The sequence below is a fragment of the Eubalaena glacialis genome, chromosome 15 (genome assembly GCF_028564815.1).
Source record: "Eubalaena glacialis isolate mEubGla1 chromosome 15, mEubGla1.1.hap2.+ XY, whole genome shotgun sequence".
Lineage (NCBI taxonomy): Eukaryota > Metazoa > Chordata > Mammalia > Artiodactyla > Balaenidae > Eubalaena > Eubalaena glacialis.
The window spans coordinates 18376120-18952835 of record NC_083730.1 but is presented as its reverse complement, the minus strand read 5'-3'; the positions used below and the strand labels follow the sequence as shown (position 1 = coordinate 18952835).

The 576716-nt window shown below is 38.6% G+C and overlaps 2 protein-coding genes across 6 annotated transcripts; one reads left to right on the top strand and one right to left on the bottom strand.

Moving 5' to 3' along the window:
- Positions 1 to 69518: 69518 nt before the first annotated feature.
- TXNL1 (thioredoxin like 1) lies at positions 69519 to 103882 on the bottom strand. 2 transcript variants are annotated; one of them, XM_061169545.1, is made up of 8 exons: positions 103504 to 103882; positions 93128 to 93224; positions 91023 to 91196; positions 82544 to 82666; positions 80790 to 80859; positions 78693 to 78865; positions 76497 to 76601; positions 69519 to 70368 (listed from the first exon to the last, which is right to left on the bottom strand). In XM_061169545.1, exons 1-8 carry the CDS (start codon positions 103599 to 103601, stop codon positions 70288 to 70290), a joined length of 921 nt encoding a protein of 306 aa, XP_061025528.1. In that variant the 5' UTR covers positions 103602 to 103882; the 3' UTR covers positions 69519 to 70287. The 2 variants fall into 2 exon arrangements, with proteins under 2 accessions (XP_061025528.1, XP_061025529.1); XM_061169546.1 differs by having other exon boundaries at positions 70124 to 70372.
- A 20114-nt stretch (positions 103883 to 123996) lies between these two features.
- WDR7 (WD repeat domain 7) lies at positions 123997 to 494105 on the top strand. 4 transcript variants are annotated; one of them, XM_061169471.1, is made up of 28 exons: positions 123997 to 124188; positions 140828 to 140907; positions 144223 to 144394; positions 149063 to 149169; positions 150739 to 150817; positions 154291 to 154465; positions 161343 to 161419; positions 162264 to 162383; positions 165910 to 166055; positions 166411 to 166513; positions 168943 to 169075; positions 169324 to 169572; positions 170492 to 170712; positions 188539 to 188734; positions 196535 to 196749; positions 232086 to 232855; positions 234170 to 234258; positions 247815 to 247933; positions 249647 to 249770; positions 278731 to 278844; positions 332974 to 333195; positions 382893 to 383079; positions 394414 to 394531; positions 396866 to 397015; positions 397610 to 397692; positions 420784 to 420883; positions 485418 to 485522; positions 491236 to 494105. In XM_061169471.1, exons 3-28 carry the CDS (start codon positions 144236 to 144238, stop codon positions 491437 to 491439), a joined length of 4365 nt encoding a protein of 1454 aa, XP_061025454.1. In that variant the 5' UTR covers positions 123997 to 124188; positions 140828 to 140907; positions 144223 to 144235; the 3' UTR covers positions 491440 to 494105. The 4 variants fall into 4 exon arrangements, with proteins under 4 accessions (XP_061025454.1, XP_061025451.1, XP_061025453.1 ...); XM_061169468.1 differs by having other exon boundaries at positions 168943 to 169084; XM_061169469.1 differs by lacking the exon at positions 123997 to 124188 and adding an exon at positions 132648 to 132681 and having other exon boundaries at positions 168943 to 169084.
- The last annotated feature ends 82611 nt before the right edge of the window (positions 494106 to 576716 follow it).

Genomic DNA, 576716 nt, shown 5'->3' with positions numbered 1-576716 from the left:
AAGGAAAGTTGGCTGAATGGGAACTGAATGGAACATTTGCAAGGACATTGAGCAAGTCTCTGTCCATATTCATTCTTCATTTATTGATTCACTCGTTAATCTATTCATTTATGGAATAACATCAAATTCATCAAGGAAAGAGAAAGTTGATCTGTATTCTACCCATGAAAAACAAGCTGGCATCTGCAACAATTCTCCAGTGAGAGAAACCATAAACCCATCAAGTCCATGCTCTATACTATTTTATGCAGAACTGTGCACCAATAAGACTTTCTGAGAAGTAGATGAGGTTAATGGAGGGAAAGGAACCAAAGTGAGCAAAATCTGTTCCTTCACTAGAGCCAAATTGGCTAAAACACACACATTTTTTCATATGATAACGAAGTTGACTGCTTTCAACTCTCTACTTTACTTTATCTACCTTATGTGTTTAGATTATATCATAGGTAAATAGTTTTACCTGCTATTCTATCCTTTATTTTAAAATAAGGAAACAAATTATAAGGCAAAAAAGCATATAGTTCAAATAACATCTCTATGCTATTTATAAACTTGTTTCTGATTTCCTTTGCTCTCTTTTCCACTTAAAATAATTGCTTGAGTAATCAATACTTTATTTATTTCACTATTCAATAATTACAAATAGTTTTGAACAGTTCATGAGAGCCTCAGAAATAAAATACTCTACAGAAATTGCTAGTCACATTTAAAAGAATTTTTAACTTCCAGATGTTCCAAAAAAACATGGAGATTTTAACCTAGTTAAGAGGTTGGTGGTACGGTTATTGGAAGTAGATTTTACAGTTTTTTTAAGAGTTTCTTACCTGTAACCCCATCTGTTTCGAAGTCACTTCCTTTTTGAAAGCAGAAAGCCAAACTTTACCTTTAAATCTGTCTTTTTCTTTTTATAGATTAAGCAGTATTTTTTCCACAATAGCTCATGAGATGCTTTGCTATTTTTTTTTAATTAATTAATTATTTATTTATGGCTGTGTTGGGTCTTCGTTTCTGTGCGAGGGCTTCCTCTAGTTGCGGCAAGTGGGGGCCACTCTTCATCGCGGTGCGTGGGCCTCTCACTATCGCGGCCTCTCTTGTTGCGGAGCACAGGCTCCAGACGCGCAGGCTCAGTAGTTGTGGCTCACGGGCCTAGTTGCTCCGCGGCATGTGCGATCCTCCCAGACCAGGGCTCGAACCTGTATGCCCTGCATTGGCAGGCAGATTCGCAACCACTGCGCCACCAGGGAAGCCCCTGCTTTGCTATTTTTAACAGCAGTTTTTCTGATTAATTTCTTGATTATTAGATGTTTTAGTAATTTAAAAATAATTTCTGATCTTTTTTCTCATCATTAAATAATGTCCTTGGATTTTAGAGTGAAAGCCTCCACAAGGCACGGATTTTTGTCTGCTTTCGTTCTAGTTGCTGTTCGCTCATGAATCCCTAGAGCCTAGACAAAGGCCTGGCACAGAGTGAGAGTATGACTCCCCTCTAAATGGTGGAGTGAATGAATGAATGAGCTGTGTTCAGCCTGGGGCAGCCTCAGAAGCTTTCCTTGGGCCCCTCTTACAAGCCTTTGGAGTTGCTATCCTTGGAGGTGAACTCTGGCCATCTGTTCTCTCTCATCCTGTACACCTGATCTTTCTGTTTACAATATGTTAATATATCTGATGACGTTATCTAGCTTTGACTAATCATTTACAAAGAGACCCCAATGATTATGAAGACGGGAAGGGGGAACCATAATGCAGTCTCCCACATTTTGCAAAGAGGCTTCCTTTAATCCACTGGGCTCTCAGTAAACGGTCATGTTTCACACCACTTTTGATTCTGAACTCAAATGTTTTCTTCATTTTCCAGTACTGCTTTTCATGTGTTCTCGGAGGGCTTCATCTCAAGAGTAACCCAAATCCAGATTATAATCCCAACTGAAGTTTCCCACGGCAAACCTAAGCCCAGCCTAAACTCTGGCAATACAGACTGAGGGGACCTGAGCACCAAAATCCACTTGTTCTTTTAAGCAGTCTGGCTGGCCAGCTACTCTGCCAGGACCAGAGAAAGTCTACGAAACTGCCCTGAGCCAGGGTAAAAGCCTAATTAACCTCAAAATGGGCTAATCTATAAAAAAGAATGAAATAATGCCATTTGCAGCAACATGGATGGACCTAGAGATTATCATACTAAACGAAGTAAGTTAGACAGAGAAAGCCAAATATCATGTTATATCGCTTATATGTGGAATCTAAAGTATGATACAAATGAACTTATCTACAAGACAGAAACAGACTCACAGACACAGATAACAGACTTGTGGTTGCCAAGGGGGAGGGGAATGGGGGAGGGATGGAGTGGCAGTTTGGGGTTAGCAGATGCAAACTATTATATACAGAATGGACAAACAACAAAGTCCTACTGTATAGCACAGGAAACTATATTCAATATCCTGTGATAAACCATAATGGAAAAGAATAGAAACAAGGATGTATATTATGTAAAACTGAATCACTGCTTTACAGTAGAAATTAACACAACATTCTAAGTCAGCTATACTTCTATAAAATAATTTTTTTTTTAAAGGGGGCTAATCTTACTTGGTCTGTCCATAATCCCCACAAGTTTTCTGATTCAGTTCTTTCCAAGGACTGAACTACAGTAAAACTTGAGAGACTCACGGGGGATCAGCCACCAGATTTCTCCATATTCTGGCTTATTCTGAATACATTCTTAAGTATCCAGACTCCCTTATGATAGAAGAGATGTGTTAATAGCCTAGAAGGCAAGAATTTTGAAGATACAAATGGGTGTGAGTGAATCAACACCTTTCTAAATGTCTGTCATGCAGATTCCCAACATTGTTTGGAACGCTGTTCAAACTTGCAGACCTGATGTTTCTATTAGTCGGTGGCAAGGATGTTAATTTACTAAATATCATTGCAAATACTGTGCCTACTCATTTTTTTTAAGTGGGATCATGCAACACACAAAGTACATTTATTTCAGCGAGGTGGTTTGGTTCAAAGGAGTCTTAAAGACTTCCAGTCAAAGAGGATCACTTTTTGCTGTGATTGCTAAAAACCCCACCCATTTTCATCAGAAAGTAGTTCCAAATTGCAAATAAAATAAACTATTTAAAAGGACACTTAAGGCACCTATGTTTTAGAGAAGTAAACTATCCTTTCAATGCATTCCTCAGAGGAAATGGGAACATGGTTATTTTAGGGTCTTAAAAGCATTGGCCACAGAGCCCTGTGGCATTCTAGGGGAAAAGGCTCATCTTTCACTCTGTGCTAAACATCTTTTATCATTTTCCTGTATCAGTCGAATAGTACCGTATTTTTATAAGCTTCCTTTGAAAGACAACAAACTGCATGTATTGTGTATTTATATATTACACACTTCACATTGTACATTTCTTTCATGTTTAAAGGCCTACAATGGATTTGAGCTAAGTGAATATAAGAAAGTCACAGGAAGTTATCCAAAACGATGACTGTTTTATTCTAGAATTTACTTGCCTAAATTGTATAAGAAATATGCTTTTTTTTTAAATAACAAAATTCCCACAAAAAATGAGTGATATGGGAATCTAAATGCACTTCTCAGACTTGCTTCCCCTGTAATATCTGTAATAGAACAATCCTGAATTAGCTGCTACTTTCCATAATTCTTGTCAGCAAAATCTATCAGTAGCTCTAACTCTGATTATACACGCTGGTAATGTAATTAAACGTGTTTTAAGCCTATCTCTGATGTCACAGTTTCAAATATAGCCACATAAATTTTAGCTATGAGTATTTCATACATAATTTATATATACAAATGTGTTTGCATGTGTACCTGGATTAAGTATAATAAATGTAAATTATATAATTTATATCTATATATGTTTAACTGTGTTTAGTTTCAATCAGACAATGGTTTGATATATATTTTTAATGAGGGAAAATCCTACTGCAATATTAAGATTTTGTGTTTTGCAGACTTCGTATCTTAGTATTTTTTTAATTAAAAAGACAAATACATTTCAATGTTCTTTTTAGTAAATGTTATGCTTCCTGTTCCAAAACAACCTTAAGTTTATAAATAAGAGTTAATGAATCCAGGAAACATGTTATTCCATGAGCTTGTGAACAAGCAGTTTAAAGTCAAACTCGAATTCTTTCCAAGTTGGATTTTCACATGATGCCGTTTATAAACAAGTTTTTGGGGGTAGAGGGATTTGTTTTGTCTTGTTTTGTTTTCCTATATTTTTAATAAACAAAATTAAAATTCTCCCTTTGAAATGACTTAAGGACGAACTGGATTTCTAAACCCATCACAAGAATGAACTTGTGCTAAGCTGAGGATTTCTCAGGCCATCGAATCCTCAACTTGCCTTGGTTTTTTCCTCTGCAGGAACATTCTAGATGGGAACATGAAGGGTTCTGAAACTGTTTGCAGGATCACACGATGCTCCTTTCATTGAAGATCAAGGGCGCCTGCGTGGCATCCATTCCTGAATCGTGGATCAGAAAAAGATCCTGAGAGAAGTAACGCTAACCTTGGACTCTATCACGCTGTCACTTGTCTCTCCTGTAATTGTGAGAGACACTCCCCTACATTCTCCCTTCCACTCCACTCTCATGATCACTTTATCCTTTCTCTCTCTGCTGCCAAAGAGAGTGGAGTTCCCAGAGTTTTGACACCTTGTAAAGACATTCCAGTGGATTCTAGCACACCCAAACAGATGGTATGAAAGGAATACAGGGGAAGAAACTACAGGCCTCTGCCAGATTCTCATGTATTCTAGGTAACATCGTGTTCCAGGGGAAGAAAAAAAAAATAAAAAGGAACTGGTATCATTGTTACTGCCTGCTTCCTAAGCCAAGCCACCACGCTTCTGCCAAAGATAACCACGTCTTTAAGATGGCTACAAAACTCCTGACATCATATGCGGTAAAAGGACCAGGCCTATGAGGGGGTAAAAACAATAATCTGTATTATTGTTATACTGTGTTACACTGACGCTTACATGAAACAGAATTTTTTTTCCTTTGAGCAAGGAATGACATCCAGCTCAAAATAACACCTCTACTTCTCTTCCTTGTCCAGTGTGCTGGAAATCTCTAGTGAGCTCTCTCTGAAAGCTAGTGACATGAGAACAAAGTCTATGAAATAAACGTTAAAGAACAATTAAATGCTTTTCCCCCCAGATGTTTAAATATATATGTTTAAATACATACATACACAAACAAATAAGCACATGAGAACATATTTAACATCATTAGCCATTAAGCTAATTAAATCCACAGTGAGATGCTATTATACACCTATAAGAATGTCTAAAATAAAAAATAGTGACAACACCACATTCTGGCGAGGCTACAGAGAAACTGGATCACTCATACGTTGCTAGTGGGAATGTAAAATGGAAACAGTTTGGAACTTTGGAAAATGGTTTGGCAGTCTCTCTAAATACTAGACTAGCAACTACTATACAACCCAGCAATTATACTCCTAGGCATTTCTCCCGGAGAAATGAAAACTTATGTTCACACAAAAAACCTGTACACGAATGTTTATAGCAGCTTTATTAATAATAACCCAAACCTGGAAACAACCAGATGTCCAAACTGTGCAAACTGTCGTTGGTTAACCGAACGGTGGGACATCCACACAGTGGAAGAGAGGTGGGCTTGGCTATAAAAGGGCACCAGGAGGGAGCCTTGCATGGTGGAAATGTTCTGTGTCTTGACTGGATCAGTGTCAGTATCTTGGTGGTCATATGAACTCTAGTATCACAAGATGTTACCGTTGGGGGCAACTGGGTAAGGGGTGCGTGGAGTCTCTCTGTGTTATTTCTTACAACTGCATGTGAATATATAAGGCTCTCCAAGTGAAATGTAACTCTTACAGACATAGAAAACAAACTCATGATTACCAAAGGAGAGAGAGGGGGGAGGGATAAATTGGGAATTTGGCATTAACAAATAAACATAACTATATGTAAAATAGATAAACAAGGACCTACTGTGTAGGACAGGGAACCATATTCAATATCTCATAATAACCTATAATGGAAAAGAATCTTAAGAATACATATATATATAAAATACATATATATAATATACATATAACTGAATCTTTTTGCTGTACACCTGAATCATTGTAAATCAACTATATTTCAATAAAAAATTTAAATAAAATTAAACAAGTAAATAGATATATATATACACACATATATATATAAACTCCTGTTACAACAAAAAATTTAATCTATGTAAAGACACAAAGGGAAATACAGATCTTGTGAGTCAATCAATTTGAAGATTCCAGTGATCCAAACAGATTTCTTTTAAGCCTCCATATATAATAGATTAAGAAATATATATGTGTGTATATATGTATGTATATACATATATAAAACAACAGATTACTTAGTTTTAATGAAGAAAGGAGCCACTAGTCTGTCCATGTCTTCATCAACGTACTCAAAAGCTCTAGATCAGAGAAAGAAAATTATGGGTATTCTACCAAGGATATAATGGATGGACGATACAAATAACATTAAAGCAGCAATATGCTCTCTGGGTGTGCAAAGATAAAATTATTGAAGCACCACTCCCTGGTCATAAATTTGGCTTGTCTAGAGGCCATGCGTACTCTCTCATCCTTGTGCCTGGGGCCCAATGACATGAATTATTAAATGGCTAACCAACATTAAGGTACAGAATCTCGTTTAGAGCTGGCATGTGACCCACACAGATAGAAAATCCACGACCTTGGCCTCCTTACTTTTTCTGCTTATCAGTCTCACACCCATATTTCATTCTGAGAGATTGAAAAGTCAGATTATAGAAGGAAGAGAACCCACATTCTTGCAGGTCCCTTTGGTTCTTGAAATGCTCACCCAGATTCTCATGCCTGTATCTCATTTGCCAATTGCCTTTTCTCCGACTCTGGCTCTTCCTGGTCTGTTCATTTCTCTTCCTTCTGATGTGTTCTTTTCCTCTGCTTCTCCCTCAGCCCAAAGGCCTCCTGTGTCTCCTTTCTCTTCCTCTCTCCCCATACTGGCTTTGCTCCACTCCAGTTCAATCCACCCCGCTCAGCTAATGTTTTCTCTTTCTTGCATTTGAATCTCCTTCCTCCACAGTTATATAATTCAAAAGTCAGCCACACATAGGCCTAGCTAAAAAGGAAATTATTTTGTTCTTAAATAGATGCTTTTGACTCTACAAAATTCCTTAAGTAAAACTGTTCTGGGTTTTCGTTTGTCTGTTTGTGGTTGTTGTTAATTACACATGACATTCCCCCAACTTTCTAGAACACCTTTCTACACTGGGACTTTGGCCCAGCGGGTTGATGAGGACACATCTTTCCAACTGACTACCCTACATCTGTCCCCCTTCTCCTTTCTATAATCCCCCCTTCCTCTTTCTGTCTTACCCAAGCCTCCCTGTGTAAAACTTTATGGTTTTATGTTTCTTACACAAGTATGATACCACAGACACACACACACACACACATACACACACACACACACCCCAGCAGCAGCAGCAGCAACTTTATTTTCAGGTAAAATCAAAAAATGATGATCATCTTGTGCTACAATTGCTCTAAATTCTCTCTCTCTGCCCTAACACACATTCTTCTGTGTTCTGGGTTCTGAAAAACTTATATAACTTGGTGGGGTGGGGTGGAGGTTAAGGGGGTTATGTAGGAGCTACAGTCACATAAATCACACCATATCCACCAGGATAAGCTACTCATCGGTGATTTTATTGCTGCCCCTGGCCATCAGCATGATGGCCTCTCTTTAGCCTAGTCATTGGTGAACAGAACCAGGCCAAAGGAAAAAAGGAAAAAACAAAAAAGAACAATCTCTGACTTTTAGCACACTGTCTTAGGCATGCAATGTCCACCAAGTCACTGCTTTCATTGTTTTACTTTGTTTTGTTTTTCACTCAACCATTTTATAGACACTGTGGTGACACATTCCAAACAGGATCGTTTAGAAAACAAAATAATCAATAAATCATTGAAAAAATTTAAATGTACAAACTAGACCACCCCTTACAATGAAGCCATTTGTGTTTTTCACTCTGGATCACTTTCCCTGGAAAAGAAACTTGCATCATTTATCTGAAGTAAGACAAAGGCAATGAATTAACAATTTACATGATCACCATAAAGTTGAAAATCACACAGACGAGACCTTTCCAGTCCCAGACTCTCCTCAAAAAGGTCAGTCCTCAAAGTGAGTGCTTGGACACAGATGGTTCTTACTGGTCAACTGGTGATATATGTGTTTTCTGTTGGATTCTGAGAACTCAATGTGGAAGCAATGCATTATATTAAACAAGAGGTAGTGATGAAATAGCTCAACAATTAAGAAATAACTTCAGGATTTTGAGTTGCATGTGGGAAACTAAGAAATTTATTTTGCCTATAAATGCCTGAGGAATAATATTTCAGTAATTTACTGTTGCATAACAAGCTTAATGGCTTAAAACGACAATTCATTTTTTTCTCATGATCCTGTGGGTGGGCTGAGCTCAGCTGGGCTGTTCTTCTTCTCCAGGATGTGTAGCACAAGATGACCCGCGTGGTGCCGTTCAGCTGAGAGCTCGGCCGGAGCTGGATCACCCAAGATGGCCTCTCATCTTCCAGAACCTCTCTCTTGTGACCTGTCATCATTTACTAGTTGAGCCCAAGCTTATTTAACGAGCCGCAAGAGCATGAGAGAGAGGCTGGGGCCAAGGGAGAAGTTGACAGGCTTCTTAAAGGTGAGGCCCATACTGGGCCCAGTGTCACTTTTGCCAGAGTCTGTCAGTCAAAGAAAGTCAAAGCCAGACAGGATCAGAAGGGAGAGGAAATAGATTCCATCTCTTGAGGGAGGGGCAGCGTGCGTATTCATAGATCGGAGCTTTTGGAAACAATTCTACCGCAGATGAGCAGGAGGTAATGCAGACTCCTTCTCCTGAAATTAGTACGCCACATTTAAAACGGGGGTGATTGAAAGTGATCCTGATAGCGTTCGGAAGTCAATAAAAATAATAAGGGGGTGGGATGGATTGGGAGATTGGGACTGACATATATACACTACTATGTATAAAATAGATAACTAATGAGAACCTACTGTGTAGCACAGGGAACTCTACTCAATGCTCTGTGGTGACCTAAATGGGAAGGAAATCCAAGGAAGAGGGGATATATGTATACGTGTGGCTGATTCACTTTGCTGTACAGCAGAAACTAACACAACATTGTAAAGCAAGTATACTCCAATAAAAAAATAAAAATAAAAATAATAATGCTTGTGTCCTTGCAAAAAATATCATCGATTTTTCCTAAGACCCCTTAGAGGGGTTAAGGTTCCTTAAGAACCCCTTACTGGCCTGCCAGTGGGTCTCCACATTCCCAGTGTTAGAGCCATTCCTTTGAGTTATGTCATCTTCAGAAGTCCTGTCTAAAAATGCAAATACCTCTGGTATCAATCCAGGTAGGGTCCACCGTGAATGCCTTTGGGTGAATCTGAGCTTAGCAACTACATCCGTGGGAGGTCTTTGAGGTGGAGTTCTTGCTCCACAACCGGTGGTTGGGCTTTGGGCATCTGGAAGACCTTGAAATCACTTTCAAAATGTTGTTGTTGTTATGTGGATTTTTTTCACCAGTTTCTCAAATGGGTCAGATACCAAAAAGGTTTAAGACCCACTATTCTAAATGCACGGTCACAAATAAGTCTCACTAGGGAAAAGGCAAAGCTAGGAGAGTTCTCTGTGGTGAGTACTTCACAGTGTAGCACTTAATTGTCCTCTAATTATTTAATATTCTTTACCTTGGTCTCCTCCACACAAACTACATCTCTACATGTGGAAGGAAGGGTCTTCACTTTACATTTGTATCCTCCACTGGGAAGAATTCTTTAGCGTCCTCAATGTGCATCTGGTCTAGTTCTCAAATCATGTTCCTTGGAACCCTTCTGGGGCTAAAAGAGTCCAAGGAAGGGCATCCTTGCAGGGAGAGCCCAGGGGATGAGTGGAGCTCAGACTTACCCCATTCAAAATGAGCAACTCTACCTTCAATTTACTCTTATTAAACATACGTAAATGTCTTCCTTTGAAGGATGAGTCCTGAGGCTAAAGGAAGTTTGAGAATTAATAACAAGCCAATGCCCTAATTTCCAGGTGATAAAAAAAAAATGGTATTCAGTGGGTTTAAATCTTTTTCTCAAAGTCTGGAGTCAGAGCTGACTACTGATTTGTGTTTCCTGGCTCTTAATTCTTTAAGTTTTCTAGTCTACACACTACCTCTCTGCCGAGAACAGCCTTACCACCTTCTCAGAGGCCAGAGTGTGCCCTGCTCAAACTTCAATATATGTTTTCCTCTCCAGCAAAAGGAGTCTGCAATCAGGAAGAAGCCAGCTGATAAGTCAGAAACTTATCAGCATTCCAGGGGAAGAAAGCAGCCTGGGCTGAGCACCAGACTGGGACATGGGAGGGAAGAAAGGAAAGTCCTGAAGAACCCAAGGAAGAGATCATCTCCAAGCCAACCTCATTATTAGGCTGTGAACTGGCTCTGACTCTTCCCACAGCTTCCTTTTTACACCAAAGAATGAATTTGAAGTAGCAACAAACTGCATTCTTTCTTCTTATGTAATGCGAAAACATCACACTGGCCTTGATCACTTAATTCCCAACAGCTATAAAGTGCATTTCAAAGTCATACACCATATTCTAAGCCTTCCAAAATGCCTACAGGAGGGCTTCCCTGGTGGCGCAGTGGTTGAGAATCTGCCTGCTAATGCAGGGGACACGGGTTCGAGCCTTGGTCTGGGAAGATCCCACATGCCGCGGAGCAACTGGGCCCATGAGCCACAACTACTGAGCCTGCGTGTCTGGAGGCTGTGCTCCGCAACAAGAGAGGCCGCGATAACGAGAGGCCCGCGCACCGCGATGAAGAGTGGCCCCCACTTGCCGCAACTAGAGAAAGCCCTCGCACAGAAATGAAGACCCAACACAGCCATAAATTAAAAAAAAAAAAAAAAAAAAAAATGCCTACAGGAAAGAAATGCTAGACAAACCCCAATAAAGATATGTGTATAGATTTCTGTACTTGGAATGTTAATGGGCCTTGACTAAGACCACTGTGATTTTAATCATTGTATTGTTTTATTCCTACTGTATTTTTAAATAGAACATCTCAAGACAATTGATAAATTAAATATCCACGGGGATGCAGGAAGTGTTTTCTTATCACACTTGGGGACTTGACCAACTCAGCTCCTTAGATTTTCTTCAGAACCTCTTAATGAAGGATTCTCACTCCATCGGAGCCTTGACAACTATTTCAGTCTGTCATTAAGAACATTTCAGTACCTGGAAATTTTTAAGGCTTCTGGAGACTTCAATTTGCCAAATGTAGCTGTTTAGGGGGGAGCCATCCTTCTCCATGAGTGGCACACTTTCAAGCTCCCTGGCTTATTGTCTGAGAATGCAAAGTGGATCATGGTCTTGGGGAGTAAAATACAGGTTAGAAAGGTTAGAAAACGTCACTGTGCAATTTTTATTGTCTATGTTTCGTCAAGATACTGAAAGTTGGAAATTTCACCCCGTGCTAATAACACAGTATTAGTTACACTTGACTGCTTTGTTGGAGCCAAACCAACCTCATTTCTGTTCTCTCAAGCCTAAATTCTGAGAGCGGCCAGCTTTTTAAGGAAACAAAAGCTGCCATAATCTCGAGTAGAGGCTGGTGTCAAACCACAGGAGTTCTAGCAAAGACCACATATTATCATGAACTCCAAACATTAAAGAATTCTGTAGCATGACAAGCTCTAAGAAGGAAACTCTTAAAAGAGATTCATTTTTCTCCACAATGTCAACTGCAAGAATAAACAAGCAACGAACAAGAGGTTGAGAGCTGGAGATGAAAAGACGATGGCTTCATGGCCAACTCATTTTATGACCTTGGGTAAGGCATTTCATTCTTCAAAACATCTCTACCCTGAGACTTCCTGTTTATTCCCTTTGTGAGTGTGGAGTTTGCATAGTTGCATGGAAGATTCTTTTCCTTTTGTAGAATTACAGGGCCGTCAGTGGCCATGAAGGGCTACCTCTACGCTGCTGAAGCAACAGAGCATGGTGGTTAAGAGCATAAACTCAGCCCAAGATGACAGGGCTCCACACCCTGGCTTTCTTCCTTATAACTCTATGACCTTGGACAAGCTCTTCTAACTCCTGTGCCTCAGTGTCTCCAACAGTAAAATGGTAACAGCGGCAGCAGTGCTACTGCATAGGGTAGAAGGATTAAATGCCTTAATGATTTAAACCACTTGGAACAGTGTCTAGCATATACAAAGTGCTGTAAAATAGGCTTTAGCCTTAGGACCTTACAGCTTAAGTCAAACTCATCAAAATATTTCTCTTCTGTTTTTAAACAGCCTCCTTCAGCCTACCTATGTTCTAGTATTTAATTATCCTCATTGAGGGAATTAAATTTTTTAAATGAATAGAAACCTATTTCCCCTTAGAAACCGCTGGCAACTACATTGCAAGATAGAATAGTTTTCATTCAAGAATTCAGATCAGAGATGAATTACAGAGAAGAAAGACCAAGCCTTTGATTTCTTCACTGCTTAGCTACCTGGAAACTGAACCTGAGTGACCCTATTGTATTGAAAAAGCTGAACCCAGGAATGACCAAAGAGCTCACAGTGGGTCTTCCCTGGTGGCGCAGTGGTTAAGAATCCGTCTGCCAATGCAGGGGGCACGGGTGTGAGCCCTGGTCCGGGAAGATCCCACATGCCGCGGAGCAACTAAGCCCGTGCGCCACAACTACTGAGCCTGCGCTCTAGAGCCCACGAGCCACAGCTACTGAGCCCGTGTGCCACAACTACTGAAGCCCGCGTGCCTAGAGCCCATGCTCCGCAACAAGAGAAGCCACCACAATGAGAAGCCCGCGCACCGCAACGAAGAGTAGTCCCCGCTCGCTGCAACTCCAGAAAGCCCGCGCCCAGCAACAAAGATCCGACACAGCCAAATTAATTAATTAATTAATTATTTTTTTAAAAGAGCTCACAGTATTAAAAAGGTAAATAATATTAGCAGTCATCTAGCCCAGCCCCTTAGTTTTACAGATGAGGAAACTAAGGCACAGGGAGGTAAATGTCTGGTTCCTTTAATGTACCAGAAATTATACTTAAATATCCAGTGGTTTCAAAAAAGAATTAGCGGTGTCCTTTCAATATGTTTGCCCAAGAGGCTATAACTTATTCTAGTATTGCTGCCATTACTTGGATTGTGTTTGAAAACATATGGCTTACCTATATGTCACACAAGAAAATCATTTACACTTTAATACTGGGTTTTTGACCCAAAATGGCATTGCCCAGCTTGACCACTCACCTCTTGAAGGTATTTGTATCTCTGTGATTTTTATCATTTCCAGAAACCAAATTTACCCTCACATGACCAAAAATGTAATTCCAACTTTTGCAAAATGCACCAGACAAATTAAGGAGATGATTTTATTCAGGCTGTTGTAATAAGGAGAATGTTCATTAGCAGTGAATATCTCAAAGAAAAGAAAGAGGTCTAGGGTTTGTAGAGGCAGATAAACAATGGAGTTGTCCAGGAGTTTTAAAGAAGTTCTTTTTTTAAAAAAATTTATTGAAGGAGAGTTGATTTACAATGTTGTGTTAATTTCTGCTGTAAGAGGTTCTTAAGAAAGGATGGAAATGGGTCTTATCTCAGAATAACTGAGCAAGGTCATCCTTTGAGGTTTGCCATTCCCTGGAATTCACAGGATAGGGGGACTTTCTAACCATCACACTGTTCTTTGGAAGCACAGGACTCAGGGAAAGTTCAACATTGTCACATCTTTGAGGATAATCCAAAAAATGTACCCAAGTTCTTGAGACAACTAACTGCTCAGTCCCCTAAAGTGATCCCTTTGACCTGACAGCTGCCGTTTGGACATTGTATGACCTAGATGGGTTTTTTTCCAAATACTTTATTATCTTTTATCTGACAATGACATCATTTTTCCTGATGACACTGTTCCTGCATTTTTGATCTTAAAAAACTTTAAAAACCAAAAAAGTATGCCACATCACTGCTGAGGGACTTCAGCTCTACCTGGACACATCCACCTGCGAACATGGACTAAACTCCCTATCCTCCATGTGGCCATCTTACTCATCTTGTCAATAAATCTTGGACTTCTTGACATAATAATCCCCAATATTATTAGGACTGGGAGTAGGAAGTGAGATAAACAATTTCTGAAATTCACTTGAGTCTTGAACGTAGAAGAAATTGGTTCAATAGCAATATATAGGGATACTACGTCTAACACAGCATCTCTCTAATTTCCCAGTGAAAGAGCTTGATAGAAAGTGTGTGTGTGTAAGGAAAAATGAGAAAGAGTTTGAAATTTAGTGATTTCCCTGACTAGTTCATCTATGCAGGTTTTCTCTGCCTTTCTTTGTCTTTGATCAGGCTACTTAACAACTTTGAAGAGACCGAAGTTAATTTGTAGACACCTAGTAGAAATGCAACTAATCCCTATCCATAGAAATGCAAAAATCTGTCCATTGGAGGTTCAGATGACATCCATCTCCCACGATGGAAGAACTCAGTTTTGCATCTGTTTAAACAAATTAAGTTGTGTACTACTAACGGCCTATAAATATGCCTGGTCTTTGGACTCTACTTTGAACTAGCTATAACACTTTTCTGGTTCTCTCATTAATTAAAGAGTTAAATAAAATCTTTGAACATGTGTTCATTTTATATTTGTATAAGAGTCATGGTTTTACCTTTTAAAAAATATCCTTTAACATATGTAAATAAATATATGTAAAGTCTCATTCACTCAGACTTATTTTAGAAGGGAAAAAAATCTGTCTGAATAAAGTACATCCAAAGAAATACAGTTTATTACTTTCAAGCTTATAATAAAATATATTATCTAATAGAGATCAATATTTAATAGTTTGTAATGAGTATATCATTTTTCTAAATAGATTGATGTTTCTAAGAGCATTTAAACACAGCAACTTATTTTAAGTGTTTTTATAATCTTCCTCTAATCTCATACTCTCTTTAAAAAGAAAAAAATATATGCTATGTAATGAAAGACTTCAGCCCAATTATTCCAAATTACAAATTAGTAAAATATCACTTTAATGAAATTTTACATATGTAAATTGATAAAACACTGATTCTTAGAATGCTTGCAACTGTTGCAACTGAGACCTAAGACATCAGATGATACATCGCAGGGATCCCTTTAAATTGATCGTGCTGGGTAACCAGCCAGGCCCTGCCTGAACACATCTATTAACAAGAAGGCTATTTCATTGTTAAAAGCTTCCATGGTTTGAAAGTTTTTCTTGTAATTAATCAAAATCTCCCTCCTTGAATCATCCACACATTGTTCTTGGTGGCAGTTTCAATTTAAGTAGACACATAACCTGTCTTTTATTTTCTTTTTCCTCTAATGGTGTAGCTTACTTGTCATTGGGGATTATTTGGGGGACAAAACAGGTCAAGAAGAATTATCATAAGCAAGATCTCCTATATGGCCTCAAATAAAGTCGAGAGTTAACAAAGAGGCTACAATGTTATTCCTTGTTTTTTGTGGCTATTTCAATAGATACTTCTTTAAACCCTGAAACTTTGATGGAAAATTTCAAAACACCTCACCTCCTGAACACCCGATTCTTTCAAAACCAAGACAACTAACAATAAGCTGTTGCCCCATTCCACTCTATTTTCCTATACTTCTAAGAATGTCATAGAGCTTCTTTTTCTGTGGGTATTGGAACATTTTTATAGTTTGTCCGAAAAATAGCCAAGCTACCGCTTCACATTATACTTGGGACACCAAAATGGTCAAGAGGATTTTCTCAGTGTAGCACCCTTCATCTCATGTCAAGGCATACTGAAAATAATTTATGGTTGAAACAATAAGACATCTTACAGTTTCCTACATGACTTTCTCCTTTCCTCCATCCCGCTCCTTAAGAGCAAAGACTCAATATGTTGACATAATGGAGGAGACAGGCTGTGGAATGCAGGATCTCCCACTCCATTTGTGAGAAGAGAGAAGTTCCTGCAGCTTTCACAGATTATTTTGCTAGGGAATAAAGAAAATCTTGCCATTTTCCCTATGTCAGATGTAAAAATAAAAAGCATAGAGGAGAAGAATGGGGCCATAAACTTGATATAACGTATTGCAAGAGAGTTTCATCAGATAAACTACGGAGACAGTCCCGATGATGCTCTTGTCAGAAAACACATGGTATGATACACTGTATATGTGCCAGATAGCTTCTGCACTTTCAGAAATGTCATTTCTAAAAATGTCTATCCATTTGGAAAATAAGTATGCAATAAATCTGTAAATATTTATTATAAAAGCAATAAGAAAACAGTAAAGAATGAATGCAGCTTCTGACAACACTGCATAAACTGTTACCAACAGAACTTTGGAACCGACAATTCTGTTTCTAGATCAGGGGCCAGGGCCCAAATGTTGCAGTAACTGAGACTGTATCAATACATTCCATAGCCACCCTCCTGCTGTAGGAGGTCCACCTAATCAAGGTACCAGATGATGAGATGTGAAAACATACAGATCTTGTATTTCTGAATCCATATGTCTTGCTTGATCAATGAACCAAAATAGTTACTCTTTGGAATTGAAAAGCTGCAGGAACTTGCTGTTCTTTTTTGTTCTCAGTCCTACAGGAAAGGGCTGAGAGACAAGAGTAGGAAAAGAATCTCCCACAGAAGAATATTCTCACTTCTGCAGGACATGGATCACCCCAAGGCTGTCCTTTCAAAGCACACTTTTCCTTTGGCAATGGCCTCTCTGCTTTGCTTGACAGCCCAATTCTCTCCTAGTTATGAGCTAGATGATGGAGCACTGAGGTACCTCTTTAAGAAAACCAAGTTAGTTCACCTTTCCTAAATAATTGTCTTCTGGACAACTTAGCTCAATACTTCTTGACTTAATCCATGGAATTAGAACATCTGCTCTAAACTGAAGATTTACAGAGGGAATTATACCTACTCCATCTAGAGATTGTTTGCCTCTGATGTCATTCTTGATTAGATGATTTTGGAATTTTGATTGCTTCACATTAGATCATTATGATTTCAAAATGCAGCTTGTAAATGTATTCAGTTCATCAAGGGCTATAAATATAAATCTTCCACTACAGACCTCTCCTTTGCTTGGGTCCTCTTAGATGCTTGTAGGTTCATGGGAGACCAAAAGAAATATCTTCAAGAAAAGGTGAGAAGCTCCTACATTGAAAATAATTTTCTAAACATCTGGCCTCATATTCAGGAGTTTGATAATCGTGTGCTTTTTCTGGTTTTAAATTTAAATTAATGACTACAGGGTAATGAAGGCTGACTCTTTGGAAAAACAGATGTAAAAATTTAAGGACTACCCATGCTCTGTTCAGTAAAACAATTACATGATCAGGTAATAAAATTCCTCCAGATTTTTCCTCACAGTTTTGGATTCTATCTTCGACTTTCTATTCCAAAGAAACTGTCCATTTTCTATTCACAATTCCTTGCACTGTAGTGAGATTTGGATCTGACATGATGAAACAGGGAGGGAAGAGTATGTATTTATGGAAAAAAAGAGATTTCAAAGTTCCTAAATTAAAATTTGATTTAATGTTTTTTGAAAACAAAATTCTCTGGAATTTGACGGACTTTCTTTTAATCAGCTAAATACACTCTAAAAATTTGAGATTCTCTGATTCTACAAGTTTTATGTGTACTCTACATGAAATCATGCCACTGCTGCTATTTCTGTTTAAGAATGATGAGAAAGGAATAACAAGATGTGTATCAGAAAGCTGGTGGGTCAGTGTGCAGGGGAAGGAGGGAGAAGCATCATTTACTTCCACCAGCTTGCAGTTCAGCATGAAAACTAGCCTCGCTGACATGCCATTATGTATCTGTCGTGAGTTACAGCGGTAATCAAGTCTCTAGAACAGCGAGCTACCTCAAGAACCCCCTGGGATTTCAGGTGGCTGGCTCCCAACACTGAATCATCTAGTACCTCGCTGTGCCTCATTCATCTACATCCCCCCTTTAGTTAACACCATGCTAAGCCAGGGGACTACATTTGGCTCTAAAATACATTTCTGTGTTCTCATACCTACTAGCCTATCTTTCCATTTCCTAAATATTGGATTGGCCCAAAAGTTTGTTCGGGTTTTTCTGTAAGATGTTATGGAAAAACCCTAACGAACTTTTTGGCCAACCCAATAACTTTCTTTAAAAAGGAAGCCCAGATGGGAGAAAACTAAGTGTCTTTATCATTTTCTCTTCTTTTCTTTCCCAATGCTCCTATTTGCCTCACCCAGGGAGTGAGCGAGGTCTCCCATCTCAGGGCACCATCTCAGTACAGGTCAACTACAGCCACTTTTTGGTCCTCCTGGCCCATCCTGAGGCTTGATACACATTGACAACCAAACTTCCTGTTCATTTATTCAGCAAATATTTATCGATGAACCAACAGCTGAGGCATGTAGACTAATTATCTGCGAAAGGAGAGAAGGAAGGAAACAAATGAAGAAAATGAGAGCCATAAATCCAAAGGGAGATGGGCTTTCATGGGAACACCCAGAAAGCCAGGCTATTTTCTAACTTCTCCATCGCTGTGCGGGTCCTCTTTGAATTTGGCAGTGCTACCCACCCCCCCTTAATGGGATCATATGTAAAGAGTTAAGCATCAAAGAGGTGTCATGTTATAGAATGCATGAACCTTTTATGGACTTGTGCAATGGGAATATTAAAAAAAAAAGAGAGAGAGAGGAGGAATTCTCACACCATATCCAGCACAGCCATGCCTCAGCGCAGGATGGAAAGGAACAAATCAGTCCAGGTTGTGGCTGACATGCCAGTTATTTGTACTCTGGGCCCCATTAACTTATACTAGCAATTTTGCAGAAGTAATCTCTGCTGCCAAATGGCAGCCCGGAAGTGACTCTTGGTGAGGGAAGAAGTCACCCCCAGTTCCTTCCTGGCCATCCACTGGGGCAGCCCCCTTGCCTCACCCCACAGCCTGGAGGCTGGGTGGTAGGATCCACACAGACTGTGATTAAATGACTCATCTCCTCCACATGACTTGTTTGTGAAGGTCACTCACAACAGCAGCAGCAGCAGGGTCCCAACTCCACTGTTGGTACGTGTCAAAAATGAGTCAAGATAATAAGGAACACTGAACGAACAGCTACAGTTGGGTAGGAGAGAAAGCAGTGTTTGTGACCGGAGGTGATATTCAACTGAGCACTTCCATCTGACCTTTGGAGAAACTTGACCCTTAAAAACAGAATCAATTCTTGGTTTACTGCTAGTTACTCAGTTGAGACCACAGACTCGTATTTACTCATGACTTTGCCAATCATAATGACGCCCACATCTTCTGTCAAGTTGATAGTGGGCCAGGCTCTGGTTCTCCGGGTCTCCTTGGCGCTGTCAATTATGAGAGGCAGTGAGACAGAAGCAGCCCCAAACCTCAAAGCCAGATTAATCCTAATCCGTTCAGAATTTCAAAATCATCGAGAAGAAATGAAATAAAATAAGAATCAGAAAAGCTCCTAAGTGGTGATTTGTTTGTTAAGGAAGACATATCATAAAATAAAACAAAAGCAGGCTGTCACTATCTTCTGTTGCAAACAAGGCTTGGAGTCATTCAAATAGACACAAAAAGAAGTAGTGGGGAATTGCTTTGAGAGATTTCTTTTAAAGTTGCTATGAACAGAGAGTAGCTCTAGAGGATTGTGGGGAATAATTTTCCCAGTTAATGATTCAGAAACTCATAGCAGGAGAGGGCAGCTGACATTTAAGTGCTAACTCATGTCAGGCAGTATGTGACTACACATATCACCTTATCTGGTCTTTAAAAAGCCTTCTTTGGTAAATAGTATTATTCCCAGCTCATAGATAGGAAAATCGGGGCTCAAATTTTTAACATAATATGTAATATATCATGTATAAGTATGGTGAACATTTGGTGAGCATTCGTTCTTTTTTGGCTCCCTCACAACCCAATAGCCTTACTATTTAAGAGCTCCTTCCCTGGGTGATTTCTGATGCTCCTATGAATGCAGCCACACCAAAGGAGCCACACACTCTCTCTTCTCCCCACTGGAATACAGAGCACAGGAAAATGGCAGGTCCATCCAAAGCTCCAACCCAGGACTCACCCCATGAGTGTAAGACACAGAGGTACAAAGACAGCTGGAAATTACTCCCAGCAGTACTGGCAGAGTGGAAAGCCTAGTTACAAGGCAGCATTCGGAATTCAACGGCAGAAAAAGTAACTAACAATATACATGGTGTATGCTTAAGTACCGTGTATGATTAAGGCAGTATAGGAGATCAGTAGTGGGAATTCTGAACTAGAACTCTCTGTAGGGGTTGGAATAGTCAGAGGAGAAGTTGCTGGAGAAGCTGGGGCTTTGATCACACATTGAAGTATACTTAGGATTTGGAGAGGGAAGGTCACCTGATCACCTATCAACAATCAAGGCAAGCCTGAGTCTCTGGACTCTAAGATGAAACTAAAGCAAATGAGTGTGCTCAGGTCCAGAGTGGGAGCAGGATCTATGTCATGGAGATGTGCTGATCCCCTAAAGCAGAATAACTGCACTATCAAAAAAATCTCCATTTTCTACTGTGAGGAGTATGAACAGATCACAAGAATCAGCTTCTACTTCTAGCCAGCATGTCTCTGACCTGCATATATGCTGATAGAAGTTAAATAAAGCCAGGAAAAAAATAGCTACAAGACTGTTGCAAAATACATTCGAAAATCCAAAATTATTCCAGATTTGTCCATTCCACTCATTTGGGCAGATAATTGAAAGCTGACTGGGTTGTAAAAGGAAAATAGAGTATCGAGCGCTGTCTGTTGCTGCTTCCAGGCAGGGCTGATGGTTTGTGAAATGTACAAGGCATTTCCTTCCTTCTTCTATCCTTCCTGACTCCCTTCCTTTTTTCCTGACTAAAGAGACATGGGAACCAAAGGCAATGTGTGATTCTGCACTGGATGTTTTTGCTATAAAGGATGCTGTTAGGACAATTGGAAAAACCTGAAAAAGGTCAGAAGATCAGATATTAGTAACGGCTCAGTGTTACCTTCCTGATTTTGATGGGTGTATCCTATCATGTTGGAGAATGTCCTGCTTTGTAGGAATTACACACTGAAGTATTGTAATTGGAAGTCACAGCACGCAACGTACTTTCAGATGCTCTAGAACCAAAAATATTCTTTGTACTATTTTTATGCAACCTTTTTTTCAGTTTGAAATTATTTTAAAAGAAAACAGAAAAACATGAAAGTAATTATATTAATAAAAAGGAGTTAACCCTTGAAATTCCCTGAGTGTGCCCATCCCACCAGCCCTTCTATTCTTATTGGTGTTGATCTCCCTAGGGTGTCAGAGCAAAGCGGGTGGTCCACACAGCTCTCTGAACTGTCACAAAGTCCCTCCCACATAGCCTGTACATCCCTCTCCCCTCCCCACTTGGTCCCTACCTCTTAGGATTACAGCTCAACCAGGGGTCTTCATCAGAGGCTTGGCCCTCATGCAAGCCAAGCTGCCTTCTCCCAGCAACCACTGTGTGCATCTTGCTTCTTTCTTCATGAACGTTTCCATTCCTGCACATCCCTGGGCCTCCACCTTTTATGGATCCAAGATTCCCCATATACTATCCCAACGAATTTTTCTCTCTCCTGGCTTCTCCTCCATTAATCTCCTTAACAAATGCTGGGTATCAGCACACTGCTCCCTGCCTGCATTCCAGACAGACCTTGGAGTCCTCCTTATCTGGAATGCTCTGCCCCTTTGAACCTTCCCCATCCTTCAAGGCCCATTTCAAGGGCCACCTCCTCCGGGAGCCTCACTTATCCTGCCCAGCCCTCCTCTGACTTCCAAATTGTGTCTCACTTGGCTCTACACTCAGCTGGCCCCCTACTGCAATGTTACCTTTCTCTATACATCTTGACTCCTCTATGAGATGAAAGTTTTTTACAAAGCAGGCATTATTTCTCACACCTCTCCATAACACCCAATCTTAACAACCACTGGCTACTAAGAATGGACTGACTCAAAAAGTTTCTCATTCTTTTTCAACATCCTTCCCTCAGATCACTAACATCAATTGTCATCACTTATGGTGGGACCTCCCCCTCCCACATACACACACACATATACTCTTCAGCCAAAATGGAAATCAACGGATGCGCCCTTCTTCCCACTTCATTCTCACACTGAGTCAATTTGATCCATTTTGATCTTTCCTATACTTAGAAAACAAAGCAAAGCATTTCATGAATCCTTCCCTCTGATTCAGTCTGAAACCCTAGTAAAAACTATGAAGCAGAGGTTTTGGAATCTTTCTGCCACCTGTATCATTACTCTTTTTCTTAAAGAAGACCCATTCCAATCCAGTTCCCTCCAGAAGCTTGTTCTCCCAAGAACAAGCTGGTCCACTACCGTTAGCAGCTGGTTAAGATACTAGTTGTAGGGCTTCCCTGGTGGCGCAGTGGTTGAGAATCTGCCTGCCAATGCAGGGGATACGGGTTCGAGCCCTGGTCTGGGAAGATCCCACATGCCGTGGAGCAACTAGGCCCGCGAGCCACAATTGCTGAGCCTGCGTGTCTGGAGCCTGTGCTCCGCAACAAGAGAGGCCACGATAGTGAGAGGCCCGCGCACCGCGATGAAGAGTGGCCCCCACTTGCCGCAACTAGAGAAAGCCCTCGCACAGAAACGAAGACCCAACACAGCCATAAATAAATAAATTAATTAATTAATTAATTAATTAAAAAAAAAAAAAAGATACTAGTTGTAAGGTGATCAGCTCCCAGGAAAGTTTTATGATAAGAGAAAACTCAAAAATGGAAAATCTACAAAGGCCCGTAAATGGGGCACGTCAGACAACGGAGCAGGTAACTACTTAAGGCAACTATTTATTTGACTAGCTCATTTCTGTCCACACACTATATGCCAGAGGTGGGAGCTAGTTGAGGACCAAATAATTAACAGAAAGCGAAGGGGAAGAATTTTTCAGAAGGCAGCCCAGAAGAACCTGCAAAATTGGGAAGAAGACTTCGAGAATGCTTATTACATTAAAACTTCTATTTTGACGGGAATTCCATGGTGGTCCAGTGGTTAGGACTCGGCGCTCTCACTGCCATGGCCTGGGTTCAATCCTGGTTGGGGAACTAAGATCCCACAAGCAGTCAAAAACAAAACAAAACAAAACAATTTCTATTTTGAAAGAGCTCTAAAGAAAAGAATGATTTCACAGTTTGGGAGTATGAAGATCTATAATGAAGCCTAACCAAACCCCAGAAGGTAGATTATTGGGAGAATCAGCAAAGGAAGAGGCAAAGATGAACTATGGGAGCCCAACCCACAGCAGAGGGGGGCCCCAGGTGGGTATGAAAAGCTCAGAAGGACACAGCTGTCCCTCTTGGCAAAGGGCAGCATTAGCTAATGCCATCTTCAATATCTATGATGCTAATTCAGGATTGCTCAAGGAAAACCACCACGTTCGGACCCATCTGTTCTTTATATCCCAATGACTATATTCTTTGCAGATTTAAACACAATTTCCAATACGAAGACTTTTTTAATGTGCAAATCCGTAAAACAGACTCTTAGCTAACCTCTAAATTAATTTGATAATATTGTATATGTCATTGGCCTAATGGTATATGTGATGACCTGGGAAATGATTTGGTCAGATTCTGATGTAATCACTCTGGTGTTTGGGATCGGGCATGAAATCTTGAGCATCCCATTATATTTCAAAATCCTTCATAAAACTGGTCATTTGGCGACTGAAAAAGAGTCTGGACAGCCTTGCAGAAACATTTTCAAAGCTCATTCTGCCCACTGGCTTTTCCCAGGGTCCTGCACACCCATGTTCCTCTCCGGATGTTCTTACCCCCTTTCTCTCACGCAAGAGAAAATAAGTATCCATCTATTCAGATCAGACTCATCAGGTCAGGAATGAGTCAATGTCACACCACATCAGGATTCCAACCGGCACAGAGATGACTCTTCCCAGACTACAAAGTACTTCCATCTATATTATCTCATTTGAGCCCTGCAGTTGCTCTCCCAAGGGGAAGGAAAATAAATATTTAATGAGCCACATGCAAAGCACGGTGCTGGGTAAAAACACTTTTTCGTTCATTTAATCTTCACAAGAACACAAAAAAGCAGGTGTTTAAATTCCCTTTATTACAGATGAGGAAACTGAGACTCAGCGAGGTGACCCGTCTGACATGTCCCATGGCTATAACTGGCCAAGTCAGGATGCACAATGAGATCACCAGGCTGGAAAGCCCACGCCCCTCTTTCTGGTCCACGTGCATCCGCAGCCATCTCTTTGCTGTTACTGCCGCACAGTCTTGCTGCCTCCTGATGGGGCTTCTTCTGGGTCTTTGGATTAGTTTGGTCAAAGAGATCAGCAGCCTTTGAACAGCTGCAGGCTAAGTGTCCCCCTCCATTTTTCTGACCAGGGGGAGAGGGGGTGGAAATGCTGTTCTAATAATATCATGCTAAATTTTGTGAGCAAGGGGAGTGGGGTGGGCAGTAGTAAGGGACAGGGTCTCTCAGGCAAACAGGTTGGGCTGGCAGCCCTGTTTGGCCAAATGCCACAGGTTTCTGAGAACCTGTGTCCCAAAGCCACTTTATTATTCCCACTGAGTGCCTGCAATATTTCAAACTTCTAAGAAAAATGTATACCAATAAAATCATATTTTGTATATGTTATAGATTGAAGACTTATGTAATATTTACTTATGTAAAAAAAAAAGACATCTGATGCTCTTCTTTTTCCTTCCAGTTTTATTTGGGTGGTTTCCAAATGTCTCAATACAGCACTGTATAAGTGTAAGGGGTACAGCATAATGATGTGACTTACATACGTCATGAAATGATGATCACAATAAGTTAGAGACCATCCATCATCTCATAGAGACACGAAATTAAAGAAAAAGAAAAATATATTTATTTCCTTTTGATGAGAACTCAGAATTTACTCTCTTAACAACCTTCATCTGTTACATCCAGCAGCATTAATTGTATTCATCATGTTGAACACTACATTCTTAGTACTTATTTATCTTATAACTGGAAGTTTGTACCTTTTGACTGCTTTCATCCAATTCCATCCCCCCACTCCCACCTCTGGTAACCACAAATCTGACCTCTTTTCCTGTGAGTTTGTTTGGTTTTGAAATATAATCGACCTACAACACTATGTTAGTTCCTGGTACACAACACAGTGATTTGACATTTCTGTACATTACAAAATGACCCCCGTGATAAGTCTACATACCATGTGTCACCATACGCCATTCCATTATTATCGACTATATTCCCCACACCGTACACTTCATACTCGTTGACTCATTTATTCTGTAATTGGAAGTTTGTACCTCTTAATCCCCCTCATCTATTTCTCTCATCTCCCTATCTCCCACCCCCCTGGAAACCACCTGTTTGCTCTCTGTATCTATGATCCTGTTTCTGTTTTATGTTTGTTCATTTGTTTTGTTCTTTAGAGCAATTTGGCCACATGATGCTGGAAATGCTCACACCCAATGACCCAAGAATTCCTCTTCTAGACATATTGACCAAGAGACTCTCTCACATCTGCACCAGGAATCACATACAGAGGTATTCACTACAGCATCAGTTGTAAAGTGGACATTTGGAAACCACCCAAATATCTATGAATGCGAATGGATAAACAGGTTGTGGTGTCTTCATAGAACAGGATACACTTAACAGCCATCAAAGTGAACCAAGACGAGTAAATCTCATATGAGAATGTTGAGTAAAAAAGAGAGTTGCTCAGACAAAGACAAATATCATGTGATATCACTTATAAGTGGAATCTTAAAAAAGGTACAAATGAACTTACTTACAAAACAGAAACAGACTCACAGACATAGAAAACAAACTTATGGTTATCAAAGGGGAAAGGGGAGGGAGGAATAAATTAGGAATTGGGGATTAACAGATACACAGGACTATATATAAAATAGATAAACAACAAGGACCTACTGTATAGCACAGGGAACTATATTCAATATCTTGTAATACCCTATAATGGAAAAGAACCTGAAAAAGAACATATATATTCAGATATGTATATATATATCTCTCTAACTGAATCACTTTGCTGTATACCTGAAACATTGTAAATCAACTACACTTCAATTAAAAAAAATAAAAAGTAAAAATAAATTTTTTAAATTTTCTAAAAAATTTAAAAAAGGAAGTTGTCCAATAATATCTATAAACATGGTGTCAAAATTTAAAACCGTAAACGGCATAGATTTTTGTAGGTACAGCCTGTATTTGTCTTATTCCTCCAAAAAACAAGTGGCGCAAATTGGCCTAATGCTGAGATTTTGACAAATCATGAGGTTAATATTCTACACTTGTCTTTGTAATATTTCATGATAATACTGTAAGAGAGAAAAGAAAGTGTTTCTTAAAATTACAAAAAACAAACAAACCACGAGAGTCCTATTCCCTTGAGTTCACTAGTTCCTAACTGAGTCTCTTAAATGTTTTTCGGCGGTTATTCTGTTCTGACCAGGGACCATGCCAGGTGTTGAGCGCATGCGCAGCAGGCCTTATCTCGTTTCATCCACAGGTCGGCTCCTCCCGGGTCTGTGTTTCCAGGGTACACTTTCCCCTGATCCTGCATGCATCCACCCCTCCTGCCGCTGTTCCTTCTCTCCTATTCAACAACTGAATGTCTGCCGAAGACAGATGATGTCTTTGTGTTTGAGCAACAGAAAACTGGGACTGTTGGGCTCATAAAAAGATAATTAAGTCTTTAACCATTATTGAATGTGGCAGGGGGGAAAAAACACAGAGCACTTACCCAGCCTTCACAGAGGCCACGCTGGGAGAATGAACAATTCTAGGAAACCTTAGGCCAGACAGGGATGGATTTAGACATCTTTACTTCTCCGGGCTTCTATCAGGATAGAACATTTTTCAATCTTGCATTTTTACATCACTACATTACCAAAGGGAAAGTATCTCTCATGAGGGGCCCTTTTCACATGACTAACACAAAATGTAGGACTCTTGGACTGAAATTCAAGACCTGAGTTATCGCACCCTTTCATCCTCTTGCTCCAAAAGACCGGAGCCACACTCAACACTTGTTTCCCGTATACACCCTATGCTCTCCCTCCTGCGGCCCTTTCTCACGTCGCTCCTTCCGGTTTAGATTCCTTCCTGCCCCTCTCTGCCCAGCTGCCTCCTACACCTCAGGTTGTGCAAGCAGGAGCAACTCAAATCTCCCTTTCTTTTCAAAACCTTCCCCACTGGAAGTAATACTAAACTCTGCTTGCATTCTGCCTCTACATCCCTCGGGAATCAAAACAGATTTTGCCATGTGTTATTGGGATTCATTTTACATTTTTTATCTTTCCAGTCATACTAAAAAAAACAGGGAGCTGGTGTCTTATTCATTTTGCAATCATTCATATTACCTAAAACAGAGCATATATTACATGTTTAATACATATTTTTTAAATGAATAAATATTTCAATCTTAACACATCTGTATTTCAGGCTATTTCATTTTCATTTTAGCAGTTGGGATATGTTGACAAATTTGCTATGTAGGGGGAGTCAAGATAAACCTTTTGCTTTCTGGTGACCTAAATAGACCTCATTATAGAAATCAAAGGACAGAGATGATGGAATTGTTAACATATTCTCTTGACCAGTAGCTCTGGACCCCGGCTGCATTTATAACCACTTGGGGAGCTTTGAAAAAATACCAATATCCAGACCTCTTTGAAGCAGTTAATCTGGGATAAGGCCTGGAGATCTGGAATCCAAGTCCCCTCCCCTTCCGCACCACCCCACCGCCCCCCCCCCCCCCCCGGAATTCTAATGTGCAGACAGGGCTGGGGACCAGTGCTCTGTAGAGCGGGGCTGAGGTTTGGGGGCACCAGCTTTGAAAGGAAGCTTGAACAATGTAATAAGCAAAAGGAATGTCAACCCTATTTGCATCAAAGACCACAAACTGCTTAAGCACCACCTTCCCAGCAGTTTTTATTCAAACGATGGATGAGCTCATTTGAAGCACATCTTATCTATTTGTTAAAGCACTTGCAGGATTCTCTTGAATGCATAGGCAACTTCCACTTCTCCTTGTCCTGTCAGCAGTTACTGCCTGAATTTGAAAGTCATAAAACTCCTTTCCTTAAATAAATTTTTTAAAAGTTCTATAAACTATGTATCTCCTAAAAGAATATGAGGGCTGGACCATGTAGCTATAAGCAAATATGGACACAAAATCACGTCCAGTGAAAAGAGTGGAATATAAAATAGTACTAGATGCAACTGTATGCAAAGTAATGCAACTATTGGGTACTTTAATGGAATTTTTTCATTCATCAGGTACAACATACGATGAAGATTCCAAATTATTTTAAGAGTGTTCTAGGACTCAGACGTTTTCTAGAAGGTCAATTTAACACTAATTGGGGCATGTATTCATCAGCATTTTTGACGTTTTCCAAGCAAAAGCTACCCTGCGATTCTGTCTCAAATGAGTTTCTTTCTCAGTGGCTCTATTTTGGTGGTCTCCTGACTTGGGGTCTTTAGAGGGCTTTAGTTAGGTGATTGTTTTTTTAATCTTTCCCTTGAAAGCACCCCTTCTCCCTTTAGTGACATCACATACTTGGACAACTCTGGAACTACAGTCTTGCTGATCTTTTAATTCCTTGCAAACTGAGCACTTTTGTCAACTCACCATGGTGAAATGACACGCACTTTGCCTTAAAAATAAGTCCTTTAACCTTGAAAAAATTTTATTTCCCTTTTGTCTTCTGAGGAAATGAGGTCGCAACCTACATTCTTTACTTCACAGAACATGTGTTTTTTGGAAAGCAGGCATCAATCTGCTTGCATATTAAAACCGAACCCTAAAATTATGTCATTGGTAAGGGAATACGTTTTTTCTAAATAAAATTACTGCCCTTAATTAACACGAATAAATGTTACATTTATTTATTTTTATCTTTAACCTAAGCTATAATTCATTTTAATTCAAGTGGAAAACATCAATGTTTCCAAGTTGATCTTCTTAACATGAGACCTCTTCAAAGACGTCAGACAGCAACAGGAATGCCCAAGTTTTCCTCATCTTTTCCTTTGCCAAGGAAAAAATACAGTCAACATTCTGATGTCCACTGCAGGATTAATGAAAGGATTTCCAGTTACTCTTGTGTGAGACTTTGAGATTTTCCTCAATTTCTTGAGTTCCCAAGAGCTTAGTAACCTTGGATGAATGAAGTATTTACCTCTCAAGTCCATGGACTAAATCAGTTGCTATTGGTGTACTGCTGTCATTATTAACAATGTGAATTCATTTATTCCGAAAGCATAGAATGAACACTTACCATTGCAAGGCTTGGAAGAAAGAAAATCAAGATGTAGTTTCTCTCCCTAAATAGTGCACAGATTGCTGGGGGGGTAGGGGGCAGAGTGGAGGGGGAATATGTTTGGAGACTTCAGAAATTTAGTCATTCACTATACACTTCTTGAGACAGGTATTCTGCTGGTTCCTAAAGATACATTAACAAATGACATAGGCATGCTCCCCTGCCCTTCTGGAGGCTGGAATCTATCAAAAGAGACAGGTATCAAAGTACTAATCACACAATTAACAAAGCAATCTGTGATTAGTAATATGATGGGGAAAAGCATAATGTTCCCAGATGCTTGCATAAGGAGAGGCTATGCAAATGGACCAACAATTCTTTCCAAAACTCTCATCATTCTCTGTGGATTTCCTCACTTTGATTCCTGCTGTCACTACAACCTCCATGTGTAAACTCGTCTCCCCTTAAAATCCCAGTCCAAGCATGGATAACAATCTCTACTCTTCTTCCTTCTTGGCAGAACAGGTTATTTTCAAAGGTTTACTGTGAACTAAAGTGGGAGAGGAAGAAAAATTACCAAAATGGATTTGCAAATAGGATTTAAAAACAGATTTCCAGGGACTTCCCTGGTGGTGCAGTGGTTAAGAATCCACCTGCCAATGCAGGGGACATGGGTTCGAGCCCTGGTCCAGGAAGATCCCACATGCCGTGGAGCAACTAAGCCCATGCATCACAACTACTGAGCCCACACGCCACAACTACTGAAGCCCGCACGCTACTGAAGCCCGCATGCCTAGAGCCCATGCTCCGCAACAAGAGAAGCCACCGTAATGAGAAGCCCATGCACTTCAACAAAGAGTAGCCCCTGCTCGCCCCAACTAGGGGAAGTCCGCACGCAGCAGCCAAGACCCAATGCAGACAAAAATTTAAATATATATATATATATATATAAACAAATTTCCAAAGTACAGTTTTCTGATCCTAATAATTCCCACATATCAGAAGAAAAAAAAAAGTACTGGAAGCTTGCTGAGATGAAGAATGGAATCTGGAAGAAAATTAAGTAGGATCCTTATACCTCATACTTTAGAACAAAATCAATCCCACGTATATCAAAGATTCAAGCATTAAAAAAGAAACCACAAAATACTTGAAGAAAACATGGGAAAATTTGTTACAATCTTGAAGCAGGAAAAGGACTTTCTAAAGAAAGTATAAAACAACCTAGAAGTCATGGAGTGTAGGTAGATAAATTTGACTACAATAAAATGGAACATGTCTAAGGGAAAACAAGATCTCCATAATCAAAAATCAAGACAATAACAAACTGGAAAACAATATTTGGATTTCATATTACAAAAAAACCCCTTATTTAATACAAAAAAATCTTTACAAAGAAGGCTAACAGTTCAAGAGAAAAGTGGACAAAGGATATTATCACAGTTTGCAGTAAAAGGAATATGTGAGTGTCAGAGAGCAGGCACGCTCACTCATAATGGTAGGAGTGTACACTGCTGGTGGGAATGTAAAATGGTATTGTGGCTACAATAGAAACAGTATGCTGTTTCCTCAAAAAATTAAGAATAGAATTTCCATATGGCCCAACAATCGCACTTCTGGGTATATATCTAAAAGAACAGAAAGTAGGTTCTCAAAGAGATACTTGTACACCCATATTTATAGCAGCATTGTTCACAATAGCCAAGAGGTGGAGGCAACTCTCGTGTGCATTGGTAGATAATTGGGTAAACAAAATATGCTCTATACACAAAATGGAATATTATTCGGCCTTAAAAAGGAAGTAAATTCTGACCCATGTTACAACGTGGGTGAAGCCTGAGGACATTACCCTAAGTGAAATGAGCCAGTCACAAAAAAGGCAAATACTGCATAATTCCACATAGATGAGGTACCTAGAATAGTCAAATTCATAGAAACGGAAGGTAGAACAGCAGCTGTTAAGAGGTGGGGGGGGGGAGGAATGGAGAGTTTCCGATTAATGGGCACAGAGTTTCAGGGTTTTTTTTCCTTTATTTAAAAATATTTTATTTCACATTAGAGTATAGTTGATTTACAATGTTGTGTTAGTTTCAGGTGTACAGCAAAGTGATTCACTTATACATATATAGATACACATATCTATTCTTTTTCAGATTCTTTTCCCATTCAGGTTATTTGAGAATATTGAGTAGAGTTCCCTGTGCTGTACAGTAGGTCCTTGTTGATTATCTATTTTATATATAGTAGTGTGTATATGTTAATCCCAAACTCCTAATGGGCACAGAGTTTCCATTTTGCAAGATGAAGAGATTGGTTGCACAACAATGTGAATATACTTAACACTACTGATCTGTACACTTAGAAATGGTTAAGATAATTAAGGTTTTTTTTACCACAGTAAAAAATGTTGTAAAGATTTTTAAAAAGAGTAGGAATGTAAATTGACACAACTTCTGTTATGAAAATTTAGCAAATATCTCTTTATAAATATATAATACCTACAAAATTTTATATTCACATACCCTTTGACTTAATAATTCCACTTATAGAAATTGAAACTACAAATACACCTGCACATGTGTAAAATTAGGTACGTAAGAGGATATTCACTGCAACTTTAACACAGCAAAGAGACTGGAACACTTAAGTCATCTGTGAGACCTTTAAATAATACATTCAAAGAATGTCTTTAAATAATGTATCTTTGAAAACATTCCATAATAATTTATATAAACTGGTACATCCATAGAATGTTAAAAGGGCAAAAAGGGGGGTAGCTCTCTATGAAGTTTTATGGAATGATCCCAATTACATTGTTAAAAGGAAAAAAAAGCAAGGTACAAGTATGTGTTTATGGAACGCTACATATGTGGAGGAAAATGAAGATACAGTTATATATCTGTGTATGCACATCTCCATCAAGATACACAAGAAACTGATAACTTAGTGCCTGGAGTACAGACTGAGAGGAAAATATACTTTGCAGGATGTATTTTTGTGTACTTTAATTTTATATCATGTGTTTTGAATTTGTATCATAAGACATTGGGCCGAGTCCTAAGAAAAATTTTGCTGTCGAAATTCATTGCCTTTACCTGCTTCCTTCCCTCCCAACTCCTTACCTGTCTTTGAGCCTCACCCCTCACAGACACAACCTTGTCTCACCAAGTCCCAGCAGTTTGCCCATCCATTTGGTTCTTCCACAGAAAAAGGGTAAACCCTTAAATATTCCATTTTTAACAGTTTCACAAGAATCTGTAGTAAATATTTTAATTGCTTTCCTATTACTTTGGATGCAGGATCAATATTTCTTTGAATGCAACACAATACCAGAAGGGACCATGAAGGAGTGAGGCTTTATATGGGTTCTACGTGCATAAATATTACCTTCTCTGACACACTCATAACATTAGGAAAGGGGGTTGGTAATAGCCAGCCAATTTGTCATCAACTCAAATTCTTTCCTGTTAAATAATCAGTTAATATACTAATTTAAATGTTAAAAATAATGAGACAAGATACAGAGGATAAAGTATAATGTTCAAAATTATAAAGATAACAAAAAGAATGAAAATAATCATATAAATACCAAACACTTGGACTTCCCTGGTACTCCAGTGGTTAAGACTCTGCGCTTCCAACCCAGGGGGTGCGGGTTCGATCTCTGGTCAGGGAACTAAGATCCTGCATGCCACGTGGCGCAGCCAAAAAATTAAAAAAAAAAAAAAAAAAATCAAACACTTGGAGGAAGGAATTAGTAAAAATGAGGTAAATTCTCAATTTTCACAGAGGAGAGTCAATAATATTGACTAGTCTAGTATAATAATAAATTCAATAATATTGAATAGTCAGTAATATTGAATAGTCTAAGATAACAAATCAAGAAAGAGCTGTGCAGGCAGATTACCTACACTGAAGTTATGGAGACAACTACTAATGGAACTAAAGGCTGATATTGGTGCTAAGAAGTGAATCAAGAAACTGTTGCTTTCTATTATAAGCTCTTCTTTATTATTTGATGTATTATATGCATATTTTTTAATAAATTTTTGAAACAATTTTTTACTGAAAAAAGTCTATTATAAGTCTACAACTAGGTCAAGCATAAGGATACCCCCGAAACAGATAAATAAATAAAATTAATTAAAAAATTTTAAATTTGAGACATGGACTCTATCCTCAAGGAGCTCATGTTCTCATAGGGACAACAGTATTTGAATACATGTGAACACACACACATGTGTATACTTGTACATATATATACACATGTGTGTGTGATCATACTTAAGAACTGAAATGGAACATTGTTTAGGGGCAGAGGAGACCCAGAGTTGGGGAGTAGTCAAGGGAGACTTCACTGGACAGCTGGGCCCTGAAGGCTCTGGACAGGGAGAGCAAGTGGAGGATGGCTGTTCTAGGCAGGGAGGACTTGGTGAATAGGCAGGGAGGACTTGGTGAATAGGCAGGGAGGGCTTGGTGAATAGGCAGGGAGGACTTGAGGTTTGGTGGAGTAGGATACACCATGAGTCACTGAGGCAAGTGGAGGATGGCTGTTCTAGGCAGGGAGGACTTGAGGTTTGGTGGAGTAGGATACACCATGAGTCACTGAGGCAACCGAGTGGGAAAAGTGAGGTTGGTCTAACAGTGTGGAGATGATACTACCACTGAGAGAAGAGAGCCCAGGGCGCCAGGTAGAAGTAGGTGTGAGGTGATGATGATCTGCTCTAAGGGAGGAGGGAGGGAAACGAAGTCCTCCCCTTGACCCCGTGACTCGGACGGTGTGCAGACCCCAGACGGCAGCTCAGGATTTTGTATTTTTATAGAGCTAAATGTAAGGGGTTCTGATGCCAGCAAAGGTGATATTCCCCACCCTTCCTACAGACAGATGCCTCAGTGTCATCCTCGACTGACCTATACTTGTTTAAAAAAAAAAAAAAAGGCAAATAGCTGAGGAGGATTTGGTTAGATGATCAGTAGGGGCTGGGTTTTGATGTTGGTGATACATAAAGAATACTAGTAGAGTCAGTGGGCACAGGTTCAAACCCCAGCTCCTCCACTTACTAGTATCACAAGTGTTACTTAATCTCTCTAAGTTAGTTTACTCATTTACAAGATGGTGGCAATAATGACTTTCTCGTAGGAAGGATGGGAGGTTCGCATGAGAAAATGTGAACAAAGCCCCTCGTACCTGCACTCCACACGCTGGAGGTTCCTTTCTCTGGCGCCTAGCAACCACTCCCGGGTCTGCTCTCAGTTCTAACGTTTCACTGGATCTGACTCCACCCCTAACTCTAGGGCAGCCATGTGACCCAGGCCTTAGCCAATCAGCACATTCCATTCTCCTTGGCTGCCTGCGATTGGCTCAAGGGTGAGCATGTGACCCAATTCAGTTCAAGGAAAATTTAGGCCCAGGATTTTTTCATTGTTCAGCTGTTGGAGGAAAGTAAGCTATTTACCCACAGACAACAGTCTAGATTGATACTGGCCTGGAGGTAGAGGCGACTATTGTGCCAACATGTGGAGTTCAAGAATGAAGTAATCATGAAGGAGAACAGAATGGAGAGAAAGAAAGATCCATATTTATTATTGAGGCCCTGGATACACTTATTCCTGTAGCCAGGCTGTCCCTGACTTTTCTAGAGGGGAGCCTACACATTTCTTTTCTTCAGCCATTTTGGGTTGGTTTTTCTGGCACTTGTAACTCAGTGTGCCCTGTTAAATATTCTTTCCATCTCCCGCCTCTCAGTAACTATACAAGTTCCCAAATTTAAGTACTTCCGTGCAAAAGAAAAGGAGTTTTTCTCTTTGTCTTCCCTCTTCTCAGCAATAGAGCAACACACCAGAAACAGCTTGCCAAGTGGCTCGGACTTCCCTTCCCAAACAAGCACCTCTAGGTCCCATTGGAAGCAAATCCACCTAGCGTCAAAAGCAACCACCTGCTTTTCTCTTCATCATTCTTTTCCCATCAAGTTTCTCTACTACACCCACCCCCTCCGCCCCCGCTCCGGTTTCCCAGTCAATGAAGGTCCCCATATGGACACGCTGATTCTTTCCCCATCCATCTTTCCCAGTCTTTTTATCCCGCAGTCTATGGCCTCAGTAGCTACTGCCATACGTTTCCTCTCCTCCTCCATATTTCAGGGCCGGAAAACGCTTGTTAAACATTTGCTCCCAACACCTACCAGTGGATCTTCTTTTATTAAGGAGGGAGCTCTGTGTGGTGGCGAGATGGTTTCAGTCAACCTTGAATTTATAAATAGCTAACACTGCAATTGGTTGTGAGCCTGGCAGAACGGGTAACATATGCGTGCCCCCCATTTGAGTGGGCCCAGCTTATGTTATGTTGAGCAATTTTTTTTCTAGAAACGAATAAAAATTAAATTATGACAAAATGCCTTCATTCCCTGTTATTCATCTCAGATGTTAGTTTTAAATCATGCACTCCATAACTTTAATCAGAATCCTCATCGTTTGAAGACTGATAGCAGTTCTCTTTCCATAGAAGGGAGCCGCAAAACATACAGGTGTGCCCTGTAATTTGTTACAACGTAATAAAATTGTGGTTTGGGTTTACTTTTCCCCTAAAACCCTGAACTAAAAACAAAATGACCAAACATAAAGCAAAATGAATCCTCAAGAACTGAGAAAATTTTTACCAAAGTTATTTTCTCCTTATTTTCCTTAAAAATATCATAAATCCTTTGGAAAATCTAGTGAACCTTGCTGTGATCCCTGGTAATTAGGAACAGAAGGAGGCTGAACAAATAAGATTCCCCATCCACCTCACCTTATCTGTCCGAATTAACCTCCTCTCATGCAAAGAACAAAAACAAAAATCATAACTCCTAGGAATAGCCAAATTGACCAGCATTGGCTTCTTCCTCTTCTCTCAGGAAGAAATGGCATCAGAGAAGCAAAGACAGAAAGAGAAAGTGAGAGTTGTGCCCACAGGCCTGGATAATCTACTCAGTTTCCAAACTGAAAAATTCGTTCCCGGACAGGTGACCTGGCTGAACTGAGTAGCTGATTAGCCCAAAGAAGAACATGCACACAGACCTTGAGAGAAGCTGCAAGCAAGCCAAAAAGCTTCTGTGACAATAGGGGGAAAATTCACCATCAAGGTGAGAAATTCTCCCTTTTAAAAAAAAAGCATTTACTCTGTCTCATAATCACAGAGTGCGTGTTTCACTACCTGAAAGCTAGTTATTCCTGTAGTCATGAAATACTAACTTTCTGGAGTCACTCAGCTACTTAGTGACCACACTGAGGCAAGAGTTGACCTCCTGACCTCATGGGTGGATGGTCCCCCATGATCTGCTCTTCCTATAAAGCTTTCGCAATGTTTGCAGAGATTGTCTTGAGTGGTGTGCTCTGACCATTCAAATATTTCTCTTTCACAGGAGCCCTCAAAGTGGATTAGAATGAAAAAATGGAGGAGAATGAATCTCCCAGAGAGAGCACTGGCTCAGGAGTCATGGGACCCAGTTCAGTGGTGGTTCTACAAGGCTGGCTGAGAATCACCTTCTCCTTCTCTGCTTTGCTCAGCTTTAAAATTAGGATTCTGCCATCATTAAAAAAAATCTACAAACAATAAATGCTGGAGAGGGTGTGGAGAAAAGGGAACCCTCTTGCACTGTTAGTGGGAATGTAAATTAATATAGCCACTATGGAGAACAGTATGGAGGTTCCTTAAAAAACTAAAAATAAAACTACCATATGACCCAGCAATCCCACTACTGGGCATATATCCAGAGAAAACCATAATTCAAAAAGACACATGCACCCCAATGTTCACTGCAGCACTATTTACAATAGCCAGATCATGGAAGCAACCTAAATGCCCATCGACAGATGAATGGATAAAGAAGATGTGGTATATATATATATACAATGGAATATTACTCAGCCATAAAAAGGAATGAAATTGAGTCATTTGTAACTATATGGATGGACCTAGAGACTGTCATACAGAGTGAAGTAAGTCAGAAAGAGACAAACAAATATCGTATATTAATGCATATATGTGGAATCTAGAAAATGGTATAGATGATCTTATTTGCAAAACAGAAATAGAGACACAGATGTAGAGAACAAATGTATGGACACCAAAGGGGGAAAAGGGGAGATGGGATGAATTGGGAGATTGGGATTGACATATATACACTACTATATATAAAATAGATAACTAATGAGAACCTACTGGATAGCTCAGGGAACTCTACTCACTGCTCTTTGGTCACCTAAATGGGAAGGAAATCCAAAAAAGAGGGGATATATGTATATGTATAGCTGATTCACTTTGCTGTACGGCAGAAACTAACACAACATTGTAAAGCAACTATACTCCAACAAAAATTAATTTAAAAAGAAATAAATAAAATTAGGATTCTACTTTCTCTAGCTCACGAGAATGGCCTATGGGCAAAGAACACAAACTTACAAAACATTCCCAATGCTCTTCTTCGACTATTTTGAAATTTGTTATTAAATTTAACAGCTGGAAAAAAAAAAAAAAAATTTAACAGCTGGAGATGCAAAGCAAAGGGCAGTCTTTATATGTAAGAATATAAAAATAAAATTCAAATATAGGCTCATAGTATAACTACTCATGAAAAAATACAAATGTAGTTCCCTCAACTCTTAAGACAGAGCCATATTTTTGGTTCATATATTTTAATGCTAAAACCAACCAATGTCCAAGCAGATGATATATTTTCTTTTTATTTCTTTTATTTATTCTGTTGATTCCGTTTCTTTCTTTTCTCATTGCTACTCATTTGCTCAACTAAGACTCCTATCTCAGCAGTTTCAGCATAAATGCAAGATTTGTGAAACTGAAATATAGTCAGGAGTTACAACCATTCTTCAGTGTTCCTATAGCCAAGTAATGAAACAGATCTTCAAACAATTAGCCTTAAAAATTGTCACATATTTTTTTAAAAAGTCAGATGTACGGGGATGCAATTTGTGAATGGGCCAGGTTATAAACATTAATGACATTCAGTCTTTGGCCGTAAGAAAAATGTTAAGAAATTAAGATATTGAATCTAAACTACTTCAAACCCATTTGAGAAAGAAACAGGCTATAAATAAATGCACAGAATATATATAATATATCAAAACCGATTCCCTTCTAGACTTCCCCATTTCTGCCAGTTTTTATTTAAATCTGCTCCTGACTCTGCCCCCTGCCCACCCCGCCCCAAATCCCACCACCACCCCAATTTCTGTCCCCCTCTCTTCTTCACGTCCAGATGGGCGTGCGGCATTGCCTAATAGTATGGATTCTGGAGTCAAACTGCATGAATTCGGAATCCAGCTCTGCCTTGCACTGTGTGTCCTTGGTCAAGTTATATAACCTTTCCAAGTCTCCACTGCCTAATCTATCAAGCACAAATAATAACAGTATCCACTAATAGGGTCGTGGTAAACAAATGTAAAGTGTGGATCTCAGTCCTTGATACAGAGAAAAGATCCAATAAATTCTAATTATCGTGGTGGTGGTAGTGATGGTTCATGCTTAGACTCCTCCCTGGCATTCGTCTCTGCAGCCTCTGCCCCCTTCAATCCCTATGGGGCATTTTTGCCAGGCCGTCTCCCTTACAAAATCCATGTTTCTTAGCCCATTGAGCAGATGGCAGCAGGAACAAGAGAGGTCCCACAAGGACTGTCTTTGAGCCATCTCATCTCCCGGGAGACACAGGCAATGAATCACAGAGGACCTCGAGCTGGCAGAGGACACTGGGCAATAGCTGCCAGTGCAGAGCTGAGTAGCAAGGGCAGCTGAGCCCCTGCCTTCACCCCAGCCCACCTCTGCCCTGTCCTCCCCCAGCCCTGTCTCGTGTGCCTCTAATTTGGCTTCCTAACATTCAGCCCAGCCTGTCACACCACATTATTGACTTCTTTTTTTTTTTTTTTTAATATTTTGGCCAGGCCGCACAGCATGCAGGATCTTAGTTCCTTGACAGGGATTGAACCCTCGCCCCCTGCAGTGGAAGCACGGAGTCTTAACCACTGGACCGCCAGGGAAGTCCCTTGACTTCTTCTTCTTAGAGAAAAGCCTGTAAATAATCATCTTCGAATTGAATTAGAATAAGAGGCTCTCGAATCAGAACTTGAAACCCAGTGTCTATCATGGCCCCTTCTGGAGCACAGTTTGTTCTAACTGATATTAGAGGTTCCTAAAATAAGCCATTTTCCCCAAAGACAAGGTCTTTTGAAAAGGTGGAAAGAGCCACAATACATGCTAGAGAAGATCTCTCATGGCCCTCCTTTTTTTGGAAATGAGGAGATTCCGGCCACAATAAGGTCATGATTCTCTTGAGGTCACGGTGGTTAGGCCCCTCCCAGGAAAGTCGATCTTGATTTTCTCTCACACACAGACATGCATGTCAGTCGATGCCCAGGAAGTGACTGTCTTGTATAAAAATTCTCATTACTTTTATCGAGTAGTAATTACATAATAAGGGTCTGTCTCTATCTTTTAGTCTTCTCTTCTATTTTGGGTGTTTTTTATTGTTGTTGTTTTGTTTTGTTTTGCTTTTTAAATAGACTTACAGGGTCTAGTAGATACTCCAAGTATAATCAGTAAGTTATACTTACCAGTTTGTAGCATTTGTCTTTTACTGCTACTTTTTCATTCTTAAAGTTATAACAATTATTTTGCCTGGTAAACATATATATTAAAATATTTTTGAAATAAGCTGCATATATTTTTGATATAGGAAGATATTCATACTATAATGTTGAGTGAGAAGAGTATACAAAATAATAGATATTGGGCTTCCCTGGTGGCACAGTGGTTAAGAATCCGCCTGCCAATGCAGGGTACACGGGCTGGAGCCCTGGTCTGGGAAGATCCCACCTGCCGCAGAGCAACTAAGCCCATGCGCCACAACTACTGAGCCTGCGCTCTAGAGCCCGTGTGCCACAACTACTGAAGCCCACGCGCCTAGAGCCCATGCTCCGCAACAAGAGAAGCCACCGCAATGAGAAACCCGTGCACCGCCTTGAAAAGTAGCCCCCGCTCGCCGCAACTAGAGAAAGCCCACGCACAGCAACGAAGACCCAAGGCAGCCAAAAATAAATAAATAAAAATAATAATAGATATCGTTTGATTTCCTATTCATTCCTTTTTGCACATTATAAAATCTGGAAGATTGGTCGTTAGAATACCAACAGTAGTTATCTCTAGGAAGATAAGATTACAGGGTTTTTTCCCCCCTTATTTCTAATAAATTTATGCATGTTGTTCAGTTACTTATATAATTGAATGCATTTATATTTTAAATAAGCACAAAAAGAATGTTCCCAAAGCATGTTTCATACCACTTCTCTCTCGTTAATTTCCTGTTAATGTCCTTTCCGTTTGGAAGGATGAGTCTTGCCCACTGCACAGAAGACCTCTGGCAGCCCGCTGATGTCGTCTGGGATAAAACCCTGCCCCTGAGAACAGATTCTTCTTTTCCAGTCCCTCAAAATGAGAAGTGGTAATGTATTTGTCTGCCTTAATCACTTCATGCCTCTGCCTGTAGGCTGTTACCTGCAACTCTTCTCTCTGAAGAAGAAAAAGATTTTCTGACTCTAACTGGCCGTGATTACTCACTCACCCTGCAAGGTTCCGCCTCCCCGACCGTCTGTGGCTGCTCTCTGCCCCAGCGGAATCTATCACCTCTTCTGCCCTTGCTTCAAACCTCTAGTGATATATTGAGCATGGCTTGCCCGTCTGCCTCCCCCATTTACATAGAAGCCCCTTGAGGACAAGGCCTGGGCGCTTGGGTTGAGCTGCTTTACGCCCTCCCTCCCAGCACAGTGTGTGGCCACGGCACAGGCTCGGTCCCTGTCGGCTCAGTGAATGTTCTAGATTAATGAACCAATCCAGCAGAACATTCTCAGCTCCTCAAAGTAAACCTAGTTACAGGTGAATAGCATCTGGCAGGAGGGAAGGGTTAGATTCGTAAGACTAAAATCACAAATAATTAAAATCACGCTTCAAAATCCCCCAAATCTCCCATGAATTTAGTATGCATGGTTTTGTGAATAAAACCCATTTCATAAGACAAGGGTATAAATTTATAATATATGTAATAACACAAAGAATACATGTGAAAATATAGTTGTCCAGCATATTTAAGAAAGAGGAAGCAGACCATGCATGGTGTGACTTGTGAAAATTAAATATGATTCCGCTGTATGAATCCCCGTGCCCCAGTAGCACCTGGAGCCTTCTATTCCAGCAGTTATCACACTGTCTTATAACTGATCGTCTACACGTCTGTCACCTCATGTGACTTAGTGGAAGGACCATGTTTTTCTATTTGTCCTCAAGAGCTTAGCACGGTACCTACCCCACGTCAGTAATGATACCTAAAGCTTATTAATATGTGTCAGGCACTGTACTAGGTGTTTGTACATTATTTCATATTATACTTCAATAGCCCTCAAAAGATTATTATCCTAATCTTATGGAATGATTTAGTTAATTTGCATGAAGTGACCCAAGTAGTCTGGGAAAAGCCAAGATTCAAATACAGGTCTTATCTGCCACCAAATCCTATTCTCATGACCATTGTCTTTTCCATTATAAAGAATGTGATTTAGTGAGCATTTACTAATTCCTAATTACTTAACAGAGAGGCTCGGGGACATGGCTAAGAAAATTAACAACAAAGGTGATCAATTAGAGTAGAGTAAGAAGACATTATTGAAGTCTAATCAAAAATAAGAATAACATCAGAAAATATAATTCAGGAAGAAGATAGTCAAAAACCTGATTGCCCACAATCCTTTGGTAACACATCCACTAGTTGAAGCAGAGAGTTGTATATGTATGAACTACAGCTACTGTATGAAAAAGCACAAGTTCAAGGGGGGGGGAGGGATATAAGATTTAAGGTGTATTAGAAATGACTGAGTGGTGTAGGTATATTCTGTTTATGTCCCACTGTGACAGGAAAATGGTAGGTGGCATCAATCAAAAAAGAAAAGAACAGAAAAGAAAGCGTCAAGGTATGTTACTAATGTGTTTTATTTTCAGACAAGGAAGGAGCCAACCAGGAATTAGAAGTCAGAAGTGTAGGGCCCCTTCTGCCTCTAACAGTTAACTCCATGACCTTGGGCAATCCCTGAAGTTCGGGTTACCCATCTGTGAACTTGGGATAAATTAGAAGATGCAGGGTTGTTTGTCGACAGCCATATGCTTCTTTTCTCATGTGCATCTCCAGTGGTCCTATCACAGGAACCCCGGTCCACGACAGAGCACGGTGGAAGGCAGCCCAGCTCCTCCGGCCACAGCTCACCTGCATGAAATGTATGCAGGGGTAATTGAGTTTCCTCGGACTAGGACGCTGGTGAGGCGGCTGGTGTGCTTGCTAAGATGACTCACGTGCAAAGCATGGAGCGCGTGTGAGCAAGCAAAAGCAAGGACTCACTAAAACAAGTATTCATATACTACACGTGCCCATTTATTAAATATAGATGATATTAAATATGTGTGCTATACACCCCGCAGTGCTCTGGTGTAAGCAAAATTCACACCTTCTCGTGTTGCATACTTTGTGCTTGGGTGAATTGGCTAAACATAGAAAATGTTCAAAAATATCTTCTGGATCCACTTGAAAGGCACTAGAGGTCTGTACTTGCCTGGGGCAGTGACTAGAATACAGAAACTGGCAAAGGAGGCCATGTTCATGGACAGCCAGGAGCTGGAAGGAACTCCTAGGTTCCGGGGTCACGCCAAGGCTGAGACTCCAGTCTGAGGGTGTCTCTTTGCCTCTGCCTCTTTCCCACCTGCCGCCTCTGCTTTAACTAGCGGACTCCTTCTCAGCATGGCAGGGAAAGGAAAAGAAAGGAATTGAAAACCACATTGACCAGTGTTGTTTCTCGTTAGCAGTTGTGAGAAAATATTTAAGAGGGGGAAAAAAAAGAAGTTGAAAGTTCTAAATATATAAGGGTTTGCAGATGGTTGGAGAATTTAGGTACCTAAGCTGGGCTTGATACTCTCAGCCTAGACCCCGTTTTGCAAAAAGGTCGCTGAGACATCAGGATCTATCCATGGCCTCCTCCGTCAGTGGAGTTCTCTGGATGTGTATTGGTTTAATGCCACTTCTTAAAGGCAGCCTGTCCAACAGTTCCCTAAAATGGCGGGTATTTGAAATCATATTGACGGTTAAGAAGGTTAAGAATGTTTGTGAATCAGAAGTGCATCTGAGGGACTCCCCTGATGGTCCGGTGGTTAAGACTCCGCACTTCCACTGCAGGGGGTACGGGTTCGATCCCTGGCCAGGGAACTAAGATCCTACATGCCATATGGCGCAGCCAAAAAAAAAAAGAAGTGCATCCGAGTGGACAGAGAAAGATATATATCATATGATATGGCTTATATGTGGAATCTACAAATATGATACTAATGAACTATTTACAAAGCGGAAACAGGCTCACAGACATAGAAAGCAAACTTGCGGTTACCAAAGGGAAAGGGGGGGAGGGATAAATTAGGAGTTTAGGATTAACAGATACACGCTGCTATACATAAAATAGATAAACAACAAGGACCTACTGTATAGCACAGGGAACTATACTCAATATCTTGTAATAATCTATAAGGGAAAAGAATCTTTAAAAGAATAGATATATATGTGTATAACTGAATCACTTTGCTGTACACCTGAATCTAACATAACATTATAAATCAACTATACTTCAATTAAAAAATTAAAAATTAAAAAAAAAGAAGTGCATCTGAGTGAACTGATTTCAACTAGTAATTCTACAGATGTGCTCCTGACTAGTAAGTAAACTCAACTCTACATCTCTGGGTTTGTTAATCGTTCATTCATTCAGCTGCATCATTATTTACCGAGCAAGCATGTTGTGCCAGTCGGTGTGCTAGCATCACACAGCAGCTTCCATACCCACCTAGTCGGAGAAATACCCCACCAGCTAAAGAGGAGCTCAGAAACCATGGGGTCTTCTGTGGATACACGTTTGGGCAGGAAACTCTCTACACCAAAAGTAGAAAATGAGAAAATAAAGCACATGCCGGCAGCTGGGACACAAAGGGTGATCTGGATTCATGAAATGGGTACTGACTTGGGAGCAGTCCTATTCCACCACCCGTCCTCTGGAGCTTTGAGCAGGTTAACTTGCTCTTCTGCCTTAGCTTCTTTATCTGTAAATTCATTTTACATAGTTCATTTTTACCAATTATTTAGCCCCCCCTTACTAAGAACAAAGTTCTGTGTTAGTTGGTGGCAAAGATTCTATTAGACGTACATGAAAGCACTCAGAAAAATCTTCAAAGGTGCTCGTATTGTTAAATAGTTTGACAGTTAATGTTTCCAGAACATTCTATGCAATCTGAAGGCATAAAGGGCACACTCCATGTGGCCGGGGAGAAGCAAAGCTGAGAATCAGTGAGAACCAAGGGGAATTTTCCTGGGGATGAGAACAGAGGAGACTTTGAGGTGTCACAGTTGGGTACACAGATCAGGGGGAAAAAAAGAAGAGGATTCAAGTTTAGAGGCTGGCAAAGGAGAGAAAACAAGAAATGTCCACAGAAGAGCTTGAGGCAGTTTCAACACTGCCCTGCAACGTCATTGAAGCTTTTTAGAGCTGGAAGTAACTTTAAATTTTCAAATAGTCCAACTCTTTTACTTAATAGATGAGGAAACTGGGGACCAGAGAAATGAAGTGACTTGCCCAGAAGTGGTAGCAGAAGAGGCCTTGAATTCAGTCACATGTCCTGACTGTCAGGCATCATTTTCCCAACCTGCAGTAAACTGCAATAAAATCTTAATACTTTCAGAGAGATGTTTATCATTTTATTATACATTGCTGAGCTAGCATTATTGCCCAGCCCAAGGAGGCAGTGATTTTCATTGTTTTTTTTAAACAGCAAGAACAAATTTTAAAAACTACGAGTAGAGCCATACAAATGTTATAGTAAATGACCACAGCAGTAAAGTTTTAAGTCATGGAGGCTTCTAAAAAAATCACTTAGATGGAAAAACAGGAGGTTACAGAAAGCTTTTTGGCAGGAAGGAAGAAAAATGGGTATTCTTTCTCCTACAAATATCACTGCTGCCATTTAAAAAACAACGATAATGACAACAGACAACCAGTTGGAATGCTAGAAGGCTGGAATTCAGATTTTCTACTCTGCTACCAGTCATTTATGGTGCACCTTGGGGAAATCGTGGTCCCAACAATGGAAACTGTAGAAAGAAGGAAGCTGGTCAAATGCTCAAAGGTAACCTGGAAAATAAATCTAGTGCCATCAGTGAAAATGAGGAGAGAGGGGACCAGAGTGACAGCACAGTGGCCTTGGCAATGACCCTCTGCCTGCTGGCCTAACTAGTGGGAAGAAAGCAGACCCCTCCCCTTCGTCCTTGAGCATCCCAGGAGTAGGATCTACAGGGTCCTCCTGTGAGAAGTGGCTCAAGCACAGGATCCCACGTCCAGATCCCAGCTCTGCCACTTAAGCTGTGGGACTTGGGGCAAATGGCCTCAGTTTCCTCAACGACGGAATGAAGATAATAACTGCCTACCTCATGTAGTTGCGATGAAGATGTTTTTCCATTAATGTGTGTAAAGCACTTAGAACAGGGCTTGGAGTATGGAAAACATTCAGTCAATTGTAGCTACAATTATTAGCTCCTGCCCAGTCCTGAGCATTTCTGCTCCAAACAATAACCAGTTGCAGTTCTATAACCAGTTACAATTCTTAACTTGGACTTTAATTGAATTACACAATAAGGATACAACCGTAGCTATTGATACTTGGCAGTGAAATTGAACAAGGAATTGCGGGATTCTCTACATAAAACAATATGTTTACGGGTAGGATGGTGAGACCCAGTTCCTCGCAGCAAAGACACGTCATCTCACACCATTTCTCCCAGTGTGCATGCCTGGGCCTCATCTTGGGGTCACTGGATGGGCTGCCGAGGAGGATATCTTAATCCCTGCGCTCTCAGAGGAACTTGTACAAAACTCTCAATCCCCAGCCACCCAGACGGATTGCCTCTCTTGTAAATGCTTGGACGCTCACGCCCTCTGCTTCCTACTGTACCACCCCCTCCCTCAGGCTGCTACCACTGCAGCTACTCCAACAGCTATGTCAGAAAAAAGGAATCGTTTCTAAGCATCTCAGTTCCCCTGGAAGAGGATCCTATTCCAAGGAACAGAACCCTAGAGGAAAAGGGAAGGCCTTTCCCTGCGTGTTTCTCCTGCCCTCTAGCCACCTCGGACTCCCAAATGCCTGGGGGTCATTCATACAAGTTAGGAGCAGGATCCTGGGACCCCTAAGACAGGCCCAGTCCTTGCCTTCCTGGAGCCTACAGTCTAGTTTGGGGTAGAGATGAGATGCGTAAGCAGGCAATTACAGTGACACGTCCTAGGTGCCACCATGGTCTGGGGGAGACCTAGGGACTCGGGGGAAGGCTTCCAGAGCAAGGTGATTGCTAGGCTGAGATTGAACGCAGTGACTGGAATTAGCCAGCCCATCGATTTCTGCCCATCTCTTTCTGGCTTTTTGCACACCCTTGGCCCCTTTCATATTTGGGCAGAAAAGAGGTGGCTGGGGACAGTGCCACTGAGAGGCCATTTCACCGGGGGAAGGAGGGCCCAGGGGACACCCTCACCTGTCCGTTCATGGTTCCATCATTCTTTTCCTTCAGCTCCTGAAAGCAAAGCAGCTGAATCTCACAGCTGAGACCAGAGAGTGGGCCCAGGGCTTCTGTCCAACCCGTGACCGTCCACTCCACATGCCTTAGAGAAGCAGGGCAACTTGACAGATTTTCCCTTGTTTGAACACAGGCTGATTTGGCCCCCTTACGGCCACCATGTGGCTACCTGTGCCTCTTGCAGCCAATCGGGCCGCATGTGGCCCCTCACCAGACAGTCCCATGTCTCCCGTGGAGGGCAGATGTCGCTGTTCCTTTTTAGACCTTGGCTCGAGGAAGCGGATTGGGATGAACAGGCCTCCCATCTCCTGGGGCAACACTGGGACCTGAGCTGCCTCTGTCCCTTGCCTCAGCTTTGGCTCTGAGTCCTCACAACTCCTTACAGCACTTTACAGTTTACAAGCCTCTTGCTCTCTTGCAGGCTGAAAAGCTGGGGATTTTGAGAGCCTGAAGTGAAAAAGATCACACAGTGGGTAGGTGGCAATCTGGCCTGGAACCCAGCTTTTGCTTTAGTCCACGCAGAATGCACAGCTGTCAGTAGAACTAGAGGGCGCATGCTCTAGTGATCTATTTTTTTTCAATTAATTAACTTTTTTATTTTTGGCTGCATGCCAATATTTTTTTATTTTTATTTTTTGGGTCTTCATTGCTGTGTGCAGGCTTTCTCTAGTTGCGGCGAGCGAGGGCTACTCTTCTGTTGTGGTGCGCGGGCTTCTCATTGCGGTGGCTTCTCTTGGTGCGGAGCATGGGCTCTAGGCGTGCAAGCTTCAGTAGTTGTGGTGCAGGGGCTCAGTAGTTGTGGCGCATGGGCTTAGTTACTCCGTGGCATGTGGGATCTTCCTAGACCAGGGCTCGAACCCGTGTCCCCTGCATTGGCAGGCGGATTCTGAACCACTGCGCTACCAGGGAAGTCCCTAATGATCTATTTTAAAGGAAGAAACTCTAGAAGGCCATGATTTCTAAAACAAAAGAGGCATGTTATGTATACACATTTAATTATGAAAGCAATTATATTTTTTAAAATCCTTAGGAGTTTGGGGGATAGAGATAGAGAAAATAGTAGGGAATGGTAGAAAAAGAGAAAATTTAACATTTGTTTGATCCTCAGTGAAAGCTATACCCCTCATGCTTGACACACCACTGACACTCAGTAAATATTTATTGAATGAATAACTCCATTAAACATATGCCACATATAATCGTAGAATTAGTATATAGTTATTTTGGCTGAGGCTTGACTATTAGGTAATGTTGACAATAAGAAAGACAGTCAACAAACTCATGAAGTAACTCTCTACTTCTGTTTTTATGGTTCAGTTTCAAAAACAGTATACTTATATTCCTCTCTATCCCTTCTCCTAATATAGTTCAAGTTTGAAAGTCACAGCTGCGCTAGGCTGCCCAGTTATATATGACCCAAGAAATCAACTATCTTTCCTAACTGCTAATGTGTTTTTATACATTAGAGGTCACTTTGGGTCTGTAATCAATGCAGAACTTGTCAGATAAACAAAAAGTTATCTCCTGTGCTTGAAGTTTAAGTGTAGGCTAACAAATCAATTTTTTATTTGTTCTCCATTGCTGTCAGCATTTGGTCTTTAGCTCTGATCTATATTAAAATCTACTGTGTGAATGGTGTGTGTGTGTGTGTGTGTGTGAAAGAGAGAGAGAGAAAGAGGACATGTAGCTCTTATATTCACTACAGAGACAAATTCAAACACATACAGCATATTTTTGATTCCTGGGATCAGTACTGTACCATATTCTTACATAGCTATTGAGATGAAACACACATACCCTAAAATTTGTACAGCTTCTCAGTAGGGGAAAGCTCCAGAAGCAGCATGAAAAGCCACATCAGCTGCTGAAGAGGAAGCTTCCTGGGCCTTGAAACATTGCTACAACTGGGCTAATGTCTCTGATATTATGTCATTAATAAAAATCTATCATCCCATCCTTGTGCATCTGAATCTCATTTTCAAAATGTGCTTTTAATTTTTGTCCCCAGACTAATCGGCATCTCCCAGGTCTTGTTGAATTCTGGGTGGAAAAAAGAGAAGAGACGGTTCACTCCCCCACTGGCCCAAAGTCCTCCAACACTTAGCCATTTTGTCTAGTTAAGAATGCAGGCAACAGAGCTACCTAAGAAAAAGACAAAAAGACTGGAGTGTTCCATATCGTAACAACTGATAATACTTTATAGGTTAAAAAAAAAAAAAATGAAAAAGAGAAAAACCAAAAAATGTCATCGGACCAGGTTTTGATGCATGCAGTTAACTTGTCTTTTATGGGCAGCTAAAACTCATCTTGTATTTAAGAACATTTTGAAATTTGTCCCTAGAATGTTTTCAATTAGAGGCTCTCTCGCATGTGCTGCATCAAGGGAAAAACAACACTTCGGGTTAGACCGAAGGTACTCCTGGAGACAAATATGATTAATGGGACAATCTTGTAGATTACAATAGTTATAGGCTGGTCCTGCTATTCCCCGCTCTCCGAGGACCGGGACTACTCACTCCCAGGCAAACAGCTGCACAGTCCTCAATACCATTATTATCCAATGCAAGGCTGCATTCAGCATGCTCAAATTCCTCTAATATCCACATTTGGCAATTTCCTATTGTGCAACTTCAGTTTCAGAAGTTAAAGCTTCGAGTTCCATGTGATTACTTGATAGAGTTTACAAACGGAATTGATTTTCTAAAGCGTTATTAAAGGTTGCTTTGCAAGAAACCAGACAAAAGAGTGCCCTGACCTGCATTACAGCTTTTATGTGGCTCATTGAAAACATAAAGGGCAGTCCTGTCATCTGCCAGTCAGTCCCCCAGAGTCCCCCTGAGGGGCAGGTGAATGTTTTTATTCCTGGTTTACAGGGAAGAAACAGCCAACAGAGTAGTTAAGAGAGTCGCCCCAGGGCTTGGCTGAACGGATGGCGGAGTTAGGATTAAGAAAGCCAAGTTCCCTGTCTCTGACGTCCATGCTCAGCCCACAAGGCAAGCCATCTCCTTCTAAGACAATTGCTCAGCCCCACAACGAGATCCAATGAGAAAAGCATAAATTCCCCTGTGTCTCTAGAGCAGATGCAAGCCATAACGATATTGGTTGGAATTTGAATATAACCTTTTTCTTTTTTCTTTCTACAGTGGAGATAAAGCCTTGGAAGGATCCTTAGTAAACTTCTGGACACACAGAAGTTCCCTGTTATTTTTGTCCCATTCCGTTTCCCAGGTTAGGGTCTCTTCCTTGTTATTAACATTTTGGAACACACTGACTCATCTTCACTTTTTCAACTCTAAGCAAAGACTCCTCCTTGTTTAATATGTTGAATCCTTCAATATTTTTGCTCTGTGCCCAGGAGTTTGTAGCCTCTCGACACTCCTCTGCAAATTGTCTCAGATGAACAAGACATAAAACTCACCCAGAGTAAAATTGTAACTCGAAGGAGGTTTGTACCTGGTGCCCTGCTCCCTCCTGGTGGCACTATCTTCCTCCCAAAAGCTGGAGAGATCCCTCCCGGCCTGAAGGTCAGAGTCTTGAGTCCGTTTTTCTAGTAAAACCAGAAAAACATGAAACTGTTCATACTAAGATATAAATAACTGATGACAGCTTAAAGTGCTTGTAGACATTTGCGTCTTGGAAAATCCAAAGCTCTAAACTATAGTGAAAATGTTAGTCTGATGAAAGTTCAGGTGTGTAACAGGTGGAGGGAGATTTGAATGGTGTGGAGTGAGATGAAGGTGGGAGAGTTCTCGTAGAGCCTGAAATTATCATGTATAGCAGTGGTTCTTAAACTTGAGTGTCTATCAGCATCACCCCTACAGCTTGTTAAACCCCAGAGTGCTGGCCCCATTCCCACAGTTGCTGATTCAGTAGGTGTGGGATGGCACCCAAGAAGTTGCATATTTAACAAATTCCCAGGTGAGGCTGGTGGTTGGTGGTCGATGCTTGGAGTAGCACAGACATCGACGTTGCATGTTCCATGGACCCTGGAATACAGTCCCATCAAGAACTGTTCATGATGCTCAGAATCAAATAAATTAAGCTTTTAAAGAAAGGGTTAGTACCCCAAACCAAGAGGGTAAAGTGACCCAAGAGAAGGTGGGTAGATAGATGGAGATGTTGGCTGAATGGCCTTGCTTTGTAATTCTTTCTGACCCAGGCCATCCAGGAATTGAGACTTGTGAGCTGGGGCCACTTTATCAAGGACAGCTTTGCAGGATGTTTAGATATGAGGATTGTTAGCCAGCATTCTAATTGACCTCAGCTGTCACAATGGTACACGAAGAGATGTAGCTTGGTACCAAGGGATCAACCATCAGGGGTTTATAGATCAATATCCACACCTTGAACTGCACTTGAAAGCAAATTAAAAGCCAGTGCGGACTGCACAGTGTACAACCCAAGGTGTAAGCAGTGATTTGCAAAAATTCTTTAGAGTCAGTAGGAAATGTCTCTTGCTTTTTTTTCTTCTATTCCACCTAGCTTGCTAGTGATTTTATTGCTCTTTAAGACACCACAGATGTTCTTTAGAGGGATGGTACAACACTGAGGATCAAAAAGCTGAGCTTTTATAAATTTATACAAATTGGAACCTATTGCCACATGGAAAATATGTGAGTCAACTTATGTAGTACAACACCTAAGTAGAGAAAACAGTTACTAAAACCCAACTGGTCTTCAACATGGGTATCAGTGATGTCTCTCAATGTCCTTTTTACAAGGAGATTATACTGAGAGACAGAGAATAAATATACAGGCTTCCTCCTTACCTCGCCACCTGTAGAAACATAAACAACATGTTATTTCCATTGTGTACAGTGAAAAAAGTGAAGAAGAATTGTGAGGTTCATTTTCAATGTTTGTAGTAGATCCTTTGGTATAAAATACGCCAAAATTAATTTTTTTGTCTCCCATAGAGTTGGAGAGCACACTGTAGGTGTTTTGGATTTGGAAGAACATAGCTTCTTCCTGCTCCTCTCCCTTCAACAAAAAACTTCCTAAGGAACTTGAAAGGTAGGCTTGGCTTTGACTTCTGTTTAAATACACATCTAGACTTTTGAATGAATATAAACATCTTCATTACATTTGTTTTCCTCTTTTATTCTTGTTACAGCTGCTGTGGTTTCAGGCTTCTCAGTGCCAAGTTGTGAGCAATCATTTTCTAAGTCAGTTAAAAGGCCTTTAGGTGAAGCAGTAATCTAGTCTATAATTGTCTGTGGTGGTTTCCCAACACAGTCCTATAGAAGAAAAGAAAACACATCCGTCCTCTGAAAGTTCGCTTCTTTTTCCAGAGCCCAAGTGCATTTTAGGTGCCTTAAACCATGATTATACCAGAATTATACAACTGAGTGAAAAATTCAATCAATTCCTTTCTTTTATATATTGTTCATATTTTGGAAAATAAATAACTTCCCTTGTCTAAGCTGGGAAGTGTGCAAAAATGAATTGATACATCAGTGTGTTTTGGGTTAAAATGTTTAAGTTTCCTGAGTCTATTTAGACATAGAAGTTAGAGTCAAGATCACCACCATCAATTCACTCTTGTAAAAATCCTTAAATGGAAGCTTCTCTTCCTTGCTGACTTCTCTAAGCTAACACTCATTTCCTTTTGGAGGGACGGGGGCAGGGGATTGAGAAGATTTAAAATTCGAGTTTCCTGAAAATTATCATATAGTACAGCAGTCCCCAACCTTTTTGGCACCAGGGAGTCTTTGATGTCTTTGTGGAAGACAGTTTTTCCATGGACCAGCAGGGGGGTGGATGTGGGGAGGGGATGGTGCAGGCAGCAAGGCGAGCGATGGGGAGCAATGGGGAGCCGCAGATGAAGCTTTGCTTGCTCACCCATCGCTCACCTCTTGCTGTGCAGCCCAGTTCCTAACAGCCTGCGGACCAACACCGGTCCGCGGCCCGGAGACCCCTGGTATAGCAGTTTAACAGCATTCAGGAAACTGAACCCATTTAACCAAACAGTTAGTTGAGGACCCATTGCACGCCCAAAACTATGTTAGGTACAGGTGGGAAATTCAAAGTCATTTAAAGAGACAAAATGAACACAAATGCAAATACTGGAGAATAATGAAAGATGGCATCTGACTATACATTGCATTGTGAGATGCTGATTATAAGGAAGAACACAAAAGTTTAACCTGATAAAAATTCTGTGGTTTGTATCTAGAATCTTCATTCACACTCTTCTTTCTTACTTGGCTAAGAATGAATGAAAAGCAGGGTTGCCAGGTGGAGAGCGGACAGGTTTGACACTCCCGGCTCTAGATGTGTGAACTTGATCGAATTCCTGAACTTCTGCAAGCCTCAAAATTTTGACCCATACAAAAGAGATCGTAATACCTATCTTCCTAGCACATAGTGTAGTGAGGATTTAATAATTCAATTAAAACCCACAGTATGGAGCTCACGATAGAAAGTAAGTGGTAGCTATTGTCATTATAATACTGTGATCCAATCCTTCTCATCATTTGACCCAATTTGCTTAGGGCAAAGAATATTATACCTCCCCAGGCACTGCTGTGGATACCCTGCGTGGGTCAAAAGACACAGGCCTTTACCATCCTCTTCTGCTAAGTTTTTCCAGTTTGGTATTTTATATACTGAGCATTCCATCCTTCACTCCTTTGCATATTTCTTCCTCAACACTAGATTCAGAACCTCCCTTCACTCTTCGGACCATACATTTAATCTTTGAAAGAAGAAAGAAACATCTTACATTGGAATGGGATGTCTAACTTTCCAAAGAGCTTGTAGCCCTCATCTCATTTAACTCTTATAAAACCTTGTGAGAGAGGTAAGACCAGCACTAGCTTTTTCATTTATAAAGTGAGAACAGGAAGGCACAGAGGAGTCACACAAATTGCCAAAAGTCACACAGTGAGACGCTAGCCAAGCCTGGATGACAGCCCGGTTCTCATCCACAGTTCTGTGCAATTTACCCAAAAATGTTGCATCTAGAGCTTATTGCAATATTTCATTACTTTACCTGGAAACCCTTAAGATCATAGCCTGATGTTGTACAGAATGTAGTACAGAATGTCTTATGTTCGTTCATGTTTTCCCTCAACAAATATTTTTTGAGCACTAGTCACGTGCCAAGCATTCTTCTAGGCACTAAACACTGCAGTAAATAAAAGAGACAATGATTTCTAACCTCATGAAGTTTGCATTCTGTTGGGGGAGACAGACAATAAACAAGTAAAATATTTGTGTTCTTAGATATTGATAAAGAGAAAAATAAAGCAGGGAAGAGGGATGGAAAGTCAGGAATTGGTGTTGGTGAGTTTGTGGCGGGGCGAGGGGTGGCCAGGAAGAGGGCAGTGAGAAGGTGGCATTTGAGTGAAGGCTGAGGAGTGAGGGAGCTGGGCTGTGAGACATCCAGGAGAAGAGAGTTCTAGGGAGTAGCCAGAGCAGGTGCAAAGGCCCAGAGTTGGGACTGCCCCTGGAATAACTGAGAAAGAGCAGGTCGGCCAGTGTGATTCAACCCAGCGAGTTGAAGACAGGAGTGCGAGACAGTCAGAGGAATGGGGGGAGGGTGGGCAGGAGCAAAAGCCACAGTGGGGGTTGGAGGGTGGAAGGGCTTGTGAATCACTGTGAGGACTTTGCTTTTGCTCGAGTGAAATGCGGAGCCGCTGCGGAGTTTGGAGCAGTGGAGCGTTAAGGACGTTACCAGCTGCTCCGCTGAGCGTAGACTCAAGGGGGATGGGGCAGGGTGGGAGCAGGGATGCAGGGCGGAGCTGTTGCCATAATCCAGGTGCAGGATGATGGCACTTGGGTCGTGCCCTCACCTCACACCAGTTCCAGGATGAACCAAGGCTAACTCAGAGAGTGGTATTAATGAAGTCAAGGCCAAGGAATCTTGTGAGTATCCTTTGGGCCAGTATTACCAACCTGAGCTTCCAGATCTTTGGAAGTCCTCTACTGGTTCCTACACATCAATACTCGTAAAGGAAATTATCTGGAAGGTTGCTTAGGCTAAACACCAAGTTTCTTTGCAGTGTGCTGGGCTTGCGGCAACCCTGGCTTTCTATGCTGATCAGAAGGTTGGGTTGATCTCAATGCCTGTCTTGAAGGTTAAGTAGGAAAATAAATGAAGACAAATGGGGTTTGTTTTATGGACCTAATTTTTCAAAGCATGGGGCTCACAATGGGGGGCAGTTAATACATTCATTCCTTGGTGGGTAAAATAGGAAAACCACTGAGATAGAGGGTGGCAAAGCGATCCTATTTCAACTCCTATTCTGAGTGTGGCATCTCTGTTCTTGATTCCCTAGAGAGGAGACGAAGGTGTGTGCCTGAGTCAGGGCAGGTGTTTCTCTGCACTTCCAGAGTACACTCTCTGGAAAGGAGACAGTGGGGGGATGGGGGACAGGGAGCCGTCAGTCAGAACAAGTCACCCGGGCCTCAGTTTCCTCATCTGTGGAATTAAGAGATTGGGCTAAATGATCCTCGTGGTCCTCCCCAGCTCTAAGCATCTATGATACTGTGAGTGGTCCTTGTCCTTGGGGAACGAAGGAGAAAGGATTTCATTTAACACCTGGTCCAGGTAAACAGTCTAGCATTTAACTCTTTTGCACACCTAGAAAATGTCAGCATGTGTAAATCTTTTTCACTCTTGGCCTAACAAGGAAATTTTAAACCCATCTGACAATCTAATCATGTGATGTCTACCAAATTCTGAATTTAGAAAGATGTTATAAAACCTTCTTTTTATTGAATGTCTTTGGATCAACAATGAAGTCATGCTCCTGATTTATATTAGGGTCATACACTATACATCAAGGTCTTGGGTGGGCTTAAGTTATATCTCAACTGTATTTCTATTTTTTTTTAAGAGCCAAGAATATGTGGAAATACTTTGTTTTGTTTTTATCAATCTCTGGAGCTCACGTGATATACTTCAACGGCCAGCCGTACTCTGGGGCTTATCCTCTTGGCAGAAAAGGCAACTGTTAGGAGGTCAAGCAAGGGCTCATTTCCTCCCCTACAGGCCAGTGGAGACCTTCCCTTCCCAGATTGACTTTCATTCCTTTCGTGCAGCCTGAAGGCATTGTTCCCTAATAAAATGCAGCACATTGGGAAGATTGTCACTTGAGTTACCCCCAGATTTACTATTCGAAGACTGAGTCAAGATCAACTCTTGGTTAGGAGAGGAGAAGCAAATAGACAATGAGCATCTCGGATGGCAAGGACTGAGGAACCAGAGGCTGGAAGCACAAAAGTCCAAGGGTCCTTTCTTACCAGTGTTTCCCAGGCAGAGTCCTGCAAACCAGCACAACCATCATAATTCCCATATGGGGCTTCAAGAACCCTATTTTCCTTGGTTAAGTAAACTTAAACATTTATTGGGATTGACCCAAGCACACATTCCCAACTCTTTTCCTGCTGCCTTCTTGGTTGTTGAATGACTGACATCACTGAGTGTAGAATTGTGGCTCTGACACTCTTGGGTAAGTTGTCACTTAGTCCAACTTTCCACCCCAAATAGAGATTCTCTCTGGCCCACTGAGGGCCTCTGTCAATCCTTAAATCTTTCTGGTGATGAGGACCCCACTACTCCATAAGGTGCTGTGTTTAAATAATGTGCTATTTTATTTTTAGGAAGTTCTTCCTTATATTGAATCAAATTCTCTCTCTTTAAACTTCACCCATTCCATCTAGACTTCCACAATTACTTTGATTAGTGGGTCTCAAAGTCTAAATTCAAACATTCTCCCCTGATCATCAAGGCCCTCCCCTTTATTGTTTCTTTCACTGGCCTAGTTTTAGGAAAACTCCTATGAAGTCTTGGTGACAGCAGATCTGACAAGCCATGCCTATTCCAAAAGGAAAGGAAGGCTGGAGGATCCAAAGCTAAGCTTAGTACAGAGCAGATTTTAGTACGGCTCTGATACTCCATGTGGCATATGACATTCTCCCTGGAGATATTCCCAATGCTTTAAGAGGATCGTTTTCCAGATTTGATAACTGATCACATTTTCTAATAGTTTCTAATATCTTACTTAAAATTAATCCACAATGAATATTTTGACACAAACCCCCGCAAGGAAATTACTTCCTATCCAAATTAACTACAAAATCAGGAAAAACTTTAAATGGTTCTGTAACCCACTGTACTCAGGAAGATTGCGTACTATATTTCACTGGGCTCTTCATGACATCTAGTGGTGAAGTCTGGAAGAGCCTACAGCTACTCATAAAGTGGGGAATATTCTTAATCTTATTTAACATTTATTCTTTGAATATTTTATTTTGTAAAATTGTAAACGAAATTCACTTTTCCATCCACTATAATGATATACTCATCTTTATTTTAGGCATCTTTACTGCTTTATACCTTTTCTATCTGGGCTTACTTTGAAATCAATGAAATCTATTTTTTCACAGATACAGAAAAAAAATCTTCCTTTTTTAAAAAAAGTATTTTGCGTGTGTGTAATTTTTATTTTATATATTTTATAAAGGCATAGTTGATTAACAATGTTGTGTTAGTTTCAGGTGTACAGCAAAGTGATTCAGTTATACATATACATGTATCTGTTCAAAAGAGGCATTTTGGATAAGCATAAATAAATCAATTTTGGTCTGGAAGCATACTACAAAGATGTTTTGCATAAATGTATTCATCTTCAAATGTGGTTTTTAGACTTTGGATTCCTGTGAAATCAGAGTCATTTATAGCTAACCTTGAATGTATTGTTATTCACAATTAGAAGTAGATACATTTCACAGGCAGAGAAGCAGACAAGTCTTTAAGCCTTCACACTTAGTTTTGCAGGAAGAACTGAAGTTAATTAGAAGTGATTATACATACATTGCCTGTGTGTGTGCATTTGTGTTGTGCACACGCACCACAAAAGCCTTGGGAAGGTTGCATTTTTTTACGTTTTAAAAATAAACATAATCTCCTTCCCATGTGTTGCTATAAGCTCAGTAAATCTAGGAAGCTCAGCAGGATTGAACAAGGTCATTTCTTGTCAGGACTCCAAGGGGGAGCAGGAAGCAACCCAGAGCATCAGATGCTGGCATCCTAATCCCTGCTCAGCACTGGCCTGGGGGACACGCTGGGCCAGCTCGACCCGCTGGCAGACTGCAGCTTGGATGTGAGCACAGTCAGTCAGGACTGTGGCTTGCTTCCTACAGGGCCCCTGGTACGATGGAACGATAGCTCCGCCCCGCTAATAAAGGCAACATTCCAACCAAGTTTGCTGACTCCTTAGTTCTGGTAAACAGGAAAGCAATTGTGAGAAGGTATATCCAATCACTACCTCAAAATCAAAGAGGCTTTATTGATCTGTTCTGGGTTTTGTTGGGTTTAAATATATATATTTAATATAATATATTTTTAATTAAATGTAATATATATTTAATTCAATGTCAAAGCCCTTCACCAGTTGGCTGGTCCAGAGACTCTGGGTGGACCGTCTGGTGTTGTCCACATGCGGCGGGGGTGGGGGTGGGGGGTAGGTAGAGGACCTGTTGCTCGAGTCCTTGGGTGGACAGGTCTAGTCCCCGGGTCAGCAGGCGGGGCAGGCCTAGTGCTTGAGGTCACAGAGACCAGATCAGAGCTAAGGAGAGCCTAGAGCCTGGGCCCGGGAAAGTTGTGCCTGAATTTGGGTCTGCCACGGGGGTGGCCCGGGAGCCTGGGTGCATGGGAGCTGGCCTTGAGGTTGGGGCTATGGGGGCTGGCTGGGTGCCGGGGTGGGTGAAAAACCCGGGTCCGTGTACTTAGCCTGGTGCTGGACCTGGCTGGACACCTGGGTTTGCAGGCGCCCGCCTTGAGCCTGGCGTGACAGGAGCTGGGGCAGATGGGGGCCCAGGCGTGCAGGAGCCACGGGAACTGCCGGCGGCTGCTGGAGCCAGTGGGCACCAGGATGAACCAGCGGCCTGGGTCCATGGAAGCCCGCAGGGAGCCACCTGGCGCCACCGGTGTCGGCCTGGACCTGGGGCAGGCTGGCTCTGGGGCCGACGCGCTCACCGCAATTCTCCTCCTCCCACAGGGAGAGTGTCTCTCTCCACACTGGGCTGCCCAGGCTTAGGGGGAGGGGGAGAGGGAGAGGGAGAGGGGAGCAGATAGCATGAATCTCTTTCCCACCCGCCTCAATACATCTTTTCTTAGGTCTGTGCTTTACCCAGGTGCTGTAATCCTCACTTGGCAACCTTAGCTCCTGTGAAGGTATTTTCAAGTGTGGATAGTTTGGGCGGGCGGGGGGGTGGAGGTGAGCACTAGAAATTCCTATGAGCCATTTTGTGACTTCACTCTAGCTTGTATTAAGAACACACAACTCAATAATAAAAATACAAATAATCCAAATTTTATTTTTTGGCTGCATTGGGTCTTCGTTGCTGCACACGGGCTTTCTCTAGTTGCAGAGAGCAGGGGCTACTCTTTGTTGCGGTGCGCGGGCTTCTCATTGCGGTGGCTTCTTTTGCTGCGGAGCACAGGCTCTAGAGTGCACAGGCTTCAGTAGTTGTGACATGTGGATTCAGCATAATCCAATTTTTAAATAAAGTATCCTATACTAAAGACATTTCTCCAACGAACTGGCTAATAAGCACATGAAAAGTTGCTGGACATTATTAGTCATCAGAGAAATGCAAATCAAAACCACAATGAGGTATCACTTCATACCTACTAGGATAACTAAAATCAAAAAGTCATATAATAACAAGTTTTGGTGAGGATATGGAGAACCAAGAACCCTCATACACTGCTGCTGGGGATGTAAAATGATGCAGCCACTTAGGAAAAGAATCTGGAGGTCCTCAAATGGTTAAGCATAGAATTACCATATGAACCAGCAATTCCACTCCAAGGTATATACCCAAGAGAAATGAAAATATATGTCTACACAAAAACTTGTATATAGATGTTTATAGCAGCATTATTTATAATAGTCAAAAATGAAACAGCCCAAATGTCCACCAGTAATGAACGTATAAATGAATGTGGTATAACCATACAGTAGAGTATTATTCAGCCATAAAAAAAAGTAAGTACTGACACATATGGGTGCACCTGGAAAAGATGCTAAGTTAAAGAAGCCTGTCACAAAGATCAAATATCATGTGTTTCCATTTACATTAACTATCCAGAATAGAGAAATCTATAAAGACAGAGTAAATCAGTAGTTATGTAGGAATGAGAGTAATGAAGTGATGGGATGTTAACAGCTAAAGGGAGTGAGGTTTCTTTTTTGAGGTGATGAAAATGTTCTAAAATTGACTATAATGATGGCTGCATTACTTTGTGACTACACCAAAATCCATGGAAGTGTACACTTTAAATGAGTATGGTGGGGCTTCCCTGGTGGTGCAGTGGTTAGGAATCCTCCTGCCAATGCAGGGGACATGGGCTCGAGCCCTGGTCCAGGAAGATCCCACATGCCGTGGAGCAACTAAGCCCGTGTGCCACAACTACTGAGCCTGCGCTCTAGAGCCCGCGAGCCACAACTACTGAAGCCTGCACGCCTAGAGCCTGTGCTCCGCAACGAGAAGCCACCGCAATGAGAAGCCCGCGCACTGCAATGAAGAGTAGCCCCTGCTCACCACAACTAGAGAAAGCCCGTGCACAGCAACAAAGACCCAATGCAGACAAAAATAAAATAAATTTTTTTTGAAAAAGAGTATGATATGTGAATTATATCTCAATAAAGCTGTTGTGTGGGGTTTTTTTTAAGTATCTTTAAAAGTTTCTCCTATCCGAATCCATTCTATCACTAAGTAATATGTATCTTTCCTATTTTAATATTTACATTTTCTTGAAGATTTTAAAACCCTATTTTTCATGAACATACATTTTTATGAACATAAATGCTGGTTAAAATATAGCTAGCACAGAGGGACCTGACTTCAGACTCAAAACTATTTTTTACCATGGACTAAGCAATCTCAGGCACAGTCTATTAAAAAAAAAAAGTGCCTTTATTCAAAACTTTTACTTCGTGTAATGACACCCTAGGTAATTCAGATTAGCGACCCACTGATGACAACTAAAAATGCTAGACAAAATTTTTAACATATTCTTGAAAGTATCAAAAGGTTAGCCCAAATCAACAAGGCCAATTTGCCCCCAGGGCATTTGCCAATCCTGGGGGAGAAGCTGTATAACTGAATGGCATTTTTGTACCCTCCTGAGGAAGTAGCTATGAAGCTTGGAGCATATCAAAGGTAAGAACAATGAGAAACCATCCCCAGACTTGAGCAGGAACCACAAAGACATGGTCCTTGGAAGAGGACGTGAAATAGAAGTAAACTTACTCTAGTCAAAAGAAAGCTAATATACTACATTAAAAAGAGACAAACTCGACTTTAAGGCAAAAAGCATGATTAGAAATTAAATTCACTCCCTAAATATAAGGGTTCAACTTACTAGGAAGATATAGCAGTTCTAAATTTATATGTTATCTAATAACCTGATATCAAAACTACAAATTAAAAACTGACCAAACTTCAACGAGAAACAAACACACACATGAACTTGACCTAATAGGCATAAACTGTATCCAACAACTACAGAATATTCTTTTCAGGCATATTTTCAAAAACCACATTTATAAAACATTTACCAAAAAATGTATTATTGTAATTAATTATATTAATATAAATTAATTATATTAAATAATTTTATGTAAATGTATGTATTATTATACATACATAGGGCCATAGTCAAATTTCAACAGATTTCAACAGCTAAGTCATGTAGAATATGTTTTCTGACCTCAATGTAATTAAGCTAGAAGTCAAAAACAAACATATCTGAAAATCCCCATTTGTTTGGAAATTAATAGATATACATCTAAATAGCTCATGAGTCAAAGAAAAAATCAGAAAACATTTGGTCAAGAGAGCAACAGATCTTGTGGGATACAGTTAAACCAGTTCTTAGAAATATAGCTTTAAAGCATTTATTTTAAAAATAAAGCTGAGGGCTTCCCTGGTGGCGCAGTGGTTGAGAATCTGCCTGCTAATGCAGGGAACACGGGTTCGAGCCCTGGTCTGGGAAGATCCCACATGCCGCGAAGCAACTGGGCCCGTGAGCCACAACTACTGAGCCTGCGCGTCTGGAGCCTGTGCTCCGCAGCAAAAGAGGCCGCGACAGTGAGAGGCCCGCGCACCGTGATGAAGAGTGGCCCCCCCACTCGCCGCAACTAGAGAAAGCCCTCGCACAGAAACGAAGACCCAACACAGCAAAAATAAAGAAATAAATAAATTTATAAAAAAAAAAAAAAAGAATTACTATTCAATTTAAAAAATATATATATATAAAGCTGAAAAGTGAGATGTCTCCACCACAAGAAGTAGAAAAAAAAGCAAAATAAATACAAAGAAATCTATAGAAAAGGAAATATAAAAACATAAATTAATGGATCCGAAAAAACACACAAAATAGACTCAATAAAACCAAAGTTGTTTCATTAAAACAGCCAATAAAATTGATAAATCTTCAGTGAGACTGATTAAGAACAACTCAAATTCTGATTAACAGGTGAATGAATAAATAAATTTTGATATACACAATAGAATACTTCTCAGCACTGAAATAGAATAACCTGTAAATATACACAAAAATATGAGTAAATCTAAAAATAATCAGGTTGAAAAAAATAAGTCAGAAAAAAGAGGTCATACTGTGTGATTTTTCATGTCTCTCCTTTCCAGATGATCACTTCTTTCTCCCTTTTTATAAGACACAAAAAATCCTTAGCAAACTAATTTAGCTAATTTAATCCAGCAATATATGAAAATAATAATACATCAAGTACAGTTAATCCAAGGAAAAGGTTGGTTTAACATTTGAAAATCTATATTATTCACCATATTAACAGAATAAAGAAGGAAACACACATAATCATCTCAATAGATGCAAAAAAATACTTGGCAAAATTTATCACCTATTCATGATTTTTTTTTTTAATTCAAGCAATAGAAATAGAAATAGAAAGGAACTTTGTCAGTTTGATAAAGGACATTTCTCAAACTAACATCACTTAATAGTGAAACACTAAGTGCTATCCCTCTAATTCAAGAACAAAACAAGCATATTTATTCTCACTACTTTTTTTAAAAAATATTTTTTATTTATTTGGCTGTGTCGGGTCTTAGTTGCGGCACGTGGGATCTTAGTTGTGACATGAGGGATCTTTCATTGCGGCGCAAGGGCTTCTCTCTAGTTGTGGCGTGCAGGCTCAATAGTTGCGTGTGGGCTCCAGAGCACGCAGGATCAGTAGTTGTGGCACGCAGGCTCTCTAGTTGTGTTGCGCGGACTCTAGAGCACGGGGGCATAGTTGCCCCGTGGCATGTGGGATCTTAGTTCTCGACCAGGGATCGAACCTGCGCCCCCTGCATTGGAAGGCAGATTCTTAACCACTGGACCACCAGGGAAGTCCCTACTCTCACTACTTTTATTTAACACTGTACTGGAATCCCTAAGCAATGCGATAAAGTAAGAAAAAAATAAAAATAAAAGATACAAAGTTTGGAAAGGAATAATTAAAACTCTATATGCATATGATGATTGTTCATATAGAAAATCACAAGGAATCTATTTTTTTTAAGTCATTAGAACTAATAAGGGAGTTCACGAAAGTGACAGACTACAAGGTCAATATACAAAAATTAACTGTATTACTATATGCTAGTAGCAAACAACTGGGAAATGAAATGTTTAAAATTCTATTTACAATAATGTCAACAAACATCAAATAGCTAGAAGTAAATCTAATGAAAGAAGGACCTCCATATTGAAAACTATAAAACATTGCCTTGAGAAATTAGATCTAAATAAATGGAGATGTATATATATTATATAAATATGTACTATATAAATATACTACATACCATGTTCATAGATTGGAAGACATTATATTCAAGGCAATCAATCATGAAGTTTTGAGAAATTGATGATTCTAAAGTGAAAATGCAAAGAACCTAAACTAACAACAAAAAAATCTTGGTTATGAAGAAAGTTGGAGGAATTATACTACATGACTTCAAAACACACTACAAAGCTAAAATAATCAAAACTGTTATACGTAACAGTAGACAAATAGATCTATGGGACAGAATAGACTGTCCAGAAGTAGGCTTGTACAGTTCATTATTTTCAACAAAGGTGATAAAGTTATATGTCCATAAAAACAGCTAATTCCTGAAATGGCATGCATGGATTGGAGAGTTCTGATAACAATTGCATTAGGGCACTCTGAAAAATGAGTATGTTGGACCAGTTTTTAGCATTCCCAAATTCAATGGAGTCTATATTTTGATTAGTAAGTTAAGGAAGCAACAAAGCTTCCTCTTATATAATCTGTGGGTTAAAAAATTTTAACTCCAGGAAATTTTTTCTTAAAAAGTAAAACGCAAACCAAAATATCTTCTCCTTGCAGTGCTAGATTCAAGTAAAATATCAGATGAAGTGATGCCTATTCACCTCACCTTTCAAGGGACACCTGTTTACTTCTGTACAAGCCTAGCCCAGTGGTTTGAGTTGGCCTGTACGCTTACCCCAGGCCCCCTGCCAATTGCCCTTTTTTGAGTTACGTACCCATTTTTAAACTTAAAAGTCACCTGCAGTCAAGGCTACTCCCTCCTAGAAGCATTCCTAATGCTGTCAACGTGTTGACTCTTTTGAGGGAATTGTGTGGTCGGGGAAATGAAACTGCCCCACTATTTTTACTGTCCTTGGTCACGGGGAGATTATAGGGACCCAGTGAAGGAGTTCTCTATTACTGACTGGAAAACGCAGAAAAGCAGGTTTTAACCATTTGTACATTCAATATTACCCCATAAAATTAGAAATCTTATTACTAAGGAATCTGACAGAGGAATCATCTTTGTAAAATCAAAAACTTTTAAGAGAATAAAAGTAGTCATGAAAGGATGTGCCAGAATGACTGATGGGACAAAATTTATAATTACAAACAAAATACAGGAGAAAAAGCACCTGATTATAAGGAAAGACTAAAGCCTTTAATAACATCTTCAAAGCAGTGTTTCATATTCTTTTATGGAATGTTGCCATCAATCTCCATGCCTTGCTAATTGTCACGTAAAACTGTGTTCAGTGATAGACTATAAAAGCTTCGCAATTCCTTTGCCGGGTTTCAGAATACAGCTGTCTGCTGATGCCACGTTCAACCAAAAGATTATTAATACAATTACTGATTCTAATAAGCACTACAAAGGTTGTTTCCACAACTTAATGGATTGACAACTGGATATCCTTACTAATTTCACTATTTCTACATTTGATAATGATGTCTACTCCCTCTTGAATTTGTTTAGCACCACTTTACTAACTCCTGTTTTTCCTTCCTACTTAAGTCTGCTCTCAGGCTCCTCTTTAGCTAATTCTATATTTTTTTTAGTATTCCCTAGTATTTGCTTCTTAGTTTCCTTCTCCCCCTTTATATTCTCTCTAGATGCTCCCATTCATATACCTATTTCAACTTTCATGACCTAAATGACTCCTAGTTCCCTAATTCTAGCCCTAAGATCTAAAACCACATTCCTGCCTGTGTACCTAATAGACATCTCCACCTTAAAGCCAAAAAAATCATCTGATACATTGCTCAAGGCAATGTTGTACCCAAAACTATGTTCATCTTCCCCTCCCAACTTGCTGCTTTTCCTAAGAACCAACATTTCTACATATAAAAGTGAAACACTTCTGCATCATTGTGGACTCCTGCTTCCTTCTCTTCCCATAAACTAAGGATAGCCTGATCTCTTTCACAATGCAAGAAGAGCTTCATGCTATGGTTTCTACTTGCTCTTCCAGCTTCATCTCCTCCCTCACCTCAGAAATCTTATTTCTCAGCCTTCTTATGTACACAGCATGCACTTTTTCTTTACTCTGCTGAACTCTCTTCCTTACCTTGCTAAACTGCAAATTCCTACAACCTCTCAGATTTACCTCAAAATCCCCTCTTGGAACCTGAGAATTGGTTCAATATTTTATTGGTGACAGGGACCAAAGTAACTTTCTTTTGGTACTAGGGACAAGTCCTGGCATTACTGCTGCTAAGCCTATAAATAAGACTACAAATAATTACAATGCAGTTTGCTATGTACCAGGGTGCCAGGGTGCTGTGGCAGCAGAGGAGGCTTATACAATCACTATGTGTTACTTCTATCAGTTTTTCTTGTACTGAGCCTTGTAGATAAGTAGGAATTTGTCTGGTGGACAAGTTAGGTCAGAGGAAGGCATTAGATATCAGAGTACATTCTGGTAACTGCTAGTAAGGTGCACCACACAAGGGGAAATGGGTGGGGTTTGAGGGATAGAGAAGGATGGAGAGGGAGGGCTCACAGGAAGACCTCAAAAGGCAAACTAGCAGCCATGTGGAGGACACATTACAGAGGCCAGGTCAGAGGCTAGGAGACAATCAGGAGGCTACTGCACTATACTTAGCAAAAAATGATGCCCCAAAGCTGTGGCAGCGAGATGGGGGAGCAGGGTACAGAAGACAACTCTTTATCCTTGATCCAAAGTAAAGCACATTTCATCTTCACAAGAAGCCTAAGAGGTAATGTTCCTATTTTTTACTCAAGAGGAAACTCAAGCTCCTAAGGATGTTACTCGCTTGACATGACACAGCTTACTAGTAGGAGCAGAGATACAAACTTCAAAGATCCTGCTGCTGAGTAGCATGTGTCAATATCTTAAATGTATGTCCAAGTATAAAACAATAAATGTTTCACAACTAATTCTGGCCCGTTCAATTTACCAGGATTCCTAAGTAAACTTCCTCTTCCCATGGAGAAGCATAGCAAGTATAGAGGAAGGAGAAATAACTGAGCAGATTTAGGGTTACATAGCAAGATTTTAATATTATTCTAAGCTGTGTACAATTTTAGTAGAATATACAAATTCTAAAGTTATCTTATGGGCCTAGTTTAGTGCTACATTCTCCAATTAATAATTTTGCATGGACCACAGAGTTGAAAAGTAATTTTATTTGCCTGTAAAATCTCCACTCTGCCCACTTACTCTTATAGAGGTAGGGCATATTAAAAAAAAAAGTATTAATCTAAAAATAAAACAATATAGAAAACAAACTTATGGTTACCGGGGGTAAGGGGGGGAGGGATAAACTGGGAGATTGGGATTGACATATACACACTACCATATATAAAATAGATAATAAGCACCCACTGTATAGCACAGGGAACTCAATACTCTGTAATGGCCTGTATGTGAAATGAATCTAAAAGAGTGTATATATGTATATGTGTAACTGATTCACTTTGCTGGCCACCTAAAACACAACATTGTAAATCAACTATACTCCAATAAAAATTTAAAAAATAAAATTTTAAAAAGAAAAAATAATAAAAATAAAACTTGATGTGAAAATATGCTTAAAATGACATCAATATTCTGCCTTAGGCAATAGGCTTGAGAAATAAAATATTCAATATTTTAAAATCACTTACTTAACAAACATGCTATATGTATATTACAAAACAATGTGTTTGGCAAACTTTCTAAAATACAGAACATCACCTCTAACCAATGAGATGTTAAAGCTAAGTGAACACAATATTCCTCAAAGTTTTCCTTTAGTGTTCAGGGAATAGATTTATTCTAAATTACTTTTCTAAAAAAAAAAAAAATCTAAGGTTAGAAATGACCAATTTCAGAAGAGATATACACCTACACAAAACGTAATCTACCAAACTATATAAATATTAATACAAACAATATGGGTAACCCCTAAATTTCTTTCATTCTTTAAAACTCACAAAGGAGAGGGTGTAAGTTTACTAATCTACTTAACTCCAATGCTTCCTTCTCATTACAGAATTAAAGATTTATCTTAGACATTAAGAGGAAGATAGGAAGACTTGAACTGTTTTAGGTTAAAAAAGCACCCTCGCCATGTCAAGTGTATTGATGGCAGCTATAAATAAAACACTGAGCCCAAATGTACAGTAACAGCACACCTGTAAATGCTGCAAGAAATGTAGTATACATCCTCAGGCCTTGAGACAAAGATAGCAGACAGGTTTCAACTCACAAGTCAACTCCAGCAGATTAAGTAGCTACCTACAACAAAACAAGATTGGGGGATAACCTGACCAAAATGGACCATAAATGTCTTCCACGGGCATAAGAGTATGGTAGCCTGCGTGCTACTCTTTGCCCTCAGCCTTATGCTGACAAAGACTTTGTACTGAAATATTTTTGTTTCTATTATGGATAGGCTATTTCATTATTGTTTCACACCAGATAATGCATCCTGATGTAAAATATAAGTAAAATCAAGAGAAAAGTTTTGTGGGGTATTTGTGGTTTTGTTCTGTTTTTTGCTGACAAAACAAACAATAAACCTAATATCTGTTTTCTAGAAAACACTATATAATGGATGGCTACCATTACAGTAACTAAAGTTATATTTTTTAAATGCTCTTCCTATTCATCTAGAAAATTCAGTGTTACATATAAATATGTATATATGTGTGTGTGTGTATACACACACACACAGTTTTAGGAGAAAACATCAGCATTTCAGCTTGGTAACTTAAATAATGTCAACTATGCATGTTTATTGGTAAAATTTCCCATAGTGAAACATGTTACAGTTACCTATAAACATTCATTTCTCACTATTTACAATTTGAATAATTATGAAATGTTTGTATAATGCAACCAAGTTATAGAAAGTCACATAAACAATATAAATCTGATGCCCAGTCCTTTACAGATATGAAGTTATTTTTACTGGGTTTTCAAATTGTCAAGTATAAATAGGATGAGGTCATCAATACTTAAGATGAGGCACTTCAACAATTACCCAAAAAGGTTGTTAAGTGTACGAAAGTGTAAAACAAAACTTTTGATATTAATCTTACTCCTAATTTCAGACGTGATTAATCTGAGATGGTCTATATTAAGGAGTGTTATAAACTTTTATTTTATTTCTTGCCCTTCTGCTTCCCCTTGACCCAAGGCAACATAACCATGAAATAGACATCACCACAGACCAGCTAATTGTGCTTCCATACAAAGAAACTAAACATTATTTAATGACATTGGGGTTTCAGAAAGTGACTATTTTACCACAAAAACTTGTGCATAATTTTTTTCAGAAACATGGATAAATACACTGGTGACTCAAAGGCAAATCAGTATCTTGACCAAAGTCCTAGACAAATAGGTCCTCAAATTTATTATCAACTGAATCAAAATTTTAAGTCTTATGTACCCTTTTAAACACTGAATTTTGAAAATACTGAGAAATTTAAAAATTAAATTTTAATTTTAAAAATAGAAAAATTTAAAAATTAAATTTATTAATACGTTCTAGATTACAGTTTAAGATTTAAAAAATAAGGAACAGATGCTTTGTCTTGCCAGCCTTTTGTGAAAGACCTTTTAAACATATATATGTGGCTAATTCATTTTCAACCTTAACCCATGTTCTCTGTATATTTACACTGTATCTTTTGGTAGTTAAAATATTAAATACTTGATTAAAAGAGATCAATTCCTGTTGCTTCATGAATTCATAGTACTGTATTATTCCCTACTGTCAGATTTCAACATACCTCTACTAGTAAAGAAAATAACTCAAATTTTAGAAGTTTATCCAATAGGGTTTAAAATCTGTGGTCCCATTAACTAATAGTTTTAGGTAAGAACAGTTAAATCTCATTAAACTTATTTAATTCTGGTAGTTTATAATTTGAGTAATTTCTATAGCCCAGATACCCAAATGCTGTTTAACAAACATGTGAGTTACTCACTCACTGGAACATGGTTAGCTGTTCCAAGTCCACTTATGAGAATCACTTGCTGTGTGTGTGCACGTGAGCGCACGCACACGCACTCCTTAATTCCCTACAACAGTTCCGCTCCTCTGAGAGAGAAACTGGCTTTTGATCAGCATGCTACCTACCAGACACTTATGTCTCTGCTAAAATCAGAAGATGGTCAATTTTCAAACAAATGGAAAGGGAAAATACTTAGAACAACAAAAATTAAGCTTGGCAAAAGTAGTTACTTTTATTTACAACTGCATGTATTAAGATTACAAGAGAAACACTAGTGATACCATCTGAACAAAAGCAATGATTTATTGGTAATGGCAATGAATGAAATATTGAAAGTCTCTGGTGAGAATCAAGCAATTATCCAGGAGCTGTAGATCTGATTGCAATATGGTCTTCCAGTGTCTTTTGTACCTTAGTGGCTTTCTCCTTTTTTGCCAACTACCTAGGAAGAACAAAAATAACTTTATGTGTACTTCTTATTGATTTAGAAATACGAGTTATTTTAAAAATAATATTACAAATTGTAATCATTTTTAAAAGCTGGTATTAATTTTTATCTTTGCAATTTTTTGGCATGCAGTATATCTTCATTGTTGAAGCACACTGTGACCCTCCCTCCCTTCCCAGCCTCTAGAAATTAAAAATAAAACACATGCAGGCTATTTTTGGTTTCCCACACTGTTTTAAGAAAAAGTAATGCAATTTTTCAAAACAAGGTTGACAGTTTAGAGAAGTTAATAAAAAGATGATGCTACTTGAGTGAAACATATTTGATATCAAATGCCAATCACAAAATAATGTACAATTAAAAGAGTATGCTAAACTTATGTCTTCACGCCCAAGATGACAGGTTTCTAGACTTTTCTATCAATATGTAGACATGCAATGAAAACAGATTAAACATGACTAATTTGGCCTAGTTTCTATTTTTAAAAAACCCTGATTGCTACAATGTACTACTGAAATGATAAAGAATAAATCTTGTTTCAGGCAATGATTAGAAAAATTCTCTACTGAAGGGTTTAAAAAATATTCTAGTTGCTATAAATGTGGCAGAATAAAAATGTAAAGAATAAATTTGGTTTCTACCAATAGTTCTAGAAAACAAATCCTCTGTGGGAAGGCTCTAAAACTACGTTCTAATCAAACAATTTACTTTAAACCTAAAGTTTATAATAATGTATTCTCATGGCAGAAATACCTCTAAGGAAATCTACTTGCAAGCTATTGAACATATATTTGTATATAAAAAAATTTCTATGTATGTCTGTAAATATAATTTTCATATTTTAAATTGATTCTGGTCCCAACGGTAGTATCTGAATCAAGCAAAACTCACAAAGGTCTTCAGTACAAGTCTGGTCTAAAATAGAACATGGCTGGGTCAATGTCATTCATGGGAAAAGATTATAAAAACCCTTTCCACTGAATTCCTAATCACGTGATGCTAGAAATGCTGTTTTCCCCATCTTGAGGAAAATCACTTTTATTACTTTAAAATAACTCCTCTCTAATCCAAGGAAACCATGTGTTAAAAAGCCCAAGAAGCCAAAAAGATACAAAAGATAGTCTCATGAAAGAGTACGTGGATGAGAGTTAAGAAATTTAGATTTTAAGAGCTGGGGGGAGCTTTCCTAAGAAAGATGGGGAGGTGGCACTATCTGTACCGCAAATGAATTTAAGCAGATAAACACTGAAAGCATTATTTATCATTATATCCCTGGGGAACACACAAAACACAGAGCTATTAGATTAAGCAAAAGAAAACTAAAACAACTGATATTAAAAATTTAAATTTTAGCAGATGTGATACAGCAGAAAACATGAATCTGCATACTGTTTCACAGGTTGATAACTCTCAACTTGCCAATGTGTATTCTCTGTAAAAAAGAAGAAATTCAGCATTCCAATATGGAGTTTCTCACCCCAAAAGTAAAGCTCTTTTATTCATTTTTAAGTCTTTATATTACACCTCAGACAAACAAAAATTTTGGTACATCAAAATTAGATGTCAAAAATATTTATTCAGTGAAGAGTCCATTGATATTCTATGTTAATATTTTAACCCAGCCTAACATTCAGTCCATAAGTCTTTCAACTGGCCTTGAACTCACTTGCGTTGGCAAAGCACAGGACACGCCCACAATTAATCAGCAAAAAGATTTTGGGGCTACAGTTCCAATGAGAAAAGAAAACCCACGTCTCTCAAATTCAGCCTAATCAATATATTACACTCGTACTGATATAAAAGAACTTGATGAAACTGCTCATATTTGATTTCCAAAATGATTCTATAGTTTCTAAAAAATAAAATTTAAACTTTAGATCAGATTAAAACATTATCCAACTAGTTAAATCTAAAAACATTTACAACAATGTAAGTTTTATTGCAAAATTATTTCTCAAAATGTAGTACAAAATTAAATATGAGACAGGAGAAAGTAAATTAAAAAAAGTAACAAGAAGTTGGGTGAGCAACCTGGTATGGTAATGAAATTAAAGCACCTAGTTGCAAGCCCAGAACAAAAACCAAAACAAATAAAAGGCCAACTGAGAAACATGACTAGAATGAGATCTGAAGAAGAGACGGTTGAGGAAATTTAGGTAACAAGAAGGCTGATCCAGATGATAGAAGCTGTAGAAATCTTGCCCCAGCAATGGTGAGAACATGAGAAGGGTGAGAGCAGACAGGTGCTAGATGAGCAGAGAAGCAAGGAGGGGAGTAGAGTGAGATATGGTCAATCTTTATATTACTTCATTGTTAAAAATCTTCTGGTTTTAGTTCATTTGAGTTGGATTAAAAAAGCTGAAAAATAAACAGACAAAAATGTTACAAAAATAGCTGATACGGTGAATGGCCAGTTAAGAAAAGTCTATTTTTATTAGTCATAGAAAATCTGCTCTGCCTTTCAAATGCACCTCATTCCCTAAGAAGCAGAAGCCCCTTCATTTTTGCTCAGTTTTGTATACTTATATTACTTTTGTATTCAAATAAAGCAATCCATGTAAAGAGCATATTTTAGCAAAGAAAACATCTACTTCCAATTAAAATGGCAAGCTTTTTTCATGCTGCAACACAAAGAATCCATTTACAACAGAAAGCCTAAGTATATATTATAATCTGGGCATAATGCTTCTTATGAGCCAAAAACAGACCAGTGGAAGGTATATTCTAGTCTCCAAGATCTGAAAAGTATAACCTTCTAAAGCTGTAACAGCATGCAAGGTGGTCTAAGATTTCTAGCCACATCCAAGATTCACCAGCATTACCTTAGCTTCTATCATCTTAGTGACATAAGGAGAAGATCAATGACATTCTGAAAACTAAAATTATCCAGAAACAACTCATACAACATAAAAATGTAAACTGAAAACGCTACATAATTCTATTTTATCATTCATTAAAATCATTTTACACAGTTCTCTTCACTACACAGAGGTATCAAAACTTTCCTCTCTGTGCTGATAAAATACATGCCCAATCTATATTGAAATTTTAAATTCCAATTACTATGTGCAATTCCTTTAAAATTCAGACTGACTAAATAAAGGAAAGAAGTGCCATACTTGACCTATCCTCGAATGAAGGACGTGCACCTTCCCACTTCCATGCCCAAGGTTCCTGTTTTCCGTTCTACCTAGAGTAGTGCCCACTGCTATCTTTTCCTCTATCCATTTCTACTCCCACAGTTTAGTTCTAGGCCCTTTTCCTTCACAAAACATTCTGATATTTTCCCAGCCATTCTTGGGAAGAAGGAAATATCACCAGGCTGGGAAAGGATGAGAATACTCTGTAGAGGAAGAGAGCCTTGAACTAAGCTTTGATTAATTTTGATTAGCACTCCAAATGTTTGTGCATTACCCTTTAACAATATAAACTCGTTACTGGCAGAGGTTATGACTATACCTAGCATAGTACCACAGGGACAACAAGTACCATACCATGTAGTGTTTATTTCCTTTACTAGAAACACCAAGCTCACTGATAGTTTCTAATAAAACTCTACACAAGGCCAAGCTCACTGATAGTTTCTAATAAAACTCTACACAAGGCCAATTTCAGTTAAACATAAGCTAGCTTTTTAATTGCAGTTTTCCTACACTGAAGTTGTTGACTTAGCACAACATAAAGAAAACTGAAATATTAGCTTACTCTTGAGGAATAACCCTAGGGTTCAATGAATGACACAAGAACAAAACTCATTCGGAAACTACTGAAAGAAAATGTAATATTAATATATATAAGAAAATCATTAAACCAATTAAAATTTATCAAACATTAAAAGCAATGGATTAAGAAGTCCAGAACACCAAGAAGGGCGTCCATTATAGCATTACACTATTTTCACAGCAGTTCTCAGTGTGGTCCAGGCTGGGCATCCCTGAGACCCTTTCAGGGAGTCTTCAAGGTCAAAACTATTTTCATAATAATGCTAAATTGTTATTTCCCTCTTTAACTAACTCTCATTGTCTCACAAATGTACAATGAAGTTTTCCAGAGGCTACATGACTTACGATAGCAGAACTGACTGAATGCAGAAGCAGATATGAGAATGAGGATTCTATTAAGCTAGACTACAAACAAATTTGTCGAAGTGTAAAAACAATGCTCTTCTTCTCACAAAATTAGTTTTTGTTTTGAAATATATATATTTTAAAATATTACTTGTGTTAACAATGATTTTATTTGTAAATAAATATTTTTTAAATTTCTCAATTTTAACTTCTAAAATGGTAAATATTAGATAAATATTGGTCCTCAATAATCTTTAATACTGTGAAGGGGTCCTGGGACCAAAAAGTTTTGAGAACTACTGTTCTGCAGTAATTTTCAATAAGGTAAAAAAGGACCTAAACATATAGCATTTTAAAACAAACACAAATACTCTCAATCAAGAAAAGAAAAATACCTTTGCTATCCTGAAGACAGTCCAAAAAAGGTAGTTTGATAGTCAAAAAAGAGAGAAAATAGGCTAGAAGGGATGTGAGGGGGGATGTTAAAAACAAAGAGGTGGAGACATCCTTAGATAGACAATTATTAATGCACATTAGAAAAACTATAACTGAATAGCAGGCTGGTAAGAAGATGGACAAGATAGAGTAGGGGTTACCTAAAGGAAAAATGGAAATCAAGTAGCATAAGCTGAGGTGAGAAGCAGGAAACCAGAGCCGAATTAATGATATGAGGAAATAACAGGATTTAGAATAATAGATCTTAGGAAAGAACTGAGCTAAAAAGAAACTATGCAAGGCACGGTTAAAGCCAAATCCAATGGCATTTAATTCAAACAAGCAAAGTAGCAAAGCAGGCGGCCAAAACGACTCTGTTGCTCACAGTTTCCCAGTGCAGCATATTTCATATCATAAAAACGTAGATGTTTAATCTCTGCTTCTTCTGACCTGTCATTATGTGCATGTCAAATATTTGACATGACAGATCTAAGTAAATAACTGTTCCTAAACCTCCCAAAAGTTAACTATGCTGTGAGACAGAAAGATAGCAGTTGGAAAATGACATTAAAAGATCTATTGTCAAGGTTATCAATTTTGCAAAAACAGCGTACAATTTTATAAGCTCATCCACCGTTATGAAATTTTATGAATTTTTCTGTTATTGGATTAAAATTAGATCTGCAGTGCCATCAAAAAGAATAAGTTTTCAGGGTGTTCCACGACTCCAATTCCCCAAACAGGGCTCTAAGTTTTAAGCCAGGTGCCTCTTCCTCCAGGCATTGGCAGTGCTTGGGAAACTCTTCCTCTCTTATAATCACCGCAAGTTCTAGACTGCCCGCCAAATGCAGCCATCTGAAACACAGTAAAACCTACATCTCCGGTGCTGCTGCACATTTAGTCTGTGTACAGCAACTGGGTTCTGTACTGATAAAGTTCTTGGTAGTACATCTATGATCTGTGGTTGTATATTATAAGTCATCCTAAATGAACTGTTACCAATTAGAAGTAGTTCCAAGAATGAAAAAATGTTCTTTCCTAAAGGTCCCATGTAACTTATAAATTTTTTCACAAACTTTAGGACTATGTCCTCAAAAACAAAAAAACAAAAAAATTCACTGAATACATACATATATGCCTGTTCACTGAATAGTTATTTGCTGAAATGTGTTCTTTCAGCACGAAGACATGGTTTGAAAGCATCTCAGTGTAGTAAAACTGAGTCCATTCTTTTTGATTAAAATTGTCATTTTAAATATGTTTTCATCAGAAACAATGATAATCAAAAGCTTAATATAAGCAAAGTTCTTAAAAATTCATTAATAATGATTTAACTTACTACTACTATTTTTCATTATTCCTAACTACTTTCTATAACCAAACAATAATTTTTGCCCCTCTTATTTGGATGCCATTCATAACAGACACTATATCAGTAGGACTTATTTTTATTAGAGATTTCGTTTAGTAAGAAATCTAAAAATGTGATTAGAAGAACCTACTGTTCTGTTTTACCTTATAAAATTTCATGACATGATATGATTTTGATAGCTTTAAACTTATTTCTTTAAAATTGTTATTTTTATTTCTCCTAGCTATCATTTAAACAAACTTACTCGTTTGAAGTCATTCATATTTGTTGCCTGGACTGGAGTCCCAATAAAAGTAAAATATGAAATTCTTGTTGTTTCTTCTTCACCTTGATTGGACTGAACAAATATCTACACACACACACACACACACACCGAAAAAGGAAAGAATTTTTACATTAATGATTACACTCCTTCTTTTATAAACATGCTTTAAATTTAATCAATTTCCTTAGGTTATTAATAAAAATACCTTCCATTCTTTGTAAGGATTAATCCAAATTACATTTAGACCAGTACTCCTATAGCATTATTAATTCTATTGTTTGCCCAGCTATTCTTACCTTCTCCAGGGATGTCATGGCAAGACACTCACATACACAAGTTCTTGATGATTTAGTGTGATGGTGTGGAAGGGTCATAGTTAAATTATTTACAGAGAATGTTGAAAGAGTATGAAATTCATAATTACAATGGTCACAGTGCTACTGAAACTTTACTAAAATTATAATTTTTCACTGAGGAACCTCTGCAATTATATTCTTTCTGATAATCCTTCATTCATTCTATTTCCTACAATTTTAAAAGAAAAAAATAGTACTGGAAATAGGGTCCTAAAACTATACTGTGGCTTACATGTTTTTTTAAGCTTGGCTCTTTACACTGTCTGTTTAAAAACTCCCCTCAGCATGTTAGGAGACAGACACTTTACTCATAGATCCTTTTTCAATATACTGGATTTTTAAAATTTGCTCTATTAAAAAAAATAATACTCTAAATGCTGTCTACTTAAGATTATTGCCTCTCTTGAATTCAGCAACATACTTTTTTCATTCTCAGATGGCACTAAGCAATCAGTTTTTGTTGTTTTTACAGGAAACCACAGATTCATCTCAAACTGAGCTATTCAATTAAAAACTCTAAGTCTATAATAAGTAGACTATTAAACTAGCTCTCTATTTATTTGCAATGCTTTTTTAATCTAAGTACAACAGTTTATATTTACTGCTTTGAAAATCCACCTACTTATTCTGATAGACTTCCTGATCAAAACTGTCATTTCAATTTCAATTTTATCACCAAAAAAAGTGACAGGCATGCTTTCTGTGTCGGGATTTAAGTCGCTGACTAAAATTTTGATTTTGATAGGACACAGTGAAGACTGTGAACCTATCATGAGATAACTATGTTCAATGATTCTCAAAGATAGAGGAGATTATATTAGGATCTCTGGGTTTAAAGGGCTTTTCCAATAAACAAATGCCTTCCTCCCATCACTAAATAAAGCAACAGATGTTATTAATTGAATGTTACAAATATGAGTAAAGTCAAAACAATATTTCATAACCAGTGTTCCAGTATGATATAACCATTTTCTTTAATTTCATCTGGATAAAATATTTCAACTACTGAAAACTCAGCTTTATATAATCCTTCATCTTACCACGAAGTATATTCTGTGAAATTCCATTGAAAACCTCCTAAAATGAACACATGCTATGGCATTCTTCTAATTTACAAAAACCAGAATCCACTAACACAAAGAAATCCCATAAGCTTGGCACGCCTTGTTCTCAAGTGACTCTGTGCTGGTTCCCACTCCGTTTTCTAGGTATCCTACTACTCTTTTATAATCCTCCTGCCCCCGCCTCTGAAGGAACGGGCTAGGCTGGACGGGTGGTTTAGAAGCATGTGCTGGGTTTTAACACTAAAATTCACAAAAGCAACTAATAACTGCTAAAAAGCTGCTGCTTTCTTAATGTAAATTAAGATAATATAGAACTACCTTTTACAAGTCATTTTTACTGAGATCACGGCCACTACACTATTAAAAACTCTATATTCTAGAAAAGGAAATTGGACTTTACAGACGTATCATCACTCATCACCAGGTATGAAGGAAGCACAAATATCTTCTATTTAAGTATAAATGTTCTAGAGTAAACTTTTAACAAAAGTTGCCAAAGATATAGACATAATATATATATATGTAAACTGACAAATCCACAAATTTAAAAAAAATCAATCCGTCTTTCCTCTTTAGGGCACACAGATGAATTAGAAAGAAGAAAATTTAATTAGCTCATTAGACATGTTTATGCATTTCAAACCAAGTGGACAATTACTACTTTTAAGGATCACCCGGAATCAGCTAGGATACTAAAGATGGCATGAACTGTCACCCACAACCCGTTAAATATATCTGAATGAAATACTACTTACAGTTACACTGTTAACATTCTGAAACTTTACATAACGAAGTGGGACAATACCATCTTCTTTAATATCATCCTCTGTTAGTTCCAGAGCTTGAGTTGGCTCACTTCTTTCTGCCTCTTCAAAATCCATAGACCGGGGTAGATTGATAAAAATTTTTACATACTTAGGACCCTGACCTATAAAATGGTAGAGTAAAATTAAATGCTAACACCAAACATACAATACTTTGTTCCCTTTATCATTACATTCACACTATACAAACAGAAGGACATAAACACATATGCACATAACTACCTCTATCTTTAGAAATTTTAAGAAAGTCTGAGTATTTTCACAACCATACTTTCCCCCCACCCCCAACAGACATTTACTGGTATATTCTTGGCCTGCTAAAACTATACTAAGTACTAGGAATACTAGGTGAAAACACATACATATATATGTACATGCATAACATATTCACAGAGTTCTTGCCCTCAACTATAAAAGACATACTATGATACATGTACAACTCTCAGTGAGGAGGTATAGGGAAGGTGGCAGTGGAGTCTGACAGCACATGCAGGCTGACAGAAAGTTCCATAAAAGAAATAACATTGACCTGGGTCTTGCAGTTGCCATCAGTTGGTACATTTTGTTATTTAGGAGGAAAGCACTATCAGTGACAACATTTAGCCAGAAGGAAATTAATTACACAAACTACCAAAATTCATCTTAGGGATTAGGATGTGCTCAGTGGTAAAATCATATTGATAGAATGTCTTAGTCCTTTTAACTTCAGACCAGTGTTTTGTGACTGATTAAGGAATCTTAAGATAGTCACACTGCTTAAATACTCATTTCTATAGCATTTGCTTTTATAAATACTTTGTATTCTCAGAATAAAGAAACAATTTTATTAGTGAAAAATCAATACACGAAAATTCAGAACAGCAAATGATAAGGGAATGCTACCTGATAAGCGCACTGTTTCTCCCAATCAACTAAAAAAACCAAAATCCTAGCCCCCACTCCCCACCCCTTGCCCCCTCCCATGTCCACCCCAACCAGCAAAAAACACTTCAGTAAGAAACAGAAAAAAGGGGGTGGGAGGGTGAATAGGGCAATTCTTTATTTAATGAAAAGAAAAATGCCAAGTCTGTACAATCATGTTTACAGCATGATAATATGTATAAAGAAGATGAAACTATAATTAGAGCCCAAATAGGAAGATCTAGAGCCTGTCTTATCACCTATAACAGGAGGAATGTGAAATAACTCTCCCAGTTCTGATCCTGAAAAATAGCTACCTCAAACTTAGAATCTTTAGTTGGAAGAAAGGGCTCCCTCGTTTTCAGATTAAGAGGGAACTTAAATTCTAAAATAAAAAACTTTGGAAAAGGGTAAACGTTTCTTTATTACTTTCGGTCCAATAATCTCACATTATTTGCCCACTGCTTTGTTCTAAGAACAATTTCACTCCTTCCCAAAACAAGAAATCTTTACCTCTATTTAATAAAAAGTTTTAACCTAAGTGTCCATCAACAGAATGGATAAAGAAGATGTAATAATATATATACAATGGAATCCTACTCAACCATAAAAAAGAATGAAATTTTGCCATTTGCAACAACATGGATGGACCTGGAGGGTATTATGCTAAGTGAAATAGGTCAGACAGAGAAAGACAAATGCTGTATGATATCACTTATATGTGGAATCTGAAAAATAAGACAAACTTGGGAATATAACAAAAAAGAAACAGACTCACAGATAAAGAAAACAAACTAGTGGTTACCAGTGTGGAAGAGGGGAGGGGGGAGGAGCAAGATAGGGGTAGGAGATTAAGAGGTACAAACTACTATGTATAAAATGGATAAGCTACAAGGATATACTGTACAACACAGGGAATACAGCCAATATTTTAGAATTACTATAAATGGAATAACCCTTAAAAATTCTGAATCACTATGTTGTACACTTAAAACTTACATAGGAGTATACATCAACTATACCTCAATTAAAAAAAAAAAGAAAAGAAAAAAAAGAAAGGTTTTAAATATGTGCTAGCAGGTCTACAGAGCAGAAAGTTAGTTTAGAGAAAAGCTGCCCATTACTCACCATTATCCGGCCCTTGAAATTTCATTGAATAAAGCTTAACAGGCTGATTGAATGCCACGGTAATAAGTAGCTGTGAAGAAAATAATAGTGTCATTTTTAAAGGGTTGTTGAACACCTTAAATAACACAATAGCTAAGGAGATTTAAATAATTAAGAAGCAGACAAAATTTAATTCATCTAACAAAACCAATGTAATACAGAATATCAGTAAGTTGAAAGTAACTTGATTAGGATGACATTTGAGAAATACATTAATGTATTATTCATATAAAGAAATAACAACAAAATTTAATAGAATTAACTAAAATTATATGTAAGAACCTAAAGTCTTGTGACCTAAAACTGATAAGCAATCTGCTTTCCAAAAAAATCAAACAAAATCCCGAAATTAAAATTTAAACTATGTATTTTAGCATATTAAGCTTATTATTTTCCAAAACAATTTATTTGTGGAAGCATCCACCCACGTCACTTGACAATTTGGAGACAATGCACACAGGCTACGTGGAGAAACTAGACCTCAAATGGACTCTATTTGATCCAAAACTCAAGAGAACAGGACTCACAGCTCTAACAGTAACCTCCAAACCTCCATCCTAAATTCATTTGACTAACTGAATCTGAAAAGTCAGGTAAGGGAACTGGAACACAAAACAATGCCGAAATGCCTATCTCTGATTCATTCACTCAATCTTCTTTCCAGCTAAAATTCTGTCTGATGTAGGTACCTATGCTTCTACCCTGGGAGGAAGATTTCCTTGGCAGGAAGATTTCAGGGAAGCTGTAGCCAGTCCTTCTGATACGCATCACCACACTATTTTCAGGGCACCATTTACAAGGAGCACAATGTGAATGATATTCTCAAAGCTATACAGTAAGGTAGCTCTGGCTGGAGCAAAGAAAGATGGGATTTGGATTTATGATTTCAAATCACTGTGGTCTATTTGCTTAAGAAAATACTTAAATTACTCCCTTTGGTTATGTAAGTACCTTTTATACTTGACCTGTAATTATGTGTCAGAAAATAAGCATGACACGCTTAGAGACTTGAACCACAGGTGAAGAGGATTATGAGAGTAGAAAGCTAGAAGCAGATAAAGTCAGCAAGAATACGACACCTTCTTCCTAAAGTCACTGAAGAACCATTTAACTCTTTTAAGAAAGAGAAGCATGATCAGATTTATATTTTAGAGAAATAACTTTTGTGAACATGTAAAAGATGAACAGGAAATGCGGACTAAGCAGAGGCAATGGAATAGAAATTAAATTAAGAAAAATAACAGTCAAGATGAAGACAGAGATGGCTTAATAAAGGCAGTACTATACTACACTACTTCCTCTGGGACAATAATGCTGGGAAGTATAGGGAAATACAACAGGTTTACATCTGGGAGTGAGGACTAGATATACAGGGAGTGCTCATCTAATTAGTCTCTATTTCTCAGGGACCAAGTCGTGTAGGAAGTATGAAGGCAAGTCAAGAATGAACAAAAGGACTTAAGAAGAGTGAAGGCTCAACTCAGCCTTCGGGGCAATCCAAGAGATTGGTGATTCTCCGTAGTGCAGCTGGCATAGAAGAACAAAGAAATGAGGGGGGTCTGCAGGGTCAAAGGACAGGGGTGAAATTATAAAAAGGAAGAAAGAAGTGAGCATCTGGAAAAGAGAAACATGAAATCATGAGATGGAAACCTGAATAAGAAACAAGAGCAGGCATAAATACTGATAATCCCTACAAGCCTTAAGCATTCGATTACCTGTTCATCACAATCAGATTCCAAGAAGGTCATGTCTTTTCGTAAACAGTTGTCAAATCCATGCTCGTCACTTTCATTAAGACATTCACAGCCAGCTTTGTTAATAAAAGGCATTAAATCCATCTGAAAAAAAATAAACCAAGACTTTAGGCAAAGCATTTGGATTTGGTATAAAAATCTTAATAAGAAATGTAAATATGATTCTTTTTTTTATTGTACAATATTATGTTTCCGGGGTACAACATAGTGATTAACAATTTTTAAAGGTTATATTCCATTTACAGTTACTATAATATACTGACTATTCCCTGTGTTGTACAATACATCCTTGTATGTGATTCTTTTTTTTTAAACTTTTTATTTTATATTGGAGTGACTCTCTCTTGATTAAGCAATTTTAAAGAAAACTTCTATCTCATTTAAAACAGTTACTAAAATTTTTATAATAACCCTTTCATTTGAACTTCTAACTGACATCTACCACTAATAATTAAAGCCAAATTTAGGCTTAGCCCACTTAATAAGAATCCAAAACCAAGTCTTTAACACAAAGATTATTAAATGTTGACTTATACATTTTTTAATAACAGCGTTTTGCAGTGGAAAATATGCAAATTAAAATATCTACAAAATATCCAAAGAAAGCCTACCTCCCTCTTCTAGTAATCATGCACTCTTTAAACCTATATCTGTGATGAGTTTAAAGATGAATAGCAAATAACTATTTAAAAAATTTTTATCATGGAAAATTCCAAACATACACAAATAGACTAATACAGTGAACCTCAGGTATCCACCTCCCAGCTACAATCATCATCAACTCATGCCCACTCTTATCTCACCTTTACCCTGTAATCATTCCCCAACCTTTCTCCCAATTATTTTCAAGTAAATTTTAGACCTTTTTTTCGTTTCATTCATGAACATTTCAGTGTGTTCACAAGAGATAAGTACTCAAAAAAAATCCTCAATATCATTATCACAACTAAAACAATGAATAATATTTTAATATCATCAATATCAATGTTCAAATTTCTTCAACTATCTCATAAATGTTTTACAATTGAAATTACTTAGTCTCAGAATAAGAATCCAAAAAAAGTACAAATACCATATTTGGTTAATGTCTCTTAAATCTCTTTTAATCTATAGTCATTTAGCCTATAGATTTCTTATATTCTGGATTTTGCTGAGTGCTTCCCTGTGGTGTCATTTAACATTTTCCTGTATGTGTTTTGGCTAATACTTTCAACACAACGCCATGGAGTTGCAGTGACAGTGATCATCCCTGTCTTGTTTCTGACTTCAGTGGGAATGCCTCCAGTACTTCCCCATTAAAATTTTATTGAACACTTTAGGAATAAATAGATATTGCATTCTGTCAAATGCTTTTTCCCCATATTAGGAAATCATGATTTTTCTCCTCTAGATTGCTGAATTTTGTTTACTAATATTTTATTTAAGATTTGTACACCAATATTCCTAACTGGAACTGGTTGGTAGCTTTCTTTTTTGCTGCAAACTTTGTCAGATTCTGGTATCAATGTCATAACTTACTTCAAAAGGAAATTTTTAAGTTTTCTCTCTTTTTATACGGTCTTGAGTAGTTGCAGTTAACACCAGACTACCTGATCTTTAGAGATTTGATAGAATTTCCCTGTGAAATCATCTTGGTATTTATGGAAGAGCTCTTTTACTATTTTCTCTACTTCCTCAATGGTGATTGGTCTATTTAGGAGTTCTGCTTCTAGTGGAGTTGATTTTGAAACCATTTTTCTAGAAAAGTATCCATTTCATCTACTAAACAAAAACTGTTTTTAAAGTTTACCAAGTAATTTTAAAAAAATAAAAAATAAAAAAATAAAGATTACCAAGTATTCTGAATTATCAGTTACATGTTCACCATTCTATCAGTCTTTATTACGAATACTAATACACATACTAATACATGTGTATATAGTTCTGAAAGACTAAAGAAAACTTTACATTTCAAATAATTATCAATATGGTAATAATCCATTAGAATAGACCCTTAATTATTCATAGACTAGCTTAAATGCTTCCAAAGCCAAAATATTCTTTTCTATTATATCAAATGTTACATTGCATTAGATGTTAAATGTATTACTCACGGTAACATAATGTAGCCAATTCAAAAAGGGAGGCAGGGACTTCCCTGGTGGCGCAGTGGTTAAGAATACGCCTGCCAATGCAGGGGACACGGGTTCGAGCCCTGGTCCAGGAAGATCCCACATGCCAGAGAGAAACTAAGCCCGATGCCACAACTACTGAAGTCCATGCACCTAGAGCCCGTGCTCTGCAACACGAGAAGCCACCACAATGAGAAGCCTGCGCACCGCAACTAGAGAAAGCCCGCGTGCAGCAACGAAGGCCCAATGCAGCCAAAAATAAAAAAAATTTTCAAATAAAAAATAAAAAAAGGGAGGCAGGAAGAAAAGGAGCACTACATAGCTAAGTTCTACTACTACAGAATTATTCTGAACTTCCTGAACATCTGCCTTGAAAATGTGACAAAATCTTTCAAACATTTGTCTACCATCCTACCGAGATGCCTCTTCCGTACTATATGTAGGATCAAGACCCCAGGCTTGAAGACAACATTGCAGTCATACTTCCAATACCTTAATGATGAAAATAAACTAAATAGGTAAATAATTTAAAATTGCTTTTTAATTTATCATGGGGCACACAAAACAAGTATCATATTCGAACAGTCGCATTAAAGTGCTCTGTTATACAACACTGTCTGGGACAAACTGGCATAATATTGTATACTTGACATAATTGCAAATTGACATATTTGGAAAATATGTAATTGGAAATAAGTATCACTACTTAAGCAATCAACTTGCCAATAATGAGGAAAGAATCATGAGAAAACAATCAGACAAATCCAGACTGTGGGACACTGTGTAAGACAAATGGTCCAGACCTGCACTGTACAATGAGATAGCCATTAGCCACATGTGTAAATTTAAAACTAAATCAATTAAAAATAGATAAAACTAAAAATTCAGTTCCTCAGTTGCCCTAGTCACATAAAAAATGCCACATGTGCCTAGTGGCTACTACAGTAGACTGGTGTTGCTTTAAACTTTCAAAAAAGGCAGTCATGGGACTTCCCTGGCGGTCCAGTGGTTGGGACTCTGAGCTTCCAATACAGGGGACTCAGGTTCGATCCCTGGTCAGGGAACTAGGATCCCACATGCCGCGTGGCACAGCCAAATTAAAAGGCAGTCATGAAAGAAAAAAGGCAGAGAGAAGTTTCTAGACTAAAGAACACTAAAGAGATTGACAACTTAAATGCAATGCATGACCCTTGATTTGATCCAAGATTGGGGAAAAACAGCTATAAAGTATATTTTGGAGATATATTAAGGAAATTTGAATATAGGCTGTACATTAGGGATAGATATCCTATCAATGTTAAATTTCTTAGAAGTGATAATGGTATCATGGCTATATAAGAGAATGTCCTTGTTCTTAGGAGCTCCATGCTGAAATATTTACAGATGAACCATCTTGATGTCTATAACTTACTCTGTAAATGACGTTGCAAAATATAAAAGTAGATAAATACATATCAAGATAGAACAAAAACAGGGAAATATTCACAACTGATGAACACAGGTGAATGACATGCATGTTTATAACACTACTTTGTCAACTAGATTTTTTGTTTGTTTGCTTGAATAGATTTCACCTTTGGGGGGAGGAGGTGAGTGGAATCCAACATGAGACACACAGGAAGTTAGAAAAAAACTTTCCATGCTTCAAGAAAGATCTGTCCTACCTACTACATAAATTAGGGACATTTAATGTTTATTTTGATGAATGTGACATATTTGTAGACCAAAACCTACAGTTCAGAGGTTGGAACACTGAAATACACCAATAAGCCTCAAGATTTAGAACACATGCAAATACAAGTTCCATTCCAGAGTGCCTAGCGTGCAAACTTCTAGAGAGGAAGACTTGATATTGATAGCCCCCTCATGCGATTTGAAGCCATACTAGGTACTCTTACAAAATATGGGATTGTAAAGCAATTATACCCCAATAAAGATATTTTTTAAAAAATAAATTATGGGATAGGAGGGGTGGGAGGGAGACGCAAGAGGGAGGAGACATGGGGATATATGTATATGTATAGCTGATTCACTTTGTTATAAAGCAGAAGCTAACATACCATTGTAAAGCAATTATACTCTAGTAAAGGTGTTAAAAAAATAAAATAAAATAAATCAAATTTTAAAAATAATAAATTAAAAAAAAAAAAAGAAAATAGGGGAGAGAAAAAATAGAATGTTTAAAACTTTCCCAACTTCTAAAGAGATACTTGGGGCAGGGAATTTTTTTTTCTTTCTGGCTGCGTTGGGTCTTTGTTGTGGCATGTGGGATCTTTTTTTTTGTTGTGGCGCGTGGGCTTCTCCCTAGTTGTGGTGTGAGGGTTTTCTCTCTCTAGTTGTGGTGCTCGGGCTCCAGAGCACGCAGGTTCTCTGGTTGAGGCACACGGGCTCAGTAGTTGTGGCACTCGGGCTTAGCTGCCCCGCAGCATGTGGGGTCTCAGTTCCCAACCAGATACCGAGCCCGCGTCCCCTGCATTGGAAGGTGGATTCTTTACCACTGGACCACCAGGGAAGTCCCAGGGCAGGGAATTTATAGCACTAAATGCCTATATTAGGCAAGAAGAAAGGTCTCAAATTCAACCTTAAGAAACTAGAAAGAGAAGAGCAAATTAAACCCAAAGTAAACAGAGAAAAGAAAATAATAAACATCAAAGCAATGAAATGAAAAACAGAAAAACGATAGAGAAACTCAATGAATCAAAAGCTGGTTCTCTGACAAGATCAGTGAGTTAAGAAACATCTAGCCAGAGTGGTCAAGACAAAAAAATCTCAATTAACAATATTAGGAGAGGTGACAGTACTACAGTTTCTTTAGATATTAAAAAAATGAGAGAATATTATGAACAATTTTATGCACATAAGTTCAACAACACAAATGAAATGGACAAATCCCTTGAAAGACACAAACCACCAAAGCTCACTCAAGAAGAAATAGATAACTGGATTGTTTACCTATTTTTAAAAATTATATTTGTAGTTAAAAATCTTCCCACAAAGAAAACTCCAGGTACAGCTGGCTTTACTATTAAATTCTAAAAAATATTATGGAAGAAATAGTACCCATTCTACACAAACTCTTTCAGAAAATTGAAGAGGAGAGAATATTTACTAATTTAACGACACCAGCATTACCCTGATACCAAAACATACAAGAAAGGAAACTACAGACCAATGTTCCTCATATATATAGAGGCAAATATTTTAAACAAAATTTTAGCAAACCTAATTCAACAATATATTAAAAGGATAATGCATCATAGTCAAGAGTGGCTAGAGTATGCTAGGTTATGGTAGGTTGGTTTAACATGCAGAAGTCACTCAATGTAATTCACCATGTTAAGAAACAAAATGTTGAAACATGATCATCTCAATGGACACAGAAAAAAATATTTGCAAGAATCTAATATCCATTTCTGATTTTAAAAAATTCTCAACAAATTAGGAATAGAAGAGAATTTCTTCAACCTGATAAAAGGCATTTATGAAAAACTTCCAGCTAACATCATACGTAATAGTGAAAGACTGAATGCTTTCCCCCTAAGATGAGGAACGAGTCAAGGATGTCTGCTTTCAATACTACTGTGGAATAAGTCACTATAGTAAGATAAGAGAAATATATAAAAGACATCAGGATTGGAAAAAAAATTTTTTTCCAAACTTCAATAAACATATTAAAAACTCAAAGTCATGATGTTTACAAAAACACTGTATTACTTCCGATTTTTGATTCTTAACCTTTTGAGTATCATACCCTACATCTTTTGTAATATCTCAAACCCCCCTAAGAGAGATATTTCTTTCTTTCACTCTGGCTCCCGTCAAATCAGGAGTTTCAAAACTATAGGACGTGTGAAATCAATAATTATATAGCCTTTTAGCGTTAAAACCTAATGAGAGAAAGTCTTTACTCTAAGAAACCTAAAATTTTATTTTAAAATTGTCAATACATTTTTGTAATACTTAGTTTAAATCTACTTTAAGATACAGGTTTTCATTCAGTTTCCATCTGTGTTGTGAAAACAATGCCGTTCTTGGGAACACATTACCAGTTTTAAATATTTAATAACCCTGTAAAACCTATAGTTCAAAACTTTTAAAGTCTTCATTGACACCTGATGGAAAAAAATGAAAATGTTTTTAACAGCTTTTTACTTTGTATTCATAACATCTGGATGAAATTAAATGTCTTATTTCCTAAAACTTCATTTTTCCCTGCTTATTTCCTATCCAAAGCCAAAACCCTGATATCACACTTAGCTGATGTAAAGAAGTATCGTTGTAGCTAAGCAGCAAGACTGTTGTGCCCATAAGACTTTTTCATGCAAAAACCCTTACTAATTAAGGAAAAAAATACAAAGAAGTAAACACAACTGTTTACAAGTCAAATGATTTCCAAAATTTTCCAAAAGGTGTCATAACCCTGACTTACACATGTTCATACTTTCTAACTGAATATTACCATTTCAAATTATCATATAATAGTTTTATTTTAAATAATTACTAAGTCCTTAACTTAAAGTAATTAATGCCACTACCACATGTTAAAGACACTTTTTGAAGACACAACTCCCCCTCCACCCATACACACAAAAAGAATCTCTCATATATACTTGACTACAGGTTCTCCTTATTCAACATGAATTTAAGGGGCTTACATAAGGACTGGTAGCTCCATGGCAGGCCTGTTTTAATGTACCTGGTGGACTTCCCTGGTGGTCCGATAGTTAAGAATCCTCCTTCCAATGCAGGGGACACAGGTTTGATCCCTGGTCAGGGAACTAAGATCCCACATGCCGTGGGGCAACTAAGCCCGCGCATCACAACTACTGAGCCCGCAAGCTCTAGAGCCCGTGAGCCACAACTAGAGAACTCACGTGCTGCAACTACTGAGCCTGCGCACTCTGGAGCCTGCGCACCACAGCTAGAGCCCACATGCTGCAACTTCTGAGCCCACACGTTCTAGAGCCCAGGCGCCACAACTAGAGAGAAGCCCTCACACCACAACGAAGAGACCGTGCACTGTGACGAAAGATTCTACATGCCGCAACTAAGACCTGACGCAGCCAAATAAATAAGTAAGTAAGTAAGTAAGTAAATTTTTAAATGTACTTGGTACACATGCTTTCATATACTAGCTTTAACTTGAGGTAACACTTTTTTTAAAAAAAATTCATTTTTAATCTGCCAACACAGTAACTTTATGACAAGCAAAATTTAAAAATATATATACAAATATTATTTTGGTATGCAGGTTTTACCAATTTGCATAAACAAGTCAGCTACCATGAAGTGCTACTTCTGAATTTTACTTCCTTCCTGGATAGCTCTCATATGATAGACACAAATTATGACTATTCATATTATATAGTTTTCAAAAACTTTGAAGTTCTTAAGTCTTCAAGTTATTATTTCTCTTAAAACTTTGAAAAACATATCCAATACTAAAGTCACATTTGGTTCTAAAACAAAATCAATAACTAGGGTTTTTAAATAGATACATTTAAAAAGAGAGAGAAAACTTTAGAAACCAGCAGAAAAGGGAGTTCAGTATGTAATGGTGATACACTAAAATTTACATGCCATTTTACACAATTGTCAAAAAGTGAAAAATTTTTCCAATGAAAATCTTTTCACTTTGGGAAGGAAAAAAAGTAAAAAACAAATGTTTAAAAATGGCTATTGGGACCTCCCTGGTGGCGCAGTGGTTAAGAATCCGCCTGCCAATGCAGGGGACACAGGTTCGAGCCCTGGTCCGGGAAGATCCCACATGCCACGGATCAACTAAGCCCGTGCGCCACAACTCCTGAGCCTGCGCTCTAGAGCCTGTGAGCCATAACTACTGAACCCACATGCCACAACTACTGAAGCCCGCGCACTTAGAGTCCCTGCTCCGCAACAAGAGAAGCCACTGCAATGAGAAGCCCGTGCACCGCAACGAAGAGGAGCCCCCGCTCACCGCAACTAGAGAAAGCCCGCGCAGCAATGAAGACCCAACCCAGCCAAAAATAAAATAAAATAAAAATAAATAAATAAATAAATTTATTTTTTTTTAAATGGCTATTAAAATAGTTCAGAAAGCAGATTAAAAAACAAGTGGCAAAGAAAATTAGGAGGAGAAACTTTGGAAAAATAGTTTATGATGGGGGCTTAAGGTTATAATACACACAACATAGACAAAATCCAATAGTCAGCGATTAAATTTACTTTTAAAGTTCTTAACTGAAAGTACTCTTAACTAGCAAAAGACAAAACATGAAAACAGTGAACCACTTCAACGAAATAATGACAAATGCAAGATATATCATGATTTCACTTTTAATTCTACATACATAGCCTTTTGGAATATCTGTGTCCTCGTTGCTTCCAGGGTCGTTTTCTAAGTGCTGCTTGATTTTTTCCTCTAGTCCCACAGCATCTGCTCCTTGATATTGATCAATTCTCACTTTGTTTCGAAAAAACAGAAATGTAGGTGTTGCTGATATATTGTTGGTGGCAGCTGTTCCCTAGAATTGTCAAGTTAGACAGCATTATGAATTAAAACTAATCTTAAACCACTCTGAATATTCACTCTACATCTCTATGGAAGTTAAATATCACAAGCATGAACTAAAAACATGTAAAATAACTTACTCCTAATTGTTACTTAAGAAAAAACAGGCCTACTCTTAAGGGGCACAACTATATTACCCTTATGTCCGCAACGAAGAATAGCCCTGCATTTTTGTTTTAGTGTTAAGTGCTTCATCCAATAGAACAATCGGCTTCTAACACAGATATTGCACTTTACAACACCAGACAGTTCCCTCATAAGTACAGACTGTTTCTCAAATGGAGAACCCCAGAAGGGTATTGAGATATGTCAACATAAACCACTGCTACTAGGAAAAAGTACACATCTGAAAAAACGGTAGCCCATCTGTCCGTGAAAAGGAGGTAACACCCTTTGCACTGCAATCCTCATCTAGTTCTACTCTTAAAGAAATGACTTCTGGTCTTCCATCAAAAACACTGCAACGGGTATCTTTTTAAATTCTGCTCCAACTCCACGATATCATAAGACTAGCTACCGAATGAAAATTAATTAGTCACTGATTCATTAAACTCATTAAACTCTTCATGAGAAGTGTAAAGAAATAGTAAAATAAGTATGTCACCTTGCATATTCAAACACTAGGAAGAGGTACCACTATATTGTTTTTTTAAAAAAAAGCATAAAGTTTACAGAGATGTCTTCTCTAAGCCTCATAAAAAAAAAAAAAAGATTGACCTTTTAGAACAGTGCTGTCCAAAAGAAATATAATACAAGATACAAATGTGAGCTATACATGTAATTTTAAATTTTCTAGTATCCACAAGAAAAAAGTAAAGAGAAACAATTGAAATCCATTTTAATAATTTATTTTAGTAAATCCAAATATGCAATTCAACATATAGTCAATGTAAAAAGTTAATGACATACTTTACGTATTTTCTTTCATACTAAGCCTTCAAAATCCTATGTGTATTTTACAGCACATCTGAATTTGGACTTGCCACACTTCAAGTACTCAGTACCCAACCACATGTGGTTACTGTACAGGACCACACAGCTCCAGAAGACAGCACTTCCAGATCAGAGACAGTGAATACTTAAAATAAGGCCAGGGCTGCTGTCCAGCAGTATGTGATATAAGTACTAAACAATAAACATGTAACACAGAGTTTGCACCAAATCCCCAAAATACTTATCTGCAAGCTATATAACATTCTAAGATTTTTTTCCAACCCAGAAATGTATCAAAGACAAAAGCTTCACTGGAAAAAAAAAAAGAAGTTACGGAGCTGTTATTTAGTCAAAAGACTACATTTTTAGTGTTGGAAGAAGCCTTCAAGATTTTTTTTCTCTAACAACTCCTCCATACTTCTACATATGCAAATGCAGAACTGTCACATAGCCATGCTGACTAAGTAACCAGGGCAATCTACCTACAACACTGTGGCTCAATCAATAGTAACCAACATTTTAAACTTTCTGCTGAGTATGCAGCTTTGGAGCTAGGGTTATAAACTGATCAATTCAAAACAAACTATATCCAAGAATTCTCTGCCATGGCTTTCTAATCAACCAATGTGTCTGTAGTATACGATATAATTTTAGATTTGCAAAGAAATGTAAAGCACAGAACTGCCAGGTGACCTATTAAGTTTAACAACATAATATTAGTTTTGTACCAGAAAAATATTATTAGCAAACCCAGAAGCAATTAATATTGGACTACCCTTCTTAACTAATGCAGCCATAACAACATTTGTAATAATGACATTAACAAAATATTATCCTACCTTCAAAAAAATAAGTACTTAGTGCATAAAGAGATAAAGGATGAAATTAATGTTGAATTTCAAATCAATTTGTAAATAAAAAGACATTTTTTTAAGGACTCTTTTGCCTTACCTGACACTGATGTACATCTACTTCCAAGAATACTGCTTGTGGATACTTATTACTCATAGAACTGAATGCTGGGGCAATCCTTAAACACGGTCCACACCTGTGAGAACGGTAAGAGATGCTTGGTAAAATAACACCAAAGATTGTACTAATTTATACTCTAAAGATCTTGTCAATTAAAACATAGAATTAAAAACATTCTGATCAACCTGTCTTTAGACTTTCTCATCTTTTCCACTGTGCTATTTGATACACTTGCATCAGTACCACACTGTCTTAATGACTACAGAATTATATTGTCTTTAAGTCTAACAGTGTTGTCTTCCAGCTTTCTTCTCACTGAAAGAAATTAAAGATCTAAATAAATGGAGGAATATACTATACTTATGAATTGGAAAACTCAACACTGTCAAGATGTCAAGTCTCCTCAATTTGATCTTTAAAGTCAATGTAAAATTCCAAGGTTTGCTTGGAAAAATTAACAAATTTAAATTCTAAAATTTATAGGGAAATAAATATCAAGGATAGCCCAAGCATTTCGGGGTTCAAAGCTGAAGAAATTACATTACCAGATATTAATAACTACCAAAAAGCTTTATAAAATTAAGAGTATAAAGGATAAACAAACTCACCAATTTTAAAAGAAAAGGGTCCAAAAACAGACCCATCCCATACACAGTAACCGAACTTCTGAAAAAGTTGACACAGCAGTACAGTGGGGAAAGGATGGTCTTTTCAATAAACAGTGCTGAGTCAATATGGATATCCACATGGGGGGAAAAAAATGAATCTTTACCCCTAACTCACACTGTACACAAAAACCAATTCCAGATGGATTATAGATCTAAACGGGAAAGGTAAAACAACAGTTTTAGGAAAAAAATACAGAGGATACTTTCAAAACCTTGGAGTAAGCAAAGATTTATTTCTTAAAACACAAAAAGCACTAAAGAAAAAAGGGAAGAATTGAAATGTTGGGATATACTTGATAAGCTGGAAAATATTAAGGTTAAGACCTTTTGTTCATCAAAATACCATTTAGAGGGTGAAAAGACAAATCACAGACTAGTAAAAAACATCTGTAAAACATATCAAACATAGGACTTATACCTCTAATATGTAAAAAAGCCCCTACAAATCAATAAGAAGACTGACATCCAAAAGAAAAAAAGGTACTCTCAAACTGGACAAATGAGGTTATCCAAACAGTCCATAAAGAGAAAAAGACTTCCTCGGTCACTATGGAAACCAGGGAAATGCAAATTTGGAAACACAAGAGGGAGGAGATATGGGGATATATGTATATGTATAACAGATTCACTCTGTTCTAAAGCAGAAACTAACACACCATTGTAAAGCAATTATACTCCAATAACGATGTTAAAAAAATTTTTTTTAATTAAAAAAAAATAAAACTACTCCCACCAAAACGGCTAAAACAATAGAGAAGGAAGTACTGTCAAGAACTTGGAGCAACTGACCTGTTAGTGACAGTGCAAACTGGTATAACCACTTCAGGCGGTAAGAAAGGAAACTGGCAGTATCTGCTAATGCAAGATTTATGCCTATTTATGACCATTTCTAGGGTATATAAAACAGAAATGTCTGTATATGTTTGCCTTAGGGTTTTTGAAAAAATATTGGTAGTAGCAATATTTCTAATGGCCAAAAACTGGATACCACCTAAGTTCCTTTCAACAACAGAATAAGTAAACTAACTGTAGTTATTCACATACTGGAACACTATACAACAATGAAAATGACTGGTGTAAAACCTCATGCCAAAATATGGATGAATCTCACAAATAACACTGAGAAGAGAAGTACACTATATGATTCCATTTATGTACAGTTCAAATACAGGCAAAACAAATCAATGGTATTATAAATCAGGACAATGGTTACTTTTGTGAGAGTTAGTGACAGGATAAGGGCATGAGAGAGACTTCAAGAGGCTAGAAATGTTCTATTTGTCCAGAAGCTGATTAAACGTGCATGTATATTCAGTTTGTGCAAACTCTCTAAACTATACATTTATAATTGTATACTGTGTATATCTCAATAAAAGTTCCAAAAAATGAGAAAAACCTTGGCTTTAGCAGATAGGAATACAAGGAAAAGCAAACTCTAAAATACAAGATGTTCAAATTCAAGCTGTGATTCTCTCTCCATTCTTAACATTTTAATCAGCATTTTCACCTTTTGCCATCCTTAAGATTCATATCAAAAAGTTAAGAAAGTAACTCTTAATTTCTTAAATATTAAACTTGATGCTTCTGAAAGTAAATTTTTGGATCTAACAATGCTGAAATAGGCCCTGAGACTAAATTTTAAAGGAACAAACATTTACAGTCGACAAAACCTATGTTTAGTTTAGCAAAATACTTCTGGTTATTAATAAGTCTTAAACACTACGGATGGGAGTACAAATTGGTAGATCGTTTTTGAAGGGCCATTTGGTCATTATCTACCAATTTTAAACGAACGCAACCCAAGATTCAACAATCTCACTTCTAAAAGTCAATCTTATCTTAACACTTACTCAATTTCACAATAATATGTATAAGGACGTTCAATGCAATGTTTGAAATAGTAAAAAAAAAAAAAAAAAAAAATCTAAATGGCAATCAATAGAAAACTATTTTTAAAAGTTATAACATATAAAATAAGTTACAAGGATATATTGTACAACACAGGGAATATAGCCAATATTTTATAATAACTATAAATGAAGTGTAACCTTTAAAAACTGTGCATCACTATACTGTACACTTGTAACTTACATAATACTGTACATCAACTATACTTCAATTAAAAAAATTATGACACATTCACAACAAAGGATAAGGATAATTTATACAGTTTAAAAGAAAACTAAGTCTCACGATAGAATATTTTCTATGACCACGTTAAAAATATGTATTTATATGTTATATATGTACATAAATATATATTGAAAAGTTAGGTGGGTCACACAATAAACAATTACTTCTGTAAAGTGGGACTGGAAAAGGAAGAGAGTTTAGGGGAGACTTTTAAAACTACCTACACTTCTGTATCCTTTGCTTTTATATGATAAACAGGTATTTTCATAAAATATTAAATTGCAAATAGAGAATTGAATGTTAACTGCATTTAAACAGTAGTCACAGATGAAGCACAGGTATCATGCTGTACCACAAAATATACCTGGTATACACACAGTATCAAGTTTTCTCATTCCTGAAAAACCTTTCTTCAAAAGCGTGCCCTCGAAAATAAGAAGGCTTATGGAAAAAATAAGATTGAGGTAAGCCATTTAAACCCATGCAACTTTGTAAAAACATTCCTAAGAAAAATAGTAACTAGTATTCAAGAAATACCTGGACAGACAGGCAGGTGGCTCAGACCTAGAGGCTACACCTCAGAGGATATTTAAAATGTACAAAAACAATCGAGTGGAAGTGCCCGCTTACAGGTGCTGTGAGTATCCAGATGGAAGGGGAGCTCTGAGCCAACGGGGCTGCCATCCAGGTAGGGACAGGAGGAAGCCTGCGCAACATGAGAATGACCCCCGCTGGGGACCAGGAGCTGGCTGCAGGAGCTCAGGTTTAATTTTATTCATTTTGACTTTCTTAAAAGGAACCTGAAAGGGAGCCTGCCTCTGTGGCTGAGGGCTTTTCTCCTTCCTGCTAAAGGTTCTATTTCTATTCCTGCTCTTCACTACCTAAGAAAAATAGAATATGAACCAACCTCACCTCCGCACTGTACTGACATAATCACTCTACTCATCAATCATGTATGAGCTACCTGGAGTTAGAGGAACTCTTCTTGAAGCTAAAGAGACTGTACTAAAATAATGGCTACCTTGAAAATAAGTGCCCCCTTTCAAAATTTAACCTTATCTAGATCCTTTGTTTAATTTTAGTTAGCCATCATAGGTTGGAACTTTAGTCAAAAATCAAAATAAATCATAGCACACAGAAGCATAGATATATACAGCAGCATACTTTCACGTTATAATCACTCAAATGAACTGATTTGTTATTTGAAGTAAGATGTTTTCCTCGCTTACCCCTAGCATTTAAAAGTAAACTTAAATTTCCATTTTTAGCTGAGCTCATGAACAAATCATTTGATTTCTCTGTATAAAATGAGAAGGGACTACATTCTTTAAGGACCTTTCCTATCTCTAAAATATTTTTCTCCAAGTATGCCTACATTTCAGGATTGTACTTTTTTCTCTTGCACAGCCCTTGATTTGCAGTCTTTAGATAGTACATAACCTCAGGACCTTTGAACTTGTTGTAAAAGAGACCAGACCATCTAGTCCAGAGGTTTAAATAAGAAAGAAAGAAAGAAAAAAAAAAAAAAGAGTTCTTTTTCCACCTCTGAACTTCTTTTTGATGGAAAGCTGATCTGTTAGATCCAATATGTAAGAAAGATTCTGACTTATGCTTTTTGAGAAAAACCTCAGCAGACAACCCTCTAGGCTTTCTGCAAAACGTAAAGAACCAAACCCACAAAACTGAAACTTTAAAACTGACCTAACCTAACACAATTATTCAACAAATGAGAAGTGAAGACCAGAAAAGTTGAACGACTTGATCAAGGTCAGACATTCTAGTTAATGGCAGGACCACAACTAGAACAGTTAAATCCTAAAGCCAATCCAAGATCAGCTTTCTTTGAAAGCACCACGTTAGGTTCTTAGTAAGATTTGTGTTTACAGTTTTTCATAGTCTGCTGAATTAGATATTATTTATTGATAAAACCTAAATACATAAAGGCTTTATATCAAACTAAAGATGTTAAAAAACCTAGCTGGGACAGAGAAAATGGAAGGAAATTGTTAATGGGCATGTTATTTTCGGTTATGAAATCTATTTTTGACTTTTTAAGTTGTAGGAAAGTCACTATGAAAATTCTTCATTCCTGTCTTCTGATACAAGCTGGTACCACACAGCTACCATGGAAATAGTCTGTAAAAATTACTTTTAAGAAAAACTCTGCAGGATAAACAACAAGGTCCTACTGTATAGCACAGGGAACCATATTCAATACCCTGTGATAAACCATAATGGAAAAGAATATGAAAAAGAATGTATATTTATGTATAACTGAATCACTTTGCTGTAGAGTGGAAATTAACACAACATTGTAAATCAACTATACTTCAATAAAATAAATCTAAACAAAAAAAATGTGTGTTTACTGTCATAATATAAATAGATTTTATTTCAAGAACTTGCTATTCTTTCCTATTTGCTAAAGTAGTCAGTGCTCCACCTTGAGCAGTAGTAGGTGTAAACACATTCAGCTGGTGTGGGTGTGGAAAATGTATGTGCTTTCTGAAGATGTATTTTAAAAGTTTATTTTTCTGCGGGGCATAACTTTAAAACAGGTTATTTCTAGATGTATTACATTTACTAATGGACAGGCATAACCATAACTGGTCCTATTAGTAACACAAAACAGCTAACGTTCATTAAGCATTTATTATATGTTAGGTAACTTATAAAACCTTTAAATTCATTTAAGCTTTACCATTCCTCATTTCAAAGACAAGAACAATGAAGTACAGTGCTGAAATTTGATCACAAAACCCAACTCTTAACTGCTATTTCAAAACCCCCAAAACAGTGGCCTACACTGTGTTTTTTTTTTTGGTTGTTATTTCTAAATTAACTGCCAAGATTAAAACTATTTATATGCTCTTGAAAGGAATCCAGACAGATTACATACTATATGATACCATTTTTATGAAGTTCAAATACAGACGAAATTAGTCCACAGTGTTAAAATTCGAGAGTGATGAGAAGGAGCCTGCAGGAGGTTGCCGGGGGTGGGGATGCGACTGTGCTACGCTGCTATTCCTGACCTGTGTATTGGTTAAACAGGTGTGACCACCGCGAAAATTTATCAGACTCTACACTTAAATGATTTGTATACATTTTTGCGTGCCTGCTATACTTTTTTAAATAAAAATATTCTTTAAAATTCTCTACATGTTCTCTAGGGCCTCACCATTCCCTAGTTATCTTACAGCCACCTACCTCACTCCCTAATATTATCTGCCCAGTCCTTACGAACTGTTGGGCCTCCTAACTCTGTATTATGGTAAAGTACCTTTAGTCCACAGCAATTTTACAATATATAATTAATACTATTATACAATGTATTATTCGGACAAACTATCATAATCATTAGATCTCACCATCTTAACATACACTGACATTCTAACTGGATGGTAACAATAACACCTAACCAACTACAAAGTAAGACCTGCTTTAAGAAAACTGAGAGAACCTACCGTATAGCACAAGGAACTCTACTCAATGCTCTGTGGTGACCTAAATGGGAAGGAAATCCAAAAAAAGAGGGGATATATGTATACCTATAGCTGATTCATTTTGCTGTACAGTAGAAACTAACACAACATTGTAAAGCAACTATACTCCAATTAAAATTTAAAAAAAAAACTGAATATATGGTAAACATATCTACAAAAGTGGTACACTCATGAATTCAAGATAAAAATCACTCATTGCTGAGTTTCACAGGAAAGAAAATGCATATCCTTTTAAATTTGGCATTTACCCATCAGTGATAAAAAACTAGCACTGTTTATGATCACTTAAGTGTATCCGGGTATATTTAAGAAGTAACAGTTTGGAGATATCAGTTACAAAAATATGTTACCACAGTATATAATGCACATATATAATTTCATTCTCTAAACGATATGGTTAGGCTACATGTTATTATTCCCACTTTACAGGTAGGGAAATGAATATCAGAGTGTGAACTGAACTGACTTCCATCAAAGGATTTTGCAGGCAGAGCTTATTCAAGGCAACATTTACGGAAAAATGTCAGGCTCCATGCAATACAGAGGTGAACCTGCATGTCCCTTCTGCTTAGGCTGGGAAGAACAGGACAGCACTTTACAACCCAAAGAGTACATTCAACACTGAGACCTTAAACAAGTCATTTCATCTCCTTCTGACTCAACTTCCTCAATTGTAAAATGGAGATAATTTTAAACATTATTTTGAGGACTGCAGAAGTCAATAAGTGCTCCAATAAGTCCCTTACACAGACCAAATTTGATGTAAGTGACAACTATTTTAATTGCTTTAAAAAAATACTGGAGAAGGGTGCCATTCAATGGGTGAAAGGCAGTTTTTTCAACAAATGGTGTTGGGAAAACTGGATATCCACATGCAAAAAAATGAAGTTGGACCCTTACTTAACACCATGTATAAAAATTAACTCAAAATAGATCAAAGCCCTAACTTAAGAGTAAAAACTATAAAATTCTTTGATGAAAACATAGGGAGGAATCTCCATGACATTGGATTTGTCAATGATTTCTGGGATATGACACCAAAAGCACAAGAAACAACAAAAGAAAAAACCATAGATAAATTGGACTTTGGCAAAATTTTAAAACTTTTGTGCATCAAAGGACACCATCAAGAAACTGAAAAGGCAACCAATGGGAGAAAATATTTGCAAATGATATATCAGAAAAAGGATTAAGACCCAAAAAATATAAAAAACTCCTACAACTCCACAACAAAAAAAAAAACAATCCAATTCAAAATGGGCAAAGGACTTGAACAGACATTTCTCCAAAGACAAATGGCCAACGAGCACGAAAAAAGATGCTCAAAATTACTAGTCATCAAGGAAATGCAAATCAAAACCACCAGATACCACTTCACACTCATCTAGGATGGCCACTAAAATATAAAAGAAGTTGGCATGTAGAGAAATGGGAACTCTCCTGCATTGCTGGTGGAAAGGCAAACTTGTGCAGCCACCGTGGGCAAATAGTTTGCTGGTTTCTCAAAAAGTTATACACAGAATTACCATATAATCTAGCAATTCCACTCACAGACATACACCCAAAAGAACTGAAAGCAGGGACTCACAGAGAACCTTGCACACCAATGTTCAGAGCAGTATTATTTACAATAGTCAAAAGATGGAAACAACCCTAATGTCCATCAACAATATGCGGTATATACATACAATAGAATGTTGTATGTATATATACATATACATATGCATATGTACATATACATATACAACAGGATATTACTCAGCTTTAAAAAGGAAGGAAAATCTGACACATGCTAGAACATGGATGAACCTTAAAAACATTATGCTAAAATAAGCCATAAACAAAAGGACAAATATTATATAATTCCACTTAAATGAGTTATCAAGAATAGGCAAATTCATGGAGACAGAAACTAGAAGAGAGGTTACCAGGGGCTGGGGGCAGTGGAGAGAAGGTATGGGAATTACTGTTTAATGGGTGCACAGTTTCTGTTTGAGATAATGAAAAGATTCTAGGATATGGATGGGGTAATTACAGTACAACATTGTGAATGTACTAGAACTTCCCCGGCGGTCCAGCAGTTAAGACTCCGCGCTTCCAATGCAAGGGGCACGGGTTCGATCCCTGGTTGGGAAACTAAGATCCCACATGTCATGCAGTGCGGCCAAAAAGATTAAAAAATATATATGTATGTGTGTGTGTGTGTGTGTGTGTGTGTGTGTGTATAGTGATTGTACTTAATGCCACTAAACTGTATATTTTAAAATGGCAAATTTATGTTACCTGTATTTCACTACAATTAAAAAAACAATTGAAATACTGGAGAGCCACTGAAAATTCTTAAACAGAAGAATGACAATCTGTATAGTGTTTTAATAAAAATAATAGGATGGACAAAGCACGGCAAGTGAGAATAAGGAATAAGGCTTCAAGTAAGGATGGAAAGGAAATGGAGAAACAGGTGCTTGAAAAAACTATGTTCTTGGCCTAAAGTGAGATGACAGTAACTTTTCTCACTTCATATAAATCATGTATTACTCTTCATCTCTCCCCCTGCTATGGTTAAGGGGAAAAGAGAGTATATCATTGAGGCACAAAAGTATAAAAGCTCCCACTAACTAGAATTAGAAAAGTGAACTAAAAATGAGGTTCGTTGTTAAAATCACCTCTTCCTTTTTCCAACTTCCACCTAGGACTTAACAAATGTATATAGGTATTCCCTCATATTAAGAATAGTCATTATAAAATCAACAAAACTGGGAAGACAAACCTTAAAATCTAATGTACCCCCCCCTTTCCAATTCTGTATGAGACAGATTGGTCCCAAGGTAAGTCCTAACTTGTTTTCATCTCTACCTACATCCCTCCATCCCCTAAACCTAATCTAATCCTAATGCCACCATCTATATATTCAACATTTATCGAATCACGTTCGATAGGTTTGAATCACTTTTTGCTCTAAGACTCAAAACACTGCCTTATGTCTATGCAGTTACCTGGACAACAAAATGTGTTGCATAAACAGTGATAGTTGTAGTAGACTTCTCCAAGTTAGTGTAAGTGTAAATAACACCAGGGGGTCAAGATAGATCAAGAGGAGATTTCTAATCCTTCTCACTGGACACTGACATACACAAGGGGAGGTCAGCTAATACACAAGCTCGCTGAAATCTTGGTTCTGAATGTCTATTTCCAACACGTCACTCTCATACAGGGACACACTGCACACCCAACATGGAAGATCCGCCAGCTCTGCGACCTATGAATTATGTTGAGATTTACCAAAGCCAGATAACATCTTTCAAGTGCCCTGTCCTCTTAAATCATCAAGTCAAAAATGGAGTCTACTTGGTCAAAGCCAGATATCTGGACACCTGTCTACCTGTACTGTATATATATACCTACTATAATTTCCGTGATCAGATGCAACTGCTTACACAAGGTGGCCTAACTTACAAACTTACAAATCAAAGAAGTAACAGAAACGTTAAGAAAATTAAAAAGCATCCTAACCCAACATTAACTTAATTTAAAATGCATTAGCTTTAGGTCTAAGCACTCTGCGGATTAGTTGGGTAGTTGAATCTTCCTACAGTTTTCCACATATGCAGGTGGTGAAGAGAATCAAACCGTTTGGTAAATTAAATTTTGCAAGTTTCTAAGATGCAAGTGACAGTTGTATCCCGGGAAAGAAGGGGACAGGCGCAAGCAGGGGCGTTTGTGGGAGACTCCCACAGACAAGAAGGGAAAGAGCCGGGTCACCCCCAAGAGCAGAGCCCTTCCGAGGACTCAGAAACAGCGGGCGGGGATCTCGCGGGCTGGGGAATACGGTCGGCCAGGCCTCCGAGCCCGCCAGAGACGCGCCGGTGCACAAACGGGGGTTCACACCCAGGAACTGAGGCCTAACCGGGCAGCGGCCTTGGGCTGCGGGCTGCGGCCAGCGCCGGACATTCCGGAGCAGAACACGACCACAAGGCAGGCGGGATCGGGAAACAGAGAAAGAAAAGCACAGACAACCGGGACTCGCTGGGCTCGGGCCCGGACTCACCCTCGCATGGTGAACTTGACCACGGCGAGTCTGGAGCCCGCGCCGCTCAGCTCCGGCTGGAAATCCGGGTCACTCCCGACCGGCTTCACACCCACCATTCTCAGAAGTCCGGCAGGGCGGCCGCGAAGCCACCGGCTTCAAAACTGAAAAAGACCCGGGAGAGGAAGGAGGGAGGCTCAGGAAGGCCGAGGCCTGGTCAGAGGAGGTAGCAACCGCGGCGTCTTCTCCCGGGGCTCTCAATGCCGAGTCACGCCAAGGAGCGGAGCTGCCGTGGGGGCGGGGATGGGAGCGGGGGTAAAAGGGAGAGGCGAGAAAAGGGAAGGCGTGCAGCACCCGGCAGCCACCGCGCGGCAGGGCCGCCGGCGCTTGCGCCCCTTGACGTCATTTCCGCGCCGTCCGTTTGCTCCCACTGTCCAATCCTAAAGCGCAACCCGTGGCCCCACCCCCGACTGAGGAGCCCCTCATTGGCTGGAGCGGCGCAGGCGCAGAAGAGGAGCGGACACAGGCACAGGCGCAGGCGCAGATTGCGCTTAAGTGCGTGTATTCCTCCGCGGTTCAGCGATCAGGAGGTTTTACCGAGGAGTTTTCCTGTGGGAAAGTGAGAAAACCGTTTTTTCTCCGGGGTTCTTGGCTGCTGCGTAAGGTCTTAAGTTCCCTCCTGGAAAAACTTTGAGTATAGTCCTGTCTCATATTCGGGACAATGCGCCACACTAGACAAAGTAGACTTTAGGAACATTTATTTAGGGATCTCATTACACTTGGGCGCTCTCTGGGTAGTCATGCGGAAAATACTAATATTATTCACCTTTCACTTGTGCCTAAAAACATGAAAGCACCGTCTCTCCTTTAGGAACTCACAGTCTGGTGATAGACGCAAACAGTAGTTACAGTAACAAAGAAGTTTGCAAAGGAAACGGTGGAGACAAATGAGATAGGATGGGGCAGGATAAATTTGCTAGGAGATGTGACCCCTGAATCGAATCTTGATAAGGAAGAAAGAAGGGCATAGCCAGATGGTAAGAGATGATAGGGTACTCCAGGCCGAGAAAGCAGCAATGCAAATGTATGGGTTGAGAGGGATGGGGATGATGATGATAATAATAGTTAAATTATGTGCCAGGCAAGATCCAAGCTCTTTATGTGTATTAGCTCAGTTAATCCTCACAACAGCCCTAATTTTCCAAAGTTCACACACCTAATGCAAAGTCAAGCCGGTGTTCAAGTTAAGGCAGTCTAACACCAGCGTGTTCATTTAAATATTAGGCTAGGAGACAAATTATTTACTTTTCCTTTTAGCTGGGGTGATGAAATTGAAGAGGAAGGTGAAGGTCGGATGATAACTAGAAAAGGAATTTGTATTTTAACATGAAGACAATGGAGTGGTCACTGCAGGACAATTTTGTGGTTACAAGTGTCTTTAGAAAAAGCCCGGGAGGTAGCACTGAGGACAAAAAGCAGTGAAACTCCACTTTAGGAGTTTACTGTGGTAATCCAGGAACTGACTTACAGGAGCAGCTGCAGTCAAATGATATACTTGAGAAACAATTAGAAGATAAAAACCACAGGGTTGAGTGAGCAGTCAGACCAATTTGATGAGATGACAAAGGAAGGAGTCTAGGATAATGCAAATATTTCAATCTTCTGGCCCTTTTTACTGATTTGAGATGCCAGAAGGACATCCAGGTGAGGTGTACGTTAGGTAGTAGGAAGGATGAGTCTGAAACTAAAGAAAGGAGTAGGCTAAAGCTGCAGAGTTGAGAGTCATCAGTTTGGGTGGTAATTGAAGCCCAAGAAATGTGAAAGGAGAAGCCTAAGTGTGCTGCAGAAACATAATTATTCCTAACTGAACACAGCCAGAGCTTTAGTAACTCTGTTCCTTTCTCATGTGATACCAGAACAGTGTAATGGCTTTAGACTCAAAGAGACAAAAGGTTCAATAATAAATCTCTGCTACTTATTATTTTGTGGCCGTGGACAAGCCACTAAGCTCTCTGAACTTCACTTTCTTGTCCATGAGAATTGGATTAATAATACCTACCTTCTAGGATTGTGAAGGTTAAAAGTAATAGTAGATGAGGTACGTAAAGAACTAGAATATAAGGTGCTCAATAAAAGATATTTATAAATAATGGTGTGTTAGGGCTGCCATAACAAAATGCCACAGACAGGGTGACTTAACAGAAATTTGTTTTGCAGCACTGAAGACTGGAAATCCAAGATCAAGGTGTCAGCAGGGTTGGTTTCTCCTAAGGCCTCTCTTCTTGGCTTGTAGATAACCACCTTCTCGCTATGTCCTCATGCACGCACACAAGCATGTACACTCCTGGTGTCCCTCTTCTTATAAGGACACCAGGTCTATTGGATTGGGGGCCCACCCTCATGACCTCATTTAACCTTATTACCTCCTTAAAGGTCTTGTCTCCAAATATGGTCACATTGAGGATTAGGGCTTCAACCTGGGTTTGGCGGCACACAATTCAGTACATAACACATGGATTATTATTATTCCCAAGGGTCCCCTTGGTTTTGTCCAAGACGCAAAGAGAAAGACTCTCAACTAAGGCAGTTATGGTAAATATTAAGTGGGGGAGGGGTTTTATGAAAGCAAGACCTTAGAAATCTACAGATTCCTGAGAGGCAAGATAAAAATAGGGACTGTAAAAGTTAGATCTGATAGACGCATTTCTCTGTTTATTTTCCATCTGTTTCTCCACATCCACTCTCAACCATTCTTCACCCTGCTCTTAGCTCCAGAAAGCTGACCTACAAGAACTGGCTCAATAGGATTCCTTGTTGGAGCTTCTTGCTGAAGCTTAAAGGATAAAAGAGAGTGAGACCCAGTTATTAGTTTTCACAGCTCCCATCCTGCTGTGTTGCCACAGGTTAATTGTGCCTTTACCAAAGGCCATAGCTCCTGTCAGGAGGCTCTTCATACCATTGCCCTTTTTGAGTAGTTCCAGTAACCACTGTCTTCCCTGGTCCCTTCAAGGCTGGGAGTAAGAATCACTCCTGCCTGTTAGTAGAACTCCTAGCCTACTGAGGCTGTCCTTGGAGAAACACACTGCTGTAAGAGATCCTCACACAATCTGGAGATGCAGGCCAGGTGACAGTTGTCCCTATTTTACTGATGACAAGACTGCCTTTCAGAGAAGTATGTAACTATTCCATTATACAATTATGCACTGCTTAGCCCTGTCAAGGTCATGCTCAACATTATACAGAAACAGACTTTATATATGTAAATGGAAACATTTAGCAGATGTTATTACAAGGTGATGCTCTTAGGGGTGATTTTTTTCTCATCAATATTTTCTAAATTTCTTCACTAATTATAAATAGTATATGTAATAATAAAATAAAAAGAAAGAGGGCACATCTAGAAAAAAAATCCTACACGAGAATTCTACAAAGAAGTTCCAAGTTTCTTCCTTGCCCTATTAGTAATAACTAAAACAAAAATAATATTCACAGTTAATCGGTCTCCCTGTGTCATTTAACTAATGCTTAATTTCATTAAGTAAAATAAGATTTTAGTGGATGGAATTTTCCCAAAAGATGTTACTATTTTTCTTCTAAATTTGTATATGCCACCCTGAAAACCTTGTTTCCTGGAATTACCATGAAAAAAAACCCAAAAGACCCAACTTACAGATCCTAAAACCTCTGCAAGAGTGATTTGTGATTATCCTTCTCTCTCCATTCCGGAGATTAACATATTCAGAAATGTCAAATATGCTGCACATAAACTCCTCCTACCCCTTCCCTGACTTGGCCATGGCAGATACCACTATTAGAGCCTATGGTTTCCCAGAGTCTCTGCCTCAGAATTGCGTTTGGCCCCCATTACCAGAGTCAGCCCTCAAGATAAAAACTATTTGCCATCCCACTCCTTATTATGACTGTCATACCCTGAAATTCGTAGTTCTCAAACTGTAGTGAATTCATTAAAATGTGGGTTCCCAGTTTCACAGCCAGAGATTCTGATTCAGTAGAGCTGGAGCATGGCCCAAGAATCTAAATTTTAACAAGCACCCAGGGTAGCTGATGCAAGGGGTCCATATTTTGTGAAACATTATTTGATGATGACTTGTCTACTATTATATAACATTTACCATTCACTTAATATGTACAAGGTACTGTGATAATGCTTTTTTTTTAACATCTTTATTGGAGTATAATTGCTTTACAATGGTGTGTGATAATGCTTTGAAACACCACTCCTCCAGGGACATCACAAGGGAGACAAGACATTTCTACAAAAGCTAAAAAGGTAGTAAGAGCCATAGCAGAAATATAGATAACATATCATAGTAGTTCAGAAAAAGTAGAGAAAATTTGCAGCTGGAATGAGTATATAATGCTTTATGAAGGAACGTGTTCTAATAGTCAGACCTAGATAAACACAGGAAGGAAATGCGTGAACTTCTTCACTTCACAGAAGTGACTCCTGACTTTCCTCTTAACTCATCAATAATATAATTTGCTTCAGACTCACTTGTTCTTATCAAGTTCTGCCAGTCAGTAGAGAAAGTCTTTCTGTCATGACTTGTAGCCGCCATGGGTTCACTTTAACTGATTTTACAAATAGATACGTTAAAGATATGTCGTACGTGGCTTTATCTCTCCCATAGTCCTTTGCACATAGTAGATACAAAATAAGTATTGGTCAAATGAATGAGTGATTAGGAAGCATGATGAGTATGAATCTCAGTCCACAAAAATCAGGTGTACAAAAAATATTACTTTGTGTTGTATAACTCAATTTCATTTTGACTCTTAATTCCCGCCCTCTCACCACATCCAACTAGAACAAAAACTTTACATTCTCTCCTCCTCTGCCTGCCTCAGAAATTGTACCAAATTTCTGGGTTTGGGGTGGGAGTGGGGCTTTGGAGTGCAGCTCTCTAGAATCACTGTCTCTGTCTGCTTACTCTCTTCAAGTCTAGCCCTCCCTGCATCATGTGACCACTTCAGGGAGCGGGACCCTTTGGCTGAGGCTGCCCATGGACCCAACTGCCTGGGTACACCAGTTTGCCATTTCTCTCTGGGTTTTTACTTCTCCCCTCCACTACAAGGAACCAAGGCTTCAGGCTCTTTCTTCTTCTTTAGCCTTTCTACAAGGGAATCTATTTTTAGTGCAGGGGAAACCTCTCTGACTTCATGTTTATTCAAGGTATTTTGTTTGCACCTGTAATTCCCTTCCCTCAAGGCAGCTATGAGAAATTCTGCAGACAGAGCTGATCCAGCCTACAGTTATGTTTTGTTTGACTGTACCTGCTAGTAAGTATGTGTGTGTGTGTGTCGGTGATGTGTGAAACTTTATATTACTACAACATTTTGTTTCCTTTGGTATTTCTAACTGCCTTCTTTCCTTACACTATTTACCTTTATCATAATATTTATTTTTTTCTAACTTTCCATCATACTGAACATTCTACAGTCGAACTTTGAACAATACAGGGGTAAGGGGCGCCAACCGTTCCTGCAGTGGAAAATTCAAGTATAACTTTACAGTCAGCCCTCCATATGCATAGTTCTGAATCTGCGGATTCAGCTAACAATAGTACATGTTTTTTTAAAATAAATTTATTTATTTTTAATTTTTATTTATTTATTTTTTGGCTGTGTTGGGTCTTCGTTGCTGTGCGTGGGCTTTCTCTAGTTGCAGCGAGCGGGGGCTACTCTTCGTTGAGGTGCCCGGGCTTCTCATTGCGGTGGCTTCTCTTGTTGCGGAGCACAGGCTCTAGAGGCGTGGGCTTCAGTAGGTGTGGCACGCGGACTCAGTAGCTGTGGCTCGCAGGCTCTAGAGCGCAGGCTCAGCAGTTGTGGCGCACGGGCTTAGTTGCTCCGCGGCATGTGGGATCTTCCCAGGCCAGGGCTCGAACCCGTGTCCCCTGCATTAGCAGGAGGATTCTTAACCACTGAGCCACCAGGGAAGCCCCCATGGTACATATTTAGTTAAAGAAATCTGCATGTAAGTGGCCCCTAGCAGTTCAGAACTGTGTTGTTCAAGGATCCAATGTATTTTGTCTCATTTTTTATTGGATATCTTTTTCCTGGGGCCTTTTATCCTCAAGTTTAATCTAGATTGATTGCCTTATATATCAGTTACATGACTGTCATCCTGGGATTTCCCTTCACTGATCATTTGGGTAAGCACTAAGAGTCCCTGAATACACTGATTTCCTTTCTTATGATACTGCTCTTTTGGGTATGTACTTGGGAGTAGAATTGTTGGATCATATGGTAATTCTATGTTTAACTTTTTAAGGAACTGCCAAACTGTTTTCTATAGCAGTGGCACCATTTTACATTCCCACCTGCAATGCATGAGGGTTCCAATTTCTCCACATCCTAGCCAGCACTTGTCATTTTCCTTTGGTTTTTTTTTGGGGGGGGGTTGGTGTAATGGCCATCCTAATGGCGGTGAAGTGGTAACTCATTGTAGTTTTGATGTGCATTTCCCTAAAGACTGAAGCCATTGAGCATCTTTTCATGTGCTTAGTGGTCATTTGTATATTTTCTTTGGAGAAATGCCTATGCAGGTACTTTACCCATTTCCAAATTGATTTTTGGGGGGAATTGTAGGATATATATATACTGGCTATTAATCCCTTATCAGATATATGATTTGCAAATCTTTTCTCCCATTTTATGGGTTGTCTTTTCACTTTCCTGATAGTGTTCTTTGATGCACAAAAGTTTTTAATTTTGATGAACTTTAACTTGCCTATTTTTTCTTTTGTTATCTGTGCTTTTGGTGGCATATCCAAGAAATTTTTTTGAATCCCATGTCATAAAGATCCGTTATGTTCTCATTAAGAATTTTATAGTTTTACCACTTACATTTAGTTCTTTGATCCACCATCCACCGTTTCTGAGGTAAACTTCTTCAGTTTGATTCTAATCATTTCAAAGTATTCTCGTGGTAGAAAAGATAGGTACAGTTTTCCAGTTTCATATATATTTGAGTGTTTGTTGGGCAGGCATTATGCAATAACTATACAATCTCTGATCTTAGTTTTCTTTGAATTTATAAATTTAGTCCTTTTGTAAAAAGGAAAAAGAATGGAGTTCCCTGGTGGCTTATAAGGCTCGCGCCCTGGGCGGGGAAGGTAAAAAGCCGCGTGGTGTGGCCAAAAAAAAAAAAACCCAAAAATGTAAAAAGGAAAAAGAAAAGCCAGTTTTCGAGTTTTTGAAAAGCAAGAGTAAGAATTTAATGAAGAAAGAACTTTTATTCTACAAGAAAGAAAGTCCCCATAAATTCCTCTGAGATATACCTCTTTTAAATAACTAAATTTGCATCTGCAGAAGTACAGGGATACAGATTTATCGCATAAACCATATAAAATCCTCATTAACTTATCAAAATTACACCTATCTCAACATTCTACGTACAAATAACTGCTGCTTAATAGCTTATTGTTACCTTATACCTGAAGTAGAGAACTTACAAAATTTTATATTATTCCAGTTTAACTAGGTTTGTCAACTGGGTAATTTATTTTCAGAAAAATAATTTCAAGTGAGAAGCTTTGCTTTATTCTTAAAGTTCTGAGGACAAAAATGTGTAATTTATGTAATATAAATATTAAATAGAAAGGATATCTTGTTTCATAATGTCTAAACACTTTCTAGCTGTATGCTATTGAATTTGAAAATTGAATACCGTTTCCCATAGTTGTCCCTAGGTGGCGCAATATCTTTTCAAAGGGGTGTGATTTCCCTTAGATATCAAATCCTCCTATTTACCAGATACACCACTTGTCCCACTAACACTGTATTCTTTAGTTTTGGAAACTAGGCAGTGTCTTGGAGGAGAGAGTTTCCTGGGAAGTCGTAAAGTGATCTATCATTGTCATAAATCTCCTCCTCCTTGAACATACTGAAGAAACTTGCTGACAATTCTGAGTCCGTTTGGGTGTTTCCCAGAAATGCAAAATAATTTCATCTTCTGAAATTTATATTTGGGGTTCAGAAATCATTAAACTATCTAGAGTTTCTATTAAGAAAGCCAGATATTTAGACAAATATTTTCATCATCTCAGCCTCTGACGTTTCATATTTTAATTTTTTAGAAGAGTATGTTGGGGGTTGGAATTAAATCTTTGGAATTGAAAAACTAAACATAACTACGTATAACTATGTTTTCACTTAATCACTTGTAAAGAGAGTTATTTTTTCCTGTGGTAGTGTAGTAGATATTGTCTGGCTAGAATATTCAGATAGAGAAGAAATGATAAAACTCTTAATAGAGGCTTTCACTGTATTCAAAGCTTTTTTTCAGGCATGTCCTTGAGCAAACACACACACACACAGACACACACACAGACACACACACACACACACCAGCATATGCATCCTCATCAGTCTGTCCATTCTTGAATAGCAATACCTGCATACTCTGAGTACCTCTGAGAACCAAACACCGAAGACATTCAATATAAATAAAATGTATGTCAGTGGCTTCCATACAGTAAGGAAGTGGTTATTTACACCGTGTTAAAAACAATATTCCCCACCAAAATTCAGAATATTAGAATCAGAAGGAAAGTTGGTGGGCCAAATGTCAGGCATCATATAATTTTATCTAAATATTTCAACTTGCACGTCTAGAAGATAAGGATTCCTTTAAAAGTCATAACCAAAACACCATTGTCACACCTAAAATGTTAATGATGCTTCCTTACTATCATCAAATACCCACTTGATGTTAAAATTTCCTATTTTTCTCCTGATTTACTTTATAACTTATGTGAATCAATATCAAAATAAGGTATATACATTGCATTGGTTGATGTGTGTCTCTTGTCTCTCTCTTATTAAAACTTTGTTTAATCTGTACTTCTTTTTTCCAACTTTTTATTTGAAAATATTCAAATGGACAGAAAAGTTGTAGAAGAAGAAGGAGGAGGAGGTGGAAGGGGGGAGGAGGAGGAAGAGGGAGAAGAAGGTGGTACTGTGAGAAGAAAGGTACCCCTTCTTGCTAGTCATTGACTGGGAGGATTCCCCAAGAAGAGGGTACTCTTGACTAACTTCAGCTTGCTCAGGCATTCACCAGCGGCTGCCCCAGGAACAGGTGACCTTAGCTGGAAAGCTGAGGCGACCCAGAAGAAGCTAACAGCAGGAGCAGTGAGCAAACCACTCTCCATGGAGCTAGGAAGTGGATTTTTCTGGAAAGGGAATCTGGCAGTGCATCTCTGTGTCTTCCACAGTCTATTTGTAGCACAGGGATCCTCTTCCTCACACAGGTTTGGGGAGCAACCCTTCCTGGGCTCTGATGGTCCTCTCATCCTGATAGGAAACAGAAGAAGGAGGCTAGTAGGACAAACCACAGCCCCTGTTGCTGCAGCTGGTAACAGGACTCCAAGTGGCACTCACCACCTTCTCCCTTAGATTCTAGTTTCCCCTTGCAGATCTTGGTAAGGGGCCCCCAAACTCTCACTTAAGAGGAGCATGAGCACCCCCAATCTCATCATCTTCACTCCTACCTAGAAGGTACGAATCTGGAGCACATAGAGATGTTTCTGGTAAAAGACATCCTGTTACTTGGAAAGAAGGGGTTAGATTCAGTGGAAGTTATGAGATGGGAAAAAAAGAGAAGTCTCCCTGCTTGACTTTCCTGTCATGTGAGAAAGTGCAAAGGGAAACTCTTAAAGGGTTTTGTTTTGTTTTTTAACATCTTTATTGGAGTATAATTGCTTTACAATGGTGTGTTAGTTTCTGCTTTATAACAAAGTGAATCAGCTATACATATACATATAGCGCCATAACTTCTCCCTCTTGCGTCTCCCTCCCATGCAAAGAACACTTATACTACTCAGCTGCAACATGATGATGAGTGAGGACTCTCAGTGCTAACACGAAGCCTCCAAACATGACTTGACTTTTAGGGCGACGGGGCCATTAAAGAAAGGATAGAATTAGCAAAGTACTAGGCACTGAAGGGAACACCAAACCACAGATTTACAGTCTAGATGAGGAAAAAAAAACCGCACACATGAAACAACTTGAAAATGCTAGTAATAATGAGGATACTGTTAGACCACTGGGCAGCATGATAATCTCCCTTTTTTGAAAATTTTTAAATGGAGGAACAAATCTTTTTGCTTTTTGGAGAACTTAACTTGGAACTTAGAAAGTCCAGGAAGTACTGGTGTGCTGTAGGGTAATAGCTACTAAATTCTAAAGAGAGAATGAGACTTGGGGTTTTTTTGTTTTTTGTTTTTTTAATACCTGTAAGCATTAAAATGTAGCATGTTGAAATTCCTGACCCTTATCCCATGGGTTCCATTTATGACTCTGTTCTGGTGATAACTATACATTTTTGGTTAAAACATCAACAACAATGACAACTTCTTACTTGTTTCAGTGTCTCTCTTCCCCACCTAATTCACATGATGCCTTGCTGCTAGATTAATATTTGTGGCTGAAACACCCTAAGGTGACTGCCAATGAGTCACACTCTGTATAATCCTCTCTCTTTGAGTGCAGGTGAAACCTGTGACTTGCTTCTAACCCATACAATATGGCGAAGGTGATGGGCTGTAACTCCCTTGATTAGGTTACTATCTACAGCTTTATCTATATCATCTGTATCTATAGCTATATGACTCCATCTTTCTTGTGCTCAGTAGAGAGATTCTCTTTGCTGACTTTGAAGAAGTAGGCTGACATGTTGTGAGAAGGTCCGGGTGTCAGGGAACTGTGGGTAGTCTGGAGGACCTGAGGGCCAGGACCCTTAGCCATATAGCCACAAGGAAATGAATGAGCCTGAATGAGCTTGGAATCCGATTCTTCCCTAGTCAAGCCTTCAGATGAGAATGCAGTCTGCCTGACACCTCAATAGTAGCCTTGTGAGATCCTGAGCAGAGGACCCAGTTCAGCTGGGCCTGAACTCCTTTCCCATGGAAACTGTGAGGTAATAAATGTATGTCATTTTAAGCCACTAAATCTATGGTAATTTTTTATACAACAATAAAAACAAATACAATATTTTTAGGAAAAGCCCCACTCTGTGTATTGGTCAAAAATTTTCAATGGCTTTTCATTGCCTTTAGAATAAAGTCCAAAAAGCTTATAAGGGCAATGAAGGCTTCTTGTCATCTGAACTTATTCTATTTTTTCCCAGGTTATTTTGTATTACTGGGTTTAGGCCCACTCTGATAAAGACTATATCAACCTAAGAGAGAGCTCCAGGGCAAAGACTGCCTGTTGAAGGAGTCCTTCATGGGGCAGAAATAGCTGAGTCCTAATATCACAGTTTCTCGTTGTGTACATCTACTTTATGTCCTCTGTACTTCCCGTGAATTTAACTTTCTCTTTATTGTATATACTCATGTTTTACATTTCAATAATAGCAACAAAGTTGTTTTCCTTTCCCAGTTTTCCTATTCTAAATCCTACCCATTTTTCTAGACTTCCATAAAATCAAATGTGATTATCCCTCCTCACCCCAACCTAGAAGCAATTTATCTCTTTCTCCACTACTTCTTCTTCTTCTTCTTCTTCTTTTTTTAAATACATACTCTTTTGCTACTGGTCTCCCTTTTTTAAAAATAATTAATTAGTTTATTTATTTTTGGCTGCATCGGGTCTTAGCTGCGGCACATGGGATCCTTCATTGCGGTGCGTGGGCTTAGTTGCCCCGTGGCATGTGGGATCTTAGTTCCCTGACCAGGGATTGAACTCGTGTCCCCTGCATTGGAAGGTGGATTCTTAACCACTGGACCACCAGGGAAGTCCCTCTCCACTACTTCTTATGTTGTGTATTGGCAGCACTATATTACAGCCATATATTGATATCTTGGTGGACATGTGTCATTCACTTTAGCTGCCCAGCATCCAAACACATTCTGATGTTTAGGGAATTCCCTATTTTATGGGAAGCAGAGCCTGCCTTCCTCTGTAGAAATTAAACCTGCCAAATTCTTGCTTTCTCATGTTGCTTTTCAGTTAGGGTTCAATAAATATATGTTGAATCAAAATTTTTGATTATTTAAATTTTTTAAGATTTTGTATAATTCCTCCAGGGTTATGGTTAGGTTAGAGTATAATATTGAAACGATTAGCATGCTGAAGGCAAAAATCTTAATTTACAGGAAGATTAAATGTGTAAAACATATATATGTGTGTATAAAAAATGTGTGAATTTTTCTGAACTCATTAATATTTGAAAATTTATTTTAGTCCTGTGGCTTAGGAGATTACACACATATATAGACTTTGGCAATAAATTTTGTAAACTTGGTGGAGAGGGGCCAGAATGTTAATAGTCTGAAAGTTTCTCATTAATGTTCCAATTAACCTTTGTATTCCTAGGAAGGTATTTGAAACATAATGTGTTCAATTAATATTTGTTGAATAAAAGAGTCAACTTTATCTAGGAAAGAGAACTGATAGATTTCCTTTTTAAACCAAACAAGCTTTAACGTAGCCTAAGATTATCCTTTGGTAACCACTCTGTGCTTCCTATATTTCCAAAAAGTCCTTATAAAGTGTAAAGGGGATTATGAATTAAACGGCTTAAATGTATTCATCATCACAACAGATAGAGTAAGTATACTGAACCCAGCTGGCGGAGGAATTAATTTCTTCTATTTAACAGCATTTCCCTGCTTTTCCCTCTTCCCTGATGTGATTGCCAGGCAGTTAGTCAAAAGTAGAAGAAAATCATAGAATTCCAATTTTCAGTATAAGACAATTTTAGAATTATTGATTTTCAAGTGTTCCATTGACAACACTTCCTTGGTCAACATTATGATTTAGTTTTTCTCATTATGGTGACAGCAGAGCTGGTCTCTACAAATTGACAGAAACAGCATATAAGAAACAACACCTGAGACCTAGAGGATGCTAAATGGCCTAGTGAAGGAAAGGGAGGTATGCCATCTAGGACACTGATGGGTTTGTAATGTGTTGCTGGGAGGAGGATGTCTAAGATGAGGAGAAGGGGAGGGAGAAGTTTGCCATTAGCAGCAGTAAACAAAAAGAACAAAGAGTCTCTCTCATCATCCAGTTGTACAAAGGGCTAAGTTGCAACCCACTGTAGCTGCCCACAAACAGTGCACATTGAGGGGAATTCAGAATGGAGAAAAATAGGATAAAGTATTCCGTTTTGGATATACGGGCCCCTAGGCAGTTAACATGCATATCTAAGGAAGAATTTCACTGACACCCAGACTCTTGCATCTTTCCATACTTAGAAAAGCACTAAAATCATTAACTTGAGATTATTGGGGGTGTGTGTGCGTGTGTGTGCGTGTGTGTGTGTGTTTAGCGGTAATCTTTTTACCAAGATGTATGTTTAACTACATGTATTCCCAGCCAAAAAATTTATATATAGATATGTATATATATATATACATATATACATATATATATACATATATACATATATATATATATACACATACATATATGTTCTTCTTCCCTACTTCTTTGGAGCAGTCCCCTCAGAGCTACACAGAGGTTGTTTCCTGAACTATAGTCCTCAGTACTGTCCATGAATAAAACTTAACTCACAACTTTTACATTGTGCTTTTTTCTTCCAGTTGACAGTTTTGGTGACCACAAAGGGTCCTAGAGCTGACTTGTCTCCTTTGCCTAAACTCTACAAGGATCTGAAGCCTTGCTACAAGCAAGGGCCCCTTGTGCCTGTTCACCTCCTAGGTGAGTCCACGTGATTCGATGAGTTTCTCCTGATCTTGGATTTCCTGTCTTGGTGATGATCCTGATTTTTCTTCTGTGGTGTATAAACTCCACATTAGGAGCTAGTAGAGTTTCCCTGAACTTAAGGTAGTTCAGGAAGGAGGTACCTTGAATTCTAAGTTGAAAGACACTGGGAAGATTTTGCTCAGTTGAAAGACACTGGGGAGGTTTGGACCGGGTGATTAGGTAGGAGACTGGTCTGTTCTTTTCCTTGAATTGGTTACTTTAACAGAGTTTGTTGGAATAAAAGTGAACATACTATATGAGAGCTTTCAGTTCTGAAGATAAGGGACAGAACTCCTCCTGGCCAGTTTACATCTTTCTCAGGCAACTGAGAAACTTGCGGGAGTGGTAGAAGCAAGTCTTCATATAGTGCAGCTGTCCCATAGTGAAACCCATATACTAATTTAAAGAAACTTGCTTGTCTGGGGATGCACACATAGGTCTGGCCATCCAGTGCTCTGAGCACCCATGGCAGTTTTATACTGCAGGAGGGACAAACCAAGACATGTAAAAGAGCTGAAACAACTCTAGGTTCACACCTAGAGGTATTAAGCTCACAAGCAGCACAAGGACCCATTACACAGCTTTCAAAAGTAATTTTATCCAAACCTGACATGGGGAACAAAGCTTTGAAAACGGAAGAAAGAGGGGTAACAGATTGCCAACCTCCAGCTAACACCCCAGAAAAAAATTACACTGAGATAACCAACCAGAAATTGCTTGGGGGCAACAGTTAAGTCAATTAATCAAGTTAAAGATAGACAAAAGGCCTGGTTCCCTTAGCTTGACCCCTCACTGCGGACCCCAAAAATCTTTTATACAAAAATAGATAAAATGGCTGGGGGTTAAAAAAGGAAAATTTCTGGGACTCCTTGTAAGACCAAGGAGTCATGGAGTCCTAATGGAGGCTAAGGTTAAAGGTATAAGAGTTAATAGATGGGACTTCCCTGGTGGCACAGTGGTTAAGAATCTGCCTGCCAATGCAGGGGACATGGGTTCAATCCCTGGTCCGGAAGATCCCACATGCCGCGGAGCAACTAAGCCCGTGCACCACAACTACTGAGCCTGCATTCTAGAGCCCGTGTGCCACAACTACCGAAGCCCGCACACCCTAGAGCCCGTGCTCCGGAACAAAGAGTTGCCACAACTAGAGAAAGCCCGAGCGCAGCAACAAAGACCCAACGCAGCCAAAAAAAATTAAAAAATTAAAAAGATTAAAAAATAAAATTCAAACTGCTGGAAAGGCTCCCTCACCCAAAATCTAATTCACAGCCTCCTTAAGGTTTTGCCAAGGATGAATACAAATCTTAAAAGTCTTTTCTGGGAATTCCCTGGTGGTCCAGTGGTTAGGACTCTGCGCTTTCACTGCTGAGGGTGCAGGTTCAACCCCTGGTCGGGGAACTAAGATCCCATAAGCTGCGCAGAACGCCCAAAAATAAATAAATTAATTAATTTAAAAAAGTCTTCTCTGCAAGTAGCAAAAAGCCTTAGCCATTTGAGCTGATAAACTTAACTTATTCCACTGTTATTTATAAACTAGTAAGTTTTACATTGTAATACATGTTTCTTGACTAAGTTTTAAAATGAAGCTGTGAGATCTCTGGTTACAGCTGTTTATCTGTCTCTACCTCCAGATGGTATTACCAAATCAATTTGTTAAAGAGCTCTATTTAATTTACTTAAAAGTAGATGTTTATAAATTAAATATTTCTAAATGTTATACCAACTAACCCAAATGAATTTCAACTTTATGTGATCTGGGAGATATTCAATATTAAATTAATATTCAGTATTAAAGATTAAGCTTATTGGTTTAATTAATACAGACATGTCTTACTTTTAATACACCTAGGTTTACTAAAAGTTATCAAATATTATCTCTGTTATGAAATTTATTGCAAGGAGAATAGCTTGGGATAAGGGCTGACTTGGTCTAATGTCTCATGAAGTTTTCATGCATAAGCTAAACATAATTGTTGGGAACAAGTAAATTAAATAGATATAAATGGGGTAAGAGCTTTTAGGCGAACTCTTTAAAAGTAATTTTGTTTTATGGCATTGTGTACAGGGAATGTTGCCTGCCATTCCAGTAAATAAGGAATGTGGCTTGCCATTCCAGTAAACAAGGTTCAAGTCATCAGCCATTGTAGCCCCTCGAACCCCTCCCCCACAAATTGTGCACCCTGAGGGGAATTCAGGATAGAGAAAGACAAGAAGTATTATTTGCTTTGGATGCTGGCCCTAGATAGTTAAGATGCATATCTAAGGAATAATTTCAATGAGCCCAGATTCTTGCATCTTCCCATAGATAGAAAAGCACTAAAATCATTAACTTGAGGTGCCTATTTTTGTGATTAGCTGTAATTTTTTGATGCTTGACTACGTGTGTGTGTTTATTTTTCCCTCCAGAAAAAGACTTATATATCCTGGCTCTTTCCTTACTTCTTCGAAGCAGTTTCTCAGAGCTATTTGAGAGGTTTTCCCCTGGGCTAGAGTCCTCAACAAGGTCCCCAAATAAAATTTAACTTGCAACTTTTAGGTTGATTTTTCTTCAGTCAACAGTATATCTACTTAAAAATACCTTCTCCAGATTTTTGGTAACTTGAAACTTTAAAGTTTTGCTAAGTTCAGTTAAATGATAGAAGTTTATTAAATATATAGATGATTACCAAGTAAAATAAGATACTGAAGCATTAATTACTGAACATAGGCTTCCTTTTACAGAGAAACTAAAGATATTCAGGACTCTTTTTGTTTGTTTGTTTGTTTGTTTTTTGGCTGCACTGTGCGGCATGCGGGCCCTTAGTTCCCTGACCAAGGATTGAACCCATGCCCCCTGCATTGGGAGGGTGGAGTCTTAACCACTGGACCACTAGGGAAGTCCCAGGACTATTAATAAGTATGTTTGGTGCTACACTGAGAAATTTTCTATAAAAAATTTTTTTTAGAAATCACAAATAGTATTTGTAAGTTTGCCAATCTATAGAATGCTAATGTAAAAGACAATTCATGATCACTTATTTCTTAATTTTCGCTACAAATTAAAGTTTTTAAAGGTTAAGAATTCTAATATGTCTAATTAATTAAATTAATAAGGAAAACATCTTCAGATGCAAGGAAAAAAGAGATAAAGAATAGAAATGCATTTTGTTAAGGGAAAAGAAAGTGATTTTGTCTTAAATCTGGTTATTTCTAAATGGGTGAAAAAGGGACAGACAAATAAAGATATAAAACATTGTAAAAGGTTTGTGAGAAAGAAGGAATCTTTAGAAAGGAATTCTGTGTGTGGTCAGGACTGGCTAAGAGTAGAATAAATTTAAGTATGTAAATAAATTTTAATAATAAAGGTAAGGTGGTGCAAAACTAGAATTTGATTTTCTCTCTTTGTTAAAAAGAAAAAAATTTTCTTAAAATATTGATCTGCTTTTTGATAACATATTGAAAAAAGTTTCTTTGCCTTTTAAGTGATCTGTTAACTTTCTGTATTTTGCCTTTAAAATCTTTTATTGTCACTTTGGTTAACTGAATAAGTATTGTTTCACAGTGACCTATGATTCTACTTGACCAAGTGTTTTAAAACCTTTTGATATCTTTGACAAGCTTCCCCAAATCAAATTCTAAATGAATTTCTTTTGATCTCTAGCTAACTTTGGGATGCTTCAGAGGGCTCCTGAAACATCTCAAAGAGAGATACTAAACTAATTAGGCATATTTGGTATGTTAAATTACATAGGAAACATTGTCAAATAGTGATGATAAATCTTCTTAGTTTATATTGTGTGGGTAAGTGTTATTATATGAAATTACTAAAATTTGGATATGTCCTGGTATGTTATCAATCATAAATCTAGTTATTATCTTAATGTATTGTGTGTCACAGAAATAATCAAATTTCCTTTTCAATTGTATTGTAATTAGATCTTTAACCATGCCATTTTCAGTCTTTTGTCATTTATAGACAGTTATTGTTTTACTCTGAGGATTTACAAAACTGAAGATCTTCAGGAAGATTCATAAAAAGGACTTTTTGACACATACAGGTTTCTGATAATTTTTAGATTATACCACTGAACTGGGTAAGAAATAACAAAACTGTAATGGAAAACCTGATGGCTTATGAAACTACTAACAAAAGATCTAAATCAACAAGAATTAATTACATGTGACTGAATGAACTGATGAGTAAAATTTACAATTTTATGACTTTTTCTCTTAAATATTACTGGCTCTTACTATTTTTTTCCAGATAAGAGTAAAACTTTCCTCTTATGCCAACTATGATGAGCAGCAAGTTGATAAATTATACCTTTGGAAATGAAGATAAGACATTTATCCTTTTCTCTCTACCTGATCTTTCCAGAATTTGGCTTCCCTATCTGGCTCCCCTCTGGATTTGTTGGCTTATTGCTATCCTGATTACAACTAGTTATACTAATCAGTGTTTTAATTTTTTCTCTTTGTTGTTTTCAGATGTTTTGTGTCTCGCTGCTATACTATGACCTTATTAATGCTACTACCTATATTACTTATATTCTATTTTATAAGATTGTTGTTCCTTGTTGTTCCATTACTTGATGTGTAACCAGATCTCTGACAAAACTAATGATGGCTAATTGTCTTGAGGCAATTGATCACATATATAGCTCTATACAAAATTACCTATAATAGTACAACTCTAGATATAGGAAAAAGCAACAAGGGAGAAACAATTCCTGGATCATAATAGACTAGTAAAAAACATAATCCAGAGAATTTTTAGATTATTAACAGGGCCTAATCCAGATATAGCATTTGAATAGCTTTTCAACAAAATCCTTGCCTGACCCAGGAATGAGCATTCCTAGTGCTGTGGGACAAATTGGTCATAAAATGCCTCCCAAAACATGGTCAACTTTATGACCAAAAGGAGGGAATATGTAAACAAAAAGAAGAGTCTTGCTCATCATCCAGTTATATTAAGGGTTAATATAACCCACTGCCCTGAGGGGAATTCAGAGTGGAGAAAAATAGGATGGAGCATTCTGTGCTTTGGATGTATGGCCCTAAATAATAAAGATGCATTTCTAAGGAAGATTCTTGCATCTTCCCATACACAGAAAAGCACTAAAATCATTAACTTGAGATACCTTTGTGTGTGTGTGTGTGTGTGTGTGTGTGTGTGTGTGTGTGTGATTAGCAATAATCTTTTAGGAAGATGTATGCTTGACCCATGTATTCCCCAGCCAAGGTGCACTCAGCCACCCCCCCACCCCCTGCCCCCCGCCCCCCTCGCTTGCGTGGCTTGCGAGATCTTAGGCTTGTGTGGTCTTAGTTCCCTGACCAGGGATTGAACCCGGGGCCTTGGCAGTGAAAGCACCGAGTCCTAACCACTGGACCGCCCGGGAAGTCCCCCAAATTTCATTCTTATAAACTGGCTACTCCCCAGCCTCTTAGGAGCAGTCCCCTCAGAGCTACTGAGAGTCTATTTCCAGGTCTATAGTCCTCAGTAAGATCCTTGAATGAAACTTAACTCACAATTTCTGCGTTGTGCATACAGCAGGAATAATAAAATAGGAAGCCTACTGACCAAACCAACACTTAGCTCTATTTGGTAAATTAACAAAGAAATGATCCAGTCTGAAGGAGTTGTTTCTCTGTTCTGATGCCTTAATTGGCTGCTTCAGGGCCCATCCAAGAGGACTTTGCTAATCAAGGTGTGATCCAAGGACCAGCAGGAATGGGCATTACCTGGGAGCTTGTTAGAATGGGAGAATCTCAGACCCCACTCCAGACCTACGGAATCAGAAACTTCATTTGAACAAGCTCCCCAGGTGATTCATACACACAGTAACTTCTGAGGACTGCAATAGAATTCTTACTTGTCCTATAAACCCATTAGTGAGATTACAAAGGAAAAACAAAGCCAGGGAATGAATATATTGTCTATCTTTTTAACACAACTGACTGTTGGTCACCAGCATGGCACCAGTTTTTTCCTTGGCTACCATTCATTCATTCACTCATTCACCAAATATTTGGGAGGCAGATAAGCAAGCATAATAAGTAATTAACATCTATTGAGCTCGTTTAACCTTCTAGACATCCACGAGGTTATTATGCCTATTTCGTATGTGGGGATATTGAGGAGAAAAAAGAGAAAAAGCAAGATGCCCCAGATGACACTACCAGTGTGCAGTGGAGGAACCGGGATCCGAATACATGCCTCTCTGAATGCAGAACTTACGTCCACCACTCTGCCGCCCACACGAGTGTACATTCATTCTCTCTCCTGTACAGGAATGTTGCACAAGGTCAGACTTCCCCTAGTCAAGTAGCCGAGTTCCTCCTCTGGCCCTGTGCATCGGGGCCAACAGCCAAGATCGGGGTCAGAGGAAAACAGTAACCAAGTTCCAGAGCTAACACTTTCCAGGAGTCTGGACCGAGTCTCGGGAGCAAAAGACTAAATCTGCAACATCCTGGTCACAGGACACAAACACCTAGACTTGCCATTTCATCCATCCCTCCATCTTGGTCCTCCCAGCATGGGACTCCGAGGCGCAAAGAGAGCCTAGACCAGCCTTCCCATAACCAAAATGGCCGCCGTGCACTCCCTGCCCACAGCTGACATGGTCGCCTCCGTTTGGTCTCCATGGTAACGCAGGCCGCTCTTTTCGTGCCGGCCTAGGCCAGGCTTGTAGGGAAATGAGAGGAGTTTCCCTCCCCCTCATTTTTGCGACAGTTGCCGGGAAAGTCACGGCAGTTGGCTGGTGTCAGCTGATTTACTGCAGCGGCGGTGGCGGTGGCGGCGGCAACGGCATCTTGCAGCCTCTTTGGAGAGACGGAGGCTGGGCTGGGGTTACAGTCCAAAGTTTTCCCACCAGGATTTGCCCACCCCACCTCCTCTCTGGATACGTCCTCGCCTTGTCCTCTTTGCCAGGACGCCTGCAGGTGGTGGGACAGAAAACATCGAGGCATAAGATGAAGCTGTGACAGGTAAAGGGCTCTCGAGCTTCCCCGGGGGGAACCCCAGCGCGGAATGTGCCCTCAACGCGGAGGTCAGAGGCCGGGGGTCAAGGGTCACAGCTCCGCTCCAACTGGGGGCGGTGCCAGCTGTCAGAGCGCTGCTGCTGGAAGCTCTGGTCTGTGCCGCGCCTGCAGGTTCAGGCCCACGACTAGGCACCTGTGCCTGGCGCGTGGGTCCTGCCAGGGGTCTCTGGGACTCCTTGGCCTAGTGAGTGACATTTGCTACTGGTGACACTGGCTTTGGTCTTGAGATGGGACCGCCTTGCCCTCAGTGGCAGTCTAAACGGGGTGAGATGCTTAATGTTGAGGAGTGGGTGGTTCTTAACAGTGCTTTTGGGAAATGCTGTGCTTGCTTTTGGGGTACACATAGCCTCTCCTGGTACTCTTTAGTTTGCCCTTGCCTAAGGTACTGAGACGTCTGTTAGTACACCTGCCCGCTCGCATCCCTTTGCCCTAAGACTTGGTCTAAGAGGATTCCTGCTACTCCCGCTCCCTTACTAGTGGGTCCCAGCGTTCTGAAGCTATATGTTTGGAGTTAGCAATACCCTGCCTTGGATTCAAAAATTGCGTTTTATGTTTTGATTCACTTGCTATGTCAGTTTCTCAGGTCCTAGAATTTGAAACTATGGCAGCTACATTTGCATCACAGACAGCACTGGAATTGTTGATGCTGCTGATTTTAGGGTTCAGTGAGAGCTACAGCTTGCTTTTGCAGTAGCATTTGCCAGGAGCCAAAAAAGGCAACCTGTGACTCTTTCCGGCGTTTATTGTTTAGGGCTTTATGGGCAGGATGTCAAGAATTGCCTGTTATATGAGAGAAATTGATGGAGTTTTTTGAAATATACACACACACACATTTCTTTATAAGTAACTTGTGACAGTATGTAGGTGGAGGACAGCTTAAAAGTGAAAATGTGTTGAAATGCCTGTATTATTGCAAAGAGTCAAAGATTGCCTTGATTTCATCCAAAATAACAGATCTTAGTTATTTCAAATCGGGCAAACAGAACAGTATAAATACGTAGTAAATGCCTTGTTAATTTCCTTTTTTTTAAAAAAATGTATTTTATTAAGGGACTTCCCTGGTGGTCCAATGGTTAAGACTCCCTGTTTCCACTGGAGGGGGTGCGGGTTCGATCCCTGGTCGGGGAACTAAGGTCCTGCATGCCGCGTGGTGCGACCAGAAAAAAAAATTTTTTTTTTAATTGAAGTACAGTTGATTTATAATGTTGTGTTAGTTTCTGGTGTACAGCAAAGTGATTCAGTTGTACATATATATAATAGTTTGCATTTGCTAATCCCAAATTCCCAGTCTATCCCTCCCCCACCCACCCTCCCTCTTCGCAATCACAAGTCTGTTCTCTATGTTTGTGAGTCTGTATCTGCTTTGTAGATAAGTTCATTTGTGTCATATTTTAGATTCCACACATGCCTTGTTAATTTTCAGAGATTATTGTGAGAAATTCATTTAAGTGTCTATCTTTATTTTAAAAATGCTCCAAACCCTACTTAGCAGCAAGACCGGAGTGTACACTTTGTTTTTTCTTATTGCCACCTGTAGCTAAATTTTAAAAGATCTTGATAATTGTATAACTCAAAGGGACTGGGCTTTGCCTTGTTTGAATATCACCGTGGGAACTTAAATTTTGAGATAGTTAGCCTTTTTTTCTTTTTTTCTTTTTTTAATAGGGGGGAATACCAACCTTTATTTACACTTGGGTTCAAGTTCAGAGCCATCTTAGTATAGCGAAGCGGTAAAAAGCACAGATCCTGGGACTAAGGTTCATATTCCAACACAAAATAATAACTAAGTGACAACTGGCAAATGTTACCCACAGTCTCTTCAGTAAAGTGGGGAGAGCATCACCCCAGCTTCTAGCAGCTGTCATGGCTGCCTCTGCCCCAGTGTCCACCCTGGGTACTCCACCTCGGAGGCAGCTCAGCTAAGAGAGTGTGGGCTCTGCAGGTCTCAGCTCAGTGGTTAGGGTGGGACTCAGTGAGTTATTGAACCTCGGAGGTAGCCCCTAACTCCAGACATTCACCAAAGGCAAGAAACAGGAACGCGGACTGGTTCAAGGACTGAGTGAGATTTTACGATTTCCTTTGGTTTTTATTTGGATATAAGCTCTGTTTTGAGGCAGAGGAAGTAAGGTGGTTTATCTGTGTAACAGGCTTAGCATCACAAACTCTAAAAGTAGTGAGCTGGTTTTGTGCCTTTGCCATCGGAAGGTAAGATGACATTTAGCCTTAGTGGTGTCCTCTATGTTAGGTGAGTCCTCAAAGTTTGTTTTGTACCTCAAATGCAGAGGATTGAGTTAATTTTTTCAATTCAGTCATCATCATTGGGCTGTTCAACGTGTGTCTCCTGTTTTTTTCCATTCATTGTCTTTTATATCTGGTTTCCACTCCCTTCCCTTGCCCACCAACCCATAGACAACCATTACGACATGTATGATGTGTATCCTTCTGTGGGTATATGTTATTACATGTGTGTTGTTTTGGGTGCCCACATTTTATATAAATTTATTTAATTATTTATTTATTTTATTTTTGGCTGCGTCGGGTCTTTGTTGCTGCGCCCGGGCCCTCTCCGCCGCGGCGAGCGGGGGCTACTCTTCATTGCGCTGCGCGGGCTTGTCATTGCGGTGGCCTTTCCTGCTGTGAAGCGTGGGCTCCAGGTGCGCGGGCCTCAGTAGTTGTGGCTCGCAGCCTCTAGAGCACAGACTCAGCAGTTCTGTCGCACGGGCCTAGTGGCTCTGCGGCATGTGGGATCCTCCCGGACCAGGGCTTGAACCTGTGTCCCCTGCACTGGCAGGCCGACTCCCAACCACTGCGCCACCAGGGAAGTCCCCCTGGGCGCCCACATTTTAAATTTATAGAGGTGATATCATGCATGATCTCATTAAAGTTTTTTCGCTCCCTACTATCTACTATTTAAGGATCTCTTTGTGTTGCTGTCCATTGCTTCTAACTGCTACACAGTACTTCAGAATTTCCATCTACTACAGTTTATATGCCGACTGTCCTATTTGTGGATACCCATGTAACGTTCATTTTCCTACCACTTTAGGCAATACTGTGATAAACATACCTTTTTGACCTCTATGATGCTTTCTTTGAGATATATATCCAGCTATGTGATTTCTGGATCATAGGGTTTTCATATATTTTATTGAAGGATTGCCAGATTGTGTTCCAGAACAAGCCGCCGTGGTCTATACACCTGCAGGCGGTTCAGGAGAGTTTCTATATCCTTGTATCCCCACCAGTGCTTAGTGTTATCCAGCCCCCTGCTTTTTCCAGACGAATGGATACAAAGTGAAATCTCATTTTAAATTACATTCCACTATTACTCATGAGTTTGAACCTTTCTTCATGGGCATTTTATCTTTTCGGGTTTTCCCTTTTGTAAAATTGTTTATTCCTTTACGCATTTTTTATTTTGAGGTTTCACGCCTTTTCTTGTTGATCTTCAGAAGCTCCTTGTATTTCCTACATACTAGTCCTTTAAATATTGTATCTGTTCCTATTCTGTCATTTGTCTATAACTTTTTTTATGATGCCCTTCATTGAACAGAAATTTTGTACTTGATATAATCAAATTAAAATTTTTTTGCCTATGGTTTGTGTTTTGGGGGTTTTGTTTAAGAAGTCTTTCCCCAATTCTGTGTCACAAAGTTACTCTCCTATTTTATGTACTACTAACTTTATAGTTTTCCTTTAAATTTATAGGTCGTGAATACATCCAGAGTGTCTTTTTACATGTCACAAGGTAGAGATCCAGTTTATTTTCCATATAGTGTGCCAGTTTTCCTAGTGTCATTCTCTCCTTTCCCCACAGATAAGTGGTGCCACGCTTACTGTATATTAACCTCTCATATAAGCTCTGAAAACTGTATTCTGTTCCTTTGGCTTATTTGTTTGCTCTTGCTCTAATATCATGCTGTTTTAGTACTGTGGCTTTGTATGGTTATTTTTTCCTACATGAGTAAGTTTTCCTATTTATTTTGTTTTAGCTTTATTTTGAAATAATTATAGATAAAAGAAGTTGCAAAACTAGTACAGAGAGGTCTGCTTTCCCCAATGGCTACATTTCATATAACTTCACTCAATTTCCCTCAGTTGTTACATTTTATACAACTATGGTGAAATAGCAAAACCAAGAAATTGACATTGGTACAATGCCTGTATATAGTTCTATGCCATTTTATCACCTGTGTAGGTAGATACCTGTAACCACCACTGCAGTCAAGGTACAGAACTACTCTATCACCACTAAGACCTCCTTTGTGCCACGCCTTTCAAGTCAGTTCTGTCTCCCTTCCTCTATTATCTCTAACCCCTGTTCACTAGTCAATTTTCCATCTATAGTTTGATCATTACAAGTGTGCTGTATAAATGGAATTATACAGCATGCGAGTTTTTGAGATTGAGATTCATCTGAATTGTTGGGTGAGACAATTTTTGAGAGTCGTCCAAATTGTTGTGTAATTTGGGTAGTATTCCATGGTATATATGTACCACAGTTTGTTTAAACATTCACTGGGACATTGGGGCTGTTTTAAGTTTTTTGCTATTACAAATAAAGCTGCCTATGGACATTCTTGTACAGTTCTTTTTGTGGGTATAATTTTTCACATTTTCTGGGATAAATGCCTAGGAATATGATTGCTAGGTGGTATGGTAAGTGTACGTTTAGTTTTTGAAGAAATTGCCAAATTGTTTTCCAGAGTGGCTGCACCATTTTACATTCCCACCAGCAATGTATGAGAGATTGAGTTTCTTTGCATCCTCGCCAGCATTTGGTAATTGTCACTCTAATTCACTGTGGTCGTAATTTATGTTTCCCAAATGGCTAATGATGTTAAATTTCTCGTAAGGCAAGTTTTCCATTCTTTGTCCATTTTCAAAGTTGGCTTAGCTATTTGTGGATTTTTATTCTTTCCTATATATTTTGGAGCTAGAGTGTCTAAAGACAGCACAACTAGAATTTTGATTTAGTATGCATTGAATTTATAGGTTTATTTTGGGGAGAATTGACATTTTTATAATATTAGATCACCCTATCCAAGAGCATGGAATGGCTTTCCATTTATGACTGAGCAGGAAGAAATTTTTTGCAGTTTTAAAAAATATCATGAATAGATACTAATTTAAAGTAGATTATTGCTGACAGAAGAAAATGCTATTGATTTTCATATATTGTTATTCTACCTTTGTGTGTGTGTGTTCTACTAGACAGAGATCAAAATCCATAGTATAAATCTTGAAATAGTTTTGGTACTTGTAGAGTTAGGCCTGGAACTAGGTAGTGCTTTTATTCCTGGTTTATCTGTTGCATTTCTCTGTGACACTGTTTTGTTTGTTGCGATGGATAAACTCAATGATTAGAGTATGGGGTTAGTGAGATTTATAGGTTCTAGTCCCATTTTGTCCATTCATTGTTGCACTTTACAGAGAGTTCATAATCTTACATATATGCCTGCCAGTGATCATGGGCAGAACCAACTGAGAGCTTATGTATGGCTCAGTGAGATCCTGTCATCAATAAGAGGATACCTTACCTTTCTACTTACAGATACTATGATTGTGATGTTAACTTAGAATTTGAACTCTGTGCACATTCATTTGCCTTGATCTGTATCTGATACTTAAAGCCACTTTGCTGATAAGAGCACAAAAGATATTGTTGGAAGAAGTCCTACACCATGACTGCATTCAGAAAGTCCTGTCCAAGTGGAATTTTTTTGTTTTCTATTAAGTAACATATACACGATATTCATAAAATAGTAAATATTTTAAATAAAATTAGGCATCTTTTCCAAAATGTGTTGGTGATGTTTAATGAAAATGTAGGTTTTTTGGGCTGATGGTTGCTTGTGTTAGTAGTTGTCAAAAAATGTTGGAACAATAAAATGTTAGGGCCCTGGTCAGTTCAGGGAGGAGAAAATTTCTGAAGTACTGAGAGTTATTCTGTAGGCTCTTGTAGAATAGAAAACTACTGGAAAGACGTGGCTTTTTAACCACTGCCTCCCATTCAGTTAGCAATTGTAAGTTATGACCCTTCAAACTCACTGAAAACATTTTACTAGTGTTTTGCACATACGTATTTCTCTCTGAATGTTGGTAGTTAGTATATGTCAATGATAACAGATTGATAGAATGTGCCAGTTATCTTCTGTTCTCACATTCATGTTTTTTATTTGGCTGTCTTCCTTAAGGGTTCTTCTTTTTTCTAAACATTTCAAATACAAACAAACAGTAAAAAACCACCATTAATGGGAATGAAAAATTCGCTCTAATGCAATATCAGTCTACTTAGTTTGAGACAGTTTTGTGATTCACTAACAGGCCTTGGTGAGTGTGGTAGCGTTCAGTTAAAGTAAACCATGTTAGGTGATTTGCTGCATAGGTCCTAAGACATGTCTTGTTGTGTATGTGTCACAGAGTAAAAGAGGCTATAATATAGGTGCAACCTGCAGCTGGGGAAAAGCAATTAGTACATTAACAGGGATTTGATTAAGGAGACTTGTATTAATTGTTGGCATTATTACAGAAAAATTCATTGAAAAGAAACTCTGAAATCCGAAGCATGTAAAATCAAGATGTATTTTAATTTATTGAAGGGTACAACATTTTTAAAGCCAAGCAAACGAACATCATTCATTACTTTGTGCATTTATTCAGTAAATATTTGGGTACCTCATATGTGGCAGAAATTCTAGGCTCTGGGAATACAGTATAGAACAAAACAAACATAAATCATCACCTTCTTGGAGCTTCTGTTATAGTGGCAGATTCAGACAAGAAATAAATAACACTTGGTATGTTAAATGATTGTAAGTGCTCTGGAGAAGTGTAATAAAATACCATTGGGGTGGTGGATTTTGCAATTTATGCTGCTCAGGAAAGGCCTCACTGAGAAGATGACATTTTAGCAGAGACCTAAAGTGGTTGAAGGAGCTCTAAAGATGGACTTGCCCTTACTTGAGATGGGGAAGACTGTGGGAGGGGCAGATTTGGGGAAGAAGACTGGAGACTCGCTTTTGAACATGTCAAGTTTGAGAAGCTTATAAGCTATCCAGATGGAAATGTTGAGTAGGAAACTGCATATGTGGAATCAGAAGAGAGCCACCAGCTAGAAATTGGGAAATTATTCATGTATAGCTGGTATTTAAAGCTGCGAGGCTTGGTGAGATCACTGAGGGAGGGAGGGAGGGAGTACTGCCAGAGGAGAGAAGTCCAAGGACTAAGCTCTGGGTATGCCAATATTTAAAGGTCAGAAAATGAGGAAAAATGGAGACTAAAGCCATGGAGACGAAAGGTAGCAGGAAAGTGTGAAGACTTGGGGGCCAAGTGAAAAAGTGTTTCAAGGGAGAGGAAGTATGAACTATGCCAAATGCTGTTGGTAGGTCAAGAAAGATGCGGATTATGACTTGACACTGGGTTTAGCAATGGAGAGGTTTTGGTGACCTGGTCAAGAGCATTTGTGTGACAGGTGGAAACTTTTCTATAATCTATGCATTGATATAAGGAGGGGGATAATGTTACAAGTGAGGACATTCTGATTTGGAAAGAGGTACACATTTCCTTAAGGTTACAGTTAATAAATGGGGGAGCTGGGTCTGCCCTAGTTAGTGTGACTCTCAGATCTTCACACTTACTCAGCACAGCTTACTGGTCCCCATATTGTGACAGTTCATCTTCTAGTTGGGAAAGCATGTTTGTTTCTTCTTCTGGGTATTTTAATTTATGAACAATGAGATGCTTCAGTGCTCAGTTTAGAGTTTTTTTTTTTTTTTTTTTTTGTCATTTTTATTTATTTATTTATTTATTTATTTTTGGCTGTGTTGGGTCTTCGTTTCTGTGCGAGGGCTTTCTCCAGTTGCGGCAAGCGGGGGCCACTCTTCATCGCGGTGCGCAGGCCTCTCACTATCGCGGCCTCTCTTGTTGCGGAGCACAGGCTCCAGACGCGCAGGCTCAGTAGTTGTGGCTCACGGGCCCAGTTGCTCCGTGGCATGTGGGATCTTCCCAGCCCAGGGCTCGAACCCGTGTCCCCTGCATTAGCAGGCGGACTCTCAACCACTGCACCACCAGGGAAGCCCCAGTTTAGAGTTTTGATGGCAGTGTGAGGGAAAGACGTAGGAATGGTTGGGGATGGAGGTGAGATGAGAGGTGGTTCGGGAGATAAGGTTGAGGTTGGTTCTACCAGATGGGATCTGTTTACCCTAAAATGTAGGGGCTTGGTGGGCATAGTTTGCTTTTAGGTTAATCAGTAACTCTTGAAACTGAGGCAGGTTGGTGATGGACAGAGCATAAGTAGCTGCAGAAATTTAAAACGTGATTCATATGCCTCAAAATCGATGAATCATTTTTAAAATTGTGATTTATTTTTGACCAGATAGCTCTGCAGTTCTTCACAACCCAGCTCGTGCCCGCTCAGGGCTGCCTTAGCAACGAGAAGTAAGTGCGGTCTGCTGTTGCCATCTGCTCACGCCACATGTTCTTCGGAAACAGAATACTGGAACTTCCTTTAGCAAAGCCGTCCTAAAGTGTCAAGTTCACTGGGAGCAGATTTCTTGCCACTCAAATAAGAGAGTATTATCTTGTCAACTTAGCGACAAGCTTGGTGTTCAGAAGGTGGTGTCCCTCACAACTGTTTAATTCCAGACACCCTTTGTTCTGAGGAAGCAGCTCAGTAATTCCTTCATGCATTTTATGATCTAGCTATCTCATTGCATTATAATAAACAGTCTTCATTACCTGATTCAGTTTTTTCTAAGTCTTCAATGAGTTGATAGCAAAGGCACAAGCACAAAGAAAATTCATAATATTAATGACTACTCCCTTCATCAAACCATGAATTTGACTTGAACACACTTTTTTGACAAATGATGTAGGGATGTTCTGAGAATTTGAATAAACCTTTAAAGATTTCTTTCTTCATTCATTGCAACGGAGGCAAGCATGTTTAGTTATTTAGTCTGTAGTCCCTGCTTTTCATAATCCCCATGGGTAGGTGGGTAGTGGAGGCCTGCCTGCTCTTGTTCATGTGTGCCTGTTCTCATGAGAGAGAATTTGAGTTTGTTTTTGTCTGCAGGTCTCAGAGGGCCTGCCTTGGGGCACAGGAAGCAAACAGACCAAGACAGTATTGACTCTCTGGTGAAAATGCCTGTATTCCTGGGCTAGAAATACATCTTGCTTTTGCATTTGAGCATTAGAAAGGCAATATAGAGAAATGAACATTGATCTGATCCTAGATTTTTCATATGTAATCTTGACTTTTATAGCTTTTAGAAATCACATGGGATACCAGTATCCCATGAGATTTTGCAGAACAGTATGGTCTTATCAGAGTATCACTCCATAGGTTATTCATGGTTTTAAAGGGGAAAAATAGTTACAGTGGAGGTATCTGGTAGTCACTGCCTTGGTCAAGTGGTCATAGGTGGCATCACCGATAGTGGGACAGTGTGATGTTACGTCTCCTGTGGTGATGCAGTGTGAAGTGTACATCACCTATGAAGGATACTTGCCAAATGTGTTTCACTTGAGCCTGATGATGCCTTTAGATCCAACTTCCAGTTTATAGGAAGAACAAGAGATAGATGAACATGTGATAAATGACATTGTAAATAAAATCAGACAAATCTAAAATCTGGAACATTCTACAAGCAATTGTTTTTGTTTATTTAAAGTTAATATGAAGAGTGAAAGTTAATAAGAAAAATGAAGTAGGACTGTTTTAGAACTAAAGAGTAAAGAGGCATCACAACCAAATGCAGTGAGCAAAACTTGAATATTTTACTTACTGGTTTAAAAAAAATTATAAAAGATATTTTTTAGACAGTCGAAGTAATTTGAATATGGACTGGATTTTAGATACTATTGGAGAATTATTATGGTATTGATAATGCTGATTGTGATAATGGCATTGTGTTTATGAAGGAAAATGCTCTTATTTTTAAGCTTGGTATTTAGGGGTGAATTGTCATGATATGTGTAGGTTATTTTCAAATGGCTCAGCAAAAAAAAGTCTCTCTATATACACATGTATTGACAAGGGAAATTTGACAAAATATTATTTATGGAGTGATCTTGAGTGATCTTTATACTATTTTCAAACTTTTTGTATATTCAACATTTTTTATAATAAAAAGTTGGGGAGAATCACAAGGGGAAAAGTAAATTTCATCTTAAGCCTTTTATTAAAAGAACAATCAAATTTAAAAAATATTCCCTTGGGGGACTTCCCTGGCAGTCCAGTGATTAAGACTGCACTTCCACTGCAGGGGGCACAGGTTCTATCCCTGGTCCGGGAACTAGATCCCGCATGTCACACGGTGCGGCCACAAAAAAAAAAAAAAAAAAAAAAAAAATTCCCTTGGGAGTTCCATGGTTGCTTAGTGGTTAGTATTCTAGGCTTTCACTGCTGTGTTGTTCAATCCCTGATAGGGGAACTGAGATTCCACAGGCCGCTGCAAGGTGCAAAAAAAAAAAAAAAAAAAGTCCAAATCTAGTGAAAAACAGGGATGAAAGATTCTCCCTTGTTCCTTGAATTTTTCTTAGGGCTTTCTAGGCCTTCACATAGCTAGGCAGAATAAAACTGAAAAAATAGGAAGAAGATAATTGGGAGAGTGCGCTGTACCAGAAGCCAAAGAGAGAGGGTTGAGGATTAGCAAATGATCAGCCGTGTCCAACTAGTGGCTGTGTAAGACTGAATATAATGTAGGGACTGAGTAAGATGGTTAGAAAGTGTAGGTATCAACAGTCCATTAATGTCAAAGCATCCTCTCTTTCCTCACTTCTCTCCTAAGGCCTTGCTTCTCTCTGCGATATTGGAGAGTTCTTTCCTGGAGTATCATATTAGAGAAATGTTGACCTCTTCATGTAGAGGGCGATCTTGAGCGTCCTTAGATTAGGTATGTTTGAAGATAGAATCTAGATTACATGAGGCCTTTTGTAGTAAGGAAATGGAAACACTGTGTTTAAGACCAGGGGGTTTCAAGATGTTGATTGTAATTACAGTGAGAGAAACAGAGAGATAAAGTGAGAGAAAGAATGAATGAGAGAGAGAGAGAGATAGCAATTACTAGATTTACAAGCAAGGGCTATTAACAAGTGAAGGTGTTTTGGACAAAAATGAGATGTGAACATGTTTGAAGGACAAAGCCTAATTTAACTGAAAGACAGATGAAATGGTAGACAGTGAAAGGATAATTAAGGGAGTAAGATCCTTCAAAGAGTCCAGGAAGAATTAGATTTAGCAAAAAAGATGAGATATTCCTTCCTCAGAAATATCTTGCTTGGCACACAGTGAAAGCTTAATACATGCTAATTATTGTTATTCTCTGTTTATTCATTCAATAAGTACATATTGGTCACAAGTAAAAGTCTATAACTGTTCCAGGTGCTGGTAAGTCACCTCAAATCCCAGTGGAATGCAGTTTGCTTGATAATGATTAATAACAAAGATGGTGGGCTTACGTCGAGGATTTGGTTTTACTCTCCAGGGAAACAGATTTTAGTGGAATGGATGCATGTATAAACAAATAACTACACACAAAGTGACGAGTGTTCTGCACCAGTGTGTAGAAAATCTTGTGAAAACGTGGTTGCAGGAGCAGTGAATCACAGGTTTGGGGACAGGGCATTCACGGCAGAGAGGAGCTAGTGCTGGAACAGGTTATAGGCTAAAGACAAATACTTGTTAAACGGTTATTTGAAAACTCCATGTTGTGTGTGTATGTGCATCTTTAAAATAAAAGAACCTGGTGAATCAGGGCCATGGATTTTATTTTATTTGTTGATTTATTCTGGCCCCGCCCATCTTGTGGGATCTTTGTTCCCCGACCAGGGATCGAGCCTGGGCCCCTTGCAGGGGAAGTGCGGAGTCCTAACCACTGGACCGCCAGAGAAGTCCCGTGGGCCATTTAATTAATTTATTTATTAAACTGTCTTTTGGAATACAGTGAAATACCCAAAGGCCGGGGGGAAAAAAAACCCTTAAGACCAAAGGCTTTATCTTGAGAATCAGGATTCCCACTCAATCCAGTCTCTTACTTCTCTTACTCTTCCTTTTCAGAGGTAGTTTTCATTACTGTTTTTTTTTTTTTTAAATTTGGTGTCATTACAGAATTATTCTAAATGTTTGTGTGTGTGTATTACAGATGTGTGTAGATACATATATATATACCCCTTTTAGAACCTAAAATGGGAATGTATTTTACACACTGTACTGCACCTTTTCCTCCCACTATATATTTTAGAGATTATTTCATATCTCATGCTGCAGTGTTCCATGGTAAGACTCTCTAATAATTTATTTAATCCCTGATTTATGGACACTAAAGTTCTTAACATGTACCCATTAACAATTAGAGAAAATTTCAAGCACATAAAAACAGTAAGAACAATGTAATGAACACTCTTGTACTAAAAGGAACTTCAACGCTTATTTTTACAGTTTGGGTTGCCTGGCGAGCAGATTCTGAGATGGAGATTAGCACTCAGGTTTCTAAGGGAGGGATCTTAGTCCCGACAGCGGGGGGGAAAGGAAGCAGGTTTGGCCAGAGGGAGAAGTTGAGCTGTAATGAGTCTCAGCGGAATCTCAGTTGACCCTGGGGGTAGTTCCAAAGATGGAATGACCCTTCAGAACTATACTGAATTGATATGAGGGGGCCTGGCCTTTACTGTTTATCCCTGGATTGATCAGTCGTTGGATGTGGGCTGTCCTACTGGAAGGGGGCAAGGTGTCTCCCTTTGGGGGGCAGTCGTTAGTGGGGGCTGACAGCCCAGTGCTCTCAGCGGCTGGGGTAGTAAGTCCTTTATTCCCGAGGTGGATCTGGATGCATACCACCCATCACACTTACGATCCTGTTTCATCTTCATCCCTTCCGATACCTCTTACCCACTCTTCCCCTCCACCATCTCCCACATGCCAGACCCCAGACATCAGATCATTTTATCCCTAAAGACTACAGTTCTACTTACCTTTGAGTAATGCGTTTTAGTAAAATCTTGATTAACCAGACTGACTGGAGAATGAAGTTTTCTGGTAAATGGAATTTTGTGGTAAATGCAGTCAACGTAGACTAAGGAAGGGTATTTATTTCATTAGGAATCAGGAGGTCTGTGTGTGCCTCTGAGCTCTGAGATGAGTTTGCAGTGTAATTTTGAGAGAGTTGCTGAAGGACCTAAAAGTGGAGGGCAGGAGGAGGGGCTCAGCGGCCCCTTCCCATAGTGAGTAGTTATGTTTAGGCAAAACTTTGTCGTCTTCTTTCCCTTTTATGGCAGATTTTGATAAAACTGCAAAACAGGGTTTAATTTTCTTTTCTATCAACTTTGAATTTGGAAAATGTGAGCAACTAAGCTCTTCTGTGCCTATTTAAATTAAGGGAAAAGAAGTCCACTAAGGGGATTGCTGCTTACAGAACCTGAGAATAAAACCTCTTAAAGTGGGGTTTGCTCCAGGGGCTGCTGGATAGGTTTACCGTTCTGGCTCCCCCAGGCTTGGAGTTAGCGCTGATGTTACAGTTTCACAGTCCAGTCACCAACGCCTTCCCTGCCTCTTACCCTGCAGCCAGTCTGTTCTTGGTAACAGTGAGAAGTCCGTGTTCCCACTTTAGTGACACCTGGGTTGTTTGTTGTTTTTTAAATTATGTTTAAGGAGGAAGGGCCCCATTGAAGGGTAAACTTGTAATAAATTGGAATTTCAAATATTATGTACTTGTGTTTATAAAGAATAAATAAATAAATATCCACTCAAATAGCTCTCTATAAGATGGTAACGAGCTGTATACTTCTCTCCATTTCTATATTAGGAAGCCAGATTTTTTTTTTTGGTCAGTTACAAAAGCCTTTCTTTTACAACTGCTTAAATATCAAAAACAAAAGCAAAACAGCAGGAGGTTGACCCATATTTCATCAACTTTTGCAATGACTTGGTTCACTGATACAGGCAAAGGGTGATTGGATTTTTGCCATTCACGTGAGACGCTTTTTGTTGAGTTCTCTGGTGCCATATTGTGAACATATTTCCTGAGTTCTAATTTCTCTGAGACCAGATTATGCCTCTGTTCCTCTGTTGCCTCATTACGTTCTTATTTTCCTCTCTCCCTCCCCCCCCCCCCCCCCATGCTTGCTTACTTTCTCTTATCACTCTGCTTGGAAAGTAATGTTGCCAAATCTGGCTCCCTGTGCACCGATGCCGAATAAAAATACAGAGACAGAGAAATGGAAGATAAGGAATAGAGAAGCTTTTTATTTTCTTTGCCAGGCAAAGGGAAGACACAGCAGGCTAGTGCCTCAAGAACTGTGCCCTCCGCTTCCTGGGGAATTACAGGGATTCTTATAGGGGAGTTTGAAGTCCGAAGTGAGTGATAAGGATCAAAATGGTGAAGGTCTTGCATTCTTCTTCTTCTTGCATTATTTCAAAACAGCCATTGCTGGAGTCAGGCAACCTGGTAATTGGGTCCGTTAGCCTCTGGGTTGTTGGTCTACATATGACCTCCTTTCTGAAATGCAAACAGCTACAAGGGGTTATTTGCTACAAGAGTTTATAGGGAGAGTAAAGAGTAAATACCAGGTGCAGGGTGTAAATTACCTAAATTACACAGGATTGGGGTGACAGGTTAGTTTTGTGAAGGACAAATCTAACTATAGACACTACAGATTAGTAACAGTTAAAATAAAACTAGGATTGATTACCTCGTGCCAGTTTATGTTTCTTCTCTAGCCTGTTCACTGTTCCCTTTATTTTCCTGGTTATCAGGAGAGGAAAATCCTCATTTCTATTTTTGTTGCAACAGTAATAGTCATTCATGTCTTTTTCTTGCCTCTGGCCTTACATATTTCATCAAACCCCATGATTTACTGTTCTTATAATGCCTTATATTTTCTTTTTCTTTCAAAACTCTCATCATTTTAGCCAGGTTCTTATCACTGCACCCAGGCTTATTGCAGTAGCATCCCATTTGGTTTTCCTGTCTGCAGTTTTCTCTGTGTTACTCCAAACTCCATACTATCTCAAATAGTCTTAGCATACTGCTTCTCTGCTTAGATGGATACATAGTTATGGGACCATTAAGTCTCTTTAAACTCTGGTCCTGCTCAAGACCATTGTGAAACCTTGTAGTATCTTCTTCCTTCTCAAAACCTAAATTTGTAAATTCTGATTAGGTGTATAATAATTTATCTCACATATTAGAATCTGAAATTATTGATGACTTCACTGGGCATCAGCATCATAATAATAGTGCTTATTCTTTATGTAGAGGGCGTTTAGTATTTGAAATTGTTTTCTCTTTACTTTTGTTCTTGGAGTACCTTTGTGTAAAAAACATGTATCGAAATCTATGTTGTGTTTTTATCAATTTGGTGTGTTGAACACCAAGTCCTATCTATTGTATATCTAAAATAGCTCTCATATTCATCTTATTATTACCATTTTCACCACTGCTACCCTTCATCATGTATTTATTAAAGACGTCCCATATGGCAGTCACTGTGCTCCACATCATATGGTGGTAAATACGTCGATGTGGTTCTTGTTCTTAGGGAGCTTAAAGACTAGTAGGGGAGACAGCCATTAGACAGAGAAATCCAGAAATAGTAATGAAGTTGTGATACATTTAGGCACCATCTCTCTTACCAGCAGTACTGCAGTAGCCCCACTGGTCTTCAAACCCAGAGTTTTCTCCCTCCCTTTTGTATTGTAGCCAGAGGGATCTTTCTGAAAAGCTAATCAGATTTAAAACAGTTGACCTGTTTTCCATTGCTATCAGGTTAAACTCCAAATTCCTTGAGGTGGGTTACCAAGTTCTTATGATTTGGTGCATGTTGGCTTGTTGTTTCTTGTCTCATTCTGCCTTTGTGCTCTGAATGCCAGCCCTGCGATTTTCACTGTCCAGAAAGAATTGAGATCTCTTACCTTGGGGACTTAGAATATGTGATTCCTTGAGCCTCTTCCTTGGGTAATTACTACTCATTCTCACTCATCATTTCTTCCAAGAACCCTTCCTGGACCCATTGAAGTATAGGTTAGGATATCCATCTTTTGTGTCTCCATTAGGTCTTGAGATTTCTCCTGTATCACACTCTGTGGTAGTTGTTTGCATGTGTGTAAGCCCCATTGTGTAGGTCAATGTGTCTATTTTATCTACTGTTGTAATTCCATGGTATAGACACAGAATGGAAACTTGGGAAATGAGTTCAGAATTCAATTTGAAAGCTGTCTTAGTATTGGGATTGGAGTTTGTAGTATTATTTCTAATAAAGTCATGCAGAATTGAATTGTCGTATTTGCAGATAGAATTGTTTGACAGGCATATACAGTAGTAGTACTTTTATATTGTGTCAAAAAGTCAGTGAAAGATAGTAACCTCTTGAAAAGTACAACTTTATTAAATGTTAAGCGACAGTGCTGAAAGAAATCAGTAGATGTGGAAGCAGAATGTGAAGAATAGCAAAATCTGTGTTTTTAAAAAATTAATAGTTGCTGATCATCTGCCATGTGATGGATATTTTACTAGTTACATTACATATATGATATCTCTTAACCTTTATGACAGCTTTCTGAAAGGAGGGTATTATTGTCCATCTTTTACAGATGGGGAAGCTGAGACCTAGAGGGGTAACTTTTTCAAGATTGCATAGAAGAGTCAGGATTTGAAGATAGTTCTTCTGACTGTAAGTTCAGTGTTCTTTCAACTATTATTTTTGTTGTTGTTTTTAACTGAAGTATGGTTTTATTTCTGTATAGAACTGAGAAATAGGTGCAATTAGGTGAAATAGAAAAATGCATGAAATTAAGGTAACCAAAAGAGATGACTTGATTTTTTATCTCTCAGACCCCTGCTCTTTATGATTTGATTTCTTTGACTTCAAAATGATTCAAAATTAATTTTATAACTACCTCTTGATGAGAAAACTAAGCCTCAGAAATGAGATGATATGCTCAATGCCTGCATGGTTGGTGGCAAAATGAGGGGTAGAATCTAGAACTGCTGTTATTTGACTCTAAAGCTTTTTCAGTAAAAAAGTTTTATTTAATAGCCAATGTCTAAATATAATTTTAAGTCAGATTTGATACAAACATAGATGAAAATTGAATGTTCTTAGTATTCTTCTGTTTTTAGGAGCATCTAGTCGTACAGCATATTTATTTATAACTCTAAAATTTGAAAGGTGGTATTTCCCCTTAATGTATTAGTTACAAAATATGAGTATATTTTACACAATATTTTGGAGAGTTAGTAAGAATTTTCTTCAGAGTTTCTATTACAGTTAATACTATATGGCGTTAATCATTTATTCAGTCACTTTTGATTTGGGCCTTTTCCAGAAAAATGTGATTTTTTTTTTTTTTTATCCCAATGAATCCCTAATGTCCTTGGATATAGAGCAGTGAGTTTTGAATTCGATCCCCCCCCTCCCCCCGACCTTGGTTGAACAGAACTTCTTACCTAATTCCTCGGATAAGCAGTTGTAATAGCAGATAAGCTGATGTAGTATGATCCCCTGGAAAAGATATAGTGAAGTTCTGTAACATTATTTCCTAAGGAGGAATTGCTTTTTGGATAATTAATTTTAGGCTATGTTCTTTTAAAAGGACATGTCCCTGCTATGAGTTGAGTTGTGTTCCCCTAAAATTCATATGTTGAAGTCTTAACCTCTAGTACCTGAGAATGTGCCCTTATTTGGAGGTCTTTATAAAGGTAATCAAGTTAAATGAGGTCATCAGGGTGGGCCCTAACCCAACATGACTGTGTCCTTATAAAAAAAGGGAGAGACGTGTACATAGGAGAACACCATGTGAGCATGAAGTTGGCCTTCTACCAGCCAAGGAGAGAGGCGTGGATCAGACCTTTCCCTTCACAACCGTCAGAAGGAACTAACTGTGACAATACCTGCTTTCAGACTTCTAGCTCAAGAGCTGTGAGATAACAAATTCTGTTTTTTAAGCCACTCAGTTTGTGGTCAGGGCAGTTTTTAGGAAATTAATACAATGTATTCCCTTATGAAGATTCTTGATTGCCCTTAATGAGAATTCTTCTCAGATTCTGATTGACTGTCAGTTCCTGATTTTCATTAGAATGTGAAGATTTGTTTTAGTTTCTGGAGAAGCTGAGTTAGAGATGGATGTGTTTTCTTGTGTTTTCCAATACCTTTATCATGTTACGGGCGATTATTTTCACTTGTTTTAAGAGCTATGAAATGTATTCTTCTTCCAGGTTTCCTTGAGCTCCTTGTCACTTGAATACCAGAATGTTCTTTCCTGTTGCATCAGAACAGACACATGCCCCTGTCACACACATATTCCTTAGTCCTGAATCTGTATATTTGCATTCTCTTCAAGCTAGGCATACGCATCGAATACGAGTGCTCAAATATCGAGAGAAATGTTCTTTCCAGATCTCACCATATTGTGTTAGATGTTGTGAGCTTATTTAATTGAGAGAAATCTTCAGTGATATAACTTAAAAATGAATGTTGTCACCATGGAAAAATGAACTCCTTCCAGATTCTCTTTTTGAGAAAGTCACTGTTGGATATGTTATTCAGCCAGTAACATGCTGTACCAAATTTGTTAAAGTTGGCTCAGTGCTTTGTTTCATTTTCTAATATTAAATAGGAATATGGAAAGAATTGTTAGTGTCATAGTAGTCTATGAACTGCTGAACATGATACATAAATTGTTTTATAAATAGGAAGGGAACTTGGAATTTTTCCTAAGTTGTAGCAAACAACTTTTACTTGTAGAAAACAGATGAAGTTTTGGGGGAAACAAATTGATGACAGCCATGAATTCTAACAAAAAATAAAAGATGTAATATACATAGGCTGCTTTTGGTAAACATCATTCATAATTTTTTACTTGCCTAATTTTCTTTCCAGGGAAAGGGATTTTAGTTTTAGTTTTATTTATTTGTTTAAAGAGTGTAAGTAGTGGATTAAAGAAAAGACTTTTGCTAAAAGCAACCAGCAGTAGGACCATGGATATTAAACTAGTTTCTTTCATAGAAAGTGGTTATTCCTTTAAGTGTCTCTGAAAATTTCTTAGGACAATCTTAGCGTTCTAAAGAGTCTAGATCATACACATATCTTTTGTTGCCACGTAGAAACCAAGCCTATCAGCGACTCCTAGTGTCTCATAAGGTCTGGCAGAGTCTCTGTCTTATATGGAGCCCTCTCTGATTATGCCAGTTTTCATGTCTCTTGAATTTCTATGAACTAGTATTTAAGTCTTTAATCACACAGTTTATAACACCTAAATCTAGTTGTTTCACTAACTAGATCTTAATTTTGTCATATGAAGGAATAATTCCTTATATTTGTGCTACAAACAGGGTACTCTAATATACACTGCTTAATTGATTATTCATCTCAAATTTAAACACCTTTACCAGAACTAAATTTTTATTATGCAGAAATGAGTTTAAAGTTCTTTATCCCTCAGGTTTCAGAGTTTAGAATAAAAGACATTCGTGACTTTGAGACATAATAGGTTTGTACTAAATATGGTGAATGAGTTTCTCAGTGGGCAGTATTCTTTTTAATGTTTAGGACACTGTCAAAAACTCTCAGTTTTTCTTGGACATTGCTAACTATTATTGGTTTGGAGACTTAACAAGATTTGGAGACCTCACTTGCCTTGGTAGCATAGCAGAGTGAGTAAGACCCCGGGTTCTAAGTCAGGCTGCCTGGGTCTTGACTGGGGCTCCATTTCTTCCATTTTCACTTTGCAACTCTTTATGACTCACTGTCTTTACATGTGAAAGAGGAGTGCTAATAGTACTTACTGTGTGATTTGTTGTGAGGATTAATTGAGATTTTAATTAGATTTTATATACTTTTATGTATGTGTCTGTTTTATTTATATATATAATGTTTAGAGGAATTTTTGGCACTTAGGAAGTTCAAGTTGGCTTCATAAGAAAAATGTGTAATATGTTTTAGAAGGAAATATTGTAACATTTGACATTATTCTTATAACATTTCCAGGTTTGAAAGCACAATGGCAGGAAACAGCCTTGTTCTACCCATCGTTCTTTGGGGTCGCAAAGCACCAACCCACTGCATCTCAGCAGTACTTTTAACAGATGACGGGTCCACGATCGTGACTGGATGCCATGATGGGCAAATATGTCTCTGGGATCTTTCAGTAGACTTGGAAGTGAGTGTTTGAAGTGCCTATTGTACTTTTCACATACAAGAAACTACTTAACAAAAAATAACACAGTTCCAAAATAATTTGACCTCATAATATATCTTCTGTGAGATATATTTTGACTAAAATTGGTATTCAGAATGATTATTTACATTATTCATCAGAGTTGACTTCTCCTGGCTTTTGGCTTGATACTCAATTATGATAGCTATCCTACCTGGCCTAATATGTTACATTTAAGATTTTTCAGAAAATTTCTAACCATATTGAAGGAGGTTTCCAAAAAAGATATTAAAAAACAATTTTGAGCATTTATACCTTCTAAGGTCAATGTCTTGAAGAGAGCAAAGCTTTTTGTAAAACTGTTTGTAAATTTTGTCGTATTTATTTTAAAAGTCGCTATGTACTTTTCGCCATCCTTTCCTGGTGTGGCTTGGTCAGTGTGCTCTGCTTCTGGGTGCTGGCTCTCTGTGGAGAGACTCTCTTTTTCCATATTTTAACCTCCAATCTCTGACAACTCTCCCCAGGAATTTTTCTGTAAGGGGGGAACAGAGAATATGGGGTGGTAGCTGGCATGGAATGTAGAGGCAAGAAAGCTGATTTTTTAACTAAACATTTTTTTTAACAGCCTTATTGAGATAAAATTTACATGCCATACAATATACTCTTTAAAGTGTACAATTTCATGATTTTTTACTCTGTTCACAGAGTTGTGCAGCCATTACCACAGTCGATTTTAGAACATTTTCATCACCTCAGAAGCAAACCTTGTACTTTGTAGCAGTTACTCCCAATATACCCCCATGTCCCCTGGGCAACCACAAATCTATTTCCTGTCTCTATAGATCTGCCTATTCTGGACATTTTATGTAAATGGAATCATTTAGTATGTGATCTTTTGTGATTGGCTTTTTTCACTCAGCATAATATTTTCAAGGTTCATCCATGTTGTAGCATGTATCAATATTTCATTTCTTTTAATGGCCAAATGGTATTCCATTGTATAGGTATACTGCATTTTATTTGTCTGCTGAACAGTTGATGGGCATTTGGGTTGTTTTTACTTTTGACCATAGTGAATAATGCTGCTTTGAACATTTGTGTGTGAGTTTTTGTGTGGACATATGTTTTCGTTGCTCTTAGGTATTCACCTAGGCATGGAATTGCTAGAACTGAAAAAATGATCCACACACTTGGATGACATGTCAAGGCTAGGGATACAGTTTGGAAAGTGACTGGAAATGAGTGTTGTAGAACGTGATATGCCTTCAGGATTGATAGCAAACTAAATATGAGTCAGCAGTGTAGTGACAAGGAGAGCAAAATCCCACCACATTTTATGGGAATTATTACAAGCACTAAGACTTACTTGTAAGATCTTAGAAACCATTCTTTTACTGAATTGTTTGCATGGATTTCACTAGAATGTTATATTTATTTAAATTCAAGTAAGAGGGATAAAGCGGGGAGAGGAGACTGACTAGGAGAGAAATACATCCTTTGAAAGATTTTAAGAGAATTGGACTATTTACCCAGGGGAAAAGAAGGCTGAATAAAAAGTGCCTCGGTTATTGTCTTTTGATTCATATGGAGGGCCTTCTTAATGTACTTTATAGCAGTCATTTATGCCTGTGAAGGACCAATAAGAATTCATGTAACATACAGAGTGGGGAGGGCACAAAATACCTTCTCTTGAGGTCATGGTGTCTTCCCTTCTTTTGTTAGGAAAGGATTCAAAACTGTAGCTAGAACTTTTGCCATCCATATCTTGGTCTCCTTTTACCTGTGGAAAACGGCAGCCTGGCCCAACATGGTGGCAATAAAATATCTGAGAGATATTGCAGAAGCAGTAGTTTAGTGAGAACCTGGACAGATGGTGAGAAGAGTAAAGGAGGGAACCTGTTAATGCAGGTATTGTCTACAGTATACAGTGTTTGAATGCTTCGACTACCTATAAAGCTGTAATTGCAGAGAATAAAACTACAATTGCAGAGAATAGTATAATACATGGCATTAATGAAAGAAGTGAAACATTATGGTAAGAGCTCAGATGTTGCAGGTGCGCGAAGTTGGCTTCACTCTTGGCTACTGTAGTGTCTAGCTGTGTGACTTTTGGCAGTTTTTAACCATTTGGTGCCTAAGTCTTGCCATGTTTCAAATAGGATCAACTACACAAGGTTGTGGTAAGGATTCTATGAAGGAATGTGTATTAAGCAGTTATCACAGCGCTTGTACATAGTAAGCATTTAGTGAATGAATGTAATTGTAGCATCTCAGGTAGTAGAAAGAAAAAAAAAGCTAAAGGGGGGAAAAAAAGAAGTGCCTTTTGTTGGCTGACTATAGAGCTAGGAGCCTCAAAGTCCCAGATTGGAACATTGATGTTAGTGTTTACTCTTAAGAACTGACACATCACATCATTTTATTCTAAACATCACACCTTGCCACTGATAACTTGATAACCATCAATTTTGAACTGTGGTCTTTGATGATGGATGGTTTTTTGAATATGTTGAACAGATTATCTTATATATCTTTGTACTGATTATGTGTGAAATGTTTATTAGTTAATAACTATGACAAATTTTTATGAGATATGGTGAGATATAGATAAAAGGTATAAATATAACAATATGCCATATTTTTATTTTTCCTCCAGTTATATTAATACTTATTGTGTGAAGCCTCCAACTTTGTTCCTTCTCAAAATTGCTTTGGCTATTTGGTGTCTTTTATGGTTCCACACAAATTTTATCATGGTTTTTTCTATTTTTCTATTTCTGAAAAACACCATTGGAATTTTGATAGGATTGCATTGACTCTGTAGATTGCTTTGGGTAGTATGGACCTTTTAATAACATTAATTCTTCCAACCCAAGAACATGTGATATCTTTCCAGTTATTTTTTTCTTCTTCCATTTCTTTCATTAGTGTCTTATAATTTTCAGAATACAGGTGTTTCACCTCCTTGGTTAAATTTATTTCTAAGTAATTTATTCTTTTTGATGCTATTGTAAGTGGGATTGCTTTCTTAATTTCTCTGTCAGATATCTTGTTGTTATAGAAACAACTGATTTTTGTATGTTTATTTTGTATCCTGCAACTTTTCTGAATTTGTTCATCAGTTCTGACAGTCTTTTCGTGGAGTCTTTAGGATTTTCTACATATAAGATCATGTCACCTACAAACAGAGACAATTTTACTTCTTCCTTTTCAATTTGGATGCTTTGTTTGTTTATTTTTTTGCCCAATTGCTCTGGCTAAGACTTCCAGTATTATGTTGATTAGAAATGTCAAGAGTAGCTATCTTTGTCTTGTTCTTGATCTTAGAGAAAAGGCTGTTAGCTTTTTACTGTTGAATATGATGTTATCTGTGGGCTTGTTGTATATGGCCTTTATTATGTTGGGGTACATTCCTTCTATACCCAATTTGTTGAGAGTTTTTAATCATGAAGGGATATTGAGTTTTGTCAAATGCTTTTATTGCCTCTATTGAGATGATTATGTGATTTTTATACTTCATTCAATTATTTTTGTTCATTTTTCTAGATTTTGGTGGGAGTACAGTCAGTTCTAGTTACTCTATTATGACTGAAAATGGGATTTTCTAGCAAAGCCATGTACATTGAAAATAAAACTAACAATTGGTAAATTTGATTTTCTTGGGAGAAATTAAAGAATTGACCAAGAGCATTATTTTTTTTTTTCCAGTGGAGGAACACAGAGTCTCTGTATAGAAATGGGGTTGGATGTATGAGAAAATTTTGGATGTATGAGAAAACATTCTAGGCCTGTTCTAACCGTAAACAATGACTGTATTTTTCTTTTAATTATAACTATGCAAAATATGGCTAAAGCGATTTTGATTCTTTGCAAAATGGGTATCATGAAAGGGGCTTTAAAGGTATTAATCATATTCTGTTTTTTTAAACTGGGTATTGAGTATGTGGTTATGTATTTTTTTATGTCTTGTACATGTGTTACAAATATTATTTGTATGTATTAAATGTTTAAGAAAGATATCCTGAAATTACTTAAGGCCTTGAAGTAACCTGAAATGATAGCATGCAGTTTGGTACAGAGTAGATGAATTTGGGGGTTGATTGCTAGACTGTTTTAGAATAGTGGGTATTAAGCCATCCTTTCATAAGGCACTATGGCACTAAATCATTAGCCTGTGAAGGTCAATCTGGTTCCTGATAGTTAACATTGATATCAGCTTTTGGTAGGGTACCTGTTCTCTATTTTTTGTGTTTGGGGATGTCGGTCTAGAGACTCTAAATGTACTTTCAAATCATGCAAGGTATTATTTTAAAAATAGGTGAGGTTAAATTATTTTATATACTAATTCACATTCTTAACCTGATTTCTCAGTGTATTGGAGCTTAGTGCTAACCACTGCCCTGCTTTAAATCCTGGTTCCATCATTCTCTGCGTGATATTGGGCAAGGAATGTCACCTCTTGGTTTTCCACTTTTGACTTTAGAACTACGTGGTGGGATGATTGTGTGCATTAAATTGGTGGGAGTCAGTGTTTTGCAGCTCTTAGTTTTTGGTGTTCTGAGCAGTTCTTCTCAAATCTGTATCTGTATATTGTACTGAATATTTAACAGGATTCCTAAAAATGATTACTTAAAAAAATTTGGTACTAATATCAACATATTTGTGTATTTCTAGGTTAATCCTCGAGCACTGTTGTTTGGTCACACAGCTTCAATCACCTGTTTATCTAAAGCTTGTGCTTCTAGTGACAAACAGTATATTGTGAGCGCATCCGAGAGTGGGTAAGTATTTTCTTATTCACTTTTCTCCTCGTAAGTCTGTATTGCAAATAGGACCACTGTATTAGTAAGTAGGGAATTTTTTTTTTTTCTTTTGGCGTGTCTTTTAAATAAATGCCTCAGTTGTTTCAACATAAAGATATTTGAAATATGGTTTTCAAAATGAATTTTATCTTTATTAATGATTTTTGTAATACTTTGTATTTTATTGTAATTTATGATTATGTTTTTGCCTTGCTTTTGAGAAACTCAGAATACCATAAAATTTAAAGAATGGTCATTAATCCCCAAGGCATTTTTACTGAGTTGGCCGACAACTCTGAGAGTTTTAAAAAACCTCAGTGATGCTAGGCTAGCATAAATTTGGAAGATGAAGCCATGCAAAAGTTTAAACAGTTATATTGATGTACATTAATGTACTAATATGGCTACATGTATTCCTAAGGCTCAGAATAGAGCTTGCTTTTGGAGAGGTAGGTCATTGAACAGTATTTGTAGGGTCTAGAGTGTGGGGAATTAAAAGAAAAAACTTTTAGAGTGTTTAGAAAATTGTATATTTACACAATATGTTATTGAAGGGAGTTGGGGATCTGGAAGAGAATTATTTAAGAACTTGTCCCTTCCACTCCTCATAATTTATGAATCTAAAAAGAACCTTGTGTAACTGAAAGGCAGCAGCAGGTGAAAATATAGTATCTTTTGGCCAATTAAAGGATAATTCATATTAGAGTGAATATTCTAAATAGATCGGGTGAATTTCTTTTGAAAAATTTATACCATATGAGGTATAGAAAAAGGCATCTTAAAGAATACCCTAATATCAGGATCATTACATTTTATAAATGTTGTCTTCTGTTAAATAAATCTTAAGTTTATTTCTTTAAAATACAAGGCATATTGACATTTCTAATTTCGAATGTTGTATCTTTAGTGTGAGATAAAGCTTTTTTCTTTTGGTATGTGTGCAATAAAACTTCTGCAATAAATATGGAATCAAAACTGGAATATTATATTTAATTTGCAAAGATTTGAAATTCAGTTGACCTTAAGTTTTGCTTTTTGCAGTGCTAAGTTTTCTAGTAGGTTGATAACCGATGGAAAATTGCAGTGGTTTAAATTGAAAGTTTATTTCTAGTTTTTGTCACTTGCCCTTCATATATCACTTAGGGCTGTGCTCTGCTTCATAATTCTCCTTACTTTGAGGCTGAGGGTGAAGGAGCAGCCTCTATCTGGAACAGAGGCAGAGGAGGAGAGTTCTGGAGGGTCTCATATCAGTTCTGGCCAGAACTACTCACAAGACTCCACCAACTAAAAGGGAGCCAGGAGGTGCAGTCCTCCCAGGTGCCCAGAAAGAATGTGGATCAAGGTGGGGGTAGTTAGGTTGGAGGGGAGTTTAGGATGGTGGGTGGGAGGAGCAGAATTTTTGATGAACGGCAATAATGACTATATACTATCAATACTTTTTCGGAAATGTGTCAGTTTTAATGGAAGATTAATTTTAAACCACTGTGACAGAGTTGAACAGTGCTTTCAAAACTCAGATTTAAAGTCAGCTGTTATCTTATTTTACAGAGAGATGTGCCTCTGGGACGTGAATGATGGCAGATGTATTGAATTTACAAAATTAGCTTGCACACATACTGGCATACAGGTTAGTATCAATTTCTGTAACTGGCCAAGTCAGCACAATTTATTATAGGTGTACAATTGAAAAAATGTTTTTAAAACATTGAGTCTATATTTTTATATGAGAAGTGGGTGGGGATGGCTAATAGGACAGGAAGACTAGAATTAGAATAGTAAAAGTGTTGTTCATAAGACAGTGTAGTGGGGGAGGAAAACAAAGAAGAGGAGACTAATGTGGAAAGACGTAAGGTAAGCCGTTGTCACCGCCGCTTCTGCTCTCTCTGACTATCCCGGTTACCCAGGTGAGAGCCCCTTTACTGGTTGGGTAAGTGTTCTAGATCCTGAATAATGGAATTCTCTCTTGCTAAAGCCTTTGTGATCCCACTCATGATTGACACAATCCACTTTGGGGATGATGCCCTTTTCCTTGCTTGTGCAGTTGGTTCTTGAGTTCGTGTTTTGACTTCACAACTCTGTAAAAGAAAGGACCATTTCATATGCCTGGCTTACGCAGGAATTTGCACAGGAATTTATAGCTTCTCACTTACATTCCTGGTATTCTTCCGTATTCTTTCATAATTGTCAAATTCTTTGTGCTTCAAATTACTCATCATTTGCTGTGTTGAGTGTTGGGAAATTACAATGTATATAGAAAATGTGATTTATGTTCTCAATGGGGAAGAAGAGGGAAGAGAAGAGAAGAGAACTCACATTTATAGCAAATATTATATAGGTGTTTCTTGTATGTTTTCTCATTTAGTCCTCCCCACATCCTTACAAATTAGGTAGGAGTATATCCTTTTATGTATAAGGAAGCTGATAGCCGGAGTGATTAAATGACTTGCCCCAGTCTCACAGTGAGTCATTCCTGGCACTAGGATCCCAAATCAGCTTTATCTGACTCTAGGGACTGTGTTCTTTCTGTTATATCATACTGCCTCCCTTAAAACAAACAAGTAAAATCATTTGTTGAGAAAGAAAACCTTCTGTGCTAACACAAATTAGAAAAGCAAAGGAAAATTTTCACAGATGGTTAGTGTGATATAAATCTTTAGTGACTACTTATTGCCCTGGCAAAGTCCTTTTAAAAATTGCTTCTTCAATGCTGTTACAGCATATACTTTTTATTTAAAGGGCCTGTATTATTTATTTTTTATCATATGAAGAATCATCAAGATTTGTAAAGAGAGAAGGGATAATAAAATCATTTAGATTCATTGACTTTATAGATAATTTAATTGGAAAATTATATATAAGTATCAAACTCATTGGATATAAATATTTTAACTGTTGTATAATTTTATGATTTAAAAACTTGGTTTATATTTTAGGCAAAATTATCTTTATTCAATATATTTTCAGTGCCTACTATTTATCAGATCCTGTATTAGGCCTTCTGTATTTAGATTGGCAGCCATCTCTAAGTAGAAGATGCTTTTTGGCATTTACTAGCGTGTGTGACAGTTGTTTCCTGCGTGATCCTCACCCTCTCAGGTTCAGAAGCAGGTTTTAAAAAAAAATTTGTTTATTTATTTATTTTTGGCTGCGTTGGGTCTTCGTTGCTGCGCACGGGCTTTCTCTAGTTGCGGCGAGCGGGGGTTACTCTTCGTTGTGGTGCGCGGGCTTCTCATTACGGTGGCTTCTCTTGTTGCGGAGCACGGGCTCTAGGCATGTGGGCTTCAGTAGTTGTGTCTCGTGGGCTCAGTAGTTGTGGCTCACGGGCTCTAGAGCACAAGCTCAATAGTTGTGGCGCACGGGCTTAGTTACTCCGTGGCATGTGGGATCTTCCTGGACCAGGGCTTGAACCCATGTCCCCTGCACTAGCAGGCAGATTCTTAACCACAGCGCCACCAGGGAAGTTCCCAGGTTGTTTTTATATATGTAGAAATGATGAACCTTGATGGCATTGGCACTTAACTGAAATCACAAGGAAGTGCCAACTTATTAAATTATCACATGGGGGCATCCCTTTTTAATATTTGGAAAACCTATTTCTCCATTAGAGACACCTTTTTTGCCGATATCAAAGTGTCTTGGAAGCTAAATCAGCGTTCGGAAGATGGTTTGAGAATATAACTTTCAAGCAAAAGTGAGAGGCATTTAGTCAGGCAGATCTAATAAAATATCCCTGCCCTCAGGACAGAGCTCTTCTCTAGTGACTGCAGTGCACATGTCTTTCCTGGCTAGTGCTGAGTGAGCACTGACAAAGTTTGCTTACATGCACCCATCCCTTTCTCCTTCACACATCCTCCCCTTCTGTGGATCAAGGCTACCTATGGTCACATTATTATATGCATGCGAGAGCCTGGCAGTCCCTGGGAGCCCAGATCGTGTGTTAGGGATCAACCTGAGATCTAGAGGTCCCCCCATGATAGTCTGCATTTTATTAGGCCCCTCTCTGGGGTTTAGTGGTGCTACCTTGCACTTAGTTAATGTGCTCCATGCTCAGTGTTTACGTTTAAGAAGTTGTGCCCCTTGTGCAGGGGACTTCATAGTTGAGAAAAGATTGTCTTCCTTCACATGCAGCGTTGAGCTCTGAGCAGTGGATGGATGAGTGTGGGAGCAGACTGGACCTGGGTTTCTTACTTATCTCCCCAGTTGTGGAGTGGTTACAGCATTGCCCCTTGTGCGGTGTCTAGCTTGCCCTCACGTGATTTGTATAAGGTCCAATCCCTTGGAAAGTAGTAGTCTGGTTATTAGATGTCTTTACCTTCTAAAAATCCTTTAGGAGGATCATTCCACTAAGAGAATCACTTTTTTTTTTTTTCTTTTGAGGCTAAGGGAAGACAGAACCTTTGATAAGTTGTTGGTCTTAGAGTCATTCTTTCTCTGCTCTTTGCTTGATGGAAACTCATCTTATCCTTTTGAGTTATTGTTGGCATGAGTAACACCATCGTATTGGTTCTTCCTCTATTTTTCTTCCACAAAGTATAAATGTGAACTATGAGAATGGTTTATAACGGTTGTTTCACACTCTAATCTACAATAGCACACTTAGATTACTCAGAATTTACTTCTGATTATATTTGAACAGACTCATCCTTGCTTCTAAATTTTATTTGGTCATAACTAGTAATTATAAACCTATACTCACTGATTCTCATTCATCTCAAACTCATTATTTTTGTGACCCACGTGAGCTACGCTTTTGCTTTGATTTGTGAAGCTGATTTTATTCAGGTGTTTTATTAATTCATTCAACAGCCCTGTTTTAGACGCTACAGGAGGACAAAAAAGAATTATCATGAATTCTCCTCCCAAATAGTTCAGAAAGGAAGATAAGATGTTAGGAAGAAAATAATTTTGTTAGATATTTTGAAATATTAATGTAACTTGATGTCTGCACATGTGTAGACATGTGCAGATGCATGTAATATGTACCATATGGTATACGTCTGGAAATATTACTGGAGAAATTGAGCATCATAATAAGCTTGGTGAATCCATGTGAATCAAGTATCTCAAGTAAAGAACATTTAAAAATCTTTTTCCTTTTAGTTCTACCAGTTCTCTGTTGGAAATCAGAGAGAGGGAAGGCTTCTATGCCATGGCCATTATCCCGAAATCCTCGTGGTGGATGCCACCAGCCTTGAGGTGCTGTACTCCTTAGTATCAAAGATCTCTCCAGATTGGATTAGCTCCATGAGTATTATTCGATCCCACCGAACACAAGGTCAGTGTGCCCTTTAGGAATTTCTACACTATGACTTAATGGTTAGTTTACTGTAGAGTTGTACGATGTGTCGCATATTAATATACTTTGTTATATTTTATTCTTAGGTTTAAGAAATAACTACTCTCATGATTTATGGTCTGTCTCTACCTTCATAAAGGAGTCTTTGATTTATTTAAGATTTAAAGTGTTACATTATCTCCATTCCATGGACTAGATCACTAGTTTCTGGCTGTCTTAGAGTGTGTCAGTGATTTTCTGAAGTGGAAGAAGAATATCTTAACCCCTTGGAGGTATGGTGGGAGGAACTGTAGTTTATCTGTGTATTTCTTGGGCCCGGTTTTGTCACTTGCTGAAGAGGCATAGGGGTGTTTCCATTTTTTGTGGAGATGATGAAAAGGGAGGGGATTACACACAATTAAATTTAATGAAAGTTCCTGGTAAGTGCTTGGTGCGTAGTTGATGCTCAGCAAATACAAGTATGTTTTCTTCATTTCCACTGAAACCTTTCAGTAACAATTGTGAGAACGAAAGTAAAATTGTTCAGGAAAAGAACAGTAATTAATACTGAACATGTATATTCCTATATGTCTCTTTTGGAGCATTTTTTTCCTCCCAAATGCCTCATGGTTGTGTGCTCTTCTGTAAAGGCTGACCTGTAATTAGCACCACTGCCACCGCCGTGAGACTTCATTTACTGAGTGCTCACAGTATCGGGTGCATGCTGAGCATTTACATATGGTAACAGTTCTCACAGCACCCAGTGGGATAGGTACAGTTGTCTTAGGATGTGTGGATGCGGAGATGGGTGAAGTTTAGCATGGTGGAGTCTTTACTTAAGATCACAGAGCAAGTTTGTGGCTTACTGGTGCCCAGATGGACCCCAGAGCGGTTACTTTACCACTGTGTTACACCACCTCCATTGGTGAACTGCCTTCAGTTTCGTGGGAGCTTTCCTTTATTACCTCTTATGGTTGGAAATCAGCACATAGCTTTTTATTTGACAGCCATTCAGCAGATATTTATTGAGTGCCTACTGTCTTTTAGGTATGAAGGATTGAACTACTGAAGGGACTCAAATTTTAGTAAGGGAGGTTGATATACAAACAAATGGCAGTTCAGCGTGTGAAATGTGACGAGATAGAGAAATAACACAGAGGCTAGAATTAGTGAAGGCAGTGAAGGGGCTTTGAGGGCAAGTAGGAAGGCTGCCCAGCTTAGATGAAGTCTCTAAAAATAGTTTGTACATAGGTACAAAAAACATTATCTAGGTGTGTGTGGGAAATATCCACATGTGAAATATACATGTACACACTGGTCTGAATAGGATAGAATGTAACTTTAATGGAAAATTTTGTGCTGTGCATGCATTTCTAAGTGTTGTCAGTTTATAAAGTTGCTAACATACACAATTTTTAATCTGCTTTACCCTATTCTAGTGTGTAGATATTTGAGAATTTTAGATATATTGGTATGTTGCACTTTTACAGTAATTGACAGACTTGTGAGTAGTTGTTCTAGCTTCTTTGTACAGAGATTGTGGAATTGTAATCAGTGCATTTCAGTGCTTTACCTTGCCTATGGAGCCAGGCAGTACAAATAAAGTTTATATTGAAATGTAGCAAACACCGTTTTTTAAATAACAGTAATAACTAATTTTTATTGATGTGTTGAGGGCTATACCTGTGGTGTGTCTTAATTCTCATAACAGACCATTAAGGTAGGTAGTGTCATTACTTTATTCATTTACATTTGCTTACAGATAAGCAAACTGAATTTAGGATAGGTTAGTTAAGTTATGCACAGTTCACTGGTTAATTAGTGAAGAAAATGTGATTTCAACGCATACTCCCTCACTCTGGAGCCTGCATTAGACTACTATCTAACGCCCCTCCTCTCAGAGTTCACGAATATTACCGTGGTGCTGTGACTGCTCCCTCACCCGAAGCTGATGAATTTAGGTTTTATGTCATGTCTTTCTCTTGATCATGGCCTGTGGAGGGTGTGGTGTGCAATAAGGTGGCGGGCAAGGGAGGTGGGAAAAGGGGAAATGTGTGCCCTGAAGAAAGAAAGTGACTGTGCTCCCCCATGACGAATAACTAAAAGTGAACTTTGAAGAATAAAAGTTGTGTGTTTGATTTTTAGTTTTTTAAATTCTTAAAAACTTTTTTTAAGAAGTTATTTCTTAGCATAGTAATCAAGAATATTTGAAATTATTAAAACTCGTAAGTTAGAAATAAATCAAGCAGCTAAAAAAACCTTTTCCTTGAACTCCAAAGTTTTGATCATCTTCATTAACCTGTTTTGAAATCTGTTTTCTGTTATTTCATACAATATAGAATTAGGTTTTCATGCTAATTGTAAAACATGCTATTATTTAATTTCATTAAAGCAAACCACATAAGGGAATCCCCATAAGGTTAACAGCTGATCTTTCAGCAGAAACTCTGCAAGCCAGAAGGGAGTGGCAGGACACATTTAAAGTGATGAAGGAGAAGAAACTACAGCCAGGATTACTCTACCCAGCAAGGATCTCATTCAGATTTGATGGAGAAATTAAAATCTTTACAGACAAGCAAAAGCTAAGAGAATTGAGCACCACCAAACCAGCTTTACAACAAATGCTAAAGGAACTTTTCTAGGCAGGAAACACAAGAGAAGGAAAAGACCTACAATAATAAACCCAAAACAATTAAGAAAATGGTAATAGGAACATACATATCGATAATTACCTTAAATGTAAGTGGATTAAATGCTCCAACCAAAAGACATAGATTAACTGAATGGATACAAAAACAAGACCTGTATATATGCTGTCTACAAGAGACCCACTTCAGACCTAGGGACACATACAGACTGAAAGTGAGGGGATGGAAAAAGATATTCCATGCAAATGGAAATCAAAAGAAAGCTGGAGTAGCAATTCCCATATCAGACAAAATAGACTTTAAAACAAAGACTATTACAAGAGACAAAGGACACTACATAATGGTCAAGGGATCCATCCAAGAAGAAGATATAACAATTGTAAATATTTATGCACCCAACATAGGAGCACCTCCATACAAAAGGCAAATGCTAACAGCCATAAAAGGGGAAATCGACAGTAACACAATCATAGTAGGGGACTTTAACACCCCACTTTCACCAATGGACAGATCATCCAAAATGAAAATAAATAAGGAAACACAAGCTTTAAATGATACATTAAACAAGATGGACTTAATTGATATTTATAGGACATTCCACCCAAAACCAACAGAATACATATTCTTCTCAAGTGCTCATGGAACATTCTCCAGGATAGATCATATCTTGGGTCACAAATCAAGCCTTGATAAATTTAAGAAAATTGAGATCGTATCAAGTATCTTTTCTGACCACAACGCTATGAGACTAGATATCTATTACAGGAAAACATCTGTAAGAAATACAAACACATGGAGACTAAACAACACACTACTTAATAAGCAAGAGATCGCTGAAGAAATCAAAGAGGAAATCAGAAAATACACAGAAACAAATGACAATGAAAACACAATGACCCAAAACCTATGGGATGCAGCAAAAGCAGTTCTAAGAGGGAAGTTTATAGCAATACAATCCTACCTTAAGAGACAAGAAACATCTCAAATAAGCAATCTAACCTTACACCTAAAGCAATTAGAGAAAGAAGAACAAAAAACCCCAAAGCTAGCAGAAGGAAAGAAATCATAAAGATCAGATCAGAAATAAATGAAAAAGAAATGAAGGAAACGATAGCAAAGATCAATAAAACTAAAAGCTGGTTCTTTGAGAAGATAAACAAAATTGATAAACCATTAGCCAGACTTATCAAGAAAAAAAGGGAGAAGACTCAAATCAATAGAATTAGAAATGAAAAAGGAGAAGTAACAACTGACACTGCAGAAATACAAAGGATCATGAGAGATTACTATAAGCAGCTATATGCCAATAAAATGGACAACCTGGAAGAAATGGACAAATTCTTAGAAATGCACAACCTTCCGAGACTGAACCAGGAAGAAATAGAAAATATGAACAGACCAATCACAAGCACTGAAATTGAAACTGTGATTAAAAATCTTCCAACAAACAAAAGCCCAGGACCAGATGGCTACACAAGCGAATTCTATCAAACATTTAGAGAAGAGCTAACACCTGTCCTTCTCAAACTCTGCCAAAATATAGCAGAGGGAGGAACACTCCCAAACTCATTCTACGAGGCCACCATCACTCTGATACCAAAACCAGACAAAGATGTCACAAAGAAAGAAAACTACAGGCCAATATCACTGATGAACATAGATGCAAAAATCCTCAACAAAATACTAGCAAACAGAATCCAACAGCACATTAAAAGGATCATACACTATGATCAAGTGGGGTTTATCCCAGGAATGCAAGGCTTCTTCAATATACGCAAATCAATCAACGTGATACACCATATTAACAAACTGAAGGAGAAAAACCATATGATCATCTCAATAGATGCAGAGAAAGCTTTCGACAAAATTCAACACTCATTTATGATAAAAACCCTCCAGAAAGTAGGCATAGAGGGACCTTTCCTCAACATGATAAAGGCCATATATGATAAACCCACAGCCAACATCGTCCTCAATGGTGAAAAACTGAAACCATTTCCACTAAGATCAGGAACAAGACAAGGTTGCCCACTGTCACCACTATTATTCAACATAGTTTTGGAAGTTTTAGCCACAGCACTCAGAGAAGAAAAAGAAATAAAAGGAATCCAAATCGGAAAAGAAGAAGTAAAGCTGTCACTGTTTGCAGATGACATGATACTATACATAGAGAATCCTAAAGATGCTACCAGAAAACTACTAGAGCTAATCAATGAATTTGGTAAAGTAGCAGGATACAAAATTAATGCACAGAACTCTCTTGCATTCCTATACACTAATGATGAAAAATCTGAAATTGAAATTAAGAAAACACTCCCATTTACCATTGCAACAAAAAGAATAAAATATCTAGGAATAAACCTACTTAAGGAGACAAAAGACCTGTATGCAGAAAATTATAAGACATTGATGAAAGAAATTAAAGATGATACAAATAGATGGAGAGATATACCATGTTCTTGGATTGGAATAATCAACATTGTGAAAATGACTATACTACCCAAAGCAATCTACAGATTCAATGCAATCCCTATCAAACTACCACTGGCATTTTTCACAGAACTACAAGAAAAAATTTCACAATTTGTATGGAAACATAAAAGACCTCGAATAGCCAAAGCAATCTTGAGAACGAAAAACGGAGCTGGAGGAATCAGGCGCCCTGACTTCAGACTATACTACAAAGCTACAGTAATCAAGACAGTATGGTACTGGCACAGAAACAGAAATATAGATCAGTGGAACAAGGTAGAAAGCCCAGAGATAAACCCACCCACATATGGTCACCTTATCTTTGATAAAGGAGGCAAGAATATACAGTGGAGAAAAGACAGCCTCTTCAATAAGTGGTGCTGGGAAAACTGGACAGCTACATGTAAAAGAATGAAATTAGAACACTCCCTAACACCGTACACAAAAATAAACTCAAAATGGATTAAAGACCTAAATGTAAGGCCAGACACCATGAAACTCTTAGAGGAAAACATAGGCAGAACACTCTATGACATAAATCACAGCAAGATTCTTTTTGACCCACCTCCTAGAGAAATGGAAATAAAAACAAAAATAAACAAATGGGACCTAAGAAACTTTAAAGCTTTTGCACAGCAAAGGAAACCATAAACAAGATGAAAAGACAACCCTCAGAATGGGAGAAAATATTTGCAAATGAAGCAACGGACAAAGCGTTATTCTCCAAAACATACAAGCAACTCATGCAGCTCAATATCAAAAAAACAACCCAATCCCAAAATGGGCAGAGGACCTAAATAGACATTTCTCCAAAAAAGATACACAGATTGCCAAAAAGCACATGAAAGAATGCTCAACATCATTAATCATTAGAGAAATGCAAATGAAAACTACAATGAGATATCATCTCACACCGGTCAGAATGGCCATCATCAAAAAATGTACAAACAATAAATGCTGGAGAGGGTGGAGAAAAGGGAACCCTCTTGCACTGTTGGTGAGAATGTAAATTGATACAGCCACTATGGAGAACAGTATGGACGTTCCTTAAAAAACTAAAAATAGAACTACCATATGACCCAGCAATCCCACTACTGGGCATATACCCTGAGAAAACCATAATTCAAAAAGAGTCATGTACCAAAATGTTCATTGCAGCTCTATTTACAATAGCCAGGACATGGAAGCAACCGAAGTGTCCATCAACAGATGAATGGATAAAGAAGATGTGGCACATATATACAATGGAATATTACTCAGCCATAAAAAGGAACAAAACTGAGTTATTTGTAGTGAGGTGGATGGACCTAGAATCTGTCATACAGAGTGAAGTAAGTCAGAAAGAGAAAAACAAATACCGTATGCTAACACATATATATGGAATCTAAAAAAAAATGGTCAGAAGAACCTAGGGGCAAGATGGGAATAAAGATGCAGACCTACTAGAGAATGGACTTGAGGATATGGGGAGGGGGAAGGGTAAGCTGGGACAAAGTGAGAGAGTGGCATGGACATATATACACTACCAAACGTAAAATAGATAGCTAGGGGGAAGCAGCCGCATGGCACAGGGAGATCAGCTCGGTGCTTTGTGACCACCTAGAGGGGTGGGATAGGGAGGGTGGGAGGGAGGGTGATGCAAAAAAAAAAAAAAAGAAAAAGCAAACCATGGTCCATGTCACTGTTGTATCCATATTATTGTTTAGAAAGAAAGCATGTTGTGCTTGTAACTGGCTTCTTCTTCCTTCTCGGTGTAGAGGATACCGTGGTGGCGCTCTCAGTGACGGGCATCTTGAAGGTGTGGATTGTTACCTTGGAAATAAGTGGCCTGCAGGTGAGACAAATGAGGCTGGAAGTGAGTTCTCTGTTTCTGTTCTTATGGAGTCTTACGTTTTAGTCATGATAGGCCCCTTCTCTTTTTTACTTAAAGAGGAAGGAAAAAGCTATTCTTCTCAATAGTCTTATTGACATAGTATAGAAGAGTCCCCTAGTATGCTCTCTCTGTACGTGAATTATTTTTTTCCCCTTTTGAGGATAGATACCTGCCTTATCAAGGATGCAAAGCAGAGAAACATACTGTACAGGATCTGAAGTAGAGAAACACAGAAGAGGATTTTCCTCAACTGCTTCTGTTTAAATTTGCAGTTAAAAGGTAGTTTGCTTGAGGGGAAAAAAAAAAAGCAAACCACCACAAAGAGGATACAAAGCAAGTTTTAGTCCTCTGAGTTCTTTGGACTTGAATTCCTTGTTACTTTTTATCAATAAGAAAGGCAGATCAATTTTCTGGCAATATAGATACTAATCTCTTCAGTTAGGGAATTTTTAGACATTGAATCTGGGAGAAAGTGCAGGAATTGATGAGTTTTTTTTTTAACCTACAAGCACATGTAACTATAAAAATTAGGATTGACTCAAATTTTTATCGTCTGTCATTTCCAGTGATGACACTCTGACTCTCATTAGTATTTTAATCTTAAGTAGCTTTGTAGCAAAGATGTTGTACCCAGATGATTTTAGAGTATATCTTTGCTGCTTTTTACTACCTTGGTTCTCACGTGAGGAGCTAAATTGATGAACATATCAAGAGATGCCTTTATTTTGTTTCCTTTTTCATTGTGTGATAATTTTAACTGACGACCCAGCCAATCCTAAAGTTTTACAGATCTTTCTCTTTTCAGGATACTGAGCCAATATTTGAAGAGGAGTCCAAACCAATTTATTGTCAGAATTGCCAAAGCATCTCTTTTTGTGCATTCACACAGAGGTCGCTTCTGGTTGTGTGCTCCAAGTATTGGAGGGTAAGATAACTACATAAGTAAGAAATTGTATTTTTGCCCTTCATGATATTGGTTTATCAGAGTTCCAAAGATAATTGTAAGGCGGAGCTTGGTGTGAGAATATTTGAAACATTTGGTCTGATTTTGATATCATATTTTGAGGTATGGAATTTGGCTCTATATAGTTGTCTTTTTTGTTTTGGTTCATAGAATGATTCAGTTAATGGTTGTTAGTTCTATTGATCTTAATTTCTGCCTTTTGCTACCATATTTTTCATTGTCTTGTCAGTACAGCATGGGCAATGGTGGTGAGTTTTCTGCAAGTTGGCTGTATCTTTGTAGGTTGTTATTATCCCAATTGCCATTCTTTTCTGACATTTTGGAGTTGGCAAGGTCTTCTTCTGTCACTAAAGAGCTAATGATGGAAGGTATATATTACTTCCACATTGCCAGACTTTAATATTTCCATAATAGAAAAAGAACCATCAAGTTTTGATCACTTGCTCTGTGCCTAGCATATTTTTCAAAGCTTTCCATGTATTATTTGGAAATAACTCTCCGAGGGGTGGTATATTAGTTATCTAATCCTGTGTAACAAATTACTTCAAAAGTTAGTCACTTAAAACAACAAATATGAATCATCTGTTTTTGGTCAGGAATTTGGGTTTCTGTGGGTCAGGAATCTGGGCATGGCTTGGCTGGGTACCTCTGGCCCAGAGTCTCTCACAGTCTGTGATGAAGGTTTCGACCGGGATGACTACCTCATCCCAAGGCTCACCTAGGAGAGGGTCTGCTTCCAAACTTACTCACCAGGTGGTTGACAGGCCTCAGGTCCTACTGACTGTTGGCTGGAGACCTTAGTTCTTTGCCATGAGGACCTCTCCATTAGGACAGCTCACAACACAGGAGCTGTCCTTCCTCAGAATAAGTGAGCAAGAGGGACTTCCCTGGTGGTCCAGTGGTTAAGACTTCATGCTCCCAATTCAGGGGCACAGCTTCAATCCGTGGTCGGGGAACTAAGATGCCAAACATGCTGCACAACGTGGCAAAAAAAAAAAAAAAGTGAGCAAGAGAAGGTGTAGCCAAGACCCACCTAATCTCAGAGCTGAGATCCCATTACCTCTGCCACATTCAGTTCTCTAGAAACAGTCACAAAATGCCGCCTATACTCAAGGGAGAGGATTACGTGAGGTTCCTAATACTACCAGGAGTCAGTGATCGATGGGGCCATTTTAGAGGCCACCTGCCACAGCAGGAATTGTGGCTTTGCCCATTTTGCAGATGAGGCAACTGAGGCGTAGGGGGGATAAGTAACTTGGCTAAGATTATACAAGTGGTGGTGGTTGTACAAGTGACTAAGGTTATACAACTCAGGCAGCCTGACTGCAGCAGCTGCTCTCATTACTACTGTGCTATCCTGTCTCAGAGTGGACAGCCTGACCATATGAATGTTGTTTGGGAATAAGATTAGAGAAGAAAAGCTAGCAGCTACTTCGTTGTAGTAGGCCATATGGGAGCCTTCCTTTGTCTTAAAACTTAAAACACATCCAAATAGAAGTAAAACAAAGTACAAGAGGATGCAGTGAAAAATATACACGCTTTTCCCCCGGGGTACTTCCCTTCCCCTCCCCAGAGGCAGTAGCTAATACCGGTTTCTTGTGTGCCCATTGTAAGCATTTTATAATCATGTGAGATCAGCCTTCTCTTAAGTGCACACACAAGAGTGAAAAGACTAGATCAATGGTACAGGATAGAATGCCCAGAGATAAACCCACGCACATATGGGCACCTAATTTACGACAAAGGAGGCAAGAACATACAATGGAGAAAAGACAGTCGCTTCAATAAGTGGTACTGGGAAAACTGGACAACTGCATGTAAAAGAATGAAATTAGAACACTCCCTAACACCATACACAAAAATAAACTCCAAATGGGTTAAAGACTTAAATTAAATGTAAAACCAGATACTATAAAACTTTTAGAGGAAAACATAAGAAAAACACTCTTTGACATAAACAACAGCAAGATCTTTTTTGACCCACCTCCTAGAGTAACAGAAATAAAAACAAAAATAAACAAATGGGACTTAATTAAACTTAAACGCTTTTGCACAGCAAAGGAAACCATAAACAAGACAAAAAGACAACCCTCCAAATGGGAGAAATATTTGTGAATGAAACAACAGACAAAGGATTAATCTCTAAAATATACAAACAGCTCATGAAGCTCAATATCAAAAAAACAAATCATCCAGTTAAAAAATAGGCAGAAGACCTAAATAGACATTTCACCAAGGAAGACATACCAATGACCAAGAGGCACATGAAAAGATGCTCAACATCACTAATTATTAGAGAAATGCAAATCAAAACTACAATGAGGTATCACCTCACACTGGTCAGGATGGCCATTATCAAAAAAGCTAGAAACAATCAATGCTGGAAAGGGTGTGTTGAAAAGGGAACCCTCCTACACTGTTGGTGGGAATGTAAATTGATACAACCACTGTGGAAAATAGTATGGAGGTTCCTTAAGAAAACTAAAAATAGAACTACCATATGACCCAGCAATCCCACTGCTGGGCATATACCCTGAGAAAACCATAATTCAAAAAGAGTCATGCACCACAATGTTCATTGCAGCACTATTTACAATAGCCAGGACATGGAAGCAACCTAAACGTCCATTGACAGATGAATGGATAAAGAAGATGTGGCACATATATACAATGGAATATTACTCAGCCATAAAAAGAAACGAAATTGAGTTATTTGTAGTGATGTGGATGGACCTAGAGTCTGTCATACAGAGTGAAGTAAGTCAGAAAGAGAAAAACAGATACCACATGCTAACGCATATATATGGAATCTAAAAAAAAAAAGTGGTACTGATGAACCTAGTTGCAGGGCAGGAATAAAGAGGTAGACATAGAGAATAGACTTGATGACATGGGGTGGGAGGGCAAAGCTGGGGTGAAGTGAGAGTAGCATCGACGTATATACACTACGGACTGTAAAATAGTTGGCTGGTGGGAAGCAGCAGCATAGCACAGGGAGGGAGGCTTAAGAGAGAGGGGATATGGGGACATGTGTATGCATATGGCTGATTTGCTTTGTTGTGCAACAGAAACTAACACGGTATTGTGAAGCAATTATACTCCAGTAAAGATGTATTAAAAAAAAAAAAAGACAACCCACAGAGTGAGAGAAGATAGCTATGGTGTACAATATGATGAGGGACTCGTCTATTATTGATAAAAAACAACTTCTACAGGTCAAGAAGAAAAACACCGACAGCCCAATAGGAAAACGAACAAAAACATTTCACAAGAGAGGAAAGCCAGGTGGCCAGTAAATGTGTAGAAAGGTGTTCAGTTTCATTAGTCATCAGGGAAATGCATACGAAAACAACATGTAGATGGTACTGCAACCCACCAGCATGACTTTCTCAGTCAGTTACTGCCAAAAAGAAGTTTTTATATGGTTAAATTGTCTTATTTTGTTTTATGGTTTTTAAAACGATTGCGAATCTCTTACTCCTCGTAGGTATTTGATGCTGGAGACTACTCCCTGTTGTGCTCGGGTCCAAGTGAAAATGGACAGACATGGACTGGAGGTGACTTTGTCTCGGCAGATAAAGTCATCATTTGGACTGAAAATGGGCAAAGTTATATTTACAAACTACCTGCCAGGTATTCAATAAATAATAAGTTAGGACTTTAATTGAAAGCAAAAGATTCCAAATTTGGGGTATAACCTGAAAGTATGAAAATGTAGAAAGTATAAATATTTAATTTAGGTAAAAAACTTGAGAACTTAAGTTAGATTTGTAATTGAGGTTTAACTTCTAAGCACAGAGATTAGGTGGAGTTTTTATTTGAAGTAGGGTATGTTAGTAACATTAATTATTTAATTTCATGCCTATATTAAATTAACTATAATTAAAACATCCATATTTTGTCCATTGTCAAAAAAAGTCATCATATGGTATGATAAAATATTTAATGTCAGTATTTTTACTGAATGTTGTATTTTTCTCATTTTCAGTTGCCTTCCAGCTAGTGATTCATTCCGCAGTGATGTGGGGAAAGCAGTTGAAAATTTAGTTCCTCCGGTACAACATAGCCTCTTGGATCGAACAGATAAAGAGGTAAAATTCTTCAGGTATCATTTATAATTGGTAGTTATGTTGAAAAATTTTTACAACTATATTTATTGGTGTCTTTGGTAGCTAAGCATTTGAAAGATTCAATACAATTCAAAGCTGTGTGTTAGATGCTGTAAAACATTTTGACCTCATCAGTTATTATAAGCACAATTTTCAGATTTGCTTATAATATGCCTATAATGTAGCATTCACTTTTCTCCAGGAATAAAAATGGTCTTATACTGATTACAAAGTGGCAATGACTTTTTGATAAAATTCATATTGATGGTAGAAATTGATTTTGTACTCATGCAGTTATAAACATAGTGAGAGATGTAATTTTAGAAGGACAAAGATAATTATGTAATAATGCTGACTGATTATTATTTGAACAAGGTATTGCAGTATCTCCCCAAAATCATGTAGTGATTTAAATTATTAGGCATTAGAAATAAAGAAAAAAGACATTTTTTCCCTATAAAAACCCAATTTATTATGACTTCTAAAAACCTACTTAATATCAATTTAAAGTTGAAATGCACTTAGTACTGGGTTTTCAACTCTCTATTCTTTGAGCATTAAGAAAGAAGTTTTGGTTTTGGAAATAAAGTTTCCTTTACTTAAGTTCTAGGTTTCCACAGCTTTTTCATTCTGAACATTTTGTTCCATCTTTATGTGGAGGGATTGCGAGGGGAAGGGAATTAATTTTTACATGAATATTTTGAATATATAGAATTTATACATCCATGTACAATTAAGATCCTCTATGACCTGTCCTTTAGTCTCTTAACTTAAACTCCTGCTTACTGCTCTCCAAACTAGATAGTCACTTCTATTTAAATTAAGGGGTAATGACTTATATAAAAAACATACATGATGGGATTTCCCTGGTGGTCCAGTGGTTTGGACTCAGCACTTTCACTGCTGGGGCCTGGGTTCAATCCCTGGTCAGGGACCTAAGATCCTGCAAGCTGCTAGCACGGCCAAAAAAAAAAAAAAACCATGAAACAAAACAAATACATACCATGTTTCTTTATGTATCAGCTCCCCAATACATTTTAAATTAAAATATATGTACTGTGTGGTGTTAGATACACATTGAAATATGAAATACTGGTTATTACGGCTGTTGTAGCAACTTTTCCTAGTTAAGCATGTTGTTTATCAATTAAAACTTTTAGTAATTTTCAGGCTTTAAGTTAAATCAAGTAATTAACTATGCTTAATGCATATAATTTCTATAGGATAATGCATTTTAGGAAACAACTGATACTGAATACGGATTATTTGTTAACTATATGTTTAAACACTGAAGTCTATTTTTTACTGCTTTTTAGGATGAGCTTCTATGCTTTAATACTCCAGTTTTAGTATATTAATAATCTAAACTTTAAGTTTAGGAGTCCACCACTATTTAGTATTTTCAAATAAGTGGTCTCACTGAAGGCACAGGATCTTTTTTTTTTTTTTTTTTTTTTTTATAAATTTATTTATTTATTTATTTTTGGCTGTGTTGGGTCTTTGTTTCTGTGCGAGGGCTTTCTCTAATTGCGGCGAGCGGGGGCCACTCTTCATCGCGGTGCGCGGGCCTCTCACTGTCGCGGCCTCTCCCGTTGCGGAGCACAGGCTCCAGACGCGCAGGCTCAGTAGTTGTGGCTCACGGGCCTAGTTGCTCCGCGGCATGTGGGATCCTCCCAGACCAGGGCTCGAACCCGTGTCCCCTGCATTGGCAGGCAGACTCTCAACCACTGCGCCACCAGGGAAGCCCGGCACAGGATCTTAAGCAGAAAAATAATTTGTTTTAAAAATGAAAGTGTACACAACACCCTAATGAATGGTTTTTGTTCCTAGTAGTTTATAGCAAACATATCAGGCTAGGTTCAAGGGGATTATGTAAATGTGATCAAGTGTCATGCCATTAGTTGAAAAATATTCTCATAAAAAATAGAAAGAGTCCTCTAGTTGTACAAGCTTGGTAGTCTAGTTTTGCATCTACTCTTGGAGACTAATCAGGGATGGGCAGAAAGCTCAGATTAGCCTGTTCTCCCCTTTTGACCTTTTAAGTGGAGAATTTTCTTTTTGGTAAAGAGGGGTATATCCTTGTATTAATTGCTTAATAGCAGACAAATAATTGCATTGTGGTTTTTATAAAGCGGAGAAAAAGAATAAAAATATTAACTCTAGAGAAAGACTATATTTAGTTTTCATTTGTGTTCTATGTACTGGATTTGGGTATTAGTTGATATGTGTTTCAGTGCTACAAAATTAATTAAAATATTATTGAATACTCATTCTATAAATGCACTTTTTTTTTTTAACTCTGGTACCGAGGCAAAGTACTTAACATCCTAATCTGAAAAAATGTTAATGTGTGAAATATTTTGTTTAAAAAGATAGCTAAGGGTATTTGAACAAATTTTTTTTTTTTACAGTTGCTAATTTGCCCTCCTGTTACTCGGTTCTTCTATGGATGTAAGGAATACTTCCACAAACTATTGATTCAGGGTGATTCTTCTGGAAGATTGAATATTTGGAACATATCAGACACACCTGATAAACAGGAAGGTACAGGAGGTACTAGTAAATCACTTGCAGTAATTTCTCAATTTTTTAAATTTAACAACCTAAATACCAGCCACTGTATAGCAAATTCATAATGTACATATGTCATTTTCTTCTTAGAATTATAGTTGATGACAGTTATTCTTTGGTATATTACTGAATCATCTGTAAGCACATTTATTTTTATATGTTTAATGTTTTTTCTAAAATGCTTAAATGTTTTTCTTTTATACCAAACAAAACCTCCACAGAGCTGGAAATGAGAACTTCTGTTAGTTTGCAAGAGGCATTTGATAAACTGAATCCTTGTCCTGCCGGAATTATAGATCAGCTGAGTGTCATTCCCAATAGTAATGAACCTCTTAAGGTGACCGCAAGTGTGTACATACCAGCCCACGGACGACTCGTTTGTGGCCGTGAAGATGGAAGCATCGTTATTGTACCTGCCACGCAGACAGCCATAGTGCAGCTGCTGCAAGGGGAGCACATGCTCCGCAGAGGTATCCTGAAGATCTACTAGTGTCTAAAGTGTTTTGAGAACTCTGTAACCATGAACTTGACAATGTCTACACTCTTTGTTTTTAACAAATACAGTGAATCCGTGTAGTTGTTAGTGTGCAATGTAGTTGGTAGAATTTAATGTGCAGTTAATAAAATACACTCCAGTTGACCCTTGAACAACTCAGGGGGTTAGGGGCGCTGACCCTCTGCACAGTTTAAAATCTGCCTATTACTTTACAGTTGCCCCTCTGTATCCTTGGATTCAATCAGCTGCCCCTGTGTAGTACTATAGTAAATATTTATTGAAAAAAATCTGCATATAAGTGGACCTGTGCAGTTCAAACCTCTGTTGTTCAAGGATCAACTGTACTTAGTGTCTATTATTGGAATAAACACCATGTAATGACTGTAAATAAAGAGGTGTCTAATTTTATCCCTTTGATATGTGTTAATAATTCCATTTATTACTGGGTACCTATATAGTGTACTAGTAATTATCATATTATCAGTAATACTGGTAATCTTTTAGAACAATGCTGTCCAGTAGAACTACATATGTAACAATATAGGTGACTTTCTAATAGGCACATTAAGAAAAGTAAAAATGAAGCAGGAGAAATAAATTTTAATAATATAATTTCTTTAACCTAGTACAGCAAAACTATTTTCATTCCAACTTGTAATCAATATAAAAATTACTAATGAGATATTTTACAGTTTTTGGGTGCTAAGTCTTTGAAATCTCATGTATATTTTACATTCATAGCACATATGAATCCACTCTAGCCACACTGCAAGAGTTCAGTAGTCTCATGTGGTATGTAGCTACCTTATTTCTAGAACTACAGAGCAGTTCTAGAAAACTAGAAGCCTTTTCAATGATAAAATGTATAGCTAAATCCAAAACTTCGTTCACAGGTTGGCCACCTCACAGGACACTCCGTGGTCATCGGAACAAAGTCACATGTTTGTTGTATCCGCATCAGGTCTCAGCTCGTTATGATCAAAGATATCTGATATCTGGAGGCGTGGATTTTTCGGTCATAATTTGGGACATTTTTTCTGGAGAAATGAAACACATCTTCTGTGTCCATGGTGGCGAGATTACTCAGCTTCTGGTTCCGCCTGAAAACTGCAGTGTAAGTTGATCATGAAAGATTATTTCACTGTGGTAGAGTCAAGTTGTGTTGCTATTAGGCTTAATATAAATGAAATCCAGAGTAACTTAAAATGTGACAGGAGAATTAAAAAATCCTTTTAATTTAAAAACTAAACAGTGGTAATGTGATGTTTAGGCAAAGTTACAATTATTACCATTGGGCACATAGAAGTAGAAGATGCACATAGTTTTTTTTTCCTGTTATTAGCTCCTAAATAGCATGGCTTGTCCCCGAAATGTAGTAGTAATTTAGAATATGTTTACTGAAGTTTCAATTTTTTGTTCTAAAGTAGTTTAAGTATCCCCAAAGTCATTCTCTAATCTCATTATTTTCAGCTTCATCTGAGCAAAAAGATAGTAAACGTATACTTTGGTAGTTTGAAGCAAAATACTTCTCATTACTTATAAATAGAGTTCGTTTATTTTGATTTTTTTTTGTGGCTGCGCCATGCAGCTTGTGGGATCTTAGTTCCCTGACCAAGGGTAAAACCTGGGCCCCGGCAGTGAAAGCACTGAGTCCTAACCACTGGACTGCCAGGAAATTCCCTAGAGTTCATTTAAAGAAACAGTTTTTGTGACAAGAGAAAGTATAACAGGCACCGAAAATGATTTTGGAAAATTTTGTACATACCTTTGTGAAAGCAGATTGCTTTCTTAGTGATGGGCGTGTAGGTTAGGCCATGATGTCAAATATAAACAGCCTAATAATTTTAGAAATAGGAGATTTTAGGAGAACTTAGGATGGATGAATAACAGACCCATAATTTCTTTTACTGTTTGTTAATCATGAACTTGTTCATGTGATTAGCCACTTCTGTTGGCATCATCACTATGCCCACACACTCACACGTGTGTGTGCATACACGTACACAAACACACAGACATACCGTCTTCTTGCACACATGGTTCATGCTTATCATAATCCCTTCAGCATCACCAGTTATGGTCTTACTGAAATGAAAAGCATTTGACTTCTCTATCTGATCCAGTATTCACAAGGAGTCTCATTTCAAAGCTCAGAAAACCTTCCTTGGCCTTTCTCCTTCCTTAATCTGCCTGGTAATGTATGTTATCTGCCACGTTCTGCCGGTGCTAGATTTCATTTGACTTGATACTGGTGATGTTGTAGGAGGTTCTAGTACCAGTGTCTCTCTCTCTCCTTTTTGCCCCTGCCAGATTTGAAAATTCAGATACTTAATTATCCTCTTCCTTCTTTTTAAAAATTTTTTGCCTTTTTCTTTCTTCCCAGTTGGTTGTTCGTTTCTTTTTTAATCTTCATCACTGAGAAAAATTATTGTGTATTTATTTAAATAACCAATTGTATGTCTCTTTTAGTGAAATAGGTATCATTGTCATTATACTAAGTTATAGCACTGTTAGAACCCCTGCCCTAAACTTTATTTAACAGTACTAAACGCCCATACTAAAACATGAGTTTTTTGATCTCTGACTGTAAATTTGGGGACATATCTAATTTTTTGATGCTGAAATTGATAATTTAGATTATTTTATTTCAGTTTAGTGCAACCATTTCTGATTTGGCTGGTTTTTGTTTTCATAAGAATAAAACACTGAAAATACTGGAGTGTGTATGTGTGTGTGTGTGTGTGTATTTTTTTAATTACAGGTATTAAAAGGAAAGTTTTTTTGAGTGGTTTCCATAAGGTCATGTTTTCTTTTTGAACTACATTAATATATTTTTTAGCTTACATATTTATATGAGAGCATTTTCTGGTTTCTTTTTAAAAAATTTCAAGTGGGTATTTAATATAATAAAATTTTTTTGATCAACTGCATTTAGAAATAATCTTTAGTGAGTAAAAGCTACCTAATAGACATATATGCACCTAAATAGAGAATGGTCTCCTTACTAGACGAGGTGCCTGCCAGAGGTGCTAGTTGCCTGGGGAATACGAAGAAGAGAGACACAGACAAGGAAGTCTGGTACTTGGAAAATAATTTACTTATTATAGGCTTAACAGTAGAATTTTCTTGTTTTTAATTAACTTTCAAACGTACTGATTAAGACAAATTTGCTTTTAGCTTTGTGATAATTTGACAAGTAAATAATGCCTGCCTAGTTATTAAGCTGTTCATTTAGCTGGTAGTTTTAGGTCCAGCAGCTAATATGTTTGAAAATCAAAGAGCCTAACTGATTAATAAAAAGCTAAGAATTTGATATTTGCTAAATGTTTAGCAGATGACTATTTTGCTGAGATTAGAGTTAACAACATCATATGTGGATTTTAATACTTGAATTGTCCTCATAAATTGATCCAATGTCATTTTCTTTTAGCAAAAAAAATTTTTATTTTAAAGTGATCTGGTAGTTGGAAGATTATAAATATTTACCAACTGTAATGATTAAAGATAAATACTGAAAAGTTTGTCATCTGCTTTTTTGATTAGAATAGGGTTTTGGTTTTTATCTTAGGTAGATTGGGAAAGAAGTTGAGTTTTGATTTCTTGCAATTTTTTTTTTGCCCCAGGAAAAGATGTTCTAAAACAGAAATGTTGGTTGCATTTTAAAAATGACTTTAATTGTAATTAAGAATGTACAATTATGATGATTTTTTCTTTCTTAATTTGTGGTCATTTCATGTTTACCAAAATATAGGAAGTTGTTAAGAAAAAGTACTGAGCAAAATCATTGTCTCCTGGCTTTGGTAGACAGTGAACAAAAAATGAAATCCTGCCTGCTGGGTGGAAAAGATGCTGCGGCTGGAGATGAGCTTTGAGGACAGACTATACGCCCTTCCACAACTCCACACACATGCACATCTTACTTGTCTACTGTCTAGGTGTTTCTTTGTCATCCTTTCTTTCACCACTCCTTCATTTTTGTGCTCTTTTAGCATCTTTTTACCCGAAGTCTTTCCAAATTCTTGCTATAGATTAGTATTACTTTAGTGCCAGACTCAGTGGTTCTATATACTTTATTTTGAATACACTATTTCTCTATTCCTTTATTAATGGGAGTTTTAATTGTTTAAAAATTTTGACATGTTCATAGATGATAAACATTTCCTATAGTGTTATGTAGAGTACCTACATTGAATAGATTTTATGTTTATTGTACATTGAAGGTTTTTGTTTTTCATTTTTTAGAGGAATTTTATTTATTTATTTTTTCCCAAATAGTAAAACTCCATTTAGGCAAAGTGCTTTGAAATTGAGTTTGATTCCCTGAATAGTCTAGTTAACTGAGATTTAACTTTCATATGATACAAATTATTTTAAAGAATTAAAATACAGTAAGAAAATTTAAAAGTTTCCTGAAAATATCCTTTGAGATAGGAAATATTGAAGTAATTCAGGATTGTATAGTGCCAAAGCGTTATTGACAAAAATTCTACAAGTTTTTTTGGGCAGTATTACTATCTGCCAAGTAATGCATTTCAGTGTTCCAAGAAATATAAACTTATATTTTAGGAGGAGAGTCAGGCAAGTATTTAAGTAAGTCTGTTACAAGGCTGACTATAAATGGTAAAGGAGAGATCCTAACAAAATGCTTTGGTGGATAAGGGCAGGGGCATATCATAGGTACTCAGAGAAACAAAGAGCTTTGGTAAACTCTCAAAAAATCCTGTGAGATTTGACTAACTGTATATTGACTTCATGAGGGGTGGTAGAACTTGCAGGTTTGAGATCTCTATTATTAGGTTATGTGCTGTTTATATTTCTTTCTCCTTAAGATTATGGAATGTAAAGGAAAAAATTAAGTTTGAAGTGGCTTTTTTTTTTTTGTGCTTTGGTTTCTTAAGAAAACAAAATGTACTATCCATACATATGAAAGAAATATATACATATAACGTATATAGGTATGAAAGGTATGTGTACTGTATATATATATGAAATATACATGAAAGGAAACAGAGGTGAAACTATCTACTAAAATAGTATTTGAATATTGTATAACATAATACAAAATATATACTATAAATATAAATATAAAAGAAAGTTCTGTGCCATTTTTGTTTGTCATTCCAAGTTGTGCTTATTGCTTTTAAATGAGTGGTTTTTATCTTGTATATTGCTATTCAGATGTGATGGTTCTTAGGCAGTTTTAATAGGATTCAAATTTTAAATGGAACCTTCATATTATTATTAAATAAGACTGCCACTTCAAATACTCATATAGAAGACTTTTTAGAAAATTCTTTTTAAAAACAGCCTTGTTAAAATTTTAAGTGCCTTACTGTTTTCAGTTTTCATTTGCACTTGGAATATTATTTACTGTAGTGTCTTAAAATATTTTATAAATAGGTATATAAAATGCAAAAAATATTAAAGGTTATCAATAAAAAGCAAGTCTCTTTTTCCCTCTTGTTCTCCAGCTATGTCATTCCCTTCATCCTGAGTGCAATATTTTATAATCCTACAGAGACTTTTTATACTGTTTTTAAAAATTTTTTAAATTTTTATACAGTTTTTAAAGGTTACTTTCCATTTACAGGCACTACAAAATATTGGCTATATTCCCCTTGTTGTGCAATATATGCTTAAGCCGATCTTACACCCGATAGTTTGTACCTTCCACTCCCTCACTCCTATATTGCCCCTCCCTCCCCCGCCCACTGGTAACCACTAGTTTGTTCTCTATATCTTATACTATTTTTCAAAATATTTATTTATTTGTTTGGTTGCGCTGGGCCTTAGTTGCGGCAGGCGGGCTCCTTAGTTGCGGCTCTCGGCCTCCTTAGTTGCGGCTCTCGGCCTCCTCAGTTGCGGCTCGCGGGCTCCTTAGTTGGCATGCAAACTCTTAGTTGTGGCATGCGTGTGGGATCTAGTTACCTGACCAGAGATTGAACCCAGGCCCCCTGCATTGGGAGTGCGGAGTCTTAACCACTGTGTCACCAGGGAAATACCTATACTATGTTTTAATACTTCAGAACTATAGCATTTTAGTTTAATCTTATTCTAATAATTGAGACATTTAAACAACACTGAGAGGTTAGAGATAGAATGATTTCCAGATTTGAATAGCTGTCAGAGGTAGGCTTGAGTGAATTTCCAAAATCTGAACTCTAGGCTAGGGGAGGCCAAAAGAGCGTGCCCAATGCCTGTGGAGTCTGAGGAAGAGAGCAGCTGAAAGGGAGGGCAGATATTTTTAAGGCTGCTGGTAGTAAAATTATTAAAATTGAATTGGAAAGATAAATACCAAATTCAGATTCTGTTTGCTTTTGAGAGTGACGGGAATGAGTATTGAAGGGAACAAAAAATGTGACTTTTTAAAGCGTTGTGTTTTATTTACTTTTAGTTAATATGTATCTAATATTACTTCCCTCTCCCATTGGCATGGATGATTAGATTATCACAGCTTTTTACTACTGCTAGAACTTTATTTAGAACAGAATTTTTCAAAAATGTTTCAAAATAAATTTTGAAGCATATAAAATATATATGTTTCTCAGTGTGAACATATAGGCTAAGTTCTCTAATAGATTAGTTAAAAATGATTACTTTTCATTATATCCTATTAAACTTGTATTGTCACATGCCTCCAAAATTTTCCAGAAGGGGGCAGCATGGGTTTGTGACAATGGGAATATCAGGCACCTAACCTGTTTGTTCCTTCACTTGGCAATGTTAAATCCCTACCTCTTAGCGGCAGATATGATAATATGTATGGTATATGTGACTATATGTTTGCTAGTGCGTAATGTTCGCTGCCGGTAAGAACAATTAACAAATTAGGTTTTCTTTTTAATATATTGTCCTTTCTTTCTGAAAAAGTACCTAAAGCTTCTGCCTGAATTAGCTCTTATCTTACCTTTTTGAATTTGGACTTGTGTTACCAGTTTAATTGGATGTTACATTTAAAAAGCAATGTCTAGAATTATGGCATAGTCTCTGAAGCCAGAGTAAACTTTGGTGATGTAAAGGAAGCAAAAGCAGAAAGCAGAACTAACCTTTTTCTAAAATATATCACAATGTACATAATGTTCTGTAATATTCTTTTTTCCCATAACACTTAATTCTCTTAGATTTTGAGACTACTTTCATATGTTTTATATATTCAGCATCATGTTTTTGAAATTAATTTTTATTTAAAAAAATTCCATAACACATTGTTATGGAAAATATAGAAATTTTCTAAAGATGGTCTGATCATCTTTCTATGTCACTAAGTGTATTCCAACATTTTTAATGATAGTCTGTCATTTATTTAATTTTATCAGAAATTTCAGAATTTTACTTTCTAATTTTTTTTTCTCTTATCAACAGTGGGGGTTGAGAATTAAGATAACTAAATAATTTTGCACATCTGGAATGATTCTTAGGATAAATTCTTAAATGTGATATTGTTTTATAAAAGGGCATATTAATTTTTAAAGTCTTTTGAATACATATTACCAAATTGTCCTTCAAAAGCTTAGGAATAGGTTTGTACCACCTATTTACCTTCATAATTCTTCATCATCCTGTTTATAATCTTTCAAATGTAGGTAATTTTCTAGACTTATAAGTAGCTGTATGAAGAGTATGTATAAGCGTATAGCACTCATTCTCATTTTGAAAGCATGAATGCATTAATATACCAAGGCTGTATTGGTTATCCATTCTGATTGCTGCATGTTTTCTAAAGTTTTACTACTGTCATATTTTATTCAAGATAAAAAATTAATTTTTCCTATTATGGATAGTGTCTATATATTTAAATATCATAGTACACCCTGTCTCTCGTGTAGGAAGCTAAGAGAATCAATAATATACCAAGAGACTGTCAGTGAGGATCCCTTCAACAGTAATGAGATAGATTGCATCCCTATTCTGGCTGTGCTAATATTGTATCAAACATTTTAGAAATTCATTTATTTATTACTTTTTTTTTTGCCTTATGAGGTTGGTTTATTGAAGTATAGTTGATTTACAATGTTGTATAGTTTCAGGTGTATAGAAAAGTGACTCAGTTTTGTTTTGTTTTGTTTTTAATAAATTTATTTATTTATTTGTTTGGCTGCATTGGGTCTTCGTTGCTGTGTGCGGGCTTTCTTTAGTTGCGGTGAGCAGGGGCTACTCTTCGTTGCGGTGCGCAGGCTTCTCCTTGCGGTGGCTTCTCTTGTTGCGGAGCACAGGCTCTAGGTGCGCGGGCTTCAGTAGTTGTGGCTCATGGGCTCTAGAGCGCAGGCTCAGTAGCTGCGGCGCACGGGCTAAGTTGCTCCGTGGCATGTGAGATCTTCCCGGACTGGGGCTCGAGCCTGTGTCCCCTGCATTGGCAGGCGGATTCGTAACCAGTGCACCACCAGGGAAGTCCCCAGTTTTTTAAAATATATATATGTATATATATATACACAACACACATACATACATATATATGTATGTATATATTCTTTTCAGATTCTTTTCCATTATAGGTTATTACAAGATATTGAGTAGAGCTCCCTGTGCTATGGAGTAGGTCCTTGTTGTTTATTTTATATATAATAGTGTGTAAATGTTAATCCCAAACCCCTAATTTATCCCTGCCCCCCTCCACAGAAACTTAGATATTCTTCTGTTTGGAGAGGTTTCTTTAGATCTTTAGTCATATTCTTGGTAGCAAAGAAGATTACATTGGGTATGAAATTTATTTTTAGTAATAGTCAGAAATGATTTGGTGCTAAGCATTGTAAATGAAGTGGTTGATTAAAGTGACTCAGTGGTTGAAGAGAATTAGTATGGCACAGAGCAAAGACAATTTTTCTTCAGTAACTTAATCATAAAGCAACTTTAAAATGAGTTAAAATTTATTTTAAGATGGCAGAAATTGTTAGAAAAAAATGAATGACCTTTTAAGGTGACTGTTCAATTAGATGCAACATATATCTAAGTGCCGACCATTGTCCAGGTGCCTTCAGGAGCCGGGTGTATAATAGTGGGGGTTAGGTTTCTCTTGTGTTCTTTGATATAGACTTAAAAAGCAAGCCAGCATCCTCTGTAAACAAAGAGGTATTTTTAGCATATATATTCTAGTAATTTATCTCTAGGAAAGAGATACACAGACTCTTTCAGTTAGAAAATCTCCGGTTAGAAAAATGGGGACAGTATCAACCCGTTTGTTTCCATGAGAAAGGAAAAAAAGATATTCCATAGTTATGTCAGAGGTATTGTAAATTCAGTTTATTTCTTGTAAGGATACTGGTATGAGCGGAATAAATAGGTTGAAGCCAAGCAGGCAGATTGAGAGTTACTAGTTCAGGTGGATGGGGCCATTCAAGTTCAAAGTAGGAGCTAGGAGTAGAAGTGCGGGACCAGCAGCCATTGGGCGTCGTAATTCAGTGCATGCTGAGAAGTGAGGCCCTTTGTGATGGAAGATGTTAGTCCCTGAATGTGTGCAGCCGAGGTTTGGGTGTGGGGAGAGGGTAAAAGGGTAGCACTTTTGAGTTCCTTAAAAAAACCTTAGACTGTCTTCAGAGTCTGCAGATTTGACTATCTCAGTCTCTAAAACCCATAAATATGTAATTGAAATTAAAGAAAGCACTTTAATGTTTTAAAGGCATGAAGTCAAAAATTATCAAGTAAATTCAATGGAAAAAGATGTGTGAGGAAATATTCAGGGAACAGTGGAAGGTGGTCACTGAGTTGTTGGATTGAGAGCTTTTATTGACTCAAATTGTTAAAAGTGCTAAAAACTTCATTAATATGATTTTAAGGTAGTGCGTGAGTGACGGTAATGATCATGTAGGTGGAACTATTCAGATTAATTAAAGCAGAGCTATTAATATGAGAAGAAAACATTGAAAAGGGGAAACTAACCTAATAGAAAAATTATGAATGTCTCCGTATTTCCTGGTGAATACCTAAACGTTGGCAACTCCCTCAGAAAATGATACAACTCCATTATAAAAAATAGGATTTATGGTATATAATGACATAATACTAATAATGGTAAAGAGAATACTAACTACCATCATCTTTTGTATGCATGATGTATTAGTCACTGTGCTGGTTTCTTTACATATATTTCATTTAATTCACCCAGTGATTCTGTGAGGCCTAGTTATTGCTGTTAACCTCATTGTACAGAGAGATGAGGCTCAGAGAGGTTAAATAACTTGCTCAAGTCACACAGTTAGCAAGTGGCAGAGCTGGAATTTGATCCTAAGTAGTCCAACCTGAGGGCCTGAACTTGACCACCAAGCATACCACCTCCTACTAGGTGTAATTGTGTATTTAAAAATAGTTGCATTTCTCCAACTTTGACTATATATTTTTTATTACTGATTTACATAAGTAAATATGATTTTGATGCATACTTAATTTTAAATGCCTAAAATTTATTTAGTATCTTTCAATTTGTAGAACAAAACACAGCCATTCTTTTCAATTCCTGAATTTCAAATTTTTCTTTAGAGAACTGTGCATTGCTCAATTCTTTGGTAATTTATGTTTTAGTTTTTCATCTTTGATTATTTAGGTTTGGATTTTCTTAGTTTTAGCCCCCTTTCACCTTCTTTTACTTGTCACACATTACTTGCTTTTAAGAATATGATGTAAGATTTAACTTCAATTTTATAAATTTAACATATACACAGTTAAAATTTTTTGAAAACAGAGGTAGCTAAGAAGGTAAAAGGTCACCTGTTATCCTTCTACATAAAAGAGAACCACAGTTAACATTTTGATATTTTTTCCTCTAGCCTTGTAAAATTCACTTACTGTGCAGTTGTGATTATATTGTATAGTTATCTATGCACATTGCATCTTCATTTAATATTTTAACAAATACTTTCTCAAGTTATTCTTATTCGTGAAAGTAATTTTTAGTAATTATGTAACATTACATTATGTGAGTATACAATATTTACTTAGCAGTTCTCCTCCTTTGGATGTGTAGATTGTTCCCAATTTGAACTATTGTAAATAATATTGAATATCTTTGTAAAACTTGTTTTCATTTATGATTATTTCCTTGGATAGATTCCATGAATATTTTTTGGATTAGAACGTCAGAATTTTTGGGTAATAGGTTATTAACATTTTTAAGTCTATTGAGATCGATTACCTAATTATTTTCTACCCTCAGTGCCTATTTCATTGTCCCTTGCCAACACAAGATGTTTTTATTTACTTCCATACCTCAGTTTCCACATCTGTAAGATGGAAATAATAATAGTATCTACTTCAAAGGGTTGTTGTGAGACTATGATGAATTACTGCCAAGTATTTAGAATAATACCTAGCACAGAGTAAGAACCCAATAAATGTTGGTTGTTTCGTATTATATAATTTCTACAGTCTTTGGCTAAATTGATAGGGGGAAAGAGTATTTTATTGTTCGAATTTGCATTTCTTTGATTACTAGAGGTAATGAAGTTTTTCTATGAGGATTTTATTGAGTTTTTTTTTTTTTTCATTTGAGACATAGATTGTCCTTTGCTTATTTGTTTCTGTTGGGGATATTAGTGCTTGTATGAGTGCTTAACTTAATTGAAATATTAAGCTTATGTGCTTTCTATTATTGTTGTTGAAATTTTCTTCTGGTTTATTATTTACTTTGATTTTTTAACCTACAGATAATTTATATTCCTATGTAATCTAATTTATCTTTTTCCTATTGAGCTTCTTTCATATTTTTGAATCCTGGGATCTTACCCCCCGCCCCTCCAGAAATTTGGTGAAATTTGATTAAAAAGCAATGACTGGATTAAAACAAACATCAAATACTTTAATCTATCTGAAATTTATTTATGCATATGGGGTGAGGAAAGGATAAAAATCATCTGTTCTTCCCTAAAGTAATGGATTATCTCAACATCATTTATTAAATAAAATTTTCTTTGATAGGCAATGTCTTCTTAATCTTACACTAAATTCTTCATATTTATTTGCTGCTTTATTAATAAAGAAGCAGTTGAAGAAAGATGGAGTCCTGACTAGCCCACTGTTTCTTCACTGTTATCTTTTGTATGTAGTGAATGGATGAAGATATTGAAACTGGTCCCTAAAAGTCTTATTTTTATGTAGAACATAACTATCCTAATAGATGGTTAGTAAGTGTTTTGGTTGGACCACATGGTCTTATTTTCTAAAATAGCTATTAAAGAAACAGCTGTCTACCCCACCCCACCCCGTTCTTTTTAAAAGAAGAATGAGCTATGGATTTCTGAAAAATTTTTTTTTATATAGTTTTGTGAAAGTGTGGACATGGCATTAACATTTGTAGGCTCTTTTTTCCCCTTCAGGTAGAATATTTAAAAGTGATAAATGATGCATCTTAACTGCATATTTATGTTCCAGAGAAGGAGTTCTGGGAAGTCAAGAAATAATGATTAAGAGAATAGCAGGATTGATTTATGAGTGAAAGAAGCTGGTCATTTATAGCTTGTCTAATGATGGGCATATTTAAAAGGAGAGACAATAGTTAGTGTTCATAGATTTAGAGAATATTCAAAGAGAAACATTGTTTTGAGCAGGAGGTTGCTCCTGGAATGATATGAAGAAAAGAATAATTTAGTTTAGAAAACAAATTGGCAAAAGTAGAAAATATACATATATATAATTTACACTGGGAACTGTTGGAAAGCAGAATCATCTCCCCAGAGAGCTAGTGTGTGGGATAAACTAGCTGTCTCTAGTTTCTGTAATTCATGGCAGATGCTTAGGAACAGGTTACATAAGAGGTTTCTGGGAATGGTTTAAAATGAAGTCTTGTAAAATGTGTAAGGTCAGGCTGGATGACCTAGGTGGTACATTCTGACTCTGTCAGATCTTGTGATAGCTTGTGGCATTCCCCTGCTCAGCACTAATGTACCGTGAGGATTATTTACTGGCAAATTCAGTGAGTGCTTACTTGGTTGAGGATCAGAATTACTTGAAAAATAATAATTGGTCTTGGAATATATTTGTTTTGATCTGGTATCTTCCTCACTTTCCCTGCCCCAATTAATTTTTTCACCAAATCAAAGTAAATATTAAATATGGTTAAATATTCTGTTGCTTTTTGTTAGCTCCTGCTTTTAATTACCTTTTGATAGCATTGGTGCATTTTCCTTCTAGGGAAGAACTAATGCAGTGTTTGGAACATGATTTTGAATAATTTTCACCTGTAAAGTACTGACCAAGTTGATCAGATAGATGCTCAATCCATGCTGTACAAGTTCTGTTCCATAACAAAAAAAAATTTTTTTTAATGGTATATGTATGTTACACTCTTTAAGTCAGTTGATAGCAGTGGGTGTTAAAGTGGAATCCGTGAGACAGTTAATTGGGGCATGGGAATAAAATATTAAAGCTCTTCTTTCTTTTTTTTTAAACCTTAACAAATTGAGCTTATGACCATTTACTAGATGGAAGGACGTTGGTGCCTCACTTGCTTCATACATCAGATGGGCACATATCACCTGGGCCAAGAGTGGGCCTGCCACCTCCAGGAGGGCGACCTCAGTGCCCTCACCAGGTGTGCTTCCAATGAAAATATGTTTGCTTAGGAGAGTTGTAGATTGTACTGTATAGGTCTTAACCTAACCATCACAAAATGGGCAGAGAAAATAGTGATGGAAGTCTTTCCGATGAAAATGAAATATCTTTTCATTAACCACATAACGAGGTTCAAACAATGATCATTTGATCAATCTGGCAAGAAGGCAGCCACAAAATTCATGATTCTATAAAATATGTGTTTACATCTACTATTGTTAACAATGAAAACTTTCTAAAGATACAGTGCTTTGAGGTATCGGCTAATGCTAATATAAAGTTATTAACATTAGCAAGACATTTAAGAAAATATTTCATTTTATCTTAAGTTTGTTTATTTAAACTGAGTCATCCTTTTAAAGTATATATTCTGTGCATGTTTTACAATGTACATGATATATTGGCACAAAGTACATATACAATGTATAAATATACATATAGTGAGAATACATTACAGAGTTTTTTAAATGAATAAGTGTGTGATTGAACAAGTTTGGAATGTAAATACTTTTCAGATAATTTAGTTAAAGATATGAGGTTCACATTTTTTAGTTCTTGTATTATTATTCTAATTACACAATTTAAATGTCTTATAAAAATATCCTCGATGTTAAGTCATGTTTAGGTGACTTTTTCAGGTTGAAATGGAAGAAAGCGAAGTAGAATGGAATTAATCAAATTATAGAATCAGTCGTAGGTGAAGTAAGTGTTCAGTAACCAAGATGTCTAGAATTTAATAATTTAATAATAAAAGAATTATGCTAATTCAACTCATTTGTGAGGAAGCTGCGTCTAAATCAAAGAGAGATTGGTGTTATCTAATATTCTTTAAGAAGTGCTTCTTCAATAGTTTTGAGCGCAGATAAGGAGAAACCAAGTTAATTGGTGTTTCAGCAAATCTTTTAAGTGCTTTCATTTAACAGGTAGCTGAGAATTATTTATCATTACTCTGTTCATTGTTTGAATTAAAATTAATACCAAAGTGGTGCTTGAGAATGGTCTTTTTCCCTTTTACATTTAAATAGGCTAGACATTTGCTTTGTTTATACCATTAATTTGTTTTCACAGAGCCTGTGAAGGTAACCATCAACTCAGAATTAATTAGGGGAATCAAAATTAATGAGGTTTTACTGTATTGGGCCATTTCCACTCTAGGCCAGTTTTCTTCACACGAGTTGGACTAGCAGTTTCTTGAAAGAAGAAAAATTAGATTTATTTAAATCCATATTTAAAAAGCAGAGAACCATCTTTTCTTGTGAGTTAAGTACCTCTAATAACTGTGCTTTCTTGGACTTAGTAATATTGATTTTTTTTGTTTGTTTTCAGTCTTGATTATTTTGGCTATTTCCAGACTGTTGTTCATTACAGTAAAGCTAGATTTAACTCTTCAGATGCTTATTTTCATTTACATGGAAGGTATAACATTTTTGTTTGGGGCCAAACATTTTTTTGCGGATGAGGCATGTCATCTGTCAGTTTTCATCATTATTGCACTATACGAATGAAGAACAGAACTGTTCTTTAAAAGATCTTGATGTAAATATCTATTGATGTAAATAGAAGAGAACGCATCATGTGGGACTGAAAAGCTAGAATTTTTGGAATTCAGTCATTTTTTCCTTCAGAAAATTACATCCCATAATCTACTTTTTAAAATACACCCTATAATATTATTTAATATTAGCTTTGTATGTTCTTTGTTTTTACTAATAAGAGTGATAACATGAAGTAAAGCTTGTAAATCTTTTTATGAGGATGGATTGCATTTTCTTGAATTTTAAAAAATTATCCACCTGCATATAAATGGCAAGGGTGAAAGTTCTGACGGTGAAACTTATGAGGAGTTGATGTCGGAGGTCAAGTTCCTCGTGGGAATAGGGAAACCTTTTTTGTTTGCTTACGTCTGCAGTCCTCTCTCTGGTAGGTTATAAACTGCAGTAGGAGATATTTGGCAGAGAGAGAATGCGTGGGTCAGTGCTTCTCGGTAGTTTTGTTGTCACCTCAGATGTTGAGATCTACCAGCAGAACATAATTTGAAAAACACCAAACATAGTAAAGAAGATTGGTAAAAAATCACCTTTTAAAAACAAACAAACAGACTTCACCCTGCCTCATGCCTCGTTTTCTCTATGAAAAGGAATGACAAGAATTATGTGAACATTAATGAAATGATTGTCAACTTGGGGACTGGCAAGTCGGCTAGTTAGGTCTACGGCATTAATTAAGGATTAGCTCATTTTAAAGATTTCAGGGAGCTTGTGAGTCATAGTAGCAGAATCAAAAGTAGTGACAGGTGTGAGTACTGTGGCAGATCAGTGCCTGATTAAAGGATGTGACTAGATGAAAAGGAATGCCATTTAGGACTCATTCTTTTTAGTGACTCATACACAGAGAAAAAGATTACTGTTAGATTTATTTTCTCTGATGAGAAAAATAAATAAAATGACCATTTTTTGGCAGATTGGTGTTGGAAAATAGAAAATAGTTAACCATTAATGTAGCAATCATCCTTTTTTGTAAATTGAATGATGGATATATTTGATAAATACAAAGTCAGTATTAATGATTATCTGTAGAAACGGAAAGCCTCCATTGTATTAAACTGTCTATTATCTTTGCTTAGCAACGTACATCTGGTGAAATTCAAAAATATTTTTATTTGTTTATGTATTTTAAAATTTATTTATTTTATTTATTTATTTTTGGCTGTGTTGGGTCTTCGTTGCTGTGCGCGGGCTTTCTCTAGTTGCAGCGAGCGGGGGCTACTCTTCGTAGAGGTGTGCAGGCTTCTCACTGCAGTGGCTTCTCTTGTTGTGGAGCACGGGCTCTAGGCGCATGGGCTTCAGTAGTTGTGGCATGCGGGCTTCAGTAGTTGTGGCACGTGGGCTCAGTAGTTGTGGCTCTCAGGCTCTAGAGTGCAGCCTCAGTAGTTGTGGCGCATGGCATGGGCTTAGTTGCTCGGCGGCATGTGAGATCTTCCCGGACCAGGGCTTGAACCCATGTCCCCTGCATTGGCAGGCGGATTCTTAACCACTGCGCCACCAGGGAAGCCCACTCAAAAATATTTTATGTGGTGTGAAGTATAATAACTGAAAATAAAGGCATCATGTTATATTTCTGCCACGTTTTATTCTAACATTGCCTATATTTAAATGATATTTTTGTAGTTTACCACTTTATTTTGCCTTATTGCTTAATTACAAAGCAAAGTTTTGCATGCCATAGTCAGCTACGCCTCAGTCCTTAATGTCTTTTTAAAGAAAGAAATCATGTTTTATGTTTCCATTGAATGCTTATCAAGGAGCATGAAATAAATAAGCTTAACAAATGCTTAAGAAAATTCTATATGTTGTTTTAGTAAAAGTTTATAACATGATCTTCCTGAACTTAGTTTTCTTAACTTTTAAAATTAATAAATACCTACTATGCTGATTATAGTTTTTAAATCATTATGAAAGAAAAAATACAAGTAAAGCTAACAGAAGCAAAGATTAAAACACCTGAATTTAAGAACAAAGTAAATAGTTAAGTCTGACTCTGTTTTTTAAAATTAATGCTCTGCTTCATTCAAAAATTGATTTTAGGTTGTTTACAAAAATAAACATTATTCAGTTAGATAAAAATAAAGCTAAATCATGGTGAAGAGAAAATGAAAGAAAAAGTAGACGAGACCACCTAAAGTCTACATTCAGAAATGTATGTCCACACACCCCACTGTCATGGATAGAAAATTCAGTCCTAAGTTTCTTAGTATCCAAAACATTGAAGGAATCCATTGTAGCAGCTTTCCCCAAAGTCTGTTCCTCAAAAACTACATCTTATAAGATTATGATGGTCTTTATTCCTGTCCTGCCCCTAGACAGGAATAAAGACGCAGATGTAGAGAATGGACTTGAGGACACGGAGAGGGGGAAGGGTAAGCTGGGACGAAGTGAGAGAGTAGCATCGACATATATACACTACCAAATGTAAAATAGATAGCTAGTGGGAAGCAGCCGCATAGCACAGGGAGATCAGCTTGGTGCTTTGTGACCACCTAGAGGGGTGGGATAAGGAGGGTGGGAGGGAGTTGCAAGAGGGAGGAGATATGGGGATATATGTATATGTAGCTGATACACTTTGTTATACAGCAGCAACTAACACACCATTGTAAAGCAATTATATGCCAATAAAGATGTTACCAAAAAAAAAGATTATGATGGTCAAATGAAATTATATTCATGTTAGCATGTTAAAGTTTCTTAGAAGTTCTGTGGAAAAAAAAAACTGTAACGTGTTTCCCATGCACATGTGGTCACACACACACGCCCCCCCCCCCACCTCCTGCCCTACCCCACTCTTTTTCATCTGATACCTGTCAACATTTCCCATTGAGATGGACCAATCAGGGAGAGATATCGTTCTTTGGCTAAAAAACGTCTGCTTAGGCAAAGCCCAGCAGGGTGATGTTTGAGAAGTTTCTCCTCTGGATCCCACAGAAGGGATAATATGTATGTGGTGTCATGGGCCTCATCCTCAGTAAATAGCCACAATATACACAACAAGGAGTTTCAGATGGCTGTTTTCATACGGTTTCACCTCAGTGTGAACCGGAAGCATAATCTAATAAATCACTACAAAGTTTTAAGTTGCTTGTAAATTGTCTTCCAAACATATAAAGACGTTAATTTTTAATTTTCTAGGTTATGGATTCAGTTCTCTGATGCTAGTGAAAATCTTTACCATCTTTGATTATTTCTATTATATTCCATCTTGTTCTAAAAAGGAATGGAAGGGCGCAAACTAGAGATGAGCAGGAAATACAGAGCAGGATGTTTAATGGGCTCTTGTATGTTAGTTGAGGTGGTGTGCATGCTGGCATTATAGACAGAAGCTGTGAAACACACCTACAGGTAATACAAACTATCGGTGGCTCTTAAGAAATGATTGTGGCAGAGGGACCTTGAGGGTATTGTTTTTGAGCAAAGGAGCAGGGAAGAGCACGGGTCTAAATGATAGAGTCACAAACAGAAAGAAGCACTGCAGAAAGCAGCTTTAGCTGCTAGCAAAGGGAAGTTCAGACAGTGGAAAGGGAACACATAGTAACAGGTCAATTTTTTTCCAGCTTTGCCTGTTCGTATATAGCAATTATTTTAGTAAGGTCATCTTCAAATTTGAACAGCAGATTTTCCTAGGCATCTTTCTCTTCTTTAATCTAGTGTTAATTTAGTATTTTTCAAAGTGTTGTGATGATTGATCTAAGCGTTTTATGTGTAATATAAAAGAAGAAAATTGTCAACACATCCTAATGTTGTGGTGTTTTCAGCAGCAGTGAATGTATAATTAATTTTGATTTAATTGAGGACAAGATCCATTTTCTTCTGAATTTAATCTAAGTGTAATTAAGATTTATTCTTCTTTTCAGGCCAGAGTGCAGCACTGCATCTGCTCTGTAGCCAGTGACCACTCAGTAGGACTCCTAAGTTTGCGAGAGAAAAAATGCATTATGCTGGCATCCCGTCATCTTTTCCCCATTCAAGTAATCAAGTGGAGGCCTTCTGACGATTACCTAGTAGTGGGATGTTCAGACGGCTCCGTGTATGTCTGGCAAATGGATACCGGTAAGAAAAATGTTGAGAGAGACTAGAAAATTAAATGAGTATATTTGACTTCCTAAATGAAAAATCTTTTATATGAGGAAAAAACCCCTGAGATGTCAAAAGTTTGCTACCTTTATTTCTCACCACTGCTTTTTATAAGTGTGCTTATCATTATTAACAAAGAAATATTTAGATGTCCTCTTATTTGTTGTACTATCTGGAATACTTGTAGAGTAGTTCACTGATCTTAGAGGAATGTGGTTGATGACAGTATACAGATTAGGACAGGCATGCAAACACCAGACAGGTAAGTGATTTCTATATAATTCATGAGGCAAATTGTAAGATCAAGGAACCATTTTTGTCTCAAGTTCAGAAACAGTGGAAAAAGATAAAATTCTCTTCTATTTGAAGAGCAGAAAAACCATACAGGGCTGTTAATAGAAGGAGGTAATTGAAATGAAAGTTTTAAGTTCTAGAGAGAACATTTAAAATTTCAAGGTTCAGAAATTTTATGTATGGCATAATACAGAAAAACTAACGTTTAGCTTAAAAGTATAGGCCATGATATATAAGACTTATATGCAGAATCTTATGGTTTTCCCTGGGAAATTTTAAAGTATGTAACTAAATGTTTATTAGTTTGGGCTTTTAAAAACACAGCTTATTCTAGTTTTACTATCCTGAGTCATCATCTATCAGTGATTAAAACCTTTCTTTACATTCCTAATTGTGCTATATAATATTTCTACTATTTTTTTTCTTCATGAAGCTTTTTTCATTTTTGTTTTTAAATAGTCCTTTTTGAAATCGGACTATATATATTTTTTTGCTTGTACTGTGGTGCAGGAGGGAGTGTTCCTAGGTCTTTTTGGAGCAAGTAGCCATAATTTTCAGCTATCTTTCATTTATAGTCCTGGTTTTATCTGGTACTACATAGGCAATTTTGACAAGAGGAAGCGTTCTTGAAGAGTGTCAAACTTCTCTGCTTTTGTGTTTAACATTTCTTTTTCTCGTCTGATTGTAAAAGAGTTTCTTACTTTTTTGTCAAATTTTGAAAGCACAAAAGTGTTAGAAAAGAAAGATGAACTCAAATCCCATTACTCAGTGGTGAATTTTGGCATATTTCTCTTTAGTCTCATTTCTGTGCATTTTTAAAAACAGAATTGCTGTCATATTACATATATAATTTTGTATCTCACTTTTGTGTTCCTTTTTGTTTTATCCTGTCTGCTGAGCAGCACTGTTTCATGTTTGCTGGTTTGGTCCACCCTACAAACTAAATACAGTTGACCCTTGAACAATGTGAGGGTTAGAGCACTCATCTTCTGCATAGTTGAAAAACCATGTATAACTTAAAGGCGGCCCTCCATTCCCATGTTTCCTCCATATCCAACATTTCGCATCCTTGGATTCAAATGACCGTGGATTTTGTGGTACTGTAGTATTTACTGTTGAAAAAAATCTGTGTGTATGTGGACCCGCGCAGTTCAAACCTGTGTTGTTCAAGGTCAACTATATACAGAGTTTGTCTTGGGCTCTGGAGTCAGACTCCTTGGTTTGAATTTAAGATCAACCATTTGAGGGCCTTCCCTGGTGGTCCAGTGGTTAAGACTTCGCCTTCCAATGCAGGGGGTGTGGGTTCCAAACCTGGTCGGGGAGCTGGGATCCCACATGCCTCGTGGCTGAGGAACCAAAACATAAAGCAGAAGCGGTATTGTGACAAATTCAATAAAGACTTTAAAAATGGTCCACATCAAAAAAGAAAAAAATCTTTAAGATCAACCATTTGATAGCACTGTGATCTATGGCAAGTCTCTCAATTTACTCATCTGTAAAATGAAGATAATAATAGTTCCCGTTTTATAGTGTTTCTGGGAGAATAAAATGAGAGAATATTTACCTTGTGTATAGTAGATGTAATGTAAATGTGTATCCATGTATGTTTGCGTACTTTAAGTTTGTGTGTATACTTGCATATGTGTATATTTCCTATTATTGTTATTTAACAAATATGCTTAACTTGTTACTTTATTGAGCTTGGGGATATGACCTTACCTACAAGGAAATATTTTCTATGAGAATTAGTATTAAAGAAAGTAAGTTATATTGATGATAGTTATAAAACACTATTTTAAAATACTATACATATTAAATTAACAATTGATATATTATAAATACAAGAGTATGGTAAACATGTGTAGGACTTAAACATTAAATTAATATGATAAAGGAAGAGTATCATTTTCGTGAATTTCTTAGATGCTTAAATATGTGATACTTGACTACTTCAGATACTTTAAATACATCTACAAAGAATATGAAATTCTTTACAAATGAGACCTTACTGGAAGACAAAGTTACTTTTTCAGTAGTTTCCCTAGTAGGAAATGACAAATAGCTCCTGACTGTATGTGTACTGGAGGATGTTAATTTTTATAACCAGTTTAATATAATTAAGCCCAATACATAATATTGCAATTTAACAATTATCTTCTGACCTTCAGGAGGATTTTGGAAAATGATCAGTCAGTAATGGCATTCTTAAATCAAGATAAAGATAGAGAAGCAGAATAAATTTTGGACTTCAACCATAATAGGAGGTGTACACTCTTTTTCCTTCTTGCTGTTCAGGCTTTAGCTAGTGATGTAAAGGTCCCTGAGGAGCCAGTAAGGCACATCCTGAAGGTATTGACATTATTTATTTATTAAATTTATTTATTTATTAAATAAATAAAAAATGAAGCGAAATAAATCAGATTTGGCCAAGGTTTGATGTATGAAATGTATTTAAGCTCTGAGAAGATACTTTACCCCTCTACTTAGTGTTTTGGGAATGTATTTTTACAAGTGAAGCCATATTACATTAAAATTACACATGCATTTTGTGCAGTTTTCTGTTTGCCATTTTGAATTATACTGATGTTTCTAGCTTAAAAACACTTAAAAATGTCTTGACTTTATGCTTTTATGCAGCATTTTCTTTTAGTTGTTTTTCCCTTCAAATGGGTAGTTTTTATTTTCAGTGTTTATTTCCTAACATGAAGTTGAAGCTAGTAATATAAAACTTAATTACGGAGGTAAAGGTCCAGAGTCTTTTGTTCTTTTACTGTATCATCTTAATTATATGCAATAGCGCTAAATAGTGTTGTAGAGGCTGTGGAAATTTTTATTCTTTCACGTCTCTGGGTAGTTAGAAAATTAGTCAAACAACTAGCAACAAGATTTGGCTGGCTGGACCTCTTGACTCCTATTTAGGAACTTATTAAAGGTGGGTCAACTGACCTCGATAGTGGCTGCTTCTCCATGGAGTCATGTTCTGTAGGGATCAACTCTCCATCCTTCACATTTGATGTTCCCAGTAAGCATGCAGTGGTGTTCTCACAGGCCTATGACAAGGTCAAAATCCTGTCTATTTGGGAAACAGTGGCATGCATTAAAGTAATGACTGGTGCTACAAGACGTTCTTCTTATATGACTATTTCCAAGCCTTAACACCATTCTTATCTGCACATTTTTATCATCTTTGCTACATAATAGAAGTGATTCATCATATACCTATTCCTAGAGGGACAGTTATTAGGTGTTCTTGTACAAATGCAAACACCAGTAGTGATCGCCAAATATTATTAGAAATTAGTGTATGAAGTCTTACCAATTTACTTTGTTCTGTTATCTTTTTTCTTTTCATTTATTTTCTGTCCCTCCAAGTTTTCTGAAATATTACTGTTTTTGCAATAACTTCATGAAATACGTGTTTGAATCATTTTTTAAAACTTAGTTATCCAATAAAATATAACAGAGAATATGAACTAATGTATATTTGTCTACTGGCACAACATGTATAAAGCAACATATATAAAGCATGGATATCAAAAAAAATTAATTTTGATTTATTTATATTGATGGTTTTGTCTTGTTACTAAAATAACCAAAGAGAATCAGGAGGTGGTACTTCAGTCTAGTCTTTTTTTATTAGTAAAGGGTTTAGTAGCAAGTATTTTCTTCACATATTTGACCTTTTGCCTTCAGGGTTTAATACAGTAGAGATTTGATTTTATGTTTCTGTTTCACAGCATATGGCATTACATCATCAACTTTTCTATATCTTCTATGTTTTTGTTTTTCATTCTATTACAAAAATACCATAAGATAGGATAGGCAAAGACACAAAGGATGAAATGGTTAAGAAAAAATTGGTACTTTTCTAAAATCTCAGTAAAACTAAGTATAATCAAAGTTTCTTTTTCCCTTTGGATTCACTTTGAAATTTTGAAGGAAGAGGTTGTTAGAGTGGAAATATGACTGTCTTTTCTACTTTCCTCCTCATAAGTCCTCTGTGCAGAGGAATTACTGAGTCCTTCCCATTAGGTACTCCTCCCTTCCCTTTTTTCTTTCCAGTGTACTATTCTCATATCGGGCTATGTTTTTTCACACCTAGGCTATCTTTATTGGTTTCTCTGTCCTCTATTTCTACCTTCTAATCCATCCTGTACTCTCTTGGCAAATTAATCATAGGAAGTAAAACAATAACAACCACACTTGGTTCATGCCACTATCTTAATGAAAAAAACATAAGTAATTTTAGTTCACGTAGCCTTTAAGAAAAGGCCCTCCACAGTGTGGTACACTCCTACCTTTGTCTTATCTCTTACTGTTCTTTTACACAGACATGTTACTCTGTGTGAAGAATAGTTCTAATCAAGAATAATTGGGTCACTGTCTACCACTTCTTGTCTTTTGTACCACCCATATTGTTGCTCATGGTTTTCATTCATTTGGAACATTATTTCTTTCTATTTGCTTATTTGTTTAAACAGTATATTATCTTTTAAGGAAATTTGAATATAGAAACAAAATTTTACATATTTTCCCCTGTAGTTACCATTTCTGTTGCTCTTCATTGCTTTGTGTAGATCCAGATTTCCATCTGGAATGATTTCCCTTTTGCCTAATATTTAATACTTCTTGTAGTGCATGTCTATGGGTGATTCTTTCAGCTTCTGTATATCCGAAAAACTTTTTTATTTCACCATCATTTTGAAGATATTTTTTTTCCGGGTATAGAATTCTAGGTGGACAGTTTTTTGTTTTTTCCTTTCGGTATTCCACTATCTTCTTGCTTGTATTATTTCCAGTAAAAAAATCTGCTGTCATCCTTATCTTTGTTCCTCTATATATGCTGTGTCTGTTTTTTTCTGACTTTTAAAAGTTTTTCTCTTTATTATTAGTTTTGAGCCGTTTAGTTATAGTTTTCTGCATATTTCTTGTGCTTAAGGTTTGTTGTACTTCTTGGATCTGTGGGTGTATAGTTCTCAACAAATTTGGAAGCTTTTGGCCATTATTTATTCAAATATGTTTTCTTTTCTCTCTTTGGAGACTCCAGTTATATGCCTATTAGGCTACTTGAAATTGCCCACAACTCTAGGATTATTTTTTCATTTTTAATGTTATTTTTTCTGTGTCTCATTTTATAATTTCTAGTCTATGTTTTCAAGTTTACTGAGCTTTTCTTCTACAATGTCTAATATGCTTTTGTTCCCATTGGGTGTATTTTTCATCTCAGACATTGTAGTTTTCATCTTTGAAAACTATAGGTTTGATTTTGGATATCGTCCATGTCTCTCTGTTCAAACTTTTTGAACATCTGGAGTACAATTATAATAACTTTTAATGGTTTTGTCTGCTAATTAAAAAAAAAAATCTGTTTCAGTGGTTTTTATTGATTTTATTTTTCCCCTCATTATAGATTATATTTTCCTGCTTTTCTCCAGAATAGCCTAAAGGTGGTTCTAGGGTGGAAGCAGGGAGATTAGCTTGTATGCTGTTGTCCCTAGGCAATAAACAATGGTGGATTATTAGACTAGAGTGATGGCAGTGGAGCTGGTGAAAAGTGGTTGAAGTCTGAGTGTATTTTGAAGGTAGAACCAACAGGATTTGCTGATAGTTGGATGAGGAGCATAAAAGAATGAGATGGGCCAAAGATGACTCCAAGGTTTCAATCATGAGAAACTTGAAGGATGCAATTCATTTTAAGAAATTGAGAAGCCAGAGGGAGGAGTAGATTTTGGGAATATCAGGAATTCGATTTTTGATATATTAAGTGGAGTTGATTATTAGATATTCAAGTAGAGATGTTGATTTGTAAATTGTACAGTTGATGCTTGAACAACACAGGTTTGAACTGCCTGGGTATTTTTTTCAATAGTAAATACCACAATACTACATGATCTGCAGTTGGTTGAATCTGCAGGTATAACTGTGGATACGGCGAGCTGACTATATAGTTACATGTGGATTTTCAACAGCATGGAAGGTTGGTGCCCCTAATCCTTGTGTTATTCAAGGGTCAACTGTATATGTGAGTCAACTGTATATATGAGGGTCAACTGTATATATGAGTCTGTAGTTCAAGGGAGGGAAGTCAGAGTGGGTGGTACAAATGTGGGAAATCTTAGCATATAGAAGATATGTAAAGTCGTGACACTGGATATATCACCAAGGGAATGTAGGTTGATAATGGTTGGGGCACTCCAGGGTTTAGATGTGCTTCTGTGATGTAAAAAACCAGCAAAGGAGACTAAAATGGACCTGCCAGGAAAAAGAAGAAAATAAGGGTATGGTTGCCTGGAAGCCAAGTGACAAAATGTGTTTCAAGGAGTGTAGAGGAAGATCGAGAGCTGCTGACAGTAAATTATAGTAAAATGAGGACTGAGAACTGGCTATTAGATTTAGCAACATGGAGAGTAGGTTCTGTGCACATTTGGTGTAAAATCTGATTTGAGTAAGTTCAAAGGAAGATGGGAGGAGAAAAATTTGGAGGTGGCAAAAATAGGCAGCTCTTTAGAGTATGATTATGAAAAGAGGGATACATACCTAGTTAACCCGCCTGGGTTAACTGTGTGTGTATATGTGTGTGTGTGTGTGTGTGTTTTAAACAGGTGAAATAATTGCATGTTTATAAGCTGATGGGAATGATCTGGTAGATACGGAAAACTGATGAAGAGAAAGAGGAGAATTGTTGACATGGTGTCCTTGGGCAGACAAGAGAGGGATGGGGTGTAAGCCACAGGTGTGTTAGGTAAGAGCCTGGATAGTTCATTCATAATTATTGAGTTATGTGACTGGAGATGTGGTAGTGGGAGTTTGTGGAACTTCTTTTTTAATTGCTTCTTTATCTATGAAATAGGGAACAAAACTTTTCATCCAGATGAGGGCAGGAAATGGAATGGTGGGATTGGAAGAGAAAGAAAGTATGGAATAATGAACTAGGAGAGTAGGAAAACGAAAGGTCTATGGAAATGTGGTCACTATTAAGGGCCCACTGAGATCAGTGGTCAGGAAATTCAAGTGGATCTTTCAGCATGTTCATCATTCATGTCCATCTTCATTGTAAGGTGCAGAGTAGGTGGAGAGTTGAATTCAACTAGTGTTGAATTGATTCTGCAAGATTGACATATAGTTTTAGAGGAAGGTAAAATTAAAGAAATTGCTGTTTGTAATAGACTAATGGTGTGGCGTGATCAAGGAGACCATCTTGGAAGTGGAAGGAAAGTAGAAAAGCCTGGAGGAAATTGTTGAAATCTTGGCTCTGAACTTGAGTTTATTGGGAAGTTGTGGTAGGGCCTTACGGAAAAGGAAATGATTAAGGTAATGCTACATGGAGGATCATTAGAGGAAGGAAATACAAGAAAATGTTTCTGGGAGGCACTGATAAAACATATTCCTACATTAAAAAATGTCCATGCATTTTCCTTTCCTAAAATATGACTTAGAGTCTTCCAGAGTTGTGTAATGATTGTGAATATGTATGTCTTCCAGGCGCACTGGACCGGTGTGTGATGGGGATCACAGCAGTAGAGATACTGAATGCTTGTGATGAAGCAGCTCCTGCTGCCGTCGACTCACTTAGTCACCCAGCAGTCAACTTAAAACAAGCTATGACACGACGCAGTCTTGCTGCTCTTAAAAACATGGCCCATCATAAGCTACAAACTCTTGCAACTAACCTCTTGGCTTCTGAGGCATCTGACAAAGTAAGTTTTGTATGTGGGCTCATGTGTCCCCATTCAACTTCATTTAATAATGCAGCTTTGGCACGTCTTAGGGAATCATTTTTGGGAGATGACACGGGTGAAAAATAAGCTTCTGATTTTTATTTAGGTTTTCCAGCACAGTTTTTAAGTATTTCACGTATTTGGCAGTCTGAAAAAGTGACTTGTTCTTACCATTCAAACTATTTTAAAATGATTCCAACAGACTTAAGTGACTTCAGTTTCTGAAATTAGAGCAAACGTTTTATGTATAATCTGTCTTTCTGACTTTCTGACGGTCTTCCTGTAGAAAGGTTGAGCACGAGCTAATATCTTCAGGAGAAAAAAGTAACAATTTAGGCATAATTCGGATGTTTCTAATTGTGGCTTATCTTTTATTTTAAAAGTAGGTTCTGATTTTATTAAGGTTAGGCCATTTAAAGATTTAAGAAAATATGTGAGAGTAAGTATGGTGAGGTTGCACAAGTGCTGGCATTTTTCTGCAAGACCAAAGCTCAATCACACTTTACTTACTGACACTTGAAATCAATGCATCAGTTACTTCTTCAGTTAACAGAAGATTTTCCTACTAAAAGAAGAACAGTCAACCCCAGTTCATTAATTGGCTACTTGTGTTTAGTTTTGTAGAGACTAGTCACTATTTTGTTTGTGGTATTTGTGTTCTGTGGTATTATTAGAACTAGTTTGTCTCTGGTAATGGATAAATGAATCCTAGAGACGATCCCAGTATTTTATCTGAATCACTACTTAAAATTCCTACTTCCATCTTAGAATTCATTAGAATTATGAATGGGTAACCAAATACCTTTATTTTCATTCCCTCTTATTCCTGATTCCTATTTTTTAAATGATGAGACATGGAATAAATAACAAAGAGGTTGAAAGGGTCATCTACAAACTTGAAAATTTGCCCAAGAATTAGCGAGTGCTAATGACATAGGAAATACTATAGGCAGCTCCACTGACCCATATCCTCCAGTAATTGGCAGTAATATTTGATCATTCTGTCTTTCCCCAAAATATTAATGTTTTATTGGCTTTGTTATATTGTATGTTTCGTAGATTAGAATTGTGAAATCCTTCTGTGATTTTTTTTCATGCTTTCTGTTCCATGCTCTAAAGTTTGAATAGAAATCAGGCTTAAATGCATTTGCCATGCCTTTAATTTCTTTGAAGAGGTCATGTGGCTGTTCCCTAGGAATTCAGTGTTCATAGCACATTGTCTGATGTTCTATATAATTTTAATATTGAGCAAACTTATAAAACAGTACATTCAAGGGCAAGCATGTATGTTTTGTAATTCCCAAATTTATTCTTTTTCTTGTTGGTATCCCCTAGAAGTAAAAATTTGGAAAAATAATTATATAACTAGAAAATTAAAGAAAAATAAGTGGTACAGTAACATTTATGAATGGCTTTTGTAAGTGGCCATGGTCCATTATGTGATTTTTACAATCTTGTTTGTCCCTGTTTTAATAGCACATTTTATAGTGCAATTAGTGATAAAAGCACCAGATATCAGAGACAGTACACTTATGTATTGTAAAATATATTGCTCGTGAACCTCCTCAGTCTTGTAGCAGTGGTAATTGTTGCCTGGCCTACAAGGAAAACAATTATAGAAGGGGGAAAAGGCTTAGGAAGCTGAGGCTGCAGGAGGATAATCACTTTATGAAAAATGTATGTTGGCTGGACCATTAGGGATTTCTCTAACTATTTTCTCATGTTGACTTAGAGTCTTCTTCTGAGGGGAATATTTAAAGAGCCATCCTCTGGATGGCTTTCTAACCTCAAGAGAAATGAAGCCCACCCAAAGTTAAAAAAAAAGTATCCAAAACATAACTAAGAGCCTCTCAGTGGTACAGGACTTACTCTAGGGTATTGGATCTGATTTTTTTTCATGGGTCTCTCAACAGAAAGTGAAACCTCTATGGGAATACTCTATATAAAGTATCCTGGTTTTCCCTTGTTAGAGTAGTGTTAGCAACTGGGCTATTTGGAAGTAACAAATATTTTACATTGTTAATTAGGTTAATTATGCCAGACATATACAGCTTTACAAGCAAAGATAATTTACTGTCCTGTGATTTTTTTTTTTCTTCTTTCACTGGAAGAGCAAGAAGGTGTTAAGTAGAATTATCCTTTATTATTGCATCGAATCTTTGGAAGGTGTGTGTACTCAAAACCCTGTGTATTCCACTTATGACATGTATCTTATATTTCTCCTTGTATTATAATAACATATATACTTACCTAATTCTCCCTACTGAAATCCAGTCTTCTTTTTTTTTTAAATTAATTTTTATTGGAGTATAGTTGATTTACAATGTTGTGTTAGTTTCAGGTGTACAGCAAAGTGAATCATTTATACATATATACACTCTTTTTTAGATTCTTTTCCCACATAGGTCATTACAGAGCATTGAGTAGAGTTCCCTGTGCTATACAGTAGGTTCTTATTAGTTATCTATTTTATATATAGTAGTGTATATATGTCAATCCCAATCTCCCAATTTATCCCCCCCGCCCTTTCCTCCTTGGTAACTGTAAGTTTGTTTTATACATCTGTGACTCTATGAAATCCAGTCTTCTTGCAGACAGGGATTATGACTTATTTATCTCATCTCTGTGTTTTCCCCATGACATCTCTTAGCAGCTGTGCAATAAATATTTGTTGAATTGGATCATGTGTAACAGAAAGTGCTGGTAGCCTCTGCTTCAGCCTCTTTGCCCACCTCTTCTTCATTCCCCTCACAGTTGATTGTTTTGACTTGACAGTCAAATCTCTCCCTATTCATGAGACTCTAGATGTTTATTAGGTACTTTGCCCTCTGTTCAGTTTTGCATTCTCTCCATTTGGTTTTGGTGGGCAAGTTGGTCCCGGCGTAACTCATTCTCCTTCCTTGCCATCTCTGTATTTTCAAACATTCTGAAATTATCTCAACTTCCACCCCCTCCTTTACTCCTGTTTCTTGTGGCTCTAGGCCAGGGTTGCTCAACCCCAGCACTATTGACCTTTTGGGCTGGATAATTTTTTGCTGCGGGGGACTGTCCTTTGTATTGTAGGATGTCAGAGAAGCATTTTTCCTCTACCCACTGCATGCAAATAGCACCCCCTCTCCCCTAAGCATGACAGTCAAAAAGGTTTTTAGTCATGGGGGACAAAATTGCCTCTGGATTAAAAGCACTGCTTTGGAGAAAAAAAGTTGAGGAATGGTAAAGATCCTACATCCTATTTTTGTGTCTTTCTTTTCCCCTCCCCAGTTTTCTTCTTTAATGTCTCTCCTCTTTGAGAATGGTGAAGCCAGCCTCAACCCTCATCCCTTCTGCCCACTGTGGCAGAAATAGTTCTTGCATTCTCTCTGGGCTCACACCTTTCTGTTCAGACCGTTCCTAAAACACTTCACTTTGTGTGTGGTATTTTTTTGTTTGTTTGTTGAGCTTCTTGAGGACAGGAGTTGAGTTTCTCCCCCTTTTATTTCCAGTGCTTAACATAGTATGAAATGTAGTGTGAAGTTAGTTTGCAAGTGTAGATTGGAGTCATGTGGAATCAACTCGGGTGCAAAGCCGAGGACTTAACTCAATGAGTAACGACACGATATTGGGTAGTCTTAAAAGGAGATATTTGTTTGTTTAAGAATGATTTTGCCATGTCTGACACTTATATGCAGACCACTTTATAAATGTTGACTTGGGAAATGAATTGTGAGGCTCCTGGGATGATATAGTGAGAGGTGTGGGAACTGGAAAGGATTAGGCAGTGGAAATGTAGACGAGGGATAACTTGTAAGCTGTTGTGTAGGTTGAATAAATAGGACTTCACAAATGAGCAAGAGAAGATTTGAGACATACAGGTTGATTTCCAAGATCCAAGCCTGGGTAAAGGGAGAATGGTGGAGATGTTAACAGAAATAAACAACTCATAGCATAGGCTTTGAAGTTGATTGTAACAGGAGACATTTGCCTCTTCTGTGTAGTGTTGAGAGATGGGGTACATGTGGCGGGAGCAAACAACCTCCAAGAAAGGAACGATACGATGCTGGGGTAGAGTAGGGATGGGATTTTATTTTCTAAATGAACACTGTAATGGAGTGCCTGAATTAGACTGCAGCTGACATTTTGGGGTGCCTACTATCATTAGATTATTCCAGATATGCTGTTTTCCTTAATTCTCATTACAAATAGATGACTTAGTTATCCTCAGATTTGCAAATGATGAACCTAAAGGACATTTGGTTAGAACAGAGATTGGCAAATTTTTTTTTGTAAAGGGTTAGATAGTAAAAAAATTAAGCTTTGTAGACCATATTGCTTCTGTCACAATGATTCAACTCTGCCATTACAGTGGCATTAAAACAGTTATAGACACTATGTAAATGGACTGGCTCCCAATAAAACTTTATTTACGAAAACAGGCAATGGGCTGGATTTGGCCCCTGGGTCATAGTTTGCTGACCCCTGCATCGGAAGATGGCATTATTAATATCAAGGTTGTGGGTACAGTTCCCCCATGGAATGGCCTTTGCTTCATTTTTGAAAAGCATTTCAAAGGAGTGGTTTAGAGCCCAAGTTCTAGTCACAGGCGTATCTGTGTTCCAGTTGCATCTCTGTAACTTCCTGCCTGTTGGTGACCTTGGACAAGTAACTCCAGTGGCCTAGCTTACACATATAATTGAAAACAAATCTTTGTAAAGGAAGTAAAGGTTGACAGTCGATTAGAGCAATGAAATAACATCAAGACTTGGGGAATAAAAAAGAGCATATGGAGTTAGTAATTAGTAAAATCATTGGTCATCATTAAGAGCTGTTTTGGTAGAATTAGTTGGGTCAGAAGTCAGGATACAGCGAGCTAGGAATGAGCGTGAGGTGAAGTGGAGGCACAGTGTGTGGAAGAAGTTTGCTTTTGGAGAAATAAAAGATTAGTAGCTTCAGTGGCTGCAGGGTTAAGAGCAGAGTTTATGCTTTGGGAGCTCACGGAACACTTTTGTTGGTGGAGGGAGTGATTGGTGGGGCCATGGAAGAGGACATGGTGTTGAGAATAGAGTTGGAAAGTTCACCCTTATTAGAAATTGTTTCCTTATAATCTGTAGTGATGAAAAGAGGGAGGTGAATATAACAAATTATTTTCAGTGGAAGAAGAGAAGAGTAGGCTGTGATATCTGTTTTAAAAAAAGGAAGTGGTTATAATCCCTTGGAGGTAGAGTCATCTTCTTCTTTTCTTTTAATCCCTCATTAAACTCAGAATAAGTAGTATACTGGATTAGGAGTTAGAGGACTTGTAAGGTATAAATAAGTAGGAGATCATAGCTGGCATGTCATGGCATTTGAGGAATGCATAAATGAATATGTCAAGAAGAATGTCTGGGCATATCAGGTGATCTTTTTGACAAGTTTTCCCACAAAGCATTTGCCAGACACTGGTTCTTGTTGAGGAGATCTTGGTGGACGCTTTGGGCCAATAGGATTTTATTAGTAAAGCTAGAAAGCCCTTGCAGCCGTGGAATTCATTTTTTAGGCCTACTGTGTGTAATTTTTTATTGGGCCCCGTTACATCTTGGGCATTGTTGTATCAATCAGAATCACCCTATTTATATTGAAAAATGATGAGGTTGAAGAAATTGAAAATTGACCAGGATGATTTATCTTTTACCTTCCATTTCTCTCTCTGTCATCTAATTAGTCAAAACCCTGAAAAAATGAAGGGACTATATTTGCAAAGGTCAGTAACTTTGTATTCTGTGTAACTAGGCAAGAGAATGGAATTTACAAGTCAAATATAACCTGCTGAGAACATACTCTGTGTTTTTTGCTTGCAGAATTCACTCTGTTAAAAAAAAAATTGTGCTGATTGAATTGACTTTATGATTCACTGTGAAAAGGGCACTTGTAAGGTACAGATAGAGACAAGCCAAATGACGTTATGTACAGGGTACCAGGCCTTGTCTGGTGAACTGTTTTCAGCCTTAGAAAAATTCTTTTCTTTTTTTTTTTTTAACATCTTTATTGAAGTATAATTGAGAAAAATCCTTACGATGTGCCTGACCTTTGAAATAGCAATTAAACTCGCTTAACATTCTGCTCCAAAAGTTTAATGAATATTTTAAAAGAAAATATGAATATGTTAATTGTATATTTATTATATACTTTGAAGTATATATGAGTTCAGTTTTGGGTTCTTCTAAATGGTTATTAAGACAAAAATTTTATATTACACTAATTGTTGTCTAACTGTTAATAAATAAAATTAAGGAGACTTAGCTAAGCTGCCCGGCCTTAAGAAAACAAAGGAGTGAATGTCTCTGTAGGAGGAGAATAAACGTTTATTAAATGCCTTTGTGACCAGTGATTCCCTTTGATGAAGGATAATAATGAGAAACTGAATCCGGATGCTGTGTGCACTCATTGCTCCTGGGATGACGTTGCATCCGGGCCCTTTCAGTAGACAGAGCTAGGTAGTATTATGTATGTTTACATGAATACACACTTACACAAACATGTACGTCTTTAAGTATCTCTCTATCTTCCTAAATATATTAAATACCTTGGGTTAGCACCATTACCTCCAATTCCAACCAAACACCACAGTGTTGGCTGTAGCCTCCCCTCCTGGCTTGTTGTAACTCTCTTCTTCACCTGTGAGAAACCTCTCCCAGTATTTTCAGTGTATTTATTTGCTCAGTTCCCCCTTTGTGTAAACAATTTCCCGCTCACCCCAAATCTCTTTTTAGGTGTCCCCACCAAAAGCTTGCCTCCCACAAAGGAAAGGAAGTTTCATTTCTTCTTGATTCTTAACATTTTCTTTCTTTCCACCTTCTGCTTCTCTTAGGCATTATCAATTCTGTTCATTCATGCTTGTGTTTCTTTCCATTGAGGCTTCTTTGCTAAAGTGATGTTTTCTTTTATTTTTAATTCTTTTTTTTTTTAACATCTTTATTGGAGTATAATTGCTTTACAATGGTGTGTTAGTTTCTGCTTGATAACAAAGTGAATCAGTTATACATATACATATGTCCCCATACCTCTTCCCTCTTGCATCTCCCTCCCTCCCACCCTCCCTATCCCACCCCCCTAGGTGGTCACAAAGCACCGAGCTGATCTCCCTGTGCTATGCGGCTGCTTCCCCCTAGCTATCTATTTTACGTTTGGTAGTGTATATATGTCCATGCCACTCTCTCACTTTGTCCCAGCTTACCCTTCCCCCTCCCAGTATCCTTAAGTCCATTCTCTAGTAGGTCTGCATCTTTATTCCCATCTTGCCCCTAGGTTCTTCATGACCAGTTTTTTTTTTTTTTTTTTTTTACATTCCATATATATGTGTTAGCATACGGTATTTGTTTTTCTCTTTCTGACTTACTTCACTCTGTATGACAGTCTCTAGGTCCATCCACCTCACTACAAATAACTCAGCTTCGTTCCTTTTTATGGCTGAGTAATAATTCCATTGTATATATGTGCCACATCTTCTTTATCCATTCATCTGTTGATGGACACGTAGGTTGCTTCCATGTCCTGGCTGTTGTAAATAGAGCTGCAATGAACAATGTGGTACATGACTCTTTTTGAATTATGGTTTTCTCAGAGTATATGCCCAGTAGTGGGATTGCTGGATCATATGGTAGTTCTATTTTTAGTTTTTTAAGGAACATCCATACTGTTCTCCATAGTGGCTGTATCAATTTACATTCCCACCAACAGTGCAAGAGGGTTCCCTTTTCTCCACACCCTCTCCAGCATTTATTGTTTGTAAATTTTTTGATGAAGGCCATTCTGAGCGGTGTGAGATGATATCTCATTGTAGTTTTGATTTGCATTTCTCTAATGATTAATGATGTTGAACATTCTTTCATGTGTTTGTTGGCAATCTGTCTATCTTCTTTGGAGAAATGTCTATTTAGGTCTTCTGCCCATTTTTTGATTGGGTTGTTTGTTTCTTTGATACTGAGCTGCATGAGCTGCTTGTAAATTTTGGAGATTAATCCTTTGTCAGTTGCTTCATTTGCAAATATTTTGTCCCATTCTGAGGGTTGTCTTTTCGTCTTGTTTATGGTTTCCTTTGCTGTACAAAAGCTTTTAAGTTTCATTAGATCCCGTTTGTTTATTTTTGTTTTTATTTCCATTTCTCTAGGAGGTGGGTCAAAAAGGATCTTGCTGTGATTTATGTCATAGAGTGTTCTGCCAGTGTTTTCCTCTAAGAGTTTGATGGTGTCTGGCCTTACATTTAGGTCTTTAATCCATTTTGAGTTTATTTTTGTGTATGGTGTTAGGGAGTGTTCTAATTTCATTCTTTTACGCGTAGCTGTCCAGTTTTCCCAGCACCACTTATTGAAGAGGCTGTCTTTTCTCCACTGTATATTCTTGCCTCCTTTATCAAAGATAAGGTGGGTTTATCTCTGGGCTTTCTATCCTGTTCCATTGATCTATAGTTCTGTTTCTGTGCCAGTACCATACTGTCTTGATTACTGTAGCTTTGTAGTATAGTCTGAAGTCAGGGAGCCTGATTCCTCCAGCTCCATTTTTCGTTCTCAAGATTGCTTTGGCTATTCGGGGTCTTTTGTGTTTCCATACAAATTGAGAAATTTTTTCTTGTAGTTCTGTGAAAAATGCCAGTGGTAGTTTGATAGGGATTGCATTGAATCTGTAGATTGCTTTGGGTAGCATACTCATTTTCACAATGTTGATTCCTCCAATCCAAGAACATGGTATATCTCTCCATCTATTTTATCATCTTTAATTTCTTTCATCAGTGTCTTATAATTTTCTGCATACAGGTCTTTTGTCTCCTTAAGTAGGTTTATTCCTAGATATTTTATTCTTTTTGTTGCAATGGTAAATGGGAGTGTTTCCTTAATTTCACTTTCAGATTTTTCATCATTAGTGTATAGGAATGCAAGAGATTTCTGTGCATTAATTTTGTATCCTGCTACTTTACCAAATTCATTGATTAGCTCTAGTAGTTTCCTGGTAGCATCTTTAGGATTCTCTATGTATAGTATCATGTCATCTGCAAACAGTGGCAGCTTTACTTCTTCTTTTCCAATTTGGATTCCTTTTATTTCTTCTTCTTCTCTGATTGCTGTGGCTAAAACTTCCAAAACTATGTTGAATAATAGTGGTGAGATTGGGCAACCTTGTCTTGTTCCTGATCTTAGTGGAAATGGTTTCAGTTTTTCACCATTGAGGATGATGTTTGCTGTGGGTTTGTCATATATGGCCTTTATTATGTTGAGGAAAGTTCCCTCTATGCCTCGTTTCTGGAGAGTTTTTATCATAAATAGGTGTTGAATTTGGTCGAAAGCTTTCTCTGCATCTATTGAGATGATCATAAGGTTTTTCTCCTTCAGTTTGTTAATATGGTGTATCACGTTGATTGATTTGTGTATATTGAAGAAGCCTTGCATTCCTGGGATAAACCCCACTTGATCATGGTGTATGATCCTTTTAATGTGCTGTTGGATTCTGTTTGCTAGTATTTTGTTGAGGATTTTTGCATCTATGTTCATCAGTGATATTGGCCTGTAGTTTTCTTTCTTTGTGACATCTTTGTCTGGTTTTGGTATCAGAGTGATGGTGGCCTCGTAGAATGAGTTTGGGAGTGTTCCTCCCTCTGCTATATTTTGGAAGAGTTTGAGAAGGATAGGTGTTAGCTGTTCTCTAAATGTTTGATAGAATTCGCCTGTGAAGCCATCTGTTCCTGAGCTTTTGTTTGTTGGAAGATTTTTAATCACACTTTCAATTTCAGTGCTTGTGATTGGTCTGTTCATATTTTCTATTTCCTCCTGTTTCAGTCTCAGAAGGTTGTGCATTTCTAAGAATTTGTCCATTTCTTCCAAGTTGTCCATTTTATTGGCATGTAGCTGCTTATAGTAATCTCTCATGATCCTTTGTATTTCTGCAGTGTCAGTTGTTGCTTCTCCTTTTTCATTTCTAATTCTATTGATTGGAGTCTTCTCCCTTTTTTTCTTGATGAGTCTGGCTAATGGTTTATCAATTTTGTTTATCTTCTCAAAGAACCAGCTTTTAGTTTTATTGATCTTTGCTATCGTTTCCTTCATTTCTTTTTCATTTATTTCTGATCTGATCTTTATGATTTCTTTCCTTGTGCTAACTTTGGGGTATTTTGTTCTTCTTTCTCTAATTGCTTTAGGTGTAAGGTTAGGTTGTTTATTTGAGCTGTTTCTTGTTTCTTAAGGTAGGATTGTATTGCTATAAACTTCCCTCTTAGAACTGCTTTTGCTGCATCCCATAGGTTTTGGGTCGTCGTGTTTTCATTGTCATTTGTTTCTGGGTATTTTTTGATTTCCTCTTTGATTTCTTCAGTAATCTCTTGGTTATTAAGTAGTGTGTTGTTTAGCCTCCATGTGTTTGTATTTCTTACAGATGTTTTCCTGTAATTGATATCTAGTCTCATAGTGTTGTGGTCGGAAAAGATACTTGATACAATTTCAATTTTCTTAAATTTACCAATGCTTGATTTATGACCCAAGATATGATCTATCCTGGAGAATGTTCCATGAGCACTTGAGTAAAATGTGTATTCTGTTGTTTTTGGGTGGAATGTCCTATAAATATCAATTAAGTCCATCTTGTTTAATGTATCATTTAAAGCTTGTGTTTCCTTATTTATTTTCATTTTGGATGATCTGTCAATTGGTGAAAGTGAGGTGTTAAAGTCCCCTACTATGATTGTGTTGCTGTCGATTTCCCCTTTTATGGCTGTTAGCATTTTGCCTTATGTATTGAGGTGCTCCTATGTTGGGTGCATAAATATTTACAATTGTTATATCTTCTTCTTGGATTGATCCCTTGATAATTATGTACTGTCCTTCTTTGTCTCTTTTAATAGTCTTTGTTTTAAAGTCTATTTTGTCTGATATGAGAATTGCTACTCCAGCTTTCTTTTGATTTCCATTTGCATGGAATATCTTTTTCCATCCCCTCACTTTCAGTCTGTATGTGTCCCTAGGTTTGAAGTGGGTCTCTTGTAGACAGCATATGTATGGGTCTTTTTTTTGTATCCATTTAGCCAATCTATGTCTTTTGGTTGGAGCATTTAATCCATTTACATTTAAGGTAATTATTGATATGTATGTTCCTATTACCATTTTCTTAATTGTTTTGGGTTTACTATTGTAGGTCTTTTCCTTCTCTTGTGTTTCCAGCCTAGAGAAGTTCCTTTAGCATTTGTTGTAGAGGTGGTTTGGTGGTGCTGAATTCTCTTAGCTTTTGCTTGTCTGTAAAGATTTTAATTTCTCCATCAAATCTGAATGTGGTCCTTGCTGAGTAGAGTAACCTTGGTTGTAGGTTTTTCTCCTTCATCACTTTAAATATGTCCTGCCACTCCCTTCTGGCTTGCAGAGTTTCTGCTGAAAGATCAGCTGTTAACCTTATGGGGATTCCCTTATGTGTTATTTGTTGCTTTTCCCTTGCTGCTTTTAATATTTGTTCTTTGTATTTAATTTTTGATAGTTTGATTAATATGTGTCTTGCTGTGTTTCTCCTCTGATTTATCCTGTATGGGACTCTCTGTGCTTCCTGGACTTGATTAACTATATCCTTTCCCATATTAGGGAAGTATTCAACTATAATCTCTTGAATACTTCCTGTTTTGCTAGTTGTTTGGCATAGGGTGTCCTGCACTGTAGCTTGCTGTTCGTTGAGTGGAGCTGGGTCTTGGCGTTGAGATGGATATCTCTTGGAGATTTTCATCGTTTGATATTACGTGGAGCTGGGAGGTCTCTTGTGGACCAGTGTTCTGAACTTGGCTCTCCCACCTCAGAGGCATAGCCCTGATGCCTGGCTGGAGCACCAAGAGCTTGTCCTCCACACGGCTCAGAATAAAAGGGAGGAAAAAAAGAAAGGAGGAAAGAAGAAGATAAAATAAAATATAGTAAAATAAAATAAGTTATTAAAATAAAAAATAATTATTAAGAAAAAAAATTTTTTAAGTAATAAAAAAAAAAAACAATGAGAAACGGGCAGACAGAACCCTAGGACAAATGGTAAAAGCAAAGCTATACAGACAAAATCACACAGAGAAGCATACACATACACACTCACAAAAAGAAAAAAAGAGAAAAAAATATATATATTGTTGCTCCCAAAGTCCACCTCCTCAATTTGGGATGATTCGTTGTCTATTCAGGTATTCCACAGATGCAGGGTACATCAAGTTGATTGTGGAGATTTAATCCGCTGCTCCTGAGGCTGATGGGAGAGATTTCCCTTTCTCTTCTTTGTTCGCACAGCTCCCGGGGTTCAGCTTTGGATTTGGCCCCGCCTCTGCATGTAGGTCACCTGAGGGCGTCTGTTATTCGCTCAGACAGGACGGGGTTAAAGGAGCAGCTGATTCGGGGGCTCTGGCTCACTCAGGTTGGGGGGAGGGAGGGGTGCGGATGCGGGGCGAGCCTGTGGCGGCAGAGGCCGGCGTGACATTGCACCAGCCTGAGGCGCGCCGTGCGTTCTCCCGGGGAATTTGTCCCTGGATCACGGGACCCTGGCAGTGGCGGGCTGCACAGGCTCCCGGGAGGGGAGTTGTGGATAGTGACCTGTGCTCACACACAGGCTTCTTGGTGGCGGCAGCAGCAGTCTTAGCGTCTCATGCCCGTCTCTGGGGTCCGCGCTGATAGCCGCGGCTCGCGCCCCTCACTGGAGCTCCTTTAAGCTGCGCTCTGAATCCCCTCTCCTCGCGCACCCCGAAACAATGGTCTCTTGCCTCTTAGGCAGGTCCAGACCTTTTCCCGGACTCCCGCCCGGCTAGCTGTGGCGCACTAGCCCCCTTCAGGCTGTGTGTACGCAGCCAACCCCGGTTCTCTCCCTGGGATCCGACCTCCGAAGCCCGAGCCTCAGCTCCCAGCCCCTGCCCGCCCCGGCGGGTGAGCAGACAAGCCTCTCAGGCTGGTGAGTGCTGGTCGGCACCGATCCTCTGTGCGGGGATCTCACCGCTTTGCCCTCTGCACCCCTGTGGCTGCGCTCTCCTCCGTGGCTCCGAAGCTTCCCCCCTCTGCCACCCGCAGTCTCTGCCAGTGAAGGGGCTTCCTAGTGTGTGGAGACCTTTCCTCCTTCACAGCTCCTTCCCTGAGGTGCAGGTCCCGTCCCTATTCTTTTGTCTCTGTTTTTTCTTTTTTCTTTTGCCCTACCCAGGTACGTGGGGAGTTTCTTGCCTTTTGGGAGGTCTGAGGTCTTCTGCCAGCATTCAGTAGGTGTTCTGTAGGAGCTGTTCCACATGTAGATGTATTTCTGATGTATTTGTGGGGGGGAAGGTGATCTCCGCCTCTTACTCTTCCGCCATCTTGAAGCTCCTCCCCTTTAATTCTTTCTTGAGTTCAGTCATTTCATTTCTGATTTTTCTAATTCTCATTTGTATTGTTCTTTCATGTTGAGTATCATTTTAAAAATGTTCTGTACCTTGTTTTGAAATAGTACATTTGTTTCGATCTGCTGCTTCAACATGTCTGTTTTTTTTCTGGTTCTTATTCTCTCTCTCTCTTTTTTTAATAGAGGGCCGATTTTTATTTAAGATTCGGCATGCAGGGTCTTAGTTCCCCAACCAGGGATCGAACCTGTGCCCCATGCAGTAGAAGTGCAGAGCCGTAACCACTGGACCTCTAGGGAATCCCCATTCTTATTCTCTTTTTACTTGCAATAATTTTGACCTCAATACTTTTTGTTGCTCACTTTGTGAAATGATTTTTCCTGGATTTTTTGAATGATTAATTCAGATAGCTTTTCTGACTTCACAGAACTCCTTCTGTTGTTTCATGTGGTTCAATAATATGGTGACTTGCTTTCTGATAGTTCCTGGCACTGTTCCTCTCCTTCCTTTTTTATTTATTTATTTTTGTTTTTTAAATTACCTATCAATTTTGACTACATTCTTAGCAGTTTTTCCTTGTTGCGGGATCTTTTCCTAGAAGGGAGCGTGGATACATCAGTGTTGTAAGCGCCCTGGGAATCTGATGTGCCAGCCCCCTCAGATCTCACAACTGCAGGTCCTTGTGTTCACTTGCTGTTGAGGTAGGTAAGCTCGTCCCGGGTTCAGCTGCTGTTTTCAGGTTTGTTTTTTGGTTAAGTATCTGTTGGCTCTTTTAGAGTTTTCCTGTCAGAGCTGTCAAATACATTCCTGCTTCTCCTTCCTTCTTACTACAGGGACGCCTGATACCAGGTGGACTTTGTAGCTGTTGGTGGGTTTTCCCATCCACTTGAATTTTGGGATTTGTGGGTATACTTCATCACTTAATTTTGTTAAAAATGTTCTCAATGGGTTTCGGTTATGCTGCCTAGTTGCTCTGTCTCTTTTTATGAGGGGGTTTGGGAAAATCCAGTAACTATGCTGGCGTCGCTGCTATGATCTTCCCTTTGGGTCTCTGTAGTCTCGATGTTAAGTGTAGAATTCAGTGAAATGAATTAGTTAAGGAGAAATATTAAACATTCGTTTAAAGATCTTACTTGTGTATTATTTGCCCTAGATGAAGCATGTTTGTAAATATCTATCGTTTTTCTGGATTACATTGATAAGATACCAGTGTGGTTTTGAATTGAAAGGAAACGTACTTTATTTATGCGAGAAGATCCTTAACCTCCTGGCAGGTGACAGTTGCCCTGAGTCCATCAGCCTGGATTGAACTTCTCCTCCTGTGCTGCCACAATCTCATCACATGGTGGTTAGTGAGACTGACTTTTAAACTCTACAATGAGCAGTCAGTGACTTTGTTTCGCCATTACTTCCCTCTCTATTGTTTGTCCTTTGGAACTTTAAAAGTTCTAGAATGAAAATTTTAGAATTTAACATGAAGCTTTGGGAAAGAGATTCCTTAAAGAATGAGCTTAAGAACATTTTTTTGGAGCCACAAATGTAAAATTAAAAGATTTAAAGTAATTAAGGAGCCACAGGTATATAGGGCAGGTAATGGGGTTAATTTCTGGACGTACATTATTGCATTAGTTGCTATTATCACAGACACAAGCGAACACAAGGCAGTCCATGAAGTCCTGTTGGCCTGCCTCTCTGCTCCCTCTCTCTTTTCCTCTCTTTCTCCATCTTTTCCTCCCTTCCACAGGCTATTCATTATATTAAATTAATCATTCATCCTCATCTCTGTAAAAAATGGTTCACATTCCTCTAACGTATTTATGTCCTAATTCTGTTATTCTTTCTTCATATTTGCCTCACTTTCATAGTACTCTCACACACACAGGAAAGTACAGTGTATGTAGGTTGTACGTGCATGTGCTCCTTGGTGTGTGCGTGTGTGTGCACGAGTGTGCACTCACCAGGCACGGATATTTCATAGAGTTTGGGATGAATGCCTTGAAGATTTCCAACTCAGGTTGATTTTCTACCAACTTTTTCTCCAGTTTGGGGGAAGTGAGTTTTAGGTTACTATGAACATAATACGACTTATTCCATTAAGGAATGAAACTAAACTCTCAAAACTAACTACATATTTAGTTCATATTTACTAAATTTTTTGGTGACTACAGGGTTTTTATTTAGCTCTCTTTCCTTTTTAAGGATTCTTGAATTAGAAACAAATGGATTTATGGTGATCATTGTACAACACCATCAAATAATGACACATACAAGGGAACTTGCCTTCCTGAAACTTAACAAGCCCCGTGGCTCTAGTGCCTTATTGGCCCTGTGCCTTGCACACAATAGGTGTTCAACGGATTTATAAATGGAATTCATAGTTCATATTAAATATAATTCATCATATTATTCTGAACCAAGAAAAAGCCATCTTGTTCTGTGATGGTTTTAAATTCGGAACAGTTTTGTTTTTCCTTGGAATGTGAGAAACAGCAACGGAGAAATTTCCTTCACCATCGTTTCCCCATCATTTCACTGTCTCACACAATAAATCCAATGGCAGACTGCTGAGAGAATAGGAACACTAGCTAGATCAAACCCTATGACCTCGGCAGCCAGATCTTTCTAGCCCTTGTGTGTGGTACTTTATATCTAACTCTTATTTGGGAACCTAAAGGTATTTTGAAGTAATTTGATAGAAGTGTAAAGATTTGTGACTAAAAATTAATATGTTAGTACTTCTGGTAAGAAATAATTTCTTCTAATATGCTTGAAAAATCTGCTCTTTATTGGACCATATAAAAGATTTTCAAACTTCCCGACTTTTATAACCTCTGTTAGAAAATAATTGAATCAGTCTAGTTCAGTAAACTTTTATTGACTCTTAGGTGCTGTATTAGGCCCTTGAGAGTCCAAATGAATAAGACATGATATTTACCCTCAGGAAATATCAACAGATAAATACAATGCAGTGAAGTAAGTGAGATGGCTGAGGAAATGCAGAAAGTACTGCAGAAACCTGGCCTAGCTTGAAGTGATCAGGACTGGCTTCTTGGAGGAGGGGACATTGAAGAATGAGTGGAATATAGTCAGGTGGCGGGTGGAGCTGGCTTGCAGTGTGTTCTGGGAGTAGCGGATGGCAGATACAGGGAGGGAGGTGGGGAGTGCCATGTGTGCTCTGTAGAGCTGGAGGATCAGCTGAGGAGAGGCAGGCGGAGGTGGGAGGTGAGGCTGGTCCATGCGTACCATGTGACGGCGCTAAAGCATTATCTCAGTGGCTTTCAAACTTAAAAAATTAGCATTAGGATTCTTCCCTCAAAAAGAATTTTATCTGAAAGCCAGTATGTATAACAGATATGAGGAAATGTAGAGTAGAGTTTAAATTGAAGAATTGTTTGTGAGCCATATTTGGCAGGACCTAGTGATTCATTAGGTAGAGTTGGTAAGGGAGGTTGACTCACAGGCTTTCTGATTGGATGACTGACTAGAAATGGCTCTATCCGGTGTGAGATTGAATGTAGGGACAGGTTTTGTGTGGGTGACGATGAGTTGCTTTGCATACAGTGGAGGGGGGACTTGAGGGAGGCATGTGGTGATGGGTATACAAATTGAGGAATCTCCAACGTACACCTGGCATTTAAAACCGTGGAAGCAGATGAGATCCTTCAGAGATAGCAAATGGGCTGAGATAGACTCTGGGGATACCACCTGAAGGGGAGGGAGAGGAAATGATGTGGAGAGGAAGTGGTGTGAGGAGAACCAGGAGGATGTGCTGACTTGCAAACAGGGAATCGGGTGTTTCAAGAAGGGTGGAGCGATCAATTGTGTCAAACGCAAAAGCTGAGTGTTAGAAGGATTGAAACGTGTGTGTCAGTGAGGTCATTAGTATCCTTTTTCAGAACTGTCTCCCCACGATGTGGGGGGAAGCAGCTTGATGGTGGTGGGTTAAGGAGTGAATGGGAGGTGTGAAAATAGAAGGAGCCAGTGCGGAATACTTTTGAAAAGTTGGTATGATAAGGGAAGTAGAAGGAGAATAGCCAGAGGGAAATCCAGTCTTGAAGACAGGTTAGAGTGTCTGTGGATTAAGGGTAAAGAGCCAGTGGAGAGCGGCAGGTTCACGATCAGGGTGGGGAGGAGACAGCTGATGAAGCTGGGTTCCACAGGGAATGAGAGGGTGGCAGAGGGAAGGGCACTTGGCTTTGACGTGGAGAAGGAAAACTTCATTTTCTCAAGCTGAGGTTTAAGGAAAGAAGCCATCTCCATAACATAAAAGTGCAAGTACTGATGTAGACGCTGCAGAAGGTTCTCCAGATCATTTACAAAGGTGGCTACACTAAACAATGGATTTCCAACAGCCTTGATGAAACAGCCTTCTTTTGGAAGAAGATGTCATCTAGGACTTTCATAGCTGGAGAGGAGAACTTAGTACCTTGGCTTCAAAGTGCCAAAGGAGGACTTCCCTGGTGGTGCCGTGGTTAAGAATCTGCCTGCCAATGCAGGGAACACGGGTTTGAGCCCTGGTCTGGGAAGATCCCACACGCCGCGGAGCAACTAAGCCCGTGCGCCACAACTACTGAGCCCACGTGCCACAACTACTGAAGCCCATGCGCCTAGAGCCCGTGCTCCACAACAAGAGAAGCCACCACAATGAGAAGCCCGCACACCGCAAGGAAGAGTAGCCCCCGCTCGCCGCAACTCGAGAAAGCCTGCGTGCAGCAACGAAGACCCAACACAGCCAAAAATAAATAAACAAACAAATAAATAAATAAAAGTGATTACAGGCATGTGTTTAAAAAAAAAACAAAGTGCCAAAGGACAGGCTGATTCTCTTGATAGGGGCTAGTACAGCTGGTGACTTGAAGCTGAAGCCAATGCCCATATACCATTCTGAAAACCCTAGTGCCCTTAAGAAATAGGCTAAATCTACTCTGCCTGTGCTCTGTAAATGGAACAACAAAGCACATCTGTTTACAACACGGTTTCCTGAATATTTTAAGCCTGCCATTAAGACATGTTGCTCAGAAAAAAATGATTCCTTTCACAATATGACTGCTCGTTGACAGTGCACCTGGTGGTTACCTAAGAGCTCTGATGGAGGTGTACAATGAGATTCATGTTGTTTTCATGCCTGCTAACACAGCATCCATTCTGGAGCCCACGGATCAAGGGGTAATTTCGACTTTTAAGTCTTATTATTTAAGAAATACATTTTGTGAGGATATAGCCGTCACGGATGGTGATTCCTCTGTTGGATCTGGGCAGAGTAAATTGAAAAGGATTCACCATTCTAGATGCCATAGGACGTTTGTGATTCATGGGAAGAGGTCGGAATATCAGCATTAATAGGAATTTGGAAGAAGTTGATTCCAACCCTCATGGATGACTTTGAGAGGTTCAAGACTTCAGTGGAGGAAGTAACTATAGATGTGGTGGAAATAGCAAGAGAACTAGAATTAGAAGTGTAGCCTGAAGATATGACTGAATTGCTGCAATGATAGAACTTGAACAGATGAGGAAAGAGTGGTTTCTTCCTAGGAAATCTGCTGGTGAAGATGCTTTGAAGATTGTTGAAATGACAACAAACGATTTCGACTAGGACATACACTTAGTTGATAAAGCAGCAGCAGGGTTTGAGAGGATTGACTCCAATTTTGAAAGAAGTTCTGTGGGTAAAATACTATTAAACAGCATTGCCTGCTACAGAGGGATCGTTAATGGAAGGGAGAGTCAATCGACGCAGCACACTGCACTGTTGTCTTATTTTAAGAGATTGCCCCAGCTGCCCCAGCCTTCAGCAGCCATCACCTTGATAAAGTCAGCAGCCACCGATGTTGAGGAGACCCTCCACCAGCAAAAAGATTTCGACTTCCTGAGGGCTCAGATGATGGTTAACAATTTTTTAGCAATAAAGTATTTTTAATTAAGGTAGGTAACATTTTTTAGACATGCTATTGCACAGTTAATAGACTATAGAATAGTGTAAACATAAGTTGTATATGCACCGGGAAACCAAGAAATTCATGTGACTCACTTTATTGTGATCTTATTCGCTTTATTGTGGTGGTCTGGAACCGAACCCACAGTATCTCTGAGGTGTGCCTGTATATTCAGAGATCTTTCCGTTGTCTTCCACACATCTCTCTCTTCTTAGTTTGTGTAAAGATACCTGTTTTTCTTAATCACAGTCACACCTCAATAACAATCACCTAGCAGCAATTAGCCTTGGTGAAACTTACATTTTCTCAGGGGAGTGGATGGGTATAAAGGAAGAGGTAGAAAAAAGAGACAAAAGGAGGGGATTCATCATCATAAATCAGGATTTTAGTTTTTTACAGTCTAATGTAAATTGGTTCCCAGTCTTTTTCACCTGTGTTTCAGTAAATGTAGTATATACAGTTGACCCTTGAACAACACGGGTTTGAACTGTGCGGGTCCACTTATATGTGGATTTCTTTTCAGTTGTAAGCACCACAGTACAACACAATCCAGCGTTGGTTGTATTTGTGGACATGGAGGAACCGCGGATATTGGAGGGCCGACTATAAATTACACGCAGATTTTTGACTGCACGGATGGGTCGATGCGCGTAACCTCCGAGTTTTTCAAGGGTCAACTGTACTAACTATTTGTTGTGTCTGGAGTGGCCTTGTTCCATGCCCCCTGCCCTCTGAGCCCGTCACCTAGCTAACTCCCACTCATCTCAGGAGCCTCAGTTCTATGACCATTATCTCTGCAAAGGTTCTGAATTTTTTCAGGTGATGCTGCTAAGTTTAGCAGAGTCAGTTGAATCTTCTCAGATTCTCTGGCACTTGGCTTATGTTTCCATCCTGGTACTTACTGTCTTGTACCGATATATGGAAGCAAGGAGATATACTTGTTTACATGGCTATTTCTCTGTATCAGGGTTTCTTGACTTGAGCACTACTGACATTTTGTGCTGGGTAATTCTTTGTTCTGGGGGCTGCCCTGTGCATTGTAACATGTTTCTCGGCATCCCTGCCCTCTGCCCACTGGCCATTAGCACCCTCTCCTAATTGTGACTAACAATGATGTCTGCAGACGTGGCCAAATGTCCTTTGGGGCTGGGGGGAAAACATCACCCCCGGCTGAGATCCACTGCTTTATATCAGACTAGGAGCTCCTCCAGGGACCATTTGATATTTCTCCTTGTGCTTCTAGTACCCAGCACAGAGTGTTCACTGAATTACTGTGAACGAACCAGTATTTGAAGGTTGATTAACGTCGGGTGGACTCACTTTTTCCCTCACCCCCACCCCTTCATCTCCAGAGTCTCTACAGAACGAACGCTGAGAACCTCTTGATGTCTAGAATCAAACGTCAGGCAGATACAGGAGGACCTGGGCTTCCTCCCATAACCTAACCATTGACGAGCTATGAGACCTGTGTGACTGACTGACCTCTGAGGTTCCATTTGTTTTTAACTGTAAGGTGGGGAAGGGATGTAATAAGGTTGTAATGAAGTTAAATGAGCAACATGTTTGAAAACATTTATCTCAATAGGTATTCAGCACACACTTGTTTAATACTCCTGATTGATTGATTGGTTGCGTTCATTCAGCACATATTGAGTGCGTACGATAAGCCGGGCCACGTGTGAGAACAGTTGGAGAGCGCATTAATCACATCCACACCCAACAGACTGTGGCACTGAGGAGTTCCTGCTCTGATGTGGGGGACAAGCGTGCGGTTCGTTGTGGTGAGCGCTCGACTAGACTGTATGAGCTGAGTGCGACAGAGACCTAGGAAGACGAGCTGACCTGCAGAGCTGTTGGGAAGGCTCTTCTGAAGAGCCATTTGTGTAGAGGCTTGACATCAGGAAGAAAAGTGGGCAAGAACATCCCAGGCAAAGACAACACCACGTGCAGATGTGGGTGGGGATGGTGTATGGGCATAGTGAGATGGTGCAACGTGTGCCGAGGCCAGCAGTGGTGGGAGAAGAGGGTTAGAAACAAGCTAGGATCTGCTTGAGTGTGAATATTTCTTAGTCCCAGGGAACTAAGATCCCACAAGCTGCACAGTGTGGCCAAAAAAAAAAAAAAGAAATATAAAAAGTGTTTATATTTAACACTTATAATTAACTTTTGAATAATTTACATTTCATTTATGTCATATGAAATAAATTATGGTGCAGTATAAAACCTTAAAACCTCTCAATAGCTAAACTATCCCTCTTTGGTTTATGCTTATTAATGTACTTGTTAATGAAAACACATGGAAGTGAAATAACATCAAATCTAATGAGTATATTGTAATTCATAACTAATCATAAAATGCTGTTCTATCCAAAATCAAATATTTAGAATAAGTATATTGTCTAATTCCAACTTAAAAATGGATTCTCTGAGAGAGCTCATCTCGCTGTTTTCCTAACCATTAGTATTCAGTAACAGCAGTACGGCAGCAGAGGGCACCAAATATCCATTTCAGTCTTAGACATTTTCTTGATAGTTACACTTTTTGTGTTTCCCTTTCCACTCTCCCCCGCCTCTTTCTCTTCCTTATTCCCTCCCTTCCTTCCTTTTTCCTAATACTTAAAATCATTAACATTAAAACCATACTTTTTTTTTATAGCAGATGGTGGGATTTTTCCCCTTAGCTAATTTTAGAATGTTTTAGAAGTACATTAAGACATCAGTGTGTTTTTATTTGTTGAAACTTATGCATTTAACATTATGCATCAGAATTTCAGAAGTTCTTTTAAAGATTTTTATTCAATAAAATATCCTATCCATAATCAAGAGTAAAATTATTTTTCTTACCACTATATTTGTAGGTAATAGACTAGTTCTTTACATTGTACTTAGGAAATTAAAAATTATTTAGAACATGCATTATAAATGATATCTACCTAATTATTTTATAAAATATTATTTAATATTTTTCAATACATATTTTTTCTTGTATTCTATTGTAGAACTCAGTATTGATATTTATAGAAGCATGTGTGTGTGTGTGTGTGTGTGTGTTAGATATGTAACATTTCCTAGTCTTATTATTAGTATCCTTGATCTCTGGTTTCAGAGCAGATTCAGATTTTTAAAAAATCATCCACTTTTCTTCTTTACACTTTAGCATCAAAATCAGCCGATATTTAATGCTCACTTCATAAATCAACTTTAGGTAGAGATCTGAACCATTTGATATAATTATAGGTTGGTCTCAAGGCTCTTTCAGGAAAAATAATAAATTATTTTACCAGGTAACCTTAAAAATAGTCCCCAAAACTATGGCATTAAAAAACAATTCAGAAATAAGTAAGCTTTTAAATTGGGACCATTGAAGTGAATGGTGCAAGAGTAAAATTATTGCCTATGTTTTAAATATCTCTCAGTCATTGGATAAGATGAAATAAGGCTAAAATATTATTGTAACACTGGTTTTAGGGGACAAAGCTATCAGGTGTTTCAGCAGACATGACTTAACCTAGCATATATTCAAATATGTAATAACAATAAATGCTATAGCAAAGATATGTCAACATTTTCTCCTCTGCAGATTGTATGATATCGCTTTGTTTTGTTTGTTGTTGTTGCTGGAGGCTTCTGCCTATGCTGTGCATGTGTGTGCGTGTGCTGAAAAATACCCGTGCTTGAATAAGGATTAGTCTCATGATCATAGTTCTGTCACTTTGCTTGGGTTTTCACTTGAGACGCAATTTTACCTGCTACTCTTTCTGTGATTGTCACAGGTTCACTTTCAGTGATGAGCAAGCAATCCAATAATTTTTTCCTCTTTTTGCATTTCTGTAATATTTTAAGTCAGGTTCCTTATTTAGTATCTGAAATGGCTAAATCTGTGTTTTCTTCTACACAGAAACCATAAAGTTAGAATAGGCTTAGTACTTGCAATGAAAATGTCAAATATATCTGTCTTATTAGCTTCTAAAGTGTGTGTATATGTGTTTTACATTTACCATTGAGTTTTACTAGCAAATTTGAGACCATTTCATTTGTATATACCTTATGATTTAGCTTTTCTGCTGGCCTTTTTCAAGTAAGTTTTTAAGTTATTGCCTTAAGTACAGAGGCTTTATTTTCTCCCAAGCATATTGCATAAAATGGGTACTTCACAAATATTTGTTGAATTGAATTTAATCTTCCTCCATGATAATGCAAAAATGAGTTTGTGAGCACACATTTCAGATGTTCTTTAATAAAGGTGGCAGAGCAAATATACTAACATTCCTGTTAAAGAATTTCCAGGATCAGATGGCCTGTCCTTGAAGTTGTTAGGAACATAAGATGATTCGAATGAGTTAGTTTGCTCTAGATGTGTATATCTTATGATTAAGCCAAGAGGCCCTTGGAGTTTGGTAGATGTTTTTGTTCATTTTCCATTAGCTAATCTTAGTGTAACGTACTAGATACCACACATATTGGTGATCAACTCTGTCATCTTCATGCATGTAGCTAAAATGTTACCCTCACAACTTTGCTGGATATCTATATTTTGTGGTAATGAGACTTTATTATTGTGAAGTCAGTAAAATCCATTGTCAGGCATTACAGGTCATATGCAGGAGTTGGTGATGTTAGAAATTACAGTTGACCTACAGGACGTGGGGATGAGACGTTTTCTCTCCTTTCCTTCAGTCTCCCTCTGCTCTCTTCTCATCTGCTTTCATTGTTGTTTTCCTTCTTTCTTTCTTTTTCCCCCTCTCTTTTTCTGACTGTGGATTGCTATTAGATACAGTTTTTGCCACAATCAGTAGGACCAAGAGGTTGATAAGAGGAGTTGCACACAGTCACACCCAGATACCATGGTACCAGACACTAGATAACCTTTCAGTTGTCTGAGCACACAGGCTGTCTGCTGGCACACCTCCCAGAAAGAGGCGGACACCTGGGGTGATCCCGGGGTGCTGAAAGGGGCACACATGTGGTTGACGTCAGAGGAGGGAGCTTAAAAGCCGACCTTGTGACCTCACTCTGGCCTTTTTTTCTTCAAGCTACTCTTGCTGCTTCAATAATTTCCTTATCAAACATGTTTAAGTTTTTTACTCTTTGGTAGTAATGGTTTCTTTTTCTCCTAAAAAAATTTTGTAGATTTTTACTGGAAAGACAGTATTTACTAAAGAGCTGTGTTTACCTAATGTTGTTGTTATTATTCCCTCAGACCTAGTGTCATGTCTGTCTACCTAATATTTTACCCTTTGCTGTGACATAATGCCTAGCATAGTACCTGGGTCATAGCAACAGATTAGTATGTGGCAGCTATCATTGTTAGTAATAATTTTTATATTAATAGTATATTAGATATAATGTATTTATTATAAATATATAATTTAATGTATCATTCAGTCCAGTTAGTGTCGGCAGGTACAAAGCATTAAGCATAGTGTTTTTTGGTTTTTCTTTTAATAAATCTTTATTGGAGTCCAGTTGCTTCACAATACTATGCTAGTTTCTGTTGTACAACAAAGTGAATCAGCCATATGCATACATATGTCCCCATATCCCCTCCCTCTTGAGCCTACCTCCCATCCTCCCTATCCCACGCCTCTAGGTCATCGCAAAGCACCGACCTGATCTCCCTGTGCTATGCGGGTGCTTCCCACTAGCTATCTATTTTACATTTGGTAGTGTATATACGTCGATGCTACTCTCACTTCGCCCCAGCTTCCCCCCCTCCCACGCCGTGTCCTCAAGTCCATTCTCTATGCCTACATCTTCATTTCTGCCCTGGAACTAGGTTCGTCAGTACCTTTTTTTTTTGTTTTTTCTTTTAGATTCCATATATATGCGTTAGCATAAGGTATTTGTTTTTCTCTTTCTGTCTTTCTTCACTCTGTATGATAGACTCTAGGTCCATCCACCTCACTACAAATAACTCAATTTCGTTTCTTTTTATGGCTGAGTAATATTCCATTGTATACATGTGCCACATCTTCTTTATCCATTCATCTGTCGCTGGACGTTTAGGTTGGTTCCATGTCCTGGCTATTGTAAATAGTGCTGCAGTGAACATTGTGGTGCATGTCTCTTTTTGAATTATGGTTTTCTCAGGGTATATGCCCAGTAGTAGGATTGCTGGGTCACATGGTAGTTCTATTTTTAGTTTTTTAAGGAACCTCCATACTGTTTTCCATAGTGGTTGTATCAATTTATATTCCCACCAACAGTGCAGGAGGGTTCCCTTTTCATCACACCCTTTCCAGCATTTATTGTTTCTAGCTTTTTTGATAATGGCCATTCTGACCTGTGTGAGGTGATACCTCATTGTAGTTTTGATTTGCATTTCTCTAATAATTAGTAATGTTGAGCATCTTTTCATGTGCCTCTTGGCCATCTGTATGCCTTCCTTGTGAAATGTCTATTTAGGTCTTCTGCCCATTTTTTTAACTGGATTGTTTGTTTTTTTTGATATTGAGCTCCATGAGCTGTTTGTATATTTTGGAGATTAATCCTTTGTCTGTTGTTTCATTTGCAAATATTTTCTCCCATTCCGAGGGTTGTCTCTTTGTCTTGTTAATGGTTTCTTTTGCTGTGCAAAAGCTTTTAAGTTTAATTAAGTTCCATTTTTTAATATTTGGTTTTATTTCCGTTACTCTAGCAGGTGGGTCAAAAAAGATCTTGCTGTGGTTTATGTCAAAGAGTGTTTTTCCTATGTTTTCCTCTAAGTTTTATAGTGTCTGGTCTTACATTTAAGTCTTTAATCCATTTGGAGTTTATTTTTGTGTATGGTGTTAAGTAATCTTCTAATTTCATTCTTTTACATGTGGCTGTCCAGTTTTCCCAGCACCACTTATTGAAGAGGCTGTCTTTTCTCCATTGTATGTTCTTGCCTCCTTTGTCATAAATTAGGTACCCATATGTGCGTGGGTTTATCTCTGGGCATTCTATCCTCTACCATTGATCTATATTTCTGTTTTTATGCCAGTATCCTACTGTCTTGATTACTGTAGTTTTGTAGTATAGTTTGAAGTCAGGGAGCCTGATTCTTCCAGCTCCATTTTTCTTTCTCAAGATTGCTTTGGCTATTTGGGGTCTTTTGTGTTTCCATACAAATTGTAAAATTTTTTGTTCTGTGAAGAATACCATTGGTAGTTTGATGGGGGTTGCATTGAATCTGTAGATTGCTTTGGGTAGTATAGTCATTTTCACAATATTGATTCTTCCAATCCAAAAACATGGTGTATTTCTCCATCTGTTTATGTCATTTTTGATTTCTTTCATCAGTGTTTTATAGTTTTCTGAGTACAAGTCTTTCGCCTCCTTAGGTAGGTTTATTCCTAGGTATTTTATTCTTTTTGTTGTGATGGTAAATGAGATTGTTTCCTTAATTTCTCTTTCTGATCTTTCATTGTTAGTGTATAGGAATGCCAGAGATTTCTGTGCATTAATTTTGTATCCTGCAACCTTACCAAATTCATTGATTAGTTCTAGTAGTTTTCTGGTAGCATCTTTAGGACTTTATATGTATAGTATCATGTCATCTGCAAACAGTGACAGTTTTACTTCTTCTTTTCCAATTTGTATTCCTTTTATTTCTTTTTCTTCTCTGATTGCCATGGCTAGGACTTCCAAAACTATGTTGTATAAGGGTGGTGAGAGTGGACATCCTTGTCTTGTTCCTGATCTTAGTGGAAATGCTTTCAGTTTTTCACCATTTAGTATGATGTTTGCTGTGGGTTTGTCATATATGGCCTTTATTATGTTGAGGTAGGTTCCCTCTATGCCCATTTTCTGGAGAGTTTTTATAAATGGGTGTTGAATTTTGTCAAAAGCTTTTTCTGCATCTATTGAGATGATCATATGGTTTTTATTCCTTAATTTGTTAATGTGATATATCACATTGATTGATTTATGTATATTGAAGAATCCTTGCATCCCTGGGATAAATCCCACTTGATCATGGTGTATGATCCTTTTAATGTGCTGTTTGATTCTGTTTGCTAGTATTTTGTTCAGGATTTTTGCATCTATGTTCATCAGTGACATTGGTCTATAATTTTCTTTTTTTGTGATATCTTTTTCTAGTTTTGGTATCAGGGTGATGGTGACTTCGTAGAATGAATTTGGGAGTGTTTCTCCCTCTGCAATTTTTTTGGAAGAGATTGAGAAGGATTGGTGTTAGCTCTTCTCTGTGTTTGATAGAATTCCCCTGTGAAGCCATCTGGTCCTGGACTTTTGTTTGTTGGAAGATTTTCAATTATGGTTTCAATTTCATTACTTGTGATAGGTCTGTTTATATTTTCTAATTCTTCCTGGTTTAGTCTTGGAAAAATTGAACCTGTCCAAGAATTTGTCCATTTCTTTGTGGTTGTCCATTTTATTGGCATATAGTTGTTTGTAGTAGTCTCTTATAAACCTTTGTATTTCTTCAGTGTCAGTGGTGATTTTCTCCTTTTTCATTTCTAATTTTATTGATTTGCATCCTCTCCCTTTTTTTCTTGATGAGTCTGGCTAAACGTTTATCAATTTTGCTTATCTTCTCAAAGAACCAGTTTTTAGTTTTATTGATCTTTGCTATTGTTTTCTTCGTTTCTATTTCATTTATTTCTGCTCTGATCTTTATGATTTCTTTCCTTCTACTGACTTTGGGTTTTCTTTGTTCTTCTTTCTCAAGTTGTTTTAAGTGTAGGGTTAGATTGTTTATTTGAGATTTTTCTTGTTTCTCGAGGTGAGATTGAATTGCTATAAACTTCCCTCTTAGAACTGCTTTTGCTGCGTCTCATAGGTTTTGGGTCATCGTGTTTTTGTTGTCATTTGTTTCTATGTATTTTTTAATTTCTTCTTTGATTTCTTCAGTGATCTCTTGGTTATTTAGTAGCTCACTGTTTAGACTCCATGTATTTGTGTTTTTTACAGTTTTTTTCCTGTAAGTGATTTCCAATCTGATAGCATTGTGGTCAGAAAAGATGTTTGGTACGATTTCAATTTTCTTAAATTTTCCAAGGCTTGATTTGTGACCCAAGATGTAATCTATCCTGGAGAATGTTCCATGTGCACTTGAGAAGAAAGTGTATTCTGCCACTTTTGGGTGGAATGTTCTATAAATATCAATTAAATCTATCTGGTCTATTGTGTCATGTAAAGCTTGTGTTTCCTTATATATTTTCTGTTTGGATGATCTGTCCATTGTTGTAAGTGGGGTGTTAAAGTCCCCTTCTATTATTGTGTTACTGTCGATTTCTCCTTTCATGGTTGTTAGCATTTGCCTTATGTACTGAGGTGCTCCTGTGTTGGGTGCATAAACATTTATAATTGTTATATCTTCTTCTTGGATTGATCCTTTGAGCACTATGTAGTGTCCCTCCTTATCTCTTGTAACAGTCTTTATTTTAAAGTCTATTTTATCTGATATGAATATTGCTACTCCAGCTTTCTTTTGATTTCCATTTGCATGGAATATTTTGTTCCAACCCTTCACTTTCAGTCTGTATGTGTTCCTAGGTCTGAAGTGGGTCTCTTGTAGACAGCACATATATGGGTCTTGTTTTTGTATCCATTGAGCCAGTCTTTGTCTTTTGGTTGGAGTATTTAATCCATTTACATTCAAGATTATTATTGATATGTATGTTCCTATTACCATTTTCTTAATTGTTTTGGGTTTGTTTTTGTGGGTCTTTTTCTTCTCTTGTGTTTCCCACCTAGAGAAATTTCTTTAGCATTTGTTGTAAAGCTGGTTTGATGGTGCTGAATTCTCTTAGCTTTTGCTTGTCTGGAAAGGTTTTGATTTTTCCATTGAATCTGAATGAGATCCTTACTGGGTAGAGTAATCTTGGTTGTAGGTTTTTCTCTTTCATCACTTTAACTATACCCTGCCACTCCCTTCTGGTCTGCAGAGTTTCTGCTGAAAAATAAGCTGATAACCTTATGGGAATTCCTTTGTATGTTACTTTTTGTTTTCCCTTGCTGCTTTTAATATTTTTTCTTTGAATTTAATTTTTGTTAGTTTGATTAATATGTGTCTTGGTGTGTTTTTCCTAGGGTATATTCTGTATAGGACTCTCTGTGCTTCCTGGACTTGGGTGACTATTTCCTTTCCCATGTTAGGGAAGTTTTCCACTATAATCGCTTCAAATATTTTCTCAGACCCTTTCTTTTTCTCTTGTTCTTCTGGGACCCCTATAATTCAAATGTTGGTACATTTACTGTTGTTCCAGAAGTCTCTGAGATTGTCTTCAATTCTTTTCATTCTTTTTTATTTATTCTGCTCCTTGGCAGTTATTTCCACCATTTTGTCTTCCAGCTCACTTGTTCGTTCTTCTGCCTCAGTTATTCTGTTATTGATTCCTTCTAGTGTAGTTTTCATTTCAGTTATTGTGTTGTTCATCTCTGTTTGTTTGTTCTTTAGTTCTTCTAGATCTTTGTTAAACATTTCTTGTATTTTCTCAGTCCCTGCCTCCACTCCATTTCTGAGATTCTGGATCATCTTTACTGTCATTACTCTGAATTCTTTTTCAGGTAGATTGCCTACTTCCTCTTCATTTATTTGGTCTTGTAGGTTTTTACCTTGCTTCTTCATGTGTGATGTATTTTTTGCCATCTCATTGTTTTTTAATTTTTTTTACTGAGTGGGATTGTGTTCCTGTCTTACTTGTTCTTTGGCCTGAGGCTTCCAACACTGGAGTTTGTAGGCTGTTGGGTAGAGCTGGGTCTTGGTGCTGAGATGACGACCTCCGTGAGACCTCACTCTAATGAATATTCCCTGGGGTCTGAGGTTCTCTGTTAGTCCAGTGGTTTGGACTTGGAGCTCCCACCGCAGGAGCTTTCGCCTGACCCCCAGCTCATGTGGGGGTCAAGATCCCGCAAGCCGTGTGGGGTGGCAAAAAAAAAAAAAAAGAGCAATAACAAAGTAAAAAATAAAATTAGACTACGAAACTAACAGATATGTTAGAAAGAATATAAAAATAAAAATATAGATGAATCAACAGCTGGAAGGTACATTGGTACCGCAATAGTAAAAAAGGAGGGAAAAAAGAAAAAAAAAAGGGAGGAAACACCTTGGCTGTGGAGGGCGGGGTGTAAGCAAGGATGAGGTTTGGGCGGTGGGTGGGCCCTATGCTCAGGACCCCCAGGGCTGGAAAAGGCCCTGGGGACTGTGAGGGGTGGGGCTTAGGCTCAAGGAACAGAAGGGGCCCAGGCTTGCCCCCCACACCTGGTCTCAGGGGTTGGGGGGACCTCACCTGGGAGCCCAGCAGGCTTCCTGGGCTGGAGTGGGCAGGGCAAACGCCCTCCTCTCCTCTGCCACTCCTCCCGGAGGGCCCCTCCCCCTGCCTCTTCTGATCTCCCTTGCCTGCCTCCTGTGCCCCGAAGGACCCACGCGGTCTGGGTGGGGCCTTGGAGGGCAGGGGACCAGCCTAGGAGCTCAGCAGGCTCCCTGTGCCTAGGTGGGTGGGGCAAACACCCTCCGCTCCTCTCCCACTCCTCCTGAGGGCCCCTCCCGCCTGCCTCTCCTGATTTCCCCAGCCTCAGGGGCGCCAATCCTGTCTGGTCTCTCCTTCTCCTCCCCACTCAGTCCCCCACGTTCTACCAGTTCACTTGGGGGTTCCTCCCATCTCCTTGGGCGTCAGAGTCCCCCACCAGCGGCCAGAAGGCGCCCTAAGTTGTGGGGAGACGCTAACTCCGTGTCTTCCCACACCGCCATCTTCTAACCATAGTGTTTGACATTACACATTTAGTGTTTGAAAAAGGAAATACGAAGCATGGTGGTGTGAGAAATAAAACAGTAGCGTATGCGTCCTTCAACCCATCCCATCTTCTACCTTTTCAGTACTATTGCATACTTTTATCTTCCCTCATCTGGATGGCTTCTGTTTCCTCCAGGTTTATATTCATGATCCTGATCTTGCTTCTTTTCAGCCAACATTGCTGGTGGATAAATAGTTATAAAATTAAATTTGATCATGTTACTCCCCTTCTTAAAGCCTTTAGATAGGAGCTCTCATACTTTGCTGTATAAAGCCATCTAGGGTTTCATTAGGCAGATTCTGATCCATTGCAAGAGACATTGATTTAGGCCTGATATCAGGCCCAGGAACCTGTACTTTAATAAGCATCCCTGGTGTTCTGAGAGAAGCACTGTTTTAATGGCTCCTAAGCCTGCAAGAGAAAGTTCAAAAGCCTTAGTGTGGACATCTGTGCTCTCAATGAACCATGCCTTGCATTCTTTGTCTTGGTCATCAACATCAATACCCATCCTGTGATGTTTCCTGCCTTTATCCTTTTTCACATCCTGCTATCTTTCTGCCCTTGCACACCTCAAGTTATCCCTTTGGTGAGGTTCTCCCTGATCACCCAAGGTGGAGTTGGTACTTTCTCTTTCTCTGATGTGTTTGTGTTTTTTTTTTTTTTTGGCTGCATTGGGTCTTCGTTGCCATGCACAGGCTTTCTCTTGTTGCGGTGAGCGGGGGCTATTCTTCGTTGTGGTGCGCAGGCTTTTCATTGTGGTGGCTTCTCTTGTTGCAGAGCACAGGCTCTAGGCGCGCGGGCTTCAGTAGTTGTGGCGTGCAGGCTCAGTAGTTGTGGCACACGGGCTTAGTTGCTCCGCGGCATGTGGGATCTTCCCAGACCAGGGCTCGAGCCTGTGTCCCCTGCATTGGCAGGCGGATTCTTAACCACTGAGCTACCAGGGAAGTCCCTTTCTGTTGTGTTTCTTATTGTACCTTCCAACTGCCCTTTATTTGTAGCACCATTCATCCTACATAGTAATGTCATTATTGTTAGTTTTGAGTTGCATGACTAGAGAATCGTCTTATTTATCTTTGTGTCCTTGGTGCCTTGCACAAACATAGGTAAATGTGGAATGAATGAGGTAAACAGAGGAATGAAATTCAGAAAGTCTTGATTTTTTTTTTTTTACTTCATATTTTGTGTAGTGTAAATTTATCATTACTGCTTATGCACCTTAGGTTCTTAAGCTATAGTATGGAAATAATACTTATTTTCTACCTTCCTTTAAATACCATTTATTCAATTCAGAGCAGAGGTTTATACAAAGGAAGCAGAATTAGTGATAATTCTGGAAATAATTTTTGAAAGAGCAGCCACTGGAGATACTTCTTGAAGGTTGAATAGAAGTATGACTTGAGTGGCAGCAGTGAGAATGAGAAAGGAGCATGATCCTGGCATAAGCAATGCACAGGTACAAATGTCTTCAACTGCATGGTTCTGGAAGGCACAAGTGGTTTAATTTGGTTTCAGTAGAAGATGCAGGGTTGTGGTTAGAGATGGAATTGGGGGAGTCAGCAGCAGTCTGTTTTGGAGGCTGTTTTGTGCTTTGCAAAGAAGGCTTTGCAAAGATTTTATCCTTGGGTTATAAAATGCTGTTGAAGCCTCTTAAGCTGGAAAGGAACATAGTCAGATGGGAGGAGGACTGAGACAGAAGATAGGCCATTTAAAGGGACTTAGTGTAATTTTACGAGTGAAGAGTTGATTAGCCACTTAAAATAATTTTATAAAGATTTTTATGTTCTTTGTTCATTCTGCCAGGTACTCTGATATGCATAGGGTTACACAAGATGAGTAAGGTATAGTTCCTGTAGAGTACAAGAAAATGTAAATACATAAAATAACTAATTATATAAATATAGCCAGGACTTACAGGTTTGTGATATATAGTATAGAAAATGTTATGGGAACTGGGTTCACTGTGGACTAACTTTCCCGGGAGAATTAGGGTCTTGATGGAAGAGAAGGGATCGGAGTAGAGCAAAGAGGAATATTTTGTGTAAAGAAATAAATAAAGGGATTAATGGGTGAGGGAGTGTGGTTATGGTGCTAGAGCCTGTTTGTTATAGCTGGAAAATATTTGGTATCAAATTGTAATGGGCCTTGAATGTTGTGCTGAAGGATTTTGCATTTTATCCTAGAGCATTATTTTCTAATTATGAAAATAATACATATTGATTATATACAATTTAAGAAATATATAGAAATATGAAGAAAATGTAAATCTGATATGACTCTATCACAGAAAGTGGTTGCTATGAACATTTTCATGTATTTCTTTCCAGTGTTTGTCACTGTGCTCAAATGCATACTTGGGCATTAAATAAATGAAATCAGAATTATACTCTGTTGTATAGTGTGTGTGTGTGTGTGTACGTATGTGCACATGTGTAATCTTATCTCACTTAAAATTGGAACATGGGCATTTTGCCATGTGGTTAAATGTGCCCAGGAAGCATGATTTGTAGTGATTACAATATTTATTACATGGTTATGCTTAAATTATTTATTTCTTTATTGTTGGATTATTTAGGTTGTTTTCAATCTAAAATAATGGATACTGTTTCACTGAACATCTTTGTATTTCTGACTATTTAGGATAGGGTTCTAGAAATAAATGTACTGGATCAAACAATCTTAAGAGCTCATGATGTATTTTGCCAAATTGCTCTTCCAAAAGGCTCTATTTAAATTCATGCCTGCAGTGTGTGGGTCTGACTTTCATTGTACTCCTGGCTAAGTATTTTTTTCGTGTTTACTGTTTGCTAATTTTGTAAGTGGTATCTTGTGGTTATTTAATTGTTATTTCCTCGACAATTCATTTGAGTAGGTTTTCCCTTATATTCCTTGACTATTTGTCTCTTTTACTGTGAATTGCCCTTGACCTTTATGGTATTTTTCCCTTTTCTTTTATTTTGGTATTACTATTTTTTATATAGATTATAACTTCATTAGTCCTATTTCTGGCACATTTTTCTTCCTGTTTCTTACTTGCCTTAACTTTTTATAGTAGTGAATTTTAAATTTAAGTGTGTTTGGCAAGTCCTTTCTCATCTTGAGATCTATTCACCTATACTTTGATTTAGTTTTAATTTTGTATTTTCCATTTCTCTTAATAACCCATGGTAATGGCAGTGTTTGGCAGAAGAGTGACATGATTAGATTTCTTCTTCAGCAAGCAGTCTTGTGGCCTGTGGAGGCTGGATGGGAGTAAGGAGAGACTAGGGGCAGTGAAACCTGTTTAGAGGAGAGGAGATAAGGGTCTGAACATAGTGATGGTGATGGTGGGGACAGATTAGAAGAATGATTCTCAACCAATGGTTTGGGAGATGCAGCAGGTTTAGTGGGAGGGTGGAGATTAGGACAGATTAAGTACAAGGTTCTGTGGGACATCCAGATACAAGCCGTGGGAATTGCAGGTTTGAAACTCCTTCAGGAGCTGGTCTGGCTGGTGATGGAGGTTAGGGAACCACCTGCATATAGGTGATAGTTCTAATACGGGAGAAAGAATGAGTTTTCAGGGCAGCTGACTGAGAAGGATGGTCAGAATTAGAAGGCTCACTAAGAAGGTGTTCTCTGGGAAGCTCTTTTTATACTTTCTCTCTCTTTCTGTCTTTCTTAGCAAAATCAACAATGTCAGAGATTATGGATATGGTCAGAGATACTGCAAAGAGATTAACGAGGAGAGGGACTGAAAAGTTTCCACTGGATTAGTCTACTACTTTCCTTAAATGTGGCTAAAAGGGGCAGTAGACTGGGAAAGAAATAGAAGAAGGAACATGGTCAAAGGATAACACTTTTAAAGACTCTAAGTAGACTTGAACATGTTCTCTATTGAGGGAAAAGAATTTATGGACAGGGAGAGATTGAAGGTAAAGTAAAAAAGGAGGAATTTGATGGTGCAGCAACTTAAAAGGATGAGTAGCTGTGATGAATGCATTATTCTTTCAGGTGGAACAGTAGTATTACATTCTCAGAGGTAGAATTTGCGTATAAGTTATTGAAACAATTTTTAATCTGTTCTATGAGTAAAAAGACTCCCTGCTTCAATAATTAACTTTCATTTTCTTTTTTTTAAAAGATTAATTGACAGTTTTATAATTGTTTCAGCATAAAGTTCTTCTAATTGTCTAAGTTCATATCTTTTACATGCTGCTGATTGGCAAAGTTAGTGTGTTACTCTTAATGATATAGATACCTAAAAAGACAGCTTAATAAGCATTTAAATCCCTTTGATTATTTATTGTTCATTAATGAATGCATGAAATTAAATACTTTGAATTATAGCCATCTTTTAAAAATATTTGTTGCAGGGAAATTTACCTAAATATTCTCATAACTCCCTGATGGTTCAAGCAATAAAGACAAACCTAACAGACCCGGACATACATGTGCTTTTCTTTGATGTGGAAGCGTTGATTATTCAACTCCTGACTGAAGAAGCCTCTAGGCCGAATACTGCGCTTATTTCCCCAGAGAATCTGCAAAAAGCATCTGGCGGTTCAGACAAAGGGGGCTCTTTTCTAACTGGAAAACGAGCAGCAGTTCTCTTCCAACAAGTGAAAGAAACTATCAAAGAGAACATAAAGGAACATCTCCTTGATGATGAAGAGGAGGATGAGGAGATAATGAGACAGAGGCGGGAAGAAAGTGATCCCGAATATCGGGCCAGCAAATCTAAGCCACTGACCCTGTTAGAATATAATCTGACTATGGACACCGCAAAATTGTTCATGTCCTGCCTTCATGCCTGGGGTTTGAATGATGTTCTGGATGAAGTCTGTCTTGATCGCCTTGGAATGCTGAAACCCCACTGCACAGTATCGTTCGGCCTCTTATCAAGAGGAGGTCATATGTCACTGATGCTTCCTGGTTATAATCAGGCTGCTTGTAAACTATCACATGGGAAAGCAGAAGTAGGAAGGAAGCTGCTGGCAACGGAGGGAGTAGGAAAGGGAACTTACGGAGTGTCCCGGGCCGTCACCACACAACATCTCCTGTCTATCATATCTTTGGCAAATACCTTAATGAGTATGACCAATGCAACTTTTATTGGTGATCATATGAAGAAGGGCCCTACCAGGTGTGACCATGATAGTTTGATTTTATTCTTATGTTTCAAAAAAAAGAAACCTGTTTTATTTTTGTCACTTCTTATTACCTTTTTTTTGGGGGGGGGGGCTCTACACACCTTGGCATTTTTGTGTCATCTCAGTGTTTCCCCTTTAAATTTTAAATACAACATGCATGACTTAAAATATAATCAAATTGTACAGTTTTATCTATACTCAGACATACTTAGTAGCTATTTTAAAAAAACTTAGAATGAGGGGGTAAGTCAGAGTTCAGCTTTAACAAATTATAGACTAGCTCTTCAGTAAATATAATCTTAGATTGTATCTATTTACAGTTTGCACTAACATTTAATTCAAATTGTATATTTGGTTAAAATGTGTGACCCACGTGATGAATGGTAAGTGTTCAGTGGCTGGCTTCAGCATTTTGTGAGAAGTATAGTCAGAATTTCTCAATGGGAAAAGAGGAAACAACTTTTTAAAGTGCAGGAGAGTATTCTTTTAATATTTCTACATATTTAACCTGAGTTGCTATTTCTCATTTTCCGGAAGTCATGAAGACAACTTTTTAAACTCTGGTTTTATTGTACTTTATTGAGAGCCGACCACATTTAGGATTTTTTAAATCTAACATACTAAAGTAACACTTACCTAGTGTCTGGCTCTGTTGTAAGCACTTTACAGATGTTACCTCCTTATTGCCCTTACCCCTATAAGGTAGGTACTTTTATTATCCTTTTGTTACAGATGATAGAGCTGAGACACAGACAGGTGAAGTAACTTGCCCAAGGTCACACAAGTAGTAAATGGTAGGGCCGGAATTCAAAAGGGGACAGTCTGCCTGTGGAGTGGAATATTTCTTAATGCCTTATTATCTTTTTCAGATTTTAGGGCTGAATTTTTTGAAACTCAGTATATTGTTCCATAAGTTCATTTGGACCAATGATGTGGGGTGGGCTGAATTATCAGCATGCTAATACTGAAGCATGAAGGGTTAGTTATGGTATTTATCTGTCAGTGGTAGTAGATTAAAGTGTTCATAAATATTTCTTAAACTAGTTTAAAGCATAAACTGTAGATGTAAAATTTTTACTTGCTATTTGTTAATCATTTAATTTGCTGTATTAAAATCTGAAATGGAAAATGTTAATAGGTACAAAACAAAAAACCCCTAACTTTTTGGAACAGCAGATTGAAAATGTTCTGTTATGTGTTTCTTTTGCAATTCATTTGGAACTAGAAAGCTTAATATTTTAAATGGCTCTGGAATTATGAAACTATGAATGTGTATATATACATGTATTTTCTTCTTCTTTTTAAAGGCCACCTAGACCAGGCACCCCAGACCTTTCTAAGGCAAGGGGTTCTCCTCCAACTTCCAGTAATATTGTGCAAGGACAGATTAAACAAGGTAAAATTAAATTTTGTTAAGTAATTGACATGACATTTCAGCTCTAGAAACTGAGGAGGCATAGCTAATGTATAATCATAACATTTTGTTTGTCTCAGATTGTTAAATAGAGAAAAGTTGTTATATTCCAGATGTAAATATGGATAATTAAGATGTTAGTTAAAAATAAATCAGATTTATTTAGAAATTGATAAATGAGCGTATTTCACATAATTTTATTGTACTGTCTTTGGCCTAATTTTTATGCATTAGGGGCACCTTAACTTGACAACGCTAGTGCCTTAATGTGTGTATCTTGAGTCTATAAGTTATGTCTATTTTTTAAACTACATTTAGAAATGTTTAAATTCATATTTCCATACTATAGCTATTCTTGTGTCATTTGCCAGTAGTTCATGCATTGTAATCCACAGTGGAAATAGTTTCTTTTTATTTAGTCATTATATACTTTAACTTTTTGTTCATAGCTTTTGTTTTGTTAGAGGATAGAAGAAAGATTGAGTTTTTCTTCCTTTATTTTCTTTTACACTCATTTTAAGACTGACAAGTGAGCTAATCAGAGTTCAGGGGGGAATCACTTCTGCTTAGAGAGCTTTCCTTTAGGCTAAGTTGAAGGTTCTGCTTGTAAATGGTGACATTGTAGGATGTTCTTTTTTCAAAAAAGTTGTTTAAGGTTTTAAAGAGTCAGTGAACAGTTCCGCAAGATTTGTTTGGTGAACAATAGGCCTCCAACTTCATGCCTACAATTTTTCTCTTTCCTAGAACAAGTCCTCTGCTCTCTTAGCTGATTGTTTGTACTTACTTTAATATCCTTAAATGGTATGCTTGGTTTTTAGTTTTAGGTACTGTGTCGTAGCTTCTCATTATGGAAGATAAGCTCCCCCCACTCTCTATGCCACTCCTATCCTTCAGTTCCAGCCCCATGTGGTCACCCCTCTTATTCCCCTGTCCTCTCATCAAGCCTTTATACTCATTTTATAATAGTCTATATGAAGTTATATAAAAGTTTTAATTAGATAACTTTATACTTGTGTATGTGTGAAATACACACAGAAAAGTGCAGAAAACAAATATGCCGCTCAGTGATTTTTACAAACTAAACACCCATGTAACTATATCCCTGGACAAGAAATAGAACATTGCCAGTACTCCTGAAGCCTCCTACATGTTCCCTCCCAATCAGTATACTTTCCTCTTCCAAAGGTAACTACTATCTTGACTTTTAGGAAGTCATTTCCTTGTTTTCCTTTATGGTTGTACCACCTAAGTTTAAATCCCTAAACACTATGGTTTAGTTTTGCCTGTGTTTTGAATTTTATATGCGTTCAGTTAGTCATGGAATATGTATTCTTTTGTGTTTGGCTACTTTTGTGAGATTTATCAGTTGTTGCACGTGACTATAGTTTGTTCATTTTCATTGTTCATTTTATTGCTGTATACTATTCTGATGAATGAATAGACCACAATTTTTTCATCCATTTTTTGGTCAATAGACATTTGGATTATTTCCAGTGTTTTATTTTCATAAATAATTCTGCTATGAACATTCTTGTATTTGAATCTTAGTGTATGTTATAAGCTTTTCTGTTGTGTATGTAACCAAAAGTGGAATTTCTGCATATATTTATCTTCAGCTTTAATTGTGGATAATGTTAACATATTTTCCTAAGTGAGCGACATATACATCCATCAAACTGGCTAAGGGGAAAAAGATGGAAATTGTTGTGTTAGCTGGGATATGGATCAGTGAGACCTCTCATATATAGCTGGTAAGATATCCTAGCCAACACTTAATATTTTCCATGTTTTTCACTTTAGCCATTTTGGTATGGCTAGTATATCTGACATATCAGTATTTTCATTCCTGATTAATATTTTTGTGTCCTATTTAAGAAATTACCCTGCTATTTCTACTCTGATATGAGGATATTCTTCTGTATTTTCTTTTAGAAGCTTTCTTATTTTACCTTTCTCATTTACGTCTATAATCTGCCTAGACATTAATTTTGTGTATTATGTGAAGCAGGGGTCCTGTTTTGATTTTACTTCCATATACAAAATAGGTACAGCATGATTTATTAAAGAGATGATTCTTTCCCCACTGCTTTGCAGTGCCATTTTTGTCATAAATATAATGTCCTTATATATGGTAGTCTATTTCTGAGCTGTTTGAGCACTTTGATTTGTTTGTGTATCATTGTGCCTTAATTACTGTAGCACTGTAATAAGACTTAATATTTAATAGATCAAGTCTTCCCACCTGTTCTTCTTAAAGAATGTCTTGACTATTCTTGTCCTTTTGAATTTCAGTATAAACTTTAGAACTGTTTTATTATTGTCACAAAGACCTATTGTGATTTTAACTTCGATTTTATTGAATTTGTAGATCATTTTGGGGAGAATTATTATCTTAATGGGGTTCACTCATTTAATCCATCAACTTGATATATCTCTACATTTATTTAGGTCTTATTTAGCTATCATAACTCTGTATAGTTTTCTATGTAGAGGTCTTATATTTCTTTTGTTAGATTTATTCCTAGATATTAGATTTTTAAAATACTCTATTTAATATCTAATTGATATTAAATTTCTTCATTTTCTGTGCCCCTGATATAGAAATGCAGTTGACTTTTGTATATTGACCTTGTATCAAAGAATCTTGCTAAATTCACCTATTAAAGGTAGTACTTTTCTGTAGATTCTTTTGATCATACGGACAATCATATGGAACACCATTTTTATTTCCAGTATCAAAGGGAGAACTTTTAAGATTTCATAATTATGATATTTCCTATATGCTTTTACAGATAATTTAAGAAATTAACTCTTCTGTTCCTTTGCAAAATATTTATCATCAATGTATGTTGGATTTTATCATGATTTTTCTGTATCTATTGAGGTGACTATATAATTTTTTTTACTCTTATTAATGTGATGAATTTACAACCCAATTTTGCATTCCAGAATAAAACCAATCTTGTGATGTATTATTCTCTTATATGTTGTTGCAATTAATTTAATATTTTTTATTTAGGAAAACGTTTTCTTCTAATATTTATGTAAGGTTTTACTTTATTCAAGTTTCGGCAAATGGATTGGGGAATCTTCCTTTTCCATTTTTAGGTAGAATTTGTGTGAGATTGGCATTAATTATTTCATAAATGTGCAGTGGAATTTGCTGGGGTTAGACCTAGAGTTTTCTTTGTGGGGAGTTGTAAAATTCTGGGTTCAGTTTCTCTCATTGTTATAGAACTTCAGATTTTCTGTTTATTTTTGTGTCAGTTTCATTTAGTACATATTTAGGGATTTTTCCAGTTCTAAATTTTCAAATGTGTTTGCATTTGAAAAAATAACATCTTATCTTTTTAATTTCTGTAGTATCTGTGGTGATGTCTCCATTTTTATTCCTGATATTAATCATTTGTAGCTTTCTTTTTTCTTGATCAGTCTTACCGGGGCTTTATCAATCTTTTTAATCCATAGTGCCTTTGTTTATCCTTTCTAATGCATATTTTTTCCTGTTTCACTAAATTCTGCTCTTTACTTCTCCCACTTCCTTTGGATTCAATATGCTGTTATTATTAATTTTTTTTATAAGTTTATTTATTTTATTTATTTATTTCTGGCTGCGTTGGGTCTTTGTTGCTGCACGCGGGCTTTCTCTAGTTGCAGTGAGCGAGGGCTACTCTTCGTTGTGGTGTGCAGGCTTCTCATTGCGGTGGCTTCTCTTGTTGCAGAGCACGGGCTTTAGGCACGCGGGCTTCAGTAGTTGTGGCTCGCGGGCTCTAGAACGCAGACTCAGTAGTTGTGGCACACGGGCTTAGTTGCTCTGCGGCATGTGGGATCTTCCCGGACCAGGGCTCAAACCCGTGTCCTCTGCATTGGCAGGCAGATTCTTAACCACTGTGCCACCAGGGAAGTCCAGTTATTATTAATTTTTAAAAACTTTTTACGCTTGATGGTTGCTTACTGATGTTGAATTGAAGTTAGAGCAGACATCCTTGCCTCATTCCCAATCTTAGGGATAAAGCATTCAGTCTTTTACTATTAAGTATGATGTTAGCTATAAGTTTTTCTTAGATGAGCTGGATGTTGAGGAAGTTCCCTCCTATTCCTAGTTTGCTGAGATTTTAAAATTATGAACGGATGTTACATTTTGTCAGATGATTTTTCTGCATCTATTGAAATTATCAAATGAATTTTTTCCTTTATTTTCTCAATAAGTCCAAGAACATTGACTTCTGAATTTTAAAAAAACCTTGCAATCCTGGGGTAGATCACACTTGGTCATGATGAATTATCCTTTTTATAGATTATTGGATATAATTTGCTAAAATTTTGTTAAGAGTTTTTATGTGTATGATCATGAGGGATTTTGGTCTAGAGTTTTTCATTTCAATAATGTTTGTTCAATTTTGGTAACAGGATAATGCTGGTCTCACAGAATGACTTAGGATGTTATCCCTTTTCTTGTGTTTTCTGGAAGGGCATGTGTAGAATTGATACTATTTTTTACTTGTTTGATCTGTTTCACCAGTGAAAATATGTGGGCATAGGGTTTTCTTTATGGGAAGATTTTTTAACTACAAATCTAAATGCTTTAATAGATACAGAGCTATTTAGGTTTTTTTTGTTTTTTTTTTCTAAATTCATCTTGGGTGAACTTTGGTAATTTGTGTCAAATTTATTGGCAAAAAGTTGTTTAATATTCTCTTATTTTCCTTTCAATATCATATCTGTAGGATTTGAAATGACATCCCCTATCTCATTTCTATTATTCATAATTTATGTTTTTTCTCTTTTTTCCTGATCAGTCTAGCTAGTAACTTAGCAGTTTTATAGTTCTTAACCAGCTTTTGGTTTCATTAGTTTTTAATCTGTTGTTCTTCTGTTTTCTATTTCATTTATTTCTGCTTTGCTTGTTATTATTTCATTTCTTTTGCTTTAAATTTGCTTATATTTTTAATTTTTATTTTTTTAGAGTAGAACCTGAGGTCATGGATATAAAACTTTTCTTCTTTCCTAATATAGGCAGTCAGCACTACAAATTTACCCCTAAGTACAGCTTTAGTAGCATCCCACATATTTCAATATGTTTTCGTTTTCCTTTTTCTTTTGACTTTTTCTTTTGACTTTTTCTTTTATCCCTGGGTAATTTATTATTGAGTTAAATTTGCAAACATTTGGGAACTTTCCAAGGATCTTTCTGCTATTGATTTCTAATTTATGGTCAGATAATATACTTCGTATGGTTTGAATTCTTTGAATATTGAGACTTGTTTTATGGCCCTAAATATGGTCTTTCTTGGTCAGTATACTGTGTGCACTTCAGACGACTGTGTATTCTCCTCTTGTTGGGTGGAGTGTTTCATAAATGTCAGGTCACGTTGCTTAAGAGTATTCAAGTTTAGCATATATTAGCTGATTTTTCTGCCCACTTGGTTCTATCGTTTTGATAAGGGTATTGAATTCTGCAGCAGTTGTGGATGTGTTTATTCCTCCCTGCATTTCTATCAGTTTTTGCTTAGTATATTTTGAAGCTCTCTTTATTGGGTGCATAAACCTTTAGAATTGTTGTTTCTTATTGATCAATGATGCATTATATATTTCACCACCATGATGGTATTGAATTTGCCCACCTGGCCAGGTCTGAGGATTTTAAAGTTGGAGTGCTTTAATGTTGCTCCTCTCGGAAAAGGCTTGAGTCTTGAGAGCAGTGAAAAAGGAACTAAAAATTGTCTTTTTGTAAAGCATTTACTTACAGTGATAGATTTAGGAATTTCCATTTGGAACAGCACAGATGCTTGTCTTATAAAGTAAATGAAGGTTAGCAATCTGTACTGAGAATTACATAGTAAAATGCTTTAGGATGGCATTATAAAACTCATTTTCTATTTGAATATTGAAGTGTAATATTTCTTTAACATATATTTGTTAAGCACTTTTGTTTTTCCTCCAAACAACTCTATTTGGGGTACAGAGAGATTAGTCTAATGTATACTGTCTTGAATAGTTTATGTCTATCTGGAAGGTAACACATGAACATAACCAATGTAGGGTAGGAAGTGGTGCTGTACAGATAAAGGGCTTTGATTCCTTGACTGCTCTTCAGCAGAGTATTATTTAGTCTTATCTCTCTACTCTGACTTCTCTTACGTTGGTTTTCTTTTAAACATTTTCATCTTGTCTTATGTTTTCTTTTCCTGACTCCCACTGTAGCCCACATTGACTCACAATCTATTTTCAAGTTGGATTGCAAACATGAATATGCTTCTTTTCGATAAACTGTCACTTTATGTTGGTTAATACTTGTTCAGCTCCAAAATAATCTGTATGGAATAAAGACTTTAGCTGGGAATTGGACCTTTTACAGGCATTTGGGTCTGAGAATAAAAATTATGTAAATAATTTTGCTAACATAATTTCTCATAAACAATATCAGGGTATATCATGGGCAAATAATTTCTTCACAAGAAGTTTATTTTGTCTAGCAGTTGGCTTGTTAATTCAGTGTTTTCCAATAATTAACATTCACTGACAGTCGTACTTTTTGATAGAGACAGTATTCATTTATTAGATACTTGATTTTGCAGTTTATAAAATATCTCACTTGACGAAGGGATCAGAGATGTCAACCAAGTAAATTTTTGTTCATGGTCATACATCCCTGAGCCTGCCCATGGCTTTAGGCTTTTCTATATTCTGACAGGTTGTACTTCTCTTTATCAATTCAGTAATTTCATGGCGAAAGTCTTTGGTCTGTGCCTCTTGTGCTTATCTTGACTGTGACCGTATCTTTATGTTAATAGTTACATCTTTACTCAGGGGTAGGTGTGGAGGTAAGTCTAGGCAACTTAAAGATTTAAAGTTATGTTACATTATTTGCAATTTTATTTTTAAGAAGTGGATCCAATTTAGGTTGTCTAAACTTAGAAGTAAGAGGTAGTTGTTCCTAAATTATAACCAATAGTTACTCACCATCCTTTTCCAGGATCTATAGCAAAAAACTAGGAGTACCTATGTCAGGCTAATGAAGGGGCCTGCGAATCCCTTAAAATTTTGTGTTTGAACTTATGTGCCCTTTAAAAAAAATTGCTATAGCTATAATTTAATTGCAGAAGCTCTAACTTTGGTCTTCTTTGGAAGCTTAGAGGGCAGGGCTGTTTTTTCTTTTTTGTTCACTGATTTATCACAAGTGCTTGGAACAGTGGCTGGTACATAGAAGGAGCTCAGTAAATATTTGTTGATTGAATGAATCTATAGATACCTATTCTTTATGCTTCTAGAGTCAATATGTCAATAACTAGGAACTGAGGCTGTAAGGGCTGACAAGAGATCCCTGCCTTCAAGGAGCTTATATCTAGTGGAGGAGATCCAGAGGAGTGCAGTTTATGATTTTAGTTGGCTGCTTATTTGCTTTTCCTACCAGACTCTGAGTACTTTGAGAGCAGCATCTTGGTCTAATCTTTATAAGTTTTTATATGCTTAGCTTAGTACCTGGCATGGAGTAGGCACTGATTACATTAATCAAATGAAAGAAAATTTTAATAGCCTTCATATGTCTAATTCAAGTTAGTGTTTATATTATAATTTTATCTTTCACTATAATGAACTCTCTCCACATGGTTTTTGTCTTGCTCATTTATTTATTTTGGATGTTAATGGAGACCTTTTACAAAAGGTTGTGTTTTTTTTGGTTTTTTTTTTTTTTTTTTGACTCTTTGGTTGAAGTTATAGGCCAACATAAAACTATCACTCCATCTGAACTTACTCCAATTCTAATGTAATCCAGTGGTGATCTAGAGGCTAAGTAGTGTTACTGTATTTTTCAAACATTATCAACACTTTCGTATTTTGCCTTGATGCATATCTGTCTGTTTGTCAGAGTACCATCTTGGGCTGTTTACTCATTCTGATTTATGGTGGCTCCTCATCCTTTCTACTTCCTGGAACTTTGTGTTCCCTTAGTGCCCTTAGCTATTTGTGCTCTTCTTTTACAGTGTTTTAAGGATATCCTTTTTTCCTTATGATGTTTGGTTAATGATTTATCCTAATGCTTCATATTGATTTAAAAGATGATGAGAATGCCTATCTACCTAAGATAAAAGTGTAGACGTAAAAGAAGTTTACAGAAAGGCAGATGTTGCTCTAAGATCTCTATATTAGATGGCATACCCAGTGTGGAAGGCCTTTGTATTAAGTACATGGTGATTGACTCTGTTTCCTCATTTCTAATATTTTCATGTTTTCTCCTCTTCTATCCTCTCCCTCTCAAAGCTTCATGATTCTCATATAACACTTTAGATAAAGTGATTCATTGTAAAATAATTGTATTTATCTTTTTAGTGTTTAGCTTTGAAAAAACTTTCTTTTTCAGCATTGCATTTGGTTTTCTGTACGTTCTAGGTTATCTTTATTTTTTCTTCTGAAAAATGTATTGAGAGGGCTATTTGTGTATATCTGCTGGGAGGGTAATGAGGTTTAGACCAATATGTAGAGAGCACTTGCTACCAAAAGTATGTTTGCTTTCTTCCCTATGTAGATTTTTTATATCACAATGGCAATTGGCAAAAATGGAGCTTAGATTTAGATTTCAAATGAAGACTGAGGTAGACCTGTTCAAAGACAGAAACCATGGCTATTGTCATTTTGAGTACTTCTATATATGCCATTTAAAGGGAAACCAGAGCATATGTGTGCACATATATGTTGTCACACATGTTTATCTTCATCTGTCTTTTCATGTGAGAGTAAGCCGTTGTGAAGAGGCTCTTAGCTGCGACATTACTTAAAGAACTTTCTCAGGTAAAATAAGAGAACTTGTGTCAGTTCTGTCACCATTTTGAAGCTGTGCTGAGACTATTTTCCCTTGTGTTTTACTGGTCCTTAATAAGAGGAGCAAATTGGTAAGAGGAGCAAAAAGTTGACATGGCAGCTTTTCTGTTTTAAGAAATTAAATGCTTGCTTATGTTTTATGGTATAAATCTTCGATGTTCAGTGCCGTACATAACTTATTCAGATTTATTATGTGTCATTAAATCTTGAGCTTTTTATTATGGTAGTGTACTTTTTTCTTCTAATTTCTATTGCTGATTTTTCTATATGTGGACAGTTTTAAAGCTGTAGTAGAGTTTAATTTCAGTATTCTCAATGAATTATGCAAATAGTTCTAGATTCTGCAGTTTCAGTTATGAGGTAGTCTGAATAAGTTATTTTTTGATGATGATGCAGAGATTTTTAAAGCATAGTAAATCTGATTCCTTGATTTCTATTACAGTATTTTTTTTTTTTATTTTAAGTGCCCACAGAATTTATTAAAGGAAAGTGTAAAAGGCTTTTTCTATGTGCAATATCGTTTAAACAGGACTCCAGAAATATAATACTCAGAGCATCTGTTTATCTCTCTCATTACAAATAAAGCTATATATATTGAACATTATTCTATTAAGACATATTCTTATTCTAGCAGTTTTGCCAGTAGCATTTCTAGTTTCCTTTCGACTTGTGATTTAGGGAAAACATTATAGTTTAATCCCACTCCTTATTTGACCTAGCTAGGGGAATGATCACTCAGTCCTTCACTTTGGTTTGTTTGTATTGAATTTTTTCACCTTACCATTCTAGTGTCCTTTCAGAATTAATGATAAAGTCAGACGAAGTTAACCCAGACTTTTCAGGAATAATAATTTCTCCTTTATTTAAAGTGAGATTATAGAAAAACCCCAACTGTTGGAAACCACCAGAGGAACTCGCTCAACAATTTTGGTGGCATGAAAGCTAAAACCTGTAAATTTACTCCTTGCCACCGAAGGCTTACCAACTTTTTGCATGGGGAATTGAATATTTTGTAGGCCATGATTACTGAATTTGTATTTAAAAATGATTTAAAAATGAGAAATTATTCAATGGAATATGTAGAAATATTGGGGATTTCTTTGCAAGATTACAATGGAATTCTTAGATCTTATGAAATATACAACTGAGAGTAATTCTAATCCTTTCATAAGTATAACATTATAAAATACTTGTAATTTCATAAGGAACAAAAAACAGGTCTGTTATAATAAAAAGAATGATAATTTCCCAGATAAAATTTTCATGTGTGCAAGAGGTGCTTCTTAGGGTTTATGGAGTTGGATTTTCTGTTTTTTATTACTGCTCATATACTTCTTTTAGTTCTCCGGTTTACCTCACACGTGTCTGATTGACATTATGATGCATTCGTGAGGAAATTATGAAAAGTTGTTTTCATGCAACTGTCCTGTAGTTACAAAAGAACTTCACTGCATGAAAAGCAAACATATCATTCAGCAGACAATGCTTAATCTGTTCAGGAGCCCAAACCTATTGCTGTTCAATGACAGAAGAAAGGAGAGGGATTAATTTGAAGATGCTTGTGCATGACATATGGTAATTTCTCCATAGGAAGGAAGTGTCAAATGGTGACCTCTAAATCTTAACGTTGACCTTCAGTTGTAGAATGTGTGCGCCATACGGTCCTTTTGCCTTTTCATGTGATAATTTAAGCTGAACATTTTCCTGGTAACCTAACTTTTTTGGGGGGAGGGTGGGTGTTGTTCCATCTATTCTATAACGATTATAGCATTCACAGTAATTATTTTAGAATATAAAGCATTTGTATCATAAAAATATTTTTTAAACTGAAGAATGGAGCTATGTTAGGAGTCTTCTAACAAGAGTTAAGTGTATTTAATTTAACTTTAAATTGTTATATTTTAAAAGTTGTATTTTACAAGTTGGTATAATTTAAATTGAGTTTTTATAAAATGAGTAATAAATTGAAATGATCTCAGTGAATATTGGTTTGAGAGATTACAAAATAATTTAGGCATAATGTTAGGAAATAAATTATTAGAAAAAAATGTAATGGACAATCCGAAGACCAAAATAAACTTTTCATCATGTGATACATTTTAAAAATTGAATTACATTTCTGCGAATTCTTAATATGTTTATTGTCATTTTTTTCATTGTAGCCTTAGTTATTTTAGAACTTTTTTTTATATTAGATGACATCATTCAACTATAAATAGATTTTGGTTTGAACTACACTGTGATTGCTATTCAATAAAATATATCATTTTACTGCCATAATCCTTAATAATCATACCTTTCTGATTAAAACATCATTTTTCAGTTCTACATTTACTATATTTTGCCAACTTTGTCTTTTAGTATTCACTAACACTGAGCTCTTTTTCAGAAACCGCTGTATCTCAATTCTCTCCTCTTTTATTTCTTCTATTTCCTGCTGCAAGTTGCCGCACCTGTCGTTTCTGCTCGGTCTGATGCTGACCACTCTGGCTCTGACCCTGCTTCTACTCCTGCTTTACATACCTGTTTCTTAGTAAATGAAGGTATTCTCTCTCAACTTTCTAACAACTTTCTTTCAATCTGTGCTTTATTCTAGTATATGTTCTTTTTATCTAATTTATACATTCATCTGCTTTGTTACGTGTGAGATCCTAAAGTTTCCATTTTATAACTTGATTTGCTAATGTCAGTGATAAGGGTCGATTATAGAAATGTAATGTTATTCCTGGCTGGTATAAACCATGTTCCCTGTAATCTAGAATGCTATTAAAGAAGTGCAAAGATGCTAATCTATGATATGAAGTAGGCATTAAAAAGGGGGTTGGTTTTCATGATGATGTTTGCCATGTGATCTCTGGTGTTAGAGCTAATTAATTTATTTTGCATGTATCATTGCTCTGTGACAGACACTCTTTATTCTCTGTACACAACATGTGCCCTGGTTAGAGGGGAAAGTATTTTTGGAGCTCTGAAAATGTGAATGGAATCTACAAACCTTTATTCCCCAAGAGCTATCTAGGATTATTTATACTGGCTGGAAGCTTAACGGAACTTGTGAGCTGTGAGTTATATCCAGTCTCTTCACTGTGGGCTCAATCTTCACCAGTTTATATAATATAAAAATGAGAAAATTTACAGAATCTCATATGTAACCCAGAATGATTCTAACTCTTCACTAAAAGCAATAATACCAGTCTATTCAAACAGAAAGAATGATACAATATCTATAAAATACAGAGCCCATGTTCTAAGTACCATTCCTTCGGAAAGAAAACATGGGAATGTAAAAGTATAACTCATTTTTTGTTTGGTTTCCCTGTCACAGACCTGTACTAAGGTTTGTATGTTAAGATTGGATTTTAGCAAAAATAATTAGGGTCATATTTGTTAAGCTATTGTGAAAGGTAGTAATTTGTTGATTCAAAAACAAGCTGTTGACTTTGGACCGTGGTGAGAATCATCTTCATATTAAAATATAGCTCATAAATACACTTCATACTTTTATGAGACATTAAAACATTTAAGAAGTTACTAGGTAGTAATTTGTTTATATATATTTGTGTATGTATATATGTATGTATGTATATGTATGTATATATATTCCTCTGTTGAAAATAAATTATAATCTGAAATGTGTGTGCTCATCACCTTAATTAATGTAATTATATATTCTCAGTTGTTGAGAATTTCCTTACTGAAAGGGTGAATCTTTACATAGGTGGCTTGTCTCTCTCGCTCTCTCTCACTCACACCCTCTTTAACAATCCCAATAATCATTTTGAGTTTTAGGTAGGGTTTTTGTTGTTGTTGTTTTGGAATACTACAGCTTAGATTATTTCAGAACACTGATTTGCTAAAATTTTGTGGTCACAGATAACTCACCTTGTAATATGAACACTTTTAAAATAGGGTGGAAATGATTATTTGAGAATGTCTGGATACTAGTACTTTTCAGTATTGCAGTGGTTTACATTGTTTGTTGTCTTTATATAATCAATTTCCATATTGTGGAATAGAATTTTGGAAAAAACAACTTTTATTCCCATAGATTAGAGTTAATGATACTTAAAATTTTATAAATTTTAGATTAAGTTTTTATTTTGGGGAATGTAGGAATTCATTTTTTCCTCTCAAACTTGGTGTTAGTTTACTTAAGTTATGATTGTGACTAAACTTCTGATTCATTTTGTAAGAAAAGGGATCAATAAGTACATTAATTAAAGGCCCTCTGACAGAGAATAGAAAACATCTCTGTTGACTGATACGAAGGTAATACCAGATGGCCAGGCCTTAAGTGACATGAACTTATCTTTGGATATCTGTGTGAGTGCCCTTTTAACTGTCTCAGTAGGTTCAAATCTAGAGCTCTGGTATGTGATTATTTCTGTGCTTTTCTAAACCTGAATATACGTCTTATTTTAGAGGGAATGTTTAGAAATGTGTTTTTCTTGTGGAATTCGTATATACTTAATGTGGAAATTTATTTGTATTTGTTTTAAAACTTTTAGAGTTCTTAGAGCTGAAATTCGAGAGGAAATACATTTAGAAATGAAATACATTTGTTATATATTTGCACAAAATATCTAATAATAAATTGAAATCATAACATAATTGAGCAGGTCTCCCCTTTTTGGTTTAGGTTTGGTATACTTACATGCAGAAAAATATTTGAATTAGGGGGAATACCAAAGTGTTTATAATATATTACATTTTAACAGGATGGAGTCAGTTGGCTGCTATGCATTGTGTTATGCTGCCAGACCTGCTGGGATTGGACAAATTTAGGCCCCCGCTTCTAGAGATGCTGGCTCGGAGATGGCAAGATCGATGCTTGGAGGTAATATCGAGGTGATATGGATAGAAAACAAAAACATTAAAAAGGCACTGGACAAGTGTAAATTTGAAACAAAAATGTTATTTTTATCTAACTTCTTATCACCTGTTTATTATGTGATAGAAAATGTGGATCCAATGATTCTAAACAGTAACGTTTCAACTTGCATACTTGTTTACTTTTTTTTTTAATCTAGTGAGTATTTGATCAAAAGTTTTATATACTTATGGAACAGTTTCTTAAGTATTGATTTCTGAACAGATCATACACATACATGCACACACACATACATACAACCCACCTCCCCCCAGATTGCACGTTCAGGTATAATCACATCAATCAAATTCTAAGTGAATAAGCATAGTCCAGTGGAAGGTCCTGTGTTATAATAGAAGGGGAAGGTCTTTGGAATTAGAAGAGACCTGGGTTTAAAAATCAGTTCTGCCAGTTATTAACTTTGTGACCCTAGGTGATGTACTTAACCTATTTGAAGCTCATTTGTAAAGTGGGGATAATAATATATTCCTCACAGGATTGCTGTCAGGATCAAATAAGATAATGCAAGTAGCACAGTAAGTACAGAGCCTGACACATGGTAGGAGCTCAGTAAATGGTAGCTATTATTTTGTGTTAATGGACTTGTGTGGTATTAGATATTGCTTGGAATATAATATCACCAGGGATTTGGAAATGTTTTATGGAGATTTTGCTTATTATAGCATTTGACCCATATAGCTATAGCAGTTTATGTCATTCAAGAGTTTTAATTTACCAAATTTAAATAGCATCCTGTCCCTTTCCTGGTCTCCCTTCCCTCAACTCCAAGTGGAATTGCAGCATACTGAAATTTTCATGGTTTTGCATTTGAATAATGTTTGAATTCACTTCAAAAGTCAGTTATAGTTAAAAACAATTTTTATTTGAATTCTTATCAGACGCTACCGAGTTATCTTTTCAATTATAAATACTCAATAAATTGATTGGTACATACCTTGACAGTTGTCTAGCTTCTTTGAACCAATGGGTGTGGCACTTTGGCCAAAATAAAACTAAACTAAACTAAAACTGCAACATAAAAGTGTGTGCCGTGTTGAAAGAAAAATTGAGATAATATGATTTTGAAAAATAGTTTCCTTTTATAGAATTAATGTGATTTCATTGGAATATATTTGCTTGTTTGTTGAAAACAAATTGTTTAAGCCAGTCTTAGGTATACGTGAATTGTGTGGATTAATACAATGTATGTTTGTGTAAGCAATATCTATTTAGCATTATAATAGAAAGAAATCCACTAGACAAGGTTAAATTTCTTCAGGCTGAAAGAGAAAACATTTAATAATTCTAACAGTGATTTTTTAACAATAATATTTATATGGAAATTAAAAAAATTGAAAATGCCAAATTAAAGTATGAGAATATTTTTGTGCAAGCTTTGGAAAATGAAGTTTTAAACCCCAAACTGATTAAACGTTCGAACATTATTCTATTAGTGTTAAAGTATTTTTAAGTGAGATCATTAACTGAAAATCTTTGATTTGCTTGCATCCAGTTTATTCAACTTTAGTACTTACTTCATTGTTTGGTTAGTAGTATTTCTCATGTAAATAAATGTGGTTTGTATATTTTCTAGCTTTCTTTCATTATGAACTTGCTCGTGTTTAAACACCTCACTCACTGGTCTGCTTCCGTTTTTTGCATTTGTTTCTGTGGTCTTAGGTCAGAGAAGCTGCACAGGCCCTGCTTCTAGCAGAACTGAGAAGAATTGAGCAGGCGGGACGGAAGGAGGCCATTGATACCTGGGCTCCTTACTTACCTCAGTATATGGACCACGTCATATCACGTAAGAGCTCTCATGCTTTTCTACAAAGCTTTTCATGCATGTGTAGGAAAGTACCAAAACTTGCAATTATGCTTGCTACTGCCTACCTATTACCAAAAGTGAATCATTGACCTTAAGGTGAAAACAGGGGGTCCTCAAATTCTGCTCATTCATTTTCTGAATCCTTACGGTTTGGAGTTTGGTTTTTTAAAAAGTTATGTAAAATAAATATCTAAATATTCACAAATTCACTGACCCCTTATAAAGTTAACCCTGAATTGAAAATTCTACTCTGTTAACACTAGTATCTGTCTCTGCCTATTTCATTATTATGATTGTGGGTACCAACTTTTTAGATATTGATCTGATATGTAAGTACAAATACAAGGCAGATCTTTCCAAGTGGAAGTTGGAATTGTGAATCCTTAAGAATCATCTGGTAGATTTAGACCAGTGTACTACTGAAAAAGAGAAAAATAGCAAGGATTTTGACTGAAGAATCTTTCAAAAGAGTATAATTTCAATGGACTGGGAAAGATCATGGGAAAAATTGTTGAAATTCTGGAATATCTTTTGTAAAGTAAAACCTTTGCAATTATGCTGCTAGGTCTAAAGTGCATTGAAGAAAAGTTACAGTGCGCTGTGATAATTTTTTTCTTTTTAGGAAAAGTATGCTTCATTCCCAACTCATCATTTAATTCGTTCTTTATTCTCCTAAAGAAGAATTCAGAATTAAAAGTTTAGCCTGTTATATTGTGTATAAGATAAATCAGTTTCACTTTTTTAAAAAGATAAAGTCTCAATGAATCTTTAAAAAAACTTTTTTACTATGGAAATTTGTCCTGGGCTTTAGGTGCATTCATTTTAAGTGACCTTTTGTCAATACCAGTTATTCTCATTTATGAGATACTCATTATACATGTCAAGACAAACAATACATGATTGTATAAGATAGAAAATGGAAATAAGATTCAAAAAGGGTTATAATTGTTATAACTGGTATAAGTCTACCAGATGTTTGCCAGTGGTGACTAATAGTGGTTGTTTAATTAAGTATGTGACCTTGGACACTTAACCTTTTTTCAGCCTCAGTTTTGTCACAAATGAAATGAAGATGATACAGTAGGACTTTATAGGATTATTTTGAGTATGTAGTGAGTGAATCTTTGTTAAGCACATGGAACAGTACCTAATCAGTCGTAAGCTCTATATGTTTGTTAAATAAACACATTTATAATCTATAAAAATGCAAATATATATTTCACATATAACCAAAACATCACACATTAGCAACTCTAGTTACAAATTCTTTAACCTAAATAGGTAACAGACTGTTTACTGAGAGAGTATTGGTTTTTATTTGCTTACTGGGAACTTTTCTATTTTAATAAAATGAAATTTAAGTTAAAAATCCCAGGGTCTTTAGACATATGGACTCTATGTAAGGTATTCGGCTTAAAGTTCTTCTTTAAGTATGTATAGGTTTAAAATTTTGTAGAATATAAAAAAAAAATTGGGATGAAAAAAGCTCTCCTTTTGAGTATTTGAATAGTCTGGCATGGTGCTCTTTGTTCAGTAACTTGTGGCTATTAACTTCATAGTATTCGAGAAAATAGAGTTAGCTCATCAGCTTATCGTAAACCTTATTGAATATAAGATGCTCAAATTTAAGGACAGACTATGAGTATAGTACTGTAAAGTAGACTGAAGGTGAAACTAAATAGCAAATTGCTAGAGATTCTTTTAAGAGGAGAACACTATGGAAATTAGGAAATATTGAGAAACATTTTCAAGACAGCTTTATTTAGAATGGACTAGTGTAGAGTGGGAGATTGATTAAAGGAGAATAAGTAGATGGGAGGCTATTACAGAAGGGGATATGAGACCAGACCAAAATGTAGATAGGGGAAGAATAAAAGACAATTCTAAGCCTTAATTACAGATTGCATATAAAGGTCTAAGGAAAACATGAGAGGTTAATACAGTGTTGTATTCTTGACAGTTTGGGAAGAGAGGTGCCATTAGCAATGGTGGTGGATGCCATTTTATTTTATTTTTCCTGGAAAGAAGAGGATGGTTTTTTCATCACTGTTTAAATAAGCACAAACTAGATTGTTCTTATGTCAAATTTAAACCTTTCCATTTATGTAAATTAAAGTTCTTGGTATTTAGCAACAGTATCTAGGAGTACTTTATAAATTAACGGAATGCTGGCTAACTTAAAACTTTAATCTTATCACTTACTGTAAAATTGTATTTTTAGTGAAAGAATAAAAACAAATATGCATTCTGCGTGTAACTAAAACACCTCATACTAACAACTTCTGCTATAATGTGTTAATCTATTCTGGAACTTTTACATTGACTGAGTGTAAAATTAGTCTTAGTTTGCTTTACTGAGAGCTTTCTATTTTAATAAAAGGATGTCAAGCTAAAGGAGCAGGGATTATGAATGTGTGAAAGGAGAAGAAAGCATACAAAAAATGAGGAATGACCACATAGGGCTGTTGGACAGATTTGCTGTCCAAAGGGATCAAAAGGTTATGGAGCCAGCTGGTGGACAGCCCACGCCTGCCATCAGCGTGCTTGTAGTGAAATCGCTCTACCACGGCCATTAATGTTTGAGGAAGTGATTGCTGTGGCAAGTGGCAGCGTAAAGCGTTCTTTAGAGACTGAACGCCTCTTTCTAGCATAGAAATCCTTTTAATCACTGAAGTAGGTAAAATATTAAGCAATACATCTGGTAAATACACCATACATCAGATATTTTCTTATCATTTAACCATCCGAGCATTAAGAAATATGCATTAATTGCCTAAGCAATATGGGCAGCTCCTAAGTTATGACCGAGCTTGGTCTAAGAGTCCCTTTGTTAGATGTTTGTCTGAAACTCAGAAACTGCTTTTACCTGAAGAGCGGAAGGTCATCCTGGGCTGTTGGACTGTGATAGCCCTTCCTTTTAGAGACCTGGAGTCTGGGGGTAGTAACTAAAGTGGGTAGGAACTTGCTCTGACTTCACACTCAGTAGGTGATTGAGCTGGGGCTAAGATGGCAATTCAGATCAACTGGGCGTTACTGACTGGGATCTTCTGGAATTTTATTTGGGTATTTGATGCAGTAACAGCCTTTTGTAGGTTTGTCTGAGAGCCTAAGGAAAGCAGTGGGTCAGAAGCCAGTTGCTTTTCTTAGGACTGTTGAGAGCATTGGAGGAGAAGCTTTTTGTGAAGCATACAGCACAGTACATAATACATGTAGTGAATGCTGGTTGGCAGTCCACTTCTCTTTCCTGTATTGGTTTCTATAGTTTTGTTCTCCTTATTGTCACCACCTCAGAATTCACTCTAATTTATATTGCCCAGGGATTCTGGCAGTAAACCAACAATCACTGGGGAGGAAAAAGGAGCAATACTCTGCCTTAACTGAAAATCCAGTTCACAAGTTTTTATAAAAGCCAAGTCCTAATTGAGTGATATGAGAATTTTGCTTCCAATAGTGAAGCTCTGTCCTTGAACCTGTTAGGGAACATTTTATCCCTTACAAATGCAGACAGGATGTACACTTTTTTCTCTTCAATTTATTTACTTTGGTTGCACCGGGTCTTAGTTGCAGCAGGCGGGCTCCTTAGTTGTGGCTCACCAGCTCCTTTAGTTGCGGCACGTGTGCTCCTTAATTGTGGCTCGCGGGCTCCTTAGTTGTGGCACGTGAACTCTTAGTTGCGGCATGTGTGTGGGATATAGTTCCCTGACCAGGGATCGAACCCACGTCCCCTGCATTGGAAGGCGGATTCTTAACCACTGCGCCACCAGGGAAGTCCCAGGATGTAAACTTTTGATGCCTAATTTCTGATTGAAAATTTGGGGATGAGTGCACTGTGATTCTTATTCCGGTTACAGGACTGGAATTATAAATACTGCATACATTCTTGTGATAGTGACTTAAATCAATATTGTAAATATTTTCTGAGTTATCACTCTTCAGCATGTATTCGTAACCACTTTTATGTTCCAAAACACTTTTAAAAAATTTTACTGATTGTTCTTACTAAGGACGGATTACTGTCATTTTGTGAAACTGTTGTATTATGATGCAGGTGAAGGTAAAATTTTATGGGTTGTCTCAGATTTATTTTGAAGGGAAGATATTTTGCAGAACCCAATTTTATAGTTTTCTTATTTGTGACATTCTACATGTAGCGTTTTGATAATTGACTTTTTTTTTTTTTTTAATGAGGTCAAGCACCTGCTAGTTTATGAAATACACACACACTTGCCCTTCATTCCGGGCAGTGACTACTTGGAGGTAAATGCTGATGCTTCCTGATTTCCTTTGGCCTGTGTTTCAGGGTGACCTTACAGGGCATGAGGTCACAAGGGTAATTATTTCTTGTACGTTGTGTTCTGCTTGCTCACAGTGGCTCATCTCCTCCTTTAATTTCAGAAACATTAAACACATAAAAGTTACTACCATTATATAAATCAAAATCTTTTCCAAAGAGGGTGCTATTGTAATTTTATGCAGTTATGGCTGGTGTAGTATTAATTTTGTAAATTTATCATCTCAGATATTGATAAAAGGATGTGTAACACATCGTGTTTAATATGTATTGATGTCATCAGAAAGAACAATCCTTTGTTCTTATCGAGTCCCTGCCTTTTTAGCTTCCTTTTGTGTTAAGGTTACCAGGGTTAGGCTAGTCTTTTTATCCCCCTTGGAAACAGAATAGGATTTCTTTGTTCAGTGAAAGACACTCCTAGTAAATGTTTTGGGTTTGACTTTCAACAAGCTACACTGTAGTACCTATTTTAACCTGGAATTGAAGTCACTTTTCTGATGGTTATAAAGTAGTGGTCATTCTGAGCACAAATGTGGATGGACCAACACATACAAGAAGGTAAGATGGAACTATATATTACAGAGGTAGTGGAAAACTATATTGTAGCTAGAAAAATAATTTAAATATTAGTGCATTCTTTGGTAGGCAGGTATTTTCAGGGTTTGCTGGTGGGGAGAGGATGGGGAAAAGGATAGTGAGGGGGTTTGATTTAAGTGAATCTCTCCACCCCTCCCCTCCCCCCGAAAGGCCTTAAACTACGCAGCAATCCTTCCTCCTTTTTTCTGTATGCCTCAGTTGTTTGGAATTCTCTAACAGTCTTGTTAGGAATGACTTTCTAGATAACTGAGGGTTTAAAAATCACTAGGTGCAGATTCTAAAAAAAAAAATTAACCCTTTGTGTTGAAATATTTCAAAATGTCTCTGGCTTATTGAACATCTTCTCGGTAGCCAGAATTGTTGTTTTGGCCCAGGCTGTAAAATTACCGCCATTTGATTATTAAAGAGAGTAGACTCAACCTGAACGTAAAAGTACCCAGATTGCTACGCCTCTTGCATTTCATATTCTATTTTTAAAAATAATTTTTCTTTCTCCTCTTTTGATTGTCTAGTAATTGGTACCAATTTTTATTGCTCTCAGGCTGTTTTGTCTCACCCCGAGTAGCTCCTGTCCTGATTTCTAATTTACCGTTTCCAGTGTTCTGAGGCGTGCAGAAAAGCCAAGTTAACAAACTTATTTCAGTTAAATTTAGAATAAGAGTAAATTGGCTGAGAATAAGGTCTCTCTGATGAAAAGAAACCCCCACGCTTTAGTGTGAGCACTTTGTGGAGCCCCTGTTGGCACCTCACCTTCTGCTGACTTGACTGCTTTCTCAGGTCTTCTCTGGCATTCTGCCTGTATGTATCTGTTGGAGAAAAATATTCTAATAAAATTGGGGAAAGAAAGGTGGAAATCATTTGGTTGTTCACGAAGAACTGATATTTCTAAAAAGACCCCTTTTATAACTAATGCCTGTTTTGTGAATCAGCTGAAATTAAAGCATGAGATTTCCTTAGAAATCTCTATAACAGTTGTCTTACGGCGTTCACGAAACCAGTTGGAAATGATTGTGCATTGTGATTAGAAAAGGGAAAGTATTAAATTATGCCTAAGTGATGTACGTGGAAAGTATTTCATGTTCTGTGGGAATTCCTGTATCGTGAGGCAGAAAGGGTTTGTCTTAAGACAAACTGTGTTATGCGCAGCACACTGTACTTGTAATGTAGCTGTTTGCAGTAGTTTCATTGAGACCTAAGGGATTTGTTCCTCTTTCTTCTTCCGGAGTGCCAGAGCTGTTGAGCTTACTTTTAAGTACTTTAGACTGATCATGTGTTTAACAGCTTAAACTGTTCTACTTATCTATATTTGGCTACTAACCTAAGAGAATAAGTGAAATTTCTTCTTAATCGGTCACAGCTATCTAAAGGAAAATCCTTTCGTTTCACGTGACTGGAGTTCTTTGAGGTGATATTTAATATTTTTGTAATTTTCCTATTATCCTTTGAACAAGTTTTGGAAATTAGAGTAGTAAAGTGGTAAATTAAAAATGAAAGCATTGTTGGATTGATTGGTTATTTAGACCTTACTGCTAAGTAATAAACAGAAAACTCTGTCACCCAGTGAGGCTGTGGGTTAGGAACTCCGCAGGATTAAGCGTGAAGTCCTCTGTATAAGAGGCTACAGTGATATAGCCAGCAGTCTGGTTTCAGGTTATCAGTAGGAGCCCGGTGACAGTTTTCCACCTTGTGGAACAAAGCAAGGAGTGGAGCGTGAGGAAATTCAATGATTCGTTCCTTGGTGAACAGTGAGGAGTTGAGGAGGTTCCGTCGAGTGTGAGGCTCCTTGCCTGCTTCCTTCCTCCCCATTCCATTCAGGGAACCCTGGTTATCAACTGGCTCCTGTGGAAAAGCTTCTGGAGTGGAAAGCATTTGAAATCATTTCAGTTATTTTCTCATGTCCCCGCCTTCTCCTCTTTGACAGGCCTCCCACTCTCCCTTCCTTCAATGCAGAAATTAACTCTGCTAGAGCTGTGGTCCATGGCAAGGCCCCTAGGAGGCATGGCTGGCTTTCTTTGAGCTGTTTGTACACTTACTACCTGCTTTAAGAAGTTGAAGGTACTTAAGCCTATGCAGACGACTTATAAAAGAAAAACTCATTCAACTGGTGACACATTGTTTTACAAAAATGGTGTTCAAATTGAAATGCCTGGTATACCTTTAGCGGAGGTTCTAGTGGCCTTTGCTATAATAAATGACTTAATATTAGCTGCTATGAAGAGTATGATATTGATTTGTGCCGTTAGTCTCTTGCTGATTTGCTGAAGAACAAAAATGTATAATGCTAATGGAAATAAAGTACTTTACAAAACACTGCACACGAATACTGGCACATGTCTTTGTAATAGAACAAGTGTCTAGTAAGCTTTTGAGTATAAATTTTCTTTATTCTCGTACAGATTATTTCAGTACAGATACTTAGAGTCCTGTTGAACTTGCTTTTACAGAGCAAAAAGCTGAATTGATGATCTTGTGATGTATTAAATCTTCAGGTACTGAATATGCACGAACAAATCCAACTTCGATGGGATGTGAAACGTTTATAGTTTTGCACCACATTTCTAATTTTATTATCGCCTTATATTGACTGGATATCATGTATAATTGCATTGTTTTAATATTTTAGTTCAAAGCCTTGCTATGATCTGCATGTGACAGAATAGATCTTACCGTGTGGAAGGGAAACAGTAATTTAAAGTTATTATAAGAAAAAATTACGTGAACCTATTTTACCTGTAATATTTATATTGTAATAGCAAATGGTAGATTTTGTTCTAGTGTTGTTTATAAATTCTGGGATTAAAATGATCAAATTATGCTAAAATATTTTTGCTTAATTCATTCTCCTTCCTGTTCCCTGCTTTTTTGGGGAAGAATGATATTTTATATTTTATTTTTCCTCAGTAATATTGTCCCAAAGATTTATTACATCTACTATCTATTTTTATTAAGCAAGTTTTGATACAAACAAGTATTTTAAATGTGTTTTAATATTGTGCATGTGCATGACATTTGCAGACTTGGTTAGTATTTTAGCACCTCTAGTACACAAACATAAAGAAAAAAAATTGTTTTATTGGTTTGAGCACCCGAATTGACCCCAGCAAGATTGAGATTGATCTGGTTTCTTTCAGCCTGTTAAATGCCAATCCAGTCATCTGTAACAGTACTTAGTATTTTTGTAATTTTTCTGTACATATTTTCTGTGTTTGTTCTATAAAACTTACCCATCACTTGAAAAGATTCTCTGTGCTTTATTTAGAGATGAAAACAACCACAACCACCTATTTGATTGCTTTTTGTTTTTAAAAATTGTCTCTACAGTTAATGTCAGTGCTCTAATCACAGTTCTTTTTTGTAATCCTTATGAAAGGACTTTATATTTTACTAGGAAAAGATGATGAGACAGACTTACATTTGAAATGTGTACCTGGACTAAAGAACACTTAGCTTTGGGGAATGGAAATAGAAGAGGAAGGATGGGTCTTAATATTTGAATATTCCCACTGATTTTTAAGAAATATAATTAACCTACATCCCTCTGATAATTAAACATTATTAAATAAGTTCTGGCATACCTTGTGGATACAAAGACATAAATTTAGCTTATTTCTGAGATTTTTTCTGTCTCAGGCATGAAGTAAAGAAGGCTTTTTCTTTACTTTCTGCTAAGGGGTGGCTAGCAGGTCTTAGGTTTTGTTTTGTTTTGTTTCATTTTGTTTTGATTTTTGCTTGCTTGTTTTCTTTCTCCTAAAACAAGGGTGAGTCTTCAAAATAAATAATATCAGAGTCAGAGGAACTAAACTAGGAGTGAATCTCTGAACCTGGGTGATGGGTAGAGGATTGGGCATTTATAGTCTTAATCTGAAGTGTCATGGTGCTTTTCATAAAATACTTACATAAGGTTGAAAGTGACCACATAATCTTGGGTATAATCTATTTTATGGTATGATCAGGATCTTGAGACCATCCCAAGCTCTCCCATATAGAAGTTGATGGGCACTTGGGACCGGAGGCCTTTCCCATTCCATTTCATCACTTCTGTGTCCACTTCTATGGAGAAGAGATTCAAGCATAGTGATTCTCAAAAGGTGTAGAGTGAGAGGCAGGAGAGATGAGTTTCAAAAGGTGATTCTCCTAAACATTACTCCCTCCTCAACCAAGAATCTATATCATTCACTTTGTAGTTGACATTAATTAGGTAGAAAAATACTGTTTTTTCAAAGGATTTTTCTAATGATGAATAAGCAACAAATTTACCAAACCCGATTATTAGTTGGGAAGTCCAATGGAAAGAGGGGTGTTGGAAGGTCTGGCAGCTCTTTCTGCTTCACCACGCATTAGCTGTGACCCCAGAGAGATCACTAAGCCTCTACACTCCTTATGTATTTCACAGTTTCTGTTTATGTGAAAGGAGAAGAATGAACAAATCTGTGTTTTTTTAAACCTTTTTTTTGATAGTAAACTTCTATGTGAAATCTTAATCAGAGTTCCAAACTATAAAACATTAAAAAAAATTAAATGATTTCTTTAGGCAGTTTAAGTCTGGTGTGTGTGTGTGTTTGAAAAATTGTTTCTTGTGCATTGAAACCCTCATGCTCTTCGTTTGTATTCTGACATTCGTCATCGAAAACTAGTTAACTGTCTGTTCCCCAAAAGCCTCTTGCTCTAGCCAGTGGTTCCCCTCCTCCACGCCCCCTGCCACCACCACCAACACACACAATGGTACAGGGCAGAGTTACAAACTTTACCTGATAAACAGAATTCCTAAGTTTTGTTACCATGCAGAACGACTTTTAGTTTCTATATAACCCTTACCATTCTGTATGGCTACCTGTGAAATATATTCTACTTCTCCAGCAGATGACTGTGTTCTTAATAGAGCTTCAGAGTAGCTTGTACCTAGTAGAGTGCTCGCAGAGTGTGGGCTTTAAACGTATTGTGTGAAATGCTCCCCGTTTTGTGTGCTCCTCATGTTTTTAATTGGTTGTGTGGTGTTCCATTTTGTGGGTGGACCATGTTTTATTCAACAAGTTTCCTATTGATGGGCATTTGGGTTGTTTCCAGATTTTCGATCTTATGGACAGGGCTGCAGTAAATAGATTTGTGCATATGTCTTTTCATTTTTTAATAGTGTATCTTGGCTACATTCCAAGAGGTGAGATTGCTGAGTCCAAGGATAAATGTATGTCTAATCTTTTGTTAGATATTGCCAAGTTCTTTGCCATAGGGGTTGTACCATTTTGCATTCTCAACGATGATGTATTTGAAGGCCTGTTTCTCTACATCATTTCCAAAAGAGTATACTGTCATGCTTTTGGAATGTTGTAACTCTGATAGATGAGAAATGAAATGTCGGTGTTGTCTTATTTTGTATTTTTATTGTTAAGAATGAGTTTATCATCTTTTCGTGTATGTGTCTTGTATTTCTTTTAAAGTAACAGTTCATGTCTCTGGCTCATTTTTATATGGGGTTGTTTGAGTAAACGTTTTTGATATATGGTTCAAGTATTTCCTGGTTTGTTATTTTTCTTTTTACTTTGCTTATGATGTTTTTTTTTCTCATCACCCAATTTATTGACCCTTTCTCGTATTGTTTCAGGATTTTGTGTCAAAATTATGGGAGTTTTCCTTGCTATTGGAATTCCCCATATCGTTTCCAGTTTTTTCCTTACATGTCATTTGGAATTGGTCCTGCTTAAGTGTGTAAAAAATGGATATTATCTTTTTCCATATGGCTATCTGTTTATCTCCAAAGCACTTACTATACCGAGTTTCTGTATGTAGTTTTGTCTGTTTTCTAGTTTGTTCCATTGGCCTGTAGATAATTCATATTTTAATATTTAGTAATTCTGGCTCAAGCCCTTCCTTTTGAGGCTTCTCCTGGCTGTTCTTGCTTGTTTGTTTTTCCAAATGAACTTTGTAATCAACCTATTTAGCTCTAGGAGGGGAAAAACCTGATGGCATTTTCACTGGGATTCCATCTAATTTATAAACAAACTTAGGGAGAACTGATTTTTTTTATAATGTTGGATTTCTATCCAAGAATATAGAATGTCCTTTAATTTATTCAAGTCTACTTTTTTGTCATTTGGGAGATTTAAAATTTTCCTTATGTAGTTTTGGACATGTATTAAGTTGTTGCTTAGGTAGTTAATTTTATTGTTCTTCCATTATAACATTTAACTGGCTTTTGTCTGTATACGTGAATACTGTTGATTTTGTTAGTTACATAACCTGATACTATTATAAAAATTTCTTACTGATTCTATAAGTGTTTCCATTGATTCTTTGGGGTTTTTGAGATATATATAATTATATCATTTGGAAATAGAGACAGTCTTCCCTCTTCTTTTTCAACTGCTATGCCTCTGACTGCTTTCTTCTATACAATTGTATTAGCTAATACCACCAACACAATGTTAAATAGGGACTATGACTATAAAAAAGATTTTATTATATAATAATAATGAGTTTCTGTATTTTGAAGGTAGAATTTTTTAGTTTGCAGTTGAAGCTATACCATTTGGCTAACTCATATTCTCCCAGTTGGTGGGATTTGTAGGACACCTATACACATAGTACCACTAGGAGTGGTGCCTCCCCCTCAGATTACTGAGGGACTTCACCGGGAGAATATCTGTCTTTTTCATCTCCACTCGAAGATTTCTTTATTACCCCACCATCTCACTCCCCCTTCTCCCCACTCAGGTGGTCTCATGACTTTGGGGAAGTAAATCTAGTTATTTTTCATCTAAAAATGGAGTACCTTTGAATCACAGATATGTATGTATCTACTGATTATGTATGTTTGTTCAAGACTATTGATTTTAAAGTCAACCTTTTTAGAAAACTCAACAAAAAAATCAGCTGATATAAAAAAGATTTCTACATTGATAATATGGTAGGGTTTCACTTGAAATATGCTAATGTTTCTAAAATTTAAATTTCCACCAAAAATACTTAATAGTGTTTTACTACTAAAAATGAGATACAGTGATCTAATATGTCATCTGTCATCAAGTTTGCAGGAAGATAGCTTTGTCTCAGTAATTATGTTGAGTAATACAAAAGAAGAAAAAAATCAAATGCCTACTAAATCCATGCAATGTGGTAGGTGCTTTTACATTTTCTTCAATTTCATTAGATTAAAATGTACTGATGAGTGATCTAAAAGGTATGCATGAAATGGAAGGAAATTAAAAGGGAAGTTAAGAAAATCAAGACCATCTCCACATTTTCTACTGTAGTTCTTAAAGTAGTTTTTTTTGTTTGTTTCTTTTTGGTTTTGTTTTGTTTTTTAGTTAGAGAAAGAGGAAAGAAATCAAACCGCAGTTGTACCTTTAAGGATTGAAGACCCTCCCCTTTGTTTGAACCTTAGTAATGGAATCTTATATGCAGGAGAAAAAGTCACCCTCTAGTAGTTTATTGGAGATAAATGGAAAATTTAGGGGTTTAGTCTCTGATTGGTAATTAATTAGTTCCACACAGTTTTAAAAATATAATTGACATACAACAGGTATCAATAGGATACATAGGAAAAGGGGAAGAAGCAATTAATTCTGACTGAAGACTAAATTCATTAAAACATTCCAATTTCAAATTTCTTTACCAGGTTGGTGATCATTCTCCAGGTACTGTATCTCTTCATTAGAGTAATAGATTTTTCCCATTCTCAAAGAAATGACCCCATCTCTTGGATTCATCAGAATAAACTTTTATCAGTCTGTCTCAAAATATAGCCAGCAAAAATGTAAAGCAACGTTAAGTCATTTGACCAAATTGTACTGTACACATACTCAAGAGTATGACATTGTTCTAGATGCTGGATATTTAAAAAAAAATGATATCCCATTTAATTCGGTGGTCTCCATCTCCACTTGGATGTTTATAGCTACTTTAAACCTATCATCTCATCTATAAATTTTCTTTTTTCTATTTTTTTCTATCACTTTTTGTCATTGCCACCCGTTTTATTACATACATACGTATCTCCTAGCTAAATATACACTAATTTTGGAAGTGTTCCTATAATCTATTATGTGATGATTGATGGTTTATTAATGGATTAAAGACTAAAATATTTCTTTGGTTAAAAGCATTTTATTTTAAAAAGATATAATGATTTTATTTTATTTTTATAATAGAAAATTTAATCATAATAACTAGATAATAATGACTATATGGAGAAAGCGTCTCAATCAGCCTTGGTGTGGAACAGCACATTTCTATCAGTAATAGTGATTATACGGCGGGGGCAGGGCGAGTTGATGTTGATAGGATCTCTTTGGATGAAATATATCTCACTTCACCTGAGTTGGAGGTTTTGACTAGGAACTCTGAGACTCATTAGACTAGAGCAGTGCTTCCTAACCCAGAACAATTTTGCACACTCCCACCCCTACATTTGGCAACACTTGGAGACATTTTTGTTTGTCCCAACAGGGGGGAGGGTGTGATACTGGCAAGTAGTGGCTTATCCAATGCAAAGTATCAGTAGTGATGAAGTTAAGAAACCCTGGGCTATAGTAATTAAAAACAGTAAATTTGTTTCCTTCTCTCCAGTTACATTTATAAGGTTATATGCATATGCTTACATGATTGGGGTTGATACAGCAGTTGAGTAGATAATGTTTTTCAATGGTGTTTATATAAAATTAAATTACCTAGTATATTTTCTTTTGCATAATTGCCTAGTATATTTTCTTTTGCACCTGTTTCTTTTAAGAAAAACGGTTTTCTTTCTTTCTTTTTTTGTTTTTTCTGCTCTGCGACTTGCGGCATCTTAGTTTCCCGACCAGGGATTGAACCCGGGCCTTTGGCAGTGAAAGCTCAGAACAGAGTCCTAACCATTGGACCTCCAGGGAATTCCCAGGAAAAACAGTTTTCTTAATATATACATTATATAATGTCTATGATAGACTTTTAGACTCTTAATAAGAGTATATAAAATAGATATCATACATAGGGCATATGCTAAAACTTCCTTTATGAACGCTCTGCATATTTAAATAATAAAAGATTAAAAAACAACTTGAAGTAAATGTCCTCCTCAGTCTATATATCACAGCATATTTTTTTATCTTTTCTCCCTCTTTCGTTCCCTTTCTCATTCAGTAACTATTTATTTAGTGCTAAACATAGCTGTGGGCCCTGGGGAATATAATGATGCCCGAGGTAGTCATGGTCCTTGTCTTCATGGAGCTTATTGTCTCTTTTAGGAAGGCAGGTAAACAAATGAGCAATAAAACAGGGTGGTAAGAGCTATTATAGAGAGAGTTTAGAACTATGGGAATGCCCAGTGTAGCCAAGGGCAATGACATGTCAACAGCTGGAAGATAATCACAGTATGTGGAAATGACAGGGGCTAATGTCAAAGAATGTATTCAGAAGGCAGTATTAAAACTTTTTAAAAGGTTGGAGCAGTTTGAACTCTATGAAGTCATTTTAATTTTATATAAATTGAGAATTTCTTTTTATGCAGCGTAAGTGAATAAGAAGGATAAAGGGAACAGAATGACAATATCTTAATTAAATTTAATTGAGGTCACGTATTTGTGTTCTTTTTGTCAAATATTTTGGTTCTACTTCTTTATTCATCAGAGCTGTGATTTTTTTTAATACTCATTACAAATACTCAAAAAATTATTATAGTATTGCTGGCACTATTTTAGGTGCTGTGGAAGTCATAAAAGAGCAGAAAACATGCAGATATTTATAATATAGTTGTACATATGTTTCATATAACATTTAATGAAGCATTAATATATAAAGCACTTCTTAGAAAAGTGCTTGGTACATACCAAACATTTTATATTTTTATATATTGGCCTCTCTTTTATTTTCGTCACAGTTATTATTGTAAGGAGCATTTGAAAAGAATGTGTGAACCTGCCTGGTAACATGTGGATATATACCTATTTATGCTGAAAGAATTAAACATATTTTAACGATGTGCTGTGGAACACTCCAGGCGAAATTAGTGGTGAGGGTGGAGTGGTTGCAGAATTAGATCTCCTAGATTCTCGTGACACCAGGTGGATTGGAATCATTCATTCAGCCTCTTGAAAGCACAGTTCTTTATTGTCGGCATTCTCTGCAAGAGTGGTTGATCTACTTTGTTAATCTTCTCAAGTTTCCTTAGTGATAGTTTTTTTTTGTTTTAGTGATTCTGTAATTCCTTTCCTGGTTCTTTCCCACCCCCAGCCCTGCCCACCCCCCCACCCCCCCCCCCCACCCCCCCGCCTCACCGCTGCCTGCTGCCAGACTAGGGGAAAAAAATGTGACTTCTAATCTAAGAGTGGCTGCTTAATTTAAAAACATATTTTAAATTTTGTTTTTGGTGGGATTAATTAAATAACGAAAGTTTATATTCTCCGCACATTGTAGTTTCTTTGCTATCTTAGTACTCATCTGACTCATTTTTCATTCTTTTTATAACTTTGTTTGCAAGTTAATTCTTTAAAAGCTCTGCCAGAGGCAATGATTGGTCCTCTTAGTTAATTCAGCTTTCCATCCTCCTCTAAATCATTGGCTAGATATGAATAGTCTTTAAAATGAATTGTGAGATTTAATCAGTGTAATGTAGTAGAATAATGATGTGCATCTATAGAGGCATTATGCTCATTACAGCGCATGGATGTTTATATCTTCAGCAGTTTGATGCCATTTTATCATGTTTCCAGGCTGAAGTAAACATACTTCATGCACCTGCTTACTTAGTTTTCTTTGAGGTCAAGCATTTTACTTCTTTCTTTATATTCCATGAATGAATATATAATTACATTTTGAGACATGATTTGTGTGTCATTATGATAATGAAGTAACACAGTCTTCATAAAAATACATATACATATACATATATGTAATACATATATGTAATAAGTACTGCATTTTGATGTCCTTCGGGCTAAGGTCCAGGACCTTATTTTTTGTTCCCAAATGACCCAGCACCAAGCTCTTGGCAGGCACTTAACTGAGGAATAGACCTTTTATTTATTTATTTTTTAAAATTTATTTTAAAAAGTTTTTTACTTTATAAAAATTTATTTATTTTTTATTTTTGGCTGCGTTGGGTCTTAGTTGCAGCACGCGGGATCTTCATTGTGGAATTGCTCGGTCATTTGGTAAATGTGAGTGTAGTTATAAAAAAAAAACCTGCCAAACTGTTTTCCAAAATAGCTGCAAAATTTTACATTCCTGCTAGCAGTGAATGGTATTTCTTGTTGGTCTGTATCCTTACCAGCATGATATAGTCAGGCTTTTTTTTTTTTTAATTAAAAATTTTTTTGAAAATTTTGGTCATTCGAAGACATGCATAGTGATGTCTCATTGTGATTTTAATTTGCATTTCCCTAATGACTAGTGATGTTGAGCTTGTTTTCACATGATTATTTGCAATCCATATATCCTCTTTGGTGAAATGTCTGTTTAGGTCTTTTGTCCAAGTTTCTTTTTCTTTTAGGTTGCTTGTTTTCTTATCATTGGGTCTTTAGAGTTCTTCATATATACAGGTCCTTTAATAGATATGTAATCTTTTCAAATATTTTTCTTCAGTCTTTGGCTTGTCTTCATCTTCTTAACATCATTTACAGAACAAAAGTTTTAAATTTTGATAAAGTCCAGTTTATCAGTTATATCTTTCATGACTCATGCTTTTAGTCATCTAAAAACTCATTGGCAAGCCCAAAGTCATGCAAATGTTTACTTCCAGAAGTGTTACAGCTTTCCATTTATATTATGACTTGGTCTTTCCATTTGTTTGTTTATAAGTAGCATTCTTGCGTGTTTCATCCTTTTTAACATATAGCATATCTTCTAGCATATCTTAACTTACTATCCATACTTAACATAGCTTACGAGTTTTGCCTTTAGTCTCACAAGCCCTTGTTTATTTACTATCTATACTTATCACTTCTTAATGGGTTTCATCCATCCAAATGTTTTTCTTGTTATCTATAGAAGAACTTAATATTCTCAAATAATGAAGTCAGAGCATATCACAATATTTATCTAAGTTAATACTGTGAGAAATTATTGGAATATCACAAATGCCTTTTGTGTGATCTTACAGAATATTGCTACCAATTAAACGTGTCATCTACTAGGATAGCATTAAAACAAGAGTCCTGTGTCTTTATTTCAAATCAATTATTCATTGTGTGTTAAGAGATTAAGAGGTCAAAAGCTTTCCTACTTATGTGTGTGTGTGCGCGCGCACGTGTGCAGGATTGGCAGTAACAGAAGTAATCATAAGATAAATTTGTTCTTTGAAATGTAAATATTCTGTTTTTGACCGCAAGTGGCTTATATATAAACAGATGTCCTAAGATGTCTGCCAATGTAGTTCTAAAAGGAGTGAAGCAGTGCTTAATAAAAGTTTAAAAAAAGACAACTAAATGAGTTCATGAAATAGAAGAAAAGGTCGAATGTTGAATACTGAAGGTAGTAAGTACTTCTAGAGAAAAACATAATTTAATAAAATAAGCCAAAATTAGTAATAATAAAAGCAATGGTAATAGTATTAATGATATTAATAAAGCTGTTTATTGAGCACTTATTATATCCCAGGTGCTGCACTAAGCTATACGACTTGTATCCATTATTGAATTTAATAGCTAATGTACCACTGTCTCATGTCTTGTTTTCATTGAGTTGCATATGAGGATACAAGGCAGCTTGGCTGAGTTGCCAGAAGTTATTGTTTTTCACTGGTTGCCTTTTTGGGACTGTCTGCAAGTATAGATCAAACTCTCTGCCTTCATAATGGTCTTCAAACAGCTACTTCTGGCTCTATAGAAACTAAATTTCTGGACTGCGCTGATGACGAGAAAGAGAAGTTATAGGGTTACCCTTGCTTGTCCTAAAATCTCAAGTCTTAAAGTTCTTGTTTACTGTCATTGCACGGCCACCAACCCTGGCAGTCTTGTGGTTATATTTACCACCTGTTGACCTGTTCTCTCCATGTACCATGCTGGAGCCTTAAAGAATAAAAACATATTCCCTTCCTGCTTCATATTTTCTGTTAGCACCCTGTTTCTCATTGCCTTTAGGGTTCTCACCGTAACTGACCTTTTAGCCTCATTTTTGCCTCTCCACACACCTCTTACGCTTTTGCTACCCACTTCTGTAGCTACATCAGGATCCTTTAGCATATTGTCCTGTCTTCCTGGAATTTTCACTTTTTGTCATTCCATGGTAAATTCTCATATATACTTTAAGCTGCAACTCAAATATTTCCTTTCCATGAGGTTCTTTTTGACATGTGCTCTCTTCCTCACCCCATCCCAAGCAGACTTAGTTGATTTTTCTTCAGATGCTCACTGTATTTTCACTTAAAAAATCTATATTTTCCACAAAGCTCTAAGTTTCTCTAAAGTCCTTGAGTTTTCCCCTTTTCATTTTTATCCCCTTTACCTAGCACAACCATCATTCCAAAAAAAAGTCGAAGACTCTTCCTTCCTTGTCCTTCCCTATGTTCAATGCCCCCCCCAAAAAAACTCTTGATTTTCTCCCCCTTTATACCGTCTTTATTTTTTTAAAAATCTAGATCATTGGTTTTCAAACATTTGAAACAAAGTGGTATCCTTTCTTCAAATGAAAACTTGCATACAGTGTGCTTGCGCACACACTCCCAGGGATAAAAAGGTAAAGTTGGGGAGTTTGGAGGGCTCCATTTTCCTCCTGGCATTTCTAGGGAACTCGTAAGGGCTCCAAGTAGTAAGGTTTGCTACTTTAGAAAGTAGAAAGTTTTGCACTGGCCTTGTTGCTCTGTCTGTTTTTGAGTCCTTCCAAATCATTCTTCATGTTGTTTCAGGAGAGATCTTTCTAAAACACAAATCAAATTATTTATCATGCTTATATTTTGTTAATGAGTCCCCATGACCTCACCTCACATGTGAGCTTCTTGGGAGGTAAGGGTGTCTCCTTCACTTTGTGTCACTAGCACCTGGTACAGCTAGTTCCTGGCACGGGCTTGGTATGTAGTAACCTGGGTGTTGAAGATAATGAGGGAACTTGGCACGGTTACCCATTTTCTTCATATTTGTGGCTTTGCTTTCCTCAGATTGGCAGTGCCAACCTCTTTCTTATTCAGATCTCTCCCATATTTCAGGCCCAGCCCAAACTTTCACTCCCTATTTCAAAGCTATGCTTAGCTTTAGCAGCTTTTATCAGTTTACTTTTCTTTGATTTCTAAAGCAAGTTACTGTGATTATAAAGAACAACATGCTGATTTATTTAGTGCACCTTTTTTGTTACCGCTTGGTGGTATAACCTCTGCCTGGGTAATCCTAGCAGCAACAACAAAAGCCATAAATGGTTTCAAAGGTACTTTCTTATCCAGGAGGATATACTTTCCCCAGTTTTGAGATATATACTTTGGGTTTCTCAATCAGCCAGAGGTCATTATTTTAAGTTTATGCTTTAGTACAGTTGTGTGTCAAGACAGATTTGCCTTTGTTTCTCAACATGTTGTAGGTTGAACAATAAATCTTCGTTTTATTATGTCTTCTGAAACCAAAATTGCTGTTGAGTCAGCTCATAGCCTGCAAATCAAACAGAAATCTTTGAAAAAGTACATGCAATGAATTAAAAGTATTAGGTGTGATTTTTACCTTGGATCATTTTCAGGTTCTTGTTGGGAAAGAGGAATAATAAAGCTTTATCCCCTTACATTAATATTCTGTTGCTATAGTATACTTCCTAATTATGTTTTCTGTTCCTTGTGTATTTTTCAGTAAGTATGTTTCCTCTGTTGCTTTCAGAATTGTTTATAATTGCATTTCATGTGAGAGCAGTTTTCTTAAAAAAAAAGAAAAAGAAAATGCTAACTAGGAAAAATGTATTTCATCTCATTAAAAATAACTATCAAAACTTACGTTACCAAATGACTATTGTATTCATATTCAGGCTTGAAGACATTTTGTTTATTTTTAACTATATTTTTCATTTCTCTCATTGCTCTGTGGCCTTTAATAAACTAACTTGTTTTTGATAAATTGAAATGATCTCTATTTAGATTTAGGGATAAATACCTTCACCATTTCTTATACGAAGGCTTTTCTCTGAGACGTCTATAATGTTATATTTTATATTTTTGATGTTATTGGGGAAGGAAAAGTGGATACTGTGTCTTTAATGGAAAGCAAAAGGTTATCTTTCTCTGGCCTTTGTGTGTATGTGCTGATGTGGATGTAGGCAGCCAGACAGGCAATGTGTGCAGAGAGACTAGGGAACTGGCTGCGGATCGATAGACGTGGTGTGAAGTGAATTAATGCGAGGCAGGCCGTCTGTCTGTCATAAGGATTGTGGGGAATGCGGAGCGGTGTGGTCAGTCAATGAGGAGATCTGCTTCCAATAAATTCAAGCCTGCTGCCTGAAAATAAATTCTAGATATGCACCCCTTCCCTTCCTTATTGTGAAATTTTACTTTATTCAAAGTAAATGTATGTATCAGATTCTTGCCTCATGTACTTTAAGTGGACCACTGGAAAACCACAGTTGGGAAAAACTGATGAAATAAAAATACCTGCTATTCTTTTAGATCCATTTTTCAATCTCAGTGGAAATCTATATTTTAATGGGAATGAGAAATATAATGTTTGTTAATATTTGTAAATATTCTGGTATACATTTTTCTTTCTGAGTCCTAAGAATATTGTTTAACACTTCCCTCTAATCTTCAATAAAATAATAATGAATTTAAATGGTTTTATAGTGAAGTACTGGTTAAAGTGCTGTGTTTTAAATGTTATTCTATTCAAATTTAGTATTTAGTCTTTGATTGTTAAGTTAATCACATGACACTGAAGTCTTATGAGTTCACATTATTAATCATTACTCAGATATTATTAGCCAATAGGAAAAAAATGTTTATAAAGGTATTGGGTTGGCCAAAAATTTCATTGGGATTTTTCCATAACAACGGAAACCCAATAATTTACAGGCTTTTGAAAGATAAATCTTATAATAATGTACCTGATTTTACAGATGGGAAGAGGCAAGTGCAGTTTTATCTCATTGATTTTGAAAACTGTATTTCCATATTTACATTAAAAAATGTTTTTCTAAAGTGATTAAAAATATTGCATACAAATGGGCCAGTTGTCTATATACATCTCTCACAATGAATAGTGGTCTAAGTATTTAGAAATCTAGATGGCATGAGGATCTCATCATACTCTTCCCTGTCCTCTGTTTCTTACTTCTGCTGCTGCCACAGCCAAGCCTCCTTCCTTTCTCTGCTGTGTCCAGACTTACTGATAACAGTTTTCTCCTCCATTACATTTTTTCCTTGTTCTCCTTCTGATTCACAATGTAGAACCCATTTATACCTATTCTCTGGCATAATGTGTGTTCATTTTTTTTATTTTGTGAATCTGGATTTGGTTTTTTAAGTACCTCACATTTTCCCATTACTGCTTTGTATCTTTTTTTTATTGTGTCTCTTTGTTGTACCTTTTTATTGTATGTCTTTCACCAAAGCACACTTACTATTATTTTATAGTATATTTAAATAGCATATTGTGTCATGGGATTGAAGGTATTGAGTTCTATTCACAATGTATTTATTGAATCAGTATTATTTTATAGTATATTTAAATAGCATAATTTGTGTCATGGGATTGAAGGTATTGAGTTCTATTCACAATGTATTTATTGAATCTTTATGAGATGTTCTTTACTGCCAAGTATTTTGTGGATATTCAGAAATGTCTTAGATTTTATGGCATAGTTTGACAGATAAGATCACTTACATCAAGTACATAAGAAAATAACAAAGTACTGCCATATATTTAATTGACAGTGCTTATAATCTTGATTATCAATATGCAAGAAACTGAAGCCTCCATGTCGGTGTCCTAATATTTCTCAGGAATATTTCATCATCTTACTGAGAGTGGAGAGTGATGAAATGACTTTTATGTTTCAAAAAGTTTAGTTTTTTAATACCAGGAAGAAAGTAATACATTTTTTTTCCTGGTCTTTGTGTTTCATTGCAAATAGCATTGTATTCTGGCATAACCTCAATTCTTTTTAGTGACAGTGATGTAGTACCTTCTACTGTATCTTTTTTTTTAAGTTAGGTTTATTGAGTGTAATTTATATGTAGTAAAATTCACTCTTTTTAGTGTACAATTCTGTGAATTTTAAACAAATATAGATAGTCATATTTCCACTCCCATGATTAAAATATAAATTATTTTCATTATTCTAAAATATTTGCTTAGACCATTTTGTAGTCAGTCTTCCTATCACACCCCTAGCCTCTGGCAATCACTGATTTGATTTGTATCCTATAGTTTTGCCTTATGCAGAATGTCTGCTGTCTATTATGTCTGCCTGTTATCATAAGATAGTAATGTAGCATGTAACTAAATACTGTGGAGATTAGAAATATGGAGGTTATGGCTGGGAATTTTTAAAAATGTTTCCTTTTTTTTGGCAGGTAATGATTACCATGCTTAGAAGGGTTAAATAATGGGTTTTGCTCATCTTTTACCATAACTTTATGGTCCAAAAGTTCAAAAGGAAATCTTCTATCATTTCCTTAAAACAAACTTATTAAAATTAGCTTTAAATGATCCGTGCCATTTGTTTTTGATTGTAGTAATTTGGTCTTTCCATTCTCAGTATGTCTTACCTTTATATCTTCCAACAAAGGTTGGAATCTTAGGTATTTTGTTATCATGCCAATGCCCGGTTTGACTTCAAGTTAAGATATTTAGCTGATCCTTAAAAATGGAAATATAGGGCTTCCCTGGTGGCGCAGTGGTTGAGAATCTGCCTGCCAATGCAGGGGACACGGGTTCGAGCCCTGGTCTGGGAAGATCCCATATGCCGCGGAGCAACTAGGCCCGTGAGCCACAATTACTGAGCCTGCGCGTCTGGAGCCTGTGCTCCGCAACAAGAGAGGCCGCGATAATGAGAGGCCCGCGCACCGCGATGAAGAGTGGCCCCCGCTTGCCGCAACTAGAGAAAGCCCTCACACAGAAACGAAGACCCAACACAGCCATAAATAATAAATAAATAAATTAAAAAAAAAAAAGTAGAGGAATTTAAGCAAAAACTCCTAAAGAAACTCAACACTAAAAAAAAAAAAAAAAAAAGGAAATATATAGAATTTTGAAGTAACCAAATCAATCTTTTTTTATTGATTTGTAACAAAATAACCCAGAAAATTTGACTGTAAGAACTAACAGAATGAGTTACAAATATGGTCAAAATCAAGAATATAGTTTAATTTTTTAAATTAAAAAGGGAACATTACTCCTTCCTGACACAAGAAAAACATTCAGGGTGAATTTGTTTTCTTATTGCGTAAGTGTTCTATGTGGCCCTTGTCTCCCTGTTTTCTTCAGCTACACGGCAGAAACGATACCAAAAGAGGAAACAGAAGTGGTATGGATTTCTTGGTTGATCTGGAGCGGTAGAAAAGCAAACTTTTTAAAAACAGCTTCTTTGAGACATAATTCATATGCCATTAAATTCACACTTAAAACTGTACAATCCAGTGGCTTTTAGCATATTCTGAGTTGTGCAGCTGTCACCACCATCAATTTCAGAACATTTTCATCACACCAAAGAGAAACTATAGACTCATTAGTATAACTAGGTGGAGTCATACAATATGTGCTCTTTTGTGGCTGGTTTCTTTTACTTAGTGCTTCATTTCCTTGTATTGCTGATTAATATCCCATTGTATGACTTTATCCCAATTATCGATTCATCAGTAAATTGTGATATATTTAATACATTTATTCATCAGTCTTTGGACATTCAGATTGTTTATACACTCTGGCTTTTATGGGTAATGCTGCTGTGAACATTCCTGTACAAGTCTTTGTGTGGACATATGTTTTCATTCCCTGGCAGTGGAATTGCTGGGTCACAGGATAGCTCTATGCTTAACCTTCTGAGGAACCACCAGACTGTTTACTGTAGAGTGCTGAGAGTGCTTTATATAGTCTAGGTACTAGTCCCTTGTTGGGTATGTGATTTGTGAATCTTTTAAGTCTGTGGCTTTGTCTTTTTAACCTCATAATAGGGTCATTTATAGAGCAAAAGTTCGTAATTTTAGTGAAGTCCACTTTACCAGTTTTTCCTTTTATGGATTGTGCTTTTGGTGTCAAGTCTGGTCTCAGGTACCAAAGATTTTCTCCTACTTTTTTTTTTTTTTTTTACAGTTTTATAGTTTTATGTTCTACATTTAAGTCCATGATTCATTTTGAGTTGATTTTTAAATAAGGTGTGAGCCTTAGTTCAAAGTTCATACTTTTTGTGTGTGGATATCCAGTTGTAGCAGCCCATTTGTTGAAAAGCCTATCTTTCCTCCATTGATTTGCTTTTTGCACCTCTGTCAAATAACATTGGACATATTTGTGTTTGTCTTTTTCTGGTTTTCTATTCTGTTCCCTTAACCTAAAACCAAATAGTTTTAATAACTTTAAATGATAAGTCTTGAAATGGGGCAGAGTGATTTTTCCTACCTTATTTTTTTTTCAAAGATTCTTTTAGCTATTCTAGTTCCTTTGTCTTTCCATATAATTTTAGAAATATTTGGCTATATGTACAAAAAATCGTGCTGAGATTTTGATAGGAATTACATTAAACCTGTATACAGAAAATTGACATCATTACAATGTAGAATCTTTCAACCTATGAACATGGTATGTCTCTCCATTTCATTTATTTAGATCTTTGATGTTTCATCAGTGTTTTGTAGGTTTCATCTATTTTATTTTGTATTTACATCTAAGTATTTCAGTCTTATTTGAACCAGTGTTACTAGTATTTTTCTTTTAAGTTTAGGTGTCCACGTATTCATTGTTAGCATATAGAAATATAATTAAAAATTTTTTTCTTGTATTTTGCAGCCTTGCTGTACTCACTTATTAGTTTGCTTATTTTTTGTAGACTCGTTTAGATTTTCCACATAGACAGTTATTTTTTCATTGAGTAGGATTACCTCATCCATTCCAAACTGTATGTGTTTTCTTTTCTTGCTTTATTGCACTGGCTAGAAATTTCCAATGCTGTGGGTTTTTTTGTTTGTTTTTTTTTTACATCTTTATTGGAGTATAATTGCTTTACAATGTTGTGTTAGTTTCTGCTGTATAATGAAGTGCTATATGTATACATATATCCCCATATCCCCTCCCTCTTGTGCCTCCCTGCCACCCTCCCTATCCCACCCCTCTAGGTGGTCACAGAGCACCGAGCTGATCTCCCTGTGCTATGCAGCTGCTTCCCACTAGCTATCTATTTTACATTTGGTAGTGTATGTATATCAGTGCTACTCTCTAACTTTGTCCCAGCTTACTCTCCCCCGCTCCCTGTATCCTCAAGTCCATTCTCTACGTCTGCGTCTTTTTTCCTGTCCTGCCCCTAGGTTCATCAGAACGATTTTTTTTTTAGATTCTATATATATGTGTTAGCATATGGTATTTGTTTTTCTCTTTCTGACTGACTTCACTCTGTATGACAGACTCTAGGTCCATCCACCTCACTACAAATAACTCAATTTTGTTTCTTTTTATGGCTGAGTAATATTTCATTGTATATATGTTAAATAAGAGTGGCATTGTGGACATCTTTGCTTCATTCTTGATCATAGGAGGAAAGCATTCAGCCTTTCACTGTTAAGTATAATGTTAGCTGCAGATTTTTAGTAGGTGCTCTTATTAACTTGAACAACTTCCTCTCTCTTTTCTATTTGTATTTTTCTGAGAGTTTTTTTTAATCATGAATTGATGTCAAATTTTATCAAGTTATTGACATGCTCATATGATTTTTTTTCTTCTTTAGCCTCTTAATATTTTGGATTACATTGATTGATTTTTTGAATTAATGTAAGGATTGTATTACACTGATTCAAAAATCAATGTAATACTTATATTTTGTTAAGGATTTTTGAGACTGTATTCATGAGAGATATTGATCTGTAGTTTTTTTTGTTGTTGTTGTTTGTACAGTTGACCCTTGAACAACATGGGTTTGAACTGAGTGGGTTCACTTATATGTGGATTTTTTTCAATAGTAAATACTACAGTACTACATGATCTGTGGTTGGTTGTATCCATGGATACGGAGGGCCAGCTATAAGTTACACCCAGATTTTTGACTACACAGAGGTTTGGTGCCCCTAACCCCTGTGTTGTTCAAGGGTCAACTCTATTTTCTTTTTTTCTGCCAAGAGATATAGGATTTTATAGCCCTTACTTTGTTTTGGAAAGCATCGATCAAAGAACCAGTTTCAGCATAGATACTTCTTGGTCTTTCAACCTTGGTTACTTTGAGATACACACGTTTGCTTCTTAAGCTGTTCCAAAATACTGAATGCCCTCAGTTGAACAGTTGTTTAGTATAGCCCAAGAACACCATGGAGGACTTCACAGTAATTATATTCAATATCATGTGATTCCATGACTTCTCATGCTTGTGCTCTGATATTCTGTCATGCCTCCTATCCTGCCCTGAGCAACTCAGTCCCTGGAAGGACTTAGTGGTAAAAGAATATTGGGGTTGAAATCGGAAGATCTACACATCAATACTGGTTCTTGAATTTAGTAGCTGTGTTATGCCAAGCAAGTACTTGACCTCTCTGATTAAATGAGATAAATTTAAATGGATTTATAAACTTGTTACACATAAATACTAGCTTTATTTTCATAGAATCCCTTAATTTTACAGGAAAAGAAAATACTAATAATAAATGATTGTTGCCATCTAAACTGTTCCTTAATATCATTTCCCTGTTTCTCTGATCATTTTCAAAATTATCAAGTGTTAAGCATGGAATGAGACTGAAAGATTTCAGAGATTTATATTTTGGTTTAATAATCTGAAACATCTTTGATTTTTGAGTTTGATCTTTGATTTTGTGCTTAAGCAGTAAGTGTGTAGAAATGTGACGTTTACCTTCTTTGTGATTATTTTACTGATAACCATCTTTAATCAAATAATTTACATAATATTATTTTTCTAGTAATTCCCCTTCTTTATTTTAAAATTTTATCTTGAAAACCTAACAAGAAAAATGATGCTGTAAAGGGATGGCCTTTGTCATTTTTTGTTATTGGGGACCATTGATTTAGCACTGTTCATTCTTTTGTTGGAGCAATACTGAATAAAGTGGTTGCACTAAAATGACGTTCTCTTCCCCAAATTTAAATTGTTAGGCCTTGGAACTGCCTACTGGTAGGTCTACTTCTGGATCATTCATGGTGGTTAATGACTAAGATTCTTCCTCTTGGTGCCTTTCATAAACCTGAGGCAGCAAGGTTGAATTTCATATAGAAATTCAGTTAATGCATCTTGGAAGAAAAGAAATCCTGGAATATTTGTAGCTTCTGGTTTTAAAAATATTGTGTTGGCTTTTATATGTGCAGTTATCGAAGTACTTATTAAGAAGATTTGATTAAAAGGTTCAACTGAAGTAACTTCCAATGGGTGAGATTTTTATATACCATGATTGAGCAATACCTCTTGGTAACCATGTGTAAAATACTGGACACCCCCTCCTATCCATTGCCAAATTAGATGCAAATTGACAACAAAATATAGGCATTCTCCTCTTTTTGAAAGTTTGCTTTACAACCCTTCGCTTTTATGAAAGATGGTCGTTAGTACCTGTTTTTGCTAATTGAAAGATAGCTAAAGAGGATTTTCGCTTTTATGAAAAAAGACAAAAGGCAATAGTAGCACTCAGCGTTTGTTTAGCAGTGAGCTGTTACAGAGTCAGGCACACCAAGAGCGGCTTAGAGTGGCACCACCAAGCTCCTTCCCTGGGAACTGCGCTCAGCATCTCAGCGTCAAGCTGCCATTGGTTTGAATTGTGTCTGTGAGCATCTGTGCTTTGTCTTGAATTCTGTGCATTTGTTAGGAAGATGTGTCCTAAGGTGATTGCTTCTTTGCTTTATGTCATTCTGGCTTACAAAAGGTTTTACAGCAGTGCTCTACTTTCAGATAGCAGGGGTGGGGGTGGAACCTGTGTATCATCAAGGATGGGAAAATAGGTAAGTAAGGAAAAGACCTTTGTATGAACTTTCAAATTCTCAGGTGGTTTACAGAATGGAAGTTTTTGGTGCCCTGATCTAGTTCACCTGTCTGCTTTCAGTTAGGTTCTTTCAGTTCCATAATTATCTGACCTCATATCTAATTCCTTCAGAGACAGAGAGATATTAATGCTCTTGGGGCAATGCATTTCAGGTCTTTTACACAGAATCAGAACACAAATCCCTCTTTTGTCATCATCCTTCTTCCCAACCCCAAATTATAAGCGAACTAATATTAAAGAGAAGTAAACTTTTAAAATAGTCCTTCACTTTCTAGGTTTTTTTCCTCCCTCTTTTTAGCATAATTATGTCTAAATTTGCTAAAGTAACTGTAGCAAAAACATTGAAAGGAATCAAGTAAAACTGTAATTTACTTCATCATTTTTCTGTTCCCAGATCTTAGTTAAAAGTCAGTATAGTTTGCATCCATGTACATATATATATGTATATATATATATATGTAAAGCAATAGAGTACACATGAATATTTTATTCATTAATTTCTGTCTCTTCCTAATTTGGGTGAATATATTGTATTTTTTTTTAACATATTGCATTTGCATCCAGTAAGTAAATTAAAATGCTTTAAGAGTTTTGGTCCACCTTTTTTTTTTTTTATAAATGTATTTATTTTATTTATTTATTTTTGGCTGCGTTGGGTCTTCGTTGCTGCGAGGGGGCTTTCTCTAGTTGCGGTGAGCAGGGGCTACTCTTCGCTGCGGTGCATGGGGCTTCTCATTGCTGTGGCTTCTGTTGCGGAGCACAGGCTCCAGGCGCATGGGCTTCAGCAGTTGTGGCTCGCGGGCTCTAGAGCGCAGGCTCAGTAGTTGTGGCACACGGGCTTAGTTGCTCCACGGCATGTGGGATCTTCCTGAACCAGGGCTCGAGCCCATGTCCCCTGCATTGGCAGGAGGATTCTCAACCACTGCACCACCAGGGAAGCCCCACCTTTCTTTTAGTTTTTAAAAACTAACCCTTGTGCTTCCCATTTGTTTTAGCTGGGGTCTCAGCAGAAGCCATGCAGACTATTACCACTGCTCCTGACACCTCGGGGCCAGAAGCCAAAGTCCAAGAGGAAGAGCACGACCTTGTGGATGATGACATCACCACTGGTAAGCATGATATCTTTAACGTCCAGTATTGGAAAATGCTTTTAGGTCGTTTACAGTGGGATTAAATATGTTGATGGAAAGGATGGAAACTTGCACTGATGGAGTGTTTAGTTTTTGATACCCTTTAGTGCCCTTTTTGATATTGAAGTAGAAAGAAGCAGACTGTTTATTTGGTCCAGGTTTGCTCATTGTTGCTATAACAATGAACCTGCTAGCTGTGAATTTGATTTTCTGGGAACCTTCTAATTCAGAGGCTAGGATCATTACTAAAGCCTTGGAACATGTAGAGGAATACACTTACTGTGTTATGAAAAGTTTTGCAATTATAGTAGGGTAAACTGAAAATATCGAAGTTGTAATAGCAATTTATGCAACACAGGCTACATGAGGAAACTTACAGATACTCTTTGTACCTATACTATAGAAATGAATGCTGCTTTTTCAAATTACTTACATTGTTTGGGTATTGAACATTCTTATCTGTATTATTTATCACATGATCAGGCATAAGGTAAAATTTATGAAAGCCATACACTGCATATGTTCAGCCTATCTTTTTATAGGCTTAAAGCAGTTTCAATTACTGGATCTCCAAATGCATTCAGCTCAATTTCTTTCAATGCACAGAGGATTAAAACAACCTAGTATAAATATTTTTATTGGTATTAAGAATGATAAACTCTTATTTTTGGTGCAGATGGTTAAAATGTAAAATCTGACCATATAAATCTACAACTATTGTGAAGCAAGAAGCATTAACTTAATAGTAATCAATAATTTGAAAAGAAGCATGCCCAGTAAATATCAGTAAAATTTTTAACAATAATTAAAAGGAGGGAAAAAAAAAAACCCAAAGGGAAGTTGTATTTTTTTTTCTCTCCCTTTTTCCTTTTAAAGCTCTGTGTAGCAGGTTCTTTACTGTTATCACCTGACTGCCCTTAAATTTCTTTCACTGGGAAGAAGTTGAGGGAGCCTTATGATCTCCCTTGAAATTTTACAAAGCCTATATTTAAAAACCTATAGACTTGTGCCACTGCTGCAGATAAGTGGTTGATTACATTGAGGAGCATCTGGTTTTCAGCAAAAATGAGATGTTGGTGGTCGCTCTTACTTTTTAATGTATCAATTCATTGATTAAAAAAAAATCATCCACCTTAAATGTAAATTATTTTGCAAACTTCCAACTTTGCTGAAAGTCATTTGTACTTCACAATTATGGAACTTGTTTCAGCAGCTACTAGAGGAAATTATTTCATTTTCAGATTTTTAAAAACTATTTCTTTATTCAGTTTTCACTGCTTTTTAAAAAATAATGCTATAGGTATGTTTTGTTATTCCCTCTAAATTTTAAAGGTTTTCTTGTCTATAAAAAGTCGTGATTTAAATAGTAGAAAGAAGTTGCCTTTGCAGTAGTAGAATAGCTCAATTTGCATTCCAGAATAAAAGCTGAATTTTTGAGCTCTCGAGTAAGTATTATTAAATCAGTACATTGAAATTTTGAATTATGCTCTGCCGAAGTCACGAGACAGCATTACAGCACATGACTGTGTGCTTACTTTATTGTTAAAAAAATCAAGAAAAAATGAAAAATCTAGTTTGGAGAGTCAGTTAATGCTACATAAACTATATTTTAATCTGTAAGAGTTCAATTAAATGTATGTGATGTATGGCTTTTATCAGTTGATTTACTCATTTCATGCCATGAGTACTAGCAGCAAGAATGCTCAGTATCCAAAGAATTTAAATAATGAAAAAGGCTTCCTTAACATGTTGTCCGAGCAACTAGCGTGCTGCAGCCTGTAGATCGTTCAGGTTACCTTTAGATTGTGTGACTTGATTAAGATGTGCTATAGATTTTTGTGAGGGTTTAGAAGAAAACCATATTTCTTTTTATTGACTAGAATCCTGTATAAATTGCATTATGAAAAATATGGTAGGTGCATTGAGAGAAACCTGTTTCAAGCAAAATAATCTGATTTTGGGATAACCAGCATTGTAGAGCACAAGAGGTACTACAAAAGGGAAAACTGGCCAATTTAGCCATTCACTTTGAAAAATCTGATTTTCCCCCTGGCTGTTTAAAAGGAATTCCTCTAATAATCTCACCTCAAAACAAATAGAAATTATATCATGACAGATATTTGCTTGTATTTTGAATGAATTCTTATTTGAATGCTATAGCTAGGCTAATATACATAGTTGTATTAATTTTATTTTTGTAGTAATCTGGGGCTTAATTCTTCAATTAACTGAATTCAACAGCTGACCAAGATAGCAATTAAAATATGAAGTATAATTTAGTGCTTTTGCTATAGGCAGAATTTCATATTTGAAATTTTTCTTTTGAGTAAGAGCAAATGAGGTATGAATATTGTCTTAACGACACTTGGATCTGAGCTTGGCAGTCTTTGTTAGTGTTTGCCGTATGAAAGTAAAGAAGCATGGATAAAGCTGTGTAAGTGTTGGCGATGATCAATTGGAACTAATTAAATTTATTTGAAATGAAGAGTCTTAACTGGAAGAGAACAGCTGTAAAAACTGGGAAGAAAAAAATTGAGTCTTGATTGAGACAATTTAAACCTTCACCCTGTCATTTAAAAAATATGCTGCAGCTTCTTTCTAAATCTCTCTTTTGAAAGCTAGTGTCTATTGATCGGCTCTACAAAGTAATGCCAGTATGCCTTGGTCAACACACACCCTCGGTTGTACTTAGCATTCCAGCCTCAGGTTTATCAGATTCTTTCCTTTAACCAAATGTCTTAAATTACATATCAAAGCCATATTAGCCACTTTCACAGATTAATACTGTTTTATGTAGGAAAAATATTAAAACCTATTCCTAATATTTAAAAATATTGTATAGTATGCATAGGAAATATATTCCCCCCTCCAAGGGAATTGTTTCAGGTTTTGCAATACTCTGTATATTTAAAATCTATTTTAACAACAATAGTAGTCTTTTCTTGAAAGTAAAAAGAACGGCGTTAAGATTGTTTCCAGATTATTTATCATTTTAGAGTCACAAGAATATTATTCTATACCTGTGCATTTGCTTTTGTATGTGTACTTTTATTTTTGGTATTGCAATTTAAATGTTTATGTAGATATATAGTCAGTATTTGTAAATAACGTTATTTTCATTACAATATGAAGAGGTGATAATTATGTTAATGGAGTAAATCTCACTAACAACTGATAGACATAGAAAAAATTTTAGATAAATCATAATCTGTTTTTTTAAGGTAGACCTTTTAGGTGAGTTTGTTAATTATCTTTATGCAGTTTTCACGGAGGTACAGGATGGCGTTCTGTGTGAGGATGAAGCTGTACATCCCCTAAATGTTGCATTTTAAAACATCCTCCCTTAATATCAGGTTGAAAAGAATTTTGGAAGGGTTTCACTCACAAACCTGTATGGACCCCTTTAAGAAAGTCACTGTATTCTCCTGTGGGTCATACTACAGTGTCCTACCCCTTGTTCAATACGGCAAGGACACAAACTGACCATGTAACAATGATAAAGAATCAGGAGCCACTGACATTGTCAAAAAGAGACAACTTGGTACTAGATCAGCAGCACAGTGGACAGATTCAACTGCTCACAACAAATGCAACGATGATACATGGATTTGGATGGGTGTGTTGACTCTATTTGTTGTATTTTTTGTAGCATTTAAATTTAATTTATAAAAAAAAAGATGAGAAATGCTATGGAAAAAGAAAAAATAGAGAAAGGTAAGAGAACTTGAAAGCAGTATCAATTGTTAACTTACTTTGTACCAACCACTTTATTCTTGACACTAATAACGTTTCTTTGAAGTGTGTTCTAGTATTTGTCCAGATACAGAGATGAGGAAACAAGCTCAGGGGAGGTCATGTTCATGGGACTGAAAATGAGTCCTGCCTGACTCCAGAGCTGCTGTGTGGGCTTGAGCACCACCCCACACTGCCTCATAGTCTCCAACTCATTGAAGTTTGGCATCTTTTCACTTTCTTTTGAAATGGGAGATGATGTCACCATCCACCTTTATTGCTTACCATAGCGAGCATAAGCCTGATATTTGCCGGCTATCTTATTGTCTAGAAGGCAAACTTGTTATTCTAAATTTAGAGCAAGAGATTATCTCCCTTAAGGGGAAAAATCAGTGCGTATTTGTTCTTTAAATGTTCTTTTAAAATTTGTTCCTTAAATTATTTAGGACTGCTATGATGTTAAGACCGTAAATACAGTTAGTGTTCATTACTAAACAGTTATTACATACATGTAAAATGAAATTTGTATTGTTCTGTCTAGCTTTTTGAAGTCACCAATATAAAACCGACACCTTAACATAGATTAACACAGCAAAGTCAACATTTCTAGTATATTAAGTTAGAGCTGAAAAGCACGTCTTGTCTGAGACTAAATATTGATCGATTAATTTTACCATTTACTGAGGCTCTGTTCATAAAATGTTTATACATTTGTTTTGACTGAAAGATAGAAAATTCATCCTGTTAAAGTAAAGATAAGCTCTAAGGAACAAAATTTAGGGCATTATATATTCAGAAATCAGAAGCACTTTCTTAGCAGAGAGACAGAGGCCTTATAATTCATAAGCTAGAATAAGACTTTCTGCATTGCACCATTTCCCTTTCTCATTCTTTAATTTATAACTGACAGTCTAAAAACAGTACAGATCTATGTGAATTTTAAGTCATTTGTTTTAAACTGTTACCACTACTCTTGTGATTGACTTCAGAATGTTAGCTACTACAAAATATGAGTTTACTGTTGTTATTAAGATTTTGGGTAATTATAAATGACTAGTACTGTGGTTTACTTACCATGCAGTTTTCTTTTTTAAGAAAAATAAGTGTGAATTTCATAGTTTTCTGAAATATGTCTTCCAGTAATTTACCTTTGTATACATTTTTTTTAATCTGGGAGAAGAAAATGTAAATTAAAATATTTTTTGCTGTTTAGTGTTTAATACTCAGTTTTAGTTATACGTTGATAGGATATTAAGTAGAATATTTCTAAATATGGTATTTGAGAGTTGACAGGAATATTAAAATACAGCCCAAAGTATGGCTTTTTGTCATTCATTTTCTCTTTTCATATTTTCCACTCTGGGTGATTGACTTTCCCTTTTCTTTGGTTTTAACTACCACATCCATGTTAAAGACTATCAAATCTGTATCTCCAGCCTAGGCTTGTGTTCTGAGTGTCAGATTAATATGTCCTCCTGCCCAAATGTCCCATAGATACCTAAATACCAAGCCCAAAGTGAGCTCATATTTATTTCTAAAACTCATCTCCTTTTATATTTATATCTCATAAAAGGCATCACTGAGGGTACCATTAACTGCCTAACACCCCGAACCAGAAACCAAGGAATAATCCTGGCTTTCTTACTTTCCAACAGTGTCCACTGGTAGTTGGTACCAGTTCTTGTAAACTATACCTCTTAAACACCTCCCAATGACTTTCCCCTTCTCCATTTCCACGGAGAATACCTACGTCCAGACTTTAATTTTTTCTACTTTGGATTATTATTATATTCTCCGGTAAACATCTTCCTGTCTCCGTTCCCTCCCCTTCCAGTTCGTGTCTTTCATTCCTCTGAGAGTTTCAGAAGCCAGTTCATCACCTTTCACCCTCATTAAATGCTGCTTAATGGTTTCCCATTAATTATAGCGCAAAACCCAAACACCTTAGGAGATATCTAGGGCTCTTCAAATACCTGACCCCTGGCTCTAGCTTCAATGGCTGCTATAGCAATACTGAACTTAGTTTCCCCAGAGTACCCTGCTGTTTCATGACCCTTACTTTGCCTGTGCCCCTCCGTCTGGCTGGTCTGCTCTCAATTCTCTCACATGTGAGGTGAAGTTCTGAGAGTTCTCTTCAAACCCAGCGTGAGTGTCACCATCTTCCCGAAGCCCTCCTGGACCCCCTTATGTAAGATCTCCCAGTTCGTTGTATGCATTTCGGCTGTTGCACTCTGTAACACTGTTAAGTGACCGTTTACTTGTCCTCTGTGAGTCACGTGTGTGCATATGACTTTTACCTCTGTGTATTTCTAGCACTAAAACAGTGCCCTGGTCCATAGCATCCTCTCAGTAAATGTTTATTGAATGAATGATTGAATTAGTGAAGCCATATGATCACTCATTTCAAAGAGCATTCCTTATGTACTATATATTTATTTATATATATTTACTATTCTTATGTAACATATATATGTATCTCCCTAACCTCTGCACTTCTCCTTAGTGGGTATTCAATGGCTCAAAAAGTGTTTGTAACAGATCAGTGAAGGAATATAGGCTTATTTCTGGATAAACTATCTCTTGACTTTGTGAAAATGGGATTTGGAGAAGACTTAGGAGCATAAGCAGAGAAACAGACTCTTAGGACTCTCAGAGAGTTCCCTTTTTGTGGCCTGCACTGACCAGACAGTGGCAATGTGCTTATAAACAGTGGTCTGAGTTGTCTCTTGAGGCACACTTTTCCCTCTGGGTGTGTCTCTCCCGTTGCCCTGGGAGCTGTGCCACCTCATTTCTAGGCTCAGCTCTGTCAATGAAAACCAAAATCTCTTGTGTTTTTTCTGGAACTAGAGGTACCAGAGTAGCTATTATCCAAGAGATCCCTCTGGGGCTTGGGGCACCACCGCTGGAGAAGCAAGGTGGCTTGTATGGGAGTGGGGGAGAGATGGGGAAGTGGGGAGATGCTCACGGGAGGGAGAGAAATACAGAGTTTTTCCAGGAGGCCTGACATTTAACCACACGCCACTAAAGAATGAGAGTGTGGAGTCCTGTTGTGTGATGGTGCACATAGTGTTTTTGCGCCATTCCCCCAGGTGCCTGCAGTCAGTCATTTAGCACTACGAAAACTTGCTTTTTATTGTCCATTGAAAATTGCAAGTTAACATACCCAGATTTATTGTGTTTAAGCTTATGTTTAAAAGCTTGGCCTGGGGTGACTTGCCTACAGAAAAGCACAAAAGGAAAAGAGGCAAGAACAAGGACAAAAACATGGCTAATAAATATCATTAGAATCTTCAGTTTCACTTTAAAACTATTTTTAGACTCTTATAGATGGAAAATCTGCTTAATATCAATGTATTTTGACCAAGAAAGTCTTGGTCATTTAATTCATTTAAATGAATTAAATATCATAAAGAATCAGAAGTGCTATAACATACATTACTTCAGATAGCTGTTACATTGGCACCAAATCTTTTATAATGATATTTTCTAATAATAGCACTTTTATTTTTTTAATGTGTGTGTATTGACTGCATATAATACTTAGGCAAGGGGTTGGTCAGGTAAACAGTAATTGATACCATCTTAGAAAACTGTTCTAAAATAACATATTTAAAAATCAGGAACTTAATAGCTATACAACAGCTCATTAGTATTTACTAAGTACCTAATAAGTATCAGGCTAGGCTCTTTTTAATCCTCACAGCTCACTGTAATTGTCCTCATTATTGCTCCTGTTTTACAAGAGAGGAAAATGAGGCATAGACTAACTTTCCACATAAAGGCCACAGATAGGAAATGGCAGAGTCAGGATTTGAATCCAGGCCATCTGCCTCTAGAGCTTGTGCTCTTAAATGGAAGTAATTATCAAAACCAGATCATTTAAAAAATCATATAAGAACAAAAAGAAACATATATTCATTATGGCATGTCATTTTCTCTTTGTGTGATATGGAAACTTCTATTTTAATTTTTAACATAGTACAAGGAAATATTCAAAATGTGTAGAAAAGACATGCTGTTTTCTTAAAAAATAAACATGGATAATTAGTATAGGAGGATAATTTTACATATTTTCTAGATAAAATTAGGATTATTTTATGTTTGTATAAAACCACATACATAGTTTACACTAAGACATACACAATATTAGAACATAAAAGCTTAAGGTTTGGTTTTTGGATTTAATAGTGTATATATTTTTTGATAAACTTAGACTCAATAGGAGCAAAAAAGAAATATTTAGTTGGATAAGAATGTTGTAGCTGTTAAAAAATAAAAGCCCTCCATGGGAGTGAATAACCTTCAGGATGAACTTAAAATTTGGCCTTTTGTGAGCTGTGTAATAATACCTCACGGATAAGAATGAATTTCATTAGATTGTGGCACACTATTATATATCTGTATATTACATGAATTGCCCTTATAATTGATATCAAACCCGTATGACCAAAAGTTGTAATTCACAAAAGTAATGACAGCAATGTCTCATAATTCACAGACTTTATGTCATACCTGTGAATGATTACTTTTACGTGCAAGCCATGTTAAAGGGCAAAAACAAGTTTTAAAACGGATGTGGAATTTTGAAGAGTTCTTCTCCCTGATACTTTCTAGTCACTTTCAGTGCACAAAAAGATAAACTGACTACTCTCCTTGAATTTTCCCATGATTTCTTGGATTAAAATTAATTGTCATGCATAAAGGCCTTTATTCTTAATTTGAAATTTTAAATCATAAGTGGAAGTTAGTATTTACTATTTGAGGTGAAGACAGTCATAAATCTGAATGTATTTTCTCCACATGATGTAATACACTAGAAAGAGGAGTCTTCCCTCACAGGTAGGATAAAATCAAGTGAGAATATTTACTCTTTTTTGGGGGGGAGGGGGGGATTATGGTATATCCTAAATAAAAATGCGTGAATTAAATGAAGTAAACCTAATTTAAAAGGATTCAGAGAAACTGAATTAGCTACTCTCTCTTTGCCTTTTTTGTATATACATATTTTTTTCAGTGTCGTTGGTATCCCCTGAAAGAAGTGTGAGAAATATCCAATTTGATTCAACAAAACATTAATATGCACCTTGTATTTTTCTGTCAGCACATTCTGGGGAGGATTTAACAGAGCAGGCATCCTAGTTGAGAAGCTGAAGGTGAAATTTTAGAGAGAGGCTATATATTCACACATAGCTCTACACACACACACACACGTATGACATACATGTACCTAGGACAGACTTTAGGTAGGAGAGTTCAGAGCACTGGGGATTAGGTAAGGGTAGGAATTGCATTTGAGGTAAGCCTGCATTCGTGACAGAGGTGGAGAGACACGGGAAGAAAAACTTCTGAGCTAAAGCTGTTCGTTTAGAACTTGGTTTGAAATGAAGGCTCTGTGGAGGACTGAGAAGAGTGGCCGGGCTGGAGCTGATGGCCGGGCAGTACCGTCCAGGATGGAGGGTCTACTGTCAGGTCAGGTGTGTTCATGTGGAATGTAGCAGATTCTACATCCTGTGCTATGTGTTACTTTAAAGCAGGGCTTATTATTAAAGGGATTTATGATGTTGATGGTGTGTATCGGCTTCATGCCCGATGTGCTTAATTCTACTCCCATGGTTTTTCTTTTCATTCAACGGTTAGTTTTGATCACCTTTTAGGTATTGAGTACTTACTAGTTGTTGAGTGTAGGGTGGAGTTTATGCTTCAGAGGGCAACTGATGACTGGTTGTGTTTACTGTTTGTTGGGAAATTTTTACCTGAAGAACTGTTATTCATGAAGGTATAATAAACTCCTGTTACTGTGAGGCAAAACTTACATTTCATATGTATGTCTAAGAGTGAATCCATAGATTTCATGGAAACAGAAAAGCAAAGTGAAATCAGCTGGATGCAAAGCTGGTCTGCAGTAGTAAATATGTAATTAGAATATTTTTAGAATAAATATGGTTACAGCATAGGCCCTGATAGCTCATTCTCTGTGTTCACATTTCAGCTTCCCTGCTTATTCACTGTGTGGCCTTGTGCAAGTTACTTGACCATGCCAAGCCTCAATTTTCTCACCTGAAATCTGAGGATAGTGAGATTGTTAGAGGATTAAATGAGATGATGCATGTAAGCTTCTTAGCAGAACAATTGGCACATAATAAGTGCTCGAGAAATATTATATGCCCCCTCCCTTCCTTCCCCCCCCCATTACCACCATCATCCTTAAGTGATTTGCTTTAATAAATAGAATAAATGGTTTGTAACTAACTTATAAATTAGTTCTTCCTGATGACTTGGTGATGTTTTTCTAGGTAGCTTGATCATCACTCCCAGGGATATAAAATTACTAGATAAATTTATACTTTATAGATAGAGAAATAAGCTGCATCCAAACTTCTGTGCATATTTTTAGAAATTCCTAAAAGCTGGTTCATGAAATATAGATGAATTATTATATTTTCTTAAACACTCTTATATGGCTTCTTTTACCACATTTATTGTCTGAGTTGAATCTGACTGAGAAGAGTGAATCGTTTATAAAATAGAAATAATGACAGCTTTAAAAGATACTTAAGGTAGCTAAGGGAGAGTTAATTTGCATATTCAAACCCATGTTTGGCCAGTGGTGATCAGTGAGAGACGGGAGAGAGACAGTGATGCTGAAAAGCTTTCTGAGGAATCTGATGCAGCCATTGAGCTGAGAGTCACTGCTAGACTTAGGAAAGCATATTTAAAAGACGATAAAACTAACACAACATTGTAAATCAACTATACTCCAATAAAAATTTAAAAAAAAAAAGGCGATAAAGTGTAAAGGATAAAAGGAAGTCTTCACATACTGTCATTAATAGTCTTGCCAAGAAAGAAAAAGGAGAAACATTTAATGAAGCTGTCATACTTGCAAAGGATGCTTATGTTTTAGCTGAGGTTTTTAAAAGGTATGTTCTAGATATTTGGCAAGCTCATGTTTTACTTCCCAGGCTGGCTTGATTTCTCCTCCCTAGCCTGTTTCCCTATATTACAGATTTGTACAACTGGGTGAGATTTTGGAGGTAAATTATTGAAAGGTATAGAAAACCAAGTTAACAACAGCAACAAAAGATAATTATTAACTGCACAGAAGAAAAAAAGAAGTAGTACTGAAAAAGTTATCATGATTGACCAACCACATGGTTAAGCTGTGAGTAGCGTGCACATCTTCATGAAAATGTAAACATTGATGATGATATCATAGTTTTAATAGGAATTATGATATGATAAATTGAGAGGCAAAGGAAGAAGGCAGAAGACAGATTGTGTGTGAATGTGGTGTGTGCATGAGTGAATCTGTGTGCGTGTGAGAGTGAATATGGGGGAGCGGTGTGTGTGTGAATGAATGAGACACATGTAAGTAATATGTGAAGGAGAACCCAGTTTTCATTGACTGTAATGGGGAATCATAAGCCTAAAGATAAGATAAGCCTAAAACTGAAAAATTAGAAGTAGCAACACAGGATTTTCTAAAAGAGCCCAAAGTGGTTGTTTTGGCAGAGTGGAAAATGGGGATGGGATTGAGGGGCTGTTGCTTTTTTATACTAACTTGTGGAACTGTTTGACTCTTTAAACAGGTAGAGTTTCATGAAATAAAGACTACATTTAAAAGTAAAAATAAAAAGTTTAAAAACTAGGACAAGGGAGCACATAACCAAAGGTAATAGTGAAAAGTGACATGAAATAATGTCATCAAGTCTAAGCCAGAATGAGCTAGAAACAAGCAGTGTGTGTTTCTGCCCACCCCCCTTTCCATCCTTTTTTCCCAGCTGTGTTCCAAAGAAAGGGAAGACGAGAGAGAGAGAGAGAGAGAGAGAGAGATACACTGTGGTGTGAGCTAGTATAAGATGGAAAGAGAGCGGGGAGAGACATTCAGAAAGCTCAGTTGATGTAAGGAGAAGAGTCAAGGGAACGTAGATTTTTTTTTAAGTCAGTTTCTCTTCGTGATCTAATGAACAGCATCCAAGGGTCATGAGAACTTGCTGCGGTGATGACAGAATGGTTGGTTGATTTTGAAAAAGAAAATGTGAAGAATGAAAATAAAAATCTACAAACAAAAGTCTTTATTTTTAAAAATGAGGATAAATTGGATCTAAGAAACTCTAAATTGGTTAGTGTACTGTTCAACTATACCAAAAATTTGCAGTGGATTTAAAAATATGATTTAGGAGCACTTAGAAGAAGATGTGAGAACCAGTACAAGGTGTCCTGAGCCTTCCCACACACTTGACTTTTCTCACAGTGTTTCAGTTGTGTTGATTTTGTTACTATCCATAACCTAAAATAATTTTGCTGCTTTGGTGTAAGATGTATACTATTCATCGTAAAATGACTTTTATACTCTTTTGTGGGCTTTCACTGCATATAGTGGACAATGGAATGGGCTATTCTCCTTTTCATGGAAAGCTATTTCTCATGATGAATTTGGATTTGTTAGAATTTGGCTTGACATCACTTGTTACTGTCATTACTTACACAAGTATCATTGCTAATGCCTTACTCATTATTCTCTCATGACGAATTTATCAAATGACTTAGGGATTAGGGAGGAGAACTTCTGAAAAATAGGAAACGGTCTGTAAAACAAATCTCAGCAGTGCAGCCCAAGATTCAGCAGGACAGCAAATAAACACATCAGTAGTAGCAGTCAATGCTCCCATGCTACCTCTAAATCATCTCTGGATACAGCCCCTTGCACCTGTTATACTTGTGATACTAAGGTATGTGTCTGACTCACTCATATATATTTATGTGGAAATTGCTGCCCATTGTAGCAAACAAACAATCTTTTAGAGGACCTGGCTTGATGTCCCAGTGTACTTTTTACTGTTTAATGTGCAAAAAGTGGCATTCACTCTTGGTAGCACAGTGGTGTATCTGGCAGATGTCTGCCCCTGCAGAAGCATGGTCCTTAGTGTAGCCAGCCAGGCCTGGGAGAGTCCCTGTGAGGGATTTATGACATACTAGTTGAACATCTTTGCACTTGAAGGAATTAGCCAGGCAGAAAGGGGATAGGGAAAGGCTTTCCAAGCTAGAGTCAAGTTTTGCGAGGCTGAGAGGCAGAAGTGGTGCAGTATTTTGGGGGAAGTGTAAGTGGTTCACTGTGTATGTGTATGGGATGGGGCGGGACCAGGACTGACAAGAGATGATGCTACAGGGGAGGCCAAATGTTGAAAGGTAACAAAGAACTAAATTTAACACTCTAAGTCACTTTTCTTAGAGTGGTATTTAAGTTTATTTAAAATGTTCTGCTTTTTTAAAATCCTTTAGGTTTACAATTAAAATAAGCTAATTGTTACCTAATATTCCAGTAAAACAAAGCATCCCAACAGGATGAATGCTTACATTTACAAATGTCAATTGAAGCAAAATGATTTATGTTGCTGTATAAGTGCTTTATTATGAATTTAGTGTAGAGAATATTAGTGTCATTCATGTGCCATACAAAAGTCCCCTCTCCCCCATTCTGTATTATCATGGAGTTGGAAAGACCTAATTCATAATCCAGTAGCCAGATTCTAGACCAATCTTTTGCCTAGTACAAGGAATTCCTCATACTACATCACTGAACTTACAGGTTATCCCGCCTCTGATGGCACACTATAATACTATTCTACTGCTGCATAATAAACTACCACAAATATTGCAGTTTAAAATAATCTCACAGTTTCCGAGGGTCAGGGAGTCCAGGCATGGCTTAGTTGTGTCCTCCGCTATGGTCTCACAAAGCTGCATTCGTGGTCTTGGCCAGAGTTAGGTCTTGTCTGAGTTAGGTCTGGTCTTCCAATTTAACATGCCTGTTGGCAAAATTCAGTTCCTCGCAGTTGTAGGACTGAGGTTCTCACCTCCCTGCCATCCACGGTTCCATGCCACGTGGCCCTCTCCATGGGCATTTCCCATCAGAGCAGCTTGCTTCTTCAAAGTCAGCAGGGGAGTCTCTCTAGTGCATGCTTATTGTAACCTAATTATGAGAGTGCTGTACCATGTGACCTAATTATGGGCGTGGCATCCCATTACTTTGCTGTATTCTGTTGGTTAGAAGAAAGTCCCAGATCTCTGCCTACACAAGGGCGTAACTCATTGGGGGTTACCTTTAGGGTACTCCCACCACACACACTTATCCAGTTATGGGATTCACTGCTTGCACTGTCATTCCTTACATATTTTGTTTGTTGTTTGTGTGTGTGTGTGTGTGTGTGTGTGTGAGAGGGAGAGACAGGGGGGAGAGAGAGAGAGAGAGAGAGAGAGAGAATTTCTCCTCCCATGTCCTCTGTTTGTTCTTCAACAATTTCTCTTGTGACCTAACTTCTAGACCTTTACCTCTTCCAGTTTTCTCTACCTACTCCATTTTGTCAGTGACATTCCTCAGAACTTAACATGCAGAACTGACCGTGCTACCACTAGCAGACCAGTTCAAGTTTTATGGGACTATTGCTTTCCCTTATCTGGATTCTATAATTCTGAAATTAAATTGGTTTTCTTTAGGTGGCATCCCACATTTTTGACTGCTACTAAATATGAAATCACCTAAGCTCCATTTTTACATGAAGGGCTGTTAATTCAAGTGTTCCCAATTTAGAAACAGGCCTTGATATTTATCTTTTTTGATTTCTTTCTTGTTGGCTTCAGCCCATCATCCAGACTAGGAATCCTTTCTCTGCTGTTTAGTGGATCAGTTATTCCTCCAGCTCTGTGTCCTCCATGAACGTGATGAACAAGCCTTCTACATTTTCATATGCTAACTAGTTAATTGTGGACCAGGCCTCAACAAGATTCCTGCAGCACGTGGTTAGAGAGCTGCTCAACCTAGTTACCAGCCCTCACGTGACTATATAGGTTTGGTTTTTCAACTCAGTACAAACCAACCCTTTTGCTATGTCACCCAATTCAGATTTCTCTATCTTGTTCATAATAATACTCCAAGAGATTTCTTCAGATGCCTTGATGAAATCAGGATACATTGTATTTATGGACAGTATAGGTTTAAGGTAATGAGTTTTAAATTTGTGGTATTGAGTCTAACCTACAAGCATTCAAAGGGGTTTTAAATCATCCTTGAAGTGCATTGAGTTGTAGTGTTATTGGAGGTATGTAATTTTTAATTAGCAACCAACAGCAGTAATCATCCTCAGGATTTTCAGGGGTCCCCTTAGTCATTATTGACTGGATGATTGTCATGTGACAGAGCAGATATAACCCTCTGGCCATGGCTATCAGGAAGTCATGTACATCTCAATAATATGTAAAAATTTCTATTTCTGACTTTGCATGTGCTGTGAATTTCTTAACAAATACTTATTGATGCAATATTTATAAGAATGTGTAAATGCTTGATTTGTTTGATTTAAAACTTACATCTTGTGTTACTAGGTTTTAAAGTTAGCAAAAAGGTATAGTAAATCAGGTACATATAAGATTATTTATGTACTATATTGTGATAGAAAAATAAGAATCCAGGGCCCTCTGGTATTAATATTTTGATTGTTTGAACTTTAGATATTTGCAATTGAATGCATATGATTCATGAAATATGTAAAGGACCTTACGTATTTATAAACATATACTTTCTGAGAATAATTTCTAAATAGATATTTTTTAAAACTTCATGATTTTAATTTAAAAGAAAATGTGTAGACTAATAGAGAGCGTCGTGTGGTCAACGTATACAAAGTAGTCAAAGCCAAACTTAACAGAGTTTTCCTTATTCTCTTCCAACTGGAGTTGGTTCTCTTTGAAGTAAAAGCAACAGGTGCAGTAACAGTACTTTCCTCTCATCTGTGGCCAGGGTTCCCCTAAATTTTGGTGAAGAGTGAAAATATAGAACAAATGAAACCATCTGCCACTCCCAGCCAGCTAGCCCCTAGCCCACTCTTGGGGACAATGCTGGTGCCACATGAGTCAGCTCCTGGACAGGATCCTGCTGGGCCTCATTTCAGAGGTTAGGGCACATCCTGTCAGCACAGATTTCAGGATGTGATTCCCTCACTGGCCAGTTATACAGAGATCAAAGAAGCTTTTAATTTGCGTTTAATTCCTCCTTGAGAAACCATCCACCATATCCAGCAAGGGCGATTGTATAAAAAACAACCACATAAGTATGTACTTCTTTTGAAATCTGAAGTAGACGTAACCTCTTCAAATGCTAAATATGAATATACTAATTCTTTCTTGGATCTCTCTTAATCTTTTTCTCATCAAATTATAAGTAAAAGAAGATAGTGTGAACAGAAAGGATTACTTTGTTTTAGATGATGTACACTTTGTAATAATTTTCATCTCTGTGGAAGAAGCCTTTCAAATAGAACTTCTAAGAAGATGGCTTAACCCATTTGTCAATGGGAATTTTTATACCAACATATAACTTCAAATTATATAAATTAATACTATTTTCCTGAGACTATTTTTATTAGCATTTTAATAGGATTATTTAATTTTTATTTGTGTATTAATTCTTTTGTGAATTTTTACAGCTTACAAGAAAATCACTAGGTGTCTTATAGTCAAAGGTGACTGCTCAGAGCTGTGACTGATTCACATCTGTCACACAACAAACTTGCATAAGCTACTTGTCCTTTGTCAGGTTTATGAGTCGACATCTGTTTGAATGACAGATGTCAGTGCAGTTAAGACGCACTTTAATTTGGGGGCGCTAATCTAAAAGAGGTCCACACTTTTATCGTCTGCATTTTAAAAACAAATGTAGCTATTGCCACTGATATAGTTGGCTCCTTGTTTGGTGAAGAAGCATAGCACAACACTAGTAACTCTTTGGATCAAGCTTTTTATGGATAGGACCTGTAAAGGGATCTCAAAATTAGTCATTGTGACCATTTTGTGAGTCACTGTGACCAGTCAGAAAAGAAGTCCATCGATCAGCAATGGCTGACATTTCAAAATGGCCGTGTAGAAAAATGTTATTGGATTTATTAATGTTTCTCATCAGCTGTAATCACCAACAAATTTAAGTAAAAATGTCACAAGCTGAATCTGTTTAACGATTTGCTATTGTAAAAATTTAAACAAGTTTTATAACCTCTTATTTTGATTAGTATATTAAAAATGCCACTTTTATCAAATCATTACTAGTGGATTTAAGAAAAAAACATATGGGAAAAGTAAGTGAAAAACTAGCTTGGGAATTCGGTTTAGATATTGAAAGATTTTGATTTATTGAGAAGAAACTCACGTAACATAAAGTTAACCATTTTAAAGTGAACTATTTGATTTAACAATTGAAAGACATACTATTATATGAAAAAAAGAATTGAAAAAAAGAATAGAAAGAGCTAACATACTAACAGTTGCATGACTGATATGTCTGTATATCAATGTAAAATGAAGAATGTATCAATGTAAATTTCTGTTCAGGCAAAATTCTGAGAGAGGTATTTAAGCACTTGTATCTCAATAAGCAGCACTATAAACAAAAATAAGAATATTCCAAAAAGCTGTGTGATAAGGATGATGATCATCATCATCAAAAAGAAAATCTGGGTTTGCATGAATTAATTTTAAGGAACTCAGCAAGCACTCAGCATGGGAGTATAAGCTGAAATTTCTGTATCATTATAGCTTTATTTTGTTTGCCTTTTACTTCTTTATACCTGAAAGCACATTCTTTGATTCTTATTTAAGTTCTCAGGTAATCTAAAGTAGGGATATACTGCTCAGAGAATGTTATGTCTAGATTCTCTGCTGTTTATTGAACAGTATAGACTTGTTATGCCAAACTGGACCTACCACCTTTGGATGATTAAATGGCAAGAGGAAGTTAGAATGGTTTTCCCTTGACATTTTTGGGCATCTGAATTTTGGTCATGTGAATGTTAATGACTAAATTTTTACCTGCTTCTGAATTTATATCTGTTTATTTAATTTCAGCCGCAGGGCACACCCAACATTGTGGACATCAAAACTGTCCCTATAGCAGAAACTATCCCCCCCCCCAATTTTTTTTCACTGATTAAATTACTTGGCAGTAATTTCAGTTTTGGTGCATGCACTCAAAACTGGAAAAAGGTGAGACACAGGCTGTGTTTTAAAAGTCAGACACAGAGATTCTCATGGATTGAAATTAGAACTGAGTGATGTCTATGTAGTCTCCATTTGAAGGAATTTAAGCCAAATATGACATCAAATGATTTGCATATTCAATATGTAGAATATGTTAACCATAAACATCACTGAATGGTTTTATGCCATTAGCTTCAATTTTTTGTTATTTTATAGTGAGATACCAGGGTTAAATGTAAAAGCTAGAAATATATAAAATATGAAATATTTTAAAGCAAGAATTCTATTACTTCAAGCAAAGACTGTATATATGCTTATTTTGAAGGTTATAAGTTTTCTCTGTAACTGGCATACATTTACTCACATAAAAACCTCAACTCATCGACCATTGCCCACTTTGTTTGTATTCTGTGCTTACTTAACAAAGCTAAACACAATGAGACCCCATTTAATTCAACATAAATTATTTTTATTATGGAAATTTTCAAGTGTACACAAAATTAGAGAGAATTATGTAATGAACGTTCCTTTACTGATTTCCTACTTCAACAATTGTCAACATATAGTCAGTTTTATTTCATCTGTTTTCCCCTCCACTGGATTATTTTCATGCAAACTCCAGATATAATTTTATCATTAATACTTTTATATGTATCTCTTATTGACAATGACTCAACTGTAATGTAGTCATTTAAAATTATTAATATTATTTCTTTAATATTGTCTAACATTTAGTCATTGTATTGACATAAATTCTGCAGCATTAGTCAAAAATTAATAATCTAGATTCTTCTGTACCTGAAAGTCTCATTAGAGAAGAAAATAACAGTATAAAGCAGAAAGCTATGGTAATTAGCCACTTACCTTTTGAGGCTGACAAACTATTTATGGCATATGATTGGGTGTACCTCGTTTTGTCCAGGTAGAGTTTTAAATGGTGAGGTGAGCTTATGGAAAAGGATACCAAAAGGATTCATAATGGCAAAGAAAGAAGCTGTGTACCATGTCTGCTAGGGCATGGAGACGAGCGGGAAGGGGATTATCCTGAGACAGAGACAAGGGGCAAAACGGAGAGATTGTGAAAAGAGAGTCATTTGTGACAGTGAGTTAGGGGGTTTCTCCAGATAAATGATGAATTCTAAAATGGAAGAGTAATGGAGAATAATAGAAAATAATGAGTGAATCAAAATGATCAAGAGGTATCAAAGAAAGAGAGATGTAAAAAAACGAGAGTAAAAATGTTTAAATTAGTGCTCTAGGAGGGGCCTAGGACTTGGCTTTAGTTCCTCTTATTGCCAGTCTCCTTCACAGGGAAGACATGTTTTATGGCTGCAGTCATAATTTCTGCCTTCAGGTAGTAACCAGACAGGTACCTCAACAGCTGGACTTCGTGACTTGACTTCCCGATGTGCCCAAGGTCACAGGTTTTTATGAGTGTGAAGTCCGGCCATGTAATGGTAACAAGAAAACCTAGTTCATTCTCAAACAGGGCAGAAAAGGAATTTTTGTCTTCATTCTGGTATTTTGAGTTGCTGAATAAAAACATGTCGTGTCTGACTACATCACAGCGTGTCTCTATAATGTGTTTGTTTAGATACTCTACTTGTGTTGGCAAAACAATACCATCTTGAACCTCTTAGAATTATAAGCAGGATGTTACTTTTTGGGTTTGGGGAAAAGGAAGCAAAACTTTATTTACACTTAAACTAAGTCCAGCTTATTACTTTTAAAGATTTAACTAGAACTTGATTTTGCCAATAATCTTTTTGTTAATTTGTGAAGTGTTTTTAACACCTCCAAATATAGGATACTGTTTTCTGTTTTGATGATAAAATAATCATTGTTACTATTTGTTATATCTCTCGTATTATAAACTAGATGCCTTATCTTTTCTCTTTAATCCTAACAAATTAATCAGATATATACGTTGTCTACGTTTTAGAGTTGAGGAAACTCAACCTCAGAGAGGGTCAAGTGTGTTAAAGTTCACTCAGCTTGTATGCAGAAAGGCTGGGATTCAAACTTGATCTTGTAATGCCAAAACTTCGCCTCTTTCTATTATGTCATACCACCTAATTTGTGTAACATACCTAGCATAGTGCCTGGGACGTAGTTTGTGGTGGTTATTCAAAAACGGTTATTTTTCTTACCACAAACGTTGGGAAACTGATATTGGTTCTCATACAAACATATGGTCACATACATGTAAGTAACCCTGGAATGGCACAGGAATATTTTGAGGCTCTTTCTAGCCAGCTGGTCCTTTAGCTGACGAGAGAATCTGAATTAGAAGTTACTTATAATCTGTCAGTTCATTGAGTGTGTTGTATAAGAAAGCACCTTGGGTACACCCTTTCTAGTAAGAACAATTACTATCTGTTTTAGTGTCCGTCTTAGAAATTTACTGCATTTTAATATTCACTCAAGTAACAAGAGGATAGTATTAGTTTTCTTTTTTTTTTTTTTTCTTCTCAATCCAGGAAAGCTGTAGCTTTTTACTGGGCTTTTAAACAAACCAGAGGACTTTCGTCTCCAGTTGGTTAAAAGGGAATATTGCACATCCTCTCTACTGCTTTTATTTTTTATGTTTATTTTTTTTAACATCTTTATTGGAGTATAATTGCTTTACAATGGTGTGTTAGTTTCTGCTTTATAACAAAGTGAATCAGCTATACGTATACATACATCCCCATATCTCCTCCCTCTTGCGTCTCCCTCCCATCCTCCCTATCCCACCCCTCTAGGTGGTCACAAAGCACCGAGCTGATCTCCCTGTGCTATGTGGCTGCTTCCCAATAGCTATCTGTTTTACACTTGGTAGTGTATATATGTCCATGCCACTCTCTCACTTTGTCACAGCTTACCCTTCCCCCTCCTCGTGTCCTCAAGGGCATTCTCTATGTCTGCATCTTTATTCCTGTCCTGCCCCTAGGTTCTTCAGAACCATTTTTTTTTTTTTTTTAGATTCCATATATATGTGTTAGCATGCGGTATTTGTTTTTCTCTTTCTCACTTACTTCACTCTGTATGACAGTCTCTAGGTCCATCACCTTGCTACAAATAACTCAATTTCGTTTCTTTTTATGGCTGAGTAATATTCCATTGTATATATGTGCCACATCTTTATCCATTCATCTGTCGATGGACACTTAGGTTGCTTCCATGTCCTGGCTATTGTAAGTAGAGCTGCAATGAACATTGTGGTACATGACTCTTTTTAAATTATGGTTTTCTCAGGGTATATGCCCAGTAGTGGGATTGCTGGGTCGTATGGCAGTTCTATTTTTAGGTTTTTGAGGAACCTCCATACTGTTCTCCGTAGTGGCTGTATCAGTTTACATTCCCACCAACAGTGCAAGAGGGTTGCCTTTTCTCCACACCGTCTCCAGCATTTATTGCTCGTAGATTTTTTGATAATGACCATTCTGACCGGTGTGAGGTGATACCTCATTGCAGTTTAGATTTGCATTTCTCTAATGATTAGTGATGTTGAGCATCCTTTCATGTGTTTGTTAACAATCCGTATATCTTCTTTGGAGAGATGTCTATTGAGGTCTTCTGCCCATTTTTGGATTGGGTTGTTTGTTTTTTAGATATTGAGCTGCATGAGCTGCTTGTATATTTTGGAGATTAATCCTTTGTCAGTTGCTTCATTTGCAAATATTTTCTCCCATTCTGAGGGTTGTCTTTTCGTCTTGTTTATGGTTTCGTTTGCTGTGCAAAAGCTTTTTTTTTTTTTAACATCTTTATTGGAGTATAACTGCTTTACAATGGTGTGTTAGTTTCTACTTTATAAAAAAGTGAATCAGCTTCATTAGGTCCCATTTCTTTATTTTTGTTTTTATTTCCATTTCTCTAGGAGGTGGGTCAAAAAAGGATCTTGCTGTGATTTATGTCATGGAGTGTTCTGCCTATGTTTTCCTCTAAGAGTTTTATAGCGTCTGGCCTTACATTTAGGTCTTTAATCCATTTTGAGTTTATTTTCGTGTATAGTGTTAGGGAGTGTTGTAATTTCATTCTTTACATGTAGCTGTCCAGTTTTCCCAGCACCACTTATTGAAGAGGCTGTCTTTTCTCCATTATATATTCTTGACTCGTTTATCAAAGATAAGGTGACCATAGGTGCGTGGGTTTATCTCTGGGCTTTCTATCCTGTTACATTGATCTATATTTCTGTTTTTGTGCCAGTATCATACTGTCTTGATTACTGTAGCTTTGTAGTATACTCTGAAGTCTGGGAGCCTGATTCCTCCAGTTCCATTTTTCTTTCTTAAGATTGCTTTGGCTCTTCGGGGTCTTTTGTGTTTCCATACAAATTGTGAATTTTTTTGTTCTAGTTCTGTGAAAAGTGCCATTGGTAGTTTCATAGGGATTGCATTGAATCTGTACATTGCGTTGGATAGTACAGTCATTTTCACAACATTGATTCTTCCAATCCAAGAACATGGTATATCTCTCCATCTGTTTGTATCATCTTTAATTTCTTTCATCAGTGTCTTACAGTTTTCCTCATACAGGTCTTTTGTCTCCTTAGGTAGGTTTATTCCTAGGTATTTTATTTTTTTTGTTGCAGTGGTAAATGGGAGTGCTTCCTTAATTTCTCTTTCAGATTTTCCATCATTAGTGTATAGGAATGCAAGAGATTTCTGTGCATTAATTTTGTATCCTGCTACTTTACCAAATTTATTGATGAGCTCTAGTAGTTTTCTGGTAGCATCTTTAGGATTCTCTATGTAGAGTATCATGTCATCTGCAAACAGTGACAGTTTTACTTCTTCTCCGATTTCGATTCCTTTTATTTTTTTTTCTTCTCTGATTGCTGTGGCAAAAACTTCCAAAGCTATGTTGAATAATAATAGCGGTGAAAGTGGGCAACCTTGTCTTCTTCCTGATCTTAGAGGAAATGGTTTCAGTTTTTCACCATTGAGAACGATGTTAGCTGTGGGTTTGTCATATATGGCCTTTAACATGTTAAGGTAGGTTCCCTCTATGCCTACTTTCTGGTGGGTTTTTATCATAACTGGGTGTTGAATTTTGTCAAAAGCTTTTTCTGCATCTACTGAGATGATCATATGTTTTTTCTGCTTCAATTTGTTAATATGGTTTATCACATTGATTGATTTCTGTATATTGAAGAATCCTTGCATTCCTGGGATAAACCCCACTTGATCATGGTGTATGATCCTTTTAATGTGCTGTTGGATTCTGTTTGCTAGTATCTTGTTGAGGATTTTGGCATCTATGTTCATCAGTGATATTGGCCTGTAGTTTTCTTTTTTTGTGGCATCTTTGTCTGGTTTTGGTATCAGGGTGATGGTGGCCTTGTAGAATGAGTTTGGGAATGTTCCTCACTCTGCTATATTTTGGAAGAGTTTGAGACGGATAGATGTTTGCTCTTCTCTAAATGTTTGTTAGAATTCGCCTGTTGAGCCATCTGGTCCTGGGCTTTTGTTTGTTGGAAGATTTTTAATCACAGTTTGAATTTCAGTGCTTGTGATTGGTCTGTTTATATTTTGTATTTCTTCCTGGTTCAGTCTCGGAAGGTTGTGCCTTTCTAAGAATTTGTCTATTTCTTCCAGGTTGTCCATTTTATTGGCATATAGTTGCTTGTGGTAATCTCTCATGATCCTTTGTACTTTTGCAGTGTCAGTTGTTACTCTTCCTTTTTCATTTCTAATTCTGTTGATTTGAGTCTTCTCCCTTTTTTTCTTGATGAGTCTGGCTAATGGTTTATCAATTTTGTTTATCTTCTCAAAGAACCAACTTTTAGTTTTATTGATCTTTGTTATCGTTTCCTTCATTTCTTTTTCATTTATTTCTGATCTGATCTTTATGAATTCTTTCCTTCTGCTAACTTTGGGTTTTTTTAGTCCTTCTTTCTCTGATTGCTTTAGGTGTAAAGTTAGGTTGCTTATTTGAGATGTTTCTTGTTTCTTGAGGTAGGATTATATTGCTATAAACTTCCCTCTTAGAACTGTTTTTGCTGCATCCCATAGGTTTTGGGTCATCGTGTTTTCATTGTCATTTGTTTCTAGGTATTTTTTGACTTCCTCTTTGATTTCTTCAGTGATCTGTTGGTTATTTAGTAGTGTATTGTTTAGCTTCCATGTGTTTGTATTTCTTACAGTTTTCTTCCTGTAGCTGGTATCTATTCTCATAGCGTTGTGGTCGGAAAAGATACTTGATTCAATTTCAATTTTCTTAAATTTACCGAGGGTTGATTTGTAACCAAAGATATGAGCTATCCTGGAGAATGTTCCATGAGCACTTGAGAAGAGAGTGTAATCTGCTGTTTTTGGATGGAATGTCCTCTAAATATCAATTAAGTCCATCTTGTTTAATGTATCATTTAAAGCTTGTGTTTCCTTATTTATTTTCATTTTGGATGTTCTGTCCATTGGTGAAAGTGGTGTGTTAAAGTCCCCTACTATGATTGTGTTACTGTCGATTTCCCCTTTTACGGCTGTTAGCATTTACCTTATGTATTGAGGTGTTCCTATGTTGGGTGCATAAATATTTACAATTGTTATATCTTCTTCTTGGATGGATCCCTTGATCATTATGTAGTGTCTTTCTTTGTCTCTTGTAATAGTCTTTATTTTAAAGTCTATTTTGTCTGATATGAGAATTGCTACTCCAGCTTTCTTTTGATTTCCATTTGCATGGAATATCTTTTTCCATTCCCTCACTTTCAGTCTGTATGTGTCCCTAGGTCTGAAGTGGGTCTCTTGTAGACAGCATAAGTGCAGGTCTTGTTTTTGTATCCCTTCAGCCCATCTATGTCTTTTGGTTGGAGCATTTAATCCCTTTACATTTAAGGTAGTTATCGATATGTATGCTCCTATTACCATTTTCTTAATTGTTTTGGGTTTGTTATTATAAGTCTTTTTCTTCTCTTGTGTTTCCTGCCTAGAGAAGTTCCTTTAGCATTTGTTGTAGAGGTGGTTTGGTGTTGCTGAATTCTCTTAACTTTTGCTTATCTGTAAAGGTTTTAATTTCTCTGTCAAATCTGAATGAGATCTTACTGGGTAGAGTAATCTTGGTTGTAGGTTTTTCCCTTTCATCACTTTAAATATGTCCTGCCACTCGCTTGTGGCTTGCAGAATTTCTGCTGAGAAATCAGCTGTTAACCTTATGGGGATTCCCTTGAATGGTAATTGTTGCTTTTCCCTTGCTGCTTTTAATATTTTTTCTTTGTATTTAACTTTTGGTAGTTTGATTAATATGTGTCTTGGCATGTTTCTCCTTGGATTTATCCTGTATGGGACTATCTGCACTTCCTGGACTTGATTGACTATTTCCCTGTCCATGTTAGGGAAGTTTTCAACTATAATCTGTTCAAATATTTTCTCAGTCCCTTTTTCTTTCTCTTCTTCTTCTGGGACTTCTATAATTCGAATGTTGGTGCGTTTAATGTTTTCCCAGTGGTCTCTGAGATTGTCCTCAATTCTTTTCATTCTTTTTTCTTTATTCTGCTCTGCAGTAGTTATTTCCACTATTTTATCTTCCAGGTCAGTTATCCATTCTTCTTCCTCAGTTTTTCTGCTATTGATTCCTTCTAGAGAATTTTTAATTTCATTTATTGTGTTGTTCATCATTGTTTGTTTGCTCTTTAGTTCTTCTAGGTCCTTGTTAAACGTTTCCTGTATTTTCTCCATTCTGTTTCCAAGATTTTGGATCATCTTTACTATCATTACTCTGAATTCTTTTTCAGGTAGACTGCCTATTTTCTCTTCATTTGTTTTTTCTCGTGGGTTTTTACTCTGCTCCTTCACCTGGTGTGTATTTCTCTGTCTTCTCATTTTGCTTAACCCAGTGTGTTTGGGGTCCTCATTTTGCAGGCTGCAGGTTCATAGTTCCCGTTGTTTTTGGTGTCTGCTTTCAGTGGGTAAGGTTGGTTCAGTGGCTTGTGTAGGCTTCCTGGTGGAGGGGACTGGTGCCTGTGTTGTGGTGGATGAGGCTGCATCTTTTCTTTCTGGTAGGCAGGACCACCTCTGGTGTTGTGTTTTGGGGTGTCTGTGAACTTATTATGGTTTTAGGCAGCCTCTCTTCTAATGGGTGGGTTTGTGTTCCGGTCTTGCTAGCTGTTTGGCATAGGGTGTCCAGCACTGTAGCTTGCTGGTCGTTGAGTGGAACTGGGTCTTAGGTTTGAGATGGAGATCTCTGGGAAAGCTTTCGTCGTTTGATATTACGTGGGTTGGGTAGGTCTCTGGTGGACCAATGTCCTGAACTCGGCTCTTCCATCTCAGAGGCTCAGGCCTGACATCCGGCCAGAGCACCAAGACCCTGTCAGCCACACGGCTCAGAAGAAAAGGAAGAAAGAAAGAAAAAAATTAAATAAGTAAAGTAAAATAAAGGTATTAAAATAGAAAAAAAATATTAAAAATAAAAAAATTAAAAAGTAATTAAAAAAAGAAAGAGAGAAAGAAAGAAGAGAGTAACCAAAGGAAAAAACAAATCCACCAATGACAACAAGCACTAAAAACTATACTAAAAAAAAAAAAAAAAAAAAAACCAGAGCGAACCCTAGGACAAATGGGAAAAGCAAAGCTATACCGACAAAATCACACAAAGAAGCATACACCTACACATTCACAAAAAGAGAAAAAAGAAAAACAATATATAAAAAAAATTTTAAAAGGAAGACAGCAACCAAATCAGTAAACAAATCTACCAATGATAATAAGCTCTAAATACTAAACTAAGATAAACATAAAACCAGAAACAAATTAGATGCAGAAAGCAAATCCCAAGTCTATAGTTGCTCCCAAAGTCCACTGCCTCAATTTTGGGATGATTCGTTGTCTATTCAGGTATTCCAGAGATGCAGCGTACATCAAGTTGATTGTGGAGATTTAATCCGCTGCTCCTGAGGCTGCTGGGAGAAATTTCCCTTTCTCTTCTTTGTTCGCACAGCTCCTGGGGTTCAGCTTTGGATTTGGCCCCACCTCTGCATGTAGGTCGCCTGAGGGCATCTGTTCCCCACCCAGACAGGACGGGGTTAAAGGAGTGGCTGATTAGGGGCCTCTGGCTCACTCAGGCCGGGGTGAGGGAGGGGTACGGAATGCAGGGTGAGCCTGCGGCGGCAGAGGCCAGCATGACGTTGCAACAGCCTGAGGCGTGCAAGTGTGTTCTCCTGGGGAAGTTGTCCCTGGATCACGGGACCCTGTCAATGGCAGGCTGCACAGGCTCCTGGGAGGGGAGGTGTGGATAGTGACCTGTGCTTGTACACAGGCTTCTTGGTGGCTGCAGCAGCAGCCTTAGCGTTTCATGCCTGTTTCTGGGGTCCGCGCTGGTAGCCACAGCTCGCACCCATCTCTGGAGCTCGTTTAGGCAGTGCTCTGAATCCTCTCTCCTCACGCACCCCGAAACAATGGTTTCTTGCCTCTTAGGTAGGTCCAGAGTTTTTCCTGGACTCCCTCCCGGCTAGCTGTGGCTCACTAGCCCCCTTCAGGCTGTGTTCACGCAGCCAACCCCAGTCCTCTCCCAGGGATCTGACCTCCGAAGCCTGAGCCTCAGCTCCCAGCCCCTACCGGCCCCGGCGGGTGAGCAGACAAGCCTCTCGGGCTGGTGAGTGCTGGTCGGCACCGATCCTCTGTGCGGGAATCTCTCTGCTTTGCCCTCTGCACCCCTGTTGCTGCGTTCTCCTCCGTGGCTCCGAAGTTTCCCCCCCACCCACCCCGTCTCCACCAGTGAAGGGGCTTCCTAGTGTGTGGAAACTTTTCCTCCTTCACAGCTCCTTCCCCGAGGTGCAGGTCCCATCCCTATTCTTCTGTATCTTTTTCCTTTTTCCTTTGCCCTGTCCAGGTACGTGGGGAGTTTCTTGCCTTTTGGGAAGTCTGAGGTCTTCTGCCAGCGTTCAGTAGGTGTTCTGTAGGAGTTGTTCCACATGTAGATGTAGTTTTGATGTATTTATGGGGAGGTAGGTGATCTCCACGTCTTACTCCTCCGCCATCTTGAAGGTGCTCCTCTAGTATTAGTTTTCATATTGCCAGAATAATCCTTAAACTTTTAAGCCATTCTGGGGGCACATTGATGTAAAGGCTTAAACAAGTATATTACAAGTGTAAGTGTAGTTCATATATGTAAAAAATATATATACACACATATACATACACATATAAATGGATACATGGAGTAGAATATTTAGGTTGCTGAACATCTGTAAATATTTTACCTTAATTCAAAATGAAAATGTAAACATTTTTGCTGATGAACTTGAAGCTCCAACTGAATAAGTACTTTAGCTTGATTTTATTTTAAAAAAAATTTCCAGCACTTTGAATTATATTGAAAGTTGACGTGTTTGCAAGTTGTAATATTAAGTTGCCATGGTCACACAATTTGTTTGCCCTACATAAATATGCAAATAGATTTAAATTCATTGAATTATTAGTAGGCTTGTAAACATTAGTTACTGGTTTATAGGGAAATGAAGAGCTCAGGCAAATTATGTAAATTACTTAAAAGATTTTTTTTTTGTACATATGAACAGTTTTAAATACTTTTAAAAATTACAAATGTAATTTAAATTACCTTGCAGAAATTTTAGAAAGCAGAAAAAGTAAAGAAATATGGAATACCAATGTCTCAGCACAGTAACTGTTAACATAGTGGTAAATTTCTTTATTTTTTTCTATGCATTTTAAAAATTATCAGAGGGAACACACAATTTGTGTCCTAATGTTTTATCTTCTACTTAACCTTATATCATAAACATTCTTAACCTTGATCTTAGTGGTTTAAAAGGTTGCATGTAGTATATACAAATCGTTTACCTTTTCATTTCCCATTTTCTTTCAGGCTGTTTCCCCTCTTTAACATAGACAAACAATCAAACACACAAACAAAACCATTCATCATTGATCCATTGAATTAGAGGACCTGTTTTATTGTACAGGCCTAAGCTTAAATATATTTTATTTAACAAATTAACTGATTTTAATTACTGTGTCACACCTGAACTCACCCTACCACCCAAACCAAGAACTAGAATATTGCCAATCATTTATATCTAATTTATATCTACATGTGTTTTTGCCCTATCACATCCTCCTGCCTGCTCTTAGAGGTAACCACTCTTTTGAATTTTGTGTCTATTGTTTCCTTGCTTTCTGTTTATTTGTTTTGTCTCATACACAGTAGTGCCTAAACAATATATTGCTTAGTTTTACTTGCTTTAAACTTTATAAAAAGGTAACAGTAGATATGATCTTTTGGTACTTGCTTTTTTCACTTATTGTATTCCAAATATTCGTGTTGTATGTGGCTGTAGTTCAGTCATTTTTACTACTTACTAATAGTAAATAGGGAAAAAAAATCCTAATTTGTTTATTCATTTTTCTGCCAATGGACATTTGAGTTACTAGGAATTTTTGTTTTGTTTTTACTATTAAAAACAGTGCTGCTTTGAAGTCATCCATGTCTTCTATACACATGTGTACGATTTTCTCTTGAATATATATCTAGGAGTGGAATTGCTGTGTCTTACAATATACAAATGATCAACTTTATAAAGTTAAGTCAAATTCTTATCCAAAGTATATGACAGATTCTATCAGTCTTCATCCTCTCCAACACTTGACATTTACAATTTTGCCAATCGAAAGAGTAGAAAATGTTATCTTATTGTGCCCTTGGCTTGCATTTCCTTGCTTACTAGTGAGTTTGAGCATGTGTGTTTCCTTTTCTATGAAATGCCTGTTCAAATCTTTTGCCCATTTTTTCCCATTGGATCATTTGCCTTTCTTATTGTAGAAGTTCTTTATATGTTTCGAATGCTAATAGTTTGCCAGTTGTATTTATGACAAATATCTGCTCTTGGTTTGTATCTTATATTTTCATTTCTATAAGGTGCTTTTGATGAAAAGGAGTTCTTAATTTTATATAATTGAATTTATCCATCTTTATGCCTAGTGCTTTTAGGAACTTAATAAATCCTTCCCTATATCATCATCTATGTTTTCATCTAAAAGTTTTAGATTTTTGCTACTGATATGTAAGTTCTTAATGCACCCATAGTTGATTTTTGTTTATGGTGTAAGGTAGAGTTGCAGTTTCATTTTTATTCATGTAAATAACCTTTTTTTCATGATATATGTGTATGTATCCAGACCCTGTTTTTTGGCTCCTTATTTTATTCTATTTGTAAGTTTATCTATCCCTGCACCAAAGCCATGCTGTTTTAATTACTGTAGCTTTATAATTAGTCTTTATATCCAGTAGGGCATATCTCCTCTCTTTTACTTCTTCAGAAGTGTTTTGGTTATTCTTGGCCCTTTATTCTTCCATAATACATTTTACTGTCAAATTAATTATTCATCACAAGCTGTGCTGGAAAATCTCTGCCTTTCCCCTTTGTGCACCTGCTTCTATAAAACTCATGACTTTGAGAGCAGAGCAGAATGTCCACTCTTTGCAAGTCAGTGTATCCCAACGAGAAGGGAAGGGGCTGAGCTACTAATGACCAATTCCGTATCCTAAACTCATCCATCAGAAAAGTCACTGTAGTACTCTTGGGAAACACTGAGTGAAGGATGGGCCAGGAAGCTGGGGGAGCTTAGGGAAAATTTTTTCAAGGAAACTGAGGAGTGTGACTAAGACCTCCCTCGACTTCCAACAATTTTCTAAAATTTCCAAGACTGACTCTGTGGAATAAATCAGTGTGCTCAGGCATACTCTGGGCACTCTGACGCATAGCAGATGGTCCTTTGTGTATATTTATCCTACTAAAGAAATCAGCTTCCATTTTTGTGAAGATTCTATAACTTCTAAAATCTTTTTTGATTTAAATAAGAAGAGACATCTTACTGAAGTAAACGATTTATTGTTAGTTTATGTTTCTAGGCTATTATCCTACAATTACTAAGACTTTTCTATATTGATACATATGACATATAAAAAACTACTGACTAGCCTTCTGCACCTCCTAAAATTTCTTTAAGTAAAAAACAGTACCTTGAAGCAAGAGTTAAATGCCATTTTACTGTCATCCCTTACTCTTCCTCTGGTACATTTTTGAAAAGTAGAGATTATCAGCAGAGACCACAGCCATTCCAGTATTTTTGCTTATGGCCACATTTCCCCCTTATATAATTCTTTTTATAACCTAGAAGGAGAAAGTTATGTAATATGAGGGAAATGTCTGCCTTTATCCCTTCTGATTACTTCTTTGTTAGCTTTAAGCTAGCACTGAGGACCCTGTAAGTGTGTGTCAAGTACGTCCCTAGGAATGAGACAAATTCTGTGGGTAGTATTGGCCCTATAATACTAAAATCCTCTGTTGGTTCATGACCAAACCTTCCAGAGTAATTACGTTCTTTTGAGGCAATATGTAATGCTTCTTGGTTCTTTTGTACTGTACTAGAGAGAAAGGAAGGTACTAAATAGTGGTCTGTGATTTAGTATTTTCCCTCAGAGCATGGAAATTTTCGTGGACCAGGAACATACTGGCAGCATGAAACATTACACACATTCAGACACACATAAATACATACAGACTGGAAGCACTAAATCTTATATGCATACTCAGACACACATATATACATATAAATACGATCATATGCACATACATACATGTGTGTGTGTGCATGTGCATGCACCCTGGGGTACCCTAGAATGCATTCTGAGGGTGTAAGGGGTAAAAGATGTATAAAGTGACAATCACACAAAGCCTTTTAATGCTACTGTGAGGCTTTGCCCTAAGTGTGGGAGCGTAGAGGACAGGCCAGCCAACACCTGCCATTTCAGGTTGGACTTGAAAGACTATGTAAAGATTTGTCAGAAGAAAAAGGTAGGAAAGGGGACTTCCCCTCTTAGAGTCTCTCAGGCTCCTTTTTTGTCTCCTAAAGCTGAGTAGGTTTTTCCCAGGGTTCTATGCTCAGTCCTCTTTTCTCTCTCCTTTTCCATGGTAAGCTCAGTGGGTCCCACAGCATCACTTATCACCTGACCAGGAATAAGTTCCAGCTTTCTCTCTCCAGAACTCATCTCTCTGCAGAGCTCTGCAAGCTTTTATTTTCACCTGCTTGCTAGATTTCACCTCGATATCCTTAAGAGACTTTAAACTCAGTTATGTTTAAAATGAGCTGATTTTTATTAATGGCACCCTTCACCCAGATTTGAAACCTGAAAATTATGTTTGACTCTTCACCCCCTTGTGCCTCTTAGCTCCATTAAACACAGATGCATACCACAGAGTTTTTTATTGTTGTTTCACATCTCTTCCAAGTTCACTGCCACTACCCTAGTGTGTAGCTTTCGGTATCTATTGTCTCTCATATCTCAGATCTCTTAAATGCCCAGTTGCTGGATTGCTCATCCTAATAATCACCATGTGATTCTAACTTTTTCACTGCCTTTCCATTGCTTTTAGAATATAATTGAATCTCCTTAGCTTGGTATTCAAGACCTCTGTATTCTAAAACTACTTCACATTCTAGGCTCAGTTCCCATTTATTGCTTTCATGATCTCTATCTGGGACCAAAGCAAACTGGTTCCAGTTTCCTATGTGTGACCAGAGCTGTTCTGGTTGTGTGCTTTATTCATTAATTCAACAAATATTTATTAAGCATCTGTGTGCCAGGCATTGTTCTAGGCCCTTCATCAACATCCGTGAACAAAATGACAGAAATCTCGATCCCTATCCTCACTCATCTGACCTTCTAGCAGGGAGAGGAGGTTAGGGAGGGGGCAATAAATATAAGAAATTAATATATTTTATAGTACATTAGCAGGTGGTAGGTACCAGGGGAGAAAACAGAGCAGGATAGAGAGTGGGGGAATAAAGAGGGAGGCTGGAGGGGGAGGTGTTTGGGGGCAAGAATGTGATGGTGTTTGAAAATAGGCCTCTAGTTCTGCTATAGTTTCTGATTCTTTAGTCCCCCCACGCTGCCATTTCTTCTTGTCAAATCCAAATGGATTTGGGGATCTCTCTCCAGTGGCACCTCCTCTGTGAGGCCTGCCCTTATCCCAGCTGAGGTCAACTTCCCTAAGTATCCATGACTTTCTCATTGTTGTTGCCCTTGCTTAATGACAAGTATTAGTTTCTTCCTTGGGTTTCTCAATTATTTGTTAATTTATCTTTGCTTTCCTTTTAAGAGCTGAGATCTTTGAAGAAAGGGTTTGTTATACTGACTTTTATGGTTTCTTCAGGGTAGTGGTTAACAGCACTGGCTTTAGAGTCTGCCTGGATTTGCATCCTGGCTCCATCACTTACTAGCTGTGGGACCTGGGCGACTTACTCAAGCTCTGTGCCGCAGCTTCCTAATCTCTGATCTCTCTGTCTCAAGTTGATTGTTTTCTGCCTGATTTTCTATGTCATTCTCTGTTTGTCTTTTACATTATCACACTTTCTAAATTGTGGTTATTTGTGTGTTTGCCTTCCTTCCCTGAATGTAAGCTGCAGGAAGGTAGAGAGCATTGTCTTTGTTCCCTGTTTGTCCCCCTCCCACTTGAAATGAGTAGATGTTTGTATGAGTAATGTGAAGGTGTTTGGAACACCTTGTGTCCTATATATTTATATAGGATTAGGGTTAGGGTTAGGGAAAATACACAAATATACTAGGAGATGCACAATGAACATTTAGGACCATTGAATACAAGTCCTTTGTTAATACTTCTTAATGATGAAGAAAAAGAATATCCCCTTTCACATGGTTTCTACTTTGTTGTAATGTTTCCTCCCCTGTTTCCCTTAGAAATCACATAGGCATTCTCTCCTTTAGCATCTTTATGTTTATGGTTTTGGTAGCATCGATTTTTTGTAAGGAATAACTAGTAAATGATTATAAGATATTTTGTGAATCTAAATGCAAAAAAAAAAAATAGTATTTTATAATAATGGATGGGAGAAGAGAGAAGGAGAAAGGGTTTTAACACTCTTTCATTGAATTTCAGCCCCTGAACGTGTGGTAGTTCCTGGAATGATGGTAGTCAGTACTGATTCCCAAGCCCGTCGCCTCTGCTGACTGGAAATATAGAGTGATGGGTCCAGGCTTCCAAGAATATGTGACTGTTCCTGAGGGAATACTAAAATTAACCCGTATTCTATCCAAATTCTTATAAACCATTAATACTTTATAACCATTAATCTCCATCTGATTTCCCTATGTAAATTAACCCTGAGTGTATGGTTTAATATATTTACTGTTGAAGGTCTAACATGTAAAAAGAACTATAGCACATTTCAGCCAAAGCAAAGTGGTTCAGTTTTACCATCCCTAAAGTTGATCTATGTTTACATCTGTTTATAACATCTGAGCATCCCCCCACCCCCCATCGACCTAATGCTTCAGTGCTCTCTTCTAATAAAAAAATCAATATACGCATCCAGCACTCATGAGTAACCCTGTAATAATAAACAGAATACATGCAATTGAAAAACATAATTTCAGGAAAAAACTGATTAGGATTGTGCTCAGCCACAGTCTTTTTAAAAAACAGATGTTATGCAGTATTAGGAATATAATAATCCTTTTAATTTGATTATACCATTTTCTTGAGAAATCCTCAATATTAAAATGATATGTTTTGGTGTTCTTTTCCCTTACCCAATTAATGATGCAGTTTAATCTAAGGAATTCTAATTAAGTTGTTTTAAACCTTTGACTTAATTCAATTCTATAATTCTATTTCTGGCTCTCTTTTTTGATGAACATTTATATGTGAACATTTATAAAGGAGTGTTTATGTTCTGAATAGTCAATTTGATATCAAATAATACATGAAAATATTTCATGATAACAAGTGTATCTTTTAAAACAGGAAATCTTTATTTTCCTAGAAATACAGTTGTTCTATTTTTAAGCTATGTTGTATTGCTAATTTTCCATTTCACAAAATTTTTACATTAAAAAACAAAATATGACTGCTTTAGACCTTTGCAAACACATCAACTTCTTATGCAAAATAGGGAATGTACAATTCAGATTATTCACTCTTTTACTAATCTTTGATGGTTGCACTTTGATAAATAAATAGATCATCTAAGATTCAATAGGCCAATTGCAGCATATAATAGCTATTCAGAGGCAATTAAACTGCCTTTTTTCATGCCCGCGTGTGAGCCGCCCTTTACAACCTTCAACTTGATTCGTGGTGATTCAAAATTAACTTAAAAGTCTTGTTTGCTGACAGCTTAAAGCTTAATTGACTGAAAGCCAAATAGAGTGTGTTCTGTATTCAGCACTAAGGCTATTGATAAAGCCGTGTGTAAATTGCGCATGGTGAAAGACAGCGATTGGGCCTCCTGTTCTTGTATTAGTCCACAACTTAGCATTGCTGCGCAGTCAGAATTGCTTTGTCAAGTCTTTTATCACACCAGGTTAACTCTGGAGCTCCTCTGGCAGCCGAGCAGTCCAGTACTGAGCTTCTACGATACAGTGGGGCCTGTGATAATTCTGTTACTTATTTGTGGTTTCATTTTTTTCCTTTAATATAGTATTGGCCTTTCATTTCTGAACAGGACTGTCGGTAGCGTATTTCAAGAACCTACTGATTTTCTGTGTTTGTCACTTTGGGAAAGAGCAGGGTGTTTAGGTTTAGGGGTTTTGAAAAATATTTTGAGAAAAACAAGTATCAATATTGATGTATCTCTCTTACGAAAATTAAATCTAGCCATTTTGAACATTTAATTAGGCTAAGGAATGCATGCTTAATAGCCTCGAGTATAACGTGACTGTTACCTTACACTAACAATTACACTGTCGGATTCTTTCAATACTTTTACACAAAAAATATTTCAGGGATTATAGGTGCCTTATAGATATGTACATTTCTTTTTTTAAAATTGATCCTTAAGAAGTTAATGAGATGGATTATTAATATATACTAATATATTCTATAAAATTTCATAGTTATACCTTTTTCCAAATAAACCTAAGTAGATCCAGTTGTATAGGAGAAGATAATTTGCATATAAATATGCATTAACAAAGAATGAAAAATTTAGAAGCAAAGCTAAAACAGTTCTCAGAAGCACTTTACTGTTGTCAGCTATTATGTTTATATATCTTGGAACTCTGTATGCTTTATTTTGAAGATTTTGATCTGGTATTGATTTAATAACTTAGAAATGTGAGTTTACCATGTAATCTGTTTTGAAGATATTTCATAAGTAGCAATTAAGTTTGTCTTTTTGGATTAATTCTGTGTACAGTGACATTTAAATATGTTTGTCATGAACTCTCCCTTCTATTTTTTATTTCTTATCTTAATTTTATACAGTCAACTCTTAGATTCAATAAGCAGATTCCCTACCTTTTATGAAATTTTTTTCATTTACCTTATGTTGTCTACATTAATTAAATATTTGAAATGTGATAAAGCTGAAATTGCCTATTTTATGTCCTTACATTTTAGTGTAGTTGTTTTAGTGTTTAGGACATTCAAATGAAAAGTATAAAATCCAGTTTTGATAATGATTTTGATGGAAGTAATGCATATAATAATGAAAATGTCTTTTCATTATTGTGTATATCAGATTATACATCATGGCATTGAAAATATATTCTGCATCTTAAACATTTGCTTGCAAAAAGGTCTTTTTAATTTCTGTATCTTTTATTTTCTTTTTACTTTAACAGAAGACTTAAAATTATATATTGCTATGTCTTATTGATATTCTGGTAACCATAGCTATCTAATATTACCTGCCTTCCAATTGATTTCCAATAAGAACCTAGTCTATTCGTAAAGAATCAGGATAAGTTGCAACTTAGTTTCAAAATGACTATAATTTAAAACAGTGTGTTACTCCTATATACTTTTCAATAAAATGGTAATCATGCTTCAAAATGTAAAATCCAGAAGAGTACCGGTTTTATTGAAGTTTCACCTATACCCAGTGAGATTTGAAAGTCAAGAATGAATTGCTTTTATTGATCATGTTTTTGTATTAACAGTTAATCTAACATATTTTTAAAGGCATGAATTATTTGAAAACAGCATTTTGTTTCTTTTTCATAACATAGTTGTTTAGTATATACAAAACAATTGTATTGTTAGGAAGGGCAAATAAAATCCCTTTTCTTATTTTTACCTTAAAAAAAAAAGGAGGCTAAACTTAATTGTAGAGATAATAAATCAATTTTGTTTTAAAGTAATTAAACAATTGTAATGATGAAAAAGCAAAACTTATTACTTAAAATTTAGTGTAGCATAAATGTTGATTGGTATAAATAGATGGTATAAATATTGATTCTGCAGTCAGTAAGAGATTAGCAGTGAGAGATTCGTGGTACAGATTCTGAAAGGGATGAAAACACTTTGTCAGGCTTTGCTGACTTTGCCAGCACTGTTTTGTAGATTAAAAAATGAGAACTTACCTGAGCTTCTAAAAGAGTTTACCTGTTTCAAGGAGGGTGAGGTCAAAGTCAAGTCCAGTGGTACAAATTTTATAGATTATACATTTAAAAAAATACTACATTTTCTGGCAAATTGTTATAATTGCAAAACTTTATATTTTTATTAATTTATTGCAAAACAGTTTTTAGATTTCTTTGACATTCAGGGCTCTTCTAGGAAAGTGTGACTAATTTATATTCACAATATTGATGCTAACTTTGGATATTCTCCCTTTCTCTTGCTATCTGCACATTATACTTTTACATAAGTTGATAAGTTTTAGTTTTACTTTTTTTTCGCATTTTTCCAAAGAAGTTTCTCCTTTTTATAATGACTGGACTGTTACTTGTTTGTAGTTAACTGATTGCTCAGTGTAACTCTCAAAGTACCTTAACAAGTGAAAAGGAATGGCAATTTTATATTCTATGATATATTGAAAGTATATTTCAATGCTGCATGTAAGGGAAAATTTGGCCATTAAAAATCATCTGTGATGAGATTTGGTTTTATATTACCTTCTTTAATTTCTGAGCTTTAAAATGTTTTATACATTGAAATATAATATTGTGATATTACATTTACCAAACTCTCCAAGCAATATTACACTTGTTTGTATCTTAGAAATTGAAACTTTATTTTGGGGTATTGATAGAAACATGAAAAAGTCATAGATCAAATGGGCTGATAATTAAAAGACTAGAAAGTTTCTATTACAGTTTATATTTGTACTATGTGTATTTGGCATTTTAAAGTACCTAAAGTAGCTATTAAGCTAAAAGAATATTTTTGTTTAGTTATCTAAATACTCGGAAGATATCAAATGTCATCCAATTAAATAAAAAATGTTCATATAATATCATGACTCTCATTTAGGTTGAAATCTGTATTAAAATTGAAAGTGATAAGTTGTAAAACTATAGATGAGATCATAAGTATCTGGCCATATATTTTTATTTGAGCTTTTTAAAAAGGAGAATGAATTAATGTCTTTCAGAAACTACATTGTCATTAATATTAGCTTGAAAATGAGAGGATTAGTTTAATAGTGTACAAGAAATAACTTGTATAAGTACAGAGAAAATTACCTTGACCATCAAATTTATGCATACAGTCCAGTAACATTACTAAATAAGATCATTCTATATTATTTACTCAATCTTTAAGGTAATAGAAAGAAGATAAATATATCCTAATTTTATCTCTACCTCATGATATCTAAAATAATGCAGGGCCCATTATAGTTGATACTCAGCAATTGAGATGATCATATATTGAAAGAGATGTGAATAGCACTGATAAAAGAAGCATTATTTTAAAATACGTTCAGGATCAAAGCCAAGATTACTTCCTGATGAATTCTCTGTTGTGATTAACTTAATTTTATTTGGCTTATATGTGATGGTGAATTATATATGATGCTGAATGCTAGGAAAGACATCAGATTTTATTTGGATAGATCAGACAGGAAAGCGTTGATAGTAACTCTGTGGGTTATGCCATGTTATCCAAAAGAGGCTGATCACTATATTGATGTCCTTTTTACTAATAATTTGAATAAATTGCCCTCTAATCTAGTGGTAAATATGTATTAATATTTGGGAGTATTTTTAGATAAGACAATGCATGGTTAAACAGAGTGGTTGAGACACCCCTGAGTGCTAATGAGTACTTACTTGGTAGTCTATACTAATGCTTTAGTGGATGCTGAACAAGTTTAGATGTTAAGCTTTTTAGGAAGAGTGAATGATGGCTAATGAGTATTTAATGACAGGTCTCTGGACTGAAAGGCATTTAGCACTCAAAGTATACTGCAAAGCCTATTTCTCAAAGCTTCAGACAGGTTTATTTGGTCTCACCTTGAATAGAACAGTGCTGTATTGATTTCATTGGTGTGGATTTAAACACACTATCGGCTTAGAATAGCACTAGTATGCAGTAGAAAATGATTGTCTTAACCCTAATGGAGACCCTAAGCTATTCTCTGATATTACGACATGAACTTTGGAAATGATCACGAATTTATTTGCAATATTTGGCATTTAGTATGTGAGTTTGGAAAATATTTGTGCATGTGAGCTTATAGTAGACATTAACTGACATGGAGGCTTATGTAGACGTAACTAAAACTTAAAGTTTTATTTTTAATTAGTGTTTTCCTCCATATACTGAGCATAAACATTATTACTATTCAGAAACCAAATATTAAAATAATCTGCTATTCAACAGGGTAACAGTTGCTTAGTACTTTGTATTTTTTCAGTATGCTTCATTATGCCATATATATATATTCCATATAAAATCCAATTTAATCTAGTTGCTTCATATGCTTAATAGAATAGCTTCCCCCAAATTTTTACATTTGTTATAGACAGCCCCAGTAGAAAATAAATATAACATTATTAGATACTATAGACTAAAACTTATTTTGACATTTTTCTAATTATAAATATTGTTTTCTTGTTAATTTTTTAAGAAATGTTTTGAATTATGCAGCATTTGAAGATACCTAATATAGATTTATCTTGGAGCAGGTGTCAAATATTAACTAGTTTCTGTGCAACAAAACACTAACTTAACAGCCATTGAAGATTCTAGAGCTCGATCTGGAATGACGTTGCCATGAGTGCCCACTCTCTTTGTGCCCTTCACCTTGTCACTTGAACAATTAACCTACTTGACCTTCCTTATCTATAGAATATGGGTAGGCTCGGTTTGAAGAGCTCTGTGATCCCCTTTTCCTCTAAAATTCTGAAATTTCCCACTAACAGTCATCTAATCTTGGACCTAGGAGATGTTTTACACATGCTACTTCTGGTGTATTTTCTTTTCCTCTTAAATTCTTAATGGTTTATCTGTTTTTGTAAAAGAATTTGGAAAGTGATTGTAGTAGCATATAATTGTGTCATTATAACAACATTTTGTAGAAATCAAAAACATTGTATAAAATATTAGAAAAATTATTCAATTTTTCTTTTGCTGATAAGAGAAACAGTTTTATTTGAGAAAAATTGTAAGCCTAAAACATCAGTATACATGTATTTTCTAGGTTTTTACATGTGGAAGTATCTGTCTTAATAAAAGATGAATTAAGATAAGAGAAGATTATAAAGCTATCTCTTCACAACTCCTGAGTAACCTAATGATTTGAGCAAGTCAGGCAGAATTTTGAGGAAATGATTATGTATTGTCATGAAACAGGAGCAGATTTTTTAAAAAACCAGTCTTTTAAAATAGCGTGACATCTTAAAAACCTGAGTATCTGATCACATAGATGCATAGGTAAACATTAAATTTTGCTCTCAGTGTTCAGTTAAGGAGTGGTAGCTTTTCCCAATCCATAGTTGTAACTAATCAATGACTTCCATATCCGGGATGCCTGGGTGTATATGCTTAGCTCTTTTCAGTTAAACGTTGGAAGGATTTTGTAAAAATTCAAGGCTCAAAGGCTATTTTAGTTTGATATGTGCAAGATAGGCAACTCAGATCCAAATTACAAGTAGAATTAACTAATTGATAGGAAATCACATAAAACAGTTACATGCTTATTTGAGAAGGTACATAATAAAAGAAATCATGTAAACAGAAAAAAGGTCTGTGACCAAAGCATTTGCCAAGTAACAACTAGAGTCAATTTGATAGGCTAGTTATCCCCGTCACAAAATGAGGAAATGTAAAGTAATTTTTAAATTATCTATAATAATTTAAAAGGCACATAATTCTTCTGTCTATATGTAGCTTAAAAAATGATGAAAGCATAAATGTGTAAAGAGATCAGAAATGAAAGTCCTCTGTAGCTATCTAAGCAATTCACGTTTTCTTTTTCTTCAGGCTCTCTGAAGCTACGTAGAAATCTCCTTGAAAAAAATGGGCTAATATGTCATTTATACACATCTGTATTTCTTAGGCTATAGATGGTCTACTTTTTCTGTAGGTTTGGGCTAATAATGAGTATATTCTTAACAGTTTGAGGCTGTGGCTTATTTTGTCAATGGCTTTTAGACTGTTAGCACAAATGCTTAGTTAACTTGTGCTTATTTGCTTTTTTCTTTTTCAAAGCTTTGCTTTTGTGATCATTTATTAATATGATTAGTAAATTAAAAGTCAAAGATGTCTTTGACCTTTTTATTTCTCCTTTAAATTTCTTTACTTATCTCTTTCTCTTCTTATTTTATTTCTCCTTTAAATTTAAAAATATTTTTCCTTTAAATTTCGATATTTAGTTGTTAGGAATTGTATGTTAATCTATATCAAATTTTACTAACTCACAGGATGCTTTAAGAAAAGATAAAATCTTCTGTATTTCTGCTACATTTCTGCTAAATGTGGACTAGGTTATTAAAGTCTTTCCTATAAAACGTTACTTTTGGCTTAACCACCACAACTTTTCCTAGATCTTTTACTTCAAAGGTGTGGCCATTAATTCCCAAGATATTATGTTACCCCTGACTATGCATCATTACGCCTACTTAACACTTAATAGTGAAGAAGGCAGAAGAAAAAATAACATGTGAATAAGCAGATTATTTCTCAAAATTGGAGAAATGTTATAAAGTAACCTACTGAGAAAAATAAAAGCAAGACATCCCTTAGAAGTTCTAATTTACTTTAAACAAACATTTTAAAAAATGGTAACTTTTAGTTACCTGTCATTGTTTCATTATTGTGACCAAATGTATATTTAATTCAAAATTATGAATACTACAAATACTTCTTATAAATGAACAGATGTACGTGTTAACTTCTTAAAGGTAGAACAAGGCAGTTATCCCTTTTCATCTGGTTTTATATCACTGAGTTGATAGAAATTACCTAGATGAAAATATTTTTCAAGTGAATCCAGTAAATGATTTGTCATTTTATGAGTAAAAATGACCTCAGGTGTAACAGTTTATTTCTCCATGTGCTGTAATGCACAGGTATAAAATCTTCATAGAGTGTATTCTAAGAGTCCACCAAATGTTAAGTCTCATGTGTTCCATTTGATCTTTTAAAGAAACACATCATCATGCCTATTTCAGTATTATAAGTAAATCTCATTGCAGAAATTACCTTTTTCTGAACATTAACTGTATGAAAAAAATTGAGAATTATTTGCTATGTTTTCAGATTTATATAATTTTACAAGCCACTAACCACTATTTCTGAAATATTTCTTTCCTCATGAAAAAGCTAATAATGGTCTTCTTAATGTTACAATTCGTGGTTTTTAAAACTTGACCTGTGTCTCAGATTCACCCTTGAAAGGTAAAGTGAACCAAGAATTGAACATTATTCTTGATAATTATTAGCTACAAGATTCCTGATTACATAGATGCCTTAGATAGATATTTGGAATTTTTTAAATCCCGTTTTCTTCCAAACTGAGAATGTTCGCACTAAAAGGAAAAGGAAAAGGAAAAAATTGGATTTTTTGATGGTCAGGTAGAGAATAAGGAGAAAAATAAGATAATGCAGATCGTGGAAAATGGGTGTAGAACTTGTCTGTGTTAAGAATAAGAAATTGTTACAAGAACTGCTCTAAAAACATACAAGTTGCTCTCAAAGCTTAAGGTTTCTAATTTTCAAAGTAATTGACATACCCCTAAGACAGTGATAATATTAAATTCCCTTTGCAAAAGAGCATCATTTTGGAATGTTCATTTCTTCTGCTTTTATCTGATTTTGTAGAAAATAGATGTGAGGTATTTTCTGAAATGCACACACAAACACAATACATCTATGTGCGAGAGGCATTATTTTAAAATGGCTTAATCAGCAGCCGTAGAAAGATGTATGCATTTGCAGAACCTATTATGGTCCAGCAGGGGGCCATCGAGCATGCATACAAATTAATAGCATGTTTGTTTACTTCAGTTTTCAAGTCGGGGTGCGGGGCGGTGGGGGGTGAGGGCGTGCGGATAGAGCAGCAGCACCAAAAACAGCAAAAGCCTCATACGTTTGAGGAGCAGCTTCCAGATGCCCCGTCAGTAGGTGTGAGGAAAGCACTGGCAGATGTGTCACAAAGCAACTAAAAAATATTTTTAATGCAGTGGAGGAAACGCTTATGCTGACGGCGGAGTGAGAGTATTCTACACAGCACATACTAGCTTTGGTAATAATATGAGAGTTTAGAAATAAATGTTGAAGTTCCCCATGATTGTCATTTTTAATCAGTACATCTGTTTTTCCCAAGGAGGTAGAGAGGAAGATTCAAAAACTTCCATGTTTTATTTTATTTTATTTACATCAGAAACACAGGTAGAAATTTACATGTTGGCCATATAACCATCTGCCATTTTATTGTTTTTCCATATTATCAAAATTTCTTTGCCACATTTTGTAAAAAGTGGAAGATTTTTCAGTGTTCTAAGTTGTGTCAACAAAAGTGAAAATAATATATTCATATAAAAGCACGTGGCTTAAGAAAAGGAACTTAATTACATAAGTTTTCAATGGCATGGACTCAGATTCTCTTTGTGAGCTTATGAAACTTGCATTCACCACCAAAGAGAGTGACATGTTTGAGTTCTTTTTCACATGCTGATTGTCACCAATCTATGTCTTTTTATGTTCCCATTTAACAAATTCATCTTTGAAGTATTCAACTGAAAACTGTGGTATATTGGAAACTTAAATCTAATTAGTGGAATACTATACCATTTTAAGACCAAATTGTCTTAAAAATAAATTAATATCAAAAATTTTTTCCTTATTTTAAATATTGTGTTTTTTTAAATACATTTATTTATTTTTATTTATTTTTTTGGCTGCATTGGGTCTTCGTGGCTGGGAGCGGGCTTTCTCAAGTTACGGTGAGCGGGGGGCTACTCTTTGCTGCCGTGCGTGGGCTTCTCATTGCGGTGGCTTCCCTTGTTGTGGAGCATGGGCTCTAGGTGCGTGGGCTTCAGTAGTTGTGGCACAAGGGCTCAGTAGTTGTGGCTCGCGGGCTCTAGAGCGCAAGCTCAGTAGTTGTGGCGCACGGGCTTAGTAGCTCCGCGGCATGTGGGATCTTCCCCGGGCCAGGGCTCGAACCCGTGTCCCTTGCATTGGCAGGCGGATTCTTAACCACTGCACCACCAGGGAAGTCCTTAACTATTGTTAATAAAGCTTATTTGGAAGATTACAATTACATATGGAGTAAAATTTGACATTTTTATAGCGTTGTACTTTATCCAGTCTTCAGCAACCCTAAGAGTAGCAGCCAGTAGGTACGGGGAATGCTCTGGCTAAACGTGTGGAAACAATTTATTTACAACTGTGAAAATGCCACCGAGGGCCAACATTTTTCTCATTATGATTTAAAACAGATTAAAACATAGATTTTAAAATTTCAAAAATACGCTTCTAGCTCAGGGTATCAAGACACTAAAGCTAAGAATGTTGTATACTTATGTGTGTGCACATAATTATGTACACCAATGTGTATATGTATTTGTAAAATTAACATTTTTGATTAGCACAGTGTAATTATTTAAAAGGCATATATTAAAAATAAATTAATATTCCATTAGGCAACTAGGTATATCAATTTAGATAGTAGTCAGTCAGAAGTAAGTTGAAATTATTTTGATTAAAGTACATCTAAGAAACAATTAGAACTCAACTCACATTTGAAGATCTAGTTTCTTTTAGGTACTTCTGTTGTTTAAGTTCTGAAATGTATTAAAATATATTTTCATTTGACATATTTCACTGTCCTTACTATTTAAACTCATCGTTACCTAATATACAATTTTATATATGTTTTTCATAATATCTGCTGATAATACCCCATCACGTTTAAAATGTCAATGGGGCTGAGAAAAGAGAAACAGATAAAAATGAAAATCTGGAAGAATATTTTACTGGTCTGAAAAAAGAAAGAAATTTTTTGTACTTTTATTGGCTAATATTTGTAGAGCGTCACACTGTAAATAGTAAATCATGTGTCTTAATTCTGAAAGTTCCCTTGTCTTTATGATTGCCTGTGTTAACAAAGTTCACTTTGCTAAATTTACTTTTGTTCTTTAATAATTAATCATAACCTAATATTAGCAAATACACTTTACTGCACATAAAAGAGTTGTAAAGAACTACAGTAGAAACTATTTTCTAGCTTAATCCAAATTATTATTTTAAGTAGTCTTTAGATCTTGCAACTGACTTTTTCCCAATCATTCCTATAAAGTCTTACAAAGCCAGTTATTTAATAATATATAACACATATACCTTATTAACTACGAATTGTATTTTTTGCTTTGCTAGGCAGCTCATAGTAAAAGCAATTTATTTTTCTATGATATAGTTCCAAAACATATCGTTAAATAATGAAAGAGTGAAGAAAAAACATTTGAAATTGTACGTTCATTTTACTATAATAAATAGACATTTCTGAATTTTGAGAGTGATGTTTTAGAGTATATTGAAATTTATATCAAATTCAGAAAATATTTGTATCATTATGAGTGTCTCTTGGACTCTATTATTGCCAGGAATATCTGGCATAAAATTGGTGTGCTAAAATTAATCTGAATGTAATGTTTTGGTTTAAAAAACCCTAATGAGATGCTTGTGATACAGTTTTAAATATAGTTATAATCTCGAAGTGAATTGTGATGGAATTTAACTACATCATTTCATTAATTTTTTCTAGAATTATAGACATTGTAACATAGATAAGTCAGCTATAAAAAGCATTCTGATACTGAATCCTAAACAAAGAATCAAATTTTTGACGACAATTTTTCCAGGTCAAATCACCCAATTCTTAAAGTATATTCTCAGAGTAGTAATTGGTGGTATATTCTTCTCTAAGGTTTTAATACCTAATACAATAACAGAGCTCCATCAATATATGGCTAATAGCAGATATAAAGTATATGCTGGTAGGCCATCTCTCATAAAACTGCTGTTAGCCTTAATTCAAATCCATTGATTCCTATTCCAGTTAAAACTGAAGAACTTAATATGTCTTTTAATCCTTTTATTGTAAGCTAGGATAAAATTAATTTTACCCTGGAACTGCACAAAGCCAATTAACATCATCTTTAGAGTTATTTAGTAAAGTGCTTCAAACTGTTAAATTTATCTTGACCTCTTGGTTGCACTCTCTGACTGCTTTTTAAATGAAGTAATCAATATCTCACAGCCCTTTAAATAGCTTAAACTTCTCAAATATTTTACCTGTGTTCTAGTTAAGCTGTAAGTAAAGGGTTTACTCCTGCTCCTGGAAATCTAGAGTCAATTATGCTAAATCTAAAGACAATTATGTACTTTTGAGGAACACTGTATGAATTAAATGGTTGTTTTAATAAAATCAAAGGCTCATATTTTGTTTAAAGTAACCCAATAATGAGGAAACATTACTTTCACACAGAACAAGTATTCTGTTTGCAACTTCAAATTTAGAACATTTATGTCCTTTACTATTGCATGTAGCTTCTGTTTTCCACACAGGGCTAGTTGAAGGTATTAATTTTCTTACTGTGATAGGGTGATCAACCGTCCTGTCAAGAAAGTGGATCTCCATGTCACCCTTTAGCATGATTAAATGGAGGCATGTCTCTGTGAAAAAACACCAAATTTTCATGAGACGAATGAAACTGTAAAAAGATCTACTTTTGCAGAATTATCTTATTATTTTTTTTTTTTAATTTATTTTATTTATTTTTGGCTGCGTTGCGTCTCGTCTTCGTTGCTGCGTGCGGGCTTTCTCTAGTTGCGGCGAGCGGGGGCTACTCTTCGTTGTGGTGCACAGGCTTCTCATTGCGGTGGCTTCTCTTCTTGCGGAGCACGGGCTCTAGGTGCGCAGGCTTCAGTAGTTGTGGCACGCGGGCTCAGTAGTTGTGGTTCACGGGTCCTAGAGCGCAGGCTCAGTAGTTGTGGTGCACGGGCTTAGTTGCTCCACAGCATGTGGGATCTTCCCGGACCAGGGTTTGAACCCGTGTCCCCTGCATTGGCAGGCGGATTCTTAACCACTGTGACACCAGAGAAGCCCTATCTTATTTTTAATATCTCAGAATCTCCTATTTGGTTGTCAGTTTATTTGTAGGAAAACATTGCAGCTAATTGTGTATATCTTATATTATTTAGGAGAAAAAACAGGCGAAGCCAATAATTTTAAATGTTTCCAAATTTGAAAAAAATAAAGAATCAGAAATTGCTGTGTTGTTGTTAGAATGGTAGCAGGGATGGGCATCTGTCACCTTATACATTTACTAATCAGTCCGTGTCTCTTTTAGGGGATCCTTTTCTTGTTCTTCTTTCCATGTTAACAAAGAGCTATCATCTTTTCAGGTCTGAGCACTGATAAAAATTACATACCATAGAATTTCAGCATCAGTAGTGTTCATAGCCAGTTGGACAGTGTTCTTATGAGCCTGTGCACATGCCAAACTTTAAATTACACCAAGTGATGTACTTGACAGCTAATTAAGTTTCATATTTTGGCCACTTAGCAGAGGGCACCTGTTATGATTCTTTCTATTAGCTTTCTATTTCTATTATTCTTTCTATTATGATTCTTTCTATTAGCTTAAGAATAAAATTTACAAATGGCAGTTTTAAAGAACATTATTAAAACTTCCCTGAAGTCTTAATTCCTTCCCAAGAAGTGGGAGTTAGGACAAGATTGAGGTAATTAAACAAAAGGAACATAGAGAAGGTGGGGGACCAGGGTGGAGGTGGAGCTCTCCAGATGCCCCTGTTGTTTTATTTCCTACTGGAAGCAGCCCATGTGTGCTCCGTGCCCCCTCCCCCTTCGAGCATGGCGGTTGCAGAGGCTGGCCGGCTGGGGTCAATGCCTTGCCTATTGATCAGTCTCCCTGCAGTCCCTTGCTCCAGCAGCTGCTTCATTGGCTTCTTTCAGGGCCTGCTTCAGTACATTAGAATAGAAATCCATAACCAGAGCTGTGCTCATCCAAGCAGGGGAAGAAACTAAATTAAATGGTATAAAACAATCTTGGATCAGGAGTTTGTGCCAATTCATCTTGATCTAAGATGTCACACCGGGCTCTCTGTCTGAGCACCTGGGCTAGAGGCAGCCATAGTGAAAATAGATGGAGCTGCGATCATTCATTTGTCAGCTAAGGAGCAAGGCAGCGGTTAGCAATTCCCTTCTGCAGAGGTCAGCTGACAGAACAATCAGTGCAACTGCAGAATAGAGCTTTCCTTTGAACTATTGTTACGGAGCATGCTCTTGCTGAGACAAGGGGGGAGGGGAGCTTGGTTGGCTTCCTGTTTCAAGAAGACTATGTAAAGAATAAAATATGTGCTACATGAATCTAGATGTAGTCGCACAGAGCTCTTACTCCTTGTGTCTGTTCCTGTACAGAAATAAAGTTGGTTTTAAATGCATGTGCTGAGGTATAGATTATCAAACTGTTAAATATCACTTTGTCTAGAATTAGGGTCTATTTTCATCCTTCTAAACACAGAGGCAGTGATTATTGATTTTTCTTCCTTTTTAGCATGGTTAAGCTTTTAGGGTGTTTTCCCCCTTTGGTTACTATAAACTATCACAGACCAGTGTCATACTTTGTATCTATACTCACGTGTACATGCTAATACTTTTATTAACATTTCCTCTTTGTCTTTAAAAAGTTAGAAAAAATATCCATGAAGAGACAGAAATGTGTACTGTGGTATCAGATTGGAAGATATATCTTGTGTAACTGAAATATTTTTAAACATTGTAATTGAGGCTTTTTATAAGAAATGTTAATTCATGAAATATGACTTATCATGACCTTGGAAGTTATAAAATAATTTTATAACATTGGGGGAACATTATTATAAAGCAGTCTGCATGTGATTTGAAATACACCAAACAAAATAAAGCAAATTAGGAAAATAATAACTAAAATTTTACCTGAAAGAATTAGAATATTTTTAAAGATGGATCTATTTTCTGTTATCTCATTTCAGATTTTGTCTTTCTATACATGCTTTAAAACTAATGGCAAATTTCCTAAACTAACTTTTTTTTTTAAACAATAAAATGTGACATGCAGAAGCTAAGAAACTGTAGCAACAACAAGAGCAAATCTTTTTTGTTATCAATTGCACCAAACTTTTCTTGGAATCCAAATAAACAGTAACTACTCTTTGATGTTACCACCTTAGCTTCCTAGATAACTAATCTCCCATTTTTCCTTAAGTGCTATTATGCCACTTTTTTACTCAATGATTCCTTCCCAACTCTTAACATCTTTGTAATATCTTTCCATTTCCATTTCTTAGATTCAGCTGGGGCTTCTTGCCCACATCCTATTCTGTCTCTCAGCACAGCTAAATAAATGGAATTTAAGTATGCTAAGAAACCTTGTGCTCTAGATTTTTTTTTTTTTTTAATTTGGCTTCTGGAAAGGCCAGACCTACCTCTCTTGCAAGGGTTTTAAAATTTTTGTTTTACTTTTGTTTTAGTTAATTAGGATTTTTAAAAGAATTCAGAGCATGACACCAAATATCTTTCTGTAGTGTTTCTATCAACTACCCAGACCTCACCAGGATCTGGCAGCCACCCACTTCTCTGCATCTCCTATTTAACATCCCAACACCAAACCAACCTTAATCTCTCACTTTCATTTCTACAATACCCTGTTTATTGCTCATCTCATTTCCAGCATTCTTCATACACGCTCAGAGTGTTTTTCTAAAACCCTAAATTCCATTGTTCAAAGGATTGAACAATGCGAATATGACCAGTAGAGTCATCTATGATTTGCCCCTTTCCTGACTCTCGCCTCACGTTCTACCATTCCCTTCTTGCTCGTAGCATTCCAGCCCCGTGGCCTACTCTTGCAATAGAAATCAACAAATTCTTTATGCTTTAGGTTCTTACACGTACTGTTCTCTTAGACCGTAAAGTTCTCATTGATTTTTCACCTTTACATTTCTAATTCCTGTTTAGTTGCCTCTACATTCAGTGAGGACAGGGACTTTGCTTTTCTTATCCCTATTAATTCATCTTAATTCATCCCATATCAATTCATTAGTTCATATTTGCATAATGCCATGCGTACACTAGATCTTTGGTCCTTATATGCTGAATGACTGAGTAGCTGATGGAATGAATTGTGAATTCTACCGCCACTGGTGCTCACTGTTTTCCACTTGACGATTGCATGAGCCGTCTTTTGGTTCGACTTGACCCCAGTCTTGTTTTACCTCACGGTCCACCTCCCATACGACTGCTATCATGATCTTTCTGACAATAAATCGCATGTAACCAGCTTATACAGAATTGTTCAGTGGCTTTCCATCAGCCTAAAGTTAAAAGTCTTCAGCTTGCTGTACAAAGGCCTCTTGTTTTAGTACCCCTTTAGCTTCCCCTTTTGTCATTCCCTGCCTTACTTGCAGTAGTATAGAATGACAAAAGGAAAAAAAAAAAAACGAAGAGACAAAATAAACATCTAAAAGTATTCCGAGGTCCCTGCTGCTAATTTCTTGGTTGGCATACTGCTCTGAGGACCCTTCACTGTATTGATTTAATTAATGTACAGAGCAATGGATTGAAAGAGGCCAGAAAAGCTGGATGGGTTAATATGAGAAAGAGCAGAAAGCTGACCTCCCATCTAGATGGCTCCAGAAGTTCACTTTTGAAATCCCTCTGTACCAAATGTATAGCTATGATGGATTAAATATACAAATAGAAAACCAACAAGGCATAACTAGGCTCAAGAAAGATAGATATCGTTGTGGACAAGTAATGGAATAGAAATGCCATGATCTGGGCTAAAAGCAATAGTTGCTTTCCAGAAGTAGGCTTTGGCTCCTATGAACAAAGAGGACTTAAAATATGTAATGAATAGAGCTTAAGGCCAGGAGCTAGTTTATGGCTTCCTCGGTTCCTGGAAGGACATGGAAAGAGTATGAATACATTGCTATTCAGTTAAAATTGAGGTTGTATTATTAAAGGAGTAGAGGAAAATGGATGCTCACTGTGTGACCTGTGCTGTTAACCATAATAGAAAACAATGAAAAGAAGTGAGCTGTGTTCAACCTGGGAACCTAGAAATAAAGCAAAGAGAAAGAGAGAACAGAGAGAAAACCTAAAGGAAGTGGGAGAAATAATAAAAATAACAGCAGAAATTAGTGGAATAGAAAGCTGAAACAGTAAGATCAAAACCACAATATTTTTGGAAATCTGATAAAATATATATTTCTAGAACAACTGATTAAGAAAGGCATGAAAAATAATATTAGAGAAGGCGCAAGGAAATAATACTTAAAAGGATTCATAGCAACTGATACAATTGAGATTTTTAAATCATAGAGAACACTCTAAATAACTTCAGACCAATACATTTAAAATCTTAGATGAAATGGGTAATTCTAAAACTGTAAGCTATCTGAAATGATTCAAGAAGAAACAGAAAATCAAACCAAATAACTAAGTGTTACAGAAAATGAATTAATAATAAAAAATATTCCTTCTTCCACCCTTGCACCTTCCCTGCCCCTGCATCCCCTACTCCCTGACTCCAGAAGGGGAGCATCCTGAGACACAGGCCCTGATCATTTTAGAGGAGAATTGTCATCTAACTTCAAGAATTCTTTAACTGTTTTCAAAGAATTGGGGAGTGAAAGTTAACCCAGTTTTGGAGGCTTGTATTATATTGCTACCAAGACCCAACAAGAATAGTACATGAAAAGAAAATCATAGTTCAATCTTGCCTATGGACATAAACTCAAAAAACTCTATTAGCAAATTTAGTTCAGAGTCTGCCTACTGGCCTATTTACCTACCTACCTACCTATCTATCTATTGATCTCCATTCATCCATGTACTCTGAGTTTACCCCTGGAATGCAAGCATAGTTCAAGGCCAGAAAATATACATTTCAGGTAACATTGATGTGATTATATAATAGATAGATAAAAAGTATTTGATAAGGTCAGGATCATGGTGACCTCTAGGGCAAGAGGGAGGTGTAGTAAAGTCAAGACACAATCCATGGTAGGCTTTAGTCATATCCACATTAGTTAATTACTTTTAAAAATCTGAAGCACCTATGGAAAACATTAAGATTATACAAAGTTGCTTGTGTACATGTATATTTCATGATATTCTTTGTATATTCTCAGTGTAATTCTTTTGATGCTTGTGATATCGTATAATAAATATCAAACAAAAAATAAAAGGTAGACCACTTACAGAAACAAGTAGAACTAGAAAAGGGTAGGACTGAGCAAAAGACCAAATCTTGGGAGCATTTGGGAGAATGAATGAGGTGTAGTTACCTTAGAGAAAGGTTGGGAAAATAAATTTTAAGAAGTAGTGTTATGTGTTAAGAATGTAATTCCCCATTACCTATTTACTGATACTTTAATAAAGATTTCAAATTGTTCTCCATTATGTTTTGGGTGTCATGCTGGTATTTCTTCTGCATATGAAACTATACTGAGCTTTGCCCAGGTTGTGAGCACTTCTTCAAATGGCTGGTTGGGCTTCTGCGTTCTGGTCCATCTGGACAAAGTATTCATCCTTTGCCTTCCTCTTGCTGTGCATCTCTCTTATTTCCTGGCAAACTTCCACTTATCTTCTGAGTTTTAAGTTCAGCATTTCCTCCTTTGTGGACAGGCTCTCCTTTTGTATGTACTAGTGAGCTTCTTGAGAACCTGGACTACTTATTTTCCTGTTTGCAATTCCCTGGCCCAAAGTAGGTGCTCAATAAATATTTGTAAAGTTAGTGGGCAAATTAATAAATGAGTTAGCAATTTTTTCTTAAAAAGAGCTTTATTTAGATATGATTTATATTCCATAAAATTCATCCTTTAAAATGTAGAATCCAGCTATTCTTAGTATATTTGGAGTTGTGCAGATATCATAATCTAATTTTATAAGTTTTTCATCTCAAAAACCTAGTACTCATTAGCCATCATTAACCATTTCACCTCGGTCCCAGTCTTACTTTCTGTCTATATAGATTTGCCTATTCTGGACATTTCATGTAAATGGAATTATACAACAACACATGGTCCTTTGTGACTGGCTTTTTTTCCCTTAGCATAGTGTTTTCAAGGTCATCCACATTGCAGCATGTATTAATGCTTCATTCCTTTTTATTGCTGAATAATATTTTATTGGATGGGTATAGCACATTTTGTTTAGCCGTTTATCAGCTGATGGACTTTTTAGTTGTTTCTACTTTTTGGCTCTTATGAATAACGCTGCTATGGACATTCATGTACAAGTCTTTATGTGTACGTTTGTTTTCACTCCTCTTGGGTGGATACCTAGGAGTGGGATTGCTGGGCCATATGTTATAACTCTAACTGCCAAACTATTTTCCAAAGTATGAATAGTTGTATCATTGTACATTGCCACCTGCAATGCATGAGAGTTTCAATTTCTGTACAGACTCAACAATACATGTCATGGTCTGTCCTTTTAATTGCAGCCATTCTAGTAGATGTGAAGTGGTATCTCACCGTGGTTTTGATTTCCATTTTTCTAATGACCAATGATGTTGAGCAGCTTTAATATGCATATTGGCCATTCATATATCTTTGGAGAAGTATCTATTTAAATTGGTTGCTCATTTTAAAAGTTGGATTTTCTTAATATTGAGTTGTAAGAAGCGGTCCTTAAGTATTCTGGATACAATCCCTTATTAGATATATAATTTGACAATATTTTCTCTCAGTCTGTATGTTCTTTTTACTTTCCTGATTATGTCATTTGAAGCTCAAAAGTTTTTAATACTGAAGTTCACTTTAAAAAAATTTTTTAAATTACTCATGCTTTTGCTATAATATCTAAGAAATCATTGTCTAACCCAAGATCATAAAAAAATATACATCTGTTTTTTTTTCTGTAAGTTATTTAATTTTAGCTCTTATATTTAGGACTGTAATCCATTTTGAGCTGATTTTCTTACATGGTGAGAGGTAGAAATCCAAATTCATTCTTTTGCACGTGGAAAACCAGTTGTTCCAGTGCCATTTGTTGAAAAGCCTGTTCATTCCTGAGAGACCAATCTGGAATGTGTTTCTTATCATATGTATTGATAGTCTTTTAATTTCTATTCTTATGTTTTGGTTTTCAGGTTGCTTATCAAGTGTCCCACAAATGAAAAAAATTTCCACATCTTATGAGGAAAGACGGAAGCAAGCTACTGCTATTGTTTTACTAGGAGTAATAGGAGCTGAATTTGGTGCAGAAATTGAACCTCCTAAACTGCTGACCAGACCTCGAAGCTCTAGTCAAATTCCTGAGGGATTTGGTTTGACGAGTGGTGGATCCAACTACTCACTGGCCAGACATACTTGTAAGTTAAAAATTCCTAACGCCGATCTATTGCTTCTCAGTACGTATTACCTGTTAACAAAATCTCAGAATATTGAACATATCCTGAGTTTTAGCTCAGATAGAATGCTTAAATGAAATTGGAAAGCAGCACAATCTATTTGGCACATTACCCTGTAGTTATAGTTCTGGGACTTCTTTTTAAAAGTTAAAACATGGTCTTTTAAATGCTTTTCTTAAAATAACACATTTCTGAGCTTTGTGTTTCCACATTTTGGTCAAGACTTTAGCCAAAACTTCTAACTTCTAAAATAATTTCTGAAAAACTATGCATCTTGTCCTGAATGTGATTTGAAAAGTCAGGGGTGGAAGACCAATTTTTTATTTAAAAAAAAATGTGTGTGTGTGTGTGTGTATAAATATATATGTATGTATTTTAAAGAACGTGAATGAGGAACTACGAATTACTTCTGTAATTTAAAAAGTATTCCAATAAAATTATTCCAATAATGACTAAAAAATTACATTCAGAGCTCAAAGGGTTTGTGTCATATTGCTACTTTTGGTTCTGTGGTTTGTACGTTAATAATAGGTAAGGGTATTTTATAATGGGGTCTTTTGGTCCTTTAGTGTCAGAACTCCCTTAGGTAAGGACAAAATGTTCCTACCATATTGCAGAATCATTTCTAACAAATGTGCCATCTTAACTACCAAATATAATCCTACCGAATATATCAAGATATTCTTTGTAGCATAAATTGCAATGTGTTCTTTTGGGGTTTTGGCTTTTAAGCAAGGGGAAAAGATATAGGCTACTTTGTTAGTTATGACAGCAGAGAAGTTCACTAGATCATTGTCACATACTTTTGCTGAGAAACCAAGGAGCCATATTGGTGGCTTTATTATTGAAGCCCTCTTATAGACTTAGCTGCCTGCCTGCTCCTCCCTCCCCACCCGACCCCAAGCCCTTTTTAGATTCTTAATCCAACAAATACGTATTAGTGGTTGGTAATCTCTTGATCTCCGTTTGACATTGAGAATCAGGGAGTAATAATAGGAATACCACCACCACCAATAATAAAGCAACCACGTAATTCTTTTGAGCATGATTTTAAGCTCTTTACATGCACTAACTCACTTAATCCTCACAATAACCCTATAAAGTGGGTTGTTCCTCAATTATCTCCATTTTACACATAAGGCTAATTGAGCACAGAGAGGTTTCGTTAACCTGGCTGAGATCGTTCCTCCAGGAAATGGCAGTTTTTGTCTTAACAGTCTGTTGGTTCTAGAGCTCATGCTTTTGACCATTGTGTAAACTGCTACTGCTCAATGGTTTCTGGTTGAAAAGGGTTTAATGACTAACATGTGCTATTAGTTTATAATCTAAAAAACACTTTCTTTTCTATCTCTTCGTTTGATCATCAAAACAGATGATCATCAAAATAGAAATGAAGATTTCTTCAAAGTAGCTCAGCCAAAATGGAGTAAAACCTGAATTTGAACTCAAGCTTCTTGCGACCTGAAAACCCATGCTCTTCCCATTTTCTACCCGGGCACGTCCACTTCCCCTCTCCTGCAGAGGCCTCTTCATCTTTTCCCAGGTTCTTCAGGTTCCCTGTTTTCCATTCATAAAACCCTGCTCAAATCTCACCTTCTCTACCAAGGGCTCTTTAATGGGCCCAACCTTTCTGTGTCACTCCAGACAGCCTAGGACTTATATAGAGAGAGCCTTATTTAGAATCTTGACATTAGGATGCTAGAGGTTAGTGAAACCTTGACATGATTTAGTCTGGTGACTTTCAAACTTTTTTGCTCACCATCTCTCTAATGAGTATCAAGAAATGTCTAATCCCTTGCACATTTTTATATTGACAGCTAAAACTTTTTTTTTTTAACATCTTTATTGGAGTATAATTGCTTTACAATGGTGTGTTAGTTTCTGCTTTATAACAAAGTGAATCAGCTATATGTATACATATATCCCCATATCGCCTCCCTCTTGCATCTCCCTCCCACCCTCCCTATCCCACCCCTCTAGGTGGTCACAAAGCACCGAGCTGATCTCCCTGTGCTATGCGGCTGCTTCCCACTAGCTATCTATTTTACATTTGGTAGTGTATATATGTCCATGCCACGCTCTCACTTCGTCGTCCCAGCTTCCCCTTCCCCCTCTCCATGTCCTCAAGTCCATTCTCTATGTCTGCGTCTTTATTCCTGTCCTGCCCCTAGGTTCATCAGAACCATTTTTTTTTTTTTTTTTTTTTTTTAGATTCCATATATATGTGTTAGCATACGGTATTTGTTTTCCTCTTTCTGACTTACTTCACTCTGTATGACAGTTGCTAGGTCCATCCACCTCACTACAAATAACTCAATTTCATTTCTTTTTATGGCTGAGTAATATTCCATTGTATATATGTGCCACATCTTCTTTATCCATTCATCTGTTGATGGACACTTAGGTTGTTTCCATGTCCTGGCTATTGTAAATAGAGCTGCAATGAACATTGTGGTACATGACTCTTTTTGAATTATGGTTTTCTCAGGGTATATGCCCAGTAGTGGGATTGCTGGGTCGTATGATAGTTCCATTTTTAGTTTTTTAAGGAACCTCCATACTGTTCTCCATAGTGTGACAGCTAAAACTTTTTAATAGTAAGTTTAAACATTTGCAGAAGATATAATTTTGAGGATATTGTGAATATTGACATTTAAAAATAAAACTATTGTTCTTTTAAATATATTCAGTAGAATATTTGGCATAACTGTTTGATATCCATCATCATCCATTAAAAAAACTGCATGACAGACTTTCCTTTAAATGTCAGAAATCTTACATCCTTGATTATTTTCCTTGAAGAGAGAAAATTTCTACCCTCCCAGTTTTAGCCAAGGTGTTAATTTGCATATTTAGCATCCCAAAATCAATTCCTTTAAACTAACTGTGCCTTAAAACTACGTGTGCTTACAAAACTATGTGTTCCTTGAAAAGTTTTAAGATGTTCCCTTTTGAAGGGATTACTTATTTTGAAGGCTACTGATTTAGTCCAACATGTTTTATATAATATTTCAACAGCATTCATTTGTGTTTTATATTTTCCTGCAAGGAAAGTAAACATAAATGTTGTTTCTCTGGAATTTTCATATAGCTTAATATCTTAGTATCTGTATATAAATGTAGGAACATCATAAATAATGAATCGCTGACTGATTTTCATCCAAGCCGTTGGCTGGTTGCTAGGCAGATTAGTTTACACCACATTATCTTAGTTAGCTAGACTAATACTGTTATCGTCTGTTTTCTAACCACAGTTTATCTTTATATAAAATTCTGATATTCATGAATTTGCTTCTGTATGTCTTTTCTTTTGACTTATAGTTTCATCTGCAAATTGTTACTGCTGTAACTAGAAAAAGAGGAAATGGGTTAGGTGAAAAGAGGCAATTTTTAAAAAGCTATAGCCCAGTAGAAATAGAGATTTTTCAAAGAAACCCTAGGAATTGATAAAAGAACCAAAGGGTCTTAGTACTGCTCTTCAGTTTATTAAAATTCAGGGAGCTGAACTACAGTAAAGGGGTCCCAAAGCCTGTTTCTGACATGCCGGAAACCCTGGGCTGAACTGTGCTATGGAGGGACTTTTGCCTGGGGCTACCTCAGCTTTCCCAGGCAAGGGAAATAAAATTTACCCAAACATTCAAAATAGTGCAGCCTTTTGGAACCAAGTTTGTTCTTTGAGCACTTTGGATAAAGAATGTAGATGTAGATAGGGCAGAAGGTAATGTTTCTTAGCAAATAATATTTATAGTTACTTCATTGTAACAAAAGACAGATTCTGAGAGGTTTCTTAGCAAGCAGAAATCGTATATAAAAATGAATAATGTAGTACCTATTGGAACAAGTTCAAAATGTATAAAATGTCCACGATATTTTCCTCTTATTATGGTTGCCCTATTTTATTTTAATAATTTTAAAGTATTTTCAAGATACTCATGAGTTTCTTTTAACTTCCATCCCATTGTCCTATTTTTTCCTCAAAGGTCTTAGATTCCTTGGTGGTAGATTTGCGTACCACAGGGATTTTTAAGAATTGGGATGTCTTGATTAAATTTATGTTTATCAGTTTAAATCTTGCTCTCTTTTTAAAAATTTTTTTTTATTATTTGAAATCTATAGATGGTTTATTTTATTTTTTTTAATTTTTTGGCCATGCTGTGGGGCATGTGGGATCTTAGTTCCCCGACCAGGGATTGAACCCATGCCCCCTGCATTGGGAGCACGGAGTCCCAGCCACTGGACCACCAGGGAAGTCCCACATCTTGCTCTCTTGTTTGGAAACAGTCAGATGTCTAAATGTTCTGTGTGTTACTTGGGCTCTTTTCAGTCAGTTCTGTGTAATATTAACCTGCTATAAAGTTAACCTGCCAGAAGTTACTGTAGGTATTGCTATGATATTTGTTTATGTGGCATTTAGAATGTATTGCTACCATTAAATATTTAGTCTTTATGGCATCCTATTGAATGAGATAATAATTATTATCCTCATTCTGAGATAAGGCCATTAAGATACAATATTTTTTGAAGTTTAATTGCTGGAGTTCTAGCCTTCCTCGTAAAGCCATTCTGTGAAAACTCATAATGTAGTCAAATTCCAATTATCCACATTGATGGGGAGGGCGGGGAGAGACACTGATGCCTAATTCAAAAGTCATACATAGTTTTATAATACATTTTATACTTATGTTGGAATATATATGAATCTTTTGTGGGTGTTACATTTTACATAAAGTGTCACAATCACATATTGAAGACAAAGCTGAAGGACTCTGGAGATTAAGAGGCCTAGACCAGGCTACTCTGTGACTTTGTACTGTTGGGAAGCAAAGTGACCCTCTGGGTTGCAGTTTCCTCTTGTATAAAATAAAGAGCAGGAACTGTTCTGTCTTTAAAGCCCCTTTCGGTCCAATTAGTCTCTGCGTCTGAAGTGAAATGGAAAACATCCCAGGAAATTTCCCTTCTTCATCTTCCCAGTTTTCTCTCCATATAGGGATGGATGCTTTCTTGTGTCTCATCAACTCAACTTCAATAGGGACCTTCCTTAATTTTTATTCCAATCCACAAATTAGGCATTGTTAAGAATATTTTAGAGAATTATTTATAATGTTACCTTCTAGGTCTTTTGGTTCATTCTTTCATTTGGTCTCTTCTGCTCATTTTATAATTATGGAATGATGCTGGCACATCTGTAGTAGATCCCATTTTGATCTCTCATTAGCTTTCTGACTTTGGGCAAGTGTCGTAACTTCCCTAGGCAGCCGACTCTGAGACAGACTTGTGTGTGGGAGTATCCTTGGGATCAGTACCTTGAGGGAGTGAAAGAGGCAGGCTTGAGGGAGTGAAAGAGGCAGGGTTGGGCAGGGGGAGAAGTTGAATTGCATTTCAATTGCCTAGAAAGCTTCAGTGACCTTGGGAACTCTGGAGCTGGGATAGACTTTGGACTTGTCCTGAATTGAGTCTAAGGCCTCAGCCTTTAAGTCCCATGTCATTCAGTCATTGGATAGGCGGTGCCCTGAGGAAGGGGTGTGACCTTGGGTGAGGCAGCTCTTTTCATCCTGGGGCAAATTGCACAGAAGCAATCAGCTGAGTCTTTTCAGCCATGAATAGCAGCAGGAGCTTGGGGAGTGATTGCTTCCATTGTGGAGGGGAGGAGATGGGCAGCCTCTCCAGGCTTCCACTCAGCATGTTACTCATTCCTGTGTGTCCCAGCTCCCCCTTATGTCCACAGACGTGGAGAGAGGCACCACCATTTATTTAACACACTGTTTATTCCAAGTCTGTATGTACCTCTTGTTACCCTGCAAGACAGATATTTTATCCAACATGATTCCTGAGCGTTTACTCTGTGCCAGGCATTTTGCTATGCTCTTTACATGTATTATCTTATTTAGTCTTCAAAACGTATCAGTTAAACACTATTACCATTTATCAGATGAGGACACTGAAGCTTTGCTCAGTACTCACTGAACATTGATGAAGTTGGATTAAGCTTTCTTCTTGCAGACAGTAAATTGAAGTAATAGGTCAAACATTTTAACATCATACTGCTAAAAAGTGTCAGGCCTGGACTTGAACACTTGTCTTCCAAATCTAAATCAGTGTATGTTCACCATTTCACACAGTTGTCTTGTGTTATAAACAAGTGTGATTCAGAAGTGGTGCTGCACAAAAGAGGGGCATGTCAGCAAGCAGCAGCTCACCTGGAAATAGGAGCACTGTTGAATCATTTGTTTAGGGGTCTGCTGGTGCCACAGAGGGATAAACATGTACAAAATCCACATCCCCATACTTACGAAATGGTTTGCATCTATGTTGTGAAATATTTAGAATAGAGAAAGAAAATGAATTTTTTCCCTGCAGTGGGTCTTTAGGAATTCTACAACGCCAGGGTTCTTCAGCTGGCCAAGGTGCACGGTGTCACTGATGTTACCTGGAAAATGCTATGTTTATGTGCACTTGCATTTCTGTTCTGGAAAAAAGTTCCAGATTCCATTCAATTCTCAAGAGACAGTCACTAAAATAAAAACAGTTAAGAACCCCAAGAGTTTGTTGGAATAAATGGCTTCTTTGTTATTATGATTTTTTAAAACAAGATAGAGTTATGTTCCTCTTGATTAGTTCAGTTGTAATACCACCAAATGGAAGCCTCAGTTAGATGATGTCTCAGGAATGTTTAAATTCTGTGAAACCTGTATTTACAGTTTTACATTATTCTGGTGCTGTGCTTGATTTTACTTTGTTGTGGTCTACTGTCGTGAAAATGATCCCCCATATACTTTGTGTACTTTCTAACCATTCATGTTTTATTTAATGACTATATTAATATTGGTTGAAGTTGATGTAATAATGAATTTATTTCCTACATTTTAAGGTGAGAAAGTTAAGCCAAATCTCAGGTGTTTTATTCAGCAAGATTGGGACCAAGTCACTGAATTGCAATTAATAACAAAACTAGCAGTGGTGGCAAGTTATGAAAAAAAGCAGCAACAATGATGAAGAAAGCATTGTTGCATTTGCAAGGATAAGCAGTGACCAAAAAAAATGTATCTTTTCACTGGTCACACAAAAGCCATCAGATGGTGTTGCTGAGCTGCCGCTTCGGCCATAGAGTCTGCATTTCCATTTGCTTTCCCTTGTGTGTCTAACCTGGCCTTCCAGGCACCTGCAAGGGAACCTGCCTCCCTGCCTGGCTTCTTACCCCACTGTCCACCTCATTCTCTCTTCTCATTGTCCTAACTCAGCATTCCCTGTTCTTTACTGCCACTTCTCGCTTGTAATTTTACCTTTGAAAATCATCCTGGTCCAGATGCCACTTGACTTGCATTGCCATCACATCTTCAGTGTTTAGAACTGTAATTCTTCATTCTGGCTATGCTCTAAAATCATATGTAGAATGTTTTAAAAATGCATGTGTCTGAGCCTCACCCTGGAGTTCCTATTCAGAGAGTCAGGGGTGGGGTTTGGGCATCTATGTTATTTTTAAAGCTTCATATGTGATTTTCATCTGTAGCCAGAATAGAGGAACCCAGTAGAATATAGAGTCCTTCACAGTTATTTTACATTGAGTGTTCTATGGTAGTTCTGGTCACTAAACTACCTTAATGCACGAATTGTAATTTTCTTTATATTTTAAATTGGAAGAGGTAGTGGGAACTAGTCAGTGAATAAGTGACATTTATATTACTCTCAGAGCTAATTCTTTAGGTAGTTCAGCCTTTTTATTGGAATTTCATTATTCTGGATTGCTTGGGTTTGAATCTTGAATCACTACTCAGTAGCTGTGTGGCCTTAAATGCTTTTGCCTGTTTCTTTAACTAAAAAATAGGAATAATAATATCACTTACCTCACAGAGTGAGTACTGTGAGGATAAGTAAATTAGCATATGCAAAGCACTTTGAAAAGTGCCTGACATATAAGTGTTAGTTGAACGTTAGTTATTATTATCGTTACCAGAATCGTGTATAGAAGAATAAAGAAAGGAAATACATCTGCTATGTATTGGGACATTTATATGTGTATAGACTACTTTTTAAAATCTTCCTAAGAATCTTATAAGGTAGGTATTACTGTCAGCATTTTATATATGAGTGAACTGATACTCTTAAAAATTAGGTAACTTCCTTAAGGTTATCTGTCTTATAAAGGATATGAATCCAGATGCGATTTGCCCCCAAAGCCCATGATATTATATTCTACAATACATACTGATTCCTACTGTTTGTGGTAATCTATATTAGTTTCCAGAGGATTTATATAAAAATGCACTTTTCTTTGGCCATATTATTATACATGTGTTGAAATAAAACACCAAATATTTTTGTAACTATTTATTTGTATTCGTATGTATTTGTATATTATTTACTTAGATGAATTTCTACATATTTATTACCTGTTTCTCATTTTAACCACATACTAAGCTCAGATCAAATGGGAAATTTCACTACTCTTGTTTTTACTTATAAATAATTTATGTTGTTTAACAGCTTTATCGTTTTAACTGAGATCTGACACTTGCATTACAGACCCTGTTTGGTGATGTAATCCCATCCTTGTTCTCCAAAAATAGTTTTAGTTTGCAACTCTTTTTGTTAATTTGCTACACTATGGGTTTTAGGTTCCTCTTCCATAAAACGAGTAAGTTGGACAAGGTTATTTCTAAGGCCACTTCCATCTAAAACTACACAGTTCTGTGAAATTATTAAAGTGATTTATTATTATTTTAACTATAGAGCTTGTGTTTATTACTGCCACTTGAACTTGCTATCTTACTTTCATTATTCTTTACCAGTTGTTTTTCTGCTTTTAAAGGTTCTAATATTCCACTGCTATGCCATGTTTGAAGCTGAGCATCTTTAAAGTATTTTTCTGCCATCCCTCCTTATGGGTACCTCATATGAGCATACCAGGCTACAGTTATTTCCACAAAACTCATTCTCCACACGTGTCCAGCTTTGTGGACTTGTGTTATGTTGATGTAGTTGTACTCTAGACCACAGACCAGCAAACCATAGCTATGGATCAACCCTCGCCCCCTGCCTATTTTTTTCAAATAAAATTTTATTGGAACCCAGCTGTACCTACTTGTTTACATACTGTTTGGCATTTCACACTACAACAGCAGTAGTTGCTGTAGAGATTGTATGGCCTACAAAGCCAAAAATATTTATCTGGCTGTTTACAGAAAAAAATTTGCCAACCTTCCTGTACATTATTTGAAACATTTGTTAGTGGTCCTTTCTGTTAGTGGTCCATTTAATATACAAAAGAGCTTTGAGGTGACTTTGTTAAAAATATTTCAGTAGCTAAATATAACATCTGTGGTACTCTGAGATATATATCCTTATAAGAGTGTAGTACAAGGGCATTATACCAATTTTTTGGTCTAGAATGTAATGCAGCATTGGTATAAGTCTTTGCTAACCATCTAATGTATATACTAGTTACCTTGATTGAGTTGCAGATTCAGTGACAGGTTTTAGCATTGTATTGCTAGTGGCAACCCCCCTCCCCCTTTTACTTTGCATAAGTCTTTCTTATATCTGATATTTAAATAACCTTGGTCTGAAGTTTTCTGACAGCTCTGCAGAATGGTTCCTTCACATTTGTATGTCCTATATATGTGTGCTCCAGGGTCGCTGTAATTAACATATTTAATTCTGTAAGTTCAAACAATTTTATATCAAAAAGGGACAAAGGAGAACATCTAGTCTAACCTTTTCAAAAGCTGCAGAACTTTTGATGGTTCCCTTAGAAAGCCTTTTGTAAGAGTGAACAGAAACCTTTTGTAACCTTGTTTGGAGATTTCCTGCCATGTCCTTCAAAAACACAGTTTCCAAAGATGTTGAATGGTAGGGAGCCCAAGACTATTCGAGTGCTTTATACCCTAGCTTCCATGATCATACAGTAAGTGCTGGTGAACTTGTTGGTGCTACCCAGTTCAACTGGGAGCTTCCAGAGCCCGAATCTATTAGAGGACATGAATGCTTGTATGAAATCAGTAAGTGTAGAGCTCCTTCCTTACACCTTTGGTTTTCAAATTGTGTTCTGTGGAGTCCTGGGACTCCATAGAGATGGCTCAGTGACTGCCTGGGCTCTTACATCCCCTTCAAGCACAGCAGCACTGAACTTTCTGTGTTTTAGAAGTTGAAATTTGGCATGACATTGTATCCACAAAGAGAAACTGACAAAAACAGGGCTAGAGGGACTTCCCTGGTGGTGCAGTGGTTAAGAATCCGCCTGCCAATGCAGGGGACACGAGTTCGATCCCTGGTCAGGGAAGATCCCACATGCTGCAGAGAAACTAAGCCCGTGCGCCACAACTACTGAGCCTGTGCTCTAGAGCCCGTGAGCCACAACTACTGAGCCCACACTCCTAGAGCCCATGCTCCACAACAAGAGAAGCCACTGTAATGAGAAGCCCACGCACCACAACGAAGAGTAGCCCCCGCTCGCCACAACTAGAGAAAGCCTGCGCGTAGCAATGAAGACCCAATGCAGCCAAAAATAAATAAATTAATTAATTAATTAATTAAAAAAGAAAAAACAGGGCTAGACTCTTAAAAGCAAAACAAAACACCAAATACCTGAAAACTAGAAATTATACATCCTTCAAAAACACAATGATAATCAAAATTCTTCATTTGCCCACTCAAATTTGCTCTGCTTTCAGCCTTCCCCATCTCAGTTGATGATTACCTTCTTTCCAGTTTCTTAGAGTCATCCCTAATTCCTTCCTCTCTCAGACAACATCTAATCCATCAGGAAATCTTATTGGCTCTACCTTCAAAATATATCCAAAATTCAGCACTTCTTGCCACCTTTACCATTATCACCCTGGTTGGAAACCTTCATTTCTCACTGGGATTACTTCCAAGCCATCCAGTTTCTACCCTTATCCCTTTATAGTGCGGTTTTAAACATAGCATTCATGGTGCTTTTAACAGCTAAGGTAGATCTTATCACTCAAGGGTATGCAAAAAACTAATCAGCCACACAGATACTCAAAAATCAGCGGCTTTTCTTCATAATACTAAACAAAATAGAAAATGTAGAGAATCATCATTTTTTGAAAGACCCTTCGAACTACTAAGACCCTAAAAACCAGGAAGAAAAAGACAGACAACCCAGTTAAAAAACAAAACAAAACAAAACAAAAACAGAATAGGACTACAGGCAGGCATTTTGTCACGGAAGGAATGAAGATGCCAAAAAATACTCAGCCTACCCAGTAATTAAAGGAATTTGGGGTTAGGAAAAATTTACTAGAAACACTTGTTTGTTTAAAAGTATTTTTTTTTTTTACAGTGGATATTCGTGTAATTAAAATAAAATGATAGATGCTCCTATTTTACAAGTATTTTAAAGATCTCAATAATAATGGCAGCCAAAAGAAGTACCATAGACCATATCTAAGAATAAACTTAAGAAATATGGAAGAAACTACAATATGTCACTGAGGGAAATAAAATAATATTTGAGTAAATAAAAAGGCATGTAGTTCTTGGATGGATAAGATAATACCACGTGGTAAATATCTCAGTTGTTCCCAAATTAATATATAAATCTCACACAAACACTATAAATCTCAACATCATTCTTTTAATAGCTAGTCAAAATTATTCTAAAATTAACACACCAGAGATAAATGGAATATGTGATTTATTTTGTTTTATTCAGTAAACATATATACCACTAACAATATACCAGTCACTATCTTAGGTACTTTATAAATATTATTTAATCCTAATTATAACCCCTTGACATATGTAATTATTTAAAAAGTCAACCTCTACAGTACTGTAAAAATGTAAAATATCTAGGCATTAACTTAACAAAGAATATGCAAGACTTTTAGAAAAATTTTTTTAAATTTTATTGAAGTAGTTTATAAAGACCTAAATAAATAGGGAGATACGCACTTTTATGGATAAGAGTATCATAAGAATGTCAGTTTTCATAAATTCAATACCATTCCAAATAAAATACCAATAGGGTCTTTGTTATTGTTTTTTGTTATTGAACTTGACAAGCTGATTCTCAAATTTATATGGTAAGACAATGAGCTAAGAAAAGCCATGACATTTCTAAAGACGAAGAACAAGGTGGAGGGATTTCCCTTACTTATATCAAAAGTTATTATAAATTTATAGCAATTATTATAGTGTTATCTTGGTGAAGAACAGACCAATAGACCTATGGAACAGAATAGACAGCACAGAAATGGTTCTATGTATACATAGGAATTTGACTCTTTATAGATCTAGCATTGTAGATCAGTGAAATAAGGGATAGACTTTTTGATACATGGTATACTTACCATTGGCTATTCATAAGGAAGAATAATGAAATTGGATCCCTCTTGCCCATCATAGCCAAAAAAATCAATTCTGTATAGATTTAAAGACTTAAATATGAAAGCTAAAACAATAATACTTTAAAAAGATGATATAGGAAAACCTGGCCTTGGAATGGGGAACAATTCTGTAAACAGGTGACAGAAAGCCCAACCAAATAATAAAGACAATGGGTAAATTCAACTACATTAAAATTAGAAACTTCTATAATCAACAATACCTTTTAGAAAGTAAAAAGTAAAGCCACAAAGAGGAAAAAGGTATTTATAACACGGGTCACTGACAAGAGATTGTTAAGCACACACACACACACACACACACACACAGACACACAACTGAGTAAGAAAAAGACAAATGCAGAGCAGAAAAACGGGTAAAGGTTGAAAAAGCACTTCACAGAAGGAAATAAGAATGGCTAATAAACCTATAAAAAGATGATAAGTCTTATTATAAGGGAAATGCAAATTAAAAGCCAAATGAACTGTCATTTCTCATCTACCAAACTGAAAGCTTGAAGTCTGACGTTATCAAATTTCTGCGAGCATTAGGAGCAAGTAGAACTCTTTTACACTTACTATGGAGGGTAAATTGGTTTCAGCACTTTGGAAAGCAACTGGGTATACTATCCTATGAGTGTACTCTATTTTTGCATTGTCTAGAAAAACTTCTCTATGTGCGAAGTAAATATTTTCTCCCGTTCTGTGGATTGTCTTTTGATTACCTTAACAGTGTGTTTCAAAGAACACAATTTTCTGATTTCAGTGAAGTACAGATTATCAGTTATTTTGTTTTATACTTCATGCTTTTTATATTCTAAGAAATATTTGCCTACTCCAAAGTCTCAAAGATTTTTTTTTTCCCTTTGTCTTTTTCTGGAAGTTTTAGCTTTTGCATTTAGCTTTGTGCTCTGGTTTGAATTAATTTTTGAGTATGGTGTGACATAGGGTTAATTTTTTAAACATATATATACAGAAATTTAATTCTAGCAACACTTGTTGAAAATGTTTTTTCCTTTTTGCCCCTATTCAGTTGCCTTTTTTGAAAATAAATTAATCCTAGATGTTTGGGTTTATTTTTAGACCGTCTCCTCTCCTTCATTAATCTATATGTGTGTTGACTAATACCATGCTATCTTGATGACTTCAGCTTTCAAGTAAGTTCTGAAATTAGGTAGAAGGCTTCCAACTTAGTTCTTCTGTTATAAAATTGCTTTGGCTATAGTGACCATGCTGTACGTTATATCTGCATGACTTATATATCACTGGAAGTTTGTACCTTTTGACCTCCTTCACCCATTTCACCCATCCCCTGCCCCCTGTATTGTCATTTTTTGTATCAAGTTGTTTATTTTTATACTGTGAGTACTTTTTAAAAAGACAGATACATGTTATTTTTTTTTTTTTAGTTTATTGTTATTTATACTTTCTGGTTCTTTGTAGTAGGACATTTATAATTTTTATGTAGTCATATATTCAGTCTTTACCTCTATGTTATTGAAACAAAAAATGGATATTAATGTGTACATTTTCATTGAATTTTGTAGTAAATAGTATGTATTCAAGGGTTCAAAATTATAGTGACTGAGGTAACTCTCACTGTTACAAATGAGGAAAGGGAAAATGCTAGAATGAATCTTGAGCTAACAGTGTGAACTCATGGTTTTTAATATACATACAGAAATAAATATAGCTCTGTGTGTATGTGTTGGTTAGTATGTATACAATGTCTCCTTTCTCTGGCCACTTAAGGGCTTGGGAACAGTGACATCCCAGTAGCAATGTGCATACCCAGAGCTCAGATATTGATTCTAAATATCATTCTCTTAATAAAAGGATTCTAAATATCATTCTCTTAATAAAAGGAACCAGGACTCCTTGGAAGAGCGGTTGGTTCTAGGGCTGGGGTAGGGAAAGTACAAGATGAACCCATAGCATCTGCAGTGTCAAAAAATCAGGAAGGGCTTAAAATGAATGGGGGCATGCCTATCATAAGGATATGGGAGCTCCTGCAGGTGCTTCCAATAGCCAAAACTGAGCTGATTTGAGCAACAAAGTAAATGATACATTTTGTGGAATTATAACACATAGAACAAAATAAATGCCCTTGAGTCCATACTGATATAAATCAGTCAATCAGTCAGTCGAGGAGAAGGGACAGCTCTTATAAAAGACTTTTAGTTAATAAATATAGAAGGAATGAGGGAAATACAAAATCTCCATTAGGCAAATACAGCAGTAATAACTGTCACAGACAAAATCCACTGGTGGTTGCTAAAATCAGTATATTAACACAGCCTTAAAGGATCTCCTCCTAAGACATTATCAATTACAAAGGGAAATTGGCTTTCTCCACTGTAATTGGTTACCATGACCAAGTGATCAAGGTGAACCTTGTCAGTAATAAGACATATAGACAGCATTCTCCCCCTGATATGATACATTGAGAAGGACACAATATCACTTTTGTGGTATTCCAGCCAAAAATGCATGGCCTTAATCTAAATGTGAGAAAGCATCAGGTTGAGAGACATTTTCCGAAATGACCGGTATTCATCAAAAGTCATGATAGGCAAGGTTAAGTATGTGAAATTGTCTGTCACAGATTGGAGGAGACTTTATAAAGAGACACAACAACTAAATACAATGTGAGACCCTGGAGTGAATACTGGAAGAGGAAAAGGTCATTGGAAAATTCAAATAAAGTGTGTAGTTTAGGCAATAATAGTCCACCAATATATACATATATTTTTAATCTTTTTTTTTTTAATTATTTTATTTTTGGCTGCGTTGGGTCTTCGTTGTTGCATGCAGGCTTTCTCTAGTTGTGGCGAGCGGGGGCTACTCTTCATTGTGGTGCGTAGGCTTCTCGTGACGGTGGCTTCTCTTGTTACGGAGCCCGGGCTCTAGGTGTGCGGGCTTCAGTGGTTGTGGGACGCGAGCTCAGTAGTTGTGGTGCGTGGGCTCAGTAGTTGTGACTTGTGGGCTCTAGAGCGCAGGCTCAGTAGTTGTGGTGCATGGGCTTAGTTGCTCCGCGGCATGCGGGATCTTCCCGGACCAGGGCTCAAACCCGTGTCCCCTGCATTGGCAGGCAGATTCTTAATCACTGCGCCACCAGGGGAGCCCTAGTCCACCAATATTAATTTCCTAGTTTTGGTAGTCATGCAGTGGTTATATAAGTTGTTGACATAAGAGAAAGCTGGGTGAAGGATATGTGTGATTTCCCTTTCCTAGCTACGTAACTTTTCTATAAGCCTAAAGTTATTTCAAAATAAAAAGTTTTTAAAAAGCAGTTTTTCCTAGGTAGTAGTATAAAGATAGATTTGTATTTTATAGTAGTATAAGTGCTACTATATTTTAAAGTACCTGAGGATGTTCAGAAATGGGCATTGCAATTTTACTTTTCTATGGCTTCCATCCCCAGTATCCCTCTCCCCGCCACCCCAATTTCCAAGTGTGTTATACAACCCATGGATAGAAAGTTTACTACAGTTTTATTCATAGCTTTAAAAATAAAAGCATAATGATTAGACGTTCTTAACATATATCATTGTATTAATAGGTAGGTTTTGGAAGACAAAGCAAATTTTTTCACATTTAGTTTTACTCCATGTCCATTAAATACCAATGCTTCTTACTTACAAGTCAATGTTTAACTAGATGTGTTTTTCCCTGGGGTGCTACATGAAATTAAGTTGAAGGAAAATATCAGAGTAAATATTTCCATACTCTGAATTTTGTTTATTGCTAGTCATAGGAAAAAAGGAAAAAAATCTTTTTTAAGTTCTTATGTTAGAGATGCAATAATGTGTTTCTAAGGTATTGTGCTACATTTCTGAAATTTTTAAGGCATCTTCTATTTTTACATTTACAGTTTTTCTTCTGCTCGTGGCTAAACAATTAATTGTTGTGTTCCTTGAACCTACATTTAGGGAAGCTGCCCATGGAAATAGGTCCCAGTACAGCATGCCTCTCATTTATTAACTTCAGTTTTGTGTTTTACTGTTAAAAATGTCGTTCTAAATTGTGCAAGTTAGAAACTGATCTTGAACCGTATCCAGGGTGTAATAAATACATGCTTTCTGTGTTAACAACTTCTGATCATTATATACTATTTAAGAATAAATGAGTGTTTCATTTCCGTTGAAAAGGTGCTGGCTGACACGTTGATAAACAAGCATTTTGAGAAATAATCTATGAGAATTCAATATATGCTTTAAGTTTTGAATTGTGTGTGTGTGCTTAAGTGATGTTTGTCTGATTTAGCCCCCAAACCTCTTGATTTTCTCCTTTAAGCAAGTGGGATTAAAGTCATGATTTATAAATGATCTCTGAATTGAACTCAACATATATAAAAAGTAGACATTACTTAGTTTTGTGAATGGCATTTTGATTGAGTAATTCTTTTAGTCGTTTATATTTTTACTGTTATCAGAAATTTCATCCCTAGATTAAACTGGGCTGGACATTGGAGAGCTCTCCTAGTGTCTGAAATGTGCTACTTCCAATTATGTGAAGAAAGGAGGAAGTAGAATCTTCTTGAAGACTATCAGAGCGGCATAGGAGCTTCCATCCCAGAAGTAAAAGCAGTTACTTTGTCACAGTGTGATGTTGGTTCCTGATCATTCTTGAAGGGAGATGGGAAAGAAGGGAGGTATATCAATCAGGAGACAGAAACCACATCAGTTATCTGGACAGGAAAATGATGAAGGATTGCTTATAGTAGGAAGTGTTTAACTATTAAAAGAGGTATAAGAGACTCTTAGCAGTCCAGGAGCATGTGCAAAATATCAGCCAGCTATCACCTCATCTGGGTGGGGTAAAATGGGTAATAAAGGAATTAAAGACCAGGAGAGGCCCTCCTTCAGTGTGGCTACAAGGGAAACACCCCGCCTGTGGATGGTGAAGAAACTTGCCAAAGGGCATGGGCACAAGTGACCTGCTGTTGCTTGAGAGTGTGGGCAGCTTGGAGGTGGTCCTGAGGTTTCCGGAGGGCTGAGGGCTCCTCTGAAGCAGCCCACTGTTGCTGGAGGGCACGGGCTGGTCTATCTCCTGGGAGCAGTCTGCCATTTTCTGGGGGTTGGGCAGAGCTGCTTGAGAGGGAGTGGTCTTCCTCTTGCAGGATCACTCTGTTGACCTCTATTGACAAAGCTTATCATTCTGCCAACTGGCAAAGGAGATGTTCACAGAGTCTAACTCCAGGATTACAGAGTGGGGTATGGGGGGGTGGGGGAGGGTGACAACCATGGATTTGGAGCTGAGATACTATAAATTGATAACTGCCCCAGAAGGATTAATTTATTGTTATAATTCTAAGATACAGTATCATAAGTCAGAACTTTCAAATAACTATAATTTCATTCTCTGCTTGGTGCTTTATGATGAGCTAATTATGTTTTCCATAACTATTTTTTAGTTGACTCATTATAGTATTATTTTATGTTTTCAGAGACTGACCAAAAAATTGTTCTCTACTTTGTTTCTTCTTTCTGAGAAGTACCCTTATCATAGCTGTAATAGATCTCTAGGCAGTGTAGTCACATAGCTACTGACAGGGGTAGGTTTAAAACAAAACTAGACCCGGCCTCAAAAAACTGAACTCTGCCTGTGTGTGGTAAGCACAACTAACCCCATTTTGCATTTACGGATAAATAAACGATGCTTGGCAACTGTTGCCCCCAAATTTGCATTTCAGTGGCCTAGTAATGTCCCATCACTTACCCACTACTTCCCAGGGATGTTAGTGATAAGGAATAATTAATGATTTGTTAACAAGATGAGATCTTTGATTATAATGTACAATAGATGTACAAATTCTATATTTAACTTTTATTTGCCTTTTAATTGCTATGGATTTCTGGGCCTGCTACTAGCTACTTTATCAGACTGAAGAAATAGTTCCTGTAATCTCTTATCCTCAGTCCCAGTGGACATTACAATGTATTTTCTCCAAAATAGAAAAGGCAGTCCAGTTCCATCATGTGTTGTAAAATGTCGCACAGCCATCCATTTCAGCCACAGTCGTCATTTCACTGGGACAGCATTCTGGGAGTTCAGAAAGAATAAAAATGGCAAGCCGATGATTTACTAGTGCTTTCGTGTTGAATGGTTTAAGGGGGGAATGCTACTGGCAGGTGGAGGATTCTTAGGACTTTTAAACACTAGAAAAGAATTTTGGGCCAAGAGAAGGTAATGTATTAAGCCCGAGCTCATTTAAAATTCCACTTTGTCTGACTGACCATTAAGTTACAGAGCGGTCTGCTCCAGATGTCTCCACTCTCAGTTCTGTGACCTCCCAGAGCTTCATAAGGCCATTGGCTAGAGCGGAACAGGCCACTCTGCTTCTGGGAAGAGAAGAGTTCTGGGCAGTAGCACAAGTCCTAAAATATTGATGTGCCCACTGCTAAAGTACAGCAATATTATATGATTATATGCAGTATGTCATTCAAGCTGTTTTCATTGCCCAGAAAGCATTATGCTGAACCTATAGGTTGTCAATCAAGTTAATTTTGGTAACTGCAAAACAGAGTTTGCCTTTGTGGACATCTATATAAGACATGTATGCATAGTTATATAATGTACTTTTTCAATGGATGTAAAAGACTGAAAAGTTGCTGTCTTTCGTATTTAGTGCCTCCCTTAAAACTTGTATAAATAGTCACCCAGGTGCACAAAGATGGAAGCCTGTGTGACTCTTCTCTTTAAAGGCATATGTTGCTGGTATAGTGATAGTAAGGACTATGAAGTATCAATTATTATCTTGTGTCTCATGAGTTGCCATTCTTGAAAGTCAGAGATGGTCAAATACTGGCAATTTCATATGGTTCAACCTAATACCAAACTATCAGCTCTGCTATGATATAGAAGAGCGCCAAGTCATTAAAGCAAATTATATAAGCCAGAACTTAAATTAACAACCACTTGTTATTAGAAATTGATGACAGGCAGAGGCAGAAATGATGTCTAGGAAAGTATTCAATAAAACTGAGTGATAAAAAAAACCCCAAAAAACTGAGTGATATATGACTCAGTCTGTACGGCAGCAGCAGAAGTGAGGTGTGATCCTCATCACTGTATTGGCAGAAAATATTTTGGTCAACAGATTTTTCAGTCTCTGAACAATGAGTTTTATGCCTAGGATTATATAAATCCTTGCAGATAAATCATTTGCTTATGTGGTTGCCTTCCTGACATACCTAGCACAGCAGATTTTTGTTTCTAAACTCTTTGCTGCCTTTCTGACTTTTAAATATCAAGGTGATTGCCCCTTGGTGACATTGTACACTAGTGCCTAGGGTGGCGCTTTTGTTTCATACTTAATGACAGCCTTGCCTAAAAAGGTATTAGAAAGTACCTCATCCATCCACCTTTGAGACTGTGCATTTTCTATTGGTCTACTTTTATACCCTAATATTTTCTAAAAATGAGAGCCACTGAGGTTTTTCAGTTCTGTGAACGAAATGGTAATTAGTTTGATATTATTTTTAATAATCTTCATTCTTGTGGTAAGATGTATTTGTTCTTTTGAAAGTTGAGCTGGAGAGTGAGTATCCATTAGTAGAACAGTGGCCAGTTGACATGTTTGTTTTTCCATTATTAGTGAAAGTTGGATTTTGGGTTGTTCAGTCAACCTCAAGACAATTGCGATGGACAGGGGAAGACCTCAGTGCCATCTCACTGGTGAGAAGCAGTCGCAGTTTCCAATTATCCACATAAGAATTTATTTAAGCATTTTGATTGCGACCTAGTCTGATTCAACTTTACTGTAGTTCACAATATATTTAAATTACAGTGAGCCATCCATAGAACTCCTTAGTAATGATTCGCAACTTCCATTTAAAGTGCAGCTGATACACTGTTTATAAGTTAATGGGTTGATACTTATCTTGAATATGAAAATGCAAAGACTAATTTTTAATGCAGTGGGATTTTTCAAAAGCTCAGCTATTAATGAAATTATTAATTAGAAGTGTTTTGCACTTAATCACTTACAAACATGGTAACGTTAACCTCACTTTTGGGCAATGATGTGTTTTTCATGGCCGTTTGATTCCAAGATACTCAGATGCTTTTACGTGGGGGCGTTATCATATTTTTACAAAACATACCATGTGGAAAGTAGAGATTGGCAGTTATTCCTGCCTCCCACATGTGGAAACCAAGATAAGTAATGTAGTTCATTCCTGACAGAAAGGAACAATCTAGTATGCAGAGTCTTTTGTTCTCAATTATGATTATTACGTGACTGTGTAAAAGTTCATGTTTGAATGTGTTATCTTACTGAGGAAACTTCACTTTCAAATATCCTTTTCTTTAGCTTCTTCTCTCAAAATGCCAGAATCTTCATGTTATTGTTGTCTCTAGATGAACTAAAAAATGTTTTAAAATTTTAAATTGTTTTATAGAACAGTGGGAAGATTGGGAGGGATGGAGCAGGTTGAAGTAGATATTAGGGCAAAGATTCTGAATGCAGAAAATTGACATGAAGCTATTTACAAGTAGAATAAGAAAGCATGTAGATAACCTCACAGATAATGAAGGATAAGTATGGCTTAGAGGGTATGTAAAAGCAGAACTTTGATGAAAAAAAGACTGAAAGTTAAAATTAAGCCTAAAATCTAAGATATCTAAAACAATTGAGAAACTTCTACATTGTATTAATTCCCTTTTTGATTATAGATCATTTTTAGAAGGTATTATTAAGGATTTCTGTTTCATTTCTAATTACTTTTATTCTAATGGATTTAGAGATACAAATGTTAGTCCACTACGAATTTACAATTCAACACATACAATCTGTTTTATATTTAGTGGTAATTATAATTGAGATTTTATTTATATTTATTATGCAATCATATAAGTGCTAAAAGAAGACTAATCTGATGTGGAAACACGTCTGTATATAACAACTCAAAATCCAAAAGCGATTGATATATTTATATTTACGTTAGATACTATAAGCAAGGTTAAAAGGCAATAAAAGTAACAGTAGCAAATTGAAACAGAAACACATCAATTTATTTTGATCCAGGAGTTCAAAATGGTGCTGGGGGGAAATCATACAAACCTCAGTGTCACTGTTGAATGATGCTAGAGAATTAACTTGTTATTTTGAAAACTGGTAAAGGGAAATAAACATTTATCTTTTGTTTTTACACAAATGTACCTCAGCATAATCAAATGGTCAATGAGAGAAAATTCTTCTTTATAACAGTATTTTAGCCAATAAATGAAGAAGGGATAATAGAATATCACCATTTTGCTGCCCTAATTAACAGACCTGGGCAGTAACTCCTAATATCACCAAAAAAGAGACAGCCAGACATTATATACTTGATGGAAATACATAACGGCATCGAAGAAATAGTAAAAAAATAATAATAAAAAAAATTTAAAAATTCAGACCTGAATCTGTTCATCCAATTTACAAGAAATACAAAAGTCAGAATGCTTTAAATATCACCATAGTGATATAATCAGCAGACTCCAGATTTTAGAAAACTCTAGATACCAAAGAACTGATTTCTTCCAGGAGGGGGGGAGGAGACAACCTGTAGATTAAGAGATTTAAGAGACGTATTTGGATTATGATTGGAAGAGACAAACATAAATAAATGAAGGAAAGAAAAAGAAAAGGAGGGAGAGAGGGAAAAGAAGGAGAGTTAGAAAGAGGGGGACAGAAAGAGAATCAATAAAATGTGAAGGCCGTCTGGCTGTTTGATGATATTAAGGAACTATTGATAATTTTGTTTAGGTGTGATAATAGCATTGTGATTATGTCTTTTAAAAGTCCCAATCTTTTAGACATATATACTGAAATGTTTATAGATGAGGTTTGCTACAAAGTAATTCAAGGTGTTGAGGAGAGTGAGACTGTAGATGAATGAAACAGGATTGGCCAGGAGTTCAAAACTGTTGAAGCTGGATGATGGTTACAAGATTTACTATCCTTTTTCTTTCTACTGTTGTCTAAGTTTGAAATTGATGTCTAACAGTGGAACTGTCTGTCCTACAGAGTAGTGAACTCCTTGCCACTGGACTCTGTTCTGAACCTGTAGGTCTGCAGTGGGGCGATGAATCTGTGTTTTCATTAAGCTCATCAGGTGATTCTAGATATCGACCAGGATTAGAAACCTCCAGGCCAGATCATCTCTAAAGTTTCTTCTAATTCTGAGCTTTCTAAGTCTGTATTTCTTTGAATGGTATGAACAAGATGTGCTCCAGAAATTCAGGGACAAAATAGTTGGAGTGACCAGCAAAACCTTGGTAAATATAGTGAAACTTACCCGAGACCTCGAAAGATAGTTAAACTATGGACAGTGGAGTGTGAATCAAGTCCATTCATTCATTCCAAAAATATTTTTAATGCTTCTCAGTGCCAGACAGTGTGCCAAGAGCTGGGATATGGTTGTGGTCAAAACAGTTACGATGATGATAATTTTGGACTTCCATTTATTATGGAAGCTTTGTGTTACCATAAAGAGAATGCTGATTTCTGAGACTGGAGCTTTGGCTTCTGGACCTGCCATATCACTTGCTCTCTAATTTAGAGTAAGCCACACAGCCTTTCTGAGCCTCTGTTTTCTGATCTATCGTCACAAGAAGGTGAGACCATCCTAGCTCTTGACTTCTATAAAAATATGATGCATGAAGATATTTTGCTCTATAGATTTTGCTATATCTGTGGATGCTGTGGTATATGGGACCACATTTTTTTTCTTACCCCTTCAGTAGCCATGAAATTTGCTTGTCACTGGAGGTGGGTGGGAGTATCTTCCCTTTTTCCTGCCTCTGTAATACAGTTCTATAAGTATACATTTAAGGTGGCATAATTAGATTCTCTCCATAACCTGAAATAGGTCTGATCTTAAGCTCATTTACTGTCTTAGAACAGAATTGATCTTGCTTTCTCATTTAATTCACCCTCTACAGATTTTGAGAGGAAGAAAAATAGCATTGCTAGGTCAGTGTAACTAGGCCAGAGTTAACAGGGGAAAGTTGGAAAACCAGTGTTATAATATTTGTTTGCCTTTCTCTGCCTTCCTTTTAAGTATTAATATATGTAGATCATTCAGGTAAATAGTTCTGGCCTCCTTGAGGCACTTGCCGGTTTGGCTTCAGTTTTCATACATGTTAAAATGATTCTACGCTTACTCAATTGGCATGAGCCAATTTACAGTTTCTGGGATTACCAGGAGAAAAACAACAGGATGTATTTCATTTGCAATATTAAACATAAAATCCCTTTGCAGATGTCATCTTACGTCTGGAATATGACATAGCCTATTCCTTTTAAATAAATATTATACGTAATATAGTGAACAGAACAGAGGATTTCAAGTCAGGGAAACCGTATTCTGACATTACTAACAGTATGACCTAGAATAAGTTATTTAAGGTTTGTGAGAAGCAGTTTTCCTTATCTTCAACCCTGAAATTAATATCATATTCTTCCCTGGGTTCTTTTCAGAATGAAATACCACCCATAAGGCACCCAGCACAATGCCTGCCACCTACCAGACAGTCAGCAAATAGAACTTCCCTTTCTTCCTTTCTTTCTTTCCCTTTCCTTCATTCATTTGTTTTACTATTTTTTCTTACCTTTTGGTAGAATGCTTCTTAAAGTATATTTTTAGAAGGACTGGAGTCCAAGTAGTTTTCCTCTTTTAAAAAAGTCTATTTTTGAAGTCTTAGTATAATATACAAATAAATATCTGTGACTGAAGAAAATAATTAAGGAACAATTTCTGTGTACTTATATACAGGGAGATGGAGGGAGAAGAATGTATCAAGAGCCTCCCCTGTGTCAGGCCTGGTGTGTGTTGTATCATTTAACAGTCCTAATAACTCCAGAAATAAGTGTTGTCCCCCCACCCTACCCCATCTCATTGTATCTCATTAGAGGAGGAAACTGACACCCAGCTTAAGTTATGTAAGATCAAGCTGTTATCAAATTGTAGTTTGGGGATTAGAATCCAGATCTTACTTCATCGCTGTCTACTGCTATCCATGGGTTTTCAATCACTGGAGAGAGGAGGGTAGCTTTTGCCTCCTAACTGGAAGGAAGCAGGGGCACGGTGTGGAGTGGGGGACCAGATCAGCATCACCGGGAGGACTTTTTCAAATTACACTCATGGTACTCTTCTCCCCCTCCATTTTGATGCCCTTTTCCTGCCGTAGTAAGACATGGTTTGGTAACATGTCATATTCTTCAAGTAGGTTGGGATAGACAGATTGAGCGCTATTGTTCTATGAACGATATGAATATGAAATTATCATGTAATTATATCAAATTAAATCCATATATGGATGTAAAGTTTTAAAAATGTTTTGAAAATATTATTTATTTTTCTTTATTGCTCCCAGACAATTTAGAAGTATTTGACATTTTTATATGTGCTGTGCATAATATCAGAAATAAATACTGTGGTATATTTTTTCAGGTTATACCTAGCTGCCAATGACAGTAGAATAGCAGAAAACTGTATTTTTTATTGTGGTTTACAGCATTACTTCTTTCATCTTTTATTGAAAATGAAGACTGGTTTATAGCGCTTTTCAATCTATATTTGATTATAAAAGAATTAACTAATGAAAATTAAGCCATATGTAGCTGTTTTGCAAATTTATTAAAAAAGAAACTACATTTGAGGGAAAATTTTAAAAATATTAAAACCATACAGTAGCCAATAAGGTATGAGGCAGCTAATTGCTTCCTGTCCCTTTCGAAATTACTCAGCCTGAAAAACGATAGCACGTATTGATTTACTGTATAGTAAATGTCCCATGTCTCTGCTCTTCTAATACCCAGATGCACATACCACACGGCAGTAGCAGCAAGGAACTGCATACCTACCCATTTCTTTCATCAAACTTCTGTAATAACAAAATTAGGATGGAACATTTTCCTCCTTTGTAAAAGGAAATAGCATAAAATCATTAAATCTCAGAAAATGAATGGCAGTGTAGTATTATCTTGAATGCATGATGTGTGTGTTTGCTTTAAAACTCAAAAGAAAAACAAGTTTCCCGAGGAAAAAGAAATATTTCCTGATGATGTAGTATCAGTTAATTCATATGCATAAGATATTTGTATCAATTAATATATCTATTTTCATTTGTAATATTAGAAGCAATGTCAAAACTTAGACTATGTTTGATCATTTTTTTGAAGTTAATATGAAGATTATACAAATTCAAATTGTTCAAATTCAAATTCAAACTCACCAATATGGTCTTTTGCTTTATTTCAGGAATGATCCACTAATCTAGAGAATGGGAGTTTTATTCATATATGTTGTAACTCCTGCTGTTTGTGAGTTTTCTATAAGCATCTGATTTTTTTTCAACATAGACTTTGAAAATGCTAGTTTTGATTGTCCTAAAGCCAAATCAGTAAAATCAGTGAGAAGTTTAAAAAAAAAAAATCTTATAGGCGAAGCTGTTTTGAAGGATAATCTGTAATTACTCATGTAAACATATATTTCAGGAGTGTAATAGCATGTGTACATTTCTTTTTTATTTTAAATGAATATAAATTATTATCTGAGTTTTAGGTGTGATCATGGTTGCTTGTGTAGGTCAGATAGTTCAGGAATTCATTGTATGATAGTGTATTATGCTTTATCTTGAAAGGATCAGAGCATCCTTATTTGTAGAAGAGAGGGGATTTTGTGATTGGAATGACTTCTCCTTTATTAGATTGTATGTTACTTAATATATTTCTGTGTATCCTTTATATCAAAAAATATGTATCACCCCCACCTCCCTGCCACAAGTTTCTTTGGAAATATATTTGTCCCCTTTGACATTAACATCTGTTCCCAAAAGAGCTCTGTTTGAGATTTTCATGGAGCTTCGTTGATGGCTGTCTTGTAAACCCACCAGCACCCCTTTCATCCCAGGATTCTGAATTCAGGCTTAGCTGCTCCAGCAAGGCTGCTGTTTACTGGCGAGTTCCCATTAACACAGCCACGACTCCTGGGTTAGATAATGGACTCAAAGGTTAAGAGCAGAGGATCTCAACAGCTCCAATCAGCAGGGCTTTTCCAGGGCTAATTACCTCTTTGCTGCGCTGACTCTAATGTGACATGTTTATTGCCTTAACTAACAACTCATTAGCTTAGTTGATGTTTTTGTCAATATTAATTCATTCATTTAAGCCAAGTCAAAGCTTAAACAAAGATGTCCAGACTGAGAAACGGGCAGCAGAGTGACTTTTGTTTGCTCATCTTTTTTTTTTCTCTCTTACTCAACTTCAATAAGATAAATGTGTAGAAAGGAAACATTTAGAGTGCTTGTATTGAGAATGTTGGTATTCATTTGCCTGCATGTAGAACAATTCTGACTTTATTTCTCCTGTGGTTACTCTAGTCTCCATGTCACAGCTTACTAATATTTAGTGTCTACTAAGGGTGACTATCTCTACTCTTTGACTGTATATCTATAAAGGGTTAACGTACAGCAGCTTCTTGTTCCAGTTGAATGTTTTACTGTGGTTATTAGAAAAGAGATCAAGTAATTTTTCCTATGATTTTAATCTCCACTAGACTGCCTATAAAATTACTTTGAGATTTGTCTTGTAACAATCACTAAGTTACTTAATTAGCCTGTGTGAATTATTTTAAAAGAGGAGGCAGTTATGAACTTATCATGAAACATTTCAGGTTTTTTTGCCATACTTTTGATTAGCATTAATAGTATTTCTCAGAGAATGTCATTGTTCTGATTTTATGTATTTTTAAATAATAATTAAATTCTAGAAGCTCTAGAATAGTACAAATGGGTAAAACAACTGAGCATGAGTCTTTGATCAAGTAGTAGGTCGATTACTTTGTAGAGGCACATCAGCATCTTCAGAACCGTGTAATACATTTAATTGGCGAATCCCTCTCACACGATATTTAATGGTGTACAGATGACCAGAAAGGGTTAAGATCAGGCGTGAGCCGGGGCTGCAGTGTTAGGGGAGTTTCATCTCTAGAAAAAGGCCAGTCTCTGCTTAGAAGGCCAGAGATTCACTCTGATTGGTTGGTTCCTGGAGGTGATCAGGCCTAGAGAAGGCTGATAGAAGCTATGCATAGAACATGGTGAGAAATATGTGTCACATAAACCAGAGAAACTCCTATCTATTTCCTTCACCTTTCTGTACCTATAGAGTGTTCCATGGACACCAAATTGTTATCAGTAGTCATGAGAAATCACTGTCCCAGAAAACAAAAATAATTTGTGTAATTGTTTGTCACCTTTTGTAGAGTCCTTCCCTCTCTGTCACTTTCTTTTTTTTTTTTTTCATATTCTGAAAAAAGTTTATTTTATTTATTTATTTTTTTTTTTTTTAAACATCTTTATTGAAGTATAATTGCTTTACAATGGTGTGCTAGCTTCTGCTTTACAACAAAGTGAATCAGTTACACATATACATATGTTGCCATATCTCTTCCCTCTTGCATCTCCCTCCCTCCCACCCTCCCTATCCCACCCCTCTAGGTGGTCACAAAGCACCGAGCTGATCTCCCTGTGCTATGCGGCTGCTTCCCACTAGTTATCTATTTTACATTTGGTAGTGTATATATGTCCATGACACTCTCTCACCCTGTCACATCTCACCCCTCCCCCTCCCCATATCCTCAAGTCCATTCTCTAGTAGGTCTGTGTCTTTATTCCCATCTTGCCACTAGGTTCTTCATGACCTCTTTTTTTTTTTTTTTTCCCTTAGATTCCATATATATGTGTTAGCATACTGTATTTGTTTTTCTCTTTCTGACTTACTTCACTCTGTATGACAGACTCTAACTCCATCCACCTCATTACAAACACCTCCATTTCATTTCTTTTTATGGCTGAGTAATATTCCATTGTATATATGTGCCACATCTTCTTTATCCATTCATCCGATGATGGACACCTAGGTTGCTTCCATGTCCTGGCTATTGTAAACAGAGCTGCAATGAATATTTTGGTACATGACTCTTTCTGAATTATGGTTTTCTCAGGGTATATGCCCAGTAGTGGGATTGCTGGGTCATATGGTAGTTCTATTTTTAGTTTTTTAAGGAACCTCCATACTGTTCTCCACAGTGGCTGTATCAATTTACATTCCCACCAACAGTGCAAGAGTGTTCCCTTTTCTCCACACCCTCTCTAGCATTTATTGTTTCTAGATTTTTTGATGATGGCCATTCTGACCGGTGTGAGATGATACCTCATTGTAGTTTTGATTTGCATTTCTCTAATGATTAATGATGTTGAGCATTCTTTCATGTGTCTGTTGGCAATCTGTATCTCTTCTTTGGAGAAATGTCTATTTAGGTCTTCTGCCCATTTTTGGATTGGGTTGTTTGTTTTTTTGTTATTGAGCTGCATGAGCTGCTTGTAAATCTTGGAGATTAATCCTTTGTCCGTTGCTTCATTTGCAAATATTTTCTCCCATTCTGAGGGTTGTCTTTTGGTCTTGTTTATGGTTTCCTTTGCTGTGCAAAAGCTTTTAAGTTTCATTAGGTCCCATTTGTTTATTTGTGTTTTTATTTCCATTTCTCTAGGACCTGGGTCAAAAAGGATCTTGCTGTGACTTATGTCATACAGTGTTCTGCCTATGTTTTCCTCTAAGAGTTTGATAGTGTCTGGCCTTACACTTAGGTCTTTAATCCATTTTGAGTTTATTTTTGTGTATGGTGTTAGGGAGTGTTCTAATTTCATACTTTTACATGTACCTGTCCAATTTTCCCAGCACCACTTATTGAAGAGGCTGTCTTTTCTCCACTGTATATGCTTGCCTCCTTTATCAAAGATAAGGTGACCATATGTGCGTGGGCTTATCTCTGGGCTTTCTATCCTGTTCCATTGATCTATATTTCTGTTTTTGTGCCAGTACCAAACTGTCTTGATTACTGTAGCTTTGTAATATAGTCTGAAGTCAGGGAGCCTGATTCCTCCAGCTCCATTTTTCGTTCTCAAGATTGCTTTGGCTATTCGGGGTCTTTTGTGTTTCCATACAAATTGTGAAATTTTTTGTTCTAGTTCTGTGAAAAATGCCAGTGGTAGTTTGATAGGGATTGCATTGAATCTGTAGATTGCTTTGGGTAGCAGAGTCATTTTCACAATGTTTATTCTTCCAATCCAAGAACATGGTATATCTCTCCATCTATTTGTATCATCTTTAATTTCTTTCATCAGTGTCCTATAATTTTCTGCATACAGGTCTTTTGTCTCCTTAGGTAGGTTTATTCCTAGGTATTTTATTCTTTTTGTTGCAATGGTAAACGGGAGTGTTTTCTTAATTTCACTTTCAGATTTTTCATCATTAGTATACAGGAATGCAAGAGATTTCTGTGCATTAATTTTGTATCCTGCTACTTTACCAAATTCATTGATTAGCTCTAGTAGTTTTCTGGTAGCATCTTTTGGATTCTCTATGTATAGTATCATGTCACCTGCAAACAGTGACAGCTTTACTTCTTCTTTTCCGATTTGGATTCCTTTTATTTCTTTTTCGTCTCTGATTGCTGTGGCTAACACTTCCAAAACTATGTTGAATAATAGTGGTGAGATTGGGCAACCTTGTCTTGTTCCTGATCTTAGTGGAAATGGTTTCAGTTTTTCACCATTGAGGACAATGTTGGCTGTGGGTTTGTCATATACGGCCTTTATTATGTTGAGGAAAGTTCCCTCTATGCCTGCTTTCTGCAGGACTTTTATCATAAATGGGTGTTGAATTTTGTCGAAAGCTTTCTCTGCATCTATTGAGATGATCATATGGTTTTTCTCCTTCAATTTGTTAATATGATGTATCACGTTGATTGATTTGCGTATATTGAAGAATCCTTGCATTCCTGGAATAAACCCCACTTGATCATGGTGTATGATCCTTTTAATGTGCTGTTGGATTCTGTTTGCTAGTATTTTGTTGAGGATTTTTGCATCTATGTTCATCAGTGATATAGGCCTGTAGTTTTCTTTCTTTGTGACATCTTTGCCTGGTTTTGGTATCAGGGTGATGGTGGCCTCGTAGAATGAGTTGGGGAGTGTTCCTCCCTCTGCAATATTTTGGAAGAGTTTGAGAAGGATAGGTGTTAGCTCTTCTCTAAATGTTTGATAGAATTCGCCTGTGAAGCCATCTGGTCCTGGGCTTTTGTGTGTTGGAAGATTTTTAATCACAGTTTCAATTTCAGTGCTTGTGATTGGTCTGTTCATATTTTCTATTTCTTCCTGGTTCAGTCTCGGCAGGTTGTGCATTTCTAAGAATCTGTCCATTTCTTCCAGGTTGTCCATTTTATTAGCATAGAGTTGCTTGTAGTAATCTCTTATGATCGTTTGTATTTCTGCAGTGTCAGTGGTTACTTCTCCTTTTTCATTTCTAATTCTATTAATTTGAGTCTTCTCCTTTTTTCTCTTGATGAGTCTGGCTAATGGTTTATCAATTTTGTTTATCTTCTCAAAGAACCAGCTTTTAGTTTCATTGATTTTTGCTATTGTTTCCTTCATTTCTTTTTCATTTATTTCTGATCTGATCTTTATGATTTCTTTCCTTCTGCTAGCTTTGGGGTTATTTTGTTCTTCTTTCTCTAATTGCTTTAGGTGCAAGGTTAGGTTGTTTATTCGAGATGTTTCCTGTTTCTTGATGTAGGCTTGTATTGCTATAAACTTCCCTCTTAGAACTGCTTTTGCTGCATCCCATAGGTTTTGGATCGTCGTGTCTCCATTGTCATTTGTTTCTAGGTATTTTTTGATTTCCCCTTTGATTTCTTCAGTGATCACTTCGTTATTAAGTAGTGTATTGTGTAGCCTCCATGTGTTTGTATTTTTTACAGATCTTTTCCTGTAATTGATATTTAGTCTCATAGCGTTGTGGTCGGAAAAGATACTTGATACGATTTCAATTTTTTTAAATTTACCAAGGCTTGATTTGTGACCCAAGATATGATCTATCCTGGAGAATGTTCCATGAGCACTTGAGAAAAATGTGTATTCTGTTGTTTTTGGGTGGAATGTCCTATAAATATCAATTAAGTCCATCTTGTTTAATGTATCATTTAAAGCTTGTGTTTTCTTATTTATTTTCATTTTGGATGATCTGTCCATTGGTGAAAGTGGGGTGTTAAAGTCCCCTACTATGATTGTGTTACTGTCGATTTCCCCTTTTATGGCTGTTAGTATTTGCCTTATGTATTGAGGTGCTCCTATGTTGGGTGCATAAATATTTACAATTGTTATACCTTCCTCTTGGATCGATCCCTTGATCATTGTATAGTGTCCGTCTTTGTCTCTTGTAATTGTCTTTATTTTAAAGTCTATTTTGTCTGATATGAGAATTGCTACTCCAGCTTTCTTTTGATTTCCATTTGCATGGAATATCTTTTTCCATCCCCTCACTTTCAGTCTGTATGTGTCTCTAGGTCTGAAGTGGGTCTCTTGTAGACAGCATATATATGGGTCTTGTTTTTGTATCCATTCAGCCAGTCTGTGTCTTTTGGTGGGAGCATTTAATCCATTTACATTTAAGGTAATTATCGATATGTATGTTCCTATTCCCATTTTCTTAAATGTTTTGGGTTTGTTATTGTAGGTGTTTTCCTTCTCTTGTGTTTCTTGCCTAGAGAAGTTCCTTTAGCATTTGTTGTAAAGCTGGTTTGGTGGTGCTGAACTCTCTCAGCTTTTGCTTGTCTGTAAAGGTTTTAATTTCTCCATCAAATCTGAATGAGATCCTTGCTGGGTAGAGTAATCTTGGTTGTAGGTTTTTCTCCTTCATCACTTTAAGTATATCCTGCCACTCCCTTCTGGCTTGCAGCGTTTCTGCTGAAAGATCAGCTGTTAACCTTATGGGGATGCCCTTGTGTGTTATCTGTTGTTTTTCCCTTGCTGCTTTTAATATGTTTTCTTTATATTTAATTTTTGATAGTTTGATTAATATGTGTCTTGGTGTGTTTCTCCTTGGATTTATCCTGTATGGGACTCTCTGTGCTTCCAGGACTTGATTAACTATTTCCTTTCCCATATTAGGGAAGTTTTCAACTATAATCTCTTCAAATATTTTCTCAGTCCCTTTCTTTTTCTCTTCTTCTTCTGGGACCCCTATAATTCGAATGTTGGTGCGTTTAATGTTGTCCCAGAGGTCTCTGAGACTGTCCTCAGTTCTTTTCATTCTTTTTTCTTTATTCTGGTCTGCAGTAGTTATTTCCACCATTTTATCTTCCAGGTCACTTATCCGTTCTTCTGCCTCAGTTATTCTGCTATTGATCCCATCTAGAGTATTTTTAATTTCATTTATTGTGCTTGTCATCGTTTCTTGGTTCCTCTTTAGTTCTTCTACGTCCTTGTTAAATGTTTCTTGCATTTTGTCTATTCTATTTCCAAGACTTTGGATCATCCTTACTATCATTATTCTGAATTCTTTTTCAGGTAGACTACCTATTTCCTCTTCATTTGTTAGGTCTGGTGTGTTTTGACCCTGCTCCTTCATCTGCTGTGTGTTTTTCTGTCTTCTCATTTTGCTTATCTTACTGTGTTTGGGGTCTCCTTTTCACAGGCTGCAGGTTCGTAGTTCCCGTTGTTTTTGGTATCTGTCCCCAGTGGCTAAGGTTGGTTCAGTGGGTTGTGTAGGTTTCCTGGTGGAGGGAACTAGTGCCTGTGTTCTGGTGGATGAGGCTGGATGTTGTCTTTCTGGTGGGTTCGTCCCCGTCTGGTGGTGTGTTTTGGGGTGTCTGTGGCCTTATTATGATTTTAGGCAGCCTCTCTGTTAATGGATGGGGCTGTGTTCCTCTCTTGCTAGTTGTTTGGCATGGGGTGTCCAGCACTGTAGCTTGCTGGTCGTTGAGTGAAGCTGGGTCTTGATGTTGAGATGGAGATCTGTGAGAGATTTTCACCGTTTGGTATTACGTGGAGCTGGGAGGTCTCTTGTGGACCAGTGTCCTGAAGTTGGCTCTCCCACCTCAGAGGCACAGCCCTGATGCCTGGCTGGAGCACCAAGAGCCTTTCATCCACACGGCTCAGAATAAAAGGGAGAAAAAATGGAAAGAAAGAAAAAAAGAGGATAAAATAAAATAAAATAAAGCAATTATAATAAAAAATAAGAAAAAAATTATTAAGAGTAAATTTATTAAGAAAAAAAAATTTTTTTTAATTTTTAAAAATAGATTTATTAATTTTTTATACTAAAAATAAGAAAAAAATTATTTAGAAAAAATTTATTAAGAAAAAAAATTTTTTAATTTTTTAAAATAAAAAATATGAAAAAACTTATTAAAAATTTTTTTAAAAATAGAAAATAAGGAAAAAATTATTAAGAAAACATTTATTAGGGAAAAAAAAATTTTTTAAGCCAAAAAAAAAAAAAAAAAAAAAAAAAACAGACGGACCTAACCCTAGGACTAACGGTGAGAGCAAAGCTATACAGACAAAATCTCACCCAGAAGCATACACATCTACACTCACAAAAAAAAGGAAAAGGGGAAAAGTTAATATATCCTGCTCCCAAAGTCCATCTCCTAAATTTGGGATGATTCGTTGTCTATTCAGGTATTCAACAGATGCAGGCACATCAAGTTGTTTGTGGAGCTTTAATCCGCTGCTTCTGAGGCTGCTGGGAGAGATGTCCCTTTCTCTTCTTTGTTCGTACAGCTCCCGGGCTTCAGCTTTGGATTTGGACCCGCCTCTGCATGTAGGTCCCCTGAGGGCGTCTGTTCCCCGCCCAGACAGAACGGGGTTAAAGGAGCAGCTGATTCGGGGGCTCTGGCTCAGTCAGGCCGGGGGGAGGGAGCGGTACGGAGGAGGCGGGGCGAGCCTGCGGCGGCAGAAGCCGGCGTGACGTTGCAGCAGCCTGAGGCGCGCCGTGCGCTCTCCCGGGGAAGTTGTCCCCGGATTATGGGAGCCTGGCCGTGGCGGGCCGCACAGGCTCCCGGGAGGGGCGGTGTGGAGAATGACCTGCGCTTGCCCACAGGCTGTTTGGTGGCGGCAGCAGCAGCCTTAGCGTCTCATGCCCGTCTCTGGGGTCCGCGCTGATAGCTGCGGCTCGCACCCGTCTCTGGAGTTCGTTTAAGTGGCGCTCTGAATCCCCTCTCCTTGCACGCCGCGAAATAAAGAGGCAAGAAAAAGTCTCCTGCCTCTTCGGCAGCTGCAGACTTTTTCTCGTGCACCCTCCCGGCTAGTTGTGGTGCGCTAGACCCTTCAGGCTGTGTTCACGCAGCCAACCCCAGTCCTCTCCCTGGGATCCGACCGAAGCCCGCGCCTCAGCTCCCAGCCCCCGCCCGCCCCGGCGGGTGAGCAGACAAGCCTCTCGGGCTGGTGAGTGCTGCTCGGCGCCGAGCCTCTGTGCGGGAATCTCTCCGTTTTTCCCTCTGCGTCCCTGTTGCTGTGGGATCCGCGCTGATAGCCGCGGCTCGCGCCCGTCTCTGGAGCTCGTTTAGGCGGCGCTCTGAATCCCCTCTCCTTGCGCGCCGCGAAACAAAGAGGCAAGAAAAATTCTCTTGCCTCTTTGGCAGCTGCAGTCTTTTTCCCGGACTCCCTCCCGGCTAGCACCGAAGCCCGAGCCCCAGCTCCCAGGCCCCGCCCGCCCCGGCGGCTGAGCAGACAAGCCTCTCGGGCTGGTGAGTGCTGGTCGGCACCGCTCCTCTGTGCGGGAATCTCCGCTTTGCCCTCCGCACCAATGTGGCTGCGCTCTCCTCCGTGGCTCTGAAGCTTCCCCCCTCTGCTACCCGCAGTCTCTGCCCACGAAGGGGCTTCCTAGTGTGTGGAAACCTTTCCTCCTTCACAGCTCCCTCCCACTGGTGCAGGTCCCGTCCCTATTCTTTTGTCTCTGTTATTTCTTTTTTCTTTTGCCCTACCCAAGTACGTGGGGAGTTTCTTGCCTTTTGGGAGGTCTGACGTCTTCTGCCAGCGTTCAGTGGGTGTTCTGTAGGAGCAGTTCCACGTGTAGATGTATTTCTCATGTATCTGTGGGGAGGAAGGTGATCTCCGCGTCTTACTCTTCCGCCATCTTGCCCCTCCCCTCTGTCACTTTCTAGGCTCTTACTCTGCTTTATTTTTCTTCACAGGACTTAGTACTACTCGGCATATCTATTTGTTCATTTGGTTGTTTTGTCCCAACTAGAGTGTGAGCTTCATGAGAGTACAGACTTGGTTGACCTGCACTTAGAACAGTGCCTGGTCCACAGCAGGCACTCAGGAAATACTGAATGAATGAAAGGATCACCCAGCTATTAGGTGCTAGAGCTAGAACTTGAACCTGGTGGTCTCTTGCTTCACAACCCCCCCCCCACCTTTGTCTTTGGGAACAAGACATAGAAGTATTTAGATCATTCAAGTAAAGATTCCATAGATTAATGGATTTTTGTTTTTTTACTTCTTTGACATCATAAGCATCTGCTTCTACTATTTTACATCTTTACTGCTGACCCCCAGATTGTCAAACAATCAGCACTTTTTACCTTCCTTAAAGCAGAAAAGGGCCAAATGCAGTAAGTAATATCCTTTTGTTTATGGGAAGGTAAGACTCTTATTTTAGTCTGCCATCCAAAATACATAAGTACCAAAAGCAAAATGAGATTAAATTTCACTGTATGACACAACTTAGTTTGAAACTCAGTCGAAAAGAAAAAAATGTACTTTCAATCAAGCAGCACTGGATTTTATACTCTTCTGATTATAGGACAAGAAACAGTTACTTTCTTTGAATTAGGACTGTTTTGACTAAGCTGATAATAGATTAATGAGTTTTAAAATATCTTTGTTAAATTAACTTCCTAATTTAACAAAGTTACTTTATGCTTTTTATTAAATGAAATGATGACTTAGTTTTTATGCAATACAGGATGTAAAATTTTAAAAGTAGTTTTTCATAACTGTATTAATACAAAGCATCTCGTTATAGAAGTGTTTATTAATTGTTCCATACCCATGAATAATGCACACTACATTGGAATTATTTTTAATCAAATCAGTTACCTATATAAAGCAAAGGAATAGAATTCTAGATGGCACTCTGCCATCCCTGTTCTTTGATGGACATTAGCAAGTGGGAAAAGGCTTCATTCAGTTGGTTACACTTTGAAATAAGTGGCCAATCATTATTAATTCATTTTGCACTCATTGTAATGGCATAAATCATCATAAATTCATTTGGTTTAAAGTAAATATAATATGTTCTCCCACAGGAAGTTCCTTGTAATTGAGCTATTAATTAGTACTTTTTTTAATATGACCTTTTTTTTTTTTTCTTCTCTAATCTTCAGAGCCAAGGATAGTTAGTAGCCATTTCTTTATTCATGATTTTCTTTTAAGTATGATGAACCAGTTTATTTTAACTCTTAACTAGGCCTGTTGACTGGCCTAAGAGGGACCAAAGCCCAGGAAAATGGTTACATATATTGCCTACTAGCAGGACAACAGTAATAATTGTCAATGATCTCTAAGGGCGCTTGGAAAATTCTCTGAAATGCTTTGGTTTCGTAATAATTCCAGTAAGAAAATTTCATTCTCTCTTGGTAAACATAGTTTGATTCTGGCTTCTGTTTTTTTTTTCACTGTGCTTTGAACAGTGTGCTAACATTGTTCATTGTGCTGTGGAGAAGTCAAGGTACTGCCGGGTTCAGTCTCTACCTTTGCATTAGAAATGCAAAAGGGGAAAAAAGTGGAATAGCAATATAAAAGTATCATTTATTATCGAATAATGCTGAAAGTGATACCTGATGCTTATAGAAATATATAGCTATAGTTCTTTGTAGCTAATAAAGTGCTTTCATATCATAGGCACTTATTAAATGTAGAGTACATTAATAAAGTGAGTCTACACTTTGTGATAAGGATACAAAAATGATCCAGGAAACAAATTCATTATTTCCTAAGTAATAGCCTCAGAGCTTGTGTGTGTGTGTGTGTGTGTGTGTGTTATGGCTTGTATGTTAATCTTTTAAAAGAGCGGGTCATCATAACCAGCTAGATAGGGTAAAAATTTTTTTAATTGACATTTTTCCTTGGTCATTTCATGACGAGACAACAGTCATCTTGCCAAAGCAACAAGTTAGCCATTGTATAATACTATAACCACAGCTTACGTAGGCTTTATTTTGCTATCTCTGTGTCAATCCTTTTCTCATTTTTAGCATTTTGCTGTTACAGCAAAGTGTGAATATTTTCTTGCAGCTTTGTGCCTTTGTAGCATTTTTAAAAAATGGTAAGATTAAAGTTGGGACACTTTAAAAAAAAAAAGCTTGAGATAAAAAGCTTGAAGTAAAACGGCACTAAAATATGAGCTATTATTATTACTCTTGACTGCATGACAACAGAATTACTTTCTAAACAGCTAGAGGGTCTAAGTTAATTGTGATTTATCCAATTCTGGATTTTCGTGCTTTCTGCTTTTTAAGGAGCTTTGTTTTGATTTGATTTGTTTCCAGACTTCTGAGCCTGTGTGCATTTTGGTAGTTCATTTGCGCATTTGGCTAGACATACAGGGTGATGGGGGTGGGTGGGTGGTGCTATGCGTTAAATTCTCACTGTAAAGCTGCTGTAGTGTCTGTACTACTTACGCATCTTACAGGTAGGAAAGGCTAATCATCTGATAACTGGGCCTTGAATACGGTCGCAGATTGACTTGAATAATGCTGAATTCTGTCTGTTAACAAGTTGAGTTAGGAGCCTCTTGGCATTCTCAGTAAAGAACCAGTGACCAGTAATAGGACTTACCAGTTGTGATTCTTATAGTGGGGAAGTACCCTTGCAGTTCCTCATGACAGTAAACTTATTACAAATGGCAGCTGTTTCCAAACTTTCCAATATCGTGGGCCAGTAAAATTTCCAAAAATAAAATTTGGGAGTATTTAGCAGTGCTGTGTTTTATTTTGCTGAGTGCAAATACTAAAAAAATACCACTAGCTTTATCATCTTATTAAAGAAAAACCCTTTTATTCACCAAAAAAAGTAGTAAGAACATAACCTTAGACTAAGCACTCCTTTAAACTGAATAAATTTAGCTTCATGAAAAAGACATACTACATTGTTTGTGTTTTACCATTTCACCATAGAGCCATGGAAACTTTGCCATAGACCAGCACAGGTTTATAGCAGACCCTTGGAAATTTCTGATCTGTGCATAATTTTATTGACTGTGCTGGGCACATTCAGTGTAAAGTAATTTTCAGTATTTGCCAAAGCAACAATTGTGTATTACGTACTTACTGAACTATAAAGCACTGTGCTAAGCCTCATGCAAAAAAAAAAATTTTTTTATAAAAATTTCATATGGCCTAGGGAACTTACTCATTTAGCAGATGTGGAAAGGTAATAAAATAAAATAAAAATAAATAAAATTAGCTCTGGACAATAGAATAAATGCCAAAGATGCTATATCGCTGTTTGTTAAATGTATGGATAATAATTTCTCTATTAAAAAGAATAATTTCATTCTAAAGGAAGCAGGGAAGACGCAGAAATTGCCAACTACCAACCGCATACCATTCTCCTTTTACACGTGAACAAAACCTCAGAATTGTTGCAGATGGCATTGTGGCCAGATCACAAACTACATTTCCCACCCTTCTGTGAAACTAGGGGAATTATTATATAATTTAGGCCAATGAAATGTAATCAGAATTTACAAGGGGGCTTGACTTAACTGCCACATGTCCTTATGCCCTTCAGCCTTCTACCTCTTCCTGTTGGGAAGGTGGATGCAGTGCTGGATGTGCAATTAACCATTTTGTGGACAGGATGCAACTAAGATAGAGCCAAGACAAAGACAGGGATCTTAGTATGGCTGTATTTAGCTATTGAACCAGTAATGAGGACCTTCTCATTGTGTGAGAAAAGATAAAACATATAATTTATTTAATCTTCTGTTTTGGTAGAGTGTCATGAATAAAACATGGTTATAAAGATGTAAGTTGTGTTCAGAGATGTGTTCTGGTCACATTACCCATGGCCTGGGCCACAGAGGCCTGCAGCTAACCACTTGCCTTCCATCATTCTCAGTTACATCATACAAAACAGGAATAGATCATAGTTTTCTAAAGTCCTTTCATTTCAAACATTCTGTGATTCTAATTAATCCATTTGGCTGGGGGTAAGTAGATCAGAATTTAAAAGGCAGTAGGTCTTGCCCCCCCCCCCTTTTTTAACATCTTTATTGGAGTATAATTTCTTTACAATGTTGTGTTACTTTCTGCTTTATAACAAACTGAATCAGCTATATGTATACATATATCCCCATATCTCCTCCCTCTTGCGTCTCCCTCCCACCCTCCCTATCCCACCCCTCTAGGTGATCACAAAGCACCGAGCTGATCTCCCTGTGCTATGTGGCTGTTCCCACTAGTTATCTCTTTTCCATTTGGTAGTGTATACATGTCCATGCCACTCTCTCACTTTGTCTCAGCTGACCCTTGTCTCTCTCTGTGTCCTCAAGTCCATTCTCTATGTCTGCATCTTTATTCTTGTCCTGCCCCTAGGTTGATCAGAACCATTTTCTTTTTTTTTTTTTTAGATTCCATATATATGTGTTAGCATACGGTATTTATTTTTCTCTTTCTAACTTACTTCACTCTGTATGACAGACTCTAGGTCCATCCACCTCACTATAAATAACTCAATTTCATTTCTTTTTATGGCTGAGTAATATTCCATTGTATATATGTGCCACATCTTCTTTATCCATTCATCTGTTGATGGACACTTAGGTTGCTTCCACGTCCTGGCTATTGTAAATAGTGCTGCAGTGAACATTGTGGTACATGACTCTCTTTGAATTATGGTTTTCTCAGGGTATATGCCCAGTAGTGGGATTGCTGGGTCACATGGTACTTCTATCTTTAGTTTTTTGATGAACCTCCATACTGTTCTCCATAGTAGCTGTATCAATTTACATTCCCACCAACGATGCAGGAGGGTTGCCTTTTCTCCACACCCTCTCCAGCATTTATTGTTTGTAGATTTTTTGATGATGGCTATTCTGACCAGTGTGAGGTGATACCTCATTGTAGTTTTGATTTGCATTTCTCTAATAATTAGTGATGTTGTGTATCCTTTCATGTGTTTGTTGGCAATCTGTATATCTTCTTTGGAGAAATGTCTATTTAGATCTTCTGCCCATTTTTGGATTGGGTTGTTGTTTTTTTGATATTGAGCTGCATGAGCTGCTTGTAAATTTTGGAGATTAATCCTTTGTCAGTTGCTTCGTTTGCAAATATTTTCTCCCATTCTGATAGCTGTCTTTTTGTCTTGTTTATGGTTTCCTTTGCTGTGCAGAGCTTTTAAGTTTCATTAGGTCCCATTTGTTTATTTTTGTTTTTATTTCCATTTCTCTAGGAGGTGGGTCAAAAAGGATCTTGCTGTGACTTATGTCAAAGAGTGTTCTTCCTGTGTTTTCCTCTAAGAGTTTTACAGTGTCTGGCCTTAAATTTAGGTTTGTAATTCATTTTGAGTTTATTTTTGTGTATGGTTTTAGGAAGTATTCTAATTTCATTCTTTTACATGTAGCTGTCCAGTTTTCCCAGCACCACTTAATGAAGAGGCTGTCTTTCCTCGATTATATATTCTTGCCTCCTTTATCAAAGATAAGGTGACCATAGGTGCATGGGTTTATCTCTGGGCTTGCTATGCTGTTCCATTGAGCTATATTTCTGTTTCTCTGCCAGTACCACACTGTCTTGATTACTGTAGCTTTGTAGTATAGTCTGAAGTCAGGGAGCCTGATTCCTCCAGCTCCGTTTTTCTTTCTCAAGATTGCTTTGGCTATTCGGGGTCTTTTGTGTTTCCATACAAATTGTGAAATTTTTTGTTCTAGTTCTGTGAAAAATGCCCTTGGTAGTTTGATAGGGATTGCATTGAATCTGTAGATTGCTTTGGGTAGTATAGTCATTTTCACAATGTTGATTCTTCCAATCCAAGAACATGGTATATCTCTCCATCTGTTTGTATCATCTTTAATTTCTTTCATCAGTGTCTTCTATTTCTGCATACAGGTGTTTTGTCTCCTTAGGTAGGTTTATGCCTAGGTATTTTATTCTTTTTGTTGCAGTGGTAAATGGGAGTGCTTCCTTAATTTCTCTTTCAAATTTTTCATCATTAGTGTATAGGAATGCAAGAGATTCTGTGCATTAATTTTGTATCCTGCTGCTTTACCAAATTCATTGATTAGCTCTAGTAGTTTTCATGTAGCATCTTTAAGATTCTCTGTGGATAGTATCATGTCATCTGCAGACAGTGACAGCTTTACTTCTTCTTTTCCAATTTGGATTCCTTTTATTTCCTTTTCTTCTCTGATGGCTGTGGCTAAAACTTCCAAAACTATGTTGAATAATAGTGGTGAGAGTGGGCATCCTTGTCTTGTTCCTGTACTTAGAGGAAATGGTTTCAGTTTTTCACCATTGAGAATGATGTTCGCTGTGGGTTTGCTGTATAGGGCCTTTATTATGTTGAGGTAAGTTCGCTCTATGCCTACCTTCTGGAGGGTTTTTATCATAAATGGGTGTTGAATTTTGTCAAAAGCTTTTTCTGCATCTATTGAGATGATCATATGGTTTTTATCCTTCAGTTTGTTAATATGGTTTATCACATTGATTGATTTCTGTATATTGAAGAATCCTTGCATTCCTGGGACAAACCCCACTTGATCATTGTGTATGCTCCTTTTAATGTGCTGTTGGATTCTGCTTGCTAGTATTTTGTTGAGGATTTTTGCGTCTATGTTCATCAGAGATATTGGCCTGTAGTTTTCTTTTTTTGTGGCATCTTTGTCTGGTTTCGGTATCAGGTTGATGGTGGCCTCGTAGAATGTGTTTGGGAGTGTTCCTCCCTCTGCAATATTTTGGAAGAGTTTGAGAAGGATAGGTGTTAGCTCTTCTCTAAATGTTTGATAGAATTCGCCTGTGGAGCCATCTGGTCCTGGACTTTTGTTTGTTGGAAGATTTTTAATCACAGTTTCAATTTCATTGCTTGTGATTGGTCTGTTTATATTTTATATTTCTTCCTGGTTCAGTCTTGGAAGGTTGTGCTCTTCTAAGAATTTGTCCATTTCTTCCAGGCTGTCCATTTTATTGGCATATAGTTGCTTGTAGTAATCTCTCATGATCCTTTGTAGTTTTGCAGTGTCAGGTGTTACTCTTCCTTTTTCATTTCTAATTCATTTCTAATTTGAGTCTTCTCCCTTTTTTTCTTGATGAGTCTGGCTAATGGTTTATCAATTTTGTTTATCTTCTCAAAGAACCAGCTTTCAGTTTTGTTGATCTTTAGTATCAGTTCCTTCATTTCTTTTTCATTTATTACTGATCTGATCTTTATGAATTCTTTCCTTCTGCTAACCTTGGGGTTTTTTTGTCCTTATTACTCTAATTGCTTTAAGTGTAAGGTTAGGTTGTTTATTTGAGATATTTCTTGTTTCTTGAGGTAGGATTGTATTGCTATAAACTTCCCTCTTAGAACTGCTTTTGCTGCATCCCATAGGTTTTGGGTCGTTGTGTTTTCATTGTCATTTGTTTCTAGGTATTTTTTGATTTCCTCTTTGATTTCTTCAGTGACCTCTTGGTTATTTAATAGTGTATTGTTTAGCCTCCATGTATTTGTATTTTTTGCAGTTTTTTTCCTGTAATTGATATCTCATTATCACAACGTCTCATAGCGTTGTGGTCGGAAAAGATACTTGATACGATTTCTATTTTCTTAAATTTACCAAGGCTTGATATGTAACCAACGATATGATTTATCCTAGAGAATGTTCCATGAGCACTTTAGAAGAAAGTGTAATCTGCTGTTTTTGGATGGAATGTCCTATGAATATCAATTAAGTCCATCTTGTTTAATGTGTCATTTAAAGCTTGTGTTTCCTTATTTATTTTCATTTTGGATGATCTGTCCATTGGTGAAAGTGGGGTGTTAAAGTCCCCTACTATGATTGTGTTACTGTCGATTTCCCCTTTTATGGCTGTTAGCATTTGCCTTATGTATTGAGGTGTTCCTATGTTGGGTGCATAAATATTTACAATTGTTATATCTTCTTCTTGGATCAATACCTTGATCATTATGTAGTGTCCTTCTTTGTCTCTTGTAGTAGTCTTTATTTTAAAGTCTATTTTGTCTGATATGAGATTTGCTGCTGCAGCTTTCTTTTGATTTCCATTTGCATGGAATATCTTTTTCCATCCCCTCACTTTCAGTCTGTATGTGTCCCTAGGTCTGAATTGGGTCTCTTGTAGACAGCATAAGTATGGGTCTTGTTTTTGCATCGATTCAGCCGGTCTGTGTCTTTTGGTTGGAGCATTTAATCCCTTTACATTTAAGGTAGTTATCGATATGTATGTTTCTATTACCATTTTCTTAATTGTTTTGGGTTTGTTATTGTAAGTCTTTTCCTTCTCTTGTTTTTCCTGCCTAGAGAAGGTCCTTTAGCATTTGTTGTAGAGCTGATTTTGTGGTGCTGAATTCTCTTAACTTTTGCTTATCTGTAAAGGTTTTAATTTCTCTGTTGAATCTGAATGAGATCCTTGCTGGGTAGAGTAATCTTGGTTGTAGGTTTTTCCCTTTCATCACTTTAAATATGTCCTGCCACTCCCTTCTGGCTTGCAGAGTTTCAGCTGAAAGATCAGCTGTTAACCTTATGGGGATTCCCTTGTATGTTATTTGTTGCTTTTCCCTTGCTGCTTTTAATATTTTTTCTTTGTATTTAATTTTTGATAGTTTGATTAATATGTGTCTTGGCATGTTTCTCCTTGGATTTATCCTGTATGGGACTCTCTGTTCTTCCTGGACTTGATTGACTATTTCCTTTCCCATCTTAGGGAAGTTTTCAACTATAATCTGTTCAAATATTTTCTCAGTCCCTTTTTTTTTCTCTTCTTCTTCTGGGACCCCTGTAATTCGATTGTTGGTGTGTTTAATGTTGTCCCAGAGGTCTCTGAGACTGTCCTCAATTGTTTTCATTCTTTTTTCTTTATTCTGCTCTGTGGTAGTTATTTCCACTATTTTATCTTCCAGGTCACTTATCCGTTCTTCTCCCTCAGTTATTCTGCTATTGATTCCTTCTAGAGAATTTTTAATTTCATTTATTGTGTTGTTCATCATTGTTTGTTTGCTCTTTAGTTCTTCTAGGTCCTTGTTAAACGTTTCTTGTATTTTGTCCATTGTATTTCCAAGATTTTGGATCATCTTTACTATCATTACTCTGAATTCTTTTTCAGGTAGACTGCCTATTTCCTCTTCATTTGTTTGGTCTGGTGGGTTTTTACCTTGCTCCTCATCTGCTGCATATTTCTCTGTTTTCTCATTTTGTTTAACTTACTGTGTTTGGGGTCTCCTTTTTGTAGGCTGCAGGTTTGTAGTTCCCATTGTTTTTGGTGTCTGCCCCCAGTGTGTGAGGTTGGTTCAGTGGCTTGTGTAGTTTTCCTGGTGGACGGGACTGGTGCCTGTGTTCTGGTCGGTGGGACTGGATCTTTTCTTTCTGATGGGCAGGGCCACATCTGGTGGTGTGTTTTGGGATGTCTGTGAACCTAGTATGATTTTAGGCAGCCTCTCTGCTAATGGGTGGGGTTGTGTTTCTGTCTTGCTAGTTGTTTGGCATGGGGCATCCGGCAGTGGATTTTGTTGGCCATTGGGTGGAGATGGGTCTTAACTTTGAGATGGAGATCTCTGGGAGAGCTCTCACCGATTGATATTACGTGGGACCAGGAGGTCTCTGTTGGTCCAATGTCCTGAACTCGACTTTCCCACCTCAGAGTCTCAGGCCTGAGCACCAAGATCCTGTCAGCCACACAGCTCAGAAGAAGAGGGAGGAAAAAGGAAAGAAAAAGAATAATAAAGTTTTTAAAAGTTTTTAATATAAAAATTATTAAAATAAAAAATAATAATTATTATAAAAAAAGAAGAGAGCAACCAAACAAATAAACAAATCCACCAATGATAACAAGTGCTAAAGATTAAACTAAGATAAACATAAAAATCAGAAACAAATCAGTCACAGACAGCAAACCCCAAGTCTACAATTGCTCCCAAAGTCTACCGCCACAATTTTGGGATGACTCGTCTATTCAGGTATTCCACAGGTGCAGGGTACATCAAGTTGATTGTGGAGATTTAATCCACTGCCCCTGAGCCTGCTGGGAGAGATTTTCCTTTCTCTTCCTTGTTTGCACAGCTCCTGGGGTTCAGCTTTGGGTTTGGCCCTGCCTCTGCAGGTAGGTCACCCTCTGGCATCTGTTCCCCACCCAGACAGGATGTGGTTAGAGTGGCAGCTTATTAGGGGGCTCTGGCTCACTCAGGCCGTGCTTGGGGTGGGGGCGGGGAGGAAGGTGTACGGAATGCGGGGCGAGCCTGTGGCAGCAGTAGCCAGCATAAAGTTGCAACAGCCCGAGGTGCGTCGTGTGTTCTCCCGGGGAAGTTGTCCCTGGATCATGGGACCCTGGCGGTGGCGGGCTGCACAGGTTCCCGGGAAGGGAGGTGTGGATAGTGACCTGTGCTTGCACACAGGCTTCTTGGTGGCTGCAGCAGCAGCCTTAGCGTTTCATGCCCGTCTCTGGGGTCTGCGCTGGTAGCCGCGGCTCGTGCCCGTCTCTGGAGCTCGTTTAGGCGGTGCTCTGAATCCCCCCTCTCGCGCACCCTGAAACAATGGTTTCTTGCCTCTTTGGCAGGTCCAGACCTTTTCCCGGACTCCCTCCCGGCTAGCTGTGGTGCACTAGCCCCCTTCAGGCTGTGTTCACGCAGCCAACCCCAGTCCTCTCACTGGGATCCAACCTCCGAAGCCAGAGCCTCAGCTCCCAGCCCCCATTCTCCCCAGCAGGTGAGCAGACAAGCCTCTCGGGCTGGTGAGTGCTGGTTGGCAGCGATCCTCTGTACGGGAATCTCTCCGCTTTGCCCTCCGCACCCCTGTGGCTGCGCTCTCCTCGGTGGCTCCAAAGCTTCCCCCCCTCCGCCACCCGCAGTCTCTGCCCGCGAAGGGGCTTCCTAGTGTGTGGAAACCTTTCCTCCTTCACAGCTCCCTCCCACTGGTGCAGGTCCCGTCCCTATTCTTTGTCTCTGTTTTTTCTTTTTTCTTTTGCCCTACCCAGGTACGTGGGGAGTTTCTTGCCTTTTGGGAGGTCTGAGGTCTTCTGCCAGCGTTCAGTAGGTGTTCTGTAGGAGTTGTTCCACGTGTAGATGTATTTTTGATGTATTTGTGGGGAAGAAGGTGATCTCCACGTCTTAACTCCTCCATCTTGAAGGTCCCGTTGGTCTTGCCCCTTTCTAATCACGACAGCCTAAATGTTGATCTTTCTAAAATGAAAATCTAATCAAACCCCTCATTTGCTTAAAACTTTCCAATTGTTCCCCATTGTCACCAGAATGAACAAACTCTTCGCATGGCATACAAGGCCCTTTGTGATCAGGCGCTAATGACCTGTCCTGCCGCGTGTCTCACTGTTATATTTCATCCACCTCGTCCTTTTCCCTCTTGTCCATCGCCCCAACCCCTTCTCTTTCCACCGACGAACTTTCCAACCATATTGAACTATGTGTAATCCCTTGGTATGGTAGTGTTCTCTCTCATCTGCTGGTCTTTAGACATGCTATTCTCTCTGCCTAGAATGTTTTCTTTCCATACTCCTCTCCTGTGAGTGACAAAGTTTTACTTAGTCTTTAGGTTTTTGTATAGAGGTCACCTTTCCCTGTAAGCCTTCTTATATCCCTAAGATTGGGTTAAGCGCCCCTTTTAGGTTCTGTCTTGATACCTTGTGCTTATAAATGTTCTAACACTCCTCATAATATATTCAAATTACCTGTTTGCTCACCTATATCCTGAGCTACAGTGAATTTTCTTGAGGGAAAGAACTGAGTATTGTTCTGTTTTGTTTCCCCAGCATTTAGTATAATATCAATATAACAATACTCTATAAACAGTTCCTCAGTGAATCTTTGGATGGAAAGTTTGGGACCAAATTGTGGAAAGTCTTGAGTGAATATCAGGCCAATTTGTTGAACTTCTTAATACTGCCACCAGGAGAGTCTTTTACGAAGGACTCAATCATGATGGCAGGTGGTAGCATCCTTCTCCACCTTGGTTACTCAGTGAGGCAATATTCCCCGATTGTGCAGTAGTGGGGCACTTACATAAAATAAGTAAATATGTGCCTTTGTACAAAATTAGATTCCATCTTGAAGAGATTAAAATACAACCTTTATTGGGTACCTAAGGTTTAAGAAAAGTTCTGAGAGATAAAACTTAAAATTCATACAATTCCGGCATGAGATTTTTTTTCTGTTAATAGAGAAGTGCTATCATTGTCTTAATTTTAGCTTTTTCATCACCTTGGTCCATATTGCAGAGCACCTATATTATATGGAGTCATACGACTTCCTAGATGTCAAGAATAACAGGAAAGTGGTAGATATTCTTGACAGTTTGAAATATCATTCTGGCAAACTGGGGCCAGGAGCTGTGTTAGAAATGTACATGCAGTAAAGGCAGGTCTGTTATCCATTTTAGGTCCATAATGTGTGCAAAGCATTGTGCTTGGCGGTTTGGGAGATGCAGAGTTATATGAAACATACTTCCTACCCTCAAGGAGCTAACAAACTTGCTGAGGAGAAGGGAAAGGCACCAAAATGCTTATATTTAAAGATAACTTGTGATAAGAGACACATAGGTACTGGCAGAAAATAGAGCATTGGATCTCTTTTTCTCAAGGGGTTTATATTTTTATGATCCACAGAACTTGGAGCTTTACATATTATATTTACATAGCTAAGTATGAGAGTAAAATTTTCAAATACATGTATGAATGAAGTATGAATTTCTAGATGTTTTTCTCAAGGAGGCTTTCCATATCTGTGTACCTTTTTCGTTTACGGCAGGAGTTGTTAACCCAAGGTCCGTGGCCTCCTTGAAATCTTTCTGCAGAATTTGATGGATATGTATGTGTATATAGTTTCCTGAGGAAAGGACTGATGGCTTTCAACAGATTCTTTTTATTTTTTTTATCTTCTAAAAACATTCTGTTAGAATCTTTAAGGATTCTGTGACTGAGAAGAAATTCAGAACCACTGTATAGAGAGTGCGTTCACAGACTTGTCTCAGCTTTACAATATCTTGCTCTTCACCCCCATTTCAATCCATTCTCATTTAACAATTGGCTATAGCATAGCCAATGAGTAAATGCTTTTATTTGTTGAGTGAATTAAATTAAAGTTTATATGCCATGTTCTTAATTTTAGAAACAAACAAGTTCAACATGGTATTCAGAATGAGCCCTGACTGCCCTTCACTGAACACATGCCAGTGAGGGCACTTGGCAGTACACTTCATTGTTTAATTCATTTAACACTCTGGCCCTTCATGAGTGATAGCTATTATTATCCCCATTTTACAGACAAGGAAGCTGAGGCTCACTGAGTATCTTCCTAAGCCTGCCCCCTAGTAAGTTACTCCGTCTTGAATCTGAAGCCTCTGTTCCCTTTAACTAGTATGCTATACAGTAATATGATTTATAAACTGTTTTGTTTCTTCCCCTCAACAAACAAACAAACAAAAAACCCTCTTCTAAGTTGCAGTTTGTTCTTCACAATCCCTGGTGTTTTGGTTTTTTTTAATGTCAAAATGCCTTTGGAAGTAGATGAGCTTTTGTAACTTAATGACCATTGGCTTAGGTATACAAACGGTTAGCTTGATCTTCAACATAAAGGAATACATATTAATTAAAATCTAGATCATTTCATCAGATTTAGAAGTAATATTGAGCTATTTTTAAAATTGTGTAACAAACTTACGTGAAGAATTTACCACGTACTTGACGTCATTGTCTGCTATTGGTGCACCAGAATGTGGAGGAACAAATATGCTTGTCTGGGGCGGTGGCGGGGTGGAGTGGAGACTTTTTAAAACTACACATTCTACCTTCTCCATCCCTCATCCCTGTTGATAATCATTGCCTGTGATGAGAAGTGTTATTGATGAAGCATTTCGCATATGAATTCTGTTAGATGCAGAAGAAAGATGAAAAAATACCATCTTACATTATTTGAAAGCATCTTCATTTTGCAGAATGCTGAGTAGGGAGAAACATTGTTTGGAAGCTTAGAATCACTATTATGTTTTGAAATTATATATACTTATTTAAATATAGTTATTATGTAATTACAACACTTTAGAATATGGTATAAAATATTGTAGCCTAACTTATCTCTTTAAAGTACATGGCTAAACAAACTGTAAACTTGAGATCTTTTTATAATCTTACTATTCAAAACCCCTTGTCAGTTAAAGTAAATCCAAAGTGGTTTATATTTTGAAAATATGCTTCAAAGAAAACATCACAAAAGTAAAATTACTTTATTGCTCTGCCTTTTATTTTGTAATTTTAGGTAAGGCACTGACATTTCTTCTGCTGCAACCACCAAGCCCCAAACTTCCTCCACACAGTACGATCCGAAGAACAGCCATTGATCTGATTGGACGTGGTTTCACAGTTTGGGAGCCTTACATGGATGTGTCTGCTGTCCTGATGGGGCTTCTTGAACTTTGTGCTGATGCCGAGAAACAACTTGCCAAGTACACACTCCATTTCAGTTCATTTGGCTTTTATTGGTTTTGTTTTGTTTTGTTTTAGTAGAGGTCATTGATTACTCTTTATAAATTGCATATGGAGAAAAAAATAGACAAATATCTCAATATATGAAATTTTGGAAATAGACAATGAAAGGGAGATATGTTTCTGTCATTTTAACACAATTGGGATTTAGCTTTGAGCCAATCAATGATTTATCCGTGGCATAGTTTTAAATATGTGTTTATTGTGCCTTGAGATATTATCAACTAATAATAATATAAACATATCACATATAAGGAAAATGATATATATAGTTGCTCAAAAATGTTTTACTGATACAATACCTGGCCAGTTTGGGGAATTACTCCTTTGCGCTCATGTTAATTTTTAAACCAGCTTTATTGAGGTTTCATTTGCACACAGCAGAGGATCAGCCATAAGGAGGTTGCAGTGGTCCAGGGAGGCAGGGATGAGAGTAGAGGAATAGGAAGAGGACCCAAGGCAGTTCCTAAAATGAAACTGGGGCTGGTGATAGAGGTTAGTATTGACTGGAGAACCCAGCCTCCTGATTCCTGGAGGGAGTCTTTTTTGTTTTGTTTTGTTTTGTTTTGATGGTATAATACACATCTAACAGGAAATTTACTACGGTATCCCTGTTAAAGGATACAATTCAGCAACATTCTCTGCATTCACAGTTATGCAGCCATCACCACTACCGAGTTCCCAGTAGCAGTCACACCAAATGGAAGCTCCATACCCATTGAGCAGTCCCTTTCCATTCTCCCCTCCCACTGTCCCCTGACAATCAATAATCTGCTTTCTGTCTCTGTGAATTTGCCTATTCTGAATATTTCATATAAATGGAATTATACAGTATGTGGCCTTTTGTGTCTGACTTCTTTCACTTAGCATAATGATTCCAAGGTTCCTTCATGTTGCAGCATTTTTCAGTACTTTGTTTCTCTTTATAGTTGAACAATATTCCATTCTATGGATATACCACATTTTATTTACCTACTCATCTGTTGATGGACATGTGGGTTGTTTCCACTTTGTTTGAACACCTAGTTTTCATTTCTCTTAGGTAGATACCTAAAAGTGGAATTGCTGGGTCATGTGGTAATTCTGTGTTTAGCCTATTGAGGAACCACCAAACTGTTTTCCATAGCAGCTGTACCATTTTATATTCCTACCAGCAATGTAGGAATTGTCTGCATCCTCGCCAACATTTATCTTCTGGTTTTGTTGTTGCTTTTTTCGTATAGTCATCCTAGCGAGGGTGAATTCCTAGTGGTAGGAATTCTGGAACTGTCCCATGATGCGTCTCTTAATGTACAGGCAGACCTCGTTTTACTGTCCTTCACTTTATTGCGTTTCGCAGATGCTGTGATTTTTTTTTACAAATCAAAGGTTTATGGTAACCCTGCATGGAACAAGTCTGTTGGCACCATTTTTCCAACAGCATTTGCTCATTCATGACTCTGTGTCTCATTTTTGTAATTCTAGCAATATTTCAAACTTTTTTATTACTATATTTGTTATGATTGTCTGTAGTCAGTGATCTTTGATGTTATTTTTGTAATTATTGTGACTTTTTTAGCAATAAAGTATTTTTTAATTAAGGTATGTACATTGTAAAAATACTTAATGATATTGCACACTTAATAGACTACAGTATAGTATAAACATACTTTTTATATGTTTACTGGGAAGCTAAAAAATTCGTGTGCATCACTTTATTGTGATACTCGCTTTATTGCATTGCTCTGGAACCAAACCTACAGTATCTTTGAGGTCTGCCTGTAAGTGTTATCACCTCTTTGAGTTTTTCAGTGAATGGCATTTCATGCTTATCATTGCTAACCTTTTAAAAAACTAGAGTTCTCTGCCCTTTTCTTCATGGTTGCCTCTCTCATATCCCACAGTTGCCTTATATTCTAGCGTGCTTTGGGCCTGTCATCTTTCTGCTGGCTGCTCTATGCTCAGAAGTGGAGACCAGAAAAACAACTGAAGGCTAGACTGGAATGCTGTGACTTTGTCCACAGATTGGGCATCCCCAGCCCAAAGTCCCAAGGTTGACTGGTAGGGGAAGGGTATTCGTTTCGAACCTAAGCAGCTGTCCTCCCCCTTCACCTGCTCCATACTGCCACGCTTCCTAAACTTCACTTCTGTGTCTCCCTAGCTATACACCCTTCAGTAAATTACTTCACCTCTCACCTCAGTTCCATTTACAAGTTGGGGCTAATTGAATACCTACTTCATAAGATTGATGTTAAGTGAGTTTATATTTGCCAGGTGCTTAGAAGAGCACTTAGCACATGTTAAGAGATTGAATGGATGTTACCTATATGGGGGTGTGGGGTATGGATGGTGATGCCATTGTCATTGTCCTAGTGTTCAACAGATGGAAGAGATGCCCGTTTCTAGAATAAACACTTCCGCATAGTGACAATCAGGATAGTTTCTGGATGGATACAGGTGACCTGAAGGTTCTCGATTGACTTAAAGGATTAGGAGGAAATGTGAGCCCATGAGTTGGCAGCAGTCGTAAGAGGCAGCTGGCCTTTGTGCAAAGCCTGGAACGTATTTTCAACCTTTTACCCTCCCCTTGGCTGCAACTGCCATGGACACGCTCCAAGGAGTCAACAGAGTGGCTTCTTTTACCTCAGCTCTCCTGGTTACCTTGAGAAGCCTTTAATATTTTTGATTGTCCAGAATTTTACTTTGACCTAGTTTTATAGCCTATTTTCAAATATGATCAAACACAATTTCAATAGTATGCAGTCTTGTTTTGTTCCCTGGGAGAAATAATGGGTTTCTATTTTAGACTAACCATCTAATATTTTGTTTTATTTTGTGTTTAAATAAGTTCACATGAAGCTTATATCAGCAAACATAAAGATGTGCTGTGTTTTATCTACATGGAGTATGTCCACAGACACCAATACTTTAGCTTTCAGTAGGTAATTTAAGTCTTGCTATTACATCCTTTTCTGTCATGAAGATTAGTATAAATCTATACACCCAGCTCTGAATAAATGAATGTATCAGCATGTAGCCTTGAGGAGTCCAATGTAATTTTCATCATGATAAATTGTATAATAAGCAAGAAAATGTTTGCTGATTAATCTATAACAAGATTTAGATTGAAAATGACCCGTTACATCCACGACACACTTGGTACAGGCTGCAGGAGGACTGAGATGGGGCGAAATAGAGCAGCAGGGTGACTGTGGATCTTACCCTCGTGGTGCCTACGGGGCCGCCCTTCTGTGCCTGATTCCCTGTGCACACGATAACACCGCTTGGCCGCCTTGCTCCTGACTGTGGTCTTAAGCTTGCTTTATGAAGAAGCTTTTATGTTAGGCTTGTGCTTTTTTAAAAAAAAAAAAACATAAGCAGTGTTTCCTTCTTTATTTCAATTCTTGTGAGTTTATGAAGGAGGGGGTTCAAGGCAGGGCAGCTCGCTCAGGTTGCTCTCTAGTTGTGAGGAATACATGTGATAGCAGAGTTTCTCTCTTTCCCTCTCTCCCCTGTGTTGACATCCTCTGTCAGAGATGACTCCTGAGAGGCCTCCTGAAGAACTGTATATGGCTCAAGACTAATAGAGCATTTTCCCAGAATTAATAATGTTTTTATTTTAGAAATATGACTTAGAATTTTACATCTTTGGAATCAAAATAAAACCAGCTGTTTTCCAGTGTTTTCAAACATTCTGCCCAATTTTAAACTATGTTTATTAACTAAGCAAGCATCTATTGAGTAGCTAATATGTGGAAGGGACAGTGTTAGGTACTGTATGTAGTGACAAACTTTCATGAAACAAAGACCCTTCACGTGACTTGCAGTCTTACAGGAAAGATAAGATCTTACAGGAAAGAAGGAGAGTAAAAAGTATGGAGATTCAGAGCATGGCAGATGAATCACAGGGCGGGTACCCAGACAGTACCCAAGGAAGAATTTCATTTGAATCTTTCCTTTGAATGATTGTGAGGAGAGGTGGGGAAGAATAACTACGACGTGCAAAAGGACAGATGGGGAAAGCCCAGGCACACCCCGAAGAGGCTGAGGAGCAGCTGCACACACAGGGACATGAAAGTAAGCATTGTTTTTAGCTAATTTTATTTATGAATTTCTTGCAGAAATTAAACCCTGGGATGCTCCCATCAAACACTTGAACATAATTGCCTTACTCACTATCTCTGGGGAATAGAATTGGGTTCAAAAAGAGGATTGGTTTTACCTTTTTCTTTATTAAAAGAGTGTAAAAATGACTATAAAAGATTATAAAACGAATCTGAGACAGGTGCTTTCTCTTGTCCAGGAAAAGGTGAGGTTCAAACCCAGGTCTTACTGACACCAAAAGCCACGCTCCCACCCCTGTGCCATCTTGCATTTGAAATCTTATACCCAGAGAATTAAAGACCAACAGAGTACTAAATTCAAAACGACCTATTAAAAGGACCTAAAAGAGGTCAACTCAGAATTTTTAGATTTTTCAAATCTATTTAATGAAATCATTTTCATCAAGAATTTTGTGCCTTCTGGAAATTAGAAGCCCATTTAAATATCAGTAAACTCCTCGACAGCTTGGGCCATGTTTCGATGCTATGTGTTTATTCTTATGTATTCAAACACCTGTTATATGATTTACATTGTTATTTGCAATAAACATTTAATAAAGTCCTAAAATTTTAGAGACAAAAATCTTCTTCAACAGCATGCAATCCAGTGCCCTTAATATGCTATTAAGTAAAAATAAGTTGTAGCGATTAAACAACTTGTCTGAGGTTACACTAGTCCTGTAAGAGCTAAGACTATCACTTAGGTCTCCCGACGCCCATTTTGCTGCTTCCATACCACCTGGTTATGTCACCCTTTATATAATGAGAGATCCACAGGTAGAATTTTACGTGAGGAATTTTTAAGTTAATGATTATGGGCTGTTTATTCATGATGGACCGTTTAATTGAAAATGGAAGGCTGCACTTCGTTGAAATCATAGGTTAAGTCATCCCCAGCTGATTGTGAAAATAATAGAAATGTATGCAGTATTATCTTTTTTAAAAATCCATGGTTTTTTAGATCAGCATGGTTATGGACATATGGATAAAATGTTAGAAACAGTAGAAAATCCTACTTTTTTTTAATGTAAAAGTACAGAAGAATCCTTGTGCTTTTGTATGTGTTGTGGTCTGTGATTCTGATTCCATTTTCCTAGTTCATGTTGCAGACCTTTACTCTGAAAGAGAACAGCAGAGCAGGGCCGGCCCAGCTGCTGCAGGTGCCAGACTCTCACCTCATACTGCTGTGACTGAGGGACGTGGATGAACTACACAAAGTCCATTGCTTTTCTGGAATATTCACAGTTGCCAAACTTTAAGGGAGAAACATACAGTCATTGGAAACCACACATGCTCTGATAACATAGATAAGCCTTATATGTTGGAAAGAGTCTTTCTGGACAATATAAAATAGAGTTGGAGAAAAAAGAATTGACATTTTAACTCAGATCTCAATCATATTTTTTAGATTTGAGAGCCAGAGAGTAAAGATCACATCATACAAACACTAAGGTGCTTTAGGCTTCAATATTTAAATTATTTTTCCTATTCACATGACATTTATTTTTAATAGAAAGTTTATAATTGGAGGAAACCATTTAACTAAATCATGTTGGCATACATTTTAGTCATTGTAAATGTATACAATATATAGGAAATAGGTCTAAAAGATATGCACTTGGAGGAATTGCCACCTTTGAGTTTAGGAAATTAATGCCACCTGTGACTTATCAGATTTAGGTCCCACATGACAAAGAGGAATTGCTGATTCCCTATTACATTAAAGACAATTGTTAACACACCTATTTTACCAGGGAGGGGTAGAATGGAATTCCCAGATGATACGTAATTATGTATTTTCAAAATAATTTTAGTCTTTGTTTTAGATGGGGAGTGTTTTCAATGCCCTGTTACTGTTAGTCTTAGTTCGCTTGGGCTGCCATAACAAAGCACCACGGACTGGGCTACTTAAACAACAGACATTTATTTTTCACAGTCCTGAAGGCTGGGAAGTTCAAGGTCAAGGTGCTGGTAAGACCTCATTCTGAGGTCTGTTCTCCTGGCTTGTAGGCTCCGCCGTCTTGCTGTGTCCTGACTTGAGTTCTTTGTGACCAAGATTGGAAGAGAGAGGTAGAGCAAGCTCTCTGGTGTCTCTCATAAGGGCACTAATCCCATCACAAGGGCCCCACCTTCGTGGCCTTATCTAACTCTAATTATCTCCTAGAGGCCTGTCTCCATATACCATCACATTGAGGCTTAGGGCAACATATGAATTTTAGGGAGACACAAGCATTCAGTCCATAATCGTGTTGACTATGATTTGCAGGTTATTCTACGAAAGTTGTGTCCCCCCCCCCCGCCGAATATTCCCTTACGGCATTCCATAATTTGACAGATGGGTGAAGTCTGACAATTGTAGACAGTGACATTTAACTGAGGTGGTCTTACATGTAAGTTTTTAAAAGCTCTTACTGCCATGGAGTAAGGGTTAGAACAGGATTAAATGAGCAGTCAAGTAAGGATTGAGCTTGGCCTGAGTGGACTATTTTTCTATTCATGGTTTTTATTTATAATATCTATCATCTCTGGTATTTCGTATTGGATGTGTATACTGAAATGCTGAGTAAAACAGAGAGTGTGTCATATCATATTTTTCAGAATAAAGACTGAAACAAAGACCCACCCTATAAACCTATGTAACAAATGATCTGCATAACAGCCAGATAAGCAGGATCAGGTGAAAAGTGAGTTCTGTGTTTACATACAGATTGCAGAATAAGGCAGACATCCCCTTTAATTTCAGGCCTCTGATAGTATGATCCTTCCTTGTTCAGTTAGAATCGCACATTAAAATATATCACACACCCAGTGCACTTTTGACTTTCAAGATAACTACATGCAGAATTAGACTTTGTCTGTTGGGACCACCAGATCAATTACTTTGACTTCATTTCTTGGTCAATTCAGTCGAATAACTGGCTTAAGTGATTTTTTTTTTTTTCCTGCTGAATTTGCCAGGTAACTTCATTTACCTTCCTTTAACTATTGAGCTACCACTATGTCCAAGGGCTGTACTAGGCACATTGCGGGGGGTAGGGGGTGATACACAGGATTAGAAGGCATGGTCCTAATCTGTCTATTGGTTCACAGTATAAAACTAATTCAGAATGAGAGTCAGTGCTAAAGGCCCGGAATGAACAGGTTTTGTCGTTGGTTATTTTTGTTTCAATAGATGGTAATTGAGTGCTGTAGCAATTGCAGAATACCACGTGGGCTTCCACAAGAATTGAACAGAGGGGAGGGAGGAGAGTGTGCTAGTGGGGAAAGGGGTAGTGGAGAAGCATTAGCAAAATACTACGATTAAAAAAGGAATCAAATTTTAGGGACCAGCTTTGAAATTAGTCTGGCCTCGGGAGCATGGGCGTGGAAATGACTGAGTTATAAATTAGCAAAACAAGATTATGGAGGGCCTGGAATCTCCAGCCAAGGAGTTTAAGATTTTTCTAAGCACTAGGACCCAGTGCGGTTTTTAAGCAGGTTAACCATGAAATAAAGTTGGTGCTTTGGGAAGATTACTCTGGCAGGGGTGCATTGAAGAGGCTGTAGACAGGAGAGACAAGGTTTCTCTTCTGCCCCTGTTGCCTGGGCGACTCCTTTGTTATCACGCTCACAGCCCACCCGCTTGTGCACTGTGGATGCTCTGACGGTCACTGCAGAGCCCTGACCTCAGAGCAAGAGCTGCATCCACATTCTGAAGTCCTGCCCTCAGACTGCCAGACACTGATGACAGGAATCACTCAAATGCACACGTTGGTGCCTCTACAAATTGTTGGGTGGTCCAGCTTCCCAACGGCTGGAATCCAACTGGCAGCACTTTTCTATGTTTGGTTCGCTTCCTTCCCCATTACCCCCACTTTATCACTTTTCTTCCTATAAGAAGTTTGCCAATTTCCCCAAATTCACAAGGTCATTTGCTGAGGAGGAAGGGTAATGTGTGACTAAGCCTTTAACTTGAAACTAGTGACCTGCCATTCATTGATCTCATTTTCTTTTCACTTTGTCTCTATTTGTAAGAGGCATCTTTGGTTGAGAAGAAGCACCTATTGTACCTGTAACTGTCAGATGCAGGGCTAGATGTTTTTGCATTTGTTATCTCATTTAATCTTCTCATCAACCTGGTGAAGTCGGTATTTTAATATAACCATTTTACTGACATTGTGCTTATTCAGTCTAGGGTGGCCACAGGGCACAGCATAAGGGCAGAGGGAGAATATCCACTTGTCACTGTGGCGTGAGCCTTGGAAGTCTGTCAGCTGACCTCCCCCACCCTCAGGTGCACACACACATTTGCATATCCATGTGTATTTATTCTTTCTTTCTCTCTCTTTCTCCCCTCTGCCTCACCTCCCCTGGCCCCTTCTTAGCATCCCACTAAACTTTTCTCCTCCATGCAAGGAACAGAGATGGGGTGGAAGAGAGGACTTAGAGGTGGGCGGTGAGTTTGCAAGGATCCTGTTTATGTGAATAAAACTCTGCTTTCCAACTGCAAAAGGTCACGACAGAACAGCTGGGAATGGGCAGGACTTACACGGACTCCAGGAGGATGCTGTAACGCCTGTCCTGTGGAAGCCAGGCCCCATCTCTTAGCGAGCAATACATCCATGGGGAGGGCACCCAGAGCCAGGAAGGGCAGCAGGGGCAACATCTTCTCTATCCCTGTATTTCCCTTGATTCAGCCTAGCCCTGCAGGTAGCCACGTCACCAACATACGGATGTAAGTTTCAAGTACAACAACCCTCAGGTCTGTTTCATAAGCTCGGCCATCGCCTGTCCTATACCTACCTGTAAAGTTGGTCATCGGTACCCACATGTAAGACTTCTTTCTTTAGCTGAATTTGATCTTTTTGAGGGTTTTTGATTTCCAGTTCTGCTATTTAGTACAGTTGCTCTCTGTTACAACTTTATCTCCATACCAGTTGATAACCGTGCATCCTGTATCTTCATTCAATCCACTGTTGATACTGAATAAAACAGAGCGGAGGTCCATGTATTACAACATACCACTAGAAAGCTCTCTCAGGGATGCAGTCTAGCCAGTCATCCAAAAGTACTGAGTTTAGTCATGTTAGCAATTCATTCATCCAATTAACCACAGTATCGTCCAGCCCCTCCCCCTTTATTTTCTCCAGAGGTCGGCTCTCCTGAAAGACATTACGCTGCTACCTTGGCTCCTCACTGACCTTCTCTGCACCTGATTTCTCCCTCGTAAAATGCTGATATCACCACCTCATAGGGATGTTCTGGGCAGATGCAAGAGGACATGATGTAGTGTAGGGAAGCTCCACTTCAACCCTCTACCTACGGGTCCCGTCCAGTTCTTTTTCCTCCTCTCGTGCCTCCCACATGTGGGGTGGGCCGCCCTGGAAATAGCCACCCTTTCCCCCTGGCTGACTGCTTGGCAGGGATGTTGCCTAGGGGATCGTTCCAACTTCAACATCCTGTGATTTTACTGATCTTAGGAAAGTTGATTTAGGTTTGTTCAGAATTATTCAATTAACATACCATTTTCGTCTGTTTCAGGCTTTCAATATTATCAACATCTATTCATCCACACTGATGACAGGAAACATCATAGAGTATCTGAAAAGTTTAGCTTTTGAATTTTTTTAAAACTTAGCTTACTAATGATCTAAAACTTTACAATAATTTTTTAAGCAATCTAGCCCAGCACTACTCACATAGTAGACATTTCTTTTCCTGAATTCTCAATAATAAAGTTTAATCCAGAAGAGAAACTGCTCTTCTGATGAGCATCTCCGTCCAGCCCCCACTGGGTCCCGAAGGCGTCAGGACCTTCCATGGGGGTGATGCGCCCACCAACGCATCCCTTCTCTTTATTGCTCAATATGTGTGTTTGTTCTCTCAGCTCACTTCTGCCTTTTTTGTGGTAAACATGAAAGGAAAGCTCTCCATCGTCTTCTCCTCTGAGTTCCCACTTTGTGTCTACCCTCAGTTTGGAAAAAAAGAGTAGAGACAGTTATATTATCAGACAGAGACTGAGCAATGTAAAAGTCACAAAGAAATAAGCACAATTTTCTATAATCAATTTACCTTTTAAGACTGATGGGAATGCCTATGTGATGCCTCCTTATTTTCAACTAAAAGTTAAAATAATGATTCTTAGATCAATTATAGAGATACTTGTAAACTTCCTGAAAATTTTTAGTAAATGTAATTCATTTGACACATGAAACACAAAGATTATTTAATTGGAGCAGGACAGATCTGAATATAATTTCATATGGATATTTAAATACCAAGGTTATTTAACTAGCGAGAGACGCTATAATGGATCTCTTACTGAGTAACAAATTATTCCCTGTACACAGTTGATGTGTGGGTCACATGCCACGTTTTAATGAAAAAAAAGCCTTAATACTTTTCACAGTAGTCTATATAAAATATAAAGGAAGCTTACAAACAGAAGAATATTATCATTTTTATGTTTTAGGAGTGGCAAAGGAATATATAGCAGCACTATCCTATCAGGACATCCTCACAGTCTAGAAAGATTTATTTCATCATGTACATATTCTTGTATATAGCCTGGACCATGTCATGTGTATGTTCTTTATAGAGAGAGAGTAAGTATCAGTTAATAGAATTTTTTGCAACAATACTGAATACCTACTGGCAGAGAATGCTGATTAGTAGATTGGTTCTGAAAGTACTGAGTGTAGGGTAAACTAGCGCTACTGAGGGTAATTCAAACTAAAAATAATATATAAACTAAAAATAATTTTGTGATTTTCAGTTCTTTGGTAATTTTATGGACAGGAGTGAATTTTGCTTCCTCTCAGATATAGGCCTTAAATACAGCCTTTTAACTTGGCCTTATAAACAAATTTTTACCTTTAACTTTTTTAAGGAAAAAAATTGAAAGTGCTCTGCACAATATTCTTTCTTGCCTTATTCGGAGCTATGTGATATGTATTCAGTACTAGTTCTTGATAATTTGTTAACAAGGCGTTTTTAACACCTTGGACAGATGCACATACTGTTTTCAATCTTCACGGTTAATTATTCGATTTTGTATTTGATGCCAGAACACCCTGACTCCTAATCACCGCTCATTGTTGCAAGTCCATTATATTCTAACTGTTTGAGTGCTCCCATTGACCTTGAACTGACATTATAAGCTGTGTCTAATCTTTTCAGTCTATATTTCTAATGCTTCTTTTCTTTCTTCCTTTTTTTCTGATCCCTGTTTAGCATCACAATGGGGCTGCCTCTGAGCCCTGCAGCTGACTCTGCCCGCTCCTCGAGGCATGCCCTATCTCTCATTGCCACGGCCAGACCACCCGCCTTCATCACAACTATAGCCAAAGAGGTGAGAGGAACTTCTCAGTGTGCTCTGTCTTCTCATTTAGATGAATTATCTCATATTGTGAGCCGAGGGTCCGTATCGATAGATAATCCTTACAGTTTTCTCTAGAACAACGCAAGTTAATAATTTAGGGCTGGGATGAATACATATGTACCTGTGTGCATGCACACTGAATTCCACGGCGGTGCATTCATTACTTGTGCTTTTGTAGTCATTTCTGTTCTCAACGTTAATTCACTTGTAAATATTTGTATTTACAGTAATTTCTCAATCTGAAATACAGCAGGCTTGTTCAAATTAAAATATATTAAAGCTATCCACATTTTACAAGTGTAAGTATCTACCTATAATCAAAACAAAACTTATTTAACACTGGCTCTCCAACTGTAAACAAAAATGTAAGTCATAAACTTGCTAATTGTTTTTCCTATTACATGTCACAGATAAAGACTTGAATGCCAATTGATTCCCGCATTCTTAGTGCTTTCATTGCCCACATCTAACTGAAAAATGAGTAAAGAACAATGAACCAATTATAAGGTCTTTCCTATAGGTCTTAGTAGTAGGAGAAAAGGCAAGGAAGATAAACTCCTAAATTTTCTTTAAAGGTTTGTTCCATTTTAGCATGAATAATGTGCAGACTCGGTGTCCGTGGGGTATGGGCTCTACCTGAGTTGTTTTTCCTGTAGCTAAGATGAATTTTTAAAATACTAAATAAATACCTCGGGGTCTGCCCTGATAACCTACAACCTACTGGGCCTATGTCTGCCCCAGAGCCATCCTTACTAGGCATGCAGCAAATATTTGTGACATGAATGTAGCTAGAAGGGAGGAAAGAAGGGCCTAATAGCAGATTGTATGGGTTTATATGAGGCAGTGGGACTTTGAATTCACACCTAAAATAGATTTGCAGACTAAGGGGCTACGTTTTTCTAATAGTGCATAGTGGTGCAGTGAAAGTCCACTGTGTTTAAAATATACACATGTATGTTATATGTCTATATTTTATAGATAGTATATATTTTTATAAAGTGTATGTATGTATAAATGAACAGATTTATTAGACGTGGGATTTTTTTTTTTTTTACCAGTTTTTCATATCAGCGGAATATGCAGAGATACTAATATTGAATATACTGAATAAGCCTTACATCAGTCTGATACAGATACAGGTCTTATAAAGGCCAGGCATTAAATTGCCTCTTTAAAGAGAGTAAACAAGTATTTTATATTAATTGTGTTTTTGAACTTAATTTTCACCATTTACATATGAGTATTTTTAAATGAACTCTTAGAATAGCCATGCTTGGGGTTTGTTCTACTCCAGCATTTGACTAGAAAGGTAATTTTTAAATATTTTAATGTTAATGGTCTAACTAATGGCCAATGATTCCCACATTCTTAGTGTTCTAACTAATATTTTAATGTAATAGTCCACATTTATTACCTTTTAAAAACAAGTTTTCCACTTCACTTAGAGGTTTAGAGTAAAATACTGAAGTATTTCTCACCATGACAGCTGTCCCTAACCCCATCCCCATGCCCACTCCTGCATGGCTGGCCCAGGGCCTGTTAATGCTGTTTCTCCTCTGAACTGTTAAGACTTAACAATTTGTACAAGGAAGAAAAATCACACTGAACTTACACTACAGTTGACCCTTGAACAACATGGGTTTGAACTGCGCAGGTCCACTTATATGCGAATTTTTTTCAGTAGTAAATACTACAGGACTGAACATTCTTGTGGATGGTTGAATCCTTGGACACAGAGGGCCGACTGTAAGTTGTACACGGATTTTCAACTCCGTGGAGGGTTGGCGCCCCTAACTCCCAGCATTGTTCAAGGGTCAGCTGTGTTTACACAGTGTTCATTGTTTTTGGAGGTATGTTTTTTTAAAATTTCCCAACTTGATTGTAAAGCACCTAGAATGGCGCCTGGGACACAGTAAGTGCTATGTAAGCATCATTTACCATTATTACTTGAGAACAAGAATCATGTCTTATACGCGCTGGTGTCTCCTAACTGCTACCCACCTCAATGCCGAATATGCAAGATTCACAAATCTTCTGTTTGTCCCTTTTTAAAAATGTCATGGTGATATTGTATTAAAGTCTCATATAATGCCCAAGAACTAGAATTCTATTAGGGAATACATACTGAGTGTTTATTGTACTAAGTACTTTCTTTGTAATTAAAAGTGTTTCCTGACCCACCCCAAGACATTTGTTTTTGTTGATTTTTTTTTCTGTTGTATTAGTAAGTGAAAAACCAGTGGCTAGAAATGTAAAAGTCTATCAAGTGTCGACCGTATCTACAGCATGGAAATATTTTTCTAGGTGCACAGACATACTGCTCTTGCAGCAAATACCCAATCCCAGCAGAATATGCACACCACAACTCTTGCCCGAGCTAAAGGGGAAATTCTGAGAGTCATTGAAATTCTTATTGAAAAAATGCCCACGGATGTCGTGGATCTTCTCGTGGAGGTAAGAATATTCTGTTTTAAATTATATCAGTACATCTACAGCTAAATTAAATATTCTAGTGTAGTAATATAAATCAGCATCTTTATTTCCAGCACCTCTAAAAGAAAGAAAGAGATGACTAAAATGAATGAACTTTTGTATCATTTCTGGAGACTTTATTTAAATTTCCTCAAAAATCAAAATGATTGCTGTGTCCATTTACCATTCACATGGAATGGGCTGTATTAGAGTAGTTTTTAAAGGTTATAGTCTCTTCCGTATCTTTCACTATAAGTAAAACAGAACATAGAGTGTGCTTGAATAAAAGCTACCTATCCTGTACATAAATAGGAATTGCCTTTCAAGTAAACAAGTCTGGTTTCTTTATTTTACTGTGTGCTGTCTTTAAAAAATGGTTTTCACAGGTAAGAGAAAGGATGGCCTATAGTATAAAGTAAGTACACTGTAATTTTAGTAAATATACTGTAGTTTTAAAGTAAATATCAAAATCAAACTATGTAGAATTTTAATGCAAATGAGACCTAAATTAATAATTTAAATTATGGAAAATGAAGTATTTGAAACTAATTTTAGATTTGTGTCTTTTCTGTAAAGGTTATGGACATCATTATGTACTGCCTTGAAGGATCTTTAGTTAAAAAGAAAGGTCTTCAGGAATGTTTCCCAGCCATCTGCAGGTAAAGTAGCCTTCAATTGCATGCAAAATAAATAATTTTTAGTAACAAATAATTTAAAACAATTTTTTGAGCAGGATGAGTTAGTAGTTGTGCCCAATTAGAATTCCAATTATGAATTAATATCTGCTTACTTTCTAAAACAATTTAAGCACCTTATATTTAGTCAAAAACACACCTATAATAGAACCACTATTTGAAATTGTGTTGTGAAGAGGTTTTCTCAAAACCTGGAAAAAATGAGTAAGAGATAGCATCTATTAAATGTGTCTGTATTCTTATACCCATTACTCAAATTAGCTTTTACATTACAAAAAGGAGAGTTAGGAAGCTATAACTTAGAGGAGGAAGATATACTTTTCAGCCAATAGAAACCTTTATGCCAACTTTTTGCTGGTAAATTTTATTTTTGATATAAAGGCCAGCATTTGCATATTGTCCTACTAAGTATAGGTGTTTTCCCTCTGAGAAAACAGGCCAAGAGCAGTTCAAAGAAGTCAAGAACAGTTAAAACTTTTATAAATAATGTTGTATATGTGAAGTATAACTCTAAGAATTTGTATGTGTATAGCATTTAATTGTTATGAAGTGAAGATTTTTAAAATGTCGAAATGTAGTCACCTTATGTTTATTTTTCTCTTAAAGTAGTTTTTGGCTCTCAGACTGTTTATAGCTTGAGGTACATTTTGTTTAAAAAAAAATTTTTTTTAAATAAATTTATTTATTTATTTATTTATTTTTGGCTGTGTTGGGTCCTCGTTGCTGTGCGCGGGCTTTCTCTAGTTGCGGCGAGCAGGGGCTGCCCTTCGTTGCGGTGCGCGGGCATCTCGTTGTGGTGGCTTCTCTTGCTGTGGAGCACAGGTTCTAGGCACCCAGGCTTCAGTAGTTGTGGCACGCAGGCTCAGTAGTTGTAGCTCGCCGGCTCTAGAGCGCAGGCTCGGTAGTTGTGGCGCACGGGCTTAGTTGCTCCGCAGCATGTGGGATCTTCCCGTACCAGGGCTCAAACCCATGTCCCCTGCACTGGCATGTGGATTCTTAACACTGCGCCACCAGGGAGGTCCCTAAAATTTTTTTACCTCCATGTGTTCAGTAGAAAGAGTGTTAAAATCTGTTGAAGATAATTGTTTTTGTAGAAAACAGAGCAACCAGTTAGTCATAGTTACATAACATTTTTCTTTTTAAGACAAGCTCAGTGATATCCTTACTTATGTTTGCTCGGTTCTGTGAGTATATTGTAGTGGAAGGCTTTATTTCAGACTCTAAGTTTCCTGAAAGCAGTGGTGTTACACTATGCATCTTTATGCCTTTTGTATTTCCTGGCATTTCAAAAATATTTGGTGAATTAATTGTACTCTGCATCTTCCCGTATCTTTCGTCATATTTACAGTAGATTTTACACCCTAGTCTCTTCATTTTGCTGTTTCTGATTTATGCCATCCAGAAGTTAAATCAAGAACACGTAGAAAAAGATTATGCTGTAGTATACATGTGTACAGATATTTTCTTGTGATATAGAGTAGGCATGTTAGGATACAGTAATTTTTTAACATCATGCCACATTAATTCTGGTTTGTGTTCTTTTTATTAAAAATTATATATATTAAATGTTTTTGTATAATTAACTGATGTTAAAAATACATGTAGTTGTTATATTCCCAGTTGATTATTCTCTAAGGAAATGTCTATGCAAAAATGGACATTTATCTGTCACTTAGTGGAGGTGAGGAAGCAGTTTCATTAGGGATTATCTTACTGAAGGTTAGCAAAGCATTGCTTACAGCAGTCACTGCTGTGTAAATAACCCTCCTGGAGCTAACGTGAGGGAATTGTTCAACATGTAAAGGGCCTACCTTTGCCCTTGCTGGAAGCCTGACTTCTCCCCAGTTCCTTCAGTCACCTGACTTTCTGCACATCCACTTTGGTTTGCTCTTGTTTAATCACTGGAGAGCAAGGTTTCTGCTTGAATGCTAAAGAGGCAGGTGTCTAAACAGAATGCTCGGTACCAGTTTTTTTCTGATTTGAGAGAAAGCAATTGTATTTTGTTTATTAATTTAATAACATTTATTAAACATCTACTGTGTATCAAGTGCTGACTGGGCTCTGGGGGTGCAATGATGAATGAGATGATGTCCTCAAGGAGCACAGTGTCTAATAGGGCAGGTAATTATTTTTTGTTTCGTTTTGTTTTTTTTGTTTGTTTGTTTATACTGCAGGTTCTTATGAGTCATCAATTTTATACACATCAGTGTATACATGTCAATCCCAATCGCCCAATTCAGCACACCACCATCCCCACCCCCCCGTGGTTTTCCCCCCTTGGTGTCCATACATTTGTTCTCTACATCTGTGTAGGGCAGGTAATTATAAAGATAAGTAACGCCAGGGTGCTGTGTTATGTGCTGGGAGAGAATTACTTACAAGGGACAGGGTTGGGCAATAAATGCAGTGCTTAACTCTGGATATGGGAGGCTTAGAGAGTTCACAGAAGAGGAATAATAATAATAATAATGGAGTCTTGGAAAGTTTCACAAAGGAGAAGGCAGACTAATAATAATAATTTCCTTTTACTAAAGGAGAAAAGTACTTTAATAAAAGTGGCTGCCAAATGGAGAGAAGGATTTGCCCTCCGCAGGGGTTTGCGGGGTGGTGGTAGAAGAGGTGGTGGGTTCTGGGAAAGCTTCACCAAAGAGTTGATGGGGTGAGCTTTGCAGAATAAGTAAGTGTGTGCCATCTGGAATTGCGGAAAGAATCATACTGACCAATGTTTGGAGGTACAAAAGTATACAGTAAGTTTGGCAAATGCTCTGTGGTAGTGGCTGGAATGTAGGTAGGATGGAAGTCTAGCATAGTGCCACAGGACAGGGCTTTGAGTTCCATACACAGGAATTTGGTTATTATTCTGCAAGCAATGGCAAGTCAGCAGAGTTTAAGCAAACACGTGTAATTCTCTTTCCAGAACATAGTTGATAAGATATAATCTCATGAAACATAGGATTTATAACAAATAGTTATAAATTGAGGTAGTTAACTACTTCTTATTAAATTGTATTCAATATTATTAGAGCTGTGAAGATATAAGCCATAAAAAGTCAGTGCATAGACGTAGAAAGATGAATAACAATATAAGGCTGTATAATAGCTTGTACTAAATGTTAGTTGGAACAGATAATAAATCATGGAGGACTTCAGAGAACACTAAGCTTAGATGGGACCTCCAAACTTTTACAGGTCGATGCCATGCTACTTATTTAGGCTGATTTGTACTAGATTGATAAATGAACAACAAGAAACATATTAGCATATCAACAGAAGTAAAAATTATTTTATTGAAAACCTGCCATGTTCGTACCATTGTACGTGCCTTACAGCACTTATTTGCCCTCTACTTATAAATAAATGCCTTTCACTAAATAGTCAAAGTCAGTGATGTGAATATCTGTGGTCCAGTCAGGTGAAATTTGTTTTTAAAATCTTTATATAAGGTTGTATACTTTTTGTTTGTTTGTTTTCTTCTTTCCTTTACCCTTTCTTAAAGATGCTATGGGTTTTAGCTTAGGCTAACCTCTATAATGTTGCTACATACCAATATTCAGTTCTTATGGTTAGTAGGTCATAAAAAACTATAAAACTTCATTTAGTATTGTTTTTTTTAATGAGATGATATTTGTCAAAGCACCTAGCAGAATACTTGTGATTTAGGTAGTCAGAGAATATTAGTTTCCTGAGGGGGGGGGGGGGGTCTCTCCATCTGAACAATAATGGGAAAACCCAAAATGTGTGTAAGAAATTAGTTAATATTTATTTTAAAGAATTTTATATGCATAAAAACTACAGGATGGCATTATTATCATTTTCATATATGTAAAAAAATTGGTTTACTTCCCAAAATATTAAATAAATTTTAGTCAATGTTATAAAGATGCTCTTCACATCTAAAGTTGTATTAATTCAATTAAGAGCTATTCTCGTATCCTGAAGTCATTGAATATTTAAAAATCAAAAGTACTCTCATTTGGGTTATACATAAATTTCACTATTTTCTGAGTACCAAGATGAAGTAGCATCGTCAAATGTGGAATGATCCTAAGATTGGTTTTCTTGTTTTTTAGATTTGTTTTGTTTTTTAACCTTGACAAGTAGGCTTGTGATTCTGATATGCATCTGGGTTCAGAATTTTAAAACTTGAACGTGGTAATTTCTCTAAGATTTTCTTTACTGTTAGTAACTTGGCAGTTATTTTTCAGATTGTATTTAAAATTTCCATTTTATTGGTGTCATGAAAGTCTTGGCTTTAAGCTTAGGCTGACCTCTGTATTGTATGTTGCTACATACCAATAGTCAGTTTATTCAGGTTTGTTTGTTTATTCATTCATTTATTCAGGTTTATTAATGATTATATGACTTAATATACAATTTAATGAGTGGTGAATCCATCCACTGAAGTATGTTGTTAAATAAATCTCTTTGTCCTCTGACATATTTACTCAAAACATATTTAAGTTTAAGCTACAAATTGTAAATACAATGAAAGAAAGAAGGATTGATACAGAAAGTTTGATTTTTCTAAGTTTGTTCATATAATATTTTTCCATCAGTTGTTAACGCTTCTTGTAATATCTTCTGCTTGAAAACAGAAATGGATTAGAACACATGCCAGTAAAATTTGATATAATTCTGTCTTCTTACTGACCCGAAACTCACTTGTTGATATTAAAATATGAGGTTATAGCACCGCAGAAATGCATAATTTGCCAGACTTGAGCCATATGTTTGTATCTAAACTTCTTAGCATCCAGTGTGCACAGAGGGACAGACCATCAATACCTAAGTCACAATGTTCAGATGATAGAAATAGAGCAGTTGTTCAAGAGGAACATACCTGTTTGTGGGACTGAGATCAACGTGGAATTGAGAGTCCTCAGAAGAATTTCCATCTGCGGAGCCGGTGGTTGAATCTGCCGATGTGGGACCTGTGGAAACGGACAGCCAACTGTCATAAGGCCTTTTATGTAAGGGTGTGAACATCCGCAGATACTGAAGGACGGCCATATGCAGTTTATAGACTCAGTTGTTTTACAGATTTGGCGACTCTCAAGAATGTCTTGGGAAAGAGCTCACACAAGTCAATATTAAAATACATTCAGTGCCTGTTAGTTGAGGGAACTAAGGACACTAAACACAGGTATTAAGTGCTCACTCTCTGTTATGCCCTCTGGGGAATAATGATCTCTAAGTGTAGTTCCTGGACTATCTTCAAGAGAATTACCTGATTTCTAGGCTCCCCCTGAGAGCCACTGCATCAGACTATCTTGAAGCCTGATGATTCTCATGCACACTAAAGTTCGAAAACAAGTGCTCTAATAATCTGAAATCAAGAAAACAAAACCTGAGTCATTGTCCTTTGTGACCATGTTCTGTTATGTCAGAGCCTGTATCCTAGAATGCCTTTCTGTTTACATATTGAGTAAACTCAGAATTTCCAAGGAAACATCTAAAGACAGCCCTTCAGCTCCTGCATTCCAGTGATACACCATTAATTTTTAAAGACTTACCCTTAGACAGTAGCACAGAATGCCTGCCAGAGACTAACTTCACACTGTTCATTAATTGACTTTTATCTAAAACTCCATTGAAAAAACCCAGAACAATTAGAAGTTAGTTTAAAAAACACAGGGTCCATTAATCCCTCTACATATTCTAGTTTATATCCCTAGATGAAGCTAAACCATCAGAGAGCTGCCTGTTTGGACCATATTGTCTGACCTCCTGCAGCGTTCCCTTCCCCAAGTTCCTTGTCAGTGATTTGCCTGCAGTTTGCACTGAGGAACCTGCCATGTGAGTGTCTTAAGAAGGTTGACAGTGCAGTTACTGTAAGGGTCATACCGATGTCCATTGTTTAGGGTCCCTTCCGTAAGGACTCAATAAAAACATTTCTTTCAAATCCAGATGACAGGCATTTTTTGTTCGTTTTGTCCTAAGGAACGAGTATATATTTTTTGTTTTTAATTATACTTAACCAGAGTTAATGTAAACATTTTGCTTTGGTCATTGGGCAGCTCAAAACCAAATTCCCCGCCTGACTTTAGTAGTTATGGCTTACATCTCCTATTCTCTTTATCTCATCATCACACCTCAAGCGTATCTTCCTTTTCTATCTTTTTACTGAATTATGTTCTATAAGCTTCCCTAAGTCCTTTCTGTAATATGTGTATATATATGTATTTATGTACATATGTATGTGTATGTGTATGTGAAATATAACAAGTTTATAATTTTATTTCAGAGGCATGGAAACAAAGATAATCATTTTACATATAATACTATGATTATTTTCTAAAAATTAAAAAACGTCTTCTTTGTATTAATTGAAATATCCTAGATCTTCCTGGAGTAATTTATGTATCTGTGGATATTTGTCTATATTTTATTTAGTAAAAGATACAAAAATAACATAATTTTTTAAATTGAAGTGTAGTTGATTTACAATATTGTGTTAATTTCAGGTGTACAACAAAGTGACTCAGTTTTTTTTTCAAATTATATTCCATTATAGGTTATTACAAGATATTGAATATAGTTCCCAGCGCTATACAGTAAATCCTTGTTGCTTATCTCTTTTATGTATATTAGTTTGTATCTGTTAATCCCATATTCCTAATTTGTCCCTCCTTCCCTCACTCTCCCCTTTGGTAACCATAAATTTGTTTTCATGTCTGTGAGTCTGTTTCTGTTTCATATACAAATTCATTTGTACTATTTTTAATATTACACATGTAAGTGATATTTGTCTTTCTCTGTTTGACTTACTTCACTAAGTATAATATTCTCTAGGTCCATCCATGTTGCTGCAAGTAGCAATATTTCATTCTTTTTTATGGCCAGGTAATATATATATATATATATATATCTCACATCTTCTTAAGCCAATTGTCTGTTGCTGGACACTTGGGTTGTTTCCATGTCTTGGCTATTGTAAATAGTGCTGCTGTGAACATTGGGGTGCATGTATCTTTTCAAATTAAAGTTTTTGTTTTTTTCTGGATTTATGGCCAGGAGTAGAATTGCTGGATCATATGGTAGCTCTATTTTTAGTTTTTTAAGGAACCTCCATACTGTTTTCCATAGTGGCAGCACCAATTACATTCCCACCAACAGTGTAGGAGAGTTCCCTTTTCTCCACACTCTCTCCAGCATTTATTATTTGTAGACTTTTTGATGATAGCCATTCTGACCAGTGTGAAGTTATACCTCATTGTGGTTTTGATTTGTATTGTTGGCCATCTGTATGTCTTCTTTGGAAAAATGCTATGTAGGTCTTCTGTCCATTTTTTAATTGGGTTGTTTTTTTTTTTGATATTGAGTTGTATATTTCAGATATTGACTCCTTTTCAGTCACATCATTTGCAAATATTTTGTCCCATTCCATAAGTTGTCTTTTTGTTTTGTTAATAGCTTCCTTTGCAGTGCAAAAGCTTTAAAGTTTGAGTGTGTTCCATTTATTTATTTTTGCTTTTATTTCATTTGCCTTGGGTGACTAATCTAAGAAAATATCGCTACATTTTATGTCAAAGAATGTTTTACCTATGTTTTCTTCTAGGAGTTTAATAGTGTCATGTCTATATTTAGGTCTTTAAACCATTTTGAGTTTATTTTTGTATATGGTGTGAGGAAGTGTTTTTTTTTTTTTTTTTAACATCTTTATTGAAGTATAATTGCTTTACAATGGTGTGTTAGCTTCTGCTTTACAACAGAGTGAATCAGTTATACATATACATATGTTCCCATATCTCTTCCCTCTTGCATCTCCCTCCCTCCCACCCTCCCTATCCCACCCCTCTAGGTGGTCACAAAGCACCGAGCTGATCTCCCTGTGTCATGCGGCTGCTTCCCACTAGCTATCTATTTTACACTTGGCAGTGTATATATGTCCATGACACTCTCTCACCCTGTCACATCTCACCCCTCCCCCTCCCCATATCCTCAGAGGAAGTGTTTTGATTCCATTGATTTACATGTAGCAGTCCAGCTTTCCCAGTACCACTTGTCGAAGAGACTTTCTTTTCCCATAGTATATTCTTGCCTCCTTTGTCATAGATTAATTGACCCTAGGTGTGTGGATTTATTTCTGGGCTCTCTATTCTGTTTCATTGATCTATGTGTCTGTTTTTGTGCCAATACCATGCTGTTTTGATTACTGTATCTCTGTAGTATAATGTGAAGTCTGGAAGTGTTATACCTCCAGCTTTGTTCTTTTTCCTCAGGATTGCTTTGGCAATTTTGAGCCATTTATGGTTCCATATTTTAAAAATTACAATTTTAGCTGCTGTGTAAACTTTATAGTCAGATTTAAATATTTCCTAATATTTACATTTTAGTTCCAGGGATATTGTTAAAAATACAGTGGTATCCATTAAAAATACAAGAAAATTACTTAGATTTCATTGCCTGTGAGAGACTATAGCATACATATCCTTCAAAACATAGTTATTCAAAATAGTTCTATCACCAGATTTGGCATCACTGTAACAAATAAAGCTATTTTATTATATAGGAATTAAAATGCATTCTTTCTAGAACACAGATATATTAGCAACACGATTGTTGCAACACTGAATTAATTTTATGTTTATGAATAAGCAGACTAAGAAGTACAATAAGGTAACATTTAAGAAATGAATTCCTCTAGGTTCCCTCCCATCTCATTGCACTTTGCTTTGCCTTTGTCAGTCTCCTAGATCAGGCGTCCCCAACCCCCGGGCCATGGACCAGTACCGGTCTGTGGCCTGTTAGGAACTGGGCCGCACAGCAGGAGGTGAGCAGCAGGTGAGCAAGTGAAGCTTTATCTGTATTTACAGCCAGATGTAAATACAGATGAAGCAATCTCCCTATTGCTCGCATTACTGCCTGAGCTCTGCCTCCTGTTAGATCAGCGGTGCCATTAGATTCTCATAGGAGCATGAACCCTACTGTGAACTGCACATGTCTGGGATCTAGGTTGCGCACTCCTTTATGAGAATCTAATGCCTGATGATCTGAGGTGGAGCTGAGGCAGTGATGCTAGCACTGGGGAGCGGCTGCAAATACAGATTATCATTAGCAGAGAGGTTTGACTTCAGAGACACCATAATAAATCAATGCGCTTCATAGCACAAGGAGATCAGCTCGGTGCTTTTTGACCACCTAGAGCGGTGGGATAGGGAGGGTGGGAGGGAGACGCAAGAGGGAGGGGATATGGGGTTATATGTATACATACGTATAGCTGATTCACTTTGTTATACAGCAGAAATTAACACAACATTGTAAAGCAATTATACTCCAATAAAGATGTTAAAAAAAAATCAATGTGCTTGAATCATCCCAAAACCATCCTTCCCCACCCCCCACCCCCGCCCCCGGTCCATAGAAAAATTGTCTTCCAAGAAACTGGTCCCTGGTACTAAAAAGGTTGGGGACCGCTGTCCTAGGTGATCTTCCAAAAGGCATCATCCAGCTCTCTAGATGATTATCGTTAGAGGCAGAAGTACAGAGGGTTCTGAGTCATTTACATTTAATTGCCGAGACTATAAATAATACAGCATCCTCAGTTAAAAATATCCTAGACACTAAGAAAGTAGAACTAACTTTTTTCGAGATTTGGAAGGGTAAACATCACTGAAGTTTCCTCAGAATTCATTGTTAAAATTTAGTTATCAGTTGCTGTGTTACTGAACTTGAATATCCTTGTGAAGACCCTCATATACAGACCAATCAGCATGGAGCATGCCATGCTTGACTCAGTTTGATTAATTATTTCTCTTTTGGTCACCATATAAACACTGTCTCATTTTACACTACTATATTTGATGCAGTAGCACAAAATATAAAAGTGTAGAAATGCACAGGTGTTACTAAACTAAGAGAAAAGCAGTATAGCACACACACAAGTATGATATATACTTGTTCTGAAATGAATACTTTAAGGGTTTGTTATTCATTTTGCAAAAGTGTTCTAAAATTGAAGTATAGTTGATTTACAATGTTGTGTTAATTTCTGCTGTACAAAAAATATTCTTTACTAATCTCAGAATAGAAAAATTTAAGCTCTCATAAACTACTGACTATCAAAGCTCAGTTAGAAAGGAAGATAAAGTACCTCTGGAAATATAATGAAATTAAAATATAATTTTTAAATTTAAGGCAATTTTATTATGTTCTTGAGGGCTAGTAGTGAGATAATACATAACAAATAAAGGATTAGAGATTTTTTAATAAAATTGTAAGTTGATGGGAAAATATGATTATATTTGGAGAGTAAGAGGTTTTAGGATTTTTTCATAGCAAAGATTAGATACGCCTCTACATGTGATTTTTAGTCACTTACACCTCCTCAATTATGCACATTATGAGTAGCTTGAAGAAAGGGGTTTTTGCATCCATTTCTTTTATTGTTCCCCATAGCAAGTGGTAGAGGGCTTCATCTGGCCAAAAGCCATATACCCCAGAATTCTCACATAGATCCTTTTATCATGCATTTTTATTCTTTTAAGTGGAGGCAATTTATTTGATATATAACTGAGTGATTTGATTTTATGCCTATTAAAGACTTGTCAAATAAATTCATAGATTCAGAAGAAATCCTTTGTTGAGCTCTGTCCCAGTTTTTAGCTTAGAAAATCTGAACACTCAATATAGGCACTCAATAACTGTGGTTGAATAATGATACCAGCTATGCTGCTTCATGTGTTTAGTCCTTAATTTCGTCATAATAAATGGAACCAGTTATTTCACTTACGCGGTGACCTTGCTGCATTATTTTTATAGAATTACAAGTTGTAGAATTTGGAATCTGCAAAGGAGCTCACGTTATAAATTACCCACCTCTAGCCTTCATTTGACAAACAGACAAACTTACGAGCATTCTTGTGCTGGCGATGAGATGAAAGTGAAGCCCAGTTTGACTGAATGGATCTCACACCTGCTCTGTATTCTGCAGGGCGGGGTGTGCACCTGCTGCACAGGTACCCGCGTGACACAGTTGCTCCATCTCAGCAGAGGATGAGATGGCTGTTGTTGAGTTCCAGGCCCAGGCCTCTTCCTTACTTCATCCTTCCTTTCCCATCCTCTCTCAACTCCTCTTGGACCTTGCTCCTTAGATAACCCTTCTCTCGGTTTTTTTTAAAGATTTTTTTTGATGTGGACCATTTTTTCTTCAAGTCCTTATTGAATTTGTTACAGTATTGCTTCTGTTTTATGTTTTGGTTTTTTGGCCATGAGGCATGTGAGATCTTAGCTCCCTGACCAGAGATCAAACCCACACCCCCTGCATTGGAAGGTGAAGTTTCAATCACTGGACCACCAGGGAGGTCCCCTCTTCTCTCACTTTTATCCTCAACTTCTCTTCCTCTGTCTGGAAACATGTGCTATTATCTCTCATTTGAAACCCTTTCTTCCCTCTGCGTCTCCTCTCTCCACTGTCCAGCCTCTCATCTCTCCTTCCCCAGGAAGAAGAGCCTGCGCTCTGTCCATTTTGTCACCTCTCCTGCCCCTTTGATCTACTGTCATCTGGTCTTTCCCCCACTATTTTGCTAATCTCTCTCTCTCCCCCTGGTTACAAACAACTTTTTTTTTTTTTGGCTGCATTGGGTCTTCGTTGCTGCAAGCGGGGGCTCCTCTTTGTTGCGACGTGCAGGCTTCTCATTGGGGTGGCTTCTCTTGTTGTGGAGCACGGGCTCTAGGAGCGCAGGCTTCAGTAGTTGTGGCATGTGGGCTCAGTAGTTGTGGCTTGCGGGCTCTAGAGCACAGGTTCAGTAGTTGTGGCACACGGGCTTTGTTGCTCCGCGGCATGTGGGATCTTCCCGGATGAGGGATCGAACCTGTGTCCCCTGCATTGGCAGGCGGATTCTTGACAACTGCACCCCCAGGGAGGTCCCTACAAATAACTTTTTGATTGCCAAATGTTTTTCAATCTTGAATGTAGTGGTTCTCAAACTTTTGGTCTCAGAACCCCTTAAAAATTGAAGACCCTGAAGAATTTTTGTTTATAAAAGTTGTATCTATAGATTTTTAATATATTAGAAATTAAAACTGAGATTTTTTAAAAAATATTTATGGACTTATTTAATAATAAAAAACTCAATTCATGTCGATATTAAAACTTAGTTTTATGAAAAATAACTACTTGCCAAAACAGAAAAACTACTGAGAAGTGTAGCATTGCTTAACATTTTTGCAGATTTCTTTAATGTCTGGCTTAATAGAAGACAGATGGATTTTTATATCTGCACATGTCTTTAATCTGTTGCCATATGTTGTTTTAGTTGAAGTTTATGGTGAAAACCTGGCCTCGCATAGATATATAGTTGAAAAAGGGAGTCATATTTCAATAGCCTTTTAAAATAATTTTGCATCTTCTTTGGTAGTTCACCAAAACTCAACATGTAGTCGTTTTTTAAAGGTTAGCTGCAATGTGGAATCTGTAATTTTAATGAACTTTTCATACTGTTACATTCCATCCATTGGGTGGGTCTTTGAGTGGTTTTCTGAGTGTGTCTTTCACCCATGCATGATTTTATAACATTATGCACTTGTCTTTGGAAAATCTTGCTTACTGAATTATATGTAAATTCTCCATATACTGTCACATTGCAATCCACAATATCAGAACCTCTTATTTGCTAATATCGCTGCTGATCTCATAAAAAAAAGTCAGTGAGTATTGGGAAGCCAGATTCTATTTTCCAAAATTTCTACTTGAAAGCTTGAATTTTATCATTGGCAACAAATTCTGTCAGTTGCTTTCCTGGACAGGAACAAAGCAGTTCATTTTCAAGAAAATGTCTGCCAAATACCCAAGTCCAAATAATCATAGTTTCTCTTTTGGTTATACTTTCAGTGAAAGTGAAGAAACAGCTAGTTAAGCTTGCACCTCAGTCTTCCAAGCGTTTTCCCCTGAGACACCAATCGCATTTCAGTTGACATTAGAAGTGCTTTATGTATACTTCCCATTCTATCACACCGAATAATAAAACAACATGTACTCAAGGGTCAAAATTTAAATAAAATTAATAATTTTTACTGCTTCATCAAGGGTATTCTTAAGTGAAAACACTTAGTTGTTTTATTTACTACCAGTGCATGGCAGTGAAGAATATAATGACGCCTAGTACAGTTTGGTGCCACTGCCTTGATTCAGACTGAAGTACCAGCAGTTTTACCCATCACTGTATACCATCAGTGCCAGTTCAACACAATGAAAAGCTCATATGATATCTCAGGAGTTTTACAAAAATAGTTTTGATCTCACACACTTCCCAATAGGAGCATAAGGCTGCCAAGGCATCCGCAGACCACACTTGGTGGAGAAACTCTGATTTAGTGGAACCTTTGGTTGCACTGAAATATGAAACTTACTTCTTCTTTCTGAAAACTCTTCTGTTTTCTGCATCCTCTATATCCTGAAGTCATAACCTTTCCTAGGATCCAGTACTTGGGGAGAAGGTAGGGTAGACAGGAAGATCTGGGGTTAGTTTTTCTGAGGCTCAATACAAATCCTGAAATTTATTCTACTTACTTTAAAGGACTCTTCACTTTTCTGGGGATTCCCGGCTCTCCTCAAATGGCAATGCTGCTGGCCCCAGAAGGGGGCCTCCTTAAAGAATCCTAGATGTTTGGTGTTACCCACAGTACCATGATACATAATACCTGGCAGCAAAACTGCGTATCATCGGGCTTACGTTACAGATGATATCCTATTAAATGTGTCAGGCATTCTTCAAGTCCCAATCTCAATTCACTATGCTCAGGGCACATCAGTCTTTTTTCTATTCCTTGAATAAGGCCAAACTTATTTCCACCTCTGTGCACTGTGCTAGGTTGGGCCAGTGTGGGCTGCTCAGCTCCATCCGGTCAGTCAGGGACTATCCCCGCCCTCAAAGGCCTTAAAGTTGGCTTGGCAGAGACAGAGTGGTAAATCAGAGAAACGTCACAACACTATGATAGAAGGGTATCCAGGACACAGAGAAGATTCCCAGATGCTGTGATGGGAGGAACACAAAGGAGGGACCTGGCAGGTGTGCACAGGAGTTCAAAGGAGGACTGGTGATGTTTTAGCTGTAATGACCCATATGGGAAAATAATCTAAAAAAGAGGGGATATATGTATATGTGTAACTGATTCACTTTGCTGTACAGCAGAAACTAACACAACGTTGTAAATCAACTCTACTCCAATAAAAATGTTTTAAAAATGATAAAAAAGAAAAAGAGAAAAAAAAAAGATGAGTGGTTGTTTATCAGTCAGAGAAATCCTCTGACCGCAAACCCTCAGCTATTTCCATATGCAAAATTGGCTGTCACTGAATGAAATACCATATTAAATGCGATTATAAATCTCTGACCAATGAATCAATTATCACTTTGCAAAAATTATAGTGTGTATTCTTTTCCATTGCATATTGCACTGCCAAGAATGAAGAAATTCTCAATCATAGACCCGAGCAATGTATTTAATGTCTCAGCTACTTGGGCTTCTTAGTAGGTATTAAAAAGACAGGAGTAGGAGTAAGGAGGAAACTAACTTTAAAGAACTCAGGATGTAAATTTCTCTAATTTACTGTGAATGGATAAATCACCTAAGTCTTTGTAGTATAGACATTGAAATTTAAAGTATTTTATATGGTTTTCCTGGATTTAACTGATTATCTCTCAATTGGCCTTTTAATATGATTTTCATAGAAAATGTACTTTATGTTAAAACACTTTTATTCACCAGCATCCTCTAGATGTAATTATTGCTTACCAACAGTTCTTCCACTGAAAGATACTGGCACAGTGGCATAGCATACAGCCATTAAAAAGATTGAGGGCAATCCATTTCTACTGACGTGGAAAGATGCCAGTATAAGATAAATTTAATGAGAAACTAGCAAAGTTTCAGAAAAGTATGTAAAGTAAAATCATTTTTGAAGCAGAAAACTGTATGTAAGGATTGATATTCAGGCATGTACATGCAGGTATACATATGAAGAGGGGAAAAAATCTGGAAAGACACACCCCAAAGTGTTTCTCATGGTTAACTGGGGTGGTGGAGGGGGTTTGTCGTAAAGGATAACTTTCCTTTCTTAACTGTTTATTTTTCTATAGTCTCTGTTTCTTTTTTACAGTGTGTATTCCTTTAAAATTGGATGTACTATATTAGAATAATTCAAATTTAAAAAATCATTGGGAAAACATTAAAGCTATAACATAGATAAGATACAAAAAATTCAGAGTAAAATAAGTATTTAAAGTTTTGAACTGAATGGGGGAAAAAAATCCAGACAAAGAGTTAAAAATCTGTATTTTCAGACATAGTTTACCTTTCCTTAAACTTTGTTATTATGCAGACAGACTGATTGATTCTGCTTTTCAAGTGAAAAGCTGAATCAGCTCTGTTCATTCTAAATGGGCACTTAAAATCCAGTAAGAAAATGAACACTGTCTACTTAGAGCAGTGCATGAGCTCATTTTTTTTAAAAAACTCCTCCAAATCTTTGGTTTGTGCTTATCTTGGATGATGATAACAATAATGGGATGTAAAACAGCGTCTATCCTAACTTCCAGTAAAATTCTTAAATTAGTTACTATTTTATAGGATACCTTTTATAATAAATATAGATGTTACTCCTATACTCACATGAGTAGAAATCCTTCTAAAACCATTTTAGTCCATATCCCTACTCCTAAAAACTCCCCAACAGACGACTGTCTTTCAATATTAAAGTTCTTGATGAAAAAACAAATCTCTAAAGCTTCCGGAAGTATTCCATTTCACTGTATAACAGAAAGAATATTAAATTTTCACACTGTTGGAAATGATACAGAGAAGAGTTTCAAACCAAAGTCTATATCATTTGTATTAGCAACTTTAAGCTGAAACTGAGATAATTTGTTATTATCAGGTTGTATCTGCAAATCACAAGTGTTTAAGAAATAGGGAAGTTTAAAATATTTGGAGGAACTCATTTCCCTTATTTATTAGCATGTTATTAGCACTTACTTGCCCTAGGAAGATAGCAAAACAACTACACCTTTTATATCCTTTCTGTGGTATATATTCAGAGATGCAAATGGTGATGATGATGATAATTATTATAGCTACTAAAGTGTGTACTTACTATAGTAAGTACTTATTATGTGCCAGGAATGGTTCTAAGAACTTTACATGTATTAACTCATTTAGTCCTCATGACAGTTATATCAGGTGCTATTATTGTTCCCATTTTATGGATGAGGAAGCCGAGGCATAGCTAAGTTACCTAATTTGCTCAAGGTCACACAATTAGTAGGTGGAAGAGTCAGGTGATAAGAGACGTGTTTCTCAGCCATCATACAATACACCCTCAACAGGCACGGTATTTTTCCTTGCAGAAACTCTGCTTCCAGTTCTCCTTCTAACACCCCAGCTACAGCATGCCTATAGCAAGTTTTTTCAGAAGGAAAGTAGTTCACCAATTAAATACTTAGTGATGTTGTTCAGGCGACATCTATTGATGATTTACAATGTGCAAGATGCTGAGTGGGAAGTTGTGACTCAAGTGGAATTTGCCAGTGTCCATCACCATCCCAGAATGAGGTCTCTTTACATTTTGTCTTTTGAACTAGTGCCCGTCACTGGAATGAAGCACTTCTAGAAAATATTCCCCCACCCTCCACTGCTCACACCCCCCAAAACTGACACAGCTCCCCTTGAGCTGATGCCTTCACCAAAGCCACTTTCCTGTCTCTGAATCATTCAAACATATTAGCAGCATGGAGACCCGGAGTTCTGTCGGGGGAGGTGTACAAACATGTCTGCAAGGTGTTTCCTCCTCTACAAAGCGCCCCCCTTGATTGCAGCTCTGACATCCCTGAGGGCTGTTGAGCAGTGCTCTGAGAACCGACTCCTGAATCTTTTAGGCCGTGGCTCCTCACATGGGGGCCCTCAGAAGAGCTCTTTCCCATCCCATCCTGGCCAACAAGGGGACAAGGGTGTTGTCATTGGTACATTCTCGTTGTCAAACTGCACGTTGCTCCACTACAGAAGGCCTACCGTTCTTTCCTGCAGAACAGCTTTGCCTGTGTTTAGGGCTCAAATCTTGTCCATGGGTTATTGGGAGCACATCATGGATATTGAGGAGTCTCTCTCCTCATCTGGTATGCACGATGAATAAAGGGATGCAGTGTGTTGATTAGATTTTAAATAAATTTTGTTTTCATTAATATAAAAAATCTGCATGCATATCCTGCAGAGTGCAATCAAATGAACCGATCTAGAAGTTATTTCATGCAAACTAAAGCAAAAATGTGATAGCAATTTTTCCTTGTATTGGCGAAAAAAGTAGAAAATTTGATAAGATCAAGTGGGGTCACTCTTTTACGGGGAATTGAAGGTAATCAAAATTTAAAATGTGTGTATGCTTGGACTTCCCTGGTGGCACAGTGGTTAAGAATCCGCCTGCCAATGCAGGGGACATGGGTTCAAGCCCTGGTCCGGGAAGATCCCACATGCCACGGAGCAACTAAGCCCATGCGCTACAACTACTGAGCCTGCACTCTAGACCCCGTGAGCCACAACTACTGAAGCCCACGCTCCTAGAGCCTGGCTCCGCAACAAGACAAGCCACCGTAGTAAGAAGCCCGCGCACCACAATGAAGAGTAGCCCCTGCTTGCCGCAACTAGAGGAAGCCCACACCCAGCAATGAAAACCCACCACAGCCAATAGATAAATAAATAAATAAATAAAATTTTAAAAATAAATAAATAAAATAAAATGTGTGTATGCTTTAATCCAGAATGTTGCTTTGGGGAATCTATCCTACAAAAATACTCACCTACGTATACAAGGATCTATGTATAATATAACTTAAATGTCAGAAAGGGAAGAGTTAAATAATGGAATATAAATGCACAGGGGTACAATGCAGGTGTGAGAAAGGATGACGTGGATTCATGTATACTGATGTGGGAGGACGTTCCATGAACTATTGAGGGAAGAAAAGGAAGTTTTAGAATAATAGATGTAATATGATACTATTTTTGTAATAAACATTAGAAAAAGCTGGGAAGATCCACCAAATTGTTAATAGTAATTAACCCTTGGTGAAGGAGGGAGTATGGGAGGAAAGACTTACTTTTTACTACATACATATTAGTGGTGGTTTTTTACAAGTGCATATTGCCTTAATACCTTTTAAACAAAGAGTCCAAAGTTTTTGAACCATTTTAAATCAACATCAAGAATTTGTAAAAGCAACTAGATAAGAGTTGCTCCTAATACCTCAACTACTCCTGGAAATACATATACCAGTTCTCAGGACAGTGCCTGATACACAGTTTGTCCTCAGTAGTAGTTAGTGACTTGTAACTAGTTATAAATCGTACTTATAGCTCATACATTCTATTCCTTACATCCTTAGATTTTAGATGGGTTCATTTTAGCTGGAGATGAATTTTGGATTAGTTGAAGAGTGTTCCTTGTTGTATTTTAATGCTCAAGGACACCATATACAGTATTAACATCCTGAAATCATTGCATTTTATCAAAGTCATAGTTGAGAAAGTGATTTTACAGGTTTCTGTCTTTCTCCTAAATCATATCTCTGCTGAAAGTTGCATGTTTCCTCTTCCTATATTTTTCCAAATTGACTTTTAAGTTTCACACAAATTTCTCTTATTTGAGGGCCATTTTTAATAAAAATAAAAAAGGTCATTAATTCAAGGGAGACTATAAGTAGAGAATACCAAAGTTGTTTAGACTTAGGTATTGGGTGCTTGGCAAACTCTTAAGCAACATGATTTGCTCCAGGATCCTGCCCCGGAGTGGACCCAATACACATTTGTGTTTCACATCATAAACCACCCTGTTATGGGTGGGCACCCTGTTGTGTGCTACTTCTGAGGAGTTGATGTCACATATATGCTTTGGAGAAATATAATAACCTATTCTAGTATTTAGTAATGATCGATAAGTGATTATTTCTTTTAATTATGTTTTGTGTGATACCATGTTCAGTGAAATTTATGTGTGCCTATATAAATACCTGGCAAATTCTTAGAATAATTTTATTCCCAGAACATTTGTACCAAAAATACATACTTTATTGTATGTATCATTATTTAGACTATATTTGCCTTCTTGAGTTTCAGACCAAATAATCTTTTCTAGCTCTCTAAGACATAATTAAATAATTTCCATTATGCAACTGTCAGTCTCATGCTAATGTACTCAGACTTCAAGGGCCTTTACAGATACCTTTTTGTAAATCTGCAATTGTTTGTCTCAATTGAAAATACATTTTTCAGAAGGGTCATGGGGCTGCTTTCTGTTTCTTGATTTCTGCCTAACTTTTTTAGACAGTTTTTATTTCCTTTGTTGTTTATACCAATTATTATTTTAGACCTTATGAAATATTCAGTGGTCTTTAAAATTGATATGTTTAGCCTAGTTTATAAAGTAGTCACTGAAGGATAAGCATAGTGATTTGGACTTCTTACAGCATTAAACTTTGTACTGCTGTATGCTGCTTGATTGGACCCTGTTTATGTGTTCATACATTCAACAAAAAATAAAGTCTCTGATGGAGGGAAACAAGCAATAAACAAAAAATTATTGTTTAATATCAAAGAGATGATAAGTACAATAAAGAAAAAATAGGATATTGGACTCAAGAGTAGTGGAGGAAAGGCTGCTGTATTAAATAGGATGGCCCATAAAGGCCTTCCTTATCAAGATAACCTTGGGACAGAGACCTAAATGAAGCAAGGGCACAAGCCCTGGAGATACCGGGCAGATGAGATTTTCAAGCAGAGGGAATAGCAAACGTTAAGCTCCGAAGTGGGTACACTCTTGGAATATTCGCGAAAGCATAAGGAGATCAGTATGACCAGAGCAGAGCAAGCAAAGGGAAGAGGAAGTCCGAGAGGTGTTAGGGCCAGATCACGTAGGGTCTTGAAGGACGGTTGTGAACACACAGGAGAGGTGATTTGATTTGTGGCTGAAAAGGGGCACTCTGGCTGCACGTGGACAGTAATGAAAGCAAGGAGATCAGTGACTTTAAAATTTTTGGATGATGGCCACCGCAGCCCCAGCAAGAAATACATTTTGCAACGTTATTCAATTCCACTTTATGCGTCTTTCATATACTTGAGTGGTAATGTTTCCTCTGACTTAACAGTTTCCTTGTTGTGGGCCGAATAGAGGAGAACCATTGTTGTAACTTGAGTATAACAGAAAGATTCGTGGCAGGTTGTTGCCCAAGAAATACTGCCCAAGTGCATGTTATCAATGCAGTGAACTAGAGACTGAGATACCATTTCCAGAAGGCTCAGCACAGATGAACCCTTACTCTGAGAGCCCTCCCCCCAAATTTTAGAGGAATTCAAGACTCCCATGTGAGATCAGGTCAAGACTAGAATAGTCTTAAAAACTAGGATGGATCCTGCTCTGCAATCCATTGATATACTTTTTGGGGTAGGGTCAAGTAATGTGTATCTCACCATCCTTAAATCTTGACAGCCCCCCAGTGGAGAACTGGTTTCAGGAGAAGAGTAGTCTGGGTGCATGGTGGGCTCTGGAAACCCTCAGAAGAGTTAGGCTCACTGCAGCCAGTCCCCAGAGTGGATACTTGGGAAGTGACTGCATACATACCTTGGATTTCCTCTGTTAAAAGAGAGACTGTTAAAGAAATAAACAGCTTCACAAGAAATCCAAAGATTAAAAACATGCCATGAGACCTTCACTGTCCAGAATTCTTTAAGATATTTTAGGAGTATTAGTCTAGTAGTAAATTGCAAAGAATGAAAAATGCAGACCTGTAATATATGGTCCTTTCAGGCAGACTAAAGATTTGATACCAAGAAAAGATTTGATCTTTTTTTCTCCCATAAATAATGGTGTCTGTAGATGATATAGAAGGATGATATAGAAGGTTGATGTCCAGAGCATAGAAAATGGTCAGTGTAACAAAACTTTTAGATTCGAGTTTAACTAAGTAAAATTTTGTCAACATAAATGTATTTTACCAATGGTTTGTTTTGAAGAGGATTATTTTGAAGGGTAATTATATTCATGTTTTGCAGAAGGATTTGGGCAATACAACTGTTATGTCTGTGCAAAGTTTAATAGTGGACAACAAAATACCTCCGGAAATGTTATTTTCCTGTGGATATTAACCTGTGCAGTATAGATATTTGTTAAAACATTTGTTAGCTATTATATTCCATGTTACTCTAATAGGATTTAAATTGTGTGGGCTTATGTGTGTTTAGATGTAGATGTAGACGTAGGCATACATATAGATACATAGTGATGCCCAATACTTAGACCACTGTCATTATTGAATAACAAAATAGTAAACATTTTTAAACTCTTCTAAACCTCTTTTATTTTTGAGTATGGAAACATTAAATTTTGAATGCTGATTGCTGATTCCTGCCTTCTCTACCGAGGGCAGTAATAGGATGCTTTAGACAAGAGAAGCTTTTAAGAAACTTTTTACTAACGACTTAATAGTGGGGAAGCTTCATATGTGTCAGGAGCCTCCACTCCCCTTCCTTCCCTCAAACCTGTATGCAAACAGAACATCCCATACCTGAGCACAGCAAAAACCAGCGGGACATCCTAAAGTAGTACCTTTCATGCAACTGGAAATGAAGCATTCATCTTCCACTGAAGAGGAAAAAAGTTGCGTCATTGGGTGAGGCTTAGGGATAGGAGAGAAGTATTGTTGAATCCATTACTTGGTAATAAGTATCAAATAAAAAGTTTAAACACTTAATAGCTTGTTTTCCAGATTTATAAAATATGTATGAATGTCATAATGTCTGTTAATGCCAAAATGGCTTTGTCAGACTGTCCCTGGTTTCAAAATGCTCACAAATATCTTCTCTCCCTCTCGCCCTCTCTCTCTCTGCCTGTCTTACCAGAATTTCAGAAATGGAGTCCTATGCCCTACTAGTTTTTTTACTCTATATCAATCTCAAGAAAGCATTAGAGAAATGATATTTCTTTTCTGTCATTTGTTTTGCCTCCCCATCCTGTCTTTTAAAAAAATAATAGCAGAAAATTTAGATCAGTAGCAGGGAATCAAAGAGAAAAAAGGCAAGGAATGTGTAGTAGAATTGATGTAATATCCTCAGAAATATTGAGGGTAGGCCACTTATTTATCTGGGTAACGCTCACTGAGACTATAGGACTAGATAATGGGAAGGCATATTCAAAACTCTTTGGGGACATAAAATCATACCTTATTTACACTTCTAATAATTTTTATTCTTACCTTCCCAGGCTCTAGCCATATGGCCATTAAATCATAACAAAGCATAGATCAGGAATTCGAATACTTGATCGTCATGAAAATTAATCTAGAAAAGTAAACAAATAAAAATAAATCAACCTTTTACGACCTTCAAGGCCTCCTCCCTAAATCCTATTTTCATGCAATGCCAAATCACCAAATATGCTTATTTATACTACCAATAGTCACAGTTATCATTTAGATAAACTGATAAATGTGGAAACTAGAGAATTTGCCAGATAACTTTTTGGTGGATAACTTTCTGATTTCATTCTAAATTATTGATATGAACATTTAAGCGTAATATTTATGTAGCTTTTTTATGATTGTTCTGCTGGAAAGTATTTTGCATTCCTTAATACTGTAATAAACCATGAGAACATAATTAGATTGAATATGTAAGCCTTTTCATCTTTTCTATTTCTGTTCAAATAGAAATATTTGCAGAATAGTCACTGTAGCAAAACTGAGTTTTCATGTTTAATCTTTTTTGTATGTGACCCTTGTCTCTTGTTTCAAAATTCAAGGGTGTTTGTAAATAAGAAGTTGTTTTCTATTGAAAATAATCATTAACAGGCCTAAGCGGTATTCTGCATCATTTTTCTTTCAGTTGATTTTAAGAATTACTACAATGAAACATTTTTGAAAAATCTCAATATATTAATTACAGATATACATATAGTTATTTAAAAATATATATCAGAGCTGGCTTTAATCTTTGAAATGTGCTGCTATCCACTTTGATGTGCAGGTCATCTCACCTGTTTTTTCGGTTTTTTTGTTGTTAAAATGTTCAATCCAGGTTCTACATGGTCAGCTATTATGAGCGGAATCACAGAATAGCAGTTGGAGCTCGCCATGGTTCAGTGGCCCTGTACGACATCCGGACTGGAAAGTGTCAGGTAAATAAATCATTGTGACTTCCTCTCCATAAAGTGCGCAAGTTATTGAAAGGAGTGAGAGACCAGCACTTCACCAGTTGACGTGCTGAGCTGCTGGAACATTATGGATAATGCTAAAGGGATCAATAGTTTAATGAAGGACTCAGAGAATATAGACCCCTACTGTCTTTATTCACTGGGAATGAAGAGTTGCCACAGATGGGTTCGTAATAGAGCCTTGAGTAAGGTGGTACGTACTACTCACAAACCACTTTGCAATAAATCTTTTCTTCTTTTAAACAAAGTTTTCTGAATTTCTTATTTTTGCCACGTTTTCTGAAAAAAAATTGGTGATACATTATTATGATTAGTGACTAAACAAAAATTAGTTTTCTGACTATGTAAAATGAGCTCTTTAGCGATTATAAGACAGTGTTCTACTCAGAGTTTAAGAAAGGCAGAAATCATAATGGCATTTAGTGTGGATCTGTAAGGAAACTGAGGCTCTATTTGAAATATATTCCTTTTTTATACTTTTATAACTTTCTCTGCTTTTATAAAACTTCATTGTTTATGAGAAATTCTTCTCGGTCTTGATCTTGAGCACTTCGTTCTCCGAATGTACCAGTTGGGTAGATGGAGCAAGTCTAGCCCCACTTTACATATAAGTGAATCGAAGCTCCCAGACTTTAAATCTCTATCCCAGAGTCACACTGTTAGTTAATGGCAAAAGCAGGGCTAGGCTCCACCCTGATCATTGTGAATTTATTGTGGTCATTGATAAATAGTTCCAAGTCATAACTTCTTATTTTTCACTGTAGCATCTATCAATACTCATATATTCAATCAGGAATTAGGAATTGTATTCAACTGTAGTATTAGATTGATATATTCAACTGTATTAGGAATTTCCAGAAGGAATATGAAGAAATACATCAGGATGTAGCTAAATTTTAAATTGCCTCTTAAATTTAATAAACTATTAATTAGTTCTCCAAAAGTTTCTCTGGCGGCTTTCCATGAAATAGTTCTAAGAGATGGTAACAGGTATTGGGGGTAAAAGTTTCAGGGGTCAGACAAGTTTGGGGGTACCGTTCGAATTTAACACATTTCTTTATGCAGGCCTTCTCAGAGGCTCTAATGAGTGAGTGTGCATTGTGAATTTCCTGGAAGTGCGTGGAATATGCATCATTTGCCACACTGATGTAACTATTGAATATCCTTTGCGTGATTTTTTTTCTTTAAAAGACATTAACTCCTCATTGGTGACTGTATTTCTTTACTCTGAACTCTCGCTTTGAGCAATGAAACCACTCTGAATGCTTGCTTAAAAATGAAGTTACATGTTGTCTATAACATTCTCTCCTAAGAGAGACAGATTCTTCAAACAGCATTTCAGAATCTCTTTTGGTAAATCAATTTTTAAAAATTGGAATGCAGTTGACCCTGAACACCGCCAGGGTTAGAGGTGCAGACCCACATGTAACTTATAGTTGACCCTCCTTATCCCTGGTTCCTCCGTATCCCTGGTTCTGCATCTGGGGATTCAACCAACCCTGGATGGTGTAGAGCTATAGTATTTACTATTGAAATCTGAGTATGAGTGGACCCTCGCAGTTCAAGCCAGTGTCGTTCAAGGGTCAACCGTATATTATTATTAGCCAACTTGAGAGAAATAAGCCACAAACAGTAACAAGGTAAAGACAAAAAAAAAAAATTGAATAAGGGGACCTTTTCAACTTTCTTTAAAATTGAAGTGAGGAAATCATAGAGAGGACACTATTGCCACCAACAGAGAGAAGAGTGAGACAGCGTGAGCACGGTGACGAAACCCAAAGAGGAGTGAAAGAAGAACAGCAATGAAGAACTAATGAGAAAGCACCAGACTGTCCCGAGCATACATTTCCTGACAGTTTTTTCCTCCTGCGTAGTCTCAGTGAAGATCTTGGTAACATGCAAGAAACATGAATAATTTGAATATCTTATTCTTATTAACTAAATTATTTAAGAAACACTTACCAATCAATGACATTCTTTCTTAACAGGAATTTGTAATGGCATTCATATTTCATTTTATTTTCTGTACATTATTTTACTACGCTTAGACATTTCAGTCTCCCCATGATATTTTTCTACCTCAGCTTCTTTATTTTGATACCCCAAACTGTCATTAGTGTCAAACGATGGAATAACCTTTACCTTCCAGTTCTGTGTGAAAGAGAAGGTTACCCTTTACTCTCATCATTCAGAGCATAAAAACAAAGCTAAATCTCTGAAATCAATCTTAACTACTTTTGCCAGTTACCAGTTTTATCCAGTGACAGTGAGCTCTTAAGGGATTCTCTTAATTCTTTTATGGTATTAGTGTTGTAGTGTTTGAAATACGTGAGTCGACAGTTGAAACAGAATACACAAGTATAGTTGGCATGTTCAAAAAATGATATTTTAGAGGTGAATCAAAGGACTAGGAATTTTGAACTAGGAAGGTAGTAAAGTATTTTTTGAATTAGCTATCGGAATCAGTGAACAGAGAGAGTGGGACAATTTTCCTAACATGAGCACAGACATAGAGATATGACATAAAAGATGTAGAAGGGATAATTAGTAAATTCACTGGACTGCAAGGGTAGATTCCAATTAGGTGGAAAGATAAGGGGCAACCACCTACATGATGAGAGTCACAAGTGATGGGAAGACCCGCTGTGGCCTGTCCAGGATGCCAGAGGCTGAGGAAATGTCCCTGGGCCCAGTGGAAGCAGAGGACCCATGGCTGAGGGAATAGGGGGAGGAACATATAGGTTCCCTGTCATCATCATTAAATTGGTTGGTAAAGGATAGATAGAAAAGTGAAATCTCTTTCCCTTACCTTTTGGCATTGGCTTCTTTTTTTTTTTTTTAAATCAGTTTTCTTATGACCTGTTCTCAAACTAGTACAGGCAATTATACAAAACCACAAGATAAATATGCATTCAGTCTGGAACAGGAATTTTACTTATATTAAGAGTTTACAAGCTATCGCCCAAATCTGCCTGCCACCCGTTTCAGTAAATATAATTTTACTGGAATACAGCCACGTCGTTCGTTTAAGGATTGTGTATGGCTGCTGTGACACTACAGTGGCAGAACTGAGCTGTAGTAGCCAGCAAAGACCATATATGGTCCACAAAGCCTAACAAATGTATTGCGTGGTCCTTTACAGAAAAGGTTTGCTGACCTCTGACTTAAGCAACTAGAGGAGGAAGAGTTAACTCATTTAACTGAAAAGTGATTTAAAACAGTGTAGTGTAATATACTGGAGAAGAACAAATAGAAACTTGTGTGGCTTAAATCCCATCTCCATTTCATAAGCTTAAGAATATTTCTTAACTTTTCTGAGGTGAAGTTTCCTCACTACAAAATAGTGATAGAAATAGGGCCTATTATTGTGAGAAGTAAGGTAATTTATGTAAAATTCTTAGCAAGTAGTATTCAGTAAGTGTTGGTTATATTAAAATAAAGTTGGAAATACATTACATCGCAATGAAATTACATGAATTGTGGAGATTTTAAAGATAAACCTTGAGACCTCAGAATGTTTGTAGACCGTCAGGGCTAGGACTTCCCACCCCTTAGTTAGGAGAGCTTTGGTGGAAACGTTGGGCAGCACTGCCGTAGGCCATGTGTAGATTTCCTCTCTAAAGGCAGCTCTTGCCTGTGGTGTTGGGCTGAACCTCCACTGATTATGGAAATCAGAAACTTTGAGGCAGTTCAATAGTTAAAATCCTGCTGTGCTGCTAACTGTGTTTTTACTTGGCAACTGCTAGCAATTTAGGAATATACCTGACTTGAATTCTGCTTAATTTCAAAAAAAAAAAAAAGTAACTCCTGATGAAGTGCTTTAAATTGCATTGGGAAAGCAGCATTCTTGATAAGCAGGTTAATTAGGTTCCATGAATCCTTAGAGCTACAATTGTGTGTTTGGTTAAATCAGCAATGCAAATCTTCCCTCTAACAATATTTGCCTTTGGTTTGGCAGACTTGATATTATCTGTCTCTGATTTTCCAATCCTTTTTGGACGTGTTCTTTGTAATAATAACTGCTGGCTCTGTGCAAGATTCTCTTAGGTTCATGTTAGCTAGTTTTTCTTATGAAGTTTGGATTGTGTTACTTGGTGGTATCTGATCCACTTTGGTAAATCTGGGCACTTATTTTCTTACTTTGACATAATGCTACCAAAAAGGCAGTGATGTATGAGAGGAAGAAAGTGTGGCCAAAGTCTTATCTAAATCTTAAATTAGTAAAAGAATTTTATTATTGAAAATTTTAAGTAAATTCCATAAAGAACTCATTTTTGAAGCCCCACGTTTTCTAGTGCCTGCTATGTAGTAGTTGCACAATAAAATTCATTCATGTTGATCAAACAAAACACCCAGAGTCTTTGGAGTAAAAAATATAGTAAGAAATATAATATGACATGGTAAATGAAAACAAAGTATGCCTCAATTCTATCAAAAATATATTTGTAATTTGGATATAGTTACATTTTAGTATGTCAGTAACCCCTCATCAACTTGTTGTTTCTGTATAAAGGATAATAGAATGTCTTTTCAGAAATAGCATAGAGAACCTCTTTCTTGTGAGTCATGAAAATATACCTATATTTCAGTAGTGGACCATGACCAGGCCTGCTATGGGCCAGATAATGAAGGAAAACACAGAAGTGAAGATTGATTGTTATAAAATGGTAGTAACTGAGGTCTCACTATAATCCGTTATAGATAGAGCAGGAGGTGGATTCTGGAATGCTAACATGTGCCCCATCACACAGCCTAATGCTGTAAAAAGCAATGAGCCTGCAGGCTGAGCTCCTCTGGCCTTACAGATTCCTTACTCCACGTGGAAAGAAGGAGGAGGCTACAGGTTATTTCGTCCACTTACTTTACCCTTATCTCCTGAATGTCCTCTGCCCTGCTCCTTTGCTAATTCCATGGTATTGAAAGCAACCCTAAACTCTGTTGAGATCCGTTTTCACTGGTCTTTAAACCTTACTTTATTCCATCATTGTCCAGCACGGCTTACCTTCACTCTTCAACCAGCAAGACCTCACCGACTGGTCCAGTCATGTTGTTATATACAGGCATCTGCCGAGCATCTAACTAAACTAGTGAGAAAATCAGAAAAACCACAATTACCTTAAAGTGATTATGGAATATGAGGACGACTGCCTCGTTGCTTTCCTGTCAGCCTACTCCTCCCTTGTTCCCATTCGTCCTCAACTGCAAAGTTAACTGTGAGAACTAGACTTATTACATTGTGAGGAGAATCTATTTCATTCATTAAGGCTCCAGGGCATGGGGTCTACAGCATGTATAGTTTCGGAGACTTCTATTGGGTTGGCCAAAAAGTTTATTCAGGTTTTTCATAAGATGTTACAGCAAAACCTGAACGAACTTCTTGGCCAACCCAATATTTAAGAAAAAAAAAATCAGAGACCTGCATAAAATGAAACAAAAACAAACAATAAATATATATATATATATATATATATATATATATATATATATATATATATATATATATATTTCATTAGCTTAGCTTCATGGTAAATCCACCTTTCTGGCGCCTTTAAAAAATGCATTTCATAACCCTTACTGTACCTACCTTTGTACTTCTCTGGTCTGTGACACCCCCTCTGCCCCACACCTTCTAGTTTCCACCTTGACAGAGCGACTGAAATCATACACTCCAACACGCTAGGGTTGTCTCGCCACACCACCAGCAACGGGCCCCCTGCCCCCTTAGTATAGTTTAGTAGAACTGGTTTCCCTCTCTCTCAAATTCTACCTTCACTTCCATAGCACCACCACCTGACTTGATTTTCCTTTTATTATGTTCTTAGCTAGATTTCTTAATTTCTTGGGGTACCCTAATGTTAATTCTTACCACTCCACTGCCCAGAGTACAGATTTCTTCACTTACCTGTTCTTTTTCCTGACTTTGGCTAAGAATTCATACATTATGATTGACCCCATTTCCTCTGAGCAGGTGAGACAAATCAGGTCTACAGCCTGGGCTGTTGGATGATTTGTTGCAAACACAGTGAAGATTTCAAGAAATGCCCCTTTCTCATTACCTTGGGTTTTAGATTATATTGAAATGTCTGACCTCACTGAATATATAAAGTTACTGTGTACTCATAGGTGAAGCACTCCTGGTAAACAAAAATGCTGAGAATAAGTCACATTAAAATAGTGAATATTGGCTCCTTTTTTATTCTTGGTTCTATTGAAATTTATTTCTGACCATCCTCTGAATTCCTTATACCCCTTGTAAGTTATGTGGCCGTCTCAAATTCTTGTATCCATATTTCTGACTCAGATAAATGCAGTTTCTTTGCTGGTATTTGTAATATACCAAATTTAATATTAAATTCTATTAGCAAGTTATTTATTTCCTTTTATTTACTAGGGAAGGCAGTCTTAGAGTAGATCCTGGAGCCAGACTGCCTTGGGTTCAAATCCTTGCTCAGCCCTTATTAGCTTTGAGGCTGAGAGCATTGTACTTAAATTCTCTGTGCTTTAGTTTTTTCATCTATAAAATGGACACAATAACCATCTTAGCATCATGTTGTAAAGGTTAAAAGAATATATTTATATATAAAGCAAACATCAGCCAATAGGAAGTGCTTAAAAAATGTTAGCCATCATAATTATTATTTAGTCATTTGTTAAATAAGACAAAATCAGTCAGCCCTGAACTGTTTCCTCCTGCTCAGGTATACATGACTTCATACCAGCTAGATCCATTACAATTTCTTTTTTAGGATTTTTTTTTTTTTTTTTTTTTTGTTGCCGCTTTTTATTCCAGAACAATTTGATAAATCTTAAAAGTAGAATGAGTAGAATATCAAACCAAGTAATTAGCAAAGTTAAGATTATACTTACTGTTCTGTCCTCAACCATCCAAGTTTAATAATTATTCTTTTGTCTATCTTGATTTTTCTATAGCATTAATCTATTGTTCTACTGATGTATTTTTTAGTAATTTTTTGAAGTCCTTACAAATATTACTTTTCATGTTACTGCTATATTAGAATCTTTCTGAGTAAAGCTGATTTTTAAATATGGTATTCTCAACTGCCAGCATATTCCAGTTTTTGGCCCATCTGTTTATATATATTTAAAGTCTTATATTAAATAACCACCACTGGGTTTTCTTCAAGGATTTTATTACTGTGTAATTTTCCACATCTGTTTTCTTCAGCATCCTTTTTAAGATAGGAAAGATTAGGTCAGTGAGTCAGCCATTTTATTATTTTCAGTTTCTCATTTGTTAGGCAGCATAATTTTCTTTGTAGTTTCTCTTGCTTTCAACAGACATAGCTGTGAATGTTCTCATTCTCTCTTATTTGCATATCATTTATTCTTTATCCTTTCATTACTTATCTGTGTTGAAATTCAGTCTAGTTTATTTATAAATTTACCTCTTTGTATAAATTACAAGCCTTTTTATGCTGCTTAGATGGTTGCCTTTATAACTCAAAGGAAAACGGTAGTTAGGATCTTAAGGATTGTTGTTACCTTATTTGGAGTTGGTTGAAAATTTTTTCATTCTGCTTCATCTCTGGATCTGGCAAGGTGTGGCCAATTCCCAATTGTTTCTTTCTTTCTTCCTTTCTTTCTTTCTTCCTTTCTTCCTTCCTTCCTTCCTTCCTTCCTTCCTTCCTTCCTTCCTTTCTTCCTTCCTTCCTTCCTTTCTTTCTTTCTCTCTCTTTCTCGTTCTTTCTCAACATGAAGCTTTGAAGCTTCCTGTAACAATTATTTTCTTACAGGAATTATTTTGTTTTCGTTGGCAGTAATGACCTACTGATACCTGGCCAGTCGAAATTGAGTAATTTCTGTAATTTCCATGCCCCCTCATGAGAAGTCCAGATATAATGCTTGAATGATTAGCATTTACATGAGAGCAAGGGAAGAGGAAGATACATAGCAGCTGGTGAAGGAGCAAGTCAACCTCTCTTTTTCTCTGGAAAATGAATGAAATATATTAATTGCTTCTTCAGATTATAAATGTAATTCATGCTTATTAAAAAATAACCTCAAGCAATAAAAAAATATTTAAAGTGGGGAGTTAAAGTCCACTGAAACCTGTCCCTTAGAGTTAATTCTTGTTTAGCTATCTACTGTAAATACTTCGAGTCTTATTTCTGTGATATACAAATAATATTATTCCCTCCCTCCTCCCCAATAATATAATAGTTTTCTACAACCTGTTTTATTTTTACCTAACAATGTATCATTTCTCCCTGTGAGTCCATATAGCTCATTCAATGATAGCAAGTAGTGCCTACTATTAGTTGCAAATAAAGCAGGTGTGGATCCTGCCCTCAAGGAGCTTCTATTCGGTGAGAGGAGACAAGAAAATATCAGGGAGTGGGATGATAATACAAAGGGATGACGGGTACCTACTTTAGGCGCTCAGGGGTGATCGCATTGAGGGGGTTTCATTTAACCCGAGACTATGTGACCATCTAGAAGAAGAGCATTATAAGGACAAGGAGCAGTTAGTGCAACGACTAAGGTGGGAATAACATTGGAAAGTTTGCGGAACAGAAAACAGGCAACCGCAAAGGGCATTCAATTTGTGAGCAAGTGGAAGATAGATTTGAGAGGGAGTGTGGTAAGAAGGCAGGATCTGATCATGAAGGCTAGGGTGGGGATCTCAGATTTTATTTCATTGTGATGGGTTGCCATTAGAGAATTTCAAGTGAGGAAATTATATGATGTTATATGATTTTTTTTTTGTTGCAGTTTATTTCATAGTTGATTTCTAGTTTCATAGCATCATGATTGGAAATATATGATGTTTTTAACAATTATTTTTTTGCTTGCTTTGCTTTTGAAAGGCTTTTGTTCTTTATTTCACAACTTTGGAATCACAAGAGACATAGTACTCTGCAGCCTAAAAAAAAATCTTAATAGTACATCATAGCTAAACTTCCAGGTCAAACACCATTGATCTAACATATTCTTTACAAAATGTAAAATACTTTATAAAACTATTATTCTGTTGATGAACTATTCACATTAAGTTCAGCTCTGTGTTCATACATACAAAGCTGCAGTGAGCATCTTTATATACTGGTGCTTTTCTCTCTGTAGGATAGATCCTAAAAACAGGAACTGGTTTGATCTGTTTTTATTTTAAAAGATTAATAGCTGCTGAGCTGGGACTAGGGTTGTTACAGTAGTGGTGGAGAAATGTGACACATAAAGGATATGTTTTGTAAGTAGAGCCAACACGTCTTGATGATGGTTCAAATGTAGGGTGCAGGGTGTGGAAAGTTCAGGGAAAGGCAGTGGTGAGAGAAAGGAAGAGTTCAAGGGTGACTCATAGATTTGAGTCTTGAGCACCTAAATGGATTATGGTGCCATTAACGACTGAGAGAAAAGCAGGCGAGGTGTGGGATGAAGGTCAGGACTTAGGTTCTGGACATATTAAGTTTGAAGGGCTATTTTAATCTGTTCGAATGACTACATAATATTCTAGTACACAGGTGTAGAATTCATTAGCCAATCCTCTATCGATTAACATTTAAGTCCCCTCCCCACAGTTTCTCACCATTATAAACAGTGCTACATTGAATAGCCTTATTTATATAACTTTCTATGCCTATCTGATTTTCTTAGGGTAAATTCCTGGATTCACAGTGCTAGGCCCAAAGATTTGTGCATTTGATTATCAGAATGCTTTGAAACTACTTTCCCACGGTTCATGTGCATTCATTTTTTCATACTTTCCCTAATATTCCTATGAATAACAGAATGACTCTTGAACTGCAATTATTCTCATAAAAAAAAAATGAAACTCCACAGTTGGTCTGTTTTGCCTTCTGTATTTTTCATCTTGGACCATGGACTGTTTATTCATTTATTCATGAGTTATCACTTATTTTATTTATAAAAAAGGAAAATAAAAATAATTTTATGATAACTCTTCTCTGTATCAGACACTGTATTATGTGCAAGGGGTAAAAATAAATAAATATGAACTGTTTCTTATAAAATCCCTCAAGGAATTTATACTCTGATCTGGAAGACAGACATAAACCCGGAGTTGCAATACTGTGATTGTCCTTTCCAGCAGGGCTGTCTAGAGTGCGATGGGAGAACACAGGAGGAACACGAGCACAGGTTTGTTTAGGAGTCTAGGGAGGATGGTCTGAAAGGGCTTTCTAAAGGAGAGGACGTCAGAACTGAGCCATTCACTATAGGAGTTAAGCAGGAAGGGGAAGGGCAGGGCCATGATTCCAGGCAGAAGGCACAACACCTGCAAAGCCCAGAAGAAGAAGAAATGTAGTGGAAGCGTGCTTATCAAAACCTGAACCTGAGAGGTGTTTTCCCCATTATATGTGAGTGATTCACGTTACAGCAATCTTCAAATTGGCATTACCCTGAGAAATGTACAAATCTTAGGTGAAAAACAGTCATTCCAATAGGTAAGTAGAGACACCTCTTCTCTGTGACTTTTTTTTGGGGGGGGCGCCACACAGCTTGTGGGATCTTAGTTCCCCCACCAGGGATGGAACCCGTGCCCCCTGCAGTGGACGTGCAGAGTCCTAACCACTGCACCACCAGGGAATTCCCTCTGTGACTTATTGAATGCTAACTCAGTAACATAGATTTTGTAAATAAAGTTTACATGGTGTTAGCAAAATGTAAAGAAAGAACTGAATGCTGGCATTTTCCATAAATAATATTTTTAGGAAAAGTGGGCTTGGCAAGATATGAAAATGTTTTCAGCGTGGGATTCAAATCATTCTGATGAAAATAAACCAGGTTAATTTTCTCTAACACATTTAATTCTGGCAAGCACTCTAAGGCTACGACATATGGAAAGAAAGCTAACATTCAGGCTCAACAGCAGTGTCAGCAAACACACCTATTTGAATAGAAGTTTGGAGAAAAATGTCTTCTCTCTAAAAATAACAAAGATTTTACTTCTACTTAAGAGGAGCAATGGGCCTTAGGGATCTGGTGGACAGTAAGATTGATGTCTCTTTAAGGCAGAGTTTTGAAGCTTCAGGCACAGTTTTCACTGAGCAGAAGTCCATAACGCTTATACATCAAGGGTACTTATGTGACGATTGCAAAAATTGCAGTGAGAATTGACTACAGTACTTAGGCCGACATTTTAGGCATTTTCTTCCTGTTCTTTTCAGCAACTGGTTTTATGGCAGGTGCTTCCTATGACATTCGGGAGCAACAACCAGAAATATGGCATCAGGGGTGATAATAAGATGAATGGTTGGAGAAGACAATGGTTTCCTGACGCTGTGTTGAAGAATTACCCAACAAGCTTCCTGTTTTAAAAGTAAAATGCTATTTAGAGAAGAACCTCTAGGAAGAGAAACAGATATCTGGGACAGTGCTTGAAATTAGATCATCATTCATCCTGAAAGTTTAACAATTTCTAAAGAATTATTTTAATGGACTGAGTAGAGGTATATTTTTCTGTTGTCTGTCTGCCCCATCACTCACTGAGTATTTCTTATATCCCTGTTATACTTTGAATGGCAGTATTTAAGATTTTTACACCAAGAAAAAAAATTAATTCTTGGTAATATCTATAATTGGAAATACATGAGGTAGAGAGTTCAACTGTTTCCAAACCCAACAGTTATTACAAGCATTTCAACATCCTTGCAAAAGCATTAAGTAGACTGAAATGAATTTTGGTTCTCAAAATTCACATTTTATCTACACTTGTCAATGCCATTCAATTTCCTTCCTAGCCATTCTTTTTCCTATCAACACATAAAAAATGAAAATACACGTGTCTATTGATAGATAGATAGATAGATAGATAGACAGAGAGACAGATAGATAGATAGATTCTACATATATTTAGTCCAGAAAATTAAAAAATACTAGGTAGGAGAATCACAGTACATTGAATTCATTCTGGATTTGGTGCCTTGTATTCTTTATATCCACTCTTGATATATAAAGTACTTAAAGTCTGGCATATAGTAGTCATTGAATAAATATGAATCATAAGTACTCTAAAACATATATAATAGGGACATGAGTCTGTAGTTCATGATAGGTTCTAAAGAAATGTTGATAATGATTCAAAGGAGCTTGTCAAAATTTGATAGCTCCTATCTCAAATAGAGCTCGTGATGGAGCTTACATCTAGTCGGGGAGGATACACAGGTAACACAAAAGCCCTCTTATCTGGCACAGGTCAGCCTCAGAAGTTGCTCAGGTAGTCAAAGCTCTTGCTCAAGTGTGGAATCATATAAAATGATATATATCTTAAACACCTCATTTTAAGTTCCATAAAGATAATTTTATTTTCCATCTCTTTTAACATGAGACCAAGGCCTTTTCTTTCTATAATTGGTCCATTGATTATAGTTCTAGAACATTTTTCTTCCTAAATCACACCAGCTTTGGTTTCTTTAAGTAGATTGAGAAATTAAAGATACTCAGAAAGCAGTCTCAGAGTATAATCCTAGATGTTTATGCTTTTCCCATTCTTTTACGGTTGTCTCTCTTTCACCTAATTTCATGCGTGTGTGTATGTCTCTGTCTTTCTAAAGCAGTCTCCCCCTTCTTATAATTTTATATGGTGTTTAATTCAACTACCTGTTTATACTGACAAGCAGAATTAGCATAGCTTTCATTGACTCTGGGTCCCAGAGCTCACCTGGTGAGAGCAGTAGCAAGTGGGCCTGTTAACAGCTGGCATTCCTCATGTGGTGGGCGTCAGTCAGGATGTCTCACAGAGGGAGTACCGTGTATCGCTTAACCCCAAGAGTCGGCAAAACTAGAAGTCAGTTAGAGAGATCCTAATACCTTCAATGCATGGTGCCTGGAAGTATTTCCATGGCACTATGAAATGCAGAAGGGAATGAGTACTCGTGTGGGCAAGGTATTTACAAAAGAGTAGGGATGACAAAGATGAAACAAATAAGTGCAATCAAGTGTTTCAGTGCTACAGTAGAATGATGTGGCATGCCACAAAGAAAGAAAGGCTGAATCCTGGGGAGGTAGGAGACAAGGACAGGAAAAGATCCACAAAGAAGGTGATATTTGAGCTGAGGTTTTGTGTATGGCGTGGGGGGAGAATAATTTTCTTTTTTCTATTGAAGTATAGTTAATTTACAATGTTGTGTTAGTTTCAAGTGCACAGCAAAGCGATTCAGTTATACATATTTGTGTGTGTGTGTGTGTGTGTGTGTGTGTGTGTGTGTATACATTCTTTTTCAGATTCTTTTCCATTATAGGTTATTACAAGATGTTGAGTAGAGTTCCCTGTGCTCTACTGTAGATCCTTGTTTACCTATTTTATATATAGTAGTGTGTATATGTCAATCCCAAACTCCTAATTTATCTCCGCCACACACACACTATCTCCTCTGCTAACCATAAGTTTGTTTTCTATGTCTGTGACTATTTCTGTTTTGTAAATAAGTCCATTTGTGAGCTGAGTCTTGAGTAGGTGTTCCAGAGGCACACAAGGAGGAAGAAACCTTTTCAGAGAGAGGATAAAGAGGATAAACGGAAGCACAGAGACATTATTTAGCTTAGAGTGCATTCCGGGGACTGTGAAGTGTTTGCTATGCTGGGAACCAAGGTTGCAAAGGAGTATAGAAGTGTGACAGAGGAGGAGAGAGAGAAAGCTTAGTGGTTAGGAGGGGGGAGATCACGGAAAGCCTTGCCTGGATAGATGACCTCATGGAGTGGAGTCTTGTAGGTCAGGAGTAACAAACTCAAATGCCCACAGAGACCAAGCAGGTAGCGTAAATTAATAAAATAAAGGTCAGCTTTCTTGGTTAATCTTTTCTTTACCCATTTTGATAGCACCATCCAAGAAATATTTGTCTTTCTTTATAACACTACTCTCAGTAAAACAACAGTGTAAGCCTTTAGTAAAATGCCAACTGATACTGTACTTGAGTGTTAGGGACAGAGTTGGGAGGGGCGGGGACCGTGTCAGACTGGAGAGCACGTGCTCCACGTGAAGGGATCAGCCGTGTCTCAGGTCCTCTCAGTTGGTGCCATGTGGAATCGTGGCCCTGATCTGATTTTTCAAGATAAGCTGAAAATCTGGGTTTTTATTTAAAAACATCCCGAGTTTTAAATGCTAGTGACTGGTTTTGAAAGTTTTTAGAGTATACAAATCACTACTACACTGAATGCATAGTAGTGTATTCAGAGAAACCAATTTGAAGAGTTTCGAGCAGGGGAGAAACAGGCTCATATATTCCATTTGGGAAGAACAGGAGTCCAGAAGGTGAGTAGAAGGTTTGCTCTTTGAGGTTTGGGTACTGATCCAGGCAGCAGTTGATCCGGGCTTGAATGGCGAGGTGAGTGGCCGAGTGAAGAAAAGGAACAGGAAGCGTAACATACAGCACGTAGATTATGATAAGCCTTAAAATGCAGCATTTTATATCTAGACACTAAATTAAAATATAAATTGATACCATAATGAAACAGTAAAAGCAACATTTTCTGGAGAAAAAATAAGAAAAAAAAAGCATGGGCTAGGTATGAACTGGTGGGGAAGATGGTCACGTAAAAGGAAAGATGTAGTTTAGGCATAGAGAGGGGAGTTTTAAAAATAAAAGAACTATGGAGTTGTTGGAAAGATGTAATACTTAGGATATTTTATTTACAAAGTACTAGAAGCCACAAAAGAGGCTTTCAATTAAAGAATTTATTATTTCATATAACAGAACATCCAGAGGCGGCTGTTGAAGTGAGCAGCTCGATGGTATTGTGAAGGACCCCAGTTTCTGCCTCCCTTTCTCGCTGTATTCAGTGCATTGGTCTCTTAGGCTGGACCACCTCAGGATACAGGATGCTGCCACAGAGCTAGCAACCTATGCAGAGGATACCATCCGGAGGCAGAAAGAACTTTTTAAAGCAAATAGACCATCTGAGAAAGCCTGTTCTTATGTCTCGGTCCACCAAAATTGCATCGCATACTCATTTTTAAACCTGTTGCTGGAAAAGAGAATGGAATTATCATGACTGACTAATTGAAGTTTACTCCTGAGATAGAAGGCTGTCACCTTTCCAGAACACAGGGTGTTGGCCTGACGAAGGCAACCAACATTGCCTCCCCAAGGGAATTTGGTAACATGGCCCTTGGAGCGTTGTAAGATGTGATAAACAGGAAAGTAGGTTGATGGTAGAGGCTTCGGAACAGATCTGGATTTGCGGACCTGCCCTTCCACCTACTATCTTTGAGACTTTGAACAAGTTACTAGCCCTCTTTCCTCTCTTATAAAAAAAATGGGCATAATTTTAGGCCCTCTTAAAGATTAATTGAACTAACATATATAAGATATTCAGTTTCATGATTATGACAGTCTCAGTGCTCAGTAAATGGTAGTAGTGGGTTGATTAATAGTCATCTTTAAAATCCAGTTTTGAGTTTCTGAATTTGAAAGAGACTTTTGGTGTAAGAACAGAACTCTTAATGGGAAATATATTAAAACAAAGTAGACTAATAGTAACGTGACTTTAAAAGAATCAGCTTTCCCTTTTATTGGAACAGAAACGGTGAGCTAGAATGGTAAAGTACATGATAAGGCTCAAGAGACCTGGCTATGTTCCCTTCTCATGGTCCGTCCAAGGCCAAGGGCCCCTTCCCTTCATCACACTAGAGGGAGAGGATTGCCCTCGGTTACCTCCCACTGTCCCTGTGCCCTCCCAGCCTAATTGAGCTTGTGCTCCAGCTTCAGAGTGAGCAGCTAAGCAGACACACTTGAAGACACAGTAAATGCTTAGAAATAATTTGCATTTATGCCTTGAATGTTTAACTATTTAAGTAATTCTGCCGTTCCCTAAAGTTATTTCTTAGTCTAGACTATTTATTAATGCAGTGAAAGGCATTGAAAACATAGTTCACTTTCAGACAAATGTCAAGAGTAAGAAGACATCTGTATAATGCCCACCACACCAACTTAAATGCTTTTTTCTCATATATACTGAGAGTGGGCCTTTGTAGCCATAAGAAAGCCAGCTGCCATAAGCCTGTTGAATTTCTCTGGGTGGATATCCCAGCATATGGCATTGTGACTCTGTTGCTGTAATTTATATAAATATGTTGCCAGAGATGAATTAAAACGTATCATTGTAAATCTACAAGGATACAGCTGTAACTCACACAGATTTATTACCTGTAGACATGTATATCAGACCTCTGGAATTACAGCCTCTACTGTAGACAGAGGTTAAAGAAGAAGGTAACAACTTACATGCCGTTATACATTTACAGCAGTTTGTCATTCATCGGTAGTGGTGTGAATACCAAATACAGCAGGTGGACCATCTTTCACTCAACGAAGTCTAATTGGCAAATTTCTGCAAAAATGCTGAACAAAAGATCACCAAATGAGGAGTCAGAAAATTTAGTCTTAGACGCAATTACTAAATTTGTTACTTAAATCCTCTGAGCCTAAGTTTACTAGATATAAGACTGTTTTTCAAAAACCTGTTATTCTACCCCAATACACTTCGCATGGTTTTTGTGATTTTCATTCATTCATTTAGTCAATAAACATTTATTGAGTACTGTATATCAGGCGCACATCATTTTTTTAAGCTGAAAGAAATAATTTAGTCCAGCACCCTTATTTTTGCAAAAAAGCAAAGTGGGTCCAGAAAGATGAGGCGCTTTACGGAGGATAGGAAAGGGCTTTTGAAAACTGCAAAATTCATACAAGAGGAAGTAATTATTAATTGTAATGCTAAGCTAGTGTCCTTTGTAGGATGATGTATATATGTTTAGTTCTCCATGGATGTTTTCATCTCTCTAGGAGTTCCTTTTATATAAATTCACTGGACATTGTCATTTAGCATTGTTCTTTCCAAACCAGGTGACACATCAGAATCACGTAGAAAATTTCAAAATAGATTCCTCCTACCTCAGACCTTCTGAATTAGAATAGAATCTGTGAGGCAGGGACCCAGATATCTACATTTTTATTAGGTGCTCCTAGGTAATTCAAAGGCAGACTGGAGTGGAGAAACTCTGGGTTTACCAAACAAAATAACAGGTTATGTGAGGAGCAAACAGTGTTTGAATTATTGTAAACTAACATTTTAAGTCCCCACGGTTTAGAAAATCAAATAATTTTAATATCAGGAAAAAGAGCTTGCATTAGATCTAGAATCACATAGACTGAAATGGAGCCTTAGGATGAGTGGAACTTGATTGGGGGGAGGGGTATTACCATTGAGAAAGCAATGCAGCAACATGAAGGAAAGGTTTAGAGGGGAAAGCCCATCATAATCCGCACCCCCCTGCAAAGATCTTACATTTATATACTATTTATTCACATGTATAACTATTTGTATTTGTAATCATAATCTATACATCCCTAGATTTGCTTTGAAATATTACATAAAACCAAAAAATTTTCACTTATGAAGTTTTAGTTACTTCTTTCTATACCTAGATTTTCGTATTGCATTTGAGAATTACCCTAGTATGTTATACCAACCCACCCTGACAGAGCTTTAAGCAACTACTGTTGGGTACACATACAGCCTCCTTTTCTCTCCACAGAACCCTTTCTGATGACTTTTCTGTTCCTCAAATTACAACCGTGGGAGTTTCTACCAGATAAAAGTCACTAACAGAAAACTTGCTTACAGAAGTCACCAGTATCTTGTTAACCGCTTACAGCTTTGTCCCTAATGGGGAGTTTCCTCCAACTACTCAGATACAACACACAATTCAAGATTTCTCTCTCTCTGGATCTCTCTCACAATATGGTAGGGTCTTTTCTCTTGCTACAGCATCTGTTCAAATCATTTGTTAATTTAATAAATATTAAGTATTTGCTGTGTACCAGCTACTATGTTAGTGCTACTCACTATTGAAATAACGTATTTCTATTTAATGATTATGAGGAAACTAATGCTTCCTACAGAGACATACTATCAACAGAAGAACATTTTTAGCTGCCTTTTTTTTTTTTTGTAATACATCTTTATTGAAGTATAATTGCTTCACAGTGCTGTATTAGTTTCTATTGTACAACAAAGTGAATCAGCCATATGCATACATATGTCCCCATATCCCCTCCCTCTTGAGCCTCCCTCCCACCCTCCCTATCCCACCCCTGTAGGTCGTCGCAAAGCACGGAGCTGATCTCCCTGTGCTATGCTGCTGCTTCCCACTAGCTATCTATTTCACATTTGGTAGTGTATATGTGTCGATGCTATTCTCACTTCGCCCCAGCTTCCCACTCCCACCCTGTGTCCTCAAGTCCATTCTCTTTGTCTACGTCTTTATTCCTGCCCTGTCACTAGGTTCATCAGAACCACTGTTTATTTTTAGATTCCATATATATGAGTTAGCATACGATATTTGTTTTTCTCTTTCTTACTTACTTCACTCTGTATGACAGACTCTAGGTCCATCCACCTCACTACAAATAACTCAATTTCGTTTCTTTTTATGGCTGAGTAATATTCCATAGTATATATGTGCCACATCTTCTTTATCCATTCATCTGTCGATGGACACTTAGGTTGCTTCCATGTCCTAGCTATTGTAAATAGAGCTGCAATGAACATTGTGGTACATGTCTCTTTCTGAATTATGGTTTTCTCAGGGTATGTGCCCAGTAGTGGAATTGCTGGGTCATATGGTAGTTCTATTTTTAGTTTTTTAAGGAACCTCCATACTGTTCTCCATAGTGGCTGTATCAATTTACATTCCCACCAACAGTGCAAGAGGGTTCCCTTTTCTCCACACCCTCTCCAGCATGTGTTGTTTCTAGATTTTTTGATGATGGCCATTCTGACCAGTGTGAGGTGATACCTCATTGTAGTTTTGATTTGCATTTCTCTAATAATTGGTGATGTTGAGCATCTTTTCATGTGCCTCTTGGCCATCTGTATGTCTTCTTTGGTGAAATGTCTATTTAGGTCTTCTGCCCATTTTTTAATTGGGTTGTTTGTTTTTTTTGATATTGAGCTGCATGAGCTGCTTGTATATTTTGGAGATAATTCCTTTGTCTGTTGATTCATTTGCAAATATTTTCTCCCATTCTGAGGGTTGTCTTTTTGTCTTCTTTATGGTTTCCTTTGCTGTGCAAAAGCTTTTAAGTTTAATTAGTTTAAACTTATTTGTTTTGTTTATTTTTGTTTTTATTTTCATTACTCTAGGAGGTGGGTCAAAAAAGATCTTGCTGTGGTTTATGTCAAAGAGTGTTTTTCCTATGTTTTCCTCTAAGAGTTTTATAGTGTCTGGTCTTACATTTAGGTCTTTAATCCATTTGGAGTTTATTTTTGTGTATGGTGTTAGGTAGTGTTCTAATTTCATTCTTTTCCATGTAGCTGTCCAGTTTTCCCAGCACCACTTATTGAAGAGACTGTCTTTTCTCCATTGTATGTTCTTGCCTCCTTTGTCATAGAATTGGTGACCATATGTGTGTGGGTTTATAGCTGGGCTTTCTATCCTGTACCAGTGATCTATATTTCTGTTTTTGTGCCAGTGCCATACTGTCTTGATTACTGTAGCTTTGTAGTATAGTTTGAAGTCAGGGAGCCTGATTCCTCCAGCTCCATTTTTCTTTCTCAAGATTGCTTCAGCTCTTTGGGGTCTTTTGTGTTTCCCTACAAACAGTGAAATTTTTTGTTCTAATTCTGTGAAGAATGCCATTGGTAGTTTGATAGGGATTGCATTGAATCTGTAGATTGCTTTGGGTAGTATAGTCATTTTCACAATATTGATTCTTCCAATCCAAAAACATGATGTATTTCTCCATCTGTTTATGTCATTTTTGATTTCTTTCATCAGTGTTTTATAGTTTTCTGAGTACAAGTCTTTCGCCTCCTTAGGTAGGTTTATTCCTAGGTATTTTATTCTTTTTGTTGTGATGGTAAATGGGATTGTTTCCTTAATTTCTCTTTCTGATCTTTCATTGTTAGTGTATAGGAATGCCAGAGATTTCTGTGCCTTAATTTTGTATCCTGAAACCTTACCAAATTCATTGATTAGTTCTAGTAGTTTTCTGGTGGCATCTTTAGGATTTTCTATGTATAGTATTATGTCATCTGCAAACAGTGACAGTTTTACTTTTTCTTTTCCAATTTGTATTCCTTTTATTTCTTTTTCTTCTCTGATTGCCATGGCTAGGACTTCCAAAACTATGTTAAATAAGAGTGGCGAGAGTGGACATCCTTGTCTTGTTCCTGATCTTAGTGGAAATGCTTTCAGTTTTTCACCATTTAGTATGATGTTTGCTGTGGGTTTGTCATATATGGCCTTTATTATGTTGAGGTAGGTTCCCTCTATGCCCATTTTCTGGAGAGTTTTTATCATAAATGGGTGTTGAATTTTATCAAAAGCTTTTTCTGCATCTATTGAGATGTTCATATGTTTTTTATTCCTTAATTCATTAATATGGTTTATCACACTGGTTGATTTGTTTATATTGAAGAATCCTTGCATCCCTGGGATAAAGCCCACTTGATCATGGTATATGATCTTTTTAAAATGTTGTTGGATTCTGTTTGCTAGTATTTTGTTGAGGATTTTTGCGTCTATGTTCATCAGTGATATTGGTCTATAATTTTCTTTTTTTGTGTGATAAACAAGACCCATATATATGCTGTCTACAAGAGACCCACTTCAGACCTAGGGACACATACAGACTGAAAGTGAAGGGATGGAAGAAGATATTCCATGCAAATGAAAATCAAAGGAAAGCTGGAGTAGTAATTCTCATATCAGACAAAATAGACTTTAAAATAAAGGTTATTACAAGAGACAAAGAAGGACACTACATAATGATCAAAAGATCAATCCAAGAAGAAGATATAACAATTATGTTTATGCACACAATGTAGGAGCACCTTAATACATAAGGCAAATGCTGACAACCATGAAAGGGGAAATCGACAGTAGCACAATAATAGTAGGGGACTTAAACACCCTACTTACACCAATGGACAGGTCATCCAAACAGAAAATAAATAAGGAAACACAAGCTTTAAATGACACAATAGACCATATAGACTAAATTGATATTTATAGAACATTCCACCCGAAGGAAGCAGAATACACTTTCTTCTCAAGTGCACATGGAACATTCTCCAGGATAGATTACATCTTGGGTCACAAATCAAGCCTCGGAAAATTTAAGAAAACTGAAATCGTATCAAGCATCTTTTCTGACCACAACGCTATGAGATTGGAAATCAATTAAAGGAAGAAAACTGTAAAAAACACAAATACATGGAGGCTAAACAGTGAGCTACTAAATAACCAAGAGATCACTGAAGAAATCAAAGAAGAAATTAAGAAATACATTGAAACAAATGACAATGAAAACACGATGACCCAAAACCTATGGGATGCAGCAAGAGCAGTTCTAAGAAGGAAGTTTATAGCAATTCAATCTCACCTCAAGAGACAAGAAAAATCTCAAATAAACAATCTAACACTACACCTAAAGCAGCTAAAGAATGAAGAACAACGAAAACCCAAAGTCAGTAGAAGGAAAGAAATCATAAAGATCAGAGCAGAAATAAATGAAATAGAAATGAAGAAAACAATAGCAAAGATCAATAAAACTAAAAGCTGGTTCTCTGAGAAGATAAGCAAAATTGATAAACCTTAGCCAAACTCATCTAGCTGCCTTTGTTTTCCAAGTTGTGAATCCAGTGAAATTCCCAGGGTGTGAGACACTTCCATATTTAAGGAAAATTCTAAGCATTTAGTTTGTCAATATGTCCTTAATAATATACTAAAAGAAATTAAACACCAAAGAGATTTTATAGCAGAGCAACAAGAGACAAGACTGGAGAGATGGGCCAGAGCTAGGTCACAGAGACCCTTGAGTCATGATGAGTGTTATCCTAAATGCAGTGGGAAACTATTAAGGGTTCTAAACAAGTGACTTGATCTGATTGAACTGTTGTGTGGGGAATGGATTGAAAGAAGACAAAAGTGGAAATGGGAAGACCAGTTAGTAACAAGGCTGTTCCAGAAGTATTCCAGGCTAGAGATGACAACAGCATAGACGGGTGTAGGGACAGTGAATATACAGTCTCAAATTGACCAATTTGAGATGAATTTGAAGATAAAATTGAACTTGTGATGAATCCAGTGTGGTTATTGAAAGAATGAGGTGCTAAGGATGATTCTCAGGTTTTTTAGTGTGAGCAACTGAATAGACGGGAAATACTGGAAGAGGAGTAGATTTGTGGAATAAGTGTGGTGGAAAATTAATCACTCAGCTTTTGATGTTAGCTTTAAGATGCCTGTAAACATTCATGTGGTGCTGTCAAATATGTAGCTACAAGCTTGGCTCTGGAGATGAGCATTTAGACATCATTGGTGTGTAAATATATTCAGAGCCATAGCAGTGGATTAGTATATAGTAAGAAGAGAAGCGGGCTGGGGCAAAGCCCTGAGAAAGTTCCACATTTAGAGATGAGATGGAAGAGATGCATCCGCAGAAACGCGAGAATGTATGGTTTGGGGGCATGAAGAAAATCAGAAGACTGTGGTACAAAAGAGGAGAATGTCTCATGGAAAAAATGCTGCTGAAAGGTCAAGTAAGTTAAAAATTAAGAGGAGGCCATCAGATTTGGCAACAGAAGGTCCTGGGTGTCTCTAAAGAAGCAGTGGTTGGGGTGGAAGCCTGCCAGCAGCAGAGCAGGCAGACTTGTGTATACTACTCCTTCCAGAAAGTTCTGGAAAAATGAGAGAGAAGAGACGTGGCTAGGAGTAAATGTGGCATCAAGAGACTTGCTTTTTAAGACACATATTTTAAAATAAGCTATAGGATATTTGACCCCAGAAGGTGAACACCTGACTCACAGTTTACCAAAGCAGAACGTTTAGCAGTAGGAAAGGGTTTAAAACAGAGACGAAAGATACTGTTTTGGATTGGCCCTGAAGAAAAGACTCCTACGTGTTGTCTGTATACTGATATATTGCAACACTATTATTCTGAGCCATTTTAATGTCAATTCAATGCCAATTCAGAGAATTCAAGTGGCATTAGGTCTATGCTAATTAGAGTAATGAAAGGGTCATTAAGACAGACCTTTGAAATCACAGCCTAAGACTAAGCAATGCCTTCATACCTGACTTTAAGAAGAGTCCTTTGTCCAGGGATTTCAAAAACATGTATTACTTGAAAATTGTTGGATTTCAGAAGCGCTCAGCTTCTGAGTGTTATTAAATGAAATTACTCAATAATCCTGTACTTCTAGGATTAAAGGGCAAATCTTTTTTTGCCAAGGATGGAGCATTATTTGGCTATCTGTGTATCATATACATTTGATTTATCAAATATATTTATATTTGCTACAAATATATCATGGCCAAAACATTCTTTTCATATTACCAAGAAGGAGGTATCAGTTTTAATGAGCACAGTTTTTAGAGGCTTTCTCTTAATTTCCTCTGGACAAGAGAGGGGTCGGTTCAGTTTGCATTTCTGAATTTCCATCAAGGAAATACAAGTGGCCTCATGGCTTGAGCTGTTTTCGTATGGTTTAGCCATTTCACTGAAGAAAACTTCACTCTGGTTTTTCACCTTTTCCATAAAGCAAATAGAGAGCTGTTTACAACAGCCTTTGTCTGGCTTTGGCATTGATTTTAAATCACCTGGATTGATCATGTGGTTATGGGACGTTAAGAAATCCCACCAAACACCAAAGCCTCTAAACACAATTAGAATCGAGGGGTTTTTAATCTGCTAGCATTGTGTCCATAGGAGTACATTTTAATTATCCTCAACTTCTGCTCGTGTTTGGTGAAAAAGCACTATCCTAACATATAGCGTCTGGGGTTGTGTAGATGCTCTCTAAGCACATAAGAAATGTTCCTAGTTTTCAAAATGAGGGAGCATCTAAAATCTTTGTCCATCTCTGAGTGTTTCACTGCCTCGGCAGTTGCCTCAGCCAATAAGAGAGAAATATGCAAATCAGCCAGCTGTCAGGTCACACGCTCCGCAGTCACTGGACAACAGCAGGACTGATCTCAACCAGATTTGACAAAGAGGTGGAAGGTCTAAAATTAAATAGGTCAACACAAGTTCTGTAATAATAGGTAGACGTGAAGGGACAACAAGGGATCCCATAGGAAAACTGCTTTTTAAAGACGGCTGATATTATTGCCTTTTTTTTCAGATCTCCCATCATCAGTGGCATCTAAGTCTGAACCATCTTATTTGATGATGAAAAACAGTTTCTATTTTTCACTAATTACTCTTTAGATTATTTCTGTAAGGTTAATGTTTTAATGAAATAAGTATTTATAAAGATTCTAACTATTTTAAGAAGCCAACTTTTCTTTTTTAAAGGCAAATATTATTCTGAGGCTTGCTCTGGTACTTCAATTTTGTTGTCATGGTGACTAGATAATATAACTTTTCAAAAATGGAAACGTGCTTTTAACCATGTTGTACCAACCTACTAGTCGTAAATGCAGAGTTCAGAGTAGGCAATTTCTACTCAGTTTCTCCCCTAGCTAAAGTCTAAATTTACAGACATCAGATTTCAGTAATTACACACACACACACACACACACACACACACACACACACAAACTCCCTGTCAGTCTCCTAATTGTACAACATAGTAAGCACCAACAAAGGAATTGTGGTTTTTGAATTCATATTCTTTCTAGTTAAAAAACTTGTGTTGCCAGAATATTAATTTTGGAGCATTCTTATGGTAGCACCTTGCTAAACAATATAGTACTGTTTTCCTCAATACCTGCAAATAATTGTCAGTGAATAAAAGAAAAAAGAAACAAGGAAGTCTCTTATCAGTAGACTGAACATTCTTTTAAAATTCTGTAAGGATCAGTGGTTTGTTTCCTAAATTCACTCACAAGCCATTTTACACAATCGTAGTTTTTTTTTTCCTTTTTAATGTTCTTTTAATATTCTTCTGAAATTGTAACGATAGGAACGTATTGCTATCCTTCCTATAATATTATGTTGAAGGGGTGTTTACAGTATTTTACACTTGAGCTAGTTCACATTTTAATGCTTAAAGATGTTATTTTATCTGTTTGGGAAAAAAAAGAAACTTTAATTGTGAAAAATAAGAAGTAAACCTTAAAATGTTTTCCACTATTGTTTTTCTTCCAGCACATTTTCTTCACGTTTCAAGAAAGATGGCTTTACATAGTAACTTAGAAATAACACCTAATGATTAACAGAATGATGGATGTGATGAATCACCTTTTTCTTGAGAAATAATAAATCAACATATTCCTACCCATAAATTTTTACTGAAAAACATGAAATATTAGCATCATATATTTAACAAGGTGTCAGATACAAAAACTGTTGACAGAATCTTGCCCTCATAACCAGTAAGATGAATTAAAATGTTATGTTCCATTTTTGGAAACAAAGTAATTCAAATATAATTTACAATTTCCTAAATTTAGTATAGTTTTATTTCTTGTTTACTCTTCTAATTGATAACGCTGCTTGAGCATTATCAATATTAGACTCCAAAGTTAAGGAACAAAGCCTCCTGATATAGAATTCTTTACTCATTAAAATTCTGGTTAAACTTTCGTTTTAGGATTATAAACTGAAGATCAGGTTTACCCTTTTTATATTTAAGTGATCCCATCCTGGCCCCCATTTAGGTAGCATTTTCTTTCCTTGCTCTGGTTTCATTTTTAGGCAGACTTTGAGGTTTGGATTTTTTGGAAGCCTATTGGAAGGTTGAATTTGTGATTACATGAAAGGTTAGTTGATTGTTAGTTGCCCAGCAAGTTTGCTTTATTTCCACTTGGGGGTGTTTTTCCTAGAGTAGCCACAGTGTATTGTGGGAAGTGGAGCAGGGCAGTGTCCTCCCCTGGCTGTATTGATTTGCCCTTCAGCTGTGTGCGGTGCACAGAGAACCTCGGGCCTTGTTGTTGATTATCTGCATAGTGTCTCTGGGAGCACCATTGACCCATTGCTGCTGCCTGCCTGTGGCTCTTGATTTTTCACACCGTCTCCATGACACTCATAATAAAACATACTATCTTATTGCTCCTCAGTTCTGAGAGCCAACTGATTCAGCCCAAGAACCTCACAGTATTTCTGAAGAACATTTATGTGGGGTAAGGTGTTGTAGCAATTTTAGGATTCTGTCTCGTGTAGCTTTAATAGCTACCTCTACAGCAAGATTCTACACTATTATATTTTTATTGTCTTAAAGCTAGTACTAGCTTTTCATATATTGTTAGCATGAAATTTTGCATTACTAGGCTTGACATGTTGCTATAATATTCAGTTTCAAAAGTAAATTTTGAAATATGTCACAAGGATTATGCTATGATTTATTACTACAGTGCATGATGGTTTTTTGAAGTTTCTGATTGTATTTAATTTACATATTTCTAATTTGCTGTTGTCAAAATGTCCCCCATTGTACATTTTAACTTCTGATAGGGTCTCAAGTTATAAGAAATCAGGTAAAATCTTTCTTCTTATTTATCTTGGAAGACTTTTTTCTATTTAAGCGGCAATTGATTTTGTTTGAGCATATATTGTTTTATATTGGAGGCTTCATGTATTTTAATATCAGGTTATTTTCATTTTTATTTCCCATGTATTTCCTAGTCCACAATTAACATTAATATTTCCTTTGTACCCTCTGTTGATTGGTAGTGTTGTGTTTCAAAAAGAGCTCAGAGATCCTGAGAGATAGGCTTTGAATCTATTGGTACAGAGAGAATAAAATGCACATGTTTCTTAAAGATACTTTAAATATTTTAACCTCTGTAAGTACTATTACTGGTATAAACGGTGATATAGCTCAAAGAAGAGCAGGTACTCTATTCTTGCCAGAAGTATCTAGATATTTTTCTAGAAAAGGTGAGTCAAAGGAAGAGTTGCAGGTTAGGTTAATATCGATGGTTATTTTTTCTTGAAATTGTTTAACTGAAGAGTGTTATCATTAGTCAGAACAAACAAATTTCTTAAACCTATTTCAATAAATTCAGATTTTCGCAATTATATTAAAGCTAATTTCTCTTTGTTAGTATGTGTCCAACTTCATGAATTCCCTGATCTCTAGGATCTGTTTCAAAAACGTCTGATATAACACCAATAAGGTTATGTTCAAATTATTAGTAGTTTACCACTGGAAAATGTATCAGTGAGCTTTGCCATTTAATTTTTCTAAACATTTTGGAATTATTCGTTTGTGTTGGTTGATGGATTTAGTTTTCTTGGTTTTTTCGTTTTATCAAATTTTAGTAGGTAGGTTTTATGTTTTAGGAATACGTAGTTTGCTAAATGTATGCTTTTAAAAATATCAGTCATTAAACAAGAATTTTGTAATTAAAATTTTTAGCAGGTGTTGCTTTTGGTGGCTGGGGGTATATCGTGTAACCTTGGTGGACTGTCTCTGGATGACGGATCTGCACAAAACCCCAAGCAACAAAGTTGTCTCTAGTTGGAATCCAGTTGTTCTCAGCTAATTTACTTCTGATTTATGTCTAGTTGGTATAAATTGAACCCAATGACAGAAAAATCAGAGGAAAGGCATTTCACTTCTCCTTCCATCAAATTAATATTGTTCTTTCAAATTAAAAAATGAATTCTCCGTGATTCTGCACACCACACCTCATGCGCTTCTAGGGCACATGATACTGACAGACGCCATAAAACCGTTTCAAATCTAGGTACACAGGCTTGGGCAACATTTCATTCGCTTCTAGGGTAAATAACAGGGTACGTTTGACGCGTTGTTATGCAAGCATTGTTCTTTCAGAGCCGACTTTTACTTACGTGGATTTCACACCCCACAGTCTGTCGGGTTTGAATTCTCTGTGTAAGAGGCTAGTATCCAGTTTACGATAAACTCCGGTCTCCATGGTTTTGAGCCCTCCCACCTGATGGTTTTCCATAGCACAAGGTTTGTGTTCCAATTAAGCTTAAGTATTTCAGTGTGTCTTTGGACATTCAGAACCACTTTAAAATGTGCGTAAGGCTTTCTCTCACTGACTCATAGTCATCAGGTATTGCAAAGGTTAAGCCTTATCATCAGCACCCCCCCCCCAAAAAAAAGGTGAGGTTTCATCAAAAACTTCCATCCTCACAACCTTTCGACCACAATTTGATGATGATTATTGATTATTTCACAGCCTTTCACTCACACTCTGCCACTACGGCCAGCCCTGATATACAGATAGGGCTTCAGTCCAGCTAAAATAAGACTCCATCTTGATAATGGACTGAGATGAGATACTGTTATTTGATAAAGATAATTGATGTTTCTCAGTGAATTGGAAAGCAGCTTCAAGTGCACTGTATTTGGAGCTATATTCTATCCACGAATATGGCAGTTGTTTACAAAAATAGAACAAAAGAACTAAAGTTAAACATTTGGACATGGCTTTTTAGAGCATTTGGTGCTATGATTTTTTTTTTTCATGTTTGATTATTTTAAGCTCTAGTGGAAAAAAAAATAGAAAGGGGCATATCACATTATTTTTCCTCTTTGGTTTCAGGTTAGTTTGTTAAAATCTTACATGGCATGGATGTTATCGATCAGCACCCTTGCAGACTTCATACCTAAATTCTGTATTTGGATTATGGTGAATCACTGTTGTGCATAAACTGGGTATCTTATGTCAAAGTTAAATTTCATGTTATCATTCATTTCTTGAACATTTTACGTACTGCATGAAAACACAATTTAAATTATTGATCGTAAATATCCTGTCTCTTGGCAAATGCAGTCCAAATAATCTGTGGACGCAGGTTGCGTTTCTCCTCATTTATTAACAAATTTCTCTAAAAATAACGTGTAACTCACTGTTTGTGTTTGTTCATTCATCATGCTTCCTTCAGCCACTGGGTTTCAGTTGATTAAGGTATCATTCATCTTGGGTAATGTTCATCCAATTTCTTTTAGTCTTATCACCTTCATAACCCCTAATTAAGCAATAAGGCTTGACAGGGAGTATGGTTATCATGAGATAATGACACCCCAAGTGTGTTGAACGGCACAAGGTTCAGCTGAGTGCTTCTAAACCTCTAGGGGTGTGATTATCTCACGATAAACATGCCAGGTTGCCGCTCATTGATATCAGTGTTGCACGCACACACACACACACACACATACACACACTGTGGAGTTGGGGGGAGATGGACGAGTCCTCACCCACCTTCTCAGCCCTCCAAATTGTTGATTTTATAAAATTATTGCTTCAGATCTCAGACTTATAAACCGAAGTTTGAACCCATAAGCTTCTATTTTATTGTTTCAGTAGCATCAGTTGACTTGCCAAGTACATCTTTGAACAAAATATAGGTATACTTTTTTTTAAAGGTAAAGTTTCCTCAGAAGAAGGGTCTCGAGGAAAGCAAATGTATCTTTTGTTGTTATAATTTTGCGGCAGTTAGTGGACGCCACTCCAATGAATGGTAAACGATGAGGCATTCTTGTAAACTCAGAAGAAGCCTGCATGAGCTTTCATGCAAATGAAGTTATTAAATAGTTGAAAGTAATATAGGGAATATTCATTGGATTTTTGGTTCAGAAAATTCCTTTTAGCTTATCACAAGTAAATATCACAGTTAAAAATAGACCAGTGTGGAGGAGGAGAAAATATTAGTTTTATAACTATATTTTAATTCAGATTTCTTGTCAGATAATATTTAAGGGAAGAATAGTTTTTTTAATATAGGCTTAATTTGGTATTTAAAAGGAAAAATGAGATTATCTAGTTTTGACCTGATTGTTAGTGTGTAATGTGCACGCGTGTGCGTGCGTGCACGTGTGTGTATTGTTTTTTTTTAAAAAAAGGGAAATAATGAAAATACATTTTCAAATGTACATACATTATGTTCAAATATATAAACGTGTATCGATATTTCTACAAATTCAATTAAACCCTGTGGTTACGTAGAGAAAAAGAAAAAGAAAATACCATGGCTAACTTTTGAATATTTTCAGTATGAATTTAAGTTAATCATGTCTTATAACACAAAACTATTCACTAGAACTTTCTGTGATGAAAAAAATATTCTGTAATAACATTATGTTGTCCAATATGGTAGCCACTAACCACGTATGGCTGATGAGACTGAGGAACTGAAGTTTTAATTTAATTTTATTTTAATTAATTGAATTTAAAATAGCTTCATTTGGCTAATGGCTAATATATTGGATAGCATAGTTCTAAAGAAAAAAAAAGAAATTCCCCCAAAGTTAATTTTTCTTAAGCTCCTCCTTACATTACTAAGAAATGAATGACTTTGTAGCTTAAAAAATGATATTTTCCAAGTAATTAGTCTGTCATGGTCTTTTTAAAATTTTAATGTTTAAATAACAACTGAAAAAGTCTGTTAGTTTTATAAAGATCTAAAGTTTTTCTTAGTAGAACTTCTATCTTTAATTCGTGTTCAATTTTTCACAAGGTCCTGTCCAGTAGTTAGGTATTTGATGTATGTCAAAACTATTAATCTGCTTATAAAATTAAAGTAATAGCTTTCCTGATAAAGTGACACATTCTTTTTAGGAAGAATTTCTATCAACCAAAAATGCTGGGTCTTTTATTTGCCTACTTATTAAATGATTTACAATACTTGATCGTAACATGTAGTTTTATTTATCCCATAGAGAGAAAATAAGTTTTTCTTAGTAAGCGTAGTGCCCGAGCTCGCCTTTATTCTTGTAGATAGAGTTTCCTATTTTGAAAAGTTCTAGAATATTATTTAAACTTTGAATGTTGTATTGGTGAGTCCAGCCTTCATCACTCTCATGGCCCTTGTGGCAAAAGAGGCTGATCTGTGGACCAAAAAAAGCTCATTTAGAAATCCTTTTGTTCTCCTAGCTCCCTGGTCAGAACCACTATACTCCAACACCTTAACATTTAATTTTACACAAGTGCTTTTTTTAAAAAACAGTAGCCAGGAGTTATTTTAAAATAAAATATCCTACAGATGAAATCATGTGATTTCTAGGGTTTTCTTCAAAACTGTATGAAAAGAGGAAAAGAAGATGGGTCTGGATGGAGCAAAATTAACCATGAATTGGTAATTGTTAAAGCTGGGTGAGGAGTACATAGAGGTTCATTGTACTATTCTATCTGTTTTCGTACGTGTTGAAATTTTCCATACTTTTTAAATGCAAATAAATATAACTACTTGGTTAATATAAATATTAATATCATTACTAATAATACTTATGACATAAAATTAACTTATATTATAGTTACTCTACTTTAAACTCCTATTGATGCTCCAGCCTCATCTCTCATCAGGCTCCCCTGCATTCTCTGTGCTTAGGCCTTTTCTCCCTCATACCCCAGGACCTTTGCACCTGCTATTTCCTCATTTAGGACTTCTCTTTTTTCCCACACCACATATACCATCTCCTTCCTTCAATTAACTACTATCCTCACTTATTCCTAATTCCAGCAATCACTCACTACCTCACCAGTACATCAAACTGTATTGTTAGGGACTAGGTGATTCTCATTCAGTTCAGTACCTATCCAGACATCCAGTTGCTCACCTCCTGTTCTCCTGAGATTAAAATCATGGCACATGCCTTTCTTAGCTTTGGATACAACACATGAAAATCATGTTTTATAAATAGTGGGAGAGAGACTTGTCAAATGAGATTTGAATTAATCTCCAGGGAAGTGAGAGACCATGGTAAAGTGGAGAGGGCCTGCCTCACTGGGGGAAGGGGGAGGAGAACTCTAAAATCTTTAGACATCATATGGACCAAACAAAACCAGTTTGTGGACCACACTGAGCCTGTGGACAGTCTATAGACGTGGATAGAAACATGAGTTGTTATAGGCTGAGAAAGAAAAAGGAATCTGTTTCTGTTGAACTCTCAGTATCTTATACCTCTATTTTAAATGTAGTTTATTAGCAGCTCCAGGTGTTATTGAAAATGTGAATACCAATACCCTGTTTTAAAATGTGATCCCAGAGAGCTCTAAGGCAGAGGTCCCCAACGCCCGGGCCGCGGACCGGTACCAGTCTGTGGCCTGTTAGGAACCGGGCCGCACAGCAGGAGGTGAGCGGCGGGCGAGCGAGTGAAGCTTCATCTGCCGCCCCCCATCACTCGCATTACCGCCTGAACCATTCCCCAGCCGCCCCCCCTCACCGTGGAAAAATTGTCTTCCACGAAACCGGTCCCTGGTGCCAAAAAGGTTGGGGACCACTGCTCTAAGGGAACAAAATATTAGTGGAGAGAGAAGGTCTACATCTTTCAGTTCAGTTTCTCATTGTGAGTTCATGTATAATTTAATAAAATGTTCAGACAATTCATGCCTTTCAAAATATATTATTATTTATGGTATAAATATATTTTGCCAGATTTTTAACGTTCCCCATTTCTTCTTCTAATTAATCATATTAATCAATTAAAATTGAAGACATGAGGCCTGCTCAGTGTAAAGTAACCTCAAGCCCATGATGTTTAATTTTATAAAGCACTCATAATGAAAAAGAATAATTCAGCTAATCAAATAACAACTTCCTTTTTCCTTACCTGTCTTGATTAAGGCGGCCGGTCTTCCGAATCACTCCTGTAGCGTAAGAATCCATCCCAAGCTAGACATGTGTCAGTAGCAAAATGCATTAATGTGAATGCTTTAGAGCTGGGAAGACGGGGTGCCTGTCTTCTTTGTGGTATTAGCAACAGTACACAGCAACTCAGCATTTTGTAAATTAGTCTGTCTGTGGGAAGAAACTGTATCATATCTTTATAAAGATGAAGTTGTCTATGTGGAATATTTCTTAACAAACTAAGGTATCTCAAAAATGATAGAACCAGTGTCAAGACAAATATGGGATTTTGTGGGGCCTTTATTCACAGAGATTATTCCCAAAGGAGTGAATTTTCTTATGCTAACTTTTTTAAATTAAAGCCTGAATTTTGTCCAAAAGTAGAAAATAATACATTTCTAACAATATTGCGCATACTAATTAATAGTTAGCTCTGTAAAGATCTTAGTTAATTAGGAGTGTAAATTAAGAGTTTTATGGTTAGGCCCATATAGAACATATGATGCTAATGGAGAAATATTTCAAGTAATAGGTAGTAATTATTTTGAAAAACAGTGTAATTAATGCAAACATAGTCAGATGAAGGCCTGGTGGCTCAGACTTTTCCTGTTGGCACCATCTTCCCTAGCCCGGCCCCGTGACTTCTGAAGGCTAATCCAGCCTATCCCCAAATATTCCACTAAACCAGGAGTTCAGGGATAGAACGGTCGACGAAACCTGTAGCATGTAAATTTGCTGGAAACCTGTAACATGTAAATTATGGTCGAGGAAACCTGTAGCATGTAAAGTATGTAAATTTTTCATTAAGAGGCATGTCCCAACTCTGGGTAGTTATTTGCCTTTCATTTGGATCTTGAATGAGAGAAGTGGTTACACCATAAGCTGGTGTTACGATGGCTATGATTCACGTGCTCTTCAAGCTGGTCCACACTGCAAGCTAACTCACCATTGTAATATCCTAGTATTTCATAAAATTATATGCCTCCCAAACTCAAATCTGTATTGTAGTAACCACGTATTCTATCTGTTTTTACGTATGTGACAAATAGGTTGAATGAAATAGAGTAATTTGGGAGGAAAAAGGAGGCACTTAGTAGGCTAATAAATTGACATCCTAAGAAGGAAAGTAGGAAAGCCTCTTCAGTCATTTGGGTAATACTCAGATCATTTAGATATATATCTGTGAGCTTAAGAAATTATATCTGAGAGCAAGAATTTGGAATTCAGAAAGGAGGACAGTTTTTCTCAAGTTTCTACCCAATACTTAGCTCTTATCAAAGAACAATTTGGCTTATGGATGCCCAGGTTGACATAGTAATCAACTTAATTTTTTTCTTTTATTTTCTTTTGGAATGATGCCATATGCTATGAGATGGGGCTGCCTGGAAAAATAGTAAACTTGCTGACCACTCTGTGAAGCCACATACTGTGATTTTAAATGTTTATTACTGTACAAGTGTGACGTCGTGTCTGGGGTAAAGGCTCTTAAAAAATTGAATTTGTATCAAAAGAAATGCAGAAATGTATCTAATTCACCTTTGTCTCCCTGGATAGGCCTTTTCAGCTTTTATTACCTCTGTCTCCCTGGATAGGCCTTTTCAGCTTTTAGCTGTGTAAATGCTCCATTTTAAGTGTGTTAGCAAAGCACTTTCGTTCAGGCTGTCAAAAGGGGCTTCTGTCTAGGGAAGACGGTGGGGTTAGGGGGCTGTGTATTTTTCCTTTTCACCCTGATTTATAAGAAACCCTTTCGCAGGAATGGTCTTTTCCTGTAAAGTGATCAGTCATCTCCCAGAATGATCCTCAAATTACTGGATACATATTGGCAGTGATCGGGCAAATAAATTGCTGTCAGTCAGTTGCATGGCAATTGCGTGGGGTAACAGAGTCTTCCTTGCTAGTGTGCCCTTGTTTTACATTTTTGTTGATTAAAATGGAACCAGTATGACTGCTCATCCATTACTACTTTTTTTTAAGTCTTTATGGAATTTGTTACAATATTGCTTTTGTTTTATGTGTTGTTTGTGGGGTTTTTTTTGTTTGTTTTTTTTTTGGCCGAGAGGCATGTGGGAACTCCCCGACCAGGGATCGACACCAGGGATCGAACCCGCACCCCCTGCATTGGAAGGCGAAGTCTTAACCACTGGACCACCAGGGAAGTCCCTCATCTGTTGCTATTGAAAGGGCATTTTTGCTACACTCTACATGTGTCTGTAGACTCTGTTGAAGTAAGCGGAGATCCTTGGAAACTCATGACTTTTGCTAGGCTTATAGCATTTCTCAGTTCCTTATTTTTCAACTATTCTGTTAATTTTTGACTACTAAATATGATTGCTCATTTTCTTAAGAATAGGAATAATGTCCTGGGAATTTTTTGGTTTTTGTGTGTTCCTTCCTAAGGTTTTCCCTGAATAATTTAATTGTAAATTCTCATGACACTGGCTGAGTATGTTTACATTTGCAAGCACATTAGTTAATAGATTCTTTGGTTTTAAATAAAGTTTAGCAAGGTTTTCAGCGTCCTGTGTTGGTAGACTATCCATGGATCTACCCCATAGTGACCATCATTAAAAAATAAAATCCAATTGCAAGCTAGTCTAGCGCAGATTAAATCTTTCATATCTCATAGTAGCCTAGCCTGTCTTCATTCTACCATCCACAAAGTTCTAGGCTTCAGGATTGTAAGAGAGGATTTTACTAAACTGACCGTATGCTAGACAGTGTTAAATGTCTAGGCGATAGCTAGTAATTTATTAATTCACTCAACAAATGTGTCAGGAAGCAGTGGCACATTACTCAGATGAATTAAATTCTCAAAGTATTAGAATTTAAATCACTCAAGTGATTTAGGGTTTTTTTTGGTTTTTTTTAGCTATTCATCAAATATTCTGTTATAATAATTTAAGCTAGAGTATGAGGGATAAAAGCAACTTCCTTTTGAAATTCAGACTTCTGGATTTTCAGAGCCTGGTAAAATGCTAAGGATACTAAATTCTGAAGGCAGTGACTCGTGTGCCTAGTATCTGCCTATAGCTCTAGCTATAGGATAGATGAAGATAGAAGAGGACCTTGAGAAAGCTGCCTTTGGTAAAATCCTGCCAGTTTCCTCAGAAACACGCATTTTACCTGAACTCAGAGTTCAAGTGTTTTGAGTTCCTTTTCAAAATGATTATTCCCTGGCAAAAACAAGTTGAAGGGTATAAAATTGGTGACTTTTTCTTTTAAGCATGGAATAAATGATTACAGGATATGTAGTGTTTATTTCTTTGGGGAAAAAAATCTGACTGATAACCAAAACTGAATCCTACTGGAACTAGATGTACCATACACTCAAAGAATGTTCCAAGCATAACTCATTCTGTCTACAGTAGATACCACTGGGATTAAATGAAATTACAGCTTCCTTCTAAATCATGCCCATGATTGTCTATTCTGAACCACACCTAGTTCTTCCTGAACTCAGAGATTTACTCTTCTTTCATCCCCCACCTGCAGTAATTCACTTCAGACTCCTAAAATGGAGTCTTTTATGCCAGAAAGCATTACAGAGTTCTTTCGCTTGGGAGTTCATGAGAATTACTAGAACCCATTTGGATGCCTCCGATTTCTGATGTCCCCCAGCCCTACCTCCTGTCTATACAGAATCCCCACATTCAGTCAAAGCATCAGCTGCCTGAGCCTGTGTAAAGTCTATACATTTCTGTGGACTTTTTTCCCAAGGGCATTATCATGGAGATAGAACCTAGTCCGACAGTTAAAGGACATTTTGTTCAATAAGCCATACATAGAGAGACTCGGATCCACAAGGCAGGCAGTTGGAATTAATGCACACTTGGTAGCTGGGCCGCTTGCTGCTTTTGAGGCTTAATGATTTCAAATCAAAGAATAGAGCAGTGAATTGAGAGGACTGCCAGAGGGATTGGAGCATCAGTGTGCCCCACTATTTAAAGTGAGTCTAGAAGTATTTAGTAAGAAGCTGACTGTGATTCCCTTCCCCCTCATTCATTCATCTGTGCATTCTTCTTCTTCTTTTTTTTTTTTTTTTTTGTAATACAGGTTGATTGAGACTGTTTCTGCTGTTACAGAGCTGGTAGCCAAGCATCTATACTCTGCATGAGGGCTGGTCACTACTCTTTATTTATTTTTTTAAGGTGAACCTAAATAAAAGAAGGATTAGATTCCTCTTGTGTATAAACTTAGGGAAGAAATTGGGCTTCTCCTCTTGGATTCTTGGGCTTTGAAAGAGACTTTTTTAATAGTTCACAAGTTACTGAAAATATTTAAAAATTAAAATTTCAAAGAACATTAAAATGCTATTATGACCAAATTTACCAGAGAGATTAAATTCCTTAATTCGGAAATGTAAAACATATAGCTGTTTTGACAAACAGATGGCAACCAAGAAAATATAAGCTGGGATATAAATACATGTAGGCTGCTTGGTAGATTGGGAAATCATGTAGAATTAGATATTGCCTGATAAAAATTTTATTTTCCCTTCAGCTTTCAGGCAGTTGGTTCAATAGGGAAGAGAACTTCCAAGGAAGTTAGAAATGCCGAGAACTATTCAGAAGGGGACAGAGAAAACTACCTTATTTCTCCCTTCTGTTGTGTCAGCCAGTACAAAATGGGGCTTAAAATCTGAGGCTTCAGCAAGCAGCAGGATGTTCTGTAGATATAATATCCTTTATTCTTTTTAGCCTGCCATGTCAAGTAAGCATTTAAATTTATTTTTTAAAGCTTCTTTAATATTTCACTTGAGAGGTAGAAAAAAGCATGTGATATTCAATAAAAATTACATGTAAAGAGCCTTAAAAATTCCATTTTTTAAATGGAACTTTTCTATACCTGAAATAGAAAGAATCACATTTCTTAACCAGAAACAGTGTCATATGAGTTTAATATTAGTGAAAGTTACGGTATGTAAATCTGTAATTGCTTGAGTGTTTTATAAGAAATCGTGACTTGCATGAGACCTTAACAAAAATCAGATTTAAAACAAACCTGGATTAAACAATGAATTGTTCAGAGGAAAGGAAGCAATTACTTTTCTTTTCTTTCTTTTTTTTTTTTTAGGTACGATCCATTTATTAAATATTTAAAAGTGAATATTAAAATAACACACAAACATACATAGCTATGACTATTATGGGAGTTAGGATTATGGGGGACTTTTGGCTTATACATAATTAAATATTTGTATGTTTTTAATGAGCATATATTATTTATGTAGTCAGACAAAACCATAATCTAAGCACTTCTATGACTTCTTGCAATTACGTTTCAGAAACAACATATATCCTTCTCCATGGTCTCTAGCGGAATGTTTTCAAGTATGATTTGATCAATAACCTCACAGTAGTGGCAGATATAGAAAAGAATAAATGTTTATCACACTTGTAAACATCTGAGGCAAAGCTAAAGTATTGGTTGAAAAGACAACATCCATTCTTGAATTTCCCCACGGGTTGGGGCAGGGTTGAGGGGGGTGGCATTTACTATTGGATCTGTAAGGTTGGGTCTTAATGACTGGAACCAGAAGTTAATCTAAAAATGCAGTTTTATTATTAATAGCTCTGTGTTTCCTGGCAGAATGAAGTAAGTTGTACTGAATTGTCCAAAGGGTGTTTCATTTCCATGTGGACAGCTAACACAGATCTTGGCAACCAAGGGAAGCTTATTTGTGGCTTCTGAAAAACAAACAAACATAATCAAGCCTTTGAAAATCATTCCACTTCTTGTAAAAAAATATTTCTTACTTAATCCATCTTGGATATTTTTGGACACTTGGGCTGATCTCTAGATTCCAACTTTTTCAGAAGAAAGATGAATACATTACTTAGATTATAAGCAGACAAGGACAGGGCTGCTGACGCCAGCAGGATGTGCAATGTTTATAGCAAGAGCCAAACAACCTTCCTCATTTTCACTTGTCCTTTTATTCAGTCATGTGCCCTCAAATGAAATAGTGAATGTGTGAATGGTCTGTGTTTTAAAACTTACTCTCCTCCTGATTCTACCTTTAAAGAAGCCATTTTTCCTGATGATCTTTATAGGAAGGATGAAGGGCAGAGGAGAAAGTTAACCCTTCTTATTGTTGTGTTGCTTTCCTTAGGTTCTGTGGATAACAAAAACAAAGGACTAAAGACAGAGCAGGTATACACTGGGCAGGGTGAGTCTTCTAAAACCTGGGCAGGAGAGCACCAAGGTCACAGGGCACTTCTGAAAAGAACAGTTTGATATCCAAAGCCCCAGTATTTAAGCAGTAAAGACCCAAGTATCCTGGCATTTTGTGTGCTTGCCTGCCCTGTGGACCTATGAGAGATTGGGTTTAAACTGCAGGTCTCTCGGGAGCCATGCATGTTCCCAGAACTCTTTCACTGGGCCTTAGGGGGCAAAGGTCAAGTGCTGCCATCTCTTGACATGTATATTTGACACTGCAATTGTAGGCATAGCTTGAGGTTTTTATGGGTTCTATTTAATAAAATCAGGTTTCAGTAGACTCTCTTAAAACATGGAGGTGGGACATACTTCATGTGGGACAAAACAGTCTACAGGGAAAGAGTTGAATTCTGTCAGCATACTTGAAGCCAATGTGACCTTTAGTGGCTTTGGATTAATCATTTAACTTCATCCTTTACCATGCAGTTTGCTTTTGTAACCCCTCCTGTATAGAATTCTATTAAGGAATGATGAGTTGAAGCTGGGATGTCCATTTCAATGAATTAATCATCAAATGATACAATAACTGTGACAAATCTTTGTAAAATGTCATCAAAAGCAAGTCACTAAAAAATAAAATTTACTAAGTTGTACATATAGAAAATCATCTTTTTGTCCAAAGAATAGTATATTTGTGGACTTGAATGTGATTTAAATGACTGTTTACACACAAAAAATAAATGATAAATGAGCATATTCTACTTATAAAATGAGAAAATATCTTTTTAAAATTTAGAAGTATGGAATATTCGAGAAACCACAGGTCTTATTCTTGATTGTTCCAAGTTCTTGACAGTACATCATAGCACTTAATAGCTGAGGAAAATAAGCTTTTAGCAGCAATATCCCAACCTAGTACCAGTATGAATAATGTGTCATATAGAACATATAATAATTTATCCCATGATTTCAAAATGTCTGGGAATAGCTTCTGCATGAAGAAGTCACAGTTATGAGAATATTTATGGAGTCTTATATTAGAAAATACAGTATGATAAACTTTACAGAGAATGTCAGTGAAATAAAATCCTGACAGTACAATCCTTTAGTCTGATGTGAGACTTCACAGCCAATAATAGAGTTCAGAATCTCTCCATATTCTACAACACCCATCTTTGTATTGAGTGTGTTAGAAAAAACCTCATAAAGAATTTAGGATTGGAAAAAAGTTTTTGAATACAGAAATATAAAAAAGTTAAATTCATGGGATAGGTGGAGATAATAGAGATAAATATTTTAGGAATAAATACATATTATGAAATAATATATATGAAATGGTGATAATGGATTATACATTAAACCTCAGTTGGGTAGAAAGAGTTGACCGAAGAACTCTTTTAAACCACTTGCTCTGAGATGACTAAAATAATGGGAAAGGAAAGTAAGAATTCTTTTCAACCTTTCTCCATGAGGTCAGCCCCTATGTTAGTCTGGGGCATCTAAGTCCTTGAAAAATACCTAGAAAAAGGGTTCAGAAAAAGAAAAAGTGTTCCAAAAAATGTAGGCCAGGAAAAAAAAAACTCAACAGTAAAGGTTTTCTTTGTGTTGACAGCCAAGAAGAGATACAGATACATTATGGTAGAGAAAACAATCAACGAAAAATAACCAGGACTAATGAGAATTTAATGCTTTTGCACGATCTTCTTATATAATAAGGTCAACAATACAGAGAGATAGAATGGAAGATGGAAAGAAAAATAGAAAACTGCAGATAACTACCTGAATAGGGCAGAAGTAGGACTCCAGAAACCCTTCCAAGAGCATGAACCATTCCGCGGCCCTGCCAAGACATCTCCCTGAAGAAAAGAGGGGTCTCTGTCCTCTGGCCACTATGGGCTTCTCTCCCATTGGCAAAATTCTGTCTCCTGCAGTTCATTTGGGGCACAATTCGCTGTGGCACATTTCTGCCCTCTGGACCTGGAATAGCTCGTCCGCTGGCTGGCAGACCACTGTTCCTTGGGAACAGTCTTGACATGAAGAATTGGGAGTATCAAAATATTTATAGAGTCCTCTATTAGGAGATACAGTATGGAAACGTTTAGGGAGAATATCAGCAAGCTAAAGTCCTGATAGTCTAATCCTTTATTTTATAAAGTCATTTTAGAGAGATTTATTAGTATTTGTATTTAATTAACTAGAATTACATTCGTATTTTTAAAGGCCTATCATAAACCAGAATTTATTCAGTGGCCAAGGAGAAGTCTTAATGAATAGTACTCCATTGTAATTTCACTGATCCTGTATTATTTAATTTCTTGTTTTTCTTAATAGAGAAGGTGTGTATTAAGGATGATCCTAAATTATTTATGTTTTTCTTCCTTCACTGAATGTTATTTTCGTTTTCCATGCCCCTTTGTTGGGTGTTATTTTAATTATAAGTACCATATTCTGTAGACAGATTCAGTTTTTCTAATAGGCCCTAATCATTTTGGTTTTCCGTGTTTTTATAATCTTCCTTTTTGGAAGAGAATTAGTATGTCGAAAATCGATTAGCTCGAACAGCAGCTCCTTAACTGTATCACTCTCACAAGGCTGCAGGGAAATGGAAAGGCTTTTTAGACACACGTGCATGTGAAGTGTGTGGCTTATTATTTTCTTATAGCTTGATTGTTCTTCTGGAAAACGTTCAAAAGTTTCCCTCATGTAAAAGCTGGATTGTCAGTTTCAGTACTAATGCCGTCTATTAAATATAAATCTTAATACATTTCTGGTATAGAATCTTTAATATGTGGAATTTTGTATTTGCAGATTCTAGAATTTAAAAACTACTTTTCTAAATCCTATGCCTTTTGAATTGAATATAATATTTATGGGCAGTAACAGATATTAATTTAGGTTTAGAACTTTAAAACAATGAAGTTAAGAATGGTTTGGACCAGCAATCCTGAATCAATAGCCAGTATTATAGATTGAGCTAAAATGTACGAATTATATTAAAAAGGAAGAAATGTCACTGGTGGCATACACAAAGCTACCAGAGGGTGATGAACAAGAGTTCAAGGAAAAGAACACTCCCAGTGGATTTACAGGAAGGGTATCCTTACTGAGAAACGGTAGGTTGTAGTTAAGTTTCCCCAGGGGAAATTGTGGGAGCTCTGTCCATTGAGACGGTGGAAGAACTGGAGGATGTGTTCTGGGCAGCAGCCAGAGCCTCGTGCTCTAAGTAATTAGCCTTCTGCATGTCTGTTTCTCAACACTTCCAGGCAATAGTAACAAAAGCATCAGTTATTACACAGCCCCCTCTTTCTTAATACATCTGTTTTTCTCTATGTCCATATTTGTAACTGATTTAACAAGGTGGAATTTACATGTAATAAATTCACCCATTGTCAGTGCACAATTTTTTTTTAAATTTTATTTATTTATTTTATTTATGGCTGTGCTGGGTCTTCGTTTCTGTGCGAGGGCTTTCTCTAGTTGCGGCAAGCGGGGGCCACTCTTCATCGCGGTGCGCGGGCCTCTCACTATCGCGGCCTCTCTTGTTGCGGAGCACAGGCTCCAGACGCGCAGGCTCAGTAATTGTGGCTCACGGGCCCAGTTGCTCCGCGGCATGTGGGATCTTCCCAGACCAGGGCTCGAACCCATGTCCCCTGCATTGGCAGGCAGATTCTCAACCACTGCGCCACCAGGGAAGCCCCTCAGTGCACAATTTGATGAGTGATAGCAAATGTGTACAGCCTTGTCACCACCACTACGACCATGATCAGAACATATCCATCACCCTCAAAAGTTTCCTTCTACCCCTTTGCAGTTAGTCCTTGCCCCCTGGGAATCACTGATTCTTCCTGTCACTGTAGTTTTGCCTCATTGAGAATTTCATACTAGTGAAATCATTCAGTATGCGGTTTTTGTATTTAGCTGATTTCAGTTAGCATCATGTTCTTATTCATCCACCTCCCTGTATTTTCAGTCTGTTTCCTTACTAATCACTAATTTTAAACTTCTCAATACAAAGTCCCAGATACAAACTCTAACTAGAACTCTGGGCCCATCTACACCAGAACAGAAATTGTTTAGCCACATTAAATAAAGGAAAACTGAAACCAAACAATTATTGAAACTTTTTTTTTTTTTAGTTTCGTTTTTATACCTTATTACTAGTCGTTGAGATTTTTATTTCCTTTGTCTTCCCCCTCGTAAGGTGCTTTCTGGTATCTGTATTTTTTAATTAAAAGAAAAAATTATTTTTGTTTTCAGCATTTTGTGATAATTCCACATCTCTTGTAATAAGGTACTCTGCCCTGAGGTGTCTCAAATCGTGACTAGAAATCAGTGGGTCAGAAAATCCTTATATGAAAAAATAAATTAAACATAACTGAAACCTATATGTGACTGTTGTATAATTTTCTTTACACATATGAGTATATTTTCTAGTACAAGTCAATTATCTATGTGAATGTATCTTTTTTTGCTTCCTAGAAAAATGTAAGCTGTGCATTGAGACTGACTATAAAAACATAAGACAGGAGTTAGTTACTCCCTTTAGCTAACTAAGAACTTTAGCTGGATTCTTCTTTTTCTCCAGCTCATCTCTAAATTGAGTGTTTATCTGCATCCTACACCTCAAATTATTTGATTAGAAAAACAGATTGGAGGGGATATAAGAAGTTATTTTATAAGCAAAATGTATCCGGTTTCTGAAACCCTTCCTTCCAGAAATGAAAGAGACTAGGAAAGTGAGATAACTTGCTGGCTGTCACACTCAGTGATGTAATATTTAGAATATATAATTGGGCCTTTTACAAACATGTGTAAAATGTCCTGTAACACTTGAGTGGCTGCAGCTGTCATCTCATTTTTTCTGGATTAAGTTTGGTCAAGAAAGAAGCTGCCTCATTTTCTAGTTGTCATTTACCCAGGAAGTAAAAGCAAATTGTAATGAGGGAATCACAGCAGGAGAACCTCCTAACAAATGAGAGGCATATATTGACTGGCAGCCAGCATGCCATTTCAGTGATAAATTTATTTTTATACACTGCTGTTCAAGGTCATTCACTGTTGTCCTTGAGTGTGCAGCCATCAAAAATCATGCAGTTCACATTCTAAGCAGTTCTAGTAATCAATGCAAAGATACCTTACTTAAAAAAAAAAAAATCAGTCATTAATTTTATAGAGCATTTAGATAAATTAAACATCTTTACATTTTTACAGTGGTTTTATCTTTTGTTGAAAATTGAAATCAAAGAGATCAAGGAAAATATAAATTCATGAGACGGTAAGGTATATTTGTATAGATTTATTATAGTGTTCACAGAAGCCAAACTTGAATGTGGACAAATCTCAGTCATTAAATGTTCTTTATTTTATGGTTCTGCAGTTTTTTAAAAAAATTTAAAGAATTTATAATCTAAGAAGTCCAAAAACACAACTATTTTCATTTTAAGACTTCTACTCTTTGTTTGAAATAGATTTTATGTTAAAAATACTGAAAAGCACATTTTGCTTTCAGATCTGCCCAAATCCCAAGAAAATGTTTTCACTAACTTTTTGAACATGTTAGTTACACTTCAGTAAGTACTCTGTTATTATTCCATGAGAAAATGATCGAGTTATTCACCATTTTTTATTCAAAACTGAACCATACTTATCTAAATATAAAATGACCAAAACCGTGGTCATTTTAGATAGGAATCTAGTATCATATGAATCTAAGTTTAGATATGAATTAAGTTTAGACATGAATCTAATATCTAAAGGTTTAGATATGAATCTAATACTAAATAACTGTATTTTAAAAATTAAATTATATGTAAAAAGTGATGGTTTGGATCTCACAACGTCTTCCAGTAAATATTTTTTTAAATATTATTGCTGGGTTTAAAAGTCCCTCTCACAATATGTGTTCACAGTTAGTATATATTCCTTGAAAATCCCAAGGCCATTCATGGTCTGCCTTCAGCCTAATTCTCCATCCACTTTTCTCTCTCTCCACTTCATCTCTTGTACCATAAGTCCTAATCATTTGAAGGTTTCTTAGTTTTTCTGACAAGGTATACTCTCCCTTTCTTCTAGGCCTGTGATTATATTACACCCTCTGCACGGAACACTCTTTTAGTCTTGCTATCCCCCATTTCCCCGCAGCATACACATGCATAAACACACACACACACACACACACACACACACACCATCACCATCACCACCACCACCATCAGTCACCACCACACCTCATAATCACCTGTGATTATTGCCCAGAAGATCTCCAAGATTTCTTACTGTAATCTCGTAACTTAAGTTCTACTGGAAGGTGTATGTAGAGGGGCAGGTAAATGAGTGTAAACTTTGGGTGAGTCCAATGTCTAGAGGTTCAAGACAGGTAATCTCATACTTTTCTCTGACATTCCACATATACTCCTGCTGGCTTAGTAACACATATATGTGCCCCCCATATATCTAAAGATGTTAGAACTTATAAGAGCCTGGTGTCTACAGTAGGTAATTAGGTTCCTAATGGCTGACTTGCACCTTGACATGCTTTTACCCAGAGAAACTGTTATAAATAGTGCTTAGGAGATTGAACTGGCACTATAAATTCTGAAACATTAAGAATTCTATAGGCTTTTGGAAGCTGGCCTAGAAATCTAACTGTTATTCATGGCATTGTTTCTATAGATAATTGTGTTCAGAGTTGCAAACAACCGAATTCCAAACCTCTTATTTGATGACTGCCTTTATGGAAATGCTGCAGCAGCCTGCATGTGAAAGTATCTCTGGTGTGTGATCATTAAAAAAATTACCAGATTGCATATGGAATAACATGGAGTGATACAGCCTGTCTCGAATGTACAGAACTACAAACAGAATGATTTATTATTTCTTATATTTTAATACAAAATTAATATCAAGAATTTAAGAAGCAAAAAAGTTCTCATAGTATCAATCTTTTTTTTCACCTCCCGTGCACCATTTACCTTTCTGTGAGCTCTAACTTTGGGCTCTGACCTTTCAATATGTGAAACAGGAAGTATGAATCAGAATTCTCATTAAGTTTTAAACTTTCCAAAGATCCAGAAATGGTCTTTTCTGTTCTGTGTTAACTCAAACCTTGACTGTGAAGGTTTGCAGTGGTTTTAAGGAGTGCTCTTAGGTTGACTGGTTGTGTGCTCTGTAGTTTAAGTACTGCGTTAAGGCAGTTATAAACCCTGACTCCTGAATAATCAGAAATTTTAAATCTATGGCTTATAGTGCAGTCTTAAACTACAACGCCATATCTACATATTAATCTCAATTGACTGTTAAACGAAGACATTCACCATAAAATTATCATATTATATAAAAAAAGTTTCTTCAGCGATATTATTTCCTTTTTAAAGAACCCTCCGTTTATTTATTTTTTAACATCTTTATTGGAGTATAATTGCTTTACAATGGTGTGTTAGTTTCTGCTGTATAACAAAGTGAGTCAGCTATACGTATACATATATCCCCATATCCCCTCCCTCTTGCGTCTCCCTCCCACCCTCCCTATCCCACCCCTCTAGGTGGTCAGAAAGCACCTAGCTTATCTCCCTGTGCTATGCAGCTGCTTCCCACTAGCTATCTATTTTACATATGGTAGTGTATATATGTCCATGCGACGCTCTCACTTCGTCCTAGCTTCCCCTTCCCCCTCCCCGTGTCCTCAACTCCATTCTCTACGTCTGCATCTTTATTCCTGTCCTGCCCCTAGGTTCTTCAGAACCTTTTTTTTTTTTTTTAAGATTCCATATATATGTGTTAGCATACGGTATTTGTTTTTCTCTTTCTGAGTTACTTCACTCTGTATGACAGAGTCTAAGTCCATCCACCTCATTACAAATAACTCAATTTCGTTTCTTTTTATGGCTGAGTAATATTCCATTGTATATATGTGCCACATCTTCTTTATCCATTCATCTGTCGATGGACACTTAGGTTGCTTCCATGTCCTGACTATTGTAAATAGTGCTGCAGTGAACGTTGTGGTACATGACTCTTTTTGAATTATGGTTTTCTCAGGTTATATGCCCAGTAGTGGGACTACTGGGTCATATGGTAGTTCTATTTTTAGTTTTTTAAGGAACCTCCATACTGTTCTCCATAGTGGCTGTATCGATTTACATTCCCACCAACAGTGCAAGAGGGTTCCCTTTTCTCCACACCCTCTCCAGCATGTATTGTTTCTAGATTTTTTGATGGTGGCCATTCTGACCAGTGTGAGGTGATACCTCATTGTAGTTTTGATTTGCATTTCTCTAATGATGAGTGATGTTGAGCATCCTTTCACATGTTTGCCGGCAATCTGTATATCTTCTTTGGAGAAATGTCTGTTTAGGTCTTCTGCCCATTTTTGGATTGGGTTGTTTGTTTTTTTGATATTGAGCTGCATGAGCTGCTTGTATATTTTGGAGATTAATCCTTTGTCAGTTGCTTCATTTGCAAATATTTTCTCCCATTCTGAGGGTTGTCTTTTTGTCTTGTTTACGGTTTCCTTTGCTGTGCAAAGCTTTTAAGTTTCATTAGGTTCCATTTGTTTATTTTTGTTTTTATTTCCATTTCTCTAGGGGGTGGGTCAAAAAGGATCTTGCTGTGATTTATGTCATAGAGTGTTCAGCCTATGGTTTCCTCGAAGAGTTTTATAGTGTCTGGCCTTACATTTAGGTCCTTAATCCATTTTGAGTTTATTTTTCTGTATGGTGTTGGGAGTGTTCTAATTTCGTTCTTTGACATGTAGCTGTCCAGTTTTCCCAGCACCACTTATTGAAGAGGCTGTCTTTTCTCCATTGTATATTCTTGCCTCCTTTATCAAAGATAAGGTGACCATATGTGTGTGGGTTTATCTCTGGGCTTTCTATGCTGTTCCATTGAGCTATATTTCTGTTTCTCTGCCAGTACCACACTGTCTTGATTACTGTAGCTTTGTAGTATAGTCTGAAGTCCAAGAGCCTGATTCCTCCAGCTCCGTTTTTCTTTCTCAAGATTGCTTTGGCTGTTCGGTGTCTTTTGTGTTTCCATACAAATTGTGAAATTTTGTGTTCTAGTTCTGTGAAAAATTCCATTGGTAGTTTGACAGGGATTGCATTGAATCTGTAGATTGCTTTTTGTAGTATAGTCATTTTCACAGTGTTGATTCTTCCAATCCAAGAACATGGTATATCTCTCCATTGGTTTGTATCATCTTTAATTTCTTTCATCAGTGTCTTATAGTTACCCTCATACAGGTCTTTTGTCTCCTTAGGTAGGTTTATTCCTAGATATTTTATTCTTTTTGTTGCAGTGGTAAATGGGAGTGCTTCCTTAATTTCTCTTTCAGAGTTTTCATCATTCGTGTATAGGAATGCAAGAGATTTCTGTGCATTAATTTTGTATCCTGCTACTTTACCAAATTCATTGATTAGCTCTAGTAGTTTTCTGGTAGCATCTTTAGGATTCTCTAAGTATAGTATCATGTCATCTGCAAACAGTGACAGTTTTACTCCTTCTTTTCCGATATGGATTCCTTTTCTTTCTTTTTCTTCTCTGACTGCTGTGGCTAAAACTTCCAAAACTATGTTGAATAATAGTGGTGAGAGTCGGCAACCTTGTCTTGTTCTTGATCTTAGTGGAAATGGTTTCAGTTTTTCACCATTAAGAGTGATGTTAGTTGTGGGTTTGTCATACATGGCCTTCATTATGTTGAGGTAAGTTCCCTCTATGCCTACTTTCTGGAGGGTTTTTATCATAAATAGGTGTTGAATTTTGTCGAAAGCTTTTTTTGCATCTGTTGAGATGATGGTATGGTTTTTCTCCTTCCATTTGTTAATATGGTGTATCACATTGAATGATTTGTGTATATTGAAGAATCCTTGCATTCCTGGGATAAACCCCACTTGATCATAGTGTATGATCCTTTTAATGTGCTGTTGAATTCTGTTTGCTAGTATTTTGTTGAGGATTTTTGCATCTATGTTCATCAGTGATATTGGCCTGTAGTTTTCTTTTCTTGTGACTTTTTTGTCTGGTTTTGGTATCACGGTGATGGTGGCCTCGTAGAATGAGTTTGGGAGTGTTCCTCCCTCTGCTTTATTTTGGAAGAGTTTGAGAAGGATAGGTGTTAGCTCTACTCTAAATGTTTGATAGAATTCGCCTGTGAAGCCATCTGGTCCTGGGCTTTTGTTTGTTGGAAGATTTTTAATCGCAGTCTCAATTTCAGTGCTTGTGATTGGTCTGTTTATATTTTCTATTTCTTCCTGGTTCAGTCACGGAATGTTGTGCTTTTCTAAGAATTTGTCCGTTTCTTACAGGTTGTCCATTTTATTGGCATAGACTTGCTTGTGTAATCTCTCATGATCCTTTGTATTTCTGCAGTGTCAGTTGTTACTTCTCCTTTTTCATTTCTAGTTCTGTTGATTTGAGTCTTCTCCCTTTTTCTCTTGATGAGTCTGGCTAATGGTTTATCAATTTTGTTTATCTTCTCAAAGAACCAGCTTTTAGTTTTACTGATCTTTGCTATCATTTCCTTTATTTCTTTTTCATTTATTTCTGATCTGATCTTTATGATTTCTTTCCTGCTGCTAACTTTGGGGAGTTTTTCTGTTCTTCTTTCTCTAATTGCTTTAGGTGTAAGGTTAGGTTGTTTATTTGAGATATCTCTTGTTTCTTGAGGTAGGATTGTATTGCTATAAACTTCCCTCTTAGAACTGCTTTTGCTGCATCCCATAGGTTTTGGGTCGTCGTGTTTTCATTGTCATTTGTTTCTAGGTATTTTTTGATTTCCTCTTTGATTTCTTCAGTGATCTCTTGGTTATTTAGTAGCTTATTGTTTAGCCTTCATGTGTTTGTATTTTTTACAGTGTTTTTCCTGTAATTGATATCTAGTTTCATAGCATTGTGGTCGGAAAAGATACTTGATACGATTTCAATTTTCTTAAATTTACCAAGGCTTGATTTGTGACCCAAGATATGATCTATCCTGGAGAATGTTCCATGAGCACTTGAGAAGAAAGTGTATTCTGTTGTTTTTGGATGGAATGTCCTATAAATATCAATTAAGTCCATCTTGTTTAATGTGTCGTTTAAAGCTTGTGTTTCCTTATTTATTTTTGTTTTGGATGATCTGTCCATTGGTGAAAGTGGGGTGTTAAAGTCCCCTACTATGATTGTGTTACTGTCGATTTCCCCTTTTATGGCTGTTAGCATTTGCCTTATGTATTGAGGTGCTCCTATGCTGGGTGCATAAATATTTACAATTGTTATATCTTCTTCTTGGATGGACCCTTAATCATTTTGTTGTGTACTTCTTTGTCTCTTGTAATAGTCTTTATTTTAAAGTCTATTTTGTCTGATATGAGAATTGCTACTTCAGCTTTCTTTTGATTTCCATTTGCATGGATTATCTTTTTCCATCCCCTCACTTTCAGTCTGTATGTGTCCCTAGGTCTGAAGTGGGTCTCTTGTAGACAGCATATATACAGGTCTTATTTTTGTATCCATTCAGCCAGTCTGTGTCTTTTGGTTGGAGCATTTAATCCATTTACATTTAAGGTAATTATTGATATGCATTTTCCTATTACCATTTTCTTAATTTTGGGGGGTTTATTATTGTAGGTCTTTTCCTTCTCTTGTGTTTCCTGCCTAGAGAAGTTCCTTTAGCATTTGTTGTAAAGCTGGTTTGGTGGTGCTGAATTCTCTTAGCTTTTGCTTGTCTGTAAAGGTTTTAATGTCTCCGTCAAATCTGAATGAGAATCTTGCTGGGTAGAGTAATCTTGGTTGTAGGTTTTTGCCTTTCATCACTTTAAATATGTCCTGCCACACCCTTCTGACTTGCAGAGTTTCTGCTGAGAAATCAGCTGTTAACCTTATGGGGATTCCCTTGTATGTGTTATTTGTTGCTTTTCCCTTGCTGCTTCTAATATTTTTTCTTTGTATTTAATTTTTGATAGTTTGATTAATATGTGTCTTGGCATGTTTCTCCTTGGATTTATCCTGTATGGGACTCTCTGTGCTTCCTGGAGTTGATTACTATTTCCTTTCCTGTATTAGGGAAGTTTTCAACTATAACCTCTTCAAATATTTTCTCAGTCCCTTTCTTTTTCTCTTCTTCTGGGACCCCTATAATGCAAATGTTGGTGCATTTAGTGTTGTCCCAGAGGTCTCTGAGACTGTCCTCAGTTCTTTTCATTCTTTTTTCTTTATTCTGGTGTCCAGTAGTTATTTCCACTATTTTATCTTCCAGGCCACTTATCCGTTCTTCTACCTCAGTTATTCTGTTATTGATTCCTTCTATAGAATTTTTAATTTCATTTATTGTGTTGTTCATCATTGTTTGTTTGCTGTTTAGTTCTTCTAGGTCCTTGTTAAACGTTTCTTTTATTTTCTCCATTCTATTTCCAAGATTTTGGATCATCTTTACTATCATTACTCTGAATTCTTTTTCAGGTAGACTGCCTATTTCCTCTTCATTTGTTTGGTCTTATGGGTTTTTACCTTTCTCCTTCATCTGCTGCATATTTCTCTGTCTTCTCATTTCGCTTAACTTACTGTGTTTGGGGTCTCCTTTTCACAGGCTGCAGGTTCTTAGTTCCCTTTGTTTTTGATGTCTGCCTCCAGTGGGTAAGGTTGATTCAGTGGGTTGTACAGGCTTCCTGGTGGAGGGGACTGGTGCCTGTGTTCTGGTGGATGAGGCTGGATCTTGTCTTTCTAGTGGGCGAGACCACGTCCGGTGGTGTGTTTTGCGGTGTCTGTTAACTTATTATGATTTTAGGCAGCCTCTCTGCTAATGGGTGGGGTTGTGTTCCTGTCTTGCTAGTTGTTTGGCATGGGTTGTCTTGCACTGGAACTTGCTGGTCGTTGAGTGGAGCTAGGTCTTAGTGTTGAGATGGAGATCTCTGGGAGAGCTCTCGCCGATTGATATTACGAGGGGCCAGGAAGTCTCTGGTGGACCAGTGTCCTGAACTCGTCTCTCCCACCTCAGAGGCTCAGACCTGACACCTGGCTGGAGCACCAAGACCCTGTCAGCCACACGGCCAGGTACGTGTGGAGTTTCTTGCCTTTTGGGAAGTCTGAGGCCTTCTGCCAGCATTCAGGTGGTGTTCTGTAGGAGTTGTTCCACATGTAGATGTATTTCTGACGTATTTGTGGGGAGGAAGGTGATCTCCACATCTTACTCCTCCGCCATCTTGAAGGTTCTCAAGAACCCTCCCCTTTAAAAGAGCACACCTGCCTTTTATTCCTTTTATTGTTTTAGAAAAATAATTAGTGAGTCTCTACCTTTTCCAAGCTATACAAGCAATTAAATGTGTTAAATAATGTTTCTCTTTTTTGTTGTTGTTTTTTAAAGCAGAAGCAGATTTGGGGGTGGGGAGGAGCATACACTCACCACATGGTGCACAATTTTAATTTTAACATTTAAAATGATTTGACAACTACAAGTCTCATCTCCGAAAAAATATTTTTATTAAAAAAAATAAAATAGTTTAGAGGAATACCAAATTGTTCATACTAGAAAAAAACTGCTAAACTTTATGATTTCAAAGACAAGCTAATAGAACGTCTAGAAGGATGTGTGCCAAGTGGCTTATGGTGGTTCTTCTGAGGCCTGGGATCTAATTAGTAAGAATAGTTGGGTAGGGTTTCCAGTTTTATTACAGGTACTTCAAAAAAAAAGTGGTGGCGTTATAGGTAATTCTTAGTTTCCTTTTTTTGCATTATTCTCTTAAAGAAGAACTCCAAAATAAAAATCATACTTCTATTAAAGATCATTTTTGCTAATGCAGAGTTCATATATATAATCTATTAAGCCTTCAGAAATGTGTCCATGCTGCCTTCTTTATATACTTACTCCTAAAAGGAAAATATTATATTAAATGGAGGGCTATTGCTTGAGTTTTACATGCTTTTGCTCAAAAGTGAATAAAATTAGTGTGCATACTATTAAGTATGCTTTTAATAGCATCTGTCATAAGTCATGGTGTGTTATTTTAAGGCACGCATCTGTGGGTTACATACATGATGGCAATTATAAGCAGATTACTAACACAGTGCATTCTGAGTTATAAACAAAAAGCTTCAAAGGATTCATGTTTCCTTGGGAAGAACATAAATTACAACATCAAAGCAGTTGTTTCCCTTAAGGATTGTAGTTATTTGGATAGCTTGTCAGTGCTACAGAATGCAACAAGTGGGCTAGGGTTATTGATTTTCACCTTGTGTTACCAAAACATTTTTTCATTGACAAATATTAATTGCTTATTAAGTGCTAAAGAGTTTGATGGTCCTGATATTGAATTTTATAATGAATTGGCCTTTTAGTTTGGCTTATCATTAGACAATGTGATTGCATTAAAGATAAAAAGGTTTCAGCCAGCCTATCTCCCACTCTAGGGGTATCAAATAGATATTCCTGTAGAGCTTATTCTCAGCAAGAGGATATTTAATTCATTTTCCTTTATGTGTAAGTGACTTCTCTTTGACCAAACTATAGGGAGTGCTTGCTTAAATATGCATTGTATGACTATAATTAGTAGTAAATTATCCAGTATATCTTGCATTGATTCTAGTTTATGAAATCTAGTAAATCAGTGAAATTTCTATCAGAACAAAGTTGGTGATTGTGATCATTAATATGAGTCTTTATAAATCATTAATTTGGTTAAAATATTTCTCCTTTCATTTTTGAAAAGGATCTGTATATCAAAGTGAGCAACCAAATACATATGTGTGTGTATACATGCATACACACATACACAGACATACAAGTTCCGTTTTAAATTCTTTTTGTCTTTCCTTTTAATAGTATATCTTTTTTGTCTTTTTATAGTTATACTCAGGGAAGTCTTAACCCTATTGTATAATGACCTTCCTAAAATATCAAAATTTGTGGATAACTGATGAAATTTAAGCAAAGTTAAAATTAGAGAAATTGGACTGTCAGTTTTGTCAGTTGATTAGTATTGGCTGTTTGGAATTAGAAGTTCAAATATATGCTTTTGATCCTAGCAATCTGCCTTTTTAATAAACTATTTACTGATCTGAGTTAAATAATTACTGCTTGATAAAGAGTTATTATTTAAAATATAAAATTGTTATCAAACTTCAAAGCAATTTTGTTGGGTATTCACTGCAGTGATTCATCGCAAAATTCTCTACCTGAAAAGTGACTTGTACGCTGGGGACAACTTTGAAATCTGTCACTTAAAAATATTAGTTAAAAACTGAGATTTCAAGTCTACAAATTGTAAAACAGACCAGCTCTTTTCTGCCCACGCCTTACACTGGTAGTGTCCTCTGTCGTTTTAAGCGCATCGTTTTGCTCCTTTTACTCTTTCTGCTGTTCATGGGTTATCTCAGCCCCTTACACTCAGTTATTTAACAGATAGTCACGGAGAGACTGCTGTGTGCCAGGAACACTGCTGAGTGCAGGATCTACGCCTTCAGCGTCTGTCTGTGTGCTAATAACTCCCAAATCTGTCTCTCTTTCCATAAATCTTTTCCTGAGCTCCAAATTTTTCTTTCTCATTTTCTGAGATATTTCCAACTACCTGCTCAAGCCCTCCACCTTAATATCTACATGTCCCAAACTAAGCTCATTATTTCCCCCTGATGATGTCCCACCACCCCCTCCCATCCCCACTAAAAGCACTTTCTTTTTCTTATGCTTCCCTGTCCAGGAAACAGCATCACCACCCGCCCAGTTGGACCTCTCTTTCCTGCCCGCATCCAGTTCTTCATTCAACTCTTAATTTACCTACTATATTTGCCTGCCAATCATTCCTTTTTCTCTAATTTCTCTCCTCTCTCTGCCAGAATTTTCCTAAAACTGGTCTGATCTGACCATTCTCTTATTTAAAAACTTTGGGAAACTCCCTATGGAGTTTGGGACTATGAACTAAGTCCAAATTTCTTAGCACAAGAAAAAGGCAGTTTATAGCCTGGCCATAGCTAGCTTTTTCCCTCATCCCCAAACCTGTCCCTCTTCATCGTCCTCTGCCCCCTGACACTCCCAGTGGCAGAGGGACAATTCCTGGACCTCTCCCACATCTTCACTCCCACAGGTCTGCCTCACCTTTCTGCTGGGATCTGGGCCTTTCAAGTCTTGTCCTTCAGGCCAACTTCTCCTTTAAAGCTCAACTCCACTACCACCTTCTTTCTGTACCTTGTTTTGACATCTACCCCTGAACAGAAATTGCTGCTTATTCATCTGTGTTTCCATGGCACCCAACACACATTTCTGTTATGCCATTTCGTATATCACACACTAGTTGCTTACTGTCAACCCGTCCCAGTCTCCTCCTAGATTCACTGGAAGGGGTCATGTCTCATCTTTCTACTGATATCTAACATGGGGCTTATAACATATTAAGCTCTTGATAAACATTTTAAAGTACATTTCTCCAAAAAATATTGAATCCCATGAGGTAGGCAAGAAAGATATTATCCTTATTTTACAAATAAGCAAATTGTGTCTCGGAAAATTTTGCCCATTCAAAAGAGCAACAAGGTCAAATTTTAATCCCCTAGATAAAGATGGGGTAGTCTAAGAATAAGTCAGGGCTGACAAGTAGTATCAGTGTTATTTTGCCATAGTAATTGCCAGGGAATATTTTAAAATTCAGTTGCTATTTGGAAAAAAAATTTACATATATTATTTTATTGTTTTATTACTATTTTAATATTAAAAATATGGAATGATACTTCAAAGATAGGAGGATGATTTTACAGTTTTCTAATTTGGCATGTCTTGACTTAACAAAAGAAATAGACCTTGTAATATAGGTCAGTATTAATTAGGTTACGTTCCAGACTAATCTGACTTTCTGTTTTAGTAAGTTAAAGAAGCCTAATAAACCACACATAAAAGTATAAAATTCTTGAATCTGTATTGTCTATTAGTGTATGTACTCTGTCATTCTCCAAAATAAATATGAGCCAGAAGATAGAGTAATATATCGGTTAATACACGTATGAATTTTAGAAATTTATGTAATGCTTTAGGTTTCGTTAACACTTTCAAGTCACTTCTCTTTTTGGAATGACGAAAACATTAGATCCTTTTGAAATGTGATTTTGAAAAATATAAATTCCATATTAGTACAATCTGCATAAGACAGTTTTGTGTCACCAGGCACTGTACCAGGCCAAAGAGAGGTGGGAGAGCACATGTGTGAAGACCCTGTCCTAAGGCTCTAGCCAAAACCATCTTCTGTGTTCGCCTTAACCCAAATCAGAACCCACGAAAATGCTGAGGTCCATCTGGATGGACGATTCCTCAGGAATGTGATTGCTGTCCCTGCTGGTTCATGTGGGTGCATGTCTGCTGAAGGCTGCTATGGAAGGGCCTGCAGTCTTTTGAGAGGGCGCAGAGATACGACAGTTCATGTCCTAAGGAACTCCAAGTGGAAGCAACTGGGCTTTACTTTTGTGGCACAGTATTATCTTTAAGAATATTTTCTCCTGTCTTCTTTGAAAAATTATATAACCATTTTATGTTGGTCCAATTTCTCAGGAATCCTGTGAATATTTAACAACAGAATTTTTTTTATCAGAATCTTCATAGTCTGAGAATACAAAAGCAAAACTTTGTTCATTTTAAGACTTCTAGCATGTGTTTGAATAGATTTATATTAGAAATATGATAAAAAATACTTAGCTTTGGGTCTGAGATCTATAGAAAACATTTGCATATTCTTAAAAGCTACAGAAAGTTATACTTTAATAAATGTCTTACAATTATTTCATACCAGCAATGTGAATAGTTGATAACAATTAATTTATTCTCTATCCTTTTTATTGGAAACTGAAGCACATTTATCTAAATCATATAGGCATTCAGTATTTGAGTATCCATGAATAATCTTTAAATATGACTCTATTTTAAAATGTTAACGTATATGAAAAATGTTATGGTTGGAATTATGTCTCAAACTAGATTTTTTTCTTCTGTTATCATTATTTAGCTTAAAAGAGTCTCACACACAATACAAACATACTACATCAGTTATTATAATTTAAGTGGGTATTTTTTAGTTACTTCATCCTGAAAATATTTGCTCTAGTAAAGCAGAAGACGGGTGTGTGTGTGTACAGGTACACATGTGTGGTCAGCTCCTGATTATCTGTAGCAAGAAAAAGAGGAAGAAAGACTTTAAGTGGTGAGACTTATGGAAAATTTATTTGAATCTGAAAAAGTTCCTCAATCGAATAGAAGGGAGTCAATGCCTAAGACCGGTACATATTTTTTTCATAGAGGTTGCTGTTATGATGGCTACAATATTTTAAGATTGGAAATCAACTATTAAATGGTTACTCTCTACTTGTTCATTTGTAGATCTTCCTTTTTAAATTTAATTTTGGTAATGTATAATTGATATTAGTGAATATATAAGCCTCAGTATCCTAAAAATCTGAAATTCTTACTAATGCCTAAATTACAATAGTGAAGCAATCTTGAGCATTTTTTCTTTTTAAAGATCACAGGTATATATCATTTATAAATAAATACATATACTCAAGGATGCTTGCTCATTGCTTTGTTTTTTTGTTTTTTAATTTTTATTTATTTATTTATTTATTTTTGGCTGTGTTGGGTCTTTGTTTCTGTGCGAGGGCTTCCTCTAGTTGCGGCGAGCGGGGGCCACTCTTCATCGCGGTGCGCGAGCCTCTTACTATCGCGGCCTCTCTTGTTGCAGAGAACAGGCTCCAGACGCGCAGGCTTCAGTAGTTGTGGCGCACGGGCTTAGTTGCTCCGCGGCATGTGGGATCTTCCCAGACCAGGGCTCGAACCCATGTCCCCTGCATTGGCAGGCAGATTCTCAACCACAGCGCCACCAGGGAAGCCCCTTGAGCATCTTTTGATTCTTACTATTCCTGGATAAGTGTGTTGTGCACACACATGCTGGTTATAATCCTCCACAAAGAAATTTCAAAAACTATTGCCTGTGTCTTAAGGATTACCAATATGTAGATATCAAAAAAAAAAAAAAAAATCTCCTTTAATTCATCAGTGTCAGTCAGTTTATTCCCAAATGACATTTAAGTAACTTACAGTAACTGAAATGTACAGTAAATGCTGCAGCTATTTTTAGGGAATAAAGTCTGTTTACTGGAGGCATTGTATCTTATAATAAAGCTTAAGATAGCGAACTTTATTATATTTATCCTTAAATCTGTTTTCCATTAAGATGTTAAAATGATATCATATCTACTTGTCCTTTGCCCTGAATATATATTCTTTTCAGTTAGATAGTGATAGAAAATAACTCAATTCACTGAATCGTTCCGATACCCCTTGGATTGGCAAATGCCACAATGGGTTGACTCTATAATATAGAGTTGGCATAATGTGAATAAAAAATATTGGCTTGGCCCTCCATCAAGAAAAGAAATTATTGAGTTGAACAACCCATTTTCAACCCTCAGATCTCTGTTCAGAATCATTGTAGAACCACCAAAGGGCAGCATCGAGGCGGATATGCTTACACAGTCGCGAATAGTACAGCCAGTAAGAGAAGCTGGGCTCCTTTCAATGCTAGAGAATGTTTGGAGTGCATTTTCCATCTACTTCCATTTTGGTCAATACTTTCAGTTTCCATATTTTGTGTCCCAGGTGACAAAGAGCTGGGCCCCTAGTTTTATGATTCTTTCCTCAAGAAGTACCTATTTATGGTACCTGTAGGTAGGTATTGCCTCTATGGGGGCACAGGCGAGCTCATGGGAGGGTGAAAACCTTCAGAGCCCCAGGAAGAGAGACTGCTGATGAGAGCAATGGGGCCACCATCCACCTCCTTCCCCACCCGTGAAGAGGGGTGAGGCAGCTTCTAATCTTTAAACCTCTGTTTAAGGTCAAGGAAAATAGTTTTCCTTCATCTACCATGATAGCAGTGGGCTCAGGGACCCTGCCTCTCCCCACAAGTGTGAGGACTGTGGGGTGTCAGCCATCTGCAGGCCAACAACTTTACCAGCTTTTCCAGCCACGGTTGCAGGTTTGTGATAAAATAAGCATAGTCCTGGCCTCCTGCGTGGTGTTATGAGAAACTATAACGACAGCCAGTTGCCTGTTCCAGCACTCAGTCCGGTTTGAAATCCCACATTTTGAGATGTGGTTGACCTTTAAGATACCATCCAACTCTAAGATGTCATGATTTGAAAGCTTGGAGAAAGTTTAAGGAAAAGATACAGAAATTATTTTAAGAGTTGGAAAATGAGACCTGAAAGGAAAGGTTACATGATAGTCACTGAAATTTTTTTTAAATCCTGAAAATAAAAAATAAATAAGTAAAAAAGGAGCAAGTTGCAGTAACAGCCTTCAAGTCTATAAAAGGTTATCATACTAAGATTGGTGACCAGCTGTTCTCCATCTCTACTGAGGCTAGAACAGAGGAAGCAGGCTACTTACACTGTAGCATTCTGGATTTAGATTTGAAAAAGGAAAAGTTTCCTGACAGCACAGTGTTAAACACAGAAAGGGGGTCCTCAGGGGAGGGTTTGGCATCTTCTCTAGAGAGATTTGAAAACAGAATGGATTTTCATCTGGCCTGCTTTAAGGCAGCCCTGTGCACATACGGAAGAAAATGGGTGGCCTTTCAATGTTCTTGGCCACGTCATATGGCCTTAAGATCCGCACACAAAAAGGCTGCAGAAGGCTTAGTTCATAGTGGGAATTAAATTTGACTCTGGCCTTCTAATCAGCCATAGACGAGACTTTTTTTTTAATGTGTTATCATCTGCCTAAATCATTTGTTTCCTTGAGCCAGGTGAACCTTAAACATATAATACAATTTTCACAGATTGGTTGCTTCAGAGAAAGGAAAGGGGTAGTTTTTTCTTGAACATAATTAATTCTTAACTTTTCAACTCTTTTGAAATGGCTCTTTTTTGATGAGTCTTCCCCTTGCCTAACAAACAAAGCTGTCAGAGCAATGTCTTTGTCTCCCCTCCGCCTTGAGCCGTTACCTCCCTACCAGTCAGCCGGGAAATCAGCAGCCTGTACTGGGATGTCAGAAAGGCATGCAAATCAGACCCTGGTCCACCTTCCTCATCCGCCTTTTCCTGACTTTGGCTGCCGTTGGGAAGAGATGCCAAATGTTTGGTTGGTGCTTCAGGTACAGAGGAGAGCGTGTCCTGAACCTCACTTAGCGTTGTTTGTTATCAGTAAGGGACCAGCCCTGGGAAAATGTAGGTATTTGTAGGTCTTTGCTGTTACCTCTCCTTTCCTTTTCGGGGCTCATCCTCACTTCCTAAGCACTCACTTCCCTGGATATCTGGCCTGTCTCCAGCTATTTCCTGCGTTTGTACACAGATGGACACTTCATTCAGGCTCACCCTAAACTCAAGGCATCTGCCATGCTTGTATCTCATGAAAGCAGGTTTGTCCTGTTTGCTGTCTGCCAGAGCACACGCTAGGGAAAATGCCTCAACTGAAAGCATAATTGTATTTGCAGAAACTTCAGAGACCATGCGCAGCCAACTGGGGACGCACCTGCAGCTCAGCAGACCTTTCAACCACCCCTCAGATTGTCACTGCCTGTTTTACCCCTGAGCCAGCCATGCTGCTCCCCGAGAAGGCCTGCGACCAGGGTGGCCCCTTCCCTCGCAGGCCCTACAGACCCTGGGGCTGTGAAAGTTCAGTCAAAGTCCTTTTTATTTTTTAGTTTAATAACCGTTATACAAAATACATGGGTCAGTCCTTTATGTCTTTCCCTTGTGATGGTGTTTATGATAGCAGAATTGTACCTACGTTTGGAAATCTTTTCTTCAGAATTTATGTTAAAAGTAGGAAATCTTGTTTGGCTGGGTTTTTTCCTCCCCTTTAAAAAAGTGATGAGACCTGGAAATTAATAGATGTTCTCTTTGATCTCGTACAGTCTGTAGAGTGGGTGCAGTAGAGTCCTACATTTTGGTTTCAATTCTCAAATTTGACATTTGGAAGCTGAATTAGCAAGAACTCCAGGAAGAGACAGCAGTTTTAGAGAATATTCTAGACAGTCATAACTTGTATTGATGCTGACCAAATCATTTTGGAAATCCGTGTCTCTCCTCCTCTGTACAACAGGGTTAATTATACTTCTTTGCCGAGCACATTGAATGTGCCTGTTAAAAACTGTTGGGTAAGTGCAAGCCTTGCTCCTTATTAATGAGGCCTCTCAGTTCCTTTTCTTTCATAAGAAAAAGGGGGAGAGAGTGTTTAACAATTCAGCACTCTGTCTCCTGCTAGGGATAATTGCTTGATTTCTTTTATTGTTCATAGCACTTCTTGAATTAGATTAATTTCTTTATATTCCATTTCTGTCTTTTCAAGACAGCAATTTCTTTGACTAAAAATATAACAAGGCATATGATACTCATCCACGTATAAAAAGTAAACCAAGCCTCCTTTTATTTTGAAACCCGTTGTTTTGGAAAATGTTCTTTCTAGTTGAGCATTTAAGATCCCAAACCATTGGGTTTGCCCCATCACAAAGCACTTCCAAGTTCACTGTGATCCGCGCACAGCTGCATCTAATGCCAGAATAGAGGGTTCAAGTCAGTTCAGGTGGTGCCTGCGCAGATCTGAGAGAAATTCAGAGATTCTGAACAAAAGACAATGGCAACATTTCCATTACACTGGGGACTGAAGCACCTCTCAGGCTGAGATTGTAATGAACTCACCAGATGTACCAAACCATTTAAAATAGTGAGCTTCCCTGAGCTACCATGAGTGGTACTTGCTTTCTTATAAGACAACAGGTCTATCAGCTGACACAGCAGTCAGTACTCTGTGGTTTTTCTCTATGTTGCTTTGAATGACAGCCTGTGGGGCACCTCGCAGTATCACACTGTGTGTGTGTGTGTGTGTGTGTGTGTGTGTGTGTGTGTGTGTGTGTGTTGATGTGTTCTGATCTAAAGTATAATTCCCCTTTGTTCAAAACAGACTTTAAAGAAACTAACACATTAAAATCAGTATCTAACCTTGACAATAAAAACAATGAAGGAAAACAGGACGGTGATTAGTGAAATGAGGAGGAAGTATTTATTACTAGACACCTAGAATGAGCATAAATATAGTTCTGAGTTTCCTCGCAGGAAAGCAAGCTCGTGTGAGATTGTGTAATTATCTTTTCATGATAAAAGAAACCAACAAAATTTATCTGGAAAGATAAGCATTTTCCTGGCAGAAAATTCCAAGATGAACTTAATTCACAGGATCTTCTATTAGAGACACTAGATAACATAATGAAGAGTGTCTTCAGCTGACACGGAAGTATTCAAGTGGACGTTTCGAACACTATAAAGGATGAAGATATAATAGGAAATATTAGGAGCCTGTGTGCCTGGCTTTCTGCCTTTACTACAGGGCCATCTTAGCCAACCTCACAGAGAGGTATGTTAAGGAGACCATTGGGTTGGTACATCCTTTTGGACCTTCTGGTTTACAGCCTGCTCACTGTTGCACTCTCTTCTTATCTGAAGCACATTCTTGTTGCTGATTAAGGAGGGATGCTAATCTGAAGGAGGTAGGCTTAGCATTCTGCTTTGAGATTTAGGGGCCCTAACTCCAGCAGGAGGGTTGAATCCACCTCTACGTGGAGCTGGGCTTTGGTGGAGGGGGGGCTTGCAAGAAGGGCAAGCTTTTAGAGGAGATTTTAGTGTGCTCACACTTTTGATGCATACCAGGACCCCAGAGCATGGAAGAAACTATTTTGAATGAAATATTTTTAATGGAAGGGTTGCATTAAATGCCATGAGGGACCAGACAGGAAATAAGGGAGTCAGGCAGTGGGTGTTAGGTACACAGACCCACTTGAGTCAGGGCTGGGACATGAGAGCAAACGCCCAGGCCCACAGGGCACCTCCACTCAGCCTGGCCCATGTGGCCACGTGCAAAGGCCCAGGATTGCCAGAGTGGAAGCAATCCTGGGCTTTTCCAGGAGAGGCTAGAAATCTTGATTTTAAATGATGTTTAATGAATTGGAATATAGGCTCAGAAACTGTTTTTAAAAATCATTTTGCAGGTCAAACCCAATATGTATAATCTGGTTTCGTATATGATTTTTTTGGGGGGTTCATTAAATGGCATACTCAAGTAATTGATTTATGTGATTGTTTACATTTGTCTGGTCATTTTTTTTTCAGCTTTATTGAGATATAATTGACGTATAACATGTGTAAGTTTAAGATGTACAACATGATGATTTGATACACTTATATATTGCAAAATGATCACCCACCCTGGCGTTATCTAACACCCCCATACCATCATGTGCCTACCATTTCTTTTTTGTGGTAAGAACATCTAAGATCTACTCTCTTAGCAACTTTCAAGTATATTCATCTGATCATCTTTAAATAAGGAGGAGTGACACAAATATTAATAATAGTCATTGAATTCTTATTATGTGCCATGCATTGTGCAGAGGGCTACATATGTACTAACTCATTTAATCTTCACAAAGCTCTTTGAGGCAGGAATTATCAGTATCATTCTCAGTATCGTTATCGACATCATCATAGTCATCTCTGCTTCATAGACATGGGTGCCCTTGAGGTTAAGGAATGTAAATAACTTGCCCCAGCTTCCGCAGTAAGCAGTGGAGCCCAAACGCAAGGCAGGCGGTCTGACTCAGAGCAGTGTCCTCTGCCAGCCCAAAGCCCAGTGCTACCAGTATAACATTTTTTTCTCTGAGTGTTGAAAAACAGGCATTATTTTGGATCCCACAGCGCCTTGTCTAATGACAGGAAAGAACAAAACCCAAAAAGCACTGAGGAACGTTCTCACACCCCCATCCCTGTCTCCCTTCCTCATTGTAATCACTCAGATATGAATTGTGAGAAGTGTCTCACTGAAATTTACAGTATGCGTGTGGCAGGGCGGAGGTGGAGGAGCCCTGAATCACGCAGTGGGCTTGATGCTCCCACCAAGACTCAAGGCTCACAGCGCGTCATCAAAAAACAGCAGATGGAAACAACCCTTCCTAGCATTGCCTTAGTTTAAGGGAACACATTTCCCCATTCCTTCCTAAACCAAGAGGGGAGACCAACCTCCCGTTGTAAGCAGACTGAATATTGCTTCATGTGGTAGAGATACGGTCTTTAATAGTTTGTGTAGAAGCAATACAGTATTATGCTAATTTGCTAAGTATCCCAGTCTTTTCGGTAACTATTAATATCATTAAACGTGAGTGTAATTTTTTCTTAGTAAAGACCTTTTATCAAAGACCGCGTCTAAAATACAACATCCTTTTTTTTTAATCCATGGTTAAATCAATGATAGCTATTTGGCAAAGGCTCAGAATTATCCCTGTTAACTTGTTTTTAATAACATTTGATTTATATGTGTGCTCAAACCTCCAATTCATGCGTGTATGTATGTGTACTAATTGTGGCCATATGCATTTAAACACAGTGTTATTGGTGGGAAATGAAGCATAAAATGTGAAAGATGTATAATTATTAAGGGGTTGAAATTATAGTTTTTGACTCCTTCCAGAACGGGGATGTTATGATACAGCTTTGATTGTTTTTCATTTCAGATGAAGTTCCTGGATAGATTTGGTGATCAGTTTTTCACCTTCCTAATTAATTGTAAAATTCTTCCCCTAATGGACATAAATGAATTAACACATTGGTTTGCCCATTAATATATGCTTTTCCTTCGGACTCATGCTGTCCTCCCAAGTAGGATACAGGTGGACTCCTCAGAACAAGATCAAAGCCCCTGGATGTATCAATGAGAGAACTTTGGTTGCTTTTCCTCTTTTTCTAACCTAAATTTTTAAGTAAAGAACATAATGGTTTCTAATATCCATGACGTAACTTTTTCAACATTGAATGTATTTGCATCTGTATGCGTAGCAGTTCTGTGCAATGCATGCGATGAATGACTCTGAATTTTATTTCAGACAATCCATGGTCACAAGGGACCAATCACTGCCGTGGCCTTTGCCCCTGATGGACGATATCTTGCCACCTACTCAAACACAGACAGCCACATTTCTTTCTGGCAGGTAAGTGTACATGCTGCAGGGTCTTGATGTGTGGTGTATGATCCGCTTTTGCTGGGAAAGGCTCCCTGGTGACCTACCCACCAACCCTCCCTTGTGCCCTCCCTCCCTTCTTTCAACAGATATCAAGTATTTATTGCTTGCTGATTATGTGCCAGCTGCCAGCATGCAGGGGCTACTGAGAATACAATTAGCAACCTAGAAAGAGGGGGTCTGCTCTCACCAAGCTTTCAGTCTGAGGGAGACACAAGTAAATAAGCAAGTAATTACGATACGGGGGGAACCTGGGAGTAAGGTTGTGGGCCGGCTTCACAGAGGCAGCAACACCTGAGCTGAGACACGGTGACGTCGAGGAAGGGCCAGGCGTTCAGGGTAGGGAGGGGTGGGTGTTTGGAGAGAGGTAGGCATCATTCAGATGTAAGTGACGGCCTGGCCTGGAAGGAGTTGGGGCAAGGAGCACTGCTCAGGCTGTTAATTTACACAAGGCATCCAGACAACGCCAACAGGGCACAGGGGAAAGGGCAGCCTCATATTAACTTCATGCCTCATTTGTATTATCTCATTTTCGTTTGCTTTCTGAATTTCCACATAATGCTCTTCATTTCCAAGCTATTAAAACATTTTCAAAAATCTGAGTATCACTGACTGGCAGTACATGAGAACAGCTCTGTTTGATTATGATTACAGTGAATATGAATTTGAGCAACTGAGTTTTATAATAGAACCTGTTTCATCCTCAGTGATTAATCTCCATCCCATCTTCTTTTTAATTACCTTACTCCTGATAACTACAAAAAAGTTAAACCTTACCAACCCCCCCCCCCCCGCAAGTTAATGGAAAATTCTGTTACCTAGCCTAGGATGCAAGTATGTTTTATGAGATTCAGTTTATTCCTTTGAAAGCTAAAAAAGCAAATAAAAGTTTAAACAAGACTTCACAACGTGACAATGATTTTTAAAAACTCAATAGCTAATGTAATGTAAAACAGATACAATAAATTGCTTAATTAACCACATGCTATTGAAGCATGACAACTTCCAGATCTGTCCTAGCTTTTTCTACTTTTCATCTGATTTAGTTTTCCAGTCTGTTTTCTTATTATCCTTTCTTCCAGAATATATCTCCAGCATCTTAAGTGGCTCATATTAAACTTTTCCTTAGAGATGTCACCGAGTCTTCATTTTTCCTAGTGGGTAACCCCAGGACTCGTATTTTATTCTACTGAAATCCCACAGCAAGTCCATAAACAACTCTTGCAACACTGGTCCTGTAGACAGTGTCTCTACCAACTGTTCTTTTCTGCTAACGCAGTGGTGTCTGTGACACCAACTGTACTTTGATACACATTTTCCTGAATTTCCTGTCCTCTTGAAATCCCGGAGGAGTGTCCATGTGAAACTCCCTTCGTTTGGCATGTATCTGGTGTGGAAGCGCTGGGTGCCAGCCTAGCTTTAGGGACATGGAACCAAGCAGTCTCGGGTCCCTGCTTTCCAGGAGCTTGTGTTCACCCCATGCCTTATTCTTGGGAATAAACAAAACCAGATCTCTTCTTTTTTGTTGTTCAATTTTTCTTCCTGCTAAGAAAATATACTTCCTTATATAAAGGGATACCTCCTAAATTGGCCAGATGTGAAACTTTCCCCAGTATTTTCCTGAATGTCTAAGGGGTAAACCTTTTCCCCCTTATCTAGGTCTTCAGAGTCCTATTTGGATATGTTCATCCCTTCCTTGAATCTTTTTCTATGTTTATCAGAGTTGCTGCCCGGCTCATTGATGGAATTATCGTTAGCATCTTCCTCACCCTGGAGATCAAGATCATTGCTTAGATGCTGTCTTTTTGAAACACCTCTTTCTGTCCTCCAGTTCAGGCTCCTGCTGTTGCCTCTGGGCTTCCCCAAGTGCACTTAACCCCGCGCGTCTGTCCACGCGGCTCTGCCCATCTCCTTTCCTTGTCTGCACGCTCTTCTCCAGGGGCACCTTGTGTTACTTGCAGGGGTGTGTGTTCAGCGGACAGAGCACCCAAGCAACTCAGGCAACACCCAGGTCTTTCTTGCCTCTAAACCCAATGTCAGAATTTAAAATGTGGCCCATTTCTTCCCTGCTTAAATTATACCCAGCTTGGTCTTAAAATTTAAGTGGAAGACACAGAAATATCATTTCAACTTTCTCAAGAAAATACAATAAAACCTCTTCCAGAAGTATAGTGGGTTTTTATTTGAATTAAAGAGAGTCCAAAAAGCAGTGTTAGATCTACCGTGGCTCTCCCCCAATGGGCTTGGCTGATTTATTTATATACATATTGTTTAGGTCTAATGATGTATGATAATACTTTTATATGATTCCAGTAAATGTACTGCAATATATTTTGAAAACTTAATGAAGCCTTATTAATATAGAGCCTTACAAAAGCCATCAGCTATTAAAATCTTTGCTGAGAAATGAGTGTTAATGAGAATTACTGGTTGGATAATTACTCAAGTGAGACTTAGTAAAAGGTTTGGGTGCAACATTACTTACACTGAGAATAGCATTAAAACACTTCCTGTTTTGATGAATTACATCTGTATGTATGTCTGTGTGTTCAGAAAATAATCTTCTCAGAACTGGTCTTGTGAAGCATTATTTTTAAAGGGAAGGAAAAAGCCATGGTTGCCGTTAGTTCGTTTACATACTCAGCCGCTAAATGATGTCATTTGGCAATCTTTCAAGCCCTTTGATTCTCCAACAACGAACGTATTCCTACTATTTGAATATTTCACTTCAGTGTATCCATTGGTATTTGAGCCAGGAGAGTTTAGTAATGAAATACAACCATCATTCTCTCACCTGAATTTTACCACCACCCTCCAACAATTAAGTATCCTCTTCCAGGAATGCTAATAATAAATTAGATGGATATTGGTTTCATTTAGTTTTCTTTATTCCATCATACAATAGAATACTATTCAGCCATTTTAAAAGGATGATGTAAATCTATAGTCATTAACATAAAAAGATTGCCCTCAACTGAAAAAAGCAGATTGTGCAACTGCCTTTTAATATGAGCCTGTTTATGTAAAACTCCTTAAACCTGCTTCTCCTTACGTGGATATAGGCTTGGAGATCTGGAAAGTGGTTGACCAAAAGGTTAGTGATTGTCTCTGGGAAATGATATTTCAGGGGATTTTTGCTTTCTTTTTTATACTTCTCTTTATTGTTTGAATTTTCCACGATGAGTATGTATTATCTTGGTAGTGAAGAAAAAAGCTAATGTGACCAAATATTACAATTCCATGTAGTTTTCATTCATGCAGGACTCAGATTGCCTTTACTTTAGCATAATTTGTAGCCAGTCTCTGATCAAATATTAATGTTGAATAACAAAATGGCTAGTTGTTTTGGTGAGAGTTCTTCGATGGAGCTTACTGGAAAAATCAATACCCACCCTTACTACTTCAGATTCATCTCTTATTTGAAGAGATCATAGGAAAAGGATGGTCTGAGGAACAACAAATTATAGTTAACATGAGAGTCTTTGTCTTTCCATCTGTTTTCTACCATAATCGTTACGTACTGTGTAGAATTTCACATAGCCCTGTTCTGAGGCAGGAAGGCTGTTTGACCCTAACAAAGCATTTATCAATCATTTGAAGGATGATTCAGCTTGTAAGGAGAACCCAGATATAATAGTGGACTTTTTTGGGAAATCTTTCCACCTGTCACATTCCAGTAAGATGTTCTCTCCCTGCCCACTTTAGCCTTCAACCCACTTCTTGTACGTGGCTAAATTTGAAGGAAGGAATTAAAAATAAGGATGTGTCTGAGCCTATCGGATGCCCCTAGCTTTTTGAGCCACCAGCAGAAATCAAGCTTCATACACATTTTCATAGAAAATCCATAAAGAATGAAAAATACTTTGTAGTTATTTATCAACTGAGAAATTAGATTTTTTAAAAGCACAGTATGCCTGTTGATGCCAGTTAATTTTAACCGGCAATTTTCTGGATCATTTGGATCTGCTCTGTAAGAGGACTAAATAATGATGTACTGTTACTCTTTGTACAAGTGAGAACTAGCAAATCAAGCTCACCATCATTATTTATATTTAAGCTATTTGGGAACCTCCAGAAAGCAATAAGGCCCTGATTTTTATCTTTTATGGAGTTTTTGGAAAAAGGAGGGAAGGACGCAAGGAAAGAGGTTCTTAGAGGATGACGGTAAGGTACTGCCTGGCTTTAAATGTTAACTGCACTTTAACAGAAAGAGTTAATGATAATCATACATTTGGTTTTAAAATGTGACCTCGTACACTAGTGATTTTTTTTCACCTCTGTGTTGTGTTTGGCACTATTATTAATGCAGGAAAATCAGTAACATTAGTCATCTTAAAAGGGTTATTACTCAAGATGATTTAAATTGTGAAAATGTCAGTGGAGCCTGCACGTGTCCTGCCAGAGATGCCATGATTTACACCCCCTGACACCATACTGCTTCTGAGAAGGGCCGGGAAAGGAATGGCTTATATTTTGCACTGATCCAAATGCAGAGCATGGTATCAGCAATAACACACCTTAAATGTCCTAGGACACGCCAAGTTTCCTGTGTCAGCCGTGTGCAGACATTGGAGCATAATCTGCATGCTTCACGCAAGTCCCTAGAATCGCGTACATTCAGGTGGAGGTACTGCTGGAGAGAAGAACTGCACATGAAAATTAGTGCAAAGAAAAATATTATTCCCAAGCCCTCTTTCCTGATGGTCAGTGTGCTTGCCACGTGATTTGTAATAGCACAAAAGAGGAATATTGAAAAAATGTTAAGTAATATTTAGAATCTAAAGGATTCTTCAGACTCAGTCGCTCAGATGACAGTTCACTTAGATAACGGCCATTCAGCATTTAGCACTTTGACATGAATGCATAGTTGTTCATGAGCCATAATTTCCATGTTATTTTCCATTTACGTGAACGAATTAAGAGAACTTAAAACTCAAGTCAAAGCCAGAAAAGCTGCCCAAAAAGCAGAAATCACCAACTGATTAAAACATCCTGCCAATAAAGCGTTAGAGTGTGCTTTCTTTAGCGTGGCAGCAAAACAGTGAGCCACACGTGCAGTGTTGAGAGGTGGTTGATTCTTGTTTTTTCCTTCAAAATAAACTAGAGCTTTCCAGAGATTGGATTTTTTAAAAAGCAGGTGAGGAGGGAAGGTGTGGTAGGTAGCGATGAGAAGGGGGTTAAGTTTTGAGCTTTGATCTGGTCACCTATTACTCTGTCTACTGCTTAACTTTGCGTCATTTTCTCAAACTAATTCTAAGTCCCCAAACTCGTCTTTGGGGGCTCATGCTTCAGGGGATGCGGTGAGCATTATTACTAAAGAACAGAAAAGTCTGCCATTTGAAATACCCACTGTTTCCAAATATTGTCTGATTGAACCATTTTATTAAAATGTATCATTTAGCTGCCTTCTTAAAGATGGATGGGCTTTCCTGCTGTCCAGTTCTACCCACCAGGTAAAATTTCTCTGGGTTTACGCATTTGCTGTAACAGCATCAGAACAATTTCAAATACACTGAAAGGAGCCCTTTAGAGGTTAACAATAGACTCTTAGATGACCGTGAAGCCTCATGATGGAGGAGAAAGTGACCGCAAGGGTGTGTCCCTCGAACCCCTCTCTGTGGCGGGGAAAGGGAAGCGGTTCCTGCAGTGACACGTGTGCTCTCCTGTCCCCGTGTCCCTCCAGATGAACACCTCCCTGTTGGGGAGCATCGGCATGCTGAACTCGGCACCCCAGCTGCGCTGTGTTAAGACCTACCAGGTGCCCCCCGTGCAGCCGGCGTCCCCCGGCTCCCACAATGCCCTCAGGCTGGCCCGGCTCATCTGGACCTCCAATCGCAACGTCATCCTCATGGCCCACGACGGCAAGGAGCACCGCTTCATGGTCTAGGGCTCGTGTCTGCGTCCCGTCCCCGTTCCCCCAGGTCTCCAAGCCCAGAGTCCCGTCCTTCCTCAGTGCCCACCCCCCCCCGGGGTCATGGGGGGCACAGCCGGGTCTGTGTCCCTCCGCATGGTCCCCGGGGGCAGACTCCTGCTCGTGCCACCTATTGACTGAGGCATGCACACATCGCTCCGCAGGAAGTGGCCGTCCCGTCCCCAGGTCGTTTCTCACCGCCGCAGAGGGAGGGGCAGCCAGCGGTCCCGTTGCTCGGTGCACCAGAAGCCCGGAAATCAATAACCACTGTGATTGCACTGCCAGCCCAGATCAGCAGTTTCCTCACGCTAAACCCCACCTCTGAATGCTGTTGGAAGCTGGTTGTTCTGACATTGGGTTTTGAGGTCATGTGGCAGTCCTAATTATTGACACTATTTTCCTTTGGATTTCCTAAAACGTGCTATTGTTTACCAGAAAGATTCTGTGTTTACGTGGGGTTTTTTTCTCCGGGAGATTGCTAGGCAATTACTCAATCCAATTTCCTAGGGTTTAGCCACTACCTTCTTTATTAACACCTAACCGATTGGAGATTAATGAGAAAATACACACACACACAAATTTTCCTTGTGGAGACTACAGTTTCCCAGACACCTAGCCTTCTAAAATGCTCATATCCCGCTTAAGTGATACTGTATTTAATAGCTCAAAATCAAAATGATCACTACTTATGATCTAGTTAATATAATTATCCAGTCACTATAATCTCTTAAATGGACTTTTGTAATAAAGAACCAAGTTTGGAAGCATAGCGTATACCTGAAAAGAAGATTCTTTGGCTACAGATCTTTTTAAGAAAGAGCTTACCCCTTCCTTCCAGAAACTTCACAGACCTGCAGTTCCCATAAGTCAGCTATCATGTAATAGTTACAATTCAGCCTTCAAACTACTACTGATCAGTTAAAGGAAAGCTAAGACGGCATTTCTTTTAAACAAGTATCCTAGAAAATTATTAACTATGGCACAAGCATTCAGGAGCATACAGTCATCCTCGGTATCTGCGGAGGATTGGTTCCGGGACCCCTGAGGGTACCAAAATTCACATATACTCAAGTCCCTGATATAAAATGGCAGAGTACACGGAGGGCTGACTGTGTATACAAATGTGGAGGCTCTCAATCTTTCCGAATCTATCCAAACATTGCAGTAGGGAGTTCATCACACTTCCAAGTAAGCTTTAACTAGGTCACTTTCTTCTCCTTATGTCAGATTATGCTGGTTCTTGCTCATAGTAATGGAAAAAAAAAAACTGTAAAATAATATTTTGGATGACTTGCTCCTAATAAACCTTGCTCTGTATATAGTTGGGGATTTGGTTGGTTGGTTGGTTGTTGATTGGTTGGTTAATTGGGCAAAATGGTTTATTAAGTACAAAAATAGAAAATGATTTATTAACTTCAGAAAAAATACGTGAAGTTTACAAAGCAACCAAAATGATAACGGGAGTGTCTAATTTAAAAAGCATAGATTGTCAGAGTTTATATAACATACAAAAAAAGTAGGGTCACAGCCCAGGAACAAATACATCTGTTATTTTATTGAAACAGATTTCTAAAGAACATGTTAGGAAATTAAGACCACTAGAACATCTCTTTCATATCGATATGAAGTTTGTCATTTCTAGTGATGGCAAACCCATCCTATACCTTGGTTTTAGACTTTAGGTATTCTTAAAAAGTGAATTTATGCCATAATGCATGTACATTGTATTTATAAAGATTATATATGTAGCTTCCCAGGAAGAAACTCACAACTATACAGCGTAGACTTGCTTTGTTTGGTGAACATGCTGTTGTGCCCGATACAGATAGAGAAACCTGAGGAGAACAAGAGGTGCTCTCGGTTTTTCCAGTGGTTTCCCGAGTCTTCAGTGTGAGTACCTAGCACGTGTTCACTTTATGAACTGAAATGGGGATTAATTTATTCTAGACTACAAAGCTGCTTTGGAATGATGAAGTGTAAAAGTATGCCTTAGAGATTTTTTTTTTAAACAGAATGTTCAGGGCATCAGGAGGAAGGTGTGAGACTGTGGGCAGGCCACCCCAAAGCATGGACGGCACACCCCATGGAGGGTTAGAACAAAGCTGTGAGGGCCCTAGGAGCCAAATACCTGGGCAGTGGGCCTCGGCCAGCTGGCCACACAGCCTGGCTGCACAGACGGCCAAAACTGTTGGCCCCTAGAACATCACAATTGTAAAACTCTGGCGTGGATAGTATCTGACGGCGAGACAGACACCTCTAACTGCTAAACCAACATCTGCACTCTTGTTCACACCAATCTCTCCTTGGCTGTTTTGACAACCACAGTTGCAAACTTCATCACAGCTCAGATTTTCTCTGCACTGAGGTAAACTTTACCTTGTCATCCCAAGTGTACGCTTTTGGTGTCTTATTGATCTTGTTGGCACTGTATTTGGACCTGTCCTTGTAAACGTAGAGACATATGTGGCTTCATTGGTAATTTACAAGCGAAAGATGATGTGATACCTGTATAAAATGTAATGATTGAACTCACTGAGTACATCACGTGACGTAAGATGTCTGCCTCTCAAGGCATTTCTTGATGACTCCACTTAACAGATTCTATATGTGCTGAATGTCCCTGTGTACTTACGTGTGTTAAATAAAACTGAATTGTACTGAAGATTGTTTTTCTCATTAAAAACATTGTTCACTCTTAAACGTTCTCAGTTGAGATCCATATGCTTTCTCCCAATTTTGGTACCAAATTAAGCCTTCTATTTCTGTCTGATGATTATTCATTTCCCTGGAGAGCTAGCTTCAGGAAAGGCAAACTTGTCCACAAAGGAGGGCAGAGCAGTAAGGGAGTCTCTCTCCCAGCTGTGGAAGTGAGAACCACACTCCTACCAAGACTCAACAGCACCCTCTGTGGTTTGGGCAAGGGAATTGCGTGCCTGTTGCTTTAGCTCCACCTTAAATTGCTCCTAAATAGACTGTTAATCGTACCAAATTTTATCTTGTCAGATTTGATGACACGGCTTGGCTGCCCTGGGGTGGGGGGCTGGGCCGAGATCATTAAATTCATTTCATTTAATACTCCGTTTGGAGTTGAATTTGAATCCCTGAGGAAAAGGGTATAATTGGTTTTCAGAAAAAGCAAGAGTAACAAAATAGGTCATCATCGCTCACAGAGGGTTAGTCATGTAAGTGGTGAATGTAGTTTTCTTTAATTTTCAGATAAGAAATTGAGTCAATCATCATGTAACAATACAGTTTCCTTTAAGAAACAGACAAGCATTAGAGGAGTTGACTAGACATCACTGGCCCTATTCAAAGGCCTACTGTCCATCCCAGGAAGTGTTTTAACATCTCCTGATGTCTTGAATGTATCCTTATAGGGAAAACAGGGGCAGTAACAGTTCTTTATGATTGGTGATCACATAAACTGATCAAATGTGGAAAGGGCATGACATTAATAGGAAGGTAAAGCCAAGCAGTGCTGGGTGAACTTTCACCTTTCACCCCTTCGGCTGACTGACAGAGCTGAGTGTTGAAGAAAATCAATACTCTGGAGCCAGGAGGGAAATATTTCCAACCCCTAACTAGAGAATGTATTTTGACAAGGCCAAGATAATCCAAGCTGCACAGGAGAAAGAGAAAAGAAGACTCTTTTTTTTTTTTTTTATTTTTAGAAGACTCATTTTTAAAGCTTGACACTTCAAGGTGTTTTTGTACAATGGTTTAGAGATCGTCAATACATACAAATACCAAAGGTCAAAAAGAAAAGCCAGAAGAATTCCAGAAATTAGATGTTCAGTTCTTTCTGCTGTTTACAAACTGAAAAAAACTACAGAGAGGTTCGTGCTTGGAACCGTTTAAATGAACAGCGCTCACCATTGTGTGCTTTAAGCTTAGAGTTCTCCGTTAACCAAACCTTAAATTTTATAGAGGCAGCTGTGTGAAATAGTGAATGCCTAAAAAGTTGTTAAGATTTCTGGGTTTTGTACATTTTTTCTTGGACGTGGATTGTTTTTGGAGTGGTTACATCGTCTTGTGGAAACATCTCAGAATCTTGCTTTTTGATTCCTGTGCTGCTGCCCTGATGCCATGTAAATCTTAGCTCCTCCTTCACATTCGGTTCAATCATTAACATGAGAAAAGAGTGCCTTTGGAACATGAATTGTTTCTAGTTTTCCAAATCCCTGTAAGCAAATGATTTATACAAGTATTCTAATTAGTGCTCTTCTAAGTGAGGCTTACGCATCTCTAGGAAGCAGGTAAGCAATTCACTCCACTCTTAACCAGCAAGATTAGATCCATTTGTTCTGTGGACAGATACCTCCATCAAATGGATATAGATTTGTTTCTTTCCTACAGATAAGAAAAGGAAGAAGTCGAATGGTGCCCATACCTTCCAGCCAAAGGCAGAAAGACAAAGGAATCCTGAATACTTGAAGTATCTAAAGTAACACTCAGTTTCCTCAAGGACAAGCAACATCATGATTAAAATAATGGTGAAAATATACCCTTAATTTATATACCTTCTTTCTCATTAAAAAAAAAAAAAAAAAAAAAAAAATCTCTATTCTGAGTAGATCTGGTTGGAGATTTTTTGTTTTATTTGTTTCAAAAGGAGAGCACAGCCGGCCAAGACTCCTCAATATTCTGAGATTTCCCAGAGAAGACCAAGAATCCAGCTCATGCCTGATTTGTAGTGAGTATCAAATATGTATTGCATTTGTTACATCCAGAAGAGTATGCCTGTAAAGTGCTTACAAGAGCGGTACATAGTAAGCACTCAAGAAATGTGAGCTACTATTTTTAGTAGACATTTAGAAGTCCTTACTGAGCATGGAGAAATAAGATTGTAAATTACATGTATTCTTTGGAAAGCACTGTTGGGTTTTGTATTGTGTTTTATCCCTATGTAGACTCCAATAATAGGTCTGAACATCTTACCCAAAGAGGAGTCTCTGTGGTTCCAACTGTATTCACCAGGCTCTCCGTCATGTTGCTGTGTGTTGCCATCTTGCTGCTCACCAAAACTTCTAGACACTGAGGAGATGCCAAAATATATACCAGCGGATGGGGCTGGTTGATTATGGCTGTTGAAGTTATGACTGATTCCTGAAAAAGGAAGTAGTTTGCCATCTTAGCATCAGGGGTGACTTTGGGTTACTTATATGAGTAGCTTTGAAATATACATCCATAAAAATTGAGCAAGACTCTAGACAGAGTATTATAGGTTAGGTTTCACAAAATCACCAAAGCAAAGGAAATAATGTGTAAGTTCTGTTGCCAATATCTTCTTGTTTTGACCAGCATCAAAATGACTTAGCACTTCATTTACCCAAATGTGAAGTGTATTATCTAAAACGTGAGCCACCCAGTGACACTTTAAGTTTTAGTGAAAATTTATGAATAAAGATACCACATGAAACATTATTCAGTCTACGAGCATTTACTGAATCTTAATATATGCCAAGCATATGTTCTATTTTCCTCTCACTGGTAAGCTCACAATCTAGCAAAGGACCATAAACACTATGGAATAAGTATGAAGAACAGAGATGGGCAAAGAGCTATGAGAACACAGAGGTGACTAATTCTGGTAGCGTAGTGTCAAGTTAGGCTTCTGAGAGAGGAAGCATTTGGGCTGGGCCTTGAAGAATAAATGGAAATTAATTAGGAAGATGAAGGGTATGTTATAAGATAGGAATTTATGGGAGTCCAAATTATTATGTGATTTGAGTGTATGTAAACTACTTCACACCTACAACCTGAGGGGCATTGGTGGGCAGTACTGACAATCCAGGCGGCTCTCCAGTTGCAGTTAATACAACTACAGATAACAAGACTGCTGGGCTAAAGAACACCTGACATCTGAAAGTTAAAAACCCTAAAAATAATGATAATAATTAGAGCAAAAACCCTAATGAAAGATTTCTCTGACTTTTACTAGTTTTCCAGATTTCTTTTTTTAAAAAAAAAGCTCTTTTGCTTTTTTTGAAAATTCAGAATATATATATTTTTTAAATTTTTATTAGAGTATAGTTGATTTACAATGTTGTGTTAGTTTCTGCTGTACAACAAAGTGTATCAGTTATACATATATCCACTCTTTTCCCATATAGGTCATTACAGAGTATTGAGAAGAGTTACCTGTGCTATACAGTAGGTCCTTATTAGTTATCTATCTTATATATAGTAGTGTGTATATGTCAATCCCAATCTCCCAATTTATCCGCTCCCCCCGCCGCTTTCCCCCCCTGCTAACCGTAAGCTTGTTTTCTACATCTGTGACTCTATTTCTGTTTTGTAAATAAGTTCATTTGTACCATTTTTTTAGATTCCACATATAAGCAATATCATATGATGTTTGTCTTTCTCTGTCTGACTTACTTCACTCCGTATGACAGGTCCATCTATGTTGCTGCAAATGACATTATTTCATTCTTTTTTATGGCTGAGTAATATTCCTCTGTACATATGTACCACCTCTTCTTTATCCATTCCTCTGAAGATGGACATTTAGGTTGCTTCCATGTCCTAACTATTGTAAATAGTGCTGCAGAGAACATTGGGGTGCATATATCGTTTCAAATTATTCTTTAAAAATAAGTTATGCATTCTCCTTATCCTGTCTTCTAGTATGTAGAAAGCATGGTGTGTTGGGTGCCTGCCATGTTCACTGCCTAGATTCCCACCTCCCTCAACAACCACTCCAGGACTGAAGCATTTATTCCCCCAGCTACTGGGAGTGTTGGCATCTAATAGCTCTCTGCTGAGTCCTTCCCTGGAGATTGCTTCACAGCCAGAGAGCTGTCTGACCCAAGATCATGCTCCTTCTCCTGGGGACAACCACATCCAGTGATGGGTCAGGGAGAAGGTATAAAGGCCCAGCCTCTAGCTGTTTCAGAACAACGTTGAATGGCCATCCCAGCTCCAGGACTCCCCTTGGGATAGGGTGAAGCTTTCATTGAACTGCATCATGGTTCAGCTTTCCCTCTGCCTAGTCCTGCTTCCTTCACTCCCCTGCAGTGTTGATCTCGAGAACACTGCTCCTCCATAAGCTTCCTATGTGCAGATCTCTATCTCATAGTCTGCATCCCAGAGAACCCCATTTATGACAGCTGGTACCAGGGGTGGCCCAAGAAAACAGGATCTAAAACACAATTCGGGAGCTGGGTCACTGGCAGTGCGGATCCCATCCCTGGCGGTAGGTGATCATGGGTAGCCTCTGGCATGCTGGGGCCATGCAACTGTGAAAACTTAATCAGGATGGCATACTGATGGAAGGAGATGCGCTGGAGGGTGCAACGTGGCAGTTGTTTGAAAAGTAAGGGAAAAGACATAAGGACAATGGATTTGGATGGTTCAGCACACTGAAAAAAAGATAATGAAAAGCTGAGGGTGTCATCAATTAAAGGCTAAATGTGAAAGCAGAGACACTCCTTGGCAACATCTCAGGAGAGCCTCATTTCCTGCAGCCGATGACAAGCTGAGAATGAGGCCCAGGACTTGTTTTTGTGAAGCAGAGCTCCAGAGAAGGCTGAAGTCTTAGCCTCCGAAGGTCTGCAATCCCAAGGTCAGAGCCCTGAATGAGATGGATGGGGCTCTCTAGGTTGATGCACTTGAGCAATCTTGAAACCCCAGATTCCAGCGAACCCTCCCTGGCCTGCCTGAGTGGCCTGCTCCTTTGCTTGAGGCTGTGTGGAGGCCTCTCCCCTGCAGAACAGTACATGCCCTCAACCTCCTCTCCCAGCCACCAGACCAGTTAGCGCGGATTCAGTTAGAATGGCATCTGGCTGTCAAGGTTCTGGGCCTGCTAAGAGAGGAAAAGAACTAGATTTCAAAGGAGCTGTAGGACCGAGCCAACAGGACCCTCGAGGAACTGGGAGAATAATGGGACTGGATTGTGGGTGTGCTGGGCAAGGGGAGAGAGAATAAGAAGTGAGACCAAGGAGAAATGACAAGGTACAGACCTGCTGCTCAGCTTGGAGAAAATGATGGCCGATACGAGGTCAAGAAGAAATGCCTGAATAGCCATGGTAGATGATGGAGGAAGGAACCAAAAAGCTCCAAGCAGGGGAACTGCTGGAGGAGGTAAGGTGTGTAAGGCTAGCAACTCACCAGATGACTGCTCTGCGAGAAAGGCCAGAGGACATTCTGTTTACCAACCAATAAGGGACATGCTGGTGAGAAGGGCCCGAGCATCACCAGGCTGAGGGTAGAAGATGCTGCTTCTACCCAGGCTGAGGGTAGAAGATGCTGCTACAGAACTGGGCCCTGAAAACGATGCAGATGATAGGCTCCTGAAGTAATAGAGACCCAGTGGGTGCTGTCGTCATGAGCAGCAAGGTTAGAGTGGTAGCCAAAGGGGCCTGCCCTGCAGAGATCTTTGGAAATGATTAATAAAATGTGTCATCCCTCGGGCAGCCAACAAGGGTTCAATCTCTCCACCCCAAAGAAATCAAGAATAGATAACAGGAGGCTGAACGCAGCCACCTCCCACCCCCGAAATCAAAATTCTTTGCTTGGTTTGTAGACCTGAAGGGTATGGTTATCAGGAGTTCAGACCCTCACGGGTGAGGTTCTGGGTTAGCAAGATAGTAAGCACCCAAGATTAGCAGAGGTTCTTGCCAAGGGGGAGGGGGACTTAGAAGGGATAGTGGAAGAGACAGTGTGTATCAGTGGTGGCCTCAGGACCAGCTGCAGCATCAAGGGTTGTAGTTCGTCCCGCTCATATTTCTCTTATAAGTTCCCTCCAGAATCCTGGAAGAGATGCTCCCAGAATTTATTTAAAGCAAGTGGGGCAAAGAGTAACTGTAGCAGAGGCTGGTGAACCAGGTGCTGAATCATTGGCAGTTGACATCGCTTGGTTGACAGTTCTCCAGGAATTGCCTGGGCTGAAGAGAGCCGCTTTCCTCAAGCCCCTACCCGCCTTCCCAAGGTGCAGCTGCATCCAATGAGTGGTCATGGGAGGGCAAAGACTCCACCCTACTGGCCTCGGTTGGGGACAGCTCCAAGGGGCCACCCCAGCTTCAAAGCTCTCAGAGGGTTTGGCTGAAACCTCTGTTGCAACTGAATCACAGCCCAACTTCTCCCTCTGCCCATTTTTGCTTACGTCACTTAGGTGTTGATCCCGGGAACATGTCTTGATACACGTCCTTCCAGAAAATCTTAGTCTTGGGGTCTCCTTCCCAGAAAATGAACCTGCCCAGGTTCAAATCTGGTTCTGCCACTTATTAGCTAAATAACGCTCCATGTGCCTCAGTTACTTGAATCTCCTTGTGCCCCAGTTTCCTCATCTGCAAAACGGGAATAAGATTATCCCTACCTCACGGTCTTGTTATAAGGCTTAAAAAAGAGTTAATATAGAGAGAGCACTTAGAACAGTGTCAGGCACATAGTATATTCAATAAATGCTAACTCTTCTGACTATTATTATCTTAAGCTATAATTATGAAATTTTTCAGGTTTTCTACTTCATTTCCTGTTTCTGTGTTACATAAAAGTATACTTTTCCATCCATTTTTTTCCCTCTGTTTTATTCCTTTCTTCAACCCAGATCAGAGTACTGACTTTTAAAAAGTGATGGGGAAAGGTGGAGGGGTACTGACATTTCTGAGTACTTATTATGTGCCAGACACTATATTAGCTACATTCGTTATTCTGCTTAATTCTTAATCCAAAAAGCCATGAATTATTATCTCCCTTTCACAGATGAAAAAATTGCAGGTCACGTAAGATAAATGACCAAGATCACACAGCTAATAAAAGCCATATCTAGTATTTGAATCCCAGCCTCTCCCAGCCTTCTCTGTTCTTCCAAGTTCCCTCTTGTGACAGGAGTCGGGGAAGCCAGCCATCAGGGGACCTGGCCAGCCATCGTCTTTTAGAAGCAGAAGGAAGTGTGGTAGAACAGAGAAGAATGTTCGTTCGTTTAAGCCATTAAAGCCATTATTTTGGGACTTCCCTGGTGGCGCAGTGGTTAAGAATCCGCCTGCCAATGCAGGGGACACGGGTTCGAGCCCTGGTCCGGGAAGAGTCCACATGCTGCGGAGTAACTAAGCCCGTGGACCACAGCTACTGAGCCTGCACTCTAGAGCCCGTGAGCCACAACTACTGAGCCCACGTGCCACAACTAATGAGACTTCGTGCCAGAACTACTGAAGCCCGTGCACCCTAGAGCCTGTGCTCCGCAACAAGAGAAGCCACCACAGTGAGAAGCCCACACACCGCAACTAGAGAAAGCCCGCACGCAGCAACAAAGACCTAACACAGCCAAAAAAAAAAAAAAAGCCATTATTTTTTTCCTTTGGGTTTATGGCCATTGTGCCAGATTTTAAAAGGACAAGAGATTCCTTCTCAGTGTTGAATAATATGACTATTTTACCATGAAATGTTTGAGTTAAAATGCATGAGTTTTAACATGCTACATTCCACAGAGTGATTTGTTGTAACTCAGGAACCAGTTTTGCTCTCTTATGAAATGGATATCTCAGGAAAAATGGAATTTCATTTACAGAAATGGGCCCTCATTTTCATTGATGACTTAGTAGCCTTTGGTGCTGCTGGCCGGTCCCCCTAGCTCTGTCTCCTCACCTTCCCAGGGCCACATCTCTCTGACCTCTTCTCCCCGTTGTTTTGCTGGCGTCCCTTCTTCCTTAGGATATATAAAATGCACTTCTGAAACTTAAAAATTTTTTAATGGAATCAAAAATCAAATGTTCAGGGCGCACCTTGCAGGTGACTTGATCTCCCATCTAGACAGAAGTAGCACAAAACTTACTCCGAAGAGGAGACCCTGCCGGGACAGAGGCCCCCCTAGTCTCTACTGTCACACATTGGGTCTTCATAGCCTAGGCTTTCTTGTCTCTGATGATCTCGTTCCAGCGAATACCAGAATATATCAGAATTTTCTAGAGCCAACCAGAACACACCACCATGCTCACATCCTTTAGCCTCAGATTCGTCACTAGAGCACGTGCCAGGCCCTGACTCATGAGACACAAATCTTACGTCTCTTTGCTAAGGAGTCACAGGCCCCTCTGGGAGGGCTCCGTTGTGCTTCGCCTGTCCCTTTGTTGCCAGAACATCTCCTGCATCACCCACTTCCCACCCGTTCACACTCAGCGATCTGCCTGTCGTTTCCAAACCGTTTAGAGGAAGGGGGTGGATGAGTTTTCCAGAAAGCAATTACCGTTCAGTTTGGCTCTAAATTTCTTAGCAGCTGGAGCAGAGGTGAGTCAGATAGTTCTAATTGTCTGAGACAGGGAGGACCCATACTGGGCATAAGAAAAGACCAACTTCTTATTCTTCCTGTATTCTGAGTGGAATGTATTGCCTGCATCCTTAAATTTAAAAATCTGAAGGAAAAAGTAACGTGTATTGAGACCGTGTTAGGTGTTTGGTATATATGATTTCATTTAAGCCTCTCAAAAATCCCATGAGTTAGTCTACACTCTTCTATAGGTTAGAAAACTGATATACTGACAGGTTAAGTAACCGGCCTAAGGTCACACTGCTAGTTAGAGGTGGGGCTAAGATTCAAATCCAAATGGCTCTCTCCTCTCCATCAGTGGACGGTTTCTTCAAGGCCAGTTTTATAGTAGCTGAAGAGACATGCTCCGTTCTCATATTGACCTCAGTGAAAAACCAAGGACCTCAAAATTCAATCTTCATTTATTTATTCCACAATGACTCATTGAATGCCTATTATTTTCCAGGCATTTCTAGAGAAGGCAAATTAATACAGCCCAGGCACTCACATTGCTCATGCATTTCAAAAGCTATCTAGCTAATGTAGTATATTTTGTGAAGTCCATTATACACATTGCTCACACACACACATGCACACACGCGTGCACACACACACACGCACACGCACACACGCGCACACACACATGCACACACGCACACACAGCCCCTTCCTTCTGATGCTCTTAGAGCAATTCTCAGTGCTTGTGTTCAGCTAGGGTCCTCCATGGTGGACACAGGCACTGGTTCTGGGTGGCCCCCCTGGGCGACCAGGACTCTGCTTTCTTAAGTGTTTCAGGCTATGCTTACCTGGATTGCACCTGCCCGAGCCCCACTGGTCCCTGACTTCATTCTTCATTCTTCTCTTCTCTTCTTCCAGTCCTTGTCTCCAGAGCCTCATTCCCTGGATACAATGATACAGCACAGAGAAGGAAGGAGTGAGGAAGGAAACCAGTATCTGGCTCTGAGAACGGGTCCTCTGAGCGTAGAGGAAGGAGGCTGACAGACCGTTCAGACAAACATTCCTTTGAATATACACACTCTGGTAGATTCGCCTGAAAAGTAAACTCATTCATTCATTTGGAAAATATTTATTGAACATCTCCCATGTGCCAGGCAGTGAACTAGGTGTTGGGACTACAGGGGTGAGTAAAACAATCGTCATACCTGCCCTCTTAGGGCTTACGTTCTAGAGTGGGTGGAACGGGGCCGTGGCAATGGGAGGATCAACCAACCTCGACTTGTAACATGATCAATGCGGAGCGGAAGGAGAGGGCTAAGACCTGACAACCCGGGGATGGGGTGGCAAAGTCGACAGCAGGTCTCTGAAGGGAGAGAAGAGCAGTCAGGAGGGGGAAGACCTTCAAGGTTAGGAAGTAGCACATGTGACGTCCCCGAGGCAGGAAGGAGTAGGGCTGCAGGTGGTGACCCAGGCTTTTGTCACAGGAGCAGGGAGTCCGGATCGTGTACGACCACGTAGACCATAGTCAAGGATGTCTTGAGGTGTGATATTTAGCTGGAAAACAGCTGCCACCTGGAGAATGGACTGGGGGTGGGTTGGGGGAGGGGCAAAATGAAAACAGGGAATATTATCTACTTTGTGTAACAATATCACCATTAACTTAGTGGCATAAACAACACACACTTATGATCTCACAGTTCCTGTGGACCAGGAGTCCAGACACAGCCTAGTTGGAAGCTCCTACCTCAGGCCTCTCACAGGTGTGACCAAGACGTTGGCTGGGTTGTGCTCTCACCTGAGCCTCGTATAGGAAAGAATCCACTTCCAAGCTCATGTAGTTGTTGGCAGGACTCAATTCCTGCTGGTTGTAGGACTGAGGGCCTCACTTTCTTGCTGCCTGTTTGTTGGAGCCCACCCTCAGCTCCCACAGGCTTCCCACAGTCCTTTGCCATGTGGGGTTTCCCAACACAACCACATCCCACAGATGGTGGCCCTATAGCTGGGTCTTGAAGGATGAATAGGAGTTGTCTAGAGTAGAAGAACATTTCAGGCAAAGGGGAGACCATGAGTGAAGGCATAGAGGTATGAAAGCAGGTGGTTTTTCCATAGAGCCAACTGCTTATCCAAGAGCCATTTCTCCCTTCTTCCCTGACTATAAGCCTGGATCTGGTCCTATTCTTCACACCACATGGCCATGTGCTCAGGGTGGAATCTCTCATCAGTCTTGGGGATTGAAGCTTGATTAATTTAAGCCAGTAATGCTAATTTAATTCCTAGTAGTGCTCAGGAAATGTCATTAATGGCATTCTGGTCAATGAGATATGAGAGGGCAGTTTGCGAGGGGAGTCCTTTGGGGAAAGGTTTCCCTCCCTGATAAAAAGAGACGTTCAAGTAGAAATTTCTATCTATGGACATAGGTGGGTGAGTATGTGACAGCAAGGGCCACACAAGCCACCTTGGGCCCACACTGGAACTGACCTAAGGCCCAAGCCAACCCACTGGAAATTGCAGAGCAGAAAGATGGAGAACATCGGTGTCGTTGGTGACACCCCTGGGCTTCTAGAGTAGCCAGCCCTGCAGTTGCCTACCTCCAACTTCTTGTTAGATGATATAATCAACTTCCCATTGGTTAAGACACTTGCAGCCAAAGCTTGAAAACAGCCTGTATGTTGTCCAGCGACCTGGCAGGAAACAGTGCCAGGCTCAGGAGCTGAGGCCAGCGGGAAGGTGTTCGTAGCCAGTGCTGTAAGGTTTGGCTTTCTCCTGTGCGGTTTGGTGAGATCTCAATGATTTAAGGGAGAGAACAATTCTGTTTCTTGGTTGATCCTGGGTGAAGAATAGATTAGAAAATGGAGAGAATCGTGGCAGGAAGACCAGGTAGGAGACGGCTGCAGCTCTAGTCAAGAGATCGTGAGAACTGCACCTACAGAGGGTGCAGTGGACGCCAAAAGGAAGAGCGGAGGGACCTTGTCGAGGCTGAGCCTAGGGGATTTAATAAGCTTAAATGTCACGTTGCCCCAGTGGGAGCGACGGGGAGCTAACTGCCTGCCAGCCCAGACCATTCACCATTCCTGGAAAATACCATCCACGTTCACACCTCAGTGCCTTTATTCCTACATTCTCTCTCCCATGGGAGTAAATTCCCATTCACATAATCCTACACGTAGCGTTGCTGCTATGGGGAAATAAGATGCAGTTTACACCATTTGGACTTGCAGTACCTCGATCAGGAACATAACCCCCAGGAGTGAGAACCACCTATACAAACTGCGTTCAGGTGACCCTCCAAACCCTGCCACCCCTACTGCAACCCACGGGGGGGATGTTTTAGGCAGAATTGCTTCCCGTACATTGATTAAAAACTTGTCCAAAGAATATAAAGCTGCAGTTTCACATTGGATCTATTTCTTGAAGACAAAGGCTAAGCTTCATTGTCGGCTCAGAAATGCACTTAAAGCAATGCTTGTTGTGTTTCCCTTCCCAGCACTTATATTTCTTGCTTTTTGTAAATTACAGAACTCGATAAGAAAGGGGGGCAGGTATGAAAGGGGAGCATCTACTTTCTTCATACTGAAAACCTGCTTAGAATGATTTTCCTGCTCGGTAACAGCTTTCATAAATGTTATTTCATTTGGGGCATCTCAAATTAAGCTGAAGTGTCCCTGCTTGATGATGGAGAGAGGGGCTCCGGCTGGTTGTCACTCGTCCCCAGTATCCGGTGTCATGCTAGGTTCTCAGTGAGCTCCGTTGATGGAAAAGAGAAACGAAGGAGTGGACAGCTCGTTCATGGCAGAACCGGGAGTGCACCTGGCCCAGGTGTTTTCACCTGGATGACTTGGTTGGCTGTGAGGCAGGAGGACGGGATCTCCCCTAACTCACTGCTTTATAGAAGCTGGACCAGAGGAGGTGGCCTCTACCCATCCTCGACCCACATGAGGAAGGACAGCAGAGACTAAAGGGACACTTAGGTTCTCTGGTGATGCTGGAAATGACCAGAAAAATTACCACTGATGGGGCACAGGAGGGCAAAAGACGCTTCTGGAGAACCTGAGCCTTGACCCCCAGCGACCCCTACTGCCCTGGCCGTGAACTCTGAACACCAGGCTCCCAGGCTAACCCATGAGGACTCCGATCTGAAAACTCACAGTTGATTGGGTGTAAAAGGAATAAAGCAGACCACAGTTCCACAGACCCTTCTATGAGCCTGCACCTTTCAAGGGTGCCGCATGGGATGTGCGTTCCTGTGGACTGATGCTTCAAAGCAAAAATTCATTCAGAAGCAAAAGGCAGGATGTTTGTTTCAGGTGTGTGACCTTGCCCAGAGCCTCCGTAGGTAAACTGAGGCAGGAGAAGGAGTGGGCCCTGGATCTCCATCCCTCACCCAGGATGGGAATAGGGGGAAACGTCTCCCTGGATGGTTTTGATAAATTTAGGTTAACCATTGAGCTACACCAGAGGTGGGCAAACTACAGCCTGCGGCAAAATCCAGCTGCCCTGTGCTTTTTGTACAGCACTCGAGCTAAGAATGGTTTTTACAGACCAACGTTTGCAATCGACTTGATGATAGGGCATGCTGAAGCCCAGTTAAATGAAATGTGGCCCTCCCCAAAAAAGGATTCCAGCCTTTTCATTAGTAGACCTGTATTACCAAAAAAGCGTATTTAATTATTGTCATTATATTTTGAATTTCATCAGTTAAAAAATGTCTGAAAACTTGTTTTCTCTTGTTATATAAGGACAAAATTCTCCATTTTGCCTCTTGGCCCACAAAGCCTAAACTATTTACAGTCTGATCCTTTACAGGAAAAGGTGGCTGACCCCTGGGCTAGATCCATCCCACTCCAAGTGTGGTCCAGGCAGCAGCAGCCTTAGCAGCATCAGCACCCCCCAGGGCATGTTAGATAGAGTCTCAGGCCCCACCCAGACCTCCTGGGGCAGAATCCACATTTTGACAAGTTCCCTGAGAGATTCGATTCGTGTGCACATCATATTTGAGAAACACTGCGCTGGAGTCCACATAGGAATCTCACAGGAGCTGTGGATAGTTTCATTAGGTTAAAGGCTCGGGATGGGGGTGGAGGCTGGGAATGGGCACCGCCAGCCACTGTGCGTCCCAGAGTGGAGGCCAGGCCTCTCTCACTGGGTGTGCTGCCTCCAGGAAATGCCCCAACGCTGGGCATCAAAAGCCCGGCAGGCAGGAGGCCTGGAGCCCAGGCCCTGAGCCTAAAATGCGATCTTGTACCCTCTCTGGGGCCTCAGTTTTCCCACCTGCATAATGAAGGGGTTTGAAGAACTGACATCAGAAATCCAGTACGGTTTTATCATACGCCTTATTTTTTGTTTGTCTGTTTCTTTTTTTTTGTTCGGGATGGTTTGACAGGCTGATTAGTCCCACAAACATGGTAGGTGATGGAAAATATAGGACAAGAGCTAAAGCAGCTTCAAGGGGAGGCCAGTGTGTTGAGATGTTGGACTCATGATGTTTCATTTTACATAGACCATATTCTGTTATTCTTTCTAGTTAGGTATTTCTTCGCATAATAGGAGAAAGTGCTGAGGAATCGGATTTAAGGGCACCCTGTATCATGGGGCTCCGGGTGGCTTGACGGCTTTCTGCCCAACTCCATCCAATCAGAATGCTGGGACAATAGCACAGTCATTAGTTCAGGTTATCTTAATCACCTTCTTGGTGCCCGGCATTTATGAGGCACCAGGGATGCAACTTTGAAACAAATCAGACGCAATTCCTGCCCTCACGGGGCTTACATTCCAGTGGGAGAGACAAATATGAAGGGAAGAGTTATAAGCAAAAAGGGAAAAGATGGATGAACATTCCAGCCTCTAAGCAAGTGCCAAGCCTTTGTGTCAGGAGGGAGCCTGGCTCATTTGAGAAACCACCACCAGAACCAGTGTGGCTAAGGACGGAGTGTGGGAGGTGGGAGGGAGGGAGGAGGGTAAGATGAGGCTGGGAGTCAGATTGCAAGAGGGGTCAGGTCACACTGGGCCTCCTGGGCTAGCAAGGGTTGCCGTGGAGGGGGCGTTTAGCAGGAAGAGGGTGTGATTTATGGTCTAAAGAGACCATCGGCTGACACCTGAGATTGGCAAGGAGTAAGACTCTTCAATCACTTCATGACCTGGGCACTTTTGAAGAGTACAGGCTTGTTATTTTGTAGACTGTCTCAGATTTGGGTTTGTCTGATGTTTCCCCGCGATTAGATTTGATTACACATTTTTGCAAGAATACCATGGCAGTGATGTTATGTCCTTCTCAGGGCATGGCATCAGGATGTGCATTCCTGGTGACGTCCACTTTGATCCCCTGGTTGAGGTGGTGTCTGCCAGGTTTCTATGCTGTAAACTATGGAACTAGTATTTTCTCCTTTTAATTAATAAGGCTCTTGTGGGGAGATGCTTTGAGGTTATGCAGACATCCTGTGTTCCTTCTGGAGGCTCTAGGGGAGGATCTCTTTCTTTCCTTTTCCAGCTTCTAGAGGCTGCTCGCCTTCCTTGGCTCATGGCCCCTTCCTCCATCTTCTAAGCTGATGATGTAGCATCTTTTCTCTCTGACTCTGCTTTCCTCTGCTTCTGTTGTCACATCACTTTCTTACTATATATATGACCATCCTGCCTCCCTGTTATAAGGACTCTTGGGATTACATTCAGTCCACTGGGATAACCCAAGATAAACTTGCCATCTCAAGATCCTTAAATTAATCACACCTGCAAAATCCCTTCTACCATGTGAGGTAATGTATTCATAGGTTTCAGAGATTAGGATTTGGACATCTTTGGGAGTTCATTATTCAGCCTACCACATCCATCAGTACTATCTTGGGCAGCTACATTAGTTAGGATAAATGTTTGCTACTATAACAGAGGATGAAAACAAAAGCGGCTTAAACACAAGAGAGCTATTGAATTCTCTCTCACAGACAAGTCCAGACATGCAGTTCAGGGCTGGGATGGCACCTCCGTAGCATCAGGGACCCAGGCTCCTTCTATCTTGTTGGTCTGTTGTCCTCACCACACAGCTTCTGTCTCATGGTCAGAGATGGCTGCTTCAACTCCTACCATCATGTCTGAATTCCAGACAGCAGGAAAATGGAAAGCAGATGGGAAGAAGCACTTTTTCTTCCTTTAAAGGCAAAACTCATATTTGGCACACATCAAGTTCATTCGTATCCTGGCAGTCCCCAGGCTGTGCCCAGCTGCAAGGAACTCTGGGAAACTCTTTAGCTGGAGTCATGTGGCTAGCTAAAATGATATTACTGAGGAATAAGAGGAAACAAGTAGTAGTCTTGTAGCCAAGAGAGACAAGAGGGCACAGTGATGCCTTTTGGCTGATTTGATGGCCAAGAGAGGACAGACCAAGACAGGGGGTGGGAGGTGCATGCTGTGACTTTGGCAGAAAGGCTCAAGGTTAACGCTGAGTCGGACAGACAGTTGGAAACAGTGATGAAATTCCCTGGAATGAACCTGCTGCAGCCATATTGATACCAGCTCAGCATGGAGAGTGGAAAGCACGTGCAGTTTAGAGACAAATAAAACTGGACTTGTACTTGGTCTCTTCTACTCCACAGATGCGTAAACTTCTTTGGGTCTCAGTTTTTAATAAATCAAGTGGGAATAATAAAACTGACCTTGGGGCTGCCATGAGGATTCAGTGAAACGTCCTAGCCCAAGGCCTGGCACACAGTAGGTGCTCAAACGACATAGTTAATTGCAATGTCCACACACTCCTCTATGGCCGTGGGCTGTTACCAGCTATATCTCAGCTCTTAGAGACAGACAGACACACGTGATGGGGCCCTTTAAGCGGGAGGCCTTTGAGAGATGGTAGGATGATTTGGTTCTATCTGTTATCCTCCTATAATTTTTGTGTTTGGAAATTCGTTAAGAATTCATTTTGATGAATCCCAAATGCATGCACCATGAAAAACAATTAGCATTAATAGCGTAAAAGAAGGAGATCGATAAATAGATTCATTTTTAAACTGTAATAATTTATTTGCTTCCTGACTTTTGGGAAATACTGCATCTTCGGGTGACACGTCGACCATTAAATAGCTGAACTGCACTGATTTATGGAAGGAGGTTGATACACAGCACACAGACCCTGCTCCCGGGTCGGCGGCACCTGCGCGCAACCGGCAACAACGGAAAGGAAGGGGGCAGCCCTTTTTAGGAGACAATGCAACTGGCCAAAATGTTCATCAGGCATTTCTCATCCTTACACACTTCCCGAATGCAGCACAGCAGATGGGAAAAATTAAGGAAACTGGTGCACCAAAGATGGGGAGAGAAAATCTGGCATCCATCAGGCAATGAGCAGGGGGAGGAAGAAAGAGCTATTTGAAGAGGAGCTCGTGAGACTCTAGATACAGCACGTGCCGCTGCGGTGTCCGCCCTGGAGCAGGAAGGCACAGGAAGGAATGCCTGGGCGAAGAAACGGGAGGTAGTTCTAGACGGAGAGGGAGGGAAGGGGCCAAAGAAGCGGGGGTCCTTAGGCGTGGAGGGGAAGAAGGGAAATAGCAACATCCCTCACTCACCACTCGCTGCTGCTTCATCCTTTCTCACGATCGCAAGTGAACGACAGTGACCTTTTACTCCTCGTACCTAAGAAGCTGGAGCGGGCGCTCAGAGCCGAAGGAGGCGAGGGTTTGCTTAGTGAAAAGGGGTTGAAAGCAAAACCCTGCTCTTCTGCAGCCTCCTGTGGGATGTCATGGGGGCAGCCGTGGGTAGAGAGTGTGTGGGCTCCGCCTGGGAGGACAGTAGCACCACTGGGGCTTGGGAGTAGGGACAGCCCGATGGCACTGCCCGTGATGCCCGAAGGCCACCTGCCAGGCTGCTGGCTGAGCGGGCAGCAGGGCCAAGAGCAAGCCCGTTTTGGCGGGAGGCTGCAGATGGCCAGGCCTGGGGTGGGAGCCAGCACAGATTACATTTTAAGGTGACAGTCATCTTTGACCTTTGGGACGTCCCGGGCCACCGATCATCCATCTTAGAGCCGCTGACCAGCAACCTCTGGGCTATTTTTACGGCCAGCAAACATTGCCCATTGATTGAATTGATTGAAATCTGCATCTGGTTCGTGGAGAAAGGACAGGGCCTCACAGCCCAAATGTGCAGCTTGGTTTTCTGTTATTGTCTCTGACCCTCCCTTCTCCCCTCCCCACTGAAGGGTGTGTGGAAACAGGGCACACACAGAGACACACACATGCCAAACGCGCACACACCCCGCAAACACACACACATATGTACAACCACAAACACAGATACACACTCGCCGCCTTTTTTCCCAGCAGATTTCCTGGCATGGTGCTCATTTCCTGTCAAAAGTTAAAGGGATCTTCAGAAGAATTCAGATGAGAAAAAGCAGAGGTTTTTTAGTTCAGGGGGAGTCCACACAAATGCACACAGAGATCTACCAAAATGCTCGATCAGGAGCTTGAAAGGTGAAAAAACAAGCAAACAAAACCTATCTGGGATAAAAAACACGTCTGGTGAATTTGCCATGTGGCAACTGGGCTAGCTGAGCACCATTTCCCATCACTCCCTTTCCTGCCCGGTTAGGGTGGAACCTGGGCGAGGTCGGTGGGCGCAAGGGAAGCAGCGGCCGCGTGCGCCCTGGCGGGTTGATGCAGGCTCACATCCCCGGCAGGCAGGACCGCAGGCTTCCCGGGCCTCCCGCCCAGGGCCCGGGGCGCAGCTCCAGGTGCACGGCCTCTTCCCCGGCGCGGCAGCCAGTGAGGACGGAGGCTGCAGAGGGAGAGGACGACACAGTTCCCACCTGTTCTTCGTGGGTCATCATCATCAGCCTCTCATCGTGTAGTCCAGCCCGCGCGTCCTGGGACTTCAAAGGCACGGGACCCAACACAGAAGAGCCTGACCACCCCCTGCAGTGCTGTGAGGTCAAATCACAGGAGTCTTTCCATCGTGCCTAGTGGTTCCAATTCTTTGACTGAGCCCTGACCCAAAAACATATCATAAAGGGAAGACACTGACACAGTCACAAGGCCTTTGTTCCAGGAAGTGATCACGGCCGTCGCACTTACATTTCAGACACATCAGCCTTGATGACTTCCTGGGCCTCTGGTCTGGGGTCCGGGGAGGTCCCACCCACGCCAGGCATGTGCAGGCCTGGACTGATGGGCCCCGGCTCTGAGCATCCCGCCTGCCGGCTGGACCATTTTAACACCTCCCCTCCCACCCGCATTCCCTCACTCCCCGAGCGCAGGAATGATTCAGTTCTGGAATGCTGCTCCTCTGAGGCTCTCTCTGGGGAGCAGAACAGTGAGTCTTGAGAGCAGCACCTCTTTTCTGACTCAGAACCCACGTGGGGTGACAAGGGTGGGAAAAGGAACGGACCCAAGCGGGGTGAGGAGGGGGACCCCCAGACCTCTGAGGTGAAGCCAGGATGGTCTGCAGGTTCCTGTGAGGGCTTTTGCTAACAAGCTCCTTTCCTCTCCTCCCTCCTCTCTGTCCCCTGATTGGGGGGGGCGAGGCAGGGGGGGTCCAGCCTTGTCTAGATCTGCATCCCCGTGGGAATCAGCTGCACGGCTCTCAGAAATGCACCCCAGTAGGTCCCAGTAGGTCGCACACGCTACCCTTTGGTCCCTGGAAACGACTTTTCTGTAGGAGCCATTATTTCTGGATTGGAGGGAAAACAAAATCCCTGGTGGCCCCGTTGCCCCTTCCTCCGGTCCCAGCCCACTCCCCTCAGAGAGTGGAGGGCCCTCCCCCTGGGTGTGGGGGGATGGGGCCTGGGGACCCCTGTGGATGGAGAGGTTGAGGCTTGGTCCTTGGGGGGCTCAGTGCTCCCAGCGGGCGGGGACACGGTGGCGGCTGCTGGGTGAGCACCGGGGTGGCCGCGGGATGTCGGGGATGCACCCCGGACTGGTGAGAAGCGCTCTCGGTTTAAGCCCTTGATCTAATGCCAGGCTGAAGACAGGCTCCCGGGGATCCGCTCCTGCAAACAGAACAGAACAAAAAGCGAAACCAAAAGTATAAATAACTAAATAAAATCAAAACAGAGTTTCGAGGGAATTTCATTAGTGAGAAATAAGGCGAATTGGTAGCAGGGAGCCCGGGCCACCTGGCACTGGGCAGGGACCTGAGGGCGCGGTAAGCAAAGGCCCCAGAACCTGCTGGGGGTGGTGCGTGCTGCACTTCTCCGAGCCGCTCCACCCCAGGGCCCAGCCCTGCTGACCGCACAGGCCACCTCCCGGCTCACCTCAGTCCTGTTCTCCGACTCTGAGGTGACCAGGGGCTTAGGAGCAAAACCATAGATCCTTGGAGCTGGACTGCTTCAAATGTGGACCCTCGTTCAAATCCCAGCTCTACCCTTTCTAGTCATTGTGATCTGGGGCATTAGTTACCGCGGCTGCCCTCAATGTTCCTATCTGTACAATGGGCAGTATAATATTATCTCCGTGGTGCTTGTGAGAAACAGCCACGCTGACGTGCTAAATACCCGCCTTGCCCTGCCTGTTGCAGGGCTTTTCACTACTGACAATTTGGGTGGATAATCCTTTGCTGTGCGGGACTGTCTTGTGCGGTGTGGGATGTTTAGCAGCAGCCCTGGCCTCTACTTGCTGGATGCCAGTAGCCCTCCCGAGTCGTGACGACCAAAATGTGTCCAGACACTGCCAAGTGTCCACTGGGGGACATAATTGCCCGGTTGAGAACCAGAGGCCTGCAGAGATGAGGCCCCGCAATTCTCCACAGGGTGGACCAGGGGGCAGAAGGCACTGCCCTCAATAGTCGCTCTCTCCTACATGCTGGGGGCCTCGGACAAGCCCTCTGGTCTCTGTGCTCCTGTTCCTTCGCCTGTACAAAGGGGAAATAACATACCCGCCACAGGTCTCCTAGAATCATGGGCTGATCTCAGTGTAACAGTATTTATAAGTCAAGTGTTATTTGAAGGTAAGGCATTGTCACCGTTGGAATGGGGACCCCAGAGGTCAAGGATTTTGTCTGGCCCGTTCACTGTCGCACGAGGAGCTTAGGAAATGGGCCCTGCCTGAGGGAGCGAATATTCTGTGTGCTGCCGGGGTCCCGTGAGCTGAGCTGCGCCCCGCGGCTCCTTGCAGCAGTGAAAGTCGATAACATTGATTCGTGACCCTTTGACCCCTGCAGCAGCGCTGTCCCTGGGAGGTTGGTCTCAAACTGGAGTGTGCACGAATCTGCTGGGGGCTTGTCAGCATGGAGAGCACCAGGCGGTGGGCCCAGGGGGCCCAGGAACCTGCATTTGGGCAGGGTTCCCTTCACAAGCAGACTCGGCCGCATTGCCACCTGCATTGTCACCACGTCCAGGGGAGCAGTGGTTTCCCTAGCCCTAGAGCAGAGGTCCTCAGCCCGTGGAGCCCCTATTAGAACGGTGAGCAGCTTTCTGGCTCTGCCTTCTGTCTGTGGCTGCAGGGCGGCGGGATGATGCCCCCGGGGTATCTGCACGGGCCGGGATCAGGTACCCCCGTGGCTGAGCAGACCTCCCAGCAGGCTCAGCCCCCCACCTCTCCCAAGGGCTGATGGGCACCAGTGTGGAGACCCCCAGCCCCTCCCCCAGGAGACAGGGCACCCCGACTCTGCACCCAGGGCCCAGCGCCATCCATGGCCTCTGTGGGGCTTTTCTGTGCCCAGGATTTGCTTTCTGATTTGCTTCATTTTATTGTCTTGGTTTTGAAAAAAAGCCGAAGGAGGCCCCAGGGTTCAGGAGTGTGGGCTCTGCTTTTGGAGGACACAAAGAGAGGGGCTTGAGTCTGAGACCCTCAGACATAAACTGGGACCTAATGGCCCTGCGCAGCCTCTGTTGTTCCTGCCCTGCTCATCTTCGCGAGGCAGGCTTTCCTTGGGTGTAGTAGGTCCTCAATAAATTCTGTTTTAAATGAAGCAGAATTCTGGATATTTGTAAGCAATATCTAAGCTTCCCCCAAGTCCCCAGTTGTATGTAAGTCCTCACTGCAGCTTTAAACCTGCCTGGAAGCCACCTCTGACAGATTCTAAAGCACTCCCGAGACTCAGAAAGTTCCCAAAGCTCTCCTGAGCCTCCTTAGTTCTGCTTCTTAAGCAGAAACCTACAAGCTCCATGAAAACACAGCATGATAACCTCAATTTAAGAACCCTACTTTTTTTTTTTTTTTTTTTTTTTTTGCTATTCAAAAGCCTTAGTTAAGCTAATCAGGGTTCTTAATAGCTTCCTTGGTTACTGTTTTGCCACAAGACTTACCCAGGGCTTGGAACAGCTGGCTCTGGCGCCCTGCGGGGGCAAACCCCTCTGCTTGACCCGGGACTTCTAAGCTGTCTCGGGGCTCTGGGGAGATGAGCCATGGGAGGGTGCAGGTACAGGCTTCAGACTCACTGTTTTCCAGGCACCAAGGGTCCCTAACTGGGCTTTCCTCCAACACCCTTTTCTGCATGAAACTGCTCCTTTTACAGAGAGGAACCTCTTCTTTTTGTCCTTTCTACTTTATCATGTTCTTTGCTCGCAGCATTTCCACGCGTTCCTGAAGCTTCACAAAATACAGAGGGTAGAAAAGAGGATTCTCGGCTGGGGTGGGCGGTTGCCCCGTCACTCTCTGGTTCCTGTCGTCTCCATGGCAAAACGGAAGGGGTTAACAATGTGGGTTTGGTCCTGAAACTTGGGGTATCCGGGTGGGAGTGCCTGGGGTTTCAGTAAGAAAGTTCTTCCTGCTTCTGAGCCACACTCAGTCCCCGCTCTGTGTTCACCTAGAAAAGTGAAAGGGTGGCGGTCTGGATCTCAAACCTCCTGCCCTGCAGGTAAAGACTTCTAGCTCCATGCCATGGACTTGGCCCTGGCTCTGCGGTTGGACCTGGGAGTAGGATCAGGGGGTGTTAGCTGGAGGGACACAGACAGGGATGGAGCAAGGCCCACAGGCAGCTGTCAGCCCTGGAGACAAGACCCAGCAAGCAGGGCCAGCGTTGGGAAGCACACAGAGACCCAGGCTGGGACTGACACTGAATTTTTACAGGTGAGCCAACTTATAAAGCACAGTTAGATGTCCCCAGGTGGGGCAGGTGGCCCAGTTGGGCTGGGATGGCAGCCATCTGGGCCCTGTGGTGTGAATATGACTTTGGAGTGAAAGCTGACTTAGGTGGGCATGCACCCACTTCCTGCCCATCTCAGATGGGAATGGCGCCCCACTCCTACCTTTGAGAGCGGGGCTGAATTTAGCTTCTAACAGCAGACGAAGCACCTCAGTGGAAACCTGGAAAAACAAAAGCAGGTGACATCTCCGAAATTAAACCTCAGGTGGCACGGCTGTAAAGACCTCTAGGGATCATCTCACTCAACGTCAGAAACCAAGGCACATGGGGACCAGTGTCTTATCCATCACAACACAGCTGACTAGTAGCCTCGGGGCTCTTTCTCCTCCATCACCGTTCCTCAGCTCTACCAACCCCGGTGCCCACTTTACATGACAAATATCTTGTAATGACCTCTTACCTATCTTGATATTAAGTTTATAGATAATATAACTTCCCTATATACATAATAAAAAATCAATATAACGCCCTACATGTAATATAAGGGAGAAATAAAAGGGAAGTAATTCATAAAGAAGTAGTTCAATAAATAGATACACAGGCACAACTACACTTGAAGCCCATCACCATGAATGCCGCGGCTACAAATGTAGACTGATAGAAATATATTGTACTGGGCTTCCCTGGTGGCGCAGTGGTTGAGAATCTGCCTGCCAATGCAGGGGACACGGGTTCGAGCCCTGGTCTGGGAAGATCCCACATGCCGCGGAGCAACTAGGCCCGTGAGCCACAACTACTGAGCCTGCGCGTCTGGAGCCTGTGCTCCGCAACAAGAGAGGCCGCGATAGTGAGAGGCCCGCGCACCGCGATGAAGAGTGGCCCCCCGCGTGCCGCAACTAGAGAAAGCCCTCGCACAGAAACGAAGACCCAACACAGCCAAAAAAAATAAAAATTAATTAATTAATTAAAAAAAAAAAAAGAAATATATTGTACTGGTGACAAATACTTTTAGTGTTGTTATTGATTATGTGATTTTCTGAAATGGTAAACAACTCTTGGTGAAGTTGAATCTCCCCTTTTTAGGGGAATTTTAGCCCAAGTTCCCTAGAAAACAGTATGAGGCAGGGATAAAGGGGAGGTGCTTTCTTTAGGAGGTGCAATCCCAGGGCAGCAAGAGTGAAAGATGGAAAGCCATACAGGATGATGTGTTCCTGGGTAAGCCACTTCTTCAGACACACTGCAGGCTGAATAAGTATGCTCAGTCCCATAGGAAGTTTCCAGATGGACCAGATGGAGAAACCACACTTCAGAACAGTCCATCAGGAAAAGGAGAGGAGCGAGAATCCTCATGCCTCTTGGCCGAAGTTGGCTCCATGAGGAGTTAACTCTCTTGCCCTTCTGGGTTACATCAGCTGGCCCTCAAGGCAACTGTACCCTCTTCAGTGTGGCCTTTGGTCTGACTCCAGAAGCACCAGAAATATCCCGAGACTCTGGGCACGTGGGCACAGGGCTGGTTGGCCTCAGGTGTGGCACACCATGTCCTGCAGAGTCAGGTGGACCAGAACGCTGAGGGCCTGGGAGGTGGGTGCAGCCCAGAGAATCTGAGGAGGTAAATAAGCCGCGTCTGATACAGTAGCGTGATCGCATTCCTGGCAGGGTCGGTGAATCTTAAAACCTTAAAGAAAATCGCTTTGTGTTCGTGTTTTGTTTCGTTTTTTTTTTTTTTTAAAGAGTTATGTTTCAGGCTCAGACAATGTCAATGTTTGGTGGAACACTTGCAAGTTATGTAGAACACAGGACAAGTATGTGTGGTTAGGTAGATTACAGGGAAATGACAGCTGATGTTTATAAGATCCAGGCATTGTTCTAGGGGCTTTGTCCAGATTAATTCCCTGAACGTGCACAGCAACCTTAGGAAATAAGGACGATTATTGATGAGGAAACTGAGGCCATACTCTTAGCTCCAGCAGCCCCAGCCTCATCAACTCACCGCCAGTCGTGTCTCCTACTCTTCACGTGCCAATCAAAGCTCTCCAGCAAATGCCACCTCCCTCCCGCGTGGGAGCAGTAGGCCGTGTTCTCCATGGACCTGTTCTCTTCACAGACACACAGCCTGATAGGGTCACCGCTTTGAGCTCCAGGTTTACTAAGGGCAGGCAGGATCAGGGATGGGGTGGGGTGTGATGGGAGGGGCTGTGTAGTAAAGGGATGGATGAAGGAAGAAGAGTTTGGACCTACTGCGTGAAATCCATTTCAATACACTTCTATATAGCAAAGCAGGCTGGCCCATTGGCCGAAGTCGTTGCTGAAGATTTTCAGGAGTTTTAACTGCTGTCGCCCAGATTCTAGCGGGGTACCAGAAAAAAAATTTTTGAAAGAGAGAAACCCAAACCCAAAAGCAAACCAAACTTCTGTGTCTGTCTTCTTACAGCTCGGGCATTGCTCTTTGTGGCCAAAAGCCAGCTGGGTGTCACCGGCCCCACGGAGCCCCTGGTGTGCCAGTTGGACCCCATCTGAATCTCAGTTTCCAGGGCGCCTTTGAAACACAGCCGCTGCCAGAAACGTCTGGTGATTGTGGCCGCGCAGAGCCTGAGGGGGCGGTTTCTCCCCGCAGAGCTTCTGACAGACATCTGCACCGGGAAATCTAGCCCCCAGCCTCCTGGCAGGTGGTCTCAGATCTGCCAAGCCCCCAGGCATGGGGCGCCCAGGCCACTGGGGACAAGGGGTGGAGGGGAAGCTGGAATCCCCACAGCTAACTCGAGAGCGCTTCTTGGGTGGAGCGGAGCCCAGCTGTATCCTGGGGCCAAAGCTGCCTTCCGTTTTCTCTACCAGCCAAGATGACATCTGAGACTGTCAGCCTCTCACTCACTCCTGGGATACATAAAACAATAATAATGACAATGGCCAAGCCTCAGCTGGCACCTCCTATGTCCCGGATACTGTTCTCAGCACTTTATGTATGTTCACCCCGGCAACAATCCTGTGAGGTGTGTGTGCTCATTATCAGCTACCCCCATTTTACAGATGGGAGACCTAAGGCATGATAAGTTTAAGTGACTGGTCCAGGCCCATGCCATCCAGTAAGTGTCTCCTGGGCATATGTTTCTAACCGTTGCCCCTGGTGCCCCTCGGCTGCAATCCAGAGCAACACACAGCCCCGGGACTCCGCTCCTGCCTGGCCACCAGCTCCCCTGCCACACAGAGCAGGGGACACCCAACAGGGCATCGGCAGCCCAGGATCGCCGATCGCAGCCCTCTTCAAGTTGAGCCTCCTTTCAGGAGGCGGCTTCCATGCTGCCTCTCCCTACACCCTGGCCGGGCAGGCACTGCTGCTAGATCCCTGATTCTCTCTCCCCCGCTCAAGCCAGACTGAGTCTCCGTCACAGGGAGGAGGCCAGAGCGGTCTGATTCTTCAAAATCACCTTGGTCCCCAGGCTGACTCCTTCTTCGGCTCTGCTCTGGTCCTTTCAGCCTCCTGCTCTACCTCATCCCTCATCTCGCCCCTGGGCCCTTCACCCTCTACCTAGGGGGCCCTGCTCCTCTTCATCTTCTGGGCTTGGAGCTTCCCTGATACTCCAGCTCTGTGCTCCTGGCCCTGGAATAACAGACCTCCTGGCCAGGAATTTCCTGGGCACTGGAGGTACAAGGTCAGAGATGAGATGGTTGACATAGCTAAAAAAAACCCAGTATTGGTTCTCTTATTACAATGAGTAGCTATTTAATTTCATGCCAACTCACGAGAGTGTTCATACTCTAGAATAGGAAAAAAGATAAGCAGAAAAAAAGAGAAGAGAAACAAAAACCAACGTCAGGAGAGTTTCCATTTGGAATCAGCTAGGTCCCCATTTATTTGCACTTGATATTCTGGAGTCAAAGGAATTCCAGGCTTCACTGGCGGACACTGAGCTCTCCTATCCTGCTCACGGAGCTGCAGGGGACCTCGGGTTCGGGGACCCCCTCCCCAGAGCTGGCTCAGGCCCAGGCCGAGCTGGGGGTCGGCGCAGATGTGGTCCACCCTGAACTGCCCCCAGACTCTCCGCGCTCCGTGCACCACTGCCCAGGAGCCAAGTGCCCAGCGGTCCTTTGTCATCCACTACCCAATGTGCATTCTCCAGTGGGCACAGCGGGGACCCTGCCACAAGGGCCTCTGCCAGCGAGCAAGGACCGAGTGAGGGATTATGACGGGATGGGCCTGCTTGCAGCGGCAGATGGCAGCGTTTAGCGCTGAGCTGCTCTCTGGCGCTTTGAACATCTTGAAAAGATTTCTTTAGAAGTTAAACTTGGCTTGGGAGCGACAATATGGTTCAGTCTGTGGCTTTGAAAAGGCCTCGGGGTGGGGTGAGGGGCAGAGGCTGTTTCATGTGCCCCCGGTCTCGCTTTGGCTCTTGTTTACGGAGCCCTGTTTTTCACGTGTCCTGTGGCCACAGCAGCTCCTGAATTTCGACTCCATTGTCTGGGAGTCGTGTCTGCCCAGTCTCCTCTTCTGCCGGAAAGGCCAGGCTGGCTGTCCTGGGCCATCCTTCGAGGGCACATTTAGATGCCCGGGGCAGCTGGACAGACCCACATCCTCAGGATACCCAGCGAGGCCGGGGCTGTGTTTTGCTGGGGCCTCTAGTTCAGCCCACGGAGGGTTTGCTGAGCATCCAAACAGGGCTTTGGGTCCCAAATCTTTTGGCACCAGCCAGGACCAATTTACAGCTTCTTGAATCCTGGAGCTTATGGCTAATTGCACTGGAATAATACCCTCCAAATCCCTATCCTAGGCTTGTCCTATTTAACGAATCCTTTGAGGGACAAAGAGTTTGATCATCTCTGTGCTCAGATAATACCTCCCCTCCCACCCCACAATTTTCCTGTCCTCAATTTGGTCACTCTAAACTCTTTCCAGAAAGACCCAAGCTTTTTCCCAAGGAAGTCACCCAGGAGCATCTTAGGGGTGGGGGGAGAGAGGACTTTAAATTGGCAGAAAAGAAACGTCATCCCCAGCCGGCCTGGCCACTGCCGTTTGCAGTAGCTTCAGCTGCTAGAAGCAGGCTCCATTGACCATTCATGAGATGTCAGGTGGGCTACAGATGGGAGCACGGTGTTATTGATTTTTACTAGCCTGCTAAAATTGAAAGGAAAAAAAGACTCTCCTTAAAAGCTCCCGGTTAAGCTTTGTTTCCTAAATGATGATTCCAGGGCTCCGAGTTTGTCAAAGGCAAATTTAAAATATCAGGGCTGTTGGAGATATAATAAAATGAAATCTTCTTACAGCCATTAACTTCAGAGAGAAGGGGATCTCTGCTCAGGCTCGGGGGCCCCGGGGAGGGGAGAGAGCCTCACGGGGGAGGGAGGGCAGAAGCCCAAGGAACAAAACGGCAGCCCCTTTGATAAGATTGGAGGTGAATCTAAAGAAATGAATTCCAACCGCTCTAAACTGACACCAGTTCCCTGTTGAAGCAATGACAGGGGATGGGGTCAGGGCACCTGATGGGCCCCATCGAGGTCAGTGACTTGGAAAATGGGGAAAATTTGGGGTCAGATGGATGTGCTCTCAGGGGAAGAAGCAGAGGATGAGGAGGCCGGATTTCACCCACCCACACCACCGCCATTACTTATTTAGGGGTTGTTTTCTCTGTTGTTTATCTTTCTGAGAGGTCACCTCTTTCCAGCCATGGGCCCCCCTCCTCGCCCTGTGACTCAGGGCACAGTCAAGTCTGCGGAGGATCTGCACCTCATTCAGCTTACTGGGTCTGTGTGGTGCTTGGTGCCCTCTTGCTGATCGCGTGCCCTGGATGGGTCATTTTCCTCCAAATCTTTGAACCCGGCAAAGCATCTCAGGAAAACTCCCTGTGAGTCCACCAAAGGGCGTGTGCTCACACGGTGGCCTAGGAATGAGGGTGCTGGTCACCCTATCCTCCCGAGTGTGTGCGCGCACATATGCCCGTGTGTGCCTGTGAAGGTCTTTATCTGCCTGCCAGATTGAGGTGGGAATGCCGTTTGGCTGGTGCCGACTCCATCCTGTGCTGCAGCATTGTAGAAAGTACATTGATTGATTGACTGATTGACCTTTTTTGAAATTAAAAGAGCATGGAGCTGTGAGCCATGAGCCCGGGGATGGGACCGATAGATCGACCAGCCGATATCCACTGAGCATCAGACAGCACGGTGCTGGGCACTAGGAGGGAGTCACAGAAGCAAACAATACCCTCCCTGCCCCAGGGTTACAAAATGTGTGTGCGAGTCATCAATTTCTATCAGGTCCTGCAGTCACAGAACTTCAGAGTTAGACGGGGTTCTGGGACCCCCCGCCTGCCTTCTTACCTTGTGGACGAGGAAACAGAGGCTCTGGGAGTTCAACTGACTCATGTCAGGTGTCCCCGGTGTCCTGGATTCTGCTCTGTGACGTTGAGCAGCCAGACCGCTCCACTTCTCCTCGAAGACATGAGCTCTGTGCTCAAGTTGCTGACGGGCCCAGCGGAAGTTTGAGCTACCTACCTTTAGGACTTCACTTCTATCAGATGGGGAGGGGGTCATTCACAGGTGCTGGGAAGCTCAGCAAAAGGGCCTTGGGAACCTCTTTCAATCCATCACAGGGATGGGAGAGGCTTGGGTCCTACCTTATTACAGTGATTACACAACAGTTCCCTTTGCTGGCCATAACTAAACTCCAGGTGCTTTGTGGAGGGCTCTTCACTCTCCATCTATTTGAGTTTATTTTTTAGAAGTTTGCAAATTTGATTTTAATTAATTATTAATTAATTGATTGATTGATTGATTAACATTTTGGCTGCACTGTGCAGCTTGTGGGAGCTCAGTTCCCCCGACCAGGGATTGAACCCAGGCCATGGCAGTGAAAGAGCGGAGTCTTAACCACTGGACCTCCAGGGAACTCCCACTCTCCATCTGTTTTCATTCTCAGAATAGCATCATGAAGCAAGTACATATGAGGACACTAAAGGACAGAGAAGTGGCATGACTTGCCCCAGGACACACAGCGCGCGATGCCAGAATTTACACGCAGATGCCAATTCTGCTGGTCAGGGTATAACGAATTCAGCAACCCAAGCTGTGTTTGTTTCTTTGCTTCCCGCTGGCTGTATAGCATTTATTTATTTATTGTGAAGAGCACTGGTTATTTCAAGGTTAATGTTGACAAAGTATGTTCCAGCACCCCTTTACAGAGCCAAGGTTGGGTGATTGGACCCATTCATTTCTAGTGCATAACCCTGTTTCATGAAGGGTTGGCAGCCTCTTGCCAAGGCTCATAGGCATGTGACCAGAGAAGCTATAATTAAGTCTGTGCCATAACACACAAAACAGAATGCTCAATGACTGGAGTCATGTGGTCTGGGGAAATCTTTCCTCTCCACCCCCAAGAAAGACAAATGGCTTTTGAAGTAATTATTTTTTTTCCATTTTAGAAATTTAAAAAGTGAATTAAGATTTTAATTGCCTATTGTATGCCTTGCACACAATTTCAAGGTGATGATCAAATTCCTTTCTTCTCTGGTGATGAAATCTGTTCTTGGTCAAAGATGGTCAACTTACAGGTATCATGACGATCAGTCGGAAAGACACAAAGAGTACCATGCACTGTACTCTTGTTTATTTAGCATTTCCCCCAGTTACAGCATGTGAGCCCTTGGCGTGATATTGGGTGAGTTGTTGGTGGCGATGTCTTCAGGAATAATAGCATCTGGTTACCTAAAGAGGAATATCCATAGAGAGAGAGAAGGGAGAGGTTAGTTGGTCTCTAGCAAACTGGGGAGTTTTACCCGGACCCCATTTTGAGGACAGGATTATGGAGGTGTTAGAATTTCCAGAACAACCTCTTCTACACCTTCCTCCGATCTACCCCCATCCCTGCCCCCTTTAATTAGGTTGATTGGTTTGTCCCTGACCGTAACCAAGGTAACCAGGGCCCTCCTGGTTCTTGTCTCCAATGAGAAGACGGACGCCCAGCAAGGGTTTAACTCAGAGGGGACCCTGGTGACCAGGGATGCAGAAGCTCCCTTCCCGGAGCTGCTGGGGCTGAGTGACAGCTGAAAGGCTGGCGGTGTCACTGGGAGACAGAAGAGGACCTGGCACTATGGATAGATTTTTATCACTCTCCTGAATACTTCCAATTACAGGCATTAGTTCCGAGGCTTTGTTTAGCAATTGGTGCCACAGAAATTGGTTTTTGTTCATTGATTTACATGAATGCATATTGTAACTGGCTTCTCAGGATACATAATTTGTGTTATTGCTTTTGTTTCATGGAACTCTTTAGGGACTACGGGAGAATGAAAATATCACAGGAGGGGCACTCTCCCCTTTCCTGATGAGTCTGGTTAGTTGTGGGAGACAACCAGATTCTCCTGGGATTGGGGGGAACAGGCAGGAGCCCCACCCAGGCTTCTCTCTCACACTGGCTCCATGCTCAGGGCAGGCTTTCTCAACCTCTGCAGTATTGACATTTGGGACCAGATACTTCTTTGTCTGGGGCTGCCCTGTGCCTCGTAGGATGCATAGCAGCATCCCTGGGCTCTGCACACTAGATGCCAGTAGCACCCCTCCGCCCAGATGTGACACCCAAAACTGTCTCTAGATATTGCCGAATGTCCCCAGAGGGCAAAATCACCTCTGGTTGAGAACCACTGGCTCAGGGTAAACAGGGACTCAAACAGACCCAGACTTGCTACAAGTCCTGGTATAGGACTTAGAATTTAGGTCTCCTTAGGGACTCAAAGGTGTATGGAGACTGGGGAGGAGGATGAAGCTGGATCAGAGTCACCTGCTGGGAGGAAAAAGCTCTCCCCAGAAAAAAATAAAATTGGCCCATCGTTCTATAAACCTCACGGCAACTCAACACTTTCCTTAGATTATCTAATTTAATTTTTACAATGAACCTATGCAGTTGGTACTCTCATTCTTTTCGTTTTCTGAATGAGGAAACTGAGGCCAAGGGAAGTTAAATAATTTACTCAAGGTCAAAAAAGCTAATTAGGAGCAAAACTGGGATTTGAACCCAGGCCGACTTGGCACTTTCTGTCTCGACACTGGATTGTTTAAGACCCTGGAGAAAGCCGTGACTCTCAGACCTCTGTTTCTACACGTGGACCCTGCTAGCTCCCTGGGGGATCCTTTTATTGCATCTGCTGCAGCTGTCCCGCTGCCAGAGGAGCGGCCGGCCAACCTCATTGCATGACAATGCTCAGAAAAAAGAAAAAAAAAATAGAACGGTCCTGCTTAGTGGCATCCAGACAGGGGAATGCTCACTCTCTCCAGTGGAGTACTGAGAGCCTCCCTGGGGTCCCTGGTTGGCCCTGACCCTCCCCACCCCCAGGCCCAGTTCCTTTCTTCTGCCTCATCAAGACTCCCTGTGAAAAGCGTGGCTTTGTCAAAAGATGCACTTAACCTCCCCCACTCGGGAGCCTTGTTTACTAAACAAAGCTGCTGCAGAGTCAGGGCCTCTGGGGAACAGGCTAGGTGGAAGGGCAGGGGTCAAGAAGCAGGGTCAAAGGGCTGAGACTCTGGGGAAAACAGGAGATTAAACATCTTCCTTTTCAAATCGGGAGGTTTGGATAATTAATTGGTCCCCAAACATGAAAGCCTTCGATGACTGTTCTGGGTGGTGGCCGTTCAGGTTCCGCCCCTCGTTCTCCCTGGCAGATCCTTTTGGGCAGCACCGGGCCTGAGTCAGACCAGCCTGATGGCCAAGTGGTCGCATGGTCTGGCCTGAGGGGGGCCTTTGCCCGCCGCTGTGCCCACAGTCCTCTCCTGAATCCCCGCTCACGTGGAGGGCTGTCCCCCTGGAGGGACTGGGCAGCCCAGGGCAGGGACCCTAGATCGACGCCTCCCTGGCAGGCATCGGTCTATTTGGAGCTTGGGGAGGGAGGAAGCAGCCAAGGGATCACTTCCTTTACATGCTCTGGGCTGATCCGAGGGTGACTTGGTCCCACTTTCAGACCCAGAAACAGCCCCATGAGTGTTCTGGCCTCGCGGTGGGTGCCTGGTGAGAGCCGAGTGACTACTTCCCCACAGCAAGGTACGGAGAGATCTGTACCCTAAGTCTTTGGAAATTCCTCTGCTACCCCTACCCTACCTTTGATAAGCACAGAGAAGATGAGTGTCAAGCAGGGCCATCCACGCTGATGCTCACTGGCCGCTCCCGGAGGTCCTGCCTGATACTGTGATGCCATTTTGCGGATGAGAAGACAGAGGTTCCTTGTGAACGTGCTAGCAGAGCTGAGATTCAGTTTGGGGCTCGTGGCTGCACAGCTGTCTCTCTCTGTCTTCTCCATCCTGGAGCACAGGTGAGCGGGCGGTGACTGCGGGGACGAGGGCAGGCTTGCAGGGCAGAGGGCCGGGTCTTCCAATGGCTGGTCCTGCCTGATCCCTGCACGGCTCCAGCTGGGCTTGGGGGCTGAGGAGCCAGGCCTGGAAGTGGCCATTCTGGGCAGGACTCCTCGGGTCAAGGGCCAGCTCCCATCAAGTCAGGAAGCCGGTTGGAAAGCCGCGAGAGGCTGGGGGCAGAACTGAGCTGCTGGGATTGGGCACAGAGGCCCCCGGGGGACATTAATCTCTCCATGGAGGGAGCAGACCCGCTGTCGCTGGCCAGAGTGGTCAAGGGTGGAGCACAGAGAGAGGGACCAGGACCCAGGCGGAGTGGGGTTTGGGGGCGTCCAGAGCGGTCGGTCGCGAAGTGCCCTAGAAATGGCGCGTGAAGGGCTCTTAGGCTTCCCTTTCTTCTTCCTGAAGAATCAATCCTGAGCCTCTGCCTTTGTGTGTGTGACAGTTCCGCTGTGAAGCAGACTTAAGGAATCAAGTTTTTCTAAGATCCGATAAATCGTTATCCTGGCCTTCTCCCCGCCCCCTCCAAAATCATGCATCTCCTGAAATATTTAGTGACGCGTGTGTTTCTGTGCGCACGTAGCCTGAGGAGGGAGGGGGAGGGGGCAGGGGGCTCCCCGCATGTCCCGCTCCCCCTCCTGTCACCTGCACTGCGGCAGCCCCAGGCAAGGGTCTGAGGGCGCGCTGGTGTGTTGAGGGCGAGTCTGGCTTATGGGCTGTGAGGTGGGCAGGGCGGGAGGAAGTACGGACCCTTGGGTGGACCCAGTTCTTCCACAGTGAGAGTTTCAGCCTGGTTCCTCGGCCCTCGCGAGGGCTAGAAACTCTGGCACTTTCCAGAATTTTCCACCCCTTCCCCTCACCCCCCTGTACACACACACACACACACACACACACTCGCCCGCGCTCTAGCACGTGACAGGGCAGACCAGAACAGACCACCCGTGTCCCCGGGCAAAGCCTGATTGACTTGCAGCTGCTGATCTGTTTAATGTCCCTTCTCCCCGAGCGCCCATCTCGGCGGCAGAGGTGCTACATTACCTCGCAGGCCTGGCTGCTAGCCATTGACTGCCCGCACCCCTGAGGATGCCTGGGGAGGTTACAGGTGCAACAAGCAAAATGAAAATCCATAGTTTTTAAACCTTTATGAATTGAGAATGTAAACCGGGAAAATGGATCTGGAGTTACTAATGGACAGTTGGTCTGCCCAGCCCATCCATCCTCTGGGCGCTGGGCTGAGGGCCATCCTGCTACAGCCGCTCCTGACCGTGCAGCCCTCGCTTAGCTGTCCTTCCCTTCCCGCCAGTCAGAGGCAGGGAAACAGATGCAGGCATGAGAAAAGGACCTGTGGATGACCTGCCGGAGGCCCAGCCCGTGTGCCCAGCTGAGGCCGGAGGAAGGTGCAGGCATGAGGAACAGCAGTGGGCTTGGAGGAGGGATTCGGGCCCCGTGGGCTGGGCCAGGAGCATGACCCACAAGTGGCCATCGTCATCGGGAGAAACAGAGAGCCCCGTCCCCGCCCCTGACGCCAAGCTAGACCCAGGCCCAAGCTTGAATATGCCTCCTCTGATGCAAAGGGGGCCGGATCCCAACCAAGCACATGCACTAGAATCAATAGCCTTGCTGCTGGTGGGGGTGAGGGAGGGGCAGGGGCCACCCTTGGGGTCCTGACTGGTCCACAGGTGGGTGTGCTGACCCTTCAGGGCCTGCAAGCGTGCCGGGACCTCTGCCGTCCTCACGAGTCACTCAACTCTTCTGTCCACACCATTTCATGCTGCGGCTGCCTCCACCCCGCATCCCCTACCCGCTGCTGGCCGTTCCTCCACGGCGTTGCTCCCATTCGGACCTGCTGTGTATTTTACTTATTTGCTGCTCTAACACCTATCTCCCTACTAGGACGTAAGCTCCAAGAGGACAGGGGTTATGGTCTCTCCTGTTCAGTATTTTTTCCCCCTCAGCAACTGAAAAGTTGCCTGGGATGGAGTAGGTGAATAATAAATATTTGTTGAATAAATGAATATCTTGGAGGTGTGAAGCTCTTCCTCAGTTTAACCCAGCGCTTCTGTCTCCATCTCCGAGAGGGACGGGGTCCCCCTTCCCGTTGCTGACCTGAGCCTGCCAGGACCCCCCTGCTTAGCTGCTGTGTGGTTCATGCTTCCCCCGCTCAGCCCGGCCTCATCCTCCTGCTCTGGGTGCATCACCATTCCCTGCCTGTTCCCACCTTTGCCTTCTCTCTTTTCTTCTAGGCCCAAGCCCACACATTTAGTAAAGAGACCCTACTCCCTGCACAGCCCCATCCTTCAGCAAGTGGCCCAGCTCAGAACACTTGCACACAACTGATGCTGAGCTGAAAGTTCCCTAAACGTCAGGATGGACTTTCTGTGCGACGGCATGAGCCACCTCTCATCCCAGGAAAACGGAAACAAGGTGACCAGGTCAGACCTTTCAAGATTAAGCTATGAAATCCACCCATGGTTGATCAGGCAGAGATAAACAGCTCTGAGAAGATGGAAGAACACAAAGTAGGTATCGACAAGTGTTAGTTTCCTCCCTTTCCTTTCTTTTCATTTTTTCACCACACAGTCAAGTCTGGGGCTTTTGTCAATCAAATGACGTAACAGACAGGATGAGCTAGGTCACGCTGCAGTAACAAAAAAGGGTCATTTCTACAATATGCTGCCGTAATGAAGATTTATTTCTTTTTCATGCGATACGTGGCCCATGGCTGGGGGCTTTGTTCCACTTCTCTTTGCTCTACGATGCTGGTAAAAGAGGCGCCATCTTTAACATCCCCTGCTGTAGACAGAGAGCACAGCACAGACTGACATTCTCTTAAATCTCCTGCCTGGAAGTGACACCTATACTCCCACTCACTCTTCATTGGCCTGAAAAGTCTCAGAGCCACACTTAACTTCAACGGAGCAAGAAGAGCCATCCTCCCACGTGCTGGGAGTGGGGGCAGGGGCGGGGAGCGGACATACTAGGTGGGTAACACTAATGACTCCCACAGGGGAGAAGCCTCCTTCGGAAAGAGCAGGTGCACCTGACTGCTGCCAACACTTTTCCTGCATGAAGACCTCGGGCGTCCCTGTCTCTGTCATTAGGCCAGACCTGTTGGGGAGTCCCAGCTGATGGCTCAGATGTTGCCTGAGCCCCTCGACACCCACCTGCTCTGAATGCAGCCCTGGTTCTTTGCAGCTGCCTGACAGCCACAGAGAGCAGCCACAGGGCCATATGACTGCATCTGGATTGTTCATGTTGGATGGATTTGCTCCACAGATCCTTTCATGCACCCCCTGCACTGGTCCCCTGTCCACTCACCTTCAGCCCAGAGCCCAGCTAAAGGGTGCTGCTGCCCTGTTGAGTGAAGGGGAGGGCAGGAGGCCCGGGCTGCAGACCTCGTGCCAACTTCCTCAGCACCCGGGCCGCAAAGAACTGATTCTGATTGTACTGTCAGGGATCTGGCTTCCGAAGCTCAGGCCACAGAGAAGGCAGAGGGTGCCTTCCAAGTGTCAGACTCGGTTTTGGGGCTTTGCCTCTTTTTCTCTTTGTTAAAAAAGAGATGGCTGGCATGGTGCATTTCAATAATACCTGTATCGATACATCAAACTCTCTGGTCCTTCTATCTTTTTTTCCCAGTTTTGTTGAGCTATAATTGACATAAAACATTGCATTAGTTTAAGGTGTACAACATGATTTGATATACATATATATTGCAAAATGATCCCCCACAATAAGTTTAGTCAACATACATCACCTCACGTAGTTACAATTTTTTTTTTATGATGAGAACATTTAAGATCTACTCTCTTTGCAGTATAGTCTGAAGTTGGAGAGCCTGATTCCTCCAGCTCTGTTTTTCTTTCTCAATATTGCTTTGGCTATTCGGGGTCTTTTGTGTTTCCACACAAATTGTAAAATCTTTTGTTCTAATTCTGTGAAGAATGCCCTTAGTAATTTAGTAAGGATTGCATTGAATCTGTAGATTGCTTTGGGTAGTATAGTCATTTTCACAATATTGATTCTTCCCATCTAAGAACATGGTATATCTCTCCATCTGTTTGTGTCATCTTTGATTTCTTTCCTCAGTGTTTTATAGTTTTATGAATACAGGTCTTTTGCCTCCTTAGGTAGGTTTATTCCTAGGTATTTTATTCTTTTTGTTGCGATGGTAAATGGGATTGTTTCAGTATGCTATTGGCACAAAAACAGAATTATAAATCAATGGTACAAGATAGAAAGCCCAGAGATAAACCCATGCACCTATGGTCACCTAATCTATGACAAAGGAAGCAAGAACATACAATGGAGAAAAGACAGTCTCTTCAATAAGTGGTGCTGGGAAAACTGGACAGCTACATGTAAAAGAATGAAATTAGAACACTACCTAACACCATACCCAACTCAAAATGGATTAAAGACCTAAATGTAAGACTGGACACTATAAAACTTTTAGAGGAAAACATAGGAAAAACACTCTTTGATCTTTTTTGATCCACCTCCTAGAGTAGTGAAAATAAAAGCAAAACCAAACAAATGGGACCTAATTAGACTTAAAAGCTTTTGCACAGCAAAGGAAACCATAAACAAGACAAAAAGACAACCCTCAGAATGGGAGAAAATATTTGCAAATGAAGCAATGGGCAAAGGATTAATCTCCAAAATATAAAAACAGCTCATGCAGCTCAATATCAAAAAAACAAACAACCCAATCAAAAAATGGGTGGAAGACCTAAATAGACATTTCTCCAAAGAAGACATACAGATGGCCAAGAGGCACATGAAAAGATCCGCAGCATCACTAATTATTAGAGAAATGAACATCAAAACTACAATGAGGTATCACCTCACACCGGTCAGAATGCCCATCATCAAAAAATCTACAAACAATAAATGCTGGAGAGGGTGTGGAGAAAGGCAACTCTCTTGCACTGTTGGTGGGAATGTAAACTGATACAGCCACTATGGAGAACAGTATGGAGGTTCCTTAAGAAACTAAAAATAGATCTACCGTATGACTTAGCAATCCCACTCCTGGGCATATACCTGGAGAAAACCATAATTCAAAAAGACACATGTACCACAGTGTTTGGGGGAAAGGGAGAGTGGAATGAATTGGGAGGTTAGGTTTGACATAAATACACTGCCATGCATAAAATAGATAGCTAGTGGGAACCTGCTGTATAGCACAGCGAGCTCAGCTCGGTGCTCTGTGATGACCTAGATGGGTGGGATGGGGGGGAGGGTGTGGGAGAGAGGTCCAAGAGGGAGGGGATACATGTATACTTATAGCTGATTCACTTTGTTGTACAGCAGAAACTAACACAACATTGTAAAGCAATTATACTCCAATAAAAAAATAAAAATAAATAAAATGAATTGCAAATATATATATATATATAAAGATCTACTCTCTTAGCAACTTTCAAATATACAATATACTATTGTTAACTATAGTCACCACGCTGTAACATTACATACCTAGGACCCTAGGACTTATAACTGGAAATTTGTACCTTTTGACCCCTTTCACCCCTTTTGCCCAACGCTGCCCCCCGCCAACCGTCTCTGGCAACCACCAATTCGTTCTCTGTTTCTATGAGTTTGGGTTTTTTTAGATTCCACATATAAGTGATATCATACAGTATTTGTCTTTCTCTGTTTGATTTATTTTACTTTAAGGTCCATCCATGTTGATGCAAATGGCAGGACCTCCATTTTTCTCATGGCTGAATCATATTCCATTGTGTATATACATCACATCCTCTTTATCCATTCATCCGTTGACAGACACTTATTTGTTTCCATGTCTTAGCTCTTCCATCTTTTTAATGCATGCCAATCTTGGGTGAACCCGGTTGTCTGCTGGCATTCATGTAGCTGAGGACCGTTGGGGGAAGTCTCCCAATAGGGCAGGTTGTCATCACTGTAAGTTTACAAACCCCAATCTCAAATGAGCCCTCAGACACACCCAGCAATCCTATGGTGTTTCTCCAACCATCTCTCACTCTTTGACTCTTCAAAATTACTCATTCAGGACTTTGCCATTCCCTTCAAACTTTCAAACTCTTCTACCCTTGCGTCTCCCCTCGCCCTTGGCAGTGTTTCTCAATCATGTTATTCTGGAGGTAATCATGTTATTTGAAATAATGTTCAAGTCTCAGGTAATTCCTGAATAAACATTTATTTAATCTATAGCTCAGGGTCCATTATCAGTAAACTGTAAATATTATAACCAAAAAGATTGGAATTGCTCTTTTGAATCAGAAAAAAACAACGGTGTAGAGTGGGGAGAAGGAAACAAAAAAGAAAAGAGAGAGAGCAAAAGAAATGGCTGCAGGCCACAGAAGGCTTTGGATATGTCAACCCTCTTTCAAATCAACCTTTTAATGAGTGAAGTGAGAAAAAAGCAGATGGAAAGAAAAGGATGTGCAATGTAATCAAGGCAAATGTGTCTTCTTGGCAAATGTTTTTTCTAAGTTGTCAGTGATACAAAAACCTCTATGGAGTCGATTTCCTTATAAGAGTTCTGGTGGCCTTGAACCACTTAGCATTTCAAAATGCAGCCAGAAGGACGCTCCATAGGTGATGTTAGATTTCTGGACATTTGTGCCAGAGCCACCGTGTCAAGCAGGCAATAAATGGTTTAAAATTTTTAAATGGAACATTACTCCTTCCCAACACAAAAATATTCATGGCAGATTTTGCTTTCTTATTGTATAAATGTTCAATGTGACACTTTCCCTCCTTTTTTCTTCAGCTACATGACAGAAAAGGTACCAAAAGGGCACACAGAATTGCTGTGGACGCGTCAGTTGATCTGGAATCTTAGAAAGGATAACTTTTAAAAAACCAAAACAGTTGTATTGAGACTTTTTCCAGAACAATTCATCCATTTAAAGTGTACAATTCAGTGGCTTTTAGTATGTTTACAGAGTTGTGTTTCCATCACCACAATCAATTTTAGAATATTTTCATTATCCCAAAAAGAAGCCCCATATTTCTTGGTCATTGCTCCCCAGCCTCCCCATCTCCCCCAGCCCTAGGAAGCCACAAATCTACTTTCTGTTGCTATAGGTTTAGCTATTCTGGGCATTTCATATAAGCAGAATTGCAGTCCTTTGTGACTGATTTCTTTCATTTCGCACAGTGTTCTCGGGGCTCATCCATGGTGTAGTATGGATCAGTATTTTAATTTTTTTAAATGACAAATAATATTCCATTGTATAGACAAAAGGCAATTTAAAAATTAGTTCAAAAACCTAAATATGTGACTTAGGAGGAAAGGAATCATAATAGGTGAAGAAAAGAAACACACAGATATTTTAATACTAACCCGAAGTCTTCCAGGTGTGGGCTGACCTGAAAGGATTTTACCCTCCAGAAGGGAACTATGGTAAATTTTTAAAAAGCATTTGGGTTAATTGGTGATAAAAATCAGGGGTAAGGTTATGTAAGAAGGAACCACAAAGTTTTTTGAATACCATGTTTTATAAATATGTTTCATGTGTTTATTTATTTGGAGAGGAAAATGGAAATATACATTTGTTTCAAGACTAGTCATTAATGTTCTTGGGACCATGGGGTTGAGCACAATATAACTCCACCAGCCCCCAGGAGAAGCACACCCTCATGTAAAAGGGAAAGGTCTTTGGGGTCTCTGAAGCCATAAACCTGAAGCTGCAAAGTGAAGGCAAAGCCACAGTCTCCACACAGATGCTGCCCTTCCGGCCATCAGCACACTGCCGCCACACTGCTGGCTCGCTGACGTCCAGCTCCTCCAGCGGCACAGGATGTCTATGCCCATCAGGGGTGCATTTAATGACCATGTTCTCAGGCCCAGCTCAGAGCCCAAAGATCAGAGACTCAGAGAAGTGAGAGTTGCTGATGAAGCAGCTGCCCTTGAACTTTTGCTAAGTATGGTAATTGTGCTTGATTGCAACAATGGCCTCAGTTCTTCATACCCTTTGCCACGCGTGAATTTGAGTCCCTTCCCTGACCTGCCCCACCCTTTAACACTGGGCTCAGCCATGTAACTTGCTTTGGCCAGTGGGATGTCAACAAACACAGGAGCAAGCCGGCTGAACTGCCTGGAGGAGCCCGGCTAAGATCAGCTGACGACCAGCCAACCCCGACATGTGAGGCATTAGCAACTCAGCTAATTGCAACTCAGAGCCCCAGAGTTGGCCCTCAGCTGACTGCAGGCACTCGAACGTGAGCAAGTGTTACTGCTGTATGCGACTGAAGCCTTGGGTTGTTTGTTACTGGCATATGACGGTGATCAGTCATCAATATAGGACCCTCACAAAATCATTTTTAAATTCACTGACTAGCTCCTGTTTTTACTAGTAAACATAACTTCCACGTTCTTCTGGCCTCATGCTTCTCACCCCCAGGTTTCTGACTTTCTCAGACCTCATCTCACATTCTGGTTTCTCACATGTTCCTGCCACATAACCTTTCCCTGCTCTTCCCTCCCATTTTATACACCAGCAGTTCATTATACTAATTGTCCTTTGCCGTCTCTCGTTCCTTCATTATACAAGGTGAACAAGACAGCAAGAAGATGGAAACACAGAAGTTGGTGAATTGACTGTTCAACTGGAAGATTGAGATATAGAATGAATGAATGAACTAGAAAATAGAAAACATTGATTGTTTTACATTTTCATCCGCCCCACGTTCATCATAGATGCCCTCACATTGTGGCAGGACAATTATTAACCTGTCTTAACTACACCAGGAGAACTTTTCAGTGGCTGCTTTCATTAAAGGGTATTAATATGAGTTGCACAGGCTAGAGCAGGAACAAAGAAGGAGGGAAAGAGGGAAAGTGTGGCTTCCTGGTCGACTGGCTTTGTTTTTTCTTTTTGCAAACGAAACAGTAAATACAGGGGATATGCACTCAGATGTGGACTGACATAAGCGTGATGGCTGCCTTGAATGAGAGCGACTTTTTCTAGGTAACCCTGGGCCCTATGTTCTGAAAAGAAGGACAGGAACAAGAGCCTGAACACAATAAACGGAAAATGAAAGATGGGGAAGGAAGTGGTTGTGACAGAGATGTGAGAAAAAGGAAAACTGAGGAACAGCCATCTGAGCCCCTTGTTCTGAAGGAGGGGTGAATACACCTTTGGTGATCTGGCCAGGCTCACTCTATCTCCCTGAGATGTCTTGCCTAGTCATGGCTGGTAGAAACTAGGACAGTCGAGAAATGCAGAATTGGGGCTCAGAAGTGTTGGTTAGCCCCGGGACTGTGCACACACGTGATGCCAAGAGCTGTGAAGTTCCTCATCTGCCCGATCCAGGCAGGGAAGCAGAGACAACTGGGGAAGGGAGAGAGAGAGAGAGAGAGGGAGGGAGGGAGGGAGGGAGAGGAATGAGGCAGATGTGAGGCAAGAGGCAGAGGGGAGAAAGTGTGAGTGCTGGAGGGTTCCTGCCTGGGTTCTTTTTTTTTTTTTCATTCTGCATATCATCTTTATTTTTTAAATTTTTATTTAAAAATTGTTTTATTTTTATACAATTTTTAAAGGTTACACTCCATTTACAGTTATTACAAAATCTTGGTTATATTCCCGTGTGGTACATCCTTGTAACCTATCTTACACCTAATAGTTTGTACCTTCCACTCCTCCACCCCTATAAAGCCCCTCCCTCCCACTGATAACCACTAGTTTGTTCTCTACATCAGTGAATCTGCTGCTTTTTGTTATATTCACTAGTTTGTTATATTTGCTAGAGTCCACATATAAGTGATATCTTACAGTATTTGTCTCTCTCTGTCTGACCTATTTCACTTAGCATAATGCCCTCCAAGTCCATCCATGTTGTTGCAAATGGCAAAGTTCCGTTCTTTTTTATGGCTGAGTAGTATTCCTTTGGAGATATATATATATCTCACAACTTCTTTATTCATTTATCTGTTGATGGACACTTAGGTTGTTTCCATATCTTAGCAATTGTAAATAATGCTGCGATGAACATTGGGGTGCATGTATCTTTTAGAATTAGTGTGTTTGTTCTTTTCAGATATATACCCAGGAGTGGAATATTCTGATTCTGGCCCCTCAGGGAAGGGACATGTCCATCCTTGGGTTCTGAGAGATACCCTGTATCCTTGTAATTACCTCTCCCCCATGCTTAAGCTTATTTGAGTTGTTTCCTATCACAACTAAAAGACCTTAACTAAGAGAAATCATAGTTTGAGAGTGGGAATAGGGAAATAATCCTTAGTCTAGTTTTCTATTTCACTCTCTCCCTGGGTTTTTTTCTTCTGTCTCCAACTCCAACTTCAGTGCTCCATTCACCGAGATCCTCTCTCCCCAGTGCTAATTCTTGAAACTTCTCTATTATTCCTCAGGCCTCTTTTATCTTTTTCTAATTTGCTACCCACCCTGGTGTGTCAGATGGCAACAGTGTACCAGACCCTGGTCGAGCTTCCTGGTTGTTGAATGGGCAGTATTCCTCAGAATTGGAATCTATTGTACTGGAGGAAGGAAATATCATGTTGATTTAGTAAAAATAAAATGAGTCAAGGCAGTCAGTTTAGGAAGGAATGTGGGGTCGATGTGAGCTGATGCCGGTAGAGGTGGGAAAGGTTGACGTGTAAAATGTTTTGCATTATCCCAAGTGAAGGATTAAGGGGAACTGAGGACACTAGTAGCGTTTGATCAAGTAGAGGTAAATTTGAGTGAAGGTTAAACCACCCATGTACCACCCACATTGCCAATTGGCAATGAGGTTCTAACCTGAAGATAATGATCCTGTGAGGAAACTCACATGCAAATGAAGTAAAGGGTAACTAGGGTAACTAGAGGCAAAGCAACACGTGGTCCCACCAGCTCCACCTGGAGGGCAGGGCTGGAGAAGAGGGGGTGAGCATCGCGTGCAGCAAAGACAAGGGAGAGAAGACTGAGTTATGCAAATAAAGGTTAAAAACCCATGTGCTAGAGAGACAGACAAGAAATGCACAAACACATAAACAAGAGAAATATCTGCTAGTTTAGCTCTTGGTGGATAGTTAAAACAGGGCAATGAGAATATGACAGGGTGGCCGTTTGAGAGGAGATGGGTAAGATATCTGAATTAGTTAAATAAAATTATGAATAAAATTAGTTTTATTTACACTAAAAAAATTATTTCTTGGGCTTTTCCTGCATCACCAGGAGCTCTGCCTCATGGCTAAGTTTGAGAACCACTTCAGCAGGGGCTATACAGAAATGCAATATCAAATCCAGTTGCCACCCATGGCATCAACCATCTCCTGGAGGGAGAATAGGAAAGCTTGTAGAAGTGCTCATTGAACAGGGGGCAGAATGCTTTCAATAGATTTCTCTGAAGACTCCTTCTCTAAATGGTTTCTCCAAACCTCCTTAGCCACACCTTCTCTCATTGAGCCAGTAAAATTTCGTACTTGTTGGAACTAATCCCTTGATTCTACGGGTATAGTTGGAGACCTCTGCCAGTAAGCCCTAACTGTCACCTGACAACCAAACCTCCTTCTTCCCTAGGCATCTGGACACATTCTTTTCTTTATCCCTGTCTCCAAATCCACCAAGCCACAGGGGCAGGAGGGTAGAGGCAGAACTGGAATCTCACATTTGCTCAATATTAGTTAACTCTAAGCCCAGTAAAAAATGGAAAATGACTTCTAGGAGTCAGGCAATTAAAGAAATTCAGAATGATTTTGGGGAGGATTTGGAGTCCTTGTCACTCCGTCCTCACCTGGAAAGCCAGCCCTGGGAAGAGAGATTGGGGGCTGGAAGGGCATCCTTAGACGGGCACATGGGAAGAACCTGGGGCCCTGTGTCCCCACTGCCGGGTCAGAGAGAAACAGCCAAACAAACCCCCAAGGTCTCCTTTACCCTCCGCTGCTGGGGGAGGGGAGGGGGGGAGGAGGTGGCAGTCAGACCTTCCTCCATGTTCACATGGCTGTGGGGTGATCTAGGGGCAATGGAAGGTTTCCTCAGAGCTGAAAACACCCTGCTTCAGAGAAAACAGACCCAAAGGGTCCTCCCAGGCCCTTTGGCTCCGATGCCCTGGGTCCTGAAGGTTCGCAGGTCCTGGCTGCTCAAAGTGTGGTCTTAAACCCACAGCCTTGTCCTCCCCTGGGAGCTTGACAGCAATGCGGAACCTCATCAGACCCCACTCTGTACCTAATGCAGAGAATCTGCGTTTTAGGGGGTTCCACAGGGGATCCACATGCACCTGAGAGTTTAAGAAGCACTTGCGTAGGCGGTGGATGACCCCAGGGCTAGGTGACATTCCCAATGTGAAGGAAACGAAGTTTTCCAGGCAGTTTATCCCTCACACAGCACACACGACAGAGTCCCTAGTCCATTAGGGACCCCCAGATCATCTGCCTGTGACCACCTCGCCTGCCCCCATCCCATCACTGAGGTTCCCAAAGCCCCCAGCCAGCCCACTGTCCATGGAGTCGGTTCCATCTTTGTTCCCCAGCCTTCTACTGCATCACCTTCTTGTCTCCTATTTTGTCTTCCCATCAAGTTGATTATATTTACTTTCCCAGAAATGTAGTCATTTGTTAATGATAAAAATTTTAAAATGGTAGGAAGGGGCAAAGGAAGAGAAGGTAACCCAGATCAATGACTTAGTCTATCACTGTTTTAGTCGTGTTACCTTGGGTCAGGTATGGTGAGGCCAGATGCAGATCAAAGAGAGAGAAACCGGAAAGAGTTTTATGCTTTGGTTACTCCCAGCTCCCTGGGGGTGGGGTATGGAGTCCACCACATGGAAACCCTCAGGGGAAGCCCTGGGGTCTGTTGCAAGGCAGGCAGAGGGAGGGCAGCTGTGGGGAGGAGCTTTATTGTCGTTTCCGGGGAAGGAATGGGCGAGGCAGGGTAAACAGGTTTAGAGTTGGCTAGTTTGCATCCTTCCAGCAGGCTCTGGGGCACAGGGGCTGGCCCTGGGGTGATTAAAGCAGGTGTATAGTGGCCTGAACTATAAGGCCCCGACGAGGAAGGTGGCTGGGCGTGTGGATTTAACTGGCTGCTCAAGAAGGGAAACTGACCAGCCTCTGGTCAGGACCTCAAAACTGGGTCAAGACAGTATTTTAAAAAACTACATTACAGTTAGTCCCTACATCAGGTGCATTCCCATGTTGTTTCACCTAATCTTCACACATACGTAATATTGTTCCCATGTGTCCTAGTTATCTATCTCCAAACTTGGTGTCATAAACAACCACCGTTTATGATGCTCATAGATTCTGTGGGACAGGAAGCTGTGAGGTTGTTTCTTCGCTACACCACGATGTTGGGTTCGCAGCTAGGTAGACTCAGATGGCTGGAAATGACTCAAGCAGGTGGGCTGGGAGAGCCGGGGCTGGAGGATCCATTTACAAGATGGCCACCGGCCTGGCTGAAGGGCAGTCTTAGTTGGGACTGTCAACCAGAGTGCTGACATGTGGCGCCCCCAGCATGGTGGTCTCAGGGCAGTCACACTTCTGGCATAGAGGTTGAGGGCTCCAAGAATGAGTGCTCCGGGCAACCAAGGTGGAAGCTGTATGTCCTTAATATCTAGCCTCAAAGTCACCTAGTGTCATTTCTGTCCCAGTGCTTTGGTCGGAGCAGTCACAAGCCACCTTCCCCAACCACAGATTCAAGAGTGAGGACCTAGATCCCATCCCTCCACGGACGGATGTCCAAGACTTTGTGACCATGATTTAAAACCGCCACACCGTATTACAGAAAATGGATGTCCAAGGAGGTCAGGTAACGTGCCCAAGGTCAGAGTTTTGCAGTGAGTATAAGAATATTAGACTTGATGTACTTGGAGTGCCCTGGCTTCCACGATAGGCATTGAAAGGGTCCAAGAGAAACGCTCATTTAAAGAGACTGTTCTTTTCTAAGAACCTTACTTCCAGTTTCTTGCTCCTGAACTGCATCTCCTGCTGGTGTTCAGAATCTCCTGAACAGTGAGAGGCCAGGGGACATCAGAAAATCATGAACTTTTGCTGTCAATATCTGTTATAAACATCTCCTCTGTTAACCTTAATTTAATCCCACACACTTGCATTGTCTACAAATAGGTATGGTAGCACCGGGGTTAAGAGCAAGAACCCCCAAATCCAACTGTCTGTTTGAATCCTATCTCTGCCCCTTCTTAGCCATGTGAAGGTCACAGCCAAGTTCCTGTATTTAAACTTTAGGTGCCTCCGTTTTCTCACCTGTAAAATGGAGATAATATAATAATCTTATAAGACCGTGGTGGGGATTAAGTACGGGTAGAGCGCCTAGAACATTGCCTGGTGCAAAGTAAGTACCAGCTCAGTGTTTGCTGGTGTCACGTCTGTGTCAGCCCTTCCTCCTCTCAAGGACAGTACAGGTTGGCCAGGCGGACAGGCCTACAAGCCACAGTCCTGCCTGACAGGCTGGGATGCGTGCTGATGCAGAGATGCAGACAGCTCTGAGAGCAAAGCGGAGGGAGCCAGAAAAATTGAATGCTGACCAAATTGTAAAACTGCAAACCCGTGGATATTAGGTTTCTGGAACTTTGCCTAGACCTCCCATCTTTGAAACCTATTCCTAATAGACATGAGTCCAGAGTGGGTGTTTTATAGTCCTATTTGGGCTTCAGCAATTGCTGAAGGCAGTCTTATGTGAAAAGGGAGATTTTCTGAGAAGCCCATCTGAGGACTGGAGGCTTCTTCACTCCCTTCCTAGACCTCAGGGCTCACCACACAGGTTGGTGTATAACTGGGTTGAATTTACAGCTTGATTTGCACAACTTTGCCTGCCCTCTGTGATGCCCATGGCTCACTAGTGCCTTCCCAACTCCACATGAGCTTCCTCAAGAAGGGGAGGTGGGCTTCAGTCTGTTTGCCACCAGCTAAAGTTCTCGACTCTCATGGAGTTCTTGAGAACTTCAGGCAAAAACTCCACAGCAACGCTCTTTTGCAAACACAAAGAAACATTCCCATGGAGGAGTTCACAGATGAAACACACCTGACATGAGTAAGTTGCAAACGGTGTCAAGATGCCATTTAGGGGTGAAGTTGTTGCTTGCTTTCCTATTCCTAGTGCCCACTATAGGGCCTGGCACACAATGAAGATTTCAGAAAGATTCTTTGAGTGAATGAATGAGGAAGGTGTGTAGTTGATTTATCAAGTTGGAATTCAGAACCTGAGACCTAGTTCTGGGTGAAAGAGCTCAGCAAACAGGCGGTGGGGCAAGACACACAGATGGGAGGTAGGTTGCCCGACCCAGTTAAGAGACTCTGATATCTGAGCCTAAAGTGTAGGGGAAACATCAGTATCAGAATCACATGTGACAGGATGTTTTTGGTTGCAAATAAAAGAAACTCTCAATTGAATTGGTGTAAACGATAAGTGACTGTGTAGGCTCCCGTAGCTGAGAGTTCCAGAGGTGGACGGCTTCAGGAATGATTGATCCAGTAGCTCAGATGGATCCAGGTCGCTGTCCTCCCAGGGACCCAGGTTCTTTGTTCTCTTTCTCTGCCACTGGGAATCGATGCCATCTAAAGGCTGGCTTCCCGCCTGGTAGCCAGCAGCAGCTGGGGCCAGCTGTGTCTTTGTTCAGGTCTAGCAACTGGTTGTCCACAACTGCGGAACAGGAAGCATGAGGTTTGGGTTGATGGACCACCTTGAACCAACCCCTGTGGGCAGGGTTATGTCAGACACTGGATGGATGAAACTGCATTAGCTAAATCAGTCACCATGGTAAGGGGAGGGGCACCTGGCTGAACATCAAGGTTGCTACACCATGATGGGGCTGGGCCTGGATGCTGCGAGGCAATTGCAAAACCAATGGAGGAAGAGCACTTGGTGAGAATCTTCTGCTCTGACCCTCCACCGGGATCAGTCCCCCCATGGCTGCTTCCCAGCATCATTTGTACAGAGTGTAACAAAAACACTGGGGTGAATGGATTGTGTTTCCTATGCTAAAAATTCTATTTTTATTTTCTGAAGCCCTACTACATTCTTAGTAGTTGATGTGATACTTTTGTGCACCTATAACATGCTAGACTTACGGAGAAGAGGAACCTCAAGACACAGATGGGGGTTCTTTATTTTTTAAAAATCTGTCTTCTTCCCAGCAGCTTGGGGAGTAGGTGTCATGCTTCTCATTTTCCATGTGAGAAAATGGTGGCTTGGTTACTCCAGTGGGCAAAGTTGGCATTAGATGCCAAGTCTGTCTCATTCCCAAACCCAAGCTCATCCTACTTCAGAACGATATTTCTTCTCGCTGGCCAGTGGAGTGATTTGAACCTCTTGGGAGATGGAGTTATAAACAGTTGCCCCTGATGCACAGCAGAAGGAGAAAAGTGCTCTGTGGCATTACCAGCCAAGGAAGCAATGATTCATTTTGAAAGAGAATAGACGCAGGTACAGAAATGTCCATGTCTTAGGGGAGATGCCAGGGCTGGGCCGGTGGCAATAGGCATCGTGATAATGTGTGCTATTGTTTCTTTACCATTTTCTCTCCGGCTTCACCTTCAGTGTTAAGCAGGTGCTCCTAAGGATCTCCTAGTACCAGCCGGTACTTGAAGCTTAAGTCCCAGGTCTTCAGGACCTTGATGGGGGCTGAAGCTAACTACTTCATAAAGGTAAGTACTGAAAGGTTTGAGTGACATTCCTGGCTCACGAGTTTGCATTTTGCAAAGGCAATTCAAGGAGAGCGGAATGGTTGACTACACAGATGTCAGGAGAGATACTGGGACAAAAACAGTGAAAGTACTCTCATCCTTCAACCTTGAAGCTTTCCTTCATGCTTTACAATCCCGCAGTGCTGGGGTGGGGGGCAGGGGGAGCAGGGGAGTGGGGTGGAGAGTAAAGGTGTCCCAGGAAAGGAATATTCCCATGTAGAGCAGGGCCAGGGAGGAGAAGGGAAAGGAAAACTAAGACCTCCCTGGAGCAAACCAGCAACAATATTCAAACCAGCAGCCCCTCTTCCCCCCCTACACACACACTGTGAATTGCTAACAGGCATCATCTGAAGTAGCCTTTTGCAGAGAGGTGCCACAGCGTTGTCCCCAGGAAAGACGGGCTTCTTGTGCCCCTTTTATACCTGAGTCAGGGGGTACAACCACTTGCATGGGGAGGAGATGTGGCTAAATGTTGATAATGAGAAAATTGGAGAGGGCAAAATAAAACACAGCTGCTCCAGGGTGTAATCAGCCATGGAAGAGGGAAGGGTGGTGGCGAGGGGGAGGGAGGGCAAAGAGAGAGGGAGTGAGGGAAAGAGGAAGGGAGAGAAAGAGAGAAGGCAGATGTTCCACACGGGGAGATGGGGAAGGTGAGCTCCGTCTTGCTCTCAAATATCCTCCGGAAAAGGGCTGGGGGAAGAGAAGGCAAGTCTGGCCAGGTTTTTTTGTTTTTTTGGTTTTCTTTACTCTCATTTTCCCTGAGATCCTGATTCACATACACTTAGAGCCCAGAGTGTGGATTTCCAAATGTTGGTCAATGGACAACCATCAGATTGGCTGCACCAGAAACACCTGGGGAGTTTTAAAGCACATTTCTGGGCCCACATTAAAATATTTTAATTAAATAGAAATGGAGTTGGCTTGAGAATTTGAACATTTTTTAAAGCCTTGTGCATTATGCCCAAACAGGTTTGGAAAAAACTGGTTCAGTACTCAGTAGCAGTACGTTAAAAAATCGGTGGAGTACTACAAGTATTTGGTCTTATGATAGTCTTTATTCATCACCTAGTATAATTTGTTAAGAGTCACATCAGGAGAGCCTTAGTACTGTGGACCAATCCTATGACATGTAGAAATAGGAAGTAGGGTAGATGCCTAATGGATTTCCTGCCCAACAACATCTCTTGCCTAGGAACTTCCCCACCCCCTACATGGTTCTCATGTTATCCTACCACCCTGACCACAGTTGGTTAGTCCAAGGAGAAAGATGTTACTTCATTGGGATGATAAATCTCTTCTTTAAGATTCTTGGATTTGGAACTAAAAAGGGTCAGTATTTCTTTTCCCTGTGACTATAAGTTTCAAAGTTTGAAAGAAGCTCTGTTCTCTATTGTATGGAGAAATGGATTCTGTAGGAAGAGGGAAGAATGAAGCTGATGATGCAGCAGAGATAAGAGGCAGCAGTCCTGATATTGTCATATTCTTGGTACCAACTGTTTCTGAATCCCAGATGAATCCTTGCCCTCTGGGGCCTTGTGAAGTGCCCCCAATTTTCTCCCAATTAATGCCTCATTTTTCTAGGTTGAGTTGGTTTCTGTTATTTGTAACCAAAATATTGTCTTATTATCATTGCAAAAATATTAAAATAGCTTTTTAATTAAAAAACACTAGAAATAAAAACAGTATTTACAAAAATGAAATTTTATCTGTGATTGCAAAATGAACCTCAACACACCTCCTAGAACTTGGATATCACTCTTCCTATCTACAGCTGAGAAAATCCTGTCACAGTAGACACTGAGGGAGTTTGTCTTGGCCATGTACCATTAAATCAATGTGATGTGCTCCCACACCATCCATCCACAGATCATGAGGACAGGACTCCAACTTTTTTTTTCTTTTAATAATATCAAGATTATGTTTATCCTAATTCATTCCTGCTTTTAAAATACTCTTGATAATATCTACCATATTTCTTTTTTGGGGAACTCTGTCTGCCTTGTTGCACTTGAGATGTATATTGTTCTCTAGCTTTACACTAGGATCTCACTAAAGGGCTTTAGTTCAGAGATATTTCCTTCCAGATATTTTTGCTCTGGACCACCTTAGGTAAGTCACATCCTGGATAACTTAAGATGCAATATTGGGCTATGGCCAGTGGTGTGATGGAGCCAGTTTACACTAGCTCACAAGAGCTGATTGTATGTATCTCCTCCCGCCTTCATATTCAGTGACGTCTTTGGGTAGCTTGAAGTCAGCCATTGTGAGAGTACTATTTACATCATGGAAGTTAGAAAACATTACAAATCATGGGTTTTTTTTTCCCCTGGAGAAAAATGTTTAAAATTTGTTACACATCTACCAGCACATCACTAGCTACCACTCATTTGATTTGACAGCCCTTCTCTGGAGAGTCATTGAAAAGGGGAACTTATTTTGATATGCCTATTTTAAGTATACATGAAGAATTATAATTTCTAATTATCATTTTACTTAATTTTGTTTGGCCAAATGGTCCACCAGAATAATCAAATGTGTTATGAATATTTCTTAACTGCATTTCCCACTCAGGCTGTACAGTCACTGCTGTTGCTAATATCAGCACCACGGACAGAGACAGCAAATCCATAAAGTGGGGAAGATTAGAACCAAAAATATCTCAAAGTTAAGGGTCTGGACTTGGCAGTGGGTTGAAAAGTAGAAGACAGTGAGGAATCTAGGATCAAGGAAGAAGTAAATGAATATTTACTAATATCCAGGTCCTTTACTAGGTGATGCTCCCAGGATTCAAGCGTCAGGGTCAGAGCAGAGACTAGAAACCATGGATATAAGCAAAAATGAGAGCACCAAGTTTATACAATAATTCATGAAAGCAATTAGTAAGAACTCAAGTAAAAATTAATGTTCCATGGTACAATAGAAGGGCAAAATGTAAAATGCGTGGCCAGGAAAGAGCTGACTCATGGGAAGTAGGAGGATGAGTAAGAGAAAGTATAATAAAAAGGAGAAGGTAGCAGTAAGGTGGTCTATATACTAGGCAGAGAGTATGTTGTGATGAACAGAGCACTGGATGGGTCTTACCCTGGCTCTGCTACTAATGTGCTAAGTGACCTTGGTCAGATCACTTGACCTCTCTAAACTCTGGTTTTCTCGTCTGTGAAATGAAGACATTGAACTATATGATCTCTGAAGTTTCCACTAGCTCTATGACTTTGTGGAGAATTTTGTCTAAGCCAGGAAATTTCTTACATGCCCTCTTAGGAACTGGAGTACAACCCATTAAGTGGAATCCTTCGACTGGAGTAAAACTTAAAATGAAGTCCATTGAGATTTGGGATTTCACATTTCATTGAGACAATAAATTGGAGTAGGCTTTTGGGGAGAGAAAGAAAAAAATACTACCATCCCACAGAGACTCAGAACCTAACCGATGGCTATCCCCAACTGACTATTCATCAAATGAATTAAAGCTGAAACACACTGTGGTTTTACTGTCTACTCCTTAATGCATTGTTATCATCCAGAAATCAGCTCTACCTTTACAGTTATTTGAGACCAAGCATCACGTAAGTGCCAATATATATATTTTTTAACATCTTTATTGGAGTATAATTGCTTTACAATCGTGTGTTACTTTCTGCTGTATAACAAAGTGAGTCAGCTATACGTATACATATATCCTCATATCCCCTCCCTCTTGCGTCTCCCTCCCACCCTCCTTATCCTACCGCTCTAGGTGGTCACAAAGCACTGAGCTGATCTCGCTGTGCTATGCGGCTGCTTCCCACTAGCTATCTATTTTACATCTGGTAGTGTATATATGTCCATGCCACGCTATCACTTTGTCCCAACTTACCCTTCCCCCTCCCTGTGTCCTCAAGTCCATTGTCTACAACTGCGTCTTTATTCCTGTCCTGCCCTTAGATTCTTCAGAAGCTTTTTTTTTTTTTTAAGATTCCATATATATGTGTTAACATACGGTATTTGTTTTTCTCTTTCTGACTTACTTCACTCTGTATGACAGACTCTAGGTCCATCCACCTCACTACAAATAACTCAATTTCATTTCTTTTTATGGCTGAGTAATATTCCATTGTATATATGTGCCACATCTTCTTTATCCATTCATCTGTCGATGGACACATAGGTTGCTTCCATGTCCTGGCTATTGTAAATAAGGCTGCAGTGAACATTGTGGTACATAACTCTTTTTGAATTATGGTCTTCTCAGGGTATATGCCCAGTAGTGGGATTGCTGGGTCATACGGTAGTTCTATTTTTAGTTTTTAAGGAACCTCCATACTGTTCTCCATAGTGGCTGTATCAATTTACATTCCCACCAACAGTGCAAGAGGGTTCCCTTTTCTCCACACCCTCTCCAGCATTTATTGTTTGTAGACTTGTTGATGATGGCCATTCTGGCTGGTGTGAGGTGATACCTCATTGTAGTTTTGATTTGCATTTCTCTAATGATTAGTGATGTTGAGCATCCTTTCATGTGTTCGTTGGCAATCTGTATATCTTCTTGGAGAAATGTCTATTTAGGTCTTCTGCCCATTTTTGGATTGATTGTTTGTTTTTTTGATATTGAGCTGCATGAGGTGCTTGTATATTTTGGAGATTAATCCTTTTTCAGTTGCTTCATTTGCAAATATTTTCTCCCATTCTGAGGGTTGTCTTTTCATCTTGTTTATGGTTTCCTTTGCTGTGCAAAAGCTTTTAAGTTTCATTAGGTGCCATTTATTTGTTTTTGTTTTTATTTTCATTTCTCTAGGAGGTGGGTCAAAAAGGATCTTGCTGTAATTTATGTCATAGAGTGTTCTGCCTATGTTTTTCTCTAAGAGTTTTATAGTGTCTGGCCTTATACTTAGGTCTTTAATCCATTTTGCATTTATTTTTGTGTATGGTGTTAGGGAGTATTCTAATTTCATTCTTTTACATGTAGCTGTCCAGTTTTCCCAGCACCACTTACTGAAGAGGCTGTCTTTTCTCCATTGTATATTCTCGCCTCCTTTATCAAAAATAAGGTGACCATATGTGTGTGGGTTTATCTCTGGGCTTTCTATCCTGTTCCATTGATCTATATTTCTGTTTCTGTGCCAGTACCATACTGCTTTGATTGCTGTAGCTTTGTAGTGTAGTCTGAAGTCAAGGAGCCTGATTCCTCCAGCTCCGTTTTTCTTTCTCAAGATTGCTTTGGCTATTTGGGGCCTTTTATATTTCTATAGAAATTGTGAAATTTTTTCTTCTACTTCTGTGGAAAATGCCATTGGTAGTTTGATAGGGATTACATTGAATCTGTAGATTGCTTTGGGTAGTACAGTCATTTTCACAGTGTTGATTCTTCCAATCCAAGAACATGGTGTATCTCTCCATCTGTTTGTGTCATCTTTAATTTCTTTCATCAGTGTCTTATAGTTTTCTGCATACAGGTCTTTTGTCTCCCTAGGTAAGTTTATTCCTAGGTGTTTTATTCTTCTTGTTGCAATGGTAAATGGGTGTGTTTCCTTAATTTCTCTTCCAGATTTTTCATCATTAGTGTATAGGAATGCAAGAGATTTCTGTGCATTAATTTTGTATCCTGCCACTCTACCAAATTCATTGATTAGCTCTAGTAGTTTCCTGGTAGCATCTTTAGGATTCTCTATGTATAGTATCATGTCATCTGCAAACAGTGACAGTTTTACGTCTTCTTTTCCAATTTGGATTCCTTTTCTTTCTTTTTCTTCTCTGATTGCTGGGGCTAAAACTTCCAAAACTATGTTGAATAATAGTGGTGAGAGTGGGCAACCTTGTCTTGTTCCTGACCTTAGAGGAAATGGTTTCAGTTTTTCGCCATTGAGAACGATGTTGGCTGTAGGTTTGTCATATATGGGCTTTATTATGTTGAGGTAAGTTCCCTCTATGCCTACTTTCTGGAGGGTTTTTATCATAAATGGGTGTTGAATGTTGTTGAAAGCTTTTTTGTGTGTCTATTGAGATTATCATATGGTTTTTCTCCTTCAATTTGTTAATATGGTTTATCACTTGATTGATTTGTGTATATTGAAGAATCCTCTATTCAAGTGGGTTAAACCCCACTTGATCATGGTGTATGATCCTTTTAATGTGCTGTTGGATTCTGTTTGCTAGTATTTTATTGAGGATTTTTGCATCTATGCTCATCAGTGATATTGGCCTGTAGTTTTCTTTTCTTGTGACATCTTTGTCTGGTTTTGGTATCAGGGTGATGGTGGCCTTGTAGAATGAGTTTGGGAGTGTTCCTCCCTCTGCTATATTTTGGAAGAGTTTGAGAAGGATAGATGTTAGCTCTTCTCTAAATGTTTGATAGAATTCACCTGTGGAGCCATCTGGTCCTGTGCTTTTGTTAGAAGATTTTTCATCACAGTTTCAATTACAGTGCTTGTGATCGGTCTCTTTATATTTTCTATTTCTTCCTGTTCAGTCTCGGAAGGTTGTGCTTTTCTAAGAATTTGTCCATTTCTTCCAGATTTGTCCATTTTATTGGCATATAGTTGCTTGTAGTAATCTCTCATGATTCTTTGTATTTCTGCAGTGTCAGTTGTTACTTCTTCTTTTTCATTTCTAGTTTTAAGTGCCAATATTAAAGTCTAAACCTAACCCAGATACACAATGGAATAAAGGGAATTCTTAAATACAACACACACACCCTAGTGAGAATTTCAGAAACTATGTCTACAGAGAAATATCCTCAGAGCCAACGATAGAGATTAGTGAGCTGTGGGTCAAGAAAATTGGTCAATTATTTATCAGAATTACTGAAAAAATGAAACTGAATTTCAGAAAACTTCACCTGAGTTTATATTATTGATGTTCATTAAGAATCATTTAGACAAGAAAGGAACTATATAGGGTTCAACTCCTTCTTTTAAGTGTTGTCACCCTGCCTATGAGTGATAGGCTAGAATCAAATACCACATTTTGTCAAATCTGGAATACAGGGGCAGGTGATCTGTTATGAGAAGGTCATGCATTGATATATGATCTAAACGCTGTTCTGAAACACAAGCAGATATTTAAGGAGCTTCAGTGAAGGCACTGAAGACACCACTTACAGCACAGCCATCCATGGAAAGAACTATTCCAGGCCCTGATAAACGAGCCCACCTGTGCCAAAGGAGAGGGACACACATCTGGAGAATATCACCCCAGTCCTCTTTTTGTGAACTATGGGCTTATAGAAATACAATCTTATATGAACATTTTTCTTCAAATGCTTATATAATTTAAAGCTGACTGCCTTGGCATGCAGAAATCCAGGTGTAACATGGATATCAGTGTCATTGCCCATAACTGGAATCATCCATTCTTCATTCTCCCCTCTTTTAAAGGCTGTATAAACTCAGCAACATGAGATTATATTGGACCCAACTCTGTATAATCACTAATAAGAAATGTTCCTGTTTCAAAGATTTTTGTTTTTGCCCTACATAATTTGAAACTTAAATTACCACAAAACTTTAAATTCTTAGGGAATGAAGGATCCTAGAAAGAATATGTGTTCTGGTTGATGGTAAGGTGGTGACATGAGTAGATAAATTTCTCTTGGGAGAACTGAGTTTGCTTGAGGGCGATGCAAGGATTTGCACATTGTAAAAATAACATATTGCTAATCCCAGTGATCCCAGGGTCAAGTATGACCATCATCCAAGCCTTCAACCAAGGCTGAGGCTGCTTTTCCCTTTCTGTACTAGGCACTGGGCACACAGTACCTGCAGAGCCTGGCATGATGCCCACTCAGCGAGCTCACAGGCTGGTGGGAGGGACTGACATGCAAACAAGTATATAAAGCCCGGTGAGCATAGCTGTCACTCTAGGAGTTATACCATCACCTACTCTAATTCTTCCTCATAGGTCCTAGACACATTGAAATTTGGGGGAAACTTGGGGGTAGTGGAATTGTCATTGAGAAAAAAATTTAAACGTTGCCAGAGAGCATTCTGGAATAACAAGAGTTGAACTAAAGAAAAATGTGCTAAGATCTTTTCTCATTTTTTAGAATTTCATACTTTCTGGTTCATTTTCAGCTCATGAAATTACAACCCCCCATAGCTGTCAGTGGAATACATTCAAGGGCCCTGATCAAAAGCCTCCTCCAGAAGATAGCCCTGATTAATCCAATCCAGCCACAAACACAAAATTAATTTAGCCTCCCTCCATCACTATGCTAAGTCAAGGATTGCGATTTTGGTTTGTCTTCTCTCTCCCATTCACTACCACCTCAATATATCCTCTGCCTCCATCTGGTCTCTTTTGCAAGTTTATAAAGGCAAAGAGCATGTATCCTAATTTTTCTGAATTATCCTGTGCCACTAAGCTGAGTACTCTGCACCCAGGAGATGCTTGGTCAATGCAAGCATAGCTCTCCTTCCATCCTCAAAGCCTACACAACCGAACAAGCATGGTTATTATGAAATCAGTGCTGGTGATCATCCCTCCCACTCTTTATTCTTCAGTACCTTGAGTTCCATGATCAGACCAGGATTTCCTTCACCTTCAGTTCTTTCATTGACCCTTTTGGATTTAGCTGACTTACTAACCAAGTGCTGAAGTGCAGGTGCCAGTAAGTTACTTTAAAAACCTCTTAAAACTTCTGAGGAGTTCATCGTATGTTTGCCATGGTTCCAAAGGAGTTGACAATAAATAGCGTGTGACAGGAAGTAATGAATTGTCCATGACCATGAAATGTTGACTTTCACAAAGGGCTCTACCGAGGAGCTGCAGGAGGAAGGTGATGCAGTGACGGAAAAATTAACTAGGTGTTGTTGGTGCCAAGGAATAAGCCACTTTTTATAGTGACACCCACGTCATGGTGTCAACTTGGGCAGGGGTTTTCAGTGAATTGTATGATGAAGAAAGAGTCGTGATTCAAAAGCTGTCACTGTGGGAAGACTCAGTGCTGTATCAATGGCACACCAGTCACCTGCTTTAGTAGGATGCAAATAACATTGTCAGGTAGCAGACGTGAGTCAAGCTGTCATATTCTGAGACAGTTGAATTGATTTGGGTTTGCGTTCTCATTTTGTTTTATTCCATATGTGTGGAAAATAAAAAGAGATGTTTGTCCCTTTCTCCCTCTGCAAGGGACCACCACATCCCACAGTTTTCTGGTTACTCTTTGGTACTCTGTGTAAAATGTGGCTGTAAACTTTGGCTGGGTCTAAGTGTGGACCTGTGTGATCACATAACCCCATAAGATGGTTTCCATTCTGGCTTCACTGATGCCAGCAATCCATGGCATGCTGCTAAATATTTTACAACCAGCTCCTGAGGAGGGGCGGGGGTAAAAAGAAAAGCCCAGGTCAGTGGCATTTCCTGATTTCCACCGTGTAAATACTCCCATCTGTGCTGATCTCAGGCTGCTAACATGACGTCATTGAACGTGGTGTTGGAAAGATGAGCCAGTCGGCTCCAACTCAGCACTGCCAGCAATCCCAACACTTACCCACGGCTGGGCGTCCTCATGAAGAGGGGACAGAGACACCATCCCAATACCCTGGTCATTGTGAGGTGAGAAGGAGAGCAGCTGTGTACCCAAGTGTTTTGTACAGGTATTCCTTACATCTTAGGCCGCAAGCTGGGGCCCTCGTGGCCTCTTTTAGTAGAGTGACTGTGTTCTTTATCATCGTAATAGGGATACATTTGTGATAAAAGGTGATGTTATTCATATTTATACTAGGACCATGGGCACAGCTAGGGCTGTGCCTTGACAAACCAGGACAATATGATCACTCCTTTAAAGCAAAATGTAAACTTAGTAGAGAGCAAGACTGTATCCATTTGAAGCCTCCTCTGTATTCTCCAGCCCTGGGCATTGTTCTCTGTCCAGTGGTCCTGGAGTCCCCACTCAGCCTGGAGCTGCAGCTAGCCTGGCAGGGACAGGGTCGGCACAGCTCATAAAACTCTGTGTGTTTTCAGGCTGATAACTTCCCTCAATGCATATTTTCAACCACAGCAAATGCCCCTTCCTGTCTGAGCAATTGTATGAGCAGCTAAATTCTACTCTTGTTGGTCTAAGGCCAAACTTCCTATTCTTCTCATAAAAAAATAAAAAATATATAAGATATTATAGGAGAAAAAAAGAATCCAGTAAATAATCCTCTCTTTACACTACTCTAAATTTGCTTTTAGTCCTTGCTTATGAGTATGTAGACATATTTATCGATGGAGTTGTAGTCAGTGCGTGCAAACTACTGGTTGTTCTTGTTTCCATTTAACATTATTTCACATACTCATTTCCATATATTGACTCCATCCACATGCCTATCATATTTTTTTTATACATTTATTTATTTATTTTTGGCTGCGTTGGGTCTTTGTTGCTGTGCGTGGGCTTTCTCTAGCTACGGTGAGCGGGACTACTCTTTGTTGCGGTGCACGGGCTTCTCGTTGCAGTGGCTTCTCTTGTTACGGAGCACGGCCTCTAGGCGCATGGGCTTCAATAGTTGTGGCACGTGGGCTCAGTAGTTGTGGCTCACGGGCTCTAGAGCGCAGGCTCAGTAGTTGCGGCGCTCGGGCTTAGCTGCTCCGCAGCATGTGGGATCTTCCCGGACCAGGGCGCGAACCTGTGTCCCCTGCATTGGCAGGCAGATTCTTAACCACTGCGCCACCAGGGAAGTCCCTGCCTATCATTTTTTATGGCAACATAGTATTCCATCATGTTGCCATGCTCTAGTTTTACTTCCTGTTCTCCCAAGAAATTGTCCTGGCTTCATGCAGAATGGTTGTCGTGACTCCAGGCCAGCAGGGAGAGCTCTGGCTGGTTCCCGTTGCGGGAGGAGCAGAGAGCATTGGGCAGTGGGTCAAAGCTTATCAGTAACTGGTGTTTCAGTTTTGGAACTGAATCTCTAACCGGTCACTGTGATGTATGCAGATGAGGGGCACGGAGAGACAGTGGAATATATTTTGGTTTTGTTTTTGGAGATAGCATGTCTCGCCTGAGCAAAACAATCAGCACTGAATTTTTTTTTAATTGAAGTATAGTTGATTTACAATGTTGTGTTAGTTTCAGGTGTACCCCAAAGTGATTCAGATATATATATATATATTCTTTTCCAGATTCTTTTCCCTTATAAATTATTACAAAATACTGAGTATAGTTCCCTGTGTTATACAGTAGGTCCTTGTTGGTTGTTTTATATATAGTAGTGTGCATCTGTTAATCTCAAACTCCTAGTTTATCCCTCCCCCTGCCTTTCCCCTTTGATAGCCATAAGTTTGTTTTCTATGTCTGTGGGTCTATTTCTGTTTTGCAGTAGTGCACATTTTTGCACGGTGAAGTTCAATGTTAACATTCTCCTGTCTTCTACTTTTATAACTTCAGCTCCTCTGAGGTCCCAGACACCAAGAGAGGCCACACGTCAGTCAGGACATTTAACAAAGGGGCAACTAACATTAACGTAGGCCTTGGGTGACTTCTAAGTCATACCTAAGAATATAGGCCTTTTACATCGAGCAGCTGCAGGATAAAGTCTGCTGACTCTTCCAGGGTTTCTGAGGGACACCGAGCCGCCCAGTGGTTCCTCCAAGGCCGTAGCAGCTGAAAGTAGAGAATTCAGCCCTGGACGTTCAAGCCCTTGGGTCTGAGAATTCACTTCCTCTGAGTTCTGAGTCCAGGCCTAGATTGGGCTATTGCTTTGAATGAGTGTTGCTTTGGCTCCTAGGGAGGATCAATAAACAGTATAAGGGAAGAAGATGATACTTAAGTGCAACCTTCGGCCTTGAACCTAAGGCTGAGTTCATTAAATCTGATTATCTTCTTGTTGGGGTTACAGTCTCATCTTTGTATAGTGAACTTGCTTAATTTTGAGGGGGCTGCAGTCTAGAGGAGAGGTTTGACTCACCCCCCGTAGTGCTTACTACGTGCCAGCCTCTGTTTTAAGCACTTTAGGCAAATTAGCTCACAAAATCCCCACAACTGTCAGAGGTCTATACTATCACTCTGCCCATTTTATCAATGAGGAAACTGAAGCATGGAAAGGTTAAGGAACGTGCCAAAGTCACAAAGTTAGCGCATGGCAGGTCTGGGGTTTGAACTCAAGTGGTTTGGTGCCAGGGTCTATGCCTTAAACTACCACACTCTTCTAATGAAATTCCAGTCTTTTCATCCAGAAGTGGGTCTGGCATTTCTCTGCCCTTGGTCCCTTCTGCCCCAGGCCAGACCAGGCTATCTTCAGCCTCCTAGGAAGAACCCCAGAAAGGATGGGCTGACTTCATCCATCTGAGCCTTGCAGGCTGAACGAACAATCGAAAACACAGTAAAAAGATTAACCCCAATTTTGTCTCTAATTTCCTTCCTAAATAGATTTTTCCTCTGCTGATGAAATCTGTCTCAGTTTGGGGATGGGCGGGTAGGTAGGAGAGTCTGGACTGATTTGGTATCAGAAGGTCTCACATATCTGCCAGGAAAAATATGGGGAGGGATTTTATGCTTCGAATATGGTGAGAAACTACAGCTTCTTTCATGGTTTATCCATCCATCTATCCATCCATCCATCCATCCATCCATCCATCCATACATCCATCCCGCATCCATTCATCTATGATCTGTCTATCTATCTAACTATCTATCTATCTATCTATCTATCTATCTATCTATCTATCTATCTATCTATCATCTATCTATCTATCATCTATCTATCTATCTATCATCTATCTATCTATCTATCTATCTATCATCTATCTCTATCTGTCATCAATCTATCACCTATCTATCTGTGTATCTATGTAGCCATCATTTTTGCAGGTTGATAATAATGTTGAGGCCACCAATCAGGATGCTGCCTGGTGTGTCACCCCTCCACAGCCCTGTTTATGGCCATCATAAAATGTCTGTGGACAGTCCAATGGCTGATTTTCCAGGGTCTTTTTCTACTGTCTGAAGGATCAGAAAAAAAATCTATCAGCTGGAGAAATTAAGCCATTTTTCTTCTGGGGAGAGAAATGGAGTAGCAGGCTTTCCACATTAAAATGCTACAGTGGATTCCAGATGAATGAAAAATTGGTCTGCATAGTAATGAGACTCGGGAGAGATTTGGAAGGTTTGTAGCTGGTTCCTGGCAGAGGTGCAGGGTGGGACAGTACATCAAGCCTGGATGAGTCAGGCAAGTGGGTCTCTGGGGCTTTCACTCTGGGGAGCCGGGTGCCAAGACATCACTCTCTTTAGTCTCCTTGCCATTTATTTTTCCAAAAAGCTAGTTGTCCAGGTGGTTTTATTAGAGAGGGGCAATCGCTGGGCTCCTCTTCCAATTATCACCCTTTGTTCCCTCTGGTGTCACGAACCAGATGCCTGACAAAAACCCCACTGCCCCTCACAACTCACACAGGCCAAGTCCCTCAGAAAGAGGGGTTCAGCCTTCAGAGGGGGTGAGGCCTGTCACAGAGGAAGGACATTAGCCCAGCTTCAGGCGATTAACCCAAATATGATCCAGGTATAATATTATCACTGGCCGGAAACCTAATAATGGTCCATCTACGGGCCTTAACAAATAGAAGCAGCCGCTCCGATGACAGTAAGCAGGTTACTGGGAAGCCACAAAAGCAGGAGAATTCACTTAAGGATGCCAGCCCAGACCCCACCCTTGGTGGGGATTAGCTTCCTGTGGGCTTTCAGACGCCCGACCTTCCTGATTTGCCCTGGAGTTCCTGGCTCAAAAGGGCCATTTCTCACCTGGGAGGCTCTTGGGAACAGAGGGTACTTTGTCTTGTCACTGCTTTTTCAGGGTGAGTCTTCTGCCTACAGCCGGTGCTCGCTTCCTACAGAGGGGCCCCATCACAGGAAGGGAGAACAGGGCCCTGGCAACTTGGATGCGAAGCTGCTAGGTGGGCGGTTAGAGGCTTAACAGCTCTGCGCATCATCGATAAGATGGGGACGGCAGTGCTTAGCCTGCACGGATGCTGTATCCACTTAGCAGGTGTTCCATAAACGGGAGCCGCTATTTCATTATTCTTTGCTGCCTGGCATGAGTGGAAGGGCGGTGAATTCCTGCTACTCCCAAGTGTTGCCTGATCTACCACGTCTATAGTCCCACTATCATTTTTATTTATTTATGTCTAATTTCATTCCAGAGCAGCTTATGTGCTCTACTCCCTGAGGTCCTCTTAAAAGGCAAGTAGTCATGGGAGAGGTAACATATCAGATCCACCCTCTTCCCATTTTCCCACAAAGCCCTCTAATGGCAGAGGGGAGTGAGTGTGTATATTCTGGGTGGGTGAGCGGATTGAGTCATACAGCCTAGCAAGTGTGAAATTTCTTTGAGTTTTTTTCCTTAAAAGTGCATACCAATTTTGAAACCTACTCTATAACATAAGCATCGTCTGAATGATTTGTTTAGAAAAAATAAACATTAGATGCTGCAGAAAGAAGAGTGAGGATTACCCGTTGATCTAGTGGTTCCTAACACTGTTTCCCAAACCTCCTGCATCAGAATCACTGGGAAAACAAAACCATCCAACTACCCAGACCCCATGCTTGAAACTTTGACCCATGTTTCTGGGCTGGAACCTGGGGATTTGGGTTTTAGGAAGTGTCCCTAAGCAATTCTGACTTGAGGCCAGGTTTAGGATCCACTGCAGAGTAAATACCGCCAATCTGCAGGGAGACATGTGTCTTTAAATGGAGGAGGGGAGTTGGTGGGAGCAGAGGCCAGAGGAAGGCTCCAGCAGGTAAGGAGGTAAGGTAGACAAAGAGTTGGGGCTGAGAGAACAGTCAGATGGGCCTTTTGAAAGACGTTTCCGCGTCTGTTCCTTCTGCCTTAGAATGATCAGTACGGATGTCAAATCTGCCCAAGCCTGTGGTTTCAAATGAATCCGTGGCCTGAACATGAACACTGCTCAGGAAGGCGGAAGGCACCTGGCCCGGACACTGGCCATGCGGCCGGCCCTGCGCACCTGAGACCGGGTCTGAATTTGGGATTTGAGTCAGGCCCAGCGTGGGGAGGTCACCAAAGCTGCTGCTGGTCACACCGGCGCTGCAGAGGCGGTGTGGCATTGTTTCTCTGATGGTTGGGAAGGGGTGGGGGGGGTGCCGGGATGCTCTGGAAGCTTCTCTAGACTCCGAGCCCAGGACAGGACTTCCTGGTTATTCCTAGCCGGGGTCTGTCCCTACACTGCTGGGACCTTCACTCAGTCTGGCTCCCCTGTGGATGCTCCCCGCATTCCACGCCAACCCCCCACCCCGAGGCAGCACCCAGTGCATTTGCTGCCCCTTCTCCCATGATCACGGGCAGGCGCAGGCGAGCTGGCCAGGAACTTCCCACTTCAGGTTTTCCAGTTTGCCGGCCATGCAGGCCCCAGGCCTGGATTTCTGCTGAGGCAGGTGACCCCCTGGGACCTGACCTCTGCACCCTGTCCCTCGGCAGGGCCAGTTGTCAAGGAGATGACAGGATTGAATTCCGAGTTAAGGGAACCAATCTTGTCTGTCTAATTTTATCTTCACTGTCTTCCTCTTGCCTGCCCTTCCTCCGCTCTCTCTTTTTTTTTATCCCGTTCAGCAGTTAAAAGAATGGTGGTCATTTTCTAAGTGGTGACCAAATCATTATTTTATTAAAGGAAGACCTTTGGCTGGCTTTTAGGAAATCTCTGCAGTAGGGTTGATTTTGCATATCATACACACAAAGCTGCCTTACATTACTGATTGCTTCCAAGCCCCTGGACTAACCTGTGATCCTCACAACATCCTAGGAAGAATTTATTACCTCCAATTGTCTGATGCAAAACGTAGAAATAAAAGGCAAAGCCCACAGCTAGCCAGTGACTAAGCTGGTCCTGGATCCCAGGTCTCCTGACCCGCAGTTCAGAGCTGGCCAGGATTTAGGCTGGGATGTGTAACCGTCCCTGGGTTCCTGGAGGCATTACACCTCTGGGGCCGGGTCAGTGCATTCAGTCAGCTGCACACAGCTGGGCTTTGAGCTCATTTCGCTGCCTGGTTGCCATGATGCTGATGCTGATCTGATGAGACTCAGCTTATGGGATGTGATATCATCTGTGTCCTTTGTCAAAAGCCATCAACTTTTCAGGACAAATCTGGAAATGGTGCTTCTTGCTTCTCCTCTCAACACCTACTTCCTCCTGCTCATTTTAAGATAATAAAAATATATGACATTTCTAAAACTCCACTCATCAGGCATCTTAGAAATTCACTTAGAAACTTGCAAATAAATGAAATAAAATGATGGTCATACTCAATGGGGGTAGAGTTACCCTCTTCCTCTTGGAGGGTGATGAGGGCATCAAATCCACATAAACGGAGTCCTTTTCTGTTGTCCTGATACCTACAAAAAATCTTCTAGAATGAACCCCCTCTATCCATTATCCTCCCACAACCCAGAAGCATTTCTGTTTGTTCTTATTTCAGTTTGTAGTAAATGACAATCACCTGGAAAGAGCGTGACTCTCCCGGGACTTAGGCGAGCCCGACCCCCAGGATGCGAAGCCCAGCTAAGGGGATGTCCTACTTCTATCTGGCCTCTACTCAAGTTCTCTGTTTGGAACTCCTCTCTCAGGGCCTCCTCCCAGCTGCCCATCCCTATAGCCTCCCTCCCGCTCCAGATGTGCTCAGAATCATCACCCACATACACACAGCAGCCAAATTTCTTCCTCCCATGGGGACTTTCCCAACCTGTATCTCATTATTTTCAAGAAGACAGAACTTTTCTCTAGGGTAATTACATGTCCTGGTTTGCCCATGACCGTCACAGTATGATAGTGACATCATAATCATGAATTGTGTGTTCCTTTTGACTCAAATAAAATATCTCATTGTGGATACTAAATTACCTGGTCTCTCAATTATCGGGCTTGGGGGAAGGACACCTTCATTGATATTTCCTAAAGGTGATGGTCTCCGTACGAAGTCATGGCAAGAGGGGGAGAGAGACATCGGAGGTGGGTGTCTCGGGTAGCTTGCCTCCCTGCGTGACAAGCTCATTTGTCTTGGTTTCCTCAGAGCTTAGCGCAGAGCCTGGAACACACTAGAGTAGTGATTCGCAAACGTTTGGGTCTCAGAACTATTTTACATTCTTAAAAGTTGCTGAGGACTCCGAAGAGCTTTGTTTATGCAAATTATATCTGACATATTTAATACATTAGGAATTAAAACTAAGAAAACTTTAAAATATGTATTGGCGTTGATTTATATATATATATATATATATTTTTTTTTAAATACTGTCTAACCTCATGCCTATCCCATACCCCAACTCTTTAGCTTGAAGGTTCTCCACATTTCGCTACTGTCTACTTTTAATTCTTCCTTTCTTTTTTTTTTTTTTTTTTAATTTTATTTATTTATTTATTTATTTTTGGCTGTGTTGGGTCTTCGTTTCTGCGCGAGGGCTTTCTCCAGTGGTGGCGAGCGGGGGCCACTCTTCACCGCGGTGCGCGGGCCTCTCACTATCGTGGCCTCTCTTGTTGCGGAGCACAGGCTCCAGACGCGCAGGCTCAGTAGTTGTGGCGCACGGGCTTAGTAGCTCCGCGGCATGCGGGGTCTTCCCAGACCAGGGCTCGAACCCGTGTCCCCTGCATTGGCAGGCAGATTCTCAACCACTGCGCCACCAGGGAAGCCCTGATTTATATTTTTGCAGATCTCTTCAGTATGTTGCCCAGGAGTAACTAGCTAGATTCCATATTTGATCTTGTGTCAACCCTCAACATGTAGTCTCTGAAAAACTCCACTGTACACTCAAAAGACAATGAGAAGGAGAAAGGCAAATAAACTCTAGCATTAACATAAAAAAATAATTTTGCCCCTATGGACCCCTGAAAGCATCTCAGGGACTCCTGGGAGCCCTAGACCGTACTTTGAAAACTGCTTCCCTGTCTAGAGACTGTCATACTGAGCGAAGTAAGTCAGACAGAGAAAGACAAATATCATATGATATCACGTATATGTGGACTTAAAAAGTAATGGTACAAATGAACCTATTTACAAAACAGAAATAGTCATAGATAGAAAACAAAGCTTATGGTTACCAGGGGGGAAAGGTAGGGGGCGGGAGGGATAAATTGGAAGATTGGGATTGACACATACACACTACTGTATATAAAATAGGTAACTAATAAGGACCTACTGTATAGCACAGGGAACTCTACTCAATACTCTGTAATGGCCTATATGGGAAAAGAATCTAAAAAAGAGTGGATACATGTATGTGTATAACTGATTCAATTTGCTGTACAGCAGAAACTACCACAACATTGTAAATCAACTATACTCCAATAAAAATTAACAGAAAAAGACAGAAAACTGCTTCCCTGGGTATTCAGTTAGTACCTGTTGAATAAAACAAATTTTCATGTGAAAAATCTATAAGAGGAATGTGGAAGCTTCCAGTGGGAGGGGAGGTATTATTTGCACTTGCTGGATAGTTCCTGTATAATTTAAATAGCTACTTTAGACATATTATGGTTCAAATTTGGGGGGATGAGGGGGACCTGGTGCCTATAATAAAACAATTATAAATTTTTTTTTCCGTGGAAAAAGGTAAAATAAAGTCCAGGCAATAAATTAGCAAAATTTTGAACATATTTGTGTCTGTGTGAAAGGGATGTATACAATTCTCAAGCCACTGAGGGTGAAAAGAGGGGATGTTCGATCTCTTCTGATGAAATTATAAAGTTTCCAAGGTTGGGGCTGTATTTTCTCGTTTCTGAGATCTGTGTTGTCCAGTACAGCAGCCACTAGCCGCCTGTGACTACTTGAATATTCAGCCGCCTGTTGAATACTTGAAAGGTGGTGCTGGCCAAATTGAGCTGTGCTATAAATATAAAATGTACACTGAATTTTGAAGATGTGGTATGAAAAAAGAATACAAAATGTCTCATTAATAATTTTTAAATATCGATTACATGCTGAATTAATGTTTTGGATATACTGAGTTAAATAAAATATATTATTAAAATTAATTTCACAGCCAAGATGTCCTTCAATGGGTGAATGGCTAAAAAGAAACTCGGGTCCATCTAGACAATGGAATATTATTCAGTGCTAAAATGCAATGAGCTACCAAGCCGTAAAAAGACATGGAGGAACCTTAAATGTATATCACTAAGTGAAAGAAACCACTTAGTGAAAGAATCTGAAAAAGCTACACACTGTATGATTTCAATCATGTAACATTCTGGAAGAAGCAAAACGCCAAGGACATTGAAAGATCAGCAGTTGTCAGGAGTTAGATGGGGGGAGAGGGAGAAAGGGGTGAATAGGTGAGCACAGGGAAGTTTTAGGGCAGTGAAACTATTCTGTATGATATAGTAACGGTGATACTTGTCATTTAGACATTTGTCAAAACCCATGTGTTGTGTTTTCTGTACAACACAAAGAGTGAACCCTAATGTAAACTATGGGTTTTAATTAATAATAATAATAGTAATAATAATAATGTATCAATATTGGCTCATCAATTGTAACAAATATCCCACACTAATGCACTATGTCACTAACGGGGCAACAAGTTGGGCAGAGGAGGTGGTGGTGCAGATATATGGGAAATCTTCATTATTGCTCAGTTTTTCTGTAGATCTAAAACTGGACGAGGGATCCAGGTCCCGGCTCCACTCCGTGGAGTGGATCGTGGAGCCAGCTCCCTCTCAGACCCCAAAAGAAATCCTTAACCTTGCAAGATGCATTGGTAGCTGGTGTCTTTAAGTGAATTCCTGCATTTTGGCAGAGAGGTCTGTGAGTGGTCATTTTTATAAATCCCAAAGAGGGAGTGGAAATGACCTCCTTCCTTCCCAGTCCCACGCTCACCCAGGCTTCATCCCAGAGGGATTTACCTGGGAAAGTCATTTTTCGGAGACTGGTTCCCTCTACTGCCAAACTCGGCAACCAAAAAGTTCTGAAAGCAAACGGGGCACCTCGTGCCCTTGGGGCTCTTGGACTTTATCAGGGCTGTGGTCCAAATTCAGATGTGGGATGAGGGCAGCCTCCAGGCCCCATGGGGTGCTTGGAGAACGCAAACTCATCCCTTCATTCCCCAAATACCTTTCTTTACTTATTTTTATTTGAAATCAGGAAATACTCCAAACACACAGAAAAGCACAGAGAATACTGCAAGATTCTCATGTGTCCACTGCCCAGATGTAAAAGATGTTAATATTTTGCCTTAAAGCTTCAGATCATTTTTTAAAGAAATAGCCTGTTATAGATGGAGCTGGACAGCAGCAGCATCACCTGTCCCCATCCTTTGCCTTTTCTCTTTCCAGAGGGAACCTGTCTCCTGATATTACTGGAGTTCTTCCCTACCTAGGTTTATATATCATCTATGTACATGGCCATAAGCAAATGTATTACTGCTTTTAACAATGTAATAAATAAATAGATAGATAGATATTTACTGAATGTCTAGTATGCACGAGCCACTGTTCTAGGTACTGAGGATGGAGTAATGAAAAAATATCTCAACACTCGAGCTTAAATTCTAGTGAGGGAGGCAAGTTAAAAACCAACACACATGACAGTGGAATACTACTCAGCCATAAAAAAGAATGAAATGTTGCCATTACAATAGACACATAAGTGCAAAATAAATAACTTAGTTTCCCATAAGTGCTCTGAAGAAATCATGCAAAGTAAAGAGAGAGAGAAGGACTGGGGTTATGTGAGAGCTGGGGCTACGTGCAGCAACATGGATGGACTTGGAGGGCATTATGCTAAGTGAAATAAGTCAGAGAAAGACAAATACTGTATGATATCACTTGTGGAATCTAAAAAATACAACAAATTAGTGAATATAACAAAAAAGAAGCAGACTCACAGATATAGAGAACACTAGTGGTTACCAGTGGGGAGAGGGAAGCAGGGAAGGACAATATAGCGGTAGGGAGATAGGAGGTACAAACTATTAAGTATAAAATAAGCTACAAGAATGTATTGTACAACGTGGGGAATATAGTCACTATTTTACAGTAACTATAAATAGAGTATAACCTTTAAAAGTTGTGAATCACTATATTGTACACCTATATAGTAACTTATATAGTACTGTACAGCAACTATACTTCAATTTAAAAAAAGATTAACAAACGCCAACACCTATGAGTATGCTGAAGAAAAATAAAGCAGGGAAGGGGTGCATCCAGGGGTGCTGTCGGCTGACCTCCTGGAGTGGGTCCTGTCCTCATATTGTCTTAAGCTTCGACTCCTTTTCAGTGGTGGTTAGTTTTCTTCTATAGGAGTCCCATTGCCCTGGGTCATGGAAGGGCAAAGAAAGGGGTCCTGCCGTTTGCTTCTGCAATCTGTGAATGGTTTCCTATGAATTCCACAGCTTGGGGGTCTGGCACCCCGAGGGTAGTTTACATTCAGACTCCCCTCTGTGGGAACCTCAGTCTTGGGATTTCAGTTTCACAAGGGAGACATTTTTCCCTCTGGAGCCCCAGGCAGATGACACTTCTTTGTCATTTCTCCGAGCCATTAGGAGAGAATTTCCCCCAGTCTTTTCGCATAGAGGAGGCAGTTCTTCCAAGGGCCCGCTTAGAGGCAGGTCTCAAGGCTGCTCCCTGTGTGATGAGAACTGGGTCCCCCAACGTGTGTGCCACAGGGACCCGTGTCCAGGACATATATCCGCCGGGCTCTCCAGCCCTCGTCGGTTCCATTTTATAGTCCTTTTTTGCCTCCTGCACCAGGGGAGTTTCTTTCCTTCTTTGCAACTTGGCTCAAAATTTAAAACATATTTTGGTTATTTTATCCAGGACCTCTGTGTGTTTGGAACAGGAGGGAATCCACAAGAGCTCTGATTGCTGTGCTCCCAGGATTTTAAACCATCTTCTTATTGGCTTGTCTCTGTGCCTTAAATCCTCCCTCTGGCCTCCTGCATTGTGGTTAAGAGCACGATTCTAGAGTTGGACTCTCTGGATTCTGGCTCCATCACTTATTAAATGTGGACCTGGGGAAAGATAACTAACCTCAGTTTCCTCATCTGTACAATGGGACACTCATAATACTGACCTCCTTGGATCGTTAGGAAGATTAAGTAAGTTAGCGTTGGTAAGGTGCTCGGACGGGTGTCTGGAACCTGGTAAGCGCCATATAGGTACTAGCTGTTATTTATTTAGGTTTAGGGTCTTTACTGTTAGTCTGCTACTAATAAAGGATTCAACTCTTGGAAAATATATCCCATAGGGTTACTACTATGTATCTACCACTAGTATGTTTAGTTTATTCAGTTCTCACCTAGTTGTCATTTTGGAGAAAGGAGATGAAGAACCCTAGGAACTGGAGTCCGAGAGGCTAAATTTTGATGGGGATGGGTGGTCCAGGAGGATGGTTTGTCCAGGTGTGGCTCCAGAAGGGAGTGATCTTGCCAGCATGAGGGACTATATTTCTTTGATAAAAATTTAGAAATTAACAAAGAAAAGAAGCCATTTCCGATGTTGGCTCTTTCCTATGATTTCGAGGAAGGAGTGTGTCTTTTTACTGGAGTTTTTGTCTGGGCCACTCTTGCATTTATTTTTTACGGAAGAGATTATCACTTCCCAGTAGACTCGTCTAGGAAACATTTTTAAGTATTCCTGTGGGACACTAAGTGTCTGAGAGTTTCTCTTTCTGACACTATAAAGTAAGTGGTCAGGCTGGACTTAAGTCTATGCCTTGCTGAAAGACGCTTGGCCGGAACATGCTGCAGAGATGTTTGTTACAGATGGATAATCACTCTATAAAGCTAGGGAATCCTGGCTTTGACCCTGGTGTCAACTTTGGGGGGAATAAGAATAATTGGATACGTAAACTTCTATTTCATGCTCTGTTAAAAAGCAAATATTGGCCAGGGTGGACTTTGTCCCTCCAATAACAGAAATTCATTGAATACCTACTGTGTGCCAAACATCAGCACCCAGGAGGCACCCACTGTTTCCAATTTCATAGACATTCTCTCAACTTATTCTATACAGGCAAACACACACACAAACATTTTGTAAAATGTACTGTTGTGTACCTTGCGTTTTCACGTAACGTTGTATCTTACAGGTCATTTCGCATCAGTGCATATGCTTCAGTATAGTGGCTTCATTCTTTTTAATAACTTCATGGTATTTCACCACATGGATATACCATAATTTATATGAATAAGCCCCTATTGATGGAGACTTCGGTTGTTTCCAATCATTAAAAAATGCTGCAGTGTATCATCTTATACACACGTTTCACAGATGTGAGCATATATCAGCAGGATAACTTCCTAGAAGTGGAATTAAAAGAAAAAATCCACATACATCTTTTCTAAAGATGGCAAGAAGCAGAAGTTCATGCTATTAAATGAACTCATGGGATGTGGGAAAACAGTGCAGCAGGGAGCACTGGCCTGGGGGTGCTTTATTGCGGAAAATCAACTGGTGACCTTGGGCAAGTCTTTTAACTCCTTTGAAACTTAGTTTCTTCGTTTGTAGAATGGGTCACTGGGTCATTCAAGGCTGAGGGAGAAATGTCCTTGAACCCATGCATCTTTTTAAAGTATTTACCATCCTGAGAGTCAGTGTAGATTCCCCTCCACTCCCAGACTTCTCTTTGCTGAGCTAGGTGAGGTGTTGGTTTCAGGTTCTATTACTTTCTAAGGGCTGGCACACTCCATTGTCAGCTTCCATTTTGCAGGAACATGCAGTACAGTGAAAACAGCCCCAAAGAGCTGAGGAGTCCAGTCTGGACTCTTGTCCCTGCTGGGTGACAGTGGGAAGTCCTATTCTCTTGTACGGCCTCATTCCGTTGTTGAGTGGATGAGTCCAGGGAGAGGCTTTGGGGCTCCAAAGAAGGGTAAAGCCCCATTTCCCATTTTTTTTTCCCCCGGGGGACCCTTTGTAGGATAAACATGTCTTCACTATGTCCAATTTCCAAACAGTCCTTCCTTCCTGTGGCCAGTGTTTCCTCAGAAGGGTGAGCCAACCAGGGAGCCCCAGGTAGAGAGAGGAGAGACAATTGCTGGTGGGAAAGATTAGACTAATCCCTATAAGCTAGCAGGGCCATTGGCGAAATCTTTTCCTAGGGTTCAGTTTGTGGTGTTTTTGTGACAGATAATCATTTATTACCTGAAGTAAGCCCTGAGCTTTCCCGAGAGTTGGGTTGCTCAGAAAACACTGACCCGACTGTGGGTGACAGTCACGATCTGAGCAACCTGGGGCAAGTCCACGGACCAGAGGCCCTCAGTCTTTCACTGATAGGCATCAATCTCTAGTGACCAAACAAGGAGATCTTGGTTAATGAAAGACTATTGTTGGTTGGTAACGGAAGTGTCAACATAACCTTAAATAATGACCTTTGCTTATAGCTTTTCTTTATAAATATTTTTGTTCAAGTTCAGGCTTGAGCCTTAAGGGATTATTAGCGGAGGGGTGGGAAGTGTGTACACAGAGAAGGAGACAAGGTCTTAGCAAGATTTGACTGAATGAGATTGTATGAAGTTGAGAAACGTGAATGAATAGGATTTGCTGTTGTGTGGAAGCTTTTTACTTCACTCAGGAAAAGTCCCACCTTTCACTGGAATCTTATCCAGGCTTGAGCCCATTTGTCATCATGGACATGTCCCAGTTTTCCTAAAACTTCAGACTAAGGTGAAGCTCCACACTCACAAAATTCTAGAACGGGGAAGCAGCTCTGTGACACCTTAAATTGAGGTCTCCTTCCGCCTCAAGGCCCGTGGCGCTCAGCACTTGCAGGCTGCAGGCAGGATGGCCGCCATCTTGGTCAGATCTTGTCCAGATCAGGCCCTGAAGACCTTACTTGGTGTCTAGTCTATCTCTTAGCGCATACTTGGAAATTCTTGGAAGTTCAGTGTGTGAGAAGTCAGTCAGATTTTTCCCCTTTAGCACTAACTGGAGCTCGACTTTTCTCACTTCTAGAGCTTTCTCACCTGATCCTGCCCCATTCTTCACAGAGTCTGTGATCCCAATACACCTTCCCACCTCCCTCCTTGTTGCCTGTGTCCTTCTATGCTTACAGATTCTGGGCCATTGGCCGCCTCAGGCTGGCCTTCCATTCTGGGCTCCCCATATGTGTATCTGGCCCATGTCCAGATGCCTGGCTTGGAGACTGACTCTTTTGGAAAAAGAACCACCAAGGCAGTTCTAAGGGGTCAAGCTATGGGCTTTCAAAAGAAGAGTCGGCCAGGGCTGAAGATTCTTTGTGCTCCCATAGCTACCCCTTCTGCCCATCTTTTGCAGCTTTCCTCTCCTTGGTTCTTTTCTAGCTCCTAAGACCCCAGTTCTCATGGCTCCCTTGCTTGGCCGTGTCACCCTGTTGGTTGACTTCACTCATCAGGAGGCGGCATGGATGACTGGTCTGCTGACCCTGCTCTATTTTAGCTGGTGTCTAACTTTATAGCTTGGTTCTCTCACATTGGCTTGGACCTGTTGGAGGGCCCAGCCCTGCTCTGTAATGTGCATGTGAGAGACGGGGGAACCTTTATCTCCCGCTCCCTCACGTTTCCATGTGGTGGAGCCGTATTGGAGTGAACTCTTCGGTCTCATCTCCCCGTCCTCAGGGCTGTGTGATGGGGGCCTGTATCTGCACGGCCAGCTTTCCAGGACAGGCTCACGCCGCTGAAATGCAGTCAACATGGCCCATTTTTTCTCGACCTCCCTAAACCTGCCCCCGACGCCCCGCCCCAGGTGTAGCGAGCTTTTCCTCTTCTACCTCCCAGTGACTCGGCCCAGGCCTGGGACTGTCGCTTCCAACTTGGGAGGCGAGTAGGACACACTGCAGCGCTCTCCACACCAGCCTCTCAGAGCCTTCCGCTTTGGGTAAAGGGGCTAAGACTTTGATCCTTTCTAGGTAAATTGAACCTGATTATCAACTGGTTGGCCCTGGAGAGGAGGAAGTGTGGAGAATAAGGTCTCCTCACTTCTAGTAAGTAGCAGGAATGAAGGTGCCGTGGATCTCTTGTCTGCTCTGTTGCTAATCCCTGAGCTTTCTTTGTTTAAGTCCTCATTCTGATATCTTCCTGGCTGCAGCAACCAGGAAAATGGTCTTCCTCTGATTTATGAATCCTCCTTCCCTCCTAAAGAAGCCTTCCCCTCCCTCTTCAGGCCAGGGACCTCTCCCAGGCCCACATGGTGGACATTAATACTGGGTCACCTTTTGCAACAGCACAAGAGTGACCCTTTTCTCCCTTCAATGTGCCTGTCCTTCCAGACCAAAAAGCATCAGCAAGCACACATATTCCGGTCATGAGCAGCGTACCCTCAGGATCCTGAAGGCCACTTTCATCCCGCTCCTGCTGGAGTATGAAAGTGTCTGGTGTCTTCTGGGCATTTCATGCACTTGCAGGAACAGGTGAATCAACCTGAGAAATTTTGGGCTGCCAGTGTCATCGGGCCACTGGCTGCCCTGTGTGAACTTTCCCACTGCCTTCCTGCAGACACAAAGCGCGTGTCCCCAGGGGCGGCTGTCAACTGCAGCAGCCAGAACACGAAACCAGGTTCTGGTTTCCCTGAAGAGATTCACCCTTCCTCAGCACTGCGGCCCCGGGGAAGCTTTTCAGGGACCAGACGATGCGTTCATCTTTATCCTTCTCTCCAGCTCTATCTTTCTGCCCTTTCCTGACTTGTTCTTTGTTAAAAAGGTCCAGTGTGGAGGAACAGTGGCAGCTGTTGTGCAAGGGATGTAATTTTGACCCCCTCTGCTCCTAAAAAATCAATATTCCTTTGAGTCTCGGTGAAGAGTGTTTTATAGGCTCCCTTCTAAGCAGCCCCAATCTGTAAAAGCTGATACTATCTGATGACCCTTCTCATACTTACACATTTTTGTCAACAGAATATTTCCTGAACCTTACCTTTCTCTAGAGCTGCGACTTTAAGGCACATATCTGCTTTGTGACAGTACATCTTCTCTGTCCATTTTGGAAAGAAAAGCACCACACTTACATACCTGAAGGCACTGGGGGATGACAAGTGTCACCAGCTGACATGGTAGCCTCCAGCCGGGTGGGAGCGGGGCGTAGGGAAGCCATGTTAACCGTGAAAGGAGGAGTGAGGCTCCAGGCTGGCAGACAAGGTTAGAGAAAACGCCATCAGCTTGAGAACGTCTGTCACCTGCGATCAGGCCCAGCCTTCAGCAGTGTTGCCTCAAAGACAGAAGGCACCTAGGTTTTATTCTTCTTATTGTATGTGTCACTTCACAGTAGGAAGGCAACCTCCACTTAATTGCCAAATTCCAGAGCTAGAACTGACTTCACATGTCATGTAATCTGACATTGAAAACTGATGGCCAGGAAGGTCTCCACGATGGACACGTCTTTTTTGACCTGAGTACTTGTTTTGGTTTGTTTCCTTGTTTCTTTGTTTGAAGTGGAGTTTGTTGTCAATATTTAAAAATCTGGAGATTTCAAATAAAAATAAAGTTTGAGAGATTTTCTGGAAATACTGGAAGCTCTGGCTGACAACTCCAGGCCCCTTTCCTACATGGGGACAGCTGAGGGGTGGCCACCTTCTTACACTTCTGGAGGTCGCAGCTCACTTACGGTGCATCCAGATGTTGACAGCACCTGGGTTTGTGCCCCCACCTGAATTTAGCCACCTCTTCTTTTTCTTTTCTCTTTTATAAAAATTAATTAATTAATTAATTTACTTATTTATTTTTGGCTGCGTTGTGTCTTCGTTGCTGCGCGCGGGCTTTCTCTAGTTGTGGTGAGTGGGGCTACTCTTCGTTGCGGTGCGTGTGCTCTAGGGTGCGCGGGCTTCAGTAGTTGTGGCGCGCGGGCTCAGTAGTTGTTGCTCATGGGCTCTAGAGAGCAGGCTCAGTAGTTGTGGAGCGCAGGCTTAGTTGCTCCACGGCATGTGGGATCTTCCCAGACCAGGCCTCGAACCCATGTCCCCTGCATTGGCAGGTGGATTCTTAACCACTGCGCCATCAGGGAAGTCCCAACCTCCTCTTTTTCTGTCTGAGGAAACAGGAGCCTAGAAGGTGAAGTGACTTCCCAAGGCTTCCCAGGGACTAACAGGCAGAGCCTCTGCCGAGTTCTCCCTGGTTGCTGTGCCAGAGACTATTCTAGATGCTTTGCTTTAGTTGAAAAATTCCTATAAAAAAATTTTTTTAAACCTGATCTTTCAAGAAAAGGAAGGCAGAGACAGATTTTGGTAGTGGAAAGAGAATTGTGTTGGGCCTCAGATAGACCCAGATTCAGATCCTCGTATTTTCCTTGAGTGTCACTATATGGAGATCCAACAATGAGCCCACCAGAGAGAGAATATTCCTAGTTCTCACACTTCCAAGCTCAGTGACCTTGGCCAGCTTTGTAACTTCTCTGGCCCACACGATGGGAATATTGATACTCACCTTAGGGGTTGTTGTGAAGGTTGGTGCAAACCCTGTGGAGTCTTCTTCTGTCATCAGCTCCCTCTGTCCCATTAGCTCCAAGAGATGTGACAGCTCCTTCCTTTGTGCCATTTGGTCCTACAGACCGCCATTCCTACACGTGTCACACTATTACATTTGCCCCTATGAGACCGCAAATCCAGACGTTGGAGACCTGTACCTGTCTTTATTACTCCGGCATTGAGCACTTTGTAGGAACTCTGTGAATGCTTGTTGAAAGCCCCTAGCACAGTGGCTGTGATTGTTAATAGGTAGCACAAGGGAATGAATGCACCCAGATCCGTTCTACCCTCCAACAGTGGCAATAGGTGTCCAGTGAGGCTGCCGCTGCTCATAGCTGGTCCAGAACTTGGCCTTTGGCCTTGCTTTGGGGGCTACCCTTGAACCACCCAAGAAAACCTATCCCTTTTCTTCGTTATCATGTCAAAGTTTCTACTCAAACGATACTTACCACCTTAGTTGTAAGTCTTAACTCTGACTCTGTCAACATGAAGGATGCCTTAGTTCTCTGAACCTGTAGAATGTTCCATACATTCACAGTTGTTGTTATTATCTGGCTAAATAGCCATGGCCAAACCCAGCCTCAGGGATGAAAAATTGCCACTCTTGAGAATTACCCAAAAGAATATTCAACAGCAACGAAAGAAATGCCAGGAGAGATAGCAATACATTTTGAACAATGGGGATGTCATTAGAATAAGAAAGTACTTTAAAGGAAAGCCTTTTCATTTAAATGAATGGAAAAAAAAAATCAATCCCATTGCTATACGGTTACCCTGTGCCTGAGGGAACAGGACGAAGGAAGGAGAGGACCAAAGAAGTAATAACATTGTGTCCAGAAATAATAAGACCCAAGGTGGATCACACCCCATGCATTTCTCCACGTTACCTGATTCCTGGTTGCCCCCATTTATCCATAGGAAGAGGAGCAACCCTTGGGGTAAACTAGCTTTTGCTCCAAAATTATTGATGGAAAAACCTCCTCTAACTAGACTTTTCCCAGGGATGGTGGGAGTGTTCAGACAGGCAAGCCTGGGGCCATGAATGCTGCTAAGAGGACCCAGACATGGAGCTGACATTCTAGTTGAGGAGATAAGGCAGGATAGAAAAGCATGACCAGCATTAGGGAGACGCCTGAGGGGTGGGGAAAGGTCAACTTCCATGGCTGGGTCTCAGGAAGGTGCCATGGAAGAAATAGTGTTTCTGTTGGACTGTAAAGTCCTGGGGGCACAGGGAATGTGTGGAAAGGACAGAAGGGGGAAGGGAAGGGAGCCACACCAAGCAAAGGGAGCAGGCTGATTACTTATTAATAAATGACTCAGCTAAAAACTTACACAGCAGAGACACAGTCTGTGGATTAGTCACTGACTGCTTTTCATCTTTCCTTCCAGGGTGGAAAGAGCAGTGGGGGTTCTAATGCCCTGCAGCTCATTTTCCATGTAACCTTAGGATGTCATTGGGTCCCTTGGCACCTCAGTTTGCACATCTGTTAAAAAGGGGAGGAATGCCTGACTTTCCTATCTCACCAGGTGGTTCTAAGGATGGAACAATATAGTGCATGTAAAAAAGTATTCGTTCATTCATTCAAACAACCGTATATGGAGCCCTCTGGGCTTCCATCAAGAGCAGAGGGGTTAAGGCGTGGATGTGGAATTCCAGTTAGATCAAGAGTTAGAACCCAGTTTTATCAGGAGAGAGAACAGGACCGCAATGACTAGAGACATTTGAGCACTGGCTTTGGAAATGCTCTCTTGGCCCCGAAACCGCTGGTAATTTTGTCTTTTCTGTCTTTTCATTAACTGTGAAAAGGATAAAAGCTCAATACCAACGGAGAAGCATCTCCCGGGAGGAAGTCAGCCTGGGCTGGGAGTGAACACCCCAATGCTGGCCTCTGTGTTTGGAGGACCAGGCAGGGCCAGCAGCCCTCACCCCTCACCTGTGAGACGTCTCGCCTACACTGTCTCTTCCCCTTTGGCCATCCCCAGCACTCTGCTTGAAGATAAGAGTGTTTGGCTTTTTATCTCTCTGGGCAAAATGGAAGCACAAAGGGGCATGGGTGGGAGGCGCAGACGCGCTCCTAAACGTGCGCTTAGCTTCTTCGAGGAAGACCCCAAAGTGGAGCCTCTCAGCTTCCCTCTTCTGGGTGGAGATCGGTCGAAAGACCACTTGCTTTGCCTGAGTTTCCACCCTTCCATGTTTTACCTGGGTTCTCGGGGCAGGACAGTTGCTAGGAACCCCTGAAGGAAGATTAGGAAGAGGTGAAAAGGTAAGGTCTGGGGCAGTATTTACTCTCCCACACAGCCTGTGTGACCAAGAGAATGAATGAGAAGACTACAGATAAGGTTAATCAACACAACAAGCTCATTGCTTCATAGGGACACTGGTTACAATTTTCTTAAACGCTGAGAATGCTTTCTGATAAAGGGGAGAATCATGTGGTGTTTTTCCCTGTTGAGTTCCCTCAGAATATCAGGCCTTTCCAGAGACTGGTTTGACATTCTCTGTAAACACAATTAGTCTGCGGTCCCTGCCACACGGTAGTAAAGATGCCTTCAGAAAAGCAGGAGGGAGATTAAATGATTACATTAGTACAGCAAATATATGTATGATAAAGTTTTATGAGCTCTTCTTCCAAGAAAGGGGCTCTGCAAAAGCAATATTTTATTATCCTTGTTTCAAGCCTCAGGGAAATGTAGTCTCCCTTATTCAACTTGGCAGTTGGTTATCATATTTATCTATTCATGACTTAGCCTTTTTTTTTTTCAAGAAAATTCAGACCAAGCATCATATTGGTGTTACTAACGTTATTTAGTAAGTCTTTAAACATCTTGTTTTATACCATATATCCTTTTCTTCCAGAGAGTAGCTCAAAATTTCTCTCGTGGTCTAGCAAAAGCCTATCATAGCAAGCAAACACTCAACTATTATATGAAGTGATTATTCGCCGAGATATTTCCTTCTTGTGGGAGGATCTCAGACGTTTAATTGCCTCTCGAAGAACTGGATGGGCTAAATGATGCTCTGGGCTTGATTGTTACCTTTTCCATTAGAATCACCCTCAGGCAAAATGAGAGCTTCTGCTCAGGTATTCTCATCCTTGTAGCCAGGGACTTACAGCCCAAGACAGACAGACAGACAGTTGTTGCAGTAACAGCATGTGTTTCTCATTGTATAGCTAAATTAATGTAATGCAAGCTAACTTTTTACATTAGGTAAAGGAAAAAAAATGTACTTACATCCAGTAGGTGAAAATGAAATTATGGAAGCCGTATACTAGTACCAATCACCCATAGTCTTCCAGTTAGTCGAGGAAAACATCCCAAAGGAAAAGTTTGGTTGTTTTATTTTGCTGAATGACAAGATGTCACAATAATTGATTGTTAGGACAGATCTCTCCAGAGGAAGGGGCTAGAGCATCAAAGTTGTCAAAGCATGAGGGAAACCTGGCTCTCTGTGTTGTTATGATGACATTAGTTTTTTCCTTAAGTCAGCCTGATTGAAGGATAATTTACATACAAGAAAAGGCAGATTTTAATTGTGCGGTTTTGTGGGTATAGAAAAATGTATCCATCCACATAACCACCACTTCAGTCTAGAATTAGAACCTTTCTATCACCCCAGAAAGTTCCGTCACGTGCCTTTGCAGCTAATTACCCCCATCCCACATAGCCGCCCCCAAACAAACATGGCGCTGACTTGAAGTTCAGGTTTTAGTCAACTGAAGTTGGAAGAATCTGACTCAGTGCCTAGCGCCGCCCTGGAGCCCTGGAATATAATGTCAATATAAATAAGGATACATTGATAATAATTATACCGGTCCAAACTGGCTTCAAGAGGGCAGGCCTCTGTAACTGCAGGGTCTGCTTAGAGACAGACCTGGGAAACAGCTGAGGTGCAACTGCCCCTCCTGTGTCAATTAGGGCCAGAATGACAACGGGATGAGATGACTTTTACAAGTCTGGAGGTGACTTTAGGCCGATCCGGTCAGGGAGGTCTTGCGGGTCTGAGGAGGGTCTGTGGAGGATGGTGGGGTGTGGGTGGTCTGGTGTGAGAAGGGAGGTACAGGGAGAGGCAGGCAGCCCAGCAGGTGACAGGGGGGAGGGATGGGGGCATGGGTGGCATGGGGGGGGCAGAGGGGATGGGGTGGGGCTGAGCTCCCACGTTTGCAGCCTCTCACGGATCCAAGGAGAAGGCTCTGCTGGAGGGGCTGCAGGATACCTGCCGAGCAGCCCCACAAGACCAAGCGATGCCTGGGATGGCAGGGGCAGGTCGTTTCCATAATTATTGCATAATATAACATATGCTGCATTAACATACATTATTTACTAAATAAATGCAGGTTTTTAAAAATGTCAGACTATGATCCTTTTGCTTTTGAAAATGGCCTTGGTGCCTCTCAGCCCTTGGCCAGCTCTCCGGGGCTTTGGGGAGCCCTGGCGTGGGAGCGTTTGCCAAGCCTCTAATGACAGGGGCCCATTAGCGTGTGGGGCTGGATTCCTGGAACCACCGGTGAGATTAAGAAATGGAGCCAGAGAACGAGCTTGATGCAGGCTCTGCCAGGGAGGGACCTGCATCCCCAGCAGTGGCTGCTCCCTCGAGGCTGCAGTCGATGGCGAGGACGTGTCTAGGTCATTCAGGCAGCGCTGCCGACAGCAGGCTGGCTCTGGGCGCCCCTCCTCCCCACCCCAGTTCTAGGCAGGTCAGGAATCCCTGTGGCCATCGGGCTGCGCTGTCACTAGCAAGGGCCAGTACAACATGAAGGAGGTGTGGGGAGAGGCATGTGAATTCAG

What these genes read in the sequence shown, in the direction of transcription:
- TXNL1 (XM_061169545.1), bottom strand. Translation starts at nt 103,601, where the DNA reads ATGGTGGGTGTGAAGCCGGTCGGGAGTGACCCGGATTTCCAGCCGGAG. An exon ending in ATTTCAAGGGCCGGATAATG is followed by an intron (nt 78,866 to 80,789) that starts GTGAGTAATGGG and finishes ACCATTTTATAG; the next exon opens with GTCAGGGTCCTAAGTATGTA. An exon ending in AGAATGTTAACAGTGTAACT is followed by an intron (nt 76,602 to 78,692) that starts GTAAGTAGTATT and finishes GTGTGTGTGTAG; the next exon opens with ATATTTGTTCAGTCCAATCA.
- WDR7 (XM_061169470.1), top strand. Translation starts at nt 144,236, where the DNA reads ATGGCAGGAAACAGCCTTGTTCTACCCATCGTTCTTTGGGGTCGCAAA. An exon ending in ATCTTTCAGTAGACTTGGAA is followed by an intron (nt 144,395 to 149,062) that starts GTGAGTGTTTGA and finishes GTGTATTTCTAG; the next exon opens with GTTAATCCTCGAGCACTGTT. An exon ending in GGCAAGATCGATGCTTGGAG is followed by an intron (nt 247,934 to 249,646) that starts GTAATATCGAGG and finishes CTGTGGTCTTAG; the next exon opens with GTCAGAGAAGCTGCACAGGC.